Source organism: Caretta caretta, chromosome 6 (assembly GCF_965140235.1).
Source record: "Caretta caretta isolate rCarCar2 chromosome 6, rCarCar1.hap1, whole genome shotgun sequence".
NCBI classification, from domain to species: domain Eukaryota; kingdom Metazoa; phylum Chordata; order Testudines; family Cheloniidae; genus Caretta; species Caretta caretta.
In genome coordinates this window covers 56205633-56689730 of record NC_134211.1, presented here as the reverse complement: position 1 = coordinate 56689730, position 484098 = coordinate 56205633, and the positions used below count along the sequence as shown (strand labels likewise).

General features: G+C 45.0%; 2 protein-coding genes and 1 long non-coding RNA gene across 15 annotated transcripts; 2 read left to right on the top strand and 1 right to left on the bottom strand.

Annotated features, from left to right (window-relative positions):
• The first annotated feature begins 184622 nt into the window (after positions 1-184622).
• Positions 184623-230787, top strand: TP53I11 (tumor protein p53 inducible protein 11). 5 transcript variants are annotated; one of them, XM_048853426.2, is made up of 8 exons: positions 184623-184822; positions 213701-213794; positions 215830-215993; positions 220180-220238; positions 222018-222066; positions 222498-222594; positions 224743-224844; positions 226815-230787. In XM_048853426.2, the coding sequence occupies exons 3-8, from the start codon at positions 215865-215867 to the stop codon at positions 226946-226948; spliced, it is 570 nt and encodes a 189-aa protein (XP_048709383.1). In that variant the 5' UTR covers positions 184623-184822; positions 213701-213794; positions 215830-215864; the 3' UTR covers positions 226949-230787. The 5 variants fall into 5 exon arrangements, with proteins under 5 accessions (XP_048709383.1, XP_048709382.1, XP_048709386.1 ...); XM_075129543.1 differs by lacking the exon at positions 184623-184822 and adding an exon at positions 185557-185602; XM_048853425.2 differs by lacking the exon at positions 213701-213794 and having other exon boundaries at positions 184624-184822.
• Positions 230788-230791: 4 nt separating this feature from the next.
• Positions 230792-409102, bottom strand: TSPAN18 (tetraspanin 18). Of its 9 annotated transcripts, XM_075129542.1 has the most exons (13): positions 408662-408942; positions 380919-381026; positions 317955-318098; positions 313991-314119; positions 274575-274730; positions 270233-270322; positions 262438-262529; positions 261500-261694; positions 255735-255809; positions 242679-242777; positions 241113-241292; positions 237061-237144; positions 230792-235531 (listed from the first exon to the last, which is right to left on the bottom strand). In XM_075129542.1, the coding sequence occupies exons 7-13, from the start codon at positions 262498-262500 to the stop codon at positions 235484-235486; spliced, it is 744 nt and encodes a 247-aa protein (XP_074985643.1). In that variant the 5' UTR covers positions 262501-262529; positions 270233-270322; positions 274575-274730; positions 313991-314119; positions 317955-318098; positions 380919-381026; positions 408662-408942; the 3' UTR covers positions 230792-235483. The 9 variants fall into 9 exon arrangements, with proteins under 9 accessions (XP_074985643.1, XP_048709372.1, XP_074985642.1 ...); XM_048853415.2 differs by lacking the exon at positions 317955-318098; XM_075129541.1 differs by lacking the exons at positions 317955-318098; positions 408662-408942 and adding an exon at positions 381932-381951.
• LOC125638119 (uncharacterized) lies at positions 407767-413633 on the top strand. The gene is made up of 3 exons (XR_007357153.2): positions 407767-407985; positions 409936-410049; positions 412430-413633. It is a non-coding gene; the product is annotated as an uncharacterized LOC125638119 (long non-coding RNA).
• Positions 413634-484098: the final 70465 nt, after the last annotated feature.

Here is a 484098-nt window from a genome sequence, read left to right as displayed (position 1 = left end):
GGCACAGAGAACTGTGCCAAAGAAGCTGCTCTAACATGTCAGTCTTCTGTATTGTCCCATGCTCAGCACAGTGTTGGAGCTTAAATAAATAACAGGAACGGTTTGGGTTTTTTGGTTCAAAATATGGACACAATTGTCTCTAACTTCTGCCTTTGTGTGTCGGTGACAGAACTGTGCAGAGAAAAAATCTGATTCTCTGGCAGCATTTTGGGTGTGTGGCTCTTCTGCTGTACTGCAGGGCGCTTTATCTCTAGCACATACTTATTATGATATGTAAGAAACATATTATACTACCAAATAACTTAGACACAACCTCCCTCCCCCGACCTTCAGAAATTTGCTGACTTGAAACATTTAATAGAACAGGAATCTCTGTCAGATTTTAAATATTTCCTGTTTGGATTATTGTTTGTTTGTAGCTAGGGTTGTGAATCATCATATTTAGATGTACTTTTTCTCTCCTACGCTCTTCATCCTCAATCTTGTTTCACGTATATTTTCTGGACATATGTTTTGATTATTTAAGGACCTGATAAGAGGGAAAATCTACTGATTTCTTGTAGAATGCTCTCGGTCTTTAAAATTTGATGTCTTTGCAGTGTCAAAAACTGCTTTTAACATTGAAAAAGCATGAATAAGTAAAACAACATCGTTAGAACAATTAGTTAGCCACTGTTTATGCAAGACCTAGATTGAAATTAGTTTTGTGCTGTTGCAGTGGGAGCAGAACTTTGTTAGCAATTCCCTTTGCACTACTTTGTTTCCATCGCTACAGATAGAAAAGCATAAAGGAAGAAGTGAAATTTTAGAAGCCAAGTTCACTCACTGTATGTACCATTAAGAACACAGATTAAATTGCAAACAACCAGAGTCACGTTTGCCAAATGGAAAAGGACTAGTCTTTAAAAAGCACATCAAAACACGTCAAAGCACTAATACAATCAGGCTATGGCATCAAGAAGATGACATTCAGTAAAGACGAGTGTAACATACTATACTTAGGAAGGAAAAATCATATGCACAGCAACAAACAGGTAGACAGTAACGCTGCTAAAAGCTTCTGGGGGTTCTAGTGGCTCTTAAATTGAATATGAATCAACAATATCATTCTGCGGTTTATTAACAGGAGTGCTATATGTAAGACACAGGAAGTAATTGTCCTGCTTTACCCTGCTGAAGCCTCAGCTGGAAAGATGAACTAAGAAAGATGGGGACAAACTGGAGAGAGTCCAGAGGAGAGCCACAAAATGATCAAAGGTTTAGAAAACATGAGCTATGAGGAAAGGTTAAAAAAACTGGGCATGTTTAGTCCTGAGAATTAAAGACTGAGAGGGAACCTGATGGCAGTCTTCCAGTATGCGAAGGGCTGTTAAGGATGGTGATCAATTGTTCTCCATGTCCACTGAAGGCAGAAGGAGTAATGGACTTAATCTGCAGCAAGGGAGATTTAGGTTAGACATTAGGAAAAACTTTCTAACGATAAGGCTAATTAGACTCTGAACTAGGCTTCTAAGAGAGGCTGCAGAACCCCTCTCAACACATGCCAGGAATAGTCTAGGAGATGTATTTGTCCTGCCTCAGCACAGAGGCCTGGACTAGATGACCTCCTGAGGTCCCTTCCAGCCCTACATCTTTATGATTCTATGATTTATCTACCTCAGCACTTAGTTGGTGCTCCATCACTGTAGTGTCTGAGCATACTCCTCCCACAACTAGTTACACCTTCTTTTGTACAGATGATTAAGCAGCAGATATGATCACTGATGAATTATAAATCCTTCCAAGTGGCCAGACCGAGCAGGGAGCTCTCTCTGCTCTATTCAACAGGCTAAATTCAGTTTACTGTATGTCAAGGAAGGTATCAAGTTGAGGATGGGAGGGGAGGAGCCATCAGAGAGAGGAGTTTGGAGAAATGTAGAAGGGCTAGGACAGATTACAGAAGGGAGAGAAGCCTGGGAGGGGGAAAGGCAGGGTGTAGCACAGGGTTGGACAAAATTTTTGGCCTGAGGGCCACATCTGGGTGGGGAAATTGCATGCAGGGCCATGAATGTAGGGCTGGGGCAGGAGGTTGGGGTGCGGGAGGGAGTGTGGGGTATGGGAGGGGGTCCGGTGTGCAGGAAGGGGCTCAGGGCAAGGGTTTGGGGCAGAGAAGGGGTGCAGAGTGTACGAGGGGGCTCAGGGAAGGGGGTTGGGGTGCAGGAGGGGGTGCGGAGTGTGAGAGAGGGCTCAGGGCAGGGGGTTGGGGTGCAGGAGGGACCTCAGGTGCAGGAGGGGTGCGGGGTGCAGGAGGGGGCTCTGGGCAGGGGGTTGGGGTGTGGAGTACAGGACTGGTTTGGGGTGTGGGCTCCAGCCTGGTGCCGCTTACCTGGAGTGGCTCTGGAGTGGCAGTGGCTCACACTGGGGCCAGGGCAGGCTCCCTGCCTGCCCTGGCTTTGCGCTGCTCCCAGAAGTGGCCAGCACCACGTCCCTGTGGTCTCTGGGGTAGGGGGGTGGCAGAGGGCTCCGTGTGCTGCACTCAACCTGCGGGTACCTCCCCCAAAGCTCCCATTGGCCGTGGTTCCCCATTCACGGCCAGTGGGAGCTACGGGGGGCTGTGCCTGCAGGCGAGGGCAGCGCACAGAGCCCTCTGCCCCCTCCCAACCCCAAGGGCCTCAGGGACGTGGTGCCAGACACTTCTGGGAGCAGCGTGGGGCTTGCGGCCTCACAGGGGTCGCAATCCTGTGGGCTGGATCCAAAGCCCTAACGGGCTGGATCCAAAGCCCTGGTGTAGAATGAAAAGACACAATAGAGGGGAATGAAGAGGGCATTGGGTGCTGTTGGGGAACAAAGTAACACAAAACCAGGTGAAGAAAACCTGACTAGCCACTTTTCACTGAGTTTTAATGGATACCAACACAAACTCTGAGTAATCCATGAATATGTGAACCAGAAACCTACATCTGTTTTCAGTTGTGGCAACCATATAATTGAAATTGGCTACATCTGTAATGATTTGATATTGTTATGTTTGACATATAGAGGCTATAAAACAAGATCGTTTGTCTTTCTAAAAAATGTGCTCTCATTCTACCAGTTCCCGCGCTCTATGCAGGAACTGCATGATGAAACTCTACGGCCTGCATTATGCAGGAGGTCAGACTAGATGATCATAAATGATCCCTTCTAGCTTTACAATCTAAGAATACATACTGTATTTCATCAAATGCTTATGGGCAAAGCATGGCAATGATGTCTTTCCCTTGTCCATACTATTTTAAATGGCCCTTTGTGATGCATTAGGAGTAAAGGACCCCTGTCCACTGGAGTATAGACCCATGATACACTTTGCTTTCTCACAGTCTTGAATGAACATTTATGACCTGGTAGCATCTGGAACATTGTCATTGCACTGTTTCTCCACCAAGGGGCATAGGAGGCCTTTGGTTGAAAATAACTATGCCACACCATTTTCATAGCTCCATTGATTCTTTGTAGTGCTGTTTCTTGAGTTCAAAGGAGTACCCAGTTCTAGGTGACTGTGAGCAGCTTGGATCAAATAAATACCCACTATTGTCTAGACAACCCCTCCTCCCCATTTGGCCTAAAAACTGCTTTTAGATTTGGAGTAGATGAAAAAAGATAAATGTCCAATTTTCATTGTTGTTAATACAAACTTAGCCTTCATCGATGCTTGTGATGGTTTCACATGTTATATTTCTACAACTGTGCACCGTGCAATGTAATTTCACAAACACCCCCAGCACTAAAGTAACATCTGATTCTATCCCAATTCTCATTTCACTTTACACACCATGGGCTGATTTCTGTTTGACACCTGGAAACAGCCACAGTCCCTCTCAAACAGGCAAGTAGATCCACTGCTAAAGCCATGATATGGTGTGTCCATATTCTGGACAAGACCAGTCCCATATGCAGTCTTCTTCTGTACTCTAAGGGGTAGATCTTTCAGTGGTGTTACATCAGGGATGAATTTAGTCCAAGAGGTACAGGGGCCATTACCAGAAAATTATATGCATGTGCAAGCTACCAGCTGACCACTTAGAAAAGCAGCACGATCCCCTCTGTGATGTATGTAGTGGAGGACCTGCAAAATGGTCTCTCCTTGAGATTCTCTAGGAGACAGAATTAGGCCAGAAAGTTTCTTCTCAGCATTCGTGCTGCTGGCTGCAGGTTTCTTGGTAGGTGGCTGTTTATATCACTGCTGGAATTTGGGCCTCTGTGCAAGAATCACTGTGTCCTCTGGGGGAGCTTCACATCAGGGGAATAGGGAGAAGAACACAAGGCCCTGGGAAAATTCTGATCCAATATAGGGTCTAAGAGTTTGTACTCCCTAAGGAAGGGAACCAGCAAACATTGTGGGAAAGGAACAGCTGAATTGCACAAAACCTAGGAAACTTCATCTGTAGTCTGGCTTATTTTTCAAACAAGATGCACTATTCCCTGCAAACTGCAGAGAACAAAGTTTTGGCATGAATGACAGCTATTTAGCTAAGTGCTCAATGGGGCAGAGCGAATTCTGCCCTGCTCTTGGCATGACTGGGCCTTTTCCTAACTGGCTCCTCTGTACCACATATTGCTTCCCAGAACAGAAGCAAAACAGACTCTGAGAAAGGAGGAAGAGTTCCTGAAGGTTATTTCTATGACCATAGCACCATTGTGCCAGGAGCTATACAAACACCTAGTGAGAAACAGTCCCTGCTCCAAAGAGCTTACCACTTAAACAGACATGACAGACAAAGGGTGGAGGGGAAAGAGGCACAGAGTGGTGATGGGATTTGCCCATGGTTACACAGCAGGCCAGTGGCAGAGTTGGGACGTTTTCCTGAGTCCAAATCTCGTGCCCCAGCCATTAGACCAGTGGTGCCCAAACTTTTGAGGATCGTACTCCCCCTTGCCCCTGTTTGCATGCCCCCCCAAGCTTGGAGCGGGGCCGCAGCTCCAGGAGGGACGCAGCCAGTGGTAAGGGGTCCGAGGCTGGGTCTGGGTCTACGGCTGGGAGCGGGGCCGCAGCCAGGGGCTGAGGCTGGGGTGGGGGCAGAGCCACAGCCGGGCTGTGGTGGGGGCCAACAGTTGGGCCTGCAACCAGGTGAGGCTCCTCTCCCTGCCTTGCCCCCAGCCTCAGCCCTGGGCTGGGAATTGAACTGCGGCCAGCGGTGCAGCTGGGGGCTGGCATGGGGCTGTCAGTGTAGCCGTGGCAAGGCTGGAGACAGGACCAGGAGCTGGGCACTCGGTTTGAGGCAGGACCAGAGCAGAGCTGGGGGCAGGGAGGAGCTGGGTGGTGCTCCCTCGGACCTTGCTAAGCGCTCTTCCCCCCTCCCCCCCTGCCGGACGTTCAGCATGCCTCAGACTTTGTGGGACCTCTGGACTAGACCACACTGCCTGCCTTGATGAATGGCTCCTGCTATAAACTTCATCTGCCCTTTCTCATGACAAGGAAGGGGTTTCCTCATTTCACCCTTCTCTCTGTCCCACACAAACTTGCCATCCCACTGTTATGTTCCCAGCCACAAAAGTAAAACCTGCACTTTCAGTCTAAAATGACTTATTTTAGCTGAAGAACGCAAGAAAGAACAAATGCTAAGTCTCCAGGACAGAAAGCACAGTGTATGTGTCTGGGTCCTCAGTTATGTGTTTAACCCTGAGTGCCTCTCAGGATTAAATATATGCGCTGTCTCTGCACTCAGGCAGAGTTCTTAGAAAAAGATACAATATGTAGCTGTGAAACCTGTGGTGTATCTTCTTCTTCCTTGTGCTAGTCCCATGAAATGGGTCTGGTATACAAGTCTTACTCCCTCTAAAGAGCGCTGTTCAATTCCATACCCTCCCCTCACTCGGCATGCTGGCACGTCTTTCTTTATGAATTCCCACCACTACTTCTTGGGTCAGCCTCTCTGTCTTTTCCTTCAGTCTTAATCTGTTGGATTCTCTTACTCACATAGTTATCATGACTGTGCTTTACATGACCAAACCATCTTAGCCTGCAAACCTTTGGTTTTTCATTGATGGGTGTTACTTTGAGCATGTCTTTATGTGGTGGGGTGGCTGCCCCACCCAGGGAGGAAGGGTTAAGCAGGCCCGAGGGAGCCTGCACAGAACGCTCCAGTTAGAGGAGGGCTCACTAAGCAAGCCAATTGGGAGGTGGCTCGTTGCAGCGGCCGATCAGGGCCAGCAGAGGCCATATTTAAAGGGCTGCTCAACAGAGCAGAGGGCAGTCTCTCCCTGGCCTGCTAGGAAGAAGAACTGGCTGGCTGGCTAGGAGCACCATGGCCAGACCAGTGCAGGGCAGGATAGTAGAGCAGAAGGAGCTTCTGGCTGACCGCTGCCAGACTGAAGCCCTGGAGGAAGGGCAGATAAGGTGCGAGGGCTGCCCCCATATGCCCAGAGGGAAGTGGCCAACACAGACTGCAGTTTTCCCCTGGTGACTGTAGCAGACCGCTGAGGTGAGTGGCTGGACTGTAGACTGCCAGTTCCTCCGAAAGTGGGGGAGATAGTGGAGCGGGGCACCGCTGAAGGGCTGTGCCCAGAAGAGGATGCTGCGGTACGGGGAGCGACACAGGTCACAGAATGGTGGAGACAGCAAAGCGAGAGTAATGCTGAGTGAGACACCACTGGAGGAGGATGCTGTGCAGAAGGACTTGAGCTAATTCCAGAATGACCAGCAGGAGGCACCACGATGATGAGTCTCACTGTGTTACACTTTAACATACGTATGTTATGCCTCATGTGGTCTTTCTTGTTTACAACACTCATCCACTCACTCTGCCATAGTTGGTCACGGGTCTGGTTGAAAAAGGAGGAGGGTTGGCATCAGGTTTGCAGCTGGTCATAAAAATTTGCCATAAACTGAATTGAGTCCTCAAGTGAAGTAACATACTTTGTGGGTACTGTTAAAATTCTTTCTAATTACTGAAATCAGCATTGCTGAATCACATGAAACTGAAGTGAAGAACTCTGGGATGAACACCACTTTTTGTGTATGCATGTGTGGCAATCTCTTACTATGATGTCCTATCAGAAACTATTGATTCTGTCCTCAATCCAGCTGTAATAATTTAATGAAATGGCTCCACCTGCTAAATGACATAGTCATCTGTGGGGATACTGAATACATTCTGTCCTCTTCCCTCAGTCATCCAGCACTTGGCCACTGGATTATGAGACAACTTGACATTCAGGTGCCTACTGATCCAACTGTTGAAATGGCTTTAATCAAAAGCCTACTGAACTGTGGCCCCATGTGTGATTTACCAAAGCAATTGCTGAGTGATGAGATCCAGTGCACAGAGGGGTTATGGTGACAGAGTGGGGGTCATATCTGAATGAACTTCATCTCCCCACATATCAAACTGATTGTCACAGTTACTTAAGTGAGACACCTTCCTAACTTTGCCAGAGTTTTTTTTTCAAGGACCTGGATTTTTGTTGCTCACTGAAATTGGTTATTCTGGGCATTTATGTTGTCTAAGGCTCAGTAACTGCTTCCATGTAATCTTTCCATCAAAAGCTGGCAAAGATTTTCCCTGAGACCATTTGTCTCTGCCTGGAGAGCTGATGTAATGCTTAGATAACCCATGGCCAGGTGAGAGATGGAAAACTTCATTCAAAGGAAAAGCTGCATACAAAGCTTGACAAGAGCAAGAATCAAAAGCATCTAAACAAGGAAAGCAAAGATTCTCTTTTCATAGTAACTCACACGGAATACTTAACCTGCATCCCTCTCTGGTGTCTGAAAAATACTGTGATCTCATCAATCATAGAATCATAGAATATAAGGGTTGGAAGGGACCCCAGAAGGTCATCTAGTCCAACCCCCTGCTCGAAGCAGGACCAATTCCCAGTTAAATCATCCCAGCCAGGGCTTTGTCAAGCCTGACCTTAAAAACCTCTAAGGAAGTAGATTCTACCACCTCCCTAGGTAACGCATTCCAGTGTTTCACCACCCTCTTAGTGAAAAAGTTTTTCCTAATATCCAATCTAAACCTCCCCCACTGCAGCTTGAGACCATTACTCCTCATTCTGTCATCTGATACCATTGAGAACAGTCTAGAGCCATCCTCTTTGGAACCCCCTTTCAGGTAGTTGAAAGCAGCTATCAAATCCCCCCTCATTCTTCTCTTCTGCAGGCTAAACAATCCCAGCTCCCTCAGCCTCTCCTCATAACTCATGTGTTCCAGACCCCTAATCATTTTTGTTGCCCTTCGCTGGACTCTCTCCAATTTATCCACATCCTTCTTGAAGTGTGGGGCCCAAAACTGGACACAGTACTCCAGATGAGGCCTCACTAATGTCGAATAGAGGGGAACGATCACGTCCCTCGATCTGCTCGCTATGCCCCTACTTATACATCCCAAAATGCCATTGGCCTTCTTGGCAACAAGGGCACACTGCTGACTCATATCCAGCTTCTCGTCCACTGTCACCCCTAGGTCCTTTTCCGCAGAACTGCTGCCTAGCCATTCGGTCCCTAGTCTGTAGCTGTGCATTGGGTTCTTCCGTCCTAAGTGCAGGACCCTGCACTTATCCTTATTGAACCTCATCAGATTTCTTTTGGCCCAATCCTCCAATTTGTCTAGGTCCTTCTGTATCCTATCCCTCCCCTCCAGCGTATCTACCACTCCTCCCAGTTTAGTATCATCCGCAAATTTGCTGAGAGTGCAATCCACACCATCCTCCAGATCATTTATGAAGATATTGAACAAAACCGGCCCCAGGACCGACCCTTGGGGCACTCCACTTGATACCGGCTGCCAACTAGACATGGAGCCATTGATAACTACCCATTGAGCCCGACAATCTAGCCAGCTTTCTACCCACCTTGTAGTGCATTCATCCAGCCCATACTTCCTTAACTTGCTGACAAGAATACTGTGGGAGACCGTGTCAAAAGCTTTGCTAAAGTCAAGAAACAATACATCCACTGCTTTCCCTTCATCCACAGAACCAGTAATCTCATCATAGAAGGCGATTAGATTAGTCAGGCATGACCTTCCCTTGGTGAATCCATGCTGGCTGTTCCTGATCACTTTCCTCTCATGCAAGTGCTTCAGGATTGATTATTTGAGGACCTGCTCCATGATTTTTCCAGGGACTGAAGTGAGGCTGACTGGCCTGTAGTTCCCAGGATCCTCCTTCTTCCCTTTTTTAAAGATTGGCACTACATTAGCCTTTTTCCAGTCATCCGGGACTTCCCCGGTTCGCCACGAGTTTTAATGGCCAATGGCTCTGCAATCACAGCCGCCAGTTCCTTCAGCACTCTCGGATGCAACTCGTCCGGCCCCATGGACTTGTGCACGTCCAGCTTTTCTAAATAGTCCCTAACCACCTCTATCTCCACAGAGGGCTGTCCATCAAGATCACCACTTTTGTTACTGATGTGTATGTGAGCATATTTATGTACATCTACAGTACACGCAGCCTTTTCAAGTGACAAGGAGCTCTCAACAAATTGATGTGGTTACCCAGAAAGGGCTTTTCACCGCATGGTGGAATAATGAAAGTAGGGCCCTTTTCTTTTTCATGACTAAATAGATGCGCTAGTTGGCTAATTTGTTGCAGCTCTTGTGGAGGGTCTTGTGGAGGAACTTGAATGAAGAGAGGGGAGGGAGGGTTGTGGATCAGGTCCAGGAAGGTATTCCAGGCAGAAGATGTGGATGGAAGAAAGCTTGAGGACAGATGTTCAGGGGAGAAGGGAACAAATGGGACACAAAGGCTGGAGTTAGTGGAGGACCTGAGACAAGTAAGTGTGATGGGGAAAAGGTAGAAATACTAAGGCCTTGTCTACACTACAGATTTTTGTCAACAAAAGTTAGTTCGACACTCAAAGTGCTATAATAAAAATCAGTATTGCATGTTCACACTAGGTCCCTCTGTCGGCAGAGCACATCCACAGTTGGGGCACTATCATCAACAGTGTGAGCAATGCATTGAGGGTACCTATCCCACAGTCCAGCTTGACACCTTCTGTCGCTAAGTCTTGTGGGAAGGCAGAGCGAATTACAACATATCTTGGGCCCAGGCTCAGTGTCCCATGATGCATTGCTTTCTGTCCCAGCATTCCATGAGCTTCCAGCTTTCTTTCACGGTATTTTTCAACGGCCCTTGCTTGCTGGGCACCACGGCATCTTTGTGAGAAGGGATGGATCCCGCACTGTTCTCCTATGCTCTGATAACTGTAATGAAGACCTCGCGAATGGCAGTGCAGTTAATCATGAAGTTCCTAACTGAAGAAGACTGCCAGTTGCCTGACATGATGTGTGATATAGACAGGAGCAACTTTAGATTGCCTTTGGCATTCACAGAACAGCTGCAGATGGTGGACCATCGCTTTTGGGCCCGGGAAACAAGCACTGATCATATAATCATGCAAGTCTGGGATGATGAGCGGTGGCTACAGAACTTTCAGACGCAGAAAGCCACCTTCCTGGGCCTGTGTGCAGAGCTGCCCCAGCACTACAACACAAGGACACCAGAATGAGAGCGGCCCTATTGGTAGAGAATCGTGTGACAATTGCTGTGTGGAAGCTCGTGACTCCAGACTGCCACTGGTTGGTCGTGAATCAATTTGGAGTTGGGAAGTTGACCTTTGGGGCTGCATTAATGCAAGTGTGCAGGGCAATTAATCGCATCCTGCTACAAAGGACCATAACTCTGGGAAATGTGCATGAAACAGAGGATGTCTTTGAAGAAATGGGTTTCCTTAACTGTGGAGGGGCGATAGATGGTACACACATTCTAATTTTGGCATCAGACCACTTTGCGATGGAGTACCATCGATATGAAGGGTTACTTCTCCATGGTGTTGCAGGTGCTTGTGGATCACCATGGGCATTTCACTGACATCAACGTGGGGTGGTCGGGGAAGATGCATGACACACGCATCTTTAGGAACACTGGCCTGTATAGAAAGCTACAAGCAGGAACTTTCTTTCCAGACCAGAAGATTACAGTGGGGGGTGTTGGATTGCTATGGGCATTTCTGGGAGACCCGGTGTATCCCTTACAGCCCTGGCTCATGAAACCTTACACAGGAAACCTGGACAGCAGTAAGGAGAGGTTCAATAACAGGCTGAGTAGGTGCTGGATGACAGTTGAATATGCCTTTGGCAGATTAAAAGCGTGCTGGCAATGCCTTGATGGCAGGTTATACCTCAGCCGCATGTTGTATGTTGCATAGTCTTTGTGAAGGTAAGGGTGAAAGGTTTGCTCAGGGGTGGAGAGTTGAGGCAGACTGCTTGGCTGCTGATTTTGAGCATCCAGATACCAGGGCTATCAGAGGGGCCCTGAGGTGGGCAATTCAAATCAGGGAGGCTTTGAGGCAATACTTTGAAAATGAGACCCAGTAACGTATATCTCTGTGAATGGTGCTGTGATGTTACATTACATATAGTTTTCCTAGGAAGCAATGGCGAAATTTTGGGCCTTACATTCCAGTAAGAAAATGATTAAACTGCCTATGTATATATTGGTAGTGCCTGCTATTTCAATTTATAGGAAACAAATAAAGATGAGTTACTGTTCAAAAACTTTGCTTTTATTGCACAAGAAACCACTCCCACACCCACAAAGCTGCTTGGTGGGAAAGGAGGTACCAGGGAAGGGCAGACTTTCAGAGCTGTGTGTAGGTCCAGCTGTCATTTTGAAAGTTGTCCGAGGGGATGGAGTAGTCCCAGAAAGGACGGTGCGGGCAGAGTTTTTTGGGATGAGACACCAAAAAGAGTTCTGAATGTGCTGCAGGGGAGGGCGGGCATGCATCTGCTCCGTCTGCAGCATTATTAAGGATTTTACCATCTGCGTTTGCTCCTCCATGACTTTAATCATCCACTCAGTAGCGCCCTTAACAAACTCCTGATTTTCTTTTCTGCCTGCCTTTTGACTTCCCTCCACTCCTAGTGTGCCCTTTTCTCTGCATTGGAGAAGTGCAGTACCTCCCAGAACATGTCATCTTTGCTCCATCTTGGGCACTTTCTTATCTGGCGGAGATGCTTGGCCGGTGTGTGTGGGGTGTTCCTCAAGGCCACATCTGCCAAAGGAGAAGGAACAATGCACAGAAGCATGATTGTTAAATACACGCACAGCATTTAAACATTTCCGTAAAATACACCTATGGTAATATAACAATCACTTTCTCACTGAGCTTTGGCAAGCACACATCTCAGTGAACACCCAAAACATGGTGAGTGTTGGCTGGGGAGGAGTGCTCTACATGGGGAAAAGAGCATTCAGCAAGGATTGCGGTGCAGCTGACTCGGGAAAAAATTCTAAAATTCTCCCACACTTTTCCACAGACGGGGGTCATTGTAGCAGATATCTCACTGCTGAGGGTAAGTAGGGAAGCGAGGGTACATCTGCATCTACTACTTGTGGCTTCTGCCATGGTCCCTATGCTGTTCACCTGTGTGCTGCTTTGGATCCTGCACAAATGATTGCTGAATGGCGCAGGAAAGTTTCTTACAATGGGGGAAGGAACAAAGCTGCTCTGCCAAGGAACCTTCGGCAGAGGATTACCGATTACCTGCAGGAAACTTTTTTCCAGAGATCTCTCTGGAGGATTCCTGAGAGATCTTGTTGTGCATCCACACCCAGTTCCGCCGTACTGATTAGCTGCACAGGCAAATGTCCAGCACACAGAAACACAGCCAGCCTTGTAATTTCTATACCCTGAACCCACCTCTGCACTACACAAACCACAGCCACTTACCAGGCATTTCCCCTCCTGCTTCTTGCTTGCCAGAGAGCAAATGCTGAGACTGGCTAAACACCTCCGGAGTAGCGAACAGTTCCTGGCTGCCTGTCCCACCGGGTGACCTCTCTGGGAGCTCCACATAGTCTAACTCCACCTTTTCATCAATGACTTCATCCTCAGAATTAAGTCCTCTTTCCGCCGCATCCAGGCCCGCCGAAGTATCCATGGGGCTCTTGGCAGTGGAAGTAGTGTCGCCACCAAGGATAGCGTCCAGCTCTTTCTAGAACTGACAGGTCTTAGATGCAGCACCAGAGTGACTGTTTGCCTCCCTTGCCTTATGGTACGCCTGCCTCAGCTCCTTTATCTTCGCTCTGCACTGCAGTGTGCCCCGATCATAGCCCTTTTTGCACAAGCCTTGAGAAATCTGCCCGTAGGTATCAAAATTCCTACAGCTCAAGCACAGCTGGGACTGCACAGCCTCCTCTCCCCATATCCTGAGCAGATCCAGCAGCTCCGCAGTGGTCCAAGTGGGAGAGCATTTGCTGCGATAAGCCACCATGGGAGGATGCAATGAGACCTCTCCATGCCGAGCCAACAGGAAATGGAATTTCAAAAATTCCTGGAGCTTCTAAGGGGGAGGGGTGGATGGTTGTTTACCTGGCTGCAGAGCAGTGGAGTTCAAACTGCTGATCAGAGTGGTCAGGATGGGCATTGTGGGACACCTCCTGGAGGCCAATTAAAGTGATTAAAATCAAGCGTGGTGTCTACATTGGCACTTTGTTGACAAATTTTGCGCAAAAAGCCTTATGTCTCTCGTCACGGTGGTTTTATTTTGTCACCCAAACTGGGCATTTTTGCCACCAAAAGTTGCATCGCAGTCGTGTATGCATCCACTGTTTTTGTTGACAAAAGCTGCCTTTTGTCGACAAAACTCTGTAGTGTAGACAAGGCCTAAGGGAGAGTGCCTTGACAACCTGCCAATTTCAGAAGCCAGAATAAGCCCAAACCTGGAAGTGTGGATATGAAAGTAAACTTTTCATAGTTCCCCCGGTATTTGGATATAGGTTTTTGGTCAATCAATTTCTAGCCAATAGGGACTATGGATTTTAACTTGCACTGTTTAGCTTTTTCCGAGATAATGAAAAACTGAAGCCCAACCAGTCAGCATACAATTCAAAGGTTAACAGTTACCATTATGATCCACATTTGTAATCTCATCAAATAACATTATCAGCTTTGTTTGACATCTATGTTTTATGAAAGCATGCTGATTGGTATGAATTATGTTACCATCCTTGAGTTCTTTATTGACTTCATCCTGTATTAGCTGTTCCTTTTATTTTGCTCAGGATTGATGTCAGGCTAATCGGCCTATAATTGCCTAAGTCACCCCATTTATACTTTGAAAGTATTAGCCAGTATTATACTTTCAGTCTTCTGGGACTTCCCACGTTGTCCAAGATATATTTAAAAAAATTCCTCAAACAACTCTTAAAACTTTTTGAGCATTATCTGGACTTGCTGATTTTAAAAATATTTAATTTTATTAGACGCTGCTTAACATCCTCCTTAATTAATATTTTAATGGAAAGTATTTCATCATCACATGATATTTGTATAGAACAGAAATATTTATTGAACGCTTTTGCCTTTTCTGCATCATTATCAACAATTTTACCATCTCCATCTAATAATGGACCTGTAATGTGTTTAGGTTTCCTTTTGTTCTTGATATATTTTAAAAAATTCAGTGTATTTTCCTTAACCCTGTCCGCTTTCTTCCATTTTTGCTCAGTTTGCTCTCTCAAAGAGGAATGAAGAGACAGTGAAATAATGAACCTGTCATTTTGCGTTTTTGGTGGATGAGTCAAAAGTGCCATCTTCCTAGGCCAGGGACTCCAGAACTCATCTGACTTTGCTGCACATAGAGAAAGTGGCAGCAGCCCCAGTAGCTTTATGGTAATACAGAATGCGATGCTGGGTTGTGGGTAGCAGCTCCAGCGACTTTAGGGGTTCATTTAGTATATAGTGAGAATATATCTAAAATGTTGTTTTATGTTTTAAAATGTTCACTGCACACCACTGTGCACTGGTGTGTCACTGCATGGCACTGTGTCACTTCATCTCCATACATCACTGTGCCTCCACATGTCACTACACATTCCTATAAATGTGTGATTGCATGTTACTGCAATCCCTCCTTATGCAGCTGTTTGTCACTCTACCCCCGTCTAATTTCATATCTTCAGGGTTTGTAAAAAGGTCACTTGTTAGCATGCTTTTGTATTCTACCATCCACAGGGACAGGAGAGCAGGCAGACTTTATAGAGAGGTGGTGCAGTGGTGGGGGTTGGCTCTCCGTCCTGGTGTTTCTATAAGAATGCCAGGACAGGCATCAGCAAAAGAAATCCTGTAGCGGTATGTCCATGACATCTTGAGATCAGAAATGTTGGCTATTGACTTGGACCTTCTCCCATCAGCTCTGTGCTTCCCTGTAGGAATGGTATACCCATTGCAGCTTAGTGTTTAATGCTGTTTTACTTTCTGATATTTGTGGTTCTTCCACTGAACAGGCAGGCAGATCAATTTCTCTCTACGGGTATGTCTTTACTACCCGCCTGATTGGCAGGCAGCGATCGATTCAGCAGGGATCGATTTATCGTGTCTAGTCTAGACACGATAAATCGACCCAACCCCCCTCCCCTCCCCGAGTGCTCTCCCATCAACTCCTATACTCCAACGCAGGCAGAGTCGATGGGGGAATGGCAGCAGTCGACTCATTGCGGTGAAGGCACCACGATAAGTCAACCTAAGTATGTCGACTTCAGCTATGTTATTCACGTAGCTGAAGTTGCATGGCTTAGATCGATTCCCGTCCGTCCATCTCTGCCCCCCCCCCCCCCAGTGTAGATCAGGGCTAAGACAAGTTCAATCCAAGAGTTTTACAATTGCCCCATTCTCTAGGAAGCCTTTTGCTTTACAGTGGTATGTGTGGCAAGTTGATGTAAACACGAAATGGGGACTGCCCTGTGACAAAGGTGACAATACAGAGAGAGAGAGAAGCACTTTCTAATTCCGAACAAAAAATTTCATTAGGACAAAGAAAACACTATTATTGCTAAAACTGTTCTGTCTCTGTGCTCTCTGTTTCACAACAGAACTTCTACCTGTCCTAGAGCCTTTGCCTGCTCCTCTCCTGCCCTGCTTCCTGTTATGGATTTTTTAAAAAAGCAATATGCATTCCCACACAGACCTCAAAGGAATGTTCCTTTATTATGCTGCAGCTGTAAAGAAGACTCCATTCTATCTTTCCTAAGAGCAACTGAGCTGTTCAGTGTACTATCCTCTTCCAACTGCTTCTGAGCACTCAGCACTCAAAATCAGTGTAGTAGAGTTAGTACTAGCTGAGCCAGCCCAAAAACATGAGAGATAACAGACATGCTCAGTACAGGTTGGGTAGTGACATTGGACAAGGCCTGGGTTAGGAAGGGTGGAGAACAAAGACAGCCACAGTATCACCTATATATTGATTTCAAATGGAGTGCAGTGAAATGGTTAGCAATGCTGGTGAATGGCCAGAGGATGGCAATGAAGGTACTTACAAGTTTGAATGGAAGATATATTTGATGAGAAGTTGTATAATGAACTGGCTATCTTTCTATCTACTCTTATGGCTCCCCATCTCTGTATTATTTGATCTCCTTGCAAACATTTAATGCATTTATTTATACAACTCCCTGTGGAGGTGGGAAGTGCTATTATCCCCACTGTACAGATGGGGAATGGAGGCACAGCGATTAAGTGATTAAACTGATAATTGCTCCCAGAGCTACAGAGTCCTAGTCCAGTGCTAAATGACCATCCTTTCTAATATGCTATGTGTGCATGCTCGCATGCATACGCTACCACCTAATGGATGGAATCAGAACTGATCGCCTATATGTCATAGACTCTACTGATGGCAGTAAAAGGAGATTCTCCTTTTACTCAAGTGGCAAGTGCCTTTGCTTTTGGAGCAGGAAGATCAGAGCTGCTGCTGCTATAAAGCATAATGAAACTGGAGAAGTCCGATGTGGACATGGATTTGTTACAGTTGTAAAAAGTGGGATTGTTTCGCATGAAAAGGAGACAGAGCCCTAAACATCTGGCTGAATCATTCAAAATTAGGAAGGGTATAACTAAAAGGGAACAGTTCCTTCCTGCCCTCTGGTCGTTCATAGAAATTTATAACGGATTAAAATGGGAGCTAATAAAAAGAAATGCTCTTATCATGTACAGTTCTCTTCCTAGGAGGGTCATAAACAGCGGTGTCATTTGCTAGAGGATAAGGGGGGAAGTTGCCCCACCTAGACCTTGTTTCTCCCCCTCCCCCCCGACTTTTCATAGGTGTATATGCTCCACTCTCTCCTGTCCCCTGACTTTCTAAGATATAATATAATCGCATATAATGTTCTACATTCTGACACAACTTTGCTCCACCCCCTCCCCCCCCCCAAATTCTGACATGACGCCTTTAGTTAGAAGCTCGAACACTGTGGCTGGATTTTAAAAAGATCTTGGTATTTTATGACCAATAACAATACTTGTACTTATGCCCTAGGCTAAGAGTAGTCACATAACATGCATCTGGGGAGAGGAACTAACAGAGGGCCAGCCTTAAAAATAGTATGAGGGGCCTGTCCAGGGCCAAGGAGGTTCAAAACAGCACAGCAGGGACGGACCCTGGCTGCGGTGATACAGCCCAGTTTCAGGAATGCACGGGGAGCTCATCGTTGGTTTTACCTGGTCTCCCGAGAATCACTAGGGTTTAGCGCTGGTATAATTCTGGCGTTGGTGCTCATGTGCTGGGTGGGTCCTTGTGTGAGAAGTGGGGGGGGGGGGAGAAAGAGGAGAGATGTAGTGCTGTCTGTGGTGCTGAAAGTAGCAGGGGTGCTGGGAAGCAGGCAGACAGCAACTGATGAAAATAATAGCAGTGAGACTATCCATGTGCTTTGCCCTCTCAGCACCTTTCATCCCAATGGCTCTCCGAGTGCTTTACTCACTATGGGCTCAGCTTACTCACACAAGTAGTCTCATCAACTCAAAAATGGGAGTAGATGTGTGAATAGGTGTTCACCAACACGAACTGAGGGTTGCACAATTGGGCCTTAACTAAATACGTCTCGACCCTCTGAGATGAAGGATTTATAGGAATTTATTTCACCAGCTGCAACTAACATGCAAGCCCTTGGATGTAGCACGCAGCAGCAATTTAACAGTACACAACAGCATTAAACTACAGCTGAGAACAGAAAGTGAGTAAGAATCCAGTATGCAGTTGAAACTATAAGTGAAAGTAGAATGCCATTCCTTGAGCTGGAATTCAGCCAGGATTCTAATGCTTCAGAAAATAAATCCATTAGCTCTTTGACTCATTGGTCAAGACCTTTCTTGAGATATTCAAAGGAGTCCAGGGATTTAGTTATATATCTTCCCACGGGCACCCCCAGACATTTTCCCCATGGTACGCACAACTGAACCACACTCACCCTGCAGCAGCAGCTCAGCTCCTGTCCTGTGGGGCTGAGCTCAGCTCCCTGCTCCAGGCATTGCAACCTGGCACATGGGGTCACAGCACCACTCAGTTTTGGCCTGGTGACCCCTCTATTGTGACAGAGGGGCCGCCAGGCCAAATTTCAGTGAGTGGTATTCTAAGTGGGTGTGTGGGGTTGCAGTGTCACTCTGGTTTGGCTCAGCCAAAGCTCCAAAGGTCACCAGGCCAAACCTGAATGGTGCTGAGAGGTTTTGGGGCCCTCTCAAACATGGGGCTGAGGGCAAACTGCCCCTTTTGCCTCCCTTTCTGGGCAGCCTTACCCGGATGTGGTGTCCCTACCAATGGTACACACTTTGTGTAACATGTGTACGCCATGACATCTTCCATTAAAACTACTGTAAGAAGTGTGGCTAAATTTCCTGGACTCCTGTGAAAATCTCAATCCTAGATTTTACAATTAACCTGAAAGATGAAACCTCCAGCATGATATCACCCCACTGTTATTGGATCAGTCAGAGGAATGATGCCTACACACTCACTCAGTCAACTACAGCCCTTTCTGTATCATCTAATCACACTTTAGAAGTCTCCCCTCCAAATGTGGTCTGTGTCCCACACTGCTTAGCTTGTGAGACCTGACAGGCTCATGGCTCACAGTGATGTGATAGAAGGTGGCAAATGCTTATGGTTAATTATGTGCACAGCCATTGCCAGGGGCAGAGAGGTGCAGAAAGTGGAACCTTCTCTGCCGCTATAAATGCCTCCATCTCTTCCCCCAACCCCTTTACTCTTGTTCCTTTAGGGTTAATGGAGTGAAACATTGCAATGCCGCCCAATGACAGACACTGTCTGGGGGATGAGAATCACATACACATGGAAATGGTCCTGTCATTTTCCTTTGTCAGGCAGGCAGCTGGCAACACAGCCTCTCAACAGCCTGGGCATTGTTTCAGAGTGGAGTGGCAGATGGGAGGAACCGCTCCTGTTGAAATGGAAATTAATCCAGATGGCAACACTGAACATTGTTACCCTTCACGTTAATCAACCAACACATGTGCCATCTTGAGATGTTAATGTTAGGGAGAGGTTGAGTGAGACACAGGGTCCCACTGACAACACAGGCCTGTCAGCACAAGGAGAGGCCTCAGTCCCTCATACTACACAGATGCTACCTTTGTACTTCCCGAGTCAGTGATACCGTGCTTTGGTGAGGTTGGTGAGGGAATATAACTTAGCCTCTCACACACTGCCACCTGGGTCCAATTCATGGTTCAGTCACACATTGGTCTTGCCCTATGAAAATTGAAAATTCACTCACTTCAGGTTTGGAACTCTCAGCTTCAGAGGCAACAAGCTAGTGCCTGAACACGGTAGGAACTGGAGACCCCTCGCAGCAAATTTCTGAATCCTCTGCATCTCACAGAGCCCCCTTTCACTGCACCTCTCAGCTGTCCCACCTGCTAAGCCTCTAAGCTCCCTTTCCTTGGCACTCTGAGCGCCCACTTCCTGCCATTTCAGCCATACCCCCAACATCCACAACATTCTTTCTCAAAAAGAAGGATTCTGGGTGGACTCCTCCTGAAGGTCAAAACAGCAGACTGGACTTCTACATAGAGTGCTTCCGCCGACGTGCATGGGCTGAAATTGTGGAAAAGCAGCATCACTTGCCCCATAACCTCAGGCCTGCTGAACACAACGCCATCCACAGCCTCAGAAACAACTCTGACATCATAATCACAAAGGCTGACAAAAGAGGTGCTGTTGTCAACAGGAATAGGTCGGAATATGAACAAGAGGCTGCTCGGCAGCTCTCCAACACCACTTTCTACAAGCCATTACCCTCTGATCCCACTGAGGGTTACCAAAAGAAACTATACCATCCGCTCAAGAAACTCCCTGAAAAAGCACAAGAACAAATCCGCACAGACACACCCCTGGAACCCCGACCAGAGGAATTCTATCTGCTACCCAAGATCCATAAACCTGGAAATCCTGGATGCCCCATCATCTCAGGCATTGGCACCATGACAGCAGGATTGTCTGGCTATGTGGACTCCCTCCTCAGGCCCTACGCTACCAGCACTCCCAGCTATCTTCAAGACACCACTGACTTCCTGAAGAAACTACAATCCATCGGTGATCTTCCTGAAAACACCATCCTGGCCACTATGGATGTAGAAGCCCTCTACACCAACATTCCACACAAAGATGGACTACAAGCCGTCAGGAACAATATCCCCGATAATGTCACAGCAAACCTGGTGGCTGAACTTTGTGACTTTGTCCTCACCCATAACTATTTCACATTTGGGGACAATGTATACCTTCAAATCAGCGGCACTGCTATGGGTACCCGCATGGCCCCACAGTATGCCAACATTTTTATGGCTGACTTAGAACAACGCTTCCTCAGCTCTCGTCCCCTAATGCCCCTACTCTACTTGCGCTACATTGATGACATCTTCATCATCTGGACCCATGGAAAAGAAGCCCTTGAGGAATTCCACCATGATTTCAACAATTTCCATCCCACCATCAACCTCAGCCTGGACCAGTCCACACAAGAGATCCACCTCCTGGACATTACAGTGCTAATAAGCGATGGTCACATAAACACCACCCTATACCGGAAACCTACTGACCGCTATTCCTACCTACATGCCTCCAGCTTTCACCCTGACCACACCACACGATCCATCGTCTCCAGCCAAGCTCTACGATACAACCGCATTTGCTCCAACCCCTCAGACAGAGACAAACACCTACAAAATCTCTATCAAGCATTCTTACAACTACAGTACCCACCTGCTGAAGTGAAGAAACAGATTGACAGAGCCAGAAGAGTACCCAGAAGTCACCTACTACAGGACAGGCCCAACAAAGAGAATAACAGAACGCCACTAGCCATCACCTTCTGCCCCCAACTAAAACCTCTCCAACGCATCATCAAGGATCTACAACCTATCCTGAAGGACAACCCATCACTCTCACAGATCTTGGGAGACAGGCCAGTCCTTGCTTACAGACAGCCCCCCAACCTGAAGCAAATACTCACCAGCAACCACACACCACATAACAGAACCACTAACCCAGGAACCTATCCTTGCAACAAAGTCCGTTGCCAACTGTGTCCACATATCTATTCAGGGGACACCATCATAGGGCCTAATCACATCAGCCACACTATCAGAGGCTCGTTCACCTGCACATCTACCAATGTGATATATGCCATCATGTGCCAGCAATGCCCCTCTGCCATGTACATTGGCCAAACTGGACAGTCTCTACGTAAAAGAATAAATGGACACAAATCAGACGTCAAGAATTATAACATTCAAAAACCGGTCGGAAAACACTTCAATCTCTTTGGTCACTCGATTACGGACCTAAAAGTGGCAATTCTCAACAAAAAAAACTTCAAAAACAGACTCCAAGGAAGGACTGCTGAATTGGAATTAATTTGCAAACTGGATACAATAAACTTAGGCTTGAATAGAGACTGGGAGTGGATGGGTCATTACACAAAGTAAAACTATTTCCCCATGTTTATTCCCCGCCCCCCCCCACCCCCCCGCCCGTTCCTCAGATGTTCTTGTCAACTGCTGGAAATGGCCCACCTTGATTATCACTACAAAAGGTTTTCTTCCTCCCCCCTCTGCCTCCCGCTCTCCTGCTGGTATTAGCTCATCTTAAGTGATCACTTTCCTTACAGTGTGTACGGTAACACCCATTGTTTCATGTTCTCTGTGTATATGAATCTCCCCACTGTATTTTCCATTGAATGAATCCAATGAAGTGAGCTGTAGCTCACGAAAGCTTATGCTCAAATAAATTTGTTAGTCTCCAAGGTGCCACAAGTACTCCTTTTCTTTTCTCTTTCTTAATACATCAGCCTCTCTCTCTGTTTTTCTAAGATTGCCCATCACTGATGTCTGAGCATCTCTGGCCATCCCCACCTCATTATGGGTTTACCCCCTGGCTGTCTTCTGTCCTTTAGAGACTGAAATATATTCTCTCTTGCTGGATTAACCTCTAAGCACGTACCGACTGAGGCTGTTCATCCCAGGATCCTGATCAGTCTCTTGAATATACACAGCTGTGGGGTTTATTTGAGTAATTAACAAAACGAATTAACAAGCAGCACCCTATGGGAAGCATGTACATGCATGTACACAGACTGCTTCCAGAACCTTTGTCTCTCATGCCCAAAGCTGCAACTGTGTGTATGTGTATCAGGGCACTACAGAGGGATACATGCAACATATGCTACCCCACATCTAACTTCTTGTACTGATCACACATAAGCAGCAGAACTGCATCTGTGTTAGAAAGGATTTCTTTCCCATCTCAACTCCTCTGCTTTTCTTCTTTTTAATCACAGGGTTTGTTAGTTACATGCTGTATTGACCCAGGCAGCTGCCAGTAGCTCAATAATATCCCCACCAACATCAGAACAATTAACCAGTTCCTCTCTATTCTATATGTCCTTGTTGCCCCCACACATAAAATATTGGGACAGATCCTCCTCTCACTTGCACTGGGGAAAATCAAGAGTAACTCCTTGAAGTCAGAGTTACCCTGGTGTAGGTGGAAGGAGAAGCAGACCCACTTTGTTCAGTGCTGGGCACCTCATTACCGGAAAGATATTGACAAATTGGAGAGAGTTCAGAGAAAAGCTACAAAAACATTTCAGAGATGGACTTAAGAGGCTAGATGAAAAGAGAGAAAGCTGAAAAGGTTGTCTAAGTGATGTCTAAGTAGGGATATAACAACAGTAGGCACACACCAGGGAGAGAGTGGAAACATTTAGCTAAGTAGAGGGGATGTATAGCAGGGGATGATGGTTTGAAATTAAGAAGGGGGAAATTTAGGAAAAACCTCTTGGCAGTGAGAGTCTTTCAGGGGTAAGGATGGAAACCCTGTTGCTATTCCAAATTAGATTGGACAAAGCACTAGAAAAATCTGCAGGAGGAGACAATCCTCTCCCTGGTGTGGCCAGCGAGATGGATCAGAAGGGGCCTACGGGAGCTTTTCCATTGCTAGAATCTGTGATTTTCAACCAGGGATGGCTGTAGCTTAAGCATGTCATTCAAGGAAAACTGTGCGGTGCAGCTGCCGGACTTCCTCTGAGGAAGGGCTGGAACGAGCCATTTCCAATCCTAGCCCACTCTCATGTAAATCAATCTTTAATTGAGTTCTACATAGTATAACACTTCCACTGCCTTGAAAAGCCTTCTTTCAGAAACTAAAGGCTGAGATCCCCTCAAGGGTCCCAGGATGCACTGTGGTGTTTGCACGTTCCACAGGATGTACTCTTTCCTTAAGAGCCAACCACACAGTCCCAGTGGCTGGGAACATGGCTTTTGGACTGTGTGCCATGGCTGGCTGCACCCCCCTCCAGCTCAGGAAAGAGGAAGAGGAGGCTGTTAATGGAAAAAGCCTTTGACAAATGTTCCTTAACATGCCTGATTTTGGATGTTCAAATCTGATTAGCATTTTTGTGTGACTGACAGTGGCAGCAGTGGCATTTCATTCTGTGCTGGCTGGGCATCGATTAGCAATTTCAGAAAGATATGTGGGGGGAAAAAAATCCGGCTGCTCATGAAGGTAAATCGAACCCTGCTGAGCCTGTGATTACACATCTCTCTAGTATCCTTTAACAGCCATCACAAGATGCTTCTCCACATCTAGCAATTCTCTGCTACTTTCTCCCTCTCTTCTCTGTGTGCACTGGCATCCACATTACCACCTTTGGTGTCTGCATCAAAGGTTCACTGAGAAATAGAGCAGTTGCTGTTTTCCAGGGACAGAGTGGAAAGGGAATGAACGTGTATGTGTGTGCATCCATCGGTCCTTAAAAAAAGAGGCTCACTGCACAAGTTCCAGCACAGTTAGGTGGTGTGGAAATAAAACTTGCCTCTGCAGCAAGAAGGAATGGCAGGCAGGTCTAGCTATGGCTAGGACAGTCAGTGCTTAGCTGGGGATCTGGATCAGGGGAACAGAATCACAGGAACTTGTGTTGCTGTTTGGTTGTCAGAGTGTTAGCTCAGGGTTTTGGTTTTAGCAGAAAAATAGACAATACATGAATATAATAATTAGGTGTTGATTAGAAATGGGAAGTATGGGGGCAGCAAGGGATGACACAGGAGGAGTTATATACTTTCCTGGCTTCACTCTGCATACTCACAATTAATCTGCCACCCCTTTACTACCCATACATAATCTGCCCTCCTGCCCCACAACCAGTACATAATCCCTTAATCTCCCCATGTCTCCCTGTGAATGATTCTTTTCATCCCTGAGCACTGTCTTGCAGCTGGGTGCCCTACCGCCCAGGTTACCATCGCACTGCCCTTCTCAGGCCCCTAAGGATGCCACAACAGGCTGTCTTGCCTCACTAATACACAGTATTAAGCCCGACAGTCCTCTCTTTCTGTGGTTTTTCCCCTGTCCAGTATTGTGACACAAACGGACATGGTTTTGTCTAGTATCACACAGGGAAGATGCCATTTTGAAGAGTGTACCACTCCACCAGTGTGACCTCCTGCACACGGTGCACAGGAGGTCGGGCTGGCAGGGTCACACAGGCGAGGGTGGGCCTATGCTGTTCCTGGGAGCAGCAGAATGTCCGGTATTCTGGGGATGCGTCAGTGGCCACCTCAGTAACACCCTCTTGGTGGCCAGCTTATTACAAAAACAAAGTGCAAATAATCCATAACAAAAGTTCCAAAATATAGTCCATTGATCACCCCCGTGCATATAGCCCTTAAAATCTCATACATTGACATAGCAGATACCACACTCTGGTGTCTTCTACCACATCCATGCTCTTCTTAGGGCCTCTTCTTGTCCTTCTTCTAGTACTGCCACCCCCAGCCCTTCCACCTGGAATTTAACCCCACTCTTCTCAGCATGAACCCACCCAGTCCCTCTGCGGGAAGCATTCTTACTAGGGAAGCATCCTTAACTCCCCTTGTTCTGTCAGCGTCATCTCAGACAAGTCCCTGTTCTCCTGGCCCTTTCACTGTTCTCCTGGCCCTTAGCCCTCTGGCTCCAGCTCACCAGCATGGAGACATCAGTGTTACCTCCCCTCTGCTGTTCCCCAGCGTTCAGCCCTTTCCAGCCCTCAGCTCCAACTCTCCAGCTTGGAAGTCAGCAGGAAACTCCCTCTACTGCTTTGCTGCTCTCCTGCCTTCAGACCTCCAGCTTGGGAAGGTCAGCCAGCAAACCCCTCTTCAGCCTTCTACCAAGAACCTCCTTTATTGCCTCAGGCTGCCCCACTTTCTTAATTGGCCAAATTGGGAGCACCTGTTCTGGCACAGGGGTGCTGGACCTCCTTCATTTAAAGGGATCAGCCACCCTGTGACACTCCTGCAGGAGTAGCGTCAGGTAATGAGATCATCTAAAAGTTTTACCTGCCAAGGGAATGCTGCTAATCTGACAGCCTTCTCCCTGTCCAGAGAATACCAAACAACAGAGAACTCTGATCAACAGACCCAGCTATGGATCCCGCCTCGGACACCAAACTAGAAATGAGATTGAAAGGAAACCCCATATCCAAACACCCTGTCAGAACTGTGGTGTTGGAAATCCAGCTCTCATTGCTGTGGTTTGAGCCTATCTCTTGTTTCAAATGAATTGGGGGAGTCTGATATAGGAGAAAGTGGACTGAGGAGCAGGGCATGCCAAGAAAGAGTGACCTCCACACTCTGAGGCCCACTGTACCGTATGCACTAAGACAGCCATTCCCCAGCTTTATTCGTTCACGTACCACCATCTTAAGGGTATGTCTACACTACGGAATAAGGTCGAATTTATAGAAGTCGTTTTTTTAGAAATCGGTTTTATATATTCGAGTGTGTGTGTCCCCACAGAAAATGCTCTAAGTGCATTAACTAGGCAGAGTGCTTCCACAGTACCGAGGCTAGAGTTGACTTCCGGAGCGTTGCACTGTGGGTAGCTATCCCACAGTTCCCGCAGTCTCCGCTGCCCATTGGAATTCTGGGTTGAGATCCCAATGCCTGATGGGGCTAAAACATTGTCATGGGTGGTTCTGGGTACATATCGTCAGGCCCCCGTTCCCTCCCTCCCTCCGTGAAAGCAAGGGCAGACAATCGTTTCGTGCCTTTTTCCTGAGTTACCTGTGCAGATGCCATACCACGGCAAGCATGGAGCCCGCTCAGGTAACCGTCACCGTATGTCTCCTGGGTGCTGGCATACGCGGTACGGCTTTGCTACACAGTAGCAGCAACCCCTTGCCTTCTGGCAGCAGATGGTGCAGTATGACTGGTAGTCGTCCTCGTCGTGTCCGAGGTGCTCCTGGCCACGTCGGCTGGGAGCGCCTGGGCAGACATGGGCACAGGGACTACATTTGGAGTGACTTGACCAGGTCATTCTCTTTAGTCCTGCAGTCAGTCCTATTGAACCGTCTTATGGTGAGCAGGCAGGCGATACGGATTGCTAGCAGTCGTACTGTACCATCTTCTGCCGGGCAGGCAAGAGATGAGGATTGCTAGCAGTTGTATTGTACCATCTTCTGCCAGGCAGGCAAGAGATGAGGATGGCTAGCAGTCATACTGTACCATCTTCTGCCAAGCAGCCATGAGATGTGGATGGCATGCAGTCCTTCTGCACCGTCTGCTGCCAGCCAAAGATGTAAAAGATAGATGGAGTGGATCAAAACAAGAAATAGACCAGATTTGTTTTGTACTCATTTGCCTTCTCCCCTGTCTAGGGGACCCATTCCTCTAGGTCACACTGCAGTCACCCACAGAGAAGGTGCAGCGAGGTAAATCTAGCCATGTATCAATCAGAGGCCAGCCTAACCTCATTGTTCCAATAAGAACAATAACTTAGGTGCACCATTTCTTATTGGAACCCTCCGTGAAGTCCTGCCTGAAATACTCCTTGATGTAAAGCCACCCCCTTTGTTGATTTTAGCTCCCTGAAGCCAACCCTGTAAGCCATGTCGTCAGTCGCCCCTCCCTCCATCAGAGCAACGGCAGACAATCGTTCCGCGCCTTTTTTCTGTACGGACGCCATACCAAGGCAAGCATGGAGGCCGCTCAGCTCACTTTGGCAATTAGGAGCACATTAAACACCACACGCATTATCCAGCAGTATATGCAGCACCAGAACCTGGCAGAGCGATACCGGGCGAGGAGGTGATGTCAGCGTGGTTACGTGAGTGATCAGGACATGGACACAGATTTCTCTGAAAGCATGGGCCCTGCCAATGCATGCATCAGGGTGCTAATGGGGCAGGTTCATGCTGTGGAACGCCGATTCTGGTTTCAGGAAACAAGCACAGACTGGTGGGACCGCATAGTGATGCAGGTCTGGGACGATTCCCAGTGGCTGCGAAACTTTCACATGCGTAGGGGCACTTTCATGGAACTTTGTGACTTGCTTTCCCCTGCCCTGAAGCGCATGAATACCAAGATGAGAGCAGCCCCCACAGTTGAGAAGCAAGTGGCGATAGCCCTGTAGAAGCTTGCAACGCCAGACAGCTACCGGTCAGTTGGGAATCAGTTTGGAGTGGGCAAATCTACTGTTGGGGCTGCTGTGATACAAGTAGCGCACGCAATCAAAGATCTGCTGATATCAAGGGTAGTGACCCTGGGAAATGTGCAGGTCATAGTGGATGGCTTTGCTGCAATGGGATTCCCTAACTGTGGTGGGGCCATAGACGGAACCCATATCCCTATCTTGGCACCGGAGCACCAAGCTGCCGAGTACATAAACCGCAAGGGGTACTTTTCGATAGTGCTGCAAGCTCTGGTGGATCACAAGGGACGTTTCACCAACATCACCGTGGGATGGCCGGGAAAGGTACATGACGCTCTCATCTTCAGGAACTCTGGTCTGTTTCAAAAGCTGCAGGAAGGGACTTTATTCCCAGACCAGAAAATAACTGTTGGGGACGTTGAAATGCCTCTATGTATCCTTGGGGACCCAGCCTACCCCTTAATGCCATGGCTCATGAAGCCGTACACAGGCAACCTGGACAGTAGTCAGGAGCTGTTCAACTACACGTTGAGCAAGTGCAGAATGGTGGTAGAATGTGCATTTGGACGTTTGAAAGCGCGCTGGCGCAGTTTACTGACTCGCTTAGACCTCAGCGAAACCAATATTCCCACTGTTATTACTGCTTGCTGTGTGCTCCACAATATCTGTGAGAGTAAGGGGGAGACGTTTATGGCAGGGTGGGAGGTTGAGGCAAATCACCTGGCTGCTGGTTATGTGCAGCCAGACACCAGGGCGGTTAGAAGAGCACAGGAGGGCACGGTACGCATCAGAGAAGCTTTGAAAACCAGTTTCATGACTGCCCAGGCTACGGTGTGAAAGTTCTGTTTGTTTCTCCTTGATGAAACCCCCCGCCCCTTGGTTCACTCTACTTCCCTGCAAGCTAACCACCCTCCCCTCCTCCCTTTAATCATTGCTTGCAGAGGCAATAAAGTCATTGTTGCTTCACATTCATGCATTCTTTATTCATTCATCACATAAATAGGGGGATGACTACCAAGGTAGCCCAGGAGGGGTGGTGGAGGAGGGAAGGAAAATGCCACACAGCACTTTAAAAGTTTACAACTTTAAAATTTATGGAATGCCAGCCTTCCGGTTTTTGGGCAATCCTATGTGGCGGAGTGGCTGGTTGGCCGGTGGCCCCCCCACCGCATTCTTGGGCGTCTGGGTGTGGAGGCTATGGAACTTGGGGAGGAGGGCGGTTGGTTACACAGGGGCTGTAGTGGCAGTCTGTGCTCCAGCTGCCTTTGCTGCAGCTCAACCATACACTGGAGCATACTGGTTTGGTCCTCCAGCAGCCTCAGCATTGAATCCTGCCTCCTCTCATCACGCTGCCACCACATTTGAGCTTCAGCCCTGTCTTCAGCCCGCCACTTACTCTCTTCAGCCCGCCACCTCTCCTCCCGGTCATTTTGTGCTTTCCTGCACTCTGACATTATTTGCCTCCATGCATTCGTCTGTGCTCTGTCAGTGTGGGAGGACAGCATGAGCTCGGAGAACATTTCATCGCGAGTGCATTTTTTTTTCCTTTCTAATCTTCACTAGCCTCTGGGAAGGAGAAGATCCTGTGATCATTGAAACACATGCAGCTGGTGGAGGAAAAAAAAGGGACAGCGGTATTTAAAAAGACACATTTTATAAAACAGTGGCTACACTCTTTCAGGGTAAACCTTGCTGTTAACATTACATACATAGCACATATGCTTTCGTTACAAGGTCGCATTTTGCCTCCCCACACCGCGTGGCTACCCCCTCAACCCTCCCCCCTCCCCGTGGCTAACAACGGGGAACATTTCTGTTCAGCAACAGGTAAACAGCCCAGCAGGAACGGGCTCCTCTGAGTGTCCCCTGAAGAAAAGCACTCTATTTCAACCAGGTGACCATGAATGATATCTCACTCTCCTGAGGATAACACAGAGAGATAAAGAACGGATGTTGTTTGAACGCCAGCAAACATACACTGCAATGCTTTGTTGTACAATGATTCCCGAGTACGTGTTACTGGCCTGGAGTGGTAAAGTGTCCTACCATGGAGGATGCAATAAGGCTGCCCTCCCCAAAAACCTTTTGCAAAGGCTTTGGGAGTACATCCAGGAGAGGCGCGAATGCCAGGGCAAAGTAATCCTTTCACATGCTTGCTTTTAAACCATGTATAGTATTTTAAAAGGTACACTCACCGGAGGTCCCTTCTCCTCCTGCCGGGTCCAGGAGGCAGCCTTGGATGGGTTCGGGGGATACTGGCTCCAGGTCCAGGGTGAGAAACAGTTTCTGGCTGTCGGGAAAACCGGTTTCTCCGCTTGCTTGCTGTGAGCTATCTACAAGCTCATCATCATCATCATCATCTTCTTCATCCCCAAAACCTGCTTCCGTGTTGCCTCCATCTCCATTGAAGGAGTCAAACAACATGGCTGGGGTAGTGGTGGCTGAACCTCCTAAAATGGCATGCAGCTCATCATAGAAGCGGCATGTTTGGGGCTCTGACCCGGAGCGGCCGTTCGCCTCTCTGGTTTTCTGGTAGGCTTGCCTCAGCTCCTTAAGTTTCATGCGGCACTGCTTCGGGTCCCTGTTATGGCCTCTGTCCTTCATGCCTGGGAGATTTTGACAAAGGTTTTGGCATTTCGAAAACTGGAACGGAGTTCTGATAGCACGGATTCCTCTCCCCATACAGCGATCAGATCCTGTACCTCCCGTTCAGTCCATGCTGGAGCTCTTTTGCGATTCTGGGACTCCATCATGGTCACCTGTGCTGATGAGCTCTGCATGGTCACCTGCAGCTTGCCACGCTGGCCAAACAGGAAATGAGATTAAAAAGTTCGCGGTTCTTTTCCTGTCTACCTGGCCAGTGCACCTGAGTTGAGAGTGCTGTCCAGAGCGGTTACAATGGAGCACTCTGGGATAGCTCCCGGAGGCCAATACCGTCGAATTGTGTCCACAGTACCCCAAATTCGAGCCGGCAAGGCCGATTTAAGCGCTAATCCACTTGTCAAGGGTGGAGTAAGGAAATCGATTTTAAGAGCCCTTTAAGTCGAAATAAAGGGCTTCATCGTGTGGATGGGTGCAGGTTTACATTGATTTAATGCTGCTAAATTCGACCTAAAGTCCTAGTGTAGACCAGGGCTAAGAAATTGATGTTTGAAGTGCCCCAGGCAAATCTCTCCTTTCTATGCACATTTATTTTAGGTCTTAATGGGCATTTCTAAACTCTAAAATAAATGCCTACAATGCTTGAATATAACATTGTTTTTAAAACAGTAGGTGTTTGGACCGTGAACAAAAAGAAACAAAATGAAGCAACCAGAAAAGGAGTACTTGTGGCACCTTAGAGACTAACCAATTTATTTGAGCATAAACTTTCGTGAGCTACAGCTCACTTCATCGGATGCATCTGATGAAGTGAGCTGTAGCTCACAAAAGCTTATGCTCAAATAAATTGGTTAGTCTCTAAGGTGCCACAAGTCCTCCTTTTCTTTTTGCGAATACAGACTAACATGGCTCTTACTCTGAAACCTGTCGAAATGAAGCAACCATTATTATTAAAGTCTTTCCTATTACTCAGATTACAAGAAATAATTATATGTCAAATGATGACTTGATATATTTCAGTATGCCCTGAACTAAGTCACTGGTATGACTTTTTAACTCGTCTACTTTAAATTTGAAGCTCCTACTAATTGTTAACCGTATTATTGTTGAATATGAGCCAAAGTTTGCCATGCTTACCTTTTTACAAAATTTAAATCAAGAACAATACAAAACATTTTGAGTAGCTCTCAGAGAAAGCAAGAATGTGCCATTAATAAGTTTGCTTTATGTCAGGTGGGTTTTGGGTGAGCTTTATGTCAGGGGAGTTATGGGTGAGCTTGAGCCGAAGGTCCAGTTCTGCACTGAGGTTCATCCCTGATCAATTCTTCTCCATGTCCACCATGGCAAGGCAAAAAGTAATGGTCTTAATCAGCATCAAGGGGGATTTGTATTGGATATTAGGAAAAACTTTCTATCCGTAAGGATAGTTAAGCACCGGAACAGGTTACCTAGAGAGATTGTGGGAACCTCATCACTGGGGGTTTTTAAGAACAGGTTAGACAAACACGTGCCAGGGATGTTCTAGGTATATTTAATCCTTTCTCAGAATGGGGTGATAGAGTAGATGACCACTTGAGGTCCCTTCCAGCCCTACATTTCTATGATTCCATTTGTTTCTAATGTTTCTAAAGGAAAATCAGTCTAGCTGAGGTATTAAATGCTGAAGGGCACAAAAAATTTCAAAGCTCTGTCCAGTATCAGGCTAAACTCCTCTTTTCTTAACCAAAAGTCACAGAGTTGCATTTTGTCGAATTCAAGCTTGATTTCACCATCACGACATCACCTCTTCCTTTCCCTTTGCCAAGAAGTCAGTTGGCAGGGTGTCTTCTATTGGAAATAGATTTTGTTTGTTGGGAAAGTATTTGTTAAACCTGGGAACCAAATTCAGGCAATGTTCTTTTATGTCAGCAATGAGATCAAGATGAATTTTCAATTCATTTCCAGCGAGGAAACTCTGAAGTTGGGAGTGATTGGCAATTCCCTTTTTCTTCTTTCTGAGCTACAAAACTGCAGTTTCTTTATCGTTTCCCTTGTTTTGGCAAGAACATTAAAAGGTGTCATTGTCAGTCCCTGTAAACCAGCATTCAGTTCATTGAGAAGTGTGAACAAATCAGCGAAACAGGCTAGATCTTGACAACCACAGCTCATCCGCAAAGCAATCAGCACTGTCAAAACTAAAATCACCAAGGAAAACTTGTACCTCAGAACAGCTGTTCAAAGAGACAAGTCAACACCTTCCCACATCAGGGGTGTCATCTCAGAAAAATATGGGGGTGGGGCAAATTTGTGTCAGTATATAGGATGTTATATGTGATTATATTATGCCCTGAAAAGGCAGGGGATGTGGGGCAAGGAAAAATGCAGAATACATAATGGAGCATGCAGACCTATGAAAAGTGAGTGAGGGGGCACCAAAGTCTGAGGGGGGCAACTGCCCTTTGTCCCATAACAAATGATTCCTTGTCCCACATGATCACCATCTCAATTCTACATGGAGAAGAAGTTCTTGATGATCAGTTCCCATTTCATTGCACAAAATAGAAAACAAGCCTGAGTTCAATGCTTGTGCTTAAATAGAACTGACCACCTCTATAGTCTGATCCAGAATGACGTTTAGATTGATAGGCTTTTTTCTTTTTTTTAAATTAATGCCTTGAAATGATTATTGCAGAGAGAGAATGTAGCATTAGGCACCACCAGCACTTAAATTTTTGCCAAAACACCTCCAAATTTCCCATTCATTGTGCATGATCTGTTGGAGCACACACCAATGCGGATTTGCCATTCCACACAATTTGCTGCGATAAGCTCGTTCAAAATTTCCTCTGCCACTGTGCACCTTGATAGAACCAACTAAAACAAGAACTTTTCTTTAACTGTCATTTCTGATTCAATCCTTTATATATATATATATATATATATATATACATATATATGAAGCTGAGCAAAATTTGTGATATCAGTACTTTCATATATCCAATTAAAGAACTTACTCTGCACTTTCGATGAGCTTTTCCTTTCCTTGAGAAACCATGTTTAGAATTCTTCTTGACACCCTGTTGTTAGATAAAGAAATGACACCAAGCTGGTTTGCATCTTTATCCCGAAGAATCAACACCACAATGTCTTTTGCTGCAGGTAACCCATGAGCCTCACCAATTGTCTGAGGTTTCCCAGTTTGAGCAACCGTCAAGCGTACATGGTGTGACACTTCTAGGGCCTTCACATTAATGCTAGTGAGAGTATTTTGGAGTTTTTTGCTGTCTTTCAATTCACTTAGCTTTCTTCTTAAAAATATAGTGGTTCATCTTTTAAAAGAACTGTGCTTTGCATTAAGGTGATGCTGAAGTAGGGAAGGTCTCACTGCATGATTGGATAACGGTTCCTAGCAAATAACCCACAGAGGCATGGCTTCACTTTTTTTCCATTATGCAAAGTAAATCCAAACAATGAGTAGCTGGGATCACACCACCTAACAACTTTGTGCTGTTTATTACTTGTAGCTGGAAGACAACCAACAGTGCCTGAAATCGCTTCAGTTTTTTTTCCACTTACGTCTGATTCACAGTACTGCATATTTCATCAAGAGGTCTTTGTTGCATTTCTCTCTGTTTTCTTTTGAAGCTACCCCTAGTTAGCCACTTATGTGTAGCTGAATTCACAGTTATATTCACAAATACAGAACTTTCACAATCATGTGCAAACTGAAACAAGTGGTACCAAAGTATTCAGATGAGCAGGCTGAAGGGGGATGAGGATTTCTGAGCACACACAAACTCCTTGTGTTAGCCAAGGCCTGAGCCATGTCCAGGGAATATGCCTGCCTGGCTGAAGGTGGCCTGGCTGGTGGAGATTTGTATGGGGAAAATTAGAAGGGAGCTTGGCTGGAAGAATATAGGTGGGAGGACTAGAGGATGTGGGGCTGGAGGGTAGGGGTTCTAACGAGTGCTGGCGGGCTCTGGGGTAGGACTCTGTGTGAAAGGACTGGGGAGAGGGTCAGAGGGGGGTGGTAGAGAGGTGAGGGAGCCTTGGCTGGAAGTGAGGGGGTTTACCTGGGCATCAGGGCAGCTTCAGCTACAGGAGGCCTCTTGCTCCTCAGCAGCTCTGGCCCTCTACCAAGCAGGATCCTTGGATGCTGGGCCAACTGCACAGCCTGCCCCCGGCTGGGAAGAGGCTCAGATTGCAGCCAGTCACTGCTCTGCTGCTGAAGGGCCAGGTGGTTCTCCTTAGGCCAGTAGCCAGGCTTTTATCCACTGGATCCAGCTGACCCCCTCCCCCCACAACCAATTTCCATGTAGAGACAGGGGGGAATTCTCTAGGTGCCTCCTGCCTCTCGGCCTTGCAGGGGCCAGGATGTAGCCGCTGTGGGGCAGGGAGTGCAGGGGGAGCTTCTGCTCTGCAGCATCTTCTTGTGGAAGGCCGGTTGGGGGTGGGTGTTGGTCTCAGGACTCCCTGAGGCTGCAGGTTTTAAAGTCACTGAGACCCAGCCCATACACATGCATCTTTTCAGAGAAGAGGAGCTCTGGTGGAGCGATATGGAACCTGGTGAGTTCCCTCAGTGCTCAAGCTATATGGCTCAGTGAAGACTGAAGCCTAGGCCTTGCAGAAAGCCAGCTGGCTGTGCACCAGATGAGAATACATCTGCACCACCACAGTGCACAACACCGTTATGTCCTTCACCATTAAGGACTGACAGTGGCCAAGAGAGCACATTTTGCTTCCTAGGCATTTTCTGGCAAGCTGCTGTGCATGTGACAACGGCTTGTTGGAAACAGAGACTTTTTTAGCGTTTCCAACCAGCTCCTGGACCATCAGAGGTACATGTATCACAGTTTGGGAGCCCCTGCTCTAAGACACGGCTCAACAGCTCGGCCAGCTCCTGTCAGCCTGGGCTGCTGATGAGCACTGAGAGGCACTGCTGGCCCTCCCCAGAGGACTGAGCAGGTTGATTCCATTGAACCCCAAGCCTTGCTAGCCTGGGGAGGGAAGGGTGGGGGTGAGGAGCTGAACCGAGAGACAGAGTCAGACCAAAGTCTGATGTAAAAGCAAACAGGAGACCGAGGAGAAGCAGAGCAATGATGAGATGATCTTTCCTCGCAGCCCCATCTTTCATTGGTGTTATCAAGGGCAGCTGGTGCTCTTGCTGCATGTTATTAAATGCTAATACGTTGCCATGGGAAACTCAGTGGCCTTTCCCTCAGGCAAAGCTGCTGAGGCGTATTAGGGAACTAGCTCCATGTAACAGGAAACTGCCTTTTGTTCCAGGGACCTGTTTCTAAAGGGGTCTCCTCTGAAGGGCCTCATCTGTGCATATGATTTCATGCCCCAGTCTCTACAGAGCTCACCTTGCATTCACTGTGGGATGTGTTGTGAGACATGAGGCTAATGTCAGAACAAGTGACTTCTAAGGAAAGCAGATATTTCTCCAAATCCTGAATGTATCCTGAGCTATGTGGTTATACTGCATCTCTGCACATGCTCCAGAACCCTTATTGGCTAATTGGAGTCCTCCTCTCACACTTTCCCATTCCCCACATTATATAGAAAGAAGTGGATTCTGGGAAGCTTCTACTACAGTTAAGTTTGAAAACACTTTCACTTGGTGATTTTAAACAAACCAACCTTTGGAGTAGGGCTGGTTGAAAATTGCTGAAAGTTTTTCATTTTTCATGGAAAAAAAATAATTGAAATTTGGAAGTTTCAAAAAATTGCAAGCAGCTCTACCTTTGAGCTTAATTTGGTGAAAATGTTCAGAAACACCTAAAGCTTCACACTGTTCAGCACGAATCGTTATTTGTCTGAAAATGTATATCCAGTGCGAGATTAAATATTCACCTCTCTGCTAGTCATTACTACGTACTTCTAGAAGGTTCAGACATCCATTCAGGGAGATGAAGCACCACCTTTTGATTTAGCTGGCCAATCGCACATGAACAATCACAGTGAAGAGCTGAAGCAAACAGTTGCAAAGAAACGATGGGCTGAAAATTGTTCAGCGAGATACTTATGAAAAGCAGTAACATTCCCGGAAGTGAGATCTGTTCCTGAATGCTCTGTGGAGATTTCTTATCCAGTACACCAGGCTTACCATGTGCCCACTACTATAAAATGCCTCATTACCTTTTTGTAATAATTGTGTAATTCTTTAATAAGTGCATGTCTCTGATCAGCAATGAGAAATCTCCTTTCAGCAATGTCCATTTTATACATTTTATTCTCAGCAAACAAGGTCCTTTATTGCTTACAATTAGTTTGTGAATCTGCTTTAATTTACCAGTGGGGACTGGGGTCTTCCTGGGTGTGATCAGGCAGAAACCTTGTGCATACAAAGCTATTGGGTGTGCAGTGAGCAGTCCCTCCATGTGGTTTCTGATTTGGGCAGATAATCCATCTGCAAAACCAGGATTGTAAGAGGTGCAAGAATTACCTTCAACCCATGCAGCAACAATGAGCATTCTGATCAGTCTCTGTATCATCCGCTATGTTACCTCTTCAAAGACTAGCCATTGGGTGGTGCCTCTAATGACCATTTAAGGGGGATGGCATGTGAGCGAGTGTTTGAGAAAAGAGTTTGGGTAACATTATGAGCTTCACCTTGCATCACAAAGTCAATATGTCACAATTCACTGTGTTCAAGGATCTTATCCCCTGCAGCATGAGTGTCAGGAATGGAACTACACAATAAAAGCAGACCCCATCTGGGTGGGACCGCCATCTCTGAAGCATGGACAGAGAGAAATCTTGATACTTCCTTATACAACTGATCAAAAAGACCCTGTACTTTGGCAACCCAGCTTTGTGGGGTGTGGGCTGCAGGAGGAATCTGGGTTTGTCTACACAAAGTGGGACTGCAGAAGTCACTGGTGGTGAGCTGCTATTTGATAAGATCTCTTTCAATGTTTGTGTAACTTTTTGAACCAGGAAAGATTTTTTGGTAAGTTGTAAGTGATCAGCCAAAATACAACAGCCTCAGATCTCTTCTTGGAAGGGGTAGTCACAGCACCTCAATGCTTCCATGAGATGCACTTATCAGGTATTTCAGAGCCCTGGGGGTATGTGTGTGCAGGTTATGCTGACATGGAATGAGTCTGTAGTGAGCTGCTGAAGATTTGCATGTAGTTCAGATATCAGAGCTGAAGGAGGCACACCAGAGAGAAGTTAACCCTTCTCTGTCTTCCCTTGGACACCAAACATACATTCTTTGCATGATAACTTGCTGGAAAGAATAATTCTCTCCGCTACTCTATAGACCTGTTCTGGGTGCTTTGGAATTTTCCTCTGCCCAGATGGGTGAGAAAGGGGCTTTGGGGACTAAACTTTCTGGAGAAAAATGGCATAACAAGAAGTGCAGGGAGCTGTACAGTTGGGTATAAGTACCATTCCCCCCCCCCCATACCCATACACACAGGGCAATTATTTACTATGTTACAATAGTATCCTGATGTGCTGGCTGCTGTCCAAACAGAGAAGGAAACAATCCCTGCCCTAAAGAGTTTACAAGCTAAGGTGACAAGTGAGACATGAAGGGGGTTGGAGAGGAAGATGGATACAAGATGAAGATAGGTTGGCTAGACAGGAAGATATTGACAGTATTTGTATACACGGCTACATTTGCAATGTATTATTGTAAACCAATAAAATAAGAGCTAGCTATCCAATCTGCTCCTCAACTGAGCCTTGATTCATTCAGTTATTTCTTATAGGCATCAGGGCAGAGAATGGTGTTGTGAAGGGATTGGATAGTGGAGTTGGTTGTGGCATTTTGGATCAGTTGAGGTATGGTGCTCTATGTATAAGGCTCAGTGTGAAAGATGAGGCAGAGAAGTTTATGTGAGAAGCTGACATAAGGGTAGAGGAGGCAAATGGGGGTAGGTAAATATCAGTAATGTGTGGGAGCTCCTTTCCACCATTCAAGAGATCTGAATCCTCAGGAATACAAAGCCATACACTGAGAGACAAGGTGGGTGAGTTAATATCTTTTATTGGACCAACTTCTAGAAGTTGGGAGGCGAAATCACATCCTCAAGCCTGGGAGCCAGAGTGACTTGTGTGTTACTTTGCCTGCCATCAACACAGACAGTTCAGGGTAGGGCCATATTACTATTTAGCACTCCTGGAAGTGCTCCCCAAAAGTGAGCCTGAGAATGACATCCAAGTACTGAGAATGCAGATTGGCTGATGCCTTGTGGTCATTTCCACAGTGTACTCCCTACTATAGGCAGGACTCTCTTGTCTGGGGCAGTGATAGCCAAATAAGGCAACCTCTCCAGACTAAAACACCTGGTTTTCAGTCAGGAAGCATGGAGTGTGATGGTATAGGGGGAAGAGAATCAGTCCTATAATTAGTAAGGGCTGAACTTCGAATAGCCCAGACTCTCATTCAGAGAGACATCTCAGAACCTTCAGTGGACTGTCTCAGACTAGTGGGTCTGCAAAACTGGGCTCACAAGAAGTCTCTCCAAGAAGAGACTCTTCTGGTACTTCCTATTAGGTGATAAATACTGCAACAGCAGCCTCTCCCAACACACTGGTGCTTCTGGTCTTGGCCAGGAGCAGGAAATACAGAGACGGGCAAAACATTAACAGAATTGACCAAATTTTCCCTCCTCAACGGCTGCAGATTTAGGTTTGATTTAAGTTCAGCAGGAAAGATGAAAGAACTTAGCCTATCCCAAACTAGTTCATTTGTCACTACCTGTAAAAGCCCTACATGCACAGAGCACATCCCCTGGCATCTCATGCCATCGCTGAGACTCAGGGCCAGAAGGTGGATGGCCCTGTGGGTGTGTGAGTTGAGTAGAAAGACTGTGCAAGGAATCTACTCCTTACACCCATGGGTAGGAGCCAGCAGAGTAGGGACTGTATTATACTAGGCTAGAGCCACTGCTAGATCTCCCAAAGGGGGCAAGGGAGTGCCATGACCACCCTCACCCACCACACCACATGGCTGCACTTGTCAAAGGTTATCAGAGCTCCAAAATGTGCTTTCCCCAAAGGAACTCAGCTAGAATTCCTTCTTGGACTATGGCTGTTGCATGGCCCACTTTAAGCCCTTTCAATATGGCCAGCTACTTAAAGCCATAAGATAGCCCTGTGATAGTATTCCTCTTGCATGCTTCCACAGGGAGAACAGACTCCCTGTCCCTTGCACTATCTGGGCTATTTACAGTATCATCAGCTTCATTTACCTCTTTATCAGCAACTCACACTGGGCGATGCAGATAATCCCTTAACATAGTCTGGGGCCGCTGTTACCAATTTAAAAACTCAAGCAGCCTGCCAGAGGAACTCATGGCTTTTTTTTTTCCTCAGCATCACTGGTAACACATTGAAGCACATGCAGCAAACAACTTATTGACTGAGACTTTCAGCAGGGCTTTATATCAATGGAATATTGCAGACCACAGCAAGAAGTGTTGAGCAGGAGATCTGGAGACTGCCAGTTACAGGACAAGAAGGTGAAGGCTCCCTTCTCATCCCCTGACTTCCCAGCTGTTGGGAGAAGTCCACAAACCCCAAGTGATAAGGGCAGGAATCTGGATGGAAACACACTTCTGATTCCCTCAACACACAAAGCCAAAGGGCTGGCGCAAAGACACTGGGACTGCTGAGCTCTAAGCATGATAACTTTATTTATATAGCACTGTAGCTATTCCTGACACTTTACAGCAGGCAAAGCATGCTCAGACCAAGAGGAAGTCTCTGTCCTGAAGTGTTCACAAGCAGGCACAATATAGAGAACTGAGAAACCCATGTGTTCTTGTGGGCAGAATGCCTTGGTCCTCCAGTGCTCATGTGCTCTGTTCTCAGAATATTCTATGGCATCTGTAAGGACAGAGTACTAGTGAGTATGTTACTGGTAGCTGGGGCATCACTCAAAGAGGCCAGCATCAAGTTTGTATTGCAGGAGAGGTGTGTACCTTAGCTTTGTATTTCCTGGTTTTCTGATGCTTAAGTTTAACCACTCTCTGCACTGTGGAAGGGAACAAGGCAGTACCAGGCAAGCTTAACTCTGTGTTAACGAAGCTTTTGTACATTTAATTTTCTTGATTCAAAAAATAATGTCTCCGTATCCCCATGCATCACAGTCAAGCTCCCTCCTGCTGCTGTCTCTTAGTAGTGATTACCCCAGCCACAGAATGCACTGGCTGCATATTAGTCCCTTCCCTGCCCCTGCATCATCACCTCATCTCATGTCTCGCTCCTTTTCCAGAACAGCCTGGTTCTCCCTCCACAGCCCACCTCCTCACAGAGAGGCAGGTGTCAGCATGGGATCTGAAGGCTGTGGAGAAGATGTAGGAAGAATGCAGGGACTAGCATAGATTCAGTGGGGACAGATTTTAAATGAGAGACAGACATGGGGTCATGGGTATGGGGGCTATTTTGGGGACAGAGCTGAAGTCCCCCATTATACAGCTCTGACCCCCTCCTCTTCATCCCGCTCTTCCTTGCACTGCTCCAACACCTCCACGTTCCTCCTCACTGCTTAGATTTCTCCACTACTACTCTGACACCGCTCCAACACATCCAATGTTCTCCTCATCATGCCCATTGCTCTGAACACACCCACAGCCCCTGCTGTCTCTCAGCCCCAGCCCCATACCATTGCTGCTTTGAGACCTCCTCCCACCAACTCCACCCATCTCCTGGCCACTCCGTGGCTCTGGTAAGCATGAGAAGGCCATGGGGAGGTCGGAAGGTGGCGATGCTGTGAGGCGTACATGTACAAGCTGGAGGCAGGAAAGGACTGGAGAGTGTCTGGGCTTGGGGTATGTCTATACTACAGCCACTACAACAGCACAACTACTGTGCTGCAGCTTTGCCACTGTAGTGCCTAGTGTAGATGTTTCCTACATTGATGGATGGAGTTTTTCCATGGATGTAGGTATTCCACCTTTCCAAGAGAGGGTAGCTAGGTTGATGGAAGAATCTTCCCATTTGACCTAGCCAGGTCTACACCAGGGGTTAGGTTGACCTAACTATGGTGCCCAGGGTGTGAACATGTCACAACCCTGAGCAATGTAGATAGGTTGACCTAAGTTTTAGGTGTAACCATGTTATGCATAGGGAAGGGGCTCTAAACATCCACCTGCAGCAGAGGAGGCTTAGGGAAGCGTGAAGTTGCCTATTCATCTGAATTAGGTGTTCTCTGGTAAATAAGAACACCCCCTGAAGATGACTACAGCCTGAACCTATCTCTGAGGGGTGAACTACTCCATTCACCTCAGTGGATCTTCTTATCCCCACTCCTGGGGTTTCTATTCCATGCACCACACATGCCCTTTCCAGCTCCTCACCCTGGCCTTTGCACTGTATTCCTGTGGCAGGGAGCGAGCCCCCTCTCAGCACCATGTGCCTGTGTCATGAACTGAGCGTATTCATTCCCAGCTCCCCATCCTGGCCTCAGCACAGTGGAGGCATTTTTAGACAAAGGGACACAAATGTGGGAATGGATGTGGGGAAGTTTGGGGAGAGAGAGCTGAAGCCCTTTCATTGCTCATTCAGTCCTACTGTTCAGAAAATGGTAGAGGAACATAATTATATTAACCTAACCACTGATTAGTGTCTTTAATCTTCCCTCTATTTAATTAATGCTAATTTCCTTGACAACACTTCTAATCTCAAATCAGTGCATGTGGATTTGACAGCACTTGAAAATATCACTTTTAAACCAGAAATTTTGGTTTCAGGACAAAACTTGCAGAGAGGCCCCTGGACAGCCAGGAACATGCAGAACAGGCATTGTCTGAAAGCTGTCAAGGCATAGGTGTAGCTCATGTTCAATACCTTCAACATGAGCCACACAGCTTCTGTGATAAGAGACTGTCTGCAAGCCCTCCGGTTTCAAGAGAGCCCGAGGCTTGCACTGGACGTTTGCATTTCACTCTTGTTGGAGTGTCCATTGAGCTCCGACTGACCCAATGTTCTCTGCTATGTTACCCTAATGTTAGGGTGCAGAGGCCAGTTGGCTGATCTGAATGAGAATGTGGGGGTCTGGCACACTGAGATGGGAAGCTCATTCTATGCACAGGGGGCAGCCTGGAGGAAAGCATGAAGCATGGCAGAGGGTGGGAAAAAATGGAGTGGCGATGCTAATGCCAATGTTGGGGCATAAGCTGTGTGTTTGGAGATCTGAGAGCTAAGCTGTTCAGGGCCTGAAAGGGTTACAGATTTTTTTTTTCATTTAAATGAATTGAAATGCAAATGCTTGGCTCTTTTAGAGTCAAACAAAAAATGTTGTTGTTGTTTTTTTGCATTTTCCCCAAAGTGTGGGTCCCTCCTATCCACAGAGCTCTCACATTGGTGAGAATGCACAATCATTCCATTTCTAGACCAGGGACAGGGCTGCCATGCAGCCTGAGTTTCACTCTCCTTTTCCCCCATAGTGGGGGCAGAGAGGGGAGAAAAAAGGAAGGGGAAAAATCATCAACATTTCTCCCCATACTCGCTGTAGAATGGACTCATTGATCCAACCAATCTTTCCCATATCTCTCTTCCATGATCCTATGATTCAAATCCTTATCCTTCTCAGGAGGAGGTGGGACCAGGAGGAACCAATCCCATCTGGTATACAGAGTTTACCAAACCTTGTGCGCAGGAGGGTAATGGCTGCGGACATAGTACAATGATGGGAGTTGAGGAGACGGTACCTGTAGCCTGAAGGATCAGATAGCCAGTGACAGCAGCGAAATGTGTGAAGCAATGAGATCCCTTTCTTCAGACTCAGTTTGCTGCCGCTGCCAGATGAGGCTTATTAATTGCTTTAGGTATTGTGGTGGCAGACTGATCTATGATCGGCACAGAAAATACTAACTGCATAAAGAGGTAATCAGAGAAAGGAAATTCCTTTAATGAAATGACTGTTCGGGGAGGGTGGCAGCTTCAATACCGGGATGAGTAGATAACACAGGAACCAGTGAGAGGTATGGTATATTGAACAATTAAATATACACTCCAGGTGGAGCTGCATGCACAAATTGAGCACTTATGAATCAGTCACTCTGGAAAATGCTAGCTCAGAGATGGAGCAAACCTGAGATTTGATCTCTGCATCTTCCTTGCTGCCATATAAAGACAGACACCAAAATGTGTGTATCTTCTGCTGCATCGAGAGCTGCTTGGTTTTCATGCAAGGTCAGTCATTCTGCTGAACTGTTCTGGAGGAATGTTCTTCCCACCAGGGGCCTGGGCTATGTCCGTGAGCCAGATGGCTTCAGCCTGCACACAGTTGTAGGGACATAGCCCTAGCCTGCAGGTGCAGTCTCCTGCCAACTGCCCATATGGTGTCCCATACATGGGATATGAACAGTCAGATACCAGGCATCCAGACCTATAAATATTCTTCAGCCAGGAGCTCACACTGTGCCTTTTGTGGAGGCAACCTTGGCCTTCACAGTTTTCTACCAGGGGCATGTAGGGACATAACCTCAGTCTACACAGAGGGTATACTCAGGGGATGGATAGAGCAAGTATTGCAGAGCTGGGTGTGAGCCCCAGAGCTAAGTGGGGGTTCCTTCCTTACATATGGGTCTAGGAACAGTGAGAATACTGTAGTTAATACTCCTAGCAGTGGAGCCCTCAGGCCTACTGTGCAGCCTGAGTGTCTGCCTGCCTCTGAGCCTTATCTATAAATGTGACAGAGATCGGCCTCAGAGAGAACCCAAAGCAATTATACACTCAGAAGCCCTGCTGCCCCTTTGCTGTCTCCCATGTCACCAGGTCCCTCGAAGAGAACTGCAGCTCTCTGGCTGGATGAAACAGCTCAGCTCTGAAACCCGACTGTACATGTGTCTTTCTGTCAGTGCCAAGGAGCTCTTTATCTCCGCAGCAATACTGTGTTTGCTCCCCATGTAATAGCAGGATACAGCCTGGGCCTCTCAATAAAGCCAACTGCTCATGGGGATCTGCCAGGGTTTTTACACTAAACTCTTTGCTAATGAGCTGTTGGAAGTCTGGTCCTGGTGTGGTGCCTTCTATTCCCTGTGCTGAGCTCTGCGATTTTGGATCTCACATCCAGGCTTTGATGCACAAAGCAGACAAGAGGGCAAGGATGCTTGATAGTGCAAGTGTTGCAATTAGAAGCAACCAAAAGACTGAGGAGATCCTAATGTAGCATCTGTGTGGGCACCATGGCTGCCTTCTGTCTTGAACTGTGCCCCTGGATTGGCCTCTGCTCACTACCCCACCAAGATCTTCCCTTCCTCGCCTGTCCTCACGTCCAACTCTAAAGCTTTGCTTTCCCGCTCTCATCCTCCCCAACCAGAAGGACTGGTCAGAACTTCCTTTCAACCTGCCAACTCTTTAGTAATTGTCAGAAGGACTGCTATTGAGTAATACAAGGAGTTCCCATTTCCTCCTTTGGCCGAGGTTGTGACCTCCAATACATGTGTAACCCTTCTGCCAGGCCAAGTTGATAGCAGCAAGGGCCGGGTTCAGTACACAGGGGTTCCCTCTCATCAAAGCAAATGCAAAACTGGCTCGAGCCCCTACCCAGTGACCTGGGAAAATCTTACACACCCCCTGGGCGCCTCAAAGAGGCAATACTTCCCCTCTCGCAAGCACAGAGTCTTGGTGTAGTAGAGAATCTTTAATAACATGAGGTAAACAACATCAGCATTAAATTGGGGAAACACCACAACTAGTGTTCATTAACCAAAGCATGAGCAACGACCCACCCCAGAAAAATTGGGCCACATCCTTTCCCTCAGGTTCTTGAGTCCCAGAACCCAAACGTCTCTTGAGTCCAGCAATCCACAAATCACCCAAAGTCCAAAAAGTCCAGCCCCAGAGTTCAAAAGTTCATCTGCAGAGTGTTACTCCCCAGTCTGGCTAAAATGTGCCTGGGTGTGGGGGAAAGAGGTAAAGGGCACCTTACGTGTCCTGAAGCTGACTGCCCCACAGGGCTCTGCTCCGCTCCGCTGTCTCACGAACGGCTCCGCTCCACCACGACCGGCTCCGCTCTGCTCAGCTCGCCGTCTCACGAACAGCTCTGCTCAGCTCGCTGTCTCATGAACACACCGCTGTCTCACGACCGGCTCCACTCAGCTCGCCGTCTCACGAACACATCGCTGTCTCACGAATAAACTGCTGTCTCACAAACAGCTCTGCTCACCCCGCCGTCTCACGAATAGCACCGCTGCACACTAGATCTTCCGGCTCCCCACTACTTGACACAGTGCTCAGTGATTTCAGCTCATAGTAGTGGGAGCCTTAGTGCTGGTGCACCATAAGGCTGAAGTGAATTCAGCACAGTACCTGTAACAAAACTCTTAATAGACCCAAAATTAGCTCTGACATTCCACAGTGGAGAGAGACACAGGTGCAATTGGTGCTTCAGGCCCTCACAAAGGGGGCCTACACCACCAGGCACTAATACCTGTCTCAAGTCTCTCTCAATTCACAGAGTTTTGGAACCCATGTCCCTTGCCTAGTGAGTGCTACTCAGTTGATGGTGAGTCCTCCATCATAACAAAAAGGCCAAGTACATTCCAAGCACAGTTCCCATAATCAGGGTAATAACAATTTATTCTTCCCGCCCCAATAACAGAGACACTGGAGATCCCACAACAGCCAAAGTGACCATTTGGGCAGTTATGGCCTCATTCTAGGCGGGGTGGGTGTGCCTATGCAAATGAGATCAGCCCCTGAAGTTCTTTTCCACAACTTGCCACACCTCACCACCAGATGTCAGGGTGGAGCCCACCCTGTCTCTGCTTACACATGCCCAACTTGGGCAGCAAGTATCTCAGGCTAACAATGGAACAATCAGGGCTGGCGTACACAACCCCCAATTTGCACATGTAACCCTTCTGCCAGGTGGAGCCGGCAGCAATCAGGGACAGGTTCAATATCTAGGGGTTCCTTTTCAACAGTGCAACACAGAACTGGCTTGAGCCCCACCCAGTAGTCTGGGAAAAATTACACACCACTCCTGGGTGCCTCTAAGAGGCAATACTTCCCAACTCGCAAGCACAGAGTCTGAGTGTAGAAAAGAACTTTTAATGAAAGGAGGGAAGTCAACTGACATTAATTAGGGAAAATGCCACAAGCAAGATTCATAATAATAAAATGGAGAACAGGACACCCACTCCAGAGTGCATGGGGCAGTGCCTTCCACCTCATGTTCTTGAGTTCTACAACCAAAAGTTCCTTTTCTGTGCCCCCCTCTGTTCCATCCCATACCCCACTCACAGTGGTTGTCCTTGGTCAGTGAGGACCCAGAGTTCAGAGGTGCATCTGTGAGAGTTGACCTCGCACCCAGGGAAGAAGGCATCTTGCTTGCTCTGCCATCTGAACACTTGCTCTGGCTAACCACCCCACCAGCCGTGGTTCCTTGTCACCTGCCCACCCTGCCAGCTGCTGTTCCTGGCTGCCCTGCCAGCCACTCCCACCAGCCAACTGCTTGCCACTTTCGCCGTCCACCTGTCAGTTACCTTCTGCTGCAATCTCTCTCTCTGCTATGACCTCTGTAGGCCAGTCTCTTAGGGCTAGTCTACACTAGCCACGCTAATGTGTGTGTTAGTGTGGCTTGTGTGGTCCTAGCAGAGTGCTGGGAGAGAGCTCTCCCAGTGCTCTAAAACACCCACCTCCACGAGGGGCGTAGCTCCCAGCGCTGGTGCACTGTCTACACTGGCGCTTTACAGCGCTGAAACTTGCTGCGCTCACGGGTGCGTTTTTTCAAAGTGCTGTAAATTGCCAGTGTAGGCAAGTCCTTAATGGTTTTTAAACTCTCAGCAAGCTGGGCAGAAACACGGCCCCACCACAAGTGACTTCAGCTTTTATTGAGTACTGGAAATAACAAAAGGCTCCTAATGAAATCTATTCAGGTATAGCTTTGAACAGTGGGACCCCTGGCTTAACAAGGTCCTTTCAGCTGAGGGTGACCCCCTCATTTGGGACAGGTTAAGCACAGTTCTGCTCCCCTTTATTCATACAATAAAGACAACAACATTTCACTGCTCCTGCATTCAGTACTAAAGTGATTTGTAACCCAACACCAGCCAAAGTTGATCACTTTGAGCAACACAGCTCTATCTGCAGGATACCTTGGTAGCGTAGGTGTGTTCATGTAAATACAGTTTGCTACTGAAGTCTCTCCCCCTCTCCAACTAGCTGTCAGAGGAGAGTTCATTCAGACCCTGCTTACACACATATGCATCAGAGCTCCACTAGCTGGGCATGTACAAAATTTTGTCCTTGAAATCATGGAGTATTTTAAATCATCAGATTATTATTTTTATTACAGCAATGTGTGTAGGTTCAAGCTAAGACTGGGGCTCAGTGTGCTGGGCACTGTACACACACAAGACAGTCCCAGACCCAAAGAACTTATGAATGAAATAGGCAAGACAGACAAAGAGTAATCAGGGGGTAGGGTGTGAGTAGGGAGTGAGGGAGCAGGGGAGGGGAACACAGAGACACTGAGATGTGAAGTGAATTGTCGAAGGTCATACAGCAGGTTAGGGGCAGAGCCAGGAGCAGCACCCAGTGTCCTAGTCTGTAAACCAAAAAGCACCCAACTGGAATTATATTTTTGGAAAATAGTCTTGGTGTGTATGGAAGACAGGGGAAGGGGACAGGGATTTCAAAACACTCAGCCAGAACCGATTCAGATTAGTGTGTCCCAGTAGAACAATTGATGCTATTTATAAAAATGCATTCATTACAGAATATAATTAGAGAGCCTTATCTACCACACATAAAATCAGCAAGAATGGGTCTGAAAGAAAATTAACAGAATCCAAATGGAACAAACAATTTCTATCCTGAGACACACTTACTAAAACCCCTTCAACTTCTCTTTAAGGTGTAGTTCTGAGCATGTGCACTTTCTAGGTTGCCAGCTGAATGAGTGCTAAACAGGCTCTCTGATTATGGATAAACAAAACCTGTGGGGATTAGCAAGTCTAATTTCCATATCATACCCTCTGGGCAGGGGCACTTCACCTTGAATGATCCCTCAAAATATGTGTTAACTACTTATGCTAAACAATCTGTTCCACCTTGTATTTAGCTGTGACACTGAGTACTTTCCCCAGACCTGAAGGAGAGCTCTGTGTAAGCTTGAAAGCTTGTTTCTCTCACCAACAGAAGTTGGTCCATTAAAAGCTATTACCTCACCCACCTTGTCCCTCTAAGGGTATATCTACACTGCACAGTTATCACCAAAACTTTTGTCTTTCGTGGGAGGGCTTTTTTAAGTATCCGTGAAAGACAAAAGTTTTGCCAACGCAAGCAGCTGGGTGAACGCGGCTTTGTCGGCAGGAACACTCTCCTGCCGACAAAGCTTATGCCACTCGTGGGGCTGGAAGTATTTTGTCAGCAAAAGTGCTGACAAAATACCTCAAAAGAGTGTTCACACATGCTGACTTTTAGCGACAAGTCTGTGTTGACACAGCCTTGTCGCTAAAAGCTGTGTAGTGTAGACAAGCCCTACGGGTATGTCTACACAGCAAAGAAATACCAGTGGCTGGCCCATGCCAGCCAACTCAGGCTTGTGGGGCTTGGGCTGTGGGGCTCTTTCATTGCTGTGTAGGCTTCTGGGCTCGGGCGTCGTCTTTGCTGTGTAGACATACCCTAATATCCTGGGACCAACATGACCTGAGCAACACCGAATACAAAAAAACCGAGGAGTACTTATGGCACCTTAGAGACTAACAAATGTATTTGGGCATAAGCTTTCATGGGCTAAAACCCACTTCATTGGACGCATGCAGTGGAAAATACAGTAGGAAGAGATAGCTACACAGAGAACATGAAACAATGGGTGTTGCCATACCAACTGTAATGAGACTAATCGATTAAGGTGGGCTCTTATCAGCAGGAGAAAAAAGCTTTTGTAGTGATAATCAGGATGGCCCATTTCAGGATGGCCCAGTTGACAGGAAGGTGTGAAAAGAAAAGGAGTACTTGTGGCACCTTAGAGACTAACCAATTTATTTGAGCATGAGCTTTCGTGAGCTACAGCTCACTTCATCGGATGCATCCTGTGGAAAGTGTAGAAGATCTTTTTATACACACAAAGCATGAAAAAATATCTCCCCCCACCCCACTCTCCTGCTGGTAATAGCTTATCTAAAGTGATCACTCTCCTTACAATGCGTACGATAATCAAGGTGGGCCATTTCCAGCACAAATCCAGGGTTTAACAAGATCATCGGGGGGAGGGGGAGTAGGAAAAAACAAGGGGAAATAGGTTACCTTGCATAATGACTTAGCCACTCCCAGTCTCTATTCAGGCCTAAGTTAATTGTATCCAATTTGCAAATGAATTCCAATTCAACAGTTTCTCGCTGGAGTCTGGATTTGAAGTTTTTTTGTTGTAATATAGCAACTTTCATGTCTGTAATCGCGTGACCAGAGAGATTGAAGTGTTCTCCGACTGGTTTATGAATGTTATAATTCTTGACATCTGATTTGTGTCCATTTATTCTTTTACGTAGAGACTGTCCAGTTTGACCAATATACATGGCAGAGGGGCATTGCTGGCACATGATGGCATATATCACATTGGTAGATGTGCAGGTGAACGAGCCTCTGATAGTGTGGCTGACGTTATTAGGCCCTATGATGGTGTCCCCTGAATAGATATGTGGGCAGAGTTGGCAACGGGCTTTGTTGTAAGGATAGGTTCCTGGGTTAGTAGTTCTGTTGTGTGGTATGTGGTTGCTGGTGAGTATTTGCTTCAGGTTGGGGGGCTGTCTGTAGGCAAGGACTGGCCTGTCTTGCAAGATTTGTGAGAGTGTTGGGTCATCCTTCAGGATAGGTTGTAGATCCTTAATAATGTGTTGGAGGGATTTTAGTTGGGGGCTGAAGGTGATGGCTAGTGGCGTTCTGTTATTTTCTTTGTTAGGCCTGTCCTGTAGTAGGTGACTTCTGGGAACTCTTCTGGCTCTATCAATCTGTTTATTCACTTCAGCAGGTGGTATTGTAGTTGTAAGAATGCTTAATAGAGATCTTGTAGGTGTTTGTCTCTGTCTGAGGGGTTGGAGCAAATGCGGTTGTATTGTAGAGCTTGGCTGGAGATGATGGATTGTGTGGTGCGGTCAGGGTGAAAGCTGGAGGCATGTAGGTAGGAATAGCGGTCAGTAGGTTTCCGGTATAGGGTGGTGTTTATGTGACCATCGTTTATTAGCTCTGTAGTGTCCAGGAAGTGGATCTCTTGTGTGGACTGGTCCAGGCTGAGGTTGATGGTGGGGTAGAAATTGTTGAAATCATGGTGGAATTCCTCAAGGGCTTCTTTTCCATGGGTCCAGATGATGAAGATGTCATCAATGTAGCGTAAGTAGAGCAGAGGCATTAGGGGACGAGAGCTGAGGAAGCGTTGTTCTAAGTCAGCCATAAAAATGTTGGCATACTGTGGGGCCATGCGGGTACCCATAGCAGTGCCGCTGATCTGAAGGTATACATTGTCCCCAAATGTAAAATAGTTATGGGTAAGGACAAAGTCACAAAGTTCAGCCACCAGGTTAGCCGTGACATTATCGGGGATAGTGTTTTTGACGGCTTGTAGTCCATCTTTGTGTGGAATGTTGGTGTAGAGGGCTTCTACATCCATAGTGGCCAGGATGGTGTTATCAGGAAGATCACCGATGGATTGTAGTTTCCTCAGGAAGTCAGTGGTGTCTCGAAGATAGCTGGGAGTGCTGGTAGCGTAGGGCCTGAGGAGGGAGTCTACATAGCCAGACAATCCTGCTGTCAGGGTGCCAATGCCTGAGATGATCGGGCGCCCAGGATTTCCAGGTTTATGCATCTTGGGTAGTAGATAGAATATCCCAGGTCGGGGTTCCAGGGGTGTGTCTGTGCGGATTTGTTCTTGTGCTTTTTCAGGGAGTTTCTTGAGCAAATGCTGTTGTTTCTTTTGGTAACTCTCAGTGGGATCAGAGGGGCAGAGAGTATAGTTGGATAGGTTAACAATATTGCTGGATGGGTTGAGGGAACCATTGCTGTGGCCCCTTGTAGCATGTAGTAGTTTAGAAAGTTTAGTGTCCTTTTTTACTTTTGTAGAGAAGGAAAGTTTGTGTTGTAAATGGCTTGTCTAGTTTTAGTAAAGTCCAGCCACGAGGAAGTTCGTGTGGAAGGTTGTTTTTTTATGAGAGTATCCATTTTTGAGAGCTCATTCTTAATCTTTCCCTGTTTGCGGTAGAGGATGTTGATCAGGTGGTTCCGCAGTTTCTTTGAGAGCATGTGGTACAAGCTGTCAGCATAGTCTGTGTGGTATGTAGATTGTAATGGATTTTTTTACCTTCAGTCCTTCTGGTACGATGTCCATCTGTTTGCATTTGGAAAGGAAGATGATGTCTGTCTGTATCTGTACAAGTTTTTTCATGCAGTTGATAGATTTCCACTCCATACGGCTAAATGCAGTGCCTTGCATAATGACAGGTTTCAGAGTAACAGCCGTGTTAGTCTGTATTCACAAAAAGAAAAAAGAGTACTTGTGGCACCTTAGAGACTAACCAATTTATTTGAGCATACGCTTTCGTGAGCTACAGCTCACTTCATCGGATGCCTACTGTGGAAAGTGTAGAAGATCTTTTTGTACACAAAAAGCATGAAAAAATACCTCCTCCCACCCCACTCTCCTGCTGGTAATAGCTTATCTAAAGTGATCACTCTCCTTACAATGTGTATGATAATCAAGTTGGGCCATTTCCAGCACAAATCCAGGTTCTCTCTCACCACCCCCCACCCCCACAAACCCACTCTCCTGCTGGTAATAGCTTATCTAAAGTGACCACTCTCCTTACAGTGTGTATGATAATCAAGGTGGGCCATTTCCAGCACAAATCCAGGGTTTAACAAGATCGTCGGGGGGGGGGGGGGGGTTGGAAAAAACACCTAGACGGTGTGAGTTACAGTAGGGGGAAAATTAGCATAGGGAAATAGTTTTAACTTTGTGTAATGACCCATCTACTCCCAGTCTTTATTCAAGCCTAATTTAATAGTGCCCAGTTTGCAAATTAATTCCAATTCTGAAGTTTCTCATTGGAATCTGTTTTTGAAGTTTTTTTGTTGGAGAATTGCGACTTTTAGGTCTGAAATTGAGTGACCAGGGAGGTTGAAGTGTTCTCTGACTGGTTTTTGAATGTTATAATTCTTGTTGTCTGATTTGTGTCCATTTATTCTTTTTCGTAGAGATTGTCTGATTTGGCCAATGTACATGGCAGAGGGGCATTGCTGGCACATGATGGCATCTATCACATTGGTAGATGTGCAGGTGAATGAGCATCTGATGGTGTGGCTGATGTGATCAGATCCTATGATGGTGTCCCTTTAATAGATATATGGACAGAGTTGGCAATGGGCTTTGTTGCAAGGATAGGTTCCTGGGTTAGTGTTTTTGTTGTGTGGTTGCTGGTGAGTATTTGCTTGAGGTTGAGAGGCTATCTGTAAGTAAGGACTGGCCTGTCTCCCAAGATCTGTGAGAGTGAGGGATTGTCTTTCAGAGTAGGTTGTAGATCCTTGATGATGAGCTGGAGAGGTTTTAGTTGGGGGCTGAAGGTGATGGCTAGTGGCGTTCAGTTAATTTCTTTGTTGGGCCTGTCCTGGAATAGGTGATTTCTTGATAGATAGAATGCTTGATAGAAATCTTGTAGGTGTTTGTCTCTGTCTGAGGGATTGGAGCAAATGCGGTTGTATCATAGAGCTTGGCTGTAGACAATGGATCGTGTGGTGTGGTCTGGATGAAAGCTGGAGAATAAAAATGGACACAAATTATTCTTTTTTGCTGATACAGACTAACATGGCTACCACTCTGAAACCTGTCACATTGCATACAAAAAGTTTTTTGACCAGCTGTAGCTGAAAGCAGTGTTTGACTTGAACCCTACAACCCATTTTTCAATTTAGGAATCTTTTCAGTTATTGTTCTTTACTTTGAGAGATATTTTAGCCACAATGAGCTGTAAGAATGTCCAGGGACTGGGGAAGATGGAGGCTGCTTTGTCATGGGTGTGACCCAGACATACCCATAGGGAGGGAGCTGTCCATTCAGCACCACTGGACTCTGGGTATGTCTACATTGCAATTTGAAACCAGTGGCTGGCCTGTGCCAGCTTACTTGGGCTCATGTGGCTAAGGCTTCAGGGCTGTTTAATTGTGGTTCACACATTTCGTCTTGGGCTGCAGCCTGAGATCTGGAACCTTCCCACTGCACAGGATCCTAGAGCCCAGGCTCCAGCCCAAGCCCAAACCTCTACACCACAATTAAACAGCCCTGTCAGCCCGAGCCCTATCCGCTTGAGTCAGCTGGTATGGCTCAGCCACAGGTGTCTAACTGCAGTGTAGACATACCCACAGATACAAAGATGACATGTAGATGATGAAATCTGAATGCAGGACCTTAGCTAAAATCACATCTGCAGGCAACGCTTTTGGAATCAAACAATCATTTCATAATCCACATAGAGAGTATATCCTCGAAGGGCACAAGAGTTAGAGTATGGGAATCAGGATACCTGGATTCTGTTGCTGACGCCACATTGACTCATCATGTGAACTCCAGCAAGACAAGTAATTCATAAATAACTATTTTCATTTTTACCGCACCTTTCACAAGATGTCTAAAATGCTCTAGAAGCATCAACTAAGGAACACTCACATTCTCCGTATAGGTAGATATTATTCATGTTTTACAGAGGGGTAAACTGAGGTAGCGTCATTCAGGATCAGTGACTTGCCCACAGATCCAACAGAAAGTCAGTGGTAGAGCTGGAAATGGAACCCAGAATTCCTGATTTTCAGCCTTTGTCTCTAACGATTTTGACTTGCCTCGATTTCCCCATCTGTGAAATAAGGATCATAATAGAAACCCACATCACAGGGATGTAGCAAGGGTTCATTAATATATTATTCTAAAGTGCTTTGTAATGTTCAGATGAAAGGAGCTGTAGAAGTGCATACTCAAAACAAATCAACTGTTTGCTGTTTCACCCATGGTCAGCTTCACACCAGCTTCCATCATGCAGCAATACTGCAGAATATTTTATGGGGAACTTATCCTCAGTCCCTTGTTCCACTGAGAATCTAGGATCTTCATTTCTTGATTTAAATCAGCCCTGTGAATTCTTGCCTGACACAAGCCTATATCCAAGCCTTCTGTGAAAGGCAGAGGTGAGAATTCCCTATGGATAGGGACTACATTCACCAAACCACTACTCATAATTGTTTAATGAGCTCCCCTCCCTGCTTAGCTCCTCCTTAGCTCTGGTTCTCTCAGCAAAAGGGGCTAGAGTTCAAAGCAGTCCAACAGTACCCTCTTCTTCCATCGGGACTCAGGAAACCATGTGTTACCACCACAACACAGAATCTGTTATCCTTGTGAGAGAAATCTGTGGTCTCTCCTGAGCCAACAACAATAGTTATAAAACCACATTAGGTATAGACAGGAAAGCCTTCTTACATTAATTTAGCCCCCTAGCACCCTGGCTGATTTCTGACTGTACTTTTACTAGTACTTTTCCTAATCCTATTTTAAATAGTGGAGCTGTGGGGCTTTCATGACTTCTCTGGGTTTCAGGGATTTCATCAATAACAAGTTTTCCTTGATGTTCTGGACAAATTTCCCATTTCTGAACTTCATCCATTCCTTCCAGCTCTGCTTACTTGGACCACAGGGGCATGGTTATGATTCATCAATTAATCCCTGTAAGATGCTTTGAGCATAAAGGATGGAATACATGCCCAGAATAAGCATAGGCTAAAATGTGCTGAATAGAATGGAGAACGCAGGGAAATGTGACCCTGCATTCATAAGTCACTGCTATGTGGCCACCAAGTTACTCCTGCCTAGGATCAAGAGTGTGTAACTAAGCACTTAGTTAACATGAGGAGAATGACTCCTTAGCACATCTCCTCAGACATACCCATTCATCACCCCTTGCCCCTTATTCATTCTGTACATTAGTCAGTAAGGAAGCAGAGGTAAAGAATGTTGTAGACTCACTCCTACTCAGTGAAGAATTCTAAACCTATAGCTTGTTCTAAACTTCCTTAGCTTATTGTGTATAGTTATTAAGCTAGTAGGAGATCAATGCATCCTAATGGGACACCTAATGCTTTTCACCTGCCCAAAGAAATCAAGTCGGGGCAGAGAAGTCAGTAACTACATTCCAAAGGACCCAAATGCAGAGCTTCTTTTTTGCTTCAATTGAAAAGCAAATGTTACATAAATATCTAGCAGCTTGTTGTTTTTGCATTTCTCTTTGAAAAGCTGCATGAAAAACAAGGGAGAATACAGCTGGGAGTCAGAGGAGCTTGTGAAGGAGACAAGGCATTTTGCCATCAGCTATTCATGTGGGGAGCACCCGGATGGCAGCATGATTTTAAAAGACTAAGTGCTCGGAGTAAAGTTCTACCAGAATTTAAATATTTATTAAACATATGTCTAAAGGCAGCTGAAATGCATTAATTTTAAAGGAAGGCTTCAGAGCTAAAAGGTAAACGTTGTTACCTATGAAGCTTTCTATTCCCACATGAGGAGCAGATTAGAGAGGCAAAGCTAATTGGAAGGAGCACAAGTCCCTGAAATGAACTGGATAATAATTACCTACAACAGAAAGGACAAAACCCAGAGTTCTCTGTTCTATTCTTTTTGCTATTAGTAATTGTCACTTAGCTCATTCCAGTCTTGAAGCGATAGCTTTAATTGCCAGGTGCAAAGGACCCAGTCCCTTCCAGAAGCTTCCAAGGGCCATTTTAAAAAGAAGGTTTCAGAGTAACAGCCGTGTTAGTCTGTCTTAAGAAAAGAAAAGGAGTACTTGTGGCACCTTAGAGACTAACCAATTTATTTGAGCATGAGCTTCACGAAAGCTCATGCTCAAATAAATTGGTTAGTCTCTAAGGTGCCACAAGTACTCCTTTTCTTTTCTTTTTTTTTTAAAAGAAGGAATCCAAAGTCAGCAAAAATTTGGATCTGTATTTATGTGCACATTTACTGTAATTACACATGCAAATGGCTAGTTAGCCACAACTATGTATATTTCACATGGAGTCATAGAAGGTGCATGTGTAAATACAGACACACAAGCGTGCACAAATCTCAGCCCCATTTGTTTAAACATTTGCTCCTGAGTCAAGGTTAGAGGCATTTCCAAAAAGCCACTAGCAATTGACGTGAAAACAGTCTCCAGGACCAGCACCAAAATGGGGTAAAGAATCCAGTGAGAAGAGCTATTAATGGAGGTGACTCTGGATGGAGCTGGGATTTCCGATCTGCCTTTTCCAAATAGTTGTTCTAAGGTTGTTCTGGTTGGTATGTTGCTGCCACTGGGGGGCTTTGATCTCAGCTCTTGGAGAACTGGATTGCTGCTGATGCTGTCAGCTGGGAAGTACTGTTTTGTTCCGTGCAGAGGGTGAAGAATGAGGAGGGGAGAAGGCAAAGGAGGGGGAATTGTTTCTCTTCTAGGAACAAAAATAAGATTTTCAGAAGTGACCAGTGAGTTTGAGTGCCACAGTGACCAACCGACATACCTTAATTAGAGGTAATTTTCAGTAGGTGTTCAGTGCTTTCTGAAAATCAAGCCTCCGGAAGATGTCTCAAGTCAAGCATCCAAAAATGAAGACTGTCAGGGAGCCAGATGCAGCCCAGTCAGCCTCCTCACAACACACTGGGCATAGCTAATCCTGGCAGGACCTGCCTGATTGACTGAACTTCCTGACTGGTGGAGGGGCAGAGCTAAGCTTCTGCTTAACCCAGAGCAGTCAGCATTGTATGCCACAGCTATGCTTCTACCCAGCCAGAGCCTGTGCTTGCCCTGTCTCTTGTGCCCGCTCCAGTTGCTGCCCTTCTCTATTCTTGACTCCTGTGGCTCTGACCCCCAGCTCCTTTTCCTGCCCACGTCTCTGGCTCACCCATTGGCTCTGGCATTTGGCTTCTGATCCCTGGCTCTGACTCTTGGCTTTGGTCTCGACTACTCCCCCCGGATGTCCATAGCCCTGATTCTTGACTTCAGTTCGGCTCTGCTCTAACATCTAGCCCTGGTCATCCTCATGGCTCTGACCATTAGGCACAATTGCCCATGCTCTGGTTATGATCCTGACAGAGACATCCAGAATAGTGGAAATCTTGGCCTACCTGGCTCAGAGGGCTGAGCATACTGGGAGCTGAGTGAACCATTTGCAAAGAACAGTTTATTGGATGGATTTAGTTTCTTTTTCAATTTGTGAATTACCCATGACTGAGATTTTTGTGACAGTAAAAATTATTTGATGAATGGTTTACATGCACATATTTCCGCCTAAGGGATGTGCTTCATCTATTCACTGCAATTTTTGTTTCAAGTATTTTTTCTCTTTGTGCTGTGTGATTGCTTACCTATGCCACTTGCTATTGCTTTTCTTCCCAGAAAGGATGACTCCCACATACACAAAGAGATTTCAGGTTGGCTGTGTAAATACCTCCAGCACAAATACTCCTGCAACATTGTTTTTATCTAAATAAATTTTTGTGAGCCTAAATATACTTGTACAAATATTTGTGGGAAATGAACAAAAGGAGTCAGGAATACTGTTGAAGAGCATTCCTCGGTTTTAGTAGAATAAATATTCATACATACATGTTTGAAGTACTTTTTCTTACCATGTATGCTCTTTAGACTGTCCTGCATATCTGGACAGCTTCCAGCACATTTAGTCAGTACTAGAATACACATAATAAATAAAAATAGCAGCTCCAAGCATGAGCCACAGAGTCTTTTGCCTCTAGGCCACTGGTTCTAATCTTACTCCAGGTAAGAAGTTTCTGAAAGTTGCTCTGATTAGATGCCTGTTTGAGGGTTGTATGTGAAGTGGGTTTGAGGGTCTCAGTCCAGTAAATGAAAAGTGTCTATATCACTATATCCCACACAGAATCTCAGTTTGAATTCTGTCATGATTTCCTTCTCAAAGGCTTTATTTGTTCCTCAGCTAAAACTTGCCTTCAGGATATTCCCTTCTTTTCTGATGCACATGGCTTTGAAAGATCAGCAAGAGCCAGTTAGTGATTTAAATAAACCTTCCCTTGGGAAATGAAGGCATTCCTGCAGTTGGGGAAGGGTATTGAATCTACAACATGGTCACCAAAGGCAGTTTCATGGTTCCATATCATTCTCCATATTTCATGCAGTTTCATGTAAGCAACAATGTGACTGGAAACTTCCAACTGTGTTGAAACGGCTGAGGTGGGTGACGGCAACAGATGTTCACTGGGAATGGGCTGAGGTCACCAAACTTCTTACACCCATGAACATAGAAATAATTCCAAAGGTGAAATATTCGGGTGGCCACCTTCTGTGCCACCCAGACTGGTTTACAACAAGCTTGTGCAAATACAAAGATTACGTTATTGTGTTACGCAGACTGTGTCCTGCAAAAGTGCGGGATCACCCCATCTTGAAATTGACATTGAAAACTGGGCAGGGCAAAGCATTAGAGCCAAGCTTTTCAAAAGTGGCTAGTGATTTTGGATACCACAGGTTTTGGATGCACAACCTGAGACATCTTGAAGGGATCTGCTTTTCAGAGCATGGCTACTCAGCTCCTCTAATGTTTCTCAAGTTGGCCATCTAAAAATGGAGGTGTCCAAAATCACCAGTCACTTTTGAACATCTTGGTCTGGAAAAGTAGACTGTAGAAAACAACCCTGCATTGGCTGTGACATGGGTTAGGTGGAACTGAACAAAGCTTTTCAACATACCCACTGAGTGATTCACTTAATGTGTAACCATCTCACCTTAAGAATGGCTTAAAGCGCATTACAGAATATTCCAACACTGAATCTCAGGGTGAAATCCTGGCTCCACGGCAGTAAATGGCTATGTCTATACTTGGAGCTATGGGTGATGTTTCCAGCCTACATAGACATACTTGCACTAGCTTTCATGGAGCTAGCATGCTAAAAATAGAAGTGTAGCTGTGGCAGTGGCAGGTGGGAGCATGGGCTAGCTGCCCTGAGTACAGACCTGCTTGGATCCTGTGGGTATGTACTCAGGGCAGCTAGCCCATGCTGCTGCTCACTGCTGCCCATGCCATCACAGCTACACTGCTATTTTTAGCACGCTAGCTCTATGAGACCTAGTGCAAACATGTCTATGTGAGCTGGGAATCACACTCCCTAGCTCCCTGTGTAGACATAGTCATTGACCATAATGGGGCCACGATTTCACCTTATGTCTTTCATTTTGGTTAGGTTTTACTTTTTACTCCTACCAGCCACACAGTTTTTAGTTCCACAATGAAGATGATTTTAATTATTAAGTTGGTGCCCACAGCTTATTTATTTTTCTGTGTATCGTTAGTTTGGATTCCTCCAAAGTGAGTTATTCAATACCAGGGCTCTGAATGTAGTGGCAATGATGCCTTGGGCTACGGAGTTCTTCAGAGATAACAAAGATGGTTTCTTACAGTGTGGTGCCAGGATGAGCTCTTTCATTACCTAATCAGGGATTTGGTTTTGGTTTGCCTCTATTTTATGTTGCAAGTTCATACCCAGTATGATAGCCACTTTTTGGCATTTCTCCTTTCCAAGTGTCTTCCTATGACCTGAGTATATTAGAGGCAGAAGTCTCTGGAAGTGCAATGTTGTGGGGTGGGAATGGCATTATCCCACTCCCATAACAGCCACTGCGCCCACTCTGTGGCCTGTGGAGAATGCTCTAATAGTAAAACCTGCAGGTTGAGAGGAGGAAAGGCTGAGGATAAATGTATAGACACTCTTGCTTATAATATGTTAAAAGTTTGTGTGCTGCTGAAAGGTATAAAACGGACAGGCCTGAAAACTAAAGTTTGCCTGCAGGGCAGGGACAGCAGAGGAAGTAGCAATGCCAGCTTCCCACATATATGCTGGCCCCTGCCAGTATAGCTCGGCCCTGCCCCGGCCTGGAAAAATCTTCTCTAAGGGGACAGATGGTAGGGGTGGCTGTCTAAATGACCTTTCAAGCGCTGATCTCCCTGTTGAGTCTGCCTACAATAGGCTAACTTGTTTTGGTAGCGGTGTTTGTTGTGAGGTGGTCATTTGTTCCCTAAGAACTGAACTGAAACCATCCAGACCCATGTCATAGACCAGTTCCAAGATTCCAATGGCATCCAGTTACTGCCATTTTGTGCTGAATTCAAACTGGTGACCTAGAGGTGAAAGGCTCCATAGCTCATTTTTGATTCCCCGAGTGCCCTCACCCCCATTTCTGAGCACTAGCTTCTCGGTGCTAGAAACAAGCCAGGGAAACAGTTTGTAAACTACTGCAGCTACAACTCAATCTATCCAGTGAAAATCAATCAAGCTGTGTCTTCTCTGCTTCCCATCTCAGCAGCAGCCATGAAGATTTGACAGACATCGCATAGCTGGGGATTTTTGCTGATGCTCTTGGAGGCAGAATAGAAGCCAGGTTTGTGTTTTCCTGGCTGCGTCAATTTTGACAGCAAACAAGGCGGCTGTTTCAGCAGCTAGAACTTGATTAGCCCACAGGCAGCTAAGGGCAGTGCTACAGGTGACATTTCTTCAGTTACTGGCAGTGGAGACTTTATTTATCGTCTTAAATTCATTACCTATTAAGTTAGTTCTGGTGAAAAGTGCTGGATGGATGGTCCTGGGGAGTGAAGTCAGTTTAATCCCTGAACAGATAAAGCCATACAGCCCTGCCCTGGCGTGGAAAAATCTTCTGAGGGGACAGATGGTGGGGGTGTCTTCCCCTTTGCTGCCCTCTGCCAACTTTGTTATTATTTGCCATGTATATTGCAGTAGTGTCTAGAGGCCACAGCCAAGTTGGGACTCATTGTTCTAAAAAGTGCTGTACAAACATATGGCAAATGCCTTATCTGCCTGGAAGATCTACCCTGTAGAACAGGTTGAACAGGGTAGTTCAGTCTTTTGCTTCTCTGGTGAGACTCCCAGGGTGGAAGCACCTTTGTACTGTGGACCCTTGGTCCACTGGGAACTGGACTAAGACCAGCAACTCATTTCACAGAGCACCAAGCAGCCAGCAGGTGGTAATAACACTCGGCCACTCCCAACCTGGGCTGGAGTCCCACTGATGTCTTAGAGATGAAAGATTCTTTCTCCTGTTACAAATCTTCTGATCCATCCAGTTCACCATAGCTTGGGCTTTTCATATACCAGCTATGAAAACTGATGAGTAGATCTGACCTGTGGAGATACTCAGCAATAGATATTTTTATTTACTTCTATTGCATGTTGTTTCCATTTCTTATACTACACTGAAGACATACAATGAAATATCTTTTTAAGAAGAAATTGTTATGCACACACACAAAGAGGAGAGGAGAAAGACAGTGCCAGAGGAGGTATGTTACTTGGAAACACTTAGGCAGTAAAGGTAACAAAATGAACAAGCTTGTGAAAAACACCTTGAGTTCTCAGAGTCAAGTCTGAGGTGGAACCCAGGACTGGGGAAACACCAATGAGAGGAGGAGGTGGAGTTCCCATTTGGAGTCCACCCAGTTCAGCACTCAGTGGTACAAGTGCAGCCCCTGAGAGAAAATCACTCTAATTGCAGCCTATCTACTGTGTAATTGCCCTATAAACAGACACACGCAGAGAATAAGAGGAGGATTCGTATCCATAATTATATGAAATTAGCCACATTCATTGCTCCCTGCTCTACTTATCCCTAATGATCAGCCTTGTGAAACAGCCAGCTCACCTCTGAGACAGATCTGGGAGTCTTCTGAGATGGAACTGGAAAAGAGAACTTGAAGTAATGGTTGTGCCAGTGTGTTCAATGAGTTTGGAAGTGTAAGGGAGATGGGTTGAAGGTAAGGATTTGTAAGGATGGCGGAGACGACAACATGGGCAAATGTAGTGAACAAGGCTACTACCATTTGCCAGGGAGCCAGGAAAAAACAAGCACCATCTCAGCCCATCACAAGCTTCTTTAGTTTATTTGGGGTAGCATGATTTAGTACAAAGGACAGGGAGTGGGATTCAGGAGAGATTCTATTCTTGACTCTGCCAATGGCCTGCTGAGTGACCTTAAGAAAGTCACTTTAACCTCTCTATGGGAGCAAGACGACAACCTTCACATGGTGCTTCTGTTAAGTGCTGGTGTTTTTTGTGCTCTGCGTTTTGTGCAAATCCACCAACATACCAATGTCCTCAATTGGCCATTGGACGTCATTTTACCGACTCCCAGTGAATGTAGCAATGATTATACTTCCTCAAACCGCCCTTTCCAGAGCCAGAAAAGAACAGTTGGGCTAGTCCTCCGACTATACCAACTTAATATAGAAGGGATGTCCAGGGAAAAAGCGGATTACCTCTCAAGAACCCTCAAAGACCATCACATTGACATTGTGGACCTCCAAGAAACACATGTGAAAGAAGAAGTTTCCAGACATAAAATCTATGGCTATACTAAAATCGCTGCTGCCAACCATCCAAAACATGGGCTAGCAGTGTATATATGAAGTGGATTAGAGGATGTGGAAGTTTTGGAAGAATCATCGAACAGTGGAAGAGAGATCAACATGGTTAGAATTAGAGACATCATTATAGTAAACATATACAAGCCACCTAACAGCATGTGGCCTGATCCCATTTTACCTTCCCTTCCTCATCCGGCCATCTACATAGTGACTTTAACAGCCATCACGAAGACTGGGGATATTGCTCAAATGACACAGCTGGGGAGCAGATCACAGAATGGGCCTCCCTTGAAGACCTCCACCTGCTCTATGATCTGAAGCAATCTGGATCTTTTCGGTCTGCGAGGTGGACAACGGATCACAACCCTGACCTGTGTTTTGTGACGTGTAATAGTGCAGGTGTCCCACTGGCCACAACAAACCACATCTCACATAGCCACTTCCTGCATAGCCAACAAGCCACTTCCTGCATAGCCAGCATCACCCAATCATCCTCCAGATTGCGCTGGAAGTGCCTTTTCTGCAGTCTGTGCCAAAGCCGTGTTGGAATTTCTGCAAAGCTGACTGGCCCACCTACACTTCAGAAACAGAATCTCGGATCCCACAGCTCAAACCGATACCTTTTACAAACATCCTAAAATCAACCACTAAGAAGTACACCCCGCTTGGTCACCGCAAGGCTTTCACCTGCTGCTGGACAAAAGAATCCGAGTCTCTCCTGAGGGAATATGAAAAGAGTGGCAACCCAGATAAAGCCACTGCACTGCTTGAGTCTTTGAATTTGACGCGGCTGGAAAGGGACCACTGAAAGCCTTAATTTCACCCATTTGAGCCATAAGGCATGGGCTCTTTTGTGACAACTTGGAGGATCCCAGCCAGTAACGCAATGCTCAGCAAAGGTGACAGCAAATGCTGTTGCCTCTCATCTCCTTTCTAACAGCAAGATGCCGACAGACAAGATTAGACACCAGGTCCAGTGGAAACTCCACAGAAACCTTCAACAATGCCCATAGGAATCCCCACATTCTGTCGAGGAGATCAATGTTGTGCTGTTGGAAACCAAAAGCTGGAAAGCTGCAGGGGTTGATGGCATTCCTCCAGAGTTTCTCAAGAATCTGGGGAGATGGGCAGTGATGAGCTGCCAGAAGCTGAAGAACCGGTTCCTTCAGTCGCTCCGGGTCTTCGGCGGCACGTCCTTCAGTCGCTCCAGGTCTTCGGCGGCACGTCCTTCAGTCGCTCCAGGTCTTCGGCGGCACTGAAGGACCTGCCGCCAAAGTGCCACCGCAGGATTAGAGTGCTGCCGGGTGAGTAATTCACAGGGGAGCCTCCCCAGTCGAGAGCTCAGGCAGGACGGACAGAACGGTCCCGCGGGCCGCATGTGGCCCACCAGCCGGAGTTTGCCCACCCCTTTAACAACCGGTTCTAAACCGGCTTCAAAATTTAACAACCGGTTCGCGTGAACTGGCTCCAACTCGCCACTGGAGACGGGGATGGGAATTGCTGGCAGCACTTTTTACTGCCGTGCACAGAACCAGAGAAGTGCCAACAAGCTGGCAAAAGGCAACAGTGGTTTCCCTAATGAAGCATGGGAAACCCCTAGAGGACACATCCAGCTACCGCCCCATCTCTCTCCTCTCAACCACTAGCAAGGTCATGGAACGGTCGTTGCTCCACCATCTGTCTGATTTTATTGAAGACATCCTCCCAGTAGAGCGGGCAGGATTTTGCCCGACGAGGAACTGCTCTGACTAAGTAGCTTCACTTACCAGTCATACTGAGGCAGGATTCCAACGTTAAGTTGAAGACAGGAGTCACTCTTGGTTGATCTGTCCTTGGCATATGACACTGTCTGGAGACAGGACCTTCTCCTCAAGGTCTCCCGCGTCATTCACTTCCGGCGAATGATCCACCTCTTGGCGGCAATGACTAGGGACCACTGCTTTAAGGTACACCTTAACGGCCAGATCAGTAGACCAAGAACTCTTAACTTGGGCATCCCTCAGGGCTCTGTCCTGGCTCCAATACTTTTTAATCTATACACCATGGATATACCAGTGACAGAGTCAAGGAAATTCATGTATGCAGATGATATTGCTCTAGCTGTTCAGCATACAAGCCTCCATACCATTAGCTGCACCCTAACTCAAGATCTTAGCACAATGGCTGATTATTTCCAATGCTAGAAATTTAGGCCTAATCCCTCGCCCCCCCGCAATCCCTCCTCCCCAAAACAAACAAACAAAAAAACGTGGTAACTGCTTTCCACCTGAACAATAAAATGGCTAATACAAAACTTGATGTGCAGTTCTGCCGTGAGAGTGTCAGCCAGGAAGCTAATCCAAAGTATCTCAGCATTACACTGGACCTTTCGACAACACCTTGAGAACACCTGCGATAAGGTCAGGTCTCGTGTCGCGCTTATCAGAAAATTGCCTGGAACATCATGCGGCTCCAGTCCACAGATCTTAGAAACCGCAACAATTGCCTTGGTATATTCTGCAGCTGAATATTGTGCACCAGTGTGGTCTCATAGCAGTCACACTAAACTCCTTGACATTCAACTCAATAATGCTATGCACATAGTGTCGGGGACACTCAAATCTACTCCAGTTGACTGGCTCCCGGTCCTATCACACATCCAGCCTCTACAGATTAGAAAAGCTGCTCAGACATCTCACCTTCTTAATCATGTCAATGGAAATACGAGGATCCCACTGCACCATGACCAGCAGAACCCGCCAAAGACGAGATTAAAATCCCACAACCCTCTATGGAACCGTATCAAGATCCTTACGCCCAACTTTGATGCTGAGGCTCAATGGAGAGTTACACTGAACACTTTGGTAGCTCAAAATGAACAGTTCATCGTTGATCCTGTTGAGGACCCACTGGGTTTTGATTTATCCCAGTGTAGCGGGGGTGGTCACCCGCTCCTGCCAGGAAGGGCTTAAAACAGCCCTGGGAGAGGGCTGGGGCAGGGGAAAAGCTGGGCTGATTGGGAGGCAGCCTCAGCTGTGGCCACACCCTAAACAGACCCAGGTGGCCCTATAAAAGCCAGTGAAGCCAGGAGCAGGGGGACTCTCCCTCTAGTCTGTTGAGAGGGAGGGACCTGGCTACTGGGAGCATAACAAGGTACCTGAGGTGGAGCAGGGCTGGGGAAAGGCCAGAGGAGCTGTGGAGCTCTGGCCTGGAAACCCCCCAGGCTGCAGGCCTAGTGGAAGGCCAAATAGGTACTGGGGTTGCAGAGGGAAGCCCAAGGGGTAGGCAGAGGCAGCAGGTCCAAACCCCCCTTGCCTATGATGAGTGGTGCTTACACTGCAGTCTGCCCCAGGGAATGGGTGCTAGGTGATGACTGGCAGTGGCCATAGACTGAGGTGAGGTGGGGGCAGAGGGGTGGGGGTTCCCTGGGGAAGGGAGACCCAGATCTGTGGGGGATACTGCAGGTGGCAGCACCCTGGCATGAAAGGGGGCACCAGGGTCCAGGAGAGACTCGGGGCCTAGCGGCAAGCAGGACACCAGCCTGCAGAGGGTGCTCTGGAGGCTGGAACGCTAATTCCCTGGATGGCCAGCAGGAGGCACCACAGGGGTGGGTCCAGCCCTGCCACAGCTGGAAGGACTGGTGCAGATTGAATTGCATCAGGACATCTCATGGGAGATGTGGACAAACTCTCTTTAAATGGAAAATGAGGCAAACACCTGCATGTGACTGTGTTCACCAGGCACAAATGATAGAGCACATCATATCTGAATGTCCCCTTCATTCTTTTGCTGGGAGTCTGAAGGACATTCACCAGCTCACTGCTGCAGCAATGTGCTGGCTATCAAACTTAGATATAAATGTATAGTTGTTGCTACCTACCCAGGCCATACGAAAGAAGAAGACCTCTCTACGCCCCAGTTTCCCAAACCTTTAAATGGGGCTAGCAATACTTTTCCTCCTTTGAAAAGTGCTTTGGGATTTACAGATGAAAAATGCTATGTAAGAGCTAAGAATGCTTGTTGTTTTAGTGAGTGAGCGGCCCTTACATACTAGACTCTGCAAAGCACTTTAAGTTTGTAATGGATGAATCTTATTAATATATAATGTAACTTAACATTATTAACAATATATCTGAAGGGCTTAATGCCTGTGGAACATGCAAGAACAGTCCTGGTTGATAAAGGAAACCTATCCACTCTTCAAAACTGGAAGCTGCAACGCTAGATAGAATCAAATCAGTCTGAAGTATTTGTGTTAGGCTGTAGAATAATCTCCCAGGGGAAGTGGTGATAGCTTCACTACTTGGGACAGTAAAATAATACTGAACCAAATGCTTGAAAATGTACTACAGGGGAAACACATCCTTGCCTAGCTGGGAGATGGACCCAATGGACTTTTGTGTCCAATATCTATAGTCCTATGAATTAGAGAGAAGCCCAAAGTTAGCCGGACTAGGCTTTAGGACGGTCTAGTAAGACCTGTGAGGACTTATTTTACAGACATGGGTGATATATGGTAAAAAAGCCCCTCCCCGCCCGCCACCCTCTTCCAAGTGATTTTGTTTGGTGAATTACCCATTCATAGGCAGGATTCCCTCAGACAGACTCTGTCTTTGGCCACAAGAGAGTTAAGAATAAGTGAAGGAATTTCTCCACCCACACACGGTGCGAGTGAGTGGGCAGCACTAGAGACCCTGGCAGCTTTGAAATATGATAATCCATCTCCCTTGATAAAGGACTCTCTGACCTTCCATCGGGACACATTCCACCCACAGACTGTTTCAGAAAATACTTAATGGCTGCAGCAGCTGGAAATGAAAAACGGTGGTCAGGGCCTTTGCTGATCAGGGAAGCACATTTGATTTATCCCATTTCTGATATGCTTGTGGGGTTATATCCCCAGGGGAACTGCCTAGACCTCTCATTTGTATGTAGGCTGTGTGCTATGAATCCCTATCATTGACTCAGTTCTCTAGGTAGAGATGAGAAGCTGTTGTGACAGCCATAGTTCAAGAGATCAGGGAAGTGAAGCATAAATGCTAACAGAACCCCCTGATGCAAATCCTCTAGCAGTTTAACTTGAAACCATTTAGAATGTTTGCCTCACATATCCACAATGCACTCTCTATTGTGTATCGAGTGTCAAAGAATGGTTCTCTCAAAATCCTGAAATTTCAGTTCTGAGGAAGCCGAGCAGCCCTATGGCGCACACTGCTAGTTCTGTAGTTACAGCGTCTTGGTTCAGTGTGGTATGGGGTCTGCATAACCCCAGCAACTTGGCAAAACATGCTGTCTTTTCTGGATAAACTCATCAACCCAGTACAGCCTCCTTTCGCCTCTGAATTTGCCCAGGATCCTGGCTCAGAGTGGTTTTGGCTCTGAGAACCTTGCAGAGCATAGTATTAGCTCTGTTTCAGCCTGGTAGTTCAGCACAACATGACATTGGTTCTCAATAATCTCAGCAGCTTGGTGCATCATAGTAATAGTTCTATATAACCCCAGCAATTTGGCACTGTGGCATCAGATTGGTATGAGTTTAGCAACCCAGCAGAGTGTGATTCTGACTTGATGCGAAGTTAGGAGCCTGGTATGGGCCCAGCTTGAGTGTAGCAGCCTGGCAGTATAGTATTGACACAGCATAAGCATAGCAGCCTTGCAGTGCAGGGACTCAGCTGGGCATATACTTAACAGCAGAGCAGAAATCACTGACAGCCTTGTGTAAACTCTCTGCTCTTGGCTCCAGACACACTGTCCAGCCTGAGTTCAGCTTGCTTGGTGCTAGCCAGCTCTACCAATTCCTAATTATGGTACATTTCCAAATCACCTAGAAAGACACATTCCTGAAAAAAAACAACACACACACAGAGCTAGTGTGATGGTAGCAGGTTTTCCAGGGCACTGTGACCTGTTGCCTGCAGTGAATAAGGAATAATAATGCATCAATGGAAAGACAATGGAGATGACTGGGGAGCCTTTTCACAGCAGTAGTAGGGCTTGCACCTGCTGTGAAAATGTGTCCATTATTGTGTGGCCATCACTTGTGGTAAAATGCTGGTACTACTGGGCACACAATCAACAAAACAAACATTGGCTGACTTACTGGTGATGGCAACACAAGTGGGCTGTACAGCCCCACTTCCCACAGGCGAGCAACCCATGCTTCCATAACACCTTCCAGTGCACCTCAGACCTGACCTGTAAATCTGTCCCCATCCCTCCTCCATGCTGATGCACCTCTGACCTGAACTGCAGCACTTTCCAGTCCAGTTCTACCTCCACTCCTAGCACCATCAGTATCCCTCTGTCTTGAACTCAAAGTGTCTGGTTATTTCTTTCAGTCACTTTCAAGTTCTAATGATGAACAAGATGGTGATCTGGGGCCTGGGCTCAAGAAGTATAAAGAAAAGATCTTTCATTCCAATTTGGGAGCATTTGAATATTTCAAATGCTGTCCAAACACAGTGGTAATTTGCCAAAGGGCAGCAACACGCTGGACAAATACATTCATTGTTCTGGCAGACGACAGCAGCTCTCACATCAAAGAGTCTATTAACATTTTGTTCATTTCCTTAATTCTTCCCTCTGAAACGTCTCTCTCTGCCAACAGCACAAAGGGAAAACATCTTGAGAACCCTCCAAGCTCATTTGCTCTTTGTTTGGGGGGCAGAAGGTTGAAGATCTGAGAGATAATGAAGCAATTTGCTCCATTAGTAATTATTCTAATCTAGTTTCTCTTTCTCTCTCAGCTGTGGAGGTGGCTATTTGCTTTCTAATGTAGGCTGTGTTATCTTCCATGCCCCCTCTCCAGGCATGCTGGTCATCTTCTTGAATTCCTTTGCTGGCTTCCTCATTCCTTTTACGGTAAAGTTAGCCCTGGTCTACACTACAATCTTATGTTGGTATAATTATGTCACTCAGGAGTGTGGAAAATCCACACCCCTGAGTGATGCAGTTTTATGACCGTGCAATGTCGACAGGAGAGGGACATAGCTACCACCTCTCTTGGAGATGGATTACCTACGCCAATGGGAGAAGCTCTCCCGTCGGCATACATAGCGTCTTCACTAAGTGCTACAGCAGCACAGCTGCACCGGTGCAGGGCTGCAAGTGTAGACAAGCCCTCAAACTCCTTGTGTTCCTATTAAAGGCATTGCATAACTCCACCCCTAACTAAAACTCTCCTCTCATTTTATCCTGCATTACCTTTCATTCCTAATGGCTCCTTTTGTCTCTCTGTCTCACTCTTAGCTTTGTGTCCTCCTCCCCGCCACTCCCTCTTCCTAGAACAGCTTCCCAACCCCATCTGTGCCAAACACCATCCTTCAAACCTTTCCTTGGATCATTCTTCTTCTATGAAGCATCCTCATCTTCTCCTCAGTGAGGTGTCTACAACATTTATATTTGTAGATTCCTAGGCCAAAAGGGACCACTGTGATCATCTATAGCCTAGGCCATAGCACTTCCCCAAAATAATTCAGGTCTCAGTTTTTATCCTGTGTATTGCATTTGCCTCAGTTACATTGCATGGCTCTTTCGGCATAGTCGCTGCTGTTTTACCTGTGTACATTTACCATACTGTGTCACTTCTATCATTAATAGTAATGTAATAACAATAGGTGTTACCTACACCATAGGGAAAAGGCTCCATGCACTTTTCCTCAACACCATCTCTTAGTAGCAGAAGGAGTTCTTCAATGCTATTTAAATTGTATACAGTATACTGTGCTGATTACCATGGTAGCTGAATGCCTTTTCCAACCAAGAAAAACACAAGCGGACAGAGAAAGAATCTGTGCTAAGCCTCTCAGCAGAGTGCTCTGGCCACTCCACCTCCCATCCGCAAGACACCCATGCAGCATGACTCTACACTGAGGGCTGTGAGGGGTGGGAGCACTGCAGGACCACATATGGTGGTCCTAAACTGCCCCTGAACTGGGAGTTTTTCCCTGGGGGCCAAATAGTTCCCTTGATGTGCCTGTATGCTGCTGGAGCAACATAAAGAGGCCCTAGCGGACCCTCAGAATCCTGAACACAGAGAGAGAAGAGTTATGTTAGGACTAGAGAGGAGAAGATGTGTCCTTGTGGGAGTACCGAAGGCAAGCGGCAAGGGTGGAAAGAGTCCTCCGAGCAGGGAGGCAATCAAGAGACCTTTTCTAAAAGATCCATCTAAGCCTAGAAGCCCCATTTTGCAAGAATGTTTTAAAAATATTCATTGATGATTAACCTGTTTTAGACATTTTATGGCAGCCTGAGTGGTTTCATGGGGCTTTTATTGCTCCATTTTGAACTTTTATATTTTGAGGTTTGTGAATGGTTAGACCATTCTGCAAAGCTCAAGAGGACTAAAGACCTTGGGGGGGGGGGGGGAGGCAGGAGAGGGTCTCTCCTGGCCTCAGCAGTTTCCTCTTCCTGATGCCCTCCTTCCCACTGCTGCTCCTCCCAGGTTGGTTTCTCTTTGGTTACCAGTGTAACCCTTCTGCCAGGCCAAGTTGATAGCAGCAAGGGCCGGGTTCACTACACAGGGGTTCCCTCTCATCAAAGCAAATGCAAAACTGGCTCGAGCCCTGTCAAGGTTCCTCCCCCACTCTGAACTCTAGGGTACAGATGTGGGGACCTGCATGAAAAACCTCCTAAGCTTATCTTTACCAGCTTAGGTCAAAACTTCCCCAAAGTACAAAATATTCCACCCGTTGTCCTTGGACTGGCCGCTACCACCACCAAACTAATACTGGTTACTGGGGAAGAGCTGTTTCGACACATCCTTCCCCCCAAAATACTTCCCAAAACCTTGCACCCCACTTCCTGGACAAGGTTTGGTAAAAAGCCTCACCAATTTGCCTAGGTGACTACAGACCCAGACCCTTGGATCTTAAGAACAATGAACAATCCTCCCAACACTTGCACCCCCCCTTTCCTGGGAAATGTTGGATAAAAAGCCTCACCAATTTGCATAGGTGACCACAGACCCAAACCCTTGGATCTGAGAACAATGAAAAAGCATTCAGTTTTCTTACAAGAAGACTTTTAATAAAAATAGGAGTAAATAGAAATAAAGAAATCCCCCCTGTAAAGTCAGGATGGTAGATATCTTACAGGGTAATTAGATTCAAAAACATAGAGAACCCCTCTAGGCAAAACCTTAAGTTACAAAAAAGATACACAGACAGAAATAGTTATTCTATTCAGCACAATTCTTTTCTCAGCCATTTAAAGAAATCATAATCTAACACATACCTAGCTAGATTACTTACTAAAAGTTCTAAGACTCCATTCCTGGTCTATCCCCGACAAAGACAGACTATAGACAGACACACAGACCCTTTGTTTCTCTCCCTCCTCCCAGCTTTTGAAAGTATCTTGTCTCCTCATTGGTCATTTTGGTCAGGTGCCAGCGAGGTTACCTTTAGCTTCTTAACCCTTTACAGGTGAGAGGAGCTTTCCCCTGGCCAGGAAGGATTTCAAAGGGGTTTACCCTTCCCTTTATATTTATGACAAGCCCCCACCCAGTGACCTGGGAAAATCTTACACACCCCCTGGGAGCCTCAAAGAGGCAATTCTTCCCCTCTCGCAAGCACAGAGTCTCGGTGTAGCAGAGAATCTTAGCAGGGAATCTTTAATAACATGAGGTAAACGACATCAGCATTAAATTGGGGAAACACCACAACTAGTGTTCATTAACCAAACCATGAGCAAAGACCCACCCCAGCAAATTGGGCCACATCCTTTCCCTCGGGTTCTTGAGTCCCAGAACCCAAACGTCTCTTGAGTCCAGCAATCCACAAATCACCCAAAGTTCAAAAAGTCCAGCCCCAGAGTTCAAAAGTTCATCTGCAGAGTGTTGCTCCCCAGTCTGGCTAAAATGTGCCTGTGTGTGGGGGGAAAGAGGTAAGGGGCACCTTACCGTGTCCTGAAGCTGACTGCCCCACAGGGCTCTGCTCCGCTCAGCTCAGCTGTCTCACAAACGGCTCCGCTCCACCATGACCAGCTCCGCTCTGCACAGCTCGCCGTCTCACGAACACTTCGCTGTCTCACGAACGGCTCCGCTCTGCACAGCTCGCCTCACCGTCTCACGAATACTCCGCCAGCCTATCCACAAACAGCACCGCTGCACTCTAGTTCTTCCGGCTCCCCACTACTTGACACAGTGCTCAGTGATTTCAGCTCATAGTAGTGGGAGCCTTAATGCTGGTGCACCATAAGGCCAAAGTGAATTCAGCACAGTACCTGTAACAAGACTCTTAATAGACCCAAAATTAGCTTTGACGTTCCACAGTGGAGAGAGACAGAGGTACAACTAGTGTTTCAGGCCCACACCAACAGTTACAAATACCCATCTCAAGCCTCTCTCAATTCACAGAGTTTTGGAACCCATGTCCCTTGCCTAGCGAGTGCTACTTAGTTGATGGAGAGTCCCTCCATCATAACAAAAGGCCAAGTACAGTTCCAAGCACAGTTCCCATAATCAGGGTAATAACAATTTATTCTTCCCACCCCAATAACAGAGACACTGGGGATCCCACAGCAGCCAAAGTGACCATTTGGGCAGTTATGGCCTCATTCTAGGTGGGGTGGGTGTGCCTATGCAAATGAGATCAGCCCCTGAAGTTCTTTTCCACAACTTGCCACACCTCACCACCAGATGTCAGGGTGGAGCCCATCCTGACTCTGCTTACACCAGTGTCATAGTTTCAGGGTAACTGCACCTGTATCTCCTGTCCCCCATGGTCCACTCCAGGAGTGCCCAGTCAGGTATCAGGTCTCCAGCTATCACTGGTCTTTAGGCAGAGCCCTTGTCCCACTCCCTTCTGACTGGGAGGTTTTAAGGCCACACAGCTCCCTGCTGCACACTGTGATATCCCCATCAAGCCAGTCTGCCTAATGGCCAGCGCCTGTGCGTTGCTGTCTCTCCCCGAGGGCTGTGAGCAGTGCATTGCCAGCAGCTACAAGTTACCACACAGCTCCTTCTAAGCAAGCCCATTTATTCTTACACTAAAAGCATTACAGAGAAAACATAATAAAAACAACAAAGCAATTTAAACACACACTAACCATACCAGGAGTCACCCATCAGTCGTATGGGGCCCTAGTAGGCGAAGTTCTTTCCAACCCTTCCGCAAGGGTTGGAACCCCCTTAGACAGAAGGTTCTGTCAGTTTGTTGCATCAGAAAAGCCATAAGTCTGTTCAAATGCAGACTTTTTATATCAAAAGCCCTTTTTATGTCTGTTGGTCTTTGGAAAACCAGGGTTGGACTACAATATGCAAGCCTCGCCTGGGGGTGGCACCTTTCTGGAGGTCTTTGCAACCTATGTAATTCACTTTAATTATGTCCCACTGTTTTTGATTCCTGGCAGAGACGCATACAATCCCTGGCCCACAGTGATACATAAATTTAATACATTATGGTCCCCAAAGATATTGCATGGGGTTGCAATATCTATAACAATCAGCACTGACTGTGCATGAAGCCTGCTGCTTCCTATTCACTGTGTTTTATAGGGATAAGTATGTCCTAATCAGCTGTGGATGCTGGTGCTGTCACAGCCCTTTGTACAGAGGTGCTCTGATAATGAGCAGTAACTACAGAGGCATTTGTAAAACAGCACCCAAATTAATGAGAGATTTAGGCAAGATCCATTTTCTCTGTCCTCCTCAGATCACTCCCCGCAACAAGAGAGAGGAGTTTTACAAATCCTAATAATGGCTGGAGTGAAAATTAATCCAATGCAAGAATGATCAGAAATAAGTGGGAGAGTTAACCAAGGCTTTTGTATAATTTACAAGTCTGGGTAGTTGGGGTTTTTGTGGAAGAGGCTCATTAACTCCAGAATGGATGCAGCAGCCAATCTTAATTAAAGAGACTTGGCAGAGACAGCCAGCTTGGCTTTACTTTAGCACTAAACTTTCTAAACTACTACATGCTACAAGGGGCCACAGCAATGGTTCCCTCACCCCACCTAGCAATATTGTTAACCTATCCAACTATACTCTCAGCCCAGCAGAAGCAGCTGTTCTATCTCGGGGCCTCTCCTTCTGCCCCTCCACCCCCACGAACATGATACAGTTCTGTGGTGACCTAGAATCCTATTTTCGACGTCTCCGTCTCAAGGAATATTTCCAAAATACCTCTGAACAACATACTAATCCACAGAGGTCTCCCTGCCAACACTACAGAAAGAGGGATTCTAGATGGACTCCTCCTGAAGGTCGAAACAGCAGACTGGACTTCTACATAGAGTGCTTCCGCCGACGTGCACGGGCTGAAATTGTGGAAAAACAGCATCACTTGCCCCATAACCTCAGCCATGCGGAACGCAATGCCATCCACAGCCTCAGAAACAACTCTGACATCATAATCAAAAAGGCTGACAAAGGAGGTGCTGTTGTCATCATGAATAGGTCGGAATATGAACAAGAGGCTGCTCGGCAGCTCTCCAACACGAGTTTCTACAAGCCATTACCCTATGATCCCACTGAGAGTTACCAAAAGCAACTACAGCATTTGCTCAAGAAACTTCCTGAAAAAGCACAAGATCAAATCCGCACAGACACACCCCTGGAACCCCGACCTGGGATATTCTATCTACTACCCAAGATCCATAAACCTGGAAATCCTGGGCGCCCCATCATCTCAGGCATTGGCACCCTGACAGCAGGATTGTCTGGCTATGTAGACTCCCTCCTCAGGCCCTACGCTACCAGCACTCCCAGCTACCTTCGAGACACCACTGACTTCCTGAGGAAACTTCAATCCATCGGTGATCTTCCTGATAACACCATCCTGGCTACTATGGATGTAGAAGCCCTCTACACCAACATTCCACACAAAGATGGACTACAAGCCGTCAAGAACACTATCCCCGATAATGTCACGGCTAACCTGGTGGCTGAACTTTGTGACTTTGTCCTTACCCATAACTATTTCACATTTGGGGACAATGTATACCTTCAGATCAGCGGCACTGCTATGGGTACCCGCATGGCCCCACAGTATGCCAACATTTTTATGGCTGATTTAGAACAACGCTTCCTCAGCTCTCGTCCCCTAAAGCCCCTACTCTACTTGCGCTATATTGATGACATCTTCATCATCTGGACCCATGGAAAAGAAGCCCTTGAGGAATTCCACCATGATTTCAACAAGTTCCATCCCACTACCAACCTCAGCCTGGTCCAGTCCACACAAGAGATCCACTTCCTGGACACTACAGTGCTAATAAACAATGGCCACATAAACACCACCCTATACCGGAAACCTACTGACCGCTATTCCTACCTGCATGCCTCCAGCTTTCACCCTGACCACACCACACGATCCATCGTCTACAGCCAAGCTCTGCGATACAACCGCATTTGCTCCAACCCCTCAGACAGAGACAAACACCTACAAGATCTCTGTCAAGCTTTCTTACAACTACAATACCCACCTGCAGAAGTAAAGAAACAGATTGATAGAGCCAGAAGAGTTCCCAGAAGTTACCTACTACAGGACAGGCCTAACAAAGAAAATAACAGAACGCCACTAGCCGTCACCTTCAGCCCCCAACTAAAACCCCTCCAACGCATTATTAAGGATCTACAACCCATCCTAAAGGATGACCCAACACTCTCACAAGTCTTGGGAGACAGGCCAGTCCTTGCCTACAGACAGCCCCGCAACCTGAAGCAAATACTCACCAACAACCACATACCACACAACAGAACCACTAACCCAGGAACTTATCCTTGCAACAAAGCCCGTTGCCAATTGTGCCCACATATCTATTCAGGGGACACCATCACAGGGCCTAATAACATCAGCCACACTATCAGAGGCTCGTTCACCTGCACATCCACCAATGTGATATATGCCATCATGTGCCAGCAATGCCCCTCTGCCATGTACATTGGTCAAACTGGACAGTCTCTACGTAAAAGAATAAATGGACACAAATCAGATGTCAAGAATTATAACATTCATAAACCAGTCGGAGAACACTTCAATCTCTCTGGTCACGCAATCACAGACATGAAGGTCGCTATCTTAAAACAAAAAAACTTCAAATCCAGACTCCAGCGAGAAACTGCTGAATTGGAATTCATTTGCAAATTGGATACTATTAATTTAGGCTTAAATAGAGACTGGGAGTGGCTAAGTCATTATGCAAGGTAGCCTGTTTCCTCCTGTTTTTTCCTACCCCCCCCCCCCCGATGTTCTGGTTTAACTTGGATTTAAACCTGGAGAATGGTCAGTTTAGATGAGCTATTACCAGCAGAAGAGTGAGTTTGTGTGTGTATGGGGGTGGGGGGGATGTGAGAAAACCTTGATCTATGCAGGAAATAGCCCGACTTGATTATGTAAAGAGTTGTCACTTTGGATGGGCTAGCACCAGCAGGAGAGTGAATTTGTGTGGGGGGGGTGGAGGGTGAGAAAACCTGGATTTGTGCTGGAAATGGCCCACCTGTTGATCACTTTAGATAAGCTATTACCAGCAGGACAGTGGGGTGGGAGGAGGTATTGTTTCATGATTTCTGTGTGTATATAAAGTCTGCTGCAGTTTCCACGGTAAACATCTGATGAAGTGAGCTGTAGCTCACGAAAGCTCATGCTCAAATAAATTGGTTAGTCTCTAAGGTGCCACAAGTACTCCTTTTCTTTTTGTAAAATGAAATGGGTGGAGGTGAGGGAGACAGAAAGAGGTGTACAAATTAGGCCCCAGTAGAGTCTAGCTGGTGTTGGCAGGAGCTAGCCTATGCTTGTTTCTTTCTCTATGGTTTTTGCACAGCTGGGAGTCAATGTCCTCCTGTAGCTCTCAGAGATTGGTGTTCCCTCTTAACGCTGGTGTGTATAGATGACAATTAACTGACGATATGATGTGATGTCCCTCTGCAAGGGATGTTAAGCATCCCTTGCTTTCCCCATCCTGTTTCCCACCCTCACCCCCATAAGTCTTCAGTCCTGACCAGCAGCACCTGTTGGTATCTCGCTAGACTGAGATAATTAATTCCAGAGTCCATTTTATAACGGTGCAATGCCAGCATGTTGGCTCTCTCTGCCTCTCCCTGCAGTTCCCTATTTTGCATTGCATCTGAGCAGGTAGAGTAACCCTTGACAAATCATCCAGCAGGTCACTAGCATGCAGGGCTGGAGGGAGGTTTAAAAGGGCACGGTTAGCTCCTTCTCCCCTTCTTCCTGAGCTCTGATCTAGAAAAGAAGAGCAGCATACAGTGGTCTCTGTAGAAGAAATGCATTTTACCACACGGACCAATACCTGGGGTCTTGGAGTTGGTGCATCAGCAGAACTGCAGTTCAGCCAAGGATTTCAGTAGTGTTATTGTTCTACTATACATGCTTTTACTATTCCTCAGTTCCAAGAGACAGCAGAGGAGGGCCATGTGCCTCCTAATGGACAGAGACCAGGGCATAGTGCCATAAATTTGAGGGAAAGCCAGTTTAGTTGTTATTAAAAGACATAAAGAAAGGGAATTTATTCATTGTTGTAAAACCCCGCTTTGGAGATGCTCAGCAAGTGTTTCAATGTGGTGCAAATGAAACCGATACACCACTGAAACTTGTACAGAAGGGGAGGGGGAATGTAGTGGCTTAGACCCACATTATGGAGGAATCTCAAATGAAGGATTTTTTGATGAAAAAATATTGTTTGCTTTAAAAACTATTATTACATTTCACATCAGATCTTGAAAACCTTATAAACAGATGCTGTCCACTGCCTTGGAGCAGAGTTACAAAAATGATTAAAGGGCTGGTTGGGATGGTGGTTAAGGGATAGATAACATGATACAAGTATCTGAAGGGCATAAACTCCAAGGAGGAAGAGGATGTTGTTCAGAGTGGTCCAGTGGGGATAGAACTTGGAGCAATAGCATGAAATTAAACCAAGTCAAATTTAGGCTGTATGGCAGGAAACAAACACTTCCTCTTAGTGAGCTTTTAGAGAAGCAGCCGTGTTAGTCTGTATTTGCAAAAAGAAAAGGAGTACTTGTGGCACCTTGGAGACTAACCAATTTATTTGAGCATAAGCTTTTGTGAGCTACAGATCACTTCATCGGATGCATAAAGTGGAAAGTACAGTGAGGAGATTTTATATACACACAGAGCATGAAAAAATATACATTATAAGGAGAGTGATTACTTAAGATGAGCTATTACCAGCAGGAGAGTGGGGGAGAGAAAACCTTTTGAAGTGATAATCAAGGTGGGCCATTTCCAGGAGTTAACAAGAATGTCGGAGGAAGGGGGGGGGGGGGGGAGGAGGAATAAACAAGGGGAAATAGTTTCACTTAGTATAATGACTCAACCACTCCCAGTCTCTATTCAAGCCTAAGTTAATTGTATCCAATTTGCAAATTAATTCCAATTCAGCAGTCTCTCATTGGAGTCTGTTTTCAAAGTTTTTTGTTGAAGGATAGTCACTTTGAGGTCAGAAATCGAGTGACCAGAGAGATTGAAGTGTTCTCTGACTGGTTTATGAATGTTATAATTCTTGACATCTGATTTGTATCCATTTATTCTTTTACGTAGAGACTGTCCAGTTTGACCAATGTACATGGCAGAGGGGCATTGCTGGCACATGATGGCATATATCACATTGGTAGATGTGCAGGTGAACGAGCCTCTGATAGTGTGGCTGATGTGATTAGGCCCTATGATGGTGTCCCCTGAATAGATATATGGACACAGTTGGCAACGGACTTTGTTGCAAGGATAGGTTCCTGGGTTAATGGTTCTGTTGTGTGGTGTGTGGTTGCTGGTGAGTATTTGCTTCAGGTTGGGGGGCTGTCTGTAGGCAAGGACTGGTCTGTCGCCCAAGATTTGTGAGAGTGATGGGTCATCCTTCAGGACAGGTTGTAGATCCTTGATAATGCGTTGAAGAGGTTTTAGTTGGGGGCTGAAGATGATGGCTAGTGGCGTTCTGTTATTTTCTTTGTTGGGCCTGTCCTGTAGTAGGTGACTTCTGGGTACTCTTCTGGCTCTGTCAATCTGTTTCTTCACTTCCGCAGGTGGGTATTGTAGCTGTAAGAATGCTTGATAGAGATCTTGTAGGTGTTTGTCTCTGTCTGAGGGGTTGGCGCAAATGCGGTTGTATCGTAGAGCTTGGCTGTAGACAATGGATTGTGTGGTGTGGTCAGGGTGAAAGCTGGAGGCATGTAGGTAGGAATAGTGGTCAGTAGGTTTCCGGTATAGGGTGGTGCTTATGTGCCCATCGCTTATTAGCACTGTAGTGTCCAGGAAGTGGATCTCTTGTGTGGACTGGTCCAGGCTGAGGTTGATGGTGGGATGGAACTTGTTGAAATCATGGTGGAATTCCTCAAGGGCTTCTTTTCCATGGGTCCAGATGATGAAGATGTCATCAATGTAGCGCAAGTAGAGTAGGGGCATTAGGGGACGAGAGCTGAGGAAGCGTTGTTCTAAGTCAGCCATAAAAATGTTGGCATACTGTGGGGCCATGCGGGTACCCATAGCAGTGCCGCTGATTTGAAGGTATACATTGTCCCCAAATGTGAAATAGTTATGGGTGAGGACAAAGTCACAAAGTTCAGCCACCAGGTTAGCCGTGACATTATCGGGGATACTGTTCCTGACGACTTGTAGTCCATCTTTGTGTGGAATGTTGGTGTAGAGGGCTTCTACATCCATAGTGGCCAGGATGGTGTTTTCAAGAAGTTCACCGATGGATTGTAGTTTCCTCAGGAAGTCAGTGGGTGTCTCGAAGATAGCTGGAAGTGCTGGTAGTGTAGGGCCTGAGGAGGGAGTCCACATAGCCAGACAATCCTGCTGTCAGGGTGCCAATACCTGAGATGATGGGGCGCCCAGGATTTCCAGGTTTATGGATCTTGGGTGTTAGATAGAATACCCCTGGTCGGAGTTCCAGGGGTGTGTCTGTGCGAATTTGTTCTTGTGCTTTTTCAGGGAGTTTCTTGAGCAAATGCTGTAGTTTCTTTTGGTAACCCTCAGTGGGATCAGAGGGTAATGGCTTGTAGAAAGTGGTGTTGGAGAGCTGCCAAGCAGCCTCTTGTTCACATTCCGACCTATTCATGATGACAACAGCACCTCCTTTGTCAGCCTTTTTGATTATGATGTCAGAGTTGTTTCTGAGGCTGTGGATGGCGTTGTGTTCAGCACGGCTGAGGTTATGGGGCACGTGATGCTGCTTTTCCACAATTTCAGCCCGTGCATGTCGGCGGAAGCACTCTATGTAGAAGTCCAGTCTGCTGTTTCGACCTTCAGGAGGAGTCCACCTAGAATCCTTCTTTTAGTAGTGTTGGTAGGGAGGTCTCTGTGGATTAGTATGTTGTTCAGAGGTGTGTTGGAAATATTCCTTGAGTCGGAGACGTCGAAAATAGGATTCTAGGTCACCACAGAACTGTATCATGTTCATGGGGGTGGAGGGGCAGAAGGAGAGACCCCGAGATAGGACAGATTCTTCTGCTGAGTTAAGAGTATAGTTGGATAGATTAACAATATTGCTGGGTGGGTTAAGGGAACCATTGCTGTGGCCCCTTGTGGCATGTAGGAGTTTAGATTATTTTGTGTCCTTTTTCTTTTGTAGAAAAGCAAAGTGAGCTTTATCACCTGTGGAGCAGCCTCCCAAGGGGAGTGGATGGAACTGGAATAAACAAAGTCTTGGAGCAGCAGCTGTCTGGAATAACTTTGCAATGGTTGCAGGAGATGGACTACCTGGGTCTTAAAGACAATTTCTTCTCTCTCTGATTTCTATGGGAACATGTTCTGAGGTAATTACCCAGTACCTCCTGAGGCATAAGTCTCACTGAACTCAATGGAAGTTTTGCCAGAGTAACAACAGAGTTATAACATTGGGCCTTGGCCCTTCAATTCTTTGATCATTCATCTGTATCTGGTTCCCTTATGGTGTTGGTGCCATTTTATTGTTTTCCCCCAGTCCTATCTCTTCTTGAAATAATCTGACTCTTATAGATGAGACATGCAAAAGACTGATCTAAAATAATTCCTTCTCATATGCTTCTGCATTTTATTAATGCATACGTGGTTCTGTTATCTCTATTTATAGATACAGACATTTTAAGAACAGACGGGACCATTGTGATCATATAGGGCTAGTCTTCACTGCGATCAATGCAGAGCCATTGATTTAGTGGGTCTGGTGAAGACACGATAAGTTGATGGGAGACCACTCTCCCGTCAACTTCAGTACGCCACCTCCCTGCGTGGTGTAGACAGCGCTGTATGTCAATCTAAGCTATGTCGACTTAAATTAGATAGATTTACCTGGTTGGTGTAGACCAGGCCCTAGTATGACCTCCTGCTTAACATGGGCCACAGTAATCTCTGCATCAGATCCAAAACTTCTGTTTGAATTATACAGCATATCAAAATGCTTCTTTTCTTTCCTCCTTCATAGTCCCTTGGGTGAACTGAACCAAGAGCTAGGAGTAGATCAGAGCACAGTCTCCCTAGGAATGGACCAGTCCAGGACAATAACTGGGGTGAAAGTAAGTCTAGGGACTTACTGGTACAGGGCTGGGCTGGGGCCAGCTCTGGCCCCTGTAAGGGGCGGGGCCTTGGGTGGAAGGGGCGGGGTTGGGGGGGTCAGAGCCAGCCCCGGCCCACCCTGTACCGGCAAGTGCCTCCTTCCCCCTCCCTGGGGTAACAGCAGCAGTCGGGGGCTCTGGCAGCAGTTTAAAGGACCCTGGGTGGTAGCGGCGGCCGGAGCCCTGGGCCCTTTAAATCATCCCTGGAGCCCCGCCGCCGCTTCCCCAGGGCTCTGGTAGCAGGGCTCCGGGGATGGGGCTCTGGCCGCCACTACTGCCCTGGGCCCTTTAAATCATCCCCAGAGCCTGGTGGAGCCCTGGGAAAGGGGCGGCAGGGCTCCGGGGATGATTTAAAGGGCCCAGGGCTCGGCTGCCACTACTGCCCCGGGCCCTTTAAATCTCCACCCCTGCCCCATCGCCGCTACTCCAGGGCTCCAGCAGCAGGGCTCTGGCAGCAATTTAAAGGGCCGAGGGCTCCAGCTGCTGCCCTTTAAATTGTGCCTGGGGAAGCCGATCCACCCCGGTACAGCGCACCGGCTCCTGCCAATACACCGTACCAGGGCGTACCGGCTTACTTTCACCTCTGACAATAACCCATGGATGTATTTGCCATTAACATACTGCCTGCCAGTTTCTCTTGTGTTAACTAAAATTTTCATTCACTTTAAAACTGGTCAACAAACTGGTGATAACACCACCAGCACCACTGTGTAACTTATATTAGGCATTCCTGCTGAAAACCAAGGAAGGATGGCAGGAGAGGAAGATGTTGTGCACAGACACAGGATTGGCAGGAGTTAGGAGATCTGCATTCTGTTTCCAGCTCTGCCACAAAATTTCCTGTGTGACTTTGGGTAAGTCACTTCCCAGTTCTGGGTCTCAATTTCCAGTAGGATGATGCTTCACTGGAGGGTTGTGAGAGCTAATACATTGATGTTTGTGAAAGGTGTGGCTGCTACAGTGATAAGCTATAGAAAAGCTTATACATACAGAAAAAGCTGAGACCTGGGGTGAAATCCTAGCCCCTATTGACGTCACTCCTGGTCTAAGCAGATGCAGCTCCTTGGATATCAATGGAGTGATCGGTTTGGCCCTCAGTGATCTTGCAGGGATAAATGGGATGGATTAGATGCCCTGTCCAGCTAGTGAGGAACAGACAAGGTGCTCTTGCTAGAAAATGAGGGATTAGGTAATGTTCAGCTTCAATTGTGTCTGCTTCTTGGTTGCTAGCAGACTTCACGGCTTTGTGTGAAATGAGATATTACTAATGTTATTTGTCTTCAGTGTATTTCCCGATGGAGCTGGCTGGCACTCTAATTATTAATGCTGCTGTTTTATACCATGTTCCAACTGCTCACAATCACTGACTGCTGGGGCTTGCCTTTCTTCAGCTCCCCTCTTTTATGAGGGTATTTAGTCTAATTGGCCTATACCAGTTGTGGGCCTATACCATTGCTGGCCACTGCTTCCCGCAGCTCCCATTGGTTGGGAATGGCGAACCAGGGCCACTGGGAGCTGCGGGCAGCCGTGCCTGCGCTTGGTCAGTGTAAACACTGTCTTGCAGCCTGCCAGCGGATTACCCTGATGGGCGGCCCACAAGCCGCCCACCACTGGCCTTATACCGTGATGGACCCATGGTGAATATAATTTTCAGGTAGGGACCTATGTCATGGTACTTAACTATTACAGCAGCTGTATTAAGTTAACTTGTATAAATACACTACTTTGGGAATTTTTTGGTGTATGCAATGTCAGCAGTGCCTGGTGTAGGAAAATGCTCTAGGAGCACAGAGTGAGCAGGAAGAGTCCCACACAGCGGCACACTCAGCGTGGGAATAACAGGAAAAGATTACAGTTGTGACTATGGATTTGGCAGAGGTTTCTTGCATCTGGCACTGCACACTCAGCAGGAGTGATGTAAGTCTACAGTATGTCACATCACCTGAGGTGCTGAAAGATTGTTGGAACTTGTGGGCAGAAAGCGGGGAAGGCTTTCCACCTCCAAACCAGTTCTATCTCTTTGGTCTTTGGGCCACACTGGGTAGCTCTTGTGCTGCAGTGGGAGGAAAATCAGCTGGGATCATCATGCTTTGTGGAGCTGAGAATGTGGTGAAGTTGATTATCTCAGTCTCCTGAGAGAAAGAGGGTGCAGAGCATGAACTGGGCAACTGAAAACCCAAAATATCAAGGTATTGGGCAAAAGAGGCAGCTGAGAAACCTATCCAAGCCCAGCCATGACCAACCCTGAGATGTGTAGCTGACTCCAAGAGACCAGGGTATGGACTGAGCCTGGGTTTGGAACTGAACTTCAGTTGATTTGCATTTTCTGGGCTGACATTTAAAAATTCTTATTTCACCCTGCACTGTGTGCTCTTGGAGGGTGGGGCGGCAAAGATCTCCTGGAAAATGGAGGATTATATATGAGCCCGTGTCATAAATATAAAGGGAAGGGTAAACCCCTTTGAAATCCCTCCTGGCCAGGGGAAAGCTCCTCTCACCTGTAAAGGGTTAAGAAGCTAAAGGTAACCTCGCTGGCACCTGACCAAAATGACCAATGAGGAGACAAGATACTTTCAAAAGCTGGGAGGAGGGAGAGAAACAAAGGGTCTGTGTGTCTGTCTATATTCTGTCTTGGCCGGGGATAGACCAGGAATGGAGTCTTAGAACTTTTAGTAAGTAATCTAGCTAGGTACGTGTTAGATTATGATTTCTTAAATGGCTGAGAAAAGAACTGTGCTGAATAGGATAACTATTTCTGTCTGTGTATCTTTTTTGTAACTTAAGGTTTTGCCTAGAGGGGTTCTCTATGTTTTGAATCTAATTACCCTGTAAGGTATCTACCATCCTGATTTTACAGGGAGGATTTCTTTATTTCTATTTACTTCTATTTTTATTAAAAGTCTTCTTGTAAGAAAACTAAATGCTTTTTCATTGTTCTCAGATCCAAAGGTTTGGGTCTGTGGTCACCTATGCAAATTGGTGAGGCTTTTTACCAAACCTTGTCCAGGAAGTGGGGTGCAAGGTTTTGGGAAGTATTTTGGGGGGAAAGACGCATCCAAACAGCTCTTCCCCAGTAACCAGTATTAGTTTGGTGGTGATAGCGGCCAATCCAAGGACAAAGGGTGGAATATTTTGTACCTTGGGGAAGTTTTGACCTAAGCTGGTAAAGATAAGCTTAGGAGGTTTTTCATGCAGGTCCCCACATCTGTACCCTAGAGTTCAGAGTGGGGGAGGAACCTTGACAGCCCGTCTCAGACCTGGGTGATATGTAGCAATAACAAAAAAGGGAGTTTGCAGTCCATGAGAGAATTGAACTGGTGGAGAGCAGTGCAATTTGAATAGGGGCAGCTGTGAGGGAGGATGTATAGAACTGAGCTGTATTTGTGTTCTACTTAGAACTATCTGTGAAGGACACTCAGAAGTTTCAACTAATTCACAACATGACTGTCCACTTTTTCGGGGGAGGCTAGGCAATGGGATATAAGCACATTACCTCAGTGCTCTTTTAATTGCACTGGCTGCCATTTTGCTTCTAGGTACAGTTCAAGGTGCTGGTTATCTATTAAATACCTGCATGATATAAGAACAGCCATACTAGGTCAGACCAAAGGTCCATCTGGCCCAGTATCCTGTCTTCCGACAGTGGACAATATCAGGTGCCCTAGAGGGAATGAACAGAACAGGTAATCATCAAGTGATCCATCCCCTGTCGTCCATTCCCACCTTCTGGCAAACAGAGACTTGGGACATCATCCCTGTCTATCCTAGCTAATAGCCATTGATGGGCCTATCCTCCATGAACTTATCTAGTTCTTTTTTGAACCCTGTTATAGTCTTGGCCTTCACAACATCCTCTGGCAAGGAGTTCCACAGGTTGATTGTGCATTGTGTGAAAAAATACTTTCTTTTGTTTGTTTTAAACCTGCTGCCTATTACTTTCATTTGGTGCCCCTTAGTTCTTGTGTTATGAGAAGGAATAAACAACACTTCCTTATTTACTTTTTCCACTCCAGTTATGATTTTATATACCATTATCATATTCCCCCCTTAGTCATCTCTTTTCCAAGCTGAAAAGTTCCAATCTTATTAATCTCTCCTCATATGGCAGCTGTTCCATACCCCTAATCTTTTTGTTGCCCTTTTCTGAACCTTTTTCAATTCCAATGTATGTTTTTTAGAGATGGGGCAACCACATCTGCACACAGTATTCAAGATGTGGGTGTACCATGGATTTATATAGAGGCAATATGATATTTTCTGTCTTATTATCTATCCCTTTCTTAATGATTTCCAACATTCTGTTTGCTTTTTTGTCTGCTGCTGTACATTGAGTGGATGTTTTCAGAGAACAATCCACAATGATTGCATGATCTCTTTCTTGGGTGGAAAAAGTTAATTTAGACCCCATCATTTTATATGCATAGTTAGGATGATGTTTTCCAATGTGCATTACTTTGCATTTATCAACATTGAATTTCACCTGCCATTTTATTGCCCAGTCATCCAGTTTTGAGAGATCCTTTTGTAGCTCTTAGTTAAGTCCCAGGCAGACTGCAATCTTGAGTAATTTTGTATCATTTGCAAATTTTGCCACCTCACTGTTTACTCCCTTTTCCAGATCATTTATGAATATGTTGAATAGGACTGGTCCCAGTACAGGCACCTGGTAGACACCACTGTTTACCTGTCTCCATTCTGAAAACTGACCATTTATTTCCACTCTTTGTTTCCTATCTTTTAACCAGTTACCAATCCATGAGAGGACCTTCCCTCTTATCCCACGACAGCTTACTTTCCTTAAGAGCCTTTAGTGTCAAAGGCTTTCTGAAAATCTAAGTACGCTATATCCACTGGATCCCCCTTGTCCACATGCTTGTACATCCCCTCAAAGAATTCTAGTAGATTGGTGAGGCATGATTTCCCTTAACAAAAACCATGTTGACTCTTCCCCAACAAATTATGTTCATCTATATGTCCGACAATTTTGTTCTTTACTATAGTTTCAATCAGTTTGCCTGGTACTGAAGTCAGGCCTGTAATTGCTGGGATCACCTTTTTAAAATTGGATTCACATTAGCTATCCTCCAGTCATCTGGTACAGAAGCTGATTTAAATGATAGGTTACAGACTACAGTTAGGAGTTCTGCAATTTCACATTTGTGTTCCTTCAGAGCTCTTGGGTGAATACCATCTGGTCCTGGTGACTTATTACTGGTTAGTTTATCAGTTTGTTCCAAAAACTCCTCTAATGACACCTCAATGTGGGATAGTTTCTCAGATTTGTCACCTAAAAAGAATTGTTCAGGTTTAGAAATCTCCCTCACATCCTTAGCCATGAAGACTGATGCAAAGAATTCATTTAGTTTCTCCGCAATGGCCTTATCATCCTTGAGTGCTCCTTTAGCATTTCAATTATCCAGTGGCCTCACTGGTTGTTTAGCAGGCTTCCTACTTCTGATGTACCTAAAATGTTTTTTTTGCTATTACTTTTTGAACTACATAAGAAGAAGGAAGCCTGCTAAACACCAGTGAGGGCCTTTGATCTTGAGATCCCTGCTCTCCCAGAGGTCACCTTTCTTATACCCTCAGGTAAGAGGTGCAAACAGTTGGTGGGCAGGTGCAAACAGCTGGCGACTTCTCCTGTTAGTTTTCTGTGTGGAACTCATGGCAGCTGATACTCAGGCTCTCAGGAGAGGTTCCTCCATCAGACCTAATTTTTAGCCACGTTTAGAGGGTAATTACGAAACAACCAGTTTATTTTTCATTTGCTTTGTTGCTTAGCTGGGCAAGTTCTATCTTTGCAGTAGGTGAGTGTGACCAAGGACAGGGTTCATCTAACACAATTAATAATAGTTTTTTATTAGCTATGCAAGATGCCCAGACCAAGGTGATGGGCACTCAATCTATGTTATTATTAAATAATGATGCATTATTTTTTCAGAAGATGGAAGGAGCTGGTGGTAGGCACAGTCAAGTTGGGCTTCCACTGAGCCCTCAGCAGCACCTCATCTACCCACTGGTTAATCTGTACTAGCGCCAATTAGCTGCTGTGCAATCACTGAAGTGAGGGAAGGTTGACCTAGATGCAGGAAATGTCACAGAGACTTTAAAACAATCAGAAATAGGTTAATAGAACCTCTCGCGTACAAAGGTCACATTGCTCCTGCTGAACATTGGACCATGCTGTCAGCATGGAACTCTAATCCCTCTTCCTGAAGCAGCAGCAATCAGCCTCGGAGGCGGGGGTCACCAAAGCATGAGATACAATGCCATTAGCAATGCAGTAAGCAAGTCCCCTCTTGTCTTCCTTTAACATACCATCATCTTGTTAAAGAAGACAAATTGAATAAGAGATTCAGTGGATAGCTCCAAAACAGCTATGAATGTTGGCTCACAATACCGATAGGACACTCATTTCCCTCTGCACTTGTCCTAGGTTCCTTATACCTCTTCATTGACGGTATCAGAAGGCCAAGTCTCTGGCATATTCTTGGGATTTGGTTATTCCTGAAAATATTGCTCCTTGTGGGCAAGGCATGGTGGAGTGCATTGTACTTTTAGGAATGACACTTGCAGCAGGGGAAGCCACTCCCCCTGGGATGATGTCTCATTAACAAGATGTGACTTTTAAAATAGCAATGAATATTCATAGGCACTGTGGACTAAATGTTCAAATTTGGGTTAGGTTCCTAGTTTTTAGGCACCTACATAAAAATGACCCAACTTCAGAGATGCTGGCTCCCTTCCTTAGTGTGAGTGGAAGCTGTAGGTGTTCAGATATAGTTTGGGCTCATCCTTACTTCGGAAAAGCATCCATACTTTTGAGTGCCTCTCTGAACCATGCCTCAGCCTTGTGAGGTCCCCTGATCACTAATAAAGAACAATAACCTGGATACTCATAAGAATGGCCATACTGGGTCAGACCAAAGGTCCATCTAGCTCAGTATCCTGTCTTCTGACAGTGGCCAATGCCAGGTGCCCCAGAGGGAATGAACAGAACAGGAAACATCAAGTGATCCATCCCCTGTCGCCCATTTCCAGCTTCTGGCAAACAGAGGCTAGGGACATCATCACTGCCCCCCCTGGCTAATAACCATTGATGGACCTATCTCCTCCATGAACTTATCTAGTTCTTTTTTGAACCCTAAACTCACAGATACTCACAGTATCTCACCCTGCCAATGTGTCTCACTGTGCTTTACAGCAAAAGGTAGCAGAGTTTTATGTTCCTTCCACTAGTGGGATAAATTGCTTTTCCTTTCCACCCACCATTTATTGTGGTCAATCACCTTGTGCTGCGACACATTACGGGATCCAACTGCTTTGAAGCCTTGTCTATACTAGAGTACTTTTCCACACTGCAAACCATTTGTTCTCTTTAACATGCTTGTAGAACATCTCATGCCCATGCACAAAGGTGTTCAAATTCCACATGGTTTACATGAGTACGAAATGACCTTTGAGTTAGACTCACTTTCATCAGGGCTAAATAGCACTTGAGTCTGCACAAGTCAGTGCCAATGTGGCTGAAAGTTCTTGGCATGGTAGAAAAAATAGTACTAATAGTCTTCCTGCTATTGTCCCATGGTGCACAAGTGCCTCATCAAACGCTCCCCAGAATGCACTGCTTCTGGGAATCGTGTCAGATTCTAACTTTGCTTGATGCCCAATTCCTCACTGATCTCCCACTAACCTGTGCGCTCTTCTCATCAGATAGGTAATATGGTAACTTTGGTTTCCATCAAAGAAACAATCAAAGGGCTGGAGAATCTGCATATGAACCTTTGCCTGGACTAAATAAATGACATAAGCGAACCCTGCACCATGAGAGACTGAGGCAATTATCCTGGAGAAGGCCCCCTTCTGTGTGCCCCAGTCTACAAGCTGAGGCAGGCCTCTGTGCTACATGCGCTTGCATTGTCCATGCAGTGCCTTAATGAATTGGCATTTAGTGGTCCCTGGCTGGGGGGAGAGAGTCGACTGAGATGAGAATGACTCAGCCCCTGTCAGTCCCTTTCATGAAAGGAGTACTGGCTGGCTTGATAACTGAATCAATTAACATTTCCAACCCCGTGTCTTCTCCGGAATCAGGGTCCTAGGTGCTGCAAGCAGGCATGGCCTTTATGTGCATCAATGTCAGTTATGTCAGGTTTCAGAGTAGCAGCCATGTTAGTCTGTATTCGCAAAAAGAAAAGTAGTACTTGTGGCACCTTAGAGACTAACCAATTTATTTGAGCATGAGCTTTCGTGAGCTGCAGCTCACTTCATCGGATGCAATCAGTGGAAGTGATCTGTAGCTCACGAAAGCTTATGCTCAAATAAATGTGTTAGTCTCTAAGGTGCCACAAGTACTCCTTTTCTTTTTGTCAGTTATGTGTTAGTCTTTTGAGGCTTCAGGAGCATGTTAGAGTAACATAAAGAGGCTCAGGCATTTCACTGGCCTGGTGCTATTGTCCACAGTTTGCATATCTCACAGTATGTCAGAGCTAAGAGTGCCCTGGAACAACAATCTCCACAATCACCTGGAGCCAGGTTTAAAAACAGAACAAACAAACATCAGAAGCTAGAAAGAAAACCTATTTGACTTGCGCTTTGTATTTGCAAAAGTGACTTATCTGCAAATGGTGGGGAAAAAAAAATCACAATAATGTCCAATTCAGCAAGACTTGAAATGGAGACAAATGCACACTTTCCCTGTCAAAGGATTCCATTCCTAATTCACATGCACTTGGATACAGGAAATCCACAGTACAAGTCAAGACTACAGAGCACAAGGTAATACTGTGTAAAGTAATACTGTGCAATGCAAGTCAGTGTGTTGCAATACAATAGTGATTTCTACAGTGCTGGTCACATGTCTCTCACTGTGCTTTACAAAAACATTATAGCTAAAACATTGTCTAAGCAAGAGATAAATCTTCAACCAACGTTTAAAAACAGAGATGTCAGAACTCCTGCAACCGGAAGGCATAGTTTCTGCTAAGTACAGCATACAATTCTTTGAAAAGGGAATAGTAGAAGTGAAGGAATAAGATTCTTCACCGCTTTGCACCTTGCAGTGTCATTTATACCTGTTCAAAGTGGGTGTAAAATTGTAGCCAGTCAGAACAGTAGCATTTTACATCTCCTTTGCACTGGTGCAAATGAGAACACAGGGAGTAAAGCAGGGTAGAATAAGGCCTGGGGGCTTTATTCAGCAGTTGAAAAATGGGCAGCTTTTCATCTGAAGTAGATGTATCATCCTAGCAGAATACTGCAAAGATTTTAAGGGCCTCTGGGTGTGGAGGAACTATATTAATATGAAAACCATTTAGTTACCCAGTGGTGAGAAATTCCAGCCCTGTCTAACACAGGGCTCGCATACTATTATAGTGAATACACGCTTTAAATCCAACAGCAGTGGATTGGCTTGTTCAGGGGATTGGGAAGGGGAAACCGGACCTCTGGCTTATAGTTCACTGGTTCAAACCCAGCACAGGCTGTCAATGATCTGTGGGAAAGGGGCTGGTGGTCTCAATCCAGATACTTTTGTGTATGGATGTTCACACTGGCACTAATCATTTCCCTGGTTGGCTGTCTCAGCTGAGAAGGGGTCATAAATACTGAATTCTGGGTAGTCTAGGCAAGGGGTGAGGGCCATGGAAGGCTGCACTGCTGCTTCCCATGCTATATCTATTCAGCAGGAGATTTCAGTCTCCACGGCTGTCAATTTTCACTCAAAACATGCTTTAAAAGCATTAAAACAAACCCAGCCAGGCCAGACAAAATTAGAAACTCTTAATGAGAAGATCTGACTCTGAAAACAGAGCTTGAGCTCCATCGCCTGAAGGGAACAATCCTGTGTTGTCATGGCCAAGATGAGTTTTCCATCTGTAATGTCTGGTTTGAAGCCTGACAGCTGGACACTCCAAGCAGAAGAGAGATGGTTATGAGGTCTCTGAGAAAGAAATAGATCACTGCTTGACACAAAGCTGTTTCTGATTTTAGTACATAATTGAGGTGAAGTAAGTTACATGTAAAAATAAGCTTCTTCTTGTAGGGAAATGTCTCTAATAAGGGTTGGACACTTTCTATTTCTGGCTGAATTATTTTGATGTGTGAAGTGTGACAGATTGGATTTGTGCCCAGTAGCTTATTAGTCGTATTTACTAAAAAGGCAAAAATCATGGGAACATAAGCTTATGATTATCCAGGGTTGAGAGGTAAGGGGTTCTTCTCCTTCTCCCCCTACAGTATAGCATTGCACTATTACACCAATTACAGAATTTTTGGAAACATCTGAAATGGACCATTGACATAGACAGGATACCAAGCCAGATGGACCATTGATCTTTACTGGTCTGGCACTGCCTGTGTTCCCCCTTTGCTGACCCAGAGAGTAAATACACATCCCTTATGGAAAATCCCAAGTGCACCATTCTGAATGGGAGGCAGCAAAAGCAGTGCACGCCCCATAGTAGGACATTGTTGTTCTGCCTTTGCTCAAAGGCTGTGTCTGGTCGTCTCTAAAGTATTGCTTGCTGAAGTATGGTTCCAATGCCCTTGAGAGAGTCAGAGAGAGAAGGGGGAGGGGAAGAAGGTGAGTTGCCCCCCTCTCTCACTGCTTTGATTGAGAGTTCATAGCAAATTCATCCTAATGGGAGACTCTTCCACTCACTATCAAATCATCAGGAAACTCCCTAGGCATTTCAAGTGCATCCTTGTGGTCCCATCTTGCATATGAAATTACATTCATGTGCTAAGCCAGAGCTGCCAGAATGAGGAAATATGTTTATTAAAAATAGATTTATGATCTTAAAGGGACCCTCAAGCCCTTGTTTTAATACTTTCTAATTTTGCTGTTTGCTCTCCATTATCTGTAATACCCTCTCAGAAGCCTGAACACACACGGGGTCACAGCTGACGGCCCTGCACCTGGGGCTCTGCTCCTGGCCCCGCGCCTGCCCCCAGCTGTGGCCTTAGCCTCGGCCCCCTTACTCCTGTCCAGGTCTCCCTTCCAAGAGACACGGCCCTGCTCCCAGCCCCCAGCTCTGGGGGTGGGGAGGGGCATGGACAGGGGTAAGGGAGCTGGCTTTCAGCACCCCCAGTATTAAAAGTGTTCCAGCACCACGGCCTGAAAAGAACATTTCTTCCTCTGCCAATATCCTTCTTTGACTTCAGAGCACTTTTATGGTACTTCCCTCCTGTCTGTACCTGCATCATGGAAGATGTCAGTACTGCTGTGGAAATAGGGTTTGTTCAAACTCTCAGGTGAATTTCATTTTGTTGTACGTTTCAAGTTGCAGTCAAATCAGGCTCCTTGGCCTCTGTCACCACCAATGTAGGCAACAAATTGTGGAGAAGCTTTAGCCTGGAGGAAGGTGCTCTCGGAAGCCAGTAAACATCATTCCTCACACATTACAGTTACGGTAACTGAGAAGTTTCATGAGGGCACTGCTGGAGAAACTGAGAAATGGCAAACCCGAATCTCATCCACTCAGCCACATTGCTGTTTGCAATGAATGTGCCAGAACTATGTACTTGGATATCCTACCTATTTAAGAACTTCTGTAAGCACTTCCCCGACCTGGAGTATTCTATCTGCTACCCAAGATCCATAAACCTGGAAATCCTGGGTGCCCCATCATCTCAGGCATTGGCACCCTGACAGCAGGATTGTCTGGCTATGTAGACTCCCTCCTCAGGCCCTAGGCTACCAGCACTCCCAGCTATCTTCGAGACACCACTGACTTCCTGAGGAAACTACAATCCATCGGTGATCTTCCTGAAAACACCATCCTGGCCACTATGGATGTAGAAGCCCTCTACACCAACATTCCACACAAAGATGGACTACAAGCCATCAGGAACAGTATCCCTGATAATGTCACGGCTAACCTGGTGGCTGAACTTTGTGACTTTGTCCTTACCCATAACTATTTCACATTTGGGGACAATGTATACCTTCAAATCAGCGGCACTGCTATGGGTACCCGCATGGCCCCACAATATGCCAACATTTTAATGGCTGACTTAGAACAACGCTTCCTCAGCTCTCGTCCCCTAATGCCCCTACTCTACTTGCGCTACATTGATGACATCTTCATCATCTGGACCCATGGAAAAGAAGCCCTTGAGGAATTCCACCATGATTTCAACAATTTCCATCCCACCATCAACCTCAGCCTGGACCAGTCCACACAAGAGATCCACTTCCTGGACACTACAGTGCTAATAAGCGATGGGCACATAAACACCACCCTATACCGGAAACCTACTGACCGCTATTCCTACCTGCATGCCTCCAGCTTTCACCCTGACCACACCACACGATCCATCGTCTACAGCCAAGCTCTGCGATACAACCGCATTTGCGCCAACTCCTCAGACAGAGACAAACACCTACAAGATCTCTATCAAGCATTCTTACAACTACAATACCCACCTGCAGAAGTGAAGAAACAGACTGACAGAGCCAGAAGAGTACCCAGAAGTCACCTACTATAGGACAGGCCCAACAAAGAGAATAACAGAACGCCACTAGCCATCACCTTCAGCCCCCAACTAAAACCTCTCCAATGCATCATCAAGGATCTACAACCTATCCTGAAGGACAACCCATCACTCTCACAGATCTTGGGAGACAGACCAGTCCTTGCTTACAGACAGCCCCCCAACCTGAAGCAAATACTCACCAGCAACCACACACCACACAACAGAACCACTAACCCAGGAACCTATCCTTGCAACAAAGCCCGTTGCCAACTCTGCCCACATATCTATTCAGGGGACACCATCATAGGGCCTAATCACATCAGCCACACTATCAGAGGCTCGTTCACCTGCACATCTACCAATGTGATATGCCATCATGTGCCAGCAATGCCCCTCTGCCATGTACATTGGTCAAACTGGACAGTCTCTACGTAAAAGAATAAATGGACACAAATCAGATGTCAAGAATTGTAACATTCATAAACCAGTCAGAGAACACTTCAATCTCTCTGGTCACTCGATTACAGACCTAAAAGTCGCAATATTACAACAAAAAGACTTCAAAAACAGACTCCAAGGAGAAACTGCTGAATCGGAATTAATTTGCAAACTGGATACAAAAAACTGAGGCTTGAATAGAGACTGGTAGTGGATGGGTCATTACACAAAGTAAAACTATTGCCCCATGTTTATTCCCCTGCCCCCCCCCCCTCCCACTGTTCCTCAGACATTCTTGTCAACTGCTGGAAATGGCCCACCGTGATTATCACTACAAAAGGTTTTCTTCCTCCCCCGCACCCCCCACCCTCCTGCTGGTATTAGCTCATCTTAAGTGATCACTGTCCTTACAGTGTGTATGGTAACACCCATTTTTTCATGTTCTCTGTGTATATAAATCTCCCCACTGTATTTTCCACTGAATGCATCCAATGAAGTGAGCTGTAGCTCACAAAAGCTTATGCTCAAATAAATTTGTTAGTCTCTAAGGTGCAACAAGTACTCCTTTTCTCCTTTCTAAGCACTAGCCCACTCTCCCAACTTAGAGCCAGGAATAGAACCCAGGAATCCTGGTGCCAAGCAGCACAAAACATCCAGAAAAAAGGGAAGGGGAGGAGTGTGGGCAAATATCTAACCCAACATCTTTCAAATGTAATAATTTACTACCTTTCTTTTAAATACCAGCCAAGGCTTTTAAAAATAATTGATCTCCATAGACTTGTGCAACTGTAGAAAGATGCCACATTTTTCACTTCCTATGAAATTCTATCCATAAGAAGAAGCTTGGGTGTCTGAATTTCTGCATATTTATTTCAATGGGACAAATAAATCACTGGTGTAACTTAATTTTCTTCAATCTCTGGCCTACGGTCCAGATCTTTGGGTGCATCTAAACTATGCTTGGCACAGGACCCAAGGGGGTCGGGGTGGGGGGGGAAGCAGGAGCAAAAATAGCTTTCCACTACCTCCTCCTCCTGGCCCTGATCCTGTGATCAGTCTAGGACTGGTTTGCCCTCTGGTGCAAGTTAAAGCAGCCTCACGACTGCTGCAAATGACACCAGCTAGTAATGGCCCCTCAGAGTTGTTTCCCTAGTAGGGATTGCTGACATGAAGCTTGCTCCAGCCATGCTGCATCCCTCTCCTTACAGTAAGCCCTGGTCTACACTAGGACTTTAGGTTGAATTTAGCAGCGTTAAATCAATGTAAACCTGCACCCGTCCACACGATGAAGCCCTTTATTTTGACTTAAAGGGCTCTTAAAATTGATTTCCTTACTCCACCCCTGACAAGTGGATTAGCGCTTAAATCGGCCTTGCCGGGTCGAATTTGGGGTACTGTGGACACAATTCGACAGTATTGGCCTCCGGGAGCTATCCCAGAGTGCTCCATTGTAACTGCTCTGGACAACACTCTCAACTCAGGTGCACTGGCCTGGTAGACAGGAAAAGAACCGCAAACTTTTTAATCTCATTTCCTGTTTGGCCAGCGTGGCAAGCTGCAGGTGACCATGCAGAGCTCATCAGCACAGGTGACCATGATGGAGTCCCAGAATCACAAAAGAGCTCCAGCATGGACTGAACGGGAGGTACGGGATCTGATCGCTGTATGGGGAGAGGAATCCGTGCTATCAGAACTCCGTTCCAGTTTTCGAAATGCCAAAACCTTTCTGAAAATCTCCCAGAGCATGAAGGACAGAGGCCATAACAGGAACCCGAAGCAGTGCCGCGTGAAACTTAAGGAGCTGAGGCAAGCCTACCAGAAAACCAGAGAGGCGAACGGCCGCTCCGGGTCAGAGCCCCAAACATGCCGCTTCTATGATGAGCTGCATGCCATTTTAGGGGGTTCAGCCACCCGTACCCCAGCCATGTTGTCTGACTCCTTCAATGGAGATGGAGGCAACACGGAAGCAGGTTTTGGGGACGAAGAAGATGATGATGATGATGAGCTTGTAGATAGCTCACAGCAAGCAAGCGGAGAAACCGGTTTTCCCAACAGCCAGGAACTGTTTCTCACCCTGGACCTGGAGCCAGTATCCCCCGAACCCATCCAAGGCTGCCTCCTGGACCCGGCAGGCGGAGAAGGGACCTCCGGTGAGTATACCTTTTAAAATACTATACATGGTTTAAAAGCAAGCATGTGAAAGGATTAATTTGCCCTGGCACTCGTGGCTCTCCTGGATGTACTCCCAAAGCCTTTGCAAAAGGTTTCTGGGGAGGGCAGCCTTATTGCGTCCTCCATGGTAGGACACTTTACCACTCCAGGCCAGTAACACGTACTCGGGAATCATTGTACAACAAAGCATTGCAGTGTATGTTTGCTGGCGTTCAAACAACATCCGTTCTTTATCTCTCTGTGTTATCCTCAGGAGAGTGAGATATAATTCATGGTCACCTGGTTGAAATAGGGTGCTTTTCTTCAGGGGACACTCAGAGGAGCCCGTTCCTGCTGGGCTGTTTGCCTGTGGCTGAACAGAAATGTTCCCCGCTGTTAGCCACGGGGAGGGGGGAGGGTTGAGGGGGTAGCCACGCAGTAGGGGGAGGCAAAATGCGACCTTGTAACGAAAGCACATGTGCTATGTATGTAATGTTAACAGCAAGGTTTACCCTGAAAGAGTGTAGCGACTGTTTTATAAAATGTGTCTTTTTAAATACCGCTGTCCCTTTTTTTTCCTCCACCAGCTGCATGTGTTTCAATGATCACAGGATCTTCTCCTTCCCAGAGGCTAGTGAAGATTAGAAAGGAAAAAAAAATGCACTCGTGATGAAATGTTCTCCGAGCTCATGCTGTCCTCCCACACTGACAGAGCACAGACGAATGCATGGAGGCAAATAATGTCAGAGTGCAGGAAAGCACAAAATGACCGGGAGGAGAGGTGGCAGGCTGAAGAGAGTAAGTGGTGGGCTGAAGAGAGGTCTGAAGCTCAAATGTGGCGGCAGCGTGATGAGAGGAGGCAGGATTCAATGCTGAGGCTGCTGGAGGACCAAACCAGTATGCTCCAGTGTATGGTTGAGCTGCAGCAAAGGCAGCCCGAGCACAGACTGCCACTACAGCCCCTGTGTAACCAACCGCCCTCCTCCCCAAGTTCCATAGCCTCCACACCCAGACGCCCAAGAATGCGGTGGGGGGGCCACCAGCCAACCAGCCACTCCGCCACATAGGATTGCCCAAAAACCAGAAGGCTGGCATTCCATAAATTTTAAAGTTGTAAACTTTTAAAGTGCTGTGTGGCATTTTCCTTCCCTCCTCCACCACCCCTCCTAGGCTACCTTGGTAGTCATCGCCCTGTTTATGTGATGAATGAATAAAGAATGCATGAATGTGAAGCAACAATGACTTTATTGCCTCTGAGACTAACCAATTTATTTGAGCATGAGCTTTCGTGAGCTACAGCTCACTTCATCAGATGCATACCGTGGAAACTGCAGCAGACTTTATATACACACAGAGAATATGAAACAATACCTCCTCCCACCCCACTGTCCTGCTGGTAATAGCTTATCTAAAGTGATCAACAGGTGGGCCATTTCCAGCACAAATCCAGGTTTTCTCACCCTCCACCCCCCCACACAAATTCACTCTCCTGCTGGTGCTAGCCCATCCAAAGTGACAACTCTTTACATAATCAAGTCGGGCTATTTCCTGCATAGATCCAGGTTTTCTCACATCCCCCCCACCCCCATACACACACAAACTCACTCTCCTGCTGGTAATAGCTCATCTAAACTGACCACTCTCCAAGTTTAAATCCAAGTTAAACCAGAACATCTGGGGGGGGGGGGTAGGAAAAAACAAAAGGAAACAAGCTACCTTGCATAATGACTTAGCCACTCCCAGTCTCTATTTAAGCCTAAATTAATAGTATCCAATTTGCAAATGAATTCCAATTCAGCAGTTTCTCGCTGGAGACTGGATTTGAAGTTTTTTTGTTTTAAGATAGCGACCTTCATGTCTGTGATTGTGTGACCAGAGAGATTGAAGTGTTCTCCGACTGGTTTATGAATGTTATAATTCTTGACATCTGATTTGTGTCCATTTATTCTTTTACGTAGAGACTGTCCAGTTTGACCAATGTACATGGCAGAGGGGCATTGCTGGCACATGATGGCATATATCACATTGGTGGATGTGCAGGTGAACGAGCCTCTGATAGTGTGACTGATGTTATTAGGCCCTGTGATGGTGTCCCCTGAATAGATATGTGGGCACAATTGGCAACGGGCTTTGTTGCAAGGATAAGTTCCTGGGTTAGTGGTTCTGTTGTGTGGTATGTGGTTGTTGGTGAGTATTTGCTTCAGGTTGCGGGGCTGTCTGTAGGCAAGGACTGGCCTGTCTCCCAAGACTTGTGAGAGTGTTGGGTCATCCTTTAGGATAGGTTGTAGATCCTTAATAATGCGTTGGAGGGGGTTTAGTTGGGGGCTGAAGGTGACGGCTAGTGGCGTTCTGTTATTTTCTTTGTTAGGCCTGTCCTGTAGTAGGTAACTTCTGGGAACTCTTCTGGCTCTATCAATCTGTTTCTTTACTTCTGCAGGTGGGTATTGTAGTTGTAAGAAAGCTTGACAGAGATCTTGTAGGTGTTTGTCTCTGTCTGAGGGGTTGGAGCAAATGCGGTTGTATCGCAGAGCTTGGCTGTAGACGATGGATCGTGTGGTGTGGTCAGGGTGAAAGCTGGAGGCATGCAGGTAGGAATAGCGGTCAGTAGGTTTCCGGTATAGGGTGGTGTTTATGTGGCCATTGTTTATTAGCACTGTAGTGTCCAGGAAGTGGATCTCTTGTGTGGACTGGACCAGGCTGAGGTTGGTGGTGGGATGGAAATTGTTGAAATCATGGTGGAATTCCTCAAGGGCTTCTTTTCCATGGGTCCAGATGATGAAGATGTCATCAATATAGCGCAAGTAGAGTAGGGGCTTTAGGGGACGAGAGCTGAGGAAGCGTTGTTCTAAATCAGCCATAAAAATGTTGGCATACTGTGGGGCCATGCGGGTACCCATAGCAGTGCCGCTGATCTGAAGGTATACATTGTCCCCAAATGTGAAATAGTTATGGGTAAGGACAAAGTCACAAAGTTCAGCCACCAGGTTAGCCGTGACATTATCGGGGATAGTGTTCTTGACGGCTTGGATTTAAACTTGGAGAGTGGTCAGTTTAGATGAGCTATTACCAGCAGGAGAGTGAGTTTGTGTGTGTATGGGGGTGGGGGGGATGTGAGAAAACCTGGATCTATGCAGGAAATAGCCCGACTTGATTATGTAAAGAGTTGTCACTTTGGATGGGCTAGCACCAGCAGGAGAGTGAATTTGTGTGGGGGGGTGGAGGGTGAGAAAACCTGGATTTGTGCTGGAAATGGCCCACCTGTTGATCACTTTAGATAAGCTATTACCAGCAGGACAGTGGGGTGGGAGGAGGTATTGTTTCATATTCTCTGTGTGTATATAAAGTCTGCTGCAGTTTCCACGGTATGCATCTGATGAAGTGAGCTGTAGCTCACGAAAGCTCATGCTCAAATAAATTGGTTAGTCTCTAAGGTGCCACAAGTACTCCTTTTCTTTTTGCGAATACAGACTAACACGGCTGTTCCTCTGAAACCTGTCTTTATTGCCTCTGCAAGCAATGATTAAAGGGAGGAGGGGAGGGTGGTTAGCTTGCAGGGAAGTAGAGTGAACCAAGGGGCGGGGGGTTTCATCAAGGAGAAACAAACAGAACTTTCACACCGTAGCCTGGCCAGTCATGAAACTGGTTTTCAAAGCTTCTCTGATGCGTACCGCGCCCTCCTGTGCTCTTCTAACCGCCCTGGTGTCTGGCTGCACACAACCAGCAGCCACGTGATTTGCCTCAACCTCCCACCCTGCCATAAACGTCTCCCCCTTACTCTCACAGATATTGTGGAGCACACAGCAAGCAGTAATAACAGTGGGAATATTGGTTTCGCTGAGGTCTAAGCGAGTCAGTAAACTGCGCCAGCGCACCTTTAAACGTCCAAATGCACATTCTACCACCATTCTGCACTTGCTCAACGTGTAGTTGAACAGCTCCTGACTACTGTCCAGGTTGCCTGTGTACGGCTTCATGAGCCATGGCATTAAGGGGTAGGCTGGGTCCCCAAGGATACATATAGGCATTTCAACGTCCCCAACAGTTATTTTCTGGTCTGGGAATAAAGTTCCTTCCTGCAGCTTTTGAAACAGACCAGAGTTCCTGAAGATGAGAGCGTCATGTACCTTTCCCGGCCATCCCACGGTGATGTTGGTGAAACGTCCCTTGTGATCCACCAGAGCTTGCAGCACTATCGAAAAGTACCCCTTGCAGTTTATGTACTCGGCGGCTTGGTGCTCCGATGCCAAGATAGGGATATGGGTTCCGTCTATGGCCCCACCACAGTTAGGGAATCCCATTGCAGCAAAGCCATCCACTATGACCTGCACATTTCCCAGGGTCACTACCCTTGATATCAGCAGATCTTTGATTGCGTGCGCTACTTGTATCACAGCAGCCCCAACAGTAGATTTGCCCACTCCAAACTGATTCCCAACTGACCGGTAGCTGTCTGGCGTTGCAAGCTTCTACAGGGCTATCGCCACTTGCTTCTCAACTGTGGGGGCTGCTCTCATCTTGGTATTCATGCGCTTCAGGGCAGGGGAAAGCAAGTCACAAAGTTCCATGAAAGTGCCCTTACGCATGCGAAAGTTTCGCAGCCACTGGGAATCGTCCCAGACCTGCAACACTATGCGGTCCCACCAGTCTGTGCTTGTTTCCTGAGACCAGAATCGGCGTTCCACAGCACGAACCTGCCCCATTAGCACCCTGATGCATGCATTGGCAGGGCCCATGCTTTCAGAGAAATCTGTGTCCATGTCCTGATCACTCACGTAACCGCGCTGACATCACCTCCTCGCCCGGTATCGCTCTGCCAGGTTCTGGTGCTGCATATACTGCTGGATAATGCGTGTGGTGTTTAATGTGCTCCTAATTGCCAAAGTGAGCTGAGCGGCCTCCATGCTTGCCTTGGTATGGCGTCCGTACAGAAAAAAGGCGCGGAACGATTGTCTGCCATTGCTCTGATGGAGGAAGGGGCAACTGACGACATGGCTTACAGGGTTGGCTTCAGGGAGCTAAAATCAACAAAGGGGGTGGCTTTACATCAAGGAGTATTTCAGGCAGGACTTCATGGAGGGTTCCAATAAGAAATGGTGCACCTAAGTTATTGTTCTTATTGGAACAATGAGGTTAGGCTGGCCTCTGATTGATACATGGCTAGATTTACCTTGCTGCACCTTCTCTGTGAGTGACTGCAGTGTGACCTAGAGGAATTGAGTCCCCTAGACAGGGGTGGGGGGGAAGGAAATGAGTACAAAACAAATCTGGTCTATTTCTTGTTTTGATCCACTCCATCTATCTTTTACATCTTTGGCTGGCAGCAGACGGTGCAGAAGGACTGCATGCCATCCACATCTCATGGCTGCCCGGCAGAAGATGATGCAATAGGACTGCTAGCAATCCGTATTGCCTGCCTGCTCACCATAAGATGGTTCAATAGGACTGACTGCAGGACTAAAGAGAATGACTTGGTCGAGTCACTCCAAATTTAGTCCCTGCGCCCATGTCTACCCAGGCGCTCCTGGCCGACGTGGCCAGGAGCACCTTGGACATGACGAGGACGGCTACCAGTTGTACTGTACCGTCTGCTGCCACAAGGCAAGGGGTTGATGCTGCTGTGTAGCAATGCAGTACCACGTCTGCCAGCACCCAGGAGTCATAGGGTGACAGTTACCTGAGCAGGCTCCATGCTTGCCGTGGTATGGCGCCTGCACAGGTAACTCAGGAAAAAGGCACGAAACGATTGTCTGCCCTTGCTTTCATGGAGGGAGGGAGGGAACGGGGGCCTGACCATATGTACCCAGAACCACCCGCGACAATGTTTTAGCCCCATCAGAGTGTTCCATTGTGACTGCTCTGGACAGCACTCTCAACTCAGATGCACGATTGTTTGCCATTGCTCTGACGCAGGGAGCGGCAACTGAGGACACGGCTTACAGGGTTGGCTTCAGGGAGCTAAAATCAACAAAGAGGGTGGCTTTACATCAAGGAGTATTTCAGACAGGACTTCATGGAGGGTTCCAATAAGAAATGGTGCACCTAAGTTATTGTTCTTATTGGAACAATGAGGTTAGGCTGGCCTCTGATTGATACATGGCTAGATTTACCTTGCTGTACCTTCTCTGTGAGTGACTGCAGTGTGACCTAGAGGAATGAGTCCCCTAGACAGGGGAGGGGGGAAGCAAATGAGTACAAAACAAATCTGGTCTATTTCTTGTTTTCATAGAATCATACAATCATAGAATATCAGGGTTGGAAGGGACCCCTGAAGGTCATCTAGTCCAACCCCGTGCTCGAAGCAGGACCAATTCCCAGTTAAATCATCCCAGCCAGGGCTTTGTCAAGCCTGACCTTAAAAACCTCTAAGGACGGAGATTCTACCACCTCCCTAGGTAACGCATTCCAGTGTTTCACCACCCTCTTAGTGAAAAAGTTTTTCCTAATATCCAATCTAAACCTCCCCCACTGCAACTTGAGACCATTACTCCTTGTTCTGTCATCTGCTACCATTGAGAACATCTAAATCCATCCTCTTTGGAATCCCCTTTCAGGTAGTTGTAAGCAGCTATCAAATCCCCCCTCATTCTTCTCTTCTGCAGGCTAAACAATCCCAGCTCCCTCAGCCTCTCCTCATAAGTCATGTGTTCCAGACCCCTAATCATTTTTGTTGCCCTTCGCTGGACTCTCTCCAATTTATCCACATCCTTCTTGTAGTTTGGGGCCCAAAACTGGACACAGTACTCCAGATGAGGCCTCACCAATGTCGAACAGAGGGGAACGATCACGTCCCTCGATCTGCTCGCTATGCCCCTACTTATACATCCCAAAATGCCATTGGCCTTCTTGGCAACAAGGGCACACTGCTGACTCATATCCAGCTTCTCGTCCACTGTCACCCCTAGGTCCTTTTCCGCAGAACTGCTGCCTAGCCATTCAGTCCCTAGTCTGTAGCGGTGCATTGGATTCTTCCATCCTAAGTGCAGGACCCTGCACTTATCCTTATTGAACCTCATCAGATTTCTTTTGGCCCAATCCTCCAATTTGTCTAGGTCCTTCTGTATCCTATCCCTCCCCTCCAGCGTATCTACCACTCCTCCCAGTTTAGTATCATCCGCAAATTTGCTGAGAGTGCAATCCACACCATCCTCCAGATCATTTATGAAGATATTGAACAAAACCGGCCCCAGGACCGACCCTTGGGGCACTCCACTTGATACCGGCTGCCAACTAGACATGGAGCCATTGATCACTACCCGTTGAGCCCGACAATCTAGCCAGCTTTCTACCTACCTTATAGTGCATTCATCCAGCCCATACTTCCTTAACTTGCTGACAAGAATACTGTGGGAGACCGTGTCAAAAGCTTTGCTAAAGTCAAGAAACAATACATCCACTGCTTTCCCTTCATCCACAGAACCAGTAATCTCATCATAGAAGGCGATTAGATTAGTCAGGCATGACCTTCCCTTGGTGAATCCATGCTGGCTGTTCCTGATCACTTTCCTCTCATGCAAGTGCTTCAGGATTGATTCTTTGAGGACCTGCTCCATGATTTTTCCAGGGACTGAGGTGAGGCTGACTGGCCTGTAGTTCCCAGGATCCTCCTTCTTCCCTTTTTTAAAGATTGGCACTACATCCACTCCATCTATCTTTTACATCTTTGGCTGGCAGCAGACGGTGCAGAAGGACTGCAAGCCATCCACATCTCATGGCTGCTCGGCAGAAGACGGTGCAATATGACTGCTGGCCATCCTCATCTCTTGCCTGCCCGGCAGAAGATGGTGCAATATAGAATCATAGAATATCAGGGTTGGAAGGGACCTCAGGAGGTCATCTAGTCCAATCCCCTGCTCAAAGCAGGACCAATCCCTAGTTAAATCATCCCAGACAAGGCTTTTTCAAGCCTGACCTTAAAAACTTCTAAGGAAGGAGATTCTACCACCTCCCTAGGTAACGCATTCCAGTGTTTCACCACCCTCCTAGTGAAAAAGTTTTTCCTAATATCCAACCTAAACCTCCCCCACTGCAACTTGAGACCATTACTCCTTGCCTGTCCTCTTCTACCACTGAGAATAGTCTAGAACCATCCTCTCTGGAACCACCTCTCAGGTAGCTGAAAGCAGCTATCAAATCCCCAGCTTCTCGTCCACTGTCACCCCTAGGTCCTTTTCCACAGAAGTGCTGCCTAGCCATTCGGTCCCTAGTCTGTAGCTGTGCATTGGGTTCTTCCGTCCTAAGTGCAGGACCCTGCACTTATCCTTATTGAACCTCATCAGATTTCTTTTGGCCCAATCTTCCAATTTGTCTAGGTCCCTCTGTATCCTATCCCTGCCCTCCAGCGTATCTACCACTCCTCCCAGTTTAGTATTGTCATAAATATAAAGGGAAGGGTAAACCCCTTTGAAATCCCTCCTGGCCAGGGGAAAGCTCCTCTCACCTGTAAAGGGTTAAGAAGCTAAAGGTAACCTCGCTGGCACCTGACCAAAATGACCAATGAGGAGACAAGATACTTTCAAAAGCTGGGAGGAGGGAGAGAAACAAAGGGTCTGTGTGTCTGTCTATATTCTGTCTTTGCCAGGGATAGACCAGGAATGGAGTCTTAGAACTTTTAGTAAGTAATCTAGCTAGGTACGTGTTAGATTATGATTTCTTTAAATGGCTGAGAAAAGAACTGTGCTGAATAGAATAACTGTTTCTGTCAGTGTATCTTTTTTGTAACTTAAGGTTTTGCCTAGAGGGGTTCTCTATGTTTTGAATCTAATTACCCTGTAAGGTATCTACCATCCTGATTTTACAGGGGGGATTTCTTTATTTCTATTTACTTCTATTTTTATTAAAAGTCTTCTTGTAAGAAAACTGAATGCTTTTTTCATTGTTCTCAGATCCAAGGGTTTGGGTCTGTGGTCACCTATGCAAATTGGTGAGGCTTTTTATCCAACATTTCCCAGGAAAGGGGGGGTGCAAGTGTTGGGAGGATTGTTCATTGTTCTTAAGATCCAAGGGTCTGGGTCTGTAGTCACCTAGGCAAATTGGTGAGGCTTTTTACCAAACCTTGTCCAGGAAGTGGGGTGCAAGGTTTTGGGAAGTATTTTGTGGGGAAAGACGTGTCCAAACAACTCTTCCCCAGTAACCAGTATTAGTTTGGTGGTGGTAGTGGCCAATCCAAGGACAAAGGGTGGAATATTTTGTACCTTGGGGAAGTTTTGACCTAAGCTGGTAAAGATAAGCTTAGGAGGTTTTTCATGCAGGTCCCCACATCTGTACCCTAGAGTTCAGAGTGGGGAAGGAACCTTGACAAGTATCATCCACAAATTTGCTGAGAGTGCAAACCACACCATCCTCCAGATGATTTATGAAGATATTGAACAAAACCGGCCCCAGGACCGACCCCTGGGGCACTCCACTTGACACCAACTGCCAACTAGACATGGAGCCATTGATCACTACCCGTTGAGCCTGACAATCTAGCCAGCTTTCTACCCACCTTATAGTGCATTCATCCAGCCCATACTTCTTTAACTTGCTGACAAGAATACTGTGGGAGACCGTGTCAAAAGCTTTGCTAAAGTCAAGAAACAATACATCCACTGCTTTCCCTTCATCCACAGAACCAGTAATCTCATCATAGAAGGTGATTAGATTAGTCAGGCATGACCTTCCCTTGGTGAATCCATGCTGACTGTTCCTGATCACTTTCCTCTCATGCAAGTGCTTCAGGATTGATTCTTTGAGGACCTGCTCCATGATTTTTCCGGGGACTGAGGTGAGGCTGACTGGCCTGTAGTTCCCAGGATCCTCCTTCTTCCCTTTTTTAAAGATTGGCACTACATTAGCCTTTTTCCAGTCATCCGGGACTTCCCCCGTTCGCCACGAGTTTTCAAAGATAATGGCCAATGGCTCTGCAATCACAGCCGCCAATTCCTTTAGCACTCTCAGATGCAACTCGTCCGGCCCCATGGACTTGTGCATGTCCAGCTTTTCTAAATAGTGCCTAACCGCCTCTTTCTCCACAGAGGGCTGGCCATCTATTCCCCATGTTGTGATGCCCAGCGCAGCAGTCTGGGAGCTGACCTTGTTCGTGAAGACAGAGGCATAAAAAGCATTGAGTACATTAGCTTTTTCCACATCCTCTGTCACTAGGTAGCCTCCCTCATTCATTAAGGGGCCCACACTTTCCTTGGCTTTCTTCTTGTTGCCAACATACCTGAAGAAACCCTTCTTGTTACTCTTGACATCTCTCACTAGCTGCAGCTCCAGGTATGATTTGGCCCTCCTGATTTCATTCCTACATGCCCGAGCAATATTTTTATACTCTTCCCTGGTCATATGTCCAACCTTCCACTTCTTGTAAGCTTCTTTTTTATGTTTAAGATCCGCTAGGATTTCACCGTTAAGCCAAGCTGGTCGCCTGCCATATTTACTATTCTTTCGACACATCGGGATGGTTTGTCCCTGTAACCTCAACAGGGATTCCTTGAAATACAGCCAGCTCTCCTGGACTCCTTTCCCCTTCATGTTAGTCCCCCAGGGGATCCTACCCATCCGTTCCCTGAGGGAGTCGAAGTCTGCTTTCCTGAAGTCCAGGGTCCGTATCCTGCTGCTTACCTTTCTTCCCTGTGTCAGGATCCTGAACTCAACCAACTCATGGTCACTGCCTCCCAGATTCCCATCCACTTTTGCTTCCCCTACTAATTCTTCCCGGTTTGTGAGCAGGAGGTCAAGAAAAGCTCTCCCCCTAGTTGGCTCCTCTAGCACTTGCACCAGGAAATTGTCCCCTACGCTTTCCAAAAACTTCCTGGATTGTCTATGCACCGCTGTATTGCTCTCCCAGCAGATATCAGGAAAATTAAAGTCACCCATGAGAACCAGGGCGTGAGATCTAGTAGCTTCTGCGAGCTGCCGGAAGAAAGTCTCGTCCACCTCATCCCCCTGGTCCGGTAGTCTATATGACTGCTATCCATCCCCATCTCTTGTCTGCCCGGCAGAAGATGGTACAGTACGACTGCTAGCAATCCGTATTGCCTGCCTGCTCACCATAAGACGGTTCAATAGGACTGACTGCAGGACTAAAGAGAATGACCTGGCCAAGTCACTCCAAACTTAGTCCCTGCTCTCATGTCTGCCCAGGTGCTCCCGGCCGACGCGACCAGGAGCACCTCGGATATGACGATGACGGCTACCAGTCATATTGCACCGTCTGCTGCCAGAAGGCAATGGGTTGCTGCTACTGTGTAGCAATGCAGTACCGTGTCTGCCAGCACCCAGGAGACATACTGTGACGGTTACCTGAGCGGGCTCCATGCTTGCCGTGGTATGGCGTCTGCACAGGTAACTCGGGAAAAAAGGCACGAAAGGATTGTCTGCCCTTGCTTTCACAGAGGGAGGGAGGGAACGGGGGCCTGACGATATGTACCCAGAACCACCCGCAACAATGTTTTAGCCCCATCAGGCATTGGGATCTCAACCCAGAATTCCAATGGGCAGCGGAGACTGCGGGAACTGTGGGATAGCTACCCACAGTGCAACACTCCGGAAGTCGACGCTTGCCTCGGTACTGTGGAAGCACTCCGCCGAGTTAATGCACTTAATGCACTTAGAGCATTTTCTGTGGGGGGACACACACTCGAATATATAAAACCGATTTCTAAAAAAATTCGACCTGATTTCGTAGTGTAGACATACCCTAAGGGTATGAGAGGGGAAAGGGGTTGATGGTAGATCCAGTTACAAGATCTTTATGCAACCTGAACATTCCCTTATGCAAGGGGAATCCCTAGGGGACAAGGATTTGGACCTATGTACCTATGTGCAGCATATATATGTATGAGTTGATGTCTGTATTGATGCCTGTGTATCTCTTCATGCTCTACCTGTGTGTGTTTTAGATATATTGTATATGTGTGTGCTTATGTTGCCTGTCTCTGCATTGGCAAAAAGCTAATGAATCTGGTGCAGATTTTCATTAAATTTCAAACGACCTGTGATTATTTTTAGAAAAAGCTGTGAATTTTCTAGTTGTGCAAGTAACAAACTTGATCAGAGCTATTTTCTCTGGTTTATAAGAACTCTCATTACACAGAGGCTGGGAGGCATCAATTTATCTTCTTTTCTTCACAGAGCTCTCCTAAAACAGGAGACAAGCGTACAAACTAAGTTGTATTACTCAATTACTTTTTATCAGTATGTTTCATAATGTCTCAATAGCCCTCCTTAGGAAAGAAGTTCCCATCCAATCTCTAAATACATCCACCCTCAGTGTTTTCACAACACAAATAGATTCATTTCTCTCTCTCCCTTTCTCTTTGTCCTATGTGGCCGGAAAGATAAAGAATATTTTGTGGTTGCTCTGTAATGAAAGAATTATTTAACAAGTTTCACTCCAATCAGGCCTTTCTGGAAGGCTCTTATTGTGAGACAGACTGAGAAAAGGTGATATAAGGAAGGCAGCATGGTAGGGCATGGAGTGGGACTCAGGCTATCTGGGTTCTACTTCTGGCTTCAATATGGACTCACTGTATGACCCTGGGTAAGTCACTTTCACCACCCCGTGCCTCAATTTCCCCGTCTTGCAAAGTGAGGCTAATGATACTTCACCTCCTTTGTAAAGTGCTTGGAAATCTGAAGATGAAAAGAGTGATGTATGCACTATAGTATTAAAGGATTGTCTAAGGAAAGGTCATGCACAATGAATGAATTCTCCCTTCAGCGATGTTTGAACTATATCTTGTGCTCTCTTATGTGAGGGATTTTGTTAGAAACACACTGGCTAGACTAAAGCTATGGCAGGTTAGTAATCTACATGTGCCCTATATACTTGTTCACTTAGACCAATTCTCTTCCTTCCCACCTCTGTCAGGCAGCCTGACTCTCTGCCGTAACAAATACCATGCATCTCCCTGCTCCCATCCATCCAATCTTGGCTTCACATTCATGTAACAAGTGGAAGGCTCTGTCACAGGGTGGCTAGCCCCTGTGATTAAAGCAGGCCCAGCTCCCCTGTGCCAGAGCAGGTGCTCCCAGTTGGGCCAATGAAGGCGTTGGGGCAGCACCTGGGAACTAAAGAACATCAGAGAGAGACCCAGAAAGTCAGAGTAGATTGGTTCAAGCAGGAGGGGCAGGGGAGAGCTGCCAGGGACCAGAGGACTGTGGAAAGTCCTCAAAGGAAGCAGAAGGTGTTTCCCGGGAGAAGGCTGAGGGGAAGGAGAGCAGTTACAGGGGTTTGTTGGCTGATCTCCCATGCCAAAGCCTGGTCCAGAGGGATGAAGGCAAGAGGAACAGCAGAAGGAGTTTCCTGCTGGCTCTAAGCTGAAGAGCTGGAGCGGGCTGCAGGCTGCACATCTCCTGACATCTCTAAGGCCCAGAGGAACTATGAGGGATGCTTCCCCAGCAAAGATGCTCCCAGCAGACAGGCTGTGGGGGTTCCTGCTGGGAAGAGTGGAGTTTGAGGGGCTGACTTGCCTGTCCTGGTGTAAAGACAGGAGAGGGCTGTCCTGGAGAGCTGGGGCATAGTGAGGTACTCCGAGGCGGTGTGTTGCGTGTGCTGTTTGCACTATGCTGGGGAATTCTGGACTATGGGTCCAGTTTAGTTATGATTTATGTGTGGGACTTCTGCAATAAATAACCCCCCCCCCCCGCCCAGGACCATTTGCATTAAGACTGTTTGGACTGTTTCTGAGGACTCAGTAGGGGGAAACTGAGGCAGATATGCCTGTCATGCTGTGGCCTGCTGGTGGAGGGTGCTCAGGGCAGGATTGCCCTGTGACAGGTTCCATATCAGGACACTGGCCTAGACTGCACAGTAATGTTCAGAAATGGGAAGTAGGAGATGACAAGATGTTTTGTTTTGTTTTAAATAAAGCACCTATTCTGGTATCTAAGAGGGTAAAGGGCACGGAGGAGGGAGATTAAGCCAGATAGATTTCCAGAGTCAAAAACAAGCCAGAACTATTCTGTCACTGCGGACTAGAGTCTCCAGCTACCAGGCATTAAAACACATGCACTTGGCATGCCAAGAAGGCCTCAGCTGGAATGAGGTGTCATGTGTCTCTGAGAACACAGCTACTAGTGTGACCAGATGTCCCATTTTTAACAGGACAGTCCCATATTTAAGCCCTCCTGCAGGTGTCCCGACTTTTTCTTAAAAACAGGCAAATTGTCCCATATTCTCTGTCTCCCCCGCCCAGTCAGCACTGGTGGGTCCTCCTGCTAGCTGGATCCCTGCTCTCCAGCTCCTTCTAAGCAAGTACCTTTATTCTAAGGTAAAAGCATTACAGAGAGAACATATTAAAAACAATAACAGAACCTACCTACACACATACTAATAAGCTTCCCAGAGATCAGTCCATCTCTAGCAAGAGCACAGTCCTTCAAAGCTCACCCAGGAGTTTTCCTGTGGTTAAAGTTTGTAACTCCCTTGGCTCAGAAGAAGCACCCCCATAGTTTTACTTTGTGTTTACAGTGGTTGAGTCATTACACAAACTAAAACTATTCCCCCTTGTTTGTTCCTCCCCCCCCCCACACACACACACTGTTCCTCAGATGTTCTTGTTAACTGCTTGGAAATGGCCCACCTTGATTATCACTACAAAAGGTTTTCTTCCCCCCCCCCCGCCCCCAACTCTCCTGCTGGTAATAGCTCATCTTAAGTCATCAATCTCCTTACAGTGTGCATGATAAACACCCATTTTTTCATGTTCTGTGTGTATATAAATCTCCTCACTCTATTTTCCACTGAATGCATCCGATGAAGTGAGCTGTAGCTCACGAAAGCTTATGCTCAAATAAATTAGTCTCTAAGGTGCCACTAGTACGCCTTTTCTTTTTGCGAATACAGACTAACACAGCTGCTACTCTGAAACCATGTAACTTTGTTTATCCGGCACATTGTTTCAAAGAGTCTCTTGAATCTCATAACACTTCTCAAAGTTTGACATTAGTCACGTCTCTTAGAGAAGTTACATATACTCCTACAATAAATAAAGCACCTATTCTGGTATCTAAGAGGGTAAAGGGAGGTATTGCTAATTTAGAGAAGGACAGGGATACCCTACAGGAGGATCTGGATGACCTTGTAAACTGGAGTAATAGGAATAGGATGAAATTTAATAGTGAGAAGTGTAAGGTCATGCATTTAGGGATTAATAACAAGAATTTTAGTTATAAACTAGGGACACATCAACTAGAAGTAACGGAGGAGGAAAAGGACCTTGGAGTATTGGTTGATCATAGGATGACTATGAGCTGCCAATGTGATATGGCTGTGAAAAAAGCTAATGTCATCTTGGGATGCATCAGGAGAGGTATTTCCAGTAGGGATAAGGAGGTTTTAGTACCGTTATATAAGGCACTGGTGAGACCTCACCTGGAATACTGTGTGCAGTTCTGGTCTCCCATGTTTAAGAAGGATGAATTCAAACTGGAACAGGTACAGAGAAGGGCTACTGGGATGATCTGAGGAATGGAAAACTTGTCTTATGAAAGGAGACTCAGGGAGCTTGGCTTGTTTAGCCTAACTAAAAGAAGGTTGAGGGGAGATATGATTGCTCTCTATAAATATATCAGAGGGATAAATACCAGAGAGGGAGAGGAATTATTTAAACTCAGTACCAATGTGGACACAAGAACAAATGGATATAAACTGGCCACTAGGAAATTTAGATTAGAAATTAGACGAAGGTTTCTAACCATCAGAGGAGTGAAGTTTTGGAATAGCCTTCCGAGGGAAGTAGTGGGGGCAAAAGATCTATCTTGCTTTAAGATTAAACTCGATAAGTTTATGGAGGAGATGGTATGATGGGATATCATGGTTTTGGTAATTAAATGTTCATGGTAAATAGGCCCAATGGCCTGTGATGGGTTTTTAGATGGGGTAAGATCCAAGTTACCCGGGAAAGAATTTTCTGTAGTATCTGGCTGATGAATCTTGCCCATATGCTCAGGGTTTAGCTGATCGCCATATTTGGGGTCGGGAAGGAATTTTCCTCCAGGGCAGATTGGAAGGCCCTGGAGGTTTTTCGCCTTCCTCTGTAGCATGGGGCACGGGTCACTTGCTGGAGGATTCTCTGCTCCTTGAGGTCTTCAAACTACAATTTGAGGACTTCAATAGCACAGATATAGGTGTGAGGTCTTTTTTAGGAGTGGTGGGTGAAATTCTGTGGCCTGCATTGTGCAGGAGGTCAGACTAGATGATCATAATGGTCCCTTCTGGCCTAAATATCTATGAATCTATGAATCTATGAATAACACAAACACATGCACTGTTATTACAATGAGCTTCTAAGATACTAAAACTTAATTCAGTAAGGTTTGTCTTGATATTGCAGGAAACTGCCATATCTGCATCTCCCTCCATACGCATTTACCTCAATATGAAGTCTCAAGTCTCAATTTTCCACTGTTCCTGAGCAGGACTCAGGTGCAGAGGGGAGTGGAGGCTGATAGGGAGCCAATCACAGCTCCTTGATTCTCAGTTGTCTAAGCCTAACATAAGTTAAAACTGCAGGCAGGCCCTTTTAGCTTAAGCCACTCATGTAGGTTCCCTTAGTGACATTATGCCAATGAAGAATCAGGAGTGGTAGAGCCTTACTCCACCACACTACCTTTTGTCACCTCTCTTCCCTTGACAGACCCTCTCCTACCTTTACACTGGGTGGCTCAATGATGCCATCAGAGATGGCAAAGCTGCCTCTGCTAGCTTTTATACCATTTGAGATTCCCTATATACAGGGGAGTTCTCCACAGAACTCTCTGGCTGGTTTAAATTCACTTTGCACTGTGTGAATGCACTTATTGGACCCAAGAATCCATCCCTCACAGCTCTGATTCAAGGAACTCCCGTTACCTGGGGCATAGTAATTCCCTCTCCTTAGACCAGACATTTCTAACTACTTATCCCCTAAATATCTAAGGAATTCAGAATCCACATGCTCATTTCCTTTCTTCTTTCTCCTGTGCTCTCTTTGCCTGCCTTCCTATGCTGTGCGGACCTGGTCAATAAAGCTGGAAGTACAGCGTCTCCACTCTGAGTCATAGTGCTTCTACTCAGGATGAATCCAGAACACTGTGGGTCTTGAAAATGGGATGGACTGAAATCCCTGAGAACAAGCCCTTCTCTCCCAAATCCCTAGTGCTCCCTAAACAGCAATTTAGAGAACAATTTTTGAGGGGGATTTTTGCACCTCTTTCTGGCTGAAGCAAGTGCTCAAAACACTAAATAAAAACCTTCAGGCTGCTTTGAATATGAAGCAGGATTGGTTTGATTCAGGTTGGCTGGCCCATCCCTACCAAAAACTATACCACACAGAGGATCAATAATGTAACAAGAATCTCTAGAGTTACTCAACATCAGCACCCAGGGCCACATGCACAGGGAAATATTTGCTTTTGAAAAGCAGGTAGTTGTAGTGATTGCTGTGTTTGGGATGAAATTATTTATTTGTTTTTGCAGATGGGCAGGGGGCCACACAGAGTGAAGCCTCGTCAGCCCTTCCTGTGCTCAGTAGGGTTTCTGCACACCTGTATCCTGCTGTTACACACAACACTGCCTCTCCACAAAGCTAGGCCACTGGGCAACTAAGTGTCACAACCAAGAGAGTTGTCATTGGCTACTTTGATCCCCTAGACAAGCTAAGCATCTGCCAGTGGAACACGGCCAATTCTGTGGCCATTGTTTTTTTTTCTTTTTTCCAGAGTTGCTTGTTGTCCCTCTGATACGTATGGACTTCAGTTTAGGTGGCTTTTGAGATAAGGCAAGAATGGTATGCAGATAAGTTGAACTCAGCACTGATTCTGTTGGCTCAGCCAAGAAGAGGCTGCTGTCAGTCTTACCCAGCAGTGCTTCTGCTTCTGGACTCTTAGGATTCTGGTTTGAATCTCAGCTGTGCTAACGTGCAGGATGCTTGTACGTGCATGCATTCTCACACGCATACCTCTCCGCCAGATAGGGAATACTGGTCAAGGTGTCTGCTAGCGGCCAGCCAGAAGCTGGCAATGACAATCTAATTATTCAAGAGGAAATGAGATCCACCAACAAGGCACCTACTTTAAACACCTGAGGACAGATTCCTCAGAGGGGGACCACTGTTAGTTGATAAAGCATTCTGAAGCCTATATATTTGGAAGAAAAAGAGTGCATGAAAATAAAAACTGAGAAGCAGGGGTATGTGGTAAGATGCCAATACAGCATTTCTGGACTGGTCCCTTCAGTTTCTGAAGAATTTAAACTTTCATTGCAGGGGGAAAACCAAAACAAACCCACCTTTCTAGCTTTTACAGTTGCAAAGAAGAGTCTGAATGTGAAAGCTATCCTGTATTGTTTTCCTGAGTCTATGGAAAGACAAACAACGGGTCATGGTATGTTAGTCCACTGATTTCAAGGGAACTCCACCAAGGATGAATTTGGTCTAATAGCTCTGAGAGGGGCCCCATACTATATCAATGGGCTGTTATCTCTAAAACCTAATGACAATCATTTAAATTTGCAGTATTAACAACTATTGCATTACAGGTCTGTAAATCTAATCACACTGGGATTGTGGGCTGGGCTTGCGGAGGGGTTCACCACTTCTTTTTCCCCTCCTCTGATCCCTGCTGGAAACTGAAATTCCTGCAGTGCTGCAAAAGAGGGCTCCAGCCAGTGGTGAGCTGGAGCCGGTTCGCGTGAACCGGTGGTTAAATTCTGAAGCCGTTTTAGAACTGGTTGTTAACCCGCTTCCCTGCAGGGGGCGCTGAGGCTTTGATGGGCTCCGGCTGGGAAGTGATGTAATTCCTCCTCCGGCCGCCGGGGGCGCTGTGCTGCGGGAGCCATGTGGGCTGCCGCCTGGCCCTGAGCACGAGCCCTGGTGCTGCTGCTGCTCCCCCGACCCCTGGTCCTGGGGCTCCCGCTGCTGCCTGGTGAGTCCCCGGCTGCTCTGCTGGGCCTGGGCTGTGTCCTGCTGCTCGGGCTGCTCCGAGCTGCTCTCCCCGTGAGCACCCACCACCCTGCCTGCAGCCAGCCCCTGTCTCCAGCCACCCCTGCTCCTTCTGCCTGCAACCAGCCCCTGCCGCACCCCCTGCCCTGCCCGCACCAGCCCCTGCCTCCAGCCACCCCCGCACCCCCTGCCCGCACCAGCCCCTGTCTCCAGCCACCCCTGCTCCCCCTGCCTGCAGCCGGCCCCTGCCGCACTCCCTGCCCTGCCTGCAGCCAGCCCCTACCTCCAGTCAGCCCCTGCCCTGTCTCCAGCCAGCCCCACACCCCCCTTGCCTCCAGTGAACCCCGCACCCCCTTGCCTCCAGCCAACCCCACACCCTCCTGTCTCCAGCCAGCTCCGCACCCCCTGCCCTGCCCGCAGCCAGCCCCACATCCCTGCCTCCAGCTAGCCCTGCCCCACACCCCTGTCTGCAGCTGGCCCCATGTCCACTGGTGCCCTGCAGTTCCCAGGGCAGTAACCTGCACACCTGCTTCAATGAGTGGGGCATGGAACAGCTGGGACCCACACATGTACACACCCTAAGGTGACCAGACAGCAAGTGTGAAAAATCAGGATGGGGGTGGGGGGTAATAGGAGCCTATATAAGACCCCAAAATCGGGACTGTCCCTATAAAATCGGGCCATCTGGTCACCCTAGCACACCCCCAGGGAGTGGCGGGGACCCACACATGTGAAACGGAGCTCATTTCTAGTTCAGGCCCATCTTTTTAAAAAAGAACTTTAGGCAGGGTTAACATACATCCGTATTTTCCCGGACAGGTCAGGCTTTTTGATTCTTAAATCGCCGTTCGGGAGGAATTTTTAAATTTTAAAAATTCCTCCCGAGAAAATACGGACGTATGGTAACCCTGTTCGTACAAAAAATACATACTGGGGTACATCCCTTAAATCAGAACTTTTTATAGGGAACCGGTTGTTAAGATTTTGGCAGCTCATCACTGGCTCCAGCTCAATAAAAAGGAAGAAGATTAAATTTCTGGAGATGGGGTAGAAGGTGTGTCCATCTGTTCTGACAGCCCCAGTTTTGTACTATAGATTGTATGACTGAGATCGACCTCCTAGCTGTATCCACAAGCCACACTTGAAATGTCTGAACCTGATCATTATTCTCACACTCTTTCTGGCTTGGCTGAACCTGAATGACACCATTGACACAAATAGCAATTACTGTGGGATTTGTTGCATTTAGTGTGACATTAGAAGGCTGGAGGTTCATCCAAGAGAAATCAGAGCACCTGGTGACTTTGGAGATGCGGGAAGGGAGCCTGGGCTACCAACTGTCAAGCAGCTGGGTTTGTGGTACTGGAGAGGTGGAGAAAAGGGAGGGGAAAGGAAGATGAAATGAAGAGGAGGGGCTCTGGACCCTGCTGCAGGTGGGGGAAAAGGAAGAAGAAATTCACACTGGGGCCAAAGCTACACTAAAAAGTTAGGTCGACCCATTTACATCACTCAGGGGTGTGAAAAATCCACAGAAGAATTAGTCTGTCAACCTAGCTAGTGCCTCTCAGGGACATGGATTACCTACCCTCCCATTAGCACTGCTGTCTACTCTGAAGCCCTGCAATGGCGCAGCTGTACCACTGCAGTGGGACTGCCAAAGCGTTTCAAATGTAGACAAGCCCTGAGGAATGCTAAATGACACCAGATGTAAAATATCTGGGGAATGCAGTTTTCAGTGAAGCCAGAGAGACTGTCGCCAGCACAGAGAATTAAACGAAGAAGCAATGCTCATCCCCAGAGGATTTTTAATCTGTGCGCCACCTGTTTGTCTCTTGAACGTGGGGTGAGGAAAAGCCTCATTCGTGTCCTCTGTGTGATTTTCAGAATAGACGCGTCATCAGTTTACTATCATCTTTAGAGTCCAATTAAGCTGATCTTCACCTCTCCCATTAAGCCTAGATGTTTACAGCACATGCAGTTTGGAATGAAGTATTGTCAGCTGCTGTTCTGAGACCTGCTGCAATACCTGCCCAGAAACACTGGAGTCAGTGAACGAAAGAGAGGCAGCCCTGGCTGTGAATTTCCTGGGGAGACATCCAATCAGGAAGCAGTGACTTGCATGGTTAGTCAAAGTGCAGACACTGACTTGCAAATAATGCGAGCAATATTTGTGCATAGCACTTGTGCAGCCTATGAGCTGAAGATTTGCATACAAGCCATACAGTGAATAAATTCAACTGATGATCAAATGTACAAAAGTCGAAGTCTGTTCATGGCTAACTTGCAAACAGAAAAAGGGGCTGTGTTTGTTGAACAGATTGTTCACTGTGAATAATTCAACCAGTTCTATTCATATGGAACCTTCAGAATTGCTGAAGTGTGTGCCTCCTTAGCATCATCACTTCCATCCAGCCTGTCACACCTCCTTCCATGCTTTTTAACCTCATCGAAAGTCCCAGGGAATTTTCCCAAATTTAGATATTGAAATGTCCTTCCTTGATATGAACCCAGGTGTCTTTTGTCCCGTGTTCTACCTTTGGACATAGACTCCGGATAGCTTGTGACAATGAGAGAGTGACCATAATCCTTTGTAGGCATTTAACAGTGGTTTGAATTTCACAGCAACAAAGGACATGCCAAACCAAAACAAACCAATGGTTCATCCAATCTGGTATCCTGCCCCCTGCCATACTAGAACAGAACAACGGTCAAGCTAGCTACTCCCTTATCTAGTCATATGCCATATTGGAACAGGCCAATGGCCCATCTAGACAGTTATCCTGCCTCCTGCCATATACCAAGGCAGAGCAATGATCCATCTAGTTCTTTATCCTGTCTTCTGCCTTGCTGGGACAGATCAATAATCCATTTTGTCTGGTATTCCACCAACCACCTCCCATTCCAGATCAAACCAAGGGTCCCTCTTGAACAGTATCCCACCTTCCTAGCCCCTATCTTATCTCCTTTCCATTCAAGCCAATGGCTCTCCTAGTCCAATATCTCATCTCTTGATAGTGGCCAATGTCAGAAGCTTGGGGGAAAGTAACCCCTCTTACACACAGTGAACATGACTGGGGAATACTATCTTAAGAGGGAAGATGGGAATTCCTTCCTGATGCCAAATGGAGATCAGTTTACATCCTGAAGAACAAAGCCTAAGATCTCTAATAATGTTACCCAGCTAGTTTCACTACAGATGCTAATATTGTTCATAAAATGTCTAATCTTGTAAAACTATGAATAAGCCATTTGGCCCTGTAATTTCCTGTGACAGCAAAGTTATACAGTGTTGTCTCTCAGTGTCTTGGTTTCAGCACCCACTGATCAAATTTGCCCGCATAGTGCATTAGCTTTGTCACTGCGCTGCTGTACCCTGCCGCAGCTATACCACCCCACTCAAAGGCTGCTCAGGCTGCGAGGCAAATGGCTAACTACACTTTGCAGACAATTTGTGTCATACTGGGAACCTTAAAATGAGCTTTTCTCCCAATCTCTTTTAATTAAAAATAATCTATAGGACCTCTGATGTAGAAAGATTCATTTAATTCCCACTTTTCAAAGTATAATGTTGACTAAGTACAGCACAGCACTCTCTGTACTGAAGGAGGAGAGGCTATTTATTCACTGAAAGAACATTCTGCAGAGAGAAGTGAGAATTGTGCAATGAAAGAAATTTCTACCACAAAAGAAAATAGAGTTAAAAGCAAAGGCAAATCCAGACTGCCTCACATCTGGTTACAAAACTCCTTTCCCTCTGACTGTCCTAGATGAGCCATGTTAGATCTGATATACACACAGTGCTTGTTCTGCTTTACCTTGATCAGTGTGGAAAGGGTATAGTAAAGCAATAATGCCCATTCATATGGACACAGTAATAGCAGTATTGAAGCGCGTGTGCTGGTGAAGTTTATTCCTATAATTTTTGTCACTATCTGTGCGACACTGAAGCGTAGACTATCTGCTGAGTCAGTGTGAAGTAATGGAAACAGCTACAAGCATGGCTAGAGTATCACCAGGTTCAATTATCACAGGGATTTGTGGTCTGTTACTGTCCAGTTTTTAAGTTCTAGGCTATTTTTGGCTTTTGCACGCTCTGTGTATTATATCCGTACTACAGCCCGGGCTTCCATCTAGCAGCAGAGTGAGGCACCGTTTCACTGGTATAAGTGCCTCCACGCATGGTGCTGATTTTACTATTTCTGTGGGAAAAAAAAAAACTTCCCTCACTGAAATAGTGAAATCAGTCTAAAAACCAAAGGTCCACCAGGCCTTAGCTACTTGGGGCAGCCCTAGAATCAGGCAGGGAAAGGGCCCCCTTAGTTTCTCCATTTCCAGTGTATGATGGAAGGCAGTAACTAGAGTTGGTCAAAGTTCTTCATTCATAACCTTTCATTGATGAAAAATGGTCCTTTTCTGAAAGAGAATTTTTTTTGTGGAAAATTTTCATTTTTTTTTCAAAATTCTCTAGTTTTCTGATGAAATCCCACAAAAATGAAAAAAAAAATCACTTTTCAAAAATGAAAAAGAAGGTTTGTTTTATCCCCATCTCTCCCCTCACTCCTTTCTCCCTTTTTTCATTGTGTCACTCTTAAATGGGAGGGGCATGGGAGAAAGGGAGAGAAAGGGAGGAAATCCCCAAATATGAAAAACCAAAAAATGAAAACTGAAACATTTGCGGGTTTTGTTGGGAAAGAAAATGGAAATTTTGGAATTTTTTCATGATACATCCTTACCATTTTTTGACCAGCTGTAGCAATAACCCTACCTAGATTTATGTGTCCTGTTAGAATGGTGTCTGGGTATGGCCTCTGGAGGGAGGAGGACCTGAATTTCCCTGTCCTGCAGAAATGGACTTTGGATCTGTTTTTGGAGAAAGAATGACCAGAACTGAATTAATGTGCCCACTGGGCAGGGCTAGTACATAGAGTGAGGGTCAGAAATAATTTCAGGACACCTTCTTATTCAACCAGAGAAGTTCAGGATCACTGGGGAGATGAGGTGTTTGAGCTCTGTAGGTTGGTGGGAGTAGGCATTAAGCTCTAGTTCAAACAAGAATTAATTCAAACTAGTCCTATGGCTTATGTTATGCAAGAGGTCATCCTAGATGATTACAATGGACCCTTCTTGCCTTATAATTTGTGACATAGGTGCTGACTTCATGGGTGCTCCAGAAAAAAACCAAACAGTGGGTGTTCAGCATGCACCAGCCACAGCTGATTGGCAGGGCCCCACCTGAACAGCTGTTTGGAGGCTGGGGGAAGGGTTTGGAGGAAAGTGGAGAGCAGAGAGCAGCAGATGGGCAGGGTCCCAGGGAGGGGGCGGAGAAGGGGTGGGAAGAGGCAGAGCAAGGGCAGGGCCTTAGGGGAAGAGGCAGAGTGGGGGCAGGATCTTGGGACAGAGTGGGGGTGGCACACCCCAGGGAAAAATAAAAGTCACTGCCTATGATTTATGAATGCCTGCCATCTACCCAATATGAACGATCTTGAAAGGCGCCCTTTGGTCTATCCATCAAGAAAGAGGGCAAGTTCAGGCATACTAATGAAGCAATTATGAAAGGGGTGAGGAGTGGATAAAGGACTTCTTAAATGAGATGGGAGCTGACTTTGCCCACAATAAAATGCTTCCCAAATGGGGAAAAATATATAAAAAAACAAGGTCTTTAAATTGATCTGACAGCTAGGCAGCTAAAGCAACCTAACCCCCTTTTAATGCCTGATATTTTCATGCAGTAAGTTCTTACAGCCTCTAAACATCTATTGTTATGTTGCTAAACCAATTACACATCATCTCATGCTCTGCATCAATCACTATATCCCCTGGATAGTAAGGGATGTGTGTGTAAATGCAGGCTGACTATGAGAGAGACAAATGAGAGACCATTCACATCTGATGAAGTGAGCTGTAGCTCACGAAAGCTCATGCTCAAATAAATTGGTTAGTCTCTAAGGTGCCACAAGTACTCCTTTTCTTTTTGCAAATACAGACTAACACGGCTGTTCCTCTGAAACCTGTCATTTAAGAAGGGAATCCTTAGCTTGAATTCCATGTCTGATAGTGATCCAAGGTGTTTCTATTTTCAAACATAGTTTTATGGTTACAATCCAATTTGCATTGCACTGCTTGGCTTTCTGATGATGAAAGTGCAGGGGGTGTTGTAACAGATATTGAGAGTCAATAAAATCTTTCCTCTGGTCTCCCTGGAAACTCTCTTAAATAGAAGTAACCCATCCTGCAGGGATTTCACTAGCAGCAAACAGAAGATGCACAGGCTGTGCGGAGAAGGAAATGAAGACAACATCTAAAACTTACAGACTGGCAAGGAAGAAAATCCTTAGGTCAGGGATAAGGAATACAAAGGCAAACCAAGGAGAAGATCTGGAAATGGGGGAGTAAACAGGGTTGCTGGTCAGTTTAAGAGATTAGAGACAGCCCAAAGTTGCTCACTGTCTGGTTATTAACTCTAGCAGCCATTGAATATTATCAGCCTAGTAAACAGGCACTCAGGCTGCCTATTGAAGGAGGAAATTTCCCTGAGCCCTCCTCTGAAATTGCAGGGACATGCCAGACTGGATAGTTGCCCTGCAATAGATTCCCAAAGCCTTGCGATGTTCCTGATTAGATAATTTCTCAGGAGCTATAAAAAGAAGCTAAAAAATATAGCGACTGAAAAAGTCTTCCAGATGGCTTCAGCAGGCAAAATAGACCCAGATTTTCAGGAAACCTGCTGGCCCAGCTGCCAGCCCTGTCTCTTGTTCAGCTTTTACTTTCTGCAGTGCTAAAATGTGTTCAGTCCCCACCTAGTTCAATACATTTATCTGGCGCTCAACTGAAAATTGTATAAGAGGGCTCAGGATAGTGACCAAAACTATTCCATCTGACACGTGTTTGGTGACTCGTGTCAAAATTAGCTGGGGATTGTCAATTCCATTCCTAATGGACTTGTCCCTCTATGGCAAAAACCACACCCACAATTGGCAGTATGTGGCACCCTTCTTAGCAGTTTTGCCAGAGAAGTCAAAGGCTGAATGGGTCATGGGGACGGAATTGTAATACCCTCTCACTCCCCAAGGTGCTTTATTCAGGTCAGCAGTGCGGCACAGAGGCTGGAAGAGATGCAGTGCATGTCTGAAGTTCACTGGCTACATTAGGCTCATGTTGTAGAGAGAGGGTGGATTTAAGGCTCTAGGGGCTTTCATCATCTTTCATAGGTTCTAAGGCCAAAAGGAACCATTGTGATCATCTTGTCTGACCTCCTGCATGACACAGGCTGCAGGACTTCCCAAAGTTAATTCCTGCATGAACCAGAGCATATCTTTGGATCAACATCCAGCCTCGATTATAAAACTGCCAGTGATGGAGAATCCAATACAACCCTTGGTAAGTTGTTCCAGTGGTTAATTACCCTCATTGTTAAAAGTTGCACCTTATTTCTAGACTGAATTTGTCTAGTGTCAACATCCAACCGTTGAATTGTGTTATACCTTTGTCTGCTAGATTGAAGAGCTCCCTATTATCAAATTTCTGTTCATGATGTAATGTCATCCCATCAGAACATCATCACCACATAACTGCACCATAGCAGAATCACATCATCAGGCAGTGTCACAATAGGATGACATTTTGAGTCCCTAAGGACGTGCATGACAAGAAAAAGGCATGCCCAGACTGCAGGACATGGCAAAACCCCCGTCAAAATCAAGAATATCCTGAGAAAAAAATAGAATGTGTTGCAATCTTGTCCACTGTCCCAGCATATACCTGGCAGGTGCTTGTTATATATGCTACACTTAATATCATCTGCCAACTTGGCTTGCACTTGTGATTTATGGGCTCTTCTCTGCCTTCGGCATGTTGGATTTGAGTGACACTAACACATTGACCCCAGTTTGTGCTGTAAATGACAATATCCTCTGGCATGAAGGACAAAGAGAAAGCTCAAGAATGGAGATAAATTTTTGTCTTGTGCTGTCTCCAGACCACACTGATGTAATTGCTGTATTCCCATATTGAGTGCCTCCCTCCCAAGGAGAGAGAGAAGAGGCCAAATAATGCATCACAGAGGCTGAATGATAAAGAGAAATAGGTTATTAGGGAGAAAGAATTTAATTTTGTATTAGAGTTAAAAATGAAAATTGCCTAAATTTGCTGTTTCCCCCTTCATTGCAATTCTTCAGGAAGAGACACAATTTCATGCGGACAAAGGGGTGCGGGGGGAAAGATATGCTGGGAGCATTTATCTAGAGTCCTTTCTATCTTCCGGCATAGTAACAAAGTTTGCACACAGTCTTCAGAGAGGATCTAAAGAGGCAGCAAGGCCAGAGAGCACCAAATTCTTGAGTTTTATTTAGCAGCTGCTAAGAACAAGCGTGAAAGAAAACATAATCATCCCATATGTTAAGAACTAGTTTCTTAATCTGGAAATGCGATGGGGGGATCTTTATGTATAAATGCATAATAGATTTCAGGGTTACCAGATGGCCCTTTGATCCCAGCCTCTGACTCCATCATTGTGCCCCCTTTCTCCAGTCTTCATTCTCCTCAGTACTAACTCTCCAACTCCCACTTCCTTTGCTCCCCGCTCTGGTTATCCACATTCTGATCCAGGTGCCCTTAGTTGGTTTTGTTTTGTTTTTGGAAACAAGGCTTTTCTCCTATGCTGCTAATGTAACTCAATGTTTACATGGCTTGCAATCAGTTGTATAGTTTAAATCTGTTTACCTTCCTTCAACGGAAAAATGTTTATTTTGCCCTTGAAAGGCAATCCATCAGAATTCAATTTTTGTTTTCTGCTTCCCTGGCTGTCTATAAAACTCTTAGGAGCTGGGAAATAACATTTCCTTCCTGTCCAATTTCTGTCCGACTGTATTTGCTTGGCTTGTGTTCCGATCACAACAGAAACCAACTTGGCTGTGTTTTGTTTTACTCATCTTTCTGTGCAATGATGTCAGGATGACACACGTGGTACAATGAGGTGAGATTGATCACTGCTCCCCCTGCTGAAAACGTTATCAGTCAGCTATTCCGGGAATTTTTAAGAAAACTTCTACTCCCTCCTTGAGATCCCTCTTTCTGAAAGACCCCATTGATTAATAATTAAGCAATTTTTTAAAAATCTTACTTATTTCTTTCTGTGGGCTACCAGTATATCTTAGCCTCTCTGTGTCTCTCTTGCTTAGATTTTAAGCTATTCAGAGCAGGGAATATCTGTATTTTGTTTTCCTTACAGAACCAAGCACTCTGTTAATAAACTATCTGTCTGAGGTACTTAAATGGCCTCCATTATAAAAGTACCTGAGCACCTCCCAAACTTTAATGTATTTTTCCTCACAACTCACCTGTGATGTAGCAAAGTGCTATTTTACAGATGGGAAACTGAGGCACAGAGAAGCTAGTGACTTGCCCAAGGTCACAGAGGAAGTCTGGCAGAGAAGGGGCTTGAACCCACTGTGACATGACCCAGAGTGAAGTCTGGATTGTTTACAGCTACATCTCCTCAATTCTCCAGCCTTGTGTGCCTTTTACACTGCTTCGCTGTGAGATCAACCACTCCTGACCTGGTCACACACAGCCTCCAGCATGTAAAATTACTCCCAGTTGAGTTATAGGAGTGCTCTTAGCCAGCCACTCCTAATATATATTGCAGAATGACACCAGCAAATTCCCAGTCCCGGACTTGTGCCCAGAAATGTGCATCTTGTACTGCCAAGTACGCTCCTGGACAACACAAGCTTATATAAAGTCCATCATTTCATTAATAGAAAATGATATACCTAAAACTTGTTATCTCAAATGGAGTTCCCCAACACTTCAATACAAATACACTGGCTTAGATAAAACAAGTTTATTAACTACAGAAAGCTACATTTTAAGTGGTTACAAATAAGAAGGCATAAAAGTCTGATTTGGTTACAAAGAAATAAAAGATAAAACACAAACTAATACCTAACTTAACAAGCTAAGTGAATTTAAAGCAAAAAGGTTTCTCTCTCCACATGCTCACAGCAGTCTGGTTGGATTTCTCTCCACCAGGACCTCTGCCCCATTTCAATGATGCTTCTTTTGTTTTTCGGGTGTTGTTGATGCCTGCTGTGAGTAGAGATGAGGGGAGAGAAGTGATTTGGGACCTTTGTTTCTCATTTTTATCCTTTTCCTCTTCTTTGAGAATCATCTCCCGCTGGGGCTTGGGTGACAAAGTCTGGGGATGAGAACTTCCAGCTGTGTCTCTGCAAGATGTAAATTTCTCACTCACATCCTTTTTCCTGCCAAAGGATGGCTGCTTAAGCAGGTGATAGTCCATTTGATTTTGTTGACACGTGGCTGAGGTGACAGTTTGCCTTTTGTCTCTGAGGAACAGGTTTGTGCCTGCTTTTCTAAACTTGGAATAGGTCTCAGTAATGTTATAGAGTAGAATCTTATAACTTTACATACAATGTTGACATGAATATTTTATCAGGACAGTAATGACCAGCAAATTATGAGGTTTCAGATGATACCTCACAAAGCATACTTTGTACAAAATTTATCATAGTTTGGTAAAAAGGGTGAATATAAGGACACAGACTGTCAAACCCATGTTTCCGGTTAGTGCCATAATCACTGGATCATACTTCCTCTGAACAAAATAAAATAATAATAATAAAGATGAGACTTGTCAGGCCAAAAACTCCCTACGTTGATTTGTAGTTGATGGGGTCATAAAACCAGAGTGATCTCCTGAGTGCAGAATGGAGGAGATTCTGAGGCTGGGTCTTCACTAGACAGCTGAACTGTTTTTTGTTGAGCCAGTTGGATAGAACTGGCTTAAGCACAAACAATTCCACGAATCCACACTGAGCCAGTTTAAGAACCACTGCTGTTTTGACTGTACATCTCCTGGAGCACGAAGGATGGGATTGCCCTCAGGGACATCAATCCAAACAGTGAGCCCAAAGCAGACACATCCACAGCATTTTACAAGTGTTCTAGATGGTTAAACTGCCTCAGAACCACCAGTTTCTCTATTACAGACAGGGCCTTAGTGGTTGCTCTCTAAAGAGTGCAGAGGCAGTGTTCTGAGAGCAGTCATTTGTGGGAGCACAGGAAGACATGCAGCCTCCATGGAAGTGATTTACCGAGTAGGTGATGTGATGTATGCTCTCGTTCGTAAGCCTTTTGTCATTTAGCACTATTGTTTTTGCTAATGGTGTGATGTGATTTGATTGTTTGCAGTTTATATAATTATGGCACTAGTTATAATGCCATTGTTTGAAATTCCTCTTTTGTGGGAGGGAGTATTCTGGTGAACGACACAATTTGTTCTTCTGTGACAAACCTTAATCAGAAAACTGCTAAATATAGTGTGGCTGATGGATCTTAAACAACTTGTCACTGTCATTCACTATAGTGGAAGGAAGCATATGTGGGACATACAGTTTCAGTTAATTCACTGCAGCAGAAACTTGGGAAACTGCAGCAATGAAAAGGGTATTTAATTAAAGTTTGCATTTGTGGGCTGTTATCAAAACTGAGGGAAAAGGACAAAAAATACAGGTGTTTGGCTACAGGTACAGCACTCTTTGCACAGCTCCATTGCATTTTCCCTCTTCTATCTTCACTGTAAAAACATTTCCTTAAAGCAGGGACTAATTATATCTCCAAACATATTGAAAGAGAAGCTCTGCCTACAGGATCAGCTTACTGGTCCATGTAGTTACATAACCCAGACATATGCTCATCTACTGGATCAGTCCACTGGTGTATCTAGTCCTCTGTTCTGCCACTTGTTCAAGCCTTTTCTCCTACCACATTAGATTGTCATTTCTGGTATTGCACCTCCAGCATTTCCCAACACCTAATACTTCAGAGCCAGGAGAAACACTCCTATAATGCATCTAGCCAATTATGTATTGTCGAACACGGTATATGAAGATATTTCTTCTCTATTTCCACATCTAGCAATAGGTAAAGCCTCAAAAGGTTTGGAGGTTTAGTTCAGAGAAGCATCTCAAATATAGAATCATGGAAATTAGGGATCTCAGGTTCCACTAAATTTTTCTCTTTGATAGTGCAAGATTTCTTCTCCTTACAGTACTTTTTGTCGTGTTTTCTCTGCATCTCTTGGGTTTGAAAGACTGCTTTGGAAATCCCATGTCAAAATGGGATCTCTTGAGATTTCCAGTAATTTGTGCTTCAAGCTGGGCTTGGAGTACCACATGAATAGCTTCCAGGGCTGCGACTCAGCTATTCTGTCCTGCCAGGGAGGTTACTCAAGTCCCCAAATACAAAGGTCTTCATAAGCTGATTAATTCATATGGATGGGTTCACATGGGCAATCTGGCAATAGGAACCCCTTAGCTAGAATCTGCACCCCATTAACCTAGTGCAGCATACTCTCTGGCACTGATCTCATCTTCTGAGCTACTCTCTGAGTCTAGATTTGCCCATCTCACCAGCCGCATGATGAGCAGCTACATCAGTACATTTCTGTAAAAGGTGTCTCTTTCTGACTGAGCAAGGATTGTGGATGACACATAGCTGAGCCCAACCATCCCCTACTCTGCTGTTCCCCGAGTGATATTTGCACTCTGAACAGAGCAAGAGTTACTGATTTCCACACATTGACACCTCACCAGGCTGAGACACAACTAATGCTGCTTTTCTCTGGAGACCTGGAGAAAGAAGAAAAAAGCTGGAGTTCTCAGACAGTCAACCACTCAAGGGACTGGAGGAGAAAACTGAAATCCTGGCCTAAGAAAATAGAGATAAGGGAGGAGCAAGAGGAAGACGCATTATCTGACTCAAGAATTCTCCTGAGAGCAGCAAACCATTGGGATAGCTCACCCCAGCCTCAGAGTGATATCCTGCTGCTGGAATGCTGAGGACAACACACTGCTATAATAATGGGAGGTTTATTAAGGCTGACTTGTTCTTCTGGCTGAAACAGTGCACTAAGGTGCGGGTAGGGCATCATCTTGCATCATTAGCTATACATCAGATCATCACCCTGAATTTTCTTCTGATGTATTACGCATTTGTGGCCACTTTCTGCCTCACTCATGGGCAACTGCTTAGCAAGCGTTATCATGCATGGCCCATTTGTATTAAAATGTATGTGAATTTGTTTGATCCTCAACAAATTCCCCTCTGTTTCTCTGATTAAACAGTCCTCTTCAGGAACCTCTTGGGGACATTCAGATCAAGCAGTCCATGATCCAACTGAACAGTAAGTGAAATAAGGGAAAGGAAAAAAACAAAACAAAAAACAAACCCACCACCACCCAAAATCAGAGCTGTCTGAATGTGATAACATTTGAAGTTTTTCAGAGCATGATGAATGAGGTCTGCACTGACAGGCAGTGTGCTTTTATTGCATCTTGTCGTATGGGAGATGTGTCTACTCTTTTTCCTATTTTCTCTCTCTGACCTGGGGCAAGTATTCTGATCTACTTTGATGGCAAAATCCATTCGTGTGTGTTTTTCCCAGTAGTTGTGGGGCATTGAGCTGGGCTCCAATCACCCCCTTTTCTGTTCTGATCTCTCTCCAGCTGTCCTCCCCTGAGAAAGAACTGTCCACGAATCTCAGACCCTTGCAGTGCTGCCCCATTTCCCTCTCCTTTGTGTACATTTATCCTCTGCCCCACTTACACTGTGCATCATTAAAAGCTTGTATTATTAATGTCCATTTCAGAACCTGTACCAGACACAGCTTCCTAATGGAAGGAAAACACAGAGATGCCTTTGAGCTTGAAATGAGCTGACAGCATTAGAGCTTGGGCTGGGAAGGTACAGATGTGGATTAGAGCTGGCCAAATGGAGAATCACACAGACTTCCGTGTAGTAATGCCAAGTTGCAGACTGTAGCCCATGCCATCGCTGTGGACACATACTTTTATATTCTGGTTTGGCAGTAGAATCATGGGCACCCAGTGACTATAAAGCTCTAGCATCCCAGGTCTGAACCCATGTCCATGGCTGCTGCTGTTTTCACCACCAAACCATCTGGGCCTGGTTGAATAACACCACCATGATTAAAAGGCCGTTACCCTGGCAACACTAGCATTCCCACCACTGATACTGCCAGTGCAGCTGCACCAATGGTAGGGGAACAGTGGGAAATTTTGAGTAAAAAAGGCTGTTGTCAAAACAGTATCAGGCTGTCTGATCACTATTCACTGGCTGGTGTGTGAGGAGTATGTGGACCTGCATCCAGTTCCCATGGGCAGCTGTCCATACTGTAACTCCCCACCCCACCATCATCTTTGTCATTTCACTGTCCACTTGCTGGCACGCTCAGCCTAAAGGCTAATGAATGAATGAGAACATATACACCCCCTCATTCCTTCAGGGACTTTTCCAGATCAGGGGCCAGACACACTCGGAGAGCTGTGGGAGATGCTCTGTTCTGCCTTGGCCTGTGCTGTGCATGTTCTCTGGAAAAAGAGGATGTCCATCTCCGGGGCTGAAAATCTGATACACTTCATCAGCCATAAAATCCACTTTACATCAAACATTTAAATAAACCAGTAAAAGTGATTGGCATCTTGCAAAGCTGTTCCACACACACCCAACATTGTTCCTCGCCTTGCTAAGGCTGTCAGGCATTGATTGGGTTTATACAATTAAACCCACAGGCCAGGAAAACCACTGTTTAGATGTAGATCCGCTTACTCATCACACATCCACCAAGGACTAGTGATCAGACAACCTGATACTGTTTAGAGCAATAATGGAAAGACATGGGGAAGTGAGCCTTTGAGTAAACAGAGAGCAGAGTCCTTCTGAATGAGGCCAGAGAAGAGCACAGCTGGTTAAGCAGGCAGCCTGTCTCTCTACCACCATTCAGTTTTTGCAGGTGGGAAGGGGTGGGCTTGGAGTTGTTTTAGAAACTGTATCATGCCCAGTAATCCTTGGATGATATTTCCAGTCTCTTGTAAATCAAGCTATGTGTCTCCATAGGAACCAGGGCAGAAAGAAAAATTAAACCTCCCAAGAAGCTGCCGTAGTGGCCTTTATTTTGGAGGGGACAGATGGCAATAAGAAGCGATTGCAAAGTGAAATAAACAGAACACTACAGCATCTCATGGGTTCCTCGCTCTGAGGGAGGGTCTACACAAAAACGCTGCAGTGATGCAGTGCTTCAGTGAAGATGCTGCTAATGCCGATCGGGGTACTTCTCCCATCAGTGGAGGTACTCCACCTAAGTGGTAGCTAGGTTGATGGAATAAGCCTGCCCATTGACAGCGCTGTTTACACAGGGCATTAGGACAGTAGAACTACATTGCGTAGGGGTGTGGATTTTTCACACCCCTTGGCCTTAGTGACAGGCGAGGAACACAAAGAACTGACTGTGAACTCAGAGGTTTTACAGATTTGGAGGATAATAATGCTGACGATAGGATACAGTTTTATTGAGCATGGGTGTCCTATAGAGTACTGGTTAAACTCCCAAAGGCCTGATCCAGCAGGCACCAGGCTAAGTTTAAACTAGAGCTAGTTAAAAATGGTTGAACTGAAATTTTCAAATTTTGACCAAAAAAATAAAAATAAAAGGATGAAATTTGCACAAGAAATGTATCCCCATTTTCTTACCAGCTCTAGTTTAAATAGAAATTGGATTCTCTTGGGGAGTGTTTCTTCTCCTATTGTTCCAAAGTCCTAGGTCTGGAATCTTCCCAGGATTACAGTATTTCTAAGCTTGATACAAAACCTAACTTCCTGGAACCTGTACCAGTATGGCAGGTCAGGCTTTTAAAATGTTAGGTAACTGTCTGAAAGCTGACATGATCCAGTGTCTAGGCAACATCACTGAAGGACAATGTCACACGCCACACCAAGGCGCTTAGAAACGCACATGGAGGATAGAGAATGTGAGATAAGTAGAGAAATTCTGTAACTGGGCACAAGAAATGGTATATGAAAAATGCTCATTATGCCAAGTAAAAGGGAAGATGAGTTATACGGAGTTGGGTAGAGACACAAGGCAGGGATCAGTCATAGAGGAGGAAGCCATAACAAACAGGATATGCTGTTACTTAGTGCTTTGCGTCTTTAAAGCACTTTACAAACTCTAATAACTTCTCACAACATTCCCGTCTTACAGATGGGGAAACAGGCATTTCTACCGAAAAGGGGCTCAGACTGTAAAAGAAATACATATAGAACAATAAAAACAGTGAAACAGAATCCAAGCCAACAGGAAGTCCTCAGAAACCTCCGGGGAAGTTAGCTATAATAGCAAGAAATTTAGTTCATGACATCAGAGTCCATGTTCATCCAAAGGTAGAACTTAACCCAAAACTTACATTAAACAGGGAATGTTAAATAATGGCCTTGAGGCAAGAATTCCCAGAGCAAGGGTGGAGGACTAGACAGGGAAGTGTGATCACGCTTAGAAAGACTCTACAGTCTGCTTCCCTCCTGCCCAGTTCATGAGAAAGCATATAAAGATTCCCTTTCCCTCAGTAAGGGATGCCAATTCATCCATTTTACACAGCATGATTGTCAGCTCCTTGGGGGTAGTCAGTAGGCTGGATAATCCCTCAAAAGTTTGGGTCTGGGTTCTAACCACAACATACGTGGAGCGCCTAATGGTCACCCCTCTCCATGCTTCTAATTGCAATGGGATGGGGTTTGCTCTGTGATGCAATGTCTACCAAACACAATCTTCAGCTTTCTCAGGTTTGAAACTGGTGCAGCTAAATTCAGACTTTCACCTGAAACTGGCAGCCTGAGATAAGGGGAGTGCCTCTTCCAGCGTTAGACTTGATGTATCTATTCCTTCAAGCCACACCAGCTTCTCACTCTCTTTCCTCCCTTGTGCTTGCTTGCATTCTTGCTGGGCATTCCAGTCACTGCACATTCCATTACATTCCTCAGTCTGCAATGTTCACACTGCTGTTTTAAGCTGATGTTCTCCAGACATGTATGGAATAGTGGCCTGAACATGGGGTGCGCCTATCACAGTGGGCTGGAGCAACATTTGCTGGGCATACCCAGTGCATTTAGAGCAGTCCAAAGTTTAGAAGGTCACCATGTGGACTTGGCTGTGCAGATGATGCATTGGTCTCACTTAGTAGGTCATCTCTGGTGCTTTTCCACTAGCTTTGGGTTCATTGGCAGGTTATTCTTTCCTCCTGGTTTATTTTCTTCAGTTGATTTCCATTTCAATGGGCTTTGTCACATTCTGTTTGCTTTTGTGCATGGAACACTGATTTCCTATCAGATCTCATCATCTGACAGGTATTATTGCACTTGTCCCTGATGTTTCATGGATGGAGCATGACCAAAATGCTCCTGGGGAGTAACTGAAGCAGCAGAGCTCCACACTCCCTGATACAAAGGCAATCAAAAGGAAGGAAGTCAGGAGAGGTAACACCACCTTCTCCCAGTCTACAAACTTCACTCATTCAAACTGCTCTCTTGCTTTCCATCATTGCCAAAAATACTGCTACCAAATTACATCACAACAGCAGAATAAACTGCATCCCTAGGAGTACCATCTGTAGTAGATGGTATGTTTTCAGAAGATTCATAATGATCAGATATGTCACTAGTTTTGGTCATCTCTAAAACTTCCCCTTCAAGGTTCATAAAGCACCTTACAAGCATGAATGGATCCTCCGAGCTCCCATACTGCAGATTAGAAAACAAACACAGAAGTCAGTGGAGCTATGACAATTTACACCATCTGAGGATCTTCCCCAGAGAAGTCAAACAATGGCCCAAGGTCATACAGAGGGCCTGTGGTAGAACTGAAAACACAGGTCTAGTATGACTCCCAGCCCTGCATGTTAGCCAGGTACTGTTCTGATAGAGCTGGAGGCTGAAGTCCTCTTTTTATACACAAGCAAATGACAGTGCAGGCAGCACCAATGCAAGCATTCCTTCCCCCACTGCCCTAATAATATGTCTCAACCCTTACTCCTGGGGGAATTCAGTGCCATGGCGCACATGCAGAATTCATGTCCTGCCCAGAATTTTTTGTTTTCTCTGCAGAAAATACATTCTGCTGGAGAAGTGCTGCAGTTATGCCTTTCGTCCACAAAGGGCTGTTGTGGCACCAGAAGCTGCAGATCAGGAAGAGAAGAGGCTGTGTTCCTCACAGCACCCTTCCCCTTGGGCCAGATCAGGAGGCATGGTGGGGGGAGGGGACAGACAGTGTGGGGCATATGGGGCTGCTGGGGGAGGGTCCAAGACTGTAGTTCAGAAGAGCTAGTGGGCGGGGACAGACTGGGGTATGGGCTGAGTGGGAGTGCAGCGCCACATGGGAATGGAGGGAAAGGAAGTACAGGGCCATATAGTGGGATGGAGGGTGGTTGAATGAGGTTGCAAGGACACGTGGGGATGGGCAGATGTACCCACAACCCTCCAGGTTCACTCCCAGGCTCCTTCTCTCTCTCAGCTCCTCCGTTACCCCTGACTCCCCGAGCCTTTGCTCTGCTTCTGTATTGCAGTTTACATGAATTATTACTCAAAAGTTCTGTATTTATATGCCTAGTAAGGAATCTATTTGTCAAAAAATATTTCCTGAATCTTTGTTGTCTGTATTGTTACATACATAGTTGCCGACAGGTATTTTGAAATAAATGACCAAAATAAATGAAACTATCATGATTATGTTGTATTAGTTTGAAAAATAAAATATGCAGAATGTTGCAAAACTTTAAAATATTGTGTGCAGAATTTTTTATTTTTTGGCACAGAATTTCTCCAGGAGTAAAGCCTGCCTTGCTGGCATCAGTGCTAGAGGAGATATATAATATAGTCCCCATGCCCATTCTGTCCTTGGTCTCTCTGCTGAAACTTCCCAGAAAGGGGAATTTAATGCCCTTTATGATGGGAGCTTTGTGGTATAGACACCCGGCTATTAGGAACTGGAGTGAGCTCACCCAAACTATTTCATAGAGGCCAGGAAAGGATGACAGCTTTCAGTCACTCTCTCAGTGACCTAAAGGTGAAAAGCTCCATATCTCTTTACTAGTCCTCTGAGCTGCCAGTCCTACAATAACAACCTCATGACACAGGTGTAATGGCAGGGGAAAAACAAACAAGCAAAACCAGGAGATATTGATACTCCCTCCCCCTGCTTCATGATTCCCGTGGGGTGGGCGGGGGGGAAATGGACACCATTGCAATGTGAGCTCTGCAGTTACCATAACAGGCATGAATTTTCTGTTGACTGTGGAAAACCTGAAAATAATGACTATTATGGGCTCTGATGTGTGTGAAGGACACAGTGACTTTATTATTGATCTTTTCCAGTGCCTCTGCCCCCTGAGCAGGGAGGGAAGCAGATTTTTGACTTTCCGAGAAATTGTTTCCCAGTCAAATTCACTTACTGTCTCCAGCACAATCAGAGGAAAAGGAAGAGGCAAGTCCTTGCTGGGCCAAAAAAAGCCATAAATGCAGGAGGAGGAGAATGAGCGGCTTTTACAATTGTCATTTGGAGCAAAGGGGGGTTGAGCAGCCTACCATACATACATACATACATACATCTTGAGAAATTTAATTAAAATCCTAATTATACAATGGGGGCAAGGGAAGACTCCTGCATAACTTTGGAGTTATAATTTTGTGAAGGAGGAGTGAGGGGGTGGTTAAGTAGTGGTTGCTCAAGGGGAAAATAATTCCTAGGCTCTAGAAATTAAAGGGAGCAACATTAAAGTGGAGCTGGCTGATCACGGATATACAAATGGATGGTAAGCAGGAAGGGGCAGGAGGGGCCCCTTGTTAAAATTCCACCACCAAACCAAAGGATGGGTTGGGATAAATTCTCTTTCTCTGGACTATTATTTGCATAGGTCCCATTGTGCTAGGAGCTATGCACACAGATAGTGTGAGACAACTCCTGCCCTGAAGAACTTGCAGTCTAAAGAGGCAAGACAGACAGAGGGTGGGAGATGAAGTGATTTGCCCAAGTTCACACAGCTGGTCAATAGCAATGCTACTTTAGGGTGACCCGATATTCCGATTTTATAGAGCAGTCCTGATTTTTGGGACTTTTTCTTATATAGGCTCCTATTACCGCCCACCTCCTGTCTCGATTTTTCACATTTGCTGTCTGGTCACCCTAAGCTAGGCGCAGAACCCAGGTTTGACTCCCTCTGCCCAGCCCTATCCACTAGAGCACGTTTTTCTACTTCAGGGTGCACTAAGCCACCCTTTGGAAGAGCCGTTCCATGGGCTCATTAAAACACTCACAAAGAGCCATTTTTTGGCCTCTAGAAAGGTATCAAATAGCAGGTAGTTTTTAAAAAAAAAAAATATCTCCCTGCAGGATTCCCTTGGTTCCTCTCCCTCCCTGCCCCCCGCTTCACGTTCCTCAAGCTGTGTACAGTGTTAGGCTATTAACATCATCAGAGGATTTTTCAGGAAAAAAAAGCATGAACTTTTCCAGCAAAATGCAGCTTCAAAGAATTCAATTTGCCTAGTGCCACCTCTGTTGCCTTCTTCCTGGGCAACAGGAAAGGATTTCACTTTAAAGGGGAAAAGAAATAGATACTGAGACACGCTGTACCTCAAAGTAGCACTCTGGAACCCCCCTATTCACCACTGTCCTATAGTTATGATATATTTTATACAAAGTATGCCTTGTGAGGTATCATTTTGAAAGTCTTAATCTGTTGAAAATTAATATCCTGTTGGATTGTATGTGCTATCATTATATATGAGGCATTGCTATATGTGTTACTGAAATACGTTGTGAAGTTGGGAGATGCTTGCAGCCAACCTTTCAGCTGCAAGAAAGGACCAGCCAGATATGCTGATGACCCATTAAAGGGAATCCAATCTTGCAGCGACCATCCTAGAGACTTCTCAGAGAGACCATGTATGCAGTGGAGACGGCTTGAGCAGTGGGGACTGCCTGATTCCCATGTCACAGCAAAGAACCTTCCAGTAATCTGGAAGAAAATATAAAAGACAGGAAGTGACATCATCCTTTGGCCTCCCCCACCCCAATTCAGCACCTAGAGGAACATCTAGAGAACAAAGACTTTGAAATGGGGAAGGGTTGTTCCAGGCTGGAAGTGGAGTCCAGTCTGTATATTGAGAATTTGTGACCTGTTTGTACCATCTGTCAGGGTGAGGTGCTGCTTGATTCAAATCCTGCTTAGTTTGTAGAACTAAGAAACAAAAATAAATTTGCAGTCTAAAGTAACCAAGTCTGATCTCTATGCCTGCTACTTATAATCACCTAAAATCTTTCTGTAGTTAATAAACCTTTTTTAATATATTTTACCTAAAACCGTGCATTTTGGTTGAAGTGCTTGGGAAATGTCAACTCAGTTTACAAAGGCTAGTGCATGTCCATTCCACACTGAGGGAGTGGTAAACTACTTAATGAACTTGCACTGGCCAGGCTTCTGACCAGTTCAAGATGGTACAGTTCTGGGGTGCAAGGCTGGGGAGAATTGTCTGGAGTCTCCCTATTGATGGTTCATGAATGGCTGGGAGATCATTCAGTGTAACTCAGTAGGGCATGCCCCTGCCTGTGGAGGTCTCTGTAAGTGTAGTGCCTACCAGAGGTTTGTATCTGGGCATCAGCATCACGTTGTGATAGACAGCCCAGGTTTGTGGGTTTGAAGGGCTCAACAGTCCCACAGTCCAGATTGGACCCCAGGGACCCGATCACATATAGGTCAGCCATTCCCCCCATACAAGCACCTGTAGACAGCAGAGCTCCAGGGTAGCATCATATTTTCTGAGCAGTCCCTGTCCACAGCCAGCCTGTCTGCCTTTCCCCCTAACTTATAGCTTCTACTCCCTCTAACGCACAGCTTCTCTTTCCTTCTCTGTTTTCAAAGCACCTGAACACACCATTCTCCTGCTTACTATACATTTGCTGCCAACCAGCACACCTGTAGCCCTCTCTCCATAATCTCTCTCATTGTTATGGGCAACTATAAACATGATCAGTTCTACCCCTCAGTGCTCTAAGCTAACCAGGCTAGAATAATTAGGCAAATTAGTCAACCTAGGTTGACCAGGCTAATTAACAGACCCCTTTATTAATAAACTGCTTGCATTCCAGCCATTTTTAAGTATAGCTGAAGGGAACTAAAGTCTATCAGATATTTTACTTTGCTGACTAAAGTAGCTAAATCAACTCTGACTCTTTTGCACAAGTTGTGTCATTAACTTGAGTATTCCTCCCCCTCAACACAGGCCTTACTTTAAGCTGTGGTAAGAGGGGAAGCTTCTTTCCATCTGTCTAAGGCAATATGCTATCTCCAAACCCTAGAAATCAGCTGTGAATCTCCCAGATCTGTACCCTCTTGCCAATGTAGGAACTATCCTCCGGTAACTGCTCTGAGTTTCCCAGCCAGAGCGGAACAGCAAACACCCTCACTTTGATTTAGTTACTAGTGTCAATCCCCCAGGCTTTCCCCTTTCTGTGAAAAGAGCTGGCTGCACCATATAGGAAGTCACTTAGAGCTGCAAAAGTTTACAGTGTAGATCACTGCAGGCTGGGACAAGCAGAGCTTTCCTAGTTTATCCAGAGCACCAAATACTCCGGAGCTTGCTCTGCCTGCTACACAATAGAAATGATCACAGAGATACTAAAAAATATTCTTCTGTGCCTCAAAATAGAGGTCATGATGAAAGCCAGAGGGATTCTGTAATAGACAAGGTATATATTTTTTCTTGCAGTGTGTATGTCTCTCTGTGTGTACGCTCACTAAACAACTCAGAGAAAATGCCTACAGTATGCTACACCTGTCTAGGACTTTAAAAGGTTGCCTATCACCATGGTATCTGAGCCCCATGCTGATGGCCTGATCATGTTATCACCTATGCAAAATGGTCTCTGAAGGGGCTTTCATCTACTAAAACCACACTGCAACACAGGAATCCTATATACCAACTTGGAAACAACAAAAACATTTCATTACAATCATAAATATTAAATGCACCCTTAATTATACATAACTAGGCCTCATATTAAATGCATCAGGAAATTTCAGAATGGCGACAAAAACATTATAAGAAATCACAATATTGATACAACCAGCTCAGAAAATTACTTTCAAAACTATTCAATAGGAAATTGATTAATTTAACCCATGCCATTGTATGGGAGTGAAGTCTGGGACCCGTCTTTAACGTCTTCAAATAATATTATTCAATTTAATTTGACATTAAGACTAGAAGGGACACATTAGATCATCTAGTTTGTCTTCCTGCATAACACAGCTGGGACAAACAAATGCAAAGTAATGCACCCTGGAAGGAGTAATTTTCTACTCACGTACACTACTGGGTTCTAAATTAATTGCAATAGCTCAGGATAAAGACCTGACCATCATTGTGGGCAAAAGCTCAATAAAAATCTCAGCTCAATATGCATCAGTAGTAAAACAAACAAACAATTAATATGTGTAAGGAATGAGCTGGAGAATAATATTGAAAATGAAATGTCATGATGATATAAATCAATAGTATGTCCCCACCTGGAATACTGTGTTCAGTTCTGGTCACTGTCTGAAAAAGAACGTAGCAGAAATACAGCGAGTTTAGAGATGCACAATGAGAATGATTAGAAGCATGGAATAACTTGACTGGAAGAGAGATTGAAAAGACTGGAACTGTCTACTTTATAGAGAAGATTAATAAAAGAGGACATGGTAGCATTATATGAAATAATGAATGGGATGGAGAAAGTAAATCCTTCTCTTTGCGTGTCTCATAATACAAGAGCCAGAGGACATTCAATGAAACAAAAGCAGAAAACATAAAACGGATACAAGGAAATGCTTTTTTCCACACAATGAACAATAAGCCTGTGGAATTCACTGCCACAAGGTATTGAGGCCAAGAGCTTAGCAGAATACCAAAGAGGAGTGGATATTAATATATGGAATGAGAACATCCAGAGATATAATAATAAGGGTTAAAAAACACAATTTGAAAAACCCAAGAGTTTTGACAGGGATATAAACCCCCATGCTTCAGGGTATAAGCCAAACACTAACAAATGGAGGTGGCAGGGGGAGTGGGAGGGGGAAATCTTTCCCTGTGGACTGGTTATTCCATATCTGTTTATTGCATGGTTCTGTTCACCTTTTTATGAAGCATCATTGGGTATGGTTAGAGGCAGTATTCTGGACTAGAAGGACCACTGTCTGATCCAGTATGGTGCTTGCTATGTTCCTCTAGAAACTCTACATCTTCAATTCTGCAAACAAATCTAGTACTACATGTATACAGGAACTCCAGCAACGATGGCTGAATGGCAGAACTGGGTCATTTCCCCCCCATAAATCAGCAAACAGAGAACACTAAACTTCTGGTGCCAATATAAACCGAAGCAGCAGACACTCCCTGCACTGCAAAGCAGGAGAGGATCAAAAAATGAACAAACAGAAAACAATTTATTCGCATGTAACATCAGGAGCTAACAACCTTATCCAAAAGCGAAGAAACAACAAGGTGGACATCCGCAGATTCCTGCAGGGAGAGGTCACACTTTGCATATTAGTGAAAGGAGGAATGTGCAAAGCAAAGGCAGACTCTTACCAAATCCATTAGGCTTAATACACATGGTGAAAAATACCATGAAGTCAAAAGCAAGGAAGCTTGTCATGTCAAATAATATTATTCAATTTAATTTGACATTAAGACTAGAAGGGACACATTAGATCATCTAGTTTGTCTTCCTGCATAACACAGGCCATATAATTTAATCCATTTACTCTTGTAATGAGCTCAATAACTTGTACTTAACTAAAGCATATCCTCCAGAAAGGCATTCAGTCTAGATCTGAATAATTCAGGAGATGGAGAATCCATCACTTACCTTAATAGTTTGTTCCAAAGGTTAATAATCACCCTAATTGTATATACTTTGTGTGTGTTTCTGGGAGCCAAATTCATCTCTACTGAAAGCGAGTACAACCCTCATTAGTGTCTCCTTATGTCAGGAATGAATTTGGTCCAGTGTCTGTATTGTAATTCAGAGAACAGATGCTCATATTGTTTGATATACAGATTCTGTCACAAGTTAACAGTAATACTTACCACTTCTCTAGCATTTTGCATCTTCAAAGGGCTGCTATTAGCATTAACTAATGTTAAGATAATTAATTCTGACATAGATGCCAATAGAATTTCATTTTTGTGTCTAAGAGCTTTAGAGGTTAATATAGGCTGTAGGCAGGGTGTGCTGTTCAATGCAGTTAGTTCTGTTGTATATTGCAATCCTGTTGTTTGACATCACAGATGACAAACAAAACAAATTAATGACCACTGATGTTATATGATGTAACTAATAGCCCTGATAGTTGTATGAAATGACATAGCCAGTCAGCAGTCAGGCGTCTTCTGCTGGTAGCAGGTCTAGTCATCAGACCTACTTTGATGGAATTGCTGCAGTCCAGAACACTCCACTTCTTCTGTTGCCCATATTTATAGATATATGATGATCCAAAAAATGGGTCAGTTTACACTGTCTCTTCATGTCACGGCACATCAAGAAATAATATGAATGACACAATGTAACATAGGGTGGCACAGCACAATGCTGAACAAGTAATTTTGCAGCCCCAGTACTCTGATCTTCTAGGTTCTGTTGACCTGAAAGAAACCAGGGTTCATGCACTAACCAAATTATTTTTGGATAACTGGGGCACATCATATCTAAGACAAAATTTTCCAGATACATAGATTCTCTTTCTCAGACACACATGCGCTTAATAATTCCCTTATTAAAGAACATGGGATTTAACATACTGATAAATGTATTATTAATAACAAAAATAACTCCAGTATCTGCGGTGTGGTGGTTGACTTCAAGTCCATGACCAAGGTGTGAGGAAAAGAGAATCAATCCCATCCTACACTGTGTCTTTCACATAACTTCACAGTGATAAGTGTGGTATAAGACCTTATATTGAATAGAATAGATTAAAAAAAATCACCAAAAGCTTTTATAGCCCAATAGCTGTTCAGTAGCCTGAGTGAGAGGACCTAGATGGTCTCAGTCCAACTCTTAGTGTCCATATGCCCATATATTGGCCTCCTTTTTGGCAGTGTCAGCAGGAAGTCCAAGGATTGAATGGAGAATGGTGTCAGAAATGTCATCTCATTCCAAGAGGTGGCGTGTCCAGGACAGAGCTGAGGGATATTGATAGGGTGGCGTTAGAGAACTTTGCAGTGTTGCTGCCCAAACTGGTCAGTTTCTGCTCCTCTCATCGCTCTAGGTGTTTATATTGTGATCATCACTACCTGGTTCTTTAGCCATATAAACAAGAAGAGAAGAAGCGGGCCACTGTGCAGCGAGGATGGAGTAGAGATTATGGATAATCTAGATATGGTCCAAAAACTATATAAGTACTTTGCCTCAGTCTTCAGTAAGAATAATAATGTAGAATTTGGGGGCAAAGGCAAGATGGCTCTGGGAATGAGTGTATAAATATATCAGGTTTCAGAGTAGCAGCCGTGTTAGTCTGTATCCGCAAAAAGAAAAGGAGGACTTGTGGCACCTTAGAGACTAACCAATTTATTTGAGCATAAGCTTTCATGAGCTACAGCTCACTTTGTTAGTCTCTAAGGTGCCACAAGTACTTCTTTTCTTTGTGTAGATATATCAGTTATCACATCCAAGGTGGAAGGAGAACTTAAAGATCTTAATGTGGTCAAATTCCGAGGACTGGATAATCTCCATCCCAGAATATTGAAAGAATCGACACATAATATTGCAAGTCCAATGGCAATAATAAATCCATCAAATTGGGGTGAGGAGGGGGATTCCATATGGCTGGAGAGTAGCAAATGTAGTACCTTTTGAGGGAAATATGTGACCTGGACAACTACACAACCATGAGTCTGACCTCAGCTGTATGCAAGAAGTTAGAAAAAAGTTGGAGGAAAAATAGTTAAAGACATGGAATTAAATGGAAAATGGGATAAAATGCAACATGAGTTTATCAAAGGTAGATCATGTCAGACTAACCTGATATCTTTCTTTGATAAAATATATGATTTCTTAGACAAGGGAAATGCAGTAAATCTAATCTCTCTGGTCTTCGGTATAGCATTTGACATGGTACCACATGGGAAATAATCAGTTAAAATGGAGGAGCTGGAGATTAGTACAGGAGTCTTAACATTGGTAAGGAAGTGACTACAGCGGAGACAACACCAGGTTGTGATGAAAGGAGAAAATTCAAGCAGGAGGGCGGTTACGAGAGGAGGTTCTTGGGAACTCTGGTCTTGGGAACTACCTTATTTAACATTTTCAGTTATAACCTTGGCACAAAAAGCAGGAGTGTGCTAATGAAATTTGCTAATGACACAAAGCTGGGAGGTATTACCAGTAAAGAGGAGGACTGGAATATTGTACAGGAAAAACTGTATGTGTTAGAGGATTGGAGTAATAGTACAAATCCTATAAAAACACATCAAGGGGGTAAACACCATGGCGGAAGAAGAGCTATTTAAGCTAAGGGACAATGTTGGCACAAGGACAAATGGGCATAAACTGGTCATGAATAAATTTATGCTGAAAATTGGAAGAAGGTTTCTGACCATCAGAGGAGTAAGGTTCTGGAACAGCCTCCCAGTGGAAATAGTGGGGACAAACAGCCTAACTAGTTCTAAAATGGAGCTTGATTAATTTACAAACAGGATTAAATGACAGGTTTTGCCTGTGATAGCAGGGGACTGGACTTGACACAGGAGATCCCTTCCATTTCCAGTCCTATGCCCCTATACTTCAATTGAAGAAAATTATGTCCACAAATTCCCCTTTATTGTCTCTTAGGTAAACACTTTCAAAGAACTCTAGTAAGTTAGAAAACATGATTTGCTCCTACAAAAGCTGTGATAGTTTCTCGATTGCCTTAGCACATTATTTAACACAGTCATTACAAATCCCAACTCACCATAGGTCTAACAGTACGTTCAAAGAGCATTCTAGACTTCCACAAATCAGCCAAGCTCTTCCCATTCTCCTTAACTGCTGCTCAGAACAGTCTGAACAGTGGGAGGAAAACAAAGCTCTGAATACCCTGTACACATATAATATATGATGGCCATTCCCCTTTGGCATTAATCATATGCTCACCCTTCTCCCATCACTTGCAAAGATGAATATCATACCAGAGATCAGCAGCCCTGGGTCTAGATCACAAACACATCTTCAGAAAATATTGATCAGTTATTGAGAGCCAAATGAAAGGTGGATGACAATAGACGCCTGCTGACCTGCTCCTTGGAACCTCTTCAGCTTTACCTGCATCTATCGCTGGCATAGTGAATTACAGCTGGGACTTCCTAACCAAGCCCTGGAGGGAAAGCACAACTGACTCAGTGAAAATCTGGTTTCAGAGCAATGGGAAAAATCTTTCTTTGGAGACAGATCCATAATTCAAAGAGTCCAGTCTTCATAGGGATAACACCCATAAAGGGAAGAGCCAGCAGCGCTAACTGCATCCTTGGGAGAAAAGGAACTTGATCTAAATAAAATAAACCATGAAATCACTATTAATAATTCAGACCAACATTTTGTGTCCTTTGACAGATCAGAGGTGCAACCTCTGGTCACAATGAACATGCAAAAGCGTTAGCAAGAAGGCAATGGATATTATTATGCTTTCAGAGTGAAATTCAACTTGGAGCAAAGGGTAAGCACAAAGTTTATGCATCACGTTTATCCTGTGTAAGCCCATGCTGGCCGTCTGCACAGGGTGAATTTCACCTTCAGGGAGAGCTCTGCATGATGACTATTTCACTAATAACAGGTGCCCTTATTTCTTGCCACAGGATTTTCTTTTTCACATGATAATGTTCTCATCTTGGGTGTGGTGAGCCCTGGTGCCTCAGGGAGCAGCTGAGGAGCAGAGATTGCCAAGTGATTCATTCAGGGAAGAATTCTTCAGTATTAAGAAACGATCCCTCTAGCCTGGCTTGTTATATCACAGATCTTTTAACACTCTCTTTAACTTCAAGAAGAAGATCAGGTTTAGGCCCAGAAAGGGAAATGAACAAAGCTGAAGCTGTTCTGTAGCTTTAAGCACACAGAGAGAAGTAAAGGCAGAGCACATTACTTATGCTGTACATTTGTGGCGAAGGAAGAAGGCTGGTTTTGTGATTAAGGCACTGGACTTGGACACAGCAGATCTAGGTTCCATTCCCAGCTCTGCCATAAACGGATGTGTGTGACCTTGGGCAAGTCCATCCCCTCTGCATGGCACAGGTCCCCATCTATAAAATGAGGATAGCACCTCACAAGGGTATTATGAGACTAAATTCATTAATGTTTGTGAGGTGCTCCAATGAAGGAGGTCATGTAAGTGCCTGGAAGGAAGTCTGGTTAGATTGTCAGCAATTTGGGGCACATACCATTTCTTCATACCTGGCTATAAAGCACCTAACACATTATTGATAAATAATAACAACAATACTATAAAAAAAGTGCTGTCCCTGGTGAGGGTAGAAGACTCCTGGTTCTCTTCTGACTTGCTTCTGTGACCGTGAACAAGTAATGAAACTCTCTGCGCCCTATCTGGGTAATGAGGACAATAGCATCAACCCATTTCATAGGAGCGTTGTGAGGCTTAGCTCACTAATATTTAGAAAGCACTTTGAAATCCTAGAATGGAAGGTGCTATAGAAGACTTATATTATTACTCTATATTGAAATAAGGCTGCAAACAACAGTATATCTGCAGCAAGGCACTATCCCTGGCGTGTCAGCCACACGGCCCTCCGTTCCCCTTATTACCATAATCATTTGTTCACAGCCTAAATTACTTAACATAATACTCCCACGTCCTGGGAGTCCAATTTATTAAGTATTTATAAATATATAGTTTCTTTGGCCCCTCATGTCCAAACCTTCCTCCTCATTAAAAAAAGAAAAGGAGGACTTGTGGCACCTTAGAGACTAACCAATTTATTTGAGCATAAGCTTTCGTGAGCTACTGCTCACTTCATCGGATGCATTCAGTGGAAAATGCGTCCGAAGAAATGAGCTGTAGCTCACGAAAGCTCATGCTCAAATAAATTGGTTAGTCTCTGAGGTGCCACAAGTACTCCTTTTCTTTTTGCAAATACAGATTAACACGGCTGCTACTCTGAAACCTCCTCATTAAGGGATTCCACAGCTCTTCTTCCTGGCACTGTGTAATGGTTAAAACTATAGCCAGGTCCCAGCCCTACCTCACAGTACCGCTCTTCTCTTGGATCTCTAGAGGCTTCTATCTTCTCTGCACCCCAGGCAGCCTGATTTTAGCCACTTGACCTGCCTGACATGTAACTAGCTCATCCGCCAGGTGAAGAAAATAAGCAAAGTGTGTCACAGGTGGGGCTGGACCCATCTTAAAGGGTTAGTCCTGCTGTGACAGTATCATTTTGAGGGCAGGTCTAATAATTGTTGCTCAAGGATTTTGCATAATTTGCTGCCTCTGGCAACTTCCCATTATCCTGTAGCAATGTCTGACAAAAGGGAATTAGTAGCTATCTATTCATGGAATATTTTGCATTGCTTAGTTTGATATGTCTGCAGGCCAGACTCCAATTCCAAGGAGAACAAAATACACACAACCAGGTGTGTGAATGGGGCTGTCTGGTGGAAATCAATATATTGTTTAATGGTAGTTCTGTAAAAGGTTCACTATCTCTTTCACCTCAGAATAGGGAAACTTACTTATGAAGCGAGATGACTCAAAGATCATACTCATTAAGTGTAGCTTCAGCACACGTTCTCCACTCAGAGATGACGAGCAAAGCGCTATGTGAAAGGTGTCATTTCCTGATGTGTGTACATTGTTGGTAATAGAATGTAATTGTCAGGTGTTTCAATGTCTACAAACCTCAGTTCAAAGCCATAGGGGATTTACACAGCAATGTAAATTCTGGCTTTGAAGTTGTGTAAATTCACATTACTGTTAGGAGTAGAACAGAATTGCTATTAACAAGTCTATTCAAAAGATATGATCCCAAACCTGCTCTCACATCCACCACTGCTTCCCCACTGAGATTGATGGCCTTGATCCAACTGCCACTAAAGTTAGTGGAAAGATGCCAATAAACTTCAAAGGGAATGGAATCAGGCTCAGTGGGGGGGAAATGAGGGCAGAATTTGCCCCAAGGGTTTACGAGAGAAAAACGGCTCAAAATATTGATGGACACAGATTTAGAGACATGGGTCTACATTTTAAGAAGTGACTAGTCACTTTGGGGGCCAGATTTAAACATCATAAAGGGGACTTATTAAAAACAAAGCCCCCAAAGTGAGAGAAAGTGGGATTTTTCCCCACCAAAACAAAATGAAACCTAAAAACTTGGTGATGATGATCCAAGGCAAGAATCAACCCCAATGTGTAAGTCGTGCTCTTGCATACACAAGTTCAAATCCATACACTTTATTTTTCATGTAGTGCATGGGCAGGTTGTCCAGATAAGGCTTTGTGGGGTTCTCTCTTTGGCTTCTCTAGACTTGCAGGGTCGGGTATTATTATTTTTGTGCTCTGAATGACCCATGTTCCAGGGTTATTTTTGCAGGGATCTGGAGATGTATAAACGTGAAAGTGGTTAATGCAGCCAGTGTGTTAGAGAGCAAAGTACAAGCAAATGGTCTGCTTGGTGTGCAGCCAGATTCTGCTAGGAAACATCTCAAACTGTGAAAAAGTAATGCGGCCTGACCCATACACAGATTAAAATGTTTCCCCTGTTTAATATAGAAGATGATGTTAATACTGTCTTGGGATGATGGACAGCTGACTGGTAAAGTTAGATTCCATAAGAGAAGAAACTTTCTGCAATTCACTATGCGCCTGATTAAAGTCCATAGAAGTCAATGGAATCTTTCCACCAACTTCTGTAGGCTTTGGCTCAGGGCCTAAGAGGGGCGGGAGGGATGTATTGCAGGCTGCTTGTTTCATTTGGAGAGTAATGAGCTTATTTTGGTCCTTTAGGAATCAGTGCTGGGCACTCAGAATATGGTAATGACTACTCGTGTATGTGCTTAGTGTAATTGCCAAGAGATCTGCAGGAGCCATTGTTGAGATAGAGTAAAAATATAAACCAGGTAACTACTGGCCCATTAAAACAGAGGAGAGAGTGTGTTTTTAGTGGCATGTGATGTTTATGCCAATTGTTGATACTAATAAGGCCAATTCTATCAGAGGCTTTGTGTGAGTAAGGTGAGTAGGGTTATTATATAAATAATCATCATAATTTGGCTTAAACTGTCCAGCTGGGAAGGATCTTGTTCCCATTAAAATAAAGGAGAACGCTCTGAATGACAGTTTTACAGCTGCAAATACTGTGCAATCTTCCACAAAATGGTAATTAGTTAGAGGGGATTGAGTTTAGTCATGTACTAGATTTTGTGGCACATTCATTTGTCAAGGGGAGGGAGCGAGAGAGACAGCATGCTCACAGTACCAATGTATTTTTTGCGACTTATGTGCCCTGTCACTCCATGGTAACGTCCCCAAGTGATGCTACAGACAATTGATGGACAGACTGGCCTTTTCTAGGCAGAATGTCAGGGGGTTATATGAACTGTAACCCCTGGGTTTATTCAAGGAAACCTAGTTTCCCTTTCCATGCAGAATGCAATTAACGAGAGGATTGTTTCTTGTACCTCTGATTAATCCATGCAAGTGACCGGGGAACACAAGTTGCCAGAATCATTAAAAGTGAAGTGAGCTGCCCAGAGCTGCATTGGGTTTATGCTGGGGATTCACACTTACCATTTCTGACAAGCAGGTAAGCAGGGCTCTGTCGTGCTGTCAAGGAAAGAATGAATGTCATATCAGTGAGATTGTAGGGCCTGGAAACAGCTCACCGGCGAGAAAGCATGGGGAAGCCTGGCAGAGGTCACACGCTCGTCCATCACCTCCATCTGCAATGAGGTCCTAGAGTAGCACCCTGGAGGCGAGAAGGTACACCCTGGGAAAGGTGGCACTCTGCCAATGGAAGCCAGGTAATGAGTAGCCTGCTCAGCCACAGCATGTGCTACCTGGCCACTCCCACTGGGTGCAGTGGGACTGTCCAGTGCACAGGCACAGTGATTTCCCCATGACCCCTTTGAGCCTTTCAGTACTGCAGGCATTATTAGTGGCGCTCCCCCACGCAGGATGGGCTTAGCCTGCTAGTCTGGAGTAGTCATGATTTGGACCTTTAATATTCTGGAAATAGAAGGAAAACAAGCATTCGCTACTCCTCCTTTTATTGTTAAAGACAGCCACAAGCTCTGAGCTGTTGTGAAGCAGCAGACCTTCTCCTCACTTGCTTTCCCCAGAAGGGGACTTTGAAAGGGGCACTGCAGCCTGTTTTGCTCACAGATAGTCCAGTCAGAAATGGTCATTTGTCTCGTCTAGTTGGGTCCTGTGCAATCTGCAGGGTTCCTCTCAACATAATTGCCACTAGTGTCTTGCCTGTACCTGAATCTCAGGTGTTCAGGTACCAGAGGGATGAGCACAGTAGGTAGACACACACCTTACAGACAGGCTCTCTGTGATACAAATGTCCTGACCACCTCCTTCAAAGAGCCTATACCACTGCCCGTTTGTTCTTACTGTTAAGAGTTTGTTCTTCTCATCTACCCTAAACTCCACCCCCTCCGCCCCCCGCCCTTAGCTGCAGGCCATTTTTCCTTGTCCTACTGTCGTGTTCAACTGCCACTAATTCCCTTCCCTTCATTTACAGCAGAGGTGGGCAAACTACGGCCCACGGGCCACATCCGGCCCACGGAACCATCCTGCCCAGCCCTTGAGCTCCTGGCCAGGGAGGCTAGCCCCTGGCCCCTCCCCTGCTGTCCCTCCTGCCCCGCAGCCTCAGCGCGCCGTGCCACCAGTGCTCTGGGCAGCAGGAATGCGAGCTCCTGCCGGGCAGCACGGCGGCATGGCTGGCTCCAGCCGGGCGGTACGGCTTCCAGTCCTGCTGCTCTGAGATGGTAAGGGGGCAGGGGAGTTGGATAAGGGGCAGGGGGGTCCCAGCAGGCAGTCAGGGGACGGGGAATAGGGGGGGTTGGATAGGCGTGGGAGTCAGGGGGCGGGGGTGTGGATAGAGGTCGGGGTAATCAGGGGACAGGGAGCAGGGTGGGTTGGATAGGGAGTGGGGGGTCCTGGGAGGGGGCGGTCAGGGGACAAGAAGCGGGAGGGGTTGGATGTGTCAGGGGTTCTGAGGGAGGCAGTCGGGGGGATAGGGGGCAGGAAGTGGGAGGGGGTGGATAGGGGGCAGGCGCCAGGCTGTTTGGGGAGGCACAGCCTTCCCTATCCAGCCCTCCATTCAGTTTTGGAACCCCGATGTGGCCCTCAGGCCAAAAAGTTTGCCCACCCCTGATTTACAGTGTTGTCTTCGGGTTATATATAGACTGTGATAATATTTCCCTCCCCCCTTTCCAACTCTTCTTTTTGGCAGTTTATATAAATCTAGCTTTCTCAGTCTCTGTTCATGTGTCTCATTCCTTCTTGCTGAGCTTTTTATTTTATTTTATTTGCCCCTCTTTGCATTTTCTTTTGTTTTTCTGTGTCTTTTCCCAACTGGGGCTGCCAGAACTCCTTGCTGGGGTGATAACACCATTACAAAAGGGACATGAAGCTATGTTAAGCCAGTTACATATACACGCACATGTACGTCAGTTCTGCAACACAGACAGTGCAAGATTGTAAGCAAATATGACAGCAGTCTCTGCACGCTTATTGTAATACATTGGCTTTGTGTGTATGCATCCTATGGAGAAGATGCCTCCAACTGGAGCAGACAGCACTTAGCTCAAGTAGGTGAGGTCTATGTTTTCAAAGCTGAAGATTCAGGGACTTTGTTTTGTCATCAACATGAGGGTCATGTTGGTCCTCTATCCAGTAATTTGACTCTTGTCTGAAGCCCCTGGATTTGTTGCTCTAGTATACAACTCTTTGCTTTGTTTTAAGATTTTGGGTTGTCTTGAGTATAGAAGGAGTTACATAAACCTCTATTTTGTTGCATTTTATTCTGTGGAATTCATGGAAGACAAATACAGCAGCAGCAAATTCAAAGAAAAATGCAAAAATTTCTTGATATATCATTAAAATCTTTCTTAAAATATCTAACTGTGGCTGAGAAGCACACAAGATAGGTGGTCTTGACTTCCAATACAGACAAATACTATATGAAGAAGCAATTACAGAAGAATTAGTAGCAGATCAATATGCAAGAATCAAAAAAGTTAGGGATGGGGAAAAACCCATGAGATCATCCAGTCCAGCTTTTTTCCAAAGCAGAACTGTTGCCTACAGAGTCAGGAATAGCTATCAGCCACTGTGCAAAAACAGGTGGCTATCCTTACCCAGTTGAAAAGGGATAACGCGCTAAAATGTGACTACTCCGTCCCTTCTGCAACAAAGACAAACAATTACAAAACCCAGAGATAGGGAATGATTGCCAAGATAGCTCAATGTACCCATCAAAATGAGCTTCCTTAGACCACATCATAACACAAAGGCAGACAAAATGACACATAATATCCAATTTTGCCTCTTTGACTCCTGGTGCCGCAGGGCAAATAGCATGTTCGCGATCACAGGTAAAACCAGGGTGCAGGAGGACCTCCATCTTTACATGAAATGAAAGATCTGGTGCAGCATCCCACATTCCATACAGGTCTTAGCAATTAGCAGCTCCAGCTGAGTATAGAAATACAGCTGAATGGATTAAAACAAAACACATAAGGACCAAAGTTCCGCTGGTTCAAGATTTAGGGGAAAACCCTGCTCATCTTACTCAAACAAGTAGCCCTGTTCTGTCAAAGGGACTATTGACATGAATAAGTCCAAAGTCTTTCTAATCATGAGATATCAGAGGAGCCAGCTGGGAACCCTTTGGTGCTTAGCTGAAGTCTTTGGTCCCAGTTCCTCATTGCCTTGCACTTTGTATTAGCATTCACACCAATCCAGAATGAGGGTAAAATGATACCAAACCAGAGCGCATTTTACAGTCACTGTCTGTTCCCTTTGCACAAGTGTAAAATGACACAACAGGGTGCAAGATAGGGGAGAATCAGGCCCTCTGGCTTATTTTACAGATTTTCTTACATTTGAAATATGTTGTTTCTGTGCATATTCTGTAGGCTCAAACCATTAACTGATGTAATCTGGTGCTTTATATAATCAAGGATGAAAAAAAGTAAGAGAGAATAACAACAGGAATAAAACCGATCCCTGAGATAATGCCCCCTTAACAAGTTGATGGTGGAGAATTAGGCTTGACATGAATAGCTGAAGAAGAGGGAAAAACACAACTAAACCTGAAGTCTGTTTGATATAAATTGGATTTGAATCCATGTGCGGTTGTTCCGCTGAAACCCACATGACTCTAGCTGCATTCATTCAGAAGGGGAAACCATGGCAAGCGTTTTATGTGCAGACCTACAGAAATAGCACCAATTAGCCAGCCTGGATCAATTCACTGGTTACAAACTTGTTATGAGTTAACTCTAGTAATAACTGCTGTCAGGAGACTCCCCCCTCCCAACCCCCCCCACCCCAGACTGTTAAAAAGAAAAAAAAATATTCAAGTGGAGGAAAAATTCAGTTAACCCCGGGGGTGAAAAAAGATTTCTGAGTGTTTCAGTAAGGAGCAGAGAAATAAGACCGTAAATTGCCAGAGATGTTCACACCATTGTGAATAGACAGTACAGAATTTGGCCAGTTTCCAGACAACAGTACCTCTTTCCTGCACACATGAAAGTTGGTGCCAAGTTGGCCACTGGTCACTTCTTTGGTTTAAAATGATGGTGGAATCTTGCTTCAATTCCAGGTGGGCTATTGTCTCCCCTTCATGAAAATGCCCCATCATATTGTTTCCTCTTAAGAAGAAATACCCTGTTAATACCCTAAACAATTGCAAGGCTAAATGGGCTAACCAGCAGAACACTGTAGCTACTGCTCCCAGTGGCACACCCCAGAAATCTATAGGCTTTACAAAATATTTATTGAGCCATTTGTTTAGAAACTATCACAAATCCCTGTCAAAGGAAATCTTTGTCCTAGAGACAAAGCCAATTAATTCATGGCTGCTTGTTACATGCCAGTCATTTTGTAGGGAGAGGGGGAAAGGATTATTCTGTTTATTTTTTCATTATTAGCTCATTATGGGACGAAGGCCATTTCACTGCTGTTCTTGTCCTTCTATCCATCCACCAATCCCCAGCTCCACTGCATGGCAAAGCCTTCTTCTGTTCATCATACTGGAGGATTTGGCTGGGAGTTCCCCCCCCTTGGCCTGTGTGCAAATTGATGAGGATGCCCAGTGTGACACTATTAGTCAATCTTCTGCTCTATTGGCCTCATAACCAACACTGAAGCTGCCAGGGCCTGTCAACCTCCACTGTCATAATTCGGAATATATCTGGCTTGTTTCCACTGACTTGTAGGGAGTATCTGACTCAAATTTCCCATTTTATTTACAGTCATCAGCTTGTGCTTTCTATTTTGCATCAGTTCCAATCATTTAGACATGTCACAAAATAAGAGAATGAGACAGACTTGTTATTTACAGACCAAGGATAATCTCTAGGCTGAATCAGTGTTGTTTAGTTTGCAGTTAACCATACATAATGGGCCTCATAAGCCTGAACATCTTGGAAAGAGAAAGATTATAACTTCACATTTCTTTAAAAAAAACCACCACCACCCACTGAAAATACTCTGCAGTCTCTGATGGCATCGTTAACACCACAAATGGTGAGTTAGTCCCTTGGGAAGATCTAGGTTCACAGCTCAAATCTCGCTCTTTAATGAGACAATCCAAACACTGCCTTTATCCACTCCAGATTTTGTGGGAAATCTGCATCCAGATTTTCAATCTATATAACTTTATATCTTTATAATCTATATAATCCACTCCAAATTCCTGAAATTTAAGAGCATTCAGATCCAAGATTTTGATGCAGTCTACTGTAGTGATATAAAGTTATTGGTTTAGGCTCATCTGAGGTTTTGATTCAAGCCACTCTCTAATGAACATAAACTTAAACTGGGGCTGTAGATGACAGGATGGAGTGGTTGCGTGTGGTTTATAGGGCAGTACTTGTTGGTGGGTGGCAAGTGCTTTGGCAGTGACTGGGTAGGTTTAGTCGGCTCAATGAGGGGACAGTGTGGGAACCCATAAGTAAGAAAGAGGGTGGCTAATGGTACTTTGTGTGTTGACAGTAAATGTGGAGACATGGGCCTAAGAATCTGTGTGGTCCCCAGTGAAAACAGGTTTGATGTCTAGTAGGTCATATTGACAATGGAACATTGTGCTGAGGGGAAGCTCTGTTATTGGAGAAGTTAATGAGTTGATCGGTGAAAACAAGTAGAGAGGTTCATTGTAGCAGAGAATCCTGCACTCCTGGAGGAATATGGGCCCAGAGATCTTTTCCAGCCCCATGGGCTCCAAGACCACGTGTCTAGCAGTTACAGCAAATGACTGGGAGTCAAAAGGAAACGGAGATCAAATTCATTGAGTGATCCAAGTCACCCCTTTTTCCTCAGTAACCTTCCCCCATCTGATACAGGAACCTCGCCACAGACGTAACACTGCTTCGGAGCTCAGCTTTCCTCACGTCACACATATGGCTCATATTGCACCCATATCTCCTGAGGAGTCATGAAGAAAGAAATTACAAAGCAAACAGTTCCATTCATTGTAAATAATTTCCCCCTCAAGCCTCCAACTGATGCTGTTTGTTTATCTTTAACCACAATAATTATCAGCAGCTTGAACTGAATTTGTAACAATAACAAAAATATGTCATCATCATCATCTATATAGAGCCATAAATGCACCTAGCACTAATGAAACTCTGCAAGTACTCTTCAGTATTCATTCACTGTTTAAGCCTCATAACATTCCTGAGAAGGAGGTATTATACCAACTGTATAGCCGGGTACACTGAGGCCCACAGAGGTGACATGATTTGCCCGAGGTTCCACAGAGACTTAGTGGAATAGTACCCAACAGTCTTGACTCCTTCCTAGTCGGTTGCTCTAAGCACTAGGTTACGTTGTTTCTCTAACCTGTAAATGGTAGAAGCTTAGTGTCCTCTTGGCCTTCCTAAGTCCTGTAGCTGGGCTTGTCCACCCAGGTCATCCAAAAGCCTAAGGAACCTCTTTTTCCCTCTTGCCTTCCAAGAACATGCTCAGCCTTTAGAAAAGAAAGAAAGAGAAGGGGTTGTTTGAGTCTCCTGGATACAATTATACAGATTCCATTATATTGCATATTTCACAGCACCACCCGCTGCATTTGAAAGTCCTTTCATTATTTCAGCTGCTGGCTGGGTAATTAAAAGCTTCTGAAAAGCTCCAGCATACTCTAGAGAGTAAAATACAGACTCTGTCCCTCCCCCAAGCCCTCCAGGCCCTCCTGCTGCCAGGGGAGGGGAAGCTGGCAGCTGTTTATATGCCAGGACATGGGTACACTGTAGTGATGGGCTGGGTGCTGAGTACTGTGATGGCCCTGGTTGTTTATTTCATTAATTGCTAGGCTAAAGCTTTTTAAGATGACAGGAAATGAACAGCAGAGCAGAAACCAGCAGCTTTGCCTCAACTTTAATGGCCAAAAAAAAAAAAAATGATATACTAATAATTTTCCATCCGTGAGTCTGTGAAAATGATCAGGACTGAGGCACCAAGTGCTAACTGTGCTGCCATAGATCTCACTTAATTGCTCCTACAGACAGTTGGATTAGATTGATTGGAGCAGGCAGTTGGCTACGGTACAGAAAGCTTTAATCTGTACCAAACACACATGGAGCTAGGCACTGAAAAAGACCACACTGGCTCCCCTCTAAAGCTGCAGTGCTCTGGCCGTTGGAAATACTGGACATAACAGCAGGCCTCTGTCATTCTCTAGGGGTTCAATCCTAGAAGGTGCTGAGCATTGTGGCCCTCCCTGAGCACTCAAACACGTTTAACTTCAATCCTGTAAGCCGTCCCATTGAAGTCCATGCTTAAAGTTGAGCACATGCGTAAGTGCTTTGCTGGATCAGGGCCAGAGGGCCCATCACCTTGCACCATTGAGCTCTAGTTACTTCTATGTCCCTCATCACTGTAGTGTCTGAGCACCACACAAACACTAGTGGGTTTATCCTCACACTAGAGAGAGCTCAATGTTCCGGATTTCTCATTTTGGTAGAAATTTTCTGATTGTTCCTGAAAAAACAATTAAAAAAAAAAATGTCAACAGTTTTCAAAAATCCGTATTGCCTAATTTTCAGTTTTGGTTTGTCAATGGGAAATTCGGGGCGGGGGCAGGGGGATATTTTATTTTTAAATTTTCTGTGAACATTTTTTTTCACCAGCTCTACCTCACAATCATCCTAGAAAATAGATGTGTACTAGTCTCCTCATTGTACAGATGGAACACTGAGGCTTAGCCAGACTAAGGGACTTGCCCCAGATGACACAGGAAGCCTGTAATAAAGCTGATCATTTAATCCAGTCTCCTGAGTCCCAGCCCTGTGTTTTAGCCACAAATCCATCTGTACAAAATGTTTATGCATTGTGTAGTGACCTAATGGGGAAAGCATTAGCTCCCTACCACCACCACGAATGACACTGATCAACGGATGGTGGCAGCCATGGTTAGGACAGACCTATTTGACCCCATCTAATTATATCTCCCTTCCTTATGCAGAATTGTTCTCTTCAGTACCTTCACCAGTGCAGTCAAGTGTTGGATTGCTGAACTGCATGTCTGGTTTGGGATAGCAGAACTCAGTATTGTTTGCGCACTTTTGAAAGTGGACATGAAAGAGCCATAATGTTGATGAAGCCAAGTCAAGAGGAGCTGGAGTAGAATCTTCAAATCACTGGATTGCATTCCTGTGAAAGCAATTAAAATACATCCTTCCTTCCCAACACATCCATGTCTCATGAGTCACGGCGGACAAGGAAGCTCTGCTGGATGTTTCCTTTAGCTTTACAGGACTTAGCTCCCTCACAGAGGCAGAGCAGAGCTGAACTTATGCCAAGCCAGATACCCAGCTTCAGCTTTCATAAGCCCTTGCCAGCTCATGCAAAGTGTGACTTCAACAGTTCATTTTTCTCCAAAACTCACTCTTTCTGTGGTTTTGGGACAAGTCTCTTTTCTCCCCCTGCATGAATCCCGATCTCCTGGAAAGCTCAGGGAGCACGGAATCCTGGGGGGCGGGGAGGGGAAGAGTGAATGTTAATAGATAGATTCATATTTGACATGATGGGCAATGTTCTCCTCTAACCAGTTTTCATTGGCTCCAGAGGGGTTGTCACTGAGATCAGAATTTAAAGCTGTATGGGATTTTTCAAAAAATACCCTATTTAGTCACAGTTCAGTATGTGTTTCCTATATGCTTCTCGCTGTGTTCTTTATTACTGAGGCATGTTCATGAAAAGAGGATCCACATTTCTTAGGAGTTCAGTTAGTTACTCCTGCTAGTTATTCCCCATTCTGAGCCCCTTACTCCTCTGCTTGTGACATAACAATCGCCTCCATGGCACCAATCATGATGTCACAAACAGAGGGTCAGGACATCAGGTAGGTGGAATAAACTGGAGGAGAGGATTAGCACCTCAGAAATGCAAATCCTAATTTGTCAAGTAAATTTCTTTAGGATTAAAGGTGGAGTGAAGAGAAATGCACCAGCTGTGTGCTACACAAACAGAATGGTTTTCAAATACCATCAGACATTTTTCAAAGTCTCCTGGGTGGCACTGGCAACTCTGCCACACTCACCTCATCATGAAAGGTGCTTTAGAAGTCCCTCTTGAACCTGAGGTCCCACAGCTGCTGCATGAGTTAATGCATTCAGCCTGATTTGGGGGGCGATTGTTATAGGGAGTGGGACTTGCGGTACAGAGCAATGCTCAGTAGCTGAACTCCAGGCAGAGGCAATCAGGAGAGGCATATACCAGAGTGTTTTTCTTTCCACCTGCTCTGTGCCAGGATCCTGGGGTACTACATCATGAACACAGTTTGATCAACATAGAAATTCCCTGGGTGCTGCTAAGAAAAATCCAATATCTTTCCCTTTATTAAATTTTCCCAAGATCCCTTTACATTTAGAAACTATTTGGAGTTGCCGAACAGTGATTCTCATAGCGCAGAATCCCAGGGCATGTGGCAAGATGTCCCTCTAAGAAAGAACAAAGAGGAGTCCTTGTGGCACCTTAAAGACTAACAAATTTATTTGGGCATAAGCTTTTGTGGGCTAGAACCCACTTCATCAGATGCATGGAGTGGAAAATACAGGAGCAAGTGTATATATACAAAGTACATGAAAAGATGGGAATTACCTTACCAAATGGGGGGTCAGTGCTAAGAAGACAATTCAGATCCTATCCTGAAGGATGATCCCTCACTCTCACAGACCTTGGGAGACAGGCCAGTCCTCGCTTACAGCAGCCTGCCAACCTGAAGCAAATACTCACCAGCAACTACACACCACACAACAAAAACACTAACCCAGAAACCAAACCCTGCAACAAACCCCGGTGCCAACTCTGTCCGCATATCTATTCAAGGGACACCATCATAGGACCTAACCACATCAGCCACATCATCAGAGGTTCATTCAGCTGCACATCTACCAATGTGATAGATGCCATCATGTGCCAGCAATGCCCCTCTGCCATGTACATTGGATCTATACCTCTCCGGACAGTCTCTATGTAAAAGAATAAATGGACACAAATCTGACATCAGGAATTATAACATTCAAAAACCAGTAGGAGAACACTTCAATCTCCCTGGTCACTCAATACCAGACTTAAAATTGGCAATTCTTTAACAAAAAAACTTCAAAAACAGACTCCAGCGAGAAACTGCAGAACTGGAATTAATTTGCAAACTGGACACCATCAAATTAGTCCTGAATAAAGACTGGGAGTGGATGGGTCACTCCAAAAACTAATTTCCCCCATACTAATTTCCCCCTACTGTTACTTACACGTTCTTGTCAACTGTTTGAAATGGGCCACCCTCATTACCACCACAAAAGTGATTTTTCCTCCCTTGGTATTCTACTGTTAATTGAATTGTCTCGTTAGCACTGACCCCCTCCCCCCACACTTAGTAAGGCAACTCCCATCTTTTCATGTACTATGTATATATATACCTGTTACTGTATTTTCCACTCCATGCATCTGATGAAGTGGATTTTAGCCCACGAAAACTTATGCCCTAATAAATTTGTTAGTCTCTAAGGTGCCATAAGGATGCCTCGTTGTTTTTTCTTTTCTATCAGTACCCGCTGCCGCCTGCCGATAGTAGTTTGGGGATAGATCCAGGTCAGTTGTGTTAAGCCTTGCTCCATCCCTAGTGGAAGACAGCATGCTACAGGTGCAGAATTATCAAGCTGGTGGACTAAAAACAAAATCACTCCAGTTTTCTCTGTCTGGAGGGTTCAAAAACAAGGAAACAGGCAGATGCATCACAGTTAGTACATTTTCTTGCCTGGTGATGCAAGACCCAATGGTAATCCAGTTAGTCACAGACTCCCAGGCATCATTGATTCATGCAGATCACAAACAGCCATGATCAGCCTGTCCTGTTTACATCCTTTAACTTATTTTTGTGGGAGAGGGGAGTAGGTTGATTGGATTTTATTTTTCTTTTCTGCAATATTTTTAAGTAGACACACAGTAATCTTTAAGTGTCAGACAATTTTGCTACTCTGCAGAAGATGCCAGAGGATGATGCAGGGTCTTATTCCCATCTCAGTGGTCCCCTGAAGGAGATCCAAGACTAGGGTTGCCAGGTGTCTGCTTTTTGACCGGAACACCTGCTCGAAAAGTGACCCTGGCAGCTCCGGTCAACACCGCTGACCAGGCTGTTAAAAGTCCCGTTGGCGGCGCAGTGGGGCTAAGGCAGGCTCCCTGCCCGGCTCCACACGGCTCCCAGGAAGCAGCTGGCATGTCCAGCTCCTAGGTGGAGGGGCGGCCAGGGAGGCGCCACATGCTGCCCCAGCCTGGGGTACTGGCTCTGCAGTTCCCATTGACTGGGAACCATGGCCAATGAGAGTTGCAGGGGCAGCGCCTGTGGGCAGGGGCAGCATGCAGAGCCAGAGGGACATGTTGCCACTTCCCAGGAGCCACCTGGAGCCCGCACCCCAACCCCCTGCCCCAGCCCTGAGCCTGCTCCTGCAACCAAATTCCCTCCCAGAGCCTGCACCCCCTCCTGCACCCCACCCCGCATCCCAGCCCTGAGCCCCCTCCCACACTCTGAACTCCTTGGCCCCAGCCTGGAGCCCCCTCTTGCACCCCAAAACCCTCATCCTCAGCCCCACCCCAGAGCCCTCATCCCCTCCCGCATCCCAAACCCCACCCCAGAGCCCCCTCCTGCATCCTGAACCCCTCATTTCTGGCCCCATCCCAGAGTCTGTACCCCCAGCCCAGAGCCTGTACCCCCTCCCACACTCTGAACTCCTTAGCCCTACCCCCCAACCCAGAGCCCCTTCTTGCAGCCCAAACCCCTCATCCCTGGCCCCTCCCCAGAGCCCATACCCCCAGCTGGAGCACCCTGCCCCAGCCCAGTGAAAATGAGTGAGTGAGGAAGGGTGGTGGAGAGCGAGCAATGGAGGGAGGGGGGATGGAGTGAGTGGGGGTGGGGCCTTGGATAAGGGACAGGGAGTGGGGCAAGGGTGTTCGGTTTTCTGCAATTAGAAAGCTGGCAACCCTATCCAAGAGCTTGAGAGCCATGGTGGAGTTGAAAGTTAAGAATCCTGCTCTCATTTACACAGGTCATAATCCGGATTAATTTCCTTGATTTCAGTCTTGTTACTATGGATTTTCACCAGTTTCAGTAAGAGCATAATCTGGCCCTGTTGCATACAGGTATATAAATACATAACATGAACATATATTAATAGCACATGTTAATATAAATTCCAGAAAAGAGGGCAAATTAAGAGGCCAACATCAATAATGATCATAAATCATCAATTTATATTACAGTAGTGCCTAAAATGTAGTAGATGTTGCACAGACAAGTAAGACGAGAGACTCTGTCCTGAAGAGCTCACAGTACAAAAAACAAAAAACGCTCCACACATGTAAGGTGCCAGGAAACAGATACAACATACAAGCAGAGGGACAAATTGAGAAGCCCTTACTCACTCTGGTGAGTAGTTATCCATACACTGAATTCAGTGGGACTCCTTGTTTGAGCAGCTGCTCACCAAAGAGAGTAAAGCAGAGAGTAATGCTTTCACAGTCTAGTCCAGAGTGATACTAGGCATATAGTTTGTTAATTTCAGCTAAAGAATCATGAACTTTTTTTCTCTATCTCCCATTATCCCACCACCTGCCTGTTATTAATTGCTATGATTTTTTAGGGAGGTTATTGTTCTGTTGAAAGCCTCTACTTTTATTGTTACCTAGTTTTTAATCCTTGCCTGTTGTCTTTATAATTTTTTAAATGTTAATTTCCTTCGTTCAGTATTGAGTTATTTTTAAGCCTTACGTCATTCTATTTATTTTGATAAAACTTGCCTATATACAGTTTTTAAAAACCACAGTGCATCCTTATTTTCATTTTTTGACTCTTATATAGTTTCTATTTTAATTGTCTTTTAACCACTCACTATTTGTGTGTCACTTCTGAGTTTGGGGTTTTTTTTTTTCTTTTTTGGCACATGCGTATTATCTAATTCCCTTGAGGATAATATTATTCCCATACATTCCCCACTCAGAAATCTGGGAGGTCATATGCCCTTCAGACATTGATCCTTTACACTTTCACCCCATTTCCAGCTTTCCCCTACAGAAATACCAATGTCCAGTGACAGGTTTCAGAGTAGCAGCCGTGTTAGTCTGTATTCGCAAAAAGAAAAGGAGTGCTTGTGGCACCTTAGAGACTAACCAATTTATTTGAGCATAAAAAGCTTTCGTGAGCTACAGCTCACTTCATCAGACGCATTCAGTGGAAGAGTCCAGTGCGTGATCTAATGAATCTTTACACATTGTCTCAGACTCCATTGTGCAGCCATGACATAATTGAAAGTGCTAGATGACAAATTGTCTTCCTTCAGTTCCCAGCAAAAGAAGATCAGAACGCAGAGAGTCTTTAAGACAGATCCTGAAAGAACCCAATTATGACTCACAATGGTAAGGAAAGAGGGGGTCTCTCTTCTCTCTAATACTGGATCCCTCTGCCTAGGACTGATTCTCCTGCTCTATCCAAGCTGGCCCTTAATGCTTCTCCATGAAAGATTCAAGTAGCTATACATGAATACATAATCTGACTGCCATATCAAACCCAAAGTCTAGAGGGAGAGATGGAGTTTGCCAATTCATGGTAATCCATTTCATACTTGATTTCACACAATCTGATGCCTCTTTAGATTCAGAATTGGGTTTGGTATGGTATCTGGGAAAAACAGTCTTTCCCAGCACTGGAGATTATAGGGTTAACACGGATTTAATAGTGAGCTAGCACCAGAGATTATAGAGTTAATTGTGACCTATGCAAAGTAGAAGCACCAGAGATTAGGTTAATAGTTAACACTGACTCATTCAGTGAACCAGCTCCAGAGATTTTAGGGTTAACACCAGCTGAGTCAGTGAACCAGCCTCAGAGATTGCAGGATTAAATTAATGAACAGTCCATAAAGGAACTGGCACCAAACATGAGAAGCTAGAATCTCTCTTTCTCTATAATGTAATTTGTCTGCTTCTTGGAGCCTCCCTTCATTTAATCGAGCCTTTTATTCCAGACAGAAGGGGGTGGGTGGTGCTCACACAGCTGCAATATTCATTTCTGGTTGTGGGATAAAATACTAGCTGTTGCACATCCATCCACAGAATGGAGACAGAAAAATCATTCTGTGCAGAGTGAGATACCACAAGGCCAATGTATGCAGCAAAAAACCCTAGGCCCCTTCACACACACACACCTTCACTTTCTGGAGCCAGCACTCAGATCATGAACTAGGTTTTGCATTCACTGTTGCCCAAATCTCTCTCTGGGGACAGGTTTGCCTCTACCTGTCTCCCTTCCTTCTTTAAGGGGCAATTTATTTAGATTAATTTAATGAATCTGATTCATGTCAGCTCAATAGACTTCTGTTAAGTGCTTTAAATCTGTTTCTCACCAGCAGTAATTGGAAACATTGTTAGAGAATAAAACCCCTTCCAGCACACTCTAAATTAACAATATGCAGTGAGAACTCTCCAGCCTGACCAATTCCCATTGCAGTGAATGGAAAGACTCCCATAAACTTCAATGGGAACCAGCTGGAATACAGTAAAATAATTATGTCCTAATGGTGAAGTGCCGGGCACCCACCTGCCTTTATCCCATCCCAGCTAGTGCCATGTGCCTGCTGAGTATCACCTACAGCTAGTACCATGGCTTGACCCCAATTCATTATCAAACTTCCATCCATTGCCCAGTCTTCCTGCTAGTAACACCGTCCCACCTGGCATACAGTCTCCCTGTATCACCCTCTCATCTGTACTGTGTTGTCCAGCAGGTTTTCTTTGAGGAAGTGCCATGGGGGCACTCAGTGATAAGCACTCATCTGTAAAGGGATCCGTTTTGTTGTCATGTTTAGCAAGATTCAAAGGCCCAGGTCAACATTCCTCACAAAAGCAGAACAAGCTACCCTATCCTGCCCTTCCTACCTTTCTGGCTCCTCTCTCGTTGGTGGGTGGATTTGCCTGCTCTGCCTACCTCTCTGGTTCTGCCCTCCCCTCCCCCCAAACCTGCCCCAGTCTCTACCTGGCGCCATCTGTTCTCTGAGGGGCAAAGTACTAATGATGACTGCTAAAATATATTCATGGGCGGCTGCCCCTTCCTTTCTTCAGCCCCTCCCCCAAATGAACGGCATCTGCTTGGCTGAAATAGTGCTGGTTTTTACATGTGATACCAACAGCCGTGCAGTAATTCCAGTGTTTATATGACAACTATTGGCTATGTCCTTACAGAATAAGGACCATTTGCCAATTGTCTTCAAAGATCTAGACTTGTGGTTCTCAAACTGTGGTCTGCAGACTGTTACACTGCTAGGTAGTCCACTGATCTGCTCCCTTCCAAATAATGAGCTATCCAGGTGGAATTTGCAAGAGTGTCGACATGACTTAGAACAGGGGTGGGCAAACTTTTTGGCCTGAGGGCCACATCAGGGTTCCAAAACTGTATGGAGGGCCGGGTAGGGAAGGCTGTGCCTCCTCAAACAGCCTGACCTCCGCCCCCTATCTGCCCCTCCCACTTCCCACCCCCTGACTGCCCCCCTCAGAACCCCCGACCCATCCAACCCCCCCTGCTTCTTGTCCCCTGACTGTCCCCTCCTAGGACCCCCCGCCCCTAACTGCCCCCCTGGGACCCCACCCCCTATCTAACCCCCTGTTAGCCGACGGCCAAGGATGTTTGGTGAGGTGCCAGCTATGCCCGTTTATACCATCCGTGACTTTAACCGCTAGGACGCACTGTCCCTTCGCGGCGGGCAGCCCGGGCTAGGCTGACGGATGCCCCAAGGTCCTAACCACCCGTGACTTTAACTGCTAGAGCTCAGAGCTCCTTCGCAGCGGGCAGTCAATACTGACTGACAGGTGCCCCAATGGCAGCACTAAGAGCCTCTCCACACCTGTGACTTTAACTGCTAGAGCTCAGAGCTCCTTCACAGCGGGCAGCCAGGATTGACTGACAGGTGCCCCAAGAGTTTGCCCCGTGGAGGCAGCACAACTCAACGCTAGGCTCTTAGTACTCTCACCTAATGGCCAGGCTTTAGAGCCAAAACAGCTGAGGTTCTTTAATTGTGTTGGCTGCTTTACAGTAAACCAGAGAAAACAAGTCAGGCTTATGCACAAATGGTTACCAAAATTTATTAAGCTAGATTCTAATCATGTGGTTACAAAATTGCTAGTGCCTACTTATTTAAATGTAGAGATGTTACACACACAAACAAGTTACAAAACTGAAGCCACAATCCCAAAGAAAGAAAACAAAGTATAGAGCTCTATTTCAAAATATGTGTACACTAAAGGTAGGAGATCAGGTGTGGGTGCTTCTTACCCTCCTTGCATCTCTCGATTCCAGCGGTGCCAAGCCAGGATCGGTCACTCAATTCCGCGGAAAGACGAATAAGGGACAAGGATTAGGGACCCTCTTAGCTGCAGAAGCCTTGGGAGGCTGTCACTTATCTGACCAGCAGATAGATAGTGAAAAGCACTCAAAAATCATGGTGCTGTAGGTCCCCTACTTATACCTCTGTACTCCTTTATTCTCTTTCTCCTTTCTTATGCCAAATTGAGGCTGGTCTGTCTGGGTGACGTCAGCTTTCGCAAGAGTAGTTTACACTTGCAAGGGAGAGAAACAATAAGTGTCGACTACTGGACATTTCTTTTATCAGGGTAAATATTTTCCCACCTAGGATGTTGGTGTGTGTGCATCACGCTATTTAGTAGGGGCTAAGAGCCATGTCTGTCACAGGGCCTCTGCCTGCTGTGAGCTTAATCGTTGTATCTGTTCCCAGAGGCACATTGTAGCAGCACACCTGTGCTTTCACAGCTTCAAAGGCTGTGCTGGAATATATGTTAAGTGCCCTGTTCCGGCTTCCTCCTGTGTTTCCAGCAATGCTGGTCTGAGGGGGGGGCTGGCTGTCTGGCTACACCCCCCACCCCACCCCCTGTCTGCCCCGACCCCTATCCACATCCCCGCCCCCTGACAGGCCCCCCGGGACTCCCACACCTAACCAACCGCCCCCTGTTCCCTGTCTGCCCCCTGGGACCCTCTGCCCCTTATCAACCCCCCACACACACTCCCCGCCCCCTTACCATGCTGCTCAGAGCACCAGGACTGGTAGCCGTGCCGCCCAGCTGGAGCCAGCCATGCTGTCGCGCTGACCAGCAGGAGCTCGCAGCCCCGCTGCCCAGAGCGCTGGTGGCACGGTGAGCTGAGGCTGCAGGGGAGGAGCCAGGGGCTAGCCTCCCTGGCCGGGAACTCAAGGGCTGGGCAGGACGGTCCCGCGGGCCGGATGTGGCTAGCAGGCCGTAGTTTGTCCCCCTCTGACTTAGAAGCACAAATCCCACTGACCTTGGAAAAACTGACTTTTCATAGAACTTGTGCTGCAAAGTCACTTAGGCTTGGTCTTCACTACAATAAAAAGGTGATTTTAACATGTTACCGAATATGTTAACTGGCATATGTTAAAACCCTAGCATAGAAAAGGCAATTTGTAGTTTAACATACCTTAGCTGGTAGAGTGACCAGATGTCCCGATTTTACAGGGACGGTTCCAATATTCGGGGTTTTGTCTTATATAGGTGCCTATTACCACCACCACCCCGTCCTGATATTTCACATTTGCTATCTGGTCACCCTCCTAGGAACCAGCCTGAGAGAGGTACTGGGATGATTGCATCTTTGTCCCCTTTCTAGTCTGAGTGAATCTGACAGGGGACAGGCCTCGTTCCCTTACCTATCTTGGGGTGGAATGTCACAATTCTCCCCCTCTTAGACTGGGGTAGGTACCAACTGCTTATTGCTGTGCAGGCCTGGCTGGACATCTGTGTCTCTTCCTTTTGGGAGCCTCTGAATAGCTATATAGCCTGTTTATTAGCAAATGAAACAAAGCAGTGGAGAAAGAGCTTTAAAAAATAACCATCTACATGCATGGTTAGACTCATCTAATCTTATGTTTCACTAAAAGCTAAAGTCAATGGGCTTCCCTCATGAGTTACGGGAGGAAAAAAACTGGACTCAATGTTCATTCTCTAAGGAAGCCGAGGAGCTCTTGGGACTCAGCCTTGTCTCTGTTTACCTTGCTTGGAGTGTGTCCTCCACTCCTATCTGCTCCCCACTCAAGGAGAACTGCTTTTTCCAAAGCCTCACCCTCCCTGTGTGTGCTCCTTTACCCTATTCCTTAATAGCCTTTGTTTCAGGCTCGGTGTAAAGTCTTCGTTTTTCAGTTTGTTTTTTCCCCAGTTACCCAGTCAGGCCATCTAAGAAAGTGTCCCTGTGGTGGTTGCTCCCTTGTTTGGGTGTTAGACCCATTCAGTCTTAATATCTTGCCATCACAGGCTTTGTGACTGTGGGGGAGTGTGCTGAGACTGTATGCTCCCCTGGCATTCCAGCTTCCATCTCAGGTGTTCTCCCTCCCCGCCCCCCTAACACACACGCATTTGGCACAAGGTTTACTTCAACCAGAGAACACATGTTAAAAGAGCAGCTTGCCTTGTCTACACTATGGCTTTACCACCAGATAGTTAACAAATATTAGCTCACCTGTGTTAAAGACACACCTTTTATCCTAGCGTAAACATGACCTTTGTCATTTTTAAGAATGTTACCCTGTGTCTTCAGACAGCGATGGTTGCTGCCAGTTGTAGCCCAGTCAGGGACTCTCAGAGTTTCTACAGGCTTTTTTGTCCAATTAAACTAAGTAAAATAAGCTTCTCGCTACAATATTCATTGGTTGCTTCATTGGTGTACATTCAACCAGCACCATATTTGTGGGTGATACAAACATTGGATAAAAACAAGAGGAGAGAACCAAACTGCAAAGTGACCCAAAAAGTTTAGAGTTCAATGTGCATCCTGTCATGTATTTTGTATGCAACTGGGCTCTTTATCAAACTTGGCTTTCTGTTCCAGAAGAAATGTTTTGCATGAGTTGCCTTTAACAGTGACCTCTCTGTTAATGTAACACTGTTTGTGGCTAGATTCATGCTGCTGAATCTGTCCAGTCTCAGGTTAATTAACTAAGTGGATTAATGGCTTGTACAATTACGCCTAATCCTGTCCTGCTCACAAATGGCTGGAAATTGCTGAGATGGTGTTTTTGAAAATTTCATATATGCACACAGTGACCATTAACCATGTTCTTGTGTACTGTCCACACAGCCCCCAAGACTGCAGCTGATCTGTAGGAAACATCATGAAGAATGAATGCTGCCTGAGGCAGCATTAATTTTCTGCTGCATGCTCTGGGCCACAAAGAAGGAGAAAAATTGTGTCCTGACTGTGGAAGAGAATCCCAGGGAAATCACTGTCCTTGAGGACAGAAGATGCCTTGGACCATAGGGCCAGTGTCAATGAAGAAAGGTCTCCACTAGAGGCCCATAAAAGCCCGATTTGTAGTCTCCTCTCTGAACCCCCTTTTTCCTAAAGTAAACCTAAATTTGCAGCCTAAATTAAAGGATCCTTCTCACTTTAAGCATCTAATCCCCATTTGTTGCCAGAGATACTATTGTTTCTTCTTGCCTCCTAGTAAGGAAACTGGAATATTGGAATAGTCACTTGGAATAAGCAATACATTTCATCTAAGAGCGGCTGTCAGAGCACCCAGAGACATGAAGAGGCCAGATGCAGAAAGCCTTTTATTTACTCTAGTGGATATGAAAACATGTTTAGTAGATTGGCAAAATATACTGAGAACAGAGCTCAACATGCTGGAAAATATGGGAGTTGGCAAAGTCATTTTGTGCCATTTAAATATATATATAAAATGTACCAAACAACATTGTATTTATAAAGCTAAAAGGCAGTGGGAGCATTTGCATCCTGCTGGGATTATTGTCAACCCACTGTCATCCCAAGGTGAGATGCCTTTATGGCCCAGTCCTGCAAGGTGCTAAATGCCCTCAACTTCCATAGTGCTATGTGTAATGATCCCCAAGATACATCATTAGCAGGATTTGAATCCAGGACCTTGTGCACTGACATACAGACCTCTACCGCTTAAGCCAAAGAATGATTTCCATGAGCTAGTAGCAGTGGTAGGCTGTTACAAGGACATAACACTCTAATTAATCATGTTACATATGCATTAATATGTAATCAGAGAGCTGAAGATGATGAAGGCTATGGAGGTCCCAGGTGGCAGGAGAGCGTTGCGAAGTCCCCAGGTGAATTTTGGGCAGGGTGAATGCTGCAGATGCTATGGGGAGGATACATCACAGGTCCTGAATGGAACAAAGAAAGCTACCATTTTCTCCATCTGTTAGCTTGGGATAATGATATTTACCCACCTTTCAAATATGCTCTGAGATCTATGGATGAGGTGTGATTTGTTGATGCTATGCATTATTATTATTATTACATGCTGTAGGGCCAGATTCTCTCCTATGTTAAGATCTGCTTGGCAGAGAAAGAGGGGGCCAGGAGGAAGTCAGCTACAGCTCTCTGATTCGTAAACTGTCCCAACCTCAGTTTGACGTACATTGGAGACATGAAACTTGTGACATCTGGCTGTGGTCCACAGCTGGCTAAGTCCCTATACCACGTCACGTGGTGGCAACTGACGGAGCATGTTACACTTTGCCCCATTCCATACATACCCTGCCTACGTTGTGGAAGTTGGGGTTGGTGTAGAAGCCAGTTGTTGGCTTTGTGACTGCTGAGAGATTCTGCCTAGGCTGCCAAGGGAATTCTCGGCCAGTCACTATTCTGGCGGTGCAAAGGAAACACTGCCTCAGAGAATCTGCCCTCTAATCTTTACTGATTTCTTTCTTCCCCTTTCTTTAGTTTCTCCAGCAGAACAGTATCAAAGCCCAAGACTTCCCTTAGCCTTAGTTCCCACAAGTGAAGTGGTGGTAGCTTCTCCTCCATGCATCCGATGAAGTGAGCTGTAGCTCACGAAAGCTCATGCTCAAATAAATTGGTTAGTCTCTAAGGTGCCACAAGTACTCCTTTTCTTTTTGCGAATACAGACTAACACGGCTGTTACTCTGAAACATCTCCTCAGACAATCACCTGTGTGTCCAATATGCCTAGCAGGGCACAGATGGGTTGCAAAGGCAGTGAGGGGAAGTACTGGGGGATGGTACAACACCTCTTGGTAACCTGCCACATCTTTCCTGGAAGCATCTTTTCTTCACCCTGAGCTGATGTTTTTAATAACTGCATAGAAATCTTTAGCAGCCTTTCGCTAACCAACATCATTTTGTTTTCAGACAGGAGCGGTGAGGAGACCCTACTGGATCCCAGCAGGCTGAAGGGCACGAAGTAGCACTTTTATTCATTTAAATGTAAAAATTTCAATCCTAATGACAGGTTTCAGAGTAGCAGCCATGTTAGTCTGTATCCACAAAAAGAAAAGGAGTACTTGTGGCACCTTAGAGACTAACACATTTATTATATGCTTAGCTTATGCTCAAGTAAATTTGTTAGTCTCTAAGGTGCCACAAGTACTCCTTTTCTTTTTGCAATCCTAATGAGTAATTCTGGTCCTTTTCCATTTTGCAGAAGCTGAAGTCACTCCAATTTTGTTCACTGTTTATTATTTATTTCTATGTTTCTATTCAATAAAATGTTTATTATCTTGATGAAATCTGTGGATTGTGCGTCCTGATTGCATGTGGGAGTATGAATGTTTGAATGGAATGGGGGTCTTGTGCAGAGCAGGGACAGCAGGAGGAAAGCAGCCTGGAACTGTGGCTAAGGGCCAGGAGCTTCTTTGCTCCACAAGCTGAATTGTCAGTCTCAGAACCAGCAGGCCCTGAATGGATTGGGTTGAAATGTTTTGTCCGAAACTTTTTTTTTCTTCTTCAGGGAAGAATGCAGATTCAGCAACACTGTTAAATTTTCAAACTTTGAGTCTGTTTTACCAAATTGTTCTGGCCAATACCGCTCCCCTTTAAAAATTCCTAAATAGAAACATTTTGCTATTTTGGGTCAAAACTACATTTGTTTCAAAATTTCCTTCATTTTATTTAAAAAAAATCAAAAACATTAAAGCATTTTGTTCAACCCAAGACATTTTTTTTACTTTTTGATTCACGAAAAATTTTGAAAAAAATTTGTTTTCAGTGTGATCCTAAATAATTTATTTTCAGAATTGCCAGTGAACTGAAAGATCCATTATTTCCCCCAGCTCCAACCCAAAGAACATAAGAACAGCCATACTGAGTCAGACCAATGGTCCATTAAGCCCAGTATCCTGTAAGGACATCATTGAGTGAGCCACCCCCGACATCCACTCCCAGCTTGTAGGAATCAGAGGTTTCGGGACAGCCAGAGCATGGTCCCTGACCCTGACCATCTTGGCTAATAGCTAGTAATAGACCTATCCTCCATGAACTTATCTAATCCTTTTTTGAACCCAGTTATACTTTTGGCCTTCACACCATCTCCTGGCAACAAATTCCACAGGTCGATGTGTGAAGAAGTACTTCCTTATGTTTGTTCTAAACCTGTTGCCTATTAATGTCACTGGGTGACCGCTGGTTCTTGTCTTATGTGAAGTAGTAAATAACACTTCTGCATTCATTTTCTCCTCACCATTCATTATTTTATAGACCCCTATCATATCCAGGGCCGGCTCCAGGCACCAGTGAAGGAAGCAGTTGCCTGGGGCGGCCAATAGAATAGAATGGGTTTTTTTGTCTTTGCTGCTTGGGGCAGCAAAAAAGCTGGAGCCGGCCCTGATCATATCACCCTTTACTCATTTCTTTTCTAAAGTTGTACCATCTCAGTTTTTTTTAACTTCTCCTAATATGGAAGCCATTCCCCTAATTATTTTTGTTGCCCTTTGAACTTTCCTCAATTCTAATAGATCCTTTGTGAGATGGGGTGACCAGAATTGCACACAGTATTCACAGTGTGGATTTCTATAGTGACATTATGATATTTTATGACTTTATCTATCCCTTTCCTAATGGTTCCTAACATTCTGTTAGCGTTTTTGACTGCCACTGCACATTGAGCAGCTGTTTTCATAGAACTACCCATGATAATATGAACATTTCTTTCTTGAGTGGTAACAGCTAATTTGGACCCCATAGTCTGTATATGTAAGTGGGATGATGTTTTCAAAGGTGCATTGCTTTGCATTTATCAACATTGAATTTCATGTGCCATTTTCTTGCCCAGTCACCCAGTTTTGTGAGATCCTTTTGTAACTCTTCACAGTTTGATCTAGGCTCAACTAGCTTGAGTAATTTTGTATCTTCTGAACATTTTGCCAAAATTCACCCTTTTTTCCAGATCATTTATGAATGTGTTGAACAGCACCGGTCCCAGTAGAGATCCTTGGAGGACCCCACTATTTACCTTTCTCCACTGTGAAAGCTGACCATTTATTCCTACCCTTTGTTTCCTATATTTTATCTCTTTAAGAACAAAATGTTTACATGATAAATCAGTTCTCTTCTCTCTGTTACCTATATTTTAATTGCCCCTAGAGTTGTTGCATGAGCTTAGGGGGTTGTGATAGCTGCTCTCTCATTGCAGCAGCAACTATGTACTATGCATTTCCTTTTTTGTGCAGCAGCACAGATGCCCCTAGTTGCAATTCAGGGGATGAAGCAGTTAACAGCAAAGATAATTTAGCTGCAACATTAGCTGGCCTATATATGCCAAGTAATTTTCACTATTACTCTCTGATTTTATGCTTAATCTGTAATATGCTGTGTAAGTATGGTTGACTGTACTTCTCATATAAACTACATACATGGATTCTCTCAGGCATATACAGAATAATACACAGTACTACAAATGCTTCCCAAGTGTATTTAAGGTTGCAAAAAAAAAAATTTTTTTTTTACTCTAATGCATAGCACAGTGGGGCTCCATTTTGGTGGGCTCTTAGTCACTATGGTAATAAGTGATTAATAAATAATAATATCGTGTATTTGAGAAATAGTATGTAATTCAAGCCTGGGCTGTCATGCAGCATATACACAAGGGAACAGAGCTATGGGATACATTTAGCATTTGCATCTCTTGGTGTTGGTGCACTTAATTATGAGCTTGTAGCATTCTCTTAACAAAGATTTTTGAATGGAATTCCCAAGGTTATTTTTTCCAAATTAAAAAAAGGAAAGAAAAAAAGAAAAAAACATAAAAAGCACCCTCGTTCTACAGAACTTTGGAGATCTGCTGGTAAGTCCAAAACTGGTAATAGCGTGTGCAAAAGCCGAAGTGTGGAATCATTCAGATAGAGACCACTGAAATGCCCCGTCTCATTTGTCCTAGGATGTCTGCAGCAGGAAATCCTACTCTGTGAACCTTAGAAGCTGCTGTTAAGGTGCATCAGATCAGATCTCCCTCCGAAGTACATTACAAAATGCAAAAGAATCCTCCCTTGTTTCGTTTCATGCCTTATGAGGTTCATAGGGACCTTCCCTTAGTCACTGTGCAGCTCACAAGACACACAGTGAGGCAAGGATTCCGCTTGCTTCATTCCCCATGCAACTGCACTAAGGTTTTCAGCATGCAACTGTTAGCTACGCACACATGTGGGTAGAGTGTGAGAGAAAGAACAAACCACACATGACAAATGTTAGTCACATCATTTAATGCACTGCTGCAAGGTGCTCAGATATATGACTGTGAAGAGCATGGTATAAGAACCTCTACAGACTAGAATAGATGCATATGCACAAAATGGCCTTCCTTAATTGCACACTTAGCAAGAGAGAATCCCTGGAAAATATGGACCATTTTCCATGCCTTGGCAGCCACTTCTCCTAAACAGCCAGCGTTGACACAGAAATCGAATACAGGATCCGCTCTGCCAGTACATCCTTTGGAAGACTACTCAAACGAGTATTCAATGACAGGGATCTGCAAACAGGTACCGAGATCTTGGTTTACAAGGAAGTTGTCCTCTCCACCCTTCTCTATGGAAGTGAGACCTGGGTAACCAACAGATGACGTCTCAAGTGGCTGGAGTGGTTCCAGCAGCGCTGCATCAGGAGGATTCTCAGGATCAGCTGGGAAGACCGACGCACTAACATCAGTGTTCTCCCTGCAGTCAGCACCAGCAATATAGAAGCGCAGGTCATGAAACACCAACTCCACTGGGCTGGCCACTGTGTATGTATGCCTGACACTCGCCTCCCGAAGCAAGTACTCTTCTCTCAGTTAAGTCAGGGAAGAAGGGCTCACAGAAGGCAGCGGAAGTTCTTCAAAGACATACTGACAGGTTTCAGAGGAACAGCCGTGTTAGTCTGTATTCACAAAAAGAAAAGGAGTACTTGTGGCACCTTAGAGACTAACCAATTTATTTGAGCATGAGCTTTCGTGAGCTACAGCTCACTTCATCAGATGTATACCGTGGAGACTGCAGCAGACTTTATATACACACAGAGATCATGAAACAATACCTCCTCCCACCCCACTGTCCTGCTGGTAATAGCTTATCTAAAGTGATCAACAGGTGGGCCATTTCCAGCACAAATCCAGGTTTTCTCACCCTCCACCCCCCCACACAAATTCACTCTCCTGCTGGTGCTAGCCCATCCAAAGTGACAACTCTTTACATAATCAAGTCGGGCTATTTCCTGCATAGATCCAGGTTTTCTCACATCCCCCCCACCCCCATACACACACAAACTCACTCTCCTGCTGGTAATAGCTCATCTAAACTGACCACTCTCCAAGTTTAAATCCAAGTTAAACCAGAACATCTGGGGGGGGGGGTAGGAAAAAACAAGAGGAAATAGGCTACCTTGCATAATGACTTAGCCACTCCCAGTCTCTATTTAAGCCTAAATTAATAGTATCCAATTTGCAAATGAATTCCAATTCAGCAGTTTCTCGCTGGAGTCTGGATTTGAAGTTTTTTTGTTTTAAGATAGCGACCTTCATGTCTGTGATTGCGTGACCAGAGAGATTGAAGTGTTCTCCGACTGGTTTATGAATGTTAGAATTCTTGACATCTGATTTGTGTCCATTTATTCTTTTACGTAGAGACTGTCCAGTTTGACCAATGTACATGGCAGAGGGGCATTGCTGGCACAAAGACATACTGAAAGTACATCTTAAAAAGGGACGTATAAACCCAACAAACTGGGAGGGCTCGGCACGGAACAGAACACTGTGGTGCCACACCATATACCAAGCCACAACTCACTTTGAGGAGAACAGATATGCTCATGAGACAGAGAAGCAACAAAGGGTGAGAAAAAGGGCACAATAGTCCAGCCAACAACTATGTCTCCTCCAATATTACACCTGCCATTTCTGTGGGAAAATCTGCAGGACACAAATTGGGCTCCTCAGCCACCTAAAAACCCACCAATGAACCCCCTTGGCAGACATCATCCTTGCATCAAGGGATAGCCGAAGACTTAGCAAGAGAAGGTGTGAGTTGTACAGTGTTTATGCACCATACACATAATTCCTTCAAATTAAACTCAATTTACACTGAAACATGCTAAAGCACTTCTCCTTGCTGAGGGCTACTTTCCCGCCAAATTTCAACCTTCTCTCCCCAGCCACTTTGAGATTAGACCTGTTCAAAAAGAGGCTGAAAGAATCTTTCCAGAATGTGGAAAATGTTTTTTTTTTTCCCCCCTTCAGATATGGCTGGACCCTTTTAACTGAACCTTCCCCATAATGAATCAATCCAAGAAAAATCATGTTATCTTCAAACAGAGATTAGGCCTAGGAATGTCAGCCTGTAAAGTGAAAGATGAGGAACATAGAAGCAACTGAAAATAGGGGTTTAGAATGGAAATGCTCAGGTGACCATGTAGCTGCCAGTATAGAAGCCACTCCAGATCCAGCTCTACTACATGGCATTTATACAGCACCTTTCCTCTTCAGAGTGATTTACAGACATTAGGTAATCCATGTCTCATAGATATTGAAGCAGACAGAATGCCATCGGCTAAGGATGGGAGAGGGGGGAAGGGAGGCCAAAGAGTTCAGCAGAGCAAGCAAGTTCATGTAATCAGACCCAGGAAGGTTGACAGGACTAAGAGCTTCTTAAGTGTATGATTTGAAAACAACTGCTCTGAACCCACACCTAAGGCCCACACAAAGACGTTAAAAGACGACTCTGGAGCCGAATGCTAGCAGGCAGCATCTCTGTGTGACACAGGGGCTCAGAGTCAGGGAGGCAAACACCACATCATTAATAATTCCACTGAGGTGCCAGCAGGCTGGTCTGCAGCTGGGGATGGAAAGCATTGCAGCCTTGGGCTGGAACACCTGGCACAGTCAGCCTTGGGAAGGGGATTTGGGAGCAAGGCTTCTTATTTCTTTTTCCAGGTCAGATCAGAGGGGAGTGGGTTGGAAGGAAGGTCTGTCCCTGTTTGTTTGTGTTATTGCTTTGTTTCGATAACACCTATTGCCACGAATTCTCAGCATTATTCACACTCTTCCAGCTGGGCAAGAGGATTACCCAGAGTTCTCAGCATTATCCCTGAGGTCCCCTTGGTTTGTGGGAAGTATGACCTCTAGCCCTGCTTGTGATCTGTCTCTGATGAAGGTTCTCTCAGGGGATTTCCCTGTTTTTCCTCCCCGTGTTACCTCTCCATCTTCCTTCTGTAGAGCCCCCCCCATCACAGTGACTGTCCCCCTCAGTGTGAGTGAAGGTGCAGTAGGTAGGGGAAGGGCACTGCAGGGCATCCACTGTATGGGGCTAGAAAAGAGATTTCAAAAATGCAGACAGCAGCTCTGTCAGGTTCCACTCCTCCTCCCCATGCAGCAATTCTCTCTCAGCTGGAAGCCACCCTCTTGTGCATCACAAGGCTGTGAGCAGAAACTCAAATAGCAATCAGAGAAGGGAGTCTATGTGTGTCCCCCTGTCTCTGTCAGTAAATGAAAATCAAAACAACCAGGCAGCTTATTTCCTGAATCACTTGCAATGTGGCATCTCCTTACCATTCATTTTCTTAAATGCCTTAGGTGCCAGCAGAAACCACCAAAGGGACAGCTGTCTGAGGGGACTCCCTGGAGGTGCTGCCCTGCACCGCCAGTCTCTCCCATCCCTCTCTGCCCTTGAAGAGGAGGTGACTGTTGCCCTCTTTTGTGCTTCGCTGCAAAGGTAATCTCAGATTCAGGCTATTGTGTACCTCAGTCACATGCTGTGAATCAAGGCAAAGAAAACTGGAAATGCAAAAATCTGGCAAAATGTGGATGTAGCTCTGGAGCTTCACTGAAATGGACTTGAACAAGGGCTGATATTCAGTAATTACGCAGACCCCTACAGTCTCCAGAGCTGACTTCATTACAAATTCCATGCAAGGCTGCCTGGAGCAGATCTAATCACAGGGAAGAATAAATATAGTACAGCATATAATCACAGTCCAGGTATAATGACTACAATACAAAACTAATTCCAGATGTGAGTATAGTACCTATGTCACAGGCAGCACCTGAGGACACAGTCATTATCCAGGTTGCAAAAAGCCACGGTAGTATGTCTGCTTCTCCTTAATGTAGCCAAGAATAATCATTTTGCAAAGACAGAGACTCCCTCCCCTAATTCCTCTGAGGGTCTGTGCTCATGTGCCCTCCCCCTGTGCAAGCATCTTTTTTTTTTTTTTTAAACATTTTGGGAATAGGGATGTGCATTGGTTGTTGTGCTGTAAGGGCCCTTTGCAAGCCCTTCTCCTTCTGACTGCACTTATGAGTGAGGCATCAGAGCTCAGAGCGGAAGGAATGGCCCCACCAGCTTGGAACAGTCATGGGAATTCCTCAGAACAGTTACAGCATGAAGGTGAGGAGTGGCAGGAGTATTAAAATTTGAGTTTATTGGCATATTGAACAACCTCTGACCCCACTGCTGTCACAGATAGGGGAGTTTCTGCCAAGCTGTTAGCAAAGATGACCGAGAATTAACAATTCTGGGTTCTATTCCCGGGATGTGCCATTGACGTGCTGTGACCTTAGTCAAGTCACCTAGCTTTTCTGTGCCTCAGTTTCTCCATTTGTGAAATGCAGATAATACTATTAATCTGTGTCACTGTGGGATTCTGAGCATCATTTAATATTTATTAAGCACTTTGAGATACTCAGATGGAAGGCCCAAGAAAAGGGTGAAGTGTTTATTTCATGCACTGACTCCTGTGTGTAAGTCAGTTTTTGTGACAATGCTCCCATGTGGGTCATCTATAGGGACTGAATTTAGGACTTCAGGCTCCAAAAGCCACTCCTTGAGCTAAAGAATTAGGAATCTCAGTACCAAGAAAGGGAGGTGAAGTCTGGTGTAGACACATTACTGTAATACAGAGTGTACAGGAACTGGGACGTGTTTAGCCTTCAAATTACAGTGAACATGCTGAGAGGTGTGAATACCACTGTAAGATCAGCTCTGTTGTGAAGGGAATGTGTCTTCACTTATTCTCACAGGCAAAAATATCTATTTCCCATCTGGGTCCCCAAATGTTCAACTTGGGTACTATAGAAAAATAAACTGTCAAAGAAAATATCACAGAATACTTCCCTGAGAGAAGAAATGGTGAGCCACAGGGTTAGAATGAAAGAGCAAGTGATTCAGCATGTTATAAAGAGAGTGAGAGTCTCAGACAGCATAAAATAAGTGAATGACTCTTGGCTATGAAGAGCGTGATAAAGAGGAGGCCCCAGTCTGAGGAATGGAGTAAGTGGCCAGAGGAAGAGGTGGATGTCAGATCAGAGAGGGGAATCCATCGTGGAGTTTTGAAAATTAAGTTGGCGCTTTGGATTCAGAGTTGGATAGGAGGCCAGTGAAGGGGAAGGGATGATATGATCAGGAGGTAACAGAGAAAAGTGGGTTCCACAGGAAAAAGTTCCTGCTATTCTAACCCACGCACCTTATGGGTGTGGTGTTCTGTCCCATCTAGTGGCACCAAGACCACTTAGAGAGAGATTAATGAGTCTGCTGTACAGTCTTAGCTAACAGCTGGTTTGCTTTTAGCTCATGGACTAGAGGCTCATGCATTAAGCTCCAGAGGCCCCAGGTTCGATCCTGATGACTGGGGTCTGTCAGTGTTACACTGTACCAGGATCTGACCCTCTGTTGCAGTCCATGGACAGTGCCTCTGGTCTATTGAGATTGAAGCAGTGAGTGTTGAGACAACCGGTGCTGTTTTAACTCCTGTGAGGAGTGGAAGTGAGTTGCCTGCTGTGGATTGCTGAGCATGTTTCTGTGATGCCCAGTTGATATCCAGCTGTACAATGGCAACTTTTTTGAATCTCTGAGGTCATGGCTCTGCCACAGCTATCTTGTTGACTCTCAGTTGACCAGTTAGAATCAGGGAATCCTGAAGGGAGGAACAGTCCGAGTAGGCTCAAACTCCGAGCACTTCTGCACAGAATATTAGTGTTTTTATATATGAAAGACTCAGTTTGCTGTTACCATCATGTTTGGGGGTTCGGATTCTTACCGTGCGTTAAGACTGTTCCCCATCTACTGCCTGCACTTTCCAGACAGACTCCTCTGGAAGAACTGCTCAATGCAGAGTCCTGAGAACTGCTATCTGTGTAAGCATGTTCTAGCAAGATCACTAGGGTCACATTCTGAAGCCTCAGGGACCTGGGGACATGGCTGGTTGGCAATGTGGGAGGTGTTGATGGGAAAACTGACAGATTTATAAACTATTGATTAGTTTTTCTCCTTTTGTCCCCTTTTCCAGTAATCCTGGTACTCTTCAGTAGGAGCTCTTATTGTTTGTGTCTGGAGTGGTTTGTTATTAATTATTGTAGTGCGTAAGGGCCAGTTAAGAACAGAGGGCCATTGTGCTAGGTATTGTACAGGCAGACTCCTTAGAGCACTGTGTTAGCTATCCTGTATATTGAACTTTTTCTCAGAAGCAGGCTGACATCCATTGTGTACATATCATGAAAGCTAAAGGCACCATCCAATGACACCACTAATTGATAACATCATATCCAATTGCCTGTGAATAAATGACATCGCTAACCAGGCCAGTTCAGCCAACCTGAGAACCTCAGATCCTCAGACACATGAGGAAGTGCTGCCTAGTGGAATATGGTTTATACATCTAATCAATCAACATTTGTAATGCATCAAATGAAAGAATTTAAGCTTCTGAAACCTCGGGGGAGACTATATGCTCTGCCTCAGTGTTGTTTTATTCTAGATGTGGTCTAAAAGTGTTTAATATCTGATGCTTAGACTGCTAAACTATGTCCTCCAGGGACATAAATTTTTATATCTTTAAATATTACATATAACAGATCCTGTTAGCGTAGTCTCCTTGACACATTTCAGATATATCATGTTTAATAAGCTGTATTTTCTGGCGATCTGAAATCAGGCCAGTTTTGCACGTGACCCAAGAATTGTATAAACAATGTATGTGTCATAAGTTTGAACAAAGACTCTATAAACAAGTGAAATACGTTTTTTCTCCCATTGGGTTTATGCTGCCTTTCTCCCATGCTAGAATCTCCTTAGCCAGTTCTTTGTGATAGCAGTTCTGAAACCACTGCAGCAGAACACATGGTGTGTAGGGGGTGTAACCTCTTAGACCCAGCTGGTGGTAGTAATTAAAAGATTAATCAGTGGGCAGGTACACACTGTAAGTCCTTGGAGGGCTAAGTATGTCTTTAGACCAGTGGTGGGCGAAGGGCAATGGCTAACCGTGGCCACTGGGAGCTGCAGGGAGCCATGCCTGCGGACGGTCAACAACAGCAAAATGTCTTGCGACCCACAATCAGATTACCCTGATGGGCCACTTGCGGCCCATGGGCCGCAGGTTGTCCTCCAGTGGTTTATACCTTTCTGGTGCATTTCATGCTATTAATCATTCTCTCTCCTGCTAGACATCTTATCTCTGGGCTTTAGTTACATTCTCCTCTCTGCTTTTCTTCCTACCTTTCAGATTGTTCTTTCAGTGTCTCTTATGGTGGGTCCTCCTACTCCCCTTTCCTGCTGTGGCTGTACACCAAGGGCTACCTGTCCTTGGCCTTCTGCTTTTTACACTTTATTTTATACCTCTGGGCAATCTCACCCATTTATATGGCTTTAGCTACCATCTCTATAATGACGAATCACACCATCTCCCACTCCACCTCTGATCAGCAGCCTCTTTCCTTTCAATCCACTATCTTAGCCTGTCTCTCTCAAGTATCTTCATCAGCCAAAACCAAAATCCATATCTTCTCTCCCAAATGCTCTCCCTTTTCCTTCTTCTACATCACTGTTTCCAACACCTCCACCCTCTATTTGACTCAGGCTCATAGTTTGGAGGTTATGTTTTACTCCTTCCTCTCCCTTGCCTGATTTAATGCATCTGATTCTGTTCCCAGAGGAACAGTGAGCTGATAACTCAGAATAGTGTGTGGTCTCCTTTACAGTGGAGAGTAATAATAAATCACACAGTTAGCCCCTAGTCACACAAATTTGATACAAATGTTGTAAAGGGGACTTTATACTGCATATACTAATTAATCTTGCTGTGAACAAATTTAAACACTACAATCCTCATAATATTACACTGCTAAGCAGATGGGAAGTACTGGCAAACTAGTTTACACATTATTATCATTAGTCTTCTCATAATTATTTGGTCACTTCCACAAGCTACTGTATAGTACAGTTGCGTTGGGACAGAAATCATGGGATAGGCTTCCAGAAGGCAACGTGCTATGCTGCTATATGTGGACACAGAGTTAAAGGCAAATGAAATGAACTTGCTGGTGGCGATATTTGTAATGTATCAGCCATTCCTTGGTCAATACTTACATTTAAATTATACATGGTTTTTCTCCAGTATAGATGATGCTTTTGAGACTAACCACCGGCATGACTCGGACTTGGTTTTGAAACATGGTTGTGGCACAGTTGAAAGACTGAACCATATTGATGCAAACTGAGCTTGCCCTTTTAAGTGCCTGAGCCTGGTTTCATACTGGAGTAGGTAGATGGGAGGATTGGATGGTTCAAGGCGTTAGGAAGAGGAGCTGGAGACTTTTGACTGGCTATGCCTTCACAAGACATGTTGCTGCGGTACAGCTAGAGCACTGCAGCTGCGCGGCTCTACCGCTTCAGTGTAGACACTCACTACAGCAACAGGAGGGGTTCTCCCAGTGCTGTAGTTAGTCCCCTCACCAAGCAGATGGTAGCTAGGTCGATGGAAGAATTCTTCCTTTGTCCTAGAGCTGTCTACAGTGAGGGTTGGCTTAACTACGTCACTCAGGTTGTGGATTTTTCTCACCCTGAGCGATGTAGCTGTGTTGACCTAACTTTTGGTTTAGACCTGGCCTCTAGGTTATGGATTCAAATCCAGTACAGGAACAATATTTTCTAAAGTACCTAATTCCCATTTTTAAAAGAGATTTAGGCACTTAGGAGCCTAGGGCCCATTGATTTGCAATCAAAATGCTTTCCTGTAATGTGTGGATTTAAGCTAAATTTGTGATAAAAATATAAATTAATTTTGTCTAGATAATGTCAAAACATTTCATTTCAATAAGGTGAAAATGTTTTATTTTGTTTTGAATATTGTTTTGAATATATACACACTATTTTATATATATATAGTATTATATTCTGATGTTTTGACTTGATCAGAATGAAATATCTTGATGGTTCTGACTTGACTTTTTTCTGGCATTTGTTCCAGGGGAAATTTTAGATTTTTGCTTCAATTTAGAATTAAAAAAAGATTCAAAATGTCAGTTTCCATAGAATGGAAATTCCATGTTCTAACTAGCTTTGGCTTATGTGAAATGAAAAGGTTCCTAGTAAGTGTGCAAATCACAAAAGCTACCAGTTCCTTTGGCATATAGAAATGGAGCTTTTGACTGAACCCTAGAGACGACATACTAACTGCCCCTAATGTTAGAACGTTTTTTATCATTTCCTCATTATGTCCATCCCCCTCCCTCCCCCCCCAAATCTCCCCTACTCTAATGTATTGCAATGGAATTAAAAAGCATCTGACTAGTTCCCCAGACATCCCTATTGCTGGATATGATCGTGGGAGTCTTCCACCAGGACAGGACTGAGGATCATTGCTAGTGGTTAGCATGGGGAAGTGTACCCAGCTGCTGCCCATGCTCCATGTGTTCTGTGGGCTGCAGTCTCTAGGGTGGTCAGTCCAGCCCTTTTCCCCTGCATGAATTCCACTGAAACAATTTTTTTTTTTCTGATATTTTTTTTTAAGAAGGGAGTTGTATAATAGGGTTCAAAATGTGAAAAGGATAACCACAGTCCCAAAGAGGAGCTTCCTTCCCTCTTCTCTTTTATTACAAGGGGCTCTTGAAACCATCTGAAAGGCAATTGCTTTTAGTCTATGGTTTGGAGCTGACAATCTTTTTAGAGAAATGCACAAATAAAATTTAATCTCATTGGTGGATTTTGTAAATGGGACCAAAGGATGAGCAAAGATGCAAGTTATGTTATTCTCCACAAATGATTTATTTTCACATTGATACCATGTTGTTTGTCCGCCACCCCCAGGAATTGGGCCTTTGATGCACTTCTTTGTTCTTGTTCCTTATGTTTTTGCTAGAATCCTAAATAGTCTATGATGTGTGACATTCCATACAAATAATTTGGACATTAATGAATGGGGGGAGGGGAATGGGAGAACAGTGGGTTAGTTATTAGTCTGGAGCCCTTGGCTTGAGTCTTGTTCGGATTGCAAATATAATCAGTCTGTTGATCTCAACTGAACTAACATCCATCATAATTAACAAAAAATAAATAAATCAATACAAGCAGCCAGACTTTTCAGTCTTTGCTCAGGACTGGAATAGCAAGGATTGCTACAGGTCAGAAATAAGGTGCATCAACAGAGTTATAGGAAGGGGGACCCAAGATTGGAATAACAGGGGGCTTTGCAGATCAGGAATGAGGTTCTAGTAGAGGGTGGCAGGAGGGAGAACAAGACTGGAATAACTAGGGTTTTTGCTTCTCAGGTTTGTGGTACATTAGAAGAGCAGTATTTAGACAGGCAACAGATCTATACTGGGGGTGCTACAAAGTCAAGACAAAGGCACATTGGCTTTAAAGATATTTCAAAATGTATGTTTGATACATATTGAAAGGGTTTTAAACACACCTTTCAAAGGACATTGCAAGATTTGTCCATTTACACAAGCTTTTGTCTGATGCAGGGCTTGAGTTTCTTTGGTAGTCTGCAGAGTGTTTTGAGCTTGGCTTTGTGCCATAATAGGTTCTGCTGTTATTTGTTTTGAAAGTGCTCAGTGTGGTTACAAAATGGGACAGGGACAGGGACAGGTTCTAAAGCAAGAGGAAGAATGAATACATACTGACAGGGATGGAGAAGATGGTACAAGATGGAGAAAGAAGAGGCCTGAAATCCAGAACGGGACTGTGAGGAGAAGGAGAGACATACTGGGGCAGTTGGATCTTTGTTCAAGTGCTGTACTCTGTATTCACATTTGGGAGGGGTGTGTGTGTGTGAGAGAGAGAGAGAGAGAGATTTAATTCACTTTAATTCACTAAAGGCTACAATTTAGTCTGGGGGGGTTTAGTGACATGAGCATAACTCTTACTTTTTTAATATACTGTATCCCCAAAGTCCCCCAATGGATTTACGGCCACATAAATAATGCATAGCTAAGGGTACATTATTCCTGCTCTTATGGTAAAAGCTAAATCGGCATGGGCTAATCTCACGGCGTCTCTCTAAAACTAAGCAGTATAATAATGTGGATGCAATATTTATGCATTACGGTTAGTGTGGTGCTACACTCAGTCAATTGAAAAAGCATGCACGGTGTGTTCTATTAATTACGGTAAACGTGCTCCTGCAGACTTGATTTCTAGGCGCTCGGTTCCTGCTGATGTCGCTTAAGCTAATCACCACAGCGTGTGGGTGGCAACTGCACAGCAGTTTTGCTTTTCGGTGCGACGTGGGATTGGTGTAATATGGTAATGTAGAGGCGGTGCTAGGTTTGGCTCTTGTATTATGGTAAGTGTAGATTACACAAAGGGCCCCCGGCGGAGAGCGCTCCGTCTAGTCAGTTTCTGTCTCTACAACTGACCAGCAAGATGTGAATTTGTCTCTGGCTGTGGAAATTATTTTTCACGTGGGGGTGTCGTTCGATAGACCACGCAACCCCCCCCCCCCCCAACTCCAGGGAGAACATGCTCTAAGGCTGTAAGTTTGTGTTCGGTTTCAGTGCGATTACTTCTCTCTCTTCCCCCCCCCCAATTTCTAGCCCAGCATTTCTCGGTCTCTCTCTGTGGAAATGTTTCTTTGCTGCTCGCTAGTTTGAGCTGGTCTGGCGGGCCCCTGTTGCAGAAACTATTTTTAGGGGTTTCCCGGTGTCAGAACAAACAAAGATACCACGATGCTGCACAGAAACCGCTCATGCCTTGGGAAGGCACTGCACGGATGTCTCTCTGCTGCGCCGCTGGTGTTTCTTTGCACCTCCGGCTGGCTTGTGGTGTGCTGGCGGACTGAGGGATTTGCTGATTTTCCCCCTCCCACGTTCCCAGTATTTGCATTGACTTTGGAGATGGAAAGTTGTAAAGCAATGCAAATCCTTTCTGATGTGGTTTTGTGTTAAGAGCCACTTCCTGCTCACCGGTAACGAATAGTTCGGGGAACCGCTGTAATGGTAAATGCCTTGAGATTTCTCACTTCATCTTTGTTTGTTAGGAATAAGCAGTTTGTGCATTTTTTTCCCACTCAAAGTATTGGCATGAAATTCACGTGAGCGGACAAATATTGGTGCTGTGTGTGTGTGCGGGGATGTGTGTGGTAATGTATTGTTTGGGGGGTTGTATAGTAATCGTTATACAAGAGTATCAGAAAAACACTTCCAGCTGTTTAACCTGTATGCAGGTGTGTGTGTTTGCAGGGGTCTTTGCATTTTGATATGGGACAGTGCTACATGCATCAGAAAAGGAGATCCCTTTGTGGGTGAGGAAGCAGGTAATCTGCCTGTAATTGTAGGGGGTTTCCTTTGCTTCTAGTTATTGTGCTGCTTGTTACAGGAATGATGGCCTGTGTGTTTGTCTCAAGGAAACATCAGTGAGAGAAAGGGCTGTGAACTATAGCATTACTTTGAGACTCCCCATCTGCAGAATCTGAACATCCAAGTGTACGGTTTATTTTGCCTCTCAATTCTCTGTCTCAGTGCAAATCGGTAACTTCTATTCCTAAAGCCACTTCCAAATTTCCCAACGCAAAACTTTGCGAAGGCACGTAGGACCCTCTCCGGTCTCTGCCAAGCATGAGTAGTGGTAGGGCAAGAGGTGAGTGGCTATGTGGCCTTTCTGGACTCATGCTGCCACTTGCATATTCCATCCTATAACACTTCAATCTAAAGAGCTGCCACAGGGTAGACCTGAAGTGGACAAAGGCAGCTGTGGCTGGCAGTGATTTGATTTTTATTTTTTTCTTCTCTGGGTTAGGGAGTGGAGCTCCTTGTGTTTGGAGAGATACAACTCCTCTGCATCCGATGAAGTGAGCTGTAGCTCACGAAAGCTTATGCTCAAATAAATTGGTTAGTCTCTAAGGTGCCACAAGTACTCCTTTTCTTTTTGCAAATACAGACTAACACGGCTGCTACTCTGAAACTACTCTTGTATCAATTGTGTTTTTGTTGTTGGTATTTTTGCTCCCTGTGCATCTTAGTCACTGCCTGCTTTTACAACAAAAAAGTTATAAGTCCACTCACATTTGCTTCTCAGTTCACCCAGCTGTGGGAGAATAAACTGGATTTGACCATGAGCTGACATAGGTGAAATTGTCCTAATCAACTAAAGAACCCTTAATAGTGGGTACTGATGATTTGACATCTGCATGAGCACAATGACGGTATGCATGGTCCTTTACATAGGAAGCAAAACCTGGTAACTGCCACACAATCTGAACTGATCATGAGACAGGGTGCTGAAGAACATAACAGACAGGATGGCCAGATGGAAGGAGAAGGAACCACCTTAGTCTGTGTGAGCATTGCTTGGCTGACGCAATCGGTATCCTGTCAATGTCTAGGTGGTCAGCTCTTTGGTGCAGAGACTGTCTTCAGCCAGTGTTAACATGAAACACTGGAATTGGTGGAAAGAGGGAGGTGCAGGGTCCAAATAAGGAAGTGGCAGGTGACCACAGATGAGATGTAGGCAGGGGCAGAGCCTTGGCTGTGCAGAGCAGAAATTTGAAATAAATGCAGTAGGGGACATAGAACCAGTGGAGGGACTTGTATGAGGCTGGGGTCTGTGTGATCTAGTCACAGCTAGAAGTTAATTTTGGCATTGGTATTTTGGATACTCTGTAGTAGAAGAGCTATGTGGCTGTTAAGGAGCCTGTGGAAAAGGAACCTATAGCACCGAGCAAGAGAGAGGCAGGGACAGATAAGGATGGATTTCAAAGCTGTTATAAAGGAAGCAGCAGCAGCAGATCACAATAGCACATGTGAGGAAAAGAGGAGTTGAGAGTGCCTGAAAGCAGGAAAAATCATGGGATTATCTGTTACGCTGAAGGAGGTTGAAGGAAGGATGAAGTCAGAGGTGGAAAGAATGCAGCTCGATTTAAAGATCTTTCTAGGTGCTCATGTAGCTCCCATTGCCCTAGTGTAGAAGCTCTTCAACATTAGCCCTATCTCAGAAGGGCAAGCTGGGAGAGTTAGTGTTAAACTGTGTTTAATGGCGGGTTAGGTGGGGGTTCCAATCAAGTTAAGATGGCTTGACACGTGTGTGTGTGTGGAGGGGGATGGTTATTCTTTTAGTCCCTAGGACTGTGTGTGCACATGCATTCTCCCCCACCCCTTCCCTGAAAAATTTCTCCCCATCTCAACAATAGGGAGCGCTAAAGGTAGACATAAAAAGAAAAGGAGTACTTGTGGCACCTTAGAGACTAACCAATTTATTTGAGCATGAGCTTTCGTGAGCTACAGCTCACTTCATCGGATGCATACCGTGGAAACTGCAGCAGACTTTATATATACACAGAGAATATGAAACAATACCTCCTCCCACCCCACTGTCCTGCTGGTAATAGCTTATCTAAAGTGATCATCAGGTTGGGCCATTTCCAGCACAAATCCAGGTTTTCTCACCCTCCACCCTCCCACACAAATTCACTCTCCTGCTGGTAATAGCTCATCCAAAGTGACCATTCTCCAAGTTTAAATCCAAGTTAAACCAGAACATCTGGGGGGGGGGGGGTAGGAAAAAACAAGAGGAAATAGGCTACCTTGCATAATGACTTAGCCACTCCCAGTCTCTATTTAAGCCTAAATTAATAGTATCCAATTTGCAAATGAATTCCAATTCAGCAGTTTCTCGCTGGAGTCTGGATTTGAAGTTTTTTTGTTTTAAGATAGCGACCTTCATGTCTGTGATTGCGTGACCAGAGAGATTGAAGTGTTCTCCGACTGGTTTATGAATGTTATAATGCTTGACATCTCATTTGTGTCCATTTATAATCTCTCTGGTCACGCAATCACAGACATGAAGGTCGCTATCTTAAAACAAAAAAACTTCAAATCCAGACTCCAGCGAGAAACTGCTGAATTGGAATTCATTTGCAAATTGGATACTATTAATTTAGGCTTAAATAGAGACTGGGAGTGGCTAAGTCATTATGCAAGGTAGCCTATTTCCTCTTGTTTTTTCCTACCCCCCCCCCCCCAGATGTTCTGGTTTAACTTGGATTTAAACTTGGAGAGTGGTCAGTTTGGATGAGCTATTACCAGCAGAAGAGAGAGTTTGTGTGTATGGGGGTGGGGGGGATGTGAGAGAACCTGGATTTGTGCTGGAAATGGCCCACCTTGATTATCATGCACATTGTAGGGAGAATGGTCACTTTGGATGAGCTATTACCAGCAGGATAGTGAATTTGTGTGTGTGGGGTTTTTGGGAGGGGGGTGAGAGAACCTGGATTTGTGCAGGAAATGGCCCAACTTGATTATCATGCACATTGTGTAAAGAGTTGTCACTTTGGATGGGGTATCACCAGCAGGAGAGTGAATTTGTGTGGGGGGGTGGAGGGTGAGAAAACCTGGATTTGTGCTGGAAATGGCCCAACCTGATGATCACTTTAGATAAGCTATTACCAGCAGGACAGTGGGGTGGGAGGAGGTATTGTTTCATATTCTCTGTGTATATATAAAGTCTGCTGCAGTCTCCACGGTATGCATCCGATGAAGTGAGCTGTAGCTCACGAAAGCTCATGCTCAAATAAATTGGTTAGTCTCTAAGGTGCCACAAGTACTCCTTTTCTTTTTGCGAATACAGACTAACACGGCTGTTCCTCTGAAACCTAAAGGTAGACATGACTCCCACTGGTCCCCACCTATTAAATCACTGGGTCATTTGTAACTGCACAGAGCAGGCCTCAAGGATATGGTAGTAAAAAGAGTAGCAGCTGCCAATGCTTCCTCTACACTAGAGCTATCACCAGTGCTGCTGTATGATGAGATGTTAGGGCATGTCTAAGCTGTAATTATACCTGCCGCTGGCCTGTGCCGGCTTGTGGGGCTGTTGAATTGTTGTGTAGATGTTTGGGCTGGAGCCCAGGCTCTAGGATCCTGTGAGCTGGAAGGGTCCCAGAGCTCAGGCTGTAGCCTGAGCTCTACTGTCTACATGGCAATTAAAAAGCCCCCAAATCAGCTGGCATGGGCCAGTCATGGGTGTCTCATTGCAGTGTTAATGGGCCCTTAGAGCAGGCAAGGGGAGAAGCCTTTCTTGCCTTTGCTCTAAAGAGACACACTCAAGCAGTGGTTCAAGTAGTAACACTGTTTCTAGCTGAACTACTAGGAGACTGCAATATAATGAAGTTCAAGATCCTTGTGTAAAGAAAAGTAACACAAAATTACCACTATGCTTTAGAAAGGGTGATTTCCCCAGAAAGAGGAAGCTTGTCAGAAAAGCCCTGGAGTCTAAAGAAATTAAAATCCTTAGACTTGCTATGGAGGTGACTTAACTGATTAGAACAGGCTCAAAGCACGCATAAAAACGCTGATACCAGACCAGTGAGACTGAGATTTTGATATGGTATTGCACATCTTCTGTGCCTGTGTTTTTCCTTTTCTGTTATAGTTTTAATTCTTTCCCTTTCACTGGAAGATACACAAACAAATATTATTTATATTGTTTGGGGTTGTGTGTGTGGGGTTTTTTGGTAGGGGGGGCCTAAACCAACAGGCAAGGTCTTGGCACTTTGAGGATACTATTTATAGAAAGCAGATATTTTCACATTTCAAATATAGTAGCATAAAAACAAATCTTTGGAAAGAGAAGGAGTACTTGTGGCACCTTAGAGACTAACCAATTTGAGCATAAGCTTTCGTGAGCTACAGCTCACTTCATCAGATGCACTTGGAGGCTTGTGTCTCTAGAGCAGATTTAAAAATAGCCCTAGGAGCGGACCAGAGATACAAGCTGATGTTAAATGGAATCTTGTAACTTCTTTTGTAAGTTAAGCTTTTTTCTTGGTTCCTAGATGCCAAACTAACTAGGGTTCCCCAGGTCATCAGTTCTTTTAGCACTATGGGTGAACTTGTCTGTAAAAATTAAAAATCAAGCTGGAACTTTAAGGTTTTGTCTTACAAATATAACTGAATATGTGAAGTCATTTGTCTTCAGTGCTTTCTACTTTGAGATCTCAAAAGAACTTTGTAAAGACAAACTGATTGATTGTCTCAGCCCCTCTGTCCAGCCAGTTAGGGTTATCCCCATTTTCTAGACTGGGAGAGTGAGACACAGGAAATCACTTCCCATTACTGGAGGACACACACAGAGGGTCAGTATAAGAACACTATAGTCTTGACTCCCAGATCTCTGTTTCAAATCACTAGACCAAACTCTGTAATGTTTCATAAAGAAGATACATATCTCTTTCCCATTCTTCATGTGACCAGCCATGACACCTGGGTGTTCCAGTCACAAGAATCATTAACTTTCCCCTTGGGAAAATATCCATAACGTGGGACTGCCTACTTAGCACATTTTTACAGTGCTTGACATTGACTAATTTATCCATAAAATAGGGATGAGTCAGGGTTATTCCCATTTCAAAGGGGTAAACCAAGGAAGAAAGGCAAAGGGACTTTCTCAAGGCCTTCTGTGTCCCAACCCTCTGCTCATTGTGCCAAAACAGTGTCTGCTCCCCTCTTTTTTTTTCTCTCTTCAATGTGGCTGTGGGGTAGAAGCTTGGTGACATCTGCCAAGAGAAGGGGAAAGGGCAAGCTTCACAGCAAGGGCTGGAGAGAGATCAAGAAAAGAATGTCTGTGGTAAATTGTATGTCCACTAGCAGCCTTAGATGGTCTGGGAAAGGTGCAAACGGTTTCTTCTACAAAAAAAACCAAACAATTGTATAGGTAGGGGGATGAACTTTGGCTCCTGAATTTACTGGGCCAAGCTCAGAAAGGAGACTGGGACCCACATCATCATTATGGGCTTCATTGGTGTTGGCCCTAGCATTTTAATCTGGACTATAGATTTCTTTCACTCTTGTATGTCCAAGTGAGTTTGATCCTAAATTGAGCAACAGTTCTATGTTCTGCTGTGGGGTCAGCAACAGTGTGAATGCATGCAGCTGTGCACACAGGTGTCCCTTTGGACTTGCTAGCAGCAGCCTGACTGAGGGGTATGCATCTAAGAGGGAGATTATGGTGTTAAGGAACAGAAGGAGGCTGCATTCTAAAGAAATCCTTCTTCCTGGTTTAAATATAAACCACATGCAAGGTATCTCGGACTGTGACATGCACAGCTGCAAGGGGAAAGTCAGACAGGGACAGCAGTCTGGCCTAGTGCCTGCTACGGGCACAGGGCTTGCAGCTATGCCATTTCAGGCTGTAATCCTGTCAGCCCTCAGACAGCAGTATGAGGCTAGCTCAGCAGCTGAGTAAGAGGCCTACAAAGAAAACCCTCAGATCTTGAGAAATTATGTTGGTGACTCAGCAGCTGGTACATTTGCCTCTGACAGCTCTGTCAAGGAACCACTGTAGCACTAAGGGACATAGTGTTGCTAGGGGTGCCATCTTGTATATGAAATAATAATCCTAGGCCTTGACTGTCACTAAAAGATCCCCTTGTGCTTTGTTGGAAGAGTATAGGGAGCAGGTATGTGTTTTGACTCTAACTTCATGCTTCTCAAAATCCATCTGCAGATTCAGCAGGATACATTATTCATTTGGGGTCACATTCAGCTCTGCCCCAGACTTCCTGTGTAACTATAGGACAGTCACTTATATACTCTGTACCTCGGTTCCTCATCTATGTGAATATTGAAAAAGGGTGAATGGGATGACCTAGGTAATCATAGGCCTGTCACCCTGACCTCAATTGCTGGCAAGATAATGAAGCAACTGATATGGGACTCACTTTAATAAAGAATTGAAGGTAATTAATGCCAGTCAAAGTAGGTTTATGGAAAACAGATCCTGTCACACAACTTTGAGATTACAAATTTGGTTGATAAAGGTGATAGTTATTAGACTTACGTAAGGTGTTTGACCTGATACCACACAACATTTTGATTAAAAAAAAACATGGTACATAGGTGGATTAAAAGCTGGCTAACTGGTAGGTCTCAGTGTAATTGTATACAGGGAATCATCAAGCAGATTTCTTTCTAGTGGGGTTCCACAGGGATTGGTTCTTGGCTCTGTGCTCTAATGCTTAACCACATGGAAGAAAGTAATCACTAAAATTTGCAGCTGATGCAAAAATTGGGGGAGTGATGAATGAGGTCAGGTCACTGATACAGAGCACTCTGGAACATTTACTTGTGCCCAGTTTACCAAGCAAATTACATTTTAATATGGATAAATGTGTACTTGTAGGAACAAAGAATGTAGGCCATAATTTACAATGGGGGGTGGAGGGGAGGAGAGACTATCCTAGGAAGCAGTGACTCTAGAAAAGATTTGGAGTCCTGGTAGAGAATCAGTTGAACATGAGCACCCAGTGAGACACTGGTCAAAAGGGCTGATGTGATCCTTGGATGCATAAATTGAGGTTATTTTACCTTTGTATTTGGCACTGGTGCAATTGCTGCTGGAATAGCGTGTTCAGTTCTGTCAACAATTCAAGAAGGATGTTGATAGATTGGAGAGGGTTCAGAGAAGAACCATAAGAATGATTAGTGGATAGGAAAACATGCCTTTTCATGATGAGCAAAATAGATGGAGCTCCTTGAGCCTAACAGGGAAGGTTAGGAGGTGACTTGATGAGCCTAAGTATCCACAGGGGAACAAATACTTAATAAAGAGCTATTAAATTTAACAGAGGAAGGTATAACATGATCCAATGACTAAGTTTAAACTAGACCAATTCAGACTAGATATAAGGTGAAATATTATAACTGAGTGATGTAGACACTGGAACAGTTGACCATGGGCTGTGGGGGATTCTCCATCACTGACAGCTTTTAAATCTGAATTGGAGGTTATTCTGAAAGCTCTGCTCTAGGCATTGTTTTGGGACAGTTCTATGGCTATGTTTATAGAGGAGGCCAGAGTAGATCAGTGGTTCTCAAATTTTGTATTGGCTATCCCTTTCACACAGTCTGCCTCTGACTGCAATCTCTCCTGCCCCCAAATAAACTAAAAATGGGGGAGGGTAACTTAATGGGGGCTTGGGGCCCCATGCATGGCCAGGGTCAGGGCTGTCCGCTCACATCCCGCATGTAACCATCTTGCAACCTCCAGTTTGAGAATCCCTGGACTAGCTGATAATGGTCCCCTCTGGTCTTGGAAATCTATTAGCCTACCTCAGAGGGGTTTTGAGGATAAATGGATTAAAGATTACAGTAATGGGGGAGGGGCATGTAAATCAGGTAGCATTCTCAAACAGATTAAAAGTTGCTATATTCCACTGTAGAGCTGGACGTTCCAATACTGTATATAAAGGTTGAAGAGCTCTGGGGGTCCTTAAGGGTGAAAGGCATTAGACAAGTCAATCACTAAAAAGCGAGGCATTCCAGAAAGCATGGCATGTTATGAAACCAGTTTATTTCAGAGTTCCAGGGCTTAGCAAGAGCTTGAATATCCTTCACTCACCCTTTAATTACATGCCATACAGCTGAAGGGTAATACATAGTGTACACCAGTGAACTACAAGACTGACTGTCCTCCCCAGTGACCAAAGTAAAAGTGCAGGAACTTTTGTGTTGCGGATTCCTGAGGAGCCAGATGGTCTTTACTCACATGGCAAATCCCCAGGCTTTGCCAAGCAAACATTAAGTCCAGGATGTGCGCACCCTGGAGCAGAAATTACTATGGGAAATCCTTAATAATAAAGGAACACTCAAACTTTGCCCTGCTGTGGGTTGCATTGGAAGCTTGCCAGGAACTCAAGGGCTGCACCTAATATGGTGGACAAATCTGACTCTGTAGTAATAGATCCATAGTTACTCAGGACTTTAAGATAGAGAGAACAGGACGTTGCCAAAGCATAGGCCCTTAACACTTGAAGTTGAGACTCTGGAAGTGATGACAATATAGCGCTTAGGACACACTTGCTCAGGTATGACATACTGTTGAGCACAGGAGAGTTGTAACACCAACGTACACACAGCTGTGCTGATTCACTACTGTGCAGATTCTGAACATACCCTTGTTCTAGTGTGCTGGATAGAACCTGGGCACTACCCTGTTGCACATCACACCCTATGTCAGATTTGATGAGCCCCTTTGACTCCTGTCCCAGCTGTTGCCAATGAATCTATTGGGATGGATTAAAGGTTGATCTTATCCAGAGATATGAATGAAGTAGCTAACTTAAAATGTCCTGAGTAAATCAAGTTACCACCCCATCTACAGCACAAAGCAAACAAAGATAAGAATTTTATTAAGATCTTAAAATAAAAACAGTACAGAGTTTAAGCGTAGAAGTTTCTGGTTATCAGGGAATAATGTATAGATTATCAAGGGGTATGAAGTTTGGTTTAGGAGCAGCTGGTGTAAGGAATACATAATCTGCAATATCCCCAATTGGGGGTAAAAGTACAGACATTGAGATGAGGGTATGTTCATATAATGGCTATGTTCAGGTGTGGAGTATAATGAGTGGATGCAATGAATGGGATGGATTTAACCTCATTTGGTGAGATTTAATACTCAGTGAGTTTATGGTTCCAGTTCATATGGTCCAATGGAAGAAATCTCTCATTCCCTTTCTCATAGTTTGATGCATGATGTTCCGGCTCACACCTCCTGGTACTGTCGGTGGCCGGTGATGTAATCAATGTAGATGTCCCTGGACCATCGGATGGTGTCCGAGACCATGAGGCGCCACATGAGCCCTGCATAGCGTTGACCGATCCCACAGGTCTGCAGCACACGCTCGTTGCAGGGGTCTCAGGCGCCCAGGGCTCTGACGATCAGGGCGTCCATCTGCACCTTGTAGCCCTTTGCTCTCAAGGTGTCTGCCGCGGGGGGTGTGTGTATTTTTCTATTTTACAACCTCGGGTTTCGCAGAAGGCTGGGGTCCTGTTCTCAAAGGAGACCGTGATGTCAACAAGGATGATCTTTTCCTGGGCCTCACTGGTGACGACCACGTCAGGTCGCAACTGGCTGTCGATAACGCAGTTCATGGCAACCTCCCCCAGATGCGGTGCGATGACTTTCACCAGACAGTTCTGGATGGCATTGTGGTGCAGCTGCTACATCTCCACCTTTTTGTTGATCCCTGGGAAGTATTTGGAGCAGGCTGAGAAAAACAGTGTCAGCCCTGTGAGTCGTTATCTGAAGCCACAGAAGAGGTAGCAAGGGAAGTACTAACTGAAGTCTGAGGGCAAGTTTACACGACCGAGCTGCATTGGTGCAGCTGCGTCAATATGGCGCATCTGTGAAGACGCGCTATGCTGATGGAGCATGTGCTCCCATCTGCATAATTACTCCACCTCAGTGAGAAGCGGAAGCATGTCGGTGGCGCTGGTGTGGACAGTGCTAAACTGGTGTTGCTTGGGGGGAGAGAGGGGGTCTTCCCCCCCCCGCCCCGAGCAACGTACATTAGTTCAATGAAAGTGGTAGCATAGACCTGCCTTGAGACTCTCACGTTTCTCCTGCTTGGAGTTATTCTGCCAATGAGGAATTTGTGTTTTCTGTATGCTGATACTACTTCCTTCATGCCTTTGTGTTCTCAGCATGTGGAGTTTTCAGGCATGGAAATGTGAAAGATGCTTCCATAACCCCTGATGTGTAAGAGGCATCTAGCAACTGCTATCTTCCCCACTACTACCCTTGAGTCTGATGACCTGTCAGTTCCACTGCTAGTAGAGATCCATTGGAGAATCCCCTCCAATAGCACAGTGCTCAGAGGATGATTCTGTACCATCCATGTGGAATTGGTGGCACTTGAAATCCCTGTGAGGAGGGGCCATCCTCAGGACAGTGATTTCAGAGATCAGCATTTTAGCGTCCTAAGGACAAGTCAAAAGTGTGCATGTCATTGCCACACTTCACCTGAGGCTTTTCTTGTAATGTATCCCTTTCCTCAGAACTAAAACTTTAAACTTTCAGATGTCCTAACTGGATTAGGAGTGGGGTGGAGAGATCTCTGCACTTCTGGTCAAGTCTGAGTGATTATTTCCCAAATCACTTTTAGATGTGAGCATGTCACCAGCCATGGGGTCTGAAAAGGGAGACAGACCTGGGAATGAGTCCACATCTCCCTCCCGTCTTGGCTTTTTTAAAAATATTATTATTCCCTAGATCTAGACATTTTATTCCTTCCACATGTGGAAAAACAGGGCTTGTTAAGGAGCCATGTTCTACACTGACATCCGGTAGAACGGAAAGGACCACTCCACTTCTTACCCTGCTGTGTGAATCCATATTGACAAATGCATCAATGATGCAAGGATCATCCATTAGAACACAGTGAATGGGACAGCAGGGCCCCAACATGTCTGAGGCTTCTAGGCAGTAATGATATACATCTGAAATGCTGCTGCTACAAGAAACCACTCTTGACTATTCCATATATGGACCTTGCATCAGCCTTTTGCAGATCTGGGAAACCCCTCTGGAAGTGTAAGAAGCATTGCCCTTTTCAGTCTGTACAGGTGCCTTCCGTTTATTCCCTTTTTCTGATGAACACTGTTCTAAAAAGGTGCTTGTGTGCTGAATACCCATTGCTGCTGGTGCATGTTATGAAATTGAAAAAGGTGAGATTAAGTGTCACATTTCAAGCCAGAGCCTTGTTGATCTGTGTATAATTCTAGAGTTAGCAGTTTGTGGGGTGTGCATGCACACACCATGTATATTCCCTGATTTAGCAGAGCAAGTAAAAGCAAAGTCAGTCCTGCATCAGCTGCTGAGTGGGCATTACCATGAGCACAGGCGACATTGGTACCTCTAAACTGACTGTCAAGAGCTGAATGGGAAAGACCATTTTTTATGGTATCACCAGTGAGTTAAAGGTATTTGTGCACTATGCCATCCCTGTGTGTCACATGACCACCTTGACCTATGTATGGCCTGGTTAGTTTTATGGCAACTATAGGTGGTATCCAAACAGCAGGGATTTTTTTTTAAAAAAGGAGCTCCTTGAATATCTGAAGTAAATATTGATGTGAAGTATTCCTACTTGCACTTCAAGATAACAGCTAGAACTGGGCAAGATCTTTCACCTGGAACTCTTTTTTTTCCCCACACCAAAAAAAAAAATGCAGATTCAAGTCAGCCAAAACTTCATGAATTCATGTAAAATTTTTCAAATTTTGTTTTGGTCAAAACCTCAAATTAAATTTTTTAAGACTTTCAACACACATCACTCCCTCCCCCCCAAATTTAAAATAACTCTTGAAACTTCAGTTTAACTTAAATTCAAACGTTTCAGGTCTATCTTTCATTTTACTCAACATGAAATTTGTTTGTGTCAACCTAAAAAGAAAAAAGGTTTCAGCAAAACTTTTAGAATGGCCAAAGAACCAAAAAGTCAGTTCTGATTTTTCTGCCCGTAGCAAGTAGACACCTCCGATCTCATGCTACAGAGCATAAGCTGGTTGTCAGAGGCCAGAAGTGACTTCCCTGATTTTGATCAATATTGTATAGTTAGCCAGATACTCCAATGGAGGTTTTTAGCCTTCCTCTGAAGCTCTGATTTATACCATAAGCAGGCTATCAACTAGATAACATGATTAATCCAATGTAGTACAATCTCTAACTCTGAACAGTTCAAAAACTTTAGATATTTAATCTTAATAGCACCCATGTGAGCTAAATCAATCACATTATCTCCAATTTAAAGGTGGGGAAACAGAGGCCTGGGGAGGATACGTGTTTTATCCATGGCCACATGGCAAGTCAGTGGCAGAGCTAGAAATAAAACCCAGGTCTCCTGTCTCCAAGTGCCCTGCTCTATCCACTAAACAGTACACATGTCTTTGTGTAAATACTAGTCCATTCAGAAGGCCTCAGTGAGCATGACTGCATGCCACACTTTGCTGGTCTACTGGATATTGCAGGACTCTGTTCTGCTGAGTCCACTTCTCCCCTCCCCATCCCCCATAGAACCCAAATAAAAGGATAGACTGGAACCTGCTTTCAAATAGTTTCACTTCTTTTTGCTTCCTTGCACTTGAATTATTAAAGTGCTCTCTGTGCCATTAGAAGTCATCTTCCCTCCCAGTTCTGGAATCCACCCTGCCTCATTGGGTGCTCTCAAGCTAGAAATGTCAGATTTGAAACTCTTGCATCAGCCCATTGCCATAGAAACCATGATGGTGTCAGAAAAATGTGGTGGTGATTTCACCAGCTGGGGACAGGCTACAGATCAGGTGCAGTGATGGGGGTGGGTATGTTTGGTGGGGAGGAGGGGCTGAGTTACACCTTGTGGTCCCAGTTAGTAGTTGTAGTCTGCTGCCTCCAGACTGCTTTCTACAAATCAGATCACGGAGGGTAGCTGTGTGTGCGTATAAAAATGACACATTTGTGCAGAAAAAGCCACAAGGGAGTGATAAGCCTCGGAACTGTAGTGGAGAGTGATGACTGGTGGTTAATACTGTTGAGTGGTCTAGGGAGGAGGTAAGAGCATGTTACCACGCTGCAGGTGACCCCCGCCCCAAAACAAAACTTGGCACGCAGGGGAATTAATAGGGCCAGGAACAAAAAGCTAATGCCAGTCAGTCTTCCACACTGAGGGGCCATATCCGGGTATAGATATCAATCTTAGTTGTAGAGCAACAATTCAGCCTGTGGAAACTGCAAGATGCTAATGTGCTTTCACCATAGTACACTATCTAAATGTGTAATTAGAAATGGGCCAAAATTAAAGCCCCACATTCAAATACCCCCAGAATTTGAGGAAAGGCTTGGTCTGGATTCAAACCAGGGGGCTCAGGTCCATCTCCTATACATCATATACATGATTATTTTATTGACACTAATCTGGGATGGATGTGCCCTCACTACTCATGAGTAATGCAAGCAAGTTTCCTATGGATAAGACAGGATTTTTAAGGTCTGATCTCAGGACCTATTAGGGCTACAAAAATTTTTATTTCATTCAGTGGTTCTCAACAAAGGGTACATGTACCCCTGGGGGTACTCAGAGGTCTTCCAGGATCTGCATCAACTCTTCTAGATATTTGCCTAGTTTTACAACAGGCTACATAAAAAGCCCTAGCAGTCAGTACAAACCAAATTTTCAAGCAGACAATGACTTGTTTATACTGCTCTATATACAATACACTGAAATAAGTACATTTTATAGTTTATTTTATGTTTGTGGTAAAAATGAGAAAGCAATTTCAGTGCTGGGACACTTTTTTTTTTTATTTGTCTGATTTTTTTTTTGTAAGCAAGTAGCTTAAGTCAGGTGAACCGTGGGGGTATGCAAGACAAATTGGACTCAAGAAAGGGTACAGTAGACCAGAAAGGTTGAGAGCCTCTGCTTTAAGTGATGGGGTGATGCAAAATCACCAGGGACATTTTGGTGAAATCAACTTGTGTGTTTGGTGGAGTCCTGTGGCTTTGAGGCCCAAAAGAACAACCAAGCTTGACACTCAAGTAACAGTTGGGTAGAGGGAGTAAAAGTTTAAACCAAATTTGTTTGGTCAGAACACCCAGAGTTGGGTACACATGGGAGAGAGAGATCACAATTCAATGTTTATGAATTGGCAAGTCTTTCTAAATATCACTAGAGTTCTTTCCATTAGAGGTAGCAAAATGGGAGAATGAACCTGAGAATCCCTTTAAATGACACTACAGTATTCTGAAGCACTGTTCAGTGCTGATCATGACCCCAGGGTAGATCAGAATTTTTTTTTTCTAGCCTTCCTTCACAACCAGAAAGCTTTCTGAATGCTGGAAGCCAGATATTATTAGCTTAATTTCTATATAGCTAGATATAGAAGTCAAAACTTCATAAGGATGCATCAATTATACTTAATGTGAAATTATCTATCTATATAAAAGTGTGTGTAGTGAATATGCAGACTTATCACATATGGCTCAATGAACTGAGCTCTCTGCACCAGGTTTTTTTTAAATTGAAACACCAGAAAGTACTCTAGGAAATGGGGCATAAAGGATTCTGGGAAGAAAATTGGATTGTTTTCAGGTCACAGAAGGCAAAAGTGAACAAGTTTGAGGCTGCCAATTGTAAAATGAGTTCTCAACCTTTTTCAGTAAATACCCATTTCAGATTTTTTCTATGGAATTTTTTAAAAGATTGTGATGGGACTCACCATGCTGAAATCATCCTCTCATGGCAAGACCTGCAACTGCACCCTATTCCACCTTCAAGCCTTAGTGGTTGGGAAGGGTGACTTGGTCTTCCAGTCATGTCACTCACTGGGTATGCCAGAAGGTGGTAGAACTAATGTCCAAAAGCAATGATGTCCAACAAGTCAAAGGTAACAAACACAAGGTCTTCCAGCCCTCCTGGGCTCTTCTTAGGTGTCTCTCTCCCAAAGTACAAAACAAAGGAACAAACTCTTCTACCCTTCCTGGGCTAGGTTGTCTGCAGGTTCATAATCTCCTGCACTCAGCAGAATTCTTCCCCACTTTCTACAGAGCACTGCCTCTCAGCCTGCTGACCCTCAGGGCTTCTTCCTTGGCAAGCTTCCTCTAGACTGCATCTCCACCCACATCATCTTCTCTCAAATTACCCTCTCCTTTGAAGGCTAGTCAGTTCTCCCAGCCTTTTAGGGACATCTCCCAACTGCACCCTATAATTGACCCACACCATCTAATCCTCAGCTGATCAGGATCAGTTTGGGTGGGGTGGGAGTGCAACTGATCTATCACAGGTGAGTCTGAGCCCAACTCACCCATTACAGGTATCTTTAAGGAATCTTTCCCTGCTATTCCTTTAAATTTGATCCTTTGTATTCCCTCAAGTGAGAAAAGACAAAATGTTGGACAATATTAGATTCTTCTGCAGAATTGAAAGGATTCTCTCAGTGAATTTTGATGGAATTACAGTCCTGACCCTTTTAAAATTCTTCTTATCCTGTAAGGTGTGTGTGAGAGAGGAGATGATAGAAATCTCCTGCAGGACAGGTAATACATTAAGATTCCAGGAATGTACTCTAGGAACACACAGCAGGGCTAGATGGGAAACAAATGAAAGAGGAACACATGCATGCCCTTTTAGTCCTCTTAAAGGAGAAGAGCATGTGCAGTGAATATTTCATTATATTTTCTCCTCTCTTCCTCCCCTCCCTAGTACCCTGGGGAACACAGAGCATTCTGCTTATGACACCTGAGTCATCTAATTACCATTCAGTGTGTCTGGAGAGAAGTATATTTTAAATGCATTTTTGCATGATGGAAGCTTGTATCCCACCTGTCTCTCCATATCATCATCTGTTAGCAACCCTGGAGAATTACAGTCCATGTAGGAGTTCTTAGTCCAAGCCTGATGGATCAAGATAGGCAGTTATCCCTGTGCTGTTTGGCATGGCAGTCCAATCAATTATTAAAGTGATGCTCTAGATTCTGGAGCTACTTTGAAACTGGCAATGCAGGTTGACTCATCAGATCTACAGTAGTTCCTTGCTGATGGATTGCTGCAGTGGGCTCAGTGCTAAGAGGTACCACATTATCAGTGGAAGAAATAAAAGGGAATTGAGTCTCTTATGAAAATAATACTTAGAAATGGGAGCCGTTGAATTGGCAGACTGCATCTTGCGTACTTTATATAACAGTCAAAACATTCGGCCCTAGCACAGGGCAGTCAGGCAATCTTTCTGAAAAGCAAGTTAGTGTGACAGAGCATATATGGTGTATGTGATTGCATGTATAAGCATGCACATGTATATTGTCAGGCATGACCGAGCATGAATAATGTGTCATGGTGTGTCAGCATGAGTAAGATGTGGCAAAATGTACACAGACTAAACTGTATGACCTGTCTGACAGCATGTTATGTGACAGCATGTGTGTATGTGGCAGAGCACATGCAACCTATGATACAGCATGTGCAGTGTGCCACACAGCATGTTCAGCAAAGCTGATATAAGATGCCTTTCCTATCATGAACAAACACTTTGTTGCATCTGTGGCCTATCTTTGGAAGGCTTGTCGCATCTTTGCAGGTGGCAATTATCAGCCATGTAGCAGCGTGGGTGCTGTGTTTAATTATAGCTCACATTTAAGGACACTAATAAAATGGACAGCTTTTTAACTTTTATTGGAAAACTAAACACCTTTTTAAAAAAAAAAAAAAATCAATGTGAAACTTTTCAACTTTGAAGTATAAGAGAGAATCAGAAGGAAACTTCCTGGCTCCCCTCATAAGAAAGCTGAAACCCTTGGAAAATAAAATCCCTGAACCAGAACACACAGATTCATAGATACTAAGGTCAGAAGGGACCATTATGATCATCTAGTCTGACCTCCTGCACAACGCAGGCCACAGAATCTCACCTACCCACTCCTGCTATAAACCTCTCACCTATGTCTGAGCTATTGAAGTCCTCAAATCATGGTTTAAAGACTTCAAGGAGCAGAGAATCCTCCAGCAAGTGACCCATGCCCCATGCTAGAGAGAGATGAAAAACCTCCAGGGCCTCTTCCAGTCTGCCCTGGAGGAAAATTCCTTCCCGACCCCAAATATGGCAATCCGCTAAACCCTGAGTATATGGGCAAGATTCACCAGCCAGATACTACAGAAAATTGTTTCCTGGGTAACTCAGATCCCACCCCATCTAACATCCCATCACAGGCCATTAGGCCTATTTACCATGAATATTTAAAGATCAATTAATTACCAAAATTATGTTATCCCATCATACCATCTCCTCCATACACTTATCGAGTTTAATCTTAAAGCCAGATAGATCTTTTGCCCCCACTGCTTCCCTGGGAAGGTAATTCCAGAACTTCACTCCTCTGATGGTTAGAAACCTTCGTCTAATTTCAAGTCTAAACTTCCCAATGACCAATTTATATCCATTTGTTCTTGTGTCCACATTGGTACTGAGCTTAAGTAATTCCTCTCCCTCTCTGGTATTTATCCCTCTGATATATTTATAGAGAGCAATCATATCTCCCCTCAACCTTCTTTTAGTTAGGCTAAACAAGCCAAGCTCCTTGAGTCTCCTTTCATAAGACAAGTTTTCCATTCCTCGAATCATCCTAGTAGCCATTCTCTGTACCTGTTCCAGTTTGAATTCATCCTTCTTAAACATGGGAGACCAGAACTGCACACAGTATTCCTGGTGAGGTCTCACCAGTGCCTTGTATAACAGTACTAAAACCTCCTTATCTCTACTGGAAATACCTCTCCTGATGTATCCCAAGACCGCATTAACTTTTTTTCACAGCCATATCACATTGGCGGCTCAGTCATCCTATGATCAACCAATACTCCAAGGTCCTTCTCCTCTGTTACTTCTAATTGATGCGTCCCCTGCTTATAACTAAAATTCTTGTTATTAATCCCTAAATGCATAACCTTACACTTCCCACTATTAAATTTCATCCTATTACTATTACTCCAGTTTACAAGGTCATCCAAATCCTTCTGCATAATATCCCGGCCCTTCTCTAAATTGGCAATACGTCCCAGCTTTGTATCATCCACAAACTTTATTAGCACACTCCCACTTTTTGTGCTGAGGTCCATAATAAAAAGATTGGTCCCAAAACTGATCCTTGAGGAACTCCACTGGTAACCTCCCTCCAGCCTGACAGGTCACCTTTCAGTAGGACCCATTGTAGTCTCCCCTTTAACCAGGTCCTTATCCACCTTTCAATTTTCATATTGATCCCCATCTTTTCCAATTTAACTAATTCCCCATATGGCACAGTATCAAACGCCTTACTGAAATCTAGGTAAATTAGATCCACTGCGTTTCCTTTGTCTAAAAAATCTGTTACTTTCTCAAAGAAGGAGATCAGATTGGTTTGGCACGATCTACCTTTTGTAAAATCATGTTGTATTTTGTCCCATGTCCCATTTACCATTGACTTCAATGTCCTTAACTACTTTCTCCTTCAAAATTTTTTCCAAGACCTTGCATACTACAGATGTCAAACTAACAGGCCTGTAGTTACCCAGATCACCTTTTTTTCCCTTTCTTAAAAATAGGAACTATGTTAGCAATTCTCCAATCATATGGTACAACCCCTGAGTTTACAGATTCATTAAAAATTCTTGCTAATGGGCTTGCAATTTTGAGTGCCAAACAAGAAAAATGGATTTGAAAATTCCAGCTTGGAGCTAAGGGAGCAAGGCTACAAAGAGTCAGGCAAGCAATAACATCGAGATCCAATAGCTTCCCCTCCAGAGAAAAAGGAGGTGACTCCCTGAACCTGGGCCTCTGGCAATCTTTTCCAGTAAGTGCCAGGACAGACTGTTGGGGATTGTTTTATTCTGTGGGGAAATTCCTTCCCATGGCTTTTTAAAAATTGAATTTGTCTCTCTCAAAACCCTGTCACAGCCTGAAATTGATGTCAGCTAGAGATGTGTAGATAGGATGTTCTCCATACATTCCCCTGTGCCCCTTCCACTTCTGCAATGTTTTTGGCCCCATCTTGTTCCCCAGCCCTAATCCCATTCCTCTAGTCACTTAACTTTCCTTCCCTCCTCCCCTCAGCCCCCCACCCCCAGGGCCCCAGCTGGTTGGAGGGAGATGGGAGGCAATACATGCCTGTACTATGACCCCATAGGAGGGGGGGCCCCCAGTGTAGGAAAAATGGCAGGAGTGGGGGGGGGGGTAGTTGGGTGGTTCTGTGCCCCAGCAATTTTGCACCTCCTAAAGTCCCTTGCAACAAGTGTGCAAATTAGGGCAACCTCACTACAGCACTGTCTCTGCAAAGTTCCCCATGCTTGCTTTTTTCTAAGGAGATGGGGGTGTGGGCATTGGTTTTGCTAATAATAGCAGTAATGATGCATTCATTTTCTCTGCTGCTTTCCTCCCGTAGGGGATTTTTGCGGCAAATTATAAAGCGATGACGTGCAAATGGCCATGTAGCTCTACTGGGGAGCATGAGCACAGGAAAGACTCTGGGGGAAGTAAAAGGAGCATAAGGAAAGCGGGTAGAGCAAAGGATCTGTGGGAGCATGGGTGGCACATGGAGGGTATGGGAGAGAAGGGATGTTACATGAGAGTTCAGGTTGTGCAGGGAACAGTGTCCTGGTGCTGAGTGCCATCTAAAATCATAGCTAGCAGGCTGGATGGAAAGCATGCATGTGTGGGCAGTGCTCAGGCTGTAAGGGGAGAGCAGAGGTGACTTCAGAAGTGATGAGAAGCACCTTGGATTTTATTTTTCTAGAGCTTCCTGGAGAGATGACAATAGTGCCTAGTTTATACAGACCCTCTAGTGCTTACCTGACAATATCATGGAGCCCTGTTAGCTGTTACTTTGTGCTGCTTGAGCCCCAATGAATGTGCCTTACCCACTAGATAGTTTGACTTGATAAGAGGAGTTTCCTCTTATCATAGAATATCAGGCCAGGAGGTCATCTAGTCCAACCCCCTGCTCAAAGCAGTACCAATCCCTAAACGGCCCCCCTAAAGGACTGAACTCAACCCAGGGCTTAGCAGGCCAATGCTCAAACCACTGAGCTATCCATCCCCCGCAAAGCACTCCACAGAATGAAGACCCACCGCCCTACTTGTTGGGATTTAACTAGCAGCTCCTTCTAGTGTGCTCTTAGAAAAGACACAAACCATTCCAGTTCTCTCCCTGTGAGTCACTGATTGTACACAGTACTGCATAGCAATTGTCAAACTGTGGGTCAGAACCCCAAAATGGGTCCTGACCCTGTTTTAATGTGGTCGCTGAAGCCAAAGTCCAAGCCCCACCACCCACCCAAGGCCTTCCGCCCTGGGTGGTGTGCTCAGGCTACAGGCCTCCCACCTGGGGCTTAAGCCTCTTGAGCTTCGGTCCAGTGTGGCAGGGATCAGGCTTCAGCTTTGTTCCCCCCCCTCCTGGGGTCATATAGTAATTTTTGTCCTCAGAAGAGGGTCATGGTGCAATATTACCTCACCCACCTTGTCTCTCTGGCAAGAGACATTCTTGACAGCATCATGTGGGCTCCTTCTTCCATTCTAAAGCCTGTTATCACAGTGGGAGAAGAATGCTGTCTCTCCAGTTCTCTTACTGTATGTGAATTGCAGACTGATCCTGTACTACCATTGCGGTCACACTACAGGACTCTCTAATGTTTGAGAGTTAATTATTTTTCCCACCCCTAAAGGCTGGTCCTGTTCAAACTGGATCTGATTTCATTTCCCTGGACCTTATGGGACATGCTCACCTGCAGAGACAGCTTGGAAAGAGAGTCAAGGGAAAGAGTGGCCCCTCTCATCCAGAGTATGCAGTTAAAAAAGCATAAATCCCAGGAACAGCTGTGTAATTGTCCACAGTGTACTGTTCCATATGCTGCAACTGGGCCACAGGGCACACCTGTGGGGCTGCATAGTAAGTGATACCCTGGTTTGGTTGGCTGAAAGCAGAGCGATCAATAGATAGGAGGGAAACCTCAGCTCAGATCTCTCCCATCCACTGCAACATATTTAAGTTGATACTTAAGGTTTGTCTTTGCTTCCTAAAAAAGGTGCTGCTCCACCCCGGGTTAACGAATGCAGATTGACTGTCCCATTGTAACTCTTAGTGGTGACCAGGCACTGTAATTTCACTGCTACGTAAACTAGGCAGAGTGCAGAGTTCACCTCATTATGTTCTGGTAAAAACAACCCATGCCTTGTCTCCACTATGATTTTAAGGTGGGATCGCCAGCCTGCATGAGCCATCCTGCTGTAAAACCAACCCCTTCCCCCCCCCCCTTTTTTTTTTTTTTTTTTTTGGCAGTGAAGACCCAGCCAAAGAAACCAGGGAGAGGGGTTAGCTCAAATCAGAGTGGAGATTTGGGACTGACTGTTTCTCTGGCATCTCCAGTGGATTGGCATGCCAGAGAGAGTTGGTGGTTAGGGCATTAGCTTGCGGTTTAGGAGACCCAGATCCACTTCCTCTGTGAGTGTGGGCAAGGCACTTAGTCTCTCTGCCTCAGTTCCCTGTCTGTGAAATGATATAATAGGGAAGTGCTATCTTCTAGGGGTGCTGTGAGGGCAAATACACTAAGGATTGTTAGGTGCTCAAGTACTACGGTAAAGTGTTTGGGGGGTGGGGTGGGGGGAGAATATAAATACATGACATGTTGCTGTGGCCTAAAATATTTTTAATGATAAGAATAGCCACAGTGGGTCAGATAAGTGGTCCATCTAGTCAGTATCCATTTTTCTGACAGTGGGCAATGCCAGGTGCTTCAGAGGGAATGAACAGAGCAGGACCAAGTTATCAAGTGATCCATCCCCTTTCCTCTTTACAACACATCTTGTTGTTAGAATATAATAAACCCTAATCCTGCACCCCTCTCCCAAACTTACCTTTGATCACCCCATGCTTTCAAGCCCAATCAGTCCCTTTTGAAGCCAGCATAGCCATGCTGATTAGCCTTCAGTGTGTAGGGCAACCTGCCCTAAACTTGGTAATTCCCATGGTTGCTGTACACTACAGAAGGGACAGCCAGAGCCTAGGAAAGGCAGTGGAGGAGCTGGACAAGTGAATTACTCTGTGAAGCCTTACAAGAAGAGGCAGCAAAAGAAAAGCTGTGGACATTAGTCGCATTTATGCAAGCCAAGTATAATACAGCTGCTGTGCAGGGTGTCACTTCTCCCAAATGGTGCATCTACCTTGCACTTCTTCATTACAGGTTGAGGAAATCTCCATATCCCGCCCCATGAAAAAGAATGCCATGTGGTAGCTTTCTTTGTATAGAGATGGTAGGCAGTTGACTTGAGTGTGTTGAAGCTGACCCCTGATGAAGGACCTGGTAGTACCTCTAAGACCGTAAATCACAATAAAAAGAGATGATCATAGCCTGTAGTTCTGAAATACTAATTCCAACATGTTTGACAGGTGTCTCACTATGGAATCCAGGTACCAGAAGCTTGCCCATTGCAGAATCTTTGGAAGAATAGCTGAAGTGTATCAAATGAAAATACCACACTGGAGAGGGGCCATCTCGAGCACTGAGAGAACAGAGTTCAGACTCTTGGCCCCTTCAGCCCAACCCCTTTGCTGAGACTGTCAACAAGGGGACAAATTAGTGCTCCTTGGGATAGCGAAACCTGTCCCCTAGGAATCAGACTGCCAAACTCGTTTCACAGAGGCCACTGAATAGCCATCTGACAACTTTTTGGTGACTGCTGATATGAGTCAGTTCTTAGCTGACCACCTAGAAGCTAAAGGATCCCCTGACTCATCCAGTTCCCCAAGTTAAAATGAAAATGAAGCTGATTCAATCTACCAAAGGCAGCATGATGTTATCCCTCAAAGAAATAAAAGGGTGGGTTGTTCTTCTCTTTGAGCTATTTGCAGACAGAATGCAATGCTGGCTCTTTGTGCAAGGGAGAAATGGCTTTGCATTTGGGTATCTTATATATTCCTTTCCTGTGTCAGGGAAGTCGTCTTCATGCCATTGAGATACTTCAGATGGGCTGAGCAAAGATTTAGTGCACAAAGGGCAAAGGCAAGTGGAAACGCAAGGCATATGGTCCAGGGTCTAGTGGACTGACCATAGGGCTAGGAGTCAGGCCATCTTAGTTTTAATTTCAGCTCTAGCTCTGACTCACTGTGTGACCTTGAATCCTAGAGAAGCAAAGTTACTTGCTTTAGTTTTCCCATTTGTAAAAGGGTTAATTAGCTAATATTTGTCAAGTGATTTATAAATGTACACAGTGAGCGTGCAGAAGTTCCCAGGCAGCCTTTTACTTATGGGCTATGAGGGAACTTATACATGCTCACTGTGTTGGGATTCCCCATGCTGATGTGCCAACACCAGAGCCAGATGAAATAGTCCTTTGCCCAGCATGGGTATGGCCAGGTAGGAGAAATGACCATATTGGGGACAAGCTGGATTAATAAGGCTCCTCTAGAGATCCTGGCTCAAATGCATTTCATGTCCTTGTAGCCTTCAGTGGAAATGTTGTGAGATACCTGGGTAACACTGGGGAGGTGTTACTGTGGGGGTCTTGTGGGATAATGGAGTATGAGATGCTCTGCAGCCTTTCTAATAAAGTGCTATGAGTGGGCTATAGGAGACGTAGTGGGCTCATGCAGAGAGAGAAGGGGATTTTGGAACTGACTTGGACATGCTGCAAAGACAAAGGGACATCAAGGCAATGTAGCAGGATCAAGGAGGCCCCAGATGTCCTGGTGTTACCTCAGTACTTGATGGTTTCATTAGGTCAAGGCTGAATGAGCCTTGGAGACTCCATGCCCCCCTCATTCCTAGAATTGTGCTTCCGGGTAATGCCTGGGGATTGAGGGGGAGGGAGAATGACTGACTGTGTTTTGGTTTAAGGGGGAAGTTTGTCCTGCTGCTGCCTGACATGTACCTGTTCTGTGGCTAAACAGACGACTTCAGTTGTCAATTTGGCACTTCTCATCAGTCAATATACACCCTCCAAGCCTGTGTGGTCTGAGTACAGATTTGGCTTCCAAGACCCTCACACATCCAAGCTTCATTCTCCTTCCCAATAGATTTGCCTCTTCAGTTCCACAACTCAGCTGAGTTAGTTCTGGAAGGGGCAATGAGGCTGGGAGAAAGAAGCAGATTGGGCAAGAGGGGTGCTGAGGTGGTATTAGACTAGGGTGACCATATTTCCCAAAGGGAAAACAGGACACAATGTGGGGCTGGCCCTTGCTGCTCGTCCAAGCATTGCCCCGCCATCCTCCTCTTCCCCCTGCCTGAGCCCTGCCTTCCCCTGATGGTGGAGCTGGCATTGCCTTTCACCCCCTTGAATGTTCCTCCACACATCCTGTTTGCTCTTGCCAGCTGATCAAGTTTGATCTGAGAAGGTGTCAAGCAATCTTCAATTAGAGCAGCTCTTGCAGTATGTCTGTCTCTCACACACTAAAAAATTAATCCTCATATCACCTCTGGGAGGTGGAAATTTTTCTCATGAGGAACAGGACCAAAGCTGTGTTTGGGGGTTGGGGTCTAGGCACACAAGTGGCCTGAAGTAACCTTTACATTCCACCTGCCCACTCCAGTGTTGTCTTGGCATTTGGCCAGTCCCTGGCATACCTTCAAGCAGCCTCAGGGTAATACTAATGGTGATGTGAGCAAACATCCACTAAGAATTGGACTGAGACCCAGCAACTCATTTCACCAGCCATCAGATGGGAGTGAATTTTGGTTACAACTGGCCCTTGGTCAGAGTGGAACTGGTGCTCTAGAGAGACACAAGGCTCTATCACATGCTCAGCCCCTGAGCCGTTGTCCCACCACACCCCCTTTCTCTGACTTGCCTGTTCTCCCCAGGAGACAACATGGTGATGAATATCCTTCCTCACTTTATTTAAAAAAAAAAAAATAAATTTACAAACCAGAAGCCTCTGGCCCGAAAGAGGGCTAGAGCAGGAGGCAGGATCAGCATTATTTCTCTGCGATATATCCCCAGTGTGGTATGGTGAGATGCTGTGTGGAGTGAATCTCCCAAGCTGTGTATCCCTTCCCTGCCACTACAACCACTGAACCCCAAATGTATGACGTTCATAAGGAAGGGCTTCTATATGTTTGGAAGCTAGGGGATGCTGCTGCTTAGGCTCAATTCCTCTCCTTGTGGCAGATTTTGTCTCTTAGCAAGTTCCACTCTTCTTTCTCCCCCACCCCAGCAAACATTGAAGGAGATGAATGTTACAGCCCTGCAGCTAAATGTGCAACTCCGCTTCTGCAGAGGCGAGCAATACTCACTCTGAGAGGCTGGGCCATAGGGCTTTGCACAGCCCTTATCTCTGCTATTCCCAGTCATATCCTAAGGGCAACAGGGCCGGGAGCAGAAACCACAACTCTGCTTTGAGGAGCTGGAATTAGGCACTTAACATTAATGTTAACAGCCATTAATTAGTCAGTGCCAGTGATTCTGGCATCCAGCCCATCCTCAGTAAGTTATCGCCTCATTCTTTCGTCCAGGAGGCAGTTTGGCCTTGTCAGACAAATACTATGAGAGAAGGTTTCAGGGAGAAGTCAAGTGAAGATTCTGGCTTGAGCCCCAGTAATGTGAGTCAATCCTTGTGTGGTTGCCCTTCGCCAGCCAGCCACAACCCTGAGTCTTGCTTTCTCTCCCTACCTCATTTCATCCATCACTGAATGAACGTTGAACAGTCCTTAGATTCCCATTGGGCAAGAGAAGCATCTGATAGCCCAGACACTTTTTAGTCTGATCCAAGTGCCTTTGAATCCGGGCAGAGTTCCTCTGGGCGGCATCCGCTGGCTCCCTTGATGCCTTCAGGGCACAGTGGGCACTGTCCGGGGTTCTCTGCTCGATGTCCCTGTCAGGTTCCCTTAGTTTGACCCTTTTGATCTCACTCCTCTCCCTGTTTCATTAGTTGTCCCCTGGAACTATTTGGTTTCCAGGACCTGTGGACACTCCCCTTGGGCTGAGGGGAGGCCCTTTAGCAGTGGGTGGGCTTCCGCCCGCCCACTTCCTGGATCCCAATTGGATCAGAAAAGAGGACTAGAATAGCATGACAACAGGCCTTCCAATGGCATCTCAGGTGCTTCCTGATTCCAGCCAACTTGGAAATCCATGGGAGCAAACTATTCCTTGTGCTTCAATGTCCAGCCAGGAAGTAGAGGTAGCAGAAAGTGTGCGTGTAGGGGAATAATAGAAGTGTATGCCAAGCTTTCTGGAGCCTTGGTACTGATTTTGGGGGACTAGTTTGGGGTCAGACTTGGGGGTTCAGGTTCAGCTGAAGTTTTGGGCACAGATTTAGTTCAGATTTTGTGTGGGAAAATTTGCATCCGATATGGGGACAAAATTTGAATTAACTATTCCAAACTGCTTCCCTAGTCTCTAGCTTTAACCTACTTGGCTTGTGCTCCAGTGTGGAAAAGGGGCCACATCCTAATTCCCATAGCCATCTCCTCACTAGCTAAATCTCTCTCTAAGTTCTGACAGCTGCCATTGGCTGTACTGCAGCTATTCCCAAGGATGATGGAAGGGAGCTGGGCTCAAGTCAACAACTCAAAAACCTTGGATTGTACTTTCCTTGCAAAAGAAGTGTTTGGAAAGTAAACAGCAGAACTGTTTAGATGGAAAGAATTCTAAGAGTCTGGTCAGAGCCATTTCAGTAATTCATTTGAGTACAGGAGTCAGCCATGACATTTGTCCAAAGATCCTGTGGGTTTGTGTCATGGAAATAGTTGGCAATCTTAGGGAATTCTGAGACCAGAGCAACAGTGTCAGCTCTTGGTCTGACACCAGCATAGGCCCTGCTAGAGAACACTGTTCAGCTGATGGCTTTTCTTCACTACACCCTTAACTCTGGCTCAACCGTGGGTTTTCCCCTTAACATGCTCTGCATTCACACATCTGTATGCCAGCAGTGCTATATGGCAAGGTAACCACCACTTGCTGAGCTCTAGGGCAGACCCTCAGGTAGCTGTTAGTGCGTACTGCTCCCCTGAAGTGACACTGACAATTGCAACAATCAAGACATGATGTTCAGTCCCTTCCCGTAAGTCCACTTCCAGTCCAGGAGCGATCAATCTACCTTTGCTCAGCTTCCTACTTGCAGGTCAGTTTCTCTAGGTTCAAACACTGGAGATGTGTAATACAGCTTAATGGCCACTAACAAACCCATGCATCCGTGTACAGTCAAATGGCCGTATGAAGGTACCTGAATCTCGGTGCAGCTTTGGGCTGAACCAAGCAAAACCCTTTAACTCAATGATTCTCAAACTTTTTGTACTGGTGACCCCTTTCACATAGCAAGCCTCTGAGACACCCCACCCCCTCTCCCCGCTTTATAAATTAAAAACACTTCAACACCATTGTAAATGCTGGAGGCAAAGCTGGTTTTGGGGTGGAGGCTGACATGTGCGACCCCTGCCCCCATGTAATTACCTCACAACCCCCTGAGGGGTCCCAACCCCCAGTTTGAGAGCCCCTGCTTTAACTCTCTAAAGCATAGAGCCTCACAGTGAGCTGTGGCGCTGTATACTGCTTGTCATGGCCAGATCCAGCACAGTTGTAGGGTGTGACAACCTGTGATAGCCTGATCATGTTACTGTGTTAACTTACCCTGTGAATGCTTACTCTGTGCTTAGCATGCAGTGTAAACAATTGACGCGCTTTCTCCACACCTGACACCAGAATAGCTTCCCTCAGCTAACACATTTCATCTGGGATATTCTGAACAGCCCTGTCCCCTTTTGACACTAGAGTTATGTCTCCACAACAGGTCCCAACATGGCTAGACAGACACTAACTTTGCTGAAGCTAATGCACTAAAAAGAGCAGTGTGGTTGACAGCTTGGGCTAGCTGCCAGAGTCCAAACCCACCTGACTGCCTGGGTACATACTTGGGTGGCTAGCCTGAGCTGCCACCCATGCCTGCAGAGCCATGCTGCTGTTTTTAGCATGCTAGCTTGAGCACAGCTAGCATGTCTATCTACCCGCTTGGAACCATATCTTCCAGTTGCAGTGTAGACATACGCTAGCTCGGATTCCACATGCATGGAACAGCTATGGAAAAATCTGGACTGAGCAAGGGACTTGCCAGATTAGAGTCCCATGCCTGCTCAGAAACAAATGTTTATTTCTAGACCAAGCCAAGATGGAATGAAAGAAAGTAAGACCGGGACTATCTGATCTGAGAAGGTGCCAAGCAATCTTCAGTTGGAGCAGCCATTGCCGTGTGTGAGTCTCTCTCTCTGTCTCTCTCTCTCTCTCCCAGTCCTGAGTTTTGGGAGGGCAGGGGGTTTTGTCTCTAGTGCTTTATGGAACTGTGCTCCTGTGGGACTCAGTTCAACCAAAGGAAGAGAAGATTGGTGGACAGTGGCCTTCTACATTAGTTGCTCCCAAGGATGGGCTCCATTAGGAACCGCTGCAGAAGCAGGAAGGGAAGGTGAATGGCTGTCAAGGAGCTACTTGCTATTTGCCCCATAACCCATGCTGCAAGTAAATAAACAGGGCCCCACCGCTTTTTTCCCCCCCAACTGTTCCCCTAGAGTAATTTAGTGTCCTCTGTGTTAGGAAATACTGTGAGAAGATGCTAAGCTTCTGGCTTCAGTCTGCCTCAGACATCCCTTTATACCAGGATGGACGAAGTGAGGCTCACAGGCCAAATGCACCCTGTAGTTTTTTCCATGAAATTCATGGCTGTCCTCTTTAATATAGAGGAACAGCTGGAAGACACCACCCATCCCAGCACGCAATGCTACACCAACCCAGATGGAGCACTGCATCCTGGGTTCTCTAGCCCCCATAGCCTGAACCTTGCATGTCTGTTAAAGATGAGGGTGGCTGAAATCTGCTCTCTTTGATACAAGTTAAGTGAAGTCCTAGAGTCTCTGTCATATTGCCAGAGCTGTCTGTCACATCTCCCCATGGACACTTAAAGCTCAGGCACCCCTGCCTTCTGCATTACCATCCTCTTTACACATTCTCTCACTGGGATCCCCTCAGAAATCACAGAAAGATAGTCCTTCATTTATGCCATCAGACCACATGGTGAGATCTCAGAGGAGACTGATATACCCAGGACCTTGCTAATGTGGTCTCTTCATGATCAGTCCAGAGGGGTCAGATGAGTGAAGCTGCAGGCAACTTCTCTTTAAGAGCACTTAGTACCAGCTAGCCCAACAGAAGGTTTTAGATTGGCTGGGCTCCCCCTCCTTCTATCTTCTGGAGAGAAGACAGACTCCCAGCTGATAACAAAGCTCTTCCACCCACTATAATTAGGAAGATAAAAGCACACTGAGCAGAGGTTTAATTGGAGCAGCCATGAAGAGAATAGGAGGACTTGTGGCACCTTAGAGACTAACCAATTTATTTGAGCATAAGCTTTCGTGAGCTACTGCTCACTTCATCAGATGCATACTGTGGAAAAACAGTAAAAGAACATGAAAAGAATGTTTATGCTGGAGGTTTCTTCTGTGGTTTTTGAGCCTATGGTTTTGTGGCTTCTGAGGAAACTCAAAATGTAGAATTTATTCTCTGTGGACAGAATTTCCTTGGGTCTTTGATGCAGTTAGAGAGGAAGGGAACTCTGTGGATGCAGTTGCTACTGCTCTCTTGTCTGGAACTCCTTAATGGATGGTTCCCTGGAGGTTACCATTCTGAAATGGTGATGGGTCTCTGTTCCTGTGGGGACATGTGTCCACAATTTAAAAACCGGGGGTGAGATGTGCCCAAAATGCTCACGGAGACTTAATATTTGACAGTCGGCTGGACTATAATGGGACGGGATCACTGACCTCTCACTCTGAGCCCCTTCCACCTCTACTTTAATTTCTAGAACCCCTTTGCCAGAGAATGCTGTGGCTGTTTTCCTCAGACTTCTGTAAATCATGGAGATGAGCTATGGTGGCAAAAATAAAGCAGCAATTTAAGGACTATGCTCTTCTGATGTGCTAAGGCTGGCTGTAAACTGCTTTCACGTTAATGGATATGGAATGATAGTGAGGTAACAAACAGGTAGAAATGCTCCTCATTAGTTCAAAATGAACTCAGAATCCTCTGTCCAGCTGTGGACAAATCTAGCCTGGCGTGTCATGAGAACAGCAATGCCCCATTCTTGTCCACGGAGGACACAACTAATTTTGGACCCAATCCTGCCAGGTGCTAAGTGTCTCCATCATCTTTAATGGGAGGATGCTCAGTCCCTCATAAGGGGTTTAACCCCATGAAAGATGCTTCTTGTCAGCACTTCTGACTTCCTCTGTCCTTTCAGTTTCTTCCGAAGTCAGCAACTGCACGTGAATCACCATGGCAACCAAGCAACCCCCACCTCTAATGAAGAAGCATAGCCAGACAGACCTGGTGAGCCGACTCAAGACACGGAAGATCTTGGGAGTTGGAGGGGAAGATGATGATGGGGAAGTTCATAGGTCTAAGGTAAGAATCACCCCCATGCACTGTAATAATAAAACACTCTTCTGGGTGTATGGGGTGAGGAAATTGGATGGTCCTAAACAGAGAGACAGCAGGGGTGGTGTTCTTGGCTGCCCCACAGCAGGGAAAAGTGGGATTGAAAGAGCCTCTTACAATGGGTCAGACATTGGGTGTCCCTGAGGAGAGTGAGAACTTGCACCACCCTCCCCCATTGTGCCCGTCATTGACCTGTCTCCACACAAAGAAGGGAAACCTTGTTCCAGGCAGTGCAGGGGGCTCAAACATGCTGGTTTTACTTGAGCCAAACTGTTTTTAATGGGAAGGGAAGGAGGAAACGGCAGTGTGGGAACAACTTGGCAACCCATCTCCGAACCCGATGTTCTTTGTGGCAGGATAGATGTTTGCAATGGTCTGGTAACAAAGACTTGCAGAGAGACCTGTGGAGGTGAGAAGCTGGGAGATGTTCTGCATCAGGAATCTCTAGTGGCATGCAGCTAAATGAAAAGGTTACTAAAGAGACATTTCATTGCCCAGGAGTGGTCCAAAAAAAGAAGAAATAGCAAAGACCAGATAGATAATGGGATGAGGTTCAGCTGACAGTTCTCCCTTCCCCTGCCTGAGGTAAAAACAAGGTGGTAGGGAGGAACCCAAAGCAAAATCCCCACATCCAAACACACCCTAAACTTTGGGGAAATTCAAATGTGAACCATGCAGGATGGACCAAACCAAAATTCTGGATTGGTATTTGGACTCTGAGGCTCAGACCTCTCTAGCTGATGCAAGTTGAACTAAGAGGAAGATTGGTTTGGATGGTGGGGCTTGGTCCCCGTCCTGTGGGAAAAAGATGCCTATTTCTAAACTTTTGTGAATGTAGAATAACAACCTGATCAGTGAAGCAACCTGAAATGTGATAGGGCGAGAGGAAGGAGTAAGATACATGAAGAGGGCAGGAAAGAGGAAGACAACAGAAGTGTGTTTAGGGGAGGGAAATGGGAAAATGTGCTCAGGGCAAGAGAAAAGAGGAAATAGATGTCCGGAAAGGCAGAGGACCAGTAAAAAAACTAGGCTGGGATCCCTGAAATCCTAGCATCTGCTTAGCTGCAAGATTTAGAATAGCCCATCACCCAAATCACCACAGCATATTATCTTTGTGCCATAATAATCACTGGAACCCACATCCAGTGAGAGCATGTATGTGGGGGCTCGGTGACCTTTTGAATCTTTCACTGTCCTTTGGTGCAGCAAACACTTCAGGAAGTGCTTTGCAACTGAGATGCAGCTACATCTGGTGTGGCATACAGTAGAATCGCAGCTGTGGGTGGAATTGCCAGGCCTCTGGGGGTGGCAGGGCCTGGAGTTTCAAGCTGCTATTCTCACCTTATTAGAGATAATGCTTTATAAATTTAGGAATATACATAACTTTGTGGGTGGTTTATATTCTCTTTGAGAACACAGTCAGACACAAACATCCATCCATTTCTCCCCCCAATCTCCCCCCCCCGCTCATGCTGACACACAGCTTCATCACACACACACTGTATTGCTCATACAGAAACAGAGTTCTCCATAGTAAGCAGTGCCTGTGTAAGAGCAATAACATAGAAGCTTTTGACAGGGAATTGCAAAAGCCAGAGACTGCAAGACACTGAAGAGCAGGGATTGACAGTCGCTTGAAGGAATTAGTCACTGGGTTTGATTCTCAGTTGAGCTCATGCTGGGTTCAGCTGAGTTGGGGAGATACAGGTGGCTTTAAGATACCTCCCCGATATCAGGGCCATATGGGGCTGAATCAGCCTGACATAAGTCAGAGCAGCCACAGGAATGGTCCCCCTGGGGCTCATAACATTGGTCCAGGATTGACAGAGCGGTACACTCATCCCCCACCCCTTCTCACCTCTATCACTCCATATTTCCTTTCTAAGCCTGCCCTGCAATGCCCCATATATGGAGGGGAAGTCAAGGGGCCTTGGGTAACTTTATATCACTAGGAGCTTCCCCTCCATTAGAAGAACCCCCAACTTGCCCCTTTAGGAGTGTGTCACTGGAGCTGCACAAAGGGGACTTAACTGTGGTCGAGTATCAGGCCCATAGTCTTAGGAGTTAGAGATGGAAAAAGACATACGGTATCAGGTCACTTTCATTAGATCATTGTCCACTTCTAATTCCATCTGGATCCCCCTTTATCTAAATAAGTTTCAAAATGTTGGAGCTGGGGAAGGCCTGTCCAGTTGGTTATATCTGTTCAGACTTGCTCAGTTGAAGCTCATTAGTGTGAGAAGCAGGTGCAAATCAAAATCCCCCAAACCCACCCAAACCTTTGGGGGTGTTCACAGTTCAAACCCAGCTCTGAACTTCACAAATGACCTCTGTTTTGGAAGAGATGCATTGGATTGACTCACGCAGCCGATCAAAGCCAGTTCCTGATTCTAATTTTGCAAGTTGAATTCAACTAAGTGTTTTGGAATCATTGTGAGACGTAGCAAGGAAGGAAATGAGCATTTGTCAATTCTTGAGGCAGAACGGCAACACTTCCTTGGGTGGGAACCTGTACAGGAAATGATCCCTTGGAATTGGGTATTTAGAAAAAAGTCTGATGCGTTGGTATGTCCAGTGCAGAGATGTGTAAATAAGTTTGTCTGGGGCTGAAAACAAATCTATGCATGTAAAAGGAAAAGATAGTCTTGGTGTATTGACCGGGGGTGAGATGTGCCCAAAATGCTCACGGAGACTTAATATTTGACAGTCGGCTGGACTATAATGGGACGGGATCACTGACCTCTCACTCTGAGCCCCTTCCACCTCTACTTTAATTTCTAGAACCCCTTTGCCAGAGAATGCTGCGGCTGTTTTCCTCAGACTTCTGTAAATCATGGAGATGAGCTATGGTGGCAAAAATAAAGCAGCAATTTAAGCACTGTGCACTATGCTCTTCTGATGTGCTAAGGCTGGCTGTAAACTGCTTTCACGTTAATGGATATGAACACTGTCTTTAAACTATTAAACCACTGCTGGAATTTTATTGTGAGGGCACCCATTAGGTGACTTTAAGCTTGTGCTTTATGCACACAGCCAGTCAATCCACTCAGCATAATCTAATGCAGATACCTCAGAAATTAGTGCAATTTATTTATAAGACACTCCTGGTGCCCATGGAGGATTGGGTTACAAATGGATGAATGGAGTAGTTTAAAAAAAAAAAAAAAAAGTATATCATATCTAGGTAACTGCTTTGTGCTCTTCTGGAAGGCCACCTCAGCCTAGTCTTCCCTGGGAACATTTTTATCCTGCTGAGAGTTGTCCCTGAACACCATCTGGGACTAGTCTCCCCCTAGAGGGTGGGGAAAGAGTACTTGCATAAACTTGTCACAGCTGTAAGTAGCTCTCTCTGGCCCTGAGGGCCTCCCCCATGCCTTTCCCTACATGCAGGAAATGACACAGAATGGAACACAAAGCTGTTTTTTCCTCCCCAACTGAGTGAGATGGAGGCACCTTGGTAACTGTGCAGGCAAACATGGCTGCCATTTTGCAATCAGCTAAGCTCCCATCCTGCCTGGGACAGAGAGAGAGAATGTTATTTTATTGGGGTTAGCCAGAGTCTGATATCACAGAGGGAATAGGGATAATGCTGGCAGCAGGGGGAGTGGCCTGTCTTGTCTGCCTGCATTAATCCATAATTCCTAAGGGTGTACAGCTCCCCATACCTTATATCTGGTTGGGGGTACCCCCGAAGAGTGGCTCTTGAACCGTGGTCAGAGGATGCTTCCTGGTGGTCTACAGAATAGAACACTTTAAGGGGAGTGGGATCTATGAGGGGCTCTGATTCTAGTGAAGGAATGCATCTACAGAATGGACATGCTGGAGAATCATGGCCCCATGCATATTTCTCCACAGCCAGCAGCCCCCATCTGTGCAAACAGACAGCTACTCCCTCCCACCCGTAAGAGGAGACGCTCCATGGGGGGGGGGGGGAAGGAGTTTCTTAGGGGGTGGGGCTCCAAATAATCAAATGATCCTTTGGGAACTTACCAAAGGGGGCCAACAGATCTCGATGAGGGGGAAGAGATTCCACCCAGAGTAAGATTCCCCATAGGGTTGGATATGTGCCCTCTCCTCAGGCTGATGGACACTATCTGCAGGAGCTTGGGGATAGGCTGTTCAGACACCTCATGTGTTCTCATTTGAATTTCAGATCAGTCAAGTCCTGGGCAATGAAATAAAATTTGCTGTGCGGGAACCCTTGGGGCTCAGGTAAGTTTCCATGGAGAGTCTGAGTGATGAGGCTTGTGAGATTAAGGGTCGTCTTGGGCTTAAATATTTACCTGGGCTGATACCTTCTCTCCATTCACATTTGCAGCCTTGCATCCTCCTTAGCCTTACTAGCCACAGAAGGGTGCCCTTGGGGCTTCTTGTCAACACAATGGTCATTCACATTTGCAGCCTTGCATCCTCCTTAGCCTTACTAGCCACAGAAGGGTGCCCTTGGGGCTTCTTGTCAACACAATGGTCAGGGAGGCAGATGCTTCTTATAACAAGGCACCTGGGCTGATGAGCCCAGGTGGCTGTACAGGCACTCCTATGATGACCCTGAACAAGAGGGGCTCAGGTGGACAGGTGACTCACCCATGCAGTATTTGTGTGGATGTCTCCTCTGCAGTAGGGGGTGTACTGGGTGATGTCCCCTTTGCCAATGGGTGGTTTGTGTCCCCTGTGCTGGGTGGGTGGGTACAGTATTACACTTCAGTGTGCACAGCAGATTTCTCACTTGTGAGAGGCATGGTGACGTCCTTACCTTTTTGATGGGCCTGTCCCAGTTGTATGCTATGTGGTGGTATGAAGGTATCACTCAACTGTGATTAGGCATCTAACTTCCATTGAAATCAAGGGCAGATAGGCACCTAAATTCCTTTGAGGATCTGGGCATAGGAGTCACTCATCTGTGGGGGTGTCAAGTGGGGACTTGTACTCTTGTATGGTATCTAAGAGGGTCTCCCCTGTGTTCTAGAACAGAGCCCCTGGCATTAAACATCATCTGGGATCTTATGTTAGGTCTCTGCCTCAGTGATTATCTCTGGGCTCTGAATGTGGATATAGCCCCTTTTAAATACAAAGGGGCAAACCCTGCCTTTTGAGCTATTGCTGAACCACTGCTGGGGGGTGAGAAATCTCCAGGGCTGGCTGTGGACCTGAGAATTCTGTCACAAGGCAGTGTCCCAGGTGTGGACTGGATGTGGTGAGTCTAATTCCCTCTCTCTGTTATGAGAGGGATTGGGGGGGGGGGGAGGCCGGTGTGGTGTTTGTTTAAGCTGTAGAAACTTTTAGGCAGCTGTGAGCAGGTTTCTTCCTTCAAGAGCACACAAGCTAAGAGACTACAAGGATTTGGGAGATTGTGCAGCCTGTTGGCTACAAGTAGAAACTTGTAGGAAAGGTTTGCCAAATGTGTCAGGGTGGGAGTCTTGAATGAGTAAAAGTAAGTAGTGGGACTGTATGAGCTGATGAGTTTGGGGGTAAGTTGCAGTGTGCCAGGGATTCTAGGTTGGTCCTATAGCTGATGGGAATGTCCAGTTAGGTGCCCAGCCCTTATTGGCTACTAAATCAAACGTTGTGACTATAGACAAGCCTAGAAGAGGAGAAAAACTGAATGTGCAATACTCCAGCCCATTAACCTAGCCACTGATGCCCAAAGGAGACCTGTCCTTCCTCCATTGTGCACCACTGAAATCAATCATGCCCCAAATGCCCAGCTGACTTGAGGCCTTTACCATCTACCTCAGTCAGATGCCCCAAACTGATTGTTCCAGCTAGCCAGGAAATCCCTTGGTGGTTATCTATATTCCATACTGGTTGCTTCTAATCAAAGACAGTTTCTCCATCCACATAAAGAAAGGATCACAAACTGAATTCCCTTTGCCCTATATCCTGGGTGGGGGTGTCCTCTGGGATATACCTGGGGCCACCCTGCTTGGGCAGATGGAAGAGTGAGAGTGTGGGGAATCTCTGTGCCTCTGATCTGTGTTTCTTCCCATGCAGGGTCTGGCAATTCGTCTCTGCCATCGTATTCTCTGGGGTCGCCATCATGGTAAGTGGGAGAACCATTCCCAGAAAGAGCCCAACCCGGTGCTGCCAAAGTCGTCACCTAGCAACCTCCATGGCCCTAGGCATCATCACGACCCTCCAAAAGCTGCTGCCGCTTTCTCTTCCTGGCCTGTGATCAGCTGTCTCTCTCTGTAATTAATTTTACCAACAGCTTCCCTGACAGGTTGTTCCTAACACTTGAGTCCCAGCCTCTAGTAGCAGGTTCATAAAACCACAGTTGGCAGCAGGGGTCTCATTTCTCTAATTCTCCCCCCCCACCCCCAAGTGACCCGAAACACAGGTAGCACCCCTGTTCTACAGTATGTCTCTCCAACCCAGGGGGAGCTGCTGCTCTTCTACTTTTATTGTCTTCAAGTGACCCGATCTCATGTAGAGCAACTGAGATTCCCTCAGTTTCCTTCCTGCTCCTTTTAGGCTCTCACTTTCCCTGATCAGCTCTATGACGCCGTCTTTGAAGAAGAATCCGTCAACAGCAAGACTCCCATCAGGCTGTATGGAGGAGCCCTCCTCAGTAAGTAATGCTGAGACTGAGCTTAGAGATTCAGTCTGTGGGACTAACAGGGAAGATGTTGAGAAGCTCTGAGTGAAGAATCCTAATGGGGAGGATGAAGGAAAGCTCTGTACCAGACCTAATGTCAGACCTGGGTAGGACAGAGCCAGGCAATGTTCAGGTAAATGCACCTTCATCAAGTGGATTTTTTTGTTAGCTCTAGGATCAAGAAAGCCCCCTCCCTCCATACGGTCTCTAACATTGTATTGCACAGTGTGAGGGGAGGAGATTGCAAGCTGCCAGAAATGGAATACTAGACTGGAAGGGCCATGAGTCAGAACTGGTTCAGCAGGAGGGGGTGGAGGACACAAGGCTAGATGGCCCATCTAGCCTTGATGCAGAACATGGGGGTACTGGGCTAGGCAAGGCACTGGCCTGTTCCAGTGTGGCAGTTGCCTTGTCCCTCTGAGGCTGGAGTCTTTGGGGGAAGCAGGGCTGCCTCATCCAGCGCCATGTTCTGCAACCTCCAGCCTTAGCAAGCATGGAAAGATGCAGAACATGAGTCAGCCCTCTTTCAGTGCCATGTGGGGAGGAGGAGGCGGAAGCAGCAAAACTGGAGGGTGGAGGAGCTGAAGGTGGGAGGCTTAGGGAAAACCTAGTGCTGACAGATTTTCTCTTGGGAATGACAATGCATAGATTAAAAGCAGCAGAGAGTCCTGTGGCACCTTATAGACCAAGACGTATTGGAGCATGAGCTTTCGTGGGTGAATACCCACTTCGTCGGATGCAGTCTGTTAGTCTATAAGGTGCCACAGGACTCTTTGCCGCTTTTACAGATCCAGACTAGCACGGTGACCCCAATGAATAGATTGGTTTTATGGAAGTTCAGACTCTGAGGGTGGCGTGTATAGTAGGGAGGGGAGAAGCCTGCTGTACTGCCTTTCACTAGCACTAAACTAACACAGATCATACCCACAGCGTCTGATCACTCTTTGAATCCATCTCTGGGATGCTGAGGATAATGGACAGAGGGAGTGATGGCTGGAGAGAGAATCATAGAATATCAGGGTTGGAAGGGACCTCAGGAGGTCCTCTAGTCCAACCCCCTGCTCAAAGCAGGACCACTCCCCAAATTTTGCCCCGGATCCCTCAATGGCCCCCTCAAGGATTGAACTCTCAACCCTGGGTTTAGCAGGCCAATGCTCAAACCACTGAGCTCTCCCTCCCGTCTGCTTATGACAGTGGGTCCAAGTGCAAGGTCTCGTGTGGTGTTTTTTTGTTTTGTTTTTAAATGGTGGCAGGAATCACCCACGGGTACTGTGCCTGGTAGGTAGCAGAATCAGGGGTTCTGGTACATAAGGAAACCTGTTCTCAGCTTATCCACTGCCCATCACCTCTCCTTAGCCTCTAGCAGCACCCGGTGGTGCAGAATGGAAGCACAGCCTGCTCTTGAAAATCCCAGTGCTGTGATACAGCTCCCCTTTTGTTGGCCTCTGGTTTCCCTTTGTCTCCTCCAACATAAGGTCAGGACAGGACTTCTCCATTCTCTCTGTCTCAGGGCTGCTGAACAGTGGTGCTTTCTGGAAAAGGCATGAACATGACTCAGCCATGCAAGGCAAAAAGCTTATTACTAGAGTTGGCCTATTTGAGATCTGGATTTTGGGAGAGGGAGTTTGGCAGTTTAGTGAGTCACGTGGAGTGGTAGGCACGGAGCTGCAGGTGGTTCTTCCATACTGGGATGTCATGAATACCTATGTCCCAGTAAACAACCTCTTTGGCACTGGGATTGTTCACAACGAGTCGCTCTAGTCCCCCTCTCCATCCCATCATGTTTGTAGTGTTTGCATTTCTAGTGCATGCATTACCATATTATCTAGGTGTGGTGGAGACAATCTTGGTTACAGGATTCAGGTTGGGGCACTCTAGCAGTGTCAAGCCTGGAAGGTGGATCCATCCAAATACATTGCAGCAACCCCATCTGTAACTTTGGGCCATCACAGTAGATTACTCAGTTCCATCAGCACAGCTCTATCATGCCTATGAGTGTTAGCCCCATGAATTAGTTGTTGTTACTTCCGAGATTCCCCATAGAGGGGTCTCTGAGCTGCCCCTTTCTCCTGCAACATCTATCAGCCTGTGAAGCAGTTTTTCTATGTGCTCTTTTCTCAGGTCTCTCCCTTATCATGTGGAATGCCCTGTACACATCTGAGAAGGTAGTCATCCGTTGGACCCTGCTGACAGAAGCCTGTTACTTTGGGGTGCAGTTCCTAGGTGAGTAGCTCTACTGGAGGGTGTGGTGGGGCGGAAAGCAGAGGGGATTGGCCAAGTGATAGGATATCCCTTCCCCACACAAGTGCCTGGGAGGAAGGGAATCCTGTAAATGGCAAAGCAGTATAACTTGCACTGATCTGGCATTCAGTGGGGGAAAGATTCTGCTCTTATTTACATTGGTGAAAATCTGGAGTCCCCTCATTGAATTTAGCGGTGGTCTCTAGACTTACTGTAGTGCAGCAGAGACCATAATTGGGCCTCTGGTGTTCAGCGTGAGTGAAACTTACCCAGTCAGAGGGCTGAAGAGAGAGGATACAGTAGAGGAGGCAAAGTCGTCGATGCAGTCTGACACTTGTGGAGTGACCATCGCCATAATACCCAGCCCTCCAGGGCACAGTATCTGCCACCTTGCTTCTTATGTGGTTATCCACAAACTGTGCAGCAAGGGGGCAAAGAGGGCATAAAGCACTACAAAGTCACAAGAGGAGCTATAGGCCAGTGGGGTTGCTGACCAGCCCAGGAAGGGTTTAAATGCCACACCCTGCATCTGTTCAGGCCCTTTCTGCAGGCTACTGTTGATTGTCCCAACAACTTTCAAACAGTTCAATATAAATCCAATAGCTACCTTTTCCCTGACCCAGGGACTTCCTTGCCAGAGCCTCCAGTCAGCTCTTCCCCAGGTTGCCTATAGACCATTTGCCTGGGAAGCAACCTGTTTTCTATAGCAGTCTCTCTCAGCCTTGGCAGACATCAGCTGCTCATCATTCACCTGACCCCTTCCCAGCTGGGTCTGATAATACCCGGTACAGGCCCCAAGCAGCTGTTCTGGAATAGGCTCTGCCTCAGAATAGGCCTGGTTGTTCTTAAGAGTGGACTAGGCTGCTACAGTAGCATGCCTGTGGAAAGCGGGGAACAAAATAAATGACCGCACAAGGCGGTGGAGAATCAGGCTCAGGATCTTAAACATCCTTCTTGCTGTTTCTTTTTCCACCACCCTCCCCCTCTTCCTTCTACATGGGCCGGAAGTTATATTTGTGTGCATACCTATGGAATGCCATTGGTCTACCCAGCTCTATTTTACCACAAACGCCCACTTCCCAGCCCACTTATTCCAGGCACTCCACAGCAAGCTGGAGCGAAGTTCTACAATTAGGTCCCTTGATTCTGCGGCATTCTGGCGTGGCAGACTGGAAATTCTATGGTAGCTTCACTTACTTTAAAATGGAGGATTTTTATTACATGAATAAGACATGGGACAACATGCTCTGATAGTAAATTACATTAAATTTACATGGTTCACACATGGTTTCCAATCTGCCACAGTTTCTTGCACAGTTTCTTGCATAGACAGCGCATTGGCGGCTTTGTAGAGTGGCCATGGGGGAAAGTGGCAGGTTCTGGCAGGGCATAGCTGCAACTTGTTACCTACTGAGGGGTGTGTTTGTGAGAGAAGCACATTTTATTAATATTTCTGCTTTGAAAAAAACAGCAATGAAATTAACAAACTCACTATTTAAGCGGTCAGCAGTAGGTTTCAGAACTACCCAGAGTAGGGTATTTCAGGCTGTCTGCCTGAAGATAGTTTTCTTTTTCCTAAGTGAAATTTTAAATGATTATTAGTGTAGGGCAAGGGATAAATGCCATGGCAAATTCTGAGACTGAAATTGCACAGTACATGGGACACTGTCCATGCCCCATATGTAACTTACTCCAATGCTGAATGTGGTCCCAGTGTTATTTCTTTAAGCTATATAATCAGTTGCTTAATGAGTCAGTGAATGATGTAGTGGGGCAGCAGTGTTAGAAGCAGACAAACAGATTGATGGATAGCAATTGCAAGGCTGTCTTGTAGTTTTCTCAAATCCTCTTTGAGAATCTTCACTAAAGGGCACTAGAGAACTGCACTGTATTTAAATGTACTCTGTTATTTCACTATCAACCTGTGCCTTGTCTCCCTCCTTCTCCTTCAGTTACCACCATCACCCTTGTTGAGAGTGGCCGGATATCCACAGGTGCCATGCTCCTCCTCACCAGCCGGATCTTCTTCATCCTTATCACCGTTTACTATTATTACCAAGTTGGACGGCGACCCAAGAAAGTCTAATCTCTGAGGCTTTCTGGGGGAGGGGAGTCGGGGTTTCTGTTAGTAACTTTGCATTCTTTTTTTGGTGGTTCCTTCTTGTTCTAAAGCAATTACCTTTTCCACTTACCAGCATGAATCCATGTGCAAACCCAGTGCTGGCACCATTGCCACATGAAGTGCAGGGGGAGAGCCGACCTCTGCAGCCCCTCCCCTACCATATTCTGCCTAGAAAAGGCAAGTGAACACAGCAGGGAAGGCTGACAAGATGTAAGGACCAGTCAGGCTCGTGGACAATGGAGGAAGCTGGCCAGTGGAATCACAAACTCAGAAACCTTTTCAGCAAAGCACAAAATGATAGCAGCACACACAAACTGAATCCCAAAGGGGAGAGGAAGCAAAGGCAGCCAGCCAAGGACTCAGTCCAGCTCCTGTAGGCTTGGAGCTGTTCATTTGCCTTGCTCTCACACCTATAGCCTTTCTCCCTTTAGTGAGCAGATTTCAGAACTAATCCTGGCCAGCCCCCTAAGGCAGGGCTGCTGACACAGCTCCAATCAGGTAGCGTCGTGGTTTTTTTAGAGACAACACCCAATGTATTTACTCTGTGCTGACAGATCCTATAGGAATGCAGGACACACGGAGTTAAATACAGCAAGAAAAGAGGGTGGCATCTTTATTCCCTTTTCCAACACAGTCCCGTGAAACACAGCCAAGCTACATCCAAATCTTGTGTGGATCTCTTTGAGGGAGAGTGGTGTAAAAGGATGGAGAAAGAACACTTGGGTTGCATTAGGGGAGAAATGTAAAGAGCTGTTGAATAGTCTCTAAGAATGAATAAGCCTCATTGTCTTGGAAGTTTGGTATATAGTCTGCTGCTGCTTGTATTTTTTTTCCTTAATTCCTATTGCAGTAGTTCCCCTGTGGGTAATGCTAGTGAGTGCTCTCGCATAGATCAGCCAATGCCACTTTAACCAGTCCCCTACTTCGGTCTAGATAAGGCCATGGTTAAAATACTCCTTATGTCCTGTCTATGCTAGAGCACCCATCTTTGCTACTGCTTGTGGAGCTGTGTCACTATTAAAAGGCTTGTGCCAATGAGGACTGCAGGGGGTAAATCACTGTCTGTGGCTACTTGTGTGAATCTACTCTAGTAAAGTGAGGGACTAGATGAGCCAGCTGGTCTTCTCCACTCCTAATGTACCAATTTCCTTTTGGATTCAGCAGAAAAAAGGACCAAATGCTGAGGTCTTGTGTCTTCAGGATCCTATTTGGATGGGATAAAAGTACTACTTGTGCCTTTTCAGGCATTCTAGGACTTTGCTGTTCTCTGACCATTTCCTCCTATTGCTCTTGAGGCTGAGGAGGACTGGTTCTTCTACGCTTCTAGTGACAATCCTGGAGAAGAAAGTACCTTGCCCCCCACGCTTTCCAGTACTATGCTGCTTGTTCTCCACGGGACTGAAACCAGAAGGACTGGCTAGATGGCATGGACTTATTTATGCACCAACAGGGGGAGCTATTGAGCTGAACCAGTATGTGCACAGGAGTAGAGCTGACAGCCCTGGAATGAGCATGGGCAGGCTCCTGGCTGTTGAGAATCAGAACTGAGGTGGCTGCTGAAGAACATTAGCTTTAAGGGCCCCCGTAGCCAGAAAAAAAATCCCTGATTAAAGTTAACATGGACATCCACTGAGCATTCATAGTAAAGCCTAGTGCATTTTCACTACCGCTCTCCCCCAAAGCCTGTTTACCTGCTTCTGGTGTTTACAAACAGCTGCATGAACTTGGTCTGCTGCGTGTATTGCAATGTCTGGGTCAAGGGGGAACACTGAAAATATTGGAGCGGTTACTAAATGTGATGACTGGGAAAAAAAGAACTTGATACCTCTTGCTGCTCTTAGCCTGGGGCGAAACTCTGGACCCTAAGCTACTTGCTAATGGTGCAGGTGTTGTTACTCTCCAGCCTGGCCAGTAGAAGAGCATGTATATAGTTAAAATTCATCATGATCCTCAGGGGTACTGTCTGGAATGGAACCTGTAACTATGTGGATCCTGGGTTAATTTTATTTCAGCAGGAATAGGCAGGCAGGAGGACAGTATCTTTCTTTGAGGGGGGGGGGGGTAGAAAAGTGCTGCCCCCAGCATACACCATGGGCAACCAGGGCTGAGCTTGTATTAATCAATGCACCATAGCTCAATAGGCTTTAGCTCTGAACCACTGTCAGAAGGCCCCACCTGTGAACCTGTCATGGCAGTGAACCACCTCTGCATCTGAAGCCCCAGCCCCCTTCCCTGGTTCCTGGATGGGAATGTTCAGAAGAGGGTTTTGCTGCTCTAATTTCAAGTGTTTGAGCAAATGGGTAGCTGCCACAATGATTCTGTCCTCTGGTGTGTGTTACCCCCTCAGTGAGCTGGAGAGAGCAGAGGGGTGGGAGGGGGGGCAGCTGGCTCTGAGAGGTAATTCAATGCTAAAGGCCTGCTCCCAGGAAGATGGATAGAATGGAGCATTAAAACCAACCTACTCTGCAATGCTCATAGCATTTTTTTTTTTTTTAAATCTTGTAACCAAGTCCTAGTGGTGCCCTAGGGACTGGGGAAAGGAGGGAACAGTGGGGGGGAAGTCATTTGCAAATTAATATGCTCTAGTGATGAGGACAGAGTATATGGAACATCAGGTGGTCCCATGCCTGTGTAGGTATGTTTACACCAGAGCGGGAAGGTTAGATAGGGCTGAAGAAGCTGGTTAGCCCATGCTGCTGTAGCTGCACTTCCAGTCAGAGTATGAGCTTGATCAACTCTCTCTCTAAGCTGCAGTGGGGCTGTCTCAGGGTACTGGAATTTACACCTCTCAGCTCTAATGTAGAGAGAGATGTACCCTGTCTGAGAAGAGGTGTATGCAATCCTCCCTAGCAATCACTAGTTACCCATGGCTGACTCTACAAGGGACAGTGAGAGGGATCAGGGCTGGAGCACTGTGGCTATTTCTAAGGGAAGGATCCAGGCAATACCACGCAGCACTGCCAGAAGCTTATAGCTAGCAGGGGGTTGCTGCCTCACTTTGGGCTTTACTGGGGGAGTTTACAATTGTATTTTAGAATTAAATCCTACAGGAGAGAGGAACCAGGTATTAGTCACTGCTGGGTGGTTCCTTCCACTCTTTTAAGGTAGGTTAGGCAGCAGCAGCACCACCTTGCTGAAGTTTCACAGGGATTGGGCCTAGAAGCATGAGGACAATTGCTAAGTGGCAGCACAGGCTAGCAGTCAAGAACACAGTTGGGAGGCAAAAATTATTAGGCTTTAATCCTGGCTCTGCCACTGACTAGCTAGATGATCTTGGCCAAGTCACTTCACCTTCCAGCCATCAGTTTCCCCATCTCTGAAATGAGGGTAATGAACCTGACTTACCTTGACGGAGATGGGGGGACAGCATTGCAAGGTGTTTGTACAGCCCTCTGCACAGCAGAGAAGTATTCTCCAGGTGCCTGAGTTCTGAACAGAGACGAGCCTGCAGTTACAGAGTGGGTTTCTCCAAATGGTTCCTGTGTCTGCAATGGGCAGAACCAAAACCTTGGATTCTTACAGCCCAAAACTTAAGGTGAGGGAGGTTAAAAATTCAAGCAGGTTCCTTACTGACCTCAAGGCAAGCTAGCATTGGCACTGGGGAGGAGAAAGGCTCTCTAGTCCCACTGCCACTCCCTCGGCCAGCCAGCCTTTCCTGTCTCTTAGGTTTTTTGGATTCAGTTTATACCTCATCTTATCTGAGTTTATTCCTCCTTTGGTGAGAAAAGTGACTGTACTTAACATAAAAAACCCCCAATCATGTGAATAGTGAAAATTAAAGATGTCCCACAGCACTGTCACAATACCTTTATTTATTTTTTAAGAAATGCACACAACCTCTGCAGAATGCTTCAGGCTCATGTTCTGGTTTATATTACAAAAAATCCTTTCAATATAAAAAGCATTACAATAGGCAATAAAGGATAAATTAGCTCCACTATCTAATAAAAGGAACATTTACAATTTTTAAAATAGATTTCAACGTTCTTTCACACGCAGGCTGTTTCCCAGGCACTCGCAACAGTAATTTAAGAGTTAAATAATCGAGACGGAGGGGTGGACTTACAGAAACAAACTGCTCTAGATGATTCTACAGCATGGGGGCTAACACTGTGGTGACTCTATATAAGTTGCTTTCCTACACAGAGCTCTCAAGTGAGGAGTGATTATACCTCAACACCCTGCCCCCAAAAGAACTCAAAAGGGAAAAAATTGTTTGTTCCTCCTGGCTAGAGCTCTGGGAAGAACAAGACCCAGCATTGTTGATTATACAGCATGAGACCACAGACAAAGGCAGTGACACATCATGGTGATCAAAAAACAAAACTTGTGTCTCACAGTAACAAAGGATCCCCCATTCTGGAGTCTCCTTTTCATTAAAATGCCATACCTCTCCCCAGCATTTCAGATGACCCAAGATGGCTGGAACCTACATGAAGGGTTTGTGCATATCTTAACAGCTGTCTCAATTTCTTTATTGGAGGGTGCTGCTTTCTGGATTCTCGAGTGTGTCTCAGGACAGGATGAGAATTCAAAATGATCTTAAACTGGAGAAATACTCTGAAGTAAATAGGATGAAATTCAATAAGGACAAATGCAAAGTAATCCACTTAAGAAGGATTAATGAATTGCACAAATACAAAATGGGAAATGACTGCCTAGGAAGGAGTACTGCAGAAAAGGATCTGGGGGTTATAGTGGATCACAAACTAAATATGAGCCAACACTGTAATGGTGTTGCAAAAAAGCAAACATCGTTCTGGGATGTATTAGGAAGAGCGTTGTAAGCCAGACAGGAGAGGTAATCCTTCCACTCTAGTCAGTACTGATAAGGCTCTTCTAAAGTACTGTGTCCAGTTCAGGGCACCACACTTTGGGAAATGTCAACAAATTGGAGAAAGTCCAGAGGAGAGCAACAAAAATATTTAGAGCTCTAGAAAACATGACCTACAAGGAAAGATGGAAAAAAATGGGATTTGTTTAATCTGATGAAGAGAAAGCGAGGGGAGACAGGCCATGATAATAGTCTTCAAATATGTAAAAAAAGAAAGAGGAAATATGTTAGAAAGAGGAAAGTGAAAAATTTTCTCCTTATCAACTGAGGACAGGACAAAAAGTAATGGTCTTAAATTGCAGCGAGGGCGATTTAGCTTAGACATTAGGAAGAACTTCCTGTCAGGGTGGTTAAGCACTGGAAAAAATGACCTGGGGAGGTTGTGGAATCTCTGCCATTAGAGATTTGGAAGAACAGGTTAGACAAACACCTGTCAGGGATGGTCTAGATAATACTTAGTCCTGCCATGAGTGCAGGAGACTGGATTAGATGACCTCTTGAGGTCCCTTCCAGTCCTACATTCCTGTGATTCTAGCCCTTTAAAGAGAGGATATGAAGGTTTCAGCAAGATCATCAGCACAGCCATACTGGGTCAGACCAAAGGTCCATCTAGCCCAGTATCCTGTCTTCGGACAGTGGCTAATGCCAGGTGCTTTGGAGGGAATGAACAGAACAGGTAATCATCAAGTGATCCATCCCCTGTAGCCTAAGGTGAGAATGGGGGTAGATGACAACTGCATAACAGAGGCAGGGAGGACAGAAAAAGGGAAAGAAAGGAGAAGAGACAAGAGGGGTGTATGGGTGAGATAAGAGAGAAAGACAAGATGGAAAAAAGAAAAGTTCTTTTCTATGAGAGAAAAAGGGACACAGGAAGAGACTAAATAAATGGGGGAAGGCGAGAGAACAGCCATGACAGGAAAAGAATAGAGGGAATAAAAAAAGATAAAAAAAAGTGATAAATAGGAAAATGAAAGGGGAATAAGCCTGGAAAGGCAACATTTAGGGTTTGCTATTGTAGTTAGCCCTGTTCCTCTATTGGACTGTGCACATGCTGACAGACTCTACTCTGGAAAAGGCACACTCAGAAGGATGTCCTTTGAATCAGATTCTTTGTGCTTGTAAGCAGAGCTGTGTTTTTCATTTTCAATTACACAACCCTAGGCCAGGCAGGGCCTTCTCCTCCATCTGCTAAATTTCAAGACGCGATCTGGGCCAAAGGGAACCTTTCACAATAGAGTAATTAAGGGGACTGAAGGGAGGACTCTGAAAGCAAAGAAGATGGGTTGCTCCTCCAGCCACCAAGAATTCTAGCTGTCACAGGTTAGGCACCCAGCCAGAGATCCAGACACCAACTGACAAGAACAAACACTCTTTCCTGCTGTTTATGGTGTTTTGGATGTTAGCTATTCAGATTCTATTGCCAGCTACAGATTCTGGCTATTATAAGCTGAGTAATGGGGGCTGTTTTGGCTACTACTTCCTCCCCTTCCTCCCACACCTTAACAACTGTGTTCTTTTTAGTTTTTTTCCTCCCTTGGGAATCACTCTCTTCAGTGTGCACAGTGACTAGCTCTTGGGGCAGGGTCACACAGCCTTTTCCCTTCATCTGCCTGTATCTAGAGAGGAACATCAATTATTGAGTCTGTCCCCATCCCAGTGGATTAGCACAATGTTATGGCTCAGTTTCCCCTATGCACACACCTCTCGTGGTGGGTTGACCACTCAAAAACTCCTCCCACGCTAGACCATTAAGTGCAGCCGATTGTTTTTTTTTTTTTAAAGTTTTAGGAACAAATTACAGAGCCTTCCAGCAGGTGCAGATACTGCCAGTTTTGTTAGCAAAGCCACTTTCCTTCATTATACATAGGAGCAGAATTTAAGTCTAAAATGCATCAATAAAACTGCTCCTAGGGGTAATTACCTAGAAGCCCTTTCAATAAAAGTTTTAACACAGCATCTGAGGCCTTTCACTGTTCAATAGCTCTGCCCAATTCCATCATTTCTCCACTGCTGACTTCATTTGTGGGTAGGGACTGATTTTCTTCATGTCCATGCACAGATCTCTCTGATGATTAGACTCATATCTCCAAGCGATTTCCACATGTCCTCAGAAACCCTGTATGTGAGGTTCTAATGTCCTATTCTTATCCTTCAGCAGCCTAATTCTTCACCCTGGTGCATAGTAAGTCAAGGTCCTTTGCCAGGTAGTAGGCAGGCCAGCTTCACCATTACCTATATCACATCTGCATGGTCCCTTCTAGGAAATCCCCGAGGACATGGGCCCACTTCTATCACTGTAAATGCTTCACCTGTCTTGGATCCTCAGTTCTATCCTTTGTAACCCTCTATCAAGGTCCTTATGCATTTTTCTCAGGTTTGGTTTTAAATGATTAAATGGATGACACTATTTAAATGTCAAAGTGGCATCTCAACGGAGGAAACCCTAATAATCCAGGAGGCTACGTTAAAATGACTTTAGTTGATTCCACTCTCTTCTCAGCCCCCTGAGACAAGCTAAAGGGAAACTCAGATCATAAATGAAGTCACAAGACTCACAAAGCAAATAGCGTGGGAGACAACTACAAATGGGCCCCTTTGCCACCAGTACCATGTTTGGGAATTCCCCACCTGGCTGGAAGGAACATTGGAACCCAGTGCAGATAATTAAGCTAACAGAGCACTACAAAAGTACAAACTACAATTTTGCATGTCGGAATTGAGTGGCCAAGATTTAGAAGACAAAACAATATGCCCTTGCCCTGAGGCTGGCAGCATCAGCTATTTTTGGCCAGACCAATCATTTTTAAAGGAGAGAGGGGTAAGATCAGGATTTGGGAACCCCTTGCTCTCCTCTCATAAAACACTGAACAAAAAACCAAAGTGACAGAGTAAATAAGGAAAGGTATGCACCAAACTTCTGATTGTATCTCAGCCCTCTCCCAGCCCCTATTAGAGGAGGATCTTCCTCATTTCCCACAGGGTCACCTCATCCCCTGTGATGGGACTCCAGGGAAAGGCATACTCCACTCCAAGTGGTCCAAGAGTTCTCCTGGAGGTGTTAAGTGATGGTAGTTGACCCTCCTCTACTGAGCCATTTCCTACAGCCATTTCCTGGCTGGCAGTTAAAACTTTAGACCAGAAATGGAAATTAGTAAACAACGGCTGCCACAGTTTTCTGGGTATCAAAAGCCCTTTTTGTCTGGTTGTTTGAAACTTTCCTGACCTTTACACCCATGTGCTGTGGTTGACCTGCTTCCTTTGGGTACTGAATCTAGCCCCTGTGGCGTTCTTCTCTTTCTTCACTATCTAAAACAATAACGTTGTGAATATACTAGGCAGTGTCCTGCTCTGATGGGGACCATTTCAGTTGCCTTCCCTCCCACCCACCCTGCAAGCGCCGTCAGTCTCTAATGCAATTCATTGCACTTCGCTCCTGATCAATGTCTGTGCAGGTTGCTCTGGGAGAAGGTCGGTGTGGCTTAATGTAGTGCACAGCACCTCAAAGTTCCCGCCCCTGAAGTACAATCCTTTTGGTCATTCATATATTACAACCCTTTTTTGTCTCCATTTTGTAAAAAAAAAAAAAAATAAAGTTTTCCCCCCCTCTTTTTTTCGGTCTTTCTTCCAAGTACATAGGAGCGTCGCAGTTGCTCAGGGGGCATCTCCTACTGGATCCCTCGAAAGAGACACATTGCAAAGATCATGGCAAACAGCTGGAAAGGGATGAGAAAGAAAAGGACAAACAAAACACAGCCATCAGCCATATCTTACAGAACAGTGAAAAACCCTTACTGAGGCCTAGGGCTGCCCTGACTTAATATAGACTGAATGAGGAGGGGGAGCTCTCCTCACGCCAGCCAGGGTGAAAGAGAAGGCAAGGTATTGCTTACCCAAGCCTGGGAGAGAAAAGGGTTTTAGCAGAGGAGGGGCTGCACTCTTCTCCACACTTCCCATTACTTTAAACCCTATTCCCACCCACTATCAACAAAAACACCCTCGTGGACGATGGCTACCACACCAACCTGGGCTCTTTCCAAATTGTCTGCAAGTGTTCTGGGTAGGGTACACTGCTAATCTGCAGGGCTCCCACGGCCCACTCTGCACCCTCGCCTGCCATGGAGCTCACTCTCCAGCCAGGGGGTGGAATGCTTTGCTGGTCCCAGTAGCTGCTGCTCCCTTCGGCAGGAAGGCAAGCCACCCTCACTCTCTGAAACTCCCCTCTAGAGATCCAAGTGCATCAGCCCCACACACATTGCCAGCGTATCAGGAAACCACACGCCAGAGCCCCTGTGACAGTGTCCCAAAGCAGCGTCATGTTCAAGTAGGGGAGACTTTCTGATGGAAACCTGGCTCTGCTTATGTCAGCCCCAAAATGCCAAATACGGATGCTTTCTATAATGGAGATATATGCAGTGTTGCCAACTCTCATGATTTTGTCATGAGTCCCATGATCATTATTGTTTTCCTTAAAGTCCCAGCTCCTGGAGTCAAGTGGATAGGTGATGATTTCTGCCTTCATTCCTAAAGAAAAAGTAAGTTCCTAGCCCTCGTGACTGTGGAGAAAGCTTCAAAATGTGACCCCAGTTCACCATAAAGGCTCAAAAAGCAGAAGGCAAATAAAAAGAACCCCAGATCTATTGTTTTGACATGATTTTAAAACCATTCTCATGATTTTTGAACATTTGGGGTTGGCAATACTGTATATGTTTATAATCTCAGGCCACTATAGTTTCAGACTCTATACAGATGCCCCTTAAAAAGGCACAGTTTGAAACATATTAATCAAGATGTGCTTCTAGTTATCCCCTCGGACCACATGGTTGTGTTACTATTATCCTCTCCTCCAATGGTCTGTGACACTCACTCATTTCATCTTGTTTTAAGGGCAGGAACCATCTCTTTTATGTGTCTGTGCTGCAGAAACACACAACCGGGCCTGAAATGGGGCCTCTGGGTACTACTGGGAAAAATGCTGGATTCCTTAAAGCTTCTTATGGGCCTGTAATTTTATACCAGGCATAACGCCAGATGGCAGTGCAGGCTTGTACGATAAGGGATTTCTCTGCCCTGCATGCAGACGGACAGAAAATCCAGCCCTTACTTACTAGTTACTCTGAACTATAATCTCCCTGCATTTTGATGGGGAAGGGTCCTGTTGAAAGGCGAATGTGCAGCTCCTGTTCATGCTACTGGCTGCACTTGTATAGATACTGCATATTTAGCACATTAACAGCTCTGGTACCTCAATAGCCAAGACGCCAATGGTGAGAGCTCCTGCAAGGTACACATAGGTTTCGAAGGAGTTCAGGATCACAGTGTAACAGCCCTAGGAAAGAATAAACCATTGTGAAAAACAGACAAGCAGCAGCCCCGTTTCTTCTACAGACATTTGCTTATGACCCTTGTTTGTGTACCTGATGCATGTCAGACCCAGAAACCAGATACATGACCTCCAGTCAACAGACAGTGAATAACAGAGACCCACTCCATGGGGCCTTTAGGGAGGACAGCCCTTGGAGGCTGAGGCTGCAGTTGACGGGAGATGGGCTTGGCTAACAGAGCCATAACCCATCGCTAACCAACACTGGTCATAACCTTCAGCAGGGCAGACAAGAGTAGCACTGCAGAAGCCTTCACACTGCAGCAGGGATAGGACAAGTTGAGATGGGAGGATGGACAAAATCAGATAGTACAACACTGGGTGGCTTCCATTATTTAGGCTGGTTTGCTTGAGGCTTCATTTTACAGCAGTGATTAGAGGAGGGGACCAGGAGTCAAGGTTCCTGGGTTCTATTCCGAGCTTGGACAATAATTCACTGAGCAGCCTGGAGCCAGTCACTGTCTCTGTTCCTTAGTTTTCCCATCTGTAACATGGGTCAAATCATACTTACCTAACATTCTCCTGAGAGAGTTAATGCTTGTTAAGAGCTTTGAGATCCTTGCATACATGGGAACACTGAAGTGTAAAGTAAACCTTATCATCCTAAAAGTTATTTATTGTCATTCATATTAATTATTAGTACGATGGGAAGCACCTGTAAAAGCTCCAGTAGAGAGAAGAACTCTGCTGGGAGGCACCAGTTTATCCAAATCTCAGTTGTGCTAGCCCACAAAATCCTTCAGCAAACTAGCAAATTTCTGCAAATGGGTTGTGTGAAAAGAAACAGGGACATCAGAGTCTGTTCCGTAAAAACGTCCTTACCTCCTACTGAACACATACACAAATGTACACTCACATGTGCACTCATCCATGGACACATACTCTCTCAGTGTACACCCACCCACACATCCCCGCAAGCACACCCTCCCTCGCTCTCCATGCACGCAGACAGACAGAATCCTGGGCTGTTTTAATCACCTAATTTTTATCTTCTTCAGAAATGGAAAAAAAGAATCAGTGGCCTTACTGAACATGTCATGGATTCTGGTCTCAACCAGACCTTCCGAAATAAAGAGATGATGTAAAGGTCATCTGGGTGAAGAAAAATGAAAAAATCTCAAACACCCATGGGGAGCACATTGCAAGCAAAACTGCTGCATGTCCTTTTCAAGGGAAACCGTGCAATGAGCCATAGTTTGGCAAAGACACTTGCAAGTCAAAGACTGGGGACAGTGGATGGAGTGCACACATGCATTTATAGAGCGCGTCTTCATGCATTGCTGTATCTGACAGCACTCTACAAGGGCTCAAGTGCTTTCTTTATTAAGTCCTTTGGCTAAAGGGCAGGGAACATCATTTTTAGTGGCAAATAACTTAGTGTGTGTTAACTGAGAGATCTTTCTCCCTTCTGGAGATAGGGACAAAGTCTTCCACCATCCTCTCGTTTCAGTATCCCTGACTCTCAAGGGCCTCATATTGTAGTGACCTTGCCTACCACCTGCTGTGGCTCTCTCCAGAGTCCATCAATGGTGCTTCCCTACATTGGCCAAAAGAGCTATTCTGCAAGCCCCAGAATGAGATCTCTGCAATACGACAATACAAGGCAGTGTCAGGAAACCACTGGACCACTCCATCCTACTGGGCTTTGGATGGCGTTCTATACACATTAGTTGTTAAGAGACCTTGGAGCCAAAAGATGCATCTATACAGGGAGAATTAGAACGGGTTTATCAGCAGCAGTGCAAGTGGCAGTGTAAACAGGGCTCAGGTGCTTTTACCACTGTGTTATATTTCCTCAGCCTGGACTGTACTGATTTTTATACTGCAGCTAGTACCTATGGCCGCTACACTAGTGCAGGAGTTATTATGCTACTGGTGCCAACTTTTCTAGAGCCGACAAGGTGCTACAAACAGTTCTTGTCTGACTTCCAGCTCGCAGAACTGAGCATCCAACCTTTTGGGTGCTTATTCAAACACAACTCCAACTTTGACCTGAGGGTCTCCCGTAGCCAGGGAGGCCGAAACAATTTGTATAGTGGGGGTGCTGAGAGCCATTGAACCAAACGGTAAGCCCTGTATATGATGGAAACCACTTCAAACCAGGGGGTGTGGCAGCACGCCTCGCTCTAGCATCTATCCCCATAGCGCCCTTTGAACGGCCCCTGCTGCTCGGCAGGGTCAGCATGCCAAGAAAAGTTTTCAACACAAACTAGGCCAGCATCCGCCTAGCAGCTCTGCTTGCCAAGAACTTGACTTTGGTCCAGGAATGTTTGAGCTCAAACAACATTCAAAGAACCTCCCTCCTCCTTTACTGGTTAGGACTATTTCTGACAGTTGTCTCATGTGCTCTTTCTCCAGTCAACATGTTACACTAACACACACAGAGTAACAAGAATCTCCCTTTCCAAAGGATTGAGATGGGAACGTATGGACTCAATATGCTCCAATGACACCACAAACCGAAATGCAACAATAGGAAGAGAGACATTTTTGGTGTCCTCTTTAGCCCTGTTTGTCAAGATTAATGTCTTTTCCCCTCTCGAGTGTTTGTTGCTTCTCTCTCTCCCTTGTGTGCTTGAGGCAATCAGATCTGGCAGAAGCAGCGTTGCAGCGTCTGCTACGATCTCTCACCCAGACGGGGGAACAGCTCACAGACTGGTTCTAAACTAATCTGCCATCTGCTGCCAAGTGCTGGCAATGGAACCAGTGCTGCTTAGACGAGGGAGATGTGGCGGCAGTCTCTCATACAGTTCAATTGTCCCATTGATGCTGGGTGAAAACCAGCAAGAGCCAGCCAAAGTACAAGTCGTTTTGCTGAAAGTTTTTTGAAACATGACGGTTTTGGGTAAGTGTAGGGTGCATATTTCTGTAGGGGTGGGGACAGGGTAGGGAGTCTGGATTTGGCTAACCAGAAGGCTCAGTAAAGTGTAGGCCAGAAAAAAGTGACATTATACTGAATGTCCTTGTTAAAATTTGGGCTGATGGAAAGTGCTGGACTGAGAGCCTGGGAGAGTGAAATAGTCTGTTTATCTCCAGAACCAGAATGATAAGGGCACAACAATGCAAGCTGCTCTCCCCCCACTCTGCCAATGCGCTTATCTCCTGCATTGGAGGGACCATCACCAGTGATGAGAGGGCACTTGAAACTCCATCGCCCATTCAATCTTCACCTCTCTGTTGAAAGGGCCAACAAGTGACCATAAGTTCTGATTGTAGACATGGTTTCTTTGTGGTGTTGACATTCCCCTGGTAGGAACAAAACTCATTCCAAACCTGGGTCACTAAACAGCTGACAGATGGCAATGATGCTCAGTCACTAATGATCTAGGTTAGGATTGTATTTCATTTCTGGGTGTCTTGCCATCTATGCAAAAAGAGCAACGCCTGATTCTGCATCATGTTCAAGAGCATTGATTTGGGGTTTATTTTTAAGCAAATAACTGCATAAATGGCCCTTTCCTGAGTTTTGTGACCCATCAGACTCTGTGCAATGTAAATAGCAATAACAATGAGAGAAGGTGAAAGAATCAAATACAAGAATCAAGTTTTCAGCTGCAGATTTAAGGCTGGAAAATGCAACAAAAAGCTACATAATCCTTTGACTCCAACTCTCTTCATCCATTAGATTTGGGGAAATATGCAAATTGCTATTGATGACACAAAGTCGTGCTGCTGCAGTATATTTAAAGCCCATGGAGTGAAAGGACACTGTCAAAACAAGACCCAGGCTGTACACTGATACCGAGAGCTGGCAGGCAGTGTAAATGCATTGTTTATTTAGGTATTTAGGAATGTTTAAGATCTGAGTTATGGTCACCATGAAAGGGACCCATAAACCCCATCAGCTTCCATACCATAGTCTGTTTAAAGCTCAGGGTGAAGCACCTGTCAGCTCCGGGATTATTTCCCCTCACCTGTCGGTTCTGGTACGTGTCTTTCCCCATGAGGCAGTCCTCCTTGCTGACAAATGCCCCATCCCGGGTCTGGAGCTCTCGCCGGCAACAAGCTTCCGGTACCACATATTCTGAATGGAGGAGTCGAAAATGAGGAGCTGTTTCAAAATCTTCTGGCCCATTCACTCCACAGCAGCCAAACTAGGGAGGGACACAGGAAGGACAGAAATCCATAGGTTCCATATTGTCACTTCTGAAAGGAAACACCACAAATCCTTTCCAAGTCATGATTTTGTGGGGTGTGAAGGGTCGGTGTTCAGTGAAGGGAGAGTGAGGGCAATGTGGCTGCATTTGTGTTTTTATCCTGGCACCTCTTTCATCCGTTGATCTCAAACCACTTTATAAAGTATCATTATCCCGAGATGGGGACACAGACACAGAGATTAAGGGCCTGATCCAAAGCCCGCTGGAAGTCTTGCTGTTGACTTCAATGGGCTCTGCATCATAGCCAAAGCTACATGCTCAAGATCACAGAGTGAATCAGTAGCAGAGCACAGAATACAATTCAGGCTCCTTATTTCCCAGTCCTCCCTGTGGCTGATATCCAAGATGCTGCTGCTTCCTCCCATGCCAGCTCTAATGCACTAGACGATTCACTGAAGGGCCACTGCAAGCACTCAAGTGATTTGCTGCATCTACCACCTTTCAGGCTGCAACAAGTTTAAACGTTTCATGCATAAAATGTAAACTTCTTCTTTAAATTCCTGAATCAGCATTAAGGGCAGCTCTCTTCTTTCATTTTAAAACTGAATTGAAAGCTGTGGAGACTGATGTCATGTATTTATCTGCCGAATAGGCACAGAATGGGTTGTACTAATGCAAACTTTCCACAAACACAGCCCTTACTTCCTGCAACTGGAGAAGAGAGTGGGGGACAACTTCTAGTAAAGGAGAGGGGAATTCAGACTTTACAGCAATCCTTGACTTCCCCGCTTACCGTCCCAATTAAGATGGCCAGTACTTCCATACTAGTAATTAGACTATAAGCCACCTGAAGAAGAGCTCTGTGCAGCTCAAAAGCTTCTCTCTCAAACCCATAGAAATTGGTCCAATAAAAGATATTACCTCATCCATCTGGTCTCTCTAATATCCTGGGACCAATATGGCTACAACAACACTGCAAACTATCAGCCACCAACTCATTTCACCGGGGCCATTGAAAAACCATGAGATAGTAACAACTTTTGGCCCTAGCTGACCTAACCTGGATTTGAAGCAGAATCCTAGAGGTGAAAGGGTCTGCAGTGATGGCCCATCCCCAGCACCATCCAGCTAGCTGACTGTCTCCAATACTGCACTCTCCCTCTTCTGCGGGCAGCTCAAATACTACATCACTTTTACAAGGGGTTGTTGCTGGTAGAATTTTAATCTAACTCCTAATTGATAAATACAGTCCAGATTGGTTTGTATGCAGCAATGTATGCTTCACAGCAGACAAGCTTAGGCTATAGCACGGGGGCAATGCTTCCCTTTATATTAGTGACAGAGCTAGCTGCCACCAGGAGATTCAGGAGCAAATCAGCTTACTGTGATCATAACCGAGTTCCAGGTGGAAGAGAAGACATCAGTCTCATTGTTCCCCTGATAGTGCTTCTTTAGCTCCTTGGTGAAGTATTCTCTGGTCAGCTGAAATACACAGAACACAAATTACTGCCAGCACCTCAATTCAAAGTACTCTGGTGATGCTATTATTCATTACAAATCTAAGTGTAGATACGAGATCCTGTGCAGTTAGCACCTGACAGAGTAAACTAAAATTATTTTATAAGTCAGGGATTCCCTGCTTTGGTGCATGGACATCAGCTTGGCATCCTTTGACAGTGAACAATGCATCTGCTGCCCAATTAGAAACTAAGGGCCCAATGTGAGGTGGTGGTGCTTAACACCTCCATAAAGGTGCTGAACACCTGCAACTCCCATTGGCTTCAGTGGAAGTTAACAATGCTCACCAGCTTTCAGCAGGCTCTTGCAGGATCAAGCTGTAACAGATCTGCCCCTCAGTTCAAACCACAACTACAGGCAAGTATGAAGATGAAGCCTGCAAGGGATTAAGAGCCTAATGCAGTGGTGGGCAATCTGTGGCCCGTCAGGGTAATCTGCTGGTGGGCCGCGAGACAGTGTTTACATTGACCGTCCACAGGCACGGCTGCCCGCAGCTCCCAGTGGTCACGGTTTGCCGTTCCCGGCCATTGGGAACTGCGGGAAGTGGCAGCCAGCATGTCCCTGCAGCCCACGCTGCTTCCCGCAGCTCCTATTGGCCGGGAACGGTGATGTGGATGGTCAATGTAAACACTGTCTCATGGGCCACCAGCAGATTACCCTGATGGGCCGCGTGAGGCCTGCGGGCCGCAAGTTGCCCACCACTGGCCTAATGCAATGCCCCATGAAGTAATCTGGTTTCTTTACATTGACCTGCGTGGTGGCTGGATCAGGCCTGAAAAGAGTTCATGCTTTGTGTGGAAAGCCCATTACGCATGCAGGGTTTAGATGACACTATGTGCATGGTGTGTGCAAGGGCTGGACAGTTGTGCATGTGGAAGGGTCTTTATGCCTGACGATACTGATTGGCATGTGAGTATTTTGCACCCAATGCTCCCTTTGTTGTGCATTCTTCTGCATCTTCAGTTTTACAGTCAGTGGTCATGCTTTTATAAAATGTAGGGGAAACACTGACATCTATAAAATGCTGGCTGCACCTTAGCATTATCCATGGTGAATGGCACTTGTTCGCTAAAACCAGCTGGACTTGTTTAAAATTAAAAGTTAAAAATTGATTTCTACATATATTTTTAAGTTAACATTGTCTTTTAATTTTTTTATATATGGAGCTATTTAAAAGTGCTTCATATAACAAAGAGACACTAAAGACACTAAAGACAGATCTGAAAAGCCACATAAACACAGCAGTTAAATCTACCAGACCTTGGAAAATTCATATCTGAAAGGCATGATTCTCCTCTCATTTACACTAGTATAACTCTCCATTTTTCTTCAGTGGAATTACTCCAGATTTTTCCAGTGTGAGTAAGATCAGAATGACACCCTAATATTGTACCTTCTGTGAACAAAGATGGATATAAATCCGGGTAATAAAACGCAAAGGGTCACTGTCAACTTTAACAGTAGATATTAGAAAACGCATTTCTTTGTCTACTGTACTAACAATGATCCAGAAAGAAAGAATTTTAAAAATCCACTTTGCATTTCCACCATTTATGTTTATTTTTTACATTTCCTTCAGCTTGGGCAATGAAAATTAGTAAAATCAGGTTTATTTTTGTTTATCGTAAAACAGAAAAATTATAATAATAATTTCCCTCAAAGTATCTGTAAAACAAACAACAACAACAGAGACCTTGAAACAATCAAATCCTATGTTTAGTTATCACCTTTTTTCTGAGGAACAGTAAAAATAAAGTTTTAAAAGTCTGGTTAAACTGAAAACTCTGAGGCATTTTATAATCCTGCTGTCATTTCATAATAAAAATTTTAAGGGATCCTTTTTGCACCATTAAGTCTTGTCTTCGCTCTCTCTCTCTCTAAAACCTCAATTCTGCATTGTGATCCACACAGGCAAGACCTGTCTGTCAGCCCAGAGCTCCACTGATGTCAACAGGGCTCACATAAGTACAGCTGTCTGACCCCGCCTCATATACTACAGGATCAGGGCCCAAGACTGTAAGCCCTTTGGGAAAGGGACCACTTTGTTTTGTGCACTATTCAGTGTCAAAATGCACTGTGGACGTGAAACAAGCAATTGTAAATATAATAAATAAAAATAGCACAAGTCAGTTTGCTTTCAGGTTCTACGTGATGCAGTGTGGAAGTTCCAAACATTGTAGGGGTGTGTGCATTTCTTTAAAAAAAAATCAATGGTTTCACTGGAACTTTATGACAAAACTTAATGGAAACTTTAAGTGAAATTCTGACCCCACTGAAGTCAGTGGGAATTTTTCTATTGTCTTCAGTGTGGCCAAAGTTTCACCCTTTTATTTTTGTTCCCTGACAGGTTTTGTACAGGCCAGTTTTAAAAATCTAAATGATGAACTAAAATATAACTTGACTCTGAGTACCATTTTCTAAAATTTAAGAGTCCCATTGACTTTCTGTGACCTGTAGGCTCCACAAGATGGGATTCCAAGGGGGACTTTGCTGCCTAACTGCCACTTTAGGCACCAAAGTCCAACACTGAGGTGCCACGGGCATTCACAAAACCCCTGCTCCGCTGCTGCATAACTCTATAGGCATCTAAAATTCTGCCATTAAAATTCCAAGGTGCCTAAATTTTGGCAGCTGGGCGTGTGCCCAGTCAGTCAGTCCTGACACCGCCCAGCACCTTGGAGCCTAACTTATGCCTAAACTCCAGCGCGATTCACCAACTAGGTGTCCCCCGCCTGTCTCGCCTGTAGGGCCCGATCTGGTAGGCATGCTGTCAGCACAGCTAAACCCTCACCAAATAACCAGGAGGAGGAGGAAGTGGTGGTATCACCCTCCACAATACACTTTAGCCTTGTGGTTAGAGCATGCATCCAGGATGTGGAAAGCTCAGGTTCAACTCCCCATTCCCTCTGCTTGATGTGGAGCAGGGATTTAAACTTGGGTCTCCCTCATTCCTAGGAGTGCCCCCCTAACCACTGGGCTACCGGGTACTCTGGCACAGGTCTCAGTCTCTCCTGTTGAAGCTGTTCCTCTGTGGATAAACCAATATTCATTGGGCCAGATAAAGAATGATTCTGTAGCCTAGTTGTTAGGGCTTCATCTAAGAGGTGTGAGGACCAGCTTCCAGTTCCCGTCCCAATTACTGTGTAATTATTTGCATTACTTGAACAGCTTCAACAGGAAAAAATGAGAGAGGTCTCAACATTGCAGTATCTAAGTCCCTCTTGTGAATCTGACTCCTGGACTTAGGCTAAGACACTTATGTGCTTTTGAAAATCTGAGTGCCACCAATCACACAAGATATGGATTTTCCCTTGAGAAACCAGCACATTGGGAATGGCTGGGTTAGAAGGTGCAGAAACCATATGCTCAGCACTCTGCTTGCCTTCCCTTCTTTTGCATGATTTACCCACCCAGGCGCTTATCCTAGGGAGACAGCAACACCAGCTTTTTATTGGGGCTTGTCTGTTTCTTAAGTGCAGACTTTGAAACTAATATTACAGTTGGTAATAATCCCAACGGGCTGCCTTTGGCTGGGTCTGAAATGAAAGAGTCATTTGAATATAAAGTGAAACCTTTAGTTTGACAGGAGTGATCCCAGAGGAAATTGTTCAGAGTTTGTGTGTGATTTTTATGAGGCTTGGCCTAAAACAAAGCCCAAGGCTAGACTGGGGGCATGTTTTCCAGAAAAATAAGCAATTCCCCTTTGTGGCTGTTAAACTGTAGTTTGTCTCAAATGTCCGAAGTTCAGATAAATGTTAAAGATGGGGCTGCATGAGTGACTTTCTTCTTTAAATAAATACATAAAAACATAATAAACAGAATAAAAGTCAACAAGATATTCCCAACCCCATATTCATTTTCCCCTTTGTCTGAGGCTAATAAAGGAGCCAATGAGGTTTCTGTACCTCGGTGTATGATACCATGAGCTATTCAGATGGAACAAAGGCCCTAACAACAAGATTTCTCTCTTACATAGTGCTTTTCTTCCATGGAGCTCAAGGTGCTTTGCACAGGAAGGTAAGCATCATTTTTCAATTTGAGGGAACTGAGGCACCAAGAGCTGAAGTGTCTTGCACAAGGTCAAACAGCAGTACAGTGGCAGGGAATAGAACCTAGGGATCCTGACTCCCAGCCGCGTGCCTTATCCACTAGCCCACACTGTCCCTACTGCATTGCCTTTTTGCCCAACGAGGGAATTTGTTGACTCTCTAATATGGGTGCTAATATATTATCGCTAAACACAAACGCACCTTGCAGAGAATGAAAGAAGCTCCATGTGGAGCTGTTACCCAAAACACACTAAACCCAGTCTTTAAAAAAAAAAAAAAATCAAGAATTCCATCAGTGTTCCTCCCACCAAGGCCTCAGAGGGGCAAAGAAGAAGCAGGTCCTATGCCCAAGACAAGTCACCTTTGGTTTGGGCTGTGTTTCTCTCTCAATTTATTGTTCATAGAAGGAACTGATCATCGTATGGAGTAATATAACCAGCACCCAGATGAAACAGAGTGCTGCATCTTCACAAACCTCCTTCCCCCACTACCCTCCGAGGAAACCGTGAGGCTACCTGGAACAGGTGAGGGAAACAAATCTCATGACTGATTGCCATGCATTTCAGCATCCACTTCAAAGCTCCCCTTCTTGTCTCTCAGACCATGTCTCTCTCTAGCCTCTCTCCTCCTCTAGCCCCAGTTCACTCTGTCCACTTCACACAGTTCTCAATGCGAGTGAGGTGAGAGCCTTCTCCTCTGCTACTCCTGCTATCTGGAACACCCCCTCCTCTCTCCCCACCTCACTGACTCTTCATCTCATTTCAAATCTCAGCAGAAAACAACTCTTTCCTCCCTCGTCTTTGATTCTTCATTTCTTTTCCTCCCTCCGCTATTAATTATTTAACACTCTAACTGTATTATTTAACTCAGTAGAGCGTTCTGGGAGCTAGTTTGCAGGCAAGATGCGATACAAGATAAAGTTGTATTGCACTCTGTCTGGAAAGTGAGCAGTTGGGAGTCTATCCATTACTTCTGTGTCACTGGATGCACCTAGAGACTGTGTTCAGACAGAGTAGAATGCTGACTACAACAGCATCACACAACTTAAGGAGTTTCCAAGAAAAGCCACTTGCTTGCATCTGCATTCCACGCTGCAGTGTGGAAAGTAACCAGGATAACTTTTTAACCACTTGTCTCTGAAATGAATTATTTTAACAACATTGACCTTCACTCCTAGATCTCTGCTACCATGTCTGGGTTGTCCCATCATTTGTACATGCTTCAGTACTAGAGAGAAAAGGTATCTGAGCACCATCTTACAGAAACGGTTCAAATACTTACTTCCAGACATAGTTTCAAACAGAGATCAAGCCTTGTCCCTCTGGCAGGCAGGCTGTCCAGCCACCCAGCCTTGGGCTAACCCATAGACCATTGGTTCTCAACCTTTCCAGACTATTGTATCCCTTTCAGGAGTCTGATTTGTCTTGCATACCCCCTAGTTTCACCTCACTTAAAAACTACTTGCTTTACAAAATCAGACATAAAAATACAAAAGTGTCACAGCACACTACTACTGAAAAATTGCTTACTTTCTCATTTTTACCATATAATTATAAAATAAAATGATTGGAATATACCGTAAATATTGTACATACATTTCATTGTATAGAGCAGGATAAACAAGTGATTGTCTATATGAAATTTTAGTTTGTACTGACTTTGCTAGTGCTTTCTATGTAGCCTGCTGTAAAACTAGGCAAATATCCAGTTGAGTTGATGTACCCCTGGAAGACCTCTGCGTATCCCAGGGGTATACATACTCCTGGTTAAGAGCCACTGCCACAGACAAAAGCCAAACGAATCACAAATAATTCCCAAACCACAGAATGCACAAGATGGGGATGTTTAAAAAAGTACAACAGAAAAATAGGCTTTGTTGAGAAGAAGCCTGAGGAGGGAACAAACGAAGAGACCTTGCAAGCTAAGTTTAACACATGTACAGCTGTCTCCAGTGACTCCGTGTCTGTGAATGGGCAATGGGTAGAATTTCTGAAGTTCTTCCCAATTTCTTGTTCATAAACCACTAACTTGCTGCAGTAGGAGATGTCCACCTCTAGAAACTGTAGGTTTTCTAAAAGATTTTTCATGCCTCAGCTGGCCATTTTGATGGAGGTTTCATCTGGTTCTTGTTACTTCATAGACAGATTTTAACACAATAACCCAATTCAAAGCCAACTCTATCTGAAATAACCAGCTAATGGGCTGATCTTGCAAGGTAGTGAGTATCCTCAACTTCCGATGGCTTCATTGGGGGTTGAAAGCACTGGTACGTGGCCACATTGAGCCCTAGAGGAATACAAACATGCTGACAAGCCACAGTAGGGGGCTGCTCCCATCCAGTGACTCTCACTGGCGATAATAAATTACATATGCACAGCCAGAGAGAACAGAGCTAAGAATCTGCTCCTGCAGTCATGGAACTCACGCTGAGGTTAGTGGGAGCTTTTCCTGCATGAGGACAGCTGGATCATACCCCCACTGGGCCTGATTCTTCTCTCACTAACCCCCTGTAAATTGGGACTAAACCCCACTGACGTAACAGAATTATACTGGTGTAAGTGAAAGGAGCATCAGGTCCATATGTTTACCTAGCCTCTGTTCCAGAACTAGGTGCAGTCAGTCACCACAAGCTGTCTCCTCGTACCCCAAGAGCCTATTCATTAACGTTTAGTTATCTGTCCCCTATAAAGATAAACCTGGTGTAGAAATACCTGAATCTGCAGAGCAGTGTGTGTGGGGGGAAGGGCAGCACTTCTATGTGTGAGGCCCACTTCTTGTGCTTTGCTGGAGCAATTCTCTCAAGAACTCTTAACGCAAGAGCTCCACTGACCAGACCATCCTAGACCCCCCATGCTGTAACCTCTATTTACAGAGCTGCAACTATTCCCACTAAGGCACAGTCTCACTCTCATTCGGAATGGAGCAACCCCATTGTTTACAAAGCACTGTTCTTTCCCTACTGCTTAATTGTGAAGCAAGGATACAAAGACCACCCGCTTATAACAAAAACAAAAAAAAGTCTTCCCCTCTATCCCTACAGACCATCCTACTGTACAAATATAGTATTATTTTGCTATCAGCTTTCCAACTATTTCCTCTCTCCTGGGTTTATAAAACTGTTATACAAACAACAGTGTAGCCTGGCTGGAGTAAATCAAATCTGCCTTATTACAAGGTCCTTCTATACTTGCTCACCTACGTGTTTCTGCAACACTCAGTGTATGAGCTATGACAAATTTACACATTATTTTTATTAACATGTCCATTGCAGTAGTGCCCAGAGGCCCCAGTCAGGATTGGGCCTCACTATGACAGGTGCTGCGTTGACAGAGTAAAAGAAGGTCCCTGCCCACAACGGGCTTATAGTCTCAGACAAGACACAATAAATAGTTGTAACAAACAACTGGAAGGGAAATGGGAAGGAAGATGAGGAACCAACAACAACAACATGAGTCTGCACAGGCCAAATAAATAAGATAAATACAAGAAGTCACCAGTAGCCGCCTGCTATTCACTATTAGTTGGCAGCTTCTTGTGGTCATTACAGTGAGTCTTGATCTGAAGAGGGACTTGAAGGGGTACAGGATTTTGCCTTTATGGACTAGTTCACAAGGGAGACAAGAAAGGAAATGCAAAGGCTCCTAGAGAGACAAATGGGTAAAGGAGACTACAATCACACGTAGGCAGGGGGCAAAGCAACAAGAAGCACCAGAGACAACTAGGGAGAGGCTAAGTTGTGACGAGCCTTAGACTCTGTCTACACGACAAACTGATCGATATAAGGTATGTAGGCATAAAGCTGCTGCAGTTAGTATATCACTTGTGTGCATGCACACTTAGCTTCTTGCGTTGGCGCTGCATATACTCCCTAGGAGCGCTTGTGTTGATGCACAGCATGGTGCACCACAGGTAGGCATCCCATTGTGCCATCCATCTCCTATGGTACACTGTCTTTTGTAGAAATTTAGGCAATGCATGGGGGGGCAGAAATGAGTTGTGCAGGGGCACTGGACACAAGGGGTCAAGCTCCAAACAACGCAACTTTCTCAATCCCATGTCATTCATATCTCATCGTTTTCACACCTTTTTTAAGATCCCACAAACCTGCGTGGCACTTCTCACTGTCCATCATCTCTGACAGAAGCAAGAAGCTCACCCAGCTCAGCACTATTGTCATGAATGTTGCAAACACAGGATGAACAATCCTCCAGTATTTGCAGAGCTGCAGGAAGAACCTCAGCAATAGGGGCATGGCTATTTTTCTGAGGACATAGCAAAAAACCACCACAACAATTCAAGGATGGTGGTGGAGTTCATGGAACAGCTGCAGATGATGGAGCATAGCTGCTGGGTCTGAGAAATGAGCAGTGACTGGTGGGATCGCATCATAATGCGGGTTTGGACAACGAGTAGTGGCTGCAGAACTTTCATAGGCAACAGGCCACATTCCTAGATCCATGTGCCAAGCTCACCCTAGCACTCCAGTGTATGGACACCAGACTGAGAGTTGCACTGACAGTGGAGAAGCGAGTGGTGACCACACTGTGGAAACCTGCAATGCCTGGTTGCTGGGAAATCATTTTGGAGTTGGAAAATCCACAGTGGGGACCGTTGTCATGCAAATGTTTAGGCTATTAATCGTCTCCTGCTATGCAGGACTGTGACTCTTGGCCAATGTGCAGGACATAGTGGATGAATTTGCAGCAATGAGGTTCCTGAAGTGCGGCAGGGTGATAGACGGCGCACCCATCCGTATTTTCGCACCTGCCCAGCTTGCTACAGTACATCAGTAGAAAGGGCTACTTTTCTATAGTTATGCAAGCATTGGTTAATCATTAGGAACATTGCACAGATATCAGTGTGGGCTGATCAGGGAAAGTGCAAGATGTTTGCATCATCAGGAACAGAGGACTGCTTGGGAAAGCTGCAAGCAGGGATATTCTTTCATGATTGGTGGATTGCCATTTTGTGATGCTGAAATGCTACCCCGCCCACCTCTTGCATTCCAGGCTTGTGAAGTCATACACTGGCCACCAGGACAGCACCAAGGAAAGGTTCAACTACCCACTCAGCAGGGTGCAGAATGACAGCTGAATCTGCTTCTGATAGATTGAAGAGACACTGGTGTGGTTTACTCACAAGATTCAATCTCAGTGAGAAAAATATCCCAGTGGTTGTTCCCTACACAGTATCTGTAGATAAAGGGGGGAAAGTTGCTGCTGGGGTGAAGGTGGAATGGCTGTCTGCTGAGTTTAAAGAGCCAGACAAAAAGGTGAGTAGAAGAGCTCAGCGTGAAACTATGCAGCAGACGGATGCCTTGCAAGAGCACTTTAATGATCATCCACAGTAATGTGGTGTGGTGGACTGTGCCCTACCTGGCCCTGAAGTTTTGGCAGCTGTTATTGTGTAATGCTTCGTGTACATTTATGAATATAACAGTCTTTAAATGCACTTATGAGTTATGCGGTGCTTGCTGTACATTTATAATTACTACACTGTGCTTTTCACTGAACTTATGAGTTCTGTGGTCCTGTACAATTACAAGTACTGGGTGCTTTGAGTAGCACCAGGCATTCTGCAGTATATGTTGTGATGTAATAAAGATGAATGTATTCATAAGATTGAAATAAAATAGAAATGTATTGTGTACCAGAAACAGTGCAACAATCATGTGCAATTAAAAAACAAGTACAATACGAACTCTAAAAAATAAATTTATGGAACAGAACTTTACAATTAGAAAGGTAGAAAACATTCCTGGCCATTTCAGTCCATTTTGGCTACACATACACCAACCGTGGCTCTCACAGGTCAGTGTATGTGAAGCTGCAGTTGCCCTTACTGTCCCCCAGCTTGGCGTGGCAGGGGTAGGGATGCAGCCCCTATTGCCATGTGGAACGTTGGGGGATATAGAAAGAGGTGCTAGTACGGAGTTCTCCAGTCATGACAAAGGGAGGCAAGCACATGATTGCTGGACCTGTAAGTCAATCAGAGCCTGCAGCATCTGTGTTTGCTGCCTAAAAGAAGCCTCATTATGTCCTGGTGCATTTCCCTCTCCTGCTGGGATTCTCTCTTCTGTCTGCTCTTTCCTTCTCCATACTCTCTGCAATATTCACCCTCCAGGCCCTCTTGTTCACAGTCCAATACAGCATTGGCTTGCAGGATCTTGCTGAACATACCCTCTCTAGTCCTATTCTTTCTTCTCCTCATCAGGGTCAGGCATTTTGTGGGTGTGGAGGGGGCACCCCAATGGCAGCAGCTACACAGTCAGATGTATCATTGTATTTACAGTCACAATGGAAAATGAAAGATAATTTTCGGAGCTCCCTTCCCTTATTGCCATAAGGGTTTTAAATTAGACATCCTGTAATGGGATGGCACCCACCTCTCACGAGTGCCTGCTGGCCAGATGTGTGTGCCTGCACTTTCTGAGTCTGCGGTGACCTCCGTTGGTGGTTTCTCAGGTGGGTTTTCAATGACTCAGCCCCCCCACCCCCCCAAAGTGTCTCACACACAGCCTGTATGTGAAACAAAACAGACCCCTCCCAGGGCATACAATCCAGCTGGGGCCTATTTCAGTACCCCTATCTCTGTAGCCCTCCTGGGCTCAATCTTTAAATTGTCCCAGCCCTGGTATGGGGCCCTACCTACAGGGCTTCCTCCCTGGAGACACTGTCTTCATTTACTCTGGGCCTTTCACTGACCCCAGCTCTCCAGCTCGGCCACTAAACCATCTGATCTCCTTCTGGGAGTGTTTCAAAATTCAATATGCAGCCCCTTCTCTGGACCTTCTCAACTCCCTTCCTCAGGGCTTAAGCCACTTCCCTAGTGGCTTGGGGGGGTGTGAGGGGGTGGGGGACCCAATCCAACCCACTACTCTGGGTCCCAGCCCAAGGACCCTATGAATAGCAGCCACGGGCCGCTGCATCCCCTTTAACTAGTCACTATGCTGCTGTAGTTCCATGGGTCACTTCTTTCTACAGGGATGAGCAACTAGCTCTCTGGATAAACTAGAGTTTTTTTTCGCAAGGAATATTCACAATAGGCAGCCAATTAGAAAGGGGCTGAGAGGAGTAGCCAATCATGGCATGGCAGGCTCATATAAGAAGGGCTGCAGGGCAGAACAGAGTTCAGTAGCTGACTGGAGTTTGAGCAGAGAAAACCAGTCTCCTAGCAGGAGTAAGGAGACCCAGCCCCTGGGACAATTCAGTGCTACAAGCAGGGACCAGGGGAGCTAGAGAGATCTCCTGGAAGGCTGCCAAGGCCTGCAGGCTGAGGCCCTGAGATAAGGGCAGAAAAGGATGCTGGAGCCACATGGGAAGTGGCCCTGGGACAAAGAACTGTAATTGCCACTGAGATAGTGGCTGGATGGAGAATACAAGTCCCCCAGGGGGAGAGATCACAGAGTGTGGCACAGCTGGAGGGCAGTGTCACTGAGGAGGATGCTGCAGTCCTGGGAGTAGTGTGGGTCCTGGAACGAAAGTGACAGTGGCGAGGCACTACCAGAGGAGGGCACCCTGGTGGGCAGAGCTAATTCCCATGACAACCAGCAGGGAGGCGCCAGAGTGGTGAGTCCCACCCCGTCACAAGCCTAGAGAGAGGATTCTGGGTTTTCAATTAATCCAAATTCTTCCAAGCACATACTATACCACTGTGATCACCATGGTATCTGATTACCTTCTAGATTTAAGGTCCCCTTACATACACCCTAAGCTCCCTGTCTTCTTTTGTAAATATACTGAAACATTTATATAGGAAATATAATAAGAAATGAAATTACGTTATCTAACTGATTCTCATAACACTCCTTGAAGGCCATCCTCAACTTGGTGCTTTGCCTTTCTGATCAGGAGGGCTAGAGATAATATGCCTCCTTCCAATCCATGGATTACACATTCGAGCACACAAGAAAGGCAGCCTCCTCCCCACTGATGGAGTATATACTGCAGCAGCAGTTCTTACAACTGAGGGTCAGACTTAGTTCTATTTGGGATTTGTTTACTTAGATTCCATAGGGCCCACCTGCCACACTAGGTGCACCGCACAATTAAAACAACAAAATATGGTACAAATATTAAAATAGCATCGTTATTCTAGGATAGCTAATGACAATGCAGTTTGATGGGCTCCCACACTCAACTACACTCCCACACACTCCAAATTCTCCACCTATGCTTCACCCACACTTTTCAGTTGGTGTGTTTATTTGGGCTCTTGCCCCCCGAGTGTCGAATCCAAGATGGTGACAACAGGGAGAGAAGAGATGACTAACAACTCTGTGGGCTCTACTTGTTCCCCCAGGTAGCATCTGGGAAAATGTCACTTCTCAGCTCAGTAGTAAGTGTACAACTCTGAAGTGAAATCCAAACTTTGATGCCCAGGCTCAAAATGAACTTAGAATCATAGAATCATAGAATATCAGGGTTGGAAGGGATATCAGGAGGTCATCTAGTCCAACTCCCTGCTCAAAGCAGGACCAATCCCCAACTAAATCATCCCAGCCAGGGCTTTGTCAAGCCTGACCTTAAAAATATCTAAGGATATTTTTAACTTTTAAGGATATTTGTAACTTCTGATACAGTGATGTCCCTGCACATGAATCTGGACTCTGAAAAATTCAGCCGTTCTCCTATGTATCTCACAGCATCTCTCTTAGGTATATAAACCAGCTACCTAGCACAAGTTAGGTTAGTTTATATTCACTGGCTGGAAATTCTTCAGGCCAAGGGTAATAACATGGCTGGTTGGATGATATTCTAAACAAACACTTGCTCAGCAGACACACAAACCACCAACTGAAGCTGAGCTCTACCTGAGCAAAACCCCACAGGGGCTCAGAGTGCTTCCATCATGTCCACAACATAGTACTTACATGTTCTCTGAAGATAAAAGCCAGGATTGCAGCTGAGAGCTCTGCCAGGAAGATTAACAAAATAAACATGAAGAACTGGAAGAAAAAGAAAAGAGGCAGACGGCCATTAGGTATATGTCACAAACAGTAAGAACAAAGGTTTTCAGAATCACCAAAGCAATGGAAAAAATGGAGAATGAAGCTTTTTTTTTTTTTTAGAGAGAGTGAGTGTGTGTGTGTGTGGGTCAGTGAAAGGGCATAAACTAGGGACAGTCTAAGGCTGGTCTACACACAGAATTTGTACAACAGCAACTGTATTGGTTTAGGAACTGATATCATTAAAGCAGTACAACTCCCTAGTGCAGATGAAGTTATACCAGTATAAAAGTGTTTACATGGCACAGCTTATTCCTGTAAATGTAGGGGTACTTATATAGGCTGATATGAGCATCTTTGTAGTGCTAGAACTATTTCCACACTAAGGGGTTGAACCACTTTAACAACATTGATTTCTAAACTGATATAAAGTTGTACAAATGCTGTAGAAAGGCCAGTCCTAAGTAGGCTAAATCCCGCAGCCCTAACTCACAAACACAACCATAACCGTGAAGGAGAACAGGATTCAAAGACTTGAAGGCCTGATTTTCATTACAATATGGCCCCTTTACATGGCTCCATCCTTAAAGGGAGTATAAATGTAATTCCTTCAAGATTTAAGAACCTCAGGATGTTCTCAATACTGGAGTGAGAACTCAGTAATGATTTAGGATTGGCCTGATATGGGGAAATGAGGAGTAAATAGAGGACACAGGCAGGACTGCATGACACAGAGAATAATAAACATATGGAACAAGTTACTAATGCAGGTGGCTTAAGCAAGAACTAGAAATGAACTCAAGATACACCTGGAATTGTTTCTGTGGAAGGAGAGCAGTGAGGGCCTTTCTGACACAGCAGTAAGTTGGATGGGGCCAGAAGGATTTTTCTGATCCCTAGACCATGTGTTATGAATGACGTCTGGAACATATTGCCTGTGATTTAGCAATAGTTTTCAGCAATAGAAAGAGAATTCAAACTCCCTCCTTGGAATGGACAGGATACCTTTTTTTTTGTGTCAATTATTAAAGCTGCAGATGCTTTTTCCTATTAGAAGGCTGTATCCACTGCCCTTTCCAATCTCCCTTCCTGCTCCTGAGTGGGAAGCAAAAGAAACAGCTCCTGGAGTCAGATGACAGAACAGGAGTGATTAGAGGAGCAAGGCTTTAAATTTAATAGTTCCTGTTCGTTGACCCACTGGCCCATTGAACTATAATCTGTTCTCATTGCCTTAGACTGCTAAATGGCTCACTCCCCCCATTCAGAAATTGCTTCTATTTTTAGTTTCACAAGAGGAGGGCAGAGAGGTAGTGATTTGAATGAAAGATACTATGCAAATCTACAGCACCATCCATCAAAGGATCTCCAATGTTTTTCGTCTAAGGTGATCAGTGATTAGCAGAGTTGTTGGATTAATTACATGTTCGTTTATTGATTACTGGCAGATACACTTTCACCCAAACACTAATGCAGGGCCAGCATAGCAATGGTGCAGCTGCTCATAGATTATCTAAGTGATCGTAATGCATCAGTTATCATCCCCAAACTGGCTTGCACTTGAACAGTGCAGACCTCTTGGACTTTCCATATTCACTGTAAAAATGTCAACAGTGATTGTTAGGGGAAGAAAACAAGAATTCTATTTTGCAAAAAAAATTGAGGTTTTGAATTTTGTTTTTGTTCGCATCAGAACAAAAAGGAGAGTTTTTTAAATATTTGTATGTGAAAACTAAGAGAGAACAGCCACTCCACTCACCCCAGAACAACCCATAGCCCAGTGGGAGTCTCCGGTTCAAATCCCTGCTCTGCATGATTTACATCCCAGATGACCACCCAAGCCAGCTTGTTGTTGGCTATTCTGTGGTGAGTCTCTATTTTGTTTTGACCAGAAATCCCACCTGAGAAATCTTCCCAATTAAAGTCATACGTTTCCATAAACACTTTTGATTTTGACATATTGGCATGTTTGAATCTCTTATCACTGCATCTCAACTGCCAGTTGACATTTTAGCTCTGCCAGAATTTCAGCAATACAGTCCCCAGTCACCTGAAAGAGAAAGCAACTCTCTCTCAAAGGACACAAACCTCAGGGTGACAATTTCAGGGGCTGGGAGCAGGAGCAGAGAGAAAGAGGGACTGATGATATATCATTCTTCCCTTTCTTAAAAATTATGCATGTATATATACCCACATTTTGCTAAATCCACCCAGCTGGAGTCAACAGAAGTTGCACCACTTATGCCAGGGCTGAATTTGGACCAATGGGGAAATGTTATTCACAAGCAAAAAAAAAAAAAATCATAAAAAATTGAAGTGTGTTCATGTGCTTGTGTAAGACACACATTCTCTCTGAGAAGTTTGGGCAGCAGTAGCTAAGAGCTCTAGAACATTCCACAGATTAGTTTGTTTCTCATGTGCAGAAGGCCTGAGTGTGCTGCTTTGTGTGTCCAATGCTGGGATAGCCTGAGGTGGCCGGAAGCACTTGGCAGCCTGGTGCTTGCGGCAACAGGTTGAATACAACAGTGAGGTTTCTTACCAAAATAGAACAGCACCAAGAAAAACAAAAGGTTCTGCAAAAACAATGGCCAGAATCTAGAACCTGTCTGCAGAAGCATCTCCCTTACTTGTCCTTGTCTCTGTGACCCTCTTGCCTCCTGTGTACATTTGAGCTAAAAGCTTCAGACATGCATTATGTATCAATGTGAAATCTCTCTCAGGCAGCTCTGACTCATCAATTTTTGAACAACTTGTACATGGACTTGATTTTATCAAGCACCTTCCCCCGATCCTACTACCTTGGGAACCACACCACTCCCCAACTCCTGCATGGATATTCCAGCCTCACAAGGAAAAATTTACAGATTATTTGCATTTCCATCAACTAAAGCCTAACTCCCTCCAGACTCTTGGTTCCCACACTTTCAAATTTTCCAAGTGCATCTGGTGTGGTCTGTAACAAAGTACATGCTGGGAATGCATCTGATACCATATGGACCTCACCATACCCACTTAAACAGGTGTTTTATTGCCAGTGGACTTGGGATAATAGGGAATGGGACATCACCACATCCTCTTAAACAGCAATTTGACTTTGCTACCAAAACATCCTGGATTGCCTTGAACAAGGGATCATGCTAATTCCTCACTAGATGGTTACACTTAACTATCCCTGCTGCATAGCCCTATGTTACTTCCACCCCATCTATTTTTCAGATTCCCAGTGTAAAATAAAATAATAATAAAAGTAAATAAATAAAGCAGCCAGGCTTAGAACTATCTTTGAGAAGCAGAAAAGTAATAACCATGAAATTGCCTGCACTGCAATATAACTAGAACACTAGGGACAATATTCAGGCTTGGTGCAACTCCATTGAGGTCAGCCTGGAAGTCCTAAATTAAAGAGAGATTGCACCATTCATATACCAAAAAATAGCCCAAGATATCTCCTCACATGACTGAAGTTCTAACTCTCATAAGGAGTGGATTTCAATTAGTCTCATACTTATGGGGCCTCATTCTCCACTCCATTACATCAAGTTCATACTGGTGTTGCACCATTGACTTCAATGGATTTATTCCTGGTCTTCCCCGGGGGTGAGTGAGGGAAGGCTCAAACCAGTTGACTCCCAGAAGGGAAGCATGTGCTATCATCAAAGGAGGAATTTGGGAAGAGGTGGGGAAGGAAAGGAAAGGAGAATTTAGCTCAGTGGAGTCTGTCAGATCTCCAGGGATACTGCCAGCTTCTCCTTCAGCCAGTTTAATGTTCGTGTTCTGGTAAAATTGTGCTGTGGGGCAGCAGCTGCTGGTGCTTTTGCAAGGCTCTGTGAGTAAGATATGATTACAAAACACACTGAAAAACCAAGGTTTAAAAACAACCAACAAACTCCGAGGGAGAAACAGAAGGTTGTACTTGATAAAAACAAGAAACAAAACAACAGAGCTCTGTGTTCAGTCACGTAACTGGGAATGTTTTCCAGTAAGAGATAATGGCAGGAAACCCTGCAGGATCAGTTCTTGCGGCAGAAGTCAAAAATGGTTATTTTAGTGGTTAAGAGTTTCTAAACAGTGCATGATGCCCACACAGAGTTTAAGGTTTAACCCTGTAATTCAAGGGAAAATTGGTCAATGAAACTTTTAAATCTGGGACTTGTAAGAAGTGGAGAAGGATGTATATAGGATCAGCCACCCATCTAAAGATGCAATGGAAAGTCCACCAAGCAGATCTGAGCTGGGAGGTTTATACCAACTGATAGGACCCTGTTAAGATACTCTACTCTGCACGTTCTCTTTATTTGAAATGGCCCAGTAGGAAATCTACCCACAAGTTCATGACTTGCCCAGTATCTACTTATATGGCTTGTAAAATACTGGTAAGGGCTGCTTAATGATTCCTATGCCCAGAGTAAGGAAAATGTTCATGTTCTACATCAGAAGGGAATGGGCGGGGGCAATCTGTGGTTCTACGTGCATGAGTATGTGTTGTAATGATTTGGCTCGTATAAGGCTGTGCTCATACTACGGCCTTCTGCTAGAAGGAATCAAAACTCATCAGCTGTGTGTGATGGGCCCTATTACTGTAGAAAGCTGAAGGAGATTCTCCTTTAGCTCAAGCGGTAGGTGTGGGAAGATGAGACTTCTTCCTCTGCTGCTGCCCTGAAATTCTGAGAGATCATAGTGGTCTTAAAAATGCTTGGTGGCCACAGTTTTGGTACAATATGAATGTGCATTCAGGATAAACAGGCATATGTCCTTAACACACAAGTGTAAAATGACATGCGCCCTCAGTTGGGCCTGATGCTATACGCACAAAACTCCAGTCCACACTCCCTGTTTGCTGCCAGGTGCAATTTAAGGTGTTGGGGACAATCATTAAAGTGTGGAACCTGTTTATTAGAAAGCCTGCTTTTTACCTCACATCCTATCACAGCAATTAAGATTAGCAGGGATGCTCGTGCTGATGGTCACTGGAGCAGAATGCACTGGAACTGGCAGAACTGCTTTCTCAGCTGGGGGCCCTGCTCTTTGGAACTTACTGCCCCTGCAGGTCCGACGGTGCCCAAGTCTAACAAACCCCAGAGACAGCCATGTTCTAAATGACCAACAACTAATTTTGCTTATTTCCTTTTGTGATAGTGGTGACAGGACTTCCTCCTCCACTCGGAAGATTTGGGATTTTGTCATGTGGCATTTAGTGATTCACATGGGAGAATTCCCCCTGTGGACAGGGAAAATCTCTGCTGGCACAAAGTGGCAGAGGCATCTCCTGTACTTCCCTTCTGGGGAAAGGAAGGAAGAGGGTGTTGCAAGGAAAGGGAGGGCTGTGGTAGAGTGAGACTCCACTACACCCGATTCGCAACTAGCATAAGGTTCTTGAGGGACTGTGTGTCAGTGACAGAAGTTAAAACTGGCCCCTGCACCTTTAACTTATGCCAGAGTTGGGCAACAGAGAGTCAGGCCCCCATTTCCACTAGGCCCACACAGAGACTGGGTGCAGGGGAGAATCAAGCTGTCTGCATTTCTGACTGTATACTAAAGTGCTTTAAACACTACTAACTATGTAACAGAAGAAAGGCTGCAATGAGACATGGTCACATGGATCCAGTATCACACGATAACTCTCCCCAACAAAACACCATAGCCCATGCTCTCCGAGGACACTAGAATGACAGAGGAAATGCTGGGACACTTACAAAAAGCAGGAGGCATTTGTTCTCACGGACAGCACCACAGCAGCCGAGAAAGCCCAGCAGGAACAGCATTGCTCCCATGGCCAGCATGATGTACGCCCCCGTGAAGAGCAGAGGGTTGGCAGCCACAATCTCTCGAAATCCTGTAGGATCTACAATGACCCAGATCCCAATGCCCAGCAGGCAGGCCCCTCCCAGCTACCATGGGAGAGAGAGGAGAAGAGAAGAGCAGAGAGTTAATAGTCCGATGATAGACTGGATTCTTCAGCAGATTTTGTCCAAAGAAGTTCCCTATGAGTGCTCTTGCTCCACAGCAAACGTTCTCTGTAAAGCATGCGACTCTGCTTACAAACAGTGCAGTCTCCACAGCTCTTTCCCCTCATTTTCCCATTACTGGGGACACGTACAGCAAGCAGCGTCTTTGTTTCTTAAGATTACCATGTCACCTGTGCCAGCTGTATATTCCCTGCCTAAAGTCACACACCCTAGTCCTCATCTCTGTGCAGAGCCTGACTCCCTAGATGTACAGGAGAGGGTTCCAGCGGGGAAGGGAAAGAAATCCCTCCCTCAACAGCTATTGTGCTTCCCCTACATGGGAAGAAACAGCCAGTGATTACACCAGCCTGGACTAGAACCTTATTCCTTAGGTGCTACAAACATCGGCCTTGTTAGCTGCTAGCAGTAGTATCCTCTCCACGGGCTCACTGCCAGCTGAGTCAAACTCTGCGCTGGCTAGCTGAACCTGGAGCTGTACACTTTTAAGTCAGGGTTAATACAAAGCTGAAGGGATCTTTCTGCATCATGGCAACTTTGCCAAAGCACAGCAGATCCTGTCAGCTCATCTAAGGGGAACACCAAGGAGTTAGACTGACAGAAACTTAGAGATGGGGTGCGGTGGGAGACAGAGAGCACGCAGGGGTAGAGATTTCCAGAACACTTACAAATATGAAGAAATTGAAAACAAACATCAGGTACTTCATGCAGCTCAGACAATCCCCCTCCATGGTCTCCAGGCTGCTCGATCGAATTATTCCTGCAAAACAACAATGCTTCCTTAGTGCATACTCCTGTTACCTGAGCGACATAAGCCAGTTTCCCCTTCTATTTCCCCAAGGCCCTATGGAGTTCATTACACAGAAGGGCTCATTTCTTAGCTGAACAAGGTATCATGATACAGGATAATAGGAGGTAATGATCACTGCTAATATCCGGCATATTCTCCCCAGAGTGTGGGGACTGGAATGGGGGACAGAAGGTAAAGATTGCAACAGATTGAAACAATCCCTTGCTCATAAAGCAGAGCAACACAAATAATCCTTGTGCCCTTCAGCCCTTTGTCCAGCCAGACTCCCTACCAATATGTGGGGCACTGTGCACATTTGACTACATGGCCTAAGCATCCTGCACTAACCAGCAAATCCTCAGCCATATCCCGCTCAGGCATAAATCGCATCACTCCGGTGACTTCAACACAACCATATGGAAGTGGAGCACAGAGAGCGCGGTGCCCACTCAAAGGGTTTACAATGCCTGTATCCCATGAAGCCCCATTCTGTACAGGCTCATTCTTCAGAGGAAAGGCAACAGGGATGAAGAAATGTTCCAGGCAGATTTTGGAAGCTAAAGGAGAAGTGGGAGTGGGGATTTTAGCTCCATGACTAGGAGGATCAGCCTGCAGGATTCACAGATCAGCAGTAACTGATCTGGCATCCACTGATTCTTTCCTACAGCCTATTTACTCAGGCTGGGAGCAGAGGGCCTTATTCTCTGTTAGCGTAAATTGCCATAGTTCCACTGAAGTCCTGGTGCCCCACACGCTATCCTGCACAGTCCTATTGCAGGAACAGCCCACGGATACAGATGTGGCAGGATTTGTTCGTAAAGGAAAATACAAACGCAGCTGAATTGGTTGTGCAACTCCATGTGTGAAGTAGATTGCAAGCTCCCCTGGCAGCAATTTAGCATTTACACTGCAGCACCTAGAGGCCCAACCAGGGCTCCCTTATGCTGTTAGAACACAGAGGAAGACCATGCCTGCCCCAAAGAGCTTACAGAAGTGATCCCCAAATATGTAATGGAACCTGTCTACCTCCCCACCCACCAGGAACCGCAGTCGGGAGCCATGGTGAGGAGGGGGCCATGGTTGGAACCTGGGCTGGGAGCGCAGCCCATGGTCAGGGCTGGGAGCAGGGCCATGGCTGGGGCCCAAGCTGTGGCTGGGTCGGAGCAGAGCTGGGGGCAGAGCAGGGCTGGGTGGGGCTCCCTTCCTGCTCCCCCAGCGGCTGGCCTCATTGTGTCCCCTGAACATTTCTCACAGGGGGGCATGCCCCACAGTTTGGGGACCAGTGTCTTACAGTGTGACAAGGTGACTGTGTCTCCACATAGGTGGGTACATCACCGAGCACCCCGATAAATCCAGTCCTTTCGCTCCCTCGTTGTTTTTACTAATCCACACAACTTGAAGCTGCTGTATTGTCACACCATGGTCCTTCCCTCCGTGACCATGGTAACTGATTTGCTATAGCAAAGCTGCTCAGAGAAGCCCTTGACGGGCTGCTCTCCCAGCAAGGGGCTGCCTCAGGTAAACAACAGAGTTCACAGTGTTTTTGTTTGCTGCACAGCATCTGACCACTTAAAAAAATTAAACTAGTCCCTTCCTGTGTCTTTGTAGTAGAACAGGGGCTTCCGCAGCATACTCTCACACGTACGTATATACATACACACGTGCATGCCTGAAAAAGCAAAGGTGCTATGGATTCCTGCTATGCATGTGGCTCTGTACCACCCTGGGATTTCCCCTACAGGGAGAGAATCTTCAGGAGACTAGTTAAGTTAGCTTTATAGTCTCTTTGTGCTGCTTGAGCAACACACAGAAGCTGTGGGGGCCCTGAAAATCAGGGGCTATGTTTTTCTTAAAAGACTGATCTACTGACTGCTATGAAAAGTGACTCTTCCACCCAACAATGACTTGACAGAGCCTCACATCAGTTGTGCCATACAAGGATGCAGCAGCTGCTATAGGTGAACACGTATACGCAGCGCAAGAACTGCGAACACAGTTACGTGTGGGACAGACAAGATTGCCTGCGTCCGCTGCAGGCTGTTGTATTCTTTGCATTGTGCTATCCATAAAGCGCTAATGGGCCTTGCTTCAAAGCCATTAATGGAGACCTGATGCCATCTTGTTCTGTCATGGGCTGTTGCTTCTCAGTTGCTTGGGTCAACTTGAGACGCTTTCAAGTTTGACTTCAGTGTGTCTTTATATTGTTTGTACCGGCTACCACGAGACCAGGCGCCTTACTTTAGCTGACCAGGAAATATGGCCTTAGGTATTCTTGAGTCAGCCATAGGAATGAGATCCAGACCAACCTAGCTGAGCTTTTATGAACATGCTTTGGATGCCAGACATCCAACAACAATTAAGGATTTAGATATTGCCAGTCCTGTTCTATCATTTGACCCTGCAAACAGACCAAAGACAGTGCACATGGAACTGATCAAGTTTCCTAATGTGGTGGCAACGTGTTGTAAGCATGACTGCCTGATAGACATTTAGCTTAGTACTTATTTTAACGCCCCTACCATTCCATAGGAGGTGTGACAGCATTCCAAATGCAGAGCTGGGCCGTAGCTGTGTAATTGGTAATCTCATCAATTGTAGCATTCTGTGACCACATATTCCCTAGGTAGCAAAACTTCAACGTGGGGTTCATTGACTTAGCTAAAGCTTTTGACTTTGTGAATTGTGAGGGACTCTGGACTCTATTGTGCATCTTTGGATGCTCTGCGAAATGTTATTTCTGCCATTCGGTCTGTCCGTGGTGGGATGATGGCCAGAGTAGTGGAAATGGTGAGATATCGGACCCCTTTCCAGTCACCAGTGGCACTAAACAAGATTGCATGCTGGCTCCCAAACTCTTTTCCATCTCTTTTCTGGCTGTCCTTATGGATGCATTTCATGACATTGACAGAGGAGTATTTATCCAATTCCACACTGACGGGAAAACTGAAAGTACCGTACCAATCTGTGCCAGGGGATGCGAACATCTACCCAGTTATTAATATCAACAATGCTCCCCTCAGGACCATGGAGATGTTTTACCACCTAGCATAATAATGGCTTAATCCCGAGAACAAGTGTGTGTGTGTTTGTGTGTGTGGGAGGGGAGGGGGCAGGGACAAAGATAGCTGTCCATGTGGGTCATCTAAGGTTGCAGGGGTGAGGTTTAAGATTCCCAGGGGAGTTAGAGCCCTTACACCGGATATCATGGGAAGAGGTGTTCTTGGGCAGTGTAGGAGGAAAGGTAGTAGGGGAATTCTTAGGTTCATGAGGAAGGAAGGTAAGCTTTCAATTCTCTTGAACTAGGTACTCCGATATTATGGTGGTAAGGGCCACATGAGGGATAGATTAGACAGATTTGCTATCCTGCCACAGGACATTGGTGCTTCAGCAGCCCCCAGACTGAATGGCACCCTGGAGTATACTTCACAACACAAAGTTATGATGCTGTGACACAAGTTATGAAGAATCATCATCACATCATGCAGGCCCTGAAAATTACCAGGGAACCCTTTAATACCCTGCAAGTTCAATGCCTACCTATGTCCTCTAAATTATGACGACTCCAGAGGAAAAAGAGATAAGAGGGATATCAAACCTAGCTGTATTGTAGCCACAGCCACTCTACTTTACAAACATCTCTGTCACAGCACAGACCCCATCAGAAGCACGGCCTAGTGGTCTAAGCACAGGACTGGAACCAGGAACTCCTGAGTCTAATGCCAGTTCTAATATTGACATGTTGAATAGACTTGCATAAGCCACACCACCTCCCTGTCTCACTTTCCCCATCTATATTTACCTACTGCCCAAGAAGTGAATTCTTCAGAGATCTGCTGATTTATTACAGCCAGGATCTAGCTTATTCTTCTTTTAAACCTAAACGGACAATTCCATACCTTGCTCCTAATATATTTATGCCTGTTCTGCATGCGATAGCATTTGTTGCTGAGTAGGGCAGCCAGACTCCATATCTAATGAGTATTCAAGACTTGAAAACATGACTGCCAGGGACGGCTGTCACATGAAGTCAGCCAACGACAGCAAAAATGTTTAGTGACTGAGCTCTGACAGGTGGTTATTTTCTAGTTTGACTAAGGCAGCCAATACCCTCAGAGCTGATGCCAAGTCTGGGTTCTGAACTCACCTCTGCAAGTACTCAATTCCACCTGGCTTTACAGACAAAGCAAAACAACAAAAAACAAGAGGGCCAACTTGGCACTGCTGCAAGATGGGGAACAGACACAGTGTGACTTTAAAAATTCAAAAAATCCTTCAACTCATGTTCAAACACATACAAATCAGCAGCAACAATGCAAGGTCTCTGTTGGTGAAGCCATGAACAGAATATATCAGAGCCATCATGTCTGTCTGTCATTTGAGATCAATGCAATGCAGACACCATCACCCCACTGAACAGATTTGTGAAAGGATCAGAGGTGGGTTCAGGTTGCAGTTCTACAACCTGCAGTTTGCAGAGAGCCTCAACCTCTCACTTACAGAGCCCTTTCAAATCTTTATTACAGATACCAATCTGAAAAGAGCTCACCATTAAAAACTCCAGAGTGCCTTGTCTGCTTGGAATGCTCCAGCCATGTAAATCAACCATAATCCTGGTTTATCCAGACAGGTGAGATGTGTGTACAACTGGTTTGTGTCACCAGAGAACACACCACTGAATTACCCAGAGTTACAACACAGTGGTATCTGCTGTACTGCGCTGTACTTTAGTAAGTGAGGGATTTCTGATCACTCCATGTGGTAACTGCTGACGTTTTAACGACAACTACTGTATATTGATTGAAGCAGAGGCTTTTAGTAGAAGATAATTGATTATAGGTTCCTAAGATAAAATCACTGATATTAAATTACTGAGGGTAGTTCTGACTCACTGAAAGTCATTAATTTTTTAATCACACACAATGCATTTTGAATTATTCCAAATTTACACCAATGCAGTCAGAATCTGGCCCCATGTTTTACTATACCCCATAGAAATGTCTTTAGTGTCCTAAATATACAACAGGTTTAGTTCTGCGGGGTTGGAGAGGGGTTCATATTACATGACCCTCTAATTAAGCAACAGACAGAAGTCCAAAAGTTAGTGTAAACTTTCCTTAATTTGTCCAAACTCCAACTCTCCCATTTACATGACACTTTTGCCTTCATTCATGGTTTCCAAGTGTTTTACTTTTCTGTGCATGCTACTTTTTTTTCCTGTCTCCCCCTCTACGAATTGTATCTTACAATGTGGTGGTGAAGCTCACAAAGAAGCAGACTAGCCAGGAGATGTGCTACAGGTGTTATAATAACCTTAGACAAAAATGCACTGCATTTGAAATACTGAAATTTGTTCCATCTCCCTCCCTCCAGCTCCACATCTCCCTCTCTCTCTCACACATCTCTTCTTGCATGTCTAGCCACCACCTTAAACTTCAGCATGACCAAAAGTCAGCTCCTTATCTCTTCCTCTGAAAATCTCCCTCCACACTCCCATTCACTGTCACAATCCTCCCTATCACTCATGTCTGTAGTCTGGTGTTCAGCTTTGACTTTGCGCTCTCGACGGAAGAATCCAATGCACCGCTACAGACTAGGGACCGAATAGCTAGGCAGCAGTTCTACAGAGAAGGACCTAGGGGTGACAGTGGATGAGAAGCTGGATATGAGTCAACAGTGTGCCCTTGTTGCCAAGAAGGCCAATGGCATTTTGGGGTGTATAAGTAGGGGCACTGACAGCAGATCGAGGGACGTGATCGTTCCCCTCTATTCGACATTGGTGAGGCCTCATCTGGAGTACTGTGTCCAGTTTTGGGCCCCACACTACAAGAAGGATGTGGAGAAATTGGAGAGAGTCCAGCGAAGGGCAACAAAAATGATTAGGGGACTGGAACACATGAGTTATGAGGAGAGGCTGAGGGAACTGGGATTGTTTAGTCTACAGAAGAGAAGAATGAGGGGGGATTTGATAGCTGCTTTTAACTACCTGAAAGGTGGATCCAAAGAGGATGGATCTAGACTATTCTCAGTGACAGCAGATGACAGGATAAGGAGTAATGGTCTCAAGTTGCAGTGAGGGAGGTTTAGGTTGGATATTAGGAAAAACTTTTTCACTAGGAGGGTGGTGAAACACGGGAATGCGTTACCTAGGGAGGTGGTGGAATCCCCTTCCTTAGAAGTTTTTAAGGTCAGGCTTGACAAAGCTCTGGCTGGGATGATTTAGTTGGGATTGGTCCTGCTCTGGGCAGGGGGTTGGACTAGATGGCCTCCAGAGGTCCCTTCCAACTCTGTTATTCTATGATTCTATGATTCTCTCTTGCCCAGAAGATCCAGGCCACGTCCAAATCTTCCGGCTATTTCTTCCTCCACAACATCTCTAAGATCTGCCAACCCGTCAGAATTCTTATTCAGGCCTTCCTCATCTTCAGCCTTGATTACTGTAACTTCCACATCGTCCCCTCAAGTCCATTCAAAACACACGTGCACAGATCATTTAGTAGATCATTCCACTCATTAATCTCTCTACTGGCGCCCTCTGTTTCACTACTTCAAATAAATTCAAGTATGTGCACTCATCTTAAGGTCCTTCGGAACTTGATTTCTCCCTGCTTCTCTTCTCATCTCTTATCACATTGTCCCGTGAGTTGTGCACCCATCTTGTGCAGACATCTCTGTACCTTCCTCAAGCGTGAATACCCTCCTTGAACTGTTCCATAAGGCCACTCTTCCCCTCCTTTCAAATTCCTCCTCAAGAATCTCATCTGCTCTGACTCCAATAAAAATTAGCCTATTACTGATGGCTTAAGGTGTACCTGAGAATTCACACCTATTTTACATATTTGAACTCCGTTTAAAAACTACAGTTGTATCTATATAACTACAAATCAGTCCCTCTGTCCTCCACTCTTCATGTGTCACTTGTCTCCTTAGATCATAAGCTCCCTGCAGCATGTATGCCCTCTGCCTTCATATATGCTTGTGCAGCACCCAGCACAATGGTGTCTTGATACTGATTGTGCCCTCTAGGTGTTATGAGACTACAAATATTGAAGTGTAACAGCCTGTTCAGGAATGAATATTCCAAGCCTGTTCCTGTTGCCGTTTAGCCTTTAAAGGGAATTGGACATTATGGGCCAGTGCCTCTCCTGAGCCAGTGCCCCAATTCCCAGAACCAGCCCTGGCTTGGATGCCTCTTGGAGTTGCTTCTAGGCAGCTCTAAGGTAGGATAAGGACTTTATATCAGTGGAGGACTGATGAAGTATAGGGTAGCTCCAACATATCCCTACCCCAACAACGGGTCAGGCATACCCCCTTTACCCAGGTGTGTGGGTGTATCTGGAGGAGGGAGGGAGGCAGGCAGGCCCAAAGGCACAGTGACTGGATTCAGCACACCTGCACCAGCAGGGAGTTCCCCGTTGACATAGGAATTCTCTGTTACCTGGCTTCAGCCCATTTATGCCACCTTAGTAGCATGAAGTGGGCTGGATTTAGTTTGGGAATCCAGCCTCTATGACTATTGAATCTCTCACCAAGAAAACACACTATAACCTGTTCGTACCTCCCGTGAAGCTCCTTATGAGAACAGAAATATTCCTCTCGGAAGAACAGCAGACACATACATAATAGATGCTGGAGAAAGCCTATTGGATTGCAGAAGAGTAATTTAAAAATTTCACCTATGTAGCTCTTGAGGCTTCAAGAACGATTTCTTTTCTGACCTCTAATGAGCAGTGCACTCCATGTATCTTTTATTGGCCAAGCTTGTCCTATAAGAAATAAATATTCAATTACTGCAACAGTCAATAAAATACAATTATGTTGAATAAACCATTTATAAAAACATACCATCCTGATGAATACACTTTGTCTAATTGCGTCCTTAATTTGGTGCACATTAGCAATAATGAAAAGGTTTTAGCACCCTGAAAAGCATCCAATTTCTTCGGAGTGGTTTAAATATCCACAGACCATATCTACGTATCTATATATATCTATACACACACATACACACCCACACACCCACACCCTACTACAGTATTAGATTTAACAACAGCAGCATTTCAGTATTTTACAGGATATTTATGCAAACTTTAATCTGCAGTAACTTTACAGGTCATTTACTGGGAAAATGAAAGAGGCAGAGGAGCAGCTGTAGAATGTCTCTGTATTAAGTGTGGTCTAGTTATTAGAGAAGCAGATTGGGATTCCTGGGGTCTAGCCTTGATTCTGGAAATGACTTTTCATGCGTACTTGGGCAAATTATTTCACTTCTCTGTACCTCAGTTTCACCATCTATAAAAGGGGCATAAATGATACTACTAATTATTGTTAAATGCTTTGAGATACTTGAATAAAAGGCCTTATAAAAACAAGTGTATGCAGAAAGACATAGACCTAGTCAGACAGACGCAGACACTCAGACTGACATACTAGAGCTGTGCAAATAATTCACAGTTAAATTTCTTCAGTGAATTTAACCTTTTTATTTCTGCTCAAGTAGTATCTGGAAGCAGATCACAACTCATCTGATATCTTAATTGTTCAAATATAAGTAAACATCTTTTGCACAGGTGGGGGTGAGCTGAGACTACAGTTATGAAAACAGTCTAGTTACTTTCCTCTTTGTCTGCTCACCCTCTCACCTGTTGCATCCATTTGTTTAATCTGGTCACAATCTGAGACTGTGGCCGCTTTGTGGGAGGGGTTGCCTTTTATAAAACTGTTTGGATAGCACCTACTGCAATAAGACCCTGATCCTCAGTTGGGTCCTCTAGGCATCATTGTAATTCAAATTAATCTTTTCAAAATCGTTTTTAGTCTGTGGCTTGATCACAGATTTTCTAAACCCAAGCTGGGCTGTTTAGCTGGGAGTGGCCAGATAAATCATACAGGGCTATTTCCTGTTCCCTGACTGGATGAAGGTGCATACTCAGATGTGCAAATTTAAAATCTGTTTTCCACAAATACTTGTGTACATGACTTTGAGATTTGCCTCCTGTGAAGGTTTCTGCTAGTAAAACTCTATCATTTAATACTTGTGGAAAGTGAACACAAAAGGGGCTCAATGTGATTGAAGCAAATTCATTTTAAAATGTAATTAATATTCACATTCTTTTGCATTATTCCCTCTGCTTTCACACACTCTCTCTGTTCCTCAGTGGTTCACACACACTCTCTCTCTTTTCTTGTGAAGCTCCATCCTTAATGTTGCCCGTTTGAGTGGCATATTTCTTCACACTCTCACTCCATGTGTTGCCAGAAGTACAGGGGTAGGTGCCGCTTGGCAGAGAAGATGGCTCTAACTTTTAGTTTGGAGATCTTGCTATGCTATATAACCCTATTATTAAGAAAATAATGAGACTGATAGGATTCCTATTCCTGCTGCGGATGCATATAATTACACCGCTGTAAGTCTTCAGAGGCCTGCGTGGGAGGGGAAATTTTATATTTTCTTAAATCACAATATTTTAAAGGAATTACAATACTACACAGAGGAAAAACTGAGATGCTTCAGTAGATAGCAGCAGGCGTTGTGGCACTAGAGATGAAAGAAAGTGACAGATGACACAAAAGAGCAGGCTCCACCTTCACTCTGTGGTCTGGAAGGGCAGGAAGTCCCTGTGAAACAGACTCTTTCAGGTTAATCACTATGATTTAGTCATGAAGGCAAATTATAGCAAGTGTAAAACCACAGGGCCTAGGGTGACCAGATAGCAAGTGTAAAAAATCGGGACGGTGGTGCGGGGTAATAGGTGCCTATATAAGAAAAAGCCCCCAAAATCAGGACTGTCCCTATAAAATCAGGACATCTGGTCACCCTACCGGGCCTGAGACTCAAACAGGAAGAGATTTAATTAGTGTTTCTGGGAGAAACACAGGGAGTGTCAGAGTTATGGATGATGCCACGCCTCCTTGTTTGGAAGGCTCGATCCCAAGGCCACCCTGCCTCGTCTTGGTAAGCACGTACACATTCGACACACTGCCTTATCATGTCACACAACTCCTCACACCACTGCAGCAAGTTTTCCTGATCCGCTTCCTCCTCATTCCCAAACCTTTGCTTTGAGCTCAGTTCCCTGGAAGGGTCTTTGATTAAGGCAGAGGTGGGCAAACTATGGCCTGTGGGCCGAATCTGGCCTGTCAGGGCTTTGGATTCGGCCCACGGGATTGCCACCTGCCGTGGCGCTGAAGGGTTAAGGCAGGCTCCCTGCTTGGCCTGGCCCTGCGCTGCTCCTGGACGCGGCTGGCACCATGTCCCTGCGGCCCCCGTGTCCGTGTGTGGGCAGGGGTGGGGACAGTGGGCTGGGGAACCGCAGCCAATGGGCGCTTCAGGAGAGGTACCTGCAGGCAAGGGCAGCGCGTGGAGCCCTCTGCCCCCCCCTCCCCCAGGGGCCACAGGAACGTGGTGCTGGCCGCTTCTGGGAGTGGCGCGGGGCCAGGGCAGGCAAGGAGCCTGTCTTAGCTCCGCTGTGTGCCGCTGCCACTCCAGAGCCGCTCAAGGTAAGCGGCGCCGGGCCAGAGCCCACACCCCGAACCCCTCCTGCACCCCGCACCCCAACCTCCTTCCCTGAGGCCCCTAAACCCTTGCCACAGCCCGCACCCCTCCTACACCCCAACCCCCTGCCCCGAGCCTCCTGCCACACTCCTCCTGAACCCCAACCCCCAACTCCCACACTATAGATTCCTAGACACTTCATAGAGCAGGGTTAAAGGCCAGGTGATTGGCTTTTGGGTCATGTAGTGACAAGGCATCCTGATACAGCAGATCATCAGTTCAACCAGCTGTTGCCAGTCCTTCCCCCCCATATGTGCTGTCTGTGCAGGATGTAGGGAAATGGATACACACACAAGGTCCACATGCCCCTTTGAGGGGCAGGCAGCAGCTAGGGGTCATGTCCCTTCTGGATGTTTGCAAGAGGTCAGTATCTTTATGGTGGAAAAGGAAGGGGAGATATTTTGGTGGATCTGGCCCAGTTTAATCTTAAACCCTCACTAACTCTGCCTGACAGGAAGGCTTCGAAAAAAAGGTGACCCATATGGTATTTTGATAGTATTGGCGCTTGCATGGGCCATCAGCCCCGTTCATTATCCTGTAACTGTAGCCACTGTATAAATAACTAATTGCACTGGAATTTTATGGCTCTTACATAGCAGTCATCACTGTGATATGAAAACATTACTGCATGTAAATCCAATTAGATTCCAGAGTGCACTGTGTAAGTACAATTGGACCCCATGGAGCAGTGTTGAGAAGACTGCACAAGGCCATGGAACTAGATACTAAATTACAGTCAATCTAGCTCCTCTTTAGTTGCATTAAAATACTAATGTCACTATAATAAAGGCCCGTTTCCTGTGACAACTGCCTCCCCTTGCAACACTGAAGCCAAGTGAAGTTGCTGCACTGCCTGATGGCATTTAACTGCTCTGCACAGCTAATTTTGTGAGGTCCCTAGGAGCACACAGATGCCTAAAAACATTAACCGGATAGACTCTTCTTAAATATTAAACACCACCCCAATCCCCCTATGATTTTAATTTAAACTGAGCTGCAACTAAAGCCGTTCTCACTGTTTCCTTCACAAGCACAGCATTCTGGGCAACAGCTCAGCAGTCCTGGGTCTCTTCTGGTTCCTGTCTTTCTACTGTTAATCAAGTCAGAATTCTGCAACAAAGTGACCATGTATGCCTTGTCCCAGAAACTCTGGTCACAAGTGTTCCATCATTTGGACTGAATCATTAGGGAACATGGGGAAGGGAAAGTAGGGGCTGGGTTGAAACACTTAGGGGTGTGTGTAATAAATAGCAGCAGCTCTGGAATATAAATAATATGTATAATTTTTGCGTTATGTTTCCAAAGCACTATGCTAGGAAGCGTTGAATGGAGTTTAATAAACAACAACAATACTTACGAAAATCTTACATAATACTTTTCACACCAAGATCTCAAAGTGGTTGTCAGAGAGCATGCTCCCACAGCCTGCATCTCACTTTACAAGCATTTCTGCATAGGCTCACCATAGTGTGCTCTATTTACAGTAGGTCTTCTACAGCTTGAAGCTTCTGCCTATATTGTTCTTCAGACAGACCCATCCCATCTAAAATGCAGTGTTGCCAATTCTCATGATTTCGTCATGAGTCTCCTGATAATTGTTTTTCTTAAAGCCCCAGCTCCTGCAATTAAATGGAAATGTGATGATGTCAGTCTTCATTCTTAAAGAAAAAGTATGTTTCTAACCCTCACAGCTGTGGAGAAAGCTTCAGAATGCGACCGCAGTGCACCCTAAAGGTTCAAAGAGCAGAAGGCAAATACAAAGAACACCAGATCTATTATTTTACATAATCTCATGATTTAAAAGCCAATCTCATGATTTTGGGGGAGCCTAACATTAGTTTTGAACATTTGGGGTTGGCAGCACTGAAAATGGCCACCTTTACAGCATCATACTCAGCCATATAATTAGCTTACGCTTCTCTCCAGAGGTAGGAAGTCAATCAGAAGGCCAATACCCTCTTCTCCCAGCCCACTGCTGAAGTCACCTTCTTAAACATTAACAAAAAGGCATCGGGGTCATCTGTTGGGCTCATTTTGCACTGTCCCATGCCCATCATTCTGTTATCATTCCTTACTGGGGGGCACACCATTTTCTCCAAGAACTGTCATTGCACCTGCGATTGGCCTAAAATCAACTTGCCAGGACAACAAGGATGGTCTCCCCTGCTGCTGGGTCTGTTGAAATTCCTGGAGAGTTTTCTGTAACTCCTTTTGCTGTTCAACTATCCAGTGCACAAGTTCTTCCATGGTGCTCGCTCCGCTGTGCCTTCTGGGTGACTTTCCTTTCTGGCCTTTCTCCTACACCAGAAGGGGAATATCCCAGACAAGCCCTGACTTTTCACAGAGTATGCTTTACCACACCCTGCATCTCGCTTTGCAAGCAGTGCTCACACCTATGTAGGTTCACCACAGTTTGCTTTATTTACAATTTTTTTTTGTGCAGTTTTCTGTCCCCACAGTCCAAGTCTTTCCCCAAGCTTCACCCTATTCCTATTCCCTAGGTACAGGGTGAGAGACAGTGGGGAGACCTCACCCCTCTGAGATCCTGGGTTTCTTTTCCCTTCCTTTTCCTCGCACCTCCCCCCCACCCACTTTCAACCATCCCTAACTGATGAGCAGAATCCCCTTATTAACTGGTTAATCATAGAATCATAGAATATCAGGGTTGGAAGGGACCTCAGGAGGTCAGCTAGTACAATCCTCCACTAAATCATCGCAGCCAGGGCTTTGTCCAGCCTGACCTTAAACCCTCAAAGGAAGGAGATTCCACCACCTCCCTAGGTAATGCATTCCAGTGCTTCACCACTCTCCTAGTGAAAAAGTTTTTCCTAATACCCAACCTAAACCTCCCCCAATCACCCAGTCCTTAATTAGTTATCTCCCCAATTCAGCCCTTGCAGGGAACCTTACAGCCTTAGGCTACTCCCACTCTGTCAAAGTGCCTTGCAAAAGAAGATAAATATCATTATCCCCATTTTATTGATGAGCAAACTGAGACCGAGAGAGAGGAAAGGTCTTGCCAGGTTAATGGTAGAATCAGGATCAGAACTCAGGGATACTGACATACAGTACAGCACCCTACTCCCTCAGACCACACTGACGCCAGCCCCAGGCCCACTGATGTTTCTGTCATTTCCTTGAGAAACAATCTGGCCCATTCATTACATTTTCTGGAGAACACTTTCTTTTCATGGAAGACGGCTATTTAGGTATCTAAATATAGATTTAGATCCTAACTTTGGGCACCCAGGTTAGAAAATGTTGGCCTTCAAGAACAGACCAAATTCACCCTGGGTGCAAGTTACTAGAATTGCATCAGGAGTGAATTTGACCCAACGGCTCTAAAGGCAACAAGACATGACATATCATAATTCCAGGTACTTCTGGTGCAGAAATGCTCTGTGTGCTTCCTAGGGACTCTCAAAACTTAGAGCGCTTGACATCACACACAAACACTCTTCCCCTTCTTCTGTTAGCCTAAACAGATCTTAACTTTTATAGGGACTGACTCCTTGACACTCTCTTCTGCTCCCCTTCCCTCTAATTTCCAATGATTCAGTCTTCTTTGGTTTGGAGTAAATGCCTCAGTATCTTGCCGAGCTGATGACTGTTTGCAAGATGCAGTAATCCATCCAAAAAAAAAAAAAAAATACATAGGGCAGTTGCTGTGGCAACCTTGTGCACCACAAACCATGAATTTTAATCTCTTAAATTCCCTGATACTTTTCAGGCCAGAGGGAGGGGAAATCATTGATTTTTAAGGCAAACAGGCAATCAAAAGGGAGTACACTACGAGCCACAGACTCTTCTGCCTAGCACAACTTGTTAATGCCCTCTGTGCTCCTCCCCCGAAAAAGCCGCAATAAACAGACTCATTTTCTGGCAGGGGCTTTGGGACCCCATGCTCTTGTTACCTGCTTTAATACAGAACAGTGCTATGGAACAGGGTGGTCACTTTGTTTTTAATGGTTTCACCAGGAGGAGGTAAAAACAAATACCTATTGTGATGGAAAGCTGTGTAGACCCAAAAACATATTCATGCGAACACAGGGCTGTGGTCGTGTCCCTCCCAAATCCCAAAAAAGAACAAGAGGGACATCTCTAAAGTTTCTCTAACTCCAGTCTATTTGCACTACCATAATCAGAACAAACAGAACCAAACCATCTCCCAAGTTTAACTGACCCACCGTCAGCACTCCACAATGAAACCTTCACCTCAATAACAATTAACTGATGATTCAGCCCAATTGTTGAGCAGTAGTGTTCTGCATGCAATACACAGCACATGCCTTGGAGCCAAGGAGTTGCTAGTTGGAGCCATAAAGCAGATTGCCTACCCTTTGGAGAACTATCAGACAAAAAGCTGAAAAAACAGAACACGTACATTGCCTTATTTAGAAAGATCTTTGGCTCTTTACGTGTTGTTGGAGTGCTCTGAATATCATCACACATATCTCACTGTAGTAAGATGCCAACTTCCTATTCATAGCGTGGCATATACTGAGCAATTTCAATTCCCTTCTCCAGATTAAGGAGCAAAGGATGTGCGTTTGCCACACTAACCAAGGGATCTATTCGCCCCTTGATATGCATGTATAACTTCCTATTACTGTTGCTGGGAATTATACACATGCTTCAGGAACAGAACATACCCCCAACAAGTCGTAGGTCTTTCTACAGATTGTGCCAGGATTCCAGTTGCACACAGACATTTTGGCTGGGATCTTCAAACCCAGGCCTGCCGGAAACTAATAAATTCATTGCATATGAAAACCAATTGAGTTCCCTGCAGTCAGCACCATTCCAGTGCGAACCAAGTGAATTAGCAATGATGGGACACTTAAAGTGAAGTGGATTGATATGTATTTGTAATTATGATCTGAAGAGCAGCAGAGATTGCCAAGAATGATGGAGACAGAGCTTTGGCAGGGCTTTGGTTAGTTATTTGGAGGACTAATAGTCTTTTTAATAATTTTTAATACCAAATAAACACAACTCTCAGTACATAAACTATTTATAAAAAGTGAAGCACATGCCCTCTCTCTACTCTAGATGGTGCCTACACTGATGTTAAAGCAAAATAGAGAAACACAAGTCTGAAATGCAAAGATTAGCGACCGTCCCAAAACCTTGTAATAAAACAACTACGGATCAAAAAAACCTTCATGTTTAAATGGATGAGTTTGATCATTCTGAACACAGGCAGAATGAATTCATTACAAAAATAACATTATCAGAATTTTTTGGTATTTATCTTTTCTGAAGTTCTAAATACCCTTTATTATTAATAATAGTAGTGTATTAGTAAGATTTATTCCTCCAGAGCTGTTCTGGGAGCCCCACAAAACACAGACAAGCTTCCTCCCCTGAGGGGATAATAATTTAGAATTAAGATATGACATAAGAAATGAAGAATGATTCAGGTGACTGAGGTGGCACTGACTGAGTTTGATTGGTAGGAGATGAACCAGCAAATAAATATACCATAAAATCCATTGTGTTCAAGCACAGAAGATTCAGTGCCACTGTAAATGGCCCCTGTAACTTACTCCATGACAAGCCAAGGAGACAGTGGTCTTAAAAACAACTGGAATTGATTACAGCCACCTGGCCTGAATTAGGCAAGGGTACAACCCCTCTCCACAACAAGATTTACTACAGGTATTTCTAACTCTATTCAAGAAAGAAAGTCAAAATAGATATATAGATATAGATAACCATGACTGAAGCCCACCGCCCAGGTTCAGAAGTTTTCCAGGAAAATAAACTGGAGTTGATATATTTAGGCCCTTCATCTTGGTATGTTAAGATATATGAGTTATTGAATGTTCCCTTCTCCACCTTCCCCTAAAAGAGATGTCTAACGCAACCACTGGTGTAATGTACAATGAAGGGTCCCAGACAGCAAGCAAAGAATTCTGTTGTACCCAATAGGAGTATAGATTGAGTACAATTGGAATAAAGACTTCAAGATTTGGCCCCTAAGTGCTTTGGCATCCCTTAGGGTGACAAGCGCTATCGAGATACAAGAGATCAGTGCTGGTCAGTTTGCTGCTTTCCAGACATCTAGGGTTTTTGGGTGTCTTTTTTTAACCTGACCATGACCTTATTTTGAACGTGCCTAGTTTACCTTTTCTGGGGAGGGGATTCCTTAATTTATGGCACTTGCAACAGGAAAATGAACATGGCTGCTTGGTATGGAAGGTACTTTTAATGCACAAATATTACAGTAGAGGTTATTCTGGAATGTGTCCTGGTTTACCCTCCTATTTTCACAGGCACCTAATGATTGTCCTAACAGCATCTCTCTCTGAAGTCGTAATAAGCTTACAAATGAACCCATTCAGCACACATTAAAAAGTAAGAGATGCTCCTTTGATTATAGTCTTTGTGGAAATCTCTGATCATTTGTTTTGGTGCTGCACAACAGCAATTAGGATGTGCTGCTGGGAGCCTATTCAGCGGACAGGAGCTGTGGGTTTTGGAGACACCTTAGAGTGCCATGGCAACAAATTCACCTCCACTTCTCGGAGCATAAATCACTGGAATTCTTGCTGCCATCAAGGCGAGCTGAGCACACTCCACCACTTCCAGGAATTAAGAAATAAAAGGGGCCTAATTAAGCTGCTCCTACAAAAGCCTTAACCATGTTTATGAAGCGTCACGACAAGCTGCGCACTTCAGCTCCAATAAATCAGGCTGCTAACGTTGAAGTGAACATAGGGCTTCCTTTGTTGTGCTGCTGTAATGCTGCATCCTCAGGGTTCAAAGCAGAATCTGCTTCATTTAGTCTGTAGAGTGTCTCTTGAATTTCTGCAGTAAAGTGACACCACTTAAGAGAGTGGTGCATCAACTGTAATGCTCAGACATAGCAGGCATCTCTTTCACATTCCTGGGAAAGTTTGCTTAGTAGCAAGAGGACTGCTGCTGCATTCTAGTGCAGTTGTTCTCAAACTAGGGCCACCGCTTGTTCAGGGAAAGCCCTTGGTGGGCCGGGCCAGTTTGTTCACCTGCAGCGTCCACAGGTTCAACCGATCGCGGCTCCCACTGGCTGCGGTTCGCCGCTCCAGGCTAATGGGGGCTGTAGGAAGAGTGGCCAGCACATCCCTCGGCCCACGCCGCTTCCCGCAGCCCCCATTGGACTGGAGCAGCGAACCGCAGCCAGTGGGAGCCACGATCAGCCGACGTGCCACCTGCAGACGTGGCAGGTAAACAAACCGGCCCGGCCCGCCAGGGCCTTTCCCTGAACAAACGGCGGCTCTAGTTTGAGAACCACCATTCTAGTGTGTGTTCAGAAGTAACTGTATTCACTTTTTTGAATGAGGATAGTGGGTTGGGTTCTGCTGGGCAGTGGCAGCTTACTCCCTTTGCTACCTCCAAAAGGAAACTGAGATATCCTTGCATAACCCAATGTGCAGAGAAAGAACTGTGTGTCCTCTTGGAAATGTCCTTACTCCTTAAGCATATAAGGCCTGATCCAAATCCAATGGATTTTTCTGGGCATTGGATCAGTCTCAAAGGACTTGCCTTCACTAGGAAAAAAAGATGTGTTCTCAACTCGAATGAGCCAACAGGAGGGAAAATCCTAGTGAAAACAAGACCCTGCCTTGACGTCACTAGGATTTTACCTCATATTAACTAACTTGTGTGCAGAGCACATTTTCCTAGTGAAGACAAGGCCACAGAGAAGAACTATATCATCTCCCAGAAACATCCTTATACCTTAAGCATAGAGTTCCTAAGCAGGATTCAAGAAGGCAGGCACTGAGTGAAATTCAGTCCTAAGTACTGGGTCAGCACAAGGCCTATGTGAGGCCTAGGTAGTGCAGAGGTCATCCCATGGACTTCTGCAAAGGGGTGAATTTCACCCAAAGAGAACTATTGTCTCCTCTCAGACAGCTAATGGTCTACACAGAGCACTTACACTTTGGCTTTAAACAAACAAAAAACCTCAGTACTGAACAGAAAGACGAATACCATTTCTTCCCAAGGAGACTTGCTGGGGTTAAAGCACAATATAGCCTTTCAATCAGAGGCTTGTGAAACATTTCTCAGCATGGTGGTTTATACACTGCAGAAGTCAAGGGAGACTTTGTTTTAAATATTGGGAGCTCCTCAGAGAAAGGACAGTGTCTTCTTTTGTGTTTGGAAACTGCTTAAGAGTGAGCACATTTGTTTGGCTCTCCTTTAATCTAAATAATACATAACAAAAACAGTGGAAGCCTCCTCACTAGAAATACCTAAAACCAGACTGGGAATAGCATGGGGCAAAGCCTGAACCAACATCAGTCATAAAAAAACACATAAGGACAGGTATGGGCCAACAGAACTATATGGAGTTTCTTTTTTTAAAAAAAAGTAACCAGTGAGTGAGTGAGAGAAAATGTGTGTGTGAGAGGAGAATGCCCTGGATACAGATGAAATTTAATTTTCACATTCTTGATTATTGTGCCATCTGCTATGAGAAGAAGACTGGAAGCAGGGAATGTAAAATATGTCTAATTGGAATCAGCATGACATTACTTGCCCCAAAGTAATAATGGTTAGGGCAAGATTTGAAACATTAGTCAGGAGGCAGCAAACATGTCCATAAAGCAGAAGAAGAAACACATTGTCACTGAATGAAAGGTGAGGGGAAGGGGGGGTGGCGCCTTCCTCATTAAACCCAACACAAGGAAGGACATAAGTCAACTATTAACTGCCAGCAATTAGGAAGAAATGCACCCCATGGGCATGTGAGTCCATAAATATCCATTATAGAGTTTTTTGTACCTTCTTGTGAAACACCTGGCACTGGCTACGGTCAGAAAGAGAATCTGGATCCGTGATCCAGTCTGACACTTCCTATGTTGCTGAATCATCTACCAGGACCTGCATCAGTTTCAGATCTGGAAACATTGTTATGGAGAACAGCAATTTTTATGCAGTTGTATAATTTAAAAACAGGACATTCCACAGGACCCATAGGAGATATGACTGAAAAGTTCCCCTGGAATCATACAGCCCAACCTCTGCATCAGTCAGGAAGGGTCTAAATGATCTGTGAAATAATGAAAGACTTAAATAGTTAATCTTTACCACGAGTGGAGCCTTAATCTCAGTTCAGTTGTGTCTCTTTTCTCGCTCAACATGCAATTTGAAAGCAATTCTGCCGCCTGCTAAAACATTGTTTTTAATTTTTGTAAGTATCAAAACCAGATTTGGAGGGTGATTGGCCTAGGTTTAGGCTGAAGTGTATGGAGAGCAGCAGGATGTTTTGGTATGTTTTGAGAGCAGAAAGAATGCCCTTTTTGAGAACTCTCCCAGTCAGATCGCACAGTTGTTGTTACGCCTCTTCCTAGGACAAGGGAAGTTGGCTCAGGCAATGTAACATTCAACTGTTCCATCACTACTGCTGGAAGGGGGGGGGGAGGGTTAAATTTCAAACATTAAAAGGGAAACTAAAATGCTTTACAAACATAAAACTTACTCCTAGATCAAGTCTCTGCATCATCTGCTGTACAAATGCATTTTAAGATAAAATATTTTACAATTTTTGTTTACTTAAAATTTGAAGTCACCACTTTGCATTTTCCTTGCTAGAGTGGATTACACCAAATCCACTTAGAATGGCAATGGTCTGAAGCAGCAGCAAGGTCAAGTGGCTGGAGCACAGGCTTGGGAGTCAGGAATTCTGGGTTCTATTCACAGTTCTGACAGTGACTCACTGTGTGACCATGGACAAATCACTTTAAGTTAGTTTTGTCTCAGTTTCCCAATCTATAAAATGGGGGTTAGTAATAACTTCCTCCCAGGGGGTTTGAGAGGCTTAATTCAGTAATATTTGTTAAATGCTTTGAGATTTCTAATGAAAAGCACTAGGGAAGGGCAATAAAGCTCCCAGGAGCACAGGATTCAAAATGTGGATTAAAAAAAAGCTTTTCAAATGACCTTCACTATAGTTTAGAATGCCACTATATAAGTTAATTCCTTCATACAAACTGAATGACAAATTGCTTTAAGTTGCAAGTGATAGATAAGAAAAAAATGGAAGCCTTCTACCTAAGCTCTGCTCACAATCCCTAAGCAACTCAGTTGCTGCTACAGTGATCAGTATTGAAATAATATTAACATTTAGAGTTTGATTCTGAAAGCTCTCTGCTTGCAGAACTCATACTGAAGTCAATAGGAGTTCCTTGCACAGAAGGCTTGTGGAATCACACCATTATATCATCATTAGGTTCCAGAGTTAACACTATATTGCTATGAATGGTGACACAGTGAACTACCTGTTCTCTGTATATGTAGGGCATGATGGAGCTGAGGTTCTTCATCACGTAGAATCCTCAGATGACTCAGATGACTTTGGGGGCAGATGCTCAGTTGGTAGTGGTGAGCTCCAGTGGCCTGGGAAAGCAGTCAAACATTTTGCCAAACTTTCTGAAGATCCTCTTCACAATCCACTTATGCTGCATGGTCAATGGTCACACAATTCAAAGGGAAAACCAGAGCTTGTTATGTTGTTGTAGGTCTGTAGGAATAGACTAAGCCACAGGAGCGGGGCCATGGGGTTGGAATCAGCCAGAACCTGTGGGGTGTCATTGGGTTCTAGTGGTAAGAGAAATGAGGAAAAGTAGACCACTGACCTGTGCAGGAAAAGAGCTGCTGCCATGCTGAGAGTTGGGAAGTGTGTGAGGAGGAAATGGCATCCTCATCCAAATCTTAAAGAAGGATCTGGGTTTGATTTTCAACCCAAGCTGTTATGTGAGATTTCACCTTCATATTTGGAGCCATTGCCTTCTTCCAAGCTATTAAGCTGAATCCATCCAAATCATTTAGCTTGTGCCCAAGGAAAGGTCCAGTGTAGGGTCTTGAGGGGTGTCACGGAGTCCCTGGGCGATGCTCTGGAACTGCTCCCCATGAAGCCAGTCAGGACTCTGGGGCAGTCGCCTTTCTGTGAGCAGCCTGTCTTCAGGACACACAGCTCACACAGCTTCCACCTTCCTGGGTCTGACCTCGGAGCATTCAGCATCCTCTGCCCCTCCGTGCGCTTCCCCCCAGCGAGTCCGCTCAGGCGGGGCTCCTGGGGAAGCCAGAGGGTCCTGCACCCCAACTTCGCAGTCAGACGTGACTCTCAGCCAGCCAGTAAAACAGAAGGTTTATTAGACGACAGGAACATGGTCTAACACAGAGCTTGCAGGTGCAGAGAACGGGACCCCTCAGCTGGGTCCATTTTGGGGGGCAGTGAGCCAGACAACCACGTCTGCACTTCACTCCATGTCCCAGCCAGCCCCAAACTGAAAACCCCTCCAGCCCCTCCTCCTCTGGGCTTTGTTCCTTTCCCGGGCCAGGTGGTCACCTGATTCCTTTGTTCTCCAACCCTTCAGCTCTCACCTTGCAGGGGGGAAGGGCCCAGGTCATCAGTTGCCAGGAAACAGGGTGTCGGCCATTCTCTGTGTCCAGACCCCTGCACACACCTGCCCTCTAGGGCTCTGCAATGATCATACACCCTTACTCCACCCCCTAGATACTTAAGAACTGCCTAGGGGAAACTGAGGCACCCCACACTATTCAGAGGAAACATTAAGAACAGTCCCGCTTCGTCACAAGGGGTGACAGGCAAAAGCAACATAGCAGTGAAATGTTAATGATCTGAAAGGAAACAATGTTTTCCTTTCACAGCTATGGCATGCATGTTCCTCTTTCCCCCTCAGAGAGCATCTGCAAGTAGCAAGAGACCAGCAGCAGTGTCAGGGCTAAAAGATGTTGGTTGTTGCAATTGACCCTGGAGGGAGGGCCATGTGTATGCCAGATGTCACCGACCTGCTACCTTTTATCATGTGACTACACACCAGCCACAAGAGAGAGTGCTTTAGGGGGCTACTAGACTGCCAGTTGTCCCTCACTGGCAGCAGATTGCATTAGGTCCTCAAAGGGGTCAGCAGAAGTGTGAGTGTCCCAAGGGCATCAAGGGTCAAAAAGTTCAGGCTCTTGATTGCTAATAAAATCTTGAGGGGTTGTTTCTGCTTTTAGAAAACACAGGGCTTACAGCTGCTCTCTCACAAGTAGCTCAGAAATGGGAACCAGCCTTTCAAACAAAATTGATTTTCTTGAGGATTTTAACTGTACACTCTCACTCAGCTCACTTTGAATATTATTCATACAGAGAGAAAAACTCCTTTCAGTTGAGAGACAGTTCAATATTCACTCCCATCCCATGGGAGAGAGGGCCTCACTAACTTTCTGGTGACACACATGAACTGCTACTCTGGATACCAGATGCACTAATTATTAATTAGCCCTAAAAATAATTTTGGTCTGCTTCCGCTTATCAGCACCACCCTTACTCTACACTAGGAATCCATTTTAATGTCCACTAGTGAGAACAGCAAAACCAAGTGCTCTAGCGACGGATGTGCCGCGACTAGACAACAGAATAAATACTGGAGATATACAGGTAGACACTGTCTTGTTGAGAGACGTACAATGGGAGCTGTAGTTTAATGAGTCACACACCTACTAATTTCTATCCACTCTGTTTCCAGTGTGCCTATCATTTGTTGATTGGTATCTGCTCACAAAGAGCGGGATGGCCTTGGGCCACGTTGCAGAATTCTGAGGCGCACCTGGTTTGCAGGCTATGCTTTGTCCACTATGACATTAGTGTTTCTACTCACTATGGCTGAGTATGTGTAGGTGACAGAGTTAGTTTCCCCTCTTTCAGCCTGATGAGCCCCGAAAAGGGATGAAGAATTAAGATGTGGTGTTTCTAAGGAGAGCTGCACAGCTGGTGAAAACAGTGCCGGCTCTTCTTGCCCTGACTGAGCCCTCATGATTCCCAGACCTGAGCTTTCCTGCATCTCTCCCCAACATCAACTCTCTGTTGACAAGCTAGGTTTTCTCCCTCACTGATACTTCCTAATTTCCCTCTTCTGCAATGTGATGTCTTTACATCATTAGCTGTATCACATACCATGCACATGTTACACAATAAACTGTCCACTGCCTTAATCTATTTAACTCTATAAAGTCTTTTGGGACTCCTACAAAGACACCTTTATATTGTACTCTAGGAACAACTGCTTTTGCTCAAAGATACCCAAAAGAAAGAGGAGCTGAGTATCTCCTGCTGATTGCTTTAGCTCTGTTCAAATCCAACAGAGGAAGTGGAAGAATAATGGCTGATACCCAAGTCAGGCTTAAATTCTAGCTCTTTCATTTTGACACAACTTTAAATACCCTGCCTGAAAATACCAGCTACCATCACAAAAAACTGGTATTTACAGGTTGTTTTTCTGATCCTGTGACAGAAAGGGATGCATCATGTGATACGTTACCTATCCACAGATTTAAGCCAAAGACATCACTCCAGGCAAACAACCCCGGCTTCTCAACCAAAATTTCTCTAACACTTCTCACACCATTCCAGGACTTCAGTGCTGCAGATGGGCTCACTGACTGCAAAGTGTTTCAGATCAGTATCCTTCTGACACAGCAACCAAGTCATAGACAACTAAATAACTGCAGAATTTACCCGTGTCTGCTGGAGAACTGAGTTCTGTGGAACACGGTAATGCTGCTTAGCCCCACACCAAAGGCCCAGAATAAATTGCTTTCCCACCACTTGTGTCCCTATTGTTGGTTCAGTGATTCTGAAGCTGGTCCCATCTTCAAATTACAAACCAGGTGGTGTTATTTTGCCACCAAAGTGGTTCAAACTCCTGGAAAAAAGGGAACGTGACAATTTTCCCCACTCCAGGATGGAGATTATTTTGTTTTATTTATGGTCTTGTTCAGCAGTTTAGCAGGAAAGAAATGGTAGCAGCAGCAAGTGTTATATCAGCAATTACCCTACCAAGGGAAACCATTGTAACTAAGCTCTCTAATCTGCAAGCCTTTGGTTGAATGCTTAAATGTCTATCTCAAATGTTTTATATATCTATACGTATTTTAATTTGGGGTGGATTTAGTTTATAAATATCCTACCAAGGTTAAAGACAACAAAGGTGGGATTTTAAGTCTACGAAGCCAGCTTCAAGTTACCACCCATGGTATATTATTACATTTGCACTGTTTAGAGACTAATATTGAGTCACCCATTTTAAAATATTTTACAGCCTCGCTGTAGTGGCTTATAAAAACAAGGGGATTTGCCTGAGGCCAGGGGTGCTTAACCTCAGTAGCTCTGACAACATCTACCCTCAGATTGTATTTCACTTTCCCAACCACACAACAAGAGCCAGGCCTTGTTAGAAACCATCAGTCCTGTTCCAAGAGATGTTGCATTTTCCTAGTTTCAATTAAAAATGAAAAAACACAATAGCTGTGTTCCATTCATTGAACTGACTTCCCTCCTATTGTATCTTAGGCCTGGGTCTACAATACCCTTAAAAGTTTTACCAGGATAATATTTCAGTTCGGGGGGGAGGGGGGGAGGAGGTAATATTTTCCCCTGAAATAGTTATATTGGTAAAAGCCCTAGTGGATGTAGTTATATCAGTATAAAGTATAACTGTATCCACACTAGGATTTTTTACCACTCTTACTATGCTGTGTAGTTAAAACAGAAGAACTATCTAGTGTACATGAAGCTCTGCCAACAAAGCTGTGCTTTTACCGGTATAGCTTGTTTTGCTCATGGAGGGTGGCTATACTGTACCAATACAGAGCTCAACTTTGCTGGTATAGCTGTGTTCACACTAGGAGCACTTTGCCAGCAGAGAATACTAGAATATTGGTTAAGTGCTTCTAGTGTAGACATGGTCTTGATGTATTACTTCAACCTTCAGCAAGCTAGCAGAAGAGACTCAGGCCTTGTCTACATAAGAAAGGATTTGCCAGCTTAGCTATATTGGTAGAACTTCCCATTGAAGGTGCAGCAAGAGTACTTTTGCCAGAAGAGCTAATACAGTTCCTCCAAACAAAGCTACAGTGGCAAAAACACTTTTTTGACTGTATAATTGTACATACACTAGGTATTTAGCTAATATAAAAATGTTACTATAAAAATCACTCGCCTAAGCAACATTGCGAAACTGGCCAAAATCACCAGCATAGAGCAAACCATAAGTAAACATTGCTTTAATTTAAATTAATAAAGTACAAAGGTCTAAAGAGTCAATGAACAATATCTAAAAAACACAATATGGACTTTTAATGACCCAACAGAATAAATCAAACCTCCCCTCAAGCAAATGCTGAGCAATGGGATAGGCCTCACATTGTGCTCTAATGGTCAACAAACTCTAGCTGTGTCAGACCAGGTGGGGAAGAAAATTCCAGAGTTGAGAACTCTCCAACAAGAATGTTCTGCCTCCTACTACATACTTTTAAATCTAGGGACTATTAGCACAAGCACCTCAGCTGATCGCAACTGTTAAGGTAGTTTGTGGGTGTCATAAATATAAAGGGAAGGGTAAACACCTTTAAATCCCTCCTGGCCAGAGGAAAAACCCTTTCACCTGTAAAGGGTTAAGAAGCTAAGATAACCTCGCTGGCACCTGACCAAAATAACCAACGAGGAGACAAGATACTTTCAAAGTGGGGGAGCGAGGGGGAGAAACAAAGGTTCTCTCTGTCTGTGTGATGCTTTTGCTGGGACCAGAGCAGGAATGCAGGTCAGAACTCCTGTAAAGAGTTAGTAAGCAATCTAGTTAGATACACGTTAGATTCTGTTTTGTTTAAATGGCTGATAAAATAAGTTGTGCTGAATGGAATGTATATTCCTGTTTTTCTGTCTTTTTGTAACTTAAGGTTTTGCCTAGAGAGATTCTCTATGTTTTGAATCTGATTACCTGGTAAGGTATTTACCATCCTGATTTTACAGAGGTGATTCTTTACTTTTTCTTTAATTAAAATTCTTCTTTTAAGAACCCCATTGCTTTTCATTGTTCTTAAGATCCAAGGGTTTGGGTCTGTGTTCACCTATGCAAATTAGTGAGGATTTTTTATCAAGCCTTCCCCAGGAAAGGGGGTGTAGTGCTTGGGGGGATTTTTTTGTGGGGCAGATGTTTCCAAGTGGGCACTTCCCCTGTTATTATTGTTAGACACTTTGGTGGTGGCAGCGTTTAACCTAAGCTGGTAAGAATAAGCTTAGGGGGTCTTTCATTCAGGTCCCCACATCTGTACTCTAGAGTTCAGAGTGGGGCAGGAACCTTGACATGGTGGCAGAGAAGTGGGATCAATTTAAGATTTTTTTGGGATTAATTGGAAATCATATCTGAAAGCCAGCATCCAAGCCAAGCATAGATCAGTGTTTATACCTCAAATTGCATCTAGGAGTAAAAAGGAAGTCATTGCAGTTGAAAAATGGGTATAAAATGCTTCCTGTGGCTACAACTACCAAGCATCCAGGGAGCATCCACACATCACCAGTTGCATACGCTGTAGTTTCTAAGTAGTCTTGGAGGAGGCATGGCATTAATTTAACCAGAAAGGCATGAATGGATCACAATGGAAAGAGAAAAACCCCTCACATCTAATCAGACACTAAAGAAAGTTACTTTTGGCCAGTCATTTCACCCTAGAATTCAGAAGTTGGCCAATGACAATGTGTAATGCTCAGCTCACTTACAGTCTCCAAACACAGGGAAATATTGGGAACAAGAGCGAGCATGCTGAGCTATATGTGGGGAGCCTGACATGAGCAAGGATGGCTCTTGGCTGTCAAGGATGGTTCTGAGCCAAATCAGCTCAGAAGAGATACTATCCACAGGGACACTGAATGGCTACACAGAAGTGAAATACACACACAGTTTGGCATGTAGTCATTAGCTCTCCTTTGTCAGAAGGATAAAGATACTTATAAATCTAAAGCCTTGATTTTACAATGACAACAGTCCTAGAAATACTAAAGATAGTCAGACAAATAAATACAGATTTAGGGAAGGTGTTTTGATTCAGAGCTTCAAAAATACCACTGTGATGGCAGCCCTATGCATAGACAGACAAACAGACAACTTGGACATTATGCAAACTCCCCTCGCTCACAGACACTGAGCTCCTTGTTTATCATGATGATGTCAACCTTTAGAACAAAATGGAAGCTCTCCCTGCTCCTGTGTGTGACTCTATTAGTATTGATGATAGGTCAGCCAAGGCTGCATTACTACAACTGTTCAAACAACAACGGATCATTTCTCTGCTGTTATTTACAGATTTAATGGTTTAATAAAGTCTGATTCAGGAGTACGGTAAGGTCTATCAGTCGAGGGGGGTGGAATAATTACATTAATAAGGGTAACTGAAGTCATTGCTGTAATCTTGTTTGCTCTTTGGATTGTTAATTCCAAATAATATGTGACTGAAAAAAACGGAAGGCGAAAAGTGGTATGTGAGTGTGCGTGTGAGTGAGGGAGAGACTGTATAATTAATTACAGGGTGCCAAACAGTGATGAGGGAAGCTGCTGGATTAACCTTGGAAATGGAGACTACTTTGTTTCTTGTGCCATTAATGTCCACATGTATCTTCCATTAACTCTAATTAGGGTTAACAGGAGTTACACACAAATATCTCTATAATTAATGTTAATGGCAGTTGTGTGGGGGCACTTATGAAAGACTAGATGCAAAGTTTATTTCTCCAAGGTTAAACATCCAATAACTTACGAGTTTCTCATTTCCCTTTTTCACCTTAGATGTCCTGTAATTAATCATAAATTTAAAACTCACATGCATATTGTGCATACATTGACATGCTAGCATAGACAGAGACACAGTCACCTGATATATGCTGAAAACACACAGATACACATATTGCCCTATTCACACTACTCTGATATACACACATGCACACTGCCCTAGCCTTACCATACTGATATACATACAAAAGCACACAGACACAGGAACCAATACATACCCTGCCCCTCCCCCCCAAGATACATGAAGGAACAATTATTCTATCACACATTAAGACAAATCATTTTTCAATTAACAAACCAGAGCAAACAAGTTTACAGCAACAATTTAAATTACCCTTATTAATGCCATTATGCCCCCCCCCCCGACATACTCTATACCGTATTCCCAAATCAGGCATTATTAACAAACCATTAAATCTTTAAATTAGAACAGCAAAATTGTCTGGCATTATCTGAACAGTCATAATAATGCACCTTTTATTGTGCCTCTGGCTCCATCCCTGTGTTCCACAGCAGAAGTTCATTTAATGGCATTAACAGACAGCTTCCAGCCAGAGGTCATTTATTAGCACAAATAAATGTGCTGAGTCCTCTCTGCTTTCTTATTCCGTCACAAACTGAGAATTTCCATCAAACTTATGCAACTCTGGAGCCGAACAGGCTTATAAACTGCCTTGAGATGAGAAAGTATTTATAAGGCCTCAGGGAACTGGACAAATACACTGCTGTTCCCCTCATGAGTCGTAGACATTATTTCAAGAAACCCTATGATGTTGAAGTTTCTGCCAAATACAGTGCAAAGCTGGTCACCAGCATTGAAGAGGCAATATGAAGGATGAAAGTTTTGAATACCGAGGATAAAGTAGTGACAAGTGCCAACCCTGATAGAAAGACATAGGGCCAAATTCCTTGCTGGTATAATTCCACTGATGCCAGAGGAGTTATACCAGCAGAGAATTTGACCCACATATTTAAACCCTCTTTGTGCCAGCAATCAGATCTGTCCCAGTGCTCTTTGGGGCTGCAATTCTGAAGCCACAAAATGCATCTTCCTGGTCAAAACTCTCGTTGAAATGAATACGTGTTTTGCCTGAATAAAGATTTAGCAAAAATGAGAACAAGGGCTCTGGATTTCTACATTTATGGACTCATCACCTTTACTCACCCTAAGTTACACTAGTGCAGGGATATGCCTCCCAAGAGAATTCATCCAAATTCAGAATTGGCTATGTTTTGGCTTCACAAAATGAAAACAATCATCTCTTGTGTTCTGGTTTCTGCCCTAGGGAGTTAGTGACTCATGCAGGACACTGAGGGCTCAGCAAGATTTCTTTTTCCATCATCCTGTGTCTTCTATTAGGCACGCTGGGTTGGCTTATCACTAATGTATTTTAAACATCCACTTAGAGGACAATTTTCAATAAATCTTCTCTCTTCTTTATTTTTTTCATAATTTTATAATTGATTTTTACTGCTCATGAAAGCAAAAAAGCATGTGCTGAAAGAAACAGACAGAGCATTCAGGCCCTGTTCAAGCTTAACAGATACAGCTCTGCTGATTCGCTTCACTCCTGGAATGAAAACCCATTGGCCATTCCAATTCTTGGCCTTCATGAATACAACTGAACCCCAACATGTGACATCCAGTTCTACTGCAGTTCCAGGGCTCCAAACACAACTCTTCTGATGCACCTCAAGCCCTGGGCTCCTTCTATACAGCTGTGTAGATGCACTGAGCACAACTTCCCATGTTATTGAGTCCTGGCACCCCACAACTGCACAACCGATACCCTCTCCTTTTCATATTCCTGGCCTCTGCTGAGCAGATACTTCCTATTGTGCCAAGCTACGTGATAGTTTTGTGAAGAGAACAGACTTGGAGACGAGAACGAAAAGCTCTCTAAACCCATTTTCACTTGGTCAGATATGGACTCTTCATGAGCCACAAGTGGGGTCACTCAGCTTTGAATCCTCATGTGAAGAATTTGTGTTTGTACAGTTTCACAGAAGTCAGATAAACTCTTCTTTTCTAGAAAGATATAGAATGCCACTAAATCATTTCATTACAGTCAGTCTACGTAGAGGGCAGTTTTGCACACACAAAAGGTAACATTTTAAACTGTGCTTTAAATACAGGAGGGTGGCCTTTATTTCAATGTGTGTGATTTACATACATTTTGGCTGAGGATAGATTTTGCCTGGATGGTTGGTACAATTTCAGCTTTTTGCCAACACTCTTGTAAGATCATTAAAATGGAGAACAGCAGTGATCAGCTAAGTTCAGTAGAAAGTCAATTCAAAGAAGGCAATTAACTTAATCTCAAACTTTACCCTACACGGCAAGGATGCTATTCAACTATGCTATAAACTATGATGTCCAGTTCTTTTCTCCAGGATTGTAACAGGCAAAACATGAATCCATACTGGCGACACAGATGCCATGTAGGGATGGTTTCCATCCAGGGGACATGTGCTCTCATTCTCTGTTTCTCTTCCCATCACATATGGAAAGAATAGGAAAACTTAAAACTTTTCACTTTGATAGGGCACTGGACTGGGAATCCGGAGACCTGAGTTCTATTCCTGGCTCAGCCACAGAACTATTATATGACCATATATCATTTTGCCTCTCTGTGTTTCTGTTTCCCATCCCATTCTTTCTCCCCTGTTTAGATTGTAACTCTTTGCTGTGGGGACTGTGTGTTTTGTATAGCACCTACCACAATGGAACTCCCCTCTTGGCTGGGGTCTCTAGGTGCGATTGCAATATGAATAAAACAACAGTAGTTGATTTCAAAGGAGTTAGAGGAGTGTCACCGAGAGCATAACATGGCCCTATGAGAGTGAGAGTTAGTCATCATCCTCAGATACAATAATATGGGCACCAATTCCAATGGTAGAGAATTTCAGAAGAACCAACCATTTATCTGCTTCCTAGCATTTACAATACAACATTCATGGAACATCATGGAGTTTATTGTATCTTCTCAATTAATCTCTCAAAAGCCAAGGTTTCCCTGTAATGTACCATAACGTTTAATGTAGGCATGGAAGGTCTCCTGGCATCAGCATCACTAACATTTTTTGGTAAGACCAAGATTTTGTGCCAGCGTCTTTGAACCAGGTGTATGTGCCACCCCCTTAGAGGTGGTTACATTTCACTGTTGGAGTGCATGTTTAGTGTGGGAAGTGCATTGGGATCTTCTGAAATGAAAGATACTATTTAAAATGCCCAAAAAAAAGAACTATTTTCCTAGACACTAGCAATTTCCACTAGGCATAGTTTAAGTTATGGTGCCAATTTAGAGACTTAATCAGATGCAAAGGGAAAAAATGGTTACCTAATAGTATCTCTCAGGCACAGAAAGTTCTAAAAGACCATCTGGCTAACAGTAACACCATTTTCCAAGCTTTGGAGAAGTCCGTGCCAAACTATCCCAAATATAGCCACATCTTCCACCCCTGCCATGAGCTACAGAGGAAAAACTCCAGCCTTTCTTACTTCGGTTCTCTTCTTCTTTCCCCACCCTTCAATTTTCTTCATAGATGCCCATACAAAGATCTACTACAGTCCAATTAAACCTCATTGAGAAATCTGTATGCTCAGACGAAAGTAGCAGCAAGAACTGAGCAATGGTTTAATGTCCACATGAGGAACACCACACATGTGCACAGAAAACATGGGTCATGACCAGTCTCTTGGGAATTCACACAGTGGTAACATATAGACTCCTTGTCTTGCCCAGAGCTCAGACCACCACCCCATGACATCGCACTACAGGAAAGAATAGAACCCATGGCTGGTGTAGGCAGGCATTCTTTCCATTATTGTTATTAGTCCAGGCCAGATCTTGGGGAACCTGCACCTTGACAGTAAGCAGCACATGCTATATTAGTTTGAGAACTAGTGAGTAGAGTCCTGCCTGGATACAAGATTTGTATCTACATCTGATCCATGATCCGCAAACATGGTCTGCCGATATCTGCAGATTTGCAGGGATCTACTAGTGAGCACCACAGGATTTGTCTGAATCCAGCAGCCACAATAAAGAATCTCCTTTATATTCATTAAAACCCAATCCTGTCTCTTCTTCACCATGACGGACACTCCTACATGCAGGCATTCACAGTGCTTCAGGAGGCAATCGTTGTGTTAATTCTTTCAAACGGTCCCTGGGGTTCACTGCTATGCAATTCCTCTAAGGAACCTCGATATCACCTACAGGTGGCATATGAGGTGACAAGAACAAGCTTCAAACACAGCAAATGCCTATCTCATGACAGATCCTATAGTCCAGCTCCCTGTTTTTGACCTTCCATGCTGTGTTTGGGTACAGCTCAATTGCTTCAGATATGGAGTAATCACATGTGCTGCTAAAGGGTTTAAGTGAAGCCTTTGTAACTCCCCCTTTGCCAGTTACAAGGTAGGCCACACAGTTGCAGGCTGCACCCATTGGTAAGAGCTGCCTGATTTGCACAATACTCTTCCCTCAGCTACTGAATTGTAAAGAGACTTAGACTAACACACTTGATTTGACCCTCTATGTAGATGCAATAGCTACACACACACACACACAGCTATGCAACATGCATGCTTCTCTGGCTGTCCTCGAGGTTTGGAGTCCTAATGTCAGCTCCTCCCTGGGTTTGTTTACAGTGAACATTCTTTTAATGCTGTGCGTTACATCTGAATGAAGCTAATCTTTCAACTGCAAAACCGACCCAACTTAGCACTACAGTCTTAGCTGCTTTTCCTAATTTGAGACTTGAAGTTGCTTTCAGTCATACAGCCTGATATTCTATCTCTTCGTAGAGGGGCACCAAGCTCTGTTCATATTTATACTGAGTCTCCACTAAGATATTCCATCATCACCACATAAATCACTTTGAGGGAAACCAAGAAATTCTGGCTTCCAGGCGGATTGTCTCAAAGAAACAAAAATTGATTGTGGGTGACGGGACTGGAAGATGCTCCAGTGATGTCACAGAACAGAAGCAAAAAGCCCAGACGCCATGCCTCAGTAGAGCTGTAACATCCCTCTCCTGCCATACGACTCAATTGGGGGGCGGGAGGGGGGGAGAAAGTATTGTTAATAAAGCCACTGGGAATATATATCTGTAGGGAAAGCCATCATTTTAAACCCAAATTGGCTCCTTTGTACCTATCTTGTACCATGTCCCGTTCATTACTATCAATTATTGACATCAGAAATGCTGAATCTTGAAGTTGAGGTTACAGACGTTTTTTAGGCTAACAAAAATAGACATACACCATTAAAAGGTTCTGGTTGTATTTTTCCTGGGGGGAGGGGTTCTTTTTTTAAAAAAAAAAGTTTGTATTATTTCCTGCATTTGGACAGGTGTGTGAGGGAATATTACACCTTTGGAAAGATCAAATAAAAATCTCAGGCAAAACTTTTACAAGCCCTTCACAAAAGTGTTTTGGCTGTAACCATCACCAAGAGTTCTACAGAAAAGTTTTCTTCTTTGAAATGGAATTAAGATTTTTCAAAATTATGTACATTAAAAGACCCCTTTTTATTGCAAATACACAGCACCACAGACATATGACTGCACAGTTCATAATGAATTCTATTGCACACCTTAATCTGGGGTGCCATTCTGGGCACCAGTCAATAAAAAGGCACCTGCAGGAGTAAGCCTGCAAAAAACATTAACATTCACTAGTAACATTCACTAAACATTCACTAGTAATTTCAAGTGTGCATAAAATAAACCCCTTTCATTTAAAATATGAATAGGGACCAACTGGTAATTGAAGAATTTCAGTGGTTATCATGAAATAGATAATGTTGGTTTTAAAGTGTCTTATAGTTTTTTTTAATCAGAGCGTGCTGCTGTGCAGTCCAAATACTATTTATCCTCATTATTGTGAAGTAAGCACTGCTCTGGTGAAGAGGTAGGTCAGCTGGTGATCACTTCTTATCCCCTCAAAGCAGTCATTCAATCAAGTCCTGCTCCTCACGCAGATGTGTCTATGTAGATAAGAATTTCATCTCCATTTGGTCTATTTCCTTTAAGAATTTCTTTACACTAGCACAGCCCCTGAAAACATGGCTCTGTCCATTGTAAATAACTCTTCATTTTGCTAGCAACTGGAATGAAGATTCACTCCTCTCATCCATTCATTCATTCTTAAGATTATGAAGTTCTTTTTGCCTACCATCTATATCAAAATAAAAATCTAGGAAAAGCAAAAAGTATTCTAGTTTCAAATAGGACAAGTTGTGTGGCATGGGCTGCTGGCCAGCGCCCATCTCAGTCTCATGGGTAGAGAGATATTACAACTAAGGCCTGGTCAGCACTTAGAAGTTTCACCAGTATAACTATTTCAGTTAAGGGTGTAATTTTTTTAACCACAATAAATACATTTGTAAATGCCCTAGTGTGGATGTAATTTTACCAGTATAAAGGTGCCTTATAGTTACTCTCCTCTCACACAGGAATAAACGATACCAGTCTAAGGACATTTAGACTAGTATGAGGAGGCTCACACTAGGGCAGCTGTACTCCTTTAACCATGCTGGTATTGTTAAAGCAGTATAAGTGGTATGTGTAGACAAGCCCTGAGGGTCCCACTGTTTTAAATTTGTTTTCTGATGAGAATTCTCAGTGGCTAATGTATGTATCCTCCCTTTCATTACACTCTCAAATGTCCAGAACAAAGAGATTTTATGCAATCTAGTTTTCAGGTATCTACTCAATGAGTCACTGGAGGCCTCACTCTTCAATACCTTGCATTACATGTAGTCATTCATACGTGTGCAAAAGGAATGCAAAGTGGGTGAAAAACATTACTATATCAGAATTTTCCACTCACATCACTGATGGCATTTAAATCTACAATACTTTGCACAGATGCAAGTGACTACATTAAGTGCTAGGTGTCAAGCATTCAGTCCTAGACCTCTCTGAGCCATTTTTTTAAGCTAGTAGTGCTGAGCCTACATTATATCTCCCATGATTTTCATATTTCCCACAGTTTTGTCTGTCCAGGTTTCTAGGATATTAAGCTTAGTCTAAGTTACCTGCCCCCTCCTTGCTCAAAGAAGAAAGGGTATTCTTTATGCAGTTCTGAACTGACCCCTCAGTTCAATGACTCAGCTCCATGCACTGGAAATGAGCAAAAACATGATGATGGCTAATTTTCTCATGCTTTGCTGGAGACCAACAATGTACAGAGGGTTACCAGGTGGTGACCTGAAAGCTTTAGGGAAAATATGCTTCAATGAAAGTTCAATGTGGAAACTTTCTACCTACCTCCATAGGTATTCTAAGACCTGACTCAGCAGCTGCTGAAATCAATACAAAGACTATGAACCCACTGTCCTTAGTCTTACGTTGTCATTGATATCTGTGCAAAATGGCTTTAAACTCTGCATTCACTTTGCAGACAATGATGATACAAGGTGCAGAGCAATGGGAATTGGGCCATACAGGTACCTGAAGAGAAGTTTCCTGTTTTTTACAAAGAGAGAGGACCACAAACTGCAATTAGAGATTGTCAGGAAATAAGTATTTTGTGTTAATATTTTTGAGGAAAAAAACCAAACCAAAAAAACCCAAACACTTTCTTCTTTTGGAATTCTTTTTGTGGAAATCTTCCAGGTTTTTTTTTTTTTAAATAGAAAACAAAACAAAAAAGTCAATTTTAGAAAACCAAAAACATCTGAAAGGCATATTTTTGTTTGTGCATCAAAAACTTAAATTTCAAAAGGCTATTTTTCATCAAATTTTGTTCTGAAATCAAACATTTTGACCAGCTCTAATCCCAGTTCAGCAAAGCAACTAAGCACACCCAGGCATTGGAACAATTTTTATAGCGGGGGTGCTGAAAGCCATTGAACCAAACTGCAAGCTCTCTATATGATGGAAACCACTTCAAGCTAGGGGCCCCTAGTTCCAACACCCGTTAGTACAGGTGTATTTGCTTTGCTGAATGGGTGGTGATGGTGGGGACTTATTAATGAAGTGGCTTGGTCAGCCTTGTACATATTCAGAAAATGAGAATATTATTTCTTGCAATAGAGTCATCATAGCCCTGTGTGAGCATCAGACTAATGTATCCATCGCCTAGTCACGGACATCTGCTGTTGCATGTCTGTGGACTGCAAAGAGCATTTTCATGTTTAAGAGGAAACATTTTATTTTAAATATTCAACAGCTGCGTTCTTCTTTGCATTGTTCTGACAGTATCTCAGTGAGACGGAAGCTGGTTCACAGGGGCCTGGTGCCACGTTACCCGCAGTCGCAAGCAGGACTTCTTATAGTGGCTTGCAACAGGAGGAGGCTCAGAAGAAGTCTCTAAAATTAAAGGCTTTTTCTGGAGATAGCAAGAGAGTTGGCTTTGCAAGTGGCACAATGTGCTTCACCCAGTGGGAGCCTTTAGAACAAGGCACCGAACAGCTGGGGCACGCTTTTATCATAAAGAGCTCAATAAATAGAAATAATAACAGCTGAATAAAATGAAGCCTTGAACTTGCAAGCTGCACCAGGTGGGTTTAATGCTCTTGCCTGCAGGTGCACTGAGCTTAATTCAGCTACTACTCTCTCTGCAGCCTCTTAGCTCTTGCATACATACATGGAGGACTTGGGAAGCCACGCTGCACTGTATCCAGGCAACAGGCAATGGTTTGCAAGTCCTGTTCAATTCATATTAGGACTAGTCAGGGCAGGTCTCCACACAGACCTGACAGAGGGGGTAATTTTCAGTTTTGCATCTTGAAAAAAAAAACAACCAAAACCCACCAGAATAAATTGAGGTTTCCAGCTGTCTTCTAAAGGAGATGACAAACTCCCTGCCCCTTTCCTGTACTATCTATTATTCACCAATGCTACCCACCAATCATTTAAGTGCCATTAAAAACACCATGTGCTTGATTCTTCCTTTTATTTCCCAGTGAAGCACATTTTCTCCTTGTAGATTCTGGTCACTCTACTGGGTATCCTTCAGAGATTACTCACCCTCTAGGGCCTGTTCTCAATTCACTGAGCTAGGATTTTGTCACATAAGACCTATTACACAAGAAGGCTGTTCATGCCAAGCTCCACCACCCCCCCATGGAGACTATGTAGATCACACAGGCATGCATTCATGCCCTTAGACCATTAAGCATTAAGAGAGTATGGAAAAATTAGGTAAAAAAAACAAATGTCCATTCATCTTCATAGTCAGGGGAGTTTTGCCATTGACTTCAGTGGATCCAGGATTTCACCCATGACAGTTTGGGCGAGTTTCCTCAGGATGCTCTTATCTTCCATCTTACTTCTTTTCAGCTTATCCCCTCCGTTTGAGGAGATCGCATGTGTCTCACTTAGGAGTCACCAAGGGATGTTTAAAGAAAGATTAAAAACCTAGCATAAAGTAATAAGCTATGAAGAAGCAGGGCTCTTTATAACAGGATGTTTGATAAACCACTTACACCAAGCCCACTGGCTTCCCTGCTGTTCTCCATATTCAATGCCCACAGCAAGGAACCCATAAGCCAGTGGCTCTCAAGCTATCTAATCGATCATAAGGGACTGGCTCCTCATTTCCAGCTGCCAAATTGCATTAAAGAAAGCTAAAAACGCATTGATCAACTTTTCTAATATTTACCTTCCTCGCAAACGACTGCTGTAGGCTGATGCCATATGGGTGTTACATCATTGTGAAGAGGAGGGGATACGTGATCATGGATGGGATGGAAGCCAACCATGAAATAATACCCCTATTAAAGTGTGATCCATGTTATGAAAAAGCTTGAGAACCCCAGCTGCAGACATGGTACATGATACCACACAAGTTCCAGTGAACAAGATGTATAACCTAAGAACATTTGTAATCATTTCAATACTGATACACAGTCTCAGTCAAGTGTTGGGGTTTTTTTTGTTTTTTTTTACAGATTGGCAACGTTACAAACACAAGACACAGAGGCACAGAAACGCTAAATTCAGGAGTAATGTTTGGAGCTGGAAATTCTCACAGCCCTGATGTGAGATTAGCTTGCTGGCTGCCTTCCTTTCTTTTGGAAGAATTTATGGAGCCTCCGAGGCTGGTCAAATATCCCCATTTCCTCTCTAATAGTGGTAGCTATTATTGCAGGAGACAGTACTGTATAAAGTTACTAATTATGGGAAGGCAGCAGGAACGAGGATATTTCTTTTAATACAGCATCACCCCCAGCTGAACTGCCGGGAAATTAGGCACAGCAAAGAAATAAGCATAGGTCCTCTTTCTGAAATAATATATATGCCATCATGTGCCAGCAATGCCCCTCTGCCATGTACATTGGCCAAACTGGACAGTCTCTATGCAAAAGAATAAATGGACACAAATCAGACGTCAAGAATTATAACATTCAGAAACCAGTTGAAGAACACTTCAATCTCCCTGGTCACTCGATTACAGACCTAAAAGTTGCAATACAACAACAAAAAAAGCTTCAAAAACAGACTCTGACAAGAAACTGCTGAATTGGAATTAATTCACAAACTGGACACCATTAAATTAGGCTTGAATAAAGACTGGGAGTGGAGGGTCATTACACAAAGTAAAACTATTTCCCCATGCTTATTTTTCCCCCCTACTGTTGCTCACACCTTCTTGTCAACTGTTGGAAATGGGCCATCCTGATTATCACTACAAAAGGTTTTTTTTCTCCTGCTGATAGTAGCTCACCTTAACTGATCACTCTCCTTATAGTGGGTATGGCAACACCCATTTTTTCATGTTCTCTGTGTGTGTATATATATCTTCCTACTGTATTTTCCACTGCATGCATCCAGTGAAGTGTGTTGTAGCCCACGAAAGCTTATGCTCAAATAAATTTTTTAGTCTCTAAGGTGCCACTAGTACCCCTCCTTCTTTTTGCTGAAATAATATGGTGCATCAGTAGGGTCTCTGGCCAAAGTACGCCTTACACATTGGTGTCAGCAAGGAGACTGATTCATGGTTTGCAATTCCGATTATTGCCACAGACATGGTTCTCTCACTCCCGGAAGCAAGACCACATTTACCCCATGCCTTCTGTTACTTTCAGTGGCTTCCCAGCACCTCAGAACTCCCTGAGAAACCATCTCATTTAATCAGCCTGACTCTTCAGCTACCTGTATGAGGTTAGTAGAATGTGCATAGGGCAGGCAATCAGGCATGCCTGGACTCTAATCCCAATGTGCCCACTGATTCACGAGGGTGAGGGAGAGGGAGGCCTCTTTCACTTGTGCTGCTCAGTCTACACAGGACATCCCTCACACATACAAATCTAACTAACTCAGCCATTGGATCACTTCCTCTCTAAATCTCTCCTTAAAACACCACTCTCCCCCACCTCAACAAGCCATCTCTGTAAAGGGTTTTGCAACGTCATAGGGAGAAGCAATAGAAATAAAAAAGGCTATTGCTTGTTTCAGGATTGAGTTGCATCGCAGAGCTGGAGGTGGTGCTGGTGGAAAGGAAAGAAGACTGAATAGCAGGAAGTGCTGCAGGGGAGAGTTGAGGTACATGGGCAGAGCGTGGCAGGTGGGGGGGCTCAGGCCTGGGATAGCAAGGAGTGCTGCAGGTGAGAGTTGAGGTGCACTGGCAAAGGTATAGGAGGCAACTTGCTCACTATCCCACACTCTGGGCTTAATCCAACAAGGTGTGAGCTCTCCTGGCTACAATTCAGCAAAGCATTTAAGTAATGCCATTTACTTAAATAGTGTTTATATGCTTAAAGTAAAGCACATTCTGTAGTGCTTTGGTAAACCAGGGCCATGTCACTCAGCACCTTGTAGGATTGAGCCCTCTGCCTGGTGCTAGTGAATGCTACCAATCCCTCACTAACAAATTAAAAACAAAGAGACAGTGCAACATTTAAAGGAATGAGGCAGAGAGCAGCTCAGACAGGACAGAAGCACAAAGAAACACTGATTGATTATGCCTGGCACCCCATTCCCAGAAGAAACATTAAAGTAGTACATGCCTGGAACATCAGCACTGTGCAGCACATGGAAACATCTGAAAAACTCACCCAGCCCTCCCATGCCCAGACAGACTCCCTGGCTGACAGACGTATTTTAAATGGTTCTGTGACACATTGAGACCTGGATCTCCATGAAGAACTACATTCTTTTCCCTCATTTCTTACCCATAAATTAAGCTCAAACCCCAAATGCCGGGGCATGTGTACTATGGTACCCATCCAACATACATTCCTCAGTAATAGCATCAGTGGGCAGGGGTGGGGGAATTGCTCACTTGATAAAATGCACAGGCAGGAGATAGGCAAATAATGAATGATATCATCAGGAGATCTGGGTGGTGAGGGTGTCATTTTGTCGCTGGCTGGAGAGAGCTCTTTCACTTATCTCCCCAAGTCACTGGGGTCATTCAAAGGAAGGAAAGGAACAATCATCAAAGATAACTTTCATAAACACTAAGAGCATTTAGGACCCTATCCTGTGAATTGGAGTTGAGGGCGCTCAGTAACTTACAAGGTCAGTTGTAACAGAAGGAACTGGAACAGCACCAAGAAAATGGTTTATCTGCAAGCTTGGAACGAGGAGTAATGAAGGTGAGTAAACAACAGTAAGAAGGTGTAAGCATTAGTGCTCTTACCCTCCCACCCCCAACATATCCCATGCTCCCCATTCTGTCAAGACTGTGGGGTCATCAACAATGTTTCCTCTAGACAAAGGATAGTAAGTTAGTTACTCGGTCTGCATCCCACATGGGAGGCTAAGGCCCCTTTGTAAAACTGATCTAGTAGGTAGGAGTGATTACTGGATCTGAAAAGGGATCTATTACACAAGAGCTGATCCCCTATTCCCAGGGAAGTAATCCATTAGACTGTGATGACTCTGGCTACTCTAATCAGTTACAGTAGCTCCAAGAAACAGGACAATCTCATGGTAAAAATCATTTGAAAACCTCACTGAGTGAGGCCAGTGTTTTCAGATGTGGATGCCTAAAGTTCAAGGTACATCTACATGGCAATAAAAGACCCATGGCATGGCTGCAGCTGGCCCTGGTCAGCTGTGGGCTCGTCCTGTATGGCTAATAATTGCAGTGTAGGTGTTTGGGGTCGGGCTGGACCCCAAGCCCTGAAACGCCATGCACAGGGAAGGTCTCAGAACCTAGGCTCTGCAATTTGTAGCCCTGCTGAGTGAACCTGAGTCAATTAACCTCCGCTCTGAGACATGGTGCCGCAGTGTGTGTTTGTTTTTTGCAATGTAGGCAGACCCCTGGGTAATTTAGTATGGTTTCAAGTGGCTCACTTTAAGCACCAAGTTTGAAAATGCTGATCTACACTTATGACTGGCCATTTTGCAGTTTCACAAATGAGCCATTTCTGAGTGCCTTTGAAAAAGTTTTAATGGGCATGTTTTTTACATGGTAAGTAATTTCTGGAGCACTTTGTTTGACACCTTTTTTTAAAAACATCAACCACCACCACCATGCCGAGATACAGACACACAGAACGGCCTGAAGCAGGACACCCTGAATATTACCCATGCACAATACGAACAAATGAAGTTGTTGTGAGAATTGTAGCTTCACATTTCCTGACTTCAGTGCATTTAAACTCACCAAAAAGCTTCATTAATGTAAAGTAATTTGACTATTGATTCTTCTTTATATTATTTATTTTGTACCTTAGATTTTGGCAGCAGGAGACAGATTACTTTCAGCCAAATTCTGGTCCTAATCAATGTAATGGGAGTTTCATCTTCAGTGCAGCTAACAGATAACGTATGAAATTGGGAGGGGAAATGGAAAAGTAAAGGCAGCTTGGCAAGTGATATTATTTTCCAGCAGCTTAATCCATACACTGACCCAACTCAGCCAGTGAGCCTGTAACACACAATAAACCTTCAGCTCTGTTCTGGAAGTCCAGCCTTTAAATATGAGAATTAGAGGATCTACTCTGTTCCCTTGCTTCTTATTTGTTGAGTATTTACAGGGTAAACATATTTTTAAACATTTTTTCTATTTTTTTAAGTGGATTTTGTTTTAGCTTAAAATTTAGACCTGTTTAAAAACTTAAATTTACAACCATCTGCCACAAAGGCTAAACTCACTATACATTAATAGAGAGTTATTTAAATATCCCATGCAATATGCTGAGCTCCTAGGACAAATTCTGCCCTGCTATACACCTTGCCTATGCAACACTCCCTATTTGAAATCAGCAAGGGTTGCATGTGGATTTAGTCAGAGTATACGTTACCCAACTATACAGTCATTACACTGACATTTTAACAGCGACATAGCAGAATATGGGAACTGACATACTGAGTCAGGCAAGGGTCCATCTAGTCTAGAATCCTGTCACCAACAGCGGCCAGTACCACATGCTTCAGAGGAAGATGAAAGAAACACTTCAGACGCACTTATGGAAGAATCTGCTCACAAGGAAAGTTTTCTCCTAACTGTCAATATTTGATGCTTGGTTTATGCCCTGAAGCAAGAGGGTGTAGATTGCTACCAAAGCTCTTGTGTACATTAGTATTCACAGAGAGGGCTACAGCTTGTTTGAAAGCTACTAACTAATGAGAGTTTTATTCTTTTTGGGAAATTGCAGGAAACCAAAAAGTTGTTAACAGCAGTGATTTCAAATGCCTTGATTTCAATCTGGTTCACTTGCACTCAGTGCTGTGAGGTTTGTTCCTTTAATTAAAAACTTGTTTTGTGTTTTGACTTTGAAATAGAAACCGAATGGTGGTGAAAGGTCCTCCAGGTATCCCAAGAACACATGCATGCCTGGCAGCAACAGTGCAAGCTTCCCTCATTGCCACCCTGCCAATGTCTTCTCAGTTCTGATGAGTTCATCCTTAACGGAGCATCTACAACTAAGAATTTAGCTGTGCAGTTCTCCACCAGTAATAGCAAATGGTGGAAGCTGTAATACAGACAAGGTGCGGGCATTTTTATTACTATGTCATTTAGCTCAAAATGCCTGTATGCGGTCTACATTCCAGCTTCCATCATTCATTCCACCCCAGTGAAGAAAGCCAGGTCTGAATTTTCCAAGTGTACCGAAGGCCTGTTGGTAAATAGTGTCAGTGCCCCATTCAGTCCCTGGTCTCTGCTGATACTGCCAACATAGGTGGCATTTGTCTCAAGGATGCTGGTACGTGTCCATGAGGAGCTGGTCTGAGACCAACAATTCATTTGTCACAGGACCAACAGCCATGAGATTATTACTTATTATTCGAACTACAATAGCATCCAGAGGCCCAGCTGACTTTAGCCCCGTTGTGGTAGGGACTGTACAGATACAGAGTGAGAGGAACCCTGCCCAAAAATTTACAATCTAAAGAAATAATACAGAGTGTGAGAAAGGAAGTCTTAGTACAGGAGCTAGGCAAAAATGATTACGATGTTTCACAAAAATACCAAATCATTTTCATTTTGCAAGTTTCAAAAAAGAACCATTAAAAAAAAAATGAAATTTTTTTATGGGAAGTTTTTTGTGTGGGAAATATTTGTTGATTTCTGTCATCGCACCTGTTTTTCTCCCCTTTCCTCTTTTTCCATTTTGTCACTAAGAGGACAAAAATAGAAAAACGGAATGTCAACACCCTTCCTCCCCTCTCTCTTCCCCCCTCCCAAGAAAACCCCTTTTCATTTTCAGGTTTCATCAAAAAAATATTTAAAAAACATCAACATTAAAATTTGTGCAAAAATAATTCATTTTCAATAAAAGGCCATTTTTCAGTGAAAAAACAACCTTTGACCAGTTGTAATTGTTATCCCCATTTTACAGATGGGAAAACGAGGCACAGAGATATAAACTTCCTTGCCCATGGTGTCTCAGGAAGTCTGTGGCAGAACTGGGACTTCAACCCAGATCTCCCTAGTCCAAGTTCAGTGCCTTAAACACAAGACCATCTGTCCTCACTTATTATTTCTGCATGTAATAAATATTAGTGACTGCTGATCTGAGCTTCATTTGAAGCAGGAGAAGGCTCAGTGTTTCAGACCCAAACTTTGTTCTGGCATTCCTTGACAAACCCCCAACCCTGCTTGCTGCCTAGTCTGCACCATGGGGAATCTCCAAGGCAACAGAGTAACTAATTCTTGACTGCCATTAAGGTAAATCCCCAATTTCATTCAATATTTTTGAAATTTACAAATCAAAAGCAAATCTGCCAGCACAGATCACAAAATAAGGAATCCAAAGCCTTTATTAATTCTCTGAGTGACAGCAGCCCTGCAGCCTCCCCCGGATGAATCATGATGTGAAAGGAAGTTCTGCTTTCCTATGCTGTCACTTTGTGTGAACTCCTCTTGACAAAACACTTTGCACAGGATATAATCAGACTGAAATTATTTTACTAACACATGGTATTGGAAACATTATCTTTGTTAATAAATACGTTTCTAGAGGCAAATTACTTCTTCCTCATTCACTCCCATTTAAAAAAATGTCACGAGAGCTCCCAGTTCCATAGGCAAGAAGACTCATCCAAAATATCTCCAGAGCATGGGCAGCTGCTAACAGTTTGAGAGTCAAGAGCCTATGAAAGTCTTGTTGGCCATTAAGGGAATTTTCAGAGAAGATTGAGCAGGTACATAGCCGTACTCCATATAGGCCAGAGGTAAGCAAACTGTGGCCTGCGGGCCACATCCGGCCAGTGGGACCCTCCTGCCTGGCCCTTGAGCTCCCAGCCGGGGAGGCTAGCCCCCGGCCCCTCCCCTGCAGCCTCAGCTCGCCATGCCACCAGCGCTCTGGGCAGTGGGGCTGCGTGCTCCTGCTGGGCAGCATAGCTGAGAGAGTCGCTGGCCTGCCCCAGTGCTCTAGATTGCGTGGCGGTGTGGCTGGCTCCAACCGGGCAACGCAGCCGCCAGTCCTAGTGCTCTGACCGAGATGGTAAGGGGGAGGGGGTACCAGGGGGCAGTCAGGGGGCGGTTGGATGGGGTGGAGGTTCTGGGGGGACGATCAGGGGATGGGGAACGGGGGGGTTGGATAGGCGTGGGAGTCCCAAGGGGCCTGTCAGGGGGTGGGGGTGTGGATAGGGGTCGGGGCAGTCAGGGGATAGGGAGCAGTGGGGGTTGGGATGGGGGTGGGGTCCGGGGGGGTGTGGTTAGGGGCAGGGGGGGTCCCTGGAGGGGGAGGTCAGGGGACAAGGAGCAGGGGGGGTTGGATGGGGCTGGAATTCTGAGGGGGATAGTCAGGGGGCAAGAAGTGGGAGGGGGCAGATAGGGGGCGGAGGCCAGGCTGTTTGGGGAGGCACAGCCTTCCCTACCCAGTCCTCCATACAGTTTTGGAACCCCAATGTGGCCTTCAGGCCAAAATGTTTGCCCATCCCGGATATAGGCACCTCTCTGAAGTGACTCTTGTTCTCTGCTCTCAGGTTTCATTTATATAAAGAGTCTCTGGCTGTCCTGGTTGTGAAGAAAACCTCACAAATGTGAACTTAATAGAAATGCAGAGATGGTCTACATGAGTCTGCAGAGAGCCAGGAACAATAGCTCAGAGAGGTGTGAACTGTCCCATTTATCCTAATGGGTGTTAACTCAAATGCCCAATGACAATAATTCACATGTCAAAATTGTTAACTATTTCATTGCTCATGCGAGAAAGGTGCATGAGGGTCACAGTTCTGCACACTTCACTGTGGGCGACGTTTCATTTTGATTCTGTAAGTGAGATACACCAACACTTATTCCCCCCAACCCCAATCAAGGAGGAGCTAAACCCAAGGTCTCGAGCAGAGTCTATGGGTGCATTCAAGTCCCATGGAAGGGCAGCAAAGCTCATGGAGCCCAGTAGAGCTCAGAGAGCAGGCACAATCATATTTTGAACAGCAGCACAATCTACTGTGAGCAAACGATTGATTTTGGTGACTCACACAGGAGGAACTCATTTTGTTGAGAGAAGAGTACCACGGTCTTCCCCACCAACTCAGCCCCTTGTCCAGAGAGAAATGGGGAATAAGATCCCCATCCAAATTTGAGACTAGCAACTCCTCCACTCCCACTCCTTTTTTATAAGGCCGACAGACAGACACAGGTGATACATTTCTGTAGGCTCCTCCAAGTCTACAGACCCCTGCTGGATAGGTCTATGAATTACAAAAAACACCCCAAAAACACAACATTGCTAATCTGATCAGAGAAATTCACTCTTCATGGTACCATGACTAGAGGTGGTCAACAATTTTTGCTTGAATTTTTTTTTTTTTTAATTTTTGGTGACAAAAAATGGCCTCTCGTCTCAAGGCAAATTTTCACAAATTTTGAAAATTTCTAGTTTTTCAACATAAAACCCAAAATTGAGAAACTGCTTTCTAAAGCAACCACCCCCCCCCACACACACACACACTTCATTTCATTCTTTTACAATGAAAGAACAAAAGGGAAAAAAAAGTCAAGACAAATATTTGTTTCTTTCAAAAAATTCATGGAAAGGTTTTCTATTTTTAATATGTTCTAATCCCAATAGAATTGAATATCACAATATGAAGGTCATGAATGGACCCCAAAAAGTTATTTCAAGAGCTTTTCACATCCTAGTAGCTGGATGGATTCACACCATTGAAATCAGTCGTTTCAGGAAAAGCCAGAATGGCTGGTAACACTAAAAAGCTGCGCTTGAAGTATTGGGGACTATATTCTGACTATTTTTATGGGGGGTGGGGGGAGTACCAAACACACAAAAACAACTCCAATAACTGCCTAAAACCCTCCGAGTTCTTAAAGCTGATTACACATTTCCCCCTCCACGCTCTCCTGCTCTCTTTTCAGGAGTTAGGGGATTCAGATTTATTTATGCTAATATTACTTTGAATGTGTTTTATGTGCATCACTAAATGGGTTTGTTTGGGTTGGGGCTTGTTTCTTCAGAGCAAGTGATTCTTGTTCATCAGCAAGCTAATCCTGCCCAAGAAATCACCGGGATTTTCTCTCTATCTGCTACCACTGCTCCCTGGTGAATGTAAATGTTCTCCTGAGCTTGACTCATTCACCCATCCCCCCTTCTGATTGAGCAGGTACCACAAGTCCTTCTCAGTATTTCAAAATTGTTCTTGTCAGGCCAGACAGGCCTCAGCAGCTAAATATCACAGCTGTCTGTGATTTCTGCTGACTGTTCAAACGCTCTATCTGCTTCCCTTCAAAGGGAAAGGATATGGTATGAAAACATTATGGCTATGGCTATGCAGAATTAAGTTGGACTCTTACCTAGTTCTTACCCCTAATCCCACTTCCTGTCCACACAGAAAAAACTCTGTCCCAGGTTTGGAGGTGCTTTCAGCCCCAGCTAGCTGACCCAGCTGGGGGTAGGCGAGAACCAAGTTCCAATTCAACTAACTGGAAACTACCCACTGTGCAGTGAGGACACAGGCTAAATCACTCCTTTGCAGACAGTCCTCCAATGGCCTTTGCAAAATTCTCCTCTCAGGTGATATGCCTGCCTTGTAGTGCTCCCATCTGACCTAATGTAACATTATGGGCACTCCCTGCCTCAGTTTCCCTTCTCTCAGAGGCCCGTAAGACCTCCACACAGTCCAAAAAGGTGTAAGAAAAAATTACCCTGCTGGGATTCTACTTTATTAAATACAAATAAACTTGAAATAAATTCTCTTCGCTTGGGCTTAGGGGCTGCACAGCTGCTGTCCTGGGGGCTTCTGCTTTTCAGTCCTGACCTCTCTGGCCCGTAGTCACTCCTGCTGGCTCAGGGGTGGCACAACCTTCCTCTCCAGGAACTGTGGTCTCTTGGAGCTCCTCTTCCTTAGGAGAGCATCTCTCTCTCTGAGCACCTCCCTGCAACTGAGCCCTGATATTTGTTTTATCAGGCCCAGATGCTCGTTATTCAATTAACTACCAAGATAGGCCAGTTCCCCTTAAATTAGCTCATCATGGGTAGCCTGGGACCAAACTCTGCTTTAAGAGGCCAGCAACCCCATGACATCCCCTCAGCTGATGGATAAGTTCTCCTGCAATTGACACAACTGATGGGAAAAAATCCCAAAGCATCTCAACTCAAAGACCCACAAAATATGCACACGCACACAGGCAAGTGCTGAAAGAGTGAAAGCACAGTAACTTAGCTAGGGCTTTGCCATGGGAACACTCAAACCTGGGGAAGGCTAATCTGGGCTGCTAAAACCCATGAGCCAATCTCCCAGGTTAACTCTGCAGTGTAGACACAGCCTTAGGATACATCATTACTGCAGAGTTAGCTTGAGTTCTTACTTGAGTATTGCCCTTAACCCTCCACTCCTCTAACACACAAAACCCTCTCACTTTAATTTAGTGGAGCTTTAAAACCAGACTTTGGCCTGGCCGCCAATCAATAGAGTTAATTTTGCAGTGAAGACATACTCCATGTTGTCACCGGGGAAATGGGGTTGATCCAGTGCTAGTGGAACTAGTCTCTGTCACTGAATGGAATGGAGAGAGCACAAGATGTGCAGATAAGTAGGCAGCCAAAACTGGCACAAGCCACCAAATTGCACCACATAAGACTTCAGTCTCAAGCAGTTTTACAAACAAAGCAAGAGTAGGGGAGGCATCCATGGTCTTCAGTGTTAAACCTCAGCTTCCTTTGTTAGCTGAGGACATGGGACTACATCTATCCTCTTTCACACACTTCATTTTCTACCACTGTTTGCAGCTAAGGCGAACTGAGTAACGGGTAATGCTTGGCTCAGTGGCACTTCACTCAGCCTTGCCAGGTCTCCAAACCCAGCCTTCATTCCACCAGAAGGTATGAGCCTAACCGAATGAAAGTTGGGAACATCATACAAACAGATGGCAAGTTCTTTGGAAAGGCAGAACCAAGTTATAACAGAGTCCCACAATTCTGGAAATGGTCGTTAAGGACCTGTAAAGCTGGGAGCAAAGGGAAGAAACTGCAAGTGGATCACTGTACCAATGTCCAGCTACCTGCTTATCTCTAAAACAAGATAAAATGAAAGGCAAAGAGGATCTTTATTGGATACAAATGGGTTACAGGAAAATTCACAATAGCAGCCTTTGCTCTTAACACTGCAGCAAAGCCTTAATAGTTTCTGTTACTTAGCGTGATCAACTAAACTGGGACTAGAGACTCAAGGTGAAATCCACTGCATGCACTGGACACAGACACAGAAATCTACCTTGATCCCTCTTGTCTACATATTCCATGCACAAAAGCAGAACAAAACTCATGAAGAGATGGAAAGAAGCTGACTATAAAAATCAATCTTTTGAATTAGTTTAGCAAGATGCTGCTTTTCCCATATGCTTAGAAGTGCCCTGCATGGAGTCTCAAACAATAGGCGAGGCTGGGTGTTGGAGTAAAAACAAGGGACTCTCTACTGGTACCCAGTCTCCATTTCCCCTGATGTCGGGTTGTCGTTTTGTGGGTTTTTTGGTGACTGCACTAAGAGGGGTCAATGGCTCCCAGCTAGAGAAATGCAGCTTCTGACAGGACCACCACCATGATTTATATTTTGTGTGCGCCTTGTACTCCACAACACCAACTCTAATGCCGTCCTTTTAAAAGCTAGCAACAAGATAAGTGTGTGAGAATGGGAGAGTACATGTGGCATATCCTATGCAATTTGTCTTCCTAGGATTTCTGAAACTCACAAAGGAGTTAAGTCTGGCAGGAAGGAAAATCCCAGAGGCAAATGCTTTCCCCTCCTCTAAGACATGCAGCAGCCAACCTCCAAGTAGAACTCAGCTGAAAAGGAATTGGTTATGGCATTTAAAATCAATGGATAATTTGACTTTGGACTCAACAGGCAACCCTTCTTCCCCTCCAAATACTAAATCCATGTAACTCTATCCCCAAGGCTTAGAAAATACTATGCTGATAAATACAGTCATTATAGTAAAATTTTATAGGCTATGTTACATTGTCTTGGCCAATAAATCTTGGTATCAGTGGCTTACTTGGTGTTTGTTAAACCACTCCAGATGCTTTAGAAAGAAAGTGATTGATCTAGCTACTGAAATTGGCCCAAAACCTCCCAATAACACAAAGCAACAAGATTAAAATTTTGCTCTTTACTCACAGAGGGTAACTCAGGTCTGACAGTCTATGCTCCCTGAAAACACAGAAAAAGGGACACCAGGGTAAAGGATAGAAAACAGAGGCTGACTACCAGGAAAAGCTTCCTTCCAGGAGGATCATTTAGGATGTTGGACAGTTTCCCAAGCGTAATGCTGGGAGCCTCCTCCACTGAAATATCTAAAACTAGATTGGACAATGTTCTGGTGAGGTCTGTAGGGAAGGACCCTTCATTTGCCTTTGTGTGGAGGGAAGGGTAGTCTAAACAAGATCTATTAGGGATGCCTCAGCTCTAATTTCTCTGATTATATGTTCAACTGCTTCTTCCACCAAGTCCTTTCAGTAAATATTGCCAGAGGCTACAGCATTCATCAAAGAAAGGGCTGGGGCCAGTATACAGAGGGACACAGAGATCCTCCAGCAATGTCAAACCAGATGCAAGGACACCAAATTCATACAGTCCAGCCAACTTGTCTATGAGAGAAACTGAAATTCAGCTCAGAGTCCAGCACCAGAGTGCTCCAGTGCCACTGACAAAACTGCCCCAGATAGTCACCAGCAAGAGAAGACAACACAACAGCTTTGCATTCCTCTTTAGTTTCCAGCAATATTGTTCTTCCTACAGGCATCTAACACAACTCACTGCCCTGCCAGGCCCTGAATAATGATGGATAAAAATGCTCCTGTGTTCTCACAGAGAAAAGTCTGTGGGTACCAGTCACGACAGGCAAATACAAGATGACAAGCAGAGGGCATCAAATTTTATGATCTGAAACACACACCCTCGGCACTCACGCTAAACCAAACATGGCTAGTGCAGCCCTATGGTGCTTCTAACAAGGAGCTGCGTGTGGCCAGCCTTCTCAATACAGTGCAGGAAACAGTCCTCCCATCCCCTTCTACTAATTGCATCTGCAGTGGTCAAGGGTTAAGAGGGAGGTAAACAGATTAATTCTATTAGACTCTGGAATAGTGTCTCAAGGGAAATAGGGAAAATCCCATCATTTAGAACAAGACAGGGGAATACACTGCAAGGGAGCTATGTTGGCCTATTTGAGGATTAGGGAGCTGGAATAGAAGGTGCCATCTTTTCTAGCTCCAGTTTCCATGAGTCAGCATAATGCAGAGTTTCACCTCTAGAACTACATGGTGGTGCAGCTACTCTAGAAACAAACCAGGGAAGATTCCTCAGCTGAAAGCAGCACAGTGAACAAGCACTGGCCAGCCTGGTGCCAGCAGAGTTAGAAGTGCTAACAGAGCCGCCTCCCTTACCTGAGTGCTGCCCGGTGAGAGGTTTTCAGCGCAATACTTGTTCTTTTCCAGAAGTCAGGTTGAGGTAAGCATGCGTCAGTCAGGATCTCCTTTCTTCATTGACCTGCTGGTGCTACTGGGCTGACTGACCTGTCAGGGACAACAAACAAACAAAATAAATATACCCTAGTGTCAGGAACTGGGAGAAGATTTCAGCCTTCATTTAGTCACTTCTGCTTATGCAGGCACTTGTCAAAAGTTCCTTGAGTGCCTGAATTAACTCAATGAAAACACACAATTTCTCCAGGCATAAATGCAGCAAATTCCCCAAGGGGCAATCCCTTTTCACTCCTCAATGCCACACCTAAGTAGCCAGCCAGGGCACAGTGGGCCCTTTACAGAGAAGGAGGAATCTGTCCACCAAGGCTATGAAGCATCAACAGAGTTGCTCTGTATCTGTTACTGACTCTTCAGGAGCAGAGCGGCCTCCTCAGAGGTTAGATAGGGTTTCATGGTTGGCGCATTCACAGAGTCATGGATTCCCTGACCTCCAGGCATAGGGGCAGCATGGAAAGAGGCTAGAAGGTGGGAATGAAAGGAAAGAAAGCAGCATCAAGGCCAGCATGGCTGGTAGAGTGAAAGAAATAAGGACACAATAAATGAAATCCAAGATGTAAGCTGGGGCAGACATTTGAAAGATGGAGACAAGAAATGTAAACTCAGTGAAGTGGCAGAGGGAGCGAAGGGAGCACTGAAAGAGGGAGAGGAATGATCTGACTGGGCAAGGAAGATGTATTTTGGATGCACTGGCGTGGAGTGACAGGAATGACAAGGAGGTTGGAGAGGAAGAGGCTGTAGTGATCCAGGAGGAACAGTTTTTGCCTTTGGGACAGAAAGGTGGGAGCAGATTGTCAACAGGTTGTGAGGAAGTTACAAGACTTGGTAACAGTCGGGATGTGTAGGAAGGCAGAGAGGATGGAGTCAAAGATGACCCCACGGTAGTGATGCTATGTGACCTGAAGGAGACCTGCTGTCCACAACAGTGGAGAAAGGCAAAAGTGGAGAGGAGGTTGGGAAGAACAATAAGGAGCTCGTTTTTATCCTTGTTAATTAGAGCTGCCAGTGAGCCATCCAGGATGAGGTGATGGAGAGACTAGGGTCACCAGACGTCCCGATTTTTAGTTCTTTGTCCTGCGTCCCGACCAATGCATGTTCGGGATGCCATTTGTCCCGATATTGTGGCTTTGGCCACTCCAGCGGTTTTTTTTTTTTTTTTTTTGCTTCAGCAACTCTGCTCCGGCCACCTTTTTTTTGTGGCTTCCCCCATGTGTCCCAATATTTTGTTCATTTCATCTGGTTACCCTAGGAGAGACAGACTGGCTAGAGAGAAACAGGACAGGAAATAAAAGCTGAATCCTTGTGAACGGATCAAGTCTCTCAGGGATGAGGTACTGAGTGAGAAGAGAAGGGGCACAAAACACTGTGCAACTTCCCCTCTTCCTCCATTTTCTGTGTAACTCCCAAGGAGATGCTGAATGAGCCACTTAGAAGTAGGAGTTGAACAAAGAGAGGAGTAGACTGAAAAAGCCAAAGGAGGAGGGGTTATCAGGGAGGAAGAAGTGATCAGCAGCATCAAACACTGCAGAAAGTTCAAGGAGGAGGAGGACAGAGAAAGTGGCCACAAGGATTGCCCAGGGAGAGACTATTCGAGACTTTGTCGACTGACGTTTCACTGGTGTGGGGAGGGTGGAAGGCAGATTGGCAAGTTACTGGCTGTATGTTTCAGAGAAGTAGTAGTTGTAAATGGTAAGAAGAGGGCTGCAAGCGGATGGTGAAGGTGTAGGGAGGCAATGAGAATGGACAAAGATACATGACTAGCCAGGAGGGGATGGAGGGGAGGGGAAAAGTTGGAGGGGATGTACATAGTGAGTAAACAAAAGACCTTGTAGTCAGTGGTTGGGGTAAAGGAGGAAGGGCCCCTGGGAGAGAAGCAGGTAGAGGAAGGTCATATCAGATCTTCTCAGTCTTCCCCTTGGAGAAGTCAGTAGGATGCTGGGAAGAGAGGGGGGAGAAGCACATGCCATACAGAGTAGTTGCTCTGCAGCTCTCTCCCTCTCTACTAAGCAACGTTGGGTCTGGATCGCACTCTTACTGACAGATGGGATTCAGACAGGAACTGGCGCAACACAGACCTATGCCAGAATGGTTACAGGGCTTCTCTCTCTCCTCACATTACCCCTTCACCACCTCTCTCCTCTGACTAGCACAGCTCTCGCATCCCCTGTGCCCTTTCTAGTGCCAGATGTCACACACCGGTCTGGAGTTTTAGCCTCTTACAGCATAGGAGGCCAGAGAGTGTAACAAACGCATTCATGGTTCAGGAGAAAAGATAGAAGACAAGCTCCTTTCAATCACCCACCAGACTATCCTTGTCCAATATTTGGTCCAATCCAGTTCTGAACAGTGGAAGAAATGGGACTACCCTTCTTTCATTTGCCAGACCATTGCGAATTCTAACAGATCTCATGATTAGGGATTTCTCATATAAACTGTCTACATTAATTTCATCCCTTTACTCCCAGCCCACCTATAATAAATCTGGTAACATGGTGATGTTAGTACTATAAGAAGACAGGAAGCCATCTACGTAGGTTTGCCTCTCCAATCGGTTAGGAGCTCAAACTCCTCTGCAACCTCTACACACTTTCATCTTGCTGATATCTACAATTCCATTTATAGCCATTTGTCACCTTTGATAATTAAATCCAGTCATTGTACTCTCTGGTCTGGTAAGTGCACTAGGAATTTATTTTCACACTGTGGCTCCAGTTTGGACAGTAGATGCCAATTTGTAGCTTCTTGCTGCTGTACCCTCTCTCTGAAATCCTGTGTCCTACCGTGCAGCCCAGGTGCCCAGAGGTGATGGGGAAAAGTTCTCCACCACTAGGCTGAAACTAACTCCTACATCTTGCAGTCTATAAGGGCACTGGCACTGGATTGGTGTATGTAGAAGCAGAGCCATCAGTCTTTCTCGGTTCAGTTCCCAGCTCACCCTAACATCAAAGAGTTGTGTGACAGAGAGCAGATGCCCCCTCCATGTGCAGGCTCTACAGATTCTGCCTACCAGGGAAGTAAGGAGTCCCTCTTCTGTACACACCTCAGTGAAATTTCTTCATATGTGATCCCCCTTTCTCTGTACCCCTGCTGTTTCTAGAACAGCCTTGAGCATAATAAAAGTTCCTAGAGTTGCGCATAGCCACCCAACTGTGCTCACACGTGTCCCTTATACAATGTAATATTGAGATCTCCTCCTCAAATTTGGTGTTTGTGGCTCACAGCCTTATGTTGGTTTAAAGAGCGCAGCTTGGTTCAGTGCTGGAGATAAAAAGTTTTATTTAGCCCTGCTCATAGATCCTTCTCCTGCCAACATTTGTTAGCTCTGTGGCACTGAGGGGTGGATGCCTTTCTTGTGGGTTTTTCTGATCCCTCTATACTTCCACAATGATGCACATGGGCATAAAAACACAATTAACCGGGCACAATGAATAGAGAGTGAGAGACAGAGAAGATAATGATGAAAGAAACATCTAAGCTGAATGTTTCTGTAAATCATGAGCAACACCAAACAGATGTAAATCCAGCCAACGTCTCATTACATTTTACAGCTACCATGATGTAAATATCTGTACATTAAATAGAGCTAAGATGCAGCCACGGTCTTAGCACTAATTTGATAGATGCTGAGATGAGCTGTATCGTTAATCAACATCTCAGCCTGAAACATGGTAAAAAGCTGTCGGCTCCTTGTTTGATGTGTGTATTTATTTACATAGACAGCTCACGAACATGCTGAAAGGCTGATGAGTATATGGTAGCTTTCCATTTTAAAGCATGCCACCAGGCACTCTGTATGAAGTGGGTCGTCTGGCCAGTGTCACCGGTTTCCATTTATTTCCTTTGGGGGTGCAGGGATGGGGCATCTCACCTCTGTGTCAGACATGACATATCACAGACTTGGCTCCTCGTCAACAACTTGCTATCAGAACACAAGAAAGCACTTCCAAATTTGGCCTCTGCAGCAGCACCACTCACTTCAAAGGCTCTGCACCAGCCTCAGGGACTTCGGTACCTTTGATATGAACATGAGAAAAGTCCCTTGAACACAAGTTGTACACAGCTCCTTGTGCAAAAAAGGAGAGCTAACTTAACAAGATAGGAAGTTAATTAAGTGGGTAAAATCCCACAGGTTGGAGGAACAGCTGAGGAATTATCTATCAGGTCAGTAATGAGGAATAAAAACCCATTACACAGACATTAACAGCTTGACATTAATCTCACACAGACATTAACAGCATTCCAGACCTGGTACAAGACTTGGAGTTCCCCATAGTGGCATATGCAGCAGGAGCTGCAGATCAAGCACTGGGCAAAACACATTTTGCCCACCTGAGGGTGATGCTGGCAATGTGCCCATAGGCTCACACCTATCCAGCATAAAATGGACCAGGTTATAGCAACCCACCTCTTTCACATGAGAATTGAGCCCATGGAGACCATAAACCCCATGTTGCAATGCTCTGTCATGGTCCCAGCAGTCTGGCTGCACTACACACAACAACACATGCTGAAGGGCCTGATTCTGCTCTTCGCGCAAATCAGGAACAGCTCAGTTGAAATCAGAGGTGATAGTCTGGCGTAAGACCAGTGTGAGAATCAGAATCAGGCTCAGAGTTTCCATGTAGCACACTTTATCGAAAAGGAAAGTAGCCATGGGCCATGCTGCAGCCCCTGAAGTTTTGTTTTTGACCATCCCTGTATCAGAGAAATTAAAATGAGGTTCAGAGAGGGCAGAGGGGGAGATAATAGTGAACAGATGACCCACAACCTACTTGATCAGGTGCTGAACAACTCCACTTCCTTTACCCCACAACATCTCCCTAGGCTGCTTGCCATTAAAAAGACTGCATTGCTCACCCATTACCACTCAGCAGCAACGAAGAATGCAATTATTTCCTATTCTATGTATAGGAAAATACTGTGTGTTTGCTCAGATGCCACTCAACAGCACGCCATGACTTTTTAATGGCAGCCACTGCAATAGTGACCCTCATGACATGAGCATGATCAGCAAAAAGGCACTCTGCCCTACTGAACTAGTTCTTCTCAAATTACTCACTAACAATCTATTTTGGGAACATTTTGGCTGTTCCAAGTTACTAGGGCTGTGGAATTTCTATGAATTTTTCCCCCCATAACTCCTTGACCGCCCTCCAAAAAGAGGTCTTCAAAAGGCCTTCCTGTCTTATTGTTACTATTTGCATTATAGTAGAACCTACAGGCTCCAACTGAGATAGAGCTAGAGCTGCTCAAAACTTGGGACTTCTGGTGTGCGAGAAATTTTGGTATTCTAAATCGGAACGAAACAACATTTTTAAAAAAATCCCCCAAAAATATGTTCAGGAACACTGACTGACACATGGCATCTCTGAAATGAAATTTGCTCCTTGGGACTGGCAGCTGTTGAGTGAAATGGACATTCACAATAGTTTTATCCCTGGAACATTGCCTGTAATTTAGCGAAAGTTTTTCAAATCTGATTCGCTTTCACAAGAAATTTTGTGTTTAATGAACTGATGTTTTCCAAAAAAACTCAAGTTGCATTGGAAAATTTCTGATCAGCTCTAGACAGAGCTCAGCTTTGGTAGGTGCCATACAAACATATAGTAAGGGACAGTTCCTGCCCTGAAGAGCTTACAGTCTAACTAGGCAGGACAGCAAAGAGTGGGAGAAACAAAGTACTATTATCCCCATTTCACAGATGGGAAACAGACAGAGAGATAAAGGAAGTGACTTGCCCAGAAGATCACACAGTCTGTGTCAGAGTTGGGAAATGAACCAAGATCTCCTTAGTCTCAATCCAGTGGTTTAGTCCGAAGATTTCTTCTCACTCTCTGCCTTTCCCTCTGGTTTTTTTTTTATTAGTTGTGCATGATGTTCTGTAATTAAGTACTGTATAAAAGCCCATACTCAAAAATTCAATCACCAATCCACTGACAACACTGTGAACAAAGAATTCCCCTCTGGCATGCAGAAACCTCCCCAAGGAGACTGGGTTTCTTTATGTCATATGCTGTGTGTATGGCAAAACACCTCCAGCGTTCGACACGGGTTTTGATCTATTTAATTGCAGGGCATTCTGCTGACCTGACCAATTAGAACAATGTTGCAGTGCATATATTCCTGAAGCAGATGTTTCATACGTTACCTGCACCTTATCAATCAACACAGTTAACACCCCTACCATATGAGATAATTATTTTGCAATTACATTGAAACGAATGATATTTCTTGCAAAGGTTTCATTAATTATCCAGGCTTGCCAAAGGGTAGGGATAATGGAATATTTTCCCATCATCGTTGCCTCTCATTAATCCCAATGCCCTCCTGGCCCAAAATCTATTGGAGAAAGAAACTGAAGGTGCTTCCGGAGTGATAGGATTATATTATCTACTCTGAGGGAGCAGGGTCCCTAATAAAAACATATGCATTAACAACGGCAATTTACATGTTGTTCTTTTAACCAGCACTCCCTTTGTTTTAATATGTTTAAAACGTCTGGATTCTAGGAACCACCACCTTCAGTGTAACCCTTTTAAAAATTATTCCTTCTTTATTGACTCAGGAGCTGCAATTTCTGTTGGCATGAACTATTAATTGAGATTTGCTGTTGCTTTTCCCTTCCTTTCCCTGGTGGCAGACACTGGCTGCTCTTTGGAATTACGAGGCTCTAGCACTAGTGCTTTCACGTTCAAAGCTGCCACTTCATGAGCTCTGATAATCTGGGTATTTTGTACCACTCATTTTCTCAGGTCCTCTTCTCCCTCCTGCATCTCCTTCCTCACATTCATCTGAGCAAGCACACGATAATGTCGCCTCTTGACACCTTTAGGGAGGATTTTCCAAGAATGACTGAAGCATCAGAGGAAAAGCTGAGCTCCAGAAAATGTACAGCAGGGGTGTGAGTCTGCATTGCTGGCAATTCAAGTATCCTGTGACAGAGAGCTTACTCTGGCCAGGTTTTGATTCTCCCTTTCAGAATTTAGTGCCATTTGTTCATTCCATTGGAGGCTCTGGGCATCTCCAGCATACATTTTTACTAGTTCAGTGCTTTAAGAGATTTCCAAGGGAAAGAAACTGGTATGCAAGGGGGTATTTTATAGCCTTGTATATCTCTTCAACTCTCTCTTGGAATGCATGCTTAATACCTCATAGCTAGTATCTCTGGTTTATATCTTCTTCAGATCCCCTTTCTCTAAACAAACTCCAGCCTTCCCACCAAACACAAAACATTCCTCTTAAGATCCAATTATTTTTCTTTAAAAGAAAAACAAAGAAATAACAATTTTAAAGGACTTAGCAATGATATTTCAAGAGAGACAAGCTCAAACAAACCCATAACTGCATGGTAGAGACTCAGGAGAAAGCCATAGGCAGGTATTTATGGGAAAGGATAAACAGTGCTATTCCATTATCCTCTAGAAATGAAGACTCAAAGCTTGTAAAATTCCCTTCCCACCCCTCCACTCAATCTAAACCGTTATGACCACAAACCAAAGCTATTACATATTGTGAGTCTTGGCATTTTCGTCATCTTCCAAATATCTAGCACATGGCTCAAAGGTTTAAACATAAAGGTTTCACTAATTCAGACCAACGAGTTTTGTGGTTAGTGCTTGAAATGAGATTGCCAAGTGCAAAGGAAAATTGTTTCTCTGAGCACAAAAGAAAAACACTAAAACCCCTTAGCCCGCAAACTTTCTGCTTACCAACTCCCTGCCCCACCCACCCATTCCCTCATGAACTCCTTTACAAAACCAAAGGTAGTCCTAGCTCTATTGACACAAAAAATAAACCCATAATTTAAAAAAGCAAGGAATTTACCACAGTTCACTTTCAAATTATCAGTACACTCTGCATAAGGCTGTTCTAGAGGGACAGATCAACATCATTGCAGAGTATAAATAAGATTCCTGAAAGAAATGCTGATGGGAGTTAACCAGATTAGAGCAGTTTTATATTAAAGGCAGCTTTACACCAAGTCCTATGGTGAAGGGAGTCTGCTCTACAGCCTTAGCTAACAGGCAGTTGGTTTTTAGCTCATGCGCTAGAGGCTCATGCACTAAGCTCCAGAGGTCCCAGGTTCAATCCCTCCTGCTGACGACCGGGGTCTGTCGGTGTTACACTATTCCCTGCTAAGATAGATGTACACATGCTAGCTCTGCTCAAGCTAACGAGGTAAAAAGTGACAATGTAGCCAAAGTGGCACGGGCAGCAACTTGGGCTAGCCTCCCAAGTACAACCCCATCTGCAGGGCTGTCCCTAGGAGGGTGCAGGGCCTAGGGCAGAAGTGACAAATCCATCACTTCTGGGACCGACCCGCCACTTCTGGGACCGACCGTGCCAGCCAATCGCACTGGCCCATGGGGCCCCGCAAAGCACAAGGCCTGGAGCAGTCACCCTGATTCACCATACCCAAGGGATGGCTCTGCCCATCTGAGTACATGAGGTGGGGGCAAGAGTCTAGCTGCTGTGATCATATTGCTATTTTTAGCTCACTAGTCTGAGCAGAGCCAGCATGTGTATATCTAGCTAAACTGGGAATTACACCTCCCAGCTGTAGTACAGATGTCACCCTTAGTGTTAGCTAACCAGGGTCTGACCATGCAACAGATCTACTCACTGAGGAAAGGCTGTAGGATTGGCCCCTAAAGGAAGAAGAGTCTCAGAATTTTCAATCTTTTTGGCACCATCATCACCAACAATAGAGAGCCAGGAGCTGCGAGGGTCATTTTCAGAGTGACGCCAGAATGAACTACTGATAGCACAAATCTGTATGGATGGAGCCCACTCCTCTGAGGCTTCCAAACACATATGCCCTAATTCATCATGGATGGCTATCTGAGAACATCAGTAGCTGGAAGGGGTGAAGAGTCAGAACTTCTGGAAATAAACAATAAACAGTGCACAGTGAACCACACAGTACAAGGAGGGATTCAACATTAACAAGGTGGTGGAAGATAGGATCATTCTGCCTTTTCCTCCAGTAGAATGAAAACCTCATTTCCAGGAGACAGGCAGCTCTTACAACCCCACAGCATCTAAAAAAGGCGTAATGGCTTCCTAACACTCAAATCCTTCAGGAGACAGCAAACTATAACAGACCACTTTTTATTTTTTATTTTTTTGCAATGCAAGGTAGAAAATGTGTGAGACAGTTCACTGGACCAAAACATATGTATTACTACCAAGAAACTTATTAGCAACCACAGCATGTGGTGAAAAGAAAAGATGAGGTCATGTTTTCCTCCAGCTAAAGCTCAGTTGTACAGCACCTTATGGCAGTTCTGTGCTGTATGGTATTTAGTGAAATTACAGTATGCAAGAGGGAACTACAGGGGGAGAGAGGGAAGGCTGTTTATTTCCTGTTGGTTACTTTCTCATGGCAGCATTCTTGAGGACTCTTGCCAGTTTACATTACTAGCACATGTGTCCCATTCTCAACTGTTTTTCATTAGTTCTTCACTTTTTCTTTCCACCCCATCCCAGAGTTTGCTGTTCTCTCCTTCTTTGTTCAATGGCTTTAACAACTGGAAAGCCCCAGAGTACAATAGAAGCCAGAAAGCATGGAAGTGGAAAGTTAGTTTGGTTAATGTTGCATTATTAACACCACATACATGGTAACATGTATATAACACAGTGAGATGCCCCTGCTAATTCTGCAGCAATATCAAATGAACCCAGTACCTAAAGTTCAGAGGATCTCAAAGCACTTTTAAAAGATGGGCAATTTTGATAAGCCCCATTTTACAGATGGAGAAACAGAAACAGATCACGGTCACAGAATATCAGTGAAAAAGTCACTCTGCTCTCTTGACACCCAGTAACCAGTGCTAATCACCAGTGCACTGCCTCTCTGTTGCACAGTTAAAGCTAGAGAAGTAATTTTCTGGGACAAAGATGCTACAGCAACAGAGGCAGGGAGTGATGCAATGCAAATCTTTAGGAGACAAGTGGAAAACCCAGCAGTTCTGAGCTGGTGAACAGAAGAGGTCCAGAAATCATCAAAAAGAACTATGCTCCCATTGAAATCGGTATTAAAAATCCCACTCACTACAGTGGAAGCAGGACTGAGCTCCCAAAGAATATTCCCCATAGAGTGAAACCTTTTGGCCCACATTTTCAAGTGACTAGTGACTGAGTACCTCCATATCTAGGTGCCCAACTTGAGATGCTTTGAAGGGGGTTGATTTTCAGAAAGTGCTGAGCACCCGGTTCCTGAGGATCATGCCCCTTTAAGCAGCCTCAAATTAGGCACACAGACTAGGAGGTACTCAAAGTCGCTAGTCAGTTTTGAAAATGTGGGCTTTTTGTCTTGCTAATCTATGCCATATTTTATGCCCCCCCATCCCTTAAGGCTCCACATCAGAACAAATATCTTATTTTCATATCTAATTTTCAAAACGTATGTTCTCTGTGCATGTGCTTATAACAATCCATAGAGGCTTGAAACCAAAACTTATTTTCTCAGCAATTTATTTTCCTCCATTATGCTACTTTCTTCACTTGCAGGGTCTGCTCCTGAGAACTGGGCTATGCACTAAAGCGAATTGATTTTTTGGTTCACTAGCTGAACGAAAATATGTGAAAATGTTTTTTTGTTTCACATCGGCATGAAACAAAGATTTTTTGGTTTCCTCAGCGAAACAAAATACCAAAAAAAAAAAAATTCATTTTGGGTCAGTTGAAACCAAGACATTTTGCTTTGGGGCATGGATAAACACGAGGAGGAGGCACGTCCCCGTTTTATATCCTAGTAGGCCAGTGGTTATGACTCTCACCTACTATGGGGGGACCCAACTTTGAATCTCTGCTCTGAGGTGGGGACGTGAACCCTGGTCTCCTCACTCCCAAGACAGTGGTTTAACCATCAGGCTATTGGCTATTCGGGGGTGCATTTCTCTCAATCTCTCCTGCTGAAGCTGCTCTACTTTGTCTAAATAATTAAATATTCACTGGAAAAGGGACTGGACCTCGGATGCCAGCTTCCCATGGGAGCAGCCTAACCACCAGGCTACAGAGTGATTCTCTCTTTCTCTGGCCCAATTAATAGTTAAATATTTATACAAAATGTAACAACTTCATCAGGAGAGACTGAAAGAGACTTACCTCAGAGTACACTATACCCATTAGTTAGAGTACTTGCCTGGGATATGGAAGAGAATGGAAAACTTGTGTTCAAATTCCTGGTCCAAATCAGGCAGTGTGAGGTCCTGAAGGTGGGTATTCCAAATGAGTGCTCTGACCATTGAGCCAGAAGGCAAAAGGGGGGCACAGGCACCATCACCATCACCTGTTATGAATCTACCCCAAAACATTTATTTTTGGCCAAAACTATTTGGCTAATTTGACATGAATTTGTGAATAATTTTGGGTCAACCAAAACAGCATTATTTGATGAATAAACTCTTAGTCTGAAAAAATTCTCCCAGCTTTACTATGCACACTGGTTTGTTATTGTAGGGTTATGCTTCACAAGTGGGGCTGTGCACCTGGTTTTATTTTTTATAGGGTTGCCTGTGAATTCTTACTGCAAATGAGCATGGCTTCACTGATGCCTAATTTCTTTCCTCACTAATTTGTATTGTTTCCGTTCCCCCCCACTCCCCCCACTATTGCAATAAACGTCACATGCTGCATGTCAGCATTTCACACCATGCTGGAAACCATGAGAGTGGGAAGAGCACGACACTTCCCGCAAGAGCTTGAGCAATCCTGACTGAGGAAGCGTGTGAACAAAAAGGAGTCTATTGGCCTGATAACATTAGCTTTTAAGAGAGCTCAGCTCTCATCTAAACCATTCCACGAGAATTATGATCTATGGCAGACAGAATATGGGCTAATTAAGCAGAGTTTGCTCTCAACAAACCGCAAGAGGAAAAAAACAACAACTTTAAATTGCTTGAACTCTCCACTGAATTATTTGTTTTGGACTCATACAGAAATCAGGCTCCCGCTAATATCACCACAGTTCTGTCTCAGCCACTAAAGCAGGTAGCTTTCTTCAAGGTCTATATTCCATTCTAGATGAAGCCAGATCTATAAAAGATCTTCAGAATGGGACTTCCAGATGCTGTAAGCTGAGCAGAGCTCCTCCAGGGGGGAAAATCTCTCTTTTGGCTCACCTGGGAGAAACTGCTGCCTACAATCCATTATTAGCTAAGACAGCTTACAGCGTCCGGCTACCAGTTGGCAAGACTCAGCAGTCTGGAGACAGCTGAGGCAAGGACCATAAAGGAATAGTTTCAGACAGCTGAGAAATGTTTTCAGGTGCGTGGGAAGTCAGCCCAGGAATCAGGAGAAGGCTGTGGGTTCATGAAACTCGCTCTCTTTTGCAAATGTGCAGCCCAACCCTAAGCTTTAGACACCAGGTCGTGAAGGAGAGTTTAAATCTTTGAGATTTTGAAGTCAGAAGCTACCCAGGCAGAGGTATTTGTTCAACTCAGGTGTATCTAACTGAAGAATCAGATGCCTCCTGTAACTTGAAATAAGCAACTCTGAGTCCCACAAAGGTGAAAAGATGAAAATGGCATGGGCATGACTGGCCATCAAGCGTGCCCTACAACATATGTGCCAGAACCTCAGGAGTAGGATATATGATGCTAAAGCCCCTTCCCCAACACTGCTCCCTCAATATGGGATAAGTGGCATCATTTAAGGAAAAGAAATAGCTTGGGATTGCTAAGAGGGATGAAGAAGATTCAACAACTGGCTTTCCTCACAGCAGAGAAGAGGAGAAATAGCTTCTTATGCTCAACCAGCAGATGGACAGACAGACAGACATCCCCTCTGCCCTCTCTTAAGCATTAATTTGCTAAGTCAGACAAAGTGGTGTGCTCTTAAGCAGGTTGCCTTCTTTCAGATGAGCACATGTGTCTGCCCAACAATGAAACAAGAAAATACCTCATTTAAAAAAAAAAAAAAAAACAACCCAGAAAAAAAAAAAAAAAACCACCACCACCAAAACCATGAGAGGCAACATCCAGATTCTGGGACAATCCCCAGTAGGCCATTTTTCATCATATTGCAATCAGCACACCCAGACTGCATAAGGAGCTCTTGCAGTAAAACACTGAGAGTCCCTAGCTGAAAGGAAACAAGGTGCTATACTTCAGGGACCAACAAAAGGAGCAGAGAGACGCAGCAAAGCAAATTCCGAAAGGCCTGATTCACAACACCTAACTGGCTTGTTGGCATATGGAGAAAAAACTGGAGAAGTATCTGAGACATTCCCATGAGGTTAGACACAAACGAGTATCTTATATTCTGGGCATCTGAGCTATGATATTTTATCTTTACCCAGAACAGTTTTCTCCTATATGAAAGTGATAAAAGTACACATATCTTTATTGTCACCTTGGGAATAAAAGAAAGAGAGTGTGCTTCCAGGAAGATGTTATGCGTAAGGGGTCCTTAACTCTGGAATGCACTCCCTGGACCTGCTGACCTCCAGAACACACAGCAAAACCCATCATTGTACTTGGGCATTTGAGAAGTAAGGGGTGCACTAAGGGCTGGAATAGGCTGATCTCATATTTCTGGTTGGTCACTGTCCAATTATGGGGAGGTGTTTTTGTTTTTTGTTTTGTTTTTTGAGGGTCATATGGACAAAGTTTGAAAGTTTGTCTCCCTCTGCCCCCTCGTATAGCATTGCACAATGAAGCAGGTGTTTATGGTAATGCTTTATGTTCTTGAATTTTTGCCTCTCTGAAGCATCAGGTATTGATGAATGATGAAGACAGGAAAACAGACTAGATGCACAGTTGGTCTGATCCATTCTGGCAACTCCCAAAGTATTAACTGCCACTGATGACAAAGAATCAGAATTTTGAGACAATGTTAATAATCAACTTTATTTCTACGGGATAAAGTTCCAGATAATACTTCTATTCTCTTAATGCACAAAAGAGAAATTAAGCCTCTAAATTCAATGCAACAAGAGTTTTCTTTCTGCTATGAATTTCAAAAGTCTCTGATTTGGGGTCTGTGTTCTGCTAACTTTGTCCAGGCTTTCAAAAAAGGCCAGATTCTTATACAATTAGTCCCACTGGAGCCAGTGGAGCTCCTCATAAGGGTTTCAGGATCAGGGTCCAGATCTGGACATGACTTGAGGTGGAAAATGTATGAATATAATTAATGCTATTATTCTTGCATTTCTCTGTATACAGAGAGGTAAAAATAGATTATTCACACTTCTTACAAAAGTGCAAATGAAGAGAGAGAAAATATTTTGGATCCCAGGATTCAGGGTAAGCAGCAGCCAGGAATGTTCTATCCAAATAGTTCCATGATGGTAAATGCTACCTATAGTCTATGCTTCCTGAGTTTTCTATTTAATCAGGAAAGCAACTGGTTAAGTGACCCAGGAATTGACAGCTATGTGCCAAGATTTGCTCAGGGAGTTACAGGAAAAGTCTGTGTCACATTTGGGGAAGGGTCCTAGTTTGGGGAACAAGCTCCAAAAGCCACAGATACTGTAAAAACATCAGGTTTCCCTAGAGTCACTGCTCTAGTTAGTATGTGACAGGAGCTGAAGTTACTGGAGTGGGTTTGCAACTTGTGATAATTTAATGGCTTTGCTTTATCATCCACTTTAGGCTTGGTTTGCCTTATGAATTACTTTGTTTCCATAATGCTGCAGTATGGCAAGTGACTCCCACGCGTTGTTTTCATTCATAAGGCTTTATATCCCCCAACCTGACTGAAATTACAGCTCCATGCTGCGTGGCTGGGTTAGCACCAGTCAAATCTGCTAACTAAACCACCTCATTTTAATTTATGGAAATAAGACCTTCAGGAAAAGATGGTGCTCCCGTTTTAACTTAAGCTAGCAGCAGTCGTTCTTATAAATTAACGGGTGCCTTCATTAATAGGAGCATCTGCTAGTTGGAAAGCCCATCCTCTCTCCTTGTTTCACCCTATCACTGCAATGTCTTATCTCTATACCTTTCCAGGAGTTACACTTCTAGGGAATTTGAATGTACACAGGACTTAAATATACCCTCCTTATAGTGTAACACAAGTATTTTAAAAGCAGAGTGTGATAGCAGTAATGTCTCCATTAGACCCAGCACATGACCCATCTAGGAACTTGCTTTTGAATGTTACTTGATAACTAGAATGCTAGCCAGGAAATCTTACTACTTAGTTACTCTTTGCTCTGTGTGTCTTTTCCCACTTATCCAGGGTACCCTTTTCTAACCTGCACTAGATTCATTTGACAGTGAATGCTGCAGAAGAGGTGGATTACACCCCACACTAGCATATCAGTGTGGTATAATGAAGCGTGCAAATAAGACTAATGCCTTTGGAATTGAGACAGAGAGAAGTTAATTGAGAAGGATAGGAAAGTGACTACAAATACATTGCAGGATTAATGCAGAACCCAATGATTTGGCAGTGGCTGTGATGGTCTTGCTAGTTAAGAGTAATCATGTTACATCTTACACTCATTCACACCCTTGTGACATACTTTCCTGTGACCTTCTCTCCTCTTGTTTGGGTCACCAATCAAAGGTGACCCCCAGTCACCGAGCACCTCCTCTGGGGTTTTATTTAAACAGACAAATAGTTTTGGAGAAATGGGAGCATCACAGAGTGACATCCAGGTGATTTCCTGAGGTTTCAGACAAGATTAAAAGAACCAGTGATACACAGCCTTGCAATTTCTCTGTTTGCCTCTTGCCACCAGCCAGACTTCTCCAATTCCCTTATTTTAACTCCTTTGTTGCTCCTCTCTTCACTCCTCTCTCACTAGACCTGCAACCCAGCTGCTTTGTACAGCCTCCATCAATTGGATGGAATCTACCTTCAGACTACTTCAAAAGGACACCCGGATTAGCTGGGGTGGGGTGGTGCCTCCCAGAATGCTCTCCGCTTTTCTCAAAAGGAGAGCACTCTCGGACATGTCCCCAACTACTGCTTGTCAAAAAATAAAAGAAATCGGAATATTCAGCACTTATGCAGACCTTTTTTTTTCTTCAAACTTTAATCTTCCCAACACAACACAACCCCACCCTGTGAGATTGGTCAGCATTATACCCATTTTGCAGTCAGGAAAACTGAGGCACAGAGGAGGGACATGACTTAACCTAGGACATAGCTGGGAAACGTTGTCACAATAGAGGGATTAGAACCTCATAGGTGTTGGTTGCTAATCCTCTACTCTAACCACAAAAATACTCTCTCTCCCATATAACTAAATCCCTTCACTTTCCAATATATTGCAGCTCTCTCCTGCCACCAGGATACTAGGCCAATATATCCAATTTTGCTTATTTTGGAGGCAATGTTAATATTTTTAAATGTTTCATTTAAAGGGGAGTTGAAAGATCACCAGAAAAAACAAACAAACAAGTCCTCACCATTCTAACAGTAAATCAATGTCCAAATAAACACCATCTTAACTGCCTTTCAGTATAGTTTTTCCCACTGAACTAAGTTTAGTCCTCGTTTAGAAGGTCCCTGAAGGTGCTGACTTATGGGTGCTTCCTCCAAGAGACAACCTAGCAATGGATTAATTATAAAAGCAACAATGCACCTTTTCTCTTGAAGCTTCACAAAGAATTTTACTTTATAAATACTGTAAAGTTTACATTTACCTCTGATTTTAGGCTTGATCCTGCAAGCCCTTACTTGTTCACATAGCCCTTACTAACCCATGCAATCCCACTGAAGTAAATGGAAGTATTTGCATGATTAAGGATTAGGGCTATCAATTGATTAAAAAAATTAAATCGCACTGTTAAAGAATAATAGAATATGATTTATTTAAATATTTTTGGATGTTTTCTACTTTTTCAAATATATTGATTTCAATTACAACACAGAATACAAAGTGTACAGTGCTCACTTTATACTATTTTTATTACAAATATTTTCACTGTAAAAAACAAAAGAAATAGTATTTTTCAATTCACCTAATACAAATAATGTAGTGTAATCTCTATCATGAAAGTTGAATTTACAAATGTAGAATTATGTACAAAAAATAACTTCACTCAAAAATAAAACAGTGTAAAATTTTAGGGGCTGCATGTCCACTCAGTCCTACTTCTTGTTCAGACAAGCGCTCAAACGAGTTTGTTTACATTTGCAGGAGATAATGCTTCCTGCTTCTTGTTACCTGAAAGTGACAACAGGTGTTTGCATGGCACAGTTGTAGCCAGCATCGCAAGATATTTACATGCCAGAAGCTCTAAAGATTCATATGTCCCTTCATGCTTCAACCAGCCTTCCAGAGAACATGCGTCCATGCTGATGATGGGTTCTGCTCAATAACAATCCAAAGCAGTGCAGACCAACGCATATTCATTTTCATCATCTGAGTCAGATGCCACCAGCAGAAGGTTGATTTTCCTTTTTTGGTGGTTCAGGTTCTGTAGTTTCCACATCGGAGTGTTGCTCTTTTAAGACTTCTGAAAGCATGCTCCACACCTCGTCCCTCTCAGATTTTGGAAGGCACTTCAGATTCTTAAATCTTGGGTCGAGTGCTGTAGCTATCTTTAGAAATCTCACATTGGTACCTTCTTTGCGTTTTGTCAAATATGAAGTGAAAGTGTTCTTAAAATGAACAACATGTGCTGGGTCATCATCTGAGACTGCTATAACATGAAATATATGGCAGAGTGCAGGTAAAACAGAGTAGGAGACATACAATTCTCTCCCAAGGAGTGCAGTCACAAATTTAATTAACAATTTTTTTTAAATGAGCGTCATCAGCATGGAAGCACATTCTCTGGAATGGTGGCCGAAGCATGAAGGGGCATACGAATATTTAGCTTATCTGGCATGTAAATTCCTTGCAACTCCGGCTACAAAAGTGCCATGCGAATGCCTGTTCTCACTTTTAGGTGACATTGTAAATAAGAAGCAGGCAGCAGTATCTCCTGTCAATGTAAACAAACTTGTTTGTCTTATTTCAGAGTAGCAGCTGTGTTAGTCTGCATCTGCAAAAAAAAAAAAAAAAAAGGAGTACTTGTGGCACCTTAGAGATTAACAAATTTATTTGAGCATAAGCTTTTTGTCTTAGCAATTGGCTGAACAAAAAGTAAGACTGAGTGGGCTTGTAGGCTCTAAAGTTTTACATTGTTTTGTTTTTTTCAGTGCAATTATGTAACAAAAAAATCTACATCTGTAAATTGCACTTTCATTATAAAGATATTGCATTATGGTACTTGTATGAGGTGAATTGAAAGACACTATCATTTTTACAGTGCAAATATTTGTAATAAAAAATAATATAAAGTGAGAAGTGTACACTCTGTGTTGTAATTGAAATCAGTATGTTGAAAATGTAGAAAAGCATCCAAAAATATTTAATACATTTCAATTGGTATTCTATTGCTTAACAGTGCGATTAATCATGATTAATGTTTTTAATCGTGATTTATTTTTTGAGTTAACTGCGATTAATTGACAGCCCTAGTAAGGATTGCTCTCCTAATCAAGGATACTCAAATTCAGGCTCTCACTTTGTAAATACTATACAAACAGTATCTACTGTAGATCTGGGGTGGAAAGTGGTAGCTATTTAACGTTACATAGCAATACCATAGAACAGTTTAGAACAGAAAAGTGAGACCACAGGAGAAACATAGGCAGGCTCAGTGTAATTACCTAGGAACACAGAATAATAGAATCACAGAATATCAGGGTGGAAGGGACCTCAGGAGGTCATCTAGTCCAACCCCCTGCTCAAAGCAGGACCAATCCCCAACTAAATCATCCCAGCCAGGGCTTTGTCCAGCCTGACCTTAAAAACCTCTAAGGAAGGAGATTCCACCACCTCCCTCGGTAACCCATTCCAGTGCTTCACCACCCTCCTAGTGAAAAAGTTTTTCCTAATATCCAACCTAAACTGCCCCCACTGCAACTTGAGACCATTACTCCTTGTTCGGTTATCTGCTACCACTGAGAACAGTCTAGATCCATCCTCTTTGGAACCCCCTTTCAGGTAGCTGAAAGCAGCTATCAAATCCCCCCCTCATTCTTCTCTTCTGCAGACTAAATAATCCCAGTTCCCTAAACCTCTCCTCATAAGTCATGTGTTCCAGTCCCCTAATCACTTTTCTTGCCCTCTGCTGGACGCTTTCCAATTTTTCCACATCCTTCTTGTGGAGTGGGGCCCCAGACTGGACACAGTACTCCAGATGAGGCCTCACCAATGTCAAATAGAGGGGAACGATCACATCCCTCGATCTGCTGGCAATGCCCCTACTTATACAGCCCAAAATGCTGTTAGCCTTCTTGGTAACAATGGCACACTGTTGACTCATATCCAGCTTTTCATCCACTGTAACCCCTAAGGTCCTTTTCTGCAGAACAGCTGCCTAGCTATTCGGTCCCTAGTCTGTAGCAGTGCATGGGATTCTTCCATCCTAAGTGCAGGACTCTGTACTTGTCTTTGTTGAACCTCATCAGATTTCTTTTGGCCCAATCCTCTAATTTGTGTAGGATACCACACCTAATATGCTTACACTGCAACATGTGCCTAAGGATCTCTAGTGTCCACAAGTTGTTTTGTATCTCCTACAAGAGATGTACCTCCAGGAGTACAGGGCTCCTCAGAACCAAACCGGAGCATTGATTCAGTACTGTGCTCTCACAGCCTTGCATGTTTCCCACCCCAAAGCAGATCAGAGCCAACCCTGCTTAAAATCTTTCAGACATACCCCTGATCACCACCTGAGCAATGGGTCAGCCAAGAAATTAATTCTGTACTGACTGGTTCTTGCTGTTTTGCTATTACTCTTACTGCAGAACACAGAAGACATAACACCTGAATACTGCAAACTTTAAGAGATCTGGTCCCTATAGAACGATACTGGAGACTCTGTTCTGCCCAAGAAGAGGCTTTTACTCTAGTGCCAATCAGAAGATGCTAACCACGCTATGAGCACATGCTGAACATTCTCAGTGCTACTGGGAAGCCAGTGAGCGAGAGACAGAAACATTGGGGGCCTGAATGTTAGTGGAGCAAGAAATGAGAAGGTAGTTTGTGTGGAGCATTTGCCAAAACATCAGCTAACGGTATTGCTTGGTCAGTCAGCTCCTCTGGCTCGGATTAGATTTCTGTTCAGCTTAAAGACCTTTTAAAACTCCAAAAATGAAGTTTACTGGTTGGAAATAAGCAAAAAGAACTGACTGGGTTAAAACAAATGTATCTGAGAAATACACAAGAGGTTTAACAACCACCAGCATTTTCCCCAGATTAATCTGCAGTGAATATTTGAAAATGCTAATAATTTATTTCTCACCCCTGTGCCTCCCTCCATTTGCCAACTCCCTGTTGGTCTCTCTAAGACTCAAAAAATGAATAATGAAAATATATGTGCTCCTTTCTTTAGCAACTCTGTTTTTGATGTCTTAAATATCAAGCAGGAGCTCAAGTTCCTCCACCCCCCTCATATGGGGTGTGGGGGGCAGTGCTTCTGTACAACTCAGTGCAGATCTGAAAAGGCACCTAATGAATTTATTATGTCATGGTCACTCTCAAATTCTTTTTAAAATGTGATAATCCCTTTCACGTGATATTTAATTCCCCAGTTGGCTCTTTTGCAGTCAGGTTATTAACCTTTATTTTATGCAGATAGAGAAAGATTAACAGGGATTCTGCCTAATCCAGGTTTGGAGGATGCTGCTTCTCCTTCTGGTTTGGCCCTTCATTCTCTCATGGGCCCCGTCAGCCTCCACCTGGGACTTGACTAGTTAATCCAGTTTGACCTTACTTCTTATATAAAAGATATTAACTGCTTCCCTACATGTTTTGCTTTTCTGGAAGAAAACAGGGGTCTCCCCATTTCCTCCTTTCCAATTCCGGAGACCTGGTACAGTTTAATTTGCCCTTCCGATACAACAGGGGTGGAGATAATTCCCTTCAGAGGCCATCAGTGCATACCCTTTGATTGGCTGAGAGGAGTGAGGAGTGTATCATTATTAATTTGCCTTAGGAAATTTTGCACACAAATTATAAAGCAAAGACCCTGCTTTTTACGCAATTTTTCCAGCTGAAATAACTAACAAATCTGGTATTTCATAGACTCAAACTACAATAATACACCAAATTCTTCCAGGCACCCAGCCCTTTGCTCTCACCCCTAGAAAGCAAGGCCTAAATAAGACTCCATATTCCAAGGGGAATGTGCATCATAGAGGTGTCTGCCTTCTGTAGCTTTCTGGACCTGAAAATGAAGTGCCCAAGGTGTACACAAGTACACCTGGTTCTCCACAATCAGTGAATCCTCAAAGCAGCTACTCTCGCTAATGAATCAGAAATGCAAACTCCTTTCTTCTGTGTCAATAGGATGGGGAGCAAAAAACCTTGGCAATGCTGAATGACATATGTTGGATGTCCAGTGAAATGTCACCTTCAGCTGGCTACTTACAGCTTGTTCTTGTCATGGTCATTCTACAGAGAAGCTTTTGTTTCTTGAACATGGGTACTGCCAGGTGCTAGCAGAAACACCAGGGAAATTCAGCACAGAGCAGAAACAATTAGATGCAGAAAAGAAAAGGGAAGGCCCTGAAATTCTAGAACACTTTAGCCTAGAGAGAAGAGGATTCCACAAACAGCCACAAACCTGCTCTAAATTACAATTATGTGTATGAAAGAAAAACAACATGCAACCAGAAACCACCTGCTGTGGTGTGAGTAGTTACAAATATCCCTCTTTCCCCAATGGAAACAACAGTCAGAGCCCTTCTTGGATTCCCAAATGTGTTTCCAAAATGAAACGCAGCTGGTAATATAAGGTTTTGTGCATAAAACTGATAGAAGTACACTGAAAGGAATATACCTGTATTTATTTCAGCTACTTCACATTCATACACACAGGGTCCATGATAACATTTCAACAGGTGGTCATTAAGGTCTCATTTGTTTTCACAGCACAGTACCAGATAGTTATTTTAACTATTGCTGTAGCCATGTTGGCAGTGGCAGATTTACCGTGAAACGAATCATGCAGTGGCATGGGGCCCCCAACGACAGGGGGCCCCAAAATGCAGGACAAATTTCACAAATGACTGAAGCATTGCAAGTCGCAAAGCGGTCCAGGCTTTCTGCATTCTGCAAACCGTGCTCTAAACGTGTTTTTTTGAAGTAGTCTAGCAAAGCATTTTGCTTTGCCATTTTTTCGCTCTCTCAGCAATAGCATAACAACAAGTAAGGGAAATCATCATTTGCCAATCAAAGTCTGGCTGCTTGACCAATTATCCAATTGAACAAAAGCACCTCCCCCACACTTTGCAACAATGCCGTGATTTGTCACTAGTATGTAATGGTTCAAAATCCCGTTTTTACAGAGCCTGATAAAAACATGGGATTACCTGCGTTACACCTAATTGGGCAGTCCCCGGCTCACCCAGGCATACCCGTGGCTACACCCCTGCTTTTTCAGACATTTTTGATCTGCCTAAGATCAAGGTCAGTTTTTTAGCAATAATGAAGCGACACTATGAGTCTGGCAGTCAAAAACGCAAAAAAAATGAAGGCGAGGCAAGAAGATGAAGCTAACAAAAAGACAGTTTGTCATCTTATTTTTAAAAGCTTAAAGTATTATAGTGGACATTCATCAAAAGGTACGGGCGAGAAAACATCTGAATGATCTGATCACTTGCCTAGTTGTGGGAATACCACAACAACTGCAAAAGTTGAACAAGTGAACTCTGAAGTGACAATTGAACTACAAAATATTGGTAATTTTGTCAAAGTAAGGGAAGAAACCTACTCTGAACACATTGCATTATGGCCAAAATCTGTTTAATTGGATAGGACAGAATATTTCTTCACAAATAAATCAAAAAACATAGCTAATATGGAAAATTGGAGAAAAGAGTATGAGGTTGCAGGACAAAAGCAATTTAGAGGTCTTCACGAGTCCCATTTTCTGAGGATGAAGAAAAATGGGACAACCGAAATGACAATTTGGATGATTTTTTTCAGAAATCACTAAGGCAGTCTACTGTTGTGTTTGCAAATTATTCCCTGACCATGGGAAAGGAAAACAAGCATTCGTCGATGGGCACTTTAATTGATTTAATTAATTAATCCATCCTTGGACCCATGGATTTCTGCATGTCCAGCTTTTCTAAATAGTCCTTAACCTGTTCTTTCACCACTGAGGGCTGCTCACCTCCTCCCCATATTGGGAGGCTCAATAAGTGTGCTGCTTGCCTGGAGCTAGAATAGATGAATTCATCACTATAATGGCAGAGCGGCTCAGAAACCAATTCACTGATGAAGTAAAGGATGCCAAGTAAAATTCCATAAGAATCAATTCAACACCAGATGTGAGTCATGTAGACCAATTAATATTAATTTTAAGATATGTGACCGGCAATGGTGAAGTTGTAGAGAGATTTCTTGGTTTTGTCCCGCTAAAATCCCACACTTATGAATGTCTAGAGACAACTGTTTTGGAAATCACTGCAAATTTATGTTTGGACATCAAAAATTGTTGTGGGCAGTGCTTTGATAATGCCGCAAATATGTCAGGAAAATGTTCAGGTCTACAGGCAAGACTGAACAATGCAAGTCCCTCTGCTTTGTTCATACCATGTTGCAGCAATTCCTTAAATTTAATCTGCAACACTGTAGCTGAATCTTGTGAGGTAGCTACATATTTTTTTGACTTTGTACAAAACATGTATGCCTTTTTTCCAGCTTCCATGCATTGGTGGAGTATGCTACAATCATGCCTGGAGCAGGCAAATGGAAAACATTTGACAGTCAAAAGAGTTTGTGACACCAGGTGGTCTGCTTGTACAGATGCTATTTTGGCTTTGAAAATGAGCTATGATGATGTACAGAAAACCTTATTAGACATCGCCACATCAAATTCTGAAAAAACTGTGCGCAAAAACTCAAGCAAAATCATTAGCTGAAAAGTTTGAAAAGTATGATATTGCTGTTTTTACTCTTTTGTGGAACCGTTTACTTCAAAGAATTAATGCCGTCAGCAAATCGCTGCAAAAGATTGATACAAATTCATTGAATGCTGCACAATTGTTAGCCTCAGTTACAAGTTTTGTCATGGAAGTTCGAAATGTCTATAGCTCAGTGGAAGCAGAGGCACTAACATTAACAGAAAATATAGGGTCCTCCGACATGTCTGATGAGAAGCGTAAAAAAAGCATGAAGTCATTTTTCAATGAAACTAGAGACAATGAAATCAATTTAAAAGGAAAAGAGAAGATCATTGTTGAAACCATCAGTGTTATTTGTGGCACAATAACAATGCAATTGCAGAGTAGAGATGAATCTCTTAAGAAAACTGTTGATTTATTTTGTGTGTGTTTTGACAGAAGTATGGAAGAGTTTCTTCAGAGGAAGTCAACTTTTATTTTTCCATTCATGCATCAACTATACTTTTTATTTTCACACATTTTTCACATTGGCATAATGCAAATACAAGCTTTCATCTAGACCAGAAGTTCTCAAACTGTGGTCCAAGAACTCCATTCAGGTGAACCAAAGAAAGATTATTACTTTTTTTTTTTTTTTTAAATAAAGCACTCTTACCCAAAGCACTTTACAATCGTTAGCTAATGGTACAAACAACTTTTGGAAAGATCATTAAGTGGTCTGCCAAGACGCTCAGCAATTTTCAAGTAGTCTGTGAAAAAAAAGTTGGACTACAAAAACAATCAAGGTACCTCATTTTATTTTCATTTATTTCCTATTACTAATAATATAGGAGGAGGATGAAGAAAAAAAGAATGAAAATGGGGGATGAGGGGGGAAAGCTAAGAGAAAATATTCTTTTTCTTGGCTGGGTCCCAAGGTGGGGCCCCTGAAAAATGAAGCTGCACATAGGGCTCCACTAACTCTAAATCTGCCACTGCATGTTGGTCCAAAGATATTAGAGATAAGGTGGGTGAGGTAATATTTTTTATTGGACCAACTTCTTGTGGTGAAAAATACAAGCTTTCGAGATTACACAATGCTCTTCTTGTCCCAGACCCAAAGAAGAGTCTCTCAGGAGGTGGATTAGCTATGCCGACAGGAGAAGCTCTCCCGTTGGCATAGGTAGTATCTTCACTAAGGCTTGGTCAACACCAGTGGTTCTCAACCAGGGATCCGAGGCCCGCAAGCAGGTTTCAGGGGTCCGTCAAGCAGGGCCAGCATTACACTCGCTGGGGCCCAGGGTAGAAAGCTGAAGCCCCACTGCATGGGGTTGAAGTCTCAGCCCTGACACCCAGGGCTGAAGCTGAACCCTGAACAATATAGTTTTGCAGGGGCCCCATGGCATTAGACCCCAGGCAATTGCCCTCCTTGCTATCCCCTAATGCCAGCCCTGGATTTTATATGCAGAAAACCAGTTATTGCAACACAGGTGGGCTGTGGAGTTTTTATAGCATGTTGAGGGGGCCTCAGAAAGAAGAAGTTGAGAGCCCTGGTCTACACTACCAACTTATGTCGGTATAACTACATCACTCAGGGGTGTGGAAATAACAACCTAACCCCTGGTGTAGACAGAGTTAGGTCAATGGGAGTGTTTCTCCCGTTGATATTGCTACCACCTTTTGGGGAGGTGGGGTACTTACACCAAAGGGAGAAGCTCTTCTGCTGGCAGAGATAAGAGTCTTCACTAAGCATTACAGCAGTGCAGCTGCAGCATTGTATGTGTTGACTCGCCCTTACTCTCACATTGCATGTTGGAATAAATTCACAGGAATGATATTTGTCCATTGAAGGATGCACTGGGGATGACTGGGAAGAGGGCCCTTTGTTGAGTCCCACTGAGGAAAACAGAAATGGTGCAGATAGGTGATATGTGTGGGAATAGGAGAACTGGTCATTGAGTGTATTCTCAGAGTTTTCACCGTTTGCCCATACAATCTGACCTGCACTTTGTCATCCAAGCGGGGGAGACAAAAATTTCCTTTGGCCACATGACCATCAGACTGTTGAGACCCAGTGGCCCAGTTCAACTTTAGAGCTGGCCAAATGGCCACACCGACTGTACAGCTGAACACACGACCTCTTCCCCAGGGTTGTTTCCCCCATTCTCTTGGCACCATGCAGGTGTAGCTTGAATGTCCTATGACAAGCCCAGACTGTCCCTATTGGCAGAGGTGTCCAGTGCATCTATACACACCTAAATGTCTTATAAATGTAGGAATTTTAACGGGATATCAGTGCAACTTATAAGGATTTACATCATCAAGACACAAAGCAAGCTGACAAGGAAGGGCAAATCTGGGAGTCACAGTCCTTAAAATTAATGTGCAAGGAGATGTCATTGTGTGCTCCTGCTAGCCTTCCTTGCTCCCCAGGCTCCATGACTCACAAGATACTAGCTTATTCCCATGGCTGGTGACATTGCCAACCAGAGCAGATGGCCCTTGAATCATCTCCCCATCTTCTTCCACTCTTTTCCTTCCTCTCCCCACAGCTCTTCTCTACACAGAAATGTAGTGTCAGGCTGGGAGCTGGTACGTTTCTATCCTGCAGATAAAGGAGGGGTTCATATGTCAGATTAAGGAGCTCTGTGTATAATGGCCAATCACAATGTGGAAGGAGAAACAATCTGGTCTCAGTGCATTGGAAAGACTAGAATTTTCGAAGGGCTACTATTCTCCTGTTAAAAACACAGTGTTTACTCCACATTTGTTTATTTATTTGTTACATTTTTAATTTCAGCCTGGTCACCCCACCATTCCTGGAATTCACCTGTCTTTACGTAAACCTCTATTGATAAGGTGGAGCAGGAATGGAAACTTATCTGCTTGGAGTAGGTTTGTGGCTGTGACTTCCAATTTCACTCCACCTCACTAACTCAGCACATAAGCACCACTCACATAAGGGTTGCAAGATCACGTCTTATGATTTTGGTTGTGCCTGCTGGAGCCTGTTGCCTCCCAAGCTAACGCAAATGCTGTAGGGGCTGTCATGCATGTCAAAGGAGGAGGAGAGGCTATATTACCATTAGAGTCCCCTAGGAGAAGTTAGGCCAGAACTTGGGGCTCCTCCTACTCTGCACCCAGCCAACTCTGCTCGTCAGCTCAAACGGGTGGGAGAAGTGGTAGCCAGGCCCCAGTTTACCCCACTTCAGACAGCTAGCCCCTACATTGCCAACCAGAGGTAGGAGGCGGCAGGGCCTGCACTCCCAGTTACATTGTTACTGGCCCCTGATGCGGTAGATTGGGAAAAGAATCTTTGGGCCCCTCTCCCATTGACTGTCCTCATAGAGACATCGTCAGCCTGGCCTCAGACAGTCTGCTCCATACACATGAATGACCAATGGGCAGCTGTGGTGCATCAGGGCCCGACTTATTTCAGGCTCCGATTCACCAAAGCACTTAAATACAGGCTTCACTTTGAGCCCGAGTCCCATGAACTTCAAGGAGATTACTCAAATGCTTGAAGTTAAGCACATGCTCAAGTGTTTTGCTGGATAGAATGTGAGTCCGAGAGAAGGAGGGAGGAGCCAGCAGAGAGCGCAATAACCAAAACCAGAAGTCCCAGGCCTGGTGCATATACATTTGGTTAGTAACTAGGGATCTGGTGAAATTTCAGATACAAGCAAATGTTCCTCACTGGAAAATTAAAAATGAAATTTCCCACTTGTTGGAGGTACTGAGGCTCATAAAAAGCCATGACCCCTTGATGTCAGGAAGGGTAGATTAAATCACTCACTGATGTACCCTACACAGGGAAGAAACCGTCTCAAGAGGTCCCCACAACAAAAAAAAGTATGCAGCGGAAAAGCTCCTTTTTTCCTATGGCAGGAGAAAAGCCTCCAGCTCAGCTGAGCCACATGGTACATTGAAAGTAGGGGAGGTGAAAAGGAATATTATGCATCGGAATTTATTATGCAAAAATAATGTAAAATTATGCACATACATGGGGAAAAATCCAACTCCCCTGACCGTGGCTAACATTAGCTCCATAGTGAAAATGTAAATCCACTGAAATCCTGATAGGGAAGGCCAGAAAATAAATACAATTGAACATAGTTTACTGGGAGAAGAAAAAAATGGATGTGTTTTCCTAGAAAAACAAACAAACAAACTTTTAAGCTGGTATAGGACACATAAAACAAGGGTTCCCTGGCTTGTGTCTCCTCCCACTCATACCATTTTTGTCCCCATGTGATTCTGTTTATGTTGGTGGTGTCGCTCCCCGTTTACACTGGCGCAAGTGAGTGGAGAATCAGGCCCTCCCCAGAGTGTGATTCAGGCCCAATGTTATAAATGTTTTCCATTAAAATGCAGTTCAATCATGCTGTCAGAAAAGCAATAGTGATTTTATAGGCTCAGAGGAAAGGGTCATGAGTAAGTCACGCTAGCATGGTGTGTGTAGTACACAAAATTTAATAGATACCATGATCCATGCTCATTTCACCCACCTCAGTTTGCAGGTATTTAACTTGTAAACTTTAGCAGAGCTTACTATTTTGTTTTGTTTTCACAGTGAAATGCAGATGTTGGCAGCAGATCGATGTACTGCTAGCTGATAAAACTGAACTAACTGAGCAGACGATAAGAACATAAGACCATAATTGAGCAAACCATCCTGACAACAAAACCCACTTTCAACCTCCACTAACCCTGGATCCCTTTAAATCCTCACCAGCAGCTGTAAGCATCTTTCTGAAAAGTTTGTAAGATGTTCCCTGGCTTTCTGTAAAACAAGTAGCAAAAGCCTCTGTAGATGCCTGTCTCTTTCTTTGCGGAAGGAAAGGCAGAGATTAGATTTGTCAAAAAGGAGGGTAATAATTTAACAGGGCCAGATAAGGTAAGACGTGCCAAGCAATTTAGCAAACAGTCTGGAAAGATCTATGGGTCTAGACTAACCGAGGTAAGTATGATAAATGCTGACACTAACCCAATTAGTTACAATGATTTTAGAGGTTTGGAAAGAGCTAAACACAAATCAATGAATATTCTTTTCAGAGGAAAAAACTTCTCAGTTTTAAGGAAACTCAAGCCAGGCACGTCTCTAAAATAAAACTGTGAATCCTGGATTGTGGCACTGATGTTCTAGCTGGTTTTGTTAAATTCAAAGCCTTTTTCCAAGCCTTACATTTCCAAAGCATGGTGCAGTGGTGTTAGTTGCACAACACTCATTTAAGTCAGTGACGGCCACACAAGTGGCATCACAGAACAACTCTGAATATTCACGTCCTCTGCCATTTCAGAAATTAACATTCTTTAAAGCCCTTTGCAATCTTATATGAGCTGTGGGTCTACAAAGGCAGCAACCTGGTACCATCTCTTTTTCAATTTAATCCCATCTTCCCCAAATAACGCCAGATGGAATTGTTGAAAGAGTACACTAGTCACACATCCACACATGGATGCTACTCTTACCCTTTCTCTCCAACCAACATGCTCAAACACCAAAAAATTCCACCAGTCAAGCCAGCATCTTCCCATTTTCCATGGCTTCCTGTCTTTGCCCAGTAACAGTGAAAAATTCACGTCAGTGCATAAGGCTATCACAAGGTTTGTGTGCCACTTTAATCCAAAGGTCAAAGGGCCTGTGAAATGGAGAAGTCTCAATTTTCATCAGATTCATAAAACTTTAGGTTGGAAAAATATCCTGGTGTCTCAGCTGTACAATGCCACATGACATTTAATAACCGTAAAGACAACAAACGTAGGTTAGGCCAGACCATTTCTCAGTCAACTCAGCTTTGATGTATGTGGCTTCAATAACAAAGTCATTTGCTGCTCTTCCCCCTTATCCTGTGGCCCCATCCTGAAGAAATACCAGCTCCTTCTTTCCATTACTTCCACTTTCCAAAAGCATCCTTCATGTATGTCATAAATCACATCACCTCGGCTACTTTCATCCTATTCAGCTTGTGGTCCTGGACCACGGCAACATCAAAAGGTTTCTATCCCATTTCACCAAGGAACAGACACACATTCCTTTGGAAGGAAGTCACTTGGTTCTAGTTTTATGTTATTAGAACTTGTAGAACAAAAATGTATTTTCAGTCACATTTTTCTTTTTACAAAAATTACATATATGAGAAACTCTCTGAATTACTGGTTTCAGAGTAGCAGCCTGTTAGTCTGTATCCGCATGCATGCCTCCCATGAAGTGAGCTGTAGCTCACGAAAGCTTATGCTCAAATAAATTTGTTAGTCTCTAAGATACCACAAGTACTCCTTTTCTTTTTTCTCTGAATTACTGTAGAACTGGCAATTTCTGCAGTAAAAAGGTGTTTTGTGGAAGCAGCGAGTGTATGAAAATGTTTTTACTGTGACCATTACCAGCTCCAATGTTCTTTGGATAATATTGAACTTTTATATATGAATAGATATTTGAATACAAATGTGATGCTTTTCTGTGGCCTGTGCCGAGCCAGCTTATGAATCTTGGAGTGAAATTCTTGTCCGTCTCTCTTAGGTAGTTATCCAACTCCTCTCACAGCAATAGCGGGGCACCTTTCACTTTTTGACTGGTTTATCCTCATTATGCCTCTGGGAGGTAGGGAAGTCCTATTTTCCCATTTTACAGATGGGAAAATGAGGCAGAGAGAGACTAAGTGACTTGCCCAGTCACACTGGAAGCTTGTGGCACAGTACAGAACTGAATCCAAGTCTCTGATGGTATAGGCTAGTGCTCTAACCACTGGATCATGCTTCCTCTCTTTGTTCTCTATTGAGTCCAGTGTGCAGTTTCTACAGCTTTGTGAAGATGCAAAACACTATGCATCAATTAGACTTGATATGCCTATCCCTGGATTACACAGGTTGTTCTTAGGGGAGGACTAACAAGTCTGAACTCCATCCCCACCACCTTGTTCCCAAACAGCTCAAGTTTGTTATTAATGGTTGTTTTTTCACTTGCCAGGAATGATCTAGTTATTACGCAGTCCTGCCTTGAGTGCAGGGGACTGGATTAGATGACCTATTGAGGTCCCTTCCAGTCCTACACTTCTGTGATTCTACGATTATGTGCTGACAATATGCTCTACCCTGTAGAGAAAGGAAATATAAAGTCCATTTCCCAGAGAGTTTACACTTGGAAGGTCTGCTTCTTTAAATATTACCAGACACGGTTCCACTGACTTCACGGAGACTAGACCCTGTCAGCACTGCACCCAGCAATAAATGTGCACAGACTGACACGAATAAGGAAAGATTCACAGAGGAAAGTAAATTTCAGAGCACACCTTAAGGTATATCTGTTTACCCTATTTTTTTTCTAAAGGGCTTGTTTAACGCAGTTTGGATGGGACTAGAGACAGGTGGTTGGATGGATTGCATTCGCTACTTTTTCATCTTGATGTCTTTATTGTTATTTATCGTAAATGCACCTAGTGGCTGTTTGAAGGGTCTGGTATATACACAGAAAGAGAGAAATATATGTGTGTGGAATATTATTGGGAGTTAAAAGCTTGTAATTTGAATTATCCAGGGACAAGCAGTTCAAATGCACAAATAATTCATTACCTCTAGAGGAGGGAGAAGAGAAAAAACAAACAAACCCTGCTACAATGATGATTCAGCAAGTAATCAATAAGAATACAGGGCTCCTAACTCTAGAATGCTGGCCCCCTGCAATAGCACAAGTCATAATTAGAGCAGAGGCTAATGCTGTCTGGCTGCACATTCCCACCACAAGCCCTGGAGCAGTGATTTAAACTAACCCAGATTGGCAAAGAGAGGCAGGGAAGTTTCTCTTACCTGCTCATTAAAAGTGAAGTTCCCTTCGGTGCAAAAGGCCAGCACTTAAGTCCCATTTCAGCCTATAGGACATAATTCATCCTATGACTTTTTTTTTTTTAAATGTTCTGGGGAGGCCAGGTTTTGATTTAGACAGATGTTGGGAATGCATGAAACGGAAAGAAGCCCAAGCAGCTCCAAGCTCATTTACACTCCAAGAATAGGGCTTGCCAGGATTGGGTGGCTACAGACATCTGGAGAAGAAGCAGGTGGACTAGTTTTGTTTGGCAGGATTTCAAAACTGACACTACCTCAAGGCACAGAGAGAACCCAGCGATATGTCAAGAGTCTAATTAGTTGCAGTTTGGGGCATTTCTACAGTCCTGAGAGAATTAAAAGGCATGGAACGACATGAATTTGGAGATTTACATTAGGCAACAAAATCTTAAATGGTCTGCCTTCTGTACTAACCCCCTGAACATATTCTAAATAGTGGCTGGTTCTTGTCTGTGGAATGAGGAGCATAGCTGACCTTCGCTTCCCATGTTAGGGCAGCAGAGGCAGGAGTCAGACACCAGAGAATCTGATGGTATGATATGAGACGATCATTCGAGGAGAGCATTTGGCTGGCCTGCTCTAGAACTAAGACGCTTGGCTTGCGGAAAGGGAGGACAATACAGTCAAAAGTAGTTTATCTACACTATGGGCAATATTCACCCCTGCGCACAAGGCCAGCCCAAAGCAAATGCACCACTTAAATGAGACTGGCCCTCCAGAAGGGGCTGAATTTCACCTAACACATCAAGAGAATGTGAGCAATCTCAAAGTCAAGCTGTCCCTATAGATAAGGACAGATCCAAACCCCACTTCTTGCCACTTACAATCTTTGCTGGCTTGGTCATTAACTCAACCTACAAGTGTCATAAGAAACTTATCCCATTGAGACCAGTCACTTCTTTGAGGGATCAGCAGTGGGTTACATGCCACCAGACCTTAACCCAGCATCCTCAGACCACAAATATGAGATGCAGTGTTTGGTTGGCTTTACGCTTTTAACTTTGCTGCCATCAGTGCATCTCTTGGAGAGAGAGAACTCCTTTTGAAAACAAAGTTATGTTTTATTCTGATCAAGTGGTGCTTAGAGAGAGAACCAAACAACTCCACAGTCCCTGTCCCTGACAGTTGCTGATAACCTTTTCTTGAAACTTTTATTTGCTCAGTCTGTTGAGATCACAGGCTCACTTTAAATAAGACAGTGTTGCTAATCCTGACAATCTCAAATGTTGGGGAGAATACTTTGAATATTTGAGGGTGAATTTGCAACACATTCACTTGCTTAAATTTCAGATGGCTCCTCCTCTTAGACCACAAGAACGGCCATATTGGATCAGATCAATGATCCATCCAGCCCAGTGCCAGATGCTTCAGAAGGAATGATCAGAACAGGGCAATTATCAAGTGATCCATCCCCTGTTGTCCAGTCCCTACTTCTGAAAGTTATGTGCTTAGGACATCCGGAGCATGGGGGTTGCATTCCTGACCACTTTGGCCAATTGACATTGATGAATCCATCCTCCATAAATGTATCCAATTCTTTTTTGAACCTACTTACAGTTTTGGCAACAAGTTCCACAAGTTGACTGTGCACTGTGTGAAGAGTTGTGTCTTGAAATATCTTCAAATCTCATGTGTTATTAGTATGTAATATTTATGTCAGAAAGGAGGGATGACCCAGAGGGTAGGATGCTAGTCTGGGCCAGAAGAGACCCTGGTTCAATATCTTGTTCTACCACAGATTTCTTGTGCAACCTTGGGCTAGTAACAATCTCTCTGTGCCTCCTCTCCCCATCTGGAGATAATAGCACTTCCCCACCTCACAGGGAAAATGTCAGCACAAATACATTAAAGATTGTGAAATGCCCAGATTCTATGGTAACGGGAGCCATATAAGTACCTAAGATAGACAGACAGCAGCACCCAGAGACCCCAGTCAAGACTGGGGTTCCAACGTGCTGGGTGCTGCACAAACCACAGGTAGACATGGCCCTGGTGAACTCTCTGCATGCAAAGTGGAGATTAGGAAGAAACTTCCCTTGTGGGAAGGTTATTCCATTATTGTGCACTATTGGATTTCTTGAACCACCTTCTCTTGCCTGATAGTGGCTACCCTCGTAGACAGCATTCCTGACTAGATGAATCATTGGTCTGATCCAATATGGAGTTCTGTGTACCTGTGAATAATATTTTAAAGGTGACTAGAAAGGTTTTGTCAAAGTATATTAGTAATTAGAGACAGAAAACACCTAGCATTCTCTGTGATACACTTTCCAAAGCTTTATCCACTTTAAAGGATGAGGGAGATCTTCAAGCACCAGCAAAGGGTCACATGTGTTGCAGTCAAACAACTGAATAACTTAACAGATGCAGTTGCAGGGAGGTGGAAAACATAAGATCTCTCTTTATATGGAGCTGACAACACATAGAACAAAATTTGTGTTTTCTGCCTCTCTGCTGGGCTTACAGATTTTGAAATTCATGGAAAAATAATAAAGGAGAGAGACATACAGAGACCAAGATATAAACCGAATGAATGAATGAATGAATGTAGCATAGAGTCAGGGGAAAATATTCTATCCTGCCAGAGGGCAAAAGGCAAGTTCCTATTCATTCTCCCACCATACCACACACAGAGCGATAAGGCCACTCAGGACTGTGGAATATCAAGGTTAATAAATGAGTGAGAAAACTGAAGAGAAAAACCTGCCTTTGACTTGGACACACATATGCGTATGCACACACGTCGCCTTGATTTGTTTTGGACTCTGCAGTCTAATTTAATAAATACATTTTGACTGAAGGACTTTGGTTCATGCAGCATCTCTCTCTTGCCTGATATGTCTTCTTCAAAGCTCCCTGTTAACACTTGCCCCTGAACTATGATAGTATAGGTCTTATAGGATATTATAGTCCTGCCTGTGGACATGAGGCAGGACCATGTTCTCTTTATTCCTATTTCTCCAGGAATTATCACTTTCTTTTATTTCTATTGAAGATTACAGTGGACTTTAAACCCCTCAAAGAGTAGCAATTGTATCAAGAAAGGGATAAACAGGGAAACCACGCAGACAATATCACCACTGCAGCAACTTCTATTTTAACTCTGATTTTCTGGTGAAACGCGGAAGTGTTTGAAAATAATAAAAGTTGTCAAAACATTTTTTATAATAAACTCCTACCAGTCAGATATGGAATTATGTTGGTGTCTTGTAAATACTCCTACACATGGAGTATTTACAAGACACCAACATAATTCCATATCTGACTGGTACATTAGCTGCTACCAAAAGAGTCTCCGAGTGCAAATATGCTGTAGGAACGAGGCCAAAATATTCCCTCTCCTGATATGCTGTGCACCAGCTGTGAGCCTATTTGCTATCTTCCACCCCAGAAGAGGCCACATTTCAGTGGTAGAGTGGTTCTCACACACATATATAGGGACAAATAATGATGCTGTCAGGCTCTTTGCTCCAACAACAGCTGAGGAAGGCATTATAACTGTATAATGCATAAAGCCTCTATGGATGTTGGGGAAAGCAAGCACCCCATGGCTAATCCACGAGCCTGATCAGCTGTGCCAAGAGGGAGGCGGGGGTGCCATGGCCTGACCTCTCCTGCAGGCAGTGAGACCACTTTGGATGTAATAGATGTTATAGAAATCAGAGATATAATACATTTATGTAGTCTATGGATAATAAGTTCAGCTCCTCAGCCCCTGAAATGGGAGAGGCTGCAGTTTCCCAGCCCTGACTTGGGATACAAGCTCTGGAAAAGGCTCTTCACGGCCCTTTATTACTGACCTGTATTCACAGCCTGAATGACGCTTTTTTTTTTTTTTTGGGTCGGGGGGGGGGTTTGCAGGGTGTGTGTGTGTGTCTGGGGATATAAAAAAAGAGACCAAAAAAACCAACAGGGTAAGGCGCCCGCTCTCCCTGCCTCAATAACACTCGCTAATTAAAACACAAAGCAGCCGGGGATGCAGGATTAATGGACACGGCTTCCTCTTTTCAAGTCTCGCCTGCTGACGGATCGCCTCATTCTTCCCCTGCTCTTGAACCTTTCAAAAAAATATGGCTTGCTTATCTTAGTGTGGGGTTGCCATGGAAACTGCATCCCCATGCGAGATGCTCTGTCATAACATTTCAGCACTGCACAGAAGGCTTAAAGACACAGCATCCTCCACTCTGGGGGCCTCAGAGCCAGCCAGAGTCTTTGCAGATGGGCAGCTGTCAAAGCCACTGAGAGAGAGAGTTGCAGGGTGAATGAGAGGGAGAGGAGGAAGAAAGGTACAGATGCCGCAGAAATCCACTGCTGCTGTAATTGATGGGTATTGACCAACCTATACTTCCATTTGGTCTCTCAAGAGGCATTTTCCTTTCAACACTTAGTGGCCTTGCAGATTATTCATAAAGGTAAGAGGGCTGGCAGCAAAACACATCCCAGTTTATCTAGCACAGGCTAGTATAAAGCATCTTCTTCGCTGGAGTTTAATTTCAGACTTGTCTTTCAGGCAAGCCCTGGTTTCCCAGTCCTGTAATATGGAGGGGGAAGAAAAAAGTAGCAAGTGCAATAATTACTCATAATGGGAACAAGCCTCCTACAGCCTGCTCCTTAATTACAGGGATGGCATCCAGACTGTAATCACTAGGGGTCTAGATGGAAGTTCTCCAGTCTCTTTGAGGGACAGAATGTGTCAGTTATTAATTAAACATATGAGGCAATTAGCCTCAAAACTTCATAGTAAATCATTACAGCTGCATAATGCTTGCAAAAGAAAAAGTGAGCAAAATATACCCTACATTTTCCAGGGGTTCATTGTGACAGCAGCCAAAAAGCACTCCCAAAAGCAAACCTCTTCCTAGGCAAAGAACTGTTTTTGAAGATTTTTTGGGGTGAGAAGGATCTGCACAGTTCTAAAAAGTGAGGCAGTGTCATAGTCACGTCCCACAGGAAGCAATGGCTAACTGGCTGAACATGAGCACCCTGTGTGACTCTATGGCCAAAAGGGCTAATGCAATCCTGGGATGTACAAACAGAGGAATCTCAAGGAGTAGAAGAGAGGTTATTTTCACCTCTGCATTTGGCACTGGGGCGACTGCTGCTGGAATACTGTGTTCAGTTCTGGTGCCCACAATTAAAGAAGGATGCTGATAAATTGGACAGGGTTCAGAGAAGAGCCATGAGAACGATTAAATGATTAGAAGACATACCTTACAGTGAGAATCTCCAGGAGCTCAATCTATTTAGCTTAACAAAGAGACGGTTAAAAGGTGACTTGATTACAATTTGCAAGTACCAATATGGGGAACAAAATGTGATAACTAGCTCTTCAATCTAGTAGAGAAAGGTATAATACAACCCAGAGGCTGGAAGTTGAAGCTAGACACATTCAGATTGGAAATAAATCCAGACTGGAAAATTTTAATGATGAGAGTACTTAACCCATGAGAACATTTACCCAGGGTCGTGGTGGATTCTCTATCACTGACAACTTTTAAATCAAGATTGGATGTTTTTCCAAAAAGCTTTGCTCTACGAATTATTTTGGGGAAGTTCTATGGCCTTTGCTACACAGGAGGTCAGATTAGATGGTCACAATGGTCCCATCTGGCCTTGGAATCTATGAATATTTGAATTCTATTGATGGCATCTTACACTGTTCAGTGCTACAGGAATCTGGGACCTGTGGGAGCCTAGTCTCTCCTGGTTGCGCACACACAGCAGGGTGGAGTTACTCTGACACATCAAGCAGAGAAAAGAATCTTAGTCTGTAAATGATTGTGGCATTTTGCTGCCAGTGTTTCACAGCAGACCCTCTTCTCTCAACTCAACTATTGTAATTCCTTTCTCTGTGACCTCCCCAAGCCCCAGCTCTGCAGACTCCAGCACATGCTGCTATTGGTTTCTTACATATGTAAAGAGTGCAGTCACATCATCTCATTCTCAAACTCCCCATTTCAGAATCCAGCTCAAAATTGTCCTAGTTTTTAAAGTCTTCTTGGGATTTACTCCAGAATACCCACCCCAGGGACCAAACTTCTGCTCGGTTACACTGGTGGAAATCCAGAGTAACTTCACTGAGACTGCTCTCTACTCCAATATCTCATCATGCATCAACCTCCATTCTGACCCTCCTAACAAACTGGCCATGGCTGGGTGAAAGCATCTTCTGCTTTGCAATTCCTGCCATCTGGGACAGTGTTCCTTTATCTCTGTACCTTATGAACTCTCTCTCACCTCTATAAAACTTTTCCTGGAAGATTATACACAGTACAAGTCATACTGCATCATTCATCACCTAAGTACTTATATTTTTTGTGTGCATTGGAGAGCGGGAAAACCAATAAATAGCTATCCCCTCACAGTTTCTAGTTACTAAGAGTCAGCCAGGGAACTCAGGCTGGTTTTACTTCTAGAGTTGCCAAGTGAAGTACTTTGACCTCTTCCTCAGTGTGGTCTGGCATTCTTGGAGAATGGCATTTGAGAAAGTTCTTGGGAAGAACACTCTGTGCTCCCGCCTTTGGTAACCAAATGCTACAGCACACTGGTGGAATCTCACAGCATCCAGTGAGAAGTCTTAAGGCCCCTTTGAGTGGGTGGTTAAAACCAACACGAGGGAAACCTACAGCCATGTCTACACGAGCACTTATGTTGGCAAAACATTTGTCACTCAGGGGTGTGAAAAAAACACACCCTTGTGCAACATAAGTTTTGCTCACATAAGTGCCCACGTGCACAGATGCTCTCCTGCTGACATAGCTATCGGCTAGGTCAGCTGGTGTTATTATCTCAACAGGAGAGCTCTCTCCCATTGGCATAACACGGCTACATGAGCGCTCTTACAGCTGTAAGCTTGTAAGTGCAGAGATGGTCCTAGTGCTAAGGAACTGGGAAACAAAGATCAGAGATACTAGTTACATGAGGAGAGCTCAGTGGTCAGGGAGCTTTGTTATTAAATATAGCAAGCACGTAATGAGTTTACTGAAGGAAGTAGGGAGAAGGGTACATGTCCTGATAACAATCACCTGTGGAATTTAAAATCTACTATTTTTTAAATGAAGTGGGCAAGGTTTATGATCCACTCATCTCTCAAATCACTACTCTGTGAAATGGGACTATACTATCTTCACTAGCTTCCTATCCATCTCCAAATGGATTGATGAATTAGTTTTCAAAACTTTGCCATTGAGCTCCATGTGCCTTCTGGAGCCTGACCTTCTATTGCCTACTTTCATAGCTCTTCCTACAGCTACCCAATACTGCTACCTCATACTCAAAATCTCAGTCACCCACTCAGCTATTCCATTCTTGGTCCTGTTTCAGTCAACAGACACACGTACCACTTGAGCTGCTTCCCCCCCCCCTCCACTATTCTTCTCCATTTCCTTGGATGTATTTCTCTTCTCACTTGCAACAGAGCAAGCCCCACTGATTTCAGTATAGTTCCCCTGATGCAACTGAAGAGAAGACATAGGTCTGTGTTTCCAAATCTTATTGTACACCTTTTCTCTCCACTCATAATTAGACTTTCTATGAAGGGACTTTATGATGCTTTGCAAGCTCTTTGGACCCTAGAGATCTACGTGGATCTAAATGGATCTTCACAAGCATCAATATACCTGGCAGTCTGGAGGATCACTTGTCACCCTTGTAGCATTCCAAGGGCTACAGACATTGCAGAATAGAAGGTACAGCATTTCACTTTGAAGTTGATGATTCACAGGTAACAAATTGCTGTCCTCTCCAATACAAACTTTTGAGGAAGGATGGGAAGACATGGGAGGAGGGAAGGAGAGCCTGTACTGAACACTGGACTTCTGAACAGCAGACTCTCAGACTGTTTCTTTTGTCATGTCTGACTTCACCACCTAACTAGCTCTCTTCAATGTGAGTAACCCCCAGGCTTCAAATCTTCCAAAACTCAATATATCAAATAATCCTTAGGTACATGGGACTCGGTGGGTCTGTCAAGGATAAGTGATAAGTATTCTCTGTGCTGTAGAAACAAAGTCATGGAGGAGCCTCAAGCAGACTGTACTGAAGTTACAGTAGAATCTGCTCAGTGACAAGCAAAATGGTGTGAACAGAGCTTGTAGCATTCCAGATAGCTTTCTTATCCCTGGGACAGCAGGGTTTAACAAAGCAGCAAATGATTTATGTGCAGAACCAGTACTTACTGCCAATATCCTATAGTTTATAAACATGATTGCCTCATTGCTCAGCTGGCCAAATCTAAAAAAAAAATCACCTTTTACAAAAGAGTTACCACTTTGGATATGCTGGGGTTTTAAATGATAGAAACAGGACATAGTTTGTTATTCATTTTCACATAGTTTGGACTTCAGATCTGACCTTTTCTTTCAACAGTCCAACAAAAAAGGAAAAACACATTTTGGATTAAATTTTAGCAGAGCTATGTGAACTCTTCCAAGTTTGGTTAGAGAAGGGCTTGTGAATTTTATGTCACACTGGTTTCCAGGCCCTGATGATCACAAAGTTTCCAGCTTCAAAGAACCAGGATTCCCCATGGTAAAATCGCATGAATCCCAGTCTTACATCTGCATCCAAGCACATTCCTCCACTCCACTCGCTATGTGAGTGATGGACATGTTGGAAAAAAGAACATGACTTTTCCCAGTGAACACAAACACTAAATACTGTGGCAAACAGAAGCTTCGAAGTGTGTGCAGATAGCGAGAGAGTGAAAAAAAGTTGTATCCAACTTTCCCAGAAAGTGCTTGGATCTGGACTTGGACCCAAGGCTGACTGAGTGTCTAATAATGTTTTGCGCTGAGTAACAGAGGGTAAATCTAGGTGCTTGCACATGCCCAGCCAGGTTTAGACTTAATGCTAATTTATGAGCAGATCTCCAATAGTCTGGTACAACCTCTAACACTTTCCCACTAAACTAAGCTACCAGCAGGGCTGAGGTTTCCAGGTTAGGACAGCATAGTAATCTTAATGGGCCACACCATTCATTACAGGTTCAAAGTCATACCTCATCCACCTCTAGATTTCAGCCTTTTGGCATAGTCCTTAACATTTTCAAAGAAAACCCTGCAACTTTTTTTGTCGACATGGTGTAATTTGGCTTTGGGCTGGGGAGTGGAAAGAAAGAATGAGCAAAAGCTTCAGCAAAAACAAGGATAAATGTCTATAATGTCACATATTGTCCAGGTTCATTCCAGGAACAAGATAGTAATTAATTAGCCTACCATGTTCATGCACCCTTGAAAAGACAAGAGTGCACTTTCAGTGGGCAGCCAAAGCTAACCCAATACAGTAAACCAGATGAGCAGGGTCTGTTATCCCATGGCCCTGCCTACAATCATCACTAGGTTACAATATAGGCATCATCTCTGACTGATTTCCATAATCAGCTAGGAAGACAAGTATTTTATAGCCTCCGGTATTCAATAAATGCTAAATCATTATAACTTTATAATGCAATCTAACCTTGTTTGGGCAGGAGGGAGAAGGTGTCTAACTTTCATATTCACATTGGGGGGAAAAAGATAAAAAGGTTCCTAGAAAATAACTTGACAGATACAAGCATCAAAATCATCCCAAACATCTGAAGAATGATTTCCAATTAAATATGCTAGGGCTTCTGTCAGCCTATTACCAGTGTCTCAGTGATCTGAACTGATCTCCCATGGTTCAGGCACGGGCAGCTCAGTTAAATATTCTATATGCATTTTGGAAGAGAGGCCTATAAAGTGTCTGGGAAGAATGGGGGAAAATCTTGATGTGTAACTTCAAATGACTTAAGAGCCTACCTTGTACTTGTGGGAAGGTGAATCCTAATGTGTGTGGATATAGAACACATGGTTGTTGCCAGGCAAGCTCAATGCATACCAAAGCTGGAGAGTTTTTAATTTCCTGAGGGCAACTAGCAGGAAATAATGCCATTTCATGACACACTGCCAGACAGTTTTTGTCTTTCACCAGAGCTTTTTATTAACCCAATTCCAGGCCTCACTGTCTAACTGTGTCTCATGCATCGCTGATCAAAGACTTCATAATGGGGCACCTCTTTGGAGGATTGTGGGTATTCTGGATGGGCCATGCATCAGCCCGTGTGGGGGAAAAATTTGTATTGTCTGCTATACTTCTGCCGAGGAATAATGAAGTAGCAAATTGCAAATGCAGTCAAGGGTCTCAAATCATGCCAATTTTCTCCTTATGCAACACCACTCAATCAGTACAGAATTTGGACCGAGGAGTCTCCAAGAGTTTAGTTTTCAGTTACTAGTGAATGGGGCAGATATTTAAATCCTTGCTCAGGCAAATATCCCATTGAACACAATGAGAGTTTTACTTGAGTCAGGACGACCTGAAGACCTCAGGGATTGAACCATTCTTTATATGGCCCCATTGGGCTAAAACTTACCTTTAATCTGGAGCACACGGTTGGGAGGAGTTCTCAGACATTCTCTGTACAAATAGGCTTGGCAGAATTCAATTTTTTTCTAATTGACATTTTTAATCCACTTTTATTTTTAAGACTTTTTTTCTATTTATAACTAGTTTTATGTTTACGGTTGTGGAGGGGGTAGGATTGGGGTTAGGACAGCGCTCATATTAGGGCTGCAGGAGGCTCAAGACAGCAGGGCGAAAGGTGCAGGCGAGGCTCTAGTCATCCTGGCCTGGCGGAGCAGAGACTGTAAGGAGGATGAGACAACCCTGGCTGTGGGGGAGGCTGCCCTGCTGCTGAACAGTTCCTGCCTAGTGAGTGACCGAGTGAGGCTGTGATAGCCATAGAGGGCTCCCTGCATGGCCATGGGGTTGGTGACACAGGACCCCTGCCGGCACAAGGTGCGGAGAAGGCTGAGGTCCTGGTGGGACACAGAAAAAACCCACTGCCAGGGCGGCGAGGAAAAGGACGCATTCCCTGTCGTGTGGGAGGCCAACCCCACTGCTGAATAGCTGTTGCACAGGGACAGAGCCTTTCAACAGAGGGATAGCTGCCTCTGCAGCTGGGGACTCCTCCTCACAATCCTGGCCAGGGATCTCTGCTCTGCTGGGCCAGGCCCACAGCTTCCCTGCCACCTTGTGCCAGCAGGGATTGGAGGTCACTGACCCCACTCGCTCACATCCACCAGTCAAGAGCGTGGGAGTTGTTCCTGGGCAGGAATGGTTCAGCAGCAGAGTGACCTCCCCTGCCACCAGGGCCTCCTCCTGCTCCTCCTAGTCCTAGGCAGGGGTCTCTACTCTGCCCCGCCAGGACCATACCCTCCTCCCACACCTTGTGCCTGCAGGAATTGGGTATCACTGGCCCTGAGATAGCGCAGGGAGGCCTCTGCAGCTCTGCTGTCCTGGACCCACTCACTCCCGAGACCATCAGGCTGCAGAGGGCTCCCTGCATGGCTGGTGACACTCAATCCCTGCAGGCACACTGATGGTTACCGATTGATATATTTTCCTTTATTTCAGTGCGCCAGCTGAAATTGACATTTAGTGACAGTTATCAATTAAAATCGAATCCTGCCAAGCCTGTGTATAAAGCAAGCATGATGATCCTGGGAGTGCTGCTGGAGCTTAGCTGCTGCTATACCTTTTGCAAAGGTATATTATGCAATCCCCCAACCACCTGACAGGCTAACCCCACTGGCCAGTGAGAATGGGAATAGCCCTCTCTCACCTTCAAAGTTTTTGGTGATGTCAGAGATACATGGCCATTGTGTAGCCCACTGATCACTGTGTTACGTGTCCCTCTCATTGCCTGATCCATAGAGGGAGGATGTCTGATACGGCCCCACCTAAAACCTGGCTCTTCAGCTCAAGCTATACTTATATTTTCAGGACTGGAAGCACCCAGTTCAATCCCCAGTGCTAACCAAATGGTGCCCATCATGATTGCAGGTGAAAGCGGAGAGAATCTGCGTGTCTAGACTTTCTTTGCCAGAAGTTCCTTACCACTAGTTCAGTTCTGGTGGTGGCAGCCCTGCTGTAGACAGGGCTCCAGGTAACTACCAGCACTTTAAACATCATATCTTCTAAATCTGCTCACAGCAGTTCTACCATGAGCGCACCTTGGCTACGCTAATGCTACTTGTGACAGACTGACAATATCCTGAAACAATCTTCTGGAATAAAGATAAACCTTACTGACTTAGGGTTAACACTTTTAGGGTACCGTCTATTAAAAATGCACTTGTGTATGTTACTGTGGCATTGTATGTACCTTCTGTAGTAGGGAGGGGGGATACTAGCGAACTTCCTCTATTATCAACCCTTTGAACATGGAGAAATATGCATAAACTAGTTCAAACTGCGTTCTCCATGGATCAATAGACAAAGAAAGAGTTTTTGGATAAATAGCCTGGTTTTAAACTGGCTCATGGCCTTCTTCCTGATCCAGCAAACAGACAAGACCCCTGGTCCACAGAGGACCTCAGTCCTCCCGGAAACATGGAAAGACTTGGCCTATTAAGGTTTGTTCTGAGCTGAAGCTCTGATGAACTGCTAACCACAAGGAATCCCCTGGAATCGAGGGGTGAAGGACTGCTCCTGCCAGAATCCACATTTGGGTGATGTCTGAGCATATTAGCATGTGTGCAGTTTTTTTTTTTAATTGTACAGTACCATATAGCTGTAGCAATCACACCTGCGTGATCCACCTCTGAAGAGAAAGCATGCAGGTGTCCTTGGGAACGGCACAGTGAAGGCAGGAAATTGTGCAGCTTCTGAATAACCTAGTCAGAAGGGAGAGAGATGCTGGTCTCCATCCAAGAAAGGCAACAGCTGGAAAGCTGGAAGCTTGAGCATGGGTGCCTTTGCTGGGCCACTGAGGAGAAATAAAGGTGCAGTTGCCCTGAACTGTGACCGTACTAAAGTTGATGCTCCCAGCGGAGCTGAAGTATTGATAGCAACAGTGGAAATTTTGAGAGAAAACAACTGAGGAGTATAAGAACCCGGTCTGCTCCTGGCCTCTGTGACAGGAGTGCAGGAGGGTGGGAAGTTTCCTGCTGTCCTTTCTTCCCTCTCCCTCACCCACCAGTGTCATCTATCCCTATGCACACCAGGCAGCAGACAGTTAGTTTGAATATACTAGAGAAAGAACAAGGTCTCTGCCTCCCAGGAAGCTTATCTTTTGTGGCATGTTGTGCCCAGAAAGTTCACACCGAAACATCTCGGCTTTATTTCAAAGAGCTCCTGCTCCCTACATTTCTTAAACAGTTTGTCATTTCCACTCCTTTCCTCAGTATTGACGACACTCTCCCATTAAAACAGATGGGAATTCTGTTACTAAACTCCAGTGGGAACTGGATTGGTCTGATTATATATATATATATATATATATATATATATATATTTTTTTTTTAAATGAAACCTTTCACAATGGTTGAAGAGGGAGCCTTCACAGAGTAATCCAGGAGATAAATGTTATTGTCATAGATGTCTGAGACTGAATAAATGAGGCAAGGCTCTTTACTGCACCTTTAAAAGGTTACAAGATAAGTAGATCCCTCTTTCTTTCCATTCTTTTATTTACAGCTTTACAACTGTTGCGTCTCCCTTCTGGATGAGGCACTGGCTTCATCTATAAATTTCAGCAACAGCCTTTCTTCAAGTTCTTATTTAGTGAGACCGATGGCTGCTGCTACCATTGCACAGGGCCACTCACTGGAACAGTTCATAGGGAGACACCCGTGTTTGATGATCTCTGCATCTCTCACCACAGCCCAAAGAGGCAGAGAGAGAATTACCCTTAGATCAGCCCTGACACAGGAGTGTCATGTCGTGTCGTGCTCTTCTGAGTAGAGAGAGAGAGCCCCTAATGGACAGTTTGGGGACATGACAGCTCTCTGACATTTCTTCTGTTCACTCACTAATCAAGTCTAGAAAAGATTTTTATGGTACCTAGAATACACGACTGTGACTCTAGCCAGCTACACACTACACAGGTGAGTTATGCTGCTAGAGCCTGGACTAATTTTAGAGCCACTGCTAAAGCCATACACTTTCAAGGCAGGCCTGTTCACTGTGGAGTGTACAAAATATGGGCCCAATCCTGCCTTGTGCTGAGCAGCTTCCACTCGCACTAACTTTGAGTTGAGGTTGCTCAGCACTTCCCAAGAGTTGCTCACTCTTTCCTCAGAGCCGCATTGGTAAAATACTTCACCTCTTCAGCAGGTGGAGGAGCATGAGAGGAGGTCAGATGTGGGTAACTATCATTAAAGCTCTTAAATGCCTATTTAACAACAATTCAGTTGGTCACCACTGATACTAAAACAGCCTGGGGAATAGTGTTTGTTAATGGATAACTGTGATATTGTCAGCAAAGGGCGGAACAAAAGCAAAACAAATTGGAGAGGGAACTGTACACCCTACGTAAAACACAGATTATTGGCGATTTTAGGGTAGTATTTATGTGGATTATTATTGCATGCTAATTGATCTTTAAAATCAGATGCATTGTGGGCTATACACCATAGGTAGCATTAAACCCTAATATGCAGGTTTAATAGATGAACTAGCAGTTACTTATTGTACAACCTTAGCATCTAGTCAGCAACCAGAGGAAACTGATGCAGCCACCCAGGAGGGCTCAGAATTGCTACAACAGCAAAAGTATGAAAGCAAATTACAAGACTATTCACACAATGCCATTAAAAATAAAATAAGCTTGAGATATGCCTTTGAATGTACAAATTGCTTCACAGAAAGCCATACTTTAAACCTAGATAAAAAGTATATTTAGTGTGCAGAGAGCATGAGAACCCATTAACGAGCAAGGGAAAAAAAGTCACCAAATCATACAGACACTAATAGAATAACAGTATGAACCTGCATTATAGAATAGAGCAGGAGGTTGGGATCCATAACTGCAGTGGGAATTAAACAAGCACATAGGACCCTGGTATCTGTTGCTGGCCGCTTCACGGATACTCTTTCTGGCCCTCAACAAGTCACTTCCCTCCCCTCACCCTGTGCCTCAGTTTCTCGGTCTGTAAAATGGGGATAATACTAATCAAACTGACAAGTGTTATGAGACTTAACTCAATGTGTATAAAGTAGTTTGGGGTCCTCAGATGAAAAAAGTGTTTTATCAGCCCAAAGTGTATCATCGGCATTAATTAATTAGCAATATTGCTTTTCCAGGCTAAACTCATTCACCAGATTCAGTTCAGTTGAATAGCAAGTTACAAACTCTTGCAAAAAAGCGTGTTTATAACACCAACCCTGATAGATCCTGAATGGGTGATGGGCTAGAAGAAGCCACTGCTATCATAATCTAAAGGTCTCTAAAAATGACTCCTACCCGTCTCTGGAAGAATCTGCTGTAACAGTCCATTTATTCCACACTTTTAGAGTCTGATCAAATCTGACAGTCACAGCGGTTATCACGTACTGGGTAGGCAGGTTCAGTGACTATGAACGTTCCTTTCAGTGCTATACTCTTGCCCTTTAAGCTGGCTTTGGAAGTTACTGTACACAATGGTAGTTATCCTGGGATGCAGGGTGGCTATAGTGAGACATTGTCCGCCTACAAAACTGCAACAAGAAGAAGAGTGAGGTCATGCATCAGTTTTTTTTTTGTCATCCTGAGCACAGAGCATGATCGGGGAGGACTGAGCCCAGATCCGGGACTCAGGAACCGCCACCTACTCTTTCTGACTCTGTCGCTGACTTGGAACACATCTTTGGTCAATCTTCTCCCTAGATTCTTACATAGTGCCCAATTCCACAGTATCCAAGTGCCTCTATGCCTCAATCTCCCTATTGATAAAATAGGGGAAAAACATCCCTACCTCTCAGAAGTGCTATAAGGATTAGTCAAGGTACAAGGTGTTATGATGTAGGCAGTGTGCTCCTTGGGGGTAGGATGGATAGTCAGGAGAACTGACTTCTAGTCCCAATTATACCCAACTTGCAGGACCGAAGGCAAAGTGCAGCCTCTCTACACCTTTTCCCCATGAGAAAAATGAAGATAATTACACCTACCCACCTTTGTAAATTGCTTTGAGATGTATGAATGTAAAAGCACTAATTGCTAGGTATTATTTTCTGAGGGATAACATCAGCACCTTAGGATAGTCACTCTCTATAGACATGACCTTTCCTTACCAAAGGGCTCCAGCCAGCCCCACCAACACATGGCACTGACTTCAGAAAATCCCATTGCACCATTTTTACTACATGGACTTGCATGTCTGAACTTAGACTCGAGCTCTGAGTGACCGGAACTCATCATTTTACAATAGTATACAATATGTCTGAACAGGCTATTTCCAGACACAATTTTCCTGTGAATATTTGATAAAAGCTGATGTTTAGGTTAAATATACATTGGAGCTTTTCTCTTTGCTCCTCCTGAGGACAATCAGTGTCTGGATTTCTCTGCCCCAGGAGGTACTGGCACAATCCACTCTGCTAGGATTCAAGAGGGGAACAAATGGACAATTACCCAGATAGTGATCATATCTGAGGGAAGAAGTGAGACCAGCTGACAAGTCATTGCGCTTCTTGCTCACGTGGACAGGATTAAATTGATAGATTAATATTGCATGGGGGAGAGAAGGAATTCCCCCACAGGGCATATTGGCAGGAAACTTTGAGAGTGGAATTTCACCTACCTTTGGTGCATTGACCTGGTATTATCTGTTAGGACCAGGTGGCCATATCTAATAGTCTCTTGTACTTGCAGAGGGTTTAGGCATTGGGGAACATTGCTCTTTCCAGTTTCTGCTATGTTTCTATACAGCATCTTAGAAGTCAGAAATGGTGAAGGAGATCTCTGGTCTATTTCCCTGCCAATGGAGGACCATCCCCTGTTGTATAGTTTCTAGTGCTTTTTGCAATCTAGTCTCAAAAGTCTCAACTGATAGAGCTCCCTTCAGTTTCCTTAGTAGACTAATCCACAATCTCATGGACACATTAAGAAGTTCCCTTGAAGCATAGCCTAATTTTCCTTTCCTTAACTACGAACAATGGGTTAAGTTATTTCCCAGTACGGACATCCTAAGTAATTCCTCTCCCTCCTCGAAGTTTATACTATGTGCACCTCTGCACAAGGGTGGAGCCGGGAGAGGCACCCCCCGGCACATTGAAAAGTCAGCACCTCTGCTCCGTCTGGCAAAGCTACATACCAGCAGTTTCGTTCAAAAGATACCACTGATCGCTTTCAGGGGGAGGGATAGCTCAGTGGTGTGAGCATTGGCCTGCTAAACCCAGGGTTGTGAGTTCAATCCTTGAGGGGGGCCATTGAGGGATCTGGGGCAAAAATTGGGGATTGGTCCTGCTTTGAGCAGGGGGTTGGACTAGATGACCTCCTGAGGTCCCTTCCAACCCTGATATTCTATGATTCTATGAAAGGACCATGAAAAAGTCAAAGGATATTAAAGTAACATTCTTACAGAGACTCTTTGAGCTGATCACCTGTACTTTCAAATTTATTTAAAAATGAGCAATGTATATGAAAATGATGGGATACAGTACCAGAACTGAGCTGCTCTTAAAGTAGTCTGTATAGCACCTAGCCCAAAAGGATGCTGATACCCAAGTGATTGTATTCCTGTAAGCCCCAATCAACCAACAAACAAAGGACCGGATTTTCAGAAGTGCCATGACTCCAGCTGACTTTTCTGGAAGCTGTGTGTGCCCAGTGTGATGATATCCCTGGTTGGATTATTTGTGAGGACTGAATCCAGGACCTTTGGCTCTAAAAGCCAGGTCCATTGGTTTGAAGGCAATGGCAGACTCATAAAGTTCAGTTGGTCTAGCCACTAAAGGGAGACAAAGACCCACACTGCTGCTAACACGGACTTGGTAAGCACCCCTAAAAATCAGGCCCAATGAGAATAAAATTTGAAACTATTAAAATGGGAGTAGTCTGGATAAGTAACAGGAGAAATAACACTGAACACTATAAAATAGTCACTAGCAGTTACTCTAGAAGTAAAAAGAAAAGGAGTACTTGTGGCACCTTAGAGACTAACCAATTTATTTGAGCATGAGCTTTCGTGAGCTACAGCTCACTTCATCAGATGTATACCGTGGAAACTGCAGCAGACTTTATATACACACAGAGAATATGAAACAATACCTCCTCCCACCCCACTGTCCTGCTGGTAATAGCTTATCTAAAGTGATCAACAGGTGGGCCATTTCCAGCACAAATCCAGGTTTTCTCACCCTCCACCCCCCCACACAAATTCACTCTCCTGCTGGTGCTAGCCCATCCAAAGTGACAACTCTTTACATAATCAAGTCGGGCTATTTCCTGCATAGATCCAGGTTTTCTCACATCCCCCCCACCCCCATACACACACAAACTCACTCTCCTGCTGGTAATAGCTCATCTAAACTGACCACTCTCCAAGTTTAAATCCAAGTTAAACCAGAACATCTGGGGGGCGGGGTAGGAAAAAACAAGAGGAAACAGGCTACCTTGCATAATGACTTAGCCACTCCCAGTCTCTATTTAAGCCGGTGCTGTTGTCATCATGAATAGGTCGGAATATGAACAAGAGGCTGCTCGGCAGCTCTCCAACACGAGTTTCTACAAGCCATTACCCTATGATCCCACTGAGAGTTACCAAAAGCAACTACAGCATTTGCTCAAGAAACTTCCTGAAAAAGCACAAGATCAAATCCGCACAGACACACCCCTGGAACCCCGACCTGGGATATTCTATCTACTACCCAAGATCCATAAACCTGGAAATCCTGGGCGCCCCATCATCTCAGGCATTGGCACCCTGACAGCAGGATTGTCTGGCTATGTAGACTCCCTCCTCAGGCCCTACGCTACCAGCACTCCCAGCTACCTTCGAGACACCACTGACTTCCTGAGGAAACTTCAATCCATCGGTGATCTTCCTGATAACACCATCCTGGCTACTATGGATGTAGAAGCCCTCTACACCAACATTCCACTCAAAGATGGATTACAAGCCGTCAAGAACACTATCCCCGATAATGTCACGGCTAACCTGGTGGCTGAACTTTGTGACTTTGTCCTTACCCATAACTATTTCACATTTGGGGACAATGTATACCTTCAGATCAGCGGCACTGCTATGGGTACCCGCATGGTCCCACAGTATGCCAACATTTTTATGGCTGATTTAGAACAACGCTTCCTCAGCTCTCGTCCCCTAAAGCCCCTACTCTACTTGCGCTATATTGATGACATCTTCATCATCTGGACCCATGGAAAAGAAGCCCTTGAGGAATTCCACCATGATTTCAACAATTTCCATCCCACCACCAACCTCAGCCTGGTCCAGTCCACACAAGAGATCCACTTCCTGGACACTACAGTGCTAATAAACAATGGCCACATAAACACCACCCTATACCGGAAACCCACTGACCGCTATTCCTACCTGCATGCCTCCAGCTTTCACCCTGACCACACCACACGATCCATCGTCTACAGCCAAGCTCTGCGATACAACCGCATTTGCTCCAACCCCTCAGACAGAGACAAACACCTACAAGATCTCTGTCAAGCTTTCTTACAACTACAATACCCACCTGCAGAAGTAAAGAAACAGATTGATAGAGCCAGAAGAGTTCCCAGAAGTTACCTACTACAGGACAGGCCTAACAAAGAAAATAACAGAACGCCACTAGCCGTCACCTTCAGCCCCCAACTAAAACCCCTCCAACGCATTATTAAGGATCTACAACCTATCCTAAAGGATGACCCAACACTCTCACAAGTCTTGGGAGACAGGCCAGTCCTTGCCTACAGACAGCCCCGCAACCTGAAGCAAATACTCACCAACAACCACATACCACACAACAGAACCACTAACCCAGGAACTTATCCTTGCAACAAAGCCCGTTGCCAATTGTGCCCACATATCTATTCAGGGGACACCATCACAGGGCCTAATAACATCAGCCACACTATCAGAGGCTCGTTCACCTGCACATCCACCAATGTGATATATGACATCATGTGCCAGCAATGCCCCTCTGCCATGTACATTGGTCAAACTGGACAGTCTCTACGTAAAAGAATAAATGGACACAAATCAGATGTCAAGAATTATAACATTCATAAACCAGTTGGAGAACACTTCAATCTCTCTGGTCACGCAATCACAGACATGAAGGTCGCTATCTTAAAACAAAAAAACTTCAAATCCAGACTCCAGCGAGAAACTGCTGAATTGGAATTCATTTGCAAATTGGATACTATTAATTTAGGCTTAAATAGAGACTGGGAGTGGCTAAGTCATTATGCAAGGTAGCCTGTTTCCTCTTGTTTTTTCCTACCCCCCCCCCCCAGATGTTCTGGTTTAACTTGGATTTAAACTTGGAGAGTGGTCAGTTTAGATGAGCTATTACCAGCAGGAGAGTGAGTTTGTGTGTGTATGGGGGTGGGGGGGATGTGAGAAAACCTGGATCTATGCAGGAAATAGCCCGACTTGATTATGTAAAGAGTTGTCACTTTGGATGGGCTAGCACCAGCAGGAGAGTGAATTTGTGGGGGGGGGTGGAGGGTGAGAAAACCTGGATTTGTGCTGGAAATGGCCCACCTGTTGATCACTTTAGATAAGCTATTACCAGCAGGACAGTGGGGTGGGAGGAGGTATTGTTTCATATTCTCTGTGTGTATATAAAGTCTGCTGCAGTTTCCACGGTATACATCTGATGAAGTGAGCTGTAGCTCACGAAAGCTCATGCTCAAATAAATTGGTTAGTCTCTAAGGTGCCACAAGTACTCCTTTTCTTTTTGCGAATACAGACTAACACGGCTGTTCCTCTGAAACTACTCTAGAAGTGAGAGTCAAATTTTATCCCTACAGTAATGTAACAGCACTGTGTATCAACATTTAAAATGTTTCTTACACATCTGTTTAAGCGGAGAAGAATATTCTTATTAAAACTAAGTAAATAACCAGGCACAACAAGAGGGCCAACTGCCATACTTCAGCTTCGCTCATCTGAACTCACAAAGGTTATTTACTTTGTCACAACCCTTCATACAGGAGGTTTATTTATTTATTTAGACAGGGGATTTCTGCAATCCTTCAGGCTTAGTCAATCAGCACCATTCTAAGCATTCCAAATGAATGTTTGTTAGCATCAGAATTATATTGCCTGCTTATTCAATGCCAGGAGGAAATATTCATGCTGATGAAGGTTAAACAGATTAGCAGAGCTGAAGCCAGAGTGCTTCTCTTATTTACTTGAAAGCTTAAGTCTTTCTGTCATTTAAGGAGCAGGTGGCTTGGCTTGGAAAAGGACAGAACTGTAGAAATGTAGGGCTGGAAGGGACCTTAAGAGGTCATTTAGTCCATCCCCCACAGCTGAGACAGGATTAAGTATACTATGTTCGACCCTGGAGTGGGGTGGTTACAATATCTGGTGTGTCCGTGGTATGTATACACACACACGAGACACCAAATGTCACAAAAATGCAGTCCTGGAAGGGTAAATAATGAGCCTGGTTACAGAACAGGAGCAGAGAAAATAACTTCTAAGGGGTCACATTCTTCTCAACCATTCCACTGCACTGAGGCAGGAGGTAAACAGAACTGTCATCCTAATTTCATGTTCCACTGAAACCCAGGGGGAAATAATTCAGTATGAAATGCAAAGAGGCCAAAATTTGCAGATGAAGAAAGAGGAAATAACTTACCTGTAACTGGAGGTTCTTTAAGATGTGTGGTCCCTATTTGGGTTCCAAATGTGGGTGTGCATGCGTGCCATGCACCAGAGCTGGAACAATTCTGTAAAAGTGTCTGTTGACCCACACGTGCATTGTACTCGTGTCCGTAGCTGAGGCTATAAGAGGCCGTGTGGATTGAAGCCGCTTCAGTATCCCTCTTACCACTAGGCAGCATAGCCAATAGTAGTGGGGATGGAGGCAGGTATTGGAATCCAAAATAGGAGCCACACATCTCGAAGAACCTCCAGTTACATGTAATAACCTCCTCTTCTTCTCTGAATGATGGTCCCTACATGGATTCTAAACGTGGGTGAGTAGCAAGCAGTGATCAGTGTGAAGGTGGGTGCGAGGACTCATGAGAAGTTATAATCTATAAGACGGGGCAGCTGTCGGCCTCATCTGCTGCCAGGGCAATGGAAAAGTGAGAGGTAAAGGTGTGGACAGAGCTCCACGTGGCTGCTCGGCAAATGTCCTGTCATGGCACATCCATGAGGCAGGCTGATGTGGTAGTGTGTGCCCACGTGGAATGAACCGTGACTCCAGGAGGCGGAGGTATCTTGGAGAGTATGTAGCATTAATAGATGCAATGGGAAATCCATTTGGAGATGTGCTATAAGGAGAGGGCGTTCCCCTTGAAGCTTTCAGCAATGACAACAAAGAACTTGGGTGAAGAGCAGAAGGCACAGGTGCACAGGTGCATTGGAGGTAGAGGGCCAGTGCATGGTGGACATTGAGAGTGTGCAATGTTCTGACTCTGTGAGAGGTGTGGGGCTTGGGATAGAAGACTGGGAAGCAGATGCACTGGTTGAGGTGGAACGTGGACACCACCTTAGGGATGAATTTGGGGTGCAGGTGTAAGGAGACCTGGCCCTTATGGAAAATGATGTGTGTGGCGGGGTGTCAGCCATGATGGCTGCAAATTTGCTAATGCATCATGCCAACGTGATGGCGACCAAGAAGATAACCTTCACTGAGAGGTGGGAGAGAGAGCACACCATGAGGGATTCGAAGGGTGGCTTGGTGAGGGCAGAGCATGACATTAAGGTCCTAGGAAGGGGTCAGTTTGAGCATCAGTGAACAGACATTGAGCAAACCTATGAGAAAACAAATGGTGGTTGGGCGAGTGAAGACAGAGGAACCGTCCACCGGAAGGGTGAAGGCACTGAGCGCCACCAGGTAGACCTGTATGGAATTGTGGGCAAGGCCTGACCATTTCAGTTGGAGAAGGTAGTTGAGGTGAATAAGAATGGTTATGGAGTCTAGCGGGTAATCGTGGTAGTGAGCCCCGATGGTGAACCGTTTCCATTTTGCTTGATAGCAGGCCCTAGTCGATGGCCTTCTGCTGTGCATGAGGACATCACGCACTGGGGTAGAGCATGCAAACTCCATCCAAATACCAAACCATGAGGTGGAGTGGGCTTGGGTTGGGGTGCTGGCGTCATCCCTGTGCCAGCATGAGGAGATCCGGGTATGCGTGGAAGTAAAGCAGGGGGCGAGCGGAGAGGCAGAGGTGGTCTGTGAACCAATATTGGTCAGTATGGCCATCACTCGGTCCCGGGGAATCGTGCACAGGACTTACAGGAGCAGAGGAATGGGCGGAAAGGCATAGTGGAAGTCACCAGTCCAGAGGAGAAGAGCATCACCCTGTGAGTCAGCCCCTACAACCTGCCTGGAGCAATAAAGGGGCAGTTTGTGGTTCTCGCTGGTCACAAACAGGTTCCAGTGTGGGGTGCCCCACCTGAGGAAAACAGAGTGTAGGGTGGGATTGTGCAGTTCCCACTCGTAATTCACGTAGAAGGACCCGTTGAGCATGTCTGCAAGAAAGTTGTGGGCAACCGGGAGATATGCAGCCTAGAGCATGACACTGTGCTTGATACACCTGTTCCGGAGGTGCACAGCCTCCACACACAGGGAGGGAGCCTTGGTGCCACCTTGCTTGGGATCCAGACTGCAAGACAGGGCAAGAAGGAGTGGTCTGATTCAGAGATGCCCTTGGACTTAGAGGATGGATTCGGCCATTGGGGAACTAACAGTTTGAGGAGGAAGGCGCATCTCTCTCTGAGAAGAGCAGTAGAGGTTCATCCATTGGAGAAAATAGGACCGAGGTGTCTGGGGGACTTGAAGGTAATGGGGAACTTGGGTAAGGCAGCAGCAGCTCCACAGTGGGCAGCAGCAGTTCCAGCTGGCCGAGCATGCGGAGGACCACCCATGGCAGACCAGAGGTGCCCAGCAGCATTGATGGTGTTGGCGGCAAAAGCGGTCAGCATGGCAGGGCAGATTGTGATGGTGCTTCTCCTTGTGCTCCGTCCAGGACTTCTTGGGAGCTGGAGCAGCTGGGTCGATGCCTGACTTCTTACTCTCCCTGACGTGGCTCAGGGAAGCAATTCTGTGTTTAGTGGCAGTCCCAGCCTGGGACCTACCCTTATGCCCATAGTGGGATTTGTCAGACTGTGGAGGTACCGACGGATCCAGTGCTCGGGAAGAAGAATCATAGAATATCAGGGTTGGAAGGGACCTCAGGAGGTCATCTAGTCCAACCCCCTGCTCAAAGCAGGACCAATCCCCAACTAAATCATCCCAGCCAGAGCTCTGTCAAGCCTGACCTTAAAAACCTCTAAGGAAGGAGATTCTACCACCTCCCTAGGTAACGCATTCCAGTGTTTCACCACCCTTCTAGTGAAATAGTTTTCCCTAATATCCAACCTATACCTCCCCCACTGCAACTTGAGACCATTACTCCTTGTCCTGTCCTCTTCTACCACTGAGAATAGTCTAGAACCCTCGTCTTTGGAACCACCTCTCAGGTAGTTGAAAGCAGCTATCAAATCCCCCCTCATTCTTCTCTTCCGCAGACTAAACAATCCCAGTTCCCTCAGCCTCTCCTCATAAGTCATGTGTTCCAGTCCCCTAATCATTTTTGTTGCCCTTCGCTGGACTCTCTCCAATTTATCCACATCCTTCTTGTAGTGCGGGACCCAAAACTGGACACAGTACTCCAGATGAGGCCTCACCAATGTCGAATAGAGGGGAACGATCACGTCCCTCGATCTGCTGGCTATGCCCCTACTTATACATCCCAAAATGCCATTGGCCTTCTTGGCAACAAGGGCACACTGTTGACTCATATCCAGCTTCTCGTCCACTGTCACCCCTAGGTCCTTTTCCACAGAACTGCTGCCTAGCCATTCGGTCCCTAGTCTGTAGCAGTGCATTGGGTTCTTCCATCCTAAGTGCAGGACCCTGCACTTATCCTTATTGAACCTCATCAGATTTCTTTTGGCCCAATCCTCCAATTTGTCTAGGTCCCTCTGTATCCTATCCCTGCCCTCCAGCGTATCTACCACTCCTCCTAGTTTAGGATCATCCGCAAATTTGCTGAGAGTGCAATCCACACCATCCTCCAGATCATTTATGAAGATATTGAACAAAACCGGCCCCAGGACCGACCCCTGGGGCACTCCACTTGACACCGGCTGCCAACTAGACATGGAGCCATTGATCACTACCCGTTGAGCCCGACTATCTAGCCAACTTTCTACCCACCTTATAGTGCATTCATCCAGCCCATACTTCTTTAACTTGCTGACAAGAATACTGTGGGAGACCGTGTCAAAAGCTTTGCTAAAGTCAAGAAACAATACATCCACTGCTTTCCCTTCATCCACAGAACCAGTAATCTCATCATAGAAGGCGATTAGATTAGTCAGGCATGACCTTCCCTTGGTGAATCCATGCTGACTGTTCCTGATCACTTTCCTCTCGTGTAAGTGCTTCAGGATTGATTCCTTGAGGACCTGCTCCATGACTTTTCCGGGGACTGAGGTGAGACTGACTGGCCTGTAGTTCCCAGGATCCTCCTCCTTCCCTTTTTTAGAGATTGGCACTACATTAGCCTTTTTCCAGTCATCCGGGACTTCCCCCGTTCGCCATGAGTTTTCAAAGATAATGGCCAATGGCTCTGCAATCACAGCCGCCAATTCCTTTAGCACTCTCGGATGCAACTCGTCCGGCCCCATGGACTTGTGCACGTCCAGCTTTTCTAAATAGTCCCTAACCACCTCTTTCTCCACAGAGGGCTGGCCATCTACTCCCCATGCTGTGATGCCCAGCGCAGCAATCTGGGAGCTGACCTTGTTCGTGACAGATGGACACTCACTGGTAGGGACGAGCACCATTCCAGCTCTTCCAACAGTCCTGGATCCAACTGCGCACAGCCTCTCCCATTAGGAATTTACAGAGATGAAGTTCCCTGGCTTCCCACATTTGGGGCGTGAACAAACGGCAAATGATTCAGCAGGCAACAAAGTGGCTTTGCCAAGGCAGTACAGGCACGGTTGGCACTCATCGCTCATAGAGGAGGAGCGTGGGCATGAAGCACAGGTTTTGAAGTCAACTTGCCAGGGCATAATCCCCGAGTGGGGGAAGAATTCTGAAAGGAACCCTAACTACAATATTAATACACTATGAAAACAAGAAAAATACTATCTACAACTACATACGCAAAGGAAGAATGAACAACCAACTTTCCTAGAGAGGCTAAGAAGGCAGCGGAAGAGGGGTTCTCTGGCCATGCAACAGAAAGAGGAAACTGGAGTGGCGTCGACCCGCACAGCCTCAGCTGCAGACACGAGGACAATGCACGACGCACGTGCGGATCAACAGACATGGCTACAGCATGGTTCCAGCTCTGGCGCATGGTGCGCATGTGCATCCATGTTTGGGATCCATATAGGGACCATCACTCAAAGAAGAATTGTACTTTCAAGCTTTTAAGAGGCAGTTATATAAAACAGAAGCATGTGTGAGAGATTGTGTTCACATGCACTACACAAACTATGGACAGGACTTTCAAAAGCACTCAGAATTCACCCCGCTCTGTTCTCATTGAAGTCATGGTTATTTTCCACTATATGAGCAGAGTTAGACCAATGCTAATTACTTTTGAAATTCCCCCTCTATGTGCACTGGGTGCGTGGCAATTACTTTTTTTCTGCACCATTTTAATGGCCTAATCCAAAGCTCACGGACTTCAAATATGCTTTGGATCAGGCCCTAAAAGAGTAGCAGGAAGCTAAACTGAAGCACAGCTTTCACATTTGCACATAGAAAATGAAAAGCAAAGTGACAAGTAGAGTTAATTATAAAAAAGCCTTCTGTGTATCAGTAGGGAAGAAAATTGACAAACTGAGAGCTTACAAAGAGCGGACAAGCTCTTTAAATTTAAATTTTAGTTGGCTCATTCGACTCTGACTCCCAAATCAATTTTGTTCAAAACTCCAGAGATTACAGGGCTTGCTGTTAATTCTCCAGCAAAATAAGGAACATGACTGAACCAATTAGGGATGTGGCAAAACCATCCCCGCACCCTTGCATTCCGCTCTTCTATCTTATCTTTCTGCCTCCTGCTGTCTCCCTCTACTGAGGTGCATTTGAAGGTTGTGTCTTGTCTACCACACGCTGAAGCAAACTCAAGCACTGTCTAACAGAGATGTTTTCTGAAGCACTTTTGAGGGGGGAAATGCCTCCTCCCCCAAGTGTAGTTTAAACAGATGTGGCATTTCTAAGAAGCCCTCAACTGATGGCCTTTGAAGTCTAAAAGAAATCTCAGCTTTGAGAGCTACATTTCCTACCTAAAAAATCTCCAGGGAGTTTTGATAGAAATAAAAAGCAAACCCTCTAGATCCCTATCTCATGCTATTTATGAGATTTTTTTTAATTAGAGAGGCGGCTGCAACAAACTTTCACAGACGAGTTCTCACACAGAGAGTTCACTTAGTGAGATCATTAACCTCAGCGCTAGGGGCTAGGATTCTTCGCTAGGCACAGACCTGCACAGAATGAGCCAGGCTTTTGCAAGCAGGAGACAGAATGTGAGAGTCACTGCAGAAGCAAATAGGGGATGAGGAAGATTTGAGAGAAGAGCTGGTACAGAGGGAGAAGGGGAAACCTAACTTGTCCATTATGTGTAAGCTTCACCCCTAGGCAGAGGAAAAGCATGAGGAGGCTTATGTGCCACTTACTACCCACTTATGGCCACAGTGGGGCTTAACTGGCACACAGGCTTTGTGCTGGGCCTCCATGGAGAGCTGATTTTCACCCTATATACAGCAGGTTGGAACGTGGTTTGCAGTTTTACACTGGACTCTCATTCCCAGGGTTATAAAAGGCATCACTGTTCAGCAAGGGGCATGACTCATGTCACAGAAATGCTAGTCAGAATTCAAACAATTTTTATTTAAAAATATGTGTGCCTTCTTCTCTGTTTCCCCTTCTGCCTGGAGCTGACTCCTTATCTCAGTGCCCAAGGTGCCAGCTTCCCTTCAACTTCAGCTCTTCTTTGGTTTGGGTTTTCTTTCTATTTACTCTCAGCCCCTTGGGGCAGGTCTTCTTTTGCACCACATCAAGCACCTGCTTGGTCCATAAATAGTAACAAAGTTGCCATTACCGCTGCCCTGGCAAGAAGTGCTTCATTTCCTAACTTTGCTACCTTTTAGGCAGCTGCTAGGAAGTTCTAGTTTCCCTTGAAAAGGCTTATTTCTCCCAAATATGGTAATAGGGCATGTCTGATGGAGGCAAGTTCAAAGACATGCCCGCTAATGAATTCCATAGAGCAATATAAATCTGTGAGGTTAGTATTTGGTGGGGGACAGTATTTCTGGTTTATTTTCAGCAAAGAGACTTCCCAATTTCCCCACCCAGTGAAGATCACTCATACACAGAGGCACTGAACAGGTTAAAGTTTCCTCTGTCTTGTCTTGGCTCCCTTTCCAGATTAGGGGAACAATGAAGTCTCGTACTTCGTGATATTGCTAATGCTTCCCGTGGGGATAGAGGCGCCTGCTGCAAAGAGGATTATGATTATGGCTTAGGCAGGGTGTGCAGTGTACTGCCTTAAGAGGCAGAGAGTTATCAGGAAAGAAACTGAGCTTCCCCCAAACTATACACCCAGGACTCCTGCCTGCTTTGGGTTTTGGCCAATGCCTCCACTTCAGTTCTCACACCCGCTTATCGGGAGTGATAAAGGAGCAGCCGACCGGGAAAAAATACAGGCAACTTGTATACATCCAACACCCACAACCAGATCTACTGGTTATAGATCATCCCACCACACTAATGTACATAAAGCACAAAACTGGTCAGAGCACAGTATAGCACAGCCTCCTGTTTGTACAGTGACTTCGTAGTCATGTCTACACTAGGGAAATTTTGAAAAATTTTCCCACTGCTGTGGGCCTGTAATTAGGTGGATCACCCCTGAAGGCCTGGAGTGCTGGGGCTAGCCACCCCCGATTACAAAATGAGCCACACCTGGGAGAGATCAGGGTGACTGTCCTGTAAAGAGCAGCAGGAGGCTACAATGAAAGAGGGACTGCTCAGGGATCCTAGACTGCTAGGAATGAGTAGGCTCTAGCAGAGAGTCCCGGGAGTCAGGACTGAGACTCAAGACAGCTAGGGTCTGGGAGTGGCTGCCAAAGAAGAAAAGGCCCCAGGCAGGAAGGCCTGGGAGGAAGGAGGAAGAGAAATCTTTGTTTTGTGTGGATTTTTGGATAGACTTGAAAACTTTATTTTGAATATTTGTTAATTTAGTAAAGCACAACCTGAGAAGGGGTGGGAATAGACAAATGTGGGGTTTGAGTTTATTGAACAGTCCAAAGGAGAAACTGAGGCAGGCTGCCTGCAGTATGGCCACCAAGGAGCACACAGGAGGTGGTTGGCCCAGTTACAGAGCCTCAGTGTAGACAAGGCTGCTGGCACTTTAAATACTGTGTCAGTTAGACCAGTTCTGAGCAGAAATTGACGTCATGCTTCTTGAGATGCTGATGGCCTATCTACATGGTACATGGAGCTGAATCAGGGTAGCAATGGTGGGAAATTTTCAGTGTCCCCCATCTAATGCAGGGGTGGGGACACACACAAGAAGGTGTAGCATTAGATAGCAGGTTTCAAAAACATGCCAATGTCTGCCACAAAGTGCTTTCCATGCAAGAAACACCTTGAGCATGAAAGAGTTCATAGAAAAATACATTTTAATGCCAATGGTTGGGCCAAGCCCTACCATCCTTGCCCACTGACTACATTGTGGGTTTGGTCTGAGTGAAGATGGTGGGGTTCAGCCCTTCATTAGTGTATGGAGTATGCCACTTTCCCCCTTGATGGATACCCACTACAGAGCCACATGGCTCATGGCCCTTTGCTGGGATGAGTCACATCTGGGGTGGAAACATTCCACTGCTACATGCATAAATTCTCTTGGTTGTAACATATACAATGTCTGCAAAGAATCATGGGCCCTTCCATAGTTATTTATAAAACCAATTAAGTCTAACATCTCAGATTCTGTTCAAAGGAGTTTAGATGCTCCCTGTCTTAGTCGTAGAGATACTGGTGATGTCTGAACCCCTTGGAGTTTCAGATGTGTAGAAATCATGGAACTCCACCAACCTCTCTATGACTCCAACTACACTAGGCCCCATTTCCAAGTGGTATTGTGTCATCACTCAGCCCTGGTCTACACTAGGACTTTAGGTTGAATTTAGCAGCGTTAAATCGATGTAAACCTGTACCCGTCCACATGATGAAGGCCTTTTTTTCGACTTAAAGGACTCTTAAAATCGATTTCCTGACTCAACCCCTGACAGGTGGATTAGCACGTAAATCGGCCTTGCCGGGTCGAATTCAGGGTACTGTAGACACAATTCGACGGTATTGGCCTCTGGGAGCTATCCCAGAGTGCTCCATTGTTACCGCTCTGGACAGCACTCTCAACTCAGATGCACTGGCCAGGTAGACAGGAAAAGAACCGCAAACTTTTGAATCTCATTTCCTGTTTGGCCAGCGTGGCAAGCTGCAGGTGACCATGCAGAGCTCATCAGCAGAGGTGACCATGATGGAGTCCCAGAATCACAAAAGAGCTCCAGCATGGACTGAACGGGAGGTACAGGATCTGATCGCTGTATGGGGAGAGGAATCCATGCTATCAGAACTCCGTTCCAGTTTTCAAAATGCCAAAACCTTTGTCAAAATCTCCCAGGGCATGAAGGACAGAGCCCATAACAGGGACCCGAAGCAGTGCCGTGTGAAACTTAAGGAGCTGAGGCAAGCCTACCAGAAAACCAGAGAGGCGAATGGCCACTCCGGGTCAGAGCCCCAAACATGCCGCTTCTATGATGAGCTGCATGCCATTTTAGGGGGTTCAGCCACCACTACCCCAACCATGTTGTTTGACTCCTTCAATGGATATGGAGGCAACATGGAAGCAGGTTTTGGGGACGAAGAAGATGAGGAGGAGGAGGAGGTTGTAGATAGCTCACAGCAAGCAAGCGGAGAAACTGGTTTTCCCGACAGCCAGGAGCTGTTTCTCACCCTGGACCTGGAGCCCCCGAACCCATCCAAGGCTGCCTCCTGGACCCGGCAGGCGGAGAAGGGACCTCCAGTGAGTGTACCTTTTAAAATACTATACATGGTTTAAAAGCAAGCATGTGAAAGGATTACTTTGCCCTGGCATTCGCTGCTCTCCTGGATGTACTCCCAAAGCCTTTGCAAAAGGTTTCTGGGGAGGGCAGCCTTATTGCGTCCTCCATGGTAGGACACTTTACCACTCCAGGCCAGTAACACGTATTCAGGAATCATTGTACAACAAAGCATTGCAGTGTATGTTTGCTGGCGTTCAAACAACATCCGTTCTTTATCTCTCTGTGTTATCCTCAGGAGAGTGAGATATCATTCATGGTCACCTGGTTGAAATAGGGTGCTTTTCTTCAGGGGACAGTCAGAGGAGCCCATTCCTGCTGGGCTGTTTGCCTGTGGCTGAACAGAAATGTTCCCCGCCGTTAGCCACGGGGAGGGGGGACGGTTGAGGGGGTAGCCACGCGGTGGGGGGAGGCAAAATGCAACCTTGTAACGAAAGCACATGTGCTATGTATGTAATGTTAACAGCAAGGTTTACCCTGAAAGAGTGTAGCCACTGTTTTATAAAATCTGTCTTTTTAAATACCACTGTCCCTTTTTTTTTCTCCACCAGCTGCATGTGTTTCAATGATCACATCTTGAGAAGGATCTTCTCCTTCCCAGAGGCTAGTGAAGATTAGAAAGAAAAAAAAAACGCACTCGTGATGAAATGTTCTCTGAGCTCATGCTGTCCTCCCACACTGACAGAGCACAGACGAATGCGTGGAGGCAAATAATGTCAGAGTGCAGGAAAGCACAAAATGACCGGGAGGAGAGGTGGCGGACTGAAGAGAGTAAGTGGTGGGCTGAAGCTCAAATGTGGCGGCAGCGTGATGAGAGGAGGCAGGATTCAATGCTGAAGCTGAAGCTTCAGCATTGAATATGCTCCAGCGCATGGTTGAGCTGCAGCAAAGGCAGCTGGAGCACAGACTGCCACTACAGCCCCTGTGTAACCAACCGCCCTCCTCCCCAAGTTCCATAGCCTCCTCACCCAGACGCCCAAGAATGCGGTCGGGGGGCCTCCGGCCAACCAGCCACTCCACCCCAGAGGATTGCCCAAAAAACAGAAGGCTGGCAGTCAATAAATTTTAAAGTTGTAAACTTTTAAAGTGCTGTGTGGCATTTTCCTTCCCTCCTCCACCACCCCTCCTGGGCTACCTTGGTAGTCATCCCTCTATTTGTGTGATGAATGAATAAAGAATGCATGAATGTGAAGCAACAATGACTTTATTGCCTCTGCAAGCGGTGATTGAAGGGAGGAGGGGAGGGTGGTTAGCTTACAGGGAAGTAGAGTGAACCAAGGGGCGGGGGGTTTCATCAAGGAGAAACAAACAGAACTTTCACACTGTAGCCTGTCCAGTCATGAAACTGGTTTTCAAAGCTTCTCTGATGCGTACCGCGCCCTCCTGTGCTCTTCTAACTGCCCTGGTGTCTGGCTGCACGTAACCAGCAGCCAGGCGATTTGCCTCAACCTCCCACCCCGCCATAAACGTCTCCCCCTTACTCTCACAGATATTGTGGAGCGCACAGCAAGCAGTAATAACAGTGGGAATATTGGTTTCGCTGAGGTCTAAGCGAGTCAGTAAACTGCGCCAGCGCGCATTTAAACATCCAAATGCACATTCTACCACCATTCTGCACTTGCTCAGTCTGTAGTTGAACAGCTCCTGACTACTGTCCTGGCTGCCTGTGTACGGCTTCATGAGCCATGGCATTAAGGGGTAGGCTGGGTCCCCAAGGATACATATAGGCATTTCAACGTCCCCAACAGTTAGTTTCTGGTCTGGGAATAAAGTCCCTTCCTGCAGTTTTTGAAACAGACCAGAGTTCCTGAAGATGCGAGTGTCATGTACCTTTCCCGGCCATCCCACGTTGATGTTGGTGAAACGTCCCTTGTGATCCACCAGAGCTTGCAGCACTATTGAAAAGTACCCCTTGCGGTTTATGTACTCGGCGGCTTGGTGCTCCAGTGCCAAGACAGGGATATGGGTTCCGTCTATGGCCCCACCACAGTTAGGGAATCCCATTGCAGCAAAGCCATCCACTATGACCTGCACATTTCCCAGGGTCACTACCCTTGATATCAGCAGATCTTTGATTGCGTTGGCTACTTGCATCACAGCAGCCCCCACAGTAGATTTGCCCACTCCAAATTGATTCCCAACTGACCGGTAGCTGTCTGGCGTTGCAAGCTTCCACAGGGCTATCACCACTCGCTTCTCAGCTGTGAGGGCTGCTCTCATCTTGGTATTCATGCACTTCAGGGTAGGGGAAAGCAAGTCACAAAGTTCCATGAAAGTGCCCTTACGCATGCGAAAGTTTCGCAGCCACTGGGAATCGTCCCAGACCTGCAACACTATGTGGTCCCACCAGTCTGTGCTTGTTTCCCGAGCCCAGAATTGGCGTTCCACAGCATGAACCTGCCCCATTAGCACCATGATGCATGCATTGGCAGGGCCCATGCTTTCAGAGAAATCGGTGTCCATGTCCTGATCACTCAAGTGACCGCGCTGACGTCGCCTCCTTGCCCGGTATTGCTCGGCCAGGTTCTAGTGCTGCATATACTACTGGATAATGCGTGTGGTGTTTAATGTGCTCCTAATTGCCAAAGTGAGCTGAGCAGCCTCCATGCTTGCCTTGGTATGGCGTCCGCACAGAAAAAAGGTGCGGAATGATTGTCTGCTGTTGCTCTGACGGAGGGAGGGGCGACTGATGACATGGCTTACAGGGTTGGCTTACAGGGAATTAAAATCAAGAAAGGGGGTGGCTTTACATCAAGGAGTATTTCAGGCAGGACTTCACGGAGGGTTCCAATAAGAAATGGTGTACCTACGTAATTGTTCTTATTGGAACAAGCAGGTTGGTCTGGCCTCCGATTGATACATGGCTAGATTTACCTCGCTGCACCTTCTCTGTGAGTGACTGCAGTGTGACCTAGAGGAGTGAGTCCCCTAGACGGGGGAGGGGAGGAAGCAAATGAGTACAAAACAACTCTGGTCTATTTCTTGTTTTGATCCACTCCATCTATCTTTTACATCTTTGGCTGGCAGCAGACAGTGCAGAAGGACTGCAAGCCATCCACATCTCATGGCTGCTTGGCAGAAGATGGTGCAGTAGGACTGCTAGCCATCCTCATCTCTTGCCTGCCTGGCAGAAGATGGTACAGTAGGACTGCTAGCAATCCGTATCGCCTGCCTGCTCACCATAAGATGGTTCAATAGGACTGACTGCAGGACTAAAGAGAATGACCTGGTCAAGTCACTTCTAATGTAGTCCCTGCACCCATGTCTGCCCAGGCGCTCCTGGCCGAAGTGGCCAGGAGCACCTCGGACATGACGATGACGGCTACCAGTCCTACTACACCGTCTGCTGCCACAAGGCAAGGAGTTGCTGCTGCTGTGTAGCAATGCAGTACCACATCTCCCAGCGCCCAGGAGACATATGGTGACAGTGAGCTGAACAGGCTCCATGCTTGCCGTGGTATGGCGTCTGCACAGGTAACTCAAGAAAAAAGGCGCGAAACGATTGTCTGCTGCTGTTTTCACGGAGGGAGGGAGGGAATGGGGGCATGACGATATGTACCCAGAACCACCCGCGACAATGTTTTAGCCCCATCAGGCATTGGCATCTCAACCCAGAATTCCAATGGGCAGCGGAGACTGCGGGAACTGTGGGATAGCTCCCTACAGTGCAACACTCCGGAAGTCGACACTTGCCTCGATACTGTGGAAGTGCTCCGCCGAGTTAATGCACTTAGAGCATTTTCTGTGGGGGGACACACACTCGAATATATAAAAACGATTTCTAAAAAACCGACTTCTATAAATTCGACCTGATTTCGTAGTGTAGACATATCCTCAGTCTGGTTCACAGAAACCTTTGCCAGCTTTAGCCCAGTCCTCTACCCATGACAAAAAATATCCTATCAGCTGAGAGAACAAACAAAACAACAGGTAACACAGAGAGGCTGTGCACCTATAAACTGGGCTGCATGACCCCTGCTGGGGCCTAAAGACTCTTAACCAAACAAGACCAGATCCTCTTACTTATCCCCAAACACACCTCCTTCTGCTGGTACAGTTTGCATAGATCTCTCTCTCCCTCCAGTCACTGCCAGGTGCCAAGTTCTTCCAGGTTTCTTCTCTATTCAGTTCTCCTAACCATTATACTCTGTGAAGGAGAAGAAAGTGAATAAAAGGAATGAAAAAATAAAGAATTAAATTAGCCTCCGATCTTTTTACAAGGCACTAAAATAGGATCTTTCCCATTATCCTGTTTTCAAACTAACAAACTTCCCAGGCGTGGGACTCATGGAGCTGCAGCTCTGTTGAATAGACCTGAATCCCATTTGTTTGGGCATTTCTGACACTTTCCCATTCCCCGTGAACAAAGAGTGGGAGAGAGAGACAGAAATAATGGATGAAATAAAGAGGCTGCTTTTCAAATCTTAATCAAGTCATCATATGAACTCTGAGCCTTGGGAAGTCAGAATTTCAATCTGTCTCTGTGCTTCAAATCCACAGAGAGAGCTGGCAGAGTAAACTTAAGTTATGCAGGGGATGTCAAACCTCAGAGAAGGCCTCATGCTTTATGGTAATAGGAGCCTAGGAGACGATGACAGTAAATGCTTTGAAGCATATCTGTTTTAAGAAGATTATTATGATGATTTGATAACAGGTTTTTGCATTAGCAGGCAAAGGGAGAGGGAAAGCAACCTTAGCAAGGAGAACAAACAAGGGAACGGATGCTGAAAGACAACAGAGGGAGAGATTCAGAATATTAGGGCATGAATTTAAATAAAATAAAAAAATATGGAATGGATTTAGTTCTACCCAAAGGTATACAGACAGCTCTGCAAACAAGTCCTCCGTTTATTCTCAGAGCTGTTATTGCAAGAACACAGGCAGGGCAAGCTTTCCCCACACCATTCCCTGGCAATGTGCCTCAGTTCTATTCAGGCTCTGTGGCTCATTTGTAATCCTTGGCTGAGCAGGGAAGGGAAGCAGCTGGAGGGTGGCAGCTAGGGTACCTTTGCTAGCTAGTGCGAGTTAGAGCAGCTCTCAGACGGTTCTAACCTGTACCAGGGCTGGGGAAGAGAATCAGGAAGCTGCAAGGAGCTATTGGTTCTCATCTTCTCCTCTTTTACCCCCTTCGTGCTGGTGTGGAGGGCAGGGAGCTATTCTTTGCCAGGTACTCTCCTAGGCTCAGGCCAGGTCAGTCAAGTTCCTCTGAAACAAGAGAAATTTAGACTGGACTTTCAGGCAAACCTCAGCCCAGCCGCCCTTTTTGCCGATGCAATTTTAAGCCTGCAAAATTATACTCACTTTTTCGCCCCACCCAATTAATTGCAGGTGCAAATCTTACTATTTAGATGGCTAAATATCTGAATGAAAATGCAAACCAGATACACAGATGTTAAGGGGAAGGACTGCAGTCTCAGTTAATTGCAAATGCAAAAACCGCAGGCACGCGCACACACCTTCAAAATTTGGGCCTTCGTGTTAATTGTGCTGTTTGGTTCTGGAAAGTGCATAGACCAAACCATCTCTCCCTATCACACAGTAACAACCAAGCCAGATGGGACTTGAACTGACAACACAGTCATGAAATGCTCCACAGATCCCATTACCAATCTCCTGAGCCACCTAAAGAGCTTTCAGGAACCTAAACTCTCTTTAAATTGAAGAGCACTCACTGCCCTGTGCAAACATTTTTCTCCATCTGTCTAAAAAGATTTCACTTTATCAACTTCCAGAATGTAATTTATACATTTATAAAACTGATCTAAGGTGCTAAGCTCTTAGGGAACAAAATGAGAAATATTACTGTCAAACGTCCATCAGACCTGAGAACCTAGGTGAATGTCACACAATATAGAAATTAAAAGGCTGCATTTGAGATAGCAATGGAAAGTGCATATACTGTATTTTAAAAGGCTCTGGTTAAAGCCCTCTCAGTATCAAAATTCAATTTCTTTCAGGTTTTGCAAACACAAACTGCCTTGAGTGAAATGCTGCCTGCCTGCCTGCAGCCCTAGAGGAGATTAGGTTATTACCAGCCAACTATGAGAAACTTAAATCCAGTATTAATCTCAATTCCCATTTAACCAAATCATTGTGCAGGGCAAGCCGACTGTATATGAATTCATCTGCACCCGCATCCTGCTGTATGCAGTGATCCATGTCACAAATGCCAAATGCTAAACCCCTCATATGTGCAAGAAATAAATCCTGGCCATGTTTGCTCGAACATCCCAGCAAGGGAGAGAGGGGGACGGCAAGGAGGCTGGGACCAAGTTGTAGCAGCGCAGTACGGGCATGGATGATTTGAAGGATGGAACACAAATGAGCAAGGTTCCAGGGGGGCTGGAACAATTTGTATAGTGGGGGTGCTGAGAGACATTTTGAACCAAACTGTAATCCCTGTATAGAATGGAAATCACTTCAAACCAGGGGGTGCTGTAGCACCGTAGTTCCAGTACCTATGCAAGGTTCCAGGCGAAAAAGCCTCTCCTAGTTCTTTCCTGTTAATTTCAGCCCTGTTTTGAAGGTAAGGAGCAGGATTAGGCTGACCAACAAGTACAATGACACATTACTCTCTCATCTGTCCCAATAACGCAGTAAGCAGGACTGCCAGTGTCAGATCCATCATTTCATTCCTGCTCAGGCAACGATTCCCTGGGACCAATGTCAAAGTGACTCCTGTCACCACCGTAGTTTTCACTTATACAGATCAGTATTTGAGGTGAGTGGGTGCTCAGGGGAGATATTGCTTTCATCTTCCCTCCTCTCCGACTGTCTGCCATAGGTAGTCTCTTCAGAACACTGCAAGCTCCCACAGTTGCCCCCAGGAACTGAGCACCACCTGTGATTCCTAGCACAGGAGTCCTGTGAGGGCAACAGTTACTAGGTAGAACACACTACTGAGTGCTCTGTGGGGGTTTTTAAAATAGAACCAAGGCCAGCCTCAGTCACTGCCTCTTCCAATAAATAGTTTGCCCATCATTTCACTTCAATAACCCACTGTGGCTGCCAAGACATGTTTAACTGCCTATAGGTGATATCTAAGATGCATAGAGGCACAAAGGGCTAAATTCATCCCCAGTGTAACCCCAGTAAAGTCACTAGCACTACACAGAAATGAACTGGAACCATTAGGTGAATTCTAGAGGGCCTGGCTAAGGTCTCTGTCAAGGAGAAGTACTCAAGGAACTGAAACTGGGGACAGATCACTCTTTGGTCTGAATTCAAATGGGGCAATTTGCAGTCCACATAAAACTCACCCTGGGAACCTTGCAATAGAATCACAGAACTTATTTTTCTTATGTACAGAATTCACTGCAGGTAAGAGGTGCTTCCATGAAGTCCTCTGGTCACCCCCAGGATATGTCAAGGGAAGCGTGTCAAATTCAGGCTTCCACCACAGAATATGCTGTCAATTTACTTACAGCTCTGAACTGGAGGGACACCCTCCCAACTGAGAAGAGATCAGTTTGCTAGGTCCATTCAGTCCCTGGTTTCTCCACGGAGACTGCCAATGAGGGAAGTTAGTGCCAGCCACGGGGGTGGATCTGTGAGATACGGACATCTGTCCAACAGTAGACAGGCTGAGACCTGCCAACTTCATTCTAAATCATGCAAGTCACAACACAAAATAAAAGAAGAGTTTTTGTCATGTATTTTATGGGGGGGAAGGGGAATTATCTATTATTTTGCTTCCCTGTCATGCCCCATTAACTTTGAAAAGGTGGAGACCAGCCACCCAGCCATAAAGCACCTTGCTACACTCAAACAGAAAGAGGGCAAGGGGGGGGGAGGGTATTTCAAACCTCCATTTCTCTCTCTCCTCCCCCTTAGAGATCATTCCTCCCTCCCCCCTGCCCAAGCTGTGCATAGTATCAGGTGCAACAATGTTCACCCAAGGGAGTACTGTGATAGGCTGGACACAGCTTGCAGTTTAGTATATCCTATAAAGGTAGCATAAGGTACAGGTTCCTCTATTTTGCCTTGTAGGTGCAGATTCATACACATGCACCAGGCTGACAGCTGCAGGATGCATGATCTGTAGTCCCTGACCAACAGCAATGGTGTGTTTCAAACATTCCATCCAAACAAAGAGAGGCTGGGATTTTCAAATTACCTATGCAATTAAAAATAACAGTAATGAAGCAGCCAGTAGCAGTCCCGTTCCACTCTGAATTGAGTCATCTCCCAAGGACAGCTCTTAATGAGGCTATCAGAGCAAGTCTATGCTCCATCTCAACACCTGCACTGCTCTCTCACAGGGAAATGCTGTGCCAGTCAGCCCATCTACTAATCACAGTTACTAGAACACTTATGCACATCTCCAACTCTCTCATCAGTTTAGTAATGATGCTTCCCAGGCCCACCTCAGAGCCCAGCTCCAAGACAAGGTTTCCTCAGAAATGTTTACATTTTTTCTTTTGTGTTTAATATTTGATCTCTGCAGAGATCAACTGGCCAGTTAACCACAGAAGTAGAGGGTGCAGTGTCATGTCCATATACTCATCCCTAAACCCTTCTTTCCCTTGCCCCACACACACTCTATAAACCTCCTCCTTCCTTAACCTACTCCCCCCCGCATATATTATATTACACACACACACACACACACACACACACACACAGCCAGAGTAGATTGCTATGTAGTTATTGAGGTTCAGGTATCTGAAAGGGAAATGGCATCGCAATCTAGGATATTGGGGTCACAACTGTTGCTTGTCCATGATAGGTTTGGTATTTATGTGTAGATGTGTATCATTTTCAAATCAAAGAAGACACCATATATGAAACAGAACATACCCCAAGCTTTTACAAAGCATCTCAACTGCAGATGTTCCCATGAAATGTGAAAATTTCAGAGGGAAATGGTTTATTATGAAAACGACAACCTTCCTCTGAAGTATCTAAATCCATCCATTGTTACCATCCTGCTAAGTGCAAGAATTAGAAAGTGTAACCCAAGGAAAACCGACTATAAATAAAAAAGTGAAATTTACTAGCCCAGTTTCACTGACACATTAAGTCTATTGGTTCCCCTCCATCTGGGCTAATAGTTTTTCATTGAAAATGTAATTAAATTCAATGATTTGCCCAAGGCCACACAGGAAATGAGTGTCAATAGTGCGAGTGGCTTTCATGAGTTTCTGATTCTCAGTCCTGTGCTCAAAGCATCCTGATCTTGTATCATTTAGAGCTTCCCCATCCCCCAATCCCAGACAAAGCAGGATTTATTCCTAAAGCCTGTTCTTCAGTGTCCTGTCCACTTCTGTTTTAAAATGTCCCAAATGAAACAGTATCTCCAACTTTTTTTTTTTTGGGGGGGGGGGGGGGGAGGAAATGAAGGCATAGAGGGGAAATAACTATTGTTCAATTTTTACAGAATCTCACTGATATTCAGTCGGTTTGTCTTTGCTTGGTTTCTTCCCATTGCTGACTGCTATACTACCCTGTGCTACCTAAAAATAATAATAATAAATAATAATCTTTGCTGCATTCCTCCTCCCACCAACCATCACCCCCATGCCTACACCAAAGTGGAGTGAACTAGCCGTCCTATTAGCCTGGCATAGAGTAGGGAGAAGAGTAGCACTGTAGCTAAAACCATGTTGCTGCTCTGAAGTGAGGAGTCACAAAGGAAGTTGGTATAAAGCTAACATTTAATGGCAAACTAGCTTTACAAAAAAAAAATGTCAAGTACAAAGTCTACTGAAACCTAAAAGTGAAAGACTTAATGGTGAATGTAACCCTGAGGGGCTTGGTGATTCTGAATTCACCATTCAATCCCTGCGGAGGGCTGAAATTGCCTGGTGAAGCATGATTAAAGGTATACACAGACAGATCCATTGTTCCAGCCGATTTCATGGAGGGTTAATGGAATGACACAATCTCAACGGCTTACTGTCACTCACAATTTCTGTTATTTATACTTCCAAAGTGATCCAAATATTTATCTGGCTCCAAACCACAATTTCACGGGATCTGTAAAGAGTTATACGGATGTGTCAAAAACAGAACCAAAACCCCAAAGAAACTGTCCAAAAGTTCCCTCCTGGGAGGCTAATTTTCTATATTTTAGTTGATGTCCATCCACTAGCATTTACATACATTACAGAGAGGATATGTTGCAGGGAGGTATGTTAGGGAGTGTCATTGGTTTCAGTAGATATTTATTCTGTTACTTGGTTTACCTTCTTGACAGAGATACTTTCACACCTCCAGAGCCACTGGGAACCAAACTCATTTGAGCAGGTTTTACGACAAAATGGGGGCTGCAAATGCTGGTCAGGAAATTACATACTTATGTGTAGCCATTTCAGACAATGGAGGTTTGGGGATGTGCAGAGGTCTGCTGTACGTTCAAGAAACTGGAGTGCTCACTCTATTATGGTTTAAGAGAGTGATGCCCAATCTTATTGCACAGGATGGTCATATAAACGTAAGCACAACCTTGTATGAGCCAAACAGATTCTTCATATTTTAATAAGATTTAAAGTCACCTGTATTGATTTATATTTTAAGTTCAGCTTGTTTCGTATATACTTAGATAGGTTGTTTCTATGTATGGTCTATTTACACACTTGTGTAAACTAAAATGAGACAAACATGATGACAAAACATTAATGAATCGGCCGTTAGTATAGTGTGTTGAAGCAGGCTTATGAAATGCTCTGGTGGGGCCTAGGTTGGGCACCCCGGTTTAAGAGAAGCTCTCCAACACATACAAGATGCTATTTTATATTAAAATGTGAATCAAAAGGCTTCCTATCTAGAGCTGAGCAAAATATCTACCTAAAAACTCAAACGCTCATAAACATGTTCAAGGTGTGATGCATTCACAACCCCTGGTCCACACTTGTTAGCTCAGCAGATACGAGTTAAATGGGTAAGCTTCCTCCCCTTGAAATGAACCAGCTGAAGGCATCAAAAATAAGAAGAGAGGATCCTGGAGCAGTGGCTGAGAGATTTCCCTCAGATGTCCAAATTCAAACTCACACCTCTCCACAGGTTTGATTGGAGATTAATCCAAATCTAACCCCTGTGAACCAAACAGCAGGGCTCAGTTCATAAACCGCATTGCAAACCAAACGTCGCAGAGTTCATACAGGTCAGGACAGCTCTGTTGTCCAGAAGGTCATGTCTATGTCATCATTAAGCCATAAAATTCTCTAAGCTGCTAACTTTGGGCCTGATTCTGCTCTCCCTTAAACTGATGTAATCAGGAGAAACTCCACTGAAGACAATAGAGTTGCACTGGTTTAAAACTGGTGCAAGTGGAGAATCTGTCTCAAGTGCTGTAAAACTTACTTTTTGGTAACTCACTGGACTATCTTTGTGCAATTAAACTAAGTCCCCCTCCCTCCCCCCACACACACACCCCTCTTACAAATATTCCTAATATTGAAAGGGTTAAATAAAAGTCTGCTGGACGTAAGACAGCAGAACCATAAGCATTTTGATAGCTTTCTACAACACGTATAACAAAAAGTCTTTAAAATTCATTGCACTGAGATTAATCCTCCAAGTACAGCATTTCCTCCTCAGCTTGAGGCAACCACCAAGTTTTCTGCTCTTTAATACCTTTATAAAAGGCTCCAAGAAACTGCCAGGCTGGAGGGCTCAAACTCACTCAGGAAAAACAGAGTCCCATGATTCCAGAAATGCATGGCACCTCCTGTCAGAAAGAACATGTGCAGCAGCTTGGATTTAATTAATAAACAACTACATGAAGATCTGATTAAACTCGTGTTGTTCTTCTCAGACACCAAGAAGCCCTCAGAGAGATTCTGGCATCTGTGCATCACTGCTCAAACTGCACATTCCCAGGAACTGATCTGCAGAGGTACAGAGCACATACAGCTCCCACTGACTTCAAAGGAAGTTGTGAGTGCTCAGCACTTCTGCAGCTTAATCCCTTCAGGCCTGATCCTGAGTCACAGGGAATTGTGGTTGCTCTGCACCTCACTGGATCAAAGCCTAATTTTTTAAAATATTTTTTAAAGAGCTTCAGTTCCTGTGGTTTATTTGCATTAGCAACCCAGCAACCCCTACTGTGGTGATGGGCGTGTTAAAATTACCTTTAATAAATCGTCATGCAACCTTACAGCAACAAACCAGCATGTGCCTCTGCATCCCCCACAAGCAAGCAGCTATGCCAGCATCACTGAGGGGGGAAGCATGAGTTTAGGAAGGGTTATGTCTGTTGTGAAACTTTGGTTAGGGTTCTATCCCTGCAATGGACATTGGTGAATGTTCTGAGAGCCATGCACTGATACTAGTGAAAGTTTAGATCAAAGACATCACCAATAGTCAAAATTTTCACCTTGAAAATGATGGTACAGCTTAAAAACCTCACTGAGGTCAATGGGACTTCTGCTTTCATGAAGATGGGAAGAGGACTGCAGGATTTGGCTTTTTATGTGTCTATAAGTTGGGAACCATTTCTGGAAACAGATTTTGATTCAATTGCTGTTAAAAATGAGGAGGGATGGTTCAGTGTTTCAGGCGATAGTGTAGGTCTTGGGAGACTCAGGTTAAATTCCCTTCTCTGCCAGAGGCTTCCAATGTGACCACAGGCAGTCACTCTCTGGACCTCAATTTCTCATCTGTAAAATAAGGATGCAGGGGTTGTAAAAATAAATGCACTGAAAGGTGTAAGGCACTCAGATACTATGGAAATGGGACCATATAAGTACTTAAGAGATAAACACAAAATTACTGAAAACCTAAATCTATGCTGCTCTTTTGAATGAGAAGCCAGACATTAGCAAGTTCTGCTATCCGAAATAGTACTGTGCAGGAAAGGTTTCAAAATGCAGGTATCTGGATGTAGTTGCCAAGAGATTCTCTCTCTCTTTCTGATCAAGTTTCATCAGTGATCAATAAGTAGAAAGATCAGTCTGTTACCCAAACATGGGAAACCTGTACTGATATAAGCTAAAGTCTAAATTTAAACCAGTACAGTTATATCAGTATAACTCCCTGGATGGACACACTTATTTCAGAATTAGAGTGCCTTTTTTAGTGTGCATCTTATGATGCTTTGGAAGGGGGGTAAGATAAATCAAAAAAAGCCATTCATTCTGAAATAAGAATGCTCACATGGGGAATTACTGCAGCATAACTACTGCAGTTTAACTATCCCGTTAAAACTGGTAAAATTTTCCTATATAGAAAAGTCCCAAAAGACAGTCCCTGTTCAGAAGAGTTTATAATCTCAATAGACAAAGCAGACAAAGGGTGGGAGAAAGAAGCATTATCCTTATTTTACAGCTGAGGAACTGAGGCCAGAGACTAAGGGTCAGATTTTCAAAGTTATTTAGGCACCTAAATCAAAGTTAAAATGTGCCCAAATCCCTGAGAAAGTCTGATCCTAAAGTGAGTTGCCTAAGGTCACTCAGAATGTCTGCGGCAGAGCCAGGAATAGAATCCAGGGCCAAGACTTTCAAAAGTAAGTAGTGATTTTGAACACTCAACTTGAGACACATTAAAGGGACCTGGGTGTGGTGAGTTAGACGCTAGCCTTTACACAAGGCATTGAACATAAGCTCAATGTAGTCTGATGTTTAACAAATCCAAACTCGCCTTGTCTCACCAGTTTAGATTCCTGAGTAAGTGACTGTCTGAGCCGATGTCACAAGATGTGCTGTAGTGACTGTTTAACATCAAGATGCTACATCTGCCATGTATGGACTCCAAACAACAGGTTCAGTTTTATGGGCAAGAACATGGCTACTTCAGATCTCTGCCTAATCTGTGCATACTGCACCATTTCATTATCTATCAGCCAGTCAATCTCTGATTTATCTCCAGGAATTTATACATAGTAACAAATGATGCTAATAAATTGAATCCTTTTTAGAATGCATTTAGAGTTATTAGAAGGGCCAGAAAATTACTGTATCATCATCTTACAGTGGTTGTATTTGTTTCACCTCCTTGCTAAGTAATGCAGAGTCTAGACAGACTATAGTTTTACTACAAGTCAGAATTCCCTACAGTAAAAATTAAAAAAAGACTCTGAGGCAGTGAAATAGATGAAAGCACCAGAGAAACAGCACAGTCATCCATAAAATCAGGGAGTGACCAATCTTTGTCCACCTAAGGAAACTTGGCAGGAGCTGGAGGGCTAAACCTCACTGGCATAAAATGAAGCAGATTGTAGTTATTCTTTTATTTAATAAGGAGGTATGGCATCCAGAAGGCAGGTCATGTGTGCACTGGTCCACCTTGATTAGAGTACCACCATTGCATCCTGAGACCTGAAGGCTTCAGTTTTATATTAAAGAAGAGCATGTCTGCAGGCCAGACTGAAGGACTTCATAGGAGGCAGTTTGCCCTGCTCAGGTTCCTCTTTGGCCACTTCTGTTGTATCCATTGTGACTCTACAAAGAGCTCTTCAGGAGTGCAGTTCTGATTGGCAGACAGCTCTGAAACTGATCCTGTAATTTATAAGTTAGGAAAATCAGCATGGCCTGGGTTCCAGCAGTTCTCTGCAGAATCCCCCACAGACATATTACTACTGCATGTTTCTGTTCCAGTTTGATGTATAATTAATGCACCGAGTTTCTCTGCAAACAAAAGTGAATCCAAATCACCCAATTTTCCAGAAATATTTTCCTCACTAGACAAAATGTCCTCACTTCCTGTTTTCAGGGTTGAGGATGGGGATTACAAACCTTTATTAATGGATGTATTTAAAAATACATAACAGCAACCAGGGTGAGTGTGCAGAATATCTGACCCACAATGGTTACAGTGGGGATGGGGAAGAAGGGAAAAATAACCTAGGCCAAACTCTACATTCTATTACACTAATCTGGAGTCATCCCACTGAAAGTAACGGGGTGGCTCCTGATTAACACTGGCATAACTGACAGCAGAATCCTGTGCCTTACCACCAACCAGAAAGTACTAGGTTCCAATCAAATGACTGCTGAATAAGCATATTTTCTGTTTGATTTGGAAAGAAAGGAGGAGATGGTTGTCATATCAGATGAAAGCAAAATACTTCACAAAGCAGCAAAAAATACACACGGTGAAATGACTTTGTCCAGTCATCTTGCAATCGTTGGATTCCTCTATGCTACAAGATCCTTGGGCAGCCTATTTGTTTGCAGGTTGCTCTTGAGTTTCACTGACAAAACCTTCCATTTCTCCAGAGGTGCTCTTGCTGCATCTCATCCCAAAGAAAAGCAGAGTTCCATGTTCTATAGGCCCATGGTTTTGCCACATATGGATCTTAGCTTCACAACCCTGACTAGAAAATGATGGTTTCCCCTTCACCATTCTGTATGTGGGACATGGTGAGACCAATAGTAAGAGCTCTCCATACAGGGGTGGCATACTCTAGGGGGACTGAAAGTGGATGGGAGTATCAGAAACCCTGACAATCACTTTCTGGGTGGCCTTAGGCATGTCTCTGGACCACTCTGCCCCCATTTCCCAATCTGTAAAATGGGCATAATACTTAATAGCTTCACCATTAAAAGTTAGTGCAGAGTGGAATCTTGAGATAGCAGAAAAACTCAGGTGTCTGAGATGTAACAGTAGAGGAACTGATACTAACCATTGCCCTTTTAAGGGCAACCACTCTGTCCACCTTGCTCGGTGGTGTGAGGATTATGTTATAAATGTCCATAACACACTGAGTATCTTAAAAAGTTATGTTTTACTACAATGGCTTACATCTCACTTCTTTCTTGAAACCCTGTGCACTCTATTGCCTTCCCACTGTTGGCTATTATCACTAGAATCCTCCCAGCTCCTTTCCCCCAAGACCCTAACAGGATATTGTAGGGATGCCATAGTATCTCTCTGTATACCAAGGCTCACTTCCCTCACAGCAGGCATAGGCTTAGTTTACAGGTTTCTCTGGGACATCAGATTTCTTAGCTTGACCTGGGTCTCCAGCATGTCCAGAAGTTCTTGACTATGCTACATACTTTACTGTACACCAAACTGTCTGGGGTTTGTTCATTTTCTCTTCTGGATGCCCTAGTCTATCCAGTCTTCAACAGAGGCCACCCAACACCCCCTCCCCCTCCCAGTAGATGACAGAGTCTAGACCTCAGCTCTACAGAAGAAAGAGAAGCTTTCCCTTATCCATCTGGGAGTATTCAGGGAAGCCTGTATCAGTCCATTCATCACAGTTTTCCTCATTGGTGATGAAGCAAGAGGGGAGAAATGTGCTGAGGTCTGGTTGCTCAGGAATCAAGGTCCTTAGATGGAGAGGCTCAGGCTTGGTCCATTTGGAGGGATGCCCTTTTTTGGGTGAGGGGGTGATGGGAAGGCACAGATAACTCTACAGTAGGTTTAATTCCTAATGGTTGTCTGCCCATGCAGATTTATCACCAGAGAATATAGGAGTGAGTAAAGATACCCTAGCATCTGATTCGGGGTCCCCAGCCTTTAAGTTCCCCCTTTGACTTGATATACATTCCTGGCTGGAAGGACAAGGGGCAGGAAAGAGGCAGGCTCAGAATCCTCCCCTCTGTCACAGACCATTGTGGATGCACTTGGCCACTTAGAAACAGGAATGGCCTTTCATTTAAATTCAATTACATTGCAACAGCCTGGAATATTTTGTCTTTAAAAGGAGTGTTCAGTTCCAGCCCATGTAATGTGCAGTTTAAAACCAAACAGGCATATTTTTTTCATCCTCCCAAAAAAGGCAGAGTGGAATTTTGATACAATCACAGCTCAAGCATGTGTCCAGCGCATATGATTTAGATGCACATTTACTGCAGAGGAACTGCTGATGGGCTTCAGCTGGGGCCAGCCAAGATGTCTGGTGGCAGCATTCAGGAGATCAGTATTTGGGTGGCTGACTTGTCCCAAAATCTCCAAGTCAAAAAGTTCCTCAAAACTGGGGTATAGGGCAGAAAACTAAGCCCCTTGTGTAGGTATGAGCCTAGCTTTGCTCAATACCTCCAGAAGCTTCTTTCTCAGAGAGCCAATGTACCGCCAGGCTTTTGAGGACAGGAAGTAAGGGCAACACTTCCCTCCCACTTTTGTTTGTTTTGAGGTAAGAGTAGAGAAGTAAGACTAATTGTTCAAACTCTGCCTTACCCTACCCTTTCCCCCAATGCTTGGGGGGGGCACACAAGAGGGAGAGAGTTTTATGCATTCCAAGAAGTTCATCTCCTGCTATAAGCATTATTTTGCAGACCCTGACCAACATAATGACCCAGGCACATGCAGCTGTATTTAACTTGGCTGCTAAAGCTGCTTTTCTAAGAACAGTCCTAGAAGGGAGTGTGAGGTTGAGAAGCCCTTTCATCCTTCAACCAATCCCACATGCACAGTCCTGACCCGACCCAGAACACCATAAGTGCTTCAGAGACAATCACTCTCCTTCACCATGCAGTGACCAGCACATAGCTACCACAAAGATTCCTCCTCCCTCCACTTTGCAATAAGCACAGAATCCAATGGTGTCAAAAATCTAGAGCTAGAGGAAGGATCAGGCCAGCCCAGGAGGAGACCTCATATTGTAACTAGCATGGCTTGTGTTGATGGCTTGTCTCGGAGACCTGAAAGCAACACCTCCAGCAGAATTTTTGTTTAGGAACCACCCAGGTCCTCTGGACAAGTGCTAACTGATACCATGTAGAACAAACTCCTTCGGATTCCTGAAGTTTGCCCAAACACCTCTTATCCTGTCTGCTTATTTCTCCACAGCCAGCAGCTTAAATTACTAGATAAGAGGAGGGGAATAGGGAGGTGGGTGGGACTGGAAAACACACACACACTTCATTCCTGTTTACTTTACTCCCACCCCACCCGATTTCTAAGGCAGGGGAAGCACTGCTGCAGTTCAAGAGTGGAGGGAAGTTAGCTTTGGAGCCTGGCCCATCCATTATATGGATGATAGTATTTAAGCTACTGTCCCAGTGAATACCCTTCCATTCCACTTAGAAGAACTAAACAATGTAACTCTCTGCAGGGGGAATTAAAAAGAAACATACCGGAACATCACAGAGGGCTCTCAAGTGAACAATCCATCATCTTGGTTTGAGACACTTTCTTCTCACAAGCAGGCCTCAAAGCTTCACTAAAAATTCAGTCCTTTAAAAGTATTGTATTCCTATGTAGAAATTTTCTTTTTTTAAAAAAGGTATCTAACATGTAACACAGGATTATCATAAAAGGATCGCTGACAGTTTATGGAAAGCTGTTTGAAAAGCACTATTCAGGTGAACAGTTCAGCTCCCAGAGCATATTTTCTGCTCCTCGTTCTTTATTGCAAGGGAATGTTTGAATGGAAAGCGGCATCTTTGCGTCTTTAAAGGTGTCTTTTCCTGCTGCTGCTTCCCCACCTTTAGCTATAATCCTCTATTCCACATCCCCTTCCACTGCTGCGGAAGTTATTATGGTGTCACAGTCAGGGGATTATAACAACTTTTAATAAAGGATAAGCAGCAGGACCAGGTGAGTTTAAGCAGCAAACAGTCTACTGATTCAAAGAACCCTATTATTAATATTTATAAGTGCTCACAGAGTGCTGTAAAAGGCATAACGAATGGCAAGGTGCTGGGACCCAAGGAGCTCACAGACTAAGCAGACAGAACACAAAAGACAATGGGACACCCTAAGAAGATCCTATCATTTGGGGGTAAGTGGGAGGTGCAGACAGATTGCACAAAGCACTAAGCAGACCCATTTAGGCCCTGTGCTAAGAGTCAGAATGGAGCAGAAGATCACACAGAGGTTCTCCATGGCAGGGTGTTTTTCCACATTCTATGTTTGTGTAAGGGCTTTCTTCCAATCAGCCCAGCTTTGTCTTTTCCTGCTGTGAAGTCACAAGCCTGTGGTTTATGACATCATAGCCTCTTGCACTTGCAAACAGCCCATGGCACTTTTCATCATTGATCCACTTTACAAAGATTAGCTAACTAGAATTCTCCCAGCAGCCATAGGAGTTGGGTATTATGGTCATTTTTACAGCTGGAGAAACAGATGCACAGAGAGGTGATCTGACTTGTCAGCGACCACAGAGGGAATTCTACATCCAACCGAGGATTTGAGTTTAGGTGCACCTGGCTCCCAGTCCAGAGGCCAGAACATGCTTCTCACTGCATGCTGAGAATACTGATCAGTGCTGAGAAAGGACTGGACTCTCAACCCCATTCATTACCTTGTGCTCCCCGTGGGCAGAGCTACACTTTGGTCCTGCTCCTGATCAGTGTTACTGCTTAGGAATCCCATGAACAACCCAAGATGCAGAGAAGGAGTAAGCCCAGAAAATATTAACAGCAGCATTTTCCAAAACTGGAGGGTTTTCTTTTAAATTAAGTTTTGGATGGGAAAAATCAGCTCTCCCCACCACTATCCCAAAACAGCCAAAGTAGCAAATGTACAGAATGTGAAGCACTAAAGCTTCTGCCCCTTTCTGTGTTGTTAGAAAAACTCTTAATGCCGCAGAAGCCGGAAAACCCTATTACTCCTTAATCTCTCCAGTCTCTGTCACCCGTGACTGAAACATCCTTTCACACCACTTTAAAAATGAAAGACTCATCTTTAATTGGCCAGGCACCACTGTGCATTTACACCCGTATTAGTCAAAGTCTTTTCTTAGGACTGTGTGTCCACGGTGACATACTATAGTAAGGTGTTAAATCAAAAGCTGAAGGTGCTGGAACAAGATCCCATTCAATGAGATATACCAGTGCCTGCGAAAGCCATCATCAAATCTTGAGCATCCACAGCACAAGGGTCAGGAAGTGTTTTAGCTTCAGATTTTATTTTTATCTTCTTTTAAACAGTAATTTAGATAACAGGGCCTTTCCAAAGATGCACTATCTAGGCCCCCACACCTATTTCCATAGGATCTGAAGTTCCACGAGGTTCTGAGAGCCCTCTATTTCCACCTAACTCATCAGGAATGAGTCAGGCACTCAGCACCTAGCAGGATCAGGTCCTCAGATTCAACACTCAAGCATGTTCTATAAATTGTTCCCAAGCCTCCTCTCCCAAGTGTCCTTCAGTAGAGACTCAAATTCATCTCACTCCCTACTCTAACCTCACCATTCATGACCACCAAATACTGAAACCAGAAAATGATCCGTGGGAGGAGGTATTGTTTCATGGTCTCTGTGTATATAATGTCTTCTGCAGTTTCCACAGTATGCATCCGATGAAGTGAGCTGTAGCTCACGAAAGCTTATGCTCAAATAAATTGGTTAGTCTCTAAGGTGCCACAAGTACTCCTTTTCTTTTTGCGAATACAGACTAACACGGCTGTTACTCAGAAACAGTTTTGGCACTCTTTGTCCCCAAGACAAGACTGAGAGATGTGCCATCTAGCAGGCAAGCAAAAAAATAAAAAATTATTATTTTTTTAAATCCCATGTTTTTTGCCCAGAACACTTGTTACAGTTTAACATGGATGTCCTGTGAGTGCCACGTTTCAAGAATAGGAAAGCTTGCTATTCTCTTCATTTAGTATGTTTTCTTTAAGAAATGCAGGCACCCTCATTTAGTACAATCCCTAACTATCCCTTTAAAACTCCTTCTGCACTTAACTGTCACACACTGAGCCCTTCATAAAAAAGTAAATATAGTAACTGTTTCCATAATAACTAAAAAAAGACCAACAGATTAAATCCAACAGATGAATCAGGGCCATAAAAACATATATCTAGCAACATGACCAAAATCACCGTTCTTAAGAACTTGGCATCATGACACTTAAAAGCTGCTAGGTCTACAGTTTATGTACAGTTTAGTGGAAAGTGAAAGCACTGCAGAAATGGTCAGTGCCCCAGTTTAGACAGCTCTGTATTGTGTCAGAGGGACCGGGCAACAGGATTCCTGGGATCCATGCCAGTCTGTGCCACTAAAACACAGCAAGCAAGTCAATTCACCTCTCTGTGCTTCAGCTTATCCATCTTTAAAAGGCATATAAAAAAGGCTTTCCTATGTGGCAGGCATATTGTGAGACTTATTTCAAGCCGGGTATGAGCCTTGAGTGAAAACAGTTTTACAGTATAAAAGTGTTATTATTTCTGCCAAAATAGCTTTCCACATTAAAGGGTCTGAGCCAACTCCTGCTGGAATCAACAGAAAGACATAAAGAGTTGGACTGACATTAACATCAAAGAAGGTGGAGGAATACCAAGAAATTAATAATGAATTATTAGTATTTGAGTTACAGAGGTGCCTAGGGATCTCAAATGAGATCAGAGGCCCATTGTGCTAGGCACTGTACGTATAGATAGTGAGAGTCAGCAGCAGTTCTAAAGAGTGTACACCCTAAATAGACAAGACAGACAAAAGGCACAGGGGGAAAACAGAAACAGAGAAGTGAAGTGACTTGCCCAAGGTCATGCAGAAGGTCAGTGGCAGAGCCAGCAAGAGAACCCAGATTCTGAGTTCCAATTCAATGCCTTATCCACTGGATCATGCTGCCTTTAAAATAAGCTAACAATACTTGGTTAGTTGATAACAACATTCACTTTCCAAACATTGTACACGTCACTCACAGTATCAGCCATCTTTCGCTGAATGGATATATCACTGTAAACATTTACTAAATAGCAGCTGGGTTGAGGAACTTGTACCAGTTCCAGCAAAACCAGATGACCCCATTAATTTATCAGGTTGCTGGCAATGCCCATATTAGAGCATGTGAAATTATAATAAATAGCAAATAAAGGAATTTCACCTATTTCTGGAGCAGGTTGATAGCTAACAAAGGAGGGTGAGAGTCCACGAAATGATCTATTCATTCCAGTCCCTCTGAAGAAGTTTCTCAAGCAGAACTGAGGGAATCTATGCAAAACTCCTTTCACCTCCCTGCTTACTTCGTACTAAAACTCTACATTACCATGACCTGTAAGGGCCCAATTCTATAACCACTGAAGTCAATGGCAAAATTTTCATTGACTTCACCTTAAGAACACTTTCTTCACCATCATTATCCACATTCTAACTGAACCTAAATGTGGCAGTCATTCTGCATGTATTCTAGAGGCATCTCCTTCAAATCCTGAATCAGGAGGTCCTCTCCCACACACTTTAAATGAAGCATCTTTGCAGTATCCTCAGGTTACCTCACGCCTCCAGCTTCCAAGTGTGAGACAACACCACATGGTGTGCTTGCAGCACCCAATTGTCTGAAATTAGCACCATACCTCTTTAAACTCTGCAAAAAGAGTACTGTAAATTTCAAAGACATCCATAGTTAATCAGCAGGTGGCAAGGAAGCAGCAGTAAATCCGAGATTTTTAGCTTTATAAACTAGTATCCACTTTTTTGCGTAGGTCTCATCTGTGCAAGAAAGTTATACAGACTTCTCTAAATTGGTTTAGAAACTGATTTAATTAAATCAGTGCAACTTCCTTGTATGCAAGTCAGCTCCTTAAAAACTTAATCATATACGTGCAACAAGGAATAGCCACTACAGTGCAGTGGTAGGACGAAACAAATACTGCAAGGTGCTAAAGGCTCAACTCTTCAGGTCACAAGTACTCTGGGTCCCAAAAAGAAGAGGAGTCACCATTGTGTTACCTGTTGGGATGGAAAAGGAACAGGGGCCAGGCTCATTGGCTTGGTGGGTTCCACCCCCCCTCCACTTCCACCCGATTCTGGAGACTGCCCACCCCTCTGCCCCACCAGGCCCCCAGCCCCTTAGCAGGTAAGTCGGGGGGCGGAGGAGAGTGAGCAATGGGGGGGGAGAGAAGCGAGCGGGGGGGCCTTGTGGGGGAAGAAGCAGAGCAGGAGTGTCCAGTTTTCAACAATTAGAAAATTGGCAACCCTAGTCTAAACAAGAGTTCAGATCACTCAACATTTTGCAAGTGATCCTCAGGACCTCAGAAGCTCAATGAGAACTAAAAGGAAAGCAGAAAAGGATATTTCACAGGTTTATGATGTGACTGGAATGCTGAGCTCTGCAGACAATAAAAAAAAAAAAGACAAAGCTGAATGCTTTGGTTTCTTTGCTGCAATATTGGCTACCAACGGGATGTAACTGACCATGGGAAAGCAAAGGGCTGGACATCAGGAAAATTTCCAAGAACTAACATCACTATGCGAAATTGTGCTAATGAAAGGAGAGAAGTGGAGTCAATCGGACACGACAACACTTGGGGAAGTTTGATAGGGAACAAACCTGGTTGGAGAGAATGAGATAAACTGGATATTCTTCAATGTCTTTTTCATCTCTACATTTGCTATTTAGAATTAAGAAAAAATTCAGGGAATGATTTTTAAGACAATCTTAATGTCTGTTTTTAACTGTTTCAGTGATCTGAAACTCAAATAAAGAGTCCCACAAAAAGTGGAAACAAGGTCAAATTACAAAGGATGAATATAAACAAATAACACAAGTATGTAGGGACAAAATTAGAAAGGTCAAGGCACAAAACGAGATTCAACTAGCTAGAGACAAAGAAAATAATAAGAAAACATTCTGCAAATACATCAGAAGCAAGAGGAAGACCAAGGACACGGTAGGCCCATTACTCAATGAGGGGGGAAAAACAACAAAATGTGGAAAGTGCAGCAGTGCTAAATGACTTTTTTGTTTCAGTTTTCCCCACTAACCTTAGTAGCTGTTGGAATCTAACATAGTAAATGCCAGTGAAAATGAAGTAGGATCAGAGGCTAAAATACGGAAAGAACAAGTTAAAAATTACTTTGACAAGTTAGATGTCTTCAAGTCACCAGGGCCTGATTAAATACATCCTAGAATAGTCAAGATGCTGATTGAGGAGGTATCTGAGCTATTAGTGATTATCTTTGAAAAGTCATGAAAGATGGGAGAGATTCCAGAGGACTGGAAAAGGGCAAATATAGTGCCCATCTATAAAAAGGGAAATAAGAACCACCCAGGGAATTACAGACCAGTCTTCTTAACTTCAGTAACCAGAAAGATAATGGAGCAAATAATTAAGCAATCAATTTTCAGATACCTAGAAGATAATAAGGGGATAAATAACAGCATGGATTTGTCAAGAAAAAATTGTGTCAGACCAACTTAATAGCTTTCTTTGGCAGGGTAATAAGCCCTGTGGATATGGGGGAAGCAGTAGATGTGGTATATCTTGACTTTAGTAAGGCTTTTGATACTGTCTCCCATGACCGTCTCATAAATAAACTAGGGAAATACTTTATAGTAGCTCCATCTAGGTTCTGAGTACATAACTGGTTGGAAAACCCTCACGAAAGCTTTTATGCTCAAATAAATTTGTTGGTCTCTAAGGTGCCACAAGTACTCCTTTTCTTTTTGCGGATACAGACTAACACGGCTGCTACTCTGAAATCTATTACCAGAGAGTCGTTATCAGTGGTTCATAGTCAAGCTCAAAGGACATATCGAATGGAGTCCTGAAGGGATCAGTTCTGGGTCAGGTTCTGTTCAACATCTTTGTCAATGATTTAGATAAAGGCATATAAGAGTACACTTATAAAGTTTGCAGATGATACTGAGCTGGGTGGGGTTGCAAGTGCTTTGAAGCAGTGGCTCTCAACCTTTCCAGACTACTGTACCCCTTTCAGGGGACTGATTTGTCGTGTGTACCCCCATGTTTTACCTCACAAAACAATTACTTGCTTACAAAATCAGACATAAAAATATAAAAGTGTCACAGCACACCACTATTGAAAAAATGCTTATTTTCTCATTTTTACCATATAATTATAAAATAAATCAATTGGAATATAAATATTGTATTTACATTTCAGTGTATAGTGTATAGAGCAGTATAAACAAGCCATTGTTTGTATGACATTTTAGTTTGTACTGACTTCACTAGTGCTTGTTACCAGTTGTAAAACTAGGCAAATATCTAGATGAGTTGATGTACCCCTTGGGAGACCTCTGTGTACCCCTGGCTGAGAACCACTGAGGATTAAAATTCAAAATGATCTGGAAAAACTGGAGAAATGACCAGCAGTAAATAGGATGAAATTCAATAAGGACAAATGCAAAGTACTCCACTTAGGAAGGAACCATCAGTTGCACAGAAACAAGATGGGAAATGACTGCCTAGGAGCAGTATTGCAGAAAAGGATCTGGAGGTCATAGTGGATCACAAGTTAAGTATGAGTCAACAGTGTAACACCATTGCAAAAAAAGGCAAACATCATTCTGAGGTGTATTAGCAGGAGTATTGTAAGCAAGACACTAGAAGTAATTCTTCCGCTCTGCTCAGCACTGATTAGGCCTCAACTTGAGTATTGTATCCAGTTCTGAGCACCACATTTCAGGAAAGATGTAGAAAATATGGAGAAAGTCCAGAGAAGAGCAACAAAAATAATTAAAGGTCTAGAAAACATGACCTGTGATGGAAGATTAAAAAAATTGGGTTTGTGTAGTGTGGAGAAGAGAATATTGAGAGTGGACACGATAATAGTTTTCAAGTACATAAAAGGTTGTTACAAGGAGGAGGGAGAAAAATTGTTGTCTGTGGATAGGTCAAGAAGCAATTGGCTTAAACTGCAGCAAGGGTGGTTAAGGCTGGACATTAGGAAAAACTTCCTTACTGTCAGGGTGGTTAAGCACTGGAATAAATTGCCTAGGGAGTTTGTGGAATCTCCATCATTGGAGATTTTAAGAGCAGGTTAGACAAACATCTGTCAGGGATGGTCTAGATCAGTGCTTCTCAAGCTATCTGTTGTGGGGGCCTGCAATTTTTTTTTCCAGTGTGCGCGCAGACCAGCAGCCAATGGCTCGCGGACCAGCACCGGTCCACGGACCACCACTTGGAGTAGCACTGGTCTAGATAATACTTAGTCCTGCCATGAGTGCAGGAGACTGATCTAGATAACCCAGAGGTCCCTTCCAACCCTATGATTCTATGATTGTCATAAAAGTTAGGTTTTGCATTTGGACACAATTACTACAATTATGGATTCAAAGCAGGTAACTATGCATGCAGATAGCTAACTAGAAACACTCATGGGTGCAAATATTCAGCCTGAAGTCAGTCATACTGTGAATGCAAGGCAGTGATGTACTTTGCACATCCAGCTGCTTGTATTTGTTTTTTGTGTTGTTTTTTGGTGGTGGTTGTTTTTTTAAATCCTCAGTCCCTAAAATGAAAAGCTCAGCTTCCCCCATGGTTTTCTGGTCCGAATTCTTGCCAGTCACCTGTGATGTATGTGTCTCAGGCCATCAGCCCTGTGATGTGCCCCCATTTGGAAAATGTCTAGGAGAGTGACATATGAGGAAAAGACAGGAGTCTGGAAGCTCTTCTCTCTGCCTCGTTCCTCATGCTTAGTACAAAGGAACTTTTACCAATGAGCCTACCTTTATTTCAGACATTTCTTCTCAATCTGAAACCACATCTGGATGCCCTGTTCACAGTGGACAAGCACTGGCAGAGAGAGAGATAGACCCCAATGAGAGAACAAGGGGATATTATTTGTCAGGAGAAATCCGTAAGAATTGAGGGGTCAGCTTTCAGATGGCATATGCTGGAACCCCCAAACTAAGAGTTTCATTAGGAACCACCCAGGATTAGCATAGAGTGCAGCCCCTCATCATTAATATGGAGGCGCAGCCTGTGTCTACAAGGTCCAAGTGGACCTTAGGCTTGTATGCTCTCCAGCTATATGCAAGGTATGGGAAACTGCACTGCATCATAGAACTCCATGGGCAATACTTGGGCCACCCATCCATCCACATACTTACAAGTCTCTCATCTCTGTAATATCTGTACACCCTCTTTCAAGCCTTCCCTGAGGTAAGAGCTACGACCCTACATCTACAGTAGCTGATGATCACAAAGCAGTTGTGTCTGTTTTCCTACGGCAGGTTGAGAAAAGACAGGACTAGAGGTAATTAAATAAAACAGAGGAACCAGATTATTTATTTTGCAATAAAATGTGTCTTCTAGGAAGAAAGTCCTTTATTTGGGCAAATCTGTAAACTGTTTATCATCTTAAACTCATTATCTTTCCATATGGTCTTAGCACTGTGGTTTAATAAAAGAAAATGGGCATGGACTAGCTGATGCAATGTCATCTGCTAGTATTTTTTTCAATGACATAAAATTAGGAGCCTCGCCACAAGTGAAGGGCTACCATAAGGAAAGTCATAATATTTTAATTACGGAAGGATCCTACATAAGACAGTGAGGGGGAGAGGGAACAAAGGTGAAAGAAAAGCAAATTCATTTACAGAAACAGAAAGCCATTTAACTCACTTTTCCATCTCTAGTATTTATTTATTTTTTGGCAAGAGACTTCAAAATGTGTAAGAGAAGGCAAGGCTACCACTAATAAATGCACATCTAAGTATGGCATGGCTCTGCTTCAAACACCTGCAGTACTGAACTTCAGATATATTAACTTAAGATAAAAGGGTGCTAGGATGAAAAATACTAACTCTGACAGCAGTAAGGACCCTGTAGCTTGTTCAGCCATAGCTCTGATAGAAATCCAAGATGCCAGCCCGTTCTGATGCGTAAAGTGCAGCAAGTTGGCAAGCCTGAATGATGGAACTAGGTTACAGAAACACAAAATCAGCCATCGTCATCTGTTAACAGGGACTAGCTCCATGAAATCGGGCAATTTTAAACCCTTCTCACTCCTCTATTTACATGCTATAGTTGAACATAAGCTAAAGTTATTGATTCTTCACAGTCACTATTAAGCCAGACCAAAGGTTCAACACAGGACATTAAACTTAACTATCTGAACTGTCAACTTGGCTACTTCAAAGAGTAACAAATTGAAGTCTCAGTAACAGATGTTACTCTTGTTTTATGAACTGCACTGTTACACTCAGCGGAGTATTATCACCTAGGCCAACAAGGCGTAGGCCTAGAGCAGCAAATTTATAATAGCAGCCAGAGGTGCCAACTTCCCCCAACGCCAGTGGGTGCTCGCACATCCCCCCACTCCCAGCCCCACCCCGACTCCACCCCTTCCCCAAAGTCCCCGCCCCAACTCCGCCCCCTCCCTGCCCCTATTGGTCCCCTTCCCCAAATCCCTGCCCCGGCCCTGCCTCCTCCCCTGAGCGCACCACATTCCCCCTCCCTCCCAGCCGCACAAAGCTGTTTCACGCACAAGCGCTGGCAGGGAGCGAGGAAAAGCAGGACCCGGCTGCGCACTCAGGGGAGGTGAGCTGAGGAGGGGCGGGGAGTGCCGGTGGGTGCTCTGCACCCACCAATTTTTCTCCGTGGGTGCTCCAGCTCCAGAGCACCCACGGAGTCAGCGTCTATGGACGCCATGATTCTACCAATCATAGGGCGTATTGAAACCACCAATGACGGCGCAAATTTGTAAAAAAACTAAAAACAAGTTCATATGGGGGCAGCAATTATTTCAGGGCTTAGGGGCGGCAAAATCATTAATCCGCCACTGGTTACACTTGGTTACAAATATTGTTTCTGTTCTTTAAAACCAACCTAAAATGCTGCATGTATGAAATAAATATTTGAATCAAACACCACACACACACCTTGGCAATGGAATTAAGGATAGCTCAGCATTTTCATAAGCACACAATTCCTGTTTCCCTTTCCCCCAGCTCCACCCCAAAAAGGATAATACAATTCAACTAGCCAAAAGTGAGATCATCTAGGGATAGAGTTATTAGATGCTTTCAACATAGAAAAAAATGCAAACTCTCAGATACTACTTCTCCTTCCTGAAAAAAAATCATCAGCCCCCTATTAACTCCCACTTTGGGAAATTAAGTTGCAGTGGATCTGATTGAGGTTTTTTGGAAGGAGGAGGGTTTGTGGTCTTCCCATGATATTTTACTCTCACAAAGCTAGAAAATAAAGACCTTTTCTGTAAATCACAAGGAAAAACTGGACTCCGTCATCGGAATCCATTCTATCCCAGTATCATTTCATGAATCTCCTGCAAGTACCTGCTATGCGAACTGAGAAATCCAAATTCAAATAAACCTTTAAAGGCCCAGTGTTGCTCCCACTGACTTTTACAGGAATGGGCCCCAAAAAATGCATATTTTGTTTGGATCTGTACTTTCAGGGGTTATGTTTACTCAGGTAATTGACAACAGTGGCTAACTCAGTAACATCTCCATATTCTTAGCACACAGCTCATGCTGCTAGATGATTCACTGCCTAGGCTCCCCTTTGCAAAAAGCGTGAGAAGTTCAACAGAAATTATAACTGGACTTTGCTGGCAGTCTGGAATTTCTTGGAGAAATTAAAACAAATCTTTCTTTCCTTTTCCCACCCTCTTCTTATCTATTAAAAATAAAAAGAATTTAATTTTCTAGCAAATTGTCTTCTACGGTATTCCAGTGGGCATCCAACAAAAATAGTACACTGGCGGCAATAAATAATAGAAATATTAACTGCCTTCAAGGGATTGTCACACATTTAAATAATTTTATCAACTGTGCAAAAGAACTCCAGAGAAAGTGGCAGAGAAAGAAGCAGCTGTGAGAACAACATATGTTCTAAAATAAAGAATAAAGGAAAATACCTACTTGTTCTAATGCTAGATTTTTTCAGTCTCATGATTTGTATACTTTTAGAACAAAGAAAGAAAACAAACTTTGTTTTCTTCTGAAAATGTTAAATGACCCCTTAACCAGAAAAGACTGTAAAATGCATTGTGCCACATTCTGTTACACTGGTATAAAGCTATAGTAATTTCACTCACTTCAGTAAATTCACCCTGGATTTATATTGGTGAAACCGAGCTCAGAATCCGGCATTATCTAGCACTCAGAATTATCTGACAAGCCATTTGACATTCTACAATTGACTTCCATTGACCCTCCTTGGTAGTCACTGGCTATTAAGTGAAATACCTTGCTAGAAAGTTCATTCCATTAATAACACCATGTGTTTGAATGTTCTGTTATGCTATAAATACATGCAATATACAGTCACATCTCACTAATGGCTATCACTAATCACTAATGGGAAAGCACAGCAAAGCACTAATTGTTATTAGTTACCAATCAAGCAACATTTAAAAAGCAAGGATGATGCATCACAAAATATCAGTTCATTTATTGTGGCAATTGTAGTTAACTTTTTTTGTGATAAAACTTCATACTATAATAGCAAATACCCTGGGTGTGCATTTTGGTAACACCAGACCTCACTAAAAGCATTGTTTCTGCAATTAGATATTAGATTTTCTTTTTTTGAAAAGTGAGGACAGACTGGGGCTGCCTTTAAAATACGGTTTGAGGATTAGCAAAATTTGAATTAAATAGTTCCTACTGTACTGAAGTCAGAAATCTGGGCAACACTGACATTTGGCTAGCCAGAAACTTCATGTGTTAGCATGACCAGAAACATATGAATAAGTAACAGAACATTCCAGTCTCTTTGTAACTCTTGAGAGAAAAACGCATTCAGCAATTCCTCTGGAGGTAACAGGATTCACGAAGCAAAAAGACACGCAGAGATGTTAAAGGTAGCAACCCATGTCCATACCCAGCTTGAAGAGATGACAATACGGCCAAATTCAGCTAGTATGAATGTGGCCCAGCCTGTCTTGGTACACAAGAGTTCCCCCCATTGGGAACCTGAGCTTGGAAAGAGGTGTTACCATCACCTTTCTGTTTTTACAGTCAGACATGGGAAGGAATCAGATGGGCAACTGCAAGGGAGGCACCTCTGGCCCTTCAACCTCGGGAAATTTACAAACCCCTGCAGCCCAGCATCCAACACACAGGCACCTTCTTCTCTCTCCTCTGCCGGGGCAAAGGGGGCGATGAGCCGAAGAAACACCCCCGCTGCCTCTGGCGTAAAGGAGAAAGCACAGCGCTCTTCTGTCTGCCTTTCCCGGTTCCTCTCGCCCATCCCAGGCCGTAGCCACCCGAGTGACCCGGGGGCAACCTCCTGCCCAGATTTGTTCCCTTGTCCCGAGGCAAAAAGAGGGCGCAAGGAGGTACAAAGGAAACCCTGGAAACGTCCGAGACAGCAGCATCCCTCGGATGCGGGAGACAGCAGCACTGGGGAGGGTTAATGGAGCAGCAAGCCGCGAGGGGAGGGGGGCGCATTGAATGAAAAAGGACCTCAGCGAGGGCCGAAGAGCGCCCCAGTGGGGGATGCTGAAGGGAGGGAGCAAGGAGCAGCAGCAGCAGCCCTGGTGTCTATTGACTGGAGCGGGAACCCGGGAACGGTGGGCGTGAACTGGGGAAGGAGAGCCGCGCTCCGGGGGTATGGGGTGATTACGACAGCACCTGGTGGGGGGGGGGGGGAAGCTCCGGGAGTGACTAGGTCAGGCCGCGGGGAAGCCGCGCTATGACTGGGGCAGGACCGGGGGGATGGAGGAGGTGATGGGGCAGGACGGGAGGGGTAGCCGCGCTACCGGGGTGTGGGGTGGCCGGGGGGAGGTGACAAGGACAGGCCGAGGGGGGGCTCAGGGGGGTGGGGTGACTAGGGCAGGCCGGGGGGAACCTGCGCTGTAACTGGGGCAGGACGGGGGGGTGGGGGGGATAGGGGCAGGAGGGGAGGGGCAGTCGCGCTACGGGGGTGTGGGGGTGACTAGGGCAGGCCGGGAGGGGGAGCTCCAGGGTGTGTGGGGCATAAGGACAGGCCGGGGGGACGGGGGACTCCGGGGGTGTGGGGTGACTAGGGCAGGCCGGGGGGAACCTGCGCTGTAACTGGGGTAGGACGGGGGGGGGGAAGGGGGTGATAGAGGCAGGAGCAGCCGCGCTACGGGGGTTTGGGGGTGACTAGGGCAGGCCGGGAGGGGGAGCTCCGGGGGTGTGGGGTGACTAGGGCAGGCCGGGGGCAGTGATAAGGACAGGCCGGGGGGGGGGGGCTGATAAGTACAGGCCGGGGTCACACGCCGGGGACCGGGAAGGACCGTGCGAACCGGGGACGCCCTTACCGTCCGGCAGCCGGGGCAACTTTCCGAAGAGCTGCAGCCGGCGGAGGCGGCGCCTCTCCACAGGCAAGAGCCGCGGCGGCCGCCGGCTCACAAGTTGCAGCCGGGGCTCTCGGGAGGCGCTGAGCTCCGGCCGCCCGGGCTGCTGCAGGCAGGGCTCCGTTCAGTTGCAGCCGCTCGGCTCTGACTCGCTGCGCGGATCCTGTGCCCAGCAACCTGGGAGAGCTAGAAGTCGCCAGCTGCAGCCAGCTCCACCTCCCGCCAGAGCCCCCTCCCCTCCCGCTTCTCTGCTCTTTCTTCTTCCCCTCATCGCATTGTTCCCTACGCCCCGCACTGTGCAGACTCGTCCTGCTTTCCCCCGTCTCACCTTCCCCTTGGATTCGTTATTCCTTCACTTTCCTGCTTGGTGTTTCTCCTCCCACCGTGGCAAACCAGTTGCTTCCCTCCGGTGACCTCCTAAGTTTCTTTTCTTCTCCGATCTCAAGTTTTTCTCCCCCACACCGGCCCCTCCCAGAGAACTTTATCGATTCCTCCCAAGCCACCTGTCTGCAGGGTCCCAGCCTCAGGGTAAATTAAGGCTACCCACCCTCCCCCCGGAATTCCAATAGGGAAAATGTAGTGAACACATCTTGGGGTGGGGCACCAGGTTCACCCAAAGGGCTTTACTTAAGCTACAGTCTCCTTTCTTCATGATACACACCTTAGGGTAGGAAGGACTGCCACAAAGGTGGGAGGAGAAAGTGTCCTAGGCTGCTAATTTCATCCCTGGTGTAACTGCCCCTGAAGTCAGTTAAATTACACCAGGTAACTCACTGGTGCTGGAACCCAGTGCTAATTATGCATATATTAGCACCCTGCTTATAGATGTTTGTAGCCCCAGGTTCCCTATTGGTCCATAAAATCCTGTTACATCATAAAACAACATGTCATGCAGTTTGGGAGCCAAACCCAAAGATAAGAGTAATGGGGTTATAAACTATGGGTCAGCAAGTGGGTACAGTTGCTGTAATTCCAGAGACAGTACAGATAGCAGGGGGGTTGTAGCAGGATTTCTGATCTCAGCACATTGTGACCTTCTCCCCAACATCCATCATTAAGTTTTTGGTTTACAGTGGATGGCAGAGGTCCCTATCAGGGTCCCCTTGTGGTAGGTACTGTCCCCACATAAAATAAGACAGATACTGGCCCAAAGAATTTGCAATATGAAGTCCTGATCTGCACATTGTCTGATACAGGCAAGCCCCCACGTTCACATGGAACCCTATTTACTTCCATAGGGCTCCATACAGGCAAGGGGGTCCAGGCTTTCAGAGTTTGGAGGAACAACTTCAAGAGGGACAAGATGCAACGGGAAAGTGTAAGAACACAATGGAGAGAGAATAGGAAGACAGGTACGTCTGGAACACAGCACCATATGTGTGTAGAATTTGGACGCTTCACAGGTTGCTGGGGGGGGGTTATGTTGTCTTTTTTCTAATGTATAGACACACACAGTATTTAACAACTATGGCCCTGAAATCCACTGCTGGCTAATTGCAGAGCAAGACTACAAAACTGCATCATCAGTACATTTTTGTTTTTCCTCTTTATTATACTTATCTTGGTTATGCTGTCAAATTATTTCAAGGATCCCACATTTTCTTAAATTTTGCCCTGTGGTTTTCCATTTGTATTTTACTGTGTGTGTCACAGCATGGCACTACTTCTGTCCACTCTTTGTGGTCTGGAGGAATGGGGCACATGTTAGACACAGGATAACAGCTACATTCCTCATTTGCTTCGTTACCCAAGGTGCCATTGTGTAATTTTCCAGAAGGAGAGCTTGTACTACAGATCATGGATCTTTCGGTCCAAGATCACATTCATGTTCTCCCCAATACCTCCTCATTTTAAACAGTCCACTTTATGTAGATAATCTTCCCTTCTTCTTTAGGGGGGTCCTCAGCACACATTGCAGGAGATTGCTCCTGCCACTCTCCCCCCCCCCCATCCCTATCGTATTGACATCATAGTTCAGAAATTACTTTGGAAAAGTGTATAAAAAAAAATAAGCAGAAGCTGGATTTGCATCCTGATTCTGCGGGGCCCCATTGTTCAAATGCACTAAATTAAATGTAACCCCAGTTTTCAGAATCTTGTACGTACTCACATAGACATAATGACCCTTTTACCATACAATTTGGGGGGCCATTATTGAAACATAAGCTCCCAGAGTTTAGAGACTTGAGAAGTGTTTCCTCAGTCCTGAAGTTACTGGTTGTGACTCCAGTTCGGGCTGAGTTGAGTTTTGCATTTAAAGCAGGGTTTCAACCTCTGTTATATATAAAGAATACAATGCATCCTCTGCAAACTTAAACCAAATCTTCAATAAAACCCATTTTACCAGGTATAATTAAATATGTATCAGGGACATTTTGCCTGTTTTTGTTATTACAAATTTAGGTGATTTATCAGTCATCTAAAATCTCGCACAAAGAAATAAAGTTGGATGGTTTTGAATCCATCCCAGCACAAACCACTCAAACAGCCTTCTCAAGGCTATCACAATCTGATCAAATGCCCCTGAAGTGTGTAGAGCCATAGCACTCCCAGCAATGTGAATGATCTCCTTCTCCCGCAACACTCCACTATAGAGCAGATTATCTATTCTGAATAACCACTCCCTATTATCCAGCTGATTAATTTCAATTTTTCAAACAAATTGCAGTGATAGGACTCCAAAAATAAAATGGACAGATTCATCTGGGTAACTCCATTGACTTCAGTGGTGTTATACGAGGGATGAATTTGATCCCATGTGTAATTCAGCGCTCACAAACCATTTCCTGTGTGTGCTTCATGTCAGTTTCCCACTTCTCACACCTTACCTGCCCTTCTGCCTCTTTTTCCTATTCCTATTTCCCCACCTGTCTCCCCCCTCTGCTTCTTTCTGCCCCTTGTCTCTCCCACTTCCTATGCCTCCAGGCTTCTCTCTCTCCTCCTGTTTCCTCTCATTATTTCCATTGTCTTCTCTAACTTGCATTACAAGCATGAGAAGAAAAGACCCAACTCCAGTCCAGTTTGTTTGTGGTGCCTAGTACTGAACGTGTACTCAGCACAGCTCAATGCCTCTAGGCCGATAAGCAGAAGGAAGCAGCTTGCTGGAACTTGACTATTAGTCTTTTGTCCAGACTGCTCCTGGAACTGGCTTCAGCTACCTTGCTCAGTGATATCGCACATTATTCTTAACTGTATCATGAGTTTATATGACACTTTAGAGAACATATAACAAACAAAATCTCTGCCTCAAAGAGCTTCCCACAAACTTTTCAGATTTGATCCTCTAAAGTTGGGCTCCTAAATAAATGACCTGATTATCCAAGGCGGTAAGTTCCTGTAGCTCTGATAAAAGCTACATCAATCAGTATTGTACATCATTTACCATCACTCTGCTTTCCCAGGGCCTCTCCCATCAGGCCCTGGGAAAGTGACACGAGGGACAGATGATATACCGGTAGCAGGGGGTTTGTTCAGACGTCATCATTAAATTCATAATTAAAACTCTGCCAGCGTGTGTTCCATCCCTGGCTCTGTTTCCCCAGGGTCAGATGGAGAGACTGTGAAGCTGGAAAACTCATAGCCCTTTTTCTTTATTTTTTGTATATGGCATAATTCCTATTTTTACTTCTGAAGACAATTGATTCTATGAAGAATACTCAGATAGATACAAACAGACATTACGATTTTGCTAAACAAGTTTCTTCCTCCCCTTCCTTCCCACTCTTTTTGAAGCTGTGATATGAAACAGAAGAACTCTCAGGAATCCCTAGAACCAAAACTCCAGAAACAAAGACTGAATGAATCCTTGGACTCAACTCAGAGGAAGAAAACTCTTTTAAGAGAGCTGTGTAATAATTTAAACACTCTGTACTGAAAGGATACTCTCAGAATAAAATGTATTTCTTAAAAACTATGGCCACATCAATATCATTAATAATACCCCAGGCTGTATGTCATCAAAGTGAAAAAAATTAAAAACAGCATTGTCCTTTGAAAAAGTTCCTCTCGAGATCCACAGCTGAAGTTTGCATCTCAGGCTCATCAATACTTGTTGCACCTGCTAGGCTTGGAAACTGTAATTCAACTGCTCAGTTTCCCTTCCCATTTCCCCATATTATTTACAATCAAGACTGGGAACCCATTGTGAAAAAACATAGTACAAGAGTTAACAATCTTATCTAAGATGAAACAGATATAGAGTGGGAGAAAGGAAGTATTATGATCCCCATTTAACAGATGGGAAACAGACAGAGATCTGCATGAACCAGATCAGAAAACATATTTAGGTGTCTAACTCTCACTAATTTCAGTGATTTGCCTAACGACACAAAAAGTCTGTAGCAGATCCAGGAAGTGAACTAAGATCTGAGTCCCAGTCAAATGCCTTATTCATAAGGCCCTACTTCATTTGTGATAATGCGGAAATTGTGGATGCCGTAATGTTAGGCTTCCACCACAATTTTGATTTTTATTAGCTTACTTTGCACAGTCCACAATTTTGCATACGTTTTGTGGTTTGCAACACACACTTTTCCCCCGTTAGTACATTAAATGATCTTGGAGAGTTTTGGGATTCACCTGCAATTCTACAGTGTCTTCCAGAGTTAGAATAGACAGCAAAGCAGTATCAATCTAGTCTAATTCTGTGGATGCCAATCCTGCAGTATCTCAGTATGGACGAGTATTCGCAAAGCAAAAACAGGGCATGAACAAGACAATTGTAGCGAAGTGTACTGCACATTGAATGCATGTAAAATGCAAATGGCTAAAGTGACTGAACTTAATTTCAACAGCAATTGTGTTAAGATATTTAGTATTCTGAATTTTTTACTGTACCAGTCACTTTTTAAAAAATGAATGTAATATAGTTGAACCAAATTATCTGGTTATCAAAAATATTATCAGGCATAACATAATAGTTGAGTGTTTATATCGTTCCAGCAATTTTTTTTCTTAAACAAATAGGTCTACTTTGGCTTTTCCAAATTACTGCTGTTAATAAAGGTTCATTATTACTTTTCCGCGATTTTCCATGTCTTGTCCACAACTCATCCACAATTATTTGAAAATCATCCCACGATACAGGTAGGGCCTTACTTATTTACCAGAACATCCTTCCTCTCACTTTATGATGCTTCACTGCAGTTGCATTGAGCACCCTAATACGGAAGAAGGCTTAAATACTTTTTAAAAACTCTTTTTAAGATGACATTTAAAATCCTGAAATGTCTATTCTCATAAGATTTAGTAAAATACTTTTCTCCCTTTGAAAAAATAAACAAACACACAAACAGCTTTGGGGATTACTGTTCCTTGAGAAACTCCCATTAAATAAAAAGAAAAGGAGTACTTGTGGCACCTTAGAGACTAACAAATTTATTTGAGCAAAAGCTTTAGTGAGCTACAGCTCACTTCATCGGATGCATTCAGTGGAAAATACCCATTAAATAGCACTTTATTTGACTATTGGAGTTTTTCATGGTTTCTCTTACTAGGAACTACAAGGAGGGAAACCACTGTTACCTATAGAGAAAGGAATAAATGCTGGGGTGAGGGAGAGATGGTTGAAAACTTCACCTCTGACAGCAGTGGTTAGACAGTCACATAGTAACTTCTATCAAAACAGCCAATTGTGCTGAGATAACTTGTTAAACATCTGCTAAGAACATATGGAACCCTCCGGGGGAGGCAACTTGACACCATCCAGCCATGTATTTCACCTCCTACTCACTCCCTCCAAAGAACCAGTCAAAGCAAATGACCTCAGGAGTCCTATGTTCCGAGGGAAGCCCTGACCATACAGGAGGTAATAGCTTCCCAAAAACCAGGCTGGAAAAGCATCCCGTCTAGGCACTTTCTTCGGTAGCAACTAAAGCATGCACTGAGTATGAGTAGAGGAGATGGGGAAAGTGGCAGGTTGTTCAAACTCACTCAAACATCACAAAGCCTATTTATCTATCTATGTTCTTATGCCAAATGGAGCTGCTGATTGTCATCTGGCCATTTTATGGTCAATGGCCAGGGCCAACAAAGTTATATGTTCACAGGATTCCTTAGTCCGCAAGGGGCTTCAGCATCCCGTAATATTATGCCGCATAAAGTGTCCCATTAAACATACTCTGCTGCCTGCACTTTGTGTAATCACTCACAGCTGTGCAAAATGAAAACAAGTCAGCTGTAAACTACATCAACCAGCGTAAGTGAATGGAGGATTGTGATTTATACCCCTCTTGCACAGGTGTAAATGATAGCACAAGGAGCAACATGGGAAAATCTGGCCCAGAATACTGTGAAGTTGTGTTGCAGCCTAACCAACACACTATATGCAAATGCCTCCCAGAGTTTTTCACGTTCAAAATCAAGATGATCCAGATCTGGACCCAGCTTTTGAGGTCTGAGTCCACCTCCAGTGATAGTGCTGCTAGTGGAGTTGTAACACTGCCAAAGCCCAACACAATTGCCATGATTCAACACTACTTTGCAGCATACAAACCTCCTGGATCTTAGTAAAACGCAGAAGCTCAATTTCTTTCTCTTTGATCTCAAAGGCCCTTAACATAGCCTATGTACATAGTAAGGCCTGCTTTTAGGGTTATAAAAGGGTGTCTTGCATATCCTCAGGGCACATACTTTGGGAAATGAAGCTGTTTGGTTCTGGCACTGTGGCATGAATGAGGATACACACTTGCCCTGTGCTTTGAAGTCAATTTACAATGGACTATATGAAGCTTTGTTATTTTTAAAGCTGTGTTATGAATAAAGTTAGCATTCTCAGTGACTCCTATATACCTGCTATCACTTAACCAACACCCCTGCAAAGTAGGTGGTATTGCCCCATTTTTACAGTTGCAGGAACTGAAACCCAGAAGTGTGAAGTGACTGGCCCAAAGTACAGAAAGAGTCAGTGTCAGGTTTCAAACTCAGGAGCTTCTGCCTTCCATGTCTGTGGTCAGGCTACAAGGCTCCCCCTTAATAATTTTAAGAATGCGGTTCCCTCCCCTAAACATGAGGCCTGCTTTGCTAGCTGGACATCAGTGAGTTGTAGTGACTGATATATCAATAGGTTTTGTGTAGTTAGGAGAAGTGGATTCATATAGGCTACCGCACAATACAGGTTTGAGCCCTACAGATCCTCTTATCTGATCAACACTTGTTGTGAATTCTTAACTACACTGTAAGTTATGAGGCATTTTTTCATATCAGGAAGAGATAGATGCATTGAGGGCTACAGCCAACTTCATCTCCTGTGTAACTCCGCTGATTTCAATGAAGTAATGCCAGAGATACATTTAGCTTTTCATTCCTATCTGGGATAAAAGTACAGTACACACTCATCACTAAAGCAAGAGGAAAAAAAAAACGGTCTTCCTGCCTCTCACTTTCTCTGAGACACTTTCTCTGAGAATAGTGATCAGATTATAGTGGGTGAACCTCAAAGGTTCTAATGTTCTATTCTCATACACACCCCTAAGTCTGTTTGCTTCTCCGGTTCTTCTCCAAACTATGAAATGGTTTAGTGTACCAATCATTTCCAGGGGTAGTCTATTTTTTGTCAAGGTCCAAATTTCTTGTTCAAGCTATAATCAAGGTCCAGACTCCAGAGAAAATAATAAAAACAACAACAACAATAATGATAATAATATGTTAGCAAAAAGATTTCGGGGTCTGTTCAAAAGTATCTGGCAGTCCGGATTTGGCCTGTGGCCTGCCTATTGACTACCCCAGCTGGAAGCTTTCTGGCAGGGAAATCCCAGGGCTTCCTGCTTCCAGTCTTGCTGGAAACAACCCCCACCTTTCCCCCAGCCAGCAGCCTTTCATGGCATATTTTGGCACTTGGGCTTCTGGCCCTGGCCTGAATGAGGACACACAGAGATTGTTGTGAAAATATACAGATACCCAGAAGAAATATTAGTTGAACATTTTTGAACATCAAGAAAGGTTCAGTCAAGTAACAAGCAAAAGGTTTGGAAGAGGGTGGAAATTCTATCCACACCACTTTTCCAACCCTAATGCAGCCTCAATCACCCTTGCATAATTTAGGACAGAGGGAAATAATGTGAGTCTCCCTGATTAGCTCATCCCATCCCATCTTCTTTTCTGTCTCTAAGGGTATGTCTTCACTAGCAACGTTAAAATGCTGCTGCGACAGCACTTTAACATGGCTGTGTAGTCCTGGCAGAGAGAGAGCTCTCCCAGCGCTGTAAAAAGCCCACCTCCATGAGGGAAATAGCTACCGGTGCTGGGCACACAGCTCCCAGCGCTGGTGCACTGCCCACACTTTACAGCATGGAAACTTGCAGTGCTCAGGAGGGTGTTTTTTCACATCCCTGAGTGAGAAAGTTGCAGAGCTGTAAAGTGGCAGTGTAGACAAGGCCTAAGGGCATGGCTACATTTACAGATGTAGAGTGCTGCGAGTTAAACCAGTTCTCAAAGACCGCAGTAGGGAGAGCGCTGCCATGTGTTCACACTGTCAGCTGCAAGCACACTGGCAAGGCCACATTTGCGGCACTTGTAGCGGCATTGGGAGAGGTGCATTATGGGCAGTTATCCCACAGAGCATCTCTTCCCATTCTGGTGCCGTGGCTTGTGGGAAGGGAGCTGGGGGGAGAGGGGGGGCATTCTGGGTCCTGTCCCAATGCCCTGTGATGCATCCCAGGAATCCCTGTGCTTCCGTCTACATTTGGCACCATCTTTCAACTTCTTTTTGTACTGCGCGCTCTGTCTTCCCTTTCGGTCTGTGGGAATGGATCCTGAACTTGTGAGGAATATGCTGATGGGTCTCACCAGCATGTCACGAATTGCAGTCGAGTTACTCCTAAAGCTACAAAGTGACAGTGAGGAGTCCGACAATGATGTCGACTCACATAACACACACAACACAAGATTGCTTGTGGAATTCACAGACATGCTCGCCGCAGTGGAATACTGCTTGTGGGCTCGGGAAACAAGCACTGAGTGGTGGGATCACATCATCATGAAAGTCTGGGATGATGAGCAAGTTTGCAGGGCCATTAATTGCATCCTGCTCAGAACCACCATGACTCTGGGCAACACGCGTGACATTGTGGCTGGCTTTGCACAAATGGATTTCTCTAACTGTGGAGGGAGGATAGATGGGATGCATATTCCAATTCTGGCACCAGATCATCTAGACTCCGTACATAAATCGGAAGGGGTAGTTCTCTATGGTTTTCCAGGCTCTTGTGGATCACTGTGGGTGTTTCATGGACATTAACGCAGGCTGGTCCGGAAAGGTGCATGACACATGCATCTTTTGGAACACAGGCCTGTTCAGGAAGCTGCAAGCTGGGACTTTCTTCCCAGACCAGAAGATGACTGTAGGGGAAGTCAAAATGCCCATTGTGATCCTTGGAGACCCCGCTTACCTTTTAATGCCATGGCTCATGAAACCCTACAGAGGGAGCCTTGACAGTAGCAAGGAGAGGTTCAACAGGCTGAGTCGGTGCAGAATGACTGCTGAGTGTGCTTTTGGCCATTTAAAAGGCCGCTGGCGCTGTCTGTATGGGAAGCTGAACCTGGCCAATGACAACATCCCCACGTTATGGCCATGTGCTGTATCCTCCATAATATTTGTGGAAGGGAAAGGTGAAAGCTTCACTCAGGCATGGACCACGGAGGTTCAACACCTGGAGGCTGAATTTGAACAGCCAGAGACCAGAGCTATTAGAGGAACCCAGAGTGGGGCTGTAAGGATTAGGGATGCCTTGAGGGAGTGATGTGATGCTGAAAGCCACCAGTAACGTTTGGTGCCCTGCACGGGAGTAAAGTGCAGTGGTTCCAGTGCTAGTAGGCATCCTTGTTTGCTACGTATGATGCATTGACTTGCAGTGCCTGTTGCTTTCCTGGGCTACGGTATCTTTTACTTAATGCAATAAAGAATGTTTTCAAAGCCAAAAAATTTATTTATTGAAAAGAAACAACTGCTGGGGAAACAGAAAGGGCATGACACATCTGTGCTGTGTGGGAGGAGGGAAGGGGGCGGGATGGGGAACAGGACAATCACAGATTTGCGTATGTCCTGGTATCAGCCTTCCTGTCTGGAGTACCGCAAAATGAGTGCTGCACTTCAGACTGACTAAAATGCATGGTGATGGGGGTTGAGAGCAGTGGGTAAGGGTCGTAGTTTGCAGGGCTGGGCGGTGAAGCTACAGGTGTTGGAGACAGCTGGTGGGGATAAGAAACCGGATGTTGGGGGAAGTGGGTTGGCGGTGACATAGGGTGTCAAGGTTCCTTCCCCACTCTGAACTCTAGGGTACAGATGTGGGGACCTGCATGAAAGACCCCCCAAGCTTATTCTTACCAGCTTAGGTTAAACGCTACCACCACCAAAATGTCTAACAATAATAACAGGGGAAGTGTCCACTTGGAAACGTCTCCCCCTCAAAATCCCCCCAAACCCTACACCCCCTTTCCTGGGGAAGGCTTGATAAAAATCCTCACCAATTTGCATAGGTGAACACAGACCCAAACCCTTGAATCTTAAGTACAATGAAAAGCAATCAGGTTCTTAAAAGAAGAATTTTAATTAAAGAAAAAGTAAAAGAATCACCTCTGTAAAATCAAGATGGTAAATACCTTACAGGGTAATCAGATTCAAAACATAGAGAATCCCTCTAGGCAAAACCTTAAGTTACAAAAAGACAGAAAAACAGGAATATACATCCCATTCAGCACAACTTATTTTATCAGCCATTTAAACAAAACAGAATCTAACACATATCTAACTAGATTGCTTACTAACTCTTTACAGGAGTTCAGACCTGCATTCCTGCTCTGGTCCTGGCAAAAGAATCACACAGACAGAGAGAAGCTTTGTTTCCCCCCCCCCCTCCAGCTTTGAAAGTATCTCCTCATTGGTCATTTTGGTCAGGTGCCAGCGAGGTTATCTTAGCTTCTTAACCCTTTACAGGTGAAAGGGTTTTTCCTCTGGCCAGGAGGGATTTAAATGTGTTTACCCTTCCCTTTATATTTATGGCATAGGGGCACAAGAAAAGGTTTTGGGACAAGGACTGAAGGGGGGGTGTGGATCTGCTCCGTTTTCAGTGCTACGAGTGCCTGTATCAAGTCTGCTTCGCACTCCATAATGCTTATGAGCTGCTCTGTGCTTTGGTGCCGGCAATCTGCATTCTGATGGCGGAGTCTCCTTTCAGTCTCCCGTCACTCCTGTACTTTTTGATTTTCAGTAAGGGACTGCTGCATGACTTCATGCAGCAGGTCCTCTTTGGTTCTTCGCGGCTGCTTTCTGATTCTTTGTAGTCTTTGGCCATTGATAACAAGGACAGCTGGGATCTCAAGGTTGCATTTGTAAAGCCAAAATGCAACAGAGGCAGCATTGTTCACACTGGACAGAGCAATGATTGGTCCGTACTTAAAGACAAGTACATTGTACATAATAGCAGAAAGTGCCCATCCCAAAGCGAGCGCACATTACCCACAGGAGCCCCAAAATGGTGAGTAAGCACAGGAGAAAGGGGGACTGATTGTTTCAGAGCCTTACTGTCCTCTGGGGTTGGTTCTGTGCCTTGGGAGAGCCAACAGCTGCAGGAAGCCCCTGTCCTGAACACTGTCCCCACATTTTCTACAGGATGAGTTCGTCCTGGATGATATCTCGCTGCTGAGGGTGATCTAGGAAGCAAGGAAGGGTCTTCTACTACAATGCAGCTTCCACCCTAGCCCTTATACCGCTTGCCTGTGTGCAGTAATGGTCCCCCCACCCCTCATGGCACAGTGGCATGGACATGTTAGCCTTACTGGGACAAGGAGCACAGTAGCTCTGCCAAAGAACCTGTGCAAGCGGATTGCCCAGCTTCTGCATGAGACCTTTGAAGAGATCACTGAGGCCAATTATCGCAACGTGAGAGAGCACATCAATCCCCTATTCCGCATCTAGGCATGCACGCAACCCTAGCTCTTCTTTCTGCAACCCTCCTCGCCCCAAGAGCCCACACCAAACAACTACCTCCTCTGCTGTTTGTTCTTCCACAAGCACCAATCCACTGTGACTGGCTACCTTCCTCTTGGCTTGAAAACAGCTCCTGGCTGCATGTATCTAGGGATGCCAGGCTGTCCTTTGGCTCTGGGACCCCCTCCTCCTCAGCACCCTCGCTCCCGCTTTCCTCCTCCTGTTTTGTTGAACTCTGTGCTGCTAAGGCCTCTGAAGTGTCCATGATGGCCTTCAGAATGGAGGTGGGGTCACCCCCAAGTATCGTGTCCAGCTCTCGGTAGAAACGGAAGGTTGTGGGGGCAGCACCGGAGCGGCTGTTTGCCTCCCACACTTTGTGGTAGGCATTCCTCAGCTCCTTCACTTTAACCCTACACTGCACTGCATCCCAGTCATGACGCCTTTTCATCATGGCCCTTGATAACTTCCCATAATATCGTAATTCCTGCAGCTGGGACTGGACAGCTTCCTCCCCCAAAACACTCCTTACTGGGGATTGCCTGACTTGTGGAGGCATGTCACCTGGAAAGATGCGCTGAGAGCACTCCACGCCTTGCTGAGCAAACAGGAAGGGGAATTTCAAAATTCCTAGAGAATTTAAAGGGCGGGTCTGATGGTTGGTTGCCTGAGGGCAGGGCAGTAGAGTTCAAAGTGATGACCAGAGTGGCTAGAACAGGCATTGTGGGACACTTCTGGAGGCTGATCAGAGAGCAATAATAGACCAGGGTGTCCACACTGGCACCGCGGCGCTACAGCCGGGCCGCAGCAAGCTTTATGCTTCTCGTGGAAGTGGATTACCAGGGGCGCTCCAGCCGCAGAGTTGGGGCACTCTACATGCCTTGCCAGTGTGGACACCTCAGGAGTTAGGGTGCCCGGGGGAGCTGATTTAACGCACTCTAACTTGCAAGTGTAGCCAAGTCACTCTATAGGCTCTCCCTTTCTCCTGCTTTGTGTGCACGTGTCTCTCACACCTGCTTTCTCCTAGCTCTTCCTCATGCTGTGATTGTCACTTTCTCACTCCCTTTTTGTGGCTCTCTCTCACTCCCCCTTTTCTCTCTGACTCTTTCTCCCCATGACTCACTCTCCTCTCCCATTTCCCTCTGTGACTGTCTCTTCCACTCTCTTTCAGTCATTCTCAACCCCACTCACTGACCACACTATTTTCACAGCTCAGAACATGAAGTGCTGAACATAGTGGCCTGGGGGGATGACCAGTAGCATGGAAGCAGAGCTGGGGATGCTCCTTTCCAGGAAGCAGACAAGGGAGGGAAGAATATCAGGAGCCCTTCCATACAAATGGATAATAATGTTTTTTCCTCTTGATTTGCATCTGGGCCCTGAAGCACTGAGCTCAGACCTGCACAGGGCTCCAGGCTGCACTCTTCTCGGGGACATGAAGCATACACCTGGCCTTAGGATGGGCAGCTCCAGTGGATGCTGTCACTGCCCTCCATGTGTCCCTTTCATTCATACCATTGTCTAGCTGCCATGGTTACCTTTTGCTTTCATCTGGAAACCATATCATCATCCAATGCTCCTGTGGATTCAAAACTAACCAGAGCTCCACAAGCGGGAACCAAGTAGATGCAGTGATCAGAGGCCAAGTTGGGGGAAGTCTAGCAAACTCCTCCTCTCCTATGTGGAGAGCATAGGCCATGACACTGCACTGATGTCAGAGCTTATGGGTCTTTCCTTCTTCCCTCTTCCATTCTCTTACATTCATTCACATCTGCCCAGGGGCTTATTCCACAGGTGTCCATGAGGTACCTAAGATCTGACCATGGGGCTGAGAGGTAGCAAAGCTCCATCCAGGGCACCAGGGATGAGGGAAGCAGAGTCCCATTTCCATTTGGGATACCACTGTGATGTGTCATTCCATATTTTTATGAAAATATGCTTATGATATGAATATGACATAACAGATATACTTTATGCAAGATGGCTCACATGAGATATCATTAGAAAGGTTATGATTTACTGAATGAGATTGTCCTATTTGTATGCATGTGTCAAGGTTCCTTCCCCACTCTGAACTCTAGGGTACAGATGTGGGGACCTGCATGAAAACCTCCTAAGCTTACTTTTACCAGCTTAGGTTAAAACTTCCCCAAGGTACAAACTATTTTACCCTTTGCCCTTGGACTTCCACTGCCACCACCAAACGTTTATCTGGGTTTATTTTTATTAGGAAAGCATTGTTTGGAAACGTCTTTCCCCCCATAATCCTTGCACCCCACTTCCTGGGGAAGGTTTGGTAAAAATCCTCACCAATTTGCATAGGTGACCACAGACCCAAACCCTTGGATCTTAAGAACAATGAAAAAGCATTCAGTTTCTGAAAAAGAAGGATTTTAATAGAGGTAAAAAGAATCACCTCTGTAAAATCAGGATGGTAAATACCTTACAGGGTAATTAGATTCAAAACATAGAGAATCCCTCTAGGCAAAACCTTAAGTTACAAAAAGGCACACAGACAGGAATATCCATTCTATTCAGCACAACTTAATTTCTCAGCCATTTAAAGAAATCATAATCTAATGCATATCTAGCTAGATTACTTACTATGTTCGAAGACTCCATTCCTGTTCTGTCCCCGGCAAAAGCATAACACAGACAGACACTTTGTTTTTCCCTCCCCCCAGCTTTTGAAAGTATCTTGTCTCCTCATTGGTCATTTTGGTCAGGTGCCAGCAAGGTTATCCTAGCTTCTTAACTCTTTACAGGTGAGAGGATTTTTCCTCTGGCCAGGAGGGATTTTAAAGGGGTTTACCCTTCCCTTTATATTTATGACAGCATGTATCATTTCTGTATCTGAAATTAGGAATACTGACTATGTATCTGTGTTTCAACTATGCTACTTTGGGTGACGCCCACTGCTAACTCTTCAGGTACAACAATCGATAAGCCAGACATGGCGGATGGCCCATAGCAAGGACAATGGATTGTGAAAAGTTTGGCTTTCCTGTGGACGCTCTATACTGCCACTGACTCATGAATGCTGTGATACTACAGAGTCAGGAGGTCTTGTCACCTGATACTAAAACATAAGCTGGGACTTCTTGTAACTTTCCACTGTAAGGGAAGGGGGATCAAAGTAGGGAAACAAAGGACTCCCGCCTTATGCGAATCCTATTTATTGGTGGGGAGTGAGGTAATTCAGGTCATCAATTATCCCTTGCTACCTTGCCCAAGATGACTGCTGGAAACAACTAAGAGTGAACTGGGGGAAAGAACTGGACCCAGGCTGGAAGGGTGTCTGGCTTGTGAAGAAGATTATTAGAACCACATTTAGGGTGAGAACTCACATGTAACCAGTTTCTTTAGTGTATTAAGCTTAGTTTGCATGCTCTGTTTTATTTTCTTAATAATCTGCCTTGTTCTGTCTGCTACCTCCTTAACTACTTAAAATACACCTGTTATAGTTAATAAATTTATTTCTGGTTTATAATATAATCCATTTTATGTGATTTCTAATTGGAGGGGTGAGAAGTTGTGTACACCCTCCTCCACATTGAGGGAAGAGGCAAATTTCATATAATTTTGGGTTTGCACTCCAAGGGGGGTGGACATCTGAGTGCTGTGGCATGCCCCGTAACCTGAGCCTTCCCAGAGCGTATCTGTCTCTGTGCAGCTGGCTGTGGCCCTGCCTGTGTGCTTGGCTGGAAAAGGCTAGGGAGCCTAGCCCAGCAATACCAGGTAAAAGGGGGCCCATGCTGGCAGAATAGTCTGACTCAGTGGTGTTCCAGCACACCTCGTGACATCAGGGGGTCCAGCCCGTCACAACCACCACAAGGGTGTTTTCATTTTTAAACAAGAAGGTAGATGGGATGGAATGCAGATGGGAACCTGGCAGGGGCTAAGGAGCAGTGGGGGCCTTCTGGCATGGCAGTATAGGAGGAGATGAAGAAGCTGGGGCCTACTAGAAGAGTCTCACATTTCCAATCAGCAGCTATTTCCACTCTGCTTGTTTCTCCCCTGCCTGCCAGGGAGAGCGGGTGTGGCAAGGAGGGATGGGGACAGACAGGCAAGGCCTCACTCTTTAACCTGACAGAATGAGAGCAAATGCCTCTGACACAAGCAGAAGCACATTAGAGAGGGTGGAAATGGGAATTCTGACATCCCTGGAAGCCAGACATTGAAATGAAAATAAAGCAATAGGAGCTGAGAAGCTCCCAGTGTTGGCAGAGAAGGTGGTCCCCTTCTATCTGGGCTTCACCATGTTCCAGGGCAATAATCAGCCAAAGAAAGATGAGATTTCCCAAACCAAGGCCTTGTGCCACAGACCAAGAGCAGCCTCCCTTCACCTGAGCCAATGGCTTCACTAATGTGGAGTGTGCACGAGTCACTAAAGACTCTTCAACCTTCATCAGAAAGAGGAGCAGAGCTCTGTGCAGTTGGGCCCACAGAGGCAGGGGGAGGAGAGCTGTTAAGACCAAAGCCTAATGGATGAGGTAAGGTGGGGAATAAAATATAATTTTAAAAAGTCATCACCTTAATTTTAATCACACTCACGGGACTACATGAGATTTAAAACAAAACATTACACAGCTGCTTTGCTACATGAGATTAATTTCATGTAACAGGATGAATAAAAAATATTCCCACTCCAGGTTTCTGAAACATTCCAGCCCCAGGCAGCGGGAGTAATGGGCATAGAATGTGGGATGAGGCAGGGAGATGAGCTCAAGATGCTTTCATGCTTCATGTGAGTCACCCACCCAGAGCTGGATTCTGACACAAATCTCTGTCGGCATTTTCCCATTAAGAATTAATCTTTAGCTAAGGTGGTCAGTGCTAGATCTCTCTCTGTAGATGGACAGACACAGAATAAATGTTAAAGCTAATGTGGGCTCACAACAGTCTGGACCTTTGTGGTGAGACCAGCTCCAGCAGATACCAGGAGAAGTTGTGAGCTCCACGGACATTGGTGGACTCCATGCCATGGCCTGTTAAAGTTACCAAGTACTTAGATCCAAATTGATTTGCAAGAATACCATACTGAGAAATAAACTCATTACCTTTCACGCAGCAGCATTAATGTGCAGCCCTGACAATTATTCTCCCTGGTCATCCCCTCAGCCCTGCCCTGAGCAAGAGTGGTGGTTTCTTAGTACCCAGTGCAGTGCCAAGATACAACTCAAAAGCACATCCCAAAGGGGCTAGAAAGTAATCAAGATCCCCCTATTTCTAACAGAGTGATCAGAAATGCCTGATTACTTCCTATCAGTTCAGGTTGTGATCTTGTTAGCTCCTGTAAGCTAAAGCAGAGTCTAGGCCTGCCTAATTCTGAGATGGGAGGGAGACCTCCAAGGAAAAGCTAGAGCACAACAGGAAGTGGTACTGGTGACTCAGTAGGTCTCCCTCTTCCCTTTAAAGCAAAAAAGAACCCACTGCTCCATTGCAGTGCTAGCGGTGCTCTGCAGCTGGAGGTACCATCTTCGGAATGAGCTGTAAAACCACTCACGGTCATTCAAGATCCCAGACAGGCTTTGAAAGAAAAGGGGTGCTAACTTCACTAACCAGCTACATTCCATCTCTAGCTAAGATTACAGACATTCTACTGACTTCCTGTAATCTTCTTCATTTTCTGCTAAGCTGTCATTTAATGTTGCTTTTCCATACTTACCATGATCCACCACAGAAGTGACTGCATTTCAGTAATTAGTAATCTAATTCTAATATATCAGAGAGAGACAGGCCCAAACAGGATCCAGATCCAGACTTTTTCAATGTTCAAGGGGCTGTTTGAATCCAGAGTCTTAGTTTGGGCCATTTTCTGTTTTCGGTAGTTAGTGACATTTGCAAAGCTCTTTGGGTTCACTGTGGAAGAAAGACACCTAAATACACATACAAGTTATCATCATTCCTCTTTGGATCTAATAAGCAGTTCTTTGTAAGATTATTTTTTCAAGAGAAATTTTAAGATCTCCACTTCTGCCTCCCTTCTCTCCTCTTCCAGCCATTTGTAAGCCCACCACTTGAAAACAAATGCCAGCCACAAAGCTAATACTACATAAGAACGGCCACACTGGGTCAGACCATTGGTCCATCTAGCCCAGTATCCCATCTTCAGACAGTGGCCGGTGTCATATGCTTCAAGAGAGAATGAACATAACAGGGCAATTTACTGAGTGATCCATCTCCTTTTGTCCAGTTCCAGCTCCTGGTAGCCAGAGGTTTAGGAACACCCAGAGCATTGGGTTGCAGCCCTTACCATTATGGCTAATAGCCATTGATGGACCTATGCTCCATGAACTTATCTAATTCTGTTTTGAACCCAGTTATACTTTTGGCCTTCACAACATCCCATGGCAATGAGTTCCACAAGTTGACTGTGTGTTGTGTGTAGAAGTACTTCCTTATGTTCATTTTAAACCTACTGTATATTAATTTCCTTGGGTAACCCCTGGCTCTTGTGTCATGTGAAGGGATAAATTCACTTTCTCCACTTCATGCATAAATTTATAGATCTTTATCATATCCCCTCCCTTACTTATCTCTTTTCTCAGATGAACAGTCCCAGTTTTTTTAATCTCTCCTTATATGGAAGCTGTTCCATACCCCTTAATAATTTTTATTGCCCTTCTTTCTATTTTTTCCAATTCTAATATATCTTTTTGAGAAGGGGTGACCAGAACTGCACACAGTATTCAAGGTGTGGGCGCACCATGTATTTATAAGTGACATTATGATAATTTTCTGTCTTATTTTCTATCCCTTTTCCAGTGGTTCCTAACATTGTTAGCTTTTTGACTGCCGTGGATATTTTCAGCGGATGTTTTCAGAGAACTATCCACAATGACTCCAAGGACTCTTTCTCGCGTGGTAACAGCTAATTTAAACCCCATCATTTTGTATGTATAGTTGGGATTGTTTTCCAGTGTGCATTACTTTGCATTTATCAGCATTGAATTTCACCCACCATTGTCTTGCCCTGTCACTCAGTTTTGTGAGATCCCTTTGTAACTCTTTTCAGGCAGCTTTGGACTGACACACAAAGTCACATAATGTGCTTGGAAAGTGTTCTTGAAACAACTGGCACCAGCTCGCTTTCACTTCCCCTTCTCCTTATCAGTAACAGACATTGGGCTATGTCTCCACCAGCCTTTTTTAAAAAAAAATCTCCTATGGCTGCACTAATGCCAGCGTAGCCCAGTAGTAGTAATAGTGGAAACACTAGGGAAGACAGGGCTCAGACACCTGAACCATTGCATCATTTACTGTAATCTCACTTGAAACCAGGATAAATGACACCAATGCAAAGTATATCTACGCTAGAGATTTGCATAGGGGCAGATCCACCTGAGGCTGAACTCTCAGAGTAGACAAGAAGTGTAGGACAGCTCCAGAAAAAGGTAGGCGGATTTGTGTGTCTATACATATGGGTCCTCCTCCTCCATCATGCATATTCATCTATAACAATTTCCACCCATGCCAACAAGAGGGGTAACTATAAAAAGCAATTATAGGAGGAGGAAGATGAGCCCACAGGCAGGGGTTGCCACCTTCCATCATTTGGCCTTCAGGACAAATTCACCACACCATGAAGTTATGCTGCCACCCTGGCACCTACTTTTGGCCTTCACAACATCCAAGGCATGTTGTTCATATATTCCTGTTTGTCTCCTTCTCTCCAGAGCACTGATGAGTTGCTGGTGGAGGTGGGGCTGCAGCCAGCTGTTATTTGAAGTGAGAGCTGCATCAGGCAAGGGGATATTCCTGCTGCTCTCAGCCCCAGAAGCTGTCAAAGCAATCATGGATTTGCGTTCTGGGGAAGCAATTAGGGACTCCCTGTGGCTCCTCAGCTTGCCTCCCTTTTGTAGGACGGTCGCATCAGGCTAGAGCCAAGCTAGCACTGCACTGTACATGCAGGCAATGCTGGCTTCCCCTGAAGCCAACATGGATTATTAAGAGAGATAACTGGGGCAGATGAAATATCTCCCACTAGAACACATGCACAGCCATAGATTTTGCCCTTATCTGTAGCCTGGGGCAGTTTCCAGCAGATAAATGAAAGGCTCTCTCTTTAGTGATTTTTGTAATAATAATTTGCTCTGTCCTTTACCTCCAGATCCAGCTATTACATCTTTACTTTGCAGTGCAAGCGTAGTCTCCTCTTGCGTTCCCCATCTGTGCTAGGTGATCCATACATCCCATTCAAAGGTTCACATTACCCATCCCCAGGGTAAGGCAGCAGGATAGAACCCTTGTGCTGGGGACATACAGGGGATGGAGTAGTTGAAAGGTCATTTAACAGTCAGTGCTGTTAGTCTGCTACCTCGAGTGCCCCTCTCTGGCTTTGAAATAACTAGGAGCTTCCCCAGCCAACCTTAGTCCTTGCTCATCAGTAGTAAATTGGAATAAGAGCTCAGAATGACAGGTTGAGCTAATTGTATTCCTTTCTTTGTAAAACAGGCCCCAACCCTGCAATGAGCTCTGTGGAGGTGGATGCTTGCACTCAAGTTGAGTTCATCACAGGATCAAGGGTGTGTATGGGTAGATGTATGTTTTGTTTGTTTTGGGGGTTTTGGGGGTGGAACCCAAAGCCTCGACAGTTCCTTGTCATACCGTCAGCCACAGCCCCTACCTTTCACTCTGGCAGCCTGCCTGCCCTTCCCCCTGGTTGAACTGGAGCTGACCCAGGGAATTCAATTAGAGTTGTTCTTCCTCTATCAAACAAACCCCACATGGCCCAAACCAAACACTATGACTTGAAAATAAATGGATTGAAAGCGGCTCCAGTCTGCTCAGACATTGTCCTCTACACATTCTCCCTCAGCATCAGCCTAGCCATGATTACAGTTAGGAGAACACCAGCATCCCCATCCGGCCTGCAAGGGATAGGGAGAGTGTGGCATGTCCTGCTGGTGATCAATCACTGGTCACCATGGAGAGGACAGCATGGGGAGCTTCTGTGTGCTGCTGGGGTGAACATCTCTGGAATTTATCATGTGCCGCTGAGAAGGGCCTCTGTAGGAGCTGCTGTGTGCTCCTGGCACAACATATCTGTGGTCGTCTCAATGTCCCTGAGGACGACATTACTTCATTATTAAACATTTCCCTTATAACAAACCAAACAAATTATTGGTGCTGGCATATGGACAAATACAAAAATACTATACACCAGAAATCAAGGTATTTACTCAGTGCTTAGATTCCCCTGTTTTAACCCTAATATTTCCAGTTCATGGACTTTTATGGGACATATCAAAACAACATTTTTAATGACAGAAATCAAAATTAAGAGGGGAGATAACAGAGAGCAGAGACAGAAAAGAAAGGGGATGAGGGGAAGAGTGTGTGGCTTTATCTCCTGCCTTGTCATCCAGGCCTCCTACAGGGATCTTTAATTGACCAGTTCTAGGGAACAGTCCCAAATGGATTCAATTTTTTCCAGGACCTGCTGTCTGTTGCATCTGATCCCTTCGTTCACAGCCAGGTCCACCAGTCCATTATACATGCCTTCATGCCTAAGGGGGGGATTTACTTTTCTAATGTAGCAAAATACGAAGTCTCTCAACCAATTAGGCTATAGATGGACATCCTCTCTGATATGGCAATAGCCTCCATTTGCTGGGTATATGACCCAAGTATGTAGGAGTCTGCCTAAAGGCCAAGTGAAGTCTCTGGGATCATGGTAATTCTGGTTTTAATACCATCTCAGGAGCCTGAAAAGAGAGGGCATGACCACCACACGTGTGCAAATGGGGTCCTTTATCCTCCCTCTTCCTAAACCTATCACTGGGTGTAGTTATAATTTTATAAAAGCCTTTGAAGTGATCAATCCACCCTAAAGATGACTTTTTGTTCAATGAAACATAATCAGAGATTCCAGGTTGCTTCCTTAACCGTTCCTATTGCTCTCTTTCACTGTGGGAGAGAGAGAGTGTGAGTGTGTGTGTGTTTGTTGAGGGGGTGGGGTAATTATTACCAGTCTTTGTTCCATTTTTGACTCATTATGCCTGTGTTACTCTTGGGCAGGGGGCATTAGGAACTCATAGTTTACCTGCTGATCTGCATAAATAGTATAACTCTACAAAATTTGAGGAGTTCCAGCACTTCAGACCACATATGCTGCCGGGCCAGATTCTGAGGTGAGCAGATGATGGTTTTGAATATGTCACCTTATTGCATTACTGGGATCTGCCCAATGTCTATGGGGAGGGTATCTCTGAGGCAGGTTGTGGGGGAACTCCCAACTATTCTCGTGCCAGTCTCCCCCAGCTGGAAGGAATGTCGCAAGAGCAATGACTGTTGAGTGGGCTTTCAGCTACTCTACTCCCAGTATCTTGAGCAAAAGCATGCAACCTAGAATGATGGATCACCCTTGGCCCTGAGTGGAGTGGGACTCGCAGGACTACATTTCCCCCTCTCATCTTGCTCTAGTACCCTCTTCCAAGTTAGCCCACTGTTTCCCAGTACATATACAGCAGGACTTTTTCTTCAGTTGCTGTCCCACAGGAAGAAAACAAAGAGAAAGTGAGATGCAGCCCCTTCTGGACAAAGATGCAACTGGCTGGCTGGGTCAGTCAGACAGAGTGACAAATGAAATCACAACATGGTCCTTCCTAATGCAGCCCATCCTGAGATGCTGCCCCCCCCCCCGTGGTCCTTCACAGAGCAGTGTTCCCCAGCACAGTCCCTTCCCAGGCAGTGCCCCACAAGTTGATTTCACGAGCATGCTCCCCTTTGGGGTGGGTAGAGCACTTTCTGAGTTGCAGGAATCTCTCATTCAGCTAGCAGGTAACAGAATCATAGAATCATAGAATCATAGAATATAAGGGTTGGAAGGGACCCCAGAAGGTCATCTAGTCCAACCCCCTGCTCGAAGCAGGACCAATTCCCAGTTAAATCATCAAAATCAAAATAAATCAGCAGCGAGCAACTGAGCCAGTGACCAGCCTTCTTTCTGTGAGGGTACTGGTCAGTGATTTTGTTGTCGTTACATGCCCTTGGTTGCAATCACTGGGGCCGGTTTTGTTCAATATCTTCATAAATGATCTGGAGGATGGTGTGGATTGCACTCTAAGCAAATTTGCGGATGATACTAAACTGGGAGGAGTGGTAGATACGCTGGAGGGGAGGGATAGGATACAGAAGGACCTAGACAAATTGGAGGATTGGGCCAAAAGAAATCTGATGAGGTTCAATAAGGATAAGTGCAGGGTCCTGCACTTAGGACGGAAGAACCCAATGCTCAGCTACAGACTAGGGACCGAATGGCTAGGCAGCAGTTCTGCGGAAAAGGACCTAGGGGTGACAGTGGACAAGAAGCTGGATATGAGTCAGCAGTGTGCCCTTATTGCCAAGAAGGCCAATGGCATTTTGGGATGTATAAGTAGGGGCATAGCGAGCAGATCGAGGGACGTGATCGTTCCCCTCTATTCGACATTGGTGAGGCCTCATCTGGAGAACTGTGTCCAGTTTTGGGCTCCACACTACAAGAAGGATGTGGATAAATTGGAGAGAGTCCAGCGAAGGGCAACAAAAATGATTAGGGGTCTGGAACACATGAGTTATGAGGAGAGGCTGAGGGAGCTGGGATTGTTTAGCCTGCAGAAGAGAAGAATGAGGGGGGATTTGATAGCTGCTTTCAACTACCTGAAAGGGGGTTCCAAAGAAGATGGCTCTAGACTGTTCTCAATGGTAGCAGATGACAGAACGAGGAGTAATGGTCTCAAGTTGCAGTGGGGGAGGTTTAGATTGGATATTAGGAAAAACTTTTTCACTAAGAGGGTGGTGAAACACTGGAATGCGTTACCTAGGGAGGTGGTAGAATCTCCTTCCTTAGAGGTTTTTAAGGTCAGGCTTGACAAAGCCCTGGCTGGGATGATTTAACTGGGAATTGGTCCTGCTTCGAGCAGGGGGTTGGACTAGATGACCTTCTGGGGTCCCTTCCAACCCTGATATTCTATGATTCTATGATTATTCATACTTCTCATGTGGGTTTTGCCATGCTAGAAAAAACTTCAGAAGCTACAAAGGAAACCCTTATAGGGGTTACCTGAGGAAGGGGCTGCTGAAAAAGCTAGCCCTGCTCCATGATTGCCAAATATAAGTCGTGACATGTACCCCCGAACATTCAACGCAACCCCTGAGCAGCTGAGGTGAGCCATTCCATGTGCCTCCACACAAAACAACCACAACTCCACACCACTGAGGCTAGCCATTCTGTATGCCACAATGACCCCTACACTCCTGTTGTGAGCCACTTTACACGCCCCAACTGCCCAGGGAAAGATGCTCCATGTGCCCCAAAATACCGGACAAATTTTGTTGTCAGTTGAAATACTAAAATACGCCGGATTTCACTCAACATAAGAGGAGGGGTGAATTATGATAAAGTTGTGCAGCCGGGAGGTAGGCTCAATTCCAGTGGTAGAACCCCCTTTACAATGCGGGGGAGCTAATTTCTTGTCCCTGCTGCAGACACTTTCTCTCTACAAGCACATTGCAGCATGTGTATTCATGCATGTGCCGCACGGGCAACAGACTTATATGAACAGAATGAGACTTCTGTAAACCTCACTGTGCTTTTCTGAAGAACCTAGAGAAAGTAAAACCCATGTCTAGAGTTACCTCCCCACCCTGGAAAAGCCTTGTTCCAGATGTAACCCCAGGGAATTCAGTGGTGTTACATCAGGGACAGATATGGCCTTCACTGTACCCAATTTGAGACTCTAGCAAAGAGAGGGATATTTAGTGCTGCTCATTTGCATACTGTTACCCAGAATGCTCTTCCAGCTCATGTCTATTTCTTAGCAGCACCAGCCTCAAAGCTGTGGGAACAAACTGCATGAAGGTTTTTGTTTTAATTAATTACTAACCTGGGCAGAAATTCCCTTCCTCTCACAACAGGAGAAAAGGGAAAGGAAGAATTGAAGGAAGGAGGGAATCCTCACTCACTTTAGAGAAAGAAGAAGCTCTTGGTCCTGAAAGTTTACATTCTCCCTGTGGCTGCCTAGCTCATTCCTGTAACATGTGGCAAAGCATGTAAACCTCACCTATAGCCCAAAGGTCACCATGCCACCTGCAGACCCTGGACAACATGCAGCCTTGCACAAACACACATGGAAGTAATTAGGGAGGTAAGGGAGCTGGGATTTGAAGCGGAACCCCCTCAGGCCCACTGCATTAATCCTTCCAGCTGAGCAGGAGGAGAAGCCTGAACTCCCAGGGGTCTGATTGCTGCAGCCTGTAGCTCACTGTGGGATGGAAACAGCGGATCAGTGATTTATTGCTTCCTTGAAGCTAACATGTCACTGCATTCATGAGGATTTGGGGGGTGGGGGGTGGAGGATAGCACTGAGGAGCCCAAAGAGACAGATTTTAAATTTCTTTCCCATCAACTGCCAACATACATGATGAGGGCTCCCTCATGTTAGCATTCAGAACCATGCTGCCCCATACCTTTGGAAAGAGCTCTCCATAAACATCTGCAAAACTAACTCCTCCTCCTCCTCCCCCAGATCTTTCCTTAAAACTCTCATTTGCCATGAGGCCTACAAAAAACGTAATCATTAGGCTGCTGGTGTGCTGAGACCACTGCCTACCCTGCTGACCAATATTGTCTCACTGTTTCCTTGTATGCCACCCATCTGTCTGTATCCATCTGTTGTTCCTTGTCTTAAACATGGATTGTAAGTTCTTTGGGGCAGGGGTTGTCTTTTTGCTCTGGGTTTCTACAGCACAACTAGATCCTGGGCCATGACTGGGACTCCTAGAACACTATGATAACACAAATAATAATTAAGAAAAACTGGTTGGCACATGAGTTTTATGAATTACATTCCTGATTTCTGGGGAGTCTCAGGCAAGGGCAGATGACGATGGACCTTTGAGATAAATATATTATGGCAAGGTAGGGGAGACGGTGTTGGCCCAGGCTTAGCAGTCAGGCAGAGTGGCAGACAATGCTGCCATGCCTTTTATTCTTTGTATTTCTATAATGCCCATCAGCCCCAGTCACAGACCAGAACCCCATTGTGCTAGGTGCTGTACAACCACCACAACAAAGATGGTCTCTGGCCGCTGAGAGTTTACCATCTAAGAATCAGCTGTTGTCACATGAGCCTAGAGCTCCCAGTATCCCCTGTGGTTATGTCAAGGACACCAAAAGGTATATTTGACTTTGACCATATTAAGCTTACATAGAAGGCACTCTAAAAGCCCAGAAATGTGTCTAGGGGGCTATCTATCTATTTTTACTGCTGCAGAGGGGATGGTTTTAACAGCATACGCACATATTGGGTAAGTGTTATTGGTTATGCTATTGGAACAACAAGTCACGAAAATGTCCTTATCACAAAGGGTAAAATTAAATGATTGGTTTAGATGCGTTATACGGATAAACCACAAACCGCAAACATAGTAATTAGGTATTGTAATAACAGGTGATGCTAAGTTACTACAGAGATTTACTGATCGCTAAAATTTACGACCTTTTGTGAGTGGATGCTTGGAGTGTATTAGGGCATAATGGAATGTATGCTGTCTAGACAACTGACCACAAGTTTGACATTTGCTGTTGATTGGACAGTGCAGTTATACAACTAACCACAGAGTGTAGAAAGAAATAAACAAATAGTCTCTAAAAACCTATAGAATTGTAAATCAATTTGGAATGGTGACCTCTGCAGTCTGATCCCTGGAAGGGTAAATTAGAACAATCTTGACCTCTGCCTTTCTGTATTTGTGCTGATTAATCCTGGATGTCTAATCTTGGATTAGTAAAACCAACTGAGTTTGACTACTGGATGTATCACTGATTAATAAACGGAACCAAATCCATTTCTACCATGGGCGAGAGATGGATACAATATAGACAGATTAGATAGTACAAGGAAACAACACCATGACTAGCTACTTGATGGGACATGCTGTGTGTCTGAGCATGATATTGGCTGGACAGGGCTCTGAGGTGAGCAGGATTAGAAGAAGAGCGCGCCCACTGGGGAAGCCAGTTTAAAAATTTTGGGATAGGGGGATACCTACAATTCTGGTAGATTCAGACTCCATGAAGCCTTCAGTGTCCCTTGTTCTCAGGCTCTTGAATGAAGTTTCCCAGTCCCATCTTTCTCCTTGCACTACCACATCCCTATGGACACTACAGGTCTCAGCATACAATATGCCACCTAGATCAAAGCAGCCTGGGTACATGGCATGATGGTATGTGTAGTCTCTGCAGGCCACTGCACAGTGGCACAAGTCTTGTAACCCACCATTGTGTTATGCGCCTAATACACTTCTGGCATAATACAAGGCATCTTGCTCATCTTGTAACACAGCACCACACCTCTACAACACACACACACACACACACACACTGAACTAGCCCAACTGCCTGAGGTCTTTCCACTGAACAGCTTCTCTGGGGGGTTTTCCGCTTTAATATTAAACAAACTATTTACATTTTCAGAGCATTTGTAAAATAAACAGCAGCTGCTATGAGGAGACTCAGTGCACATGGAGGAGCGGGGGGATTGGGAGTATTGTTGAACTTCCCACCATCCTGTGTCTTCCTCAGACTTAAATCTCAGACAGGCAGGTATTAGCCCACTTCCCCCCTGCACTTACAGAAGTATCTCTGTGAATGCTCTGGGGTTCTATAGAGCTCTCTAAGCTACCTGCCTGCATGAAAGAGCTATTGGCTATTCTGGGGCAGGGCTCTCAATCTCTCCTGTTGAAGCTGTTCCACTTGGTATAAATACTTAAATATTCATTGCAGCAAGGACTGGAATCCAGGCTACAGAGTTGCTCTCACCCTCTCTGGCCCAATGACGATTCAAGTATTCTATACCAAGTGAAACAGCTTCCACAAGAGAGATTCAGAGAAATGCCAACCCGAAACAAATGATAGGCTAGTGGTTAGGGCACTCTGCTAGGAGCAGGGAGACCTGGTTCAAGCCTCTGCTCCAGAGCAGGGATTTGAACCATGGTCTCTCATCCCAGATGAGCAAGGAGGTGGTGGTGGCACCTCCTTGGGTTTTGTGAATCTAGCCCTTCATTTACTTTGCTTCTAGTAAAAATACCTGAAACAAAACATTTCAGTTTGGGTCAAATGAAAACACCTTTTTCTGACTTTTTCAACTCACTGAAAATTCCATGGTTTCAGTTTGAGCAAAGGTAATTTTTTTGTTCAAACCTGCCAGTGAGCTGAAAACACAGTTATTCATACAGCTCTACTCAGAAGCCAAAGTGCTCCTTCAGGGAATGTGTGCTGAAAATTAGTATCATGTAGGGCCAAAAGGGAAGGAGCAAGGTTTGGGGAGCTTTAAGCACAGAAATGTATGGATTCAGAGGCCTGGCTGGTTCAAGGGGATACAGAGCCTTTCATATTGCCAGTATGAACCCAACCAGTGCCAGTAGAGCTTGATGAGAACAACCATCTGAATGCTGTTCAGTCAATGCCCCCGGGAAGCGAATTAGCAAGGTGTAGTCCTGCTCCCATTTGCCAAGGATCCTCATCACATTTAATACTAAGTGCTGTCACTGGGAGTTTCAGCAAAAAGGCCAAGGACTGAAAGGACCACAGAAACTGACCTCACCTCTTACAATAAGGGACAAAGCAGACTTGTTGGGGTGCAAGGAAGGGAAATGTGGAGCATACTCTGTCTGTAGATAAATGGTGGACTTCACTGCTCTGTCCAGCACTTCTCACTAGCACAATACACACCTCATTCAAACAAATGACTGGCTCTCAGAACAGAAAAGGCACTGAACATCTAGGTCTTTGATTGCCTGTTGGCACCTTAAGATACACCTTATCGATTTAGCTTAGGGACTTAAGTAGCTTCTGATGCAGTGGAGTTTGAAAGCTATGGAATTTCGCATTCTCGACAGAGCATTTTTTCACAGAGGAATTCGTTTCAGTAGAGCCATCAAGATAGCAAACAGTAAGATTTGAGGGGGTCTGTGCAACCCCCTTTCTCCAATGCCTGTTTTCTTCACTGATGCTCCCATCTCAGCCACCACTCTGATTTCTCCACTTCACTCAAAGAAGAGCTGCTTAGTTCCCATCAGAACTTCCCATCAGAGCAACGAAAGAGCTTTAAGTGGTTAATAATACCCAGTCAGGCTGGTGCCTCAGTGACAACAGACGTCAGAGTGGGGAAGATCAGGTCTGAATGGGCCACTTCTCATGCTCTCCAATCACTGCTTGCTGCAATGGTTATTAAAGTAACTGGACTCATTACCAGGGTTCTGATTCTTACTCTGGGATCCTGACACTCACCCACCGCTTGTCCATTCCAGGCTCCTGAAGAGCAAATAAACAAACTGGCTGTTGTGGAGGGAGGTCAGTCTCTATTGCTTAGGAAACCCTGTGCAGATTTTCACTCTGTATGAAGCTCATCTAGTTTACAGATTCTCCAGATGCACTGTGGTTCATCCCTAAACACTGGGAACACACTTGTGATTGCCCTTTGAGGAAACAGATTTTAGAATAGGGTGTGGATGGGGATGAAGGAGGGCAGGTGTGGTTAATAAGTCTAAGGAAAACATGAAATACAGTATATTCTGACCTCCCATGACTAAGGCCAGCTGGTGAATTGTTCTTTCTTGACCATTTTCACTTTGGGTGAGGCAAAAACTGAACTGGATAATTAGGATTTAGTAAGGAATATTCCAAACCAGGTTTCTGGCTGTACAGGTTTTAACCAATAAAATAAACGCCTGCCCCTGAAAATTCAGCAACCCTTCCCTTAATCTGTCAGGGAGGTCACTCTTTCAGTTTGAGAACCCCTGGTTTGGTTCAGTGTATGGCCACAGCTGCCAACATCTGAAACCAGTTTGTGGATAGAAATAGAGCCCCGTCTCTAGTCCCTGCACCTCATATGTCCCACATTCCACCTATTTCTTGCTCCCCCAAGGAAACGTCTTTCAGATTCATGAAGAGGGCACAAGCCATGCAGCAAGATGAGGCTCTGGCAGCATCGAGGCCCAGAACACACCACACCAGCCTCTGTCAGCAGCTGCTATACTAGGGAGTAGAGGTGTACAGCCATCTATCCTGCTGGCTCAAAGCCATTCCGAATTTGGAAACAAACACCCGCCAGACAGAATAAATTAGAAGGCTCTGCATTATTTCTATACCTCCCCAACCCTTCATTGCAGTTGACTAGTTTCTGTGTCCATTTGCCTCCATGCAGCATAATACCTTGCACAGTTGGGGTTGTTAAGGAATTTTCTACCTCCTCTGGACTATCAGGTACTGGAAAACTGCCAGAGGCCGGGTACCAGAATAAAACTGTCAGATGGCCTGATGCAGTATGGTAGGAGGTGAGATACCAGACTAACTGGGCCAGTTGTCTGCTCTGGTTTGGCAGCTTCTTGTATAGCCACAGACTTGATCATGAAATCCACAATCTCAACAGACTTTGTTCTTGTAGGAATAAAATGTGCGCAGGTGCAGCTCTTGGAAGACACGTTGAGGGAGGAGGACAGAATGAGATTCAGAGCCAACACCTCCCCCTCCCCCTCCCCCACTTCTGCCCTGATTTTATACTTTTGAAGAGCTGGAATTGTAAGTAGAATCGTTATCTGCAAATATTTACAGCAGAGGATGAGTCACTCAATTTTATTAAGACTTAATGACTGTTTTGATTGCTCTGACTAAGATTATAGGGCTGATTCCACTGTATTTACCAGATTGCTTTAAAACAATATCAGTAAATTCACCATTAGACCTGCTGATTTTCTCCTTGTTCAACACTTGGCCCATCATCCAGACTCTTTGTGTCGATGTGCTGGCTTCTGGAAAACAGGATGGCACCATGCCACAGCCCAGGAAACAGCATCGTCTGGAAGAGGAAAACTACGGGAGACCAAATTTGGTATTACTAGCTGTGACTGTTACCTCTGGCTGGGGGCGGAGGGTTTCCTTCCCCTGCACATTTAAAACCATTTCACAATGCTCTGCATCTTATTGGGTGAGTTTTCCCTTTGGGGGATGGGGAGCAATGAGTGCTGACCTCAGATAGCACATGACAGTCTGTGTCTGAGCAGTTGCAGAGATTCCGAGTCCGGGGCAAGAGGCACATATACGTTTGAGCTGTACTACAACTATTAGTATGCCTCAGCTCTCCTCAGGAGGGCTGCCTTTATTCCCCCTCCTCTTCCTGCTCTTTTCCCTCAGGAACAGGAGGCTCTAGTCCAAGAGTATTATGCTATTGTAGATTTACACCACCACCACTTCCAGTGGCTACTGACTTCTTTTTATTTGATTTCAAACCCCTGATCTGTTGAGGTCAAAGACGGTGACCCCTAGCCTTCATGCGGCATCAAAGAGTGTGATCCAGCCTGCAGCCACTGTGGGCACTGCAGCTAAAAAGACAGCTCTGATACATACAGGAAAGGGTTCAAGGGCCTCCAGCACTTATTCATTTCTCGTTGGAGGAAAGCAGGATTCTCTTACAGGCTCCCAGTGGGTACTGGCCCAAAGAACACATCAGCAGCTCAAAGAAAAGGAGTACTTGTGGCACCTTAGAGACTAACCAATTTATTTGAGCATGAGCTTTCGTGAGCTACAGCTCACTTCATCAGATGCATCCGATGAAGTGAGCTGTAGCTCACGAAAGCTCATGCTCAAATAAATTGGTTAGTCTCTAAGGTGCCACAAGTACTCCTTTTCTTTTTGCGAATACAGACTAACACGGCTGTTCCTCTGAAACCTATCAGCAGCTCAGTTACTGTGGGGGTGGGGCAGGGAGAGGGAAGAGCAGAGGCATTGCAAATCAGGCACCTGTGTCAGTGAACTAATAGTACAGGGTGCGGGGGAGTCTCAAAAGGCACAGGTGAGTGACACATCGGAGGCTTTCAGGACCCCAGGACTTTAAACATGCACTTTGAAATAAGGGCAACCAATCTCAGTCATCACTGCATAAGAATATTGTCGCAAGGCATGAAAGGAACTCCTGACCTGTCTACTACCTATCTGCAGCACTGCATGGTTGGTGGGGGGCATTATGCAGGTACAGGTGGTTTGAGTTCCATTGGAGTATCTTGGTCTTGGCTACTGCTGGAGGCGGGATAGCAGGCTTGATGGACCAAAGATCTGACCTATGCTCTTCAGTCCAGAGGTTTCACATCAGAACATGGACTTAAGCTTCCACAGATCTCCCCAACCATGGATCATCGAATCTGGTCAAACAGCTGAGTGTATGATCATATAGACTTTTAAGGATGGCATATAGGGATTTTTGTCCTTGTGAGGATGCTCCTACCTCATATACCCAACTGCACTGTAGCCCCAACGTTTACAAATTTGAAAGCTAAGGGAGGTTGCTACTATCAGGATTTGAGATAACACTGAACCACATCCTGGCTAGCTGTTTCAGCTAAAAGCAGATTATAGGGTTTGTGGGCTTTTTTTTTGGGGGGGGGGAATAGTTTAATAGCTTTTCTTGCTATGCCTTCCTCTCCTTTTCATCTTACATATTGAAGTTTTATGTTCTGTAGCAATGCTGTTCTCTGTTAAATTATACAGTGCATTGCACTATAAGTTGATGAGATGGCCTAGCTTTAAATATAGCTCTGCTAATGTAGAGAGACCAATGTGACTATGGGAGTTGTATTCAGCAGACAGCCTAAAACAGAACATGTCATTGTCCATTTAACTTAATCCAGGAAGCATCACAGTGTAAAGTGAAGATCAAGAAACTAAGAGCAAACTTCAAGCAACTCCACCCTAGCAGCAGCAACACAATGGCAGGTGCCTTTTGTCTGTTCTATCTGTCTCTGCATCTCCTCCAACAAAGTCCTTTCAACAGCTGTTTGAATATTGAATCCCTATTTGCAAGCAAAGAGCCTAAATGTGGGCTGATCACCTGCAACTACCATCAGGCCCTTTCATTGGGAAGGACTGAAACTCCCCGATCTGGGGGTGGTGCACCATTTTGCCAGTGAACCCAGGGTTGGAAGGACCCTGAGGTTCTTGGAGCCTTGGGAGGGAGGGACGGGGGAGAGAGAGAGAGAGACTCTCTCTCCCAGGAAGTCCTGGTCTGTTGTCACTGTGTTACTTTCCTAGATGGTGCCTATTTAGATCACTGAAACAGCATTTATACCTAAACATCTCAAGGTACCATGGAAATCAGATATGGAAAAGACCTAAAACTGTAGACCCCTTCTTTACCACCCCACAAACACCACTGCAGGATTATGCTGCAAAGACTATTCTCCATGGCTTTGTCCAGTGTACATTTAGAAACAATAGTAGTTCATGAGGATGTGAGAAAACAACCAAAGTCCATTCAGAAAAGCTTCTAGGGTGCTAATGAATTGAGGGGATGGAGTTTAAAGGAAACAATAGCCTAGAATAATGCAGATAATAATGCAGAGCTGGGATAGAAAGCTTTAGACATTAGCACAGTGGGGTTCTGACCTATAACTGAGGACCCTAAGGGCTACGGTAACAAAAATACCAAGCAAACATTCCTGCCTTGGAGCAGCAGGAGGGACAACACTTCTTTGATCAGGACTCTGGGCAATAGAGGCTCCTAGCCTATAAGGGAGGTGGAGTTTTCCACTCCTGGCTAGACAAGGAGACCAAGGAAACGGGGGAGAAAAGGAAAGAGGAATTTTCCCAAAGAATCACTGTCCAGAGATTCTTTTCTTGGAATTAAATGAGAAGTTGATGCAGGCAAATCCCAAAGTGAAAAGACAAGATTCCGGATGGCTGCAGCAATTTCTCCTAACAATGCCTTGGGATCATGTAAACAGGGTTATTAATAGAAGCCTATACTTCAAGTGGCCCTGGAAGGCTGCTTCCTCCCATTCTTCTGGGGTTTAAATTAAAGGCAGTGAAGCTCTGGCTGGAGAAAGCCTCCTTTGCTCCTATTTTACTTTTCTCTCCCCCTTCACTGCATTTCCTGTCAAGATTTAAGGTCAGAAAAGGCGGAAATCTCTTTGTGATTGCTGAAACACTGACTGAGAAACACGACTCTGAGAGGCTGGTAGCCATTGCATTCCAGTGTGTGTCGGTCTGGGGGAAGAGACAAAACACATGACAGTATGGGTGGTTGTGTGTGAGAGTATTTGTAATTAGAGCTACAATGACTCTTTGGGCTTCCCACTGAAGCCAAACCCAGCAGAGATGGCCCAAAGACACTGCATTTTTAGACTAGTTTTGCAAGTCACTGGGATCAATTTGGGATGTTGCAAGGAAAAGGCAGGACTTTTCCCAGCCCTGTTTATGAGCTGACAGCCCCGGTACATCCTATGGGAATATAGGGTATCTTATACTTTCTAACTTTCCTTAGCTCTTTTGTGTCTCAGGTTGAAGCAACCCCATTTTTCCCTCAAATAGTTCTTTTGCTCTGCTTCTAGACTGACATGGGGACAAGGACATAAAATGAAAACTAAATTTATACAAACCCCAGGATTAACACACAATCCCAGCAAATGTACATACAAACCAGAATGGGTAGTAAAGTGCATCAGCAGAGTAAACATAGCAAAGGATGTAAATTCACAGCATCAACACAGCAAAAGCCTTAAGAGCATGCAAAATACAACTGCTTCCACCCGTGGTTGTCTTCTTACTGGGAGTCACAATGGCCCACGGCACATACCTCCAAATGTTTCTAGTAGATGGAAGTCTCTCTCCCTTCTCCAACATCTGTGGTACAACTCCTCCTACCCTGCTGCCACCATGCACCAGGACACATCATCCCTTCTTTCAACTTCAAAGAGGTATCCAGGATATAACCCACCACCATGAGTCTCAGGCCTTCCTCTCAGCCCCCTCCCTGACTATGGAACTGAGGATAACAAGCAAAAAAGAGAAAGCTCTTTGCTCTGGCCTTCTCATGCTGAAGTCTTGGCTCACCTGCCCCTTTAGAGAAGCCAATAGACTCTCTCAGCAACATCTTCACACGTAAGGCCTTGGCTAGTGTACACGTGTCCCGACTGGAACATTTTGGACAATAAATGTTGTTGAAATATGCGGTTTTCAAAGCCAAAATGTTTCATGGTGATGTATCAGTTTCAAAGTTTTTTGTCAGGAAGCTGGGAGAGAGAGACTCACTCTCTGCGGTGGTTAGGGCACTGATCTGTTGTAGAGAGATCAGGGGATGAAAAACTATGCTTGGAATCAGGAACAGCAGAGGTTTGCCCTAGTGTCTCCCATATCTCAGGCTGGTGCCCCACCCGCCAGACCCATCCTCAGGCATCTACCCCAATGAAATTGAAAGGCAACAAATTTAAAACTGAATAAAAACTACCTTTTAAAAAATAAGCTGCTAGTTAACCCGTGGAACTCATTGCTACAGATATCACCAAGGCCAAGAGCTTAGCAGCATTCAAAAGACGATTGGACATTGACATGGATAATGAGAACATGCATGGTTACTTTAGGTAGGATAAAACATAAGGGCTATAATCTCATAAACCAATCACTGACTGCCTATGGCTAGGATGAAACTTCCTACTCCATGGGGTTTCTTGGACTTTTCTCTGAAGCCTCTGTTACTGGCCACTGTCAAAGATGAGATACTGGGGTAAATGGTAATGGACACCACTGACCTGCTCCAGTATGGCAATGGGACACTGCCTGGATGGGGTAGCAAAGGGAAGGAAGGTTAAATCACCAGACAGGGGGAGGGCTGAAGGAGATTGAATTTTTTAAGAAGTGATTGGGAAAATGCTGTCCCAGAGTCTTTTGCTTGCCACATTCTGTGTGGGGGATGGAAACTCGGAAAGGTGAGGGAGCGAGCAGGTCAGGAGAGATTGCAGCCTGGATTTTTACCAAGGTGATCTGCAGTCAGTGACAGTCCCAGAAAACAGAATAAGACAACCAGCTTACCCTCCATGTGAAACACGGAAGAAGTCAGAGGAATATTCTCCATGCTCAACAAATGCTAAATCAGAAAGGGTCTGGGGAAGTGTGGCGTTTCACATGCATTTCCAAGGACTGTGCTATAAAAACTGTATTCGTTGCTGCAAATAATAAGGGTATGTCTATACTATGTGTAAGCAGTGTCAGGATGAGCTCCACCCTGACATCTGGTGGTGAGGTGTGGCAAGTTGTGGAAAAGAACTTCAGGGGCCGATCTCATTTGCACAGGCACACCCACCACGCCTAGAATGAGACCATAGCTGCCCAAATGGTCACTTTGGCTGCTGTGGGATCCCCAGTGTCTCTGTTATTGGGGCAGAAAGAATAAATTGTTATTACCCTGATTATGGGAACTGTGCTTGGAACTGTACGTGGCCTTTTGTTATGATGGAGGGATTCACCATCAACTAAGTAGCACTCGCTAGGCAAGGGTCATGGGTTCCAAAACTGTGTGAATGGAGAGAGGCTGGGGACAAGTATTAACACTTGGTGGCATGGGCTCCTTGGTGAGGGCCTTACATGCTAATTGCACTTCCTCCTCTCTCCACTGTGGAATATCAGAGCTAATTTTGATTTCATTAGAAGTCTAGTTATAGGCTGCTGAGCTCATTTTGGGCTGACAATGCACCAGCACTGGGGCTCCCCTACTACAAGCTGAATTCACCTAAGAGCTGAAATCACTGAGTGTTGTGTTAAGTAGTGGGGGAGCCGGAAGATATATTGTGGAGCAGTTGGCGGACCGGCTGGTGGAGCAGTTTGTGGATGGCAGGAGCTGCTTGTGGGCCGTGGAGCTGAGCGAAGGAGTTCGTGGGGCGGCTGGCGGAGCGCAGCTGAGCGAAGGAGTTCGTGGGGCGGTCAGCTTCAGATCATGTAAGGTGCCTCTTACCCCCATCCCATTTCCACCCAGGTTGGGAGGTAAAGCTCCGCAGATAAACTTTCGAACTCTGGGGCTGCCCTGACCAGGGACAGAGACTTTTGGGGCATTGGACTTTTGGGACTTTGGGTGATTTGGGGTTGCTGGACTCAAGAACCAAAGGGAAAAGGGCATGCCCCAATTTGCTTGGGGTGGGTTTTTGCTCATGGGTTTTGTTATGAATCCTGTTGGTGGTGTTTCCCAAACATAATGCCACATTGTTTCTCTCTGTTATTAAAAGGCTTTTGCTACACTCAGACTATGTGCTTGCGAGAGGGGAAGTATTGCCTCTTGGAGGCGCCCAGCGGGGGTGGTATATATTTGTCCCAGGTCACTGGGTGGGGGCTCGAGCCGGTTTGCATTGTGTTATTGGAATGGATCCCCTAGATATTGAACCCGGCCCTTGTTGCTGCCAACTCTGACGGGCAGAAGGGTTACATATGAAATTAGGTTGATTTTATAGAAGTCGATTTTTCGGAAGCGGTTTTATACAGTCGATTGTGTGCGTCCCCACTAAGTGCATTAAGTCGGCGGAGTGCGTCCACAGTACCGTGGCTAGCATAGACTTTCAGAGCGGTGCACTGTGGGTAGCTATCCCACAGTTCCCGCAGTCTCCATTGCCCATTGGAATTCTGGGTTGAGCTCCCAATGCCTGATGGGGCAAAAACATTGTCGCGGGTGGTTTTGGGTACATCTTGACAGTCGCCCCTCCCTCTCTCCCTCCCTCCACGAAAGCAACGGCAGACAATCATTTCGTGGCTTTTTTCCTGGGTTAACTGCAGAGACGCCATAGCACTGCAAGTGGGAGCCCACTCAGCTCACTGTCACCACTGCTGTTGTGGGCAAGTCTGCTGTGAGGGCTGCTGTGATCCAAGTAGCCATTGCAATCATTGACATTCTGTTATCAAGGGTAGTGACTCTGGGAAATGTGCAGGCCTTTAGGTTTTAGGTGCATCATATTCCTGTCCTTTGTCACTGGTGAAGAAGTCTTGCACGCCCACATTCCACATGAAACTGCTCTTTTGCCTTGGCCACACAGCAGCAGCTCCTGGGTGCCTTCACATCAATGGTGAACGGCTCCACTGCTTCCGCTGCAACTCTGCAGCGGACGGTGCAGTAGGACTGCTAGCCGTCCTCATCAATGGTGTTTTGCTCGCTCCACCACTTCCGCTGCAACTCTGCTATCCTGATCTCCTGCGAGCTGGAGGCTTCTGCCTCAGGCTGCTCTCCCAGCCGGCAGCACCGTGCAGTTTCACCTACCCCAGCCTACCCCTTGCTCCCATGGCTCATGAAGCCTGGACAGTAGTAAGGAGCAGTTCAACTATAGGCTGAGCAAGTGCAGAATGGTGGTAGAATGGGCCTTTGGACATTTAAAAGCACGCTGGCACTGTTGGTCAGACCCCAGCGCAACCAACCAAACCATTGTTTGTGCTGCTTGCTCCATAATATCCGTGAGAGTAAGAAGGGGACATTTATGGCGGGGTGGGAGGTTGAGGCAAATTGCCTGGCGTCCTATTTTGAGCAGCCAGACACTGATTAGAAGAGCACAGCAAGGCACACTGCGTAGCACAAGAGACTTTGAAAACTAGTTTCATGACTGGCCAGGCTACGTGTGACAATTGTGCGTGTTTCTCCTTGTTACAAACCCGCTCCCTTTGTTGATTTTAATTCCCTGTAAGCCAACCACCCTCCCCCATTCAAAATCAAGTAACTATTGTTTTGAAACCATGCATTCTTTATTAATTAAAAAAAATTGAGATAACGGACAAGGAAACCGCCAGTGGTTTTGGGTACGTGTCATCAGTGACCATTCCCTCACTCCCTCCCTCCATGAAAGCAATGGCAGACAATTATTTCTTGCCCTTTTTCCTGGATTGCCTGCGCATACGCCATAGCACTGCAAGCGGGAGCCCGCTCCACTCACCGCTGCAGTTGTGAGCATTGTAAACACCTCATATTTGCCCTTGGAGATTTTGGCATATATATTGGCATTACATCTTTTGGAACGGAGTTCTGATAGCACGGATTCGTCTCCCCATACAGCAATCAGATCCAGTTCTCCCCGCTTTCGGGGGACTGCATGGTCACCCATGCGGATGAGTTAGCCATGCTGGCCAAACTGGAAATGAAATTCAAAAGCTCCTGGGGCTTTTCCTGTGTACCTGACTAGTGCATCTGAGTTGGAAGTGCTGTCCAGAGTGGTCACAATGGAGCACTCTGGGATAGCTCCCGGAGGCCAATACCATTGAATTGCATCCACACTACCCCAAATTTGACCCAGTGATGTCAATTTTAGTGCTAATCCCTTTGTTGGGGAGGAGTAGCAAAATCGATTTTAAGAGCCCTTTAAGTCAACAAAAATAGCTTTGTCATGTGGACAGGTGCAGGGTTAAATCGACCTAACGCTGCTAAATTCGACCTAAACTCGTAGTGTAGACCAGGGGTAAAAGCAGAGTCTCACTGATGGCACCCTTCCAGCAAACTGTTATGAACACACTACTTCTATACACAACTAATTATACCATGCCCAGATGCCGGGGGAGATGGCCAATGCACCAGGAAACTAATAGAAGCATATGCTACCATATGGAGGAGACAGTCTACACTGGTCCCACTTCTCTGGGAGAACAAGGCCTCTCCACCAATCATATTCCATTACTGTCAGTAAAGCAAGTTCTTAGGAGATTGTGAGGTCTGAGGGGAAAGAAGAAGAGGAAGAGGAAATGTTAAGTGTTTTAGTCTGATTTCTGGGATCAGAACATTAGGGAAGTGGAGATGAAGTCAGGAGTATATTACAGAAGAGGTGACAAGGATTAAGTGTATGGTGTAGAGGTCTATTCCCCAAGAAATGTGCTTTGTACCTTTTTTGGTAAGCAGCACTGCGGCGATGTGCTCTGTGGGTGAAATTCCCCACAGTGCTGAGGCCTAGCACAATGCATATGCGCCACTTAGACCCACTTTGAAATAAAATTACCAGTTTCAAAAAAAATGGTGCCAAACTATTTACTTGATTTCCTGCAGCAGTGAATTCCACAGGTTAACCATACACTGCTGAAAGGAGTATTTTGATTTAGTTTGTTTGCTTCTACCTTCCAGCATGCTTCCATTTTTTATTATGTACCTGTGGGTCATATCATGGACTAAAGTACAAAAAGCACCTGGTGTTGGTTACCTCAGAGCGTGCTGCTAACTATTTTCACTTCCAGGCTAAACTGTTCTACATTTCCACTCTTTGACCAAATGGACATTCCACCAGACCACAAGTCACAAGTTCTTTTTCAAAAGCTTTTGCAACTTTAGTTGCTGTTCAACAAAATTCCACATAGCACCCAGTGATCAGACTGTCAGTTACACGGATGTAATTCTAGGGCCATTCTAACATTACCTGGTATTTGAACCATCATAAATGAGGTCAGAATCCGGCCTAAAGAACTGTTCTCTATGTTAGTCACATCCTTCTGGAAAGGGTCCAATGTCATGAGTCCAAGTCACAGGATTTCCACCACCAGCATAACGCTTGCGATCACAGCATCACCATTAGAGATGGAGAAAAAAAGACAGTTATTTTTTGGCAAAAGTTAGATGTGACACCATAAAACAGAATATATGTTTAGAAAGGCTAAAAGCCAGAGGACTGATGGAGAAAAACACACAGACACCCCAGGCTCACCTTAGACATGCTAAACAATGGAAACTGCTTATAATATACCCTGGGCTTGCACCAACATAGATTGTGAACAAAAGGAAGAAAACTATTTCATGTTCAGCAGGAATTGCAACTACACAAGAGAACCAGGCACCTTCCTGCTGGGTCAGAAAATTGGTCATTGAATGCCGAGTTTTTCACCTTTAGGTCATGGACTCCAATCCAGCCTAGCTCAGTAGTGACCTGAAACAGTTTTACCAGTCTAAGGGCTTGTGTACAAACAATACATAACATTCCATGGGCCTCCTCCATCTTTCTGAACTCCAGGCCCTATGTCCCTACCCTGCCCTCCTCAGGGTAGCAGTCCTCTAGGAGAATCCTTAGAATGTATATTAGGCCATGTGGTATCACCAGCCTTCCACAGGGTTGCTGGCATTTGCCGGTCATGGGTCAGATTCAGTTACCCTCACCTTGAGTAGTCATTTGCACCAGGGCAAAGTAGGTGTAAGGTGCTACCAGATCAGAATGGTACCATTTTGCAACCACTTTGCACTGACAAATAAATTACAAGATCCAAAGCAACCAAGAGTCAGGCTCCATCTGAGGGTTTGGTCTACTACAAACACAGGTGTGACTGCAGCTTGTGTAGACATACCAAAGTTAACTTTAATCTAGCTACTGGGTTAATGAAGCTGCAGCATCATGGGCTTCAGTGCAGGCTCTACAGTCAACCTGGAATTCTGGGTAATTACTCACACACTGCTGCAGCTTCACTGCTACTTGTGTCCCAACTAGTTAGATTAAATCTGGCTCGCGTATGTCTGCACAAATTGTAGTCACATCCCAGGACTGCACGCAGACATACCCTGTGTCTCTAGTGGTTGGCCCACACCAAGGCTCAGAATCTGCTGCTTGCTTATCACAGTAGAATTACTCCTTTAGTTCATGTGGTAAGGGCTTTTGCTTTCAGTGTGTGAAGATCCCTGGGTTCTCCCCCACGGAGGCCTCATATGTATGCAAGCATTCAGATACCATAGTAACAGGAAATCAACAGCATCATAGAAATCTAAGTAGGTGGGTAAATATAGTGTCATCACACACACAAGATTTTATTTGGTGTCCTTCTAATTAATCCTTTCCCCCATTTTTCACCCTCCCATAACAAGCATCCTTTTCAGCTACAGAGTTAAAGTGTGATAACCGATTACGAAAAATCACTGAGGAATTATAATCTGGAAAGCAGAAGTTGCTGGCAAGAGCCATTTCAATCAGTCGGCAATAGAAGAAGTGCTGAGTGGGGTCACGGCAGGGGCTACATGCTCCATCTCTTATGCTTCTAATTCAAACAACAGAACGTGGCCAGAGAAAACGAGTGCCAGGCGCGAGCCGGGTCCATTTGCTGACATACAGGCAGAGAGAGCTGGCTGTGAACAGAGCTGGGGTCAGGTGAGAGGAAGAGCCAGGGGAGCTGGCACTTTAAGGTAAGTGGCTTGGCAGGCATATGACAAATGAGTTATTATGCCATTAAACCACAGGGCCCAGAGAGGAATTTGTTTATGAAAAGCAACTTCACACAGCATCCTAATTAGTTCTGGGAGAGGTGTCCTTGAAGCACCTCAGGGACAAAAGGGGGCTAGTGCCCCAGCACTGGTAGCCATTGCTGATCAGACTAAAGCAGAGCAACCTCCAGGGCCACTGATACTGCGTGGACTGGTGGGTGCTGAGTGTGACACTCACCTGGCTTAAAACCAAGTGGAAAGCAGTGGCCCAGTCACTGCAGGACCAAGTTACTCCACCTCTCTGTGCATCACTGTATCTCCTTGTAAATGGAGAGGATAATCCTTAGTTTACAGGGATCTTATCTGAGTTACTAGCTGTATTATATCTTGGGGTCCTCAGATGGAACATGCAGCATGCTACATAGCACAGAATAATAGGAGTACTTTGTGCCTGTGTTCTCCCCCTGGGAGAGACTTGTGCACTTATATTACAGTCATAAGGACCAATCCCCCATACATCCCCACCTTTTGGTCATGGATGGACACACTATGAAGCCTATTGCTCTGATTCTCCATGTTGGTTTCACAGTCACACCTCACACTGAGGAGGGGGAGGGAACAGGGACCAGAAAGCCAGCATGATGCCAACTTTAGGACAGAAAATGCCTTTGAAGATGGCTGTGTTGATAACAGCCCATCTGGGCTCACTTTGAGGACAGGTGGAAAGGAAGGGCCATATTGACCTTACCTTACTGGTCTTTTTGATCTCAGTCCCCAGTGTTGATAGATTAGGTGAAGGACCAAAGCCCGGGGGTGAAAGGCCACCAATTAGTTTAAAAAAATACTGAAGCAATAAGCAGCAAATTGTCAAGCTGTGCAGCAACACAATCAACAGAAGTGCATGTGACAACCAGTCTAACGGAGCTGAGCCCCAGCAACCTTTCTGAGGAATCAGAAAGGTGGCAGATGAGTTTCTGTGGGAGCCCTCCTGCACTTTCCATAGAGTCAATGGATCAGTCAAACAGAGGATCACACTAAGCTATTTGTTTCCACTTTGGTTCTTGCTTCCTATCCATGACTCCCAAGCAGATACACTGGGCCAGATGCTCAACTGGGGTAAATCCTCTGAACTCAGGGGAGCTATGCCAACTTTCACCAGCTGATAGCCAGTAAGTTAAAGCCACATTTATGTAGATGATCCTGAGCATGCAAATAAATAGCCCACTAGTTAAATTTTCCTCACGAAAATCTCAGGTTGTTCCCTAGTTGGACAAATGTCTACATGACAAAACACACTGACACCATCAATACCTGGAGCACAGAAGACAAGGACAAAATGGGCCATGAAAACTGAACTATTCTTCTCTCCCCTAAAGATCAACCCTGCTAGAAGGAATCAGGTAGGGGTACGCACCAAAACTGTACCAGTTCTATGGATAAAAAGCCCGTGAGTGTGCACGGCTGTCAGTCCAGTTCCTGTCATGAGCACTAGAGTCATGAAAAGCAAATAAGAGGCAATGGGAAGAGAGGAACCTGAGTTAGGGGAGTCATGCTAATGGGGCTGCTCAGGAAGAAGCCCACACAAGTCAATTTCTAATAATGAAAACGCAGGCCAATAAGTAACTCCAATAACGGAGGTCGGTTGGTGTCTGATCTCCATTTCCTAGCTCTACAGCCTGCACTTTTCTTCCATTTTTAAAGAACTGGGAACACAAAAAAAGCCTCTTTTTAAAAAAAGTTTCTTCTTTCAGGGAACAAACTTTCAGTTCTAATTCCTGTCTCCTCCACCATTTCAGTGCACAGCCTCTGGAAAGTGCACATCTCCCTGTCAGAGAAACTACAAACCCATTGTTAACCTGCAGGATTTGTGCAGCAGATTCTTGACAGAGAAAGAAAGAGCATATTATATATATATATATATATATACACACACACACACACTAAGAATAACGCCTGATCAACAATGGACCTCACATTGTGTTCACATATGCACATATTAGGTACATGCATTCCTGGGTGTGGGGAGGACACGGTGCAGTTCACCGTGGGTTAGTACACATGCTTTTCACCTTTAGAAACGTGTTCAAATCCTATCGGGATCATAATTGAAAGTTAGCTGTTAGTAGAACTAGTTAAAAATTAAGTGAAAAATTCTCCCCTTTTTAGAAATTCAAAAAATGTCAACCTGCTCTAAAGCTGACTGAAATACAGAAAGAAAATAATTCCCAGAAATCGTCCATATGTTTCCTGATTATTCTTCAAAATTTCAACAAAATTTGAAAAGTTTCAAACAATAGCTGCTAGCATACATTAGCACACCAATAAAACACAACTGCACTAGGTCTTGCAGATTGGGATTTCGTTGCACTGGCTGAATTCCGATGAGGAGCCCAGGCCCGTAATAACAGGAAATGCTAGGGGTTAGCACTGAGGTTCATCGACATAGCTGGGGGAAGGGGGTGGGCCAGGACCAGAAGAGCAAGGAAGTCCTGCAAATTGGGACTGCGGTGCCTCTGCAGAACTTGGAGGTGGAGTGGGGAGAGGGGAAGGAGCCCAGGACTGGAATAGCAGAGGCAGGGGTCAGCACTGGGGGAAGCTAGAAACTGTCCCTTTACATACAACATGCCACTCTCTAACCCTCTAACCAATTTCACCATCAGTTCCTTTTATGAGACTTAAAATGCAAGCCAAGCAAAGCAGAAGTGAAGAACTTACAAGAGTCTTGGCGAACCAGGTCAGAACTAAGAGGTGTACTGTGTCTGGGAAGGAGAATTCAAAAGCTGACAGATACTTGGAAGGACACATCTGTGGAACCACACAGTAAAGTTGGCTGTCTGAAACCTTCACCTCTGATAGATCTCAGCTCATCCCAGACTTGCACTTTTGCTGAGCAAAACGCATAATGCCTTGTTAATAATGAATAGCTCTGTGTCTGCCTTACTTAACACTGAAGCTCTGAACAGATCCACAGCACTTTATAAATTATCTAGCACAGCTGATTCGTAACCCACCAGGAGTGCTCCTGCAGCCAGCATCTTGATCAGCTGTAATGGAATCATACCATTAATGTGTTTTAAATTAGGCATACATTACAGCTCACAGGTGCATGAACAGACAGTAACAGTGGGAGCCTCCCCTTGGGACTCATTGCCCTGGGAAAAGGTGTACAAGTTGGAGGCCTTCCAATAGGTCCTATGACCTCAGCAAAAAGCAAGAGGAAAGAAACAAGCAAGCCACCTCATTAAAGAGGAAGGGAAAAAGTGTCAAGATAGAATATGAATAATAAGCTGTAGTGGGGGGTTCCATTGCTGTTTGGAAAAAACTAACTCCCACCTGTTGCCTTGGTGGGGAGAACCCTCCTGCAGCCTTTGGGGAGGCAAGTATTCACTCCAGCCTTTTCATCAGTAACAGCAGCTTCCTCAGAAAACAAACAGCCCCAGGGCTCACAGTATCAGTCTCTCATTGTGATGTCCTCTTCCCTTTGGACTCTGGCCAAATTTTGCATGCTGTGCCAACTCACAGTAGCCACACAGAAAGATGCAGGGAGCAAGCCTACTGGCCACCCCAGATTTAGACTCTCAGTCTGATGTGTTCCTGCAGCAGCACATGCCCACTGGTGCAGTTGTCCATACAACAAGGGAGATGTGGGATTTCTTCCCAACTCTTTAGCCAAGCAGGGTTTTACTTTGGAGGTGGAGAGTCAGCTCCTCTCCTCTACCCATTCCCTGACCAATCAGGGCTCCATCTGCTGATCTGCAGAGTGAGGGTTCCACATAGCACATGTTCTCTTTCCAATTTGCAATAGGACAGATTTCCCTAACAAACTGTGCCCTGCCAATATACACCAATGGTGACCTGGAGGGACTCTCTCTAGGGGCAGCACTACCCTTAGGGGCCCATGCGAGTGTGATTTCCACATAGTCAATTTTTGGTCTCTCTCCTGAGACTGAGAAAGCAACAAATGTGTGCCAGTCATGGTTGGGGTTTTATGATGCGCAATTGAACTGAAGAGCTGTCAGTTTATTTCACACAGGGCCTACAAAAAAAAAAGAACAGTAAGAATACCAGTCTCTGTTGACCTGACCTGGATTTGAAGTGGCAGCCCACTGATAAAAGGCTTCCAAATCCCCACAGCCTTCCAGCCTCCCACTGATCACCCCTCAGTAAACGCTTGTAAATATTGGGAGCAAAAACATGAATCGGGCTGAACTTGTGTGATGCTAAGGTTGGCCTGAAATAAACTTGCACTGATTCTTGCAGGAATTCCTTCAGTCATTCAGCAAGACAAATCTCTTCCCCTTCACCCATGGGATGAGGTCCAGCAGCCAAGACTCTTCCTTCTCCCACGCTCTGTACTACTAGGGCAGCCATCATCTTGGCTGATGTAGCACAGACTGAACTAGGGGTCTCCAGAGCTAAAAGCAAGAGGTGCTCCAGCTTGAGCTGAAAGAAAACAAGGAGTACTTGTGGCACCTTAGAGACTAACACATTTATTTGGGCATAAGCTTTTGTGAACTGAGGAGCCTAGGCATTTTAGCTGGGGCTCTAACAGATTCCTGTCTGCAGATTGAGGTGTGAGGGAGACCGCTAACATATGCTCATCACTGGCATACGCTTGCACAATGAATGTGGTTTTGAACCGTTTTCAGCCTGGAAGCTCCAGCACTGCTCTGCTGTGTTACACCAATCTCATGAAGATGGTGCTTGACAGCCACTGCTGAACATGTTCAGTGCTGTAGCATTGACAGGCCGGTGAGGTTTATCTCAATTATGGGATGGTCCCGCATGAAACAGCCTTTGCAAGCCAGGTATTTCCCAGAGCTTCACCTTCTTGTTCCCATCTCCATCCCTCATGGACCAGTGCTCTGAGCATGTGCAGAATTCCAAAGACAGCTCCAAAATGGTTGCAATGCAAGTCATCTGCAGGAGTGCTAGGAAGACTTGGTTGGTTACCCTTCCCATTTGCTCACCCATGGCTAGAGTCAGCCTTCACATACATGTGTGAAACCCCACAGAAGTCAATGGCATAACTGCGGACAGAATTTGACCAGTAAGCCTGCTGCTGTTTGACGTATGCCTGTTTCTGCAACAAGCGTTATGTAGCTGGGCCATTACCAGCTATGGACACAGCAATAAAAATCAAGTTTTAATACAGAGTCTTATGAACACCTAGCCACTCAGTCTGTCTATCTAACTGCTGTCTATCAGGTGTACACACTAGCCCTTCTCACCAGCGGCACCCTGGTATTTCCTTTTCGGATCCAGGCAGGAAATGCTGCCTCTTTCACCCTGCACATCTCAAATTCCACGGGGCCTTGCAAATCGTAAAGCCAGCTCTGATGTTCTGAATACCTTCCAGAGGGGGTACTCTAGATGCTAGGTGCTGAGCATGCTGTGCATCTCCAGTGCTCCCTGCTGGCCCTGGGGATAATTAATGCGAAAGATTCAGGGTTTCATGGATACACTTCCAGTTTCAGTGCTACCAAAAAAGTCCAGTACTGTAACTGGAAAAACCAGGCAAACTGTGTGCCCTTGAGGTACGACAAGCAGCACAGGGAAAGGGAGGGAGCACAAGCAAGATGGAAAATTCCCTGGCTCTGAATCTCTCCATGCCTAACCTCTAGCATTGTGCAGGCTGTTAATTGACTCTGCCACCCCCCTGAATCTCGAGGCTCAAGCAAGGCTGAGGTTGTAACCTCCCTTCCAAAGCTGCTTGTGGAGGGAAACAGCTGGAATTGTCCAGCTGTTCCCAAAAATAAAGGGAAAGGACAATTAAAAAGAAATCGGGGAGGGGGAGGTGTTTACAAGGATTGGGTTGGGGCAGGGGGCAACTGAGAAGAGGGACCCTCAGGGAAGTCTTCAAAGGAATGCTTGTTTTAATGGGAGCTCGAGTGAAACAAGCTTGAGAGGGTGAGACAGTCTGTTGTGCTCCATGGGGGTGGGGGGCAGCAGGAGGGCTGGGGAACTGAACCAAGGGAAGATATAGTGGTGGCTGCACAGACTGTGCTCACAGATGGAATATTGTGAGGCTTGCAAGAGGCTGCCCATTAACTACTTAAATAGCAACGATAGCAGATTAAGAGCCAAAAAAAAAAAAGAAAGAAAGAAAGAAAGTGGCTTCTTTGCTGGGCTAGAATCCTGCAAATTGCCCACAGAGTGGAGCCAGCATCTGCCACAAGGGAGTTTGGGAGCTGGGGACCTGTCTGAATTTGGTTTAAAACTTTGGCGGGGGGGGGAGGGGGACTGTGAATGTGGTTCTCAGGAAAATGAGAGCCTGATAATGCTGGTGTGCATGGCTACCTCCCCCTGACCTGCAGGCACCCCTGCTCTTCCAGTCCCACCCCAAACCCCACCAGCTGTGCTGATACACCTCAGATTAGTCCTACAGCTCCCTCTGCTATTCCAGTCCTACCCCTGTACCCATCCCCCCTGGAATGCTCAGCTGATGCACTTCAATTCAGTCTTGCAGTCTCCTGCTTCTGTTCCAATCTTAGACCTCAACAGAGGAGAAACTGCCAATTGTGCCATATTGTGTTAATAGGCTCTGTGGAGGGATAACAACCAACAGGGACAATTTGAAGGGATCAAACAACTACTCTGCAGATGCAACCTTGTCACAGCCTAAACCCAAGGCTCTAGAGGTGAAAAGCGAGTTCATTAACTCACTGTGCCCTCTCTGCCAACTAAAAGTTTGGAGATGCCTCTGATTTAGCAGCACTAGGCTTGCACCTTCTGTCGCTGATGGCTGGTGAACACAGACTATGTTCCAGGCAACATCATCCCATATGCAGCTGAAAGGGTGGGGGTTGTGTGGGGGGAAACAAGACTCCCTGAAATGAACACAGATTCACTTCCCCGCACTTCTGCCACGCATGTAGAGTATCGCATCAGACTGTCATACCAGTAACAGACCCAACTCGAATTTGGAAGGAATTAAGGCCCAAAACATTCTTAGGAATTCTCTGCAGATGCATAGGGGAATGATAATCTCTTCCAACAGTGAGCCAACAAAGCCTTCCCCAAACCCCACCCCTTTTTCTTTTAACCCCAGAGTGCCCTAAGAAGCACTCCGCACACACATTGTATTTCTTTTGGGAGCACCTTCAGAGGCCTGCTACAAGAAAGGTTCAAGTTACAATTTAGGGTGGCTCTGATCGGGCCCATTCTCATGGTGACTAGATTGCTCTGGGAGTTGGGAATGGGATAAGGAACCTTTCCTATAGCGGAGTCTGGTCTGAGCCCCGATGAGAGGGTAGCTGAACAGAGAGGGTCATAGTACCATCTGTCAGAAGGATCTGATGGGTTCTTAGTCCAGATCCCCGTGGATAGCAAGGACATTGGCACAAGAGCCACTATCCAATCTTGGCCCCCCTCCCTTCTTGTTGGTAGTCTCAGCAGGGAGACAAAAGACTGGATGAGCTGAGTCTGAATTCCCCTCTCATCCCTAGAGCAGGTATCTCCAGTTTATAGATAATGCTGACTGGTAGAGGACAGCATGCGGAAATCTTGCCCAGCTGCTGCCGAGGCTGTATCTGCTCCAGGGATAAATAGTTGAGTCCATCTCTCATCAGCAGTAAACTCATTTAGAAGCCCACAATCACAAGAAGCCACCAAAAGATGAAGGAGCCTGTTGGGGAGCAAGTGGCATGTTTTCCTGAGAGAGTGACAGCCTCTCACAGAACCTGGCACTGCTCACCCCACTACCACCTGAGGCAGAAGCATGCATCCATGATTTTTTGCTCCTGGTTAAGGATATCCTGTAGGATCACCTCAAGCACCACCCCTGGCAGGAAACATTGGATCTGGCCCCAGCTCCAGCCACCAACTCACCAGCAGGAACCTGCAACCTAGGATTTTTCCAGCTATGTGTCCATTGCCTATTGGAGGTGGACTAGCTAATGTATCCCCAGGTTGAGCTCATTCAGATAACAACAAGCAACCTATGTCAAAGGTTTATTCCAAATGCTGCAGGTCATCCCCCAGCAATGATGGAAAATCTACCACCATGTGAGTGACTGAGAAGGAACAAAGGCAAAGAACCAAGAAGCAAAATCTCACAAGTAACACTTGGAGCTGACATCACCCTTCTGCCCGTGATTGGCGTGTGGCACAAGGTTCTCTCATGTGAAGACTGAGCCTTGCATGTGAACATCCTGTGTCTGAAATTCCTATTAACAAAAAAACTCAATCAACCTGGATTAAGAGATGCAAGAGGAAAATGCCTCGTTCATGAAGGAGCTGGAAAGTTTTAGTTACTACAATTTTGTGTTATAACAGGATCAGTCATGGTCAGAACCATTTCAAACAGTGCTGGCTAAACCAATAGTAACCCCTCACTAGTAGCCTCCATAAACTCTGACCCAGCCAATGGTCCCTTTATAAATTCCCTAACAAGCTCATTGAGGCTACCTGCCCCACCTGGCTGATTTGCTAACAAACCTCAGGTGATCCTTTCTGTGTATCCATAGACACCAGATCCATAAAAACTGCCTCAAGTGATACAGATTCAGAAGTATTCCTTGTAATCACTCATTGGTTTTGTGCTTTTCTGCTAGTAGCCTGTGCATACACTGACACTGATGACTCTGAAACAGGATAAACAGGTAACATAATAGTGCATGCCCAGATCCTCAAAGGTATTGTGCTGCCTAACTCACATTGAAATCAATGGGAGTTTAGATGCCTAAATACCTTTCAGTACCTGGACTATAGAGACTACATGCAACTTCCAACAAGGCTTCACACAGCAATTAATCCCTAGTGCTCTGTGATCAAACAGCTCTGTGTAATGGGATTTCTCAGATCTACTGGATCTGACTGGAATTTTTCAGAGGCAGTGAGCAAGGTAATATTTTTTGGCGCAACTTCTGTTGGAGAGGGAGACAAGCTTTTGAGTTACACAGATCTCTCCTTCAAACCTTTCCCAGAGTTGAAGAAGAGCTCTATGTAGCTGGAAAATTTGTCTCTTTCACCAGCAGCAGTTGATCCAATAAAATATATTACTTCACCCACCTTGTCTCTCTAACATCCTGGGACCAACAGGGCTACAACGTTGCAAGCATCAATGGAATATTTCATTCAGAAGCTGGTTTTGATTAAATGTGGCCATTTTTCAAAACTGGAGATTTTAATTAAAACCTTGGTTTTCACAAATTAAACTGATTTTTATGTTTTTGGTTTTCTAATAATTGATCAGCTTATTCATTTTCACTTCCAGAAATTATTAATATTTTAATGAAGCAACTTTCCCAAAGTCACAGTCAGTGGCACAGGTGGGATTAGAACCCAGACATGACCACACTCCCTTTAGTAAAAAGAAAAGGAGGACTTGTGACACCTTAGAGACGAACAAATTTATTTGAGCATAAGCTTTCATGAGCTACAGCTCACTTCATGCTGTAGCTCACGAAAGCTTATGCTCAAATAAATCTGTTCGTCTCTAAGGTGCCACAAGTCCTCCTTTTCTTTTTGCGGATAAAGACTAACACAGCTGCTACTCTGAACTCCCTTTATTGTTTCTTCTATCTATTTTACCTTATTATCCTTGAGTGGGAACTCTGAAAGAGGGATTTATTTATATATTGTACAGCATCTAGTACCATGAGGACCTGATCCTTGATTTGGGGCTTCTGGGTGTTCCTATAATATAAACAACAACAAAAAGTCTGCAGCAAATTTTGGAAAACACAAAATTGGTCCATTTAGAAAGCAAAATTTTCATCTAACTCTACTATCTGCATAGGCAGCCTCATAGACACAACCCGGCCCCATTGGCACACCTGCAGAGGTGCATGTCACCCTATCTTCGCTTGTATCCTGATAAACTCAATCCCATGCATACTCAATAAAAGACCATCCTGCTCAGGACTAGTTATCAATTCTGAATAGCTTGAATCTGACCCCAAGGTTCCAAGACATGTATAACTGTAGCAAGGTCAAGCCCCAGAAGGAAAAGTAATGATCTTCTTGCCATCAGCATGTGCCACATAATGAAATAGATAAATAGGGACAATGGTTGGTTGTTGAATTCCCTCCTCTTCCGCCCCTCCCCCCCCCCGCACCCTGCCTGCACTGTGTGGGCATTTGGTCTTACTCTTCCACATCCTCTTGGTCTTCTATGAGATCAGCTGGAGGAAGAAGCAGGGTCCCTTTAGATGCTGTCCACGTGTTTCATCCCAGGCACGCAAGGCTATGTTTCTATTTGTATATGCTGGAGGGGAGGCTTTGAGTGACAGCTCTTTGATGCAACACCCACCCAGGCAGTTACTTCTTCCATCCCCATCCACATAATAGAAAGAAAATCACTCGTGACACCAACATTGTCCTTCCATCCATCAGAGGAGAGGCCAGACAGCAGGGGAAGGGGGGAACTTGCCCAAAGCTACCCAGCTGAGAGCCAAGCTGTAACCAGCTCTTTTCCAGGCAATCCACTTGACTGTGATGTTGTCCATCAATATCAAGCTGCTCCTGTTCTCCGCTACATGCCAATTTCTCTCCCTCATCTGGAACCTGCTGTGAGGGAAAGAGGCAGCCAAGCACCAGGATAGTTACAAACTTAGTACAGACATTGTCTCCAATGAGCTATGTCTGCCATCCCCCTGCTCACGTACACATACAGCGTAGCCATGGCAGCACGTGTGGTGGCAGCAAAGACATGACTTTGTTGTGCGAAGTACGTACCCCTCTGAAACCAGTGGGTATGAACTTGGCACAGCTGCTGCTGCCCCTGCTATGCCAACTACCCCACTATTTATACTCGAACTAGCTCACAGTATAGGCATTATCTGCAAAGATTAAAAACAATGGTGGCCTTAGGCCACCCCAAACTAACATCTCTCAAAGTACTGGGACTCTCCTCCCAGTCCCACCAACTGCAGCGATTAATCTGCCCTGACAGCATTACTGAAGGAGGGGAAGGTAGGGCTAGCCTCCAGGTGTAGGGCTTGGTAGGACCTTGGTGTACCAGACATGCCACAGGCCTTTGCTTGCTTTGCTACTTACCATGGCCAGTGCCATTTCCAATGCAGGGAATATTCCCCTGTAGAAAGAGGAAGAGGAGGAGGGGTAGTAAGCCCTGACTGGAGCAGCTGGGAGACGTTTTACAGGTCGGGATTATTGGGTTGAAGGACCCCGCGTTGATCCCATGTGACAAAAGTGGTTGAACTCCCTGATCTGAGAGGTTCATCAGTCCAAGAGAAAGGGATGGTGAGAGAAGGTGTCCTGGTTAGTTTGGTCCCCATGCCAGTCACACAGAATGGGAGGGCACAGGGAAATCATTTACCTGCCAGCTTCTCCAGGGTCTATGAGCCTGTGCCAGCCACTGTGAGGGATGAGAGATTGTGCTGCTCCTGCAGACACTCCTGATATCTGGGGAGGCGTGGTAGATACGCTGGAGGGTAGGGATAGGATACAGAGGGACCTAGACAAATTAGAGGATTGGGCCAAAAGAAATCTGATGAAGCTCAACAAGGACAAGTGCAGAGTCCTGCATTTAGGACAGAAGAATCTCATGCCCTGCTACAGACTAGGGACCAAGTGGCTAGGCAGCAGTTCTGCAGAAAAGGACCTGGGGGTTACAGTGGATGAGAAGCTGGATATGAATCAACAGTGTGCCCTTGTTGCCAAGAAGGCTAATGGCATTTTGAGCTGTATTTGAGCTGGAGCATTGCCAGCAGATCAAAGGACGTGATCATTCCCTTCTCTTTGGCATCGGTGAGGCCTCATCTGGAGTACTGTGTCCAGTTTTGGGCCCCACACTACAAGAAGGATGTGAAAAAATTGGAAAGAGTCCAGCAGAGGGCAACAAAAATGATTAGAGGGCTGGAGCACATGATTTATGAGGAGAAGCTGAGGGAACTGGGATTATTTAGTCTGTAGAAGAGAAGAATGAGGGGGGGATTTGACAGCTGCTTTCAACTACCTGAAAGGGGGTTCCAAAGAGGATGGATCTTGACTATTCTCAGTGGTAGCAGATGACAGAACAAGGAGTAACGGTCTCAAATTGCAGTGGGGGAGGTTTAGGTTGGATATTAGGAAAAACTTTTTCACTAGGAGGGTGGTGAACCACTGGAATGGGTTACTGAGGGAGGTGGTGGAATCTCCTTCCTTAGAGGTTTTTAAGGTCAGGCTTGACAAAGCCCTGGCTGGGATGATTTAGTTGGGGATTGGTCCTGATTTGAGCAGGGGGTTGGACTAGATGACCTCCTGAGGTCCCTACTATCCCTGATATTCTATGATTCTACACCTCTCTTCCCAGGCAGCATAGTGGACACATTGCCCGTTACCTTGATTAGTCAGGCTGCGTGGACCCTCCATAAATTCTTGGGCTGGTTGGGTCCTTCAGTTCTCAGCCATTCTTAGCTCATGTTGCCCATTCCTCAGACTGCATCAGGAAAAGAGAGGGGGGTGGTTGTTTGGTTTTGGTTTGGTTTTTGTAGCGGGGAGGAGGGAATTGTTCCTTTCCATGAAACCAGGAGAAAATGCCCAAACTTTGCCATTAGTGCACTGCATGAGGAACTCTGCCTGCATAGGGTGACCATACATCCCATTTTGGCCAGGACAGCCCCTTTTTTAAGTCCTGTCCCTCTTGATCAGTTGGCAAGAGCAAACAGGACAAATGCCCACTACGGAGGGTGAGCAGTGATGCCATCCCCTTGCAAGGGAGAAGAGGAGGCAGGGCTTGTGCAGGGGTGCAGGCAGGGTTCTAGCAACCAGCGACAGCCTCTTGTGGGACAGGGAGGCAGGCAGGTAAGGTTGTGGGGGGTAGGCAAGGTTCCAGCAATCTCAGCCTTGCGTGGGGGGCAGGCAGGGTTCTAGCAATCCCAGCCTCACACGGTGGGCAGACAGGGCTTGGGCGAGCTGCTTGGGCCAGCCCTGTGTGGGGGCAGAGGGAGGGGGAGGGCCAATCCTGCGCAGGGAAATATGGTCACCCTACTATGCCTGCGGCCCTGCTACTATCCAATACTTTCTTTGGCATGACAAGGCAGAGTGCTGCAATTACACATATGCCTCCCTCCTCCCACTCTGACTTTAATGAAAACCACATGAGCAACACAAGACAAAGGGGGAAGCTTGCTGGGAAACCTGAGGCTATACAAACAATTGGCTGTTAAGCTAGCAGCGTGAGAGCCTGGCAGATGCCTCACCCCACAGACCCATCCTGCCAGGGATCCAATTCTGCCTCCAGCTCACTGTAAACCACACACTCTGGCCTCATGTCACTGCTCAGAGGAGGCAAGCTATAGGGTGGCGACACTAAGAGGGTCAGAGTACTGGCAATCACAGCACAGCGGCCGAGGACTAAATTTCCCTCTTGAATGCTAGAAGTCTGAGGCAGTATATGGGAAGCTTACCCTGCTGTTGCCCAGTTTAAACCTGCTCTGGTATTCAGATGGCTTGGTCACCAAGAGCTATCAGTCTGGCACCTTTCATCAGCAGAAAAAGTTACAAAGAATTATGGGGGAAAAAATCAATTTAATTTTGTGAAATGCAAAAACCTGGAGTACAGGCCCAAATCCTGCCTTTACTTTCAGTGAGATCTACCCACCTCTGAAGGAACCAACCCAAACTCAGTGGCACTCAGTCTGTTAGAACTGTTCTAGAAAGATGGGTTTAACTCTGAAGATGCTTGTATTTGCTTATATAGTATTGTGATAGATCAGCTGCCCAAAAATATCATCATTGTTTTAAACCTCTCAATGGCCTTCAGGTTGCTCTTATGTGGCAAACTCAGTCCTGGCCTCTCATTCCAGCTGATGTGCCTGAATTAGCCTCCCCACAGATACACCAGACTTGCTCTGTCTCCAACTTTTCTGCAAAGAGTTCAAACTTTGATAGGGCTGGTCCACAATTCATCTTTGGCAAAGTGTCCAGCTGTAAACACCTCAGGGCAGGGAACTGGTATCTGTTGGTCACTGAGCTTCCACTGTACAGCATCAAGTACATCTATCTAGATGGATAGGTACTCATATGGCCCCCACCACCGTAGTATCTGAACACCTCACAGCCTTCAGTGTGTTTATCCTCACAGCACCCCATGAAGATGGTGTTAAACCTTGCCCACCAGCAACCATTTGCAGGGTACACAACAACAACGTTATTGGTCTCACAAAACAAAACAGTGCATATTCATGGAACCATGGAAATGCATGGCTGGAAGGGAGCTCAGAAGTCAGCTAGTCCAGCCCCCTTACCCTGTGATAGTAAACCCAGACTATCCCTGACAGGTGTTTGCCCAACCTGTTCTTAAAAACCTCCAATGATGGGGATTCCACAACCTCCTTTGGAAGCCTAGTCCCGAGCCTAACTATCCTTATCGTTAGAAAGATTTTCCGAATATTTAAAAAATCTCCCTTGCTGCAGATGAAGCAGATTAACCCTTCTCCTACTTACAGTGGACATGGAGAGCAATTTATCACTTCATAACAGCCCTTAACATATTTCAAGGCTATAAAGAGGTTCCCCACCACCTCCGTTTTCTTTTCTCAAGACTAACCATGGCCAGTTTTTTTTAACCTTTTCTCATAGGTCAGGTTATCTAACCCTTTTATCATTTTTGTTGCTCTTTTCTGGACTCTCTCCAGTTTGTCCACATCTTTCCTGATGTGTGGCACACAGAACTGGACACAGTACCCCAGCAGAGGCCTCACCAGTACTGGATAGGCAGGATAAATACTTCTAGTATCTTACATACAAGAATCCTCTTAATACATCCCAGGTTATATTAGCCTTTTTTCACAACTCCATCACACTTATCTTCAATTTGTTATCTACTATAACCCCCAGATCCTTTTCAGCAGTACTGCTGCCTAGCCAATTATTTCCAACTTTGTAGTTGTACAATTGATTTCCTTTTCTTAAATGAAATACTTTACACTTGTTTTTATTGAATTTCATCTTGCTGATTGCAAACCAGTCCTCTAATTTTTCAAGGTTGTTTTGAATTCTAGTCCTGTCCTCCAAATTGCTTGAAACTCCTCCCAGGTTGTTATTTGCAAATTTTATAAGTGTACTCTCCACTCTATTGTCCAAGTCATTAATGAAATATTTAGTGGTACTCTACCCAAGATAGACTCCTACTAGATATGTCCCCTGTCATAAATATAAAGGGAAGGATAACCATCTTTCTGTATACAGAGCTATAAAATCCCTCCTGGCCAGAGGCAAAACCCTTTCACCTGTAAAGGGTTAAGAAACTAAGGTAACCTCATTGGCACCTGACCCAAAATGACCAATAAGGGGACAAGATACTTTCAAATCTGGAGGGGAGGGGAGTGGGGGGGAACAAAGGGTTCTGTCTGTCTGTGTGATGCTTTTGCTGGGAACAGATCAGAAATGCAAGCCTTCCAACTCCTGTTACGTTAGTAAGTAATCTAGCTAGAAAATGTGTTAGATTTTCTTTTGTTTAATGGCTGGTAACATAAGCTGTGTTGGAGGGAATGTATATTCCTGTTTTTGTCTTTTTGTAACTTAAGGTTTTGCCTAGAGAGATTCTCTATGTTTTGAATCTGATTACCCTGTAAGGTATTTATCATCCTGATTTTACAGAGGTGATTCTTTTACCTTTTCTTTAATTAAAATTCTTCTTTTAAGAACCTGATTGATTTTTCATTGTTCTTAAGATCCAAGGGTTTGGGTCTGTGTTCACCTGTACCAATTGGTGAGGATTATTATCAGGCCTTCCCCAGGAAAGGGGGTGTAGGACTTGGGGGGGTGGGGGATATTTTGGGGGAAGATGCCTCCAAGTGGTCTCTTTCCCTGTTCTTTGTTTAAGACGCTTGGTGGTGGCAGCATACTGTTCAAGGACAAGGCAAAGTTTGTACCTTGGGGAAGTTTTTAACCTAAGCTGGTAAGAATAAGCTTAGGGGGTCTTTCATGCAGGTCCCCACATCTGTACCCTAGAGTTCAGAGTGGGAAAGGAACCTTGACACCCTCCATTTGACAAGGAGTACCATTTATTAGCACATTTTCTATTAATTATCTACATATATACAGACCTCTGTTTTTGTAGAGCACTAGCATAATAGAGAGGTAACTACTATTTACAGATGGGTAACAGCCACAGGAGGCTGGTTGATTTGACCAAAGTCACACAGGAAGTCTGTGGCAGAGCTGGAAACTGAATTCAGGTTTCCAAGTTCCAGGCCAGCCCCATAATCACTGGACAATCCTTCCCTCCATATTAGCACTGCTATAGAACTTATTATTGCACTAGATTCTCTGGCAGAAATCCCTGTTTCCCTAGTCAAAAATACTAATGGTAGAAAGGATTCTATGCAAACTTTCTAAAACAATTAAGCTTCAAACCAAGACCAAGCCTGGGGCATTGCAGCCAGAAAGGAGAAATTTTTGAGAGTTGCAAGCCTTTGAAAATAGGGCTTAGAATGAATGTCTTGAAAGAATCATGACTACCTCATGACTACCTCTATAAAGTTATCATGCTCAAAAGGGAATCATCATTGGTAAGAAGGAACACTCCACAAAGGAAAGAGGAGGTACAACACTGAAAATCTCTAAAGACCCCAAATTTAGGAACTGCCACAAATGCCAGATGAATAAAATAGTCTTTTGACACTCCCAGGGTTAACTGTGTCAATACAGTTCTTCACAGCTAAACTGTCACCATCTCATGTGGCCTTGGTAATATACTGTCTCTTCATCCACTTGTCGATTCATGGGGTTGACATTGAACAAGAGAAAGAATTCGTTATCTCTCAATCACAGTAGGACTGGTGACGCGTGTGTTTGTGCATAACACATAATTCAGCCTCTGCTCTTCCCACTACCTTATTACACACAGTGTACTATGGATGCCAGCTAACATGCTTAAAGCTGGGTATTCTCACAATGGCCTTTGTTTATGAACAACACACACCCCTTCCCTGTCCCTCCACGAAGGGAGGAAGTGTGTACAGTAGTTCGAGGATGAAACGGAGATCTGGGGTTCTGGTTCATGGTTCTGTCACTAAGCTGCTGTGTGACACAGGGTGTGAGAAATACCTACGCCCTCTCTGCCTCAATTTTCTCCCCTGTAAAATGGAGATATTACCACCTGCCTCATGGGAGTGTGGTGAGGCTTAATTGTTGTCAAATGCTTTGAGAGCCTCTCAGGGAAGATGCAGTAAAAAGTGCATCTTATTACTAGGTTATTATGGGGATTAATTAATAGAGAAGACAACAAATAAAGAGAAAATTCACCACTGTGTGGGTTTCTACTAATCTTTCAGGTGAACAAAAATGATTATCTCAGCTGATGGTTAGCCATTCAAATAACCTCAGCAGCTGAAGCACACCCTCAGCACTGGAAGGATGCAAAACAATTCCATATTGATTGCTGGATTCATTATAATTTCTCAACATATGCACTGGGAACATGCTGTGTCTACAGAAATGCTCTCCAACGTACAAAATTCATTCGCCGCTGCTTGCAATTAAACACAGTTAATGAGATCTCCAGTCACCCTATAGGGATGAGTACTGCCTCTCTGTAGTTCGCTGAAAATAGAGTTAAGACATGGCTTGGATTTTAATTGGTTATTGTAGATACCACTAGGACATGTCTCTTAAGGCTGGTCTGGTCTGTATGATACTCATAAAATGTAATAAAGTGTTTAAACAAAAACCAATAGAGGCCTAAGGCTCTGGTCTGATATCATAACATGTTGATCCAGATCTTTGTATAGAAATGACAATCTCCAGGGCCAATCTAGGCACTGAATAGGAGGGAGAGGGTAGGTTCTGCATTTGTGTCACAATCTCCCCAGAGTAACAGGGCCCTGTGCATTATATTTCACATCAAACAGGTGCTGAAGAGAGGATAAGTCAGAGCTGCTGGGAGGCTCCTGATCTTTCCTGAGTTGCAGGCAGACATACTAAGCACAAGCCATAATAGCTCTCAGACTGTCTTTTGGGATGGGGTGCAAATAAAGAGTAAGAGGGGCCAAGAGCAGGAACAGATCCTAGAAATAAGCGTACTTACTTAGTGCATATGCTCTACCCACCAGACATGACCTAACTGCTGGGGCTCCCACCCTTTCTCCTGAGAGGCTATTTTGTTATCTCTCAGAGCCTAGTGTGATATTCAGCCAAGATTTCCCTTTGCTCAGTTTTACCCCATTGCTCTTGGTTGTACTGCAGAAACATCCTAACTAGTGCTTGCTCTCTGTGGTCTGTCAGCAGCTTGCGGAGAGTTCTCCTGTCTCCCAGGAGGGGCCCAAGGAGGGTGCTGCATACATGGCTGGGGGCCTGCTCTGACTTTGCTCAGAAGTTTTCTTTGCCTCTGACTGCCAGATAGGAGGTGGGGGAAAAACTCAGCAAACTCAAATTTCCCCCCCTAAGGGGCTAAAAATATTCTGAAATTATTGAGCTAGCAATCACAGTTATAATAGTGTGGAAATGATCCCATCGGGCAAGACAGGCCAGCTGTGTCATTACAGTGCCTGGGATGAATCCTCAGAGAGACCATTACGCCATCAGTGGGCAATTACAAGGGCTCTAACTGCGCTCCCTGTAATAACAATGCTTAACTGAGCGCATCCTGACAGACCGAGCTGCAGCCCTGCTGAAGGACTGGGGGATGGGCAGAAAGGAGGCCTGACTAGTAGCTACACACTGTTTTCTAGCTACTGTACCTAAAATGAGCAGTGCTTGCCTGCCTCTTGTAATGAATTCCCAGTTCTTCTTTGCATTTTCCCCCTCTTCCAAATACCTCTCACTCCTTCCACAAAGCATTATTTTCAGCCCCACAGGCTCCATATTCATCTCAGGAGCCAGCTCCAAACTTCCCTACTGAATCATAGAATATAAGGGTTGGAAGGGACCCCAGAAGGTCATCTAGTCCAACCCCCTGCTCGAAGCAGGACCAATTCCCAGTTAAATCATCATGGTTTTGAAAGCTTTCCACAATCTACCAACCTCCCTGCACCAGCTGTAGCCAAGGTTTGCCCCACCAGATTGTTAACTCCAAAGCACAGACCACTGCCACTTGAGCCAAAGGAATAACTCCATTAGCTGGTGGCAGCAGTTGTAGGCTGTTAGCCTCTGTGGACCAAACCCTAGAGAGGAATGTGTAACATACTGAACCTTGGTTACAAAGAAACTTGCTCTAACCAACCTCATGGTCAATGGGACATTTAACCCCTAATGTAAGTAGAACAATTTCCATTGCCATTAGCTTATGTCAGAGCTGAATTTGGTCCCTTTTCTTTCTTTGTTCCCCACCTATTCACTCCATTTATCACCTCTGTGTCCCTTCACTGTTGGAATGAGAGCCTTCTCCTCCAAGCTCCTGTCTTCTGAAGGAGTCTATCCATCTCCTCAGCTCTCCACCTCACCTGAACACATCTCTTTCCTTTCTCCCCAGCTAGCAAGCTGGTTCCATCCTGCAGTGTGATATGACACCATTGTGGTGAATTACATTTTTCAGGATTGCTTTGTTTTGCTTGGCATGGAGGGGGCTGCTGTGCAACAGGGGGAGGGGAAGGGAGTTGCTGATTCATTGCAGCTGTTTAAACAATTTGATCACCTCATCCTCTCCTTGCCTTTCCTTCCGAAAGTCCCACTCAGCACTTCAAGGCCAGCCTGGGCTCCTGCTTGCTTTTCCTCTCCAACTTCCGAGGGTTATGGCAACAGCAGCAGCAAATTCTTTGGCATCATTTTCTAAAGCAAGGATCCTCCACCCTGAAGCCTGCTAAATTCAAACCTAGCCCTCAGAGTTCAAGCATGGGCACCATTCCAGGGGCATTAAGCGCAGCAGGCTTCCTTCCAGTAGCAGGTACTTCTAACATCACCGAAGCCTTCTGTCTTGTTTGCAATTACCTTGAGTGGGGGAAGCAAACCACTGCCCTCTGGATACCTTAATCTGGGTTACAGACTTGTAGGGCTTGTTCCTGAGAGGACTGCCTGGAGGGGACACATTAGCAGTAGCTCCTGGGATCAATCACTCAGTGCCAGGGACATTGCTAGTTCTCATTGTCCTTCTTTAAGTGATGCTTTGGCAGCTATTTCACCTTGGGAGAGAAGGAAAAATATCCCCTCAGGACCAGCAAAGGCGATGACTTGTTCCATTGCAAATAATGGAAAGGAGATCTGACTGCCAAAGGACTGCTACAGAGTGGAGCCCTGAGCCAACATCCTCCCTGAGGAACATCAGAGAATCCTGGTACATGCTGAGTGAGGGGGTGGGGACGGTTCCAAACCCATCAGTCCTATAGAAGACAGAACAATAGATCCAGAGGTTAGATAGATGTGAGGAATGTCTGTATGACTCTGATACACACTGCCCCCAGTTGGAAGGACACAGAAGGGGTTAATTTCATTATACTATAAGAGACGTAATTAACATCTCATGGCAGGAGCAGGGACTCAGAATTCACACAAGCATATGAAAAAGCAGAACCTTTTGAAAGGTAGTGTGGTCCAGTGGATAGGGCATTGGATGTGGCTTCAAGAGACCTAGGTTCTATTCCTGGTTTGGCCACTCACTTGTGTAACCTCAGGCAAGTCTCTGTTTCCCCTCCTTCCCTTTGCCTGTCTTATTGAGATTTGAAACTGCTTGGGGCAGGAACACTGCATGTGTCTGTACAGCTACTAGCTCAATGGGTCACTGTCTCACTTGGGGTCTCCAGGTGCTATAGTAAAACAAATAATAGTTAAAAAGACAATTTTATTTTGTGTCTAAATACTACAGCGATGAGTATGTTAGAAATGAGGGAAAGACACGCTAGCACTTAAGGATATAGATAGACAAATGGCTCTTCAGCTGTTTGCAAGATTATCTATTGACTGGCAGCCTGGTTCAGAGCCGTTGGGCTCCCCTCTCAGTGGGGAATCTCAGGATTGGGCCCACCTGGCCTAATTCAGCTCTTGCAAGGCTAATATTGGGATCTCACCCCATCACAGATGCACCTCAAAAGCAATCAAGTAATGTGGCCTCGTCCATGTTCCTGTACCAATACTTTTTCAGTGTATCTGATATTCTGAGTACCTGGCATTTTCCACACACACTAGATGCTGAAAGTCTGTGCTGTAGCACAGGTGTAAACTGTAAAGTTGTGTGGGTTTTTTGTTTGTTTGTTTTTTTAAAGGCTGAAACTGGCAGAGAGTTTAAGAATTGGACGGTAACAGACCACAAATCCCCATGATGACTGATAATATTCTAAACAAAGAGTTCTTTGTAGCTGTTTCCATCCCTTTAACCGACTCAACAGACATTCTAGGCGTCAGAGTGCTATTTGGAACTATTGTGTGCGCCGGATGCATTGATTTGTGTGGGGGTTGTTTTAGGCTAGGAGACTTGCATGGATTTGTGCAGGTGGTGATTGAGGCAGGGTGTGTGCTGTCATAAGGAGGCTGTGTGTGCTTGGGGTTATTATGTGTGCTGATTTGTGTTAAAGGGAGGTTGTGCTGAGAGACCAGTGTTGATTTGTGTGGGTGGCAATTGGGTGCAGAGGTGTGGTATTTGGGCCAAGTAATCCACCATCTGTGCAGTCTCCTTCATACAACCAATCAAATTGTTGTATGCAAATGAGCTGTAAGTGAGCATGATGATTGGTTGAGTTACCTCTAATATCATGATGGTCTAAGACAGGGGTTCTCTCGACAATTTTTTTTTGTGGCCTCAGAGTGCGGCCACCATCTCTTGCTGGTGGCTGTTCTGACAATTTTTTCTAAAATACTTGATCAACTTCAGGAAAAACCCAGTAAATATGCACATACCCATGTCCAGCTCATTGTAATTTATTTATGTAGGTTTTTTTTCAGGCTCAGTAATAAAAATAATGTACAGTTGTCTCTATTCTTTACTGGGCCTAAACAGAACAAAAACACAAATAAGGTGCTTTGTACGTTCTTGTCTTTTGCTTTTTTGGTTCTTTTTTTTAAAATGTGCTAGTTACTAAGTCTGCTGTGAAAAGTGATATTAACAACCACACAAATATCACTTTTCACAGCAGAATTACTCATCCCCGACAAGCCTGGGGACAAATTAAACCCTGGATGAGGAGGTGGATATGGAGGAGGTGGGGAGCTAGGTGCAATCGAGAGGGGGGTTGACCTTGGGGCCAGAGCCTGCCACCGTACAGCCACGAAATGGAGCATGAAGTCCTGTGACTGGAGCCTGCCACCCACCACCCAAGGGCTGAAGCCTGACTCACCAGCCCTGGGAAGGTGGAGAACTCACTGGCTGCCTGCTCCTCCAGCTTTTGTGTCTCCAGAGGTGGGCAGGGCCCAAGCCCTGCTGGTGGCCCTGGGGGAGGGGGCCACTGTTCTTCCCCCCCGCCATCACCACCCAGGAGGCTGGAAAAAAAGTCCCTGATGGCCGCCTGCGGCCACGGTGCCCACATTTGAGAAACACTGGTCTAGGACTCTTGGCATGACATAGACACATGCCTTACTGTAGCTGTACAGTAATTTGGGTGTAATTTGTAAAGTCAGAACAGCTGAGAACTTAAAAACTGGATGGCACCAGACTATGAAACCCAGTGATGCTTCAGCCTGCTGCTATTCTGAACAAAAGGACTCTCAGCCATACTTTTAGCTGCTTTCATTGCTTCACACTGACAGGACAGACACATTAGGTTTCAGAGAGACATTCCTGGAATCTTATTTATATAGACTCTGCGGGCAGTAGGGAAGGTGCCAGGAGCAGAGTGGTGAATGGAAATGCCACATGGGCTATGACAGGGGTGTCAAACTCATTCAGTGGGGAGGGCCAAATTCCACTTTTAGTTATGGTCTGTAGATCAGGACATAAATCAAGGACTCCATAGCCCCTTCCATCCACAGCAGACTGCCTGCAGAGATCAGTGGGAGGTTGGCACGAAGAGCAAGGCTAGAATCTGACCTTCACATAGTATCTAAACATCCAGTTGCTGTTCTTTGTTAGGTGCTTTAGTATCACATTCACTATCACTCAGTGGGACAATATGCCCCACCCCCTTTGGGCTACCACTGTTTCTGCTCTTTGTTTCTCTTCTTTCCCCATTCTCCTGTCTCCTCTTCTTCCTTGTTTTAGTGTCCTTCCCTCTGCATGTCCTTCCCTGTACTAATTCCCAATTCTCTCCCACCTTTGGGCTTCTTTCCCACCCCTCCCCAACTCTATTTGCTACATTTTCAGCAATGCATAGGCGCCAACTTCTCCTGGCGCCGGTGGGTGCTCAACCCACTCCGCCCCTGTCCCCGCCCCCACCCTGTGCCACCCACCCCTGCCCCACCCCCATTCCAACCCCTTCCCCAAAGTCTCTGCCCCCTCCCTGCCCCATTGGACTCCTTCCCCAAATCCCCACCCCGGCCCCGCCTCTTCCCCACCTCCTCCCCTGAGTGTGCCGTGTTCTCGCTCCTCCCCCACTCCCTCCCGCAGCTTGTTATGCCAAGAAACAGCTGTTTTGCGGAGGCAAGCGCTGGGAAGAGAAGCAGGCACGTGGCGCGCTTAGGGGAGGAGGTGGAGGTGAGGTGAGCTGAGGCTGGGAGCTTGGCTGCCTGTGGGTGCAGAGCACTCACCAATTTTTCCTCTTGGGTGCTCCAGCCCCAGAGCACCCATGAAGTTGGCACCTATGCAGCAATGTAGTAGTTAATGTTGACATTAAGGTGTCATTTTGGTTGACGCTCCAATTACTTGAACATGGGACTGAGCAGTTCATGCCTCTCTGAGCCTTTAACTGAGGCTGTTGGCAGACTCAGGAAGGCAACACTACATCAGTTTACCTTCGGTTCACCTACGGAATGTTTTCTTCACAACCAAAAGGCTAGAAACATACTTTTTTTTTTTTTTTTTTTTATATGAAAGCTGAGATTCTGCTCACTCTGAATATGTCAGGTGGGAAACATCAGTACATCAGACAGGTCAGATCTGGCCTATGGGCTCTGTGTACGATCTCTTTGGTCTAGGACATGCAGGAAGTGTTTTGCTCACCAAGTAGCAGTGCAGGAAATTTCTGATATTGGCTTGGTCCCTTTTATCATGCAGGCTCTGGGTTTGCATCTCCATTATTACCATCATGGGGAGCAGTGGCCAGGATCCCACAGTGCACTCATTTGGGCTTCAGCACAGGCCTCGCTTGTGGCTTTTACATTGGCTTTGCGGAGCTGTTTTCAACAAGGCCATTTCTCCTGACCACACGCTTGTGGGTTACTCTTGATAGCACTCCTGTGCAAACAGCAAGTCCCCCAGGGCAGTAATGCAGCCCAATGGATGCTGAACTAGAGCTGTTGTCCCAGAAGCGGCTGAATTACATTACACTTCAGCATAACAAACAGCTGATGTCAGCAGTGGTCAGGTTGTTTATTTGAGTTAAAACCGTACATTGCTCTTTTTGGTGGTAGAAGAGGGAAAAGAAGCTCAGCATCTGAGCACAGGCTCTCTCCTTCCTCTCCCACCACCCCAGGGGATATGCCAAGGTGGCATACCCCATCCATGCTCTACCTTTCAGGCAGATACATCTTCTGCTAATTGCTTGGGAAAGGGGATGGAAATATAATGGAAATCAATGGAAAATGGGGTGAAACTGAAATCAAGTTCTCTCGGCTTGGACTGGTGGAATCCCACTCTGCATGGAAATATTTATCTTTAATGTAATAAATGTTTTAGGGCTAAATTCATTCCAGCCCACTGATTTCACTAGGATTACATCAGTAGAGATGACAGCAGAATTTACATCCTCGGGTTTAAATGATGTAGCTAAGTCATTTGGTATGCCCCCTCATGGCCAGTGGGAGAACAAAAAAAGTGCATTATGAATTGATAAGGACTATCAACATTAGAAATGTCTCTTCATTGGATTATATAATGTATAATATATATTTCACTAAATTCAGTGCATGGTTTGGTTGCAGCTTGAGCAGACTAAGCCCCCAAATATTTCTGTTGGAGGAGTGGCATAGGTATGTGTGACGCTTCCCTTGGTTACCTGGGGTTGTGAATGATCTTGCTAACACTTGCCCTTAAGGTGAGGAAGCTTTGTATCTAGCTGCCAAGGATCAGCTCCCTAACCCAGGCAAAACAAGCACTCCCTTCTAGGCCTATGCAGGCCCCGCTGGCTCTCTACAGGTTAGTGATAGGCACACCTCAACCCCCAAGCCCTTTGAGCTTCTCCCTCAACCATCCAGACTGTGTTCTGCTGGGCACTTGCTCCCTAAGAAACAGAACACACCAGCTTACAAGTTCCATACCAGATCACTGCGCCGTCTAACACACAGCACTTAGCTATGTTTATAGCAAAAGCAAGTATAAGTTTGTTTAATAAAGTTTAGAGAGTCATGTAATAGCAAGTTAGAAGTATTGAAGCCAAATGCTTACCTGTAAAATAAAATCATAACCTGCATTCTAGAGCTTAGACTTAATTAACAAGATATTCTCATGTCTAATAAAGTATTGCTCTCCAGTGCTTTACAGCCAGGCTGCTTGTGCTTCCTTTTCATGAGACAACCACGCTGGTGGGTTGCAGGATAAAATCTTGTTCCCTCTTTCCCCTTTTTTTCATAGAATCATAGAATAACAGAGTTGGAAGGGACCTCTGGAGGCCATCTAGTCCAACCCCCTGCCCAGAGCAGGACCAATCCCAACTAAATCATCCCAGCCAGGGCTTTGTCAAGCCTGACCTTAAAAACTTCTAAGGAAGGGGATTCCACCACCTCCCTAGGTAACGCATTCCAGTGTTTCACCACCCTCCTAGTGAAATTTTTTTTCCTAATATCCAACCTAAACCTCCCCCACTGCAACTAGATGCAGTACAGACTATTTTCTCCCCCCCCCCCGCATCTTTGGAGCCTGATCTTGGGGTTCCTTGCATCTTGGTAAATCCTCAGGTCCGTGCCTGGCACAGGCAGTAAACATAGCCTGTCTTTATGGGTGGCCATTGTTCTATTTGCTGATTGAGTTAGCCCTCAGGCTTGCCCCAATTCAGTTGACAAACTTAACTTTAACAATTTTGGAATCCAATCTTTTCCATTTTACATATCTCAGTCATCTATTTGCTGTACAAACATCTTGCAATGATAATGTGACCAGAAGGCTACTGGCTCTTGGTAGAGACCTCACATGCCACCCTTTGAGGAACTATTATATAGATATCCAACCCAGGGGATCCCTGTAAAACCCTATGCATGCATGCCCTCTGCCTTCTGCCAGTTGGCACCTAGAAGTCCCTTGGTCCCAGCAGGTAACTCTAAATTGTTGATGTATTGTAACTACCTATGGCTAAGGACAGGTTCTTCTTAATGGCAGGGCCTCATCCATGGTGCTTTCATCAGAGATGCTCTGCAGGTCTATCCCTGTTTTGCTAAGTTTCTCTATGACCCACTTCCATGTCTTGTGACCAGGATTCTGGGTCTGACTTATGATTTTTAAATGAACTAATTATTTTACGTGCAATGCCCAGGTGCCTCTTGGGATGCTCAGTACATTATTTCACTGAAACTAATAAAGCTATGTGCACAGCTGGGGTAACTTGGCACTCTTGTGAAGTACAAGGCCATTGCTCCCAATGGCATCAGGTAGGCAGATGGCTAACTAATGAGTATGTGTTCTGATGCTATAATGAGCATAAGGCCTTGTCTACATGGGAAAGTTTTTTCAGTATATGTTTTTCTGCTATAGCTATACCGAAAGAATGTGTCCACACCGCTCTGTTTATGTTGACTTAAGCTACTTCCCATGTGAATCATTGGGCCCACACAGCTCTGTGCTTTTTCTAAACAACTGCAAAGCATTCTGGATTGATATCCCAAGATACAAAGTTACCAAGGGGAAGGCTAGTAACTGCATGTGCACTTTTGCAGGCTCTCCTTACAGGGGGAGGATGTGAGTTGAGGCAGATCCTGTTCAAAAAGGCAATGGGTAAACCAGGAAGACATGCAGGGTTGCTGTCTAGCAAGAGGGTAGAGTTTCCCCCTCACCCCCCAGTCCCCTCCACCAACTGATGCGGGGGGAAGAGATACGCCTCCTGTATGCGTGACCCTGAGGTGGCCTCATATGTGCATGACAAAATAGAGCACTATCTTTGCCTTAAATTCTGCTTTCTAATACTTGCTGATCAGCACAAAGTATACTGCAAAATAAATAGACTTGGACAGTAATTGGTCTGAACCCATTTTGCTGTGGAGGGGGTTACCAATGCTGAGGGTCTGACTGAAAATAGTCAAGTCTCTAAGGTGCCACAAGTACTCCTTTTCTTTTCATGGCCACTTGTAACTTGAGCAGCCAGAAATACCTTTATAATCTCTGTGCATTAAGGAAGCTCTCTGTAGCCTCATTTAGACAATTTACCTAGTATTCCAGTGCATGTTTAAAATGTAAAGGTAACTATAAGCTCAGATCACTGATCAAAGTGCTTTTGCTATTGCTTTTTCTCCTTCTGTATCTGCAGCTACAATAAACATCTGCCAGGCAATGTGTTTGGCTTGTTCACCCCGTCCTGGCATGCAACAAGTAGCAAATGGTAGAAGAGCACATCATTCCGCAGCTCAGAAAAGGGCTCTTTTGCTCTTTAGATGATTTGCATAGGAGTCAGCTTGAAGCCCAGTGTCTCACCTCAGACAATAACACAGCAAGTTCCACTTTCCTGAATATAATGTAATAAACAAGTAAAGCATGATAATTATAACACATGTATCTATAGTGTCTAAGGATCTCATAGTGCTTCAAACATAATTACCACCTACCTCTGCTGAGTTAGGTAAGTACTGTAATAACTCTATGATCAGCTATAATGCTCCACAGTTGCCATTTTAATGCACACTGCAACCATTTGGAACTGTGCTGGCATCTAGGGCTAGGATTCAAATCGTTCTACTTCAAAAGCACATGAACCTTTAACACTTAAGCTAAAGTAGAATCTCTGTTAGCCATCTAAGGCCTCTGATATACATCTGAGCAATTCTGGTTCCGCCACTAGACTCTAAAAGGGGAAAATTCCAAAGGTCGCATTATTTAAAAAAAATTAATTAACTATGGCCCAGCTCCACAAAGGTATTTAGACTCCTAACTTCCCTTGAAATTGATAGAAGTCAGGAACCTAAATAATTTTGTGGACTTCGGCCTATGGACTTAGTACTCTACTCCATCTTCTTCCTCCACTTCTTCCCTATTCCCAAAGGGAGCATCTGTAAGGGATAGAGGTTGCTTTATGTCCCTGTGCTTCTCAGATTCCAGCCCTGTTTCCCAGTCTCTGTCTCCCATGAGGGCTATTATTACCATTTTTCTCAGCCCCTCTCCCTGCCTGCCCTTTCCTTTCACAATTTAATTTCCCTGACTTTGATCTTCTAATTGTCTATTTCCCATTCTAAACCACTGCTTCCCTGTGTGCTGTCCCACACAGGGGACAGCTTACTTTAAAGTGTAGACATGAAGTGGCACCCAGAAGCATGTATTTAAATTGTGATGAGAATATATGAACCAGGAAAGTGGTGAGTTGCAGGTAGGGGAGGCAGGCAGGCAGAGGGTGCTGAGATGAACAGTATTTGCAGAAACGGTTACCTGGCCTAACTGAGGCTTTGTCTGCACTGTCAAGTGAAACACAAAACTTTTGCTGTTCAAAGGTGTTAACACCCCGCCCCCGCCCCTGCGAAAGACAAAAGTTTTGCCGACGACAAGCGCCGGTGTGAACAGTGCTTTGGTGGCAGGAGCACTCTCCTGCTTGATGACTCTAACACCACTCGTTGGGGGTGGAAGTTTTTGTCGGCTCTCTCCTGCTTACAAACTGTGGCTACACTGCACGCCTTTTAGTGGCACAGCTGGCGTGGCAAAGCCATGGCGCTAAAAGCTGCATAGTGTAGACATAGCCGGAGGCTTCCTATTTAGCTGACTTCATGTTTGACTTAATCATCTCACTAGAAAGGAAAAATCAGGTGGAGGGTAATGATTGGCCTGTTTATTGCTGATGTCACAATTCGGTATTACCCAGCAATATTCATAGTTCACAAAGCCTCAGTAATGACCAGAGGAAAAAAAGTGGCCAGAAGAATCTGGGGGAAGAGGAGGAGAGATGGGAAAGTGAAGGTAGAGGAAGAAAAGGATGCAGAGCAGCACTGATAGCTCGTTCTCATGATAGGACAGGCCAGCGGCAAGATTCTTTCCAAGAGAGATCTGCCTGCATCACAACTGCACAGAAGAGGGGTGAGCAGGAAAAACAGCAAGTGGCTGCCAAGCAAAAATTGCACTGGAGAAAGGTGTCTGGGAATGTCTCCTTTGATGCCATGAAGGTTCCCACAGCCATGCAAAATGGAGATGGAATTCATGTAATGCAGAGTGGGACAAACCCATGTTGGAGAGTTCAGCTCTCTAGAGAGATCCTTTTTCCTCCAAGCTCATTCCCACAATTTAGAGGAGAAAAAAACAAAATTGCAGTAAAATTATTCACTGTTATTTTTATAGCAGCATCTGGTCACTTTTGGCTCCTCACCTCACAGCTGTGAGTTTCCCCTGAGTTGTAGTCCCACGCTGTTCCTTGACTGCTCCTGGATAGTGGCCTTGTCCCTCCAAGGGCCACCCTCACCTTTCTAGAAGCTGCCAAAAAGCAGTTTCCCATCGTGTTTCTTCCCCAGCGGGAAAAGCAGATGAGAATCCTTCTGACCAGCAGGCCCTAGAGATCTGTTAACCCTGTGGATTTCTACACAGGGCACAAACTGAGGACATATAAATATAGAACCCTCCACTGGAGCCAGCCCATTAAGAGCCTGAAGCAGGAGTATTTTTGGGTCCCCTCCCAATACTAAAACAGGCAAGTTCTTATAATAACAAGCGCATCGGGGGCCCCGTTGAGCTGCTTGGGGCCCTAAGCAATTGCTGAGTCTGTTTATGCCTAGCCCTGGTTCTGCCCTCCATGACATGATTTGGTTGCTATGGAAACAGTCATGATGTCACAAGCGGAAGACTGATGCTCTAGTAAAGAAAGCAACAGCAAGGTCAGATGAAATCACCAATAATAATCCTTAGCCTTTCTCAAGCCTCTTACATAGGATCTGAGCCCAACAATGCAACTGGTCAAACCCCTTTTAGTAAAACATTTTTCACTGAAAAAAAATGGGGTTTCAACAGCAGTAATTTTTCGGTGGAAAAATGTCATTGTCATTGAAATTTGGGGGCTTTTTGGGAAGAAATTTCAAACGAATTGTTAAAAGAAATATTTTTGGTTCAAAATGGTGGGTAAAAATCTCACTCTCTCTCACTTTTTTTTACTATTGCCTTTCTTTTTCCAGTACGAAACATTTTTTTTTAAAAGTGAGAGAACAGGAGAAATAAAAGAAACATTCAAAACAAATTTTGAAGTGTCTTGAAAAAATTTAACCGGAATTGTCAAATATAAACAAAAATACCATGAAAGTTTTGAAAAAAAATAAAAAGTGTTCTTTACAAAAAGTATGTTTGTGCATAAAAACCTCGCCTAATCTTCAACCAGCCCCACTCAACAACCCTGCAGAGTAGGTGGAACAAGGAGAGATCGCTCAATAGTGATATGTTGCAACTTTCAGTGCACAAGATGGTAGCTGTTTAAAATCATAGAGATGCACAACAGTTGTGTAACTTTATTAGACAACAACACTATTACAATGTGTTTTAAGCTCTGTGTATCTGAAGATACAGGATTAGAATAGCATTTCACCAAGCTCTATCAGCTGCAATGCTGTTCTATCTGAATCTCTGCCTGAGAAATATTTTCTTAGGTAGAGCTCCTGCCTGCAGGTTATACCCGTACAAGCAAACAAAAGCATTACACAGATGCTAACACATTACAGGCCTGATTCTTTGTTGTCCTGTGCCACACGTAGTCATTTACACACTAGAGAAAAGTGAGTGTAAAATGCTGTGAACTCAGAATGCCAGTCTTTGACACTCATTTTGCACTTGTGTAAACCACTACAAAGGTGCAGGGCAACAAAGAATCAGCAAGGCTATGTCTACACTACAGTGGCTACAGCAGAACATCTGCGGCGCTGCTGTAGTGTAGGCACATCTTACATCAACGGAAGGGGTTTTTGCGTTTACATAGGTAATCCACCTCTCTGAGAGGCAGTAGCTAGGTCAACAGAAGACTTTCTCTGATGATCTAGCTCATCTACAGTTGGAGGCTAGGTCACACAGGGCATGAATTTTTTCACAACCCTGACAATGTTGCTAGGTTGACCTAAGTTTTAGGTGTAGACTAGACCTAAGTTTTAGGTGTAGACTGTTTAAGACAGTAAGAATGTAATGAATTGGGTTAGAACTTGGCCAGGGCAAGGGCACTAGGGTTAACTCTTCTCCTCTTACAAAAAGTACTGTGGAATCTTCAAATCACAAATGGTTCAGATCTCATCTTTTACATATGATCCAAATCCAATATATTCAACAGCATAATGTCCTCTAGCATCAGGCCGGGGCAATACGGACCAGAGAATCACCTGTATTTAGATGTCCCTTAGAGGGCTCTCATCTAAGTACTGGCCAAGCAAGAACAAATTATCTGAAAATATCATAGCATAATGTTCCAAGCATCAATACATCTAATATGTTTGAAAATGTGCCTAGTGATAAAGAACAAGAGAAGAAAAATACTAACTCCCCACCACAAATATGCCTTATTTCTAAATGAAAGATTTTATGGAAGTTCCCTTTTGGCATTGGTGGCTCTTTAACCCATTACAGCAAGGATTCTGAAACTTCATTGCACCTCAACCTCCTTCTGATAACAAAAATTACTACACCACCCCAGGAAGGGGACTGAAGCCTGAGCCTGCTTGAGCCCTGCCACCACAGGCGATTTGGGGGGGGGGGGAGGGAAACAAACGGGGAGCAAAGCCAAAGCCTGAGGACCACTGCCCTGGGTAGTGTGGGGGAGCAAAGCCAAAGACCAAGGGCTTCAATCCCAGGTGGGGGGCCTGTAACCTGAGCCCTGCCACCCAGGGCTGAAATCTTCGGGTGTCAGCCCCTGGAGATGGGGCTCGGGTTTCGGCTTCCACTCCAGGTCCCAGCAAATCTATTGCCAACCATGGTGACCCCATTAAAATGGGGGTCACAACCCACAGTTTGAGAACCACTGCCCTACAGGATCTGCCCCTGGGTAGTACGATTTAAAATGTAACCCATCTCAGTATAAGTGGCAACAAGTCATAAAAGATCCTAGATTGATGACAGTTGGACTGGGAAAGCCTGAGAGATTTGTCTGTGCATGGGGTAAGAGAAGAGCATTGGTGAGAAGACAAGCTAGCTTAACTGAGAGTTACCAGCCTCTTACCAATATGGACTTGCCAAGCATGGCCAAACATTTCAGTAAGGTGTGCAGGAAGAGTCTTCATGGTGGCATGAGACTGGAACAGCTGGGATGGACAACCAGCAGCAGAGCTGAGGTGGTGTTCTCTCTGAAACAGGGATAGGAAGGGCTGGGGTGGACAAAAGAAGTGCCGGAGAGACCGATACACCCTGCAATGGGAGTAAGCATGTTCCTGGGAATGGACAGAAATGTGCCCTGTATAAAATGCTGAACACCACACAAATACAAAAAGAAAAGGAGTACTTGTGGCACCTTAGAGACTAACCAATTTATTTGAGCATAAGCTTTTGTGAGCTACAGCTCACTTCATCGGATGCATCAAGTACTAGAGTTCCAAATTTAAACAATTCTATCATTGGCTTGTCCCACTGCATTTCTGGCTGCAACCCACTTGCAAGTGCTTCCAGAAAAAAATTCAAATGCACCTATGTGAATAGGTGGGGGTAAGTTTTTTGAATCAGAATCCATTATGCTTCACCAACTTTCTCCTGTGCAGCTCAATTGAAACAGTCAGCCCCCGATGAGCTCACCATTGATTGCAGGGCAGACACTTTCACTGGCTGAGTTGTATGGTGCATCTGTATCTAACTGACAGGAGATGGATACATTCAAGCTGCTGTGAACATTGGTCAACAGACTAGAACAGGACAAAGCCCAGTTTGAATGCAAAGTGCGGACTCAAGCTGCTTAGCAGATGCTGATTCTCATAGGGACAAGTGGAGGGGTGGCACAGAGCTTGACATCACCACACAGGGATGTTCCTATGAGGTTTAGAGTACTGATTACAGGCTTGCTGGTGGGGGAGATGGGGAGGTAGTGGCTATCTTGTCATAAGAGAAACAAGTTTGAATCAAGCTATGTAGCTATTAAACATTGGATTATTTGCATCTGTGGGCAAGGTGGGCCCCATGATTCTTAACCCCTCCTTAAGAGTAGCAGTGGGAAATCAGGGGAATCCTAAGAGTCTTTAATCCCCTTTTACAGAAGTATAACACCTGGGCTTCCAGGACAGAAAATAGGCTCTCTCCAGTGATGTGGATTCCAACTCCCTCACATGGCAGCTTGGCCTATTGTCTCATTATCCTGGAAGTTAAGTTGTTTTCTACAATATAATCTTTAGGAATCTATAGCATCCATGGAGGCACCTTCTCCCCTTGAATATCTAAAATCCCATGTCCCCAGTCCCATTATCTATCGCATAGGGAGCAGGTGAGCTGCAGCTACTGAAAGATTTGGGGGTATGCGACTTGTGCATTAGAGGCAGGAGAGAAACATCTCAGCAGGCTTCTGCAGGAAAGGCTACATGAG

What these genes read in the sequence shown, in the direction of transcription:
- TP53I11 (XM_048853426.2), top strand. Translation starts at nt 215,865, where the DNA reads ATGGCAACCAAGCAACCCCCACCTCTAATGAAGAAGCATAGCCAGACA. An exon ending in GGGAAGTTCATAGGTCTAAG is followed by an intron (nt 215,994 to 220,179) that starts GTAAGAATCACC and finishes TTTGAATTTCAG; the next exon opens with ATCAGTCAAGTCCTGGGCAA. An exon ending in TCTCTGGGGTCGCCATCATG is followed by an intron (nt 222,067 to 222,497) that starts GTAAGTGGGAGA and finishes TGCTCCTTTTAG; the next exon opens with GCTCTCACTTTCCCTGATCA.
- TSPAN18 (XM_048853422.2), bottom strand. Translation starts at nt 262,500, where the DNA reads ATGGAGGGGGATTGTCTGAGCTGCATGAAGTACCTGATGTTTGTTTTC. An exon ending in ACACGTACCAGAACCGACAG is followed by an intron (nt 237,145 to 241,112) that starts GTGAGGGGAAAT and finishes ATTCTTTCCTAG; the next exon opens with GGCTGTTACACTGTGATCCT. An exon ending in TTGGCGTCTTGGCTATTGAG is followed by an intron (nt 235,532 to 237,060) that starts GTACCAGAGCTG and finishes ATCCCTTTCCAG; the next exon opens with CTGTTTGCCATGATCTTTGC.